Source organism: Danio rerio, chromosome 4 (genome assembly GCF_052040795.2).
Source record: "Danio rerio strain M-AB ecotype USA chromosome 4, GRCz13ab, whole genome shotgun sequence".
Classification (NCBI taxonomy): Eukaryota; Metazoa; Chordata; class Actinopteri; order Cypriniformes; family Danionidae; genus Danio; species Danio rerio.
The window spans coordinates 43,641,175-44,132,318 of NC_141024.2; the positions used below are offsets into that span (position 1 = coordinate 43,641,175).

The 491,144-nt window shown below is 37.9% G+C and overlaps 20 protein-coding genes, 6 long non-coding RNA genes, 56 other non-coding genes and 2 pseudogenes across 116 annotated transcripts; 46 read left to right on the forward strand and 38 right to left on the reverse strand.

Moving 5' to 3' along the window:
* Positions 1-7,196: 7,196 nt before the first annotated feature.
* LOC148681093 (uncharacterized) lies at positions 7,197-16,715 on the reverse strand. 2 transcript variants are annotated; one of them, XR_015942870.1, is made up of 4 exons: positions 14,640-16,715; positions 12,995-14,359; positions 9,834-12,011; positions 7,197-9,690 (listed from the first exon to the last, which is right to left on the reverse strand). It is a non-coding gene; the product is annotated as an uncharacterized LOC148681093 (long non-coding RNA). The 2 variants fall into 2 exon arrangements; XR_015942869.1 differs by having other exon boundaries at positions 7,889-12,011.
* LOC148681092 (uncharacterized) lies at positions 7,197-21,230 on the forward strand. 2 transcript variants are annotated; one of them, XM_088650636.1, is made up of 3 exons: positions 7,197-7,247; positions 7,820-7,972; positions 19,048-21,230. In XM_088650636.1, the coding sequence occupies exons 2-3, from the start codon at positions 7,888-7,890 to the stop codon at positions 20,013-20,015; spliced, it is 1,053 nt and encodes a 350-aa protein (XP_088506762.1). In that variant the 5' UTR covers positions 7,197-7,247; positions 7,820-7,887; the 3' UTR covers positions 20,016-21,230. The 2 variants fall into 2 exon arrangements, with proteins under 2 accessions (XP_088506762.1, XP_088506763.1); XM_088650637.1 differs by lacking the exon at positions 7,197-7,247 and having other exon boundaries at positions 7,817-7,972.
* An 8,402-nt stretch (positions 21,231-29,632) lies between these two features.
* On the reverse strand, positions 29,633-29,705 carry trnar-ccg (transfer RNA arginine (anticodon CCG)). The gene has a single exon. It is a non-coding gene; the product is annotated as a tRNA-Arg (tRNA).
* A 2,993-nt stretch (positions 29,706-32,698) lies between these two features.
* Positions 32,699-35,221, forward strand: LOC147845180 (uncharacterized). Its single transcript, XM_087250627.2, has 2 exons — positions 32,699-33,080; positions 34,327-35,221. The coding sequence occupies exons 1-2, from the start codon at positions 32,821-32,823 to the stop codon at positions 34,373-34,375; spliced, it is 309 nt and encodes a 102-aa protein (XP_087106753.2). The 5' UTR covers positions 32,699-32,820; the 3' UTR covers positions 34,376-35,221.
* A 10,298-nt stretch (positions 35,222-45,519) lies between these two features.
* On the forward strand, positions 45,520-45,592 carry trnar-ccg (transfer RNA arginine (anticodon CCG)). The gene has a single exon. It is a non-coding gene; the product is annotated as a tRNA-Arg (tRNA).
* Positions 45,593-49,528: 3,936 nt separating this feature from the next.
* trnat-agu (transfer RNA threonine (anticodon AGU)) lies at positions 49,529-49,602 on the reverse strand. The gene has a single exon. It is a non-coding gene; the product is annotated as a tRNA-Thr (tRNA).
* A 270-nt stretch (positions 49,603-49,872) lies between these two features.
* Positions 49,873-49,946, reverse strand: trnat-agu (transfer RNA threonine (anticodon AGU)). The gene has a single exon. It is a non-coding gene; the product is annotated as a tRNA-Thr (tRNA).
* Positions 49,947-51,912: 1,966 nt separating this feature from the next.
* On the forward strand, positions 51,913-51,984 carry trnah-gug (transfer RNA histidin (anticodon GUG)). Its single transcript has one exon. It is a non-coding gene; the product is annotated as a tRNA-His (tRNA).
* A 7,552-nt stretch (positions 51,985-59,536) lies between these two features.
* On the forward strand, positions 59,537-63,667 carry LOC148681098 (uncharacterized). Its single transcript, XM_088650519.1, has 3 exons — positions 59,537-59,592; positions 60,058-60,207; positions 61,280-63,667. Exons 2-3 carry the CDS (start codon positions 60,123-60,125, stop codon positions 62,392-62,394), a joined length of 1,200 nt encoding a protein of 399 aa, XP_088506645.1. The 5' UTR covers positions 59,537-59,592; positions 60,058-60,122; the 3' UTR covers positions 62,395-63,667.
* Positions 63,668-85,120: 21,453 nt separating this feature from the next.
* On the forward strand, positions 85,121-94,898 carry LOC148681099 (uncharacterized). The gene is made up of 4 exons (XM_088650611.1): positions 85,121-86,220; positions 86,575-86,638; positions 86,925-87,052; positions 88,012-94,898. The coding sequence occupies exon 4, from the start codon at positions 89,134-89,136 to the stop codon at positions 90,208-90,210; it is 1,077 nt and encodes a 358-aa protein (XP_088506737.1). The 5' UTR covers positions 85,121-86,220; positions 86,575-86,638; positions 86,925-87,052; positions 88,012-89,133; the 3' UTR covers positions 90,211-94,898.
* A 2,120-nt stretch (positions 94,899-97,018) lies between these two features.
* trnas-gcu (transfer RNA serine (anticodon GCU)) lies at positions 97,019-97,100 on the forward strand. Its single transcript has one exon. It is a non-coding gene; the product is annotated as a tRNA-Ser (tRNA).
* A 571-nt stretch (positions 97,101-97,671) lies between these two features.
* Positions 97,672-97,753, forward strand: trnas-gcu (transfer RNA serine (anticodon GCU)). Its single transcript has one exon. It is a non-coding gene; the product is annotated as a tRNA-Ser (tRNA).
* Positions 97,754-129,370: 31,617 nt separating this feature from the next.
* On the forward strand, positions 129,371-138,824 carry LOC148681101 (uncharacterized). Of its 3 annotated transcripts, none has more exons than XM_088650497.1 (3): positions 129,371-129,473; positions 130,353-130,502; positions 136,902-138,824. In XM_088650497.1, the coding sequence occupies exons 2-3, from the start codon at positions 130,418-130,420 to the stop codon at positions 138,062-138,064; spliced, it is 1,248 nt and encodes a 415-aa protein (XP_088506623.1). In that variant the 5' UTR covers positions 129,371-129,473; positions 130,353-130,417; the 3' UTR covers positions 138,065-138,824. The 3 variants fall into 3 exon arrangements, with proteins under 3 accessions (XP_088506623.1, XP_088506622.1, XP_088506624.1); XM_088650496.1 differs by having other exon boundaries at positions 129,371-129,423; XM_088650498.1 differs by lacking the exons at positions 129,371-129,473; positions 130,353-130,502 and adding an exon at positions 134,275-136,807.
* Positions 138,825-146,412: 7,588 nt separating this feature from the next.
* LOC148681102 (uncharacterized) lies at positions 146,413-158,719 on the reverse strand. The gene is made up of 3 exons (XM_088650504.1): positions 158,667-158,719; positions 158,215-158,364; positions 146,413-147,933 (listed from the first exon to the last, which is right to left on the reverse strand). The coding sequence occupies exons 2-3, from the start codon at positions 158,297-158,299 to the stop codon at positions 146,789-146,791; spliced, it is 1,230 nt and encodes a 409-aa protein (XP_088506630.1). The 5' UTR covers positions 158,300-158,364; positions 158,667-158,719; the 3' UTR covers positions 146,413-146,788.
* A 2,662-nt stretch (positions 158,720-161,381) lies between these two features.
* On the forward strand, positions 161,382-199,082 carry LOC148681103 (uncharacterized). 4 transcript variants are annotated; one of them, XR_015942627.1, is made up of 4 exons: positions 161,382-161,435; positions 162,151-162,298; positions 173,354-174,138; positions 191,079-193,285. XR_015942627.1 is itself a non-coding variant. In XM_088650691.1 (4 exons), exons 2-4 carry the CDS (start codon positions 162,214-162,216, stop codon positions 194,431-194,433), a joined length of 849 nt encoding a protein of 282 aa, XP_088506817.1. In that variant the 5' UTR covers positions 161,382-161,435; positions 162,151-162,213; the 3' UTR covers positions 194,434-199,082. The 4 variants fall into 4 exon arrangements, 3 of the variants coding, with proteins under 3 accessions (XP_088506817.1, XP_088506816.1, XP_088506818.1); XM_088650691.1 differs by lacking the exon at positions 173,354-174,138 and adding an exon at positions 194,369-199,082 and having other exon boundaries at positions 191,079-191,777; XM_088650690.1 differs by lacking the exon at positions 173,354-174,138.
* trnat-ugu (transfer RNA threonine (anticodon UGU)) lies at positions 197,200-197,273 on the reverse strand. The gene has a single exon. It is a non-coding gene; the product is annotated as a tRNA-Thr (tRNA).
* A 354-nt stretch (positions 199,083-199,436) lies between the features above and the next one.
* Positions 199,437-199,510, reverse strand: trnai-aau (transfer RNA isoleucine (anticodon AAU)). Its single transcript has one exon. It is a non-coding gene; the product is annotated as a tRNA-Ile (tRNA).
* A 107-nt stretch (positions 199,511-199,617) lies between these two features.
* On the reverse strand, positions 199,618-199,689 carry trnaq-uug (transfer RNA glutamine (anticodon UUG)). The gene has a single exon. It is a non-coding gene; the product is annotated as a tRNA-Gln (tRNA).
* Positions 199,690-200,469: 780 nt separating this feature from the next.
* trnaf-gaa (transfer RNA phenylalanine (anticodon GAA)) lies at positions 200,470-200,542 on the reverse strand. The gene has a single exon. It is a non-coding gene; the product is annotated as a tRNA-Phe (tRNA).
* A 1,470-nt stretch (positions 200,543-202,012) lies between these two features.
* Positions 202,013-202,084, reverse strand: trnaq-uug (transfer RNA glutamine (anticodon UUG)). The gene has a single exon. It is a non-coding gene; the product is annotated as a tRNA-Gln (tRNA).
* A 782-nt stretch (positions 202,085-202,866) lies between these two features.
* On the reverse strand, positions 202,867-202,939 carry trnaf-gaa (transfer RNA phenylalanine (anticodon GAA)). The gene has a single exon. It is a non-coding gene; the product is annotated as a tRNA-Phe (tRNA).
* Positions 202,940-203,636: 697 nt separating this feature from the next.
* Positions 203,637-203,708, reverse strand: trnaq-uug (transfer RNA glutamine (anticodon UUG)). Its single transcript has one exon. It is a non-coding gene; the product is annotated as a tRNA-Gln (tRNA).
* Positions 203,709-206,017: 2,309 nt separating this feature from the next.
* On the reverse strand, positions 206,018-208,744 carry LOC148681106 (uncharacterized). The gene is made up of 2 exons (XM_088650701.1): positions 208,464-208,744; positions 206,018-208,379 (listed from the first exon to the last, which is right to left on the reverse strand). Exons 1-2 carry the CDS (start codon positions 208,589-208,591, stop codon positions 207,587-207,589), a joined length of 921 nt encoding a protein of 306 aa, XP_088506827.1. The 5' UTR covers positions 208,592-208,744; the 3' UTR covers positions 206,018-207,586.
* A 48-nt stretch (positions 208,745-208,792) lies between these two features.
* Positions 208,793-209,433, reverse strand: LOC147845016 (uncharacterized). The gene is made up of 2 exons (XM_087249617.2): positions 209,047-209,433; positions 208,793-208,969 (listed from the first exon to the last, which is right to left on the reverse strand). The coding sequence occupies exons 1-2, from the start codon at positions 209,383-209,385 to the stop codon at positions 208,793-208,795; spliced, it is 516 nt and encodes a 171-aa protein (XP_087105743.2). The 5' UTR covers positions 209,386-209,433.
* A 2,927-nt stretch (positions 209,434-212,360) lies between these two features.
* On the forward strand, positions 212,361-212,432 carry trnah-gug (transfer RNA histidin (anticodon GUG)). The gene has a single exon. It is a non-coding gene; the product is annotated as a tRNA-His (tRNA).
* A 509-nt stretch (positions 212,433-212,941) lies between these two features.
* On the forward strand, positions 212,942-213,014 carry trnak-uuu (transfer RNA lysine (anticodon UUU)). Its single transcript has one exon. It is a non-coding gene; the product is annotated as a tRNA-Lys (tRNA).
* Positions 213,015-213,132: 118 nt separating this feature from the next.
* On the forward strand, positions 213,133-213,214 carry trnap-agg (transfer RNA proline (anticodon AGG)). Its single transcript has one exon. It is a non-coding gene; the product is annotated as a tRNA-Pro (tRNA).
* Positions 213,215-213,961: 747 nt separating this feature from the next.
* Positions 213,962-214,034, forward strand: trnak-uuu (transfer RNA lysine (anticodon UUU)). The gene has a single exon. It is a non-coding gene; the product is annotated as a tRNA-Lys (tRNA).
* Positions 214,035-224,239: 10,205 nt separating this feature from the next.
* LOC147844868 (uncharacterized) lies at positions 224,240-228,025 on the forward strand. Its single transcript, XR_015483902.2, has 2 exons — positions 224,240-224,422; positions 224,845-228,025. It is a non-coding gene; the product is annotated as an uncharacterized LOC147844868 (long non-coding RNA).
* On the forward strand, positions 224,255-224,327 carry trnak-cuu (transfer RNA lysine (anticodon CUU)). The gene has a single exon. It is a non-coding gene; the product is annotated as a tRNA-Lys (tRNA).
* trnan-auu (transfer RNA asparagine (anticodon AUU)) lies at positions 224,679-224,751 on the forward strand. The gene has a single exon. It is a non-coding gene; the product is annotated as a tRNA-Asn (tRNA).
* LOC148681112 (uncharacterized) lies at positions 227,610-235,115 on the reverse strand. Of its 3 annotated transcripts, none has more exons than XM_088650606.1 (3): positions 234,971-235,115; positions 233,357-233,507; positions 227,610-230,048 (listed from the first exon to the last, which is right to left on the reverse strand). In XM_088650606.1, exons 2-3 carry the CDS (start codon positions 233,439-233,441, stop codon positions 229,057-229,059), a joined length of 1,077 nt encoding a protein of 358 aa, XP_088506732.1. In that variant the 5' UTR covers positions 233,442-233,507; positions 234,971-235,115; the 3' UTR covers positions 227,610-229,056. The 3 variants fall into 3 exon arrangements, with proteins under 3 accessions (XP_088506732.1, XP_088506733.1, XP_088506734.1); XM_088650607.1 differs by having other exon boundaries at positions 234,100-235,115; XM_088650608.1 differs by lacking the exon at positions 234,971-235,115 and having other exon boundaries at positions 233,357-233,509.
* LOC148681113 (uncharacterized) lies at positions 230,039-247,401 on the forward strand. Of its 5 annotated transcripts, XR_015942598.1 has the most exons (5): positions 230,039-230,287; positions 235,986-236,041; positions 238,467-238,609; positions 245,695-246,776; positions 246,943-247,401. XR_015942598.1 is itself a non-coding variant. In XM_088650521.1 (4 exons), the coding sequence occupies exons 1-4, from the start codon at positions 230,285-230,287 to the stop codon at positions 246,687-246,689; spliced, it is 1,197 nt and encodes a 398-aa protein (XP_088506647.1). In that variant the 5' UTR covers positions 230,039-230,284; the 3' UTR covers positions 246,690-247,401. The 5 variants fall into 5 exon arrangements, 3 of the variants coding, with proteins under 3 accessions (XP_088506647.1, XP_088506648.1, XP_088506649.1); XM_088650521.1 differs by having other exon boundaries at positions 245,695-247,401; XR_015942599.1 differs by lacking the exons at positions 230,039-230,287; positions 235,986-236,041 and adding an exon at positions 238,109-238,148.
* On the forward strand, positions 239,663-239,744 carry trnas-aga (transfer RNA serine (anticodon AGA)). Its single transcript has one exon. It is a non-coding gene; the product is annotated as a tRNA-Ser (tRNA).
* A 3,262-nt stretch (positions 247,402-250,663) lies between the features above and the next one.
* Positions 250,664-250,736, reverse strand: trnar-ucg (transfer RNA arginine (anticodon UCG)). Its single transcript has one exon. It is a non-coding gene; the product is annotated as a tRNA-Arg (tRNA).
* Positions 250,737-254,214: 3,478 nt separating this feature from the next.
* Positions 254,215-254,286, forward strand: trnae-uuc (transfer RNA glutamic acid (anticodon UUC)). The gene has a single exon. It is a non-coding gene; the product is annotated as a tRNA-Glu (tRNA).
* An 88-nt stretch (positions 254,287-254,374) lies between these two features.
* Positions 254,375-254,461, forward strand: trnay-gua (transfer RNA tyrosine (anticodon GUA)). The gene is given in 2 exon segments: positions 254,375-254,411; positions 254,426-254,461. It is a non-coding gene; the product is annotated as a tRNA-Tyr (tRNA).
* An 85-nt stretch (positions 254,462-254,546) lies between these two features.
* trnae-cuc (transfer RNA glutamic acid (anticodon CUC)) lies at positions 254,547-254,618 on the reverse strand. The gene has a single exon. It is a non-coding gene; the product is annotated as a tRNA-Glu (tRNA).
* A 295-nt stretch (positions 254,619-254,913) lies between these two features.
* On the forward strand, positions 254,914-254,986 carry trnar-acg (transfer RNA arginine (anticodon ACG)). Its single transcript has one exon. It is a non-coding gene; the product is annotated as a tRNA-Arg (tRNA).
* A 1,532-nt stretch (positions 254,987-256,518) lies between these two features.
* Positions 256,519-256,605, forward strand: trnay-gua (transfer RNA tyrosine (anticodon GUA)). The gene is given in 2 exon segments: positions 256,519-256,555; positions 256,570-256,605. It is a non-coding gene; the product is annotated as a tRNA-Tyr (tRNA).
* Positions 256,606-256,690: 85 nt separating this feature from the next.
* On the reverse strand, positions 256,691-256,762 carry trnae-cuc (transfer RNA glutamic acid (anticodon CUC)). Its single transcript has one exon. It is a non-coding gene; the product is annotated as a tRNA-Glu (tRNA).
* Positions 256,763-257,057: 295 nt separating this feature from the next.
* On the forward strand, positions 257,058-257,130 carry trnar-acg (transfer RNA arginine (anticodon ACG)). Its single transcript has one exon. It is a non-coding gene; the product is annotated as a tRNA-Arg (tRNA).
* A 1,534-nt stretch (positions 257,131-258,664) lies between these two features.
* On the forward strand, positions 258,665-258,751 carry trnay-gua (transfer RNA tyrosine (anticodon GUA)). Its single transcript is given in 2 exon segments — positions 258,665-258,701; positions 258,716-258,751. It is a non-coding gene; the product is annotated as a tRNA-Tyr (tRNA).
* Positions 258,752-258,836: 85 nt separating this feature from the next.
* On the reverse strand, positions 258,837-258,908 carry trnae-cuc (transfer RNA glutamic acid (anticodon CUC)). Its single transcript has one exon. It is a non-coding gene; the product is annotated as a tRNA-Glu (tRNA).
* A 295-nt stretch (positions 258,909-259,203) lies between these two features.
* Positions 259,204-259,276, forward strand: trnar-acg (transfer RNA arginine (anticodon ACG)). The gene has a single exon. It is a non-coding gene; the product is annotated as a tRNA-Arg (tRNA).
* A 1,459-nt stretch (positions 259,277-260,735) lies between these two features.
* On the forward strand, positions 260,736-260,807 carry trnae-uuc (transfer RNA glutamic acid (anticodon UUC)). Its single transcript has one exon. It is a non-coding gene; the product is annotated as a tRNA-Glu (tRNA).
* Positions 260,808-260,895: 88 nt separating this feature from the next.
* On the forward strand, positions 260,896-260,984 carry trnay-gua (transfer RNA tyrosine (anticodon GUA)). The gene is given in 2 exon segments: positions 260,896-260,932; positions 260,947-260,984. It is a non-coding gene; the product is annotated as a tRNA-Tyr (tRNA).
* Positions 260,985-261,067: 83 nt separating this feature from the next.
* On the reverse strand, positions 261,068-261,139 carry trnae-cuc (transfer RNA glutamic acid (anticodon CUC)). Its single transcript has one exon. It is a non-coding gene; the product is annotated as a tRNA-Glu (tRNA).
* A 295-nt stretch (positions 261,140-261,434) lies between these two features.
* Positions 261,435-261,507, forward strand: trnar-acg (transfer RNA arginine (anticodon ACG)). The gene has a single exon. It is a non-coding gene; the product is annotated as a tRNA-Arg (tRNA).
* A 1,532-nt stretch (positions 261,508-263,039) lies between these two features.
* trnay-gua (transfer RNA tyrosine (anticodon GUA)) lies at positions 263,040-263,126 on the forward strand. The gene is given in 2 exon segments: positions 263,040-263,076; positions 263,091-263,126. It is a non-coding gene; the product is annotated as a tRNA-Tyr (tRNA).
* A 452-nt stretch (positions 263,127-263,578) lies between these two features.
* Positions 263,579-263,651, forward strand: trnar-acg (transfer RNA arginine (anticodon ACG)). Its single transcript has one exon. It is a non-coding gene; the product is annotated as a tRNA-Arg (tRNA).
* A 1,454-nt stretch (positions 263,652-265,105) lies between these two features.
* trnae-uuc (transfer RNA glutamic acid (anticodon UUC)) lies at positions 265,106-265,177 on the forward strand. The gene has a single exon. It is a non-coding gene; the product is annotated as a tRNA-Glu (tRNA).
* An 88-nt stretch (positions 265,178-265,265) lies between these two features.
* Positions 265,266-265,352, forward strand: trnay-gua (transfer RNA tyrosine (anticodon GUA)). The gene is given in 2 exon segments: positions 265,266-265,302; positions 265,317-265,352. It is a non-coding gene; the product is annotated as a tRNA-Tyr (tRNA).
* An 85-nt stretch (positions 265,353-265,437) lies between these two features.
* trnae-cuc (transfer RNA glutamic acid (anticodon CUC)) lies at positions 265,438-265,509 on the reverse strand. Its single transcript has one exon. It is a non-coding gene; the product is annotated as a tRNA-Glu (tRNA).
* An 11,427-nt stretch (positions 265,510-276,936) lies between these two features.
* Positions 276,937-298,781, reverse strand: LOC148681128 (uncharacterized; annotated as a pseudogene). Its single transcript, XR_015942617.1, has 4 exons — positions 290,807-298,781; positions 279,830-280,262; positions 279,260-279,469; positions 276,937-278,567 (listed from the first exon to the last, which is right to left on the reverse strand). The product of XR_015942617.1 is annotated as an uncharacterized LOC148681128 (transcript).
* Positions 281,704-289,108, forward strand: LOC148681129 (uncharacterized). Its single transcript, XM_088650542.1, has 3 exons — positions 281,704-281,757; positions 282,283-282,432; positions 287,526-289,108. The coding sequence occupies exons 2-3, from the start codon at positions 282,348-282,350 to the stop codon at positions 288,590-288,592; spliced, it is 1,152 nt and encodes a 383-aa protein (XP_088506668.1). The 5' UTR covers positions 281,704-281,757; positions 282,283-282,347; the 3' UTR covers positions 288,593-289,108.
* Positions 281,704-333,139, forward strand: LOC148681130 (uncharacterized). Of its 2 annotated transcripts, XM_088650586.1 has the most exons (4): positions 281,704-281,941; positions 323,684-325,635; positions 326,012-326,197; positions 330,882-333,139. In XM_088650586.1, exons 3-4 carry the CDS (start codon positions 326,113-326,115, stop codon positions 331,886-331,888), a joined length of 1,092 nt encoding a protein of 363 aa, XP_088506712.1. In that variant the 5' UTR covers positions 281,704-281,941; positions 323,684-325,635; positions 326,012-326,112; the 3' UTR covers positions 331,889-333,139. The 2 variants fall into 2 exon arrangements, with proteins under 2 accessions (XP_088506712.1, XP_088506713.1); XM_088650587.1 differs by lacking the exons at positions 281,704-281,941; positions 323,684-325,635; positions 326,012-326,197 and adding an exon at positions 327,061-327,176.
* LOC148681131 (uncharacterized) lies at positions 297,855-312,446 on the reverse strand. Of its 2 annotated transcripts, none has more exons than XM_088650339.1 (3): positions 312,416-312,446; positions 310,424-310,570; positions 297,855-302,391 (listed from the first exon to the last, which is right to left on the reverse strand). In XM_088650339.1, the coding sequence occupies exons 2-3, from the start codon at positions 310,506-310,508 to the stop codon at positions 300,971-300,973; spliced, it is 1,506 nt and encodes a 501-aa protein (XP_088506465.1). In that variant the 5' UTR covers positions 310,509-310,570; positions 312,416-312,446; the 3' UTR covers positions 297,855-300,970. The 2 variants fall into 2 exon arrangements, with proteins under 2 accessions (XP_088506465.1, XP_088506466.1); XM_088650340.1 differs by having other exon boundaries at positions 297,855-306,846.
* Positions 319,559-319,631, reverse strand: trnam-cau (transfer RNA methionine (anticodon CAU)). The gene has a single exon. It is a non-coding gene; the product is annotated as a tRNA-Met (tRNA).
* On the reverse strand, positions 320,416-320,488 carry trnam-cau (transfer RNA methionine (anticodon CAU)). Its single transcript has one exon. It is a non-coding gene; the product is annotated as a tRNA-Met (tRNA).
* trnam-cau (transfer RNA methionine (anticodon CAU)) lies at positions 321,270-321,342 on the reverse strand. The gene has a single exon. It is a non-coding gene; the product is annotated as a tRNA-Met (tRNA).
* Positions 333,136-335,334, reverse strand: LOC148681135 (uncharacterized). The gene is made up of 3 exons (XR_015942946.1): positions 335,274-335,334; positions 333,813-335,177; positions 333,136-333,688 (listed from the first exon to the last, which is right to left on the reverse strand). It is a non-coding gene; the product is annotated as an uncharacterized LOC148681135 (long non-coding RNA).
* Positions 335,335-347,288: 11,954 nt separating this feature from the next.
* trnag-gcc (transfer RNA glycine (anticodon GCC)) lies at positions 347,289-347,359 on the reverse strand. The gene has a single exon. It is a non-coding gene; the product is annotated as a tRNA-Gly (tRNA).
* A 247-nt stretch (positions 347,360-347,606) lies between these two features.
* trnag-ccc (transfer RNA glycine (anticodon CCC)) lies at positions 347,607-347,677 on the reverse strand. The gene has a single exon. It is a non-coding gene; the product is annotated as a tRNA-Gly (tRNA).
* A 1,678-nt stretch (positions 347,678-349,355) lies between these two features.
* trnag-gcc (transfer RNA glycine (anticodon GCC)) lies at positions 349,356-349,426 on the reverse strand. The gene has a single exon. It is a non-coding gene; the product is annotated as a tRNA-Gly (tRNA).
* A 5,955-nt stretch (positions 349,427-355,381) lies between these two features.
* On the forward strand, positions 355,382-355,468 carry trnay-gua (transfer RNA tyrosine (anticodon GUA)). Its single transcript is given in 2 exon segments — positions 355,382-355,418; positions 355,433-355,468. It is a non-coding gene; the product is annotated as a tRNA-Tyr (tRNA).
* Positions 355,469-356,751: 1,283 nt separating this feature from the next.
* Positions 356,752-373,791, reverse strand: LOC148681140 (uncharacterized). The gene is made up of 4 exons (XM_088650561.1): positions 373,555-373,791; positions 373,239-373,388; positions 365,984-366,210; positions 356,752-358,555 (listed from the first exon to the last, which is right to left on the reverse strand). Exons 2-4 carry the CDS (start codon positions 373,321-373,323, stop codon positions 357,734-357,736), a joined length of 1,134 nt encoding a protein of 377 aa, XP_088506687.1. The 5' UTR covers positions 373,324-373,388; positions 373,555-373,791; the 3' UTR covers positions 356,752-357,733.
* LOC148681141 (uncharacterized) lies at positions 362,221-365,870 on the forward strand. The gene is made up of 2 exons (XR_015942986.1): positions 362,221-362,267; positions 363,158-365,870. It is a non-coding gene; the product is annotated as an uncharacterized LOC148681141 (long non-coding RNA).
* Positions 373,792-374,334: 543 nt separating the features above from the next.
* On the forward strand, positions 374,335-386,345 carry LOC148681142 (uncharacterized). Of its 4 annotated transcripts, none has more exons than XR_015942595.1 (4): positions 374,335-374,375; positions 374,819-375,000; positions 382,493-385,569; positions 385,883-386,345. XR_015942595.1 is itself a non-coding variant. In XM_088650448.1 (3 exons), exons 2-3 carry the CDS (start codon positions 374,916-374,918, stop codon positions 383,704-383,706), a joined length of 1,299 nt encoding a protein of 432 aa, XP_088506574.1. In that variant the 5' UTR covers positions 374,335-374,375; positions 374,819-374,915; the 3' UTR covers positions 383,707-386,345. The 4 variants fall into 4 exon arrangements, 2 of the variants coding, with proteins under 2 accessions (XP_088506574.1, XP_088506573.1); XR_015942594.1 differs by having other exon boundaries at positions 374,851-375,000; XM_088650448.1 differs by having other exon boundaries at positions 382,493-386,345.
* On the reverse strand, positions 376,503-382,600 carry LOC148681143 (uncharacterized). Its single transcript, XR_015943060.1, has 2 exons — positions 380,814-382,600; positions 376,503-380,534 (listed from the first exon to the last, which is right to left on the reverse strand). It is a non-coding gene; the product is annotated as an uncharacterized LOC148681143 (long non-coding RNA).
* A 4,443-nt stretch (positions 386,346-390,788) lies between the features above and the next one.
* LOC147844895 (uncharacterized) lies at positions 390,789-429,359 on the forward strand. 7 transcript variants are annotated; one of them, XR_015942660.1, is made up of 6 exons: positions 411,046-411,660; positions 412,671-412,738; positions 412,870-413,558; positions 423,661-423,798; positions 423,874-423,968; positions 425,570-429,359. XR_015942660.1 is itself a non-coding variant. In XM_088650709.1 (4 exons), the coding sequence occupies exons 3-4, from the start codon at positions 411,210-411,212 to the stop codon at positions 413,549-413,551; spliced, it is 894 nt and encodes a 297-aa protein (XP_088506835.1). In that variant the 5' UTR covers positions 406,622-408,731; positions 409,271-409,496; positions 410,586-411,209; the 3' UTR covers positions 413,552-416,277. The 7 variants fall into 7 exon arrangements, 1 of the variants encoding a protein (XP_088506835.1); XR_015942657.1 differs by lacking the exon at positions 411,046-411,660 and adding an exon at positions 407,457-407,900 and having other exon boundaries at positions 412,671-413,558; XR_015942659.1 differs by lacking the exons at positions 411,046-411,660; positions 423,661-423,798 and adding an exon at positions 407,518-407,900.
* LOC148681144 (NACHT, LRR and PYD domains-containing protein 3-like) lies at positions 397,718-419,706 on the reverse strand. The gene is made up of 11 exons (XM_088650203.1): positions 412,616-419,706; positions 411,616-411,700; positions 410,047-410,241; positions 408,331-408,526; positions 406,086-407,853; positions 404,882-405,055; positions 404,589-404,762; positions 402,827-403,000; positions 402,013-402,186; positions 400,307-400,353; positions 397,718-399,466 (listed from the first exon to the last, which is right to left on the reverse strand). The coding sequence occupies exons 4-11, from the start codon at positions 408,509-408,511 to the stop codon at positions 398,937-398,939; spliced, it is 3,222 nt and encodes a 1,073-aa protein (XP_088506329.1). The 5' UTR covers positions 408,512-408,526; positions 410,047-410,241; positions 411,616-411,700; positions 412,616-419,706; the 3' UTR covers positions 397,718-398,936.
* On the reverse strand, positions 422,018-423,453 carry LOC147844894 (uncharacterized; annotated as a pseudogene).
* trnar-ucg (transfer RNA arginine (anticodon UCG)) lies at positions 427,692-427,764 on the reverse strand. Its single transcript has one exon. It is a non-coding gene; the product is annotated as a tRNA-Arg (tRNA).
* Positions 429,360-430,190: 831 nt separating the features above from the next.
* On the forward strand, positions 430,191-430,262 carry trnae-uuc (transfer RNA glutamic acid (anticodon UUC)). Its single transcript has one exon. It is a non-coding gene; the product is annotated as a tRNA-Glu (tRNA).
* Positions 430,263-430,889: 627 nt separating this feature from the next.
* trnar-acg (transfer RNA arginine (anticodon ACG)) lies at positions 430,890-430,962 on the forward strand. Its single transcript has one exon. It is a non-coding gene; the product is annotated as a tRNA-Arg (tRNA).
* A 1,459-nt stretch (positions 430,963-432,421) lies between these two features.
* Positions 432,422-432,493, forward strand: trnae-uuc (transfer RNA glutamic acid (anticodon UUC)). The gene has a single exon. It is a non-coding gene; the product is annotated as a tRNA-Glu (tRNA).
* An 88-nt stretch (positions 432,494-432,581) lies between these two features.
* Positions 432,582-432,668, forward strand: trnay-gua (transfer RNA tyrosine (anticodon GUA)). The gene is given in 2 exon segments: positions 432,582-432,618; positions 432,633-432,668. It is a non-coding gene; the product is annotated as a tRNA-Tyr (tRNA).
* Positions 432,669-432,753: 85 nt separating this feature from the next.
* Positions 432,754-432,825, reverse strand: trnae-cuc (transfer RNA glutamic acid (anticodon CUC)). Its single transcript has one exon. It is a non-coding gene; the product is annotated as a tRNA-Glu (tRNA).
* Positions 432,826-433,120: 295 nt separating this feature from the next.
* Positions 433,121-433,193, forward strand: trnar-acg (transfer RNA arginine (anticodon ACG)). The gene has a single exon. It is a non-coding gene; the product is annotated as a tRNA-Arg (tRNA).
* Positions 433,194-433,746: 553 nt separating this feature from the next.
* LOC148681148 (uncharacterized) lies at positions 433,747-440,700 on the forward strand. The gene is made up of 4 exons (XR_015942861.1): positions 433,747-433,792; positions 433,921-433,969; positions 438,814-438,940; positions 439,015-440,700. It is a non-coding gene; the product is annotated as an uncharacterized LOC148681148 (long non-coding RNA).
* Positions 440,701-444,335: 3,635 nt separating this feature from the next.
* Positions 444,336-444,422, forward strand: trnay-gua (transfer RNA tyrosine (anticodon GUA)). The gene is given in 2 exon segments: positions 444,336-444,372; positions 444,387-444,422. It is a non-coding gene; the product is annotated as a tRNA-Tyr (tRNA).
* A 7,723-nt stretch (positions 444,423-452,145) lies between these two features.
* Positions 452,146-461,900, reverse strand: LOC148681149 (uncharacterized). Of its 3 annotated transcripts, none has more exons than XR_015942524.1 (3): positions 457,042-461,900; positions 456,560-456,717; positions 452,146-455,720 (listed from the first exon to the last, which is right to left on the reverse strand). XR_015942524.1 is itself a non-coding variant. In XM_088650060.1 (3 exons), exon 3 carries the CDS (start codon positions 455,554-455,556, stop codon positions 454,231-454,233), a length of 1,326 nt encoding a protein of 441 aa, XP_088506186.1. In that variant the 5' UTR covers positions 455,557-455,720; positions 456,560-456,717; positions 457,042-457,128; the 3' UTR covers positions 452,146-454,230. The 3 variants fall into 3 exon arrangements, 2 of the variants coding, with proteins under 2 accessions (XP_088506186.1, XP_088506185.1); XM_088650060.1 differs by having other exon boundaries at positions 457,042-457,128; XM_088650059.1 differs by having other exon boundaries at positions 452,146-456,717; positions 457,042-457,128.
* A 6,338-nt stretch (positions 461,901-468,238) lies between these two features.
* LOC147846222 (uncharacterized) lies at positions 468,239-473,940 on the reverse strand. Of its 8 annotated transcripts, none has more exons than XM_088650495.1 (9): positions 473,854-473,940; positions 471,758-473,529; positions 471,333-471,394; positions 470,470-470,613; positions 469,230-469,332; positions 469,038-469,145; positions 468,904-468,960; positions 468,638-468,812; positions 468,239-468,541 (listed from the first exon to the last, which is right to left on the reverse strand). In XM_088650495.1, the coding sequence occupies exon 2, from the start codon at positions 473,313-473,315 to the stop codon at positions 472,062-472,064; it is 1,254 nt and encodes a 417-aa protein (XP_088506621.1). In that variant the 5' UTR covers positions 473,316-473,529; positions 473,854-473,940; the 3' UTR covers positions 468,239-468,541; positions 468,638-468,812; positions 468,904-468,960; positions 469,038-469,145; positions 469,230-469,332; positions 470,470-470,613; positions 471,333-471,394; positions 471,758-472,061. The 8 variants fall into 8 exon arrangements, with proteins under 8 accessions (XP_088506621.1, XP_088506620.1, XP_088506619.1 ...); XM_088650494.1 differs by having other exon boundaries at positions 468,904-468,963; XM_088650493.1 differs by having other exon boundaries at positions 469,230-469,414.
* Positions 473,941-491,144: the final 17,204 nt, after the last annotated feature.

Here is a 491,144-nt window from a genome sequence, read left to right on the forward strand (position 1 = left end):
TGGAATTTAAGGCTTACGTGTGTGCATCTTCTTTTGTTTAAAGGAAACTGTGTAGTTACTAATGCAGTCAAAATCTGTTAGCTACTAGCAATCACACATGAAAACATTATTGCATCTAAAGACTTTACATTTTTGTGCACTAAGCTATGATTTTGTAAAATAAACAATGTGTTAGTTCATGAAATATGGTTAATTTTTGTAAATTTATATATATTATATTATATATATATTATAAACTCTGAGGGAGTGTTAATTTTAACTCCAAGGTAGTTAAATCTACTAGCTAAAATTTGCAGTGTGGCTGTCAATCCAGTTTAGAATTCAGTACAAAGTACTGCTCTATGTTTTTAAATCCCTCCATGGCCCCTGAGTATATTTCTGAGCTATTTAATATACACCAACCCGTGAGATCTCTTCACACTAAGGATCGACTCTATTTGCCAGTTTCACAATCACGCTTGAAATGTGGGGTGATAGAGCTTTTTCAGTCACAGCTGAAGACTCTGGGCCGATCTTCCACTCTCCTTAAGAACTTCTCCAACTCTTGAGTGTTTTCAGAGGTCACTGAAACACTTATTTTCTTCAATTTTTACTTGTGTGTTGTGAGTTGATGTATTTGGTTTCTTGTATGTTTGCTTGTATTCTGTGTTTTATGTTCAGCACTTTGGTAGCCATTGTGGTTGGTTGAAAGTGCTCTAGAAATAAATTGAGTTGAGTTGATTAGGATAAACAGCATGAGCACAGAGCTATAGTGGAGCTGGTGAAACCCTCCATGATGATGCGAGCCCACCTTTCTGGAGGTTTCAAACACCTCTAGACTGCCTGGATGTCCTTAAAAGGGGGGTCTAGAGTGTGTTTTTAAGGCTTGGTTGTGTTGATAGAATGCAATGCGATGTGTGCTCATGCTTTATTTGTAGAAAAGCTTATTTTTATATATCTGACTTTGACTATATACAGCTACTTAGCTAACATGAAGACAAATGTCATATGTCCTAGTTCCTCTGAAAGGCCTGTCCTCAAGAGGCTTTGATTGGTCAGCTAATGTATTGTGCTGTGATTTGCAGATTGACTTCACGTCACCAGGAAAAGTGTCACGGCTCTACAAGCACGCACTTTTGCGATGTGTAAATCCTATCAGTCAGAGTAGCTGTTAGCCGTATCAGTATGAGCCTAAATCAGACAGAAAATGACACTGAGGACACAGCTGAAGCTCACGCCTGCTCTCTAAAATATCATCTGACAAGTGTCTGTCACATATATTCACAATAAGCATGTGTGAGTCATATGAAACATTCTCATATTTTTAGAGTGTTAGTTATCTGAGATGTAAAATGCCGGGAAAGTGTCCTCATAGAGAGACACTGCATTTTTGCACTGAATTTGCACAGAATTTTTAGCTGAAATGTTTGCATTGCCAAACAGCATTTCCCGTTGTTTACATCCTTGTTTATGTCCTCGCTACAACGTACCGTTAGCGCTAGAAACTGTGTCTGATATACTGGAGAAGATTGAAACTGCTGTACTAGAGACAACTGAATCGGTGGACATGGCTGGATAAGGCTGAGGAGCTGCAGGCAAGATTACAGGGCAGGCAATCCTGATCATTGACATGGAGGAATCTTTAGAAACAAAAACACACAAACAGCAAACAACAATGAATATATTTATATATCTTCTATATTTCTGTCACATATGCATCTGTTTCATTTTAGTCTGAAAAGTGCTTTGAGATGCAACTTTAAAGATGCTACAGAAGATTATTGTCATTAGTTTGTTTGTTAAATAATAATAAAACAATTTTAAAAAATCCTGTTTTGCAGTGTTAGGTGTTACATAAAGAGTTGGACTATTGGAACATCTGAAGGAAGCCATTTGTATTTTCTAGACATAAATACTATTTAAAGCTAAAATCAGCAGATGTGCTCACTAACTAGTGAAGTTAAACCAGTCACTACAGTCAGACGTGCTTCAGACTATTAAACACACCAGATCAACACATACATATTGTGTTTATCCTCTACACAGGCTACAGCGCTGTAAACTCACTGTTCGGTTCTGTGAGAGTTTGTCTTCAGCTCTACAATCCTCAAACTGTGTGCTGAGAGAGCTGGACCTGAGTAACAATGACCTGCAGGATTCAGGAGTGAAGAAGCTCTCTGATGGACTGAAGAGTCAACACTGTAAACTAGAAACACTGAGGTCTAAGTTTAAACACCTGATTGATTGATTGATTGATTGATTGATTGATTTTTTGCTTTGTTACATCAGACTGATCACATTAACAGTGTGGTTTTTAGTAATGTGTGTTCTACGTTCTCAGATTGGCCACATGTATTCTCACTGTTCAGTGTTGTGAGAGTTTGTCTTCAGCTCTACAGTCCTCAAACTGTGTCCTGAGAGAGCTGGACCTGAGTAACAATGACCTGCAGGATTCAGGAGTGAAGCTTCTCTCTGATGGACTGAAGACTGTAAACTGTAAACTGGAGACACTGAGGTAAATGATTCTCCACTCTACAATATCTACAGTCAGACAGTTTCATCCCAGCCGGCACACGACCGACCTTCAACGTTGAAATATGGTTGAAATAAGGTCAGATGTGTTTTGAACGTTGAAATAATGTTGATAGAACGTTTAATGTTGAACGGTTGAAAAACAGCTTGCATATGACAAGGCTTCAACGTTGAAATGTGGTTGAAAATAAGTCAGTTGTTGCTTTAATGTTGAAACAATGTTGAATGATAAATGGTTGAAAAAAGTTACAGAAATCCTTGTACAAATCAACGTTGACATTTTTTTTATCATGGTCTGTATGTTGAATTAACGTCATGGTTTCACCCAATATTCAACATGTTTGGTTACCATGGTATCGGAGGACTCGGCGCACGCGGCCACGCGCAGCGCTTCACTTGGGCTTCACTTCACTTAATTACGAACACCTGACCTGCAGTGCAGCAGAATTCAGAGGTAAGCGTGTTTTAGATGCTTTAATGTTTTATTTACCCCCCGATTTTGTTTTACACACAGTGTATCTTAAATGTGCCTTGGTGTAGTGTTTCGAATTTTTAAGCATTTAAAACTTTCCAGTTTGTTTTTAGTCTTGTTTGCGCTCCGGTGACGCGCAGGTAATGTCACATGTTTAACGTTAGTCTAAATGAGCGTTTTTATGGCAAATTCAAAGCGATAAACTCCAAACGCAGTTTAAAGTTACTGAGCAACGTTATAAAACATTATACGCTGTATCATAGTGTTATTATTACAAAGTGAACTGCTGTCGTTTCACTGTTGTTGTTGTTTTTGCTTTTAGAGATGTAACTTACTCCAGAGACGCACTAACTTGCACAGCATTGAATGGAAAAGGCTTTGTCCATGTAAGTTTACTTTAACTTTAACTAAGCTATCTGTTAAATCTTCTTGGTGCTTTGATTGGTGATATTCTCTTTCTAATCTGTTTGTTTATTGATTGTTAGGCTATGTTGTGATATTATATTGTTATATTGATATTATTATTGTGAAATCATGTTGTGATGTTATACTATGTGACAGTATTGGGGAACAAATATGTATTTAGTGAGAAATTAATGCTTAAATTACACTTTGTATAGTAGCAGATAAAAGGTGTAATGGGTTTTAACTTTCTGAGTTTTCTGGAAGGTCCAGTTGAGGGGCATCAAGAACACGCAGATAGCCTACCTGTGTCAGCCTGGACAGACTGCAGTTCTGCTACTCCATGCCAAGGCTTTTGGATGTCTTGACTACTACAGTGTTCTCTAAAGGTATTACTGGAGCAAAACAACAGCACCTGTTACAGTGAAATTTGTATTCATAAAAATAGTGATACATGTGTAGCAGGTCCAGTACATGTGATGTCATTGAGAAGTTGTTTTTATTAAATGTCATTAAAACAAATAAATAAACATGCTATTTAAATAAATCTAAATATTAAAAACTTGAGGATTAAGATGACAAATGAAATGCATCATCTGTCTTGCGAAAAGGGTCTACTTAAGAATTCTGGTGTTTTCCAACTGAAAGGGATAGTTCACCCAAGAATGAAAATTTACTCACATTTTACTCCCCAAATGGTTTAAAACCATTATGAGTTTATTTTGTTGAACACATAAGACGCTATTCCGAAAAAAAAAAACTAAAAACCTGTAAACATTGACCTCCATAGTAGAAAAAAATACTATAGAAGTCAATGGTTTAAATAGATTTGCAGCTTTCTTCAAAATATCATCTTTTGTGTTCAATGTGGTCAGTAAATGACAACAGAATACAAATTTTGAACTATCCCTTTAATTCTCTGTCCTACATGCAGACTTTTGCAGAAGTGCTACTCCTTCTAGAGTTTTTCTCAACCATGTCTAAAAAGCTTTAAACAGCTTTTACAGTACATGTAATGGTTTACAACAACTTGTAATTATTAGATGTGTTGAATGTTTCATGATTCTTTACTGCAGCCTTGGTTAAAAAAAAAAAAGCTATTTTTTCGAGAATCTGAAATTTGAATTCTGGAAATGCTGGCACCGGTGGTGGCGAAGGGCTTCCTGACGACATCACACCTAATTCTTCACTTCTCTTAGTTAGGAATATTCAGATGGATGAGTCAAAATTATTGAGTGTGGCGATATTATAGGACAAATTTGGATTCAATAAAAAATAAATATTTGAATCTCACTTTGTATAATAGCAGATACCAACTTAGTTGTAACCTCGTATTTCATTTATTGCAGGTTTTCTGGAAGCTCCATTTGAGGGCATCAAGGACATACTGATGGCCTAAACCAGTGTCAGCCTAGACAGACAGACATCTATTGCAGTTCTGCCACACAAGACCAAACTCTCTGCTTTTGTATGGATGTCTGACTAGTACGGTGTTCTCTAAAGGTGTAACTGGAGCAAAACAACAGCATCCGTTACAGTGAAATTTGTGTTCATAAAAGATAGTGATATATCAGGTGTAGTAACAGGTCCAGTACATTTGTCATAAAGGTTAAATCACAGTAAGTACTGTAAAAATAACTTGTTTGCCTTTGCCACAACAGGTCATGGTGTGTGCTTACTGCTCGTAATAAACACACACGCTGATCTGATGCGGGAGAGATATATGCAAACACATTTGTATTTACTGTTTTGTTTTGCCTCACTAAAGTGTTGTTGGAGCTTGGTATGTTCACAGTTGAAATCACTGAAGTCACATGGAACGTTTTGACAATGTGTTTTGTGCCTTATTATGACAATGACCATCTTGGGACCATTGCTGTCTGTAGAGGATGAGGCATTTAATCTAAAATATTTTAGTTTGTGTTCTGAAGATTAACAAGTCTCTGGGATGACACAAGTACTTAATAACAGAACCTATATGAACACTTAATGTGACATGTAATAGTGAAATAGTGGTCCTACATTCACAAATGTGAGCCATTATTATAAGACCCATGTGAACATGCAATTTTTATGATACTAATAATAATAATGGAATAACAAATTGCTTTTACTGTTGTGTTTGATTTACTGAAATATTTGTCTATGTTCCACTGTCACAGGTGCTCAGTTTTGCTGCAGTAATGCTAAACACAATAGATGTACTTTATACAAAAAAAAAAAAAACTACTAAATATTTAGCATGCAGACCTGCAAAGTGGAGGAGTAATGTCAGGTTAAGATTATAGCATGAGTTTTCACTATTGTGAAAGTTAAGCCATTCATTTACAATGAATTGGAATAGCAAACCTCATTATTGATTTTGTAGGAAACTCACCTGGTGTTTGAGAAATAAATATGTATTTAAGTGCTAGACTTATATAGATGTTTTAGTGTTTTACACTTGATTCTTTGTCCCCAGTGCCATCTTTTACCTCGTGTTTCTCTCAACCTATAAAACCTCAAACAGATGTAATGTATTTCACTTGTGATTCTTAGTTGTGAGTGATGTTTTTTATTTTATTTTTTACTGCAGCCACTTTAAAAATGGGTATTTTGTAAACAGAATTGTATTTTGGAGACAGTGGTGGTTGAAGCGTAGTTTAGTTACTTAGTTTAATTTAGTTAGTATCTGTCTTTCTGAAGACGGTAACACTTTATAATAAGGTTGTATTAGTAAGTGTTAATGTATTTACTAACATGAACAAAGAACAATGAAGCATCTTTCATATAAAGAAAGTACAGTTCATGTCAGCTCAGTGCATTAATGTTAACAAGCATACATTTTGATTTTAATAGCATCGGGACATATTTCAATTAATTAAATGATTAATAAATGCTGTACAAGTATTTGTTCTTTGTTCATGTTAGTAAACATTAACTTTAATTCATGAAACCTAATTAAAAAGTGACTAATTGTATGCCTTTTTTCTGTATTTGCGTGTACAGCATGTATAGTAACCTGCATGGTTTTATTGAACTATGTATGCTGTAAATGTTGCTGTATATTTAGAATAAATGAAATAATGAGGTGTGTATTAAATAAATTGATACACAGACTAAGTTGTGTATTTGTGTCGTGTATTTTTTATTAGTAAAAATTTGTTTGCTATTTTTATGGACTGCGTTGTATGTAATTTCTATTTAACTTACGTTGAAATGTATGACGGTGAAACAACGTCACGGTATCAACGTTGATCCAATTTGCAAAATCGAAAGGTAATTCAACCTTCATTCAACGTCTACAAAACGACCACAATTCACCCATGAAGAAGGTAAGAGTGAAACAACGTTGTGATTTCAACGGTGAATCACCGGTGGTGGTCCGACGGTGAAACAACGTCACTATATAAACGTTGATCCAATTTGCAAAATCGAAAGGTAATTCAACGTTGATCCAACCATAGACCTGACGTTGATTCAACGTTGAATCACCGTTGAAATGCCGGCTGGGTAAGTATACATCACTATATATAAAAAATGCAGTACTAATTTTAATCAGCTCAGTTGTGGCTATTGTTTCTTGCTCGGACTTACTGGATTTATTTTTGTTAATTACTCTTATATAAATAAACTGTTGGAAGAGGAAGTTATTTTGTTTCTGTTTAAAGTTTTATTTATTTTAAACAGGACATTTTTATTGTTTTGTTAATTTTTAACAGGATAAAAAGTCAAAACGCAGAGAAAAACTATAAATATTAAGTCATGACTAAAAGTAACTTAAGTGCCAAAAAAAAAAAAGGTTAAAAAGGCTTTTATTTTGGCGTGGATTGTGACGTCATAAGCCTGCGCCGCTCCCGCGCTGCGATTCAACTGGAGAAAGGTTTGTTTTAAAGCGTTTACACTTATATAAAGCGATTGATTAAAGTTAGTTTTTTTATTCAGTGCTAAATTATGTACCTGCTGTTGACAATATTATTTTAACCCTTTATACAACGTAGTACTATTTCACTCACAGTAATGAGGTCTATTGTTTGAATAAAGATAGGATAAACTTTTTGTCCCCGAGAGGAAATTTGTCTTGGGCAAAAAAAATGCTACACGTTGCTGTAAGCAGACAATAAAGTAAATAAAACAAACAACAATTAAGAACATACTTAAATAAAGTTACAGAGATGTAACAGTGTGTAATAAGTGTTTTAATGAAGGTTTACTTTATTAAATAGTATAATGTCATTCCATTCTAAGTATACATCACTATAAGAAATGGAGTACTAGTTTTAATCAGGTTATTTGTGGCTTTTGTTTCTTGCTCTGACTTATCCGATTTCTTTTTGTTAATTTCTTTCATACAAAGAGACTGTTGAAGCAAGTGTTGAATAGAAGTTACTTTATTTCTGTTCATTGTTTTATTTATTTTAAACGGAACATTTTTATTGTTTTGTTCATTTTAAGCAGGATAAAGTGTCCAAACACAGAGGAAATCTCCTGCTGAAGCGACTGATCTCCACACTGTTATAAAGATGGCGTTTATTAAAGAGGAGAGTGAAGATGTGAAGATTGAAGAAACATTCACAGTCAAACTGGAAGATCTGCAGGAACAAACAGGTTGGTTTTCATTCTCAAAGCCTTACTCAGTCATTTAATCCTCATTCAGATATATTTTAATAATAAGAATACTAAATTAATCCATCTTGCAGTCCTGAGTGTGCTGCCTAGTTCTCCTAAATGCACATAAGCACTCATTGAAAGACAGGAATGAGTTTCATTTGTTACTTGTTCTCATTTATTTTGTCATTCTTTTATGAATTATTAGTCTCCCATTTTCATGATCGTGGGCCAAAAATATCGTTATCGTGATGATAATACGATTAATCTCGCAATCTATATACCCTTTCATTATATTCTTGGCTGTTTTTGACCCATTGACTTCTATTATAACCACATTTAACCGTTGAGCCATGACACCAAATAATCATGCATTCTAGATTGTTGCTGTTTTCTCTGTTGGGAAGAGGTCAAATGTGTCATTTTTACTGTTGATCATCAGCTGGCTGCATTCACCCTTTAGATAGGCCTGTTCAAAAAAAAGTTTCTGTCTTTTATATGGAGTTCAGTGGAGTAAAACAGCAGATTTTAGTGTGAGTGCATAAATACACTTTGTAGGGGGACCAACAGTTTTAACCCAAAAATTACCCGTCTATCAGATGAAGAAGAGCAGGAGTCAGAGATTCAATTAAAAGAAAGTTTACTGTAGACAGTTTGCAGTTTCTTCAGCAGAGGCCAGTTTCAACACTCAACAAGTTTGTAGACCGATTTACATACAATCTCAGAACAGCAACAATTAGATGTCTAGAATTCCCTCTGTTCTCTCTGTGCAAACTGTTTTAAGAAATGCGTCAGTAAAGTGCACTGAAACTTCACAAAAACTAAACACACAGGGAATATTTGAACCTATCAGTTTACAATATACTGATGCCTGTTCTTCTATGCTTTATTGGTGAAAATGGTCAGAAAAGTTGGACCATTATTGCCTTTTTAGCATAAGCAGAGGGGAGAAACTAGCCATACAGTAATGTTTGAATTGTGGAGCGGGCTAAATCTTAAGGAACATGTATTTTTTAGTAAGTGTACTTTTTCTTTTTTTGCTTTCATTCTTGCCATAATAAAAATATGTATTTGTAGGGCAGCCCATGTTCTGCTGTCATTAATATTTTAAGAAATTATAATGGCTAGAACTGTCCGAGATATGAACAAAAGCAAGTGATGCACCAAAGTTTGATTAAAAAAAAATCTTGAATGGTCATAAAAATCCTTATAATCATTAAAATAATTTATATAAACAAAAAATCTATTTAGTTTAAAAACATTAAATGATATTTATGAAATGACGTAGTTTCGGAAACTTTCTACTTCTCTGTTTATCCGTCTGACTTTACAGTGGGTTTCTTTTGACTGCCCCCTGTCATTTTAAAGAATATCACAATGGCGAACGTGGCGAGTAAGGCCTCGTTCATTTCGTGGGGAGGAGCGTGCAGTCAGCGGTGGTCCTTGATGCGGTGCCAGGCTAGAGTATTCACCTTATTCTTTGCCAACAAGCGAGCGCAGCCATTTGAATCTTTTTGGCACGAGACTTCCGGTCTTTCACTTACATTAATTTTTAGACATTAAAAACTGCTATTTTCGCTGTTTGATGTTGCAAACTGATATTTCCTTATTATATTATTCTACTTGGTCTGTATAGTCATGCAAACATTTGCTTGTTGAGCAAGTAGTTTGACCATTTTCTGCCGTTTATTATTCCTAGTCATTTCTACCTTAGGCGACTGAATCGGAAGTTCTAAAACAATCGCGAAAACAGGCGCACTTCCGCATTTTAGAATAAGGTCAATAATCCAGCTTCTCTCTCTTTCTCACACACACACACACACACACACACACACACACACACACACACACACACACACACACACACACACACACACACACTATACTCCATATAAAAGGCAGAAACTTTTTTGCACTGAAACTGATAATCAATTTTAAAAATCACAAATCTCTTCCCAACAGGAATGTAACGGTGATGTGGGAATGGTGATCCCCCCCAAAAAATACAATAAACAAATATTAAACAAATATGTTTGTCACTTGTTTTTAAGCAGTTAATCTTGGGCGCCAGACAGAATATCTGTCAAAATACATTTCAAACAAAATATACCACGGCTAGCTCTCACCACCAGTTACAAATAATAAAAAATAAATACACAAATAAATAAAATAACAAACAATGAGAACCAGAAAAAACTCAGATAATTGCTGTAATTGTCTAAATAAAGTTTGTATTAGTCAATAATAATAATAAAAACACTTTGTACTTTTCACACAGAAACAGCAGTATCAACAACAAATCAAACAATATAACAATGAAACGCAGAACCCTCAGCACTTATAACTCAAATGAAAGAAAAAAAATGCAAATGATTTCAGGCCAGCAGATTCGTCACATTTGATAACGGGGAAAATAATAATGATAACAATAGTACGGGGAGAAAAACAAAACAAGAGAAACAAAATGAGAATTTGGGCAAAGAAAACAAAAACTTTTGCTTCTTACCCACGGAGTGGAGGGGTCAAGGGACATGAGTGGGGAATGGCAAATGTGGATGTGAAGGTTGAGGGTGTTGGTGAACCCAGCCGGTGAGTTGGCAGCTGACTCCATGTCAGGAGATAAATCAGTAAGTTGATTTTGTTCAGGACACCTTTATTCCTTTATTCTCTCACCCATTTCGTTTTTGCCGTCACATGGTTGTAGACCAATTAAACAATGTCGTCACAAAAAACACCAACAATCATAAATTCATGAATATATGCTGTCATGGCTTTGCAATAAATTTTTTTTCTTATAATAGAGGTCAATGGAGAAAAAACAGCCATGAATATAACGGAAAAGGAGTAAATTTGCCCAGAGTGTATTGAGGTTTTTTAAAAAAAAATTTTTAAAGCATTTTCCCAGTGATGGGGACTTCATTGTGTCTTGATGAATTTATTACTCTCATTTATATGCTTATTTGAGTGATTTCCATGTTGTTGTTGTTGTTGTTATTATTATTATTATTTATTGTATTTTATTTGCACTCAAAAAAAATATATAATTGAGGCCAATGGAGCATTTTTTCAGAATATGTCAAAATAAGATGTCCCCAAATATCAGTCCATTTGCTAAAACACTGAGAATGTTTTGGCCAAATTAAGCCTCAAAATCACCCCAGAATGGATGAAAATGACCCAACAGCACACGAGGGGAAAGGTGCACATTCCAGCCTTTATGTAGGTGCTGTACAGGTATGTCTCATGTCTGCAAGGCAAATATTCAGCTCTTACCCCAGAACTTTTTTTTTGATACGTTTACCAGTCAGACACACAATGGACAAGTATTCCCTGTCTGCTTTACAAATTGTAAAAATCTGGGTTTTATCAATATGACCAAAATGACTTTTATGAAAAACTCTGAAAACTGGACTGACACTGTTTACCCTAGTGAAAAATAAATATGCTTAGTATACTTGGATCCGGACTAATTGTTAGTATATTTTAAGTGTATTAATGATAAGTTAACTTAAAGTGTGACATTTTGGACATATTAATTTTGTGCTAAGTATATTTTAGTTGTAATAAAATTGCACTAAAGTACAATTTTAAGTGTATTTAGTGTACTTTTGTGTGCTAAATTGGAAAAACTTTAAGTATATTTAGTACACTTCAAATAAGCATAACATGTATGCTAATTTCATGCTTGCTTAGTGATATTAAAGTGTATTTTTTATGTATTACAAGTACATTAGAAATTAATTATGAATGCATTTAAAACACACACACAATATACCATAAAAATATTAGTTTTCTTACTGAATATATGTTAAATGCAACTTTAATAAAAGTCAAATACACACAATGAACAATTCAAACTTTTTATTATGACCTCAGAAGAGTTTAAATGTTTTACAGAATCAATAAAAAATATATTTTTAGTCTATTAAAAATAGTACAAAATATTGCAGAAAATGTCCTTCAGTACAAAAAATGACAATTTAAGAACAGATCTTTTAAAAGGCCATGATATTACAGAAAGTCCATGAATGTGCAAAGTCTGCTGTAGGGATAGTTTACAGTTTAACCCAAAGAATGACCAGTCTGGTAGATGAAGAAGAGCCGGAGTCAGAGATTTTAAAAAAATAAATTAAGTTTACTGAAGATAGTTTGCAGTTTCATTCGCAGAAGCCAGCTTCAACACTCTCAATGAGTTCCTAGGCCGCTCTGCTTACAGTTTCAACAATCAAACAATTATACTCTTTACACAAGTCCAGAAAGGGTGGGATCCAGGTAAACAGTTCTCATTGGTTACAACAGAAATAGACAATTCTAAATACATGCGTCAAAGAAACATAGTATCTACTTCCAGATATGGATGGCCTTAATGCGTGCGTCAAAGAAAGCATTGTATCTGTCTCCAGATATGGATGGCGACCTGATGCCTAGAGGTGAGGTCGCCCTAAGTTATTAGGAGCTGATCTCTGACCTGTAAAAAGCTAAACCAGGAAAACAATAGACACAAAAGACCATCTGTGTTAAAGACTCAAGGATGTTTCTTGTACGTTCGGCTGTGTTATCAGGCTGGTTCAAGACTGTTTCCATCAACAGTCTGCTGCAATATCTTGGCTACACACAGTCTGTCTCCACACAAAAAGGAATTACATTACTATTAATTTGACTCAAAAACAGATCAATCAAACAGCTATAAAATTATAGGCAATATATCAGGACAATAAAACAGCTGTCTTCTTCTCCTCTGTATTGGACCTCCAGTCATAAGAACAGATGGAGAGAGAGAGAGAGAGATCTCCATGACCTATGACCTGGTTTGTGTGTCTCCTGAAAACAAAGTTAAAATAGACAGGCAAAAAGAGAAACAAGGACACAGAACATTCTTACAGTAAGCAGTTTTAACTTATTCGTTAGTTAAAATCAATTCACAGTTAAATACTGAAAAACAGGATGATGAAAAGGATAAACGTTGGTCCATGATGAGACGGATTGGAAAGCAGAAATCCGAATCCTTCACTGCACATGCACTGTACAAAATGTACTGTGCTTCAACAAACAAGTGCATAACAAACATCAAATCTCACCATATCCTTATAGTGGAGCCTTTGATTAAGGCCCAATCCCAATTCTACACCTTAGAAGGGCTAAGGTTCGTGCATTCACATGAAGAGGTCCAGTGTCCCAATTCTCTTTATTAGCTTGGTGATGCAGGGGTAAAGGGAAGGGCCATATAGCCCTTCAAATAAAGATTTTTCAAGACCACAATACAAATGAAGAGGTATGAGAGTTTTCTCTGACTACACCAGCAACATGGATGTAAAAACCGAGCAAAGCAATCCACAAAAGTAATATAAATGTGCATTAATAAGAATTTTTACTACAAAGCAGCTGCTTTTTTACATTCATAATGATGTTAATGTGTTAACTTCAAAAATCTTCTAAAATTTCACTAAGGATAGTCTCTTAATAACCACTGCATATTTACTCAGCATTTTTTTTTATTCTGATAACCTAATGACTGGGTCTGTCAGAAATGTCTGCTGGGAGTGAAATAGCTTTTTACAGCACATCTGGTATGATATTACTGTTGTTTTTTTAGTTCATTCACACAGAAGATTAGCGTCAACACTCACACAGTGCTTTACACTCAACTTCTATATGATTTATAAATGAATTAAAATATGCTCACTCCATGGAGCTTGCAACCTACGCTAGTGATGACACAACAGCAATTCTTAGGGGGATATTTCCACCCCTATACCCCTTAACACTCACTTAACACCTTAATGTTTCAAATGCCAAGGAGAAGGCAAAGGGAAAGTGGTATAAAATAGAATTGCAATTGGGCCTAAACCTCATCAATTTTGGATTTCTGTGGTATTTGGAAATAATTTTCCAAAAATAGTTTACATAGATGAAAAAAAAGTCATAATATTTAAAACTGTGTAACATTCCAGCATGTCAGGCGGGGATGAGAGTAGTGGTAAAATGGAAGTGTAGTTATAATTAAAAGTTTAATTAAAACGGATTCAGTTCAGTTTAATACAACTGCCACTGTTAAAGGAAGGTCTATTGAAGAGCAACTCTGCCAGCTCTGATCAAGCAAGCCAGAGGGACAGTGGACAGAAACAAAACTCCACCGGTTGATGGAAATAAAGAACAAACTTTAAAGAAACCACGCTCAGGGACCAATTTTCTTCTGGCCAAACATAAAGGTAGAGCTGTGGTCTAAAAGATTCTGGAAGGCTTGAGAATGATGAGTGTCCGTCATGGAGAAGGTGCTGGTTTGAGTCGGTCAACGGCAGGTGTTCAGAATAGCCCATGGAATCAATGCAGAAACTCGTCTGTCACTGTCATGCTCTTGCCTCATCCATGATCACCACAGCATCTGCTCTGGATACATTAGACATTGACAGCATACAGTATGTCAGTGATGATAGCATTTGTCACATTTATAGCATCATAATAGCATTATAAGACAAAAATTATCTTTTTCATTAAAAAAAGCCATGTATAATAATGTAGAACAGCTTAACTGTATTATTTTTAGCAATAATGTTATATTTTATTCAGTTCTCCCTGACACGTAGTTAGATAAACGAAATACAAAATGAATAATTTAACTAAATTAATTTAAAAGGTGATGATGTACAGAATATATGAATTCCTTTACCTTGCCTGTGAGGGTCCAACTTGTCCTTTGAGGATTCAATGGCATATGTGTGAGTGTGCAGTTGCTAAGGCAAAAAGAGAAACTTATGACTTTTTACCCTTTTATACATTTTGGGACAGTAACATGAGAATCAGCCAGAGAAATCAGGAACAAATGAGAAATAAGCTAAATTATTATAAATTATTATGTTTTACACAACATAAAAAGCAATCACTATGCAACTAAAGCTCATTAGGTGGTCCAGATTACACAAAAGGCAGCAAAAATAAACTGTTTAAAAATATTTTATACAGTAATTCTTACATTTTTCTTAAGCTAAACTATTACTTATCTAGTGAAATAAAGAAATACAGGTTTGTAACGAAGTGTGAATAAAACAAATATCAGATATGTGTACACGCCTGTATTTACAAATAAACATTCATTTAAAAAAGATATAGAATTGTCAGATTGGATTGAATGATTATTTAAATTATTTTAACTAATTAATTGGGTAATTCACCTTAAAATTATAATTTTGTTATTTTCTTACCCTCACATTACAAACAAACCTGCATATAAAGTACCAAATAAATAGTTATTATAACATTAACATTAATGCTATTGATGATAGTAAGAGAACACATTCAGTCGGTTGGAAACAATGTTATACATGTTTCACATAAAAAAAGAGAAAAAAGAGAAAAAGAGAAAGTGAATACAACACATTCACAAACGTGTTTTGCATTTTACTTCATTTGTGCTGTCCAGTAGAAATTCCTCTCTTTTTAATGTATTTGTAATGACTTGAATCTATTACACTTACCTGAATACTGCAGTTCACATTTGGTCTCAATCCAGCATAAGAGCTCCATCCTTTAAAGGACATCATCCTCTCTGGTCTCCGGCACACACACAAATTAAGTCTTGAAAGATTATGTGCATTTTAGTTCAGATGCATTTACATTGATTAAACTCTGATGTGATATGATGGGGTGACCTGTGCCTCGACTCCCACAAAGTGATAGGTGTGAACTAAATGACCTTTTTACAATCTCAATGGGTATTAGCAAAACAACAGCTGAAACTTCTGAAGAGGGTCCTGCTGAGCCTCGTAAACAGAATGTTTTGTTTGATGCTAATATAAAGTACTGTCTCACAGACAGTACTTTGAGTTAAGTTACCTGAAGACCGACGGGTTAACATCACTGCTGAGGAACTGCACTATTGATTGTCTTCAATAAAGTCTTCTCTCCGTAAGAACTTTGGTCAGCTTACTTATTTTATGTATTAGAGTAATCTAATACATTGGCGAGCCACCCAAGAACGGTTAAGCCAAATACAGCAAAATCTAACAATTTGCAACACACACATCGTATTAGAGATGACTGCTTGTGCTCCTATACATTCCTTGTTTAACCCCCAAAACAAACCCTCAAGTACAATATTAAATGTAGACTTTACCTTAAGTTCCAGAGTGCAAAAGGCATCTTCAGCATACTTCAAATTGAGACCATATCCAGTTGTGAAATCCAGATGAGATCCCACGATCACTTGACCCTCCAAGGAATAAAACTGTTGTTTAATGTTGTAGTACTGCTGGAAAAGGAAAGACTGAGTTTGTGAATAATTACATTTGTTTGTACAAATAAGTTGACATTCCATACACTGCTTATTAAAATGGCTAATAAACACAAAAACTATATTAAAAAAAAAATCTTTGGCTAATATTTACTAGGAACTTGGTAGCTAACTAGCCAGCTGTGGTTGTTTTTAACACGAGATTTTTTTAATGTAGGAACTATTGCAAGAAGAAAATGAGTCTGTACATGAAACTGCTCACAACAAATCTGTAAACAACTGGACATTTAAAAATCTAATGAAAATGAGGAAGACATCAACATTACCTTCAAGCGAGGGGTGGCATCACACTTTTTCAACATCCATGGCTGTGGCGCAAGGCTGCAAAAACTGATAAATATAATAAGAGGTAAAATAAGACTCAACATTTGATAATCTAAATCTATAGTACCACCATACCAACCTGTATGAGTATGATATACACTCACCATGCACTATAGCCATTATGTACACCTAAACCACAAAAAAAAAAAAAATACAATCAGTGACTCTATACAATAAGATCTCATTAGTAAATGTTAGTAATGCATTAAAATTACCCCTAAGAAATAGACAATTAATATTTACTATGCTAATGTTAGATTAAAAATACAACTGAATGGGGTATATGCACACAGACTTTTAAATTTCAGTCAGCCTGCTTTAGCGCATCACTGCCAACATGAAAATCTGAATAATCTTAAACGACTCTTTAAATGCTAAACAATTATTCACTGTGTATTAACTACTGTTATATTACAAAATAAAAATAATTTGACCACTGTTTTGTAGTTACATTTACTTTGCATTTGCCATAATCTATGACTATAACATTTTATTGGTTGATAATGGTCATAATGACTATGTGAAGGCCAGCTTACCTTAACTGTATTCCGCATAATCACTTCAATTTTGTGCTGAAATAGAGAATGCAGTTAATACTAATTCAATTAAAGTTAAGAGAAATTTCTTGTTTTAATAATGACACTCAACTTATCCCTCATGGTCACGTGAAGTACCTCACCTTCACTTCAGTGTTGAGCTGAAATAGAGAGGGCTGTTAACAGTTAACAGAAAATCACCTTTCTTTTTTTGGTAACTAACGTTATGCCAAAAAACTCAAATAGTTTTACCTCACAAGCACTAACGTTAACTTACAAGCGCAGTCTGTTAATTTCTTGTTTTAAAATGCCGCTTAACCCGTCTGTTAACGTCATTGCATATAAACCTAACGTTACAACTAAAGCTAACTTACTTGGTTAATTCTGTTAAATGAAATGCACTGTACAGAAATATACACAAAACAATCATTTAACTGAACTGGACATTTCAGCGCTTACCGTGGATGAATCCGTTAAGTCATCGACGGGTATGGGTATGGTTCAAACGAAGCGTTGCTTGTGGTGACGGTGCTTGTTTCCGGTCTAGTCGAATTGGCTCGGTTCCATGAGTCGGCTCCTTTAAATGAATAGTAAAAAGTGGAATTCGCCTGAAAATGATTCATTAGGCTACTATTTCGTTATACTGCTCGGCTCCTGAGCAAACAGTTCAATTCGATTCACTGTCACGGGAGTACCACTGAACCAGCTGAACCAGTGCAAAAGTGGTATTGTTTTAATCAATAGTTGATAGTTTTTGGTTAATTCATTAAGATTGTGTCATTTTAAATGAGTCGGTAGAGCAGATTCCTAACCTCCGGGTGTGTTTAACACTTCTTTGGTTTCATGAATCAATTATTTTTGTTACACTTTATTACGTTTTGGCTAAGCACAAAATTATGTTCATTAAAAATGTCATATTTACATGTTACCTTATAAGATGTTAGTAGCCAAATTTAAAGATATGAAAAATATATCTTTTATATAAAGTGCCTGCTCTACTGTATCTATTTTATGCAAAAATATAAAGAATTTGAATCCCTATAACTAATGTGCAAAATATATAGCCCTTTGCTGCCAACCTTAATGTCACAATAAAATTTTGGGTAGGCCAGCATCATACTACTGTGATTTTTTACAGTTGAATCCAGTAAATGGATACTATAACTTTGTGAGTTTCTGGGAATTGTTTTAACAGAGTATGTTTGAACACTATTTAAAAATGTTTTAGATAGATAGATAGATAGATAGATAGATAGATAGATAGATAGATAGATAGATAGATAGATAGATAGATAGATAGATAGGGAATTTGACAAAATATACAAATTATTTAACAATGTGCTTTGAACATTCTTACAAGTTAATTTTCAAAGCACAGTTAAAATAATACTAAAATATGTTACCATCAAATGCTAAATAAATACACTTGTAAAAAATAAACTAAGCATGTAATTAAAGTGCATTTGTCTAAAATATATTTTTAGAAAATATACTAAATTACAATTATTTTTAAGTGTGTTAAAAGTTATATATAAAAGTATGGTAATAATACATTTTAAATATATTTAAATTAAGTATACTTTTTAATTAGTATACTTTCAATGTACTATTGGAATAAAAAATATATTCGCAATACAATTTAGTATACTTTTTTTTTCACCAGGGTAAATTTACTATAACTTCTATGTTAAGCGGCTTTGGCACAATTTACATTGTAAAAGCACTAGATAAATAAAGATGAATTGAATTGTATCTGCTTAAATGTGTACACGTTAATGGACCAAACCAAATATGATCTGATTTTACATTTAATGTGCATCAAAATTACAGTGTGTGTAGCCAATGTTTCCAGTGTCTTTTCACTTTTCAGCTTTTGATAAGAGTTTTTAAGACTTAATGAAAACTAATGTTTTATTTATTTATTTCAGACCTAATTGAAGAGAATGAGGGGAGTAAAGAGGAGGAACTTCATGTCAAAATTGAGGAAAAAACTAATTTGCAGACTGATGGTGTTTTAAAAAGGAGAGACAAGAATCGTTTCACCTGCACTCAGTGTGGAAAGAGTTTGGCAAGCAAAAGCAAACTTAAGATTCACATGATGACCCACACTGGAGAGAAACCATTCACATGCACTCAGTGTGGGAAGAGTTTCAACCAATCATCAAACCTTAATCACCACATGATGATCCACACTGGAGAGAAACCATTCACATGCACTCAGTGTGGGAAGAGTTTCAACCAATCATCACACCTTAATTATCACATGATGATCCACACTGGAAAGAAACCATTCACATGCACTCAGTGTGCGAAGAGTTTCAACCAATCATCACACCTTAATCTACACATGATGATCCACACTGGAGAGAAACCATTCACATGCACTCATTGTGGAAAAAGTTTTAACTGCTCATCACACCTTAATCAACACATGAGGATCCACACTGGAGAGAAACCATATGCATGCACTCAGTGTGGGAAGAGTTTTAACTGCTCAACAAACCTTAATCAACACATGAGGATCCACACTGGAGAGAAACCATTCACATGCACTCAGTGCGGGAAGAGTTTCATCCAATCATCAAACCTTAATCACCACATGAGGATCCACACTGGAGAGAAACCATTCAAATGCACTCAGTGTGGGAAGAGTTTCAGCCAATCATCACACCTTAATCTACACATGAGGATCCACACTGGAGAGAAACCATACACATGCACTCATTGTGGGAAAAGTTTTAACTGCTCATCAAACCTTAATCAACACATGAGGATCCACACTGGAGAGAAACCATACGCATGCACTCAGTGTGGGGAAAGTTTCAGCAAATCATCATCCCTTAATAAACACGTTGAAGGAACTCATGGGCATATTGCAGTGGTCAACACGAGTTGAATCTGAAATTTTGGGCATCTGCAAATTGTCTCAGTCATTGAACTGGCTTAAAGGCTTAAACCATCACGATAACAAAGTACCAATTGATTTTGCGTTATTCTGACCAATACTTTGGCCGCAAATGTTCCAGGTACCCTTCAGCAAAATTAGTAAATGATTTAAACTAAACAAAAGGGCTTTACAGGATTTTCAGCAGGAACCGCCCCACGAGACTTTTGAATGACTCCTCTACATGGTCAAGTGCTTTGGGCACATCCTGTCAGATGCACAGTTTTGTAGAGACAAAGAGATCTCTAGAAACATTAATGCATACAAATGAAAGACAATCTCTTAAAATGTTAGAACTAAGGCAGATGTATCTTTGAATAATACACCATAATGTTCCTCATATGCTGTGGTTATTTCAACCAACCAGGTTAATCAATGTGTTGTTTTAACCCTTAAAGCAGATTAAATTGATCTGCGTGTGTCTGAAATGTATGAGATCTGGTCTTGAATGAAAGCTAGTGACATTTGCAATCTGTTGGTGTAAATTAAAATCTAGTAGTACAAACAGTATTTGTCTTGTAAGATTTGATGTAAGATAGTTTCAATCTTGCAAGAGTTTTACCATGTAAAATCTAAATGCAGTCTGTTAATGATTGACCCTTTCTACATCGGCACGGGGTGTGGCCCCGCCCTTCATGGCAATTGCTCATTGGCAGACAGTGCCATAGGGATGGATCAGACCAGGTCACTTAAAAACGCCCTGCAACAAAGAAACTTTGCTTTGAAACCGAACAAACTTCCGCAAACCGACTTTCAGCAGTCCGTCACCTCAGTAACCCAGAACTACCCACCCACGAGCGAGGGAATTCCAAGGACGTCACAGAAGCCACCAGCCAATCAGGAGCACTGTGTTTCCCCAAGGCCAGCTGGCGAGGGAGATTCATCTTCAGCAAAAGTGCAAGTAACAAACAAACGTTGTCTCTAACTGATCTGGGGCAGATTGTTCGTAAACAGTTAAAGATAAGCCATATCTATGCTTTTGTGGTTTCTCAGGTGTTATTCTAAGATCTTGTTAGAAGTATTAGAATTAATTTGGGATGGTTGTCAACTCATTTTACATCCTCTGAACTGCCTCTGTGTGTGCGAGTTTGTTTGTTGTTTGCTTATTACGTAGTTAGTTTCATGTATGGTAGTTTAGCTCAATAAATCTTTGTTCTCATTTTGTAAGAATTGTGTTCTTTTTTATGTGCTTCTGTAGGGTCCAGCCAGTTGGTCCAATGACGGTATCCACTGGTGGATGAAGGTTCACTGCATGTTCAGTCTTTCCAGTGCACAATGTTGATTTATATTAAACTTAACTCATATCTGAGTCCAATTTTAGTATGAGGTGGTTTAGAATATTAATATGTTTATCCTCGTTTTATCTGACTCCAATTATAAAACATTGAGAAGGTTATTTTGTTTCCGTTCACATTAATTTAGATTATGATTGAATATTCTCTTCGGTTCATCATTTTATGTTATTCTCGTTCATTGGGATTCCTATAACATCCTGAATCTTGTACCGGCCGAGTATACAATTTCTTAAGCACAAGCATGTCAGTCTTGGTCACTAAACAGGGGCGATTGACCGCTATCCTAAAAAGGCAGAACCCTACTTACTCAGATTAGGATATTTCTTATGCCGTCCCCATAGGTCTGCTACCTCCTAAATCCAACAGAGCTATTTAGTCAAATAATGATTATTACTATAGAATTAAGCAGACCAGTCGTACTTAGACTATTAGTAACTTTGAATAATCACTATACTATTTAAATAGTATTATAAGTTTATCGGGTGAAGGACTATCCCCTTAGATATCCTTTTACAGCCTAAGAATACATGAATAAATGCCAATTTGCTAGTCGGAGCTCTAGAGACATCGTATAGCGTGCCGCAATGCTCCTTCTACCGTGTTCTAGTCCGCTACTAACCTGAACAGGGGCTTGTGGTGCTATGAAATTACCACAATCTACTAGAGATAATAACACGAACTCTGTTTGAATAATTCAAAACATAACAATTTATTAGTCAAGTAAATGTATTATGCCAGATTCAATCAGTTAATTCATAAACGATCAATACAAAACATCAAATTATCAAAGATAAATCCAAGATTAAAAGATGCATTCCTGACTTTTTACATAACGTGTAAATTTTACATAACGTGGAGCCTAGGCTCCATGTTATGGGCTGATCTGGGTAGGCAGAATCGGGCTGAATCTTTCTCAGGCCTTACCTTAAATAATCCAAGAATTCCCTCAAGGAAGGGGGTGTGAATAACAAAAGGCATTCACACTTAGTGGAAAGTCACACCCTTTACAGTGGTTCAAAATATGCCTGAAGTTATATATTTATTGTTTTGATTAATCGCACTGAGACATTTCAAATGATATCAAACATGATAGTTAAAGTCAGTTTGGTTAATCTAGAACATTCAAACATTGAAATGACCATATGTGGGAGATGGGGTGGATGAAGCTGAGTTTCAGCAGACTCAGATGCAAATGCAGCAGGAACTAGTTTTTCCCGCATTCCCACCTGCTGGGTTGTTAAGTCACCAGTCTCTGTTTTCAGCTTATGTTTTGAATTGTCAAAGATATCAAAATATTTGCAATATTTCAACTCTTACAAGTTAAACAAGAATTTTACATTTATTTGTCAGGCAAAGATATTCCATTGCAGTTCACATAATTAAACAAAATAAGCCAATCAAGATTGTACAACATCAATTACTCAAAGATACATTTAAGAGTTAAAGAGGAATACCTGACCATGTAGAAATACATTGCAGCATATAAGTCCTGATGCAGAGCTCAGAGACTCACAACCTGCAATGGGGTATCCTGTTTACAGGATCCCACGGACACTTCTGCACTGTTTGCCTAAATACTCAAATCATCATAAATTCAAGACAATAAAAGCTTCACTAAGACTCTTGCCTGGTCATGAGTTGATGTGAAGACCATTTTCCCAGGAGTGGAGCATCTGTCAAAGATATTTTCAAATTCAAAACCCAAATGAATTGATATAAAGGAGATTGTAAAATATTACGGTGAAATTACTTTACCAATCACACAGAGACATTTAAAATCACACCAAACATGAATATAAAGCCACAAGATACACCATATTAAGAATTTAAACATTTGGTGTGAAATGTGAGTGAGCTGCTCTGGTGGAGAAGGCAAAGTCCAGGGCAAAGAGGGGGGCTCAGGATGCATGATCGAGACAACCTGAACAACTGGTTTTCTAGCTGATCTTCTTCTCAGATTGGAAAGTTTATTGTTTTAGTGCCTGAACATTCTCATGGTCTTGTCTCGTGTGGAGTTCCATAACAGTTTGCAGATTTTAATATCATGGAGGGATATAGTCATCCTTACATTATTATGTGCATATCTGATCTTAAACTGTAGTTCTCCTGTACACTGCAACGATAACCTCAATAAATAATATTTATGTAAAACTGAATTTTTGTTGCATCATATGATCATATTTTAAACTTTTCATAAAATCATCAAACAATGTGTACCTAAAAAGCATTTTCTAGCAAATAAAAAAACTTCTGTCCAATTGTCACTAAGTTATTGTTACTTTTTTTCTACCGGATATGTGGTTTATATCTAGTATATAAATATTGATTTGTCTATTTGCTGGCTTGCTATCAGAAAACAAACACTAAGCTAGGGGATAGATTAATTAAATTCTACAATTACAAGTGATTTGTAATTTGTTCATTTATACCCCATTTTTGTTTAATAATGTTTTTCTATGCAGACTTTATGTATTGGTCTAATATTTGTATAAAGAAAGATTTCATTTGCATTTACTCATTTAGCATCTTTTATCCTGCGACAACAACTAATGACACAAGAAGAAACAGACTCAGCCTACCAAAAATTCAGAGCTTGTGTTTTTGAATGCTAACAAACCTTAAGCCAAGTCCAACAAGTAAACCACACAATGTTGTTTAAAGCTTATTTAATTTTAATTTTTTTAAATGCACTGTTCTATTCATAAGTCAAGTTGTTAAGCTCATTAGGCTCTGTGGCTTTTGTATTTTTTATATGTATTATCTTTCACTTAAAATGCTGTTTCATAAGGACATCTATTGGGAAGAGTTGCCATATTTGATATGAAGCTTTTATGGCACAAACGTGTAATTTAATTTAAAGCTTACTTCTTTTTATTTATTAAAAAGCCTAGCTTGATGTGCACTATTGTTTTTCTTTTGATTATTGTAGTGTTGTGATTGTAATCTGATTTGTTATAAAAGCTTTTCTGGTATAATAATAATAATAATAATAATAATAATAATAATAAAACAATAAACAACAATTAAACAGTGTTTAAGTGACCTATCCCTGCAGCATCATATGTTACAAAACTATTCACAAAGACAATTTGATTTATTAAATAATTCATCTCTTATGCTTTCTTTCACATTATGTGATAAGAATGAATGACTCGGATGAACTAAAAGATTAATTAATTCGCTCATGCGCAAGTTGTGTAGTGCGAGACAAGGTCAGTTCATTTTTCGAGTCCTCTATCGAGTCGAGTCCACATGAAAGACTAAAGCCTCGCCAATCATATGCATTTAGAGCCAGAAAAAGAATTTATCTGTTCACCTCTCAAGTCCTCAAGTTTGAGTCATTCTGTCACGTAATGAACGAACGACTCAAGAACCAGGGCCCGGTTTTTCAAAAGGTTTAATCCGGATAAAATTGATCCGGGTTTAGTAATCCTGTTTTTGCAATCTGTGATCACGTAATCCAGCTTACTTTTTGAGCCAGTTTTTCAAAGCAACATTGGATTGGATCATTCTGATCCAGATAGGAACTTTTCAGGATCACTAAATCTGGATTACCACTGCTCAATCACAATGTAGATGGATAGATAGGCCTATGTAAAGAGCAACAAGTAGAATAGCCAGTGTTGGGTAAATATAACTTTATTTTTATTTGAAATGAAAACTAAGAAAATTTTATAAATAATAAAATAATTATAATAATAAATAATAAAAGCAAGAAAAACCCCACCCCATCCTCTTCCAGCAGTCTGCTCATCTGAGCTCTACAACACTGTACATTGAGGATATTTATAATAAGTTTCAAATATAGATGTATTAAATAAAAAAAAGACAATGTTGAAACCTCCACAATAATGTCAGACTTCCTCATCTGATGTGGAGGGAGCAGCTTGTCTGAGCGTATTCTTTAGGAGGCAGATCTCAATTGTGGTCTTGGTTTGCTGCAGTTTGGTCAGAGTCAGTTGTTCCTTTGCCAGATGAAGCTGAACTTCTGTCTCTTTTTGCAATTGTTGAAAGTGATTTTAAAAATCAGGCATTGCCATTCTTTGCATTTTTTTTTGTTATTCTGTTATCATTGCATGCATCACTAATAAAGTAATGGCTTTTTATAGCATGGTGTGGTAATGCGTAACCAATTGGACTTAAATATTTCAAGTCGAGACATTCACACATGCAGGGCTACCGTTGTATGTTTTTTTTTCTTTTTTCGATTAAACAATTAGCCCCTTTAATGGCTGTCTGGCGCTGTGGCTTAGTTGGTCAAAGTGCCTGTTTAGTATACAGGAGATCCTGGGTTCAAATCCCAGCAGTGCCTAATGTACAGGTTCCAGGACTGCTTTTTCTTAAGAGTTATGACTGTTTACGCAGCGGGATGTTTAGCAGTCGGTTTCTTAACAAAACTCAAATCCTTAAGAATGCTGCTCTTTCACGAGGGCTTTGGACGATGGCTTTATATAGCATAGTGTGGTAATGCCTAACCAACTGGACTTTAATATATCAAGTCCAGACATTTACACATGCAGCGCTACCGTTGTTAGGTTTTTTTCCCTCTTTTTTTCGATTAAACAATTAGCCCAAGTCAACATCATTTGGCACTGTGGCTTAGTTGGTCAAAGTGCCTGTCTAGTAAACAGGAGATCCTGGGTTTGAATCCCAGCAGTGCCTTGTCCGCAGTTGGCCATTCTTTCATGGGCCAGAGAGTTCCAAAAAGTGCTTTTTGTGCAACAGTGCTAGAGGCAGGAGAGCACTGAAGCTCTGTGGTGCAATGGATAGCGCATTGGACTTCTAGGCTGTGAGCTGAGGCCGGGCATTTAATCGGGCTGGGCCAATTGCCCAGGAGGTTAAGCAGTGAGGCCGAAATCATGTTGCGTTTCCACTCTCGCGCTAGTAGCTCGCAGCACGTCACACAAACCCTGCCCCCATAACTTCCCCTGAATCGAACGTCACACAACCCGCCCACTTCAGCGGGAATAAGCCAGATAAAGCACACCATCACATCCTCACGAAACCATTCAAATAAAGACAACTGAAACAAACAATTGACACGTTACTGTACAACATTACATTGTATTTCTATACGCACATGCCTGTCTATTCTCATTTATCATATTCATTTACTCACCGACCGACTGAATTTGAAACTAATTTTCATGTGAAGCAACATGCCCCTTCAGTTACTCCAGAACGCAGCAGCATGAGTGGTATTTAATGAATTGAAAAGAGCACATGTCACTCCGCTACTCACCCCTTTGCACTGGCTGCCAGTTGCTGCTCGCATCAAATTCAAAGCTCTGATGTTTGCCTACAAAGCAACCTCTGGCTTTCCTCCCTCTTATCTGCTCTCACTTCTGCAGATTTATATGCCCTCAAGAAACTTGCGTTCTGTGAATAAACGTCGCCTCGTGGTTCCATCCCAAAGAGGGAAGTAATCACTTTCCCGAACTCTCGCATTCAATCTGCCCAGTTGGTGGAATGAACTCCCTAACTGCAACAGAACGGCAGAGTCACTTGCTGTCTTCAAGAAACGACTTAAAACTCAACTATTTAGTCTCCTCTTCACTTCCTAATCTGCAATTGCCTCTAGCTACACCACTAACTGTATTCTTACAGTACTAAATTCTTACATTACTAATGCTTTCCTTCTTAGACTTTACAGACCTGAAACTTGCCTACAGCACTTATTTATTGTTGAAAATTGCTTCCTTGTCCTCATTTGTTAGTCGCTTTGGATAAAAGCGTCTGCTAAATGACTAAATGTAAATGTAAAACAGCGAGCTGTGTACACGCCCTTAAAATGACACATTATAACACATTATAATAAAAAAATCTGGATTGTGTTTTGAACTGAACCTAAACTGGCAAACTCAGAAGAACCATAATAATAATGTTAAATCATAAAAAAGGGGTAAACTATGTGCCCTTTAAGCAATGTGTTAACTTTATTAATTATTCAATAATCATCAAGATTGATAAAAAAGTTTAACACACACAGCAGTGAACATGTACACACACACACACACACACACACACACAGTTGGTACAGTAGGCCTACATACTGTATCTACCTTGGAAGAAGTGATATGGTTCTTAAAGTGTTGTTTTACGTATGGAGCCTGATTGAATTTTATTATAGTGTCTTCGTAAAAACATCTGTCCATAATTCCTGAAAATAGAAAAAATATATATATAAATAAAGAAACTGCAAAGAAACGATTCAATCATATTGAAGAGATTTGAACTAACCTTCTAACACAACTAGCGGTCCAGGTCCCTGACGGAATATGGCTCCCCAGACATGAATTTTTACTGGATGCTTTGCTTTCGGTTTCACAACATGGCGGTTTATTAATAGGGTATGTCCTATTAATAAATTTGTAGGACATGTAAGCTCATATAAAGCAAATAGCCTAAATAAAGAGATGCATGGATTAATGTAAATAAATAAATCTTTTCATTATGGCATTGTTCAAAATGGCTTACCTGGCTTTTCCATTGGTCCACCTGAGTTGTTTTACTGGTTTTCTAATATTGCAGACTGATGCTTTTAACTGTTTTCTAAACAGAAGCTCACTCTGAATCTTTTTAGCAGATCGCTCATTGTCCTTGTGCAGTTTTTCGTCAATCGTTTTAAGTGCAGCACTATACAACAAACACATACAATAATTTTATTAATTAATTTTATTAACATTTTGACATAAGTGTTGCTGAAATACTTGATTTGACAAGATGATAATACACAATACCTGTTCATTTCCTTGCCTTGCAGTTGTTTTTCTAGGAAGGCCTACAGGGCTTTGATGTCTATAGTATCGTCTTATAGTGGTGTTGGAGACGTGCACACCCGACTGCAACAGGAAAGCCCTGATGTCAGCAAGAGAGTGCTTTGATGTGTTGATGCATCAGTTTTTTTCATTGCAATAATTGGTTGAAATGATCTGTAATTAAATCTATAGTGGACCTTCAAAGACAACCCAGATGGGACTTGAACCTACAATACCCAACTCCAGAGGCTGATGCCTTATCCATTAGGTCACTGGGCCATGTTGCCAAGCTTTTGTACTTGAATTCCAGATCTCCATTACCAGAGCTTTTCAGAACCTTTGATGTTTGTAAAGTGATTGGATAATTTAAGCAAGATTGGATAAATCTTAATTGAAGTGTGCAGCAAGTCTGAGAATTTGAAGCTAACTATTGACCTTAGATCATCACGCAAGGTTTGAGGGGACAAGTGAGGATTTTTTCCACACAATTTATATTTAACCCAACAAACACAACCCAAATGGGACTTAAACCCACAATTCCCAGCTTCAAACGCTGATGCATTATCCATTAGGCCACTGGGCCAATACTAGCATTTGCCATATCTGTTGTACGGTTTAGGAAGTTCTTGTAACTCAGAAAACAGCACTTTAGGATCCCTACACCATATTTCATTCAGACGATCTGGTGACAAAACAGCTTCTCTGAAGAGTTTTCCATTGTCATGTCTTTTTGACCTAAGGGTATGAACCTAGCTTTTTGAAAGTCACAATGGATTGTGCTGCACAGCCAACTTAAAAGGAACTGCGTCAAAGACAACCCAGGTGGAACTCGAACCCACAATCCCCAGCTTCAAAGGCTGGTGCCTTATCCATTAGGCCACTATGCTGTTTCTATACTGCCTGTGAACTGTAACATGAATCCAGGGAGTTGCTGACACACATAACAAAAACTACATGAACAAAAAGTAGATTGGACCGGTTTTACAGAATTTTTTTTTTTGACACTGCAGAGTGTTTCTACTGGGCTCATTGGTCTAGGGGTATGATTCTTGCTTTGGGTGTGAGAGGTCTTGGGTTCAAATCCTGAACGAGCCCTACATCTTTCACAGAAAAGCAGTGATGCTTTGGTGTTTCTGTGTTAGTTGTAGAAACTTTAGTTAATAAAGATTTAGTGGATTTCTGATCTAAATTAGTCTAACCTGTACAATAATACAGACAAAAAAGGAGTGGGAATGATTCGGTGGTTAGAATTGTTTATGGATCTTGAACAACGTACCAGCTTAATATGTAAGCATCATCTTTGTGTTTGTACACAGTCTCTTCTCTGTAGGCACCATGCAGGCTTCAAAATTGCCATTTGCGTTAGGTATCTCGTTACCCTTTTAGTCATAACAGGTAGTATGGAATGCCAATGAAGGAAGTTAATGACACGCAAACACATCTCGAGAAGGTTTTCACAGCTACTGTGTTTCATCCACCAAACACTGATCTCAAGTTAAAGGGAGATTTTCAAGAAGGACCCAGGTGGGACTTAAACCCACAATCCCCAGCTCCGGAGGCTGATGCCTTATCCATTAGGCCACTGGGCCATGTCACCAATCTTCTATCAAGGATCTCTTGTATGCCTTCAACAAGATGCTACCGCATGGAAAACTGCACTTTAGGATCTCGATGACAGCTTGCATTCTATCAAATAAGAACTAATGGCCAAACATTTTCTTTCTTTCTAGTGTATAGTGTGACTGGTCTTGAGAGTTTCGAATTCCAGTCAAGGCCACTCTCATTAACTTGAAATCACAACCTTTCAGCAGCTATTTTCTTGCTTGCATTTCATCATCATCCACCTAACATGAGACCGTCAATTGAGAGCCATGGGGTACTTGAAGTCAAGATCTCCATTCCCAGAGCTTAGCGGAACCTTTTAGGTGTGTAACGTGACAGTGAGATTCAAGCAAGATTGAATGAATCCTAATTGAAGTGTGCAGCAAGTCTGAGAATTCGAAGCTAACTATTGCCCTCAGATCATCACACCTAAGCTTTGAGTAGACAAGTCAGGATTTTTTCACACAACTTAAATGTAACCTAACAAACACAACCCAAACAGGACTTGAATCCACTATCCCCAACTTCAACGAGTGATGCCTTATCCATTAAGCCACTGGGCCAATACTAGCATTTGCCATATCTGTTGTATGACTCCGGAAGTTCTTTTAACCTAGAAAACAGCACTTAAGGATCCCTATACCATATTGCATTCAGACGATCTGGTGTGTACACCTAATGACAAAACAGCTTCTCTGAAGAGTTTTCCATTGACATGTCTTTTTGACCTAAGGGTATGAACCTAGCTTTTGAAGGTCACACTGGATTGTGCTGCACAGCCAACTTAAAAGGAACTGCATCAAAGGCAACCCAGGTGGCCCATACTAAAAACAACAAGAACAAAAAGTATTTATAAAAAAGTAAGAATTTTTTTTGGCACTGCAGGGTCTTTCTTCAGGGCTCGTTGGTCAAGGGGTATGATTCTCGCTTAGGATGCGAGAGGTCCTGGGTTCAATCCCCCGACGAGCCCTACAGCTGTCACAGAAAAAGCAGTGGAACTTTGGCATTTCTACATTAATTGTAGCACCTTTTGCTGTGACTTTAGTTAATGAACATTTAGTGGACTTCTAATTTAAATTAGTTTAACATGTACAATTATACAGACAAAATCATCTGCTACCCTCAGGCAGATGGTTCCGCAGCATCTGGTCACGCACCAGCCGGCTAAAGGAAAGTTTCTTCCCTCAGACTATCAGGCTGATGAACACTTAATACACAACACACAGACTCTTCCATACCCTCACTGCACACCATCGATATGTAGCATGCACTGACCTTTAGCCAATCCATACTTGAAACAACACTGCCTGCAACTATGTGGACACCTATTCATTGTACATATCGCTGTCAATTTCACATTGTCATTTTATTTGTTATTTGTACTGTCATTGTATTTGCACTGTCATTTTTTTGCACTATCTGTATTTTTTACTGTTTGTACAGATAATTTTTCATGATTTTTGGTGAATTTTTCATTTCTCATGATTTTTTGGTGATTTTTCAAGATTTTTTCATTTTTCATGATTTTTCGTGATTTTTCGTGATTTTTTCATTTTCCATGATTTTTCGTGATTTTCATGATTTTTTCATTTTTCATTTTTCGAAAATTTTTCATTTTTCGTGATTTTACGTTATTTTTTTAAAAAAAATTCATTTTTCGTGATTTTTTGTGATTTTCCAAAAATTTTTCATTTTTTGTGATTTTTCAAAAATTGGATTTTTTGTTATTTTTCAAAAAAATTTCATGTTTTTCGATTTTTCAAAAATTTTTCATTTTTTTGTGATTTATTGTGATTTTTCCAAAAATTACATTTTTGTGATTTTTCAAAAAATTTTCATTTTTTGTGATTTTTTGCGATTTTTTAAAAAAAAAATTTTTTTCTGTGATTTTTCAAAATTTTTTAATTTTTTGTGATTTTTTGCGATATTTCAAAAAAATTTCTTTTTTTGATTTTTTGCAATTTTTCCAAAAATTTTCATTTTTTGTGATTTTTTGCGATTTTTCAAAAAAATTTCATTTTTTGTGATTTTTCAAAAAAAATCATTTTTTGTGATTTTTCACAAATTTTTCATTTTTTGTGATTTTTCGTTATTTTTAAAAAAAATTCATTTTTTGTGATTTTTTGTGATTTTTCAAAAATCTTTCAAAAATTTTTCATTTTTTGTGATTTTTCAAAAATTGGATTTTTTGTTATTTTTCAAAAAAAAATCATTTTTTGCGATTTTTCAAGAATTTTTCATTTTTTGTGATTTATTGTGATTTTTCCAAAAATTAAATTTTTTGTGATTTTTCAAAAAATTTTCATTTTTTGTGATTTTTTGCGATTTTTCAAAAAAAAAAATTTTGTGATTTTTTAAAAATTTGTAATTTTTTGTGATTTTTTGCGATTTTTCAAAAAAAAAAATTTTGTGATTTTTTAAAAATTTGTAATTTTTTGTGATTTTTTGCGATTTTTCAAAAAAAAAATTTTTTTGTTATTTTTCAAAAAAAAAATTTTTTGTGATTTTTCAAAAAAATTTCATTTTTTTGTGATTTTTTGCAATTTTTCCAAAAATTTTCATTTTTTTGTGATTTTTTGCGATTTTTCAAAAAAATTTCATTTTTTGTGATTTTTCAAAAAAATTTCATTTTTTGCGATTTTTCAAAAAATGTTCATTTTTTGTGATTTTTCAAAAAAAATCATTTTTTTGTTATTTTTTTGCGATTTTTCAACAAAATTTCATTTTTTGTGATTTTTCAAAAAATTTTCATTTTTTGTGATTTTTTGCGATTTTTCAAAAAATTTCATTTTTTGTGATTTTAAAAAATTTTCATTTTTTGTGATTTTTCAAAAAAAATTCATTTTTTTGCGAATTTTCAAAAAATTTTCATTTTTTGCGATTTTTCAAAAATTTTTAATTTTTTGCGATTTTTCAGGAGCTGATGAAGAAGACAAGGCAGGAACTGATGAGGCCGATACAGGAGCCGATGAAAAAGCCAAGGCAGGAACTGATGAGGCTGATACAGGAGCTGATGAAGAAGCCAAGGCAGGAGCTGACGAGGCTGATACAGGAGCCGATGAAGAAGCAGAGGCAAAAACTGACGAGGCTGATGCAGGACCGATGAAGAACACTGGCAAGGAACTGATGAGGCTGATGCAGGAGCCGATGAAGAAGACTGGCCAGGAACTGATGAGGCTGATGCAGGAGCCGATGAAGAAGCCGAGGCAAAAACGGACGAGGCTGATGCAGGAGCCGATGAAGAAGACTGGCAAGGAACTGATGAGGCTGATGCAGGAGCCGATGAAGAAGACTGGCCAGGAACTGATGAGGCTGATGCAGGAGCCTCCAATAAAGAAGTCGATGCAGGAGCCTTCAACAAAGTAAGTATAATAGTTAAAACCTTTCATTGACATAATCATACTTTTTGCACAGTCTCCCCATCTATGCCTACAAAACTGTATTCAGGAGTATATACACCACCTAATTGTGATGTACAAACGATGAACTTACAGCAGACAGTGGAGAGTCTGAGTGGGGCTTCTGTGAAAGATCTTCACAGGAACGTTTTCTTCTCTTTGTTTCCCCGGCTCCTAAATGAGCACAGTTGTGATTATCAGAACACAGTGTCTTAGTGTGACGACTTTTATTTATTAATGCATACAGTTGAATCCGGAATTATAAGCCCCCCTGTTAAATTTGAGTTTATTTTTCACAATTTATGTGTAATAGAGAGAGGACTTGTTCAGGCACATTTCTAAACATAATAGTTCTAATAACTTAATTTCTTATAATTTATCTTTACCATGATGACAGTATATAATATTGGGTCACACTTTACAATAAGGTTTCATTAGATAATGTATTTACTAACATGAACTAATTATGAACAATGCTTGTACAACATTTTTAATCATAGTTCAACATGTACTAATGCTTTATTAAAATAATATTTAATGCTTAGTTGATGGACTGTGAGTTGGCATGGATGACTTTAACACGAACAAATACTGTATTAAGTGTATTGTTCATTGCTTGTTTATGGTAGTAAATGCTTTGACATTAACTAATACAAACTTGTTGTAAAGTGTCACCCTTTAAGGTAACACTTTAGAGTAATAGTCCATTAGTTAATATTAGTTAATGCATTTACTGACATGACTTAGAAGTTTAATACATTAATTACAGTATTCATTCATCTTTGTTAGCGATTTAATGTTTAAGTTAAATAACGTTAGTTTATTAATGCACTGTGCATTAAATAATGTCAACAAGCACAACTTTGGATTTTAATAATGCATTAATGTTGAACTGTAATTAATAAATGCGGCACAAGATTGGTGACACTTAGTGTTAGTAAATTGATTAACTAAAGGACTATTATATTGAAGTGCTACCATATTCAGATTGAGAAAGTAAAGGCTTAACTAGCTTGACGCTGTTTGTTCTGTAGCCGATAGAAAAACATAAATAATAAAACAAATAAAACTTTCTTGAATAATACCTTGAATATTGAATATACCTTGAATAAATATTTCACAGGAGCGCCCTCAACTGTAGTTTATGCTGCAACAGTATGAATAAATGTTAATAAGTGACATTTATTATGTGATATACCTTGTCTTTCAGAGGAGCTGAGTGGTTTCTTCGGCAGACCGCCTTTGTCCTCAACTGCTAAAGAAGGACAAAAAAAAAAACACAAGATAGGCAAAAGTCAGTGTCAAAGCAGCAAGAAGACAATCTCATCAGCACAGTGTTTTGATGTTGTGTTTCATTGATTATGCTATGGTACATAAACAATTAAAGACAATAATAAAGGGTTATACACACTGCAAATTTTAGATTGTAGATTTAACTACCTTAGAGTTCAAATTAACACTCCCTCAGTGTTTATATGGGAACCACTATAAAAAGTGTTAAAATAACACTTTTGAAAGTGTTAAAAAAATTACCACTCAGAGAGTGTTAATTAGCAAACTCTTATTGTGTAAAATATATGTAAAATGTATATCAAAATACTGGCAGCAGTAGCCAAAACCAAAGATGAAATCAACTGAGAATAAAACTTTAAATAAAATAATAATGAATAAAAAAAATAAACAAATTACACAATAAAATTTATTTTTATTTTCAACATCTTTAAAACAACTCATCACATTAAACAACTCATCATGGAGCTTCACTTATTACTGAGCTTTGGCTTTAATTCTGTCATGTGAACAAAAGCTCTTTATGAAATTTCTGTTGTTCATTTGAAGTCACCATGATGGAGGACAGAGTCTGCTTTAGTAGGGCTCTTCAACTTCTTGCTATAAAATGGTTTTTTTTTTATTTGGATGCTATAATTATTAGTGCTAATCACACTATTCTTACATGTAGCATGAAAATTCAAAAGAAAATGTAAGAGTCAGTCTGAAGAGATTAACTATGATATCAAAGCCATCTTCTCCTGCTTGTTTTCTAATTCAGTGTCATATTAGTTATGTGTGTGAAATAAATAAAATACATAAATGAAACCACTGAAGCTTTAACAATTAATGACTTTAAAAGCATGATTTACAATGTGAATGTTTGATCTATGGCAGCACTTAAAAACACACAGACATCAACAATTAGTCTTTGAATCTCAATAATGGTGACAAACAAAAAAAATAAAAATCAATTAAAAAAACTACTGAAATATTACCTCCCAAACACAACACAAAATAAATAAAAAGAAAGAGATTGTAACAACATAAAGCTGCATAATTTATTTATGATGCAATGCATGCTGGGAGCTTTGTACTATGCTGGCACCCAGCATGAAATATGCAGCTTTTTTTCTTTTTAGCAACCATGGTTGAGGTTCATATCCTGATTCTTGATGTCTGTGTGTCATAAAGATCTGTTGGAGCTTTAGTGTATGACACTTTATATAACTCTAGAATTTTATCACTTCACTCTGAATTACCACAACACTTAAAAATTGAACACCAATGAATTTGCTGTGCACCTTGTGCTTCAAAAGCATTGAGGGTTTTTCACAAGTAGCGCATCATCTGCGCATCCACCGTCACCTCTAGAACCCGATGAGCTGGAGCTGGCCGCCACTGCAGGAAGAGGCCTGTCCTTTGGGTGTTTCTGTGAGTTACAAGTTGTAGTTTGCATGAAATGTTGCCAGCATGATATATATTTTTAATAAAGTAATTAAAAAAAATAAAATAAAGCCTATATCTTTGCTGAGAATGTACTGCTGGAACCGCTTCAGTGTCACGAAAAATCTCGAGAAATGAAAAAACATCGAAAAATAACGAAAAATGAAATCTTGAAAGATCAAGAAAAATCACGAAAAATGATAAAATCTTGAAAAAGCACAAAAAATCACGAAAAATAAAAAATAATAAACAATTCAAAAAAATAAAAATTTTTGAAAATTCACAAAAAAATAAAAAATTTTGAATAATCACAAAAAAAGAATTTTTTTAAAAAATAACAAAAAATCGAATTTTTTTGAAAAATCGCAAAAAATCACAAAAAATAATTTTTTTTGAAATATCGCAAAAACTGAACATTTTTTTTAAAAATCGCAAAAAATGAAAATTTTTTACAAAATCGCAAAAATCACAAAAAATGAAGTATTTGAAAAATCACTAAAAAACACAAAAATTTTTTTGAAAAATCGCAAAAAATCACAAAAAATGAAATTTTTTTGAAAAATCGCTAAATATGAAAATTTTTTGAAAAATCACAATAAATGAAAATTTTTTGAAAAATCACAAAAGTGAAATTTTTTTTGAAAAATCGCAAAAAATCAAAAAAATGAAAAATTTTTGAAAAATCACAAAAAATGAATTTTTTTTACAAAATCGCAAAAAATCACAAAAAATGAATTTTTTGAAAAATCACTAAAAATCACAAAAGAAAATTTTTTGAAAATTCGCAAAAAATCACAAATTATGAATTTTTTGAAAAATCACAAAAAATGAAATTTTTTTGAAAAATCGCTAAATATGAAAATTTTTTGAAAAATCACAATAAATGAAAATTTTTTGAAAAATCACAAAAGTGACATTTTTTTTGAAAAATTGCAAAAAATCAAAAAAATGAAAATTTTTTGAAAAATCACAAAAAAAGAATTTTTTTTTACAAAATCGCAAAAAATCACAAAAAAATGAATTTTTTGAAAAATCACTAAAAATCACAAAAGAAAATTTTTTGAAAATTCGCAAAAAATCACAAATTATGAATTTTTTGAAAAATCACTAAAAATCACAAAAGAAAATTTTTTGAAAAATCACAAAACATGAAAATGTTTTGAAAAATCGCAAAATATGAAAATTTTTTTGAAAAATCGCAAAACATTAAAATTTTTTGAAAAATCGCAAAATATGAAAATTTTTTGAAAAATCACAAAACATGAAAATTTTTGAAAAATCACAAAAAATGAAAATTTTTTTAAAAATCGCAAAATATGAACAATTTTTGAAAAATCGCAAAAAATGAAAATTTTTTGAAAAATCGCAAAATATGAAAATGTTTTGAAAAATCACAAAAAATGAAAATTTTTTGAAAAATCACCAAAAATGAAATTTTTTTGAAAAATCACATAAAATGAAAATTTTTTGAAAAATCGCAAAAAATCACAAAACATGAAATTTTTTTGAAAAATCGCAAAAAATCACAAAAAATGAAAATTTTTTGAAAAATCACAAAAAATGAAATTTTTTTGAAAAATCGCAAAATATGAAAATTTTGTGAAAAATCACAAAAACATGAAAATTTTTTGAAAAATCGCAAAATATGAACAATTTTTGAAAAATCGCAAAAAATTAAATTTTTTTGAAAAATCACAAAAAATGAAAAATTTTTGAAAAATCGCAAAACATGAAAATTTTTTTAAAAATCGCAAAATATGAAAATTTTTTGAAAAATTGCAAAACATGAAAATTTTTGAAAAATCACAAAAAATGAAAATTTTTTTAAAAATCGCAAAATATGAACAATTTTTGAAAAATCGCAAAAAATGAAAATTTTTTGAAAAATCACAAAAAATATTTTTTTTTTGAAAAATCGCAAAAAATCACAAAAAATGAAAATTTTTTGAAAAATCGCAAAATATGATAATTTTTTGAAAAATCGCAAAACATGAAAATTTTTTGAAAAAATCGCAAAACATGAAAATGTTTTGTAAAATCGCTTAATATGAAAATTTTTTGAAAAATCGCAAAATATGAAAATGTTTTGAAAAATCACAAAAATGAATTTTTTTTGAAAAATCGCAAAAAATCACAAAAAATGAAAATTTTTTGAAAAATCACAAAAAATGAAAATTTTTTGAAAAATCGCAAAATATGAAAATTTTGTGAAAAATCACAAAAACATGAAAATTTTTTGAAAAATCGCAAAATATGAACAATTTTTGAAAAATCGCAAAAAATCACAAAAAATGAAATTTTTTTGAAAAATCGCAAAAAATCACAAAAAATGAAAATTTTTTGAAAAATCACAAAAAATGAAAATTTTTTGAAAAATCGCAAAATATGAAAATTTTGTGAAAAATCACAAAAACATGAAAATTTTTTGAAAAATCGCAAAATATGAACAATTTTTGAAAAATCGCAAAAAATTAAATTTTTTTGAAAAATCACAAAAAATGAAAAATTTTTGAAAAATCACAAAACATGAAAATTTTTTGAAAAATCGCAAAATATGATAATTTTTTGAAAAATTGCAAAACATGAAAATGTTTTGAAAAATCGCAAAATATGAAAATTTTTTGAAAAATCGCAAAAAATCACAAAAAATGAAATTTTTTTTAAAAATCGCTAAATATGAAAATTTTTTGAAAAATCACAAAACATGAAAAATTTTTGAAAAATCACAAAAAATGAAAAATTTTTTAAAAATCGCAAAATATGAACAATTTTTGAAAAATCGCAAAAAATGAAAATTTTTTGAAAAATCGCAAAATATGAACAATTTTTGAAAAATCACAAAAAATAATTTTTTTTGAAAAATCGCAAAAAATCACAAAAAATGAAAATTTTTTGAAAAATCGCAAAATATGATAATTTTTTGAAAAATCGCAAAACATGAAAATATTTTGAAAAAATCGCAAAACATGAAAATGTTTTGTAAAATCGCTTAATATGAAAATTTTTTGAAAAATCGCAAAATATGAAAATGTTTTGAAAAATCACAAAAAATGAAATTTTTTTGAAAAATCACCAAAAATGAAAATTTTTTGAAAAATCGCAAAATATGAAAATGTTTTGAAAAATCACAAAAAATGAAATTTTTTTGAAAAATCACCAAAAATGAAAATTTTTTGAAAAATCACAATAAATGAAAATTTTTTGAAAAATCACAAAAGTGAAATTTTTTTGAAAAATCGCAAAAAATCAAAAAAATGAAAAATTTTTGAAAAATCACAAAAAATGAATTTTTTGAAAAATCACTAAAAATCACAAAAGAAAATTTTTTGAAAATTCGCAAAAAATCACAAATTATGAATTTTTTGAAAAATCACTAAAAATCACAAAAGAAAATTTTTTGAAAAATCACAAAACATGAAAATGTTTTGAAAAATCGCAAAATATGAAAATTTTTTGAAAAATCGCAAAACATGAAAATTTTTTGAAAAATCGCAAAATATGAAAATTTTTTGAAAAATCACAAAACATGAAAATTTTTTGAAAAATCACAAAAAATGAAAATTGTTTTAAAAATCGCAAAATATGAACAATTTTTGAAAAATCGCAAAAAATGAAAATTTTTTGAAAAATCGCAAAATATGAAAATTTTTTGAAAAATCGCAAAATATGATAATTTTTTGAAAAATCGCAAAACATGAAAATTTTTTGAAAAAATCGCAAAACATGAAAATGTTTTGTAAAATCGCTTAATATGAAATTTTTTTGAAAAATCGCAAAAAATAATTTTTTTTTGAAAAATCGCAAAAAATCGCAAAATATGAAAATGTTTTGAAAAATCACAAAAAATGCAAATTTTTTGAAAAATCACCAAAAATGAAATTTTTTTGAAAAATCACATAAAATGAAAATTTTTTGAAAAATCGCAAAATATGAAAATTATGTGAAAAATCACAAAATATGAAAATTTTTTGAAAAATCACAAAAAATGAAAATTTTTTGAAAAATCGCAAAATATGAACAATTTTTGAAAAATCGCAAAAAATGAAAAATTTTTGAAAAATCGCAAAATATGAAAATTTTTTGAAAAATCACAAAAAATGATAATTTTTTGAAAAATCACAAAAAATGAAATTTTTTTGAAAAATCGCAAAATATGAAAATTTTGTGAAAAATCACAAAAAATGAAAAATTTTTGAAAAATCGCAAAAAATGATAATTTTTTGAAAAATCGCAAAAAATGATAATTTTTCGAAAAATCGCAAAACATGAAAATTTTTTGAAAAATCGCAAAACATGAAAATTTTTTGAAAAATCGCAAAATATGAACAATTTTTGAAAAATCGCAAAAAATTTAAATTTTTTGAAAAATCACAAAAAATGAAAAATTTTTGAAAAATCACAAAACATGAAAATTTTTTGAAAAATCGCAAAATATGATAATTTTTTGAAAAATTGCAAAACATGAAAATGTTTTGAAAAATCGCAAAATATGAAAATTTTTTGAAAAATCACAAAACATGAAAATTTTTAGAAAAATCGCAAAACATGAAAATGTTTTGAAAAATCGCAAAATATGAACAATTTTTGAAAAATCGCAAAAAATTAAATTTTTTTGAAAAATCACAAAAAATGAAAAATTTTTGAAAAATCACAGAAAATCACAAAAAATTAAAAATCTTTGAAAAATCACAAAACATGAATATTTTTTGAAAAATCGCAAAATATGATAATTTTTTGAAAAATCGCAAAACATGAAATTTTTTTGAAAAATCGCAAAACATGAAAATTTTTTGAAAAATCGCAAAATATGAAAATGTTTTGAAAAAACGCAAAATATGAAAATTTTTTGAAAAATCGCAAAACATGAAAATTTTTTGAAAAATCGCAAAATATGAATTTTTTGAAAAATCGCAAAAAATCACAAAAAATGAAATTTTTTTGAAAAATCGCAAAACATGAAAATTTTTTGAAAAATCGCAAAATATGAAAATGTTTTGAAAAAACGCAAAAAATGAAAATTTTTGAAAAATCACAAAAAATGAATTTTTTTTGAAAAATCGCAAAATATGAAAATTTTTTGAAAAATCGCAAAACATGAAAATTTTTTGAAAAATCGCAAAATATGAATTTTTTGAAAAATCGCAAAAAATCACAAAAAATGAAAATTTTTTGAAAAATCGCAAAAAATGAAAATTTTTGGAAAAATCGCAAAATATGAAAATTTTTTGAAAAATCACAAAAAATGAAAATTTTTTGAAAAATCGCAAAAAATGAAAATTTTTGGAAAAATCGCAAAATATGAAAATTTTTTGAAAAATCACAAAAAATGAAAATTTTTTGAAAAATCACAAACAAATGAAAATTTTTGGAAAAATCGCAAAATATGAAAAATTTTGGAAAAATCACAAAAAATGAAAATTTTTTGAAAAATCACAAAAAATGAAAATTTTTTGAAAAATCGCAAAAAATCACAAAAAATGAAAATTTTTAGAAAAATCGCAAAACATGAAACTTTTTTAAAAATCGCAAAACATAAAATTTTTTGAAAAATCGCAAAAAATCACAAAAAATGAAAATTTTTAGAAAAATCGCAAAACATGAAAAATTTTTTAAAAATCGCAAAAATCATAAAAAAAGAAAATGTTTTGAAAAATCGCAAAATATGAAAATTTTTTGAAAAATCGCAAAAAATCACAAAAAATGAAAATTTTTAGAAAAATCGCAAAACATGAAAACTTTTTTAAAAATCGCAAAACATAAAATTTTTTGAAAAATCGCAAAAAATCACAAAAAATGAAAATTTTTAGAAAAATCGCAAAACATGAAAATTTTTTTAAAAATCGCAAAAATCATAAAAAAAGAAAATGTTTTGAAAAATCGCAAAATATGAAAATTTTTTGAAAAATCGCAAAATATGAAAATTTTTTGAAAAATCGCAAAACATGAAATTTTTTTGAAAAATCGCAAAATATGAAAATTTTGTGAAAAATCACAAAAAATGAAACATTTTTGAAAAATCGCAAAATATGAACAATTTTTGAAAAATCGCAAAAAATGATAATTTTTTGAAAAATCATAAAAAATGAAAAATTTTTTTAAAATAGCAAAATATGAAAATTTTTGGAAAAATCGCAAAATATGAAAATTTTTGGAAAAATTAAAAACATGAAAATGTTTTGAAAAATCGCAAAATATGAAAATTTTTTGAAAAATCGCAAAAAATCACAAAAAATTAACATTTTTTGAAAAATAGCAAAATATGAAAATTTTTGAAAAAATCACAAAATAAATTTTTTTGAAAAATCGCAAAATATGAAAATTTTTAGAAATATCGCAAAACATGAACATTTTTTGGAAAAATAGCAAAACATGAAAATGTTTTGAAAAATCACAAAACATGAAAATGTTTTGAAAAATCGCAAAATATAAAAATTTGTTGAAAAATCGCTAAAATCACAAAAAATGAAAATTTTTTGAAAAATTGCAAAATATGAAAATTTTTGGAAAAATCGCAAAACATGAAAATGTTTTGAAAAATCGCAAAATATGAAAATTTTTTAAAAAATCACAAAAAATGAAAAATTTTTGAAAAATCGCAAAATATGAACAATTTTTGAAAAATCGCAAAAGAAAATTTTTTGAAAAATCGCAAAATATGAAAATTTTTTGAAAAATCGCAAAACATGGAAATTTTCTGAAAAATTGCAAAATATGAAATTTTTTGAAAAATCGCAAAACATGAAAATGTTTTGAAAAATCGCAAAATATGAAAATGTTTTGAAAAAACGCAAAAAATGAAAATTTTTGAAAAATCACAAAAAATGAATTTTTTTTTAAAAACCGCAAAATATGAAAATTTTTTGAAAAATCGCAAAAAATCACAAAATATGAAAAATTTTTGAAAAATCACAAAAAATGAAAATTTTTTGAAAAATCACAAAAAATGAAAAATTTTTGAAAAATCACAAAAAATCACAAAACATGAAAACTTTTTGAAAAATCGCAAAATATGAAAATTTTTTGAAAAATCACAAAAAAATGAAAATTTTTGGAAAAATCACAAAAAATGAAATTTTTTTGAAAAATCGCAAAATATGAACAATTTTTGAAAAATCACAAAAAATTAAAATTTGAAAAATCACAAAAAATGAAAATTTATTGAAAAATCGCAAAATATGAACAATTTTTGAAAAATCGCAAAATATGAACATTTTTGGAAAAATCACAAAAACTGAAAAATTTTTGAAAAATCGCAAAAAATGAAAATTTATTGAAAAATCGCAAAATATGAACAATTTTTGAAAAATCGCAAAATATAAACATTTTTGGAAAAATCACAAAAACTGAAAAATTTTTGAAAAATCGCAAAAAATGAAAATTTATTGAAAAATCGCAAAATATGAACAATTTTTGAAAAATCGCAAAATATGAACATTTTTGGAAAAATCACAAAAACTAAAAAATTTTTGAAAAATCGCAAAAAATGAAAATTTTTTGAAAAATCGCAAAATATGAACAATTTTTGAAAAATCGCAAAAAATTAAATTTTTTAGAAAAATCGCAAAATATGAAAAAAATTTTAAAAATCACAACAACTGAATTTTTTTAAAATTCGCAAAATATGAACAATTTTTGAAAAATCGCAAAAAATGAAAATTTTTGGAAAAATCGCAAAATAAGAAAATTTGAAAAATCACAAAAAATGAAAAAATTTTGAAAAATCGCAAAAAATCACAAAATAAATTTTTTAGAAAAATCGCAAAATATGATTTTTTTTGAAAAATCACAAAAAATGAAAATTTTTTGAAAAATCACAAAAAATGAAAAATTTTTGAAAAATCGCAAAAAATGAAAATTTTTTGAAAAATCACAAAAAATCACAAAAAATGAAAATTTTTGAAAAATCGTAAAATATGAAAATCACAAAAAATCAAGAAAAATGAAATTTAAAAAAAAATAACGAAAAATCACGAAAAATGAAACATTTTTGAAAAATCATTAAAAAATGAAAAAATCATGAAAAATCACGAAAAATCATGAAAAATGAAAAAATCATGAAAAATAAAAAAAACTTGAAAAATCACGAAAAATCATGAAAGATGAAAAAATTTTGAAAAATCATGAATAAATCTTGAAAAATCACCAAAAATCATGAAAAATTCACCAAAAATCATGAAAAATTATCTGTACAAACAGTAAAAAATACAGATAGTGCAAAAAAATGACAGTGCAAATACAACGACAGTACAAATAACAGACAAATAAAATGACAATGTGAAATTGACAGCGATATGTACAATGAATAGGTGTCCACATAGTTGTAGGCAGTGTTGTTTCAAGTATGGATTGGCTAAAGGTCAGTGCATGCTACATATCGATGGTGTGCAGTGAGGGTATGGAAGAGTCTGTGTGTTGTGTATTAAGTGTTCATCAGCCTGAGGGAAGTCTGAGGGAAGAAACTTTTCTTTAGCCGGCTGGTGCGTGACCAGATGCTGCGGAACCATCTGCCTGGGGGTAGCAGACGGTTTTGTCTGTATAATTGTACATGTTAAACTAATTTAATTTAGAAGTACACTAATTGTTCATTAACTAAAGTCACAGCAAAAGGTGCTACAATTAATGTAGAAATGCCAAAGTTCCACTGCTTTTTCTGTGACAATTATAGGGCTCGTCCGGGGATTGAACTCAGGACCTCTCGCATCCTAAGCGAGAATCATACCCCTTGACCAAAGAGCCCTGAAGAAAGACCCTGCAGTGCCAAAAAAAATTCTTACTTTTTTATAAATACTTTTTGTTCTTGTTGTTTTTAGTATGTGCCACCTGGGTTGCCTTTGATGCGGTTCCTTTTAAGTTGGCTGTGCAGCACAATCCAGTGTGACCTTCAAAAGCTAGGTCCATACCCTTAGGTAAAAAAGACATGACAATGGAAAACTCTTCAGAGAAGCTGTTTTGTCATTAGGTGTACACACCAGATCGTCTGAATGCAATATGGTGTAGGGATCCTTAAGTGCTGTTTTATAGGTTAAAAGAACTTCCGGAGTCATACAACAGATATGGCAAATACCAGTATTGGCCCAGTGGCCTAATGGATAAGGCATTACTCTTTGAAGTTGGGGATTGTGGATTCAAGTCCTGTTTGGGTTGTGTTTGTTAGGTTACATTTAAGTTGTGTGAAAAAATCCTGACTTGTCTACTCAAAGCTTAGGTGTGATGATCTGAGGGCAATAGTTAGCTTCGAATTCTCAGACTTGCTGCACACTTCAATTAGGATTCATCCAATCTTGCTTGAATCTCACTGTCATGTTACAAACCTAAAAGGTTCCGCTAAGCTCTGGGAATGGAGATCTTGACTTCAAGTACCCCGTGGCTCTCAATTGACGGTCTCATGTTAGGTGGATGATGATGAAATGCAAGCAAGAAAATAGCTGCAGAAAGGTTGTGATTTCTAGTTAATGAGAGTGGCCTTGACTGGAATTCGAAACTCTCAAGACCAGTCACAATATACACTAGAACCATACCCCAGAACCGATGAGACAAGAATGTGAATGATTGCAGAAAGAAAATGTTTGGCCATTAGTTCTTATTTGATAGAATGCAAACTGTCATCGAGATCCTAAAGTGCAGTTTTCCATGCGGTAGCATCTTGTTGAAGGTATACAAGAGATCCTTGATAGAAGATTGGTGACATGGCCCAGTGGCCTAATGGATAAGGCATCAGCCTCCGGAGCTGGGGATTGTGGGTTCAAGTCCCATCTGGGTCGTTCTTGAAAATCTCCTTTTAACTTGAGATCAGTGTTTGGTGGATGAAACACAGTAGCTGTGAAAACCTTCTTGAGATGAGTTTGCGTGTCATTAACTTCCTTCATTGGCATTCCATACTACCTGTTATGACTAAAAGAGTAACGAAATACCTAACGCAAATGGCCATTTTGAAGCCTGCATGATGCCTACAGAGAAGAGACTGTGTACAAACACAAAGATGATGCTTACATATTAAGCTGGTGCGTTGTTCAAGATCCATAAACAATTCTAACCACCGAATCATTTCCGCTCCTTTTTTGTCTGTATTATTGTACAGGTTAGACTAATTTAGGTCAGAAATCCACTAAATCTTCATTAACTAAAGTTGCTACAACTAACACAGAAACACCAAAGCATCACTGCTTTTCTGTGAAAGATGTAGGGCTCGTTCAGGATTTGAACCCAAGACCTCTCACACCCAAAGCGAGAATCATACCCCTAGACCAATGAGCCCAGTAGAAACACTCTGCAGTGTCAAAAAAAAAAATTCTGTAAAACCGGTCCAATCTACTTTTTGTTCATGTAGTTTTTTTTATGTGTGTCAGCAACTCCCTGGATTCATGTTACAGTTCACAGGCAGTATAGAAAAAGCATAGTGGCCTAATGGATAAGGCACCAGCCTTCAAAGCTGGGGATTGTGGGTTCAAGTCCCACCTGGGTTGTCTTTTAAGTTGGCTGTGCAGCACAATCCATTGTGACTTTCAAAAAGCTAGGTTCATACTCTTAGGTCAAAAAGACATGACAATGGAAAACTCTTCAGAGAAGCTGTTTTGTCATTAGGTGTACGCACCAGATCGTCTGAATGCAATATGGTGTAGGGATCCTAAAGTGCTGTTTTCTGAGTTACAAGAACTTCCTAAACCGTACAACAGATATGGCAAATGCTAGTATTGGCCCAGTGGCCTAATGGATAATGCATCAATTCAATTCAATTCAACTGTTTATTGTCATGTGCACAGTAAGGAAACACGTCTCCCTGTACAATGAGATTCTTACTTTGCCGTCCACAGTGAAGTCATACACACAACATACACATCATACACAACATACACATAAATACACATATATACACAGAAGTGACCGAAGATTGAATGTAAAATATAAGTATATAAATATGAAAGTAAACAATATGTAAACCTGATTTGAGTAATGAAACAGATGTAAACAGTGTACAGTGTTTTTTGTTTTTTTTTATTTTTTTTATTGTGCTTATTATGCAAAAAAGTGCCTAGTGCAATTGGATTATGTGCAAAAAAAGAATAAAGAATAAAATAGTGCAAAATGGGATGGAGTATGTAGTGTTGTACTGAGCAGAAAAATAGACTGTTATGTGCGTTGGTTATCTGTTTAGAAGTCTGATGGCTGATGGGAAGAAAGAGTTCTTGAGTCTGGCAGTCCTGCATCTCACACTCCTATACCTCCGCCCTGAGGGTAGGAGTGTGAATAAACCGTGTTGTGGGTGAGTGGGGTCTTTCAGGATGGAGGCAGTTCTCTTGTGGACTCTGTGATGGTAGATAGTCTGCAGAGAAGGCAGTGGGGACCTAATGATCTTCTCTGCAGTCCTCACCACTCTCTGCAGACGTTTGCGGTCCTTTACAGTAGCGTTTCCATACCATACAGTAATGCAGTTGGTCAGGATGCTCTCAACCACACAGCTGTAAAAGTTGCTGAGGATCTTAGATGACAGACCGAGTTTCCTTAGCTTCCTTAAGAAGTACAGCCGCTGTTGTGCTTTCTTGACCAGCTGGGTGGTGTTCAGTGTCCAGGTGAGGTCCTCACTGATGTGGACCCCCAGGTATTTAAAACTGCTCACTCTTTCCACTTCAAGTTTGCGAATAAACAGTGGCTGATGAGTTCTCCTTTCCTTCCTCATGTCCACTATCATCTCCTTGGTCTTGTCTGTGTTGAGGGTGAGGTTGTTGTTTTCACACCATGTCACTAGACTGGCCACCTCCTTCCTATAAGCTGCCTCATCTCCCCCAGTGATACAGCCTATTACTGCAGTGTCATCCGCAAACTTAATGATGGTGTTGCGTTCGAAGCTGGAAACTGTGGGTTTAAGTCCCATTTGGGTTGTGTTTGTTGGGTTAAATATAAATTGTGTGGAAAAAATCCTCACTTGTCCCCTCAAACCTTAGACGTGATGATCTGAGGTCAATAGTTAGCTTCAAATTCTCAGACTTGCTGCACACTTCAATTAAGATTTATCCAATCTTGCTTAAATTATCCAATCACTTTACAAACATCAAAGGTTCTGAAAAGCTCTGGTAATGGAGATCTTGACTTCAAGTACCCCGTGGCTTTCAACTAATGGTCTCATGTTAGGTGGATAATAATGAAATCCAAACAAGAAAATAGCTGCAGAAAAGTTGTGCTTTCATGTTAATGAGAGTGGCCTTGTGGATAAGACATCAGCCTCTGGAGTTGGGTATTGTGGGTTCAAGTCCCATCTGGGTTGTCTTTGAAGGTCCACTATAGATTTAATTACAGATCATTTCAACCAATTATTGCAATGAAAAAAAACTGATGCATCAACACATCAAAGCACTCTCTTGCTGACATCAGGGCTTTCCTGTTGCAGTCGGGTGTGCACGTCTCCAACACCACTATAAGATGACACTATAGACATCAAAGCCCTGTAGGCCTTCCTAGAAAAACAACTGCAAGGCAAGGAAAATGAACAGGTATTGTGTATTATCAACTTGTCAAATCAAGTATTTCAGCAACACTTATGTCAAAATGTTAATAAAATTAATTAACAAAATTATTGTATGTGTTTGTTGTATAGTGCTGCACTTAAAACGATTGACGAAAAACTGCACAAGGACAATGAGCGATCTGCTAAGGACAAGGAAGCAATTATCACAACTATAAGAGCAACAATAAATAAGTGCTGTAGGCAAGTTTCAGGTCTGTAAAATCTAAGAAGGAAAGCATTAGTAATGTAAGAATTTTTTTTTTTTTTGAGTACAGTTAGTGGTATAGCTAGAGGCAATTGCAGATTAGGAAGTGAAGATGAGACTAAATAGTTGAGTTTTAAGTCGTTTCTTGAAGACAGCAAGTGACTCTGCCGTTCTGTTGCAGTTAGGGAGTTCATTCCACCAACTGGGCAGATTGAATGCGAGAGTTCGGGAAAGTGATTACTTCTCTCTTTGGGATGACACCACGAGGCAACGTTTATTCACAGAACGCAAGTTTCTTGAGGGCATATAAATCTGCAGGAGCGAGAGCAGATAAGAGGGAGCAAAGCCAGAGGTTGCTTTGTAGGCAAACATCAGAGCTTTGAATTTGATGCAAGCAGCAACTGGCAGCCAGTGCAAACGGGTGAGTAGCGGAGTGACATGTGCTCTTTTACATTCATTAAAGACCACTCATGCTGCTGCATTCTGGAGCAGCTGAAGGGGCGTGTTGCTTCACATGAAAATTAGTTTCAAATTCAGTCGGTCTGTGAGTAAATGAATATGATAAATGAGAACACACAGGCATGTGCGTATAGACATACAATGTAATGTTGTACAGTAACGTGTCATTTGTTTGTTTCAGTTGTCTTCAATTGAATGGTTTCGTGAGGATGTGATGGTGTGCTTTATCTGCCTGATTCCCGCTGAAGTGGGCAGGTTGTGTGACGTTCGATTCGGGGGACGTTATGGGGGTGGGGTTTGCATGACGTGCTGCGAGCTACTAGCGCAAGAGTGGAAACGCAACAATATTTCGGCCTCACTGCTTAACCTCCTTGGCAATTGGCCCAGCCCGATTAAATCCCCAGCCTCAGCTAGAAGTCCAATGCGCTATCCATTGCACTACAGAGCTTGAGTGCTCTCCTGCCTCAAGCACTGTTGCACAGAAAGACCTTTTTGGTACTCTCTGGCCCATGAAAGAATGGTCAACTGCAGACAAGGCACTGCTGGGATTCAAACCCAGGATCTCCTGTTTACTAGACAGGCGCTTTGACCAACTAAGCCACAGTGCCAAATGATGTTGACATGGGCTAATTGTTTAATCGAAAAAAAAAGGAAAAAAAAAACGGTAGCGCTGCATGTGTAAATGTCTGGACTTGATATATTAAAGTCCAGTTGGTTAGGCATTACCACACTATGCTATATAAAGCCATCGTCCAAAGCCCTCTTGAACGAGCAGCATTCTTAAGGATTTGAGTTTTGTTAAGAAAACGACTGCTAAACATCCCGCCGCGTAAACAGTCGTAACTCTTCAGAAAAAGCAGTGCTGGAACCTGTACATTAGGCACTGCTGGGATTTGAACCCAGGATCTCCTGTTTACTAGACAGGCGCTTTGACCAACTAAGCCACAGCGCCAGACAGCCATAAAAGGGGCTAATTGTTTAATCGAAGCACACCATGAAAAAAAACACACCATGCTATAAAATGCCATTGTGCAAAGACCTCTTGAACGAGCAGCGTTCTTAAGGATTTGAACCCAGGATCTCCTGTTTACTAGACAGGCGCTTTGACCAACTAAGCCACAGCGCAAAAAAGAGGGCAAGATGTTTCTGCACAAAGAGATTAAAAAAAGACAGCAAGTCTTTAAATGGCAACCTAAGAGGTTGTTCAACTCTATTTGTTGCACTATCCATTACGCCTCAAAGCTATACAATTTCATAATTCATTTCCAGGATCTATGCCCAGTGCACGTGTTAGCAGTTGCAAGGCAGCAAAATGCCTAATTCGTCCCCGGGTGGGCTTGAACCAAACCACCAACCTTTCAGAAAACAGCCGAACGCGCTAACTGATTGCGCCACAGAGACTAAGTAAAAAGTCACCTACAGTGGTAGAAACGCTGAACTTTGTCTCAAAAGGTCTGTTATATAAACCTAATGAAAGTTTGCTGAGAGAGAGACAGAAAGGTAACAGAAAAGCCCAACATGGGACTCAAACCTTCGAACTTGAGATTAAGAGTCTAATGCTCTACCCGCTGAGCTAGCCGAGTTGATGAGGAGTTCTTTTAAGAGCTGAACACCATTTACAGTAATCCCTTCCCTACCCGTGATCTTACTGCTAAAGCTTGGAGAAGGGGTATAGGTGTGTGTGGATTTCGGTCATACACTTTACATCTCCAGGCAGAAAAAAATCCTCAATAGGTTTGAGGAATGGAGAATATGGAGGGGGAGATAAACAACTAAAAAACATGGGTGGGCAGTAAACCAGTTATGAACCAGATGAGCTCTGATTTCTAAATTGCAATTTTTTGTCAAAGGTGTTTACCTATATGATGAGTTAGTATGCAAAATAGGACAACTGACTTTACAATTGTGAATGACAGTGTGTTCCTTGTGAAAACAAAAGATTTTCTGCATGAAAATTGTTCAAAATGCAAAGAATTGTGTGTAGTGTTTTGAAAAAAGTGTGTTTGAACCTGCAATTTGAGCGTAAAGCAGGAATTGTGCTTGTAGTTTAGCAGAATTGGTTCAGGGGGTTGGTGCATCAGTTACATGTAGTAGTCATTGTGTCTGTAGTACAAGTAATTTTGTGTAAACAAATGGAAAAAACTGTAATTAATAGGTCACATAGCTTTAGCTTGAGGCTGTGTTCAAAATGACATCAATGTTTTCAAAGTGCACTGCTAAGGGAGCACAATTGTAAACATGACGATTGCTAAAACTGAACTGCAAAAATAATTGGAAAGCAAATTACACTTAAGGGAGATGATCTTAATGTTTTTTTTAATTTGAATTTAAACTTTGAATGTTAGAATGTTCTAAGTGAATATGGCATAGGGGGATAACTGGGAATAGAACACAGCCAGAAACTATGTTTCTACAGCTCCAGAGTTGTAGTTGTGAGTGCTTAAGTTTGCGACGTAGTTTGCTAATGTTTAGTGGAGCAATGGATTTGGGAAACAGCAAATCAACAAACTATGCTTATAACTACGGAACTTGCGACCTTAGTTGGCTAACGATGGTTTTGGTCGGCTAACTTCATGTTAAATAATTGTCTTTAGGAATTTGCAGTTAAAATGTAAAATTCGATAAAGCAAGTTTTAATTGTAATTGTTGACATGTTAGTTGAGACATGTTATTGGTTGTTATTGCCTAAAATTTAAATTGTTACAACTGTAATAGCATTATGTATTGCATTATTATTACTAAATGCAAATTAAAACTAAATGCTATAGCTTAAAGCAGGGGTCACCAATCTCGGTCCTGGAGGGCCAATGTCCCTGCTGAGTTGAGCTCCAACTTGCCTCAACACAACTGCCTGGGTATTTCATGTAAAAACATCTTTCGAAGATGTGACATAGGTCACAACGGCTGTTTCGTAGCTCGCCGTGATCGTATAGTGGTTAGTACTCTGCGTTGTGGCCGCAGCAACCCTGGTTCAAATCCGGGTCACGGCAGGTTTTTCAAGGTGACATTGGTGTCGCACTCTGTGTTGCCATCCATTATCTCCAGCCTTCTTTTAGTGCAGGCTGTGCTAATGGCACGTCCTGAATGTTTATGTTTCCTAAAGTGTGGAAGACTAGGGATATGATATAAGAGAAATAGGATCTTTGATGCCAGCATGCAGTGTAGTAAAGAATCCTGCTGACTACGTCCCCCCGTTTTTAAATTTGCAGCAGTCATCAATTGTTTGCATTTCCATTGTTTCTTGGGAAAAGCGTTGTGCTGGTAGGAGGAGAAAAACAACAGTGTGTTCTCACTGAAGAGAAAGGGGCTTATCACAGGGACGAACATACCACACATAGGTCACAACGGCTGTTTTGTACCTCGCTGTGATCGTATAGTGGTTAGTACTCTGCGTTGTGGCTGCAGCAACCCCGGTTCGAGTCCGGGACACGGCAGGATTTTCAAGGTGACATTGGTGTCGCACTTTGTGTTGCCATCCGTTATCTCCAGCCTTCTTTTAGTGCAGGCTGTGCTAATGGCACGTCCTGAATGTTTACGTTTCCTAAAGTGTGGAAGACTAGGGATATGATATAAGAGAAATAGAATCTTTGATGCCAACATGCTGTGTAGATAAGTACTGATCAAGTCACACTTCTAAGGCATGGAAGGAATCTTTTCAATTGTTGAGTGTCCATTCATTGCCACAACAGCAGAAAGACATTCTGCAGTTATCATTGATCTATTTAATGTCTCCTACATGACATGAAGTCCAAACTATTGTGTTGTACTGATGTCTACACCTACAAAAACCATAAACCCAACCTCAAAGTAACCTGTCGTGTTTTAGCAACATCCACACCAACCATAAGCTTAAAACCCCATCTCACGGTAAACTTTAGTATACTGTAAAGGTCTGCGCCGACCACAACCCAAACCTTGCCTACTTGTAAATTACTGCTGTGGATCCCGGATAGCTCAGTCGGTAGAGCATCAGACTTTTAATCTGAGGGTCCAGGATTCAAGTCCCTGTTCAGGCGTGTGATGCTCATTTTGTGGAGCCACAGCTTTTGCCGTTGAGCTATCGCTTGATGAAAGTTTCATCTGGATGCACAATATGTTTACTAGGCATAAAGAAATGGCAGTTTAGGCAATCTTGTATTCGTGGCCGAGTGGTTAAGGCGATGGACTAGAAATCCATTGGGGTCTCCCCGCGCAGGTTTGAATCCTGCCGACTACGTCCTCCCCCTTTTTAAAATTGCAGCAGTCGTCTATTGTTTGCATTTCCATTGTTTCTTGGGAAATGTGTTGTGCTGGTAGGAGGAGAAAAACAACAGTCTGTTCTCACTGAAGAGAAAGGGGCTTATCACAGGGAGGAACATACCACACGGAGGTCACAACGGCTGTTTCGTAGCTCGCCGTGATCGTATAGTGGTTAGTACTCTGCGTTGTGGCCGCAGCAACCCCAGTTCGAATCTGGGTCACGACAGGTTTTTCAAGGTGACATTGGTGTTGCACTGTGTGTTGCCATCCGTTATCTCCAGCCTTCTTTTAGTGCAGGCTGTGCTAATTACACGTCCTGAATGTTTACGTTTCCTAAAGTGTGGAAGACTAGGGATATGATATAAGAGAAATAGGATCTTTGATGCCAGCATGCTGTGTAGATAAGTACTGATCAAGTCACGCTTCTAAGGCATGGAAGGAATCTTTTCAATTGTTGAGTGTCCATTCATTGCCACAACAGCAGAAAGACCTTCTGCAGTTATCATTGATCTATTTAATGTCTCCTACATCAGGGGTTTACAAACTGGGGTCCGCGGCCCCCTGGGGGGCCACCAGATGGCACTAGGGGGGCCGCAAAGAAATTTTAGATCAATGAGCCCACATGGATGAATTTTGTGTCCCGCATCATTCTGAAGGTTAATATATTTTTATTATAATTTGAGCTCAAATGTACTGCAAAAATGAAGCTTCATACTTATGTAATTTAAATGCAGTTGACACTTTCGTGACACAGGAAAAGAAGCGCAGCGGCCCGCCTCCGTGGACGGGGACTTTTATTGAAAAAGCGCTTCTGGCCAGGCGCTTCCTGACTGTGATTTTTGGCGCTTGTCTGCTGCACCTGACGGCGTTTACCTTTCACTTACGCTTACCTCTAAATGAATTAATTAAATGAATGCTCAGGTTTGACTGACTATATTTCTGTTAAAATACATGATCAATAAGAACATTATCGGTGGCTGAAAGCACTACCCTGTTTATGGCTTGCGTTGCTAAGTAACCGATCAGCTGGGTGCTGCGGAGTACGCGCCTCTCTGCGCAGGCTTCACTCATAGGGAACAAATAGCATTTTAAAGACACGGCACAACATTGCACCTCGTCCTAGTGCGACAGGCTTTACACTTTGCATTGTACAAATATCAGACTTTGCAGCATGGCAAACAAACATATTAAAATTGTAAAGCAAAAAGTGCTGCAATAACAATGAATGGAGCTGTCTTCACATCAGCGAGTGCTCAGTTTTACTCGTTACACTAATGACAGCTGGATGAGCTCTGCAGTGGACCTCTTACTCACATTGGTTCATAACTGGATGAATAAAAAAACTAAATTGTATACACACTGAGTAAAACCACTATAGCCTTTAAAAATTATAATGTATCTGTTTGTTTTATGTTATAGGGCTAATAATTATTAAATATTAAAAATGTATTAGTGCTCTGTATTTAATGGAGCTCAACCTGATCAAATTTAAATACTCTGAATATAAATGCATTTTTGTTCCACTTTTTCCCATATTTGTTTGTGTAACTAATTTAAATGTAATGTTCAGTATTATTATTAATAGAACAAACTGGTATGGACATTTTAAAGTCAGCAAAGCTTCTAAAATTAAGCAAAGTAAAACATGTGGCTCTTTGAACTTGAATACCCAATTCTAGATTGCATTTAGGAAATTATTTTTTTATCAGTGTAAGTCAGGATTGTCGACCTGAGTAAATTATGATGTGCACAAAAAAAAGGAATAAAAATAAACAAAACACACTGAACCACTTCAGCCTCCATTGTAGTATTGCTGGTTACAACAGTACAGTTAACTGATAACAGGCTGATGAATGACAAAACTCTTTAAAACTTTAAAGCTTTAAATCTTTAGATACATTTAGACTCTCAGCTGTAAGGGTAAATACAGAAGAGTCTAGCTGTGCATAGGCTGAAAAAAAGCATAAAAATGGCATAAAAACTGTGTAAAGTGACGACTTGTACACAAAATATGGCTTGATGGAATAATCCAGTGAGAGCAGACCACAATGAGTACTGCGCATCAAGATTTGATCAATAGATTGAAGCACTAAAACCTTGTCAACTCAACTAACATCTTACAAAAAATAATCCAGATAATGAATAATATAAATTTATTAAATAATATATAATAATATAAATGTATTGAATAATACAACTTAAAAAAAAAATAAGTACAGTTGTTAATTTGAGGGGGTGGCGTCATTTTTATTTTTGGGGGGTCCCCGAAAGAATTCGCCCTACACAAAGGGGCCCTCAGCTGAAAAAGTTTGAAAACCCCTGTCCTACATGACATGAAGTCCAAACTATTGTGTTGTACTGATGTCTACACCTACAACAACCATAAACCCAACCTCAAAGTAACCTGTCGTGTTTTAGCAACATCCACACCAACCATAAGCTTAAAACCCCATCTCACGGTAAACTTCAGTGTACTGTAAAGGTCTGCGCCGACCACAACCCAAACCTTGCCTACTTGTGGATTACTGTTGTGGAGCCTGAATAGCTCAGTCAGTAGAGCATCAGACTTTTAATCTGAGGGTCCAGGGTTCAAGTCCCTGTTCGGGTGAATGACGCTCATTTTGTGGAGCCATAGCTTTTGCCGTTGAGCTATCGTTTGATGAAAGTTTCATCTGGATGCACAATATGTGTACTAGGCATAAAGAAATGGCAGTACAGGCAGTCTTGTAGTCGTGGATGAGTGGTTAAGGCGATGGACTAGAAATCCATTGGGGTCCCCCCGCGCAGGTTCGAATCCTTTGCCACAACAGCAGAAAGACATTCTGCAGTTATCATTGATCCATTTAATGTCTCCTACATGACATGAAGTCCAAATTAATTCACCTGTACCGCATGTCTTTAGACTGTGGGGGAAACCGGAGCACCCGGAGGAAACCCACGCGAATGCAGGGAGAACATGCAAACTCCACACAGAAACGCCAACTGAACCGAGGCTCGAACCAGCGACCTTCTTGCTGTGAGGGGACAGCACTACCTACTGCGCCACTGCTTCGACCAGCATAAAAATGTACATGAATAAATCACAATTTAAATGTTTTTAAATGTCATTTAATTATCAATAAATCAATGCATTACAAATACATTTTAAATATATAAATAAATAGACACTTTTATTACTGTATTATTATTTAATCCATGTTTTAAAGGCTGATTAATCAAACAGTAAAAAAAATTGTATTAATAAATCACAAAACACATTTTAAACAGCTTTTTAAATAAGCATTTGGCTAATGCTTTTCTCCCTATTTGCTGTTTGGTTTTCTTTTTCTTTTGCCACATGCTTTTCTCAAATTGAAAATGAATCAGGTTAAAAATGACTCTGCTGTAATGAGCTATTGTTTTCCTCTCTTAGGAAAAAAAGACAGTTAACAGTTTTATCTAGATTAAATGACCTTGGTGATATAGATTTTTTTGGAGATATAAAACAAAATGAACTTCGTATTTTGCCATCAGAGTTGGATGACTACTATACAGAGAAAGCTAAAGGAGCTTTACGATCTAGAGGGAAATGGATAGAGGAGGGGGAGAAAAATTCTTCATAATGTTTTTAAATTTAGTAAAGCATAGACAATCTTCAAAAACTATTCATAAACTTAGCATAAATAACATTGTAAGTGAAGAGAAAACTTTGATTGATGATCACATCTATTCATATTATTATGTAAGTCAAAATTTAATGAGAGTGATTGTGACTTTTTCTTTTCATTTTCAAAAGATAAAGTTCCTATTATAGATGACAGCTTCCATGAAATGATGGAATCTGAAATTGTTATCTCTGAACTTGATGTTGCTATTTCTAAAATATCCAATGGAAAATCCAGGCATATACGGAATTACAGTTGAGTTTTATAAACATTTTTGGCCAGAGATGAGATTTTTAGTTTTTGAAGCACTTAAGAAAAGTAAAGACAAAGCAGAACTATCGACTTCTATGAAGCAGATTTTAATAATTTTAGTTCCATAGCCAAGCAAAGACAAATTATTTATAATAGGAGACCCATAACTCTTTTGTTCAATGATTTTAAATTGCTCTCTCATGTATTTTCAATAGACTCAAAAAAAGGTATAGGCGAGATAATAAATGAAACACAATCAGCTTTCATTAAAGGGAGAAGTATTCACAATCATATCAGACTGATAGTTGATATGCTCGATTATAGTTATTTAATTCCTCAGACAAGTTTATTTCTATTTCTAGACTTTTTCAAGTCCATTGAGCATCCTTTTTGTCTTTAGAAAATCTTTAGAAACAACCAATCTTTTGGGTTTGGTCCGAGCTTTTGTAGGGTAATTTCCATGTTCTATACTGATATATTCAGTAGTAAATCTTTGAATTCAGGATCATCTCCTGGAGTTTACATCAGAAGAGGAATCCGTCAAGGATGTCCCATCTCACCTTTTCTTTTTAATATAGCTGTTGAACTTATGTCATTATATTTAAAAAATTCAGAGTACACTTTAGGTATTGATATACTTGGTAGGACTTTTAGTTTAAGTCAGTTTGCTGATGACACTCTATTAATTCTTAAGAATAGGGAGGTGCTCCCTTTAGCTCTTGTCAAAATTTCTGTTTCCTAAAGCTTCTGAATTCACCTTAAACCTAAGAAAATGTGGAATATTAACTATTCAGAATTGTACTTTAAGAGAATTAGAGGGTACTCTAGTAAAAGAAGAAGTTAAATATTTAGGAGTTACCATCACCAAAAATTCTGTTAATAGAGAATGTGCAAATGTTAATATTAAAATGGAAGGTATGAAAAAAATCACTAAATCATTGGCTAGCTAGAGACCTTTCCATATTGGGTTCAATTCTTTTGACTGGGATTATTTAAAATTATATATTTACCTTATCCTTTACATACTTCTCCCAAAATAGTTAAATCTTTAAATTCAATATTATTTCAATTTATTTGGAAAAATAAATCACATTATTTACGTAAGAATCATATGGTCAAAGAGTATGAATATGGAGGTTTAAAAGCAATCGGTTTTGAATGTCTTCTTGGCACTTTTAGAGTTAAATGATTGAAAGAGTGTTTAGCTAAGCCTTATTCAATATTGTATCATATCCCAAATAATTTGTTTAAAAAAATGGTGGCCTTGAATTTGTATTAAGATATGATTATGATTGTTCAAAACTTCCTTTGACGCTGTCTAATTTTCATTAGCAAGAACTACTTTTTTGGAAAATGATATTTACCCATAATTTTCCCCTCATAAATCCACTCTTTGGAATAATTGGGCTGTTATTATTAACAGGAAATCATTGTTTAGAAGTGACTGATACAATAAAGGCAATATATTTATTAATGATTTGTTAGATGTAAATGGACTGCTACTATCTCATAACGAATTTTTAAATAAATATAGAGTTAAAATCACTGATAAAGGTTATACTGAAATTTGCGAGGCTATACATATTGCTTTGTTTAGGTTAATTCAAAGTAATTGTTTTAATCTCCCATGTACACTTGTAACTTTTCTTCCATTTTTAAAAATATCAAATGTTGATATTTTCGATGGTAAATGTAACATCAAGCTTATTTACAAAGAATTTAAACGCTTATCATTGGTGATTTTAAGTGTCATCATCTAGGAGTTGTTAAACCCTTAGTAGAGGACAAAGCTTTTACCTTTTCTCTTAAATATCCTGTAGCACCTAAGGTTAAGGAAACTCATTACAGATTTTTATTCAGGGTATACCATGTGAAGGAGTTTATTCAAAAAATATTTAACTTTGATGTTGATAAGTGTAGCTTCTGCTCCAGAAACACTCGATCACTTATTTTTTTCTTGTGAATTTACTTTTAAATTCTGGTTTGACATCCATACTTGGCTTTCATTAAAGATTATTTCAGTCCCCCCTATTGTTCTAGAAGATATTTTATTTTATAAAGCTGATTTACATTGTTCTTTTTCTGATGTTGTGAACTTTATTTTAATGGGTAAATATCAAAAGTGCTGACCCTCTTTTAGGTGTTTTCTTTCTGAGGTAGAGAAAGTGGCTTAAAGCTTCAAATACTTCAGAAATTAAAGTAAAATAACTGAAGCTCTCTGTACTTTATTTTTTAAAACACTTATTGTCATAATGTTTTGTTTTTCTTTGATGTAGATCTTTTGTTGCAGTTGTAACAAATTAAATTTATTTTATATATTTTAATGTTAAATATGCCTTGCGATGTCGATTGCAACAGTAAGTGGCCAAAAAAAAAAACTGAACAAAAAAGACTTTTATTTTGGCGTGGTGTGTGACGTCATTAGGCTGCGCCGCTTCCGCGATGCAGTTCAACTGGAGGAAGGTTTGTTTCACAACTTTACACATATAAACCGATTGATTAAAGTTTCAGGGTTTTCTTCCAATATGACATACCTGCTGTTGACTATTATTTTAATTCTTTATACAACGAAGTACTATTTTAATCACAGTAATCGAGGGCTATTGTTTGAACAACAGAAATGTGTTTTAATGAAGGTTTTATTTATTTACAAGCATAATGTCATTCTAATATAAGTATACAATATTCTATATATATATATATATATATATATATATATATATATATATATATATATATATATATATATATATATATAAAATAAATGGAGAACTAGTTTTTATTAGGTCATTTGTTTGTGGCTATTGTTTCTTGCTCAGACTTACCTGATTTATTTTTGTCAATCACTCTCATATAAAGAAACTGTTGAAGCAAGTGTCGAAGAGAAGTTATTTTGTTTCTGTTCATTGTTTTTTTCATTTTAAACAGGATAAAGTGTCCAAACACAAAGAAAAACTCCCGCTGAAGTGACTGATCTCCACACTGTTATAAAGATGGAGTTTATTAAAGAGGAGAGTGAAGATGTGAAGGTTGAAGAAACATTCACAGTCAAACAGGAAGATCTGCAGGAACAAACAGGTTAATTTTCATTCTCAAAACCAACTCAGTCATTTAATCCTCATTCAGATATATTTTGATAATAAGAACACTAATTTAATCCATCTTGCAGTCCTAAATGTGTGCTGCCTAATTCTCCTTAATTCACATAAGAACTGATTGAAAGACAGGAATGAGTTTCTTTCGTCACTTGTTCTCATGTCTTTTGTCATTCATTTTATGTATTATTAGTCTCCCATTTTCTCTACCTTCTTAAGGTTTTTGCTTTTCTTGTTCTCGTACTGTTTGTAAGGTGTCCTTGAGCACTAAAAACGTCCTTGAGCACTAATGTCGTTTTAAAATTATTATTGAACGAATCCTTATATTTGCGCGTCACTATACAAATTTATCAGGTCTTTGATAAAATGAAAATGGAAAGGATTGGAAGGGAATTTGCTGTGCTCTATCATTGATAGGGAAAAGGAAACTCTTTGCTAGATTGACTTTGTATCCAGAAACATTTCCAAATTCTGAAATTATTGTAAGAGCTTTAGGAATACATGTATCTGGATTCGACAGAAAAAGAAGATCATCCGCATATTATTATTAATATAGTCAGTCGTCGACTGAGGTGGGCCGGTCTAAGGCTTGAAATTCCAGAGCTAAAAAGGAGTCCCACTCCGGCCCTTTTCCCTGTCTGCTTGACACATTTTAGAAAAACATTTTGTTGTAATTATGAATATATACAAATAAAAATTTCATTTACAGCTTTCAAATCTGTCTTATTAATATGACCAAAATTACTTTTATGATCAATTATGTAAGAAAGTCTGAAAACTGGACTGACACGGTTTCAATTTACTATAACTTCTATGTTAAGTGGCTTTGACAAAATTTACATTGTAAAAACACTAGATTAATAAAGATGAATTGAATTGAATCCGCTTAAATGTGTACATGTTAATGGACCAAACAAAATATGATCTGATTTATTTTACATTTACCATGCATCAAAATTGCAGTGTGTGTAGCCAATGTTTCCAGTGTCTTTTCACTTTTCAGCTTTTGATGAGAGTTTTTAAGACTTAATGAAAACATGTTTTATTTATTTCAGACCTAATTGAAGAGAATGAGGGCAGTAAAGAGGAGGAACATCATGTTAAAATTGAGGAAAAAACTCATTTACAGACTGATGGTATTTTGAAAAGGGGAGACAAAAATAGTTTCACCTGCACTCAGTGTGGAAAGAGTTATGGAAGTAAAGGCTATCTTAAGATTCACATGAGGATCCACACCGGAGAGAAACTATTCACATGCCCTCAGTGTGGGAAGAGTTTTGGAAGAAAAAGGGAACTTAAGATTCACAGGAGGATCCACACTGGAGAAAAACCATACACATGCACTCGGTGTGGGAAGAGTTTTAGCCAATCATCAAACTTAAATCAACACATGAGGATCCACACTGGAGAGAAACCATTCACGTGCACTCAGTGTGGAAAGAGTTTTAACCGATCATCATCCCTTAATGAACACATGATGATTCATACCGGAGAGAAACCATTCACATGCACTCAGTGTGGGAAGAGTTTTGGAAGAAATTTCGATCTTAAGATTCACATGATGATTCACACTGGAGAGAACCCATTCAGATGCACGCATTGTGGGAAGAGTTTTAGCCAATCATCATACCTTAATCAACACATGAGGATCCACACTAGAGAGAACCCATTCACATGCACTCAGTGTGGGAAGAGTTTCCACCGATCATCATCCTTTAATAATCACAAGACGATCCACACTAGAGAGAAACCCTTTACTTGCACCCAGTGTGGAAAAACCTTTAACAACTCATCACACCTTTATGAACACATGCGGATCCACACTGGAGAGAAACCATTTACATGCACTCAGTGTGGGAAGAGTTTCAGCCTATCATCAAACCTTAATCGACACATGAGGATCCACACTAGAGAGAAACCATTCACATGCACTCAGTGTGGGAAGAGTTTCATCTGCTCATCATCCCTTAATCTACACATTATGAGCCACACTGGAGAGAAACTTGCACTTAAGCAGCGGTCACAATGGACTTTTTTCCCTATGGATTTCCATTCATACGCACGGGAATGTGTCAGACCGGAAACCAAGTTTGTGTGTCAAGTTTCGCAGTTCACTGCATTGCAAAGTTCAAGCTTGGTGAACTCTGACCTGCAAAATCGCATCACTTGACTGTGTGAGACCAATCAAAGATCAAAACATGACCTTTCTGGACAGAAATGTAAAATATGGACCAATAGCTCGCTTTTTTGTCTAATAATCTTGTTTAATCCCGCCGCTTTTCACAGCGCCAAACAACAGAATTTTGCATGCTCAAACTCTAGTGTGACCGCAGCTGCGGTGTGGGATGAGTTTCAGCAACTCCTCAGACCTTAATAAAGACCCACACTGGAGATAAACCATTAAATGCACTCCGTGTGGGAAGTTTCAACCGATTAGCAAACCTTAATGAACACATAAAGATCCACACTGGTGTGAAAGAGTATATGTGCTTGAGTGTGAGAAGACTTTTATTTCAAAATTTAAACTGCACCCGACGTTTCACACTGGAGAGACCGTACAAGTGTTCACACTGTGACAAGAGGTTTAATCAGTAACACATCTGAAAACACGAAAGAGGATTCACACTGGAGAGAAACCGTACAGATCTGATGAGTGTCTACAGAATTGGACAAAAGTTGCACACATGAAATGAATGCAGCAAAACATTTTCTCTGTGCACAATGTTTGAAAAGGCTGAGTGACGATATACTGTTTTCCAACACTCCTACATTGCAGTAGGTGGGGTTGTAAATGTGTTGCGCTCCTCGCGTTTACCGTAAACACAATGATGGCGGCTGAGAGAGGAACAGTTTCATAAACATCTGACAAACAGCATCTCAGCAGCTTAAAATCTCTCTTTGCAAGTGATTGTGCAGGTGCGGATACATCTGTACTCTACTCTCCAGTGTATTCATGTAGCTAGTGTTGTTTTGGATGATGTTCTCTGTCTGACTCCCTGAATGAGTAGCATCACTGGAAAGACACAAATAAATAAAGATGTATTGTATTATGAATATTTGATGATTTAGGCAGAGCGACAGGTATTAAGTTTTACAATATTAATACACTTTGATGATCCCAAGACTCCAAATTGGAGTATGTGGTAAATCCTGATTGGATGCCTGCATTACTCATCTATGGGTATATAAAAGTTGTTGTGCTAGGCTGCTAGCTAATCCAGGACGCTGTGGCTACTCAGGAGTCCTCCTGTCAAGACCTGCCATCTCATTAAATCTTTAACCTTATGGTTTTGTTTTGCATTGCTTGTATCATGTAGCTAAAGTGTTGTTGTGATTATATCCTAAGTTCTTTATCTTCATTATTATACCTAGACATTTTTTGGTTGCTTTGATTGATGGTTTTATGAGTTACATTTTATAATAAATAATTTGCATTCAGGCTATTTTGTTGGCTCATCTCTCTTTTATGTTGCGACTCAAACAAGCAGGTCATAACACTTTCTGAAATGTGTCCGGTTGTATTTAAGATCTTGTCCTTTCAGTCATGACCATAGGTGAGAGTAGGAACCTTGATTGAGCGGTAAATTGAAAAAATTGCCTTTTATCTCAGCTCCTTCACCACAACAGACAATCACATCAACTGCATTACTGCTGCCACTGCACTGATCCATCTTTTAATCTCACATTCCATTCCTCATGAAAAAAACGCAGATACTTGAGCTACATTTGAGTTAAGGACTTTCCTTCAAATTGGAGATGGCCACCTTTTTCCAGTCGAGCACCATGGTCTCTGACATAGAGGTGCTGTTTCTTTCCCTGCCATGTCACACTCAGCAGTAAACAGCAGTGGTGGGAGTAACGAATTACAACTACTCATGTTACTGTAATTAAGTACATTTTTGGGGTAATTGTACTTCCATGGGTAAAATTTTAAGCCTTTACTTTTACTTGTACATGAGTACAAATTAAGCTGAGTAATCTACTTCGTTACTTTTAAAATCACAATTCGTTACAGAGTACTGTAAATAAATTAATATTTCAAGCACGCACTGACCAGCATTTCGGTAGCCAATAAAAAAAGTTCATCTTAATGGACCAATGAAAAGCCTGGTATATTATTTGAACCGAAAAACAAGTTCAGGCTACTGCAGATTTACGTGAGCTGACCGTCATCATCATACAGTCACGAAGTTATCAATTGACATATGGAGATTTAAGACAGAAGAAATGAGGAAGAAAAAGCAGAGGATGAATGCCCATGGCCACACCCGGAGGAGCTGTTCACCTACAGGTACATGGGGAAGAAAGGGGACAGCTGTGCTGATGCAGTGTGAATAGCTATGTTATCATCTAAAATGCTAATTAAATGTTTGCCCAAAACTAGAATATCGCATAAAAGACTATGCAAATTAAGCAGCATTTCCATCCAACAAGTCAAAGAGAACAAAATCGCCACCTTCTGATTAACTGGAGACAAACATCAAAAGTAAAAACAGAATATGCATCGGTGGGAGCAGCTGCAGGAATATATTATCTTTATTTAATAAATGACTTGCGCCTCAGAAGGCAATCCTGACACGCAGTGAATGTGCACTGGTGTTTGAAAGCGCGAGATACGGAGTGCAGACACTCTTGACAATTTTGGAGGTCATTAAAATATTAATATAATAACAATACTGAAATGGTTGAGGCGGTTTAAAATGACCAAAACAACACTTTAGATGTTTTACAATGTGCTTAGCCTGCTGTTTTGTACATTCACACACATTTTCCAATAATATGCGCATTATAGAGTTTCCATCAACCGTTTTTATGTGCATATCCAAAAAGCGCAGAAATAAGTGGATGAAACCTGCACTCTGCTGTGCCATCTGGCTTACACAGGGTTTCCGTGGGGTCTTAAAAGGTCTAAAATACAAACATCTAAATTTTAGGCCTTAAAAAGCCTTAAATTCGCTGTTCTAGGTCTTAAATATGTTTGCACAGGTCTTATTTTCCGATGTACATGTAACGCTACTCCTAATGCTCAATTAAATAATTTTTTGTTGTTGCTTGGTTTCGTGGTGGTGTAGTTCTTTATTTCACTAGTCCTAATGTAATTTGCTGTATTAAAACTACAAATAAGACCAGCATGCAATAGCTCAGTGCGCGCGGTATATGTGACGTCATTGCCGTGTTTGGGGAGGTTCACTTTGGAAGCGCGCGACATGATTTTGGGTGAAGAGTTCATGCGGCGCCACGTTTGATTTGAGTTGAATATGAGTCACTTTGAAGGGATTTTGTCTGAAACAGTACGACTGTACAGACATCTTAACGATCCGACCATGCATAATCACCATAGAGATAACCTGACCAATAATTCTTGGCTAGAAATAGTAACAGCCGTGGAAAGGAAGTGTTTTGTTAAAAAGTTTGGAAAAACCTGTGGGATAAGTTTGTTACAACAAAAAAGAGGCCATGGCAAAAGTGGAGACCCAGGTAGTTTTAATATTACAGAATATGTTTTTCCACCATTTGTAGGTTTTACACTGATGTATATTTTTGAAGTTAAAACAATGTAACAAAAATTAAGTAACAAATTAAGTCTTTGATAACTGGAAAAGAATATATGAACCCATCGGCTTACAGTATACTGATGCCCAATTTCTAGGCTTTATTGGTAATGATGGACAGGATTGTTGGACCATTATTGCCTTTTCAGCTCAAAAGTAGAGGACAGAAACTAGCCAGACAATAATGTGTCAATTGTTGAGTGGGCAAAATAATTAAAAGTTTCTTTTGCTATTATTCTTGCCAGAATAAAAAATATAATTGTAGAGTAACTCATGTTCTGTTGTCATTGATATTTAACTTTAATAGGTAGAACTGTCTGAGATATAAACAAAAGTGAGTGATGCATCAAAGTTTGATTTAAAAAATCTTGAATAGTTCTAAAACTTTATAATCATTCATTAATTTTCTTTTTGACTTAGCTCCTTTATTAATTTGGGGTCACCACAGCGGAATGAACCGCCAATTCATCCAGCATATGTTTACACAGCGGATGCCCTTCCAGCTGCAACCTGTTCTCATTTACAACAACAGACAATTTAGCTTACCTAATTCAACTAAAATGCATGTGAGCACGAACATGCAAACTCCATAAAGAAATTCCAACTGACCCAGCCGAGGCTCGAACCAGTGACCTTTTTGCCTTGAGTTGAGAGCGCTACCCACTGCGCCACCCCGTCACCCAACTTTGTAATCATAATAAATTATAAAAGTAATAAAAAATAATAATTTTAAAAATCTTGAACAATATTAATGATATAGTTCCGGAAACCTTCTACTTCTCTGTTCATCCATCTGACTTTACGGTGGGTTTCTTTTGACTGGCCCCTGATGTTTTAAAGAATATCACAATGACGAACGCATAAAGTATTAAAGCCTCGTCCATTTCGTGAGGTGCGCGCACAGTCAGCGGAGGGGTGCAATGTGGAGCCAGGCGAAAGTATAAATCAGCCTCAAAAAGTTTGTTTCTTTGTTTTTTTTTTGTTCCTGCACTTCAATGGTGCATCTAACTTGTCTTCAGTACTGTTCAATGTAAATATTTTTATTTTACCAAAAATTTTGTGTTTTTGCATTTTCTCTTGCGTGCTTTTGATATTGTGATATAGGTCTTAAATTTAATACTTTATGGTCTTAAAGAGGTCTTAAAAAGTCTTAAATTTGACATTATGATATCTGCAGAAACCCTGCTACAAGACTTCATTCTATAATCTGAAAAAAAACACATCATGGTAAGAAGACATATAACCTAATTTGTGTGATATTTAATTTATTAATAATATGTTTAGGCACTAGGCAGTGTTGTTCTGTGGTTTCTGACGGTTCAGTTTGTGAATTAGGTAATTATCAAAGTTTCTCCTTAATTTGCAAGTGTTTTTTCTAATTAAATGATCTATTGATCGTACAGACAAGAGGCATCATTTAAAATGATAAAAAGTCGATTTTTATTTGTGCATATATCTGTTGTCTTTATACTCAAAATAGCAAAACATTGTTTTTGTAAAATAATCATGGTGCGCAGTGGGTATCGCTATCGCCTCAAAGCAAGAAGTTTGTTGGTTCAAGCCCCGGCTGAGTCAGTGTTTCTGTGTGGAATTTGCATGTTCTCCCCATGTTGGCGTGGGTTTTCTCTATAGGTGCTCTATAATTATAATCTATAATTAATTCTGTTTACACGGTTTTAAAAGTGTTTATAGTATCTTTAAATGTGTTATGTAAAATGTGTTTTACAGCCTGGATCTTGTCTGACTCCACATTTATGGATAATTCCACCAATCCCGCCAGCTAAAAAGTCATTTGTAATTTGGGTAGTTTTCATGAAGAGTAATTTGTACTTTTACTTGTGTACTTTTTAACACCAGTACTTTTACTTATAATTGGGTACAATTTCAGCAATGTAACAGTACTTGTAATTGAGTACAATTTTTTTGTACTCTTACCACCTCTTATCTTTTTTCTATCTGTATCCAAAATAATGGAATATTCTTTTAAGAACTTGGAATTTAGTCACACTTTAGTTTTTAGTCCAGATAACTGACCATCGCCCATGTACTAGCAAAACCTTGTATCAGTTTTCTACAGACTAATTCAGAGAATGATTTCCTGTCAGGATCAATTACATGACCAGGGAGCTTTCTCGTGCCACAGACATTAATAAAATGAACTTCCATGCTGCTTGCAAGAGACCATTTGAACTTTGTCTACATTATATTGGTCATGGAATAAACTACTTAACGTTGCAATGACATTAAATAGTTAATAAAACATGACTTACCACACAGTGCAAGGCAACCAGTGAACTTTCAATTCTGCTTTTCCCTACACACACTGTCACGGTTGTGGATCTATCTGCTCCTTTATGATGTGTCTGCGTTGGTGTGACTGTTTATTTTATTTAGCATTATGTGTTACTAGCGTGTGTGCGTTTTGTCTCTGTGTTTGTGTGGGAGTTGCGTGTCTGTCAGTTGTTGTTTGTTTTCATGTCATCAGGGGCCTGTTTCAGTAAGGAGGTTCAAACAACTCAGAGTTTAAACTTGAACTCTGAGTTGATTTACCGAGAGATTAAAAACTAAGAGTTTTCGGTTTCAGAACAGCTGATCTGAGTTGGGTCAATCAACTTCGAGTAAACCAACTCAGAGTTAAGCGCGCACACCGTGACTTTAAAAAGGCATTATCAATGGAGCGCAGACATTACGAGTGACTATGGCAATATCTTATAAAAGAGATCACCATTTCTTTCTCCAGCTGAACTTGATGTTCTCATGCAAAGTTATAGCAAATATGAGCGTATATATTTGAAAAGAAGCAACCATCAGTGAAGAAGAGACAGTTAGCGTGGGAAAACAGCTGCTCAAGTTAATGCCTAATTTCACTTTTTAAGTATTTAAATATTTAAGTATAATAAAATAAGTAATGTAATTTGTGACGTTAATATTTTTTTTCTAAACTTTTTTATACATTTATTAGTTTTAAATGATTTAACAGTGCACTTGTGCCTTTTTTATTGATCAAGTGATAGAGGTTAATATAACATTTAGAAGGTAAGCAGTACTAAAAATAATTTTTAGAAAGAATAATAATCCCATTAATCTGGTTACAGTGCATGTCGAAGGTGAATTTAATTTAATTATTTATTAAAAAAGGATAAGCCATCTAGTACAGTTCTTCTGTGTGTGACTAAAATGTAGGCAATAGCTGTTTCCATCCAAATATATTACATAAATTTATGTGCAAAACTGGAATATTGAATAAAAGATGCGAATAAAATTCCATCTAACGAGTTAAAGAGAAAAAAATCGTCACTTAACTTAACTTAAACTGGCACCAAATATCAAACAGAATTTACTGTGGTAGAAGAAGCTGCGTCAATTAATTCTTTATTTAGCCTAATTAATGTACTTGCGCCTCGATGTCAGAAGACAATGCTGAAACACAATGAACACGTGGGGGCGTCTGAAGCCATGAGACGCGGAGACTCTTGACACGCACCAGACATTCGGAGGTAATTAATAATATACACTACTACTGAAACAGTTAAGGCATTTTAGAATGACTAAAACAATATTTAAGACATGTTACAGTGTGCCCAGCCTGCTGGTTTGTCCATTTACACACATTTTCATTATCATATGATCATGATCTTTTTTTAAATGTACATACTGTAATTTGTTCAGTAAAAGTGTTTCCATCGTAGCTTATGCGCACATTTTCTATCGAATAAAAGTTTATCCTACTCAGTTATGCGCGTTTTTTATGCATATTTTAAAAAGTTATGTGCATCATGACGTTTCTATCAATCGTTTTTATGCACGTATCCAAAATAAGCATAAAAATAGGTGGGTGGAAACGTAAGACTAAGGCGAGAAATACCGCTTCATCTTTAAAAAAGGGGAGGAGACAGACAGAAACTCTGAGTTTAGAGAATAAAACCTGCTTCTGACCAGGTTAGATTTACAGAGTAAGTTACCACAGTAACTGACTCTGAGTTAAAGTTACCTCTCTTTCAGAAACAGGCTTGACTTACCCTGCTTTCTCGAGTTTAACAAACCTGCCATTTTGAAACGGAAAACCCAGAGTTTCTCTCATTTCAGGGTTAAAATACTCAGAGTTTTCAGTTAACCTCCTTTCTGAAACAGACCCCAGGTTTTATTCTCTAAACTCTGAGTATCTGTCAGTCTCCTCCCCTTTTTTAAAGATGAAGCGTATTTCTCGCCTTAGCTTTACGTTTCCACACACCTATTTTAGAGCTCATTTTGGAGATGCCCATAACGTCAAATGTCATGAAACGTCATGATTCACATAACTTTTGAAAATACGCATAATAAAACATGCGCATAACTGAGGTTAAACTTTTATTTGATAAGATGCACATAAACTACGAAGTGCACTTAACAAATTACAGTATGAACATTAAAAAAAAGGTTTGTTAAATGTGTGTGAATGGACAAACCAGCAGACTGAGCACACTGTAGAACATCTTAAATGTTGTTTTAGTCATTCTAAAATGCCTTAACTGTTTCAGTATCAGTGTATATTATTAATTACCGCCGAGCGTCTGGAGCGTGTCTCCGCGTCTCATGGCTTCAAACGCCCCCACGTGTTCATTGTTTGTCAATTGTCTTCTGAGGCGCAAGTACATTAATTAAATAAAAAAATCATTGACACAGCTTATTCTACCGCAATAAATTCTGTTTTTACTGTTGATAGTTTGGCGCAAGTTAATCAGGAAGTGACGATTGTGTTCTCTTCGACGCTTTGGATAAAAACGCTGCTTTATTTTTAGGCGTTATTCCAGTTTTGCACAAATTTATGTAATAGCCTATATTTTGATGGAAACACAGCTATTGCCTACATTTTTGTCACACACAAAACAAAGTCACGTACAAGGCTTGTCCTTTTTTTCATAAATAATTAGTTTAACCTTCGACATGTACTGTTACTAGATTAATGGGATTATTATTCTGTCTAAAAATTATTTTATTACTGCTTACCTTCTTAATGTTATATAAACCTTTATCACTTGATCAATAAAAAGGCAGACACACAAGTGCACTGTTAAATCTATTAAAACTGATAAAAGTGTATAAAAGTTTAGAAAAAAAGTAGGCTATAAACGTCACACATTACATTACTTATTTTATTATACTTAAATGTTTAAATAGCCTACTTAAAATGAAAAATTACACATTAACTTGAGCAGCTGTTTTCCCACGCTAACTGTCTCTGTTTCACTGATGGTTGCTTCATTTTAAATATATACACTCATATTTGCTATAACTTTGCATGAGCAGATCAAGTTCAGCCGGAGAAAGAAATGGTGATCTCTTTTTTAAAGATGTTGCCATAGTCACTCATAATATCTGCGCTCTATTGATAATGCCTTTTTATAGTCACGGTGTGCGCGCTTAACTCTGAGTTGGTCTACTCAAAGTTGATTGACCCAGCTCATATCAGCTATTCTGAAACCGAAAACTCAAAGTTTTTAATCTCTCGGTAAATCAACTCAGAGTTCAAGTTTAAACTCAGAGTTGTTTGAACCTCCTTACTGAAACAGGCCCCTGATATGGCTGATGCAAGCCTAGAAGAAAACAATCTGGACATATGTAGTGATTTGGCAGATTGGGCAGTGACCAATAACCAGTCACACAAATCCCTCAACGACTTGCTCAAAATTCTTCGGAAACATGGGCACAATGATCTGCCGAAGGACTCACGTACACTTCTTTCTACTCCAAAAGTTGTGGAGCACCAGGCAAAATGTAACGGGCAATACATATATTTTGGTTTGGAAAGTGGTTTACATCACATACTTCAACAGTGCCCTGAGTCAGCTGATCACATTGATGTCACCATAAATGTGGATGGTGTTCCAATATTCAAATCTAGTCCTGTTTAGTTCTGGCCAATGCTGGCAAAGGTTGATGGATTTGAGCCTTTTACTGTTTGCCTATTTAGTGGCACAACCAAACCAGAACCAGTGGAAGACTATGTCCAAGACCTGGTTGAGGAAATTAAGAGGCTCAGGGAAATTGGAATACAGCACAATGGAACTGTTACACATTTACGCATAAAAGCATTTATCTGTGATGCTCCAGCAAGAGCATTCCTGAAAAGCATAATCTACCACACTGGATACCACAGCTGTGAGAGGTGTGAAGTGGAAGGTGAATGGGCAGGGAAAGTAGTATTCTACAGCAAGGATACATTCCCACTCAGGACAGATGAAAAGTTTGAACATATGACCTACAGTGAAAAACATCAAAATGGGGAGACACCACTGATCTCAGCAGGCATCCCATGTGTCAGCTCTTTTGTGCTTGATAATATGCACCTTGTTTGCCTTGGTGTAGTGAGGCATATTCTTTCTTACCTGTGCAGGATCTCTAACCTTCGAAGACTCTCTACGAGACAGAAAGCTAAAACCTCCAGTAAACTGATTAGACTGAGGACCGCAATGCCCAGTGAGATGTCAAGGAAGCCCAGATCCCTTCAGGAACTGGAGAGATGGAAAGCCACTGAGTTCCGTCAGTTTTTGCTTTATACCGGACCAGTGGTACACCAAGGAATTGAGGACCCAGATGTGTACCATCACTTCCTCTGCCTGACAGTTGGAATGTCCATCTTTCTTACTGCAGATCACAACCGGAGAAATCACTTACTGCCATATGCAGCAGACCTCCTCAATCATTTTGTGATCAACAGCTCTGAGGTCTATGGAAAGGATTTCACTGTCTACAATGTTCATGCTGTGAAGCACCTCAATGAAGATGTTGCACATTTCAATTGTTCTTTAAATGACATCTGCTTTCCCTTTTGAGAATCATCTCAAAACAATCAAGAAGCTTGTCAAGACCAGCCATAACCAAATGGTGCAAGTGGCAAAGCGCATGGCAGAAAAGGAGAATGCACAAAAAAATACAAAACAGAAGCAAACTCTTCTGAATCCAGTGTCAGGAAAGCAGAGGGACAGCTGCTTTTTGCTCCAAGATGGCAGTGTAGCTTTTCTGACTGAAAGCAGATGGCAATATGGTTTGCAGTGTCTATCCAGCTCACCAAACCTCCAATGTTTTTGAAAAGCCTTGTCAGTCTAAACTTCTGAACATTGCATTCATTTGCAGTACCCGCAGCATGGCTACAACACAGCTGCTACAAATTGAAGATTTGAAAGCAAAATCTGTGTGTCTACCACATCGTGGAGGACTTGCCATCTTCCCAATGTTGCATTATACAGAATGAGAAAAGAACCACCTTTTTGGTGAGGGATTTTGACAGAGCTATTCTTGGATGGAGCCCTACCTGCCAATTTGCATGGTTAGCACTGTTTCTCTTAATCAGAATCTCAAGTCTGCAGATCCCATAGACATATTCCATGTTCTAAACATGGAATATCTGCCACCGTTGACTCATTCCTTTTGATGACCACTGTCATTAAGCTTCTTCAGAGGGCCTTTATCTTCAGACTCACTAATGCTCCTGTAGTCTTTAAGGCCTTTATTAATGATGTCCTCCAAAACATGTTAAAACTGTTTGTGCATCTTGATGATGTATTGGTTCTATATTACCCAAGATTCCCTCAACTAAGGAAATTACGGAACTCATCCTTAGTAATGTCTTCTGTGTCTTCCTATGGATATTGTATCAATAAGGGCTCCTATAATAAGTCTGGTGGGCAGACTGAGAGTTTAATTAGGACATTGAGATGGTCCTGCAGTGCATATCAGTTTGTGGTACGAATAATCCCTCTACAAGATCTTCTTTCATCATAAGGCCTGAATATTCCCATAATACTCTCCGCTACTCAGCCACAGGAATGTCTCCCTTTGAGTGTTAATTTGCATATGCTCCTCCACTATTTCCCAAGCACGGTCCATTGGCTCTGCTGTCATATATGATGGAGTAGTGCCAGATTCTAAATACTCAAAGCATCCCAAGAGTATAAACGGCAGACTAAATGCAAATACAGACCTGCCCCCAACCTGCGTCTTTGTCAAATGGTTTGACTTTGTACCAAGAACTTGCCATTTTAGGTGGAATCCTGCAAGTTGCCCCATTGTTTCATTAGTCCATTCAGGATTGCTAGTAAAGTAAATTAAGCCTCTAAAGATTAACCACACATTTCTTGTGTCATCACTTCAACCTGTATCATCTTCTTTTGTCCTGCCGTTCATAGACCTGATCAAACTCAGAGGAACATCAGGAGCCATTCAGAAAAGGGGCATGGAGGGGGGGTGTTCTTTTATAGCCTCCCTTGTGTTATGTACTGATTTTGTAACTAGATGTATTCATTGTGTCTGTTTTTTTATGCCATAGGAGTTAATTGCTTGTTTGGTTCACATGTTTCTTTTTGGGCTTTGTGTTTTTAAACTGCTCACTGTTCTTGTTCTTTACTAGTTGTTTAACAAGTTATACCACTTCTCTAGTTAACATTCTGTTTAAAAAATGTAAGCCTTACATGTTTTGTACTATTTGGTTAATTTTCCTCCTTGTATTGATTCTTGTTTGTTTTTTGTGCCTTTTTTCTGAAAATCTTTTTGTTCGTGTTACATTTTTGCCTTTGTGGATTTTTCTAATTTGAGTGATTTTTGGTTCCTGTGAAAACTAACTTTCTGTTTTGATCTTTCTTATTGTACCTATTTGCCATTTTTGTCAATAAACTTTTGAGACTTATTTATTAACATCAGTGTTGGGCACGTTCCTTTAAAAAAATAAATACATTTAAATTTAAAAATTAGTTATAGTTTCTGAGTTAGTAACTGAGTTACATAATTATAAAAACAACTAATTACCAGAGAAATTACTATTGCGTTACTTAAAAATATATTTGACAAATGACTATAAAATAAATATAAAACATTGTACACTAATCTAGACTATTTTAATGTACTTGTGGGAAAATGTGAGGGACAGCAGTATGTCCTCAACTATATATCTAGATATTATTTTGTTTAATTCTTTCTTTGATGTCGTGGTATCATCTCCTCTTTTGGTAGCAGAGCTCACGTCATTACCTGCGTAGCCACTAATTTTGTGGCAGCATGTGACGACGTAAGATTCTTCAATAGATTTGAATTAAGGCTGATTTATACTTCTACGTCAAGCGCATGCATATGGTCCGGCTCAGCCTTCGTGCGGTTGCATTCCCCTCATTGTGGCTGACGGCGAAGTTGATGTGCATCTCTTAAAAAAATTAACTACACAGCGCAAAGACACGTAGCGCAAGCTCTGTGATTGGTCGGCTTGTTTAGAAAAGTAAGAGAGGTCTTATGGCTGAGAGAGACACTGCATGAAAACCGCTTCAGTGTTTTCAGTTATTGTAACGGCCAGTAACGGTAACGGCGTTATTACAGGGTAAAGAGTAATTCAAATGAAATGCTTGTTACTTAAAAAAAGTAAAGCCGTTAATAACTTCATTTATTTATAGCTCCGTTATTCCGATCACTGATTAACATGTTCGCATTATGATTGTATCCAACTCCTCACTATGGCTTTGTGGCAGAATTGCTGTTTCTCACACCAGAGACTGAGGTTCAAGTCTCAGGTCTTACAGAATTATTTATTCATTTGTTCAAGTTGACTATTTGTAGTTGCAGACATGGTTTTTGCAAGAGCAGTTTGGATCGAGGGTGAAAAACATTTTGAAGGGGTGATCCCAAGAAACTGGATTGAGGAAGCAAAGAGAATTGTGAGATGGCCAAAAGTCCAGGGGCCTTATGTATCAACGCTGCGTACGCACAAAAACTTTGCGTACGCCAGGTTTCACGCTCAGAATCGCTCACGTTTGGATTTACTAACAATGAACTAAACGTGGGAATGTGCGCAGCTTCACGGTAGCTTCTTGGCTGGCGTACGCACATTTTTTGTGCGTGTCTGTTTTATTTCCATTGGCGACTCCTAGAGGCAGTTGTGTTAAATTCCTCTCTACAAAGCGTCTGAGCCTTGCAATGGCAGCTGTATGAGACGGGTTCAGCAGGTATATAAGGTTTTCATACCATACATTTGACCAGCTAAACATTAAAGCACAATTTGCAGCGGTTGCCTGTTTTCCCAATGTAATCTGAGCTATCTACTGCACGCACATTGCTATAAAGACACTATCTGAAGATGAATTTGCATGCGTGAATCAGAAACATTTCCATTCAATAAATGTGCAAATAAAATGATGCACAAACTTATTGATGATTCCTACTTGTCTTTCTCGTGATAAATAGTTGGCAAAATCTGATATGTAGAGGGGAAAAAAAGAAGAAAGTGTTCATCAGACGCTGTATTCGAGCCGAGTTTATGCTCGAACGTGTCAATACATGATCACATGTGTCTAAAGAGCTGCGCCACTGAGACTGTTAAGAGTACTGCAACATTTTACAGATATAAACCAGAATATTTCTTTTTTTTTTTTTGATGCACTCAGTGCGATGTTCAGACCCAACTGTGTTGACCGCATCAGCTAAACTCTCCCACTCTATTTTTTTCTTTTGTTGTTAATTCCGGAGAACAAACTTGCAAATAACACCGCTTTTCCCCGGTCTACCTCCCAAAGCAGCACCTCAAATTCACATTCTGTTCAAAGTTTCTCTTTTTGCTTGCTTTTGCATTTGCTCTTTCGTTGGGTTTTTCCATTAGCATAGTCATTAGCATATTCATACGTGGGAGGAGGCAGGGAGGGGTTTTGTGCTCGTGCATGTTGTGCTCAGTTTCACGTTCATTCGGATGTACAAAAGAATATGCGTGAGATTCGGCGTACGCAGTGTTTTATACATCTGAATTTTTTTCTGCGTACGCACATTTACAGTGCGTACGCAATGTTTTAGTAAGATTTCCACGCAAGTCTTCGTATATGAGGCCCCAGGTGAAGTCAGCGTATAAAAAAAATTAAATCAAATGGAGGACTGGCTGACTTTCCGTCTTATTAAAATAAAAAAGACATCAGGTATGATGACATTCTTAGTACATTTGTTTTATTAATCTGTATGTTTTTTGAGGATCAATATTATGTAAGCCTTTGTTCATATCTCTTTTGTGCTTTTTTTTTAGTTTGTTAGTAAGTAATACTTAGGCCCAAACCCAATTTTACCCCTTAGCCCCTCTACCCCTTGTTTTGTGTTTCACATGAAGGGTTAGGGCTGTCCCAATTCTCTTCATCTTGAAGGCACAGGGCTAAGGTGAAGAGCTAGACAGCCAAGGGATACAAAAAAATGCCCAAATACACCAACTGCAATGGCAACATGGCTGCTCATGCAAGTCATGGGCTGCACACATTAATTAATTTTTTTTTTTTGCAGTGTTAATTTTTTTTTTTTTTTACAACAAACAAGCATAAAAGCATTTTTTGTTTTTTAAACAAACTTGGTCAATGCATCCAACCTTCTGGCAATGCCTTGACTACCAATATCCTCTAAAGTTTGAGGATTCGACTAAATCTAAAAATAATGGGAGTTTGAAATACAAGAAAAAAAGAGAAGTAAAAAAGCAGGGTTATTCTGTTTGGGGCAAAAATGTTTACCAACACCACTGCCATATGAAAAAGACTAGTTCTCAATTTTGAAACCAAAATTGACCTCCAATGCTACTTTTTAGGTTAAGCTTTACACCTGCAAATCCATAAATTCTTTTAATATATTAATTTAACACAAAAACACATTGTTTTGTAGAAAATGAGAAGGACTGTGAAATGTTTGATGCATTGTCACCACTATGCCAGATGGGAAGAAGAAAAGATTAATAAAAAAGAGAACATATAATGATTATATTGAGTTTAAGTGCATAAATTTTCTTCAAAATATTTGTATATATTTTATTACATAAATTATATATTATCAAAAATGTAAGCTAACACATGTAACACTTGCAAGGCCTTTTATCTCTGAAGATGATGCTGCGAAAGTCACTAAAAAGACAAGTGAGGGGAAATACATTTCTTGAACCTTGTATACATTACACTGTAAAAAAAACTAATTTTACAGAAAATATCCCTACATTTTTTACAGTAATTTTTTTGTCATTTAAAATTATATGTAAAACTTATTAAAATGACAAACAATCTCTCTAAATTCACAGTTTGACTTTCATTTTAGGTACTTTATCATTAAAGACAAATTACTGACATTTTTGTTTTTATACAGGGAAATTACAGTATTGTTTATACAATACTTTTTCTGTTATTTTAAATTATATTTAAAAATCCGTAAAAATTACAATATCTGTAAATTAACAGCTTGACTGTTATTTTATATACTATATAAGTAATGACAAATTGCAGCAATTTGTCTGTTTTGTACAATAAAATTGCCATATTATTTACACAGTGTTTTTTCTGTTTTTAATGAAGTACATTTAACGTAAAATTAAAGTAATAAATTGTAATTACTTGCTCTGTAAAAAAAAAAGAAATCTTAAAAAAATGTCAAATGACTGGCAGCTACGGCTGCCAAACAAAAATCATAAAATTATGGTAAAATTTCTTTGTTGAAATAAAGTGCAAAAATGAATAAATCTACAGATATTTTCATTAAAATGTTTACAGAAAAACACTGTTATTTTACAGACTTTTCCTAGATTATTACGGTCAAATCCATTCAATAAAGTTACACACTAAGTGCGCTCACATGCACCTGTTCCAGATTCTGCTGATTGCACACACAGTCGGAGGATCATTATGAACTGATTACATGCACTTTAAAAGCAGCATAGACCAATTGCTTAGTCATGTTATATTGTTACTGTGAACATTATGACGCGTTTCTCTTCTTTTGCCTTGCCTTGCCTTGCCTTGCCTTGCCTTGCCTTGCTTTGTTTGTTAATTGTTTACGTTGTTTGCTGCCGGGACTGACCATTTGCCAGTTGACTCTGGATTCCCTGCATGATGTTACATCTGTTTGCCCATGTGTTGACTGTTGTTTGCCTGACCATCTATGTGTAATAAACCTGCATTTGGATCTGAACTCCTTTGTCAATGTCCCCTTCACGTTACAGTTCCATTTAATTTAAGATCTGTAACTGAATCATTCTATATAACTTAAACCTCTACATGTTTTACATGAACACTATACAATAAATGTAACAACTGTAATTTTAATGTTGTGAGAATTTTTATCACTTGTATCTCGATTGTTGTTTTTTCCAAAAATTTTTGATCCAAAATATAACTGTTAAATTACGATCATGAGCATGTCTTGGCATTTTATTAAAGGTGTTTAATCGTAATGATTTAGGGAAAATTCTTTTAAATAACATTTTCTCTTAAACTTTTAGTGCAGTCACTTTATTTATGGTGTTTGATCATAATAATCTAGGAAAGTCTGTATAATAACAGTGTTTCTTTGTAAAACTCTTAGTGTGTACCTTTATTGAACAGATTTGATCGTAATAATCTAGGAAAAGTCTGTAAAATAACAGTGTTTTTCTGTAAACATTTTAATGAAAATATCTGTAGATTTATTATATTTTTTGCACTTTAGTTCAACAAAGACAAAGACGATTTTTTTTTTCTTACAGTGTATTTTTTGTCAGCAAATTCTGTACCCTATAGCTCCTTAACCCTTTGAAGCTTTATATTGTGTGTGTATGTTTTATATATATCTTTTTTTTTTTTTTGTGGGGGGGGGGTCTTCAAATTTTTGAAAATGTTGGTGGTATACAGTTTCTTTTAAAGTGTGACTTTTGAGATTAATAGACTCATATTAGGCTGTCTACATACACCTAACACACACCACTTACAGACAGTACACAATATAATCAGCGCACATGAGCAGTGCAATATGTATTGCATATTAATAATAATTTAAATGAACAAAAAGCTGAAGTGTTTTAGTAGTCTGAGTACAGGAATTAGCATGTAAGCTAACAAATCACTCATGTTCTCATTCACAATAGAGACACTGGGTTTCCCATACACCAATTTATTTGTAGTAATGTGGAAGTTTTCACATGAACATATCTTTAAAGGTAACCAGTTGTGTACAGAAAGTTTAATTGTCTTCATGAAGAAAACTTCCTTTCTTAAATCAGTCCATCAAAATAAATGTTTAGTGTTTTGAAAACAAAGTCTTAATTTGTTACCCAAAACCACATAATAATCTGACACAAATCTGATCTGTGGTAACTGGCAAATGGCATTGTGTAGTCTGAACAGGGTTTAGGGAGTCTGCATCAGTCAGTCACTGTCAATGCCTTATGGCGAGTTCACACCGCACAAGTTCAGCCAGACTTTAATTCGCCAACAAGTATTATAAATTGCAGACAAAAGCCCAAAACTGGAGGCAAATCTGTGTTCGTTCACGTGAATGACAATCAAATAATATGAATGATTGAAAACACAATCTAAGGGTACGAAACGCGTTGGTTTTTAGAGATCTAGCCATGTGAATAAAGGCTTTTTAATTTTTTCACTTTACTCGAGTGCCTTGGACTGATTCTTGTTGCACAATCTAAGGGTGTAGGACAGTTTCTCCTCCCTACTCTTTCTAATTTTCTTTTTAGTGCCGACCATTTGAAGTGTGCAATGTGCAAAAATATGGTTATCGGTTCATTATAACGTTGAAACTCTTACAACCTGGAACTGTGCTGTGACCCATGATCTACACTACAAAAAAATCTTCACCCCTCTTCAGTTATTGAGTTTAAATTTTCAGGAGTTCAAAGGGTTTCATTTTCAGTAACTTGATATGTATTCAAGAGTTCACACTTGGTTGGGAGAAAGCCCCAAGCTCCGCTGGACAAGGCCTCAATTTTGAGAACTCTGATCTCCATTGTGAAGCTTCATGTGACTGTTAAGGCTTTTTTTAGATTTAAAGCCTTTTCCACACTCACTGCATTTAAAACGCTCTACTGAATGAGTCTTCATGTGGTTCTTAATGGAGTCTTTGCGTGTGAGAGTCTTTCTACACTGATCACATGTGAACACTATGGTTCCAGAGTGACCATTCATGTGGTTCATGAGGCTAGATTTGGTTGTGAAGCTCCTTCCACACTGAGCACATGTAAACGGCTTCTCTCTGGTGTGACTTATCATGTGTTGTTTGAGTGTGCTTTTAAATCTGAAACTTTTACCACACTCTGTGCATGTGTAAGGTTTCTCTCCAGTGTGAATCAACATGTGGATCTCAAGGTCTTGCTTTTGAGCAAAGCTTTTCCCACAGTGTGGGCAAGTAAAAATTCTGCCATCATCGTGAGCTCTAATGTGGGCTTCAAGGCTGCTATTTTGCTTAAAACTCTTTCCACACTGAATGCAAGAGTAAGGCTTTTCCACAGTGTGAATTCTCATGTGCGCTGCCAAGTTTGCTGATTGATAGAGGCTTTTTCCACACTGTAGGCATGTGTACGGCCTCGCTTCAGTGTGAATTCTCATGTGCTGTGCAAAGTTTCCTGTAGTATAGAAGCGTTGTCCACACTGTTGGCATGTGTAGCACCTCTCTCCAGTGTGAGTTCTCATGTGGACTTTAAGGTAGCCATTTTGCTTAAAACTCTTTCCACACTGAGGGCAAGAGTAAGGCTTCTCCCCAGTGTGAACTCTCATGTGGACTTGAAGGTTGTGTTTCCGAGTGAAACAGTTTCCACACTGAAGACAAGTAAAATTACACGCAGATTTGGATTTCCGAGGTCCTCCGCATGATGAAGTCTTTTCAGTCAGTGTGGGTTTTTCATCAGTTGTTATTTCTTGGTGTTTCTCAAACTGTTTCTCTTCCGTTTTATTCCAATGATGAGTCTCTTCTTTCAGCAACATCAGATCTTAAAAAAAAAAAGTGAACTTTAGTATGAAGGCACAAAGCAACAAGCATTAACTGGTTGTTTAACCCAAAAATAACAATGACCTTACCATTTACTCTCCGTCATGTGGTTTTAAACATTTCCTTTCTTCTGGAACATAAAGAAAGCCAGCGTTTTTAATTTATTTTAAATATCTTCTTTTGTGCTCAACAGGATTAAAAAAAAAACTAATAAAGGTTTAAAACCACACAAGGGAGAGTGTGATGAGGCATCATGGAACACAGGTCACAAAGAATATGGCAGAGCACTTATATGCAAAATGTAATTTGACAGTGTCCGTTCCTTATTACAGTCCATTCAAAACTGCTCATAAATATGTACAAATTATATCCGTAAAAAAGATATCAGAAAAATAACGAAACAAAAATCAAAACAAACAAACAAACTAGAATATAAATATTTACATGTAGAAATGACCGCTCTTTGCTGTTCAACCTTCCACAAAAAGGTACAGTACACTAGCACTATTTGCCTCCCACTGCAAATGACCCCCTTAACAACCAACTGGTCTGGCTTTTAGACTAAATGCCCTCTATTACTGGCTTTTATACTAGATAAAATATTGCACCTTTATAGATGATCACATACATTACATTCAGATCATCTCCAGTACCATAACAGGTTTATTTAACAATATTTTTATTATGTAATTTCTTATTTCGCTGGTTTTGTATTACAAGCTCTCCCCAAAAACAGGCAACATTAAGGCAATCCAGTTATCTGATTTATCCCGTATCCCAATTTTCATTTCTGGGTGAACTATGCCTTTAAAGCATGGGTCTCAAACTTGATTCTTTGAGTGCTCTGCCCAGTTTTGCTACAAACCCAATCAAATACAGCTGATCCAGCTAATCAAGGTCAGACTACTACAGACTATTTTAGACATCCCAAGTCTCCTGGAAGTTCCAGGAGTCTCCTGCATATGCATAGGGACTCCGGAGTGCCCACAAACAAATGATCGATTGATAATGTCCAGTAAATTGTGTGTCTCCCCCCGGTCCTCAAATATGTTGCGCACCCCTCTCCAATGTATCCCTTCCTGCTCCCTGCTTTAAATGCAAATGATCAAATGCACTCGCTCTAGATTACTCGTGATATGTTCCCTCATGTGTATCCACCACTCGATTTTAACATTTTTAACCTGCTTGGAAGACCCCTTTGAGACAAATCCTGCATGTTCGTAGCAAGTGCGCATAATTCACACTTATATTTGGGATTATTGCATTATATTTGCATTATTGTATATAACTTATGCAAATGCTTAATGCCACTTTTGGTGTAAACTGGAGTGATGAGGAGATGGCGAGATGACGTACTTTGCTACTTGTTTTCCTTCATTTGTATTTATGTCTTTGTTTTCTTGCCTTTGTGCATTTCCTGAGATATAGCTGAAGACCTACATGATGACATTGTATATACCCGACAAGATGCAGAAATGCCATCTAAAAAGGTTTCCTGCTGTTTGTCCAATTTAGGGACAGTGACAATGTAAATATAGAAATAATAATATTAACCCGTGGTTTGGGAATGTGAACCGTCTTTTAATGAACACCCAGGATTATTTTTAAACCCCAGGTATAGCATGAGCAGTGTGGAAGGTGATTACAGATAACACAGGATTCTGTTTATCCAGAGTTGGAATGACCCAGGGTTAACCAATTTTAGCATAACATCAGCATGCTGTAATCCATTTCTTAAGCAGCAAAAGTCATTTTTAGACTGGTTTGTTGGCCAGTTGTAGTCAGTGCAATGCTAAACGTTATTGTTCCACTATAATTTGTTTGTTTTGCCTCATGTCGTCCCACAACAACATCATATAGTTTAGAATACTGTACAATGTTTTAAAATAATTAATTATTTTAGTGTCCATTTCATTCAGCATATTTAAAATTGGGGGCATCCATGTTTTTTGACATTTTAAACAAAGGTTTCTGCAGGTTTTACCAAGTTAAATGTAAGACTTTTTAAGACCATTATAAATGAAATTTTAGACTCATAAGGCTAAGGTATTTTTCAAAAGGCCCAGATGGAAAAGATTTTTGTTTGTCCCATCCCAAATATTATAATTTAATACATTTAATAATAAAATAATAAATGAATAATAAAACTAAAAAACATATTTAGATATTTCTGAGCAAAATATTTTAAATATTGTATAAAAACAAGCAAGCTTTACTTGTATCCACACACTTTTCTTCCAACATACACTTTATTTAAAACAAAATAATAAAAATGTTTTAAAAGTTTTAAAACTTTAATAAACTAAATCTATGCACAACAATCTGTCCAGGTCGATGTCCTGAGCAGTAAAGACAAGGAGCACGTTAAAACAAGAGTTATTGTAAGGAAAATAATTAAACCATTATGATGAATAGAGTTAAAATGACCTTTTTGAATTAAAAGTTGAAAGTTGTATTGAGATGGATTGTTGGTGATTGTATGGGTTTTGGCCAGATTGGGTAACAAAACATGAACAAAGCAAAATGTAAAAAAAATAAATAAATAATTTTTTAGGCCTAAAACACAATATTTCAGTAAATTTAGGACTTTTTAAGGCGTGAAATTTGGAGTTTGGAATTTACGACATTTTAAGAAAACCCTATTTAAAAAAGCATTTAATAACAATTAATTGTTTTAGTGTCCATTTCATTCAGTATATTTTAAATTGGGGGCATCCACGTTTTTTGACATACTTTAAACACAATAGCCCTGGTAATTAGTTATTATAATAATAATGTAATTCTAACTCAGATACTATCTGTGGGAACTAGTAACAACTATTAAAACAAGTTTAAACACATTAAGAAGTTGATGAAGAAAAGGAAATTGTGATCAACATGACATTTGCAAATGGAAAGTGCTAAGAAAACACTATCCCCACAGTAGCAGATATCTTCTATTAGAAAACTGTTGGTCAAATATCGTCAGCTCAGTTATACTTTTATTTATTTATTGTTTTTTATTTATTTTCTATAGTGCAAGTGCTCAAGGACGCTTTACAAACAGTAAGAGAACAAGAAAAGCAATAACCTTTTGTCAAAATTGAGATATTGACATTTTCTTATTAAATGACATCTTATTTACATTATAGGATTTTTTTTATAAGTTGTATACATTAAGACTTTTTATTTAAAAAAAAAAAAATGTTACACACATACTGTTTGCTATGGGATGCAAAAAACTTTGAAGCTCAATATCTCAAAATCATTCAGAAAGTAGATAGAACCTAAAATTCCAAGGTGACGAAATGGGAGACTACCCAGCCGGCACACGACCGACCTTCAACGTTGAAATATGGTTGAAATAAGGTCAGATGTGTTTTGAACGTTGAAATAATGTTGATAGAACGTTTAATGTTGAACGGTTGAAAAACAGCCTGCATATGACAAGGCTTCAACGTTGAAATGTGGTTGAAAATACGTCAGTTGTTGCTTTAATGTTGAAACAATGTTGAATGATAAATGGTTGAAAAAAGTTACAGAAATCCTTGTACAAATCAACGTTGACATTTTTTTTATCATGATCTGTATGTTGAATTAACGTCATGGCTTCACCCAATATTCAACATGTTTGGTTACCATGGTATCGGAGGACTCGGCGCACGCGGCCACGCGCAGCGCTTCACTTCACTTAATTACGAACACCTGACCTGCAGTGCAGCACACACAAAGATGTTGTAAAATAGGAAAAACATCTACATCCATTACTGTTTTTTTTTTTTTACATTCTTCAAAATAAATTGTTTTGTGTTCAGGAGAAGAAAAAACTCAATTACTGAGAATTAAAGGGAGAGTAAAGGAGAGTAAATGATGACAGAATAAAAAAAACTGGGTTAACTATCCCTTTAGGTTTAGACTATTTGTTGTTGTTCATTTTACAATAATAAAGCTTAACACTGCTACATTAATGATTCTACTATCTGGTCTGTTTATCTCTATATACTTCATTTTAGGAATGCACTGTAAAAAATGCTGGGTTCCACACAATTATATTGTCTTGGGAAAACTTGAAGGAATTAAGTTAGCTTATTAACTATCACAAATTTAAGTGGATTAAGCATAAAACTATTAAACTGTTGTAAAAAACACTCAGGAATTGGTTTGTTTCTGCTCATTTTAGATAGTTTGAACAAACACCAAATGTATCTGTTTAAACAAATAAATAAATTAAAATAGAAAGAAAGAAAGAAAGAAATAAAGAAAGAAAGAAAGAAAGAAAGAAAGAAAGAAAAAGATTTAAGCTCTGTACACTTATTACATTCTAAACAAACTACCCAGCCGGCACACGACCGACCTTCAACGTTGAAATATGGTTGAAATAAGGTCAGATGTGTTTTGAACGTTGAAATAATGTTGATAGAACGTTTAATGTTGAACGGTTGAAAAACAGCCTGCATATGACAAGGCTTCAACGTTGAAATGTGGTTGAAAATACGTCAGTTGTTGCTTTAATGTTGAAACAATGTTGAATGATAAATGGTTGAAAAAAGTTACAGAAATCCTTGTACAAATCAACGTTGACATTTTTTTTTATCATGATCTGTATGTTGAATTAACGTCATGGCTTCACCCAATATTCAACATGTTTGGTTACCATGGTATCGGAGGACTCGGCGCACGCAGCCACGCGCAGCGCTTCACTTCACTTAATTACGAACACCTGACCTGCAGTGCAGCAGAATTCAGAGGTAAGCGTGTTTTTAGATGCTTTAATGTTTTATTTACCCCCCGATTTTGTTTTACACACAGTGTATCTTAAATGTGACTTAGTGTAGTGTTTCGAATTTTGAAGCATTTAAAACTTTCCAGTTTGGTTTAGTTTGCGCTCCGGTGACGCAGCTAACCTCGAGGTAATGTCACATGTGTAACGTTAGTCTAAATGAGCGTTTTTATGGCAAATTCAAAGCGATAAACTCCAAACGCAGTTTAAAGTTACTGAGCAACGTTATAAAACAATATCATTTTTATACGCTGTATCATTAGTGTTATTATTACAAAGTGAACTGCTTTCGTTTCACTGTTGTTGTTGTTTTTGCTTTTAGACATGTAACGTACTCCAGAGACGCACTAACTTGCACAGCACTGAATGGAAAAGGCTTTGTCCATGTAAGTTTACTTTACCTTTAACTAAGCTAGCCTATCTGTTAAATCTTCTTGGTGCTTTGGTTGGTGATATTCTCTTTCTAATCTGTTTGTTTATTGATTGTTAGGCTATGTTGTGATATTATATTGTTATATTGATATTATTATTGTGAAATCATGTTGTGATGTTACTATGTGACAGTATTGGGGAACAAATATGTATTTAGTGAGAAATTAATGTTTAAATTACACTTTGAATAGTAGCAAATAAGAGGTGTAATGGGTTTTAACTTTCTGGGTTTTCTGGAAGGTCCAGTTGAGGGGCATCAAGAACACGCAGATAGCCTAAACCTGTGTCAGCCTGGACAGACTGCAGTTCTGCTACTCCACGCCAAGGCTTTTGTATGGATGTCTTGACTACTACTGTGTTCTCTAAAGGTATTACTGGAGCAAAACAACAGCATCCGTTACAGTGAAATTTGTATTCATAAAAATAGTGATACATGTGTAGCAGGTCCAGTACATGTGATGTCATTGAGAAGTTGTTTTTATTAAATGTCATTAAAACAAATAAATAAACATGCTATTTAAATAAATCTAAATATTAAAAACTTGAGGATTAAGATGAGAAATGAAATGCATCATCTGTCTTGCGAAAAGGGTCTACTTAAGAATTCTGGTGTTTCCCAACTGAAAGGGATAGTTCACCCAAGAATGAATATTTACTCACATTTTACTCCCCAAATGGTTTAAAACCATTATGAGTTTATTTTGTTGAACACAAAAGAGGCTATTCTGAAAAAAAACTAAAAACCTGTAAACATTGACCTCCATAGTAGAAAAAAATACTATAGAATTCAATGGTTATAGATTTGCAGCTTTCTTCAAAATATCTTCTTTTGTGTTCAACGTGGTCAGTAAATGACGACAGAATACAAATTTTAAACTATCCCTTTAATTTTCTGTCCTACATGCAGAGTTTTGCAGAAGTGCTACTCCTTCTAGAGTTTTTCTCAACCATATGTCTAAAAAGCTTTAAACAGCTTTTACAGTACATGTAATGGTTTACAACAACTTGTAATTATTAGATGTGTTGAATGTTTCATGATTCTTTACTGCAGCCTTTGTTAAAAAAAAAAAAAAGAAATTTTTTCGAGAATCTGAAATTTGAATTCTGGAAATGCTGGCACCAGTGGTGGCGAAGGGCTTTCTGACGATATCACACCTAATTCTTCACTTCTCTTAGTTAGGAATATTCAGATGGATGAGTCAAAATTATTGAGTGTGGCGATTATTATAAGACAAATTTGGATTCAATAAAAAATAACTATTTGAATTTCACTTTGTATAATAGCAGATACCAACTTAGTTGTAACCTCGTATTTCATTTATTGCAGGTTTTCTGGAAGCTCCATTTGAGGGCATCAAGGACATACTGATGGCCTAAACCAGTGTCAGCCTAGACAGACAGACATCTATTGCAGTTCTGCTACACAAGACCAAACTCTCTGCTTTTGTATGGATGTCTGACTAGTACGGTGTTCTCTAAAGGTATAACTGGAGCAAAACAACAGCATCCGTTACAGTGAAATTTGTGTTCATAAAAGATAGTGATATATGTGTAACAGGTCCAGTACATTTGACATAAAGGTTAAATCACAGTAAGTACTGTAAAAATAACTTGTTTGCCTTTGCCACAACAGGTCATGGTGTGTGCATACTGCTCGTAGTAAACACACACGCTGATCTGATGCGGGAGAGATATACGCAAACACATTTGTATTTACTGTTTTGTTTTGCCTCACTAAAGTGTTGTTGGAGCTTGGTATGTTCACAGTTGAAATCACTGAAGTCACATGGAATGTTTTGACCCTTATCCTGACAATGACCATCTTGGGACCATTGCTGTCTGTAGAGGATGAGGAGCATTTAATCTAAAATATTTTAGTTTGTGTTCTGAAGATTAACAGGTCTCTGGGATGACACAATTAATTAATTACAGAACCTATATGAATACTTAATGTGACATGTAATAGTGAAATAGTGGTCCTACATTCACAAATGTGAGCCATTATTATAAGACCCCTGTGAACATGCAATTTTTATGATACTAATAATAATAGAATAACAAATTGCTATTACTGTTGTGTTTGTGAGAGAGAATCAAACCATATATTCTACACATTTTCTTGATGATTTACTGAAATATTTGTCTACATGTTCCACTGTCACAGGTGCTCAGTTTTGCTGCAGTAATGCTAAACACAATAGATGTACTTTATGCAAAAAAACAAAAAAAACTACTAAATATTTAGCATGCAGACCTGCAAAGTGAAGGAGCAATGTCAGGTTTAGATTATAGCATGAGTTTTCACTATTGTGAAAGTGAAGCCATTCGGACTTCCGGTTTGGCTGCAGAGGGAAATGGCAGGTTGAGCGCTTAGCTCTCGCAAGTCGGCGTTATATTTACCCCCGTGTAATTATTTTAGATTTTTAAAAAGTGATTTTCCTTCATTGATATGACGGGGGGAAAGAAAGGCAGAGGTAAAGGGGCGCAAAGTACAACGAGTAACCACCCACACCGTGCAGGCCTAGACGAGGAGGACGACATGCGGGAAGAAGAGGACCGACAAAATGGAGGCGAATCAACATCTGAGAATGTGTCCACGGGGCTTGAAACCTTAAGCAAACAGATCAGCGATCTGAAGTCGGAACTTAAGGAAGACTTAAAAACATTCAAAGACGAAATTAAGCATGATATGAGAGAAGAGTTCATTGAATTCAAACAAGAAGTTAACCAGCAACTTTCAACGAACATGCTAACCATGCAAGAACACGGTAGGAAAATTAACGAGATGGAGACGCGGATCGATGACACCGAAACATGGAGTGCGGAGGCCAACTCCGCCCTTCAACAGGCAATAAAGGATCAACAGAAACTAGAAGACAGGTTGAACGATATTGAATCGAGGGCTCGACGAAACAATATCAGGATCCATGGTGTACCAGAGAACGCTGAACAAGGCTCGGTGATAGAATTTGTTGAAAAAATGCTCCGCTCCGAATTTGAGCTCGGCGACGTGGACTTGCAAATACAACGCGCGCACAGAGCCCTGGCGCCTAGACCGGGCCCAAACTCGCGTCCGAGGTCCATTATAGTAAATTTCCAGCAGTACAGCATCAAGGAGATGGTTATTCAAAAAGCCTGGCGAAAGAAAATCATGATGGAAGATAAACCGCTGTTTTTCGACCATGACTATACAACCACCGTTCTCCATCAGCGCAAAGCGTACGCCAATATTAAAAAGGCTCTTAAAGAAAAGGGCATCCGTTTTCAGACGCCCTTCAATCGGATACGCATTCACTGGGAAGAAGGAGTGCAGGTGTACGGCAGTGCCGGGGAGGCAGCGCAGGAGCTGCGTCGGCGGGGATACTGCGTGGAGATGCCCGTGAGACCGCCGGGTAAGAGCCACCTGTTGGATCGTCTCCAGCGGGCTACATCGTGGCAGCGAGTGGGATCAACCACGAGTGTGGACACTGCCAGAAGAGCTAAAGAACGCCTACGGGAATTTGAACATGGTCGCAGCAATGTTTAAAAACCCACGTTATAGCAACCCTTTACAAAATGATGTTTAATGTATGTGCGCCGGCTGGCGGGATGACGAGGTCAGCTGTGCCATTGGACACACGTAAGTGATCTATGATACACTCTGTAGCGGACTCATTGGTGAGGGGGCCCTTTCCGGGAGAGAGGATTTCCCCCTCCTCAACTGAAAACATGAGAACGCTCTTCAGACTTTGGAAGTCTTTATTCTTTTCTGTTATAATGCTTGTTCTAAGCAGTTCTTGGCTTGTTTCTGTGTTACAGTTTATTTTATTTAAGGTTTGCCTGTGGAAACATAGTGGTGTAAGAATGACTCTTTTTGATGATGGTACAGTCTACTGAGGTTAAGCTAATGTCTTTAAACGTGAACGGTTTGGGTAACCCAATTAAAAGGTCAAAGGTATTGACAAAATTTAAAAAAGAGAAAGCAGATATTATTTTTATGCAAGAAACTCATCTCTCTCAACAAGAGCATGAGAAATTAAAGAGATTTGGCTTTAAAAATACTTATTACAATTCATATGAGCATTCACATAGAAGGGGAATTGCTATTCTTGTTGCTAATAAATTTAAATTCGAATTATATAAGGAAATAAAAGAAAAGGATGGGAGATATCTTATTGTTAAGGGTAAAATTGAAGAGGAGTTAATAACCTTAGTAAATGTGTATGCTCCACCCGATACTAGTAAACTGTTCTTCAAATCATTAATGGATGTAATTGTACTGGAAGCAGAGGGTATTTGTATATGTGGTGGAGATTTCAATGTGGTACTAAACCACTATTTAGACACAACTAATAGCAAAAGAAATGGGAGCAAAATATCAAAATTAATTAACACAGCCTGGGATGACATAGGATACTGCGATGTCTGGCGACATATTAATCCATCTCTCAAAAACTACACTCATTACTCAGCTCCCCACCGTACATACTCTAGGATTGATTATTTTTTTATGCCAAAAAATGACTGTTATAGGGTGAAAGATTGTAGCATTGGAGTAGCTGAGGTCTCTGACCACAGCGCTTTGTACCTGACAGTTCAAATAGAAGGAAGGAAGAGAAAGACAGGTTGGAGGTTGAATGTGGGTTTGTTAAATAACAAAGCAAATACAGAACAGATAAAATTAAATATAAAAGAATATATTAGGATAAATGATAATGGAGAGGTAGACCCATCCATAGTGTGGGACTCATTGAAGGCTGTGATGCGTGGGAATTTGATTGCACTATCAGCGCAAAATAAAAAAAAGAGAATTATGGAGTACAATACCCTAACATCAGACTTATTAAATGTGGAGCAACAACACAAAATAAACAGGGACCCAAACCTACTATCACGTATGCAGCAAATAAGGAAACAGATTAACAGCCTGTTGGAACAAGATGTTGAGAAGAAAGCTCGATTCTATAAGCAGACATACTACGAATCCGGCCCTAAAGCAGCAAAATTGCTTGCCCGACGCTTACGTAAACAAAAAGTTGATAGCACTATTCATAGAATACGAGACCCACAAACAAATAATTTGGTTTATCATCCACAGAAAATAGAGGACATTTTTCTAAATTATTATAAACAACTGTATACGGATGCTTCTAACTCTAAAATGGAAGCGACAAGAAATTTTCTTAATGAACTAGATTTACCAAGTATAGGCAAAATACAAAATGATTTCATTACAGCAGATTTCACACTAGAAGAGATAAATAATGCGATTGGGAGACTAAAAACATCTAAAACACCAGGTAGCGACGGCTTTCCAGCCGAGTGGTATAAAACTTTTAAAGAAATACTAGCCCCACTTCTGTTAAAAACATTTAACTGGATTAAAACAGAATGTAAACTTCCACCTTCATGGAACGAGGCTATCATCTCAGTACTCCCAAAGGAGGGTAAGGACAGGGAATTTAGCTGCAATTATAGGCCCATTTCAATTCTTAATATAGATTATAAGATATATACATCAATTATAGCCAAAAGATTAGAGACTATCCTTCCTGAATTAATTGACGAGGATCAGACAGGATTCATAAAAAGCCGTCAAACACATGATAATATTAGGAGGACGCTGCATCTTATAGATAAAATAGAAAGGGAAAATAAGACAGCAGTATTACTAAGTCTGGATGCCGAAAAGGCCTTTGATCGGGTCAACTGGGAATTTCTTTACCAAACTTTGGTTAGATTCGGCTTCAAAAAACATTTTGTAAATATAATTAGATCTCTTTACCAACAACCTACAGCCAAAATAAAAATTAATGGGTCATTATCTCCATCGTTTAGTTTACAAAGAGGAACTAGACAGGGCTGTTGCCTTAGTCCCACATTATTTGCTGTTTATATTGAACCCCTGGCCCAGGCAATCCGTCAACATGAACAAATACAAGGCATTACAATAGGACATAAAGATCATTTAATTAGTTTATTTGCAGACGATGTCTTGATCCATTTAACAGATCCTGAGGCTTCCCTCCCTGTACTGATGGAGTTCCTCGACGAATTTAACTTCTTTGCTGGGTACAAACTAAATATTGCGAAGACACAACTTTTGTCATTTAATTACAAACCTTCTGAGGAAATCAGACATAGATATAATTTAAAATGGGACATGAAAGAAATAAAATATTTAGGGGTGATTATTACAAAAAACCTGAGTAGTCTGTACGGTGCAAACTATAATGTGATTCACCAGAGTATTAAAAGCGATATGGAACGGTGGTCTACCTACCCATTGGATTTTGCTAGTAAGATAAACGTCATCAAAACAAACATATTACCTAGATTACTATACCTATTTCAAGCCCTGCCAGTAGAGATACCCAAACATCAGTTTACAATCTGGAACAAACTTATTTCCAGGTTTATTTGGGATGGAAAGAAGCCTAGAATAAGATACACAACACTCCAGTTGTCCAAGCAAAAAGGAGGAATGGCCCTGCCGAATCTCAAAGATTATTTTTACGCAGCTCAGTTCCGTCCACTTTTTCTTTGGTGTAACAACAATTATTTTGCCAGATGGAAAGAAATTGAGACATATACGGTGGGTTATCAGATTCAGTCAATTCTTGGAGAAAAAGAAATCCCTTCGGTAGTCAAAAGTCAATTGGATTCAATAACCTCTGGAGCAGTGGAGTTTTGGTTTGAGTTTGCTAGACAATTTAAATTAAGCAAAGACCAAAAAGTTCTTCGATGGATAGCCTTTGACACTCAATTTAAACCAGGTGAAAGCGACGCCACATTTAAGCAATGGGCAACAAAAGGCATTAGTGCGATATGTACAGTATTGGAAAACAAGGAATTACAGACTTTCCAAACACTCAAAGAAAAACTTTCTCTTACTAATCGGGACTTATTTAGGTTTATACAATTCAGAGATTATTTTTACAGAGAAATAAAAATGGAAACGTCACACGAAATTAGTCCAGTTGTAAAGATTATGATGAATGCTTACAAATCAGATAGTAAATGTGCAAAAATAATCTCTAGTTTTTACGTAAGTATTATGGAAAGTAAGACCAACTCAACATTATACCTTAAATCAAGGTGGGAAAAAGAATTGAATGTAGAAATTCTACCAGAGGTATGGTTAGATATGTGCGAAATTCAACATTCCTCCACAAGCTCACAACAACTGAGGGTATTCAATTGGAAGAATTTGGTACGATTCTTTATAACACCTAAAATCAGCAGTAAAGCTTCTTCTACACCCCAGCAATGTTGGAGAGAATGTGGCTGCTTAGAAGCACACCATACACACATTTTTTGGGGATGCGAAAAACTGAAGCCATTTTGGAATGATGTGCACTTAACCTTAACAAAGGTGCTTGGGTATGAGATTCCATTTACATGCATTGTCCTGTACTTGGGTCATATTTCACTGGTTACACTTCAGGAGGATCGATACCTGGTAAAAATACTCCTTACAGCAGCCAGGAAAACCATAACCAGAAGCTGGTATAAGCCTGATTCACCTAAACAACAACAATGGCTTGATGTAATTCAGGAAATAAGGACATTGGAACATATGACTGGTGTGTTACGTTTGAAGGTGGACTTATATGCCAAAAGATGGCAAAAATGGATAATTTACATTGACAAATCATTAGGGATTGGCTCTCAGACTGTACTCGCTTAAGTTTCAGACATATAAGTCAACTGTGCCTATTCTTATGTACCCAATTGCCTTCCTTTTTGTATAAACCATGTTTTTTTTTTTTTTTCTTTATTTACTTATTTATTTTTCTACAGTATTCTCAACACAGGCTCTGTTTCTATCTTTTTTAATTTATTTATCTATTATTGTTTTGTTGTTGTTGTTTTTTTTTTTGTTCTAGTTATTTGCTTGTTATTGAAATGGCTTGTCATATCTGACTCAAATTAGCCTTTTCTACTATTTGTAAAATTGCATTTGATTGTAATCAATTGTGACCTACTAAAAAATCAATAAAAATTAAAGTTATAAAAAAGAAAGTGAAGCCATTCATTCACAATGAATTGGAATAGCAAACCTCATTATTGATTTTGTAGGAAACTCACCTGGTGTTTGAGAAATAAATATGTATTTAAGTGCTAGACTGATATAGATGTTTTAGTGTTTTACACTTGATTCTTTGTCCCCAGTCCCATCTTTTACCTCAAGTGTTTCTCTCAACCTATAAAACCTCAAACAGATGTAATGTATTTTACTTGTGATTCTTAGTTGTGAGTGATGTTTTTTATTCTATTTTTTTTACTGCAGCCACTTTGAAAATGGGTATTTTGTAAACTTTGTAAACAGAATTGTATTTTGGAGACTGTGATGGTTGAAGCTTGGTTTAGTTACTTAGTTTAATTTAGTTAGTATCTGTCTTTCTGAAGATGGTAACACTTTTTACAATAAGATTGTATTAGTAATTGTTAATGTAGTTACTAACATGAACAAAGAACAATGAAGCATCTTTCATATAAAGAAAGTACAGTTCATGTCAGCTCAGTGCATTAATGTTAACAAGCATACATTTTGATTTTAATAGCATCGGGACATATTTCAATAAATTAAAGGATTAATAAATGCTGTACAAGTATTTGTTCTTTGTTCATGTTTGTAAACATTAACTAACTTTAATTCATGAAACCTAATTAAAAAGTTACTTTAATTGTATGCCTTTTTCTGTATTTGAGTGTACAGCATGTATAGTAACCTGCATGATTTTAATGAACTATGTATGCTGTAAATGTTGCTGTATATTTAGAATAAATGAAATAATGAGGTGCATATTAAATAAATTGATACACAGGCTAAGTTGTGTATTTGTGTCGTGTATTTTTTATTAGTAAAAATTTGTTTGCTATATTTATGGACTTTGCGTTGTATGTAATTTCTATTTAACTTGCGTTGAAATGTATGACGGTGAAACAACGTCACGGTATCAACGTTGATCCAATTTGCAAAATCGAAAGGTAATTCAACCTTCATTCAACGTCTACAAAACGACCACAATTCACCCATGAAGAAGGTAAGAGTGAAACAACGTTGTGATTTCAACGGTGAATCACCGGTGGTGGTCCGACGGTGAAACAACGTCACTATATAAACGTTGATCCAATTTGCAAAATCGAAAGGTAATTCAACGTTGAACCAACCATAGACCTGACGTTGATTCAACGTTGAATCACCGTTGAAATGCCGGCTGGGGTGTGTAGCATTTCTCTTTCATACATTGATCATTTGCATTTAGAGAACTTTTAGTGTCTCTGTCATGACAAAGTTACTTTGCACTTACAAATTGGAGTAAATAAAACACAGTAAATGCAGATAGAACCTTCTCATTCTGAAAAGTCATTTTCTGCTTGGAATTATGAGGTTTTATCTGCCAGATCATTCATTGAAGCTTTACTTTTCAAGAAATACAATCAAAAAATGTATAAGTTGGTGTTGTAACAATATGTTGATACTTGAGAAAGTAAAATTTTGGTTTCTATAACATAACATTTATTTCATGTTTTAGGATGAATATTTTTCTTGTTCAAATCGAGCTTACAAAGCTGGGCTAAATATATATATATTTTTCCAGTGCAGATGTTAGTTTTATCTAATTAATATGTTAATATTTATGACATTTTATGCTTTACATGAATTATTGAATCATATTTATTGAATTATATGCCCTATGAATTAAATTAAGTATTTGCCCTTCAAGGCTTAATATTAAATTTAAAGACTTTAAAAGAAACAGACGATGACCAGATGAGTTTAATAAACAATGAAAAGTGTTTCACTGACTACATGTAAACAAATAAATATATTTCACATTTAATATAGACATTTTTTAATATTGATCTCTTTTTCAACAATATAAAATCTAACATTTCATTTCAATGTCGGTGACGCTATGCCACAGTGGGTAGCACAATCTCCTTACAGCAAGAAAAACGCTGGTTCGAGCCTCAGCTGGGTCAGTTGGCATTTGGCATCCTTGCCGCTCAAATGCTCTGGCGTTTGAAAGAGGCTGGTGCTTTCGTGACAGGTGTTTTACTCGCACCCTCTTATCGTTTTGAAGGATGTTGTTGCAAAATTTAAAGTCATCTTTACTGAAAATAGCTGCAAATACATACAGAAATGCCATAGTTTAGCCCCCATCAGGAAAGTGAGTACATACATGACGGGGTGGCCGAGTCCATTGAATCCCATTCTTGCTGTTCATATGCTGTCGTTCATATGGCAAAACTGAAAGTCATCTTACCGAAAAATAATTGCAGAAACATACATATAAAAATATGTGCCACAGTCCTGCCTCCACCAGAGAAGGGGGAAAATACGTGACAAGGTGGCTGAGTGGTTAAGGCGATGGACTGCTAATCCATTGTGCTCTGCACGCGTGGGTTCAAATCCCATTCTCGTCGCTCGTATACTCTGGCATTTGAGAGAGCCTGGTGCTTCCGTAGAAGGTGTTTTGAAGGATATTATTGCAAAATTTAATGTCATCTTTACTGAAAATAGCTGCAAACACATACATAAATGCCATAGTCCAGCCCCCATCAGGAAAGTGGATTTATACATGACAAGTTGGCCGAGTGGCGATGAACTGCTAATCCATTGTGCTATGCACGCGTTGGTTTGAATTCCATCTTTGTCGCTCATATGTTCTGGCGTTTAAAAGAGGCCGGTGCTTTCGTGACAGATGTTTTACTCGCACCCTCTTATTGTTTTGAAGGATGTTGTTGCAAAATAAGTCATCTTTACTGAAAATAGCTGCAAATACATACAGAAATGCCATAGTCCAGCCCCCATCAGGAAAGTGAGTACATACATGACAAGGTGGCTGAATCTATTGAATCCCATTTTTGTCGTTCATTTGCTCTGTCGTTCATATGGCAAAACTGAAAGTCATCTTACCGAAAATAGTTGCAGAAACATACATTTACAAATATGTGCCATAGTCCGGCCTCCACCAGACAAGAAAGGAAAATATGTAACGAGGTGGCCGAGTGGTTAAGGCGATGGACTGCTAATCCATTGTGCTCTGCACACGTGGGTTCGAATCCCATCCTTGTCGCTCATGTGCTCTGGCCTTTGAGAGGGCCTGGTGCTTCCTTGGAAGTTATTTTACTCGCACCCTCTTAGCGTTTTGAAGGATGTTGTTGCAAAATTTAATGTCACCTTTACTGAAAATAGCTGCAAATACATACAGAAATGCCATAGTCCAGGACTTCCAGTTGGGTGAGCGGTAGGATGGCAGCCTAGAACATACTCTCCCGGTCAATGTGTTCAAAAAGCCCTTATACTTTTACCAATTCAAGTGAGCTTTGCGCTAGACGACTTCAAAATGAATGGGGCAAAACCTAAAAAGAGGAATTCAAAGCCAAAATTAAGCGAGGAGGAAAAGGAGACGAGGAATGATAATGACAAATTAGGCCTACCTGAGAAAGAACATGGAGCCAAAACTTTGCGAGCAGTGAAAGCACTCAGCAGAGATACCTCTGAACTGAAGACGGATTTACGAAAATAATTCAGCTTATTCAAGGAAGAGTTCAAAAAGGATATGAAAACAAAAGTGGACAAGCTGAAAAGCGACATAAACCAGAAGCTAGAAGGCATCTCTGAAGATATTCAGTCACATGGCACAAGACTGAATGAAGCAGAGGAGCGAATAACTGAACTCGAGTCGGCAAACCTTGAACTAAAGAACCCCTTACTGCACACCTTGAAAGAGCAAAAAATGATGCAGAATAAGGTCACATATCTCGAGGGCCGATCACGACGAAATAATATCCGAATATACGGTATTAAAGAAGGAGCAGAAGAGTCATCCATAATAATTTCATCACGTGTTTGCTAAAAACTGAGCTCTCACTATACTCTGATTTAGACCTGCAGGTACAGAGAGCGCACAGATCTCTCAGTCCTAGACCTCAAAATAATAATACTTCAAGATCAATTATAGTCAATTTCCTGCAGTACAGCACTAAAGATGAGATCTTGCGAGCTGCCTGGGCAAAAGAACTGCAACACGATGGCAAGCCAATTTTCTTTGCGCACGATTTCCCCATGGAGAATAATGCAAAACTGAAGGAATATAAAGAAGTGAAAAAAAGTCCTCAACGAGAAAAAAATACGATTACAGACGGCATACCCAGCGAAGATGCGAATACACTGGGAGACAGGACCACAACTGTACGAAAGTGCAGCTGAAGCTACGAAAGAGAGGATAAACGGTGGATCTGACGATGATGCAGCAGGTATCCGAAGACCCCCGGTGTCGATGGGAAGAAAGACTGACATGCCGTACCCAGTGGCAAAGAGCTGGACGGATCGCTCCTGATCGTGTTCGGAAAAGGTTGAAGAGTTTTCAGAGACAAACACTGAATGAAGATTAACTGTTGAGAAACACCACTGACTGTTAACGTTAAAGAGGTATGCGGAGGCACTGTTACGATACACAGCTTACAAATAACGCTATTTCAAACTACTTTATACGAACTGACTTCGGCTGAAATACTTGAACTCTAACCATTCTACAATTTGTTTGAATATGTGTTCTTCTCGATAGAATCATCTAAAAGGTAAAAAGTACGTCGTTCTGGACTGAATATGTTTCATTTTGTATTTGAACAATCCTCATGAATCCTAGTTGGTTGGAATCCTCGAGTGGCTTTAGAAATCATTTTGTTTAAAATAATGTTTACTTAAGTTAATAATCTGAGTTAAAAAGAAAAAAGACCGGGGACAAGTGATTAGATTGGTACGTTAAAAATGAGGGACCCCTGCAAGAGGCAGGAATAAATCCCTCTCCCCAGGACTGGAGCTGGGTTTTGCTGGGTCAAACGTGGCCCAAAACTTTGAAAGCCAATGTTCTTTTTTTCTTTGTTTATTTTTATTATCATTTTTGTTAGTTCTAAAGGTTGCCAACTTAACTTTCGAAATTAACATGCAGAGATATGTTAAAATTGCATCTTTAAATGTAAATGGGTTAAATAATCCAATTAAGAGGAGTAAGGTTATAGCCAAAATAAAATGTGAAAAAATCAAATCATATTCTTGCAAGAAACACACCTTTCCCCATCTGAACATGATAAACTTTAAAAAATTGAATATACACAAACTTTCTATAGTTCTTTTAGGAAAAATAATAAAAAAGGGAGTTTCAATATCAGTACATAATTCTCTTAATTTTGAATTGCTAAAAGAGATATCAGATAAAGAAGGCAGATATATTTTGCTTCAGGGAAAACTAAATGAACAATTAATCACTTTAGTAAATGTATATGCACCCCCTGGCAGTAAAACGCTGTTCAATACAATTATCAACCTTTTGGCTATGGAGACTAAGGGATTAACAATATGTGGAGGTGATTTCAATATAGTTCATAACCAACAAAAGGACACTTCCAATAATAAAAGAATTAAAACGACTCAGTTAAGAAGTTTTTAGAATTCATTAAAAGATCTTGTAGAGTATTAGATGTTTGGAGAGATCTTCACCCCTCAAAACAAGCATACTTCTATTATTCTTCACCCCATGCAGTTTACAGTAGAATTGAATATTGTATTTATGTTTAGCAGGGACAGACACAGGGTAAAAGAATGTGAAATGAAAGCGGCCGATGTATCAGATCATGCAACATTGTACCTCACTTTAAATTTGAATGACTGAAAAGCTGATAAAATATGGAGGCTAAATACAAGTATACTAGGGAAAACAGAAGTAGTGGCCCAAATTAAATTAGAAATTGAATTATACGTAGAGAATAGTGATAATGGGGAAGTAAGTCCTATAATCTTATGGGATGCAGCTAAAGTTGTATTATGAGGCAAGATCATTTCTATTACAACAACCCTTAAGAAGATAAAAGAACTTCAATTTAGAAATCTTCAAGATGAATTAAAGCAATTAACAGAACATCAAAAATATAAAAAAATAAAATGAAATGTATAGAGAGGACATAGAGAAAATATTAAAATTCTTAAGGCAAACCTTTTATAAAACGGGACCAAAAGCAACAAAAAGCCTAGCATGGAAACTTAAAAAACAACAACAAAAGGTTTCAATTCATAAGACAAAGGACCACAACTTTTTTGGATTCTCTTGATCTTCCCTGTATTGGACGAGAACAAAATAGTCTCCTAACAAAAGAAATTACAGAGGAGGAATTAGATAAAGCTATAAATAATCTTAAAATAATAAAACACCTGGCAATGATGGTCTACCTTCTGAATGGTTGAAAACATTTAAAAAAGAGATCTCACCTCTTCTTATATCATCATTTAATTGGACACTTAAAGAGGCAGAAATTCCCCCTTCTTGGAGGGAAGCAATTATCTCAGTCATACCTAAAGAGGGGAAGGATAAAACTCTTTGTAGTTCATTTAGACCTGTGTCTGTTTTAAATGTAGACTATAAATTATTTGCCTTTATTTTAGCCAAGAGACTTGAAACATTTTTACCTGATTTGATAGACATATATCAAACAGGGTTTATTAGAGGACGGCAGACTCAAGATAATATAGGAAGGACACTTTATGCAATACGACAAATTAAAAAAAGATCACATTAAAGCAATTTTAGTTAGCCTAGATGCAGAGAAAGTGTTTGACTGTGTAAATTGGGAATATTTATTTAATGTTTAATATAGATTTGGATTTACAGAAAATACAGTTAGAAGCTTTCAATGTTTATATTCAAGCCCAGAGGCTAGGATAAAAATAAACGATTGTCTTTCAAAAAAGATAAAATTAGAAAAAAGGAACTAGGCAGGGTTATCCCCTCTCTTCCCTGATGTTTGCCATGTACATTGAACCTCTAGCCCAGGCAATTAGAGAAGAAAAATCAATTGAGGGGATTAACATTAATAAGGTAGACCATAAAATTGCTCTATATGCGGATTGTGTGCTACTATATCTCTCCAATCCAGATGAATCACTTTCTAGTCTGCTTCTTGTTCTTGAAAGGTTTGGAGAACTCTCTGGGTACAAATTAAATATACAAAAAAACTCAAATTTTATAATTTGGCAACAACCCAAACAATAAACTTCAATATAAATTAATTATGAATTGGAAACTAAACTCCCTTAAATACTTGGGGGTATGGTTAACACAAGATGCAGCTGACCTGTATAGCTGTCATTCCCCTCGCTGGCCAGCAGAGGTCACCATCACCGGACTTCTAACCCTGACGTCATGCACAAACACTGATTGCCACACACACCTGCAGCACATCACACTGATGAACCACGCTCACTCATATAAGCAGCTCACACACTCAGTCCTGTGCGAAGATTGGTGGGAGATGGATTTATGAAAAAGCAAACTGGGAAGAATTTATGTCAGTTAGTGAAGAAGGGTTAAAAACACTGGATAAAATGGAAATATCTGACAATGATGAAATAAACAACAGAATAGTAGCAGTAACTATGGAGGCAGCAGAACAATATATTCCAAAGAGTAAAGGGGGAAGGGAGAGGAAGGTAGTGCCTTGGTGGAATGAGAAATGCAGAGAAGTCATAAAAAGAAAAAGGAAGGCATTTAAAAAAATTTGAAATTCACATAACTTTCAAAGTTTAATAAAATATAAAGCTGTTCAAGCAGAAGTTAGGAGAGTTTTAAGGAAAAAAAAAAAATACTAGAGGGAATTTTGTAACAAAATGGGAAATACACCAGAAGAGGAAATATGGAATATGATTTTAAAAATGAGGAGTTAGAAAATATGTGGAAATTCCTGAGCTCAAAGAAGGAAACGTGATGGCGGTGAATGACAAAGAAAAGGCTATGATGCTAAGAGAAGCATTCACCAAAGTAAACTCTAGAAATTTGTGTGAGGATAGAGTAAGGATAAGGGAGGAGGTGTTATCAGGTAATCCTATGATAAAGCAATGGAAAGAAGAAACGGGCAGTGTTTTGGATGTTCCGTTGGAAATGACAGAACTAAAAAGAGTTTTAAACAGAGTAAAAGAATCTTCCCCTGAATTAGATAACGTTACACTATGATTAAACATTTAAGTGACAAGGCTTTGAATATTATGTTAGATTTTTGCATAAAGGTATGGAGAGAAAGAATTTTGCCAAAGAGTTAGAAAGAACTTTAACAATTGCAATTAAGAAACCAGCAAAAGATTATAGTAATCCAAACAGCTGCAGACCAAAAGCACTTGCATCTCATTTAGATCAAATAATGGAAAAAGTCATAACTGACAGATTAATGTGCCATTTGGAAAAGGGTAAGAAATTATCACCAAATCAAAGTGGCTTTAGGGGGGGAAGAAAGACTATGGATCCAGTGGTATGTTTGAAGACAGATACAAGAAATGCATTAATGAATAAAGAATCAGTGGGAGCAGTATTTTTTGATATTGAAAAGGCCTATGATGTGGTATGGCGTGATGGACTGTTAATAAACTGGATAAAATGAGAGTAGAAGGGAGAATGTTTAATTGGGTTAAAGATGTTTTGCAAGAGAGATCAATTAAGGTAAAAGTAGGAGAATTTATAACACCAAAACAATTGACAGAGAATGGTACTCCTCAAGGGAGTGTCATAAGCCTGTTGCTTTTCATTATAATGATTAATAATGTATTTGAGAAAGTAGATAGGGGGATAAGTAGGTCTTTGATTGCGGATGATGGAGCTTTGTGGTTTAGGGGATGAGATATAGATTGTATTATGAGGAAAATGCAAGAGGCATTAAATAAGGTTGAAGAGTGGTCCATTTTAAATGGGGTTTCAAGTTTTCAGTGGAAAAATGCAAGTGCTCTTGTTTACAAAAAAAGTAAAGGAACAAATTTGAAGTTAAGGTTATATAATCAACAGCTAGAACAGGTATCAAAAATAAGATTTTTAGGTATGTGGTTAGATAATAGACTTACATGGAATGAACATATTAAAAGGATGGAAGATAAATGCAAAAGGTTCTGAACAAAATGAGATGTGTAGCTGGGCAGGTCTGGGGGGCAGACAGATTGGCTTTAAAAACTATATATATATTACGCTGATTAGATCAGTGTTGGATTACGGCTGTGTAGTGTACGGTTCAGCAGCAAAGACTCATCTAGAGAAGTTAGAAAGAATACAGGCTCAGGCATTAATGATTTGTTGTGGGGCGATCCGATCATCACCTGTGTCAGCATTTGAAGTTGAAGTAGGAGAAATGCCTCTTAGTTTAAGGAGGAAACAGTTAACGGCAGTTTATTGGGTTAATCTAATGGGGCAGGAGGAGTCTCACCCTACAACTAAGGTTTTACAGAAATGCTAGGAGTATGGAAAAAGTGAATGTAACAGTTTTGGGTGAATAGTGGAACATTTTAGTAGAGGAAGTGAACATTAAAGAGTCAAGTATATCTCCCAGAGTGATTATACCTGCTGTACATCTGTGGGTTCTGCCTCAACCAGTAGTGGATTTAGAAATGTTAGGAAATAGACAAAGAGGGAATGGGAGAATTTGAGGAAATGTATGTAAGGGAATATTTAATGGAAAAATACGGAGATATGGTACATCTTTATTCAGATGCATCAAAAAATCCAGATAATGACCAGCTAGGAATAGCATATGTAATTCCAAAGTTCAATATAGTAAAAAAATAAGGATTTCAAACAAATTAGCAGTATATACAGGGGAAATGTTGGCAATAACTTTAGCTTTAAAATGGGTGAAAGATGCGGAAATAAAGCAAGTTTTATATTGCTCGGATTGCAGTTCTGCTCTTGTAAGCATTGAAGCAAAACACCTAGGGCCTTATCATACACCCGGCGCAATGTGGCGCAAGGCGCAATAGTCTTTTGCTAGTTTCAGCTTGGCGCAAGAGTCGTTTTGAGGCGTTGCGCTACGCTGTTTAAATAGCAAATGCATTTGCTTTCAGATGTGCACCTATAGGCGTTCTGGTCTAAAATGGAAGGTGTTCTGAGGAACACTGCTGGCGCGTCCCTATTTTGAGAAACTAATAACAGATTTTTCATTAGACCAAAACAAACCCGGTCTAAACTATGGCGCAGAGTTGCGGCTCGCTTACACACTGCTTAATACGCACGAGAGCAATAGGCAAATATCTTTATATATGAAAAAAAAATTATATTAAGAATAATATATAGGATAAAATAAGAATAGATATAGGATATAAACAAAGGATAAAAATATTACAAAACTTTATTATTTTCTAGCCTACATAAATATGAAAAATCCCTGCTTTTATGTGTTCATCTCGGGAGAAAGTTGAATTATGAGACCTGACAGCTGCCCTGAGGTTGTTTTACCGAGCGGGCCACACACAATTAATCTGCATACCCACGTCGAGACACAAGCCGGTGGTTTCTAAGGCCGAATGCGGCAGGACACACGTCGGGAGCTGGCTTGGCTCGTCCGGATACTCGCGTTGGGACACGAGCCTCTGGTTGGTAAGGCCAAAGCCGGCGAGATACACACGGTTGACCGCATAGCCGCGTCTTAAAGGCAGGTAAGACAAAGACACAGACAAGTCTTTTTATGGTTCTTTTTATTTAATTCAATTAAACCAGTCTCTTCGATTTGGTGTTGGGTGTCCGGATTGGATCGCTGCAGCTTCGCTTTGCCCCCCTTCCTCCTCCTTCCTAAAAGCAACGACAGATACAAACCATTTTAGCCGAGAATAGCACTACTCAAATCGGGCACAAAGACGTACACTTACTGCTGGAGGACGGATCTCCGTTTCCATAACACCGGGGCTTTAACGGAGAGCTGCTTTGAACAGATGGCGGTAGGACATAGCCTGGCTGGCGGTGAGGTGAATAGCATAATATCGATCAGAAGTACCGGTGTCATGAGCCATAAAGGCCGCTAACTTTGCTTTGTCTTCACCGAAGTGTGCATACTTTATCTTAGGACAGAAACAAACCGTTAAGGCATAATTAGACAGTAAAATTGAAATTAGAAAGCCGGGTAAGGGAACACTTGAGTGGGTAGCGATGGATGAACGGACATTGGTAAAGGTGGGTGTACCGGACAAGCCCATTTAGTCCCAAGCCAATTGGAAGGACTGATTGAGGTTTTTGCAATGAGAAGTTCTGGAAGTGAAGAAAAAAAAAACCTAGCGGATTTGCCACCGGGAAGGCTGTTTCTGAGATCCAGAAATCTTAGGAACCACTTGTATTCATGCGTTGTCAGAGCCAGTTGGGCTGCGCCGTATGCCTAGTTGGTCTTATGGGTTTCGACCTGCAATAATACAAAAACCAAGCCGTTTAACAGCGCTTCCAAACCCGGTAGCTTATTTAACTTGGCCCCCCGGTCCGGCGAACGTCTAGCCTCGGTTACCTCATGGATAAGCAGGTTCTGAAACACGCCGGGCCTGTGACCAGTAATGGATATGAGATAGGCAATCAGAAACCCATATAGCCGCTATTGGGTCTTAGTGGTCGGGACGAGGCTAATTGATCTGGGCATAACAAACAGACCACCACAATGGGTTAGTGGAGGATCAATCCACCGTCACATAAGGCACCCCCACCCCGAGGGCCCTCAATTCACCTAGCAGCTTTGGAATCCTCAATCCAGCTGATGGCAGCTGAGCAGGTCAGATTTACGAATGAGCCGCGCCTCCTTTGTCCGCCTTAACGTTCGTTCATACGCCGCCACCTTTCTCCGCAGACCGTGCGACAATGATTTCAATTCCCGCATTACCACTACCATGGAATGCGGTGTCAGCAGAGATGAAGGGGGTGGAGCCTTGTGGACGTATTGGAGGACCTGTAGGTTGTGTTTTAGATACTGTAATCGGGTGGATTCAACAATCGGGGACCGACCTAAATGGGACACCCATTGCCGTATTCGGGCGGTATTATCCAGAAACATCAGGTCATCTAACTGTTCGACACCACCACTCATAAACTGCAAAAATGACTGAATGTGCCCGACCTTCGTAGCTGCATTGTTCCGTGTCTTGGGGGTGGGATCGCTACGATATATTTCAGTGAATAACCTAAATATTAACTCAAATTAGTCTTAAGGACATGAAACAAATTAATGATCATCACTGATCCTGACACCCTAAAGTTTTCTTAACAAATTAAGTTAAAGAACTATTTTATTAAATAATTATAAAATGATTTATATGATTATAAAATTAGTGTATAAACGGCCTGACAGGAAATACAATATGTTTTAAAAGTGATATTAATGTTCCTGCTTTTTCAGGGAAACCTCTTCTAAGGGTGCTTTAACACCTACACTTTTGTTTCGGAACCTGTCTCGTTTGCCTAGTTAGCGTGGTTCGTTTGGCATATGTAAACGGGGCAATCGCGCTCTGTTCCGCGCCAAAGATGATCTCCGAGATTGCCTGAATAAGGTGGTCTCGGCTCGATTGAAACGAACCTTGGAGCGGTTCGATTGCAGTGAGAAAGCAATCCGATCTGGCGCGGTTATATCACAGTGTTTTATGGATATGTAATAGGCTTACGGCTATATGAAGAGAGAATTATAAGTAGGGCGGGAAGTTTTGCGAGTCTCCGGATGCCCGCAAACGAGTGATGATCTCGCGTCTCCCTCCCGGTCCTCAAATAGGCATCGTTGCGCACCCTTCTCACCCCTCCCCACCACATCTCTCCTCAGACTTGTCGCGTGCACGCACCTTGTTAATCACCACCAAACCACCACAGAGAGGTTTCCGGGCACTTTGTGTCAAGATGATTGATGATTATTACCCACATAAAAATATTCCCCCCTCCCTCCCCCTTTCCCTCCCACCCTCGCGTGTCCCAAATCTGGACACTTGGACACCTGGCCATCTGACCCCTAATTCACCCCGCTATGAACTAGGGATGTTTTTGATATCAAAATACAAATTGATATCGTAGCGGGGGAAAAAGGCGTTGTTATTAGTGACATTGTGACGGTTTTTGCGTGTGTGTATTGGGCAGTTATGTGCTTTAAACATTTAAATGTGTATATGTTTAGAAAGAGGGGAAAAGGTTGCTTTTATTTCAAGAAAAGGTGTACATTTTCACATGAAAGGTTTTTTGACATGTTAATCCGACAGTTTGTTTCGATTTTCTTTCTTTCTTGTTTAGTTCAGTTAAAAAGTGTTAACTTATTATTTAAAAAAAAACAAAACTATGTTAAAATTAAACTGTTAGTAGAGTAAATAATGTTAGTAAGAGTATTTGTTAAAGAAGAAGCGGAGATTTATCTTACGGAGACTCGGGGAGCGAAATTCGTGTTTATTACGTGTCTCTCTCTCCCTCCGGAGAAGAAAAAGCGGGTGTGAAAACTCCGTGCGCGTGCATACATAGACCCTTAACTTACACAGCCAGATTCGAGAGACTTTAAACAGTTTGAAACAAGTAAAGTTTTTTTTTTTTTTTAAAGTTAAGAAAAAGATTTAAATAAAGAAAATAAATGAATAAATTCTTAAGCGTAATGAAAACACATTTTAAGTTTTAAAAATGAGTCAAATAGTTTTAAACAAAACGACAGCTTGTAGCCTAAGTACTGCAAGTGAAATGATTTTAAAATGTAAGTATATGTTAAGAAAACGTTGTAAGTTAGGAAAAAAAGAATTAGTTGATCTTACGGAATATCCGGACTTAGATCCTCACTTGTTGCCTGTTAGAGAAGAAATGATGACAAAACTGAGTCTAAGACACCGCCCACCAAACTCCGCCTCTGTTTTTACTGCTCTGGGGGAGCAGTCAAAAATGCGACCACTCTCTCCTGATGTCAAATACAGAATGACTAAAAGTTGAGAAACAATGAGACATGTAACCCCGCCTCCAACTCCGCCTTTAACCACACCCCCCAGATTCGGCCAGCCAATTACGAAAAGGCAGAAAGGGGTTGGTTCTTCATAGTAATTGTTAGGCGGGTATGTGTTTTGGAAAGTATAAATACATGACTTCTATATGATAATGCAAATTATATAGGCTACATTTGTGTGTTTTGGGGGAAAATATTCTGCTACGATGGAATCACCACCACCAACACATACTCCTAAAGAAACGAAAAAACTGATGTGTATTTCACCTACAAGAGGACGTGTGGAAATGGATGAACCACCATTTTGGGCACCGAAGAAAACAGGAGGAGTTTGTCTGACAACATTTCTCCATGATTACAGAGACATTGTTCAACGTGATTTTAAGATGCTTGAAGACTGTGTCGTTAGATACAGGTTTGACAAAGCGAGACGGTTGCTGACTCTTTACAGTACGGATTTTGAAGACTGGTTTTTACACAGAAAGATTGGCAATTATTTTATTGCAACGTGTGGAGCGACCTCAAAGAATGCTGTGATCGGCCGCTTTATATTGCTGAATGGAATTCTGATTATCCAAAGGGTCGATTTCGTGTGGTTGGTGATCATAATAAACTACCTAATGACTGGGTATATTTTTTTACTGCAATGATCACAAATCTCGAGTGTCGTGTGTGGCCTATTCCCGAAACGGAACACAATCTTCATTATAAACTCAGTTTCCTGTTCCAATGGAAAGATGCTCACATGATGGACAGTATTTTTTCATGCATCAAAAAATGTTTAAATGGTGTGACAAGTATGACACTTACAAATCTGTAAGGAGGCAATTGTTTAAGCCTGATGAGAAAGACCCCACCCTCCCTAAATTCAGAGCAACTCCGCCCACTTACTACAGCCATTAAAAAGGGGAAGCTGACAGACCCCCTCTGACATTCAAACAAACGTTACGTACGATCAAGGATGCCTGAAGAATTTACATCTGGCTGCTGCTACAGCAACACACCCGAAACAGCACCTGCAATGCCGGATGACAACGCGACACCACAGACGTTGTCCATACAAGTTTTTGACAAAGCCTGGTTGACAAAATTCTGCATTGATCTTGGCTATCATAACCTATCATTCCTCGCAAACTACGTACCCGCCAATACAACCGCTGACAGCTCTGACGCTGTGGATGGCTGCATAGGAGTGACAGGACACAAGGTCATCAAAGCTGTGGTTGCTGTGATTCTGGAACATTTGATAGACAAAAAATTAAAGAATTAATGCTATGGATGCGAGGTTGATCACCCGAGTCAGACGCAACACTCATGCCTTTTTGAAGCCCCGGCTTATTACTTTTTGGGATGCTTCGAGGAGCTGTCCAGAAAACTACTCAAGCCTGAACTAAAACTGATTCTCTCCACCACCCTGAAAACGTTTGGCATTACACCACACCTGCAAAAGATTCAAGGCGTTGTTGAGACTGTTCTGTGTGAACTCAGAAACGAGATCTACATTATACACGCTCTGTCTGCACTCAGAGAAAAGCTCGTGGATGAATCCTGCGAACAGGCCGTTTATAACGCTGTCGACAGTTGGAAGAACAGTCATCCTGAAACCACCGAGCAAGTCTGAACATGGGGAACCTCTGCAGTCTACACTTTCTGGTAGAATGTATTTTTAAACAACGTATTAAATGTGAAATGACTGATTTATTGTACAAGATTGTTGATGCTGAATATCATCGATAACGAGCATTTAACAAAATTAAGGATTCAAATGTGTGTAGCGAGAAGCTTATCTAATGAATGGGATGCTATGACAAATATGTGTATTAATGAGAGTTGTACACCCGATGTATTTGTGAGAAATATTCTGGAACTAATGCCTGAATGTAAGGAAAACCTTAAAATAGGTAATATTTTATGTCTAAGTACTTATGTAACCGATGTATGCGCAACACTTTTATCAAGAAATGACCCATGTGATGTTTATAAAATTATTGACACACTTGTCGAATATGTGATTGAAAACAATTTTGTTATGTGTGTGAAATTTCTCTATTATCTAGATGATCTGTAACACATTTTTTTCTTTTACTTTTAACACGTTACACATGTATGCATGACGTTTCTGAAAATAAAAATCATGTTTCATCTTAATATTTGAGTCATTATTGTCTGGTCATCGTAGAGAAATCATGTCTCATGATCTCATGAAAAAGGTTTACTACAACCCCTCACATCATGGATCGTTAGGAGGAAAAAAACGCTTACAAAGTGGTGTACAAGAGGAATATGGGGTTAAAATAAAAGATTAAGAAGTGGAAGAATGGTTTGCTTCTCAAGATGCCTATACTTTACACAGAACTGCTCAAATACAAACGAAATAGAGTGGTTGTGTATGGAAAAGATGTACAATTTCAGGTAGATTTGGTTGATATGACCGCTTATTCTAAAGAAAATGATAATATAAAATTTTTATTGACTTGTATAGATGTTTTTGGGAAATATGCATGGTGTCGCACATTAAAAAACAAAACTGGTGTTGAAGTGACTAAAGCTTTCCAATCTATTCTCAAAGAGGGACGCATCCCACAGAAAATACAAACCGATCAAGGAAAAGAATTTTTTAACAAACATTTTCAAGAGTTGATTAAAAAATACAACATACATCATTTTTTCACAGCCAGTGATTTAAAAGCCAGCGTGGTTGAACGTTTTAACAGAACGCTCAAAACACGTATGTGGAGATATTTAACAGCAGTGAATTCAAAACGTTACTGCGACATTCTTCAAGATCTTTTACATGGTTATAACAACAGTTACCATAAAAGTATTAAAGTGAAACCGGTGGATGTGAATAAAGAAAATGAAACGCTGGTGTTTCACAACTTGTACGGTGACATGCAAAAAAAAAACTAAACCGGTGTTTAAATATAAAGTTGGGGATGTTGTTAGAGTTTCTAAAGTAAGAAATGTATTTTCTAAGGGTTATGAACAGAATTATACAGAAGAGTTTTTCACTATAGCAAAGTGTATACCTCGTCAACCACCTGTTTACAGATTAAAAGACTATGAAGGTGAAATTATCGACGGATGCTTTTATGAACAAGAATTGCAAAAGATAATTGTGGATAAGGATAAAACATTTAGGATAGATACAATTTTGGATAAGAAAAAAACTAAAAAAGGTGTATTTTACTTGGTCCGATGGAAAGGATGGGATGATAAGTTCTCTTCATGGATTCCCGAACGTGACGTGGTGGATTTACAGAAGCCATAAAGATATGGATCGCATACACTACAGGTCATTTATGAAAATCTAACCATGGCAGAGGGTGGATTTTACGTCACACTACCCTGCAATGCATCGAGTTATATATATCCTGAAAACAGAATATCTAACTACAGAACAAGATTGGCAAAAACTACAGATCTGAAAGGTGCATGGGAGGTTGGATTAATTGAAATAGATTACCCTTATAGTTGGTATAATTTTTGCGACGAAGACGCTTCATTCATCATCCAGACGAGTAAAGATGTTCTACAGGCGGATAAACGGTATTATAATATAGATGATGGGGTTAATATTATCATTGATGATGCATATGATAAAAACATATCTAAGCTACGTAAAACGTTAAAGTTTGGATATTATGAGGATGTGTTATTTCTAATTAGAGAAATAAATTCAACTCTACCACCACGGGTCACTCTTGGATATGATCATATTAAAAACAAAATATTTCTAAAAGCTCCGCCTAAGACATCTTTAACATTTTATGGGAAACTGGCTGTCATTTTGGGGTTAAAACCAGGACTATCTTTAGGAACCTTAAAGGACCCAAAAGATTATCGAGGTGCCGGAGCACCAGTAGTGACGTATGCACCACATCAAAGCGATATCAAAGCTGGATGTTATTCATTTTATATATATTCTGATGTAATAGAATTTCAATCAGTTGGCGATTCGTACGTCCCACTGTTAAGGTGTGTGTGCACATTCAAGGGGAATACAATCATATTATTAATGTTCGATACGAGAAGCCTCATTACCTACCAGTAAATAAATCACATATTACAGAAATAGCAATCGAGGTCAAAGACGATCAGAACAAAGAAATACCTTTTACCTACGGCAAAGTTGTTGTAAAACTTCACTTTAGACCGGTAAAACAGTCTTTAATAACAGTCTTATAATAAATACAGATCCTTCGAATATGCCCGGGGAACATTGGTTGGCTATCTACGCAAGTTGGGAGGGTGAAAGTTGCTTTTTTGATAGTTTTGGAAACAGTCCAGATAACATACGCTTCCCAACATCAATCCGGAACTTTCTAAAAACAAATTCTATACGTATAACATACTCTAACAAACAGGTGCAAGATTTTACATCAGACACCTGTGGACAACATTGTGTGTTTTTTCTGTATTATATGTCAAAGGGTTATAATTATGAAAATTTTATTAAATTGTATCATGATGATCTAATGAAAAATGATAAGATGGTTGATCATTTTGTGAAGAAACTGAAACCCAGGACCTGTAACAATAAAACATTTAAATGTATTCAATGTGTTCAAACTGGAAAAATGTTTTTGTCTTTTTCTTAAATATATGTATGCATGTGTGATGAAAAAAAAAAAGAATGTCACTTTATGTTATCTCATATTGTATTTGTCATTTCGTATGAATAAAGAAAACACCAAACACGAAATACAGTTTCTATTCTTTTTATTAACGTGGAAAAAATAATCAACAAAATCATTAGTTCACAAACATCAGTTAAAAAGATAACCATGCAGTTTTGTCAGGAGATGGAGAAGGAAATACATTTTCATTTGCCGCATATGAGTGTGATGTAGCCCTGTGGGTTCGCATATATTTTTAAAATCTTTTCGGTAAGGTTGATGGTGGTGTTGCAACATCAGTGTCTGTGATAGGGTTTCTTTTATAAGATTCTATTATTCCTCTAACATGTGGGTTGGTAATAGTCGAGTAAGGTATATTTAATGCAGCAAAACCTTTGAGAAATTCATTCCAACCAATAGGTCTGCGGTCTTGGCGAATGATTTTAGGAGCCGTTATACATCTAATCAGATCTAACATGTGTGATCCTGAAATAACACGTCCTTTAAGAATAAATTCTCCAGATTCGTTCCAAGAAGTTAAATGTCTAGCGTTAGACATTTTATTCAAAATATATTTTATATTTTTAAAACTCTTCTGCGGTACGTTGTTTAACACCTCATTCATGATTTCATCTTGACCGTCATCGTGTGTCTGAACAGGTGCATGAGCAGGTGTTTGTCCATCAACAGGTGGATTTTCTTGATGCGGTAAAGTTAGAGTTATACCTGTGTTATCCATATCACCTTTTCTTACCAAGATTAAAAATCGTTGCAATATGTTAGAGTATAGTTTAGCTTTTTCATCTATACCCAGATCAGATCTTTGTAATATTTTTCTTATAGCTTTGTCTAAATCATTCTCAACAACCTGCTGAATACTTTCACGCGTTTCCCCGCTTCGTATTTTATCAAGTTGGTTTTGCGGAATTAGGAACATCTTTTCTGCATATTCCATTTTCTCAGGACTGTCTTGATGTTATCAAACTTGTAATAAATGGAATTGCCACGCTTAACAGAGGTAGTAGAAAACCCCCTCGCTGGTTTAAAATTCGTCTTTTCTTCTTGACGTTGATTTTTTTGATCGGCAGTAATTTTAATCTCCTTTTTTCTCTTTTTGAGTTTCTGATGTTGGTTAGCTGTTAAAGGTAGTACGTTTAAAGCAACTTCGCAAAGCGTTAATATGAGCTCATCGGAGGATGATTGTAAAATAGCACGTCGCTGCTTTGGTGTTGCTTTATATAATAGTTTTAAAAGGGGTAAATTTCTGCAAAGTCTCACACTCATTTTCTTATCTGATACCGCGTTTCAGAGCTTTCTTTTTCTGCACATACACAACCGGATACTCTGAAAGCAGAGATGTTCTGAGGCGAAACTTTTCTGGTGTTCTCGCTTTAAAGTCTATTAGCAAATAAACGTATGGTATTTTTGTAGCATCCTCATAACATTCCATGAAAAATTTCCCGCTCTGCGGGTACATTTGACGACCTAAAATTGCAATCTGATTTTTATCTCGTGGGTTTTTAAATAAAATTATATAGTTGGCATTAAGGCTGATAGTCCTGATGGCTTTGCCTTGACAGAAAATATTCTGAAGAATTAATATGACAGATACAGAATTATGATGAACAAGTTGAGTGAATGCTTTCTGAACCTGTTCATTATTAGATGACTCAGCCATTACATCATCAAAAAACAGTAAAGAAATTTTATTTGCAGGCAGTAAATCAATCAAAGACTCAGGAATACCTTCAATAAACTTTATATTATACAATGACATCAGTTCACTGTAAATATTCTGCCAACATGAATACACAAAAACCACATTATCAAATTTCACATTGAGCATTTTGTCAGAGTTAACCAATAACGTTTTTACAAAAAATGTTTTACCACTGTTACTGGGCCCCGAAATAATACAGGAAAAGGGGTGTTCCAAACGTACATCAAAAAAATCTTCATCATCATAAGCATTGTACATAACATTAGTACCCATATGGTAATGTGGTGTAATTGGGTAAGAGAACACGTTTGTTGTAAACCACTTGGAATCTTTTCTTTAATGACCTGTTGTGCAAAGTAAACTTTTTTTTATCCCTAACAATCGTGTTTGTGATTGCTACTAGCTGTGACACTTCACCCGCTGTTGTATATTTTTCTACCAGACACATCAGATTTTTTAACGTAATCTGCTTAACGTTTTCAGCATTCAGGGTGATTCCTTTAGCCTTAAGACATACTTTTCCCTTAACAGTTCTGTATCCATACGTTTTAGGACCGGATGCAGAAAACTCACAAATTGAATCATCTGGACCCACTTCATCAGATAGATCACCCAGGAAGACACCTGTTTCAGGTTGCCATTCATTGGGTTTTGATACATATATAATACTATCTGTATCAGTGTATAGTACACGTTCACCTAATTTATCAAGTTGTTTATATAACTCCAAACGCCCGTAGGCTGTAACAAAACAACCTATGAATACATTAACATCTTTTGTTTGACAAGGCACATCATCTGGATAGCACCACTGGATCAATGCGACTGAATCTGAAACAAATGAGAAATGTTTCACTATGCGACCGTTTCCAAATATGAATCTGGCAAAATGTTCAGGATCTCTTATTAATTCTGAATATGTAAAATTATTTCTAATGGCGAACCTCCCCCACAAACTGTTCAAAAAGACCTTCGATACTGATCTACGTGCATGATTTAGACATATTTTTTCAAGTTCAAGCTCGACTCTCTCTTTTTCAAAAAAATTTTCGACAAAAATTTTTTTTTCTTCCTCCGTCACTACATTTGGGGGGAAGCCAGATGCTTCTTGTTTGATTTTTAGGAATGTATTCACATAATCACTGAATAACGTGTCTGATTTTTCTGGAAAATGCCACACTTCATCAATTTTAATCACTCTATAGCCTTTCTGAATGGCTTGGTGTAGCTCCGCAGTAACCCACGTTCCATGTAACGCACGTTCTTCGTCAGTGTGTGTACAACTTTCTTCAAGTTGTTTTTCAGCACAAGTTCGACACAGAGGAAACATTAATTTCTTATTACACCTCATAGGTAAAATGAAATAGGATGAAATAGGATGAAATAAACCCCGTGGTGGTAAAACTGATGCCTTGACAATTCCGAAATAATTTTCAATCGGTTCAAAGTCTTTTAAAATTATTGTTGGATGTCCAATCGGAAATTGTCTCTTTGTTTGCATGCTCGGATATAGAGAGACGAAATCGACGTATTTGATCGTCTCGTCATCTTCAGTTTTATGATGTAACTTTAACGCGTTAGTCCTACCACCAAAAAGTGCATCTCTCGGGTTAAGCCGCTTGGTTGCGCTGTAGGTTTGCATAAAGGTTATCACAGCAGGGTCATTGTTCTTAGCGTCTGCCCATTCACACCCCCAGATGTATTCAACATTCAAGCCATGAATTTTTTCTAATGTTTCCAGTTTATGATCAGTCTGCGCTCGGAGTGTTGCGAATGTAGCTTTTTTAATAAAAGGGTGTCGGTCGTGTGGGTTAAATTTACAACAATGGCCGTGAAAGTAACAACCTAGATATTCTAACGCAATTTTAACACCATCTTTCTCAAAAAATCCATCCAAAAAGTATGGTCCGAATTAAATTTCGCCTGTGTTTAACGCATGCTGAACATCAACACCTCTGGTTTTACTAATGTATTCCAACCATTCAATTGATTCATTTGAAAAAGACTTGAACTTGTTAATGTAAGCTTTGTCGTGTGTTAAAGCTAATGTGTCTCTTGTCAAAAATTTTGTTTTATAGATTTTCATAGCGCAGCTAGGGAGTGTATTAGTTGAAAACGGGTCAATTCCGGTACATTCTAACAATGTTTCTCTGAATTTTCATACACGCTTCTCGCAGTAAAACCACACCGTTTCTGCAGTACAGCGCGATCTCTTTTTTGAAATCAAATATTTGACCACACACTTCATTGTACCACGAGTCAAATTTAGCTTGATCGTCCGCACTCATGTCATAATCATAATAACATTTTGGTGGATAGGGGCCAACATAATTCACATTTTCTAATCTATTGAATTTGTGTGGGGAAAAACCCTTTTTCAGTTGTAGTAAGATTGAAAGCAGCGGTTGTTTTTGATAGTTTCATAGCTAGAAAGATATAGCTGTCTATGAATCTGATTTTGAATGCTTTATCATAAATAAAAATTAGTCTACCCCCTCTCATTATAATTTCTGGCGCAAGACCGACGCTGGAGAAATATTCCAATAAAATATAAGAGTCAAAGCCTGAAGCATTGTGTGCTATAAATGTGTAGTTTGCGTATTTCGGACGTCTAAAATAGTCCACGCCTTCTGCTGTAAATTCTTCACCGTCGTACGTAATTGCACAAACAAAGTTTGCGATGTGTCGTCCATTTTCATACATGGTTTCAAAATCATAAAATACATATTTCTCACTTATTTCATCCAGTTCGATAGGTTGAATATAGCAATTATGTTCGTCATCGTTCATTATAAATTCATTACAATGAATACAACGTGTTGGCTCGCATTTGTGCTGGATTAATTTACCCCCAGATAATTTGGCTCTGTAAACTCTGTGGCATTTGTCACAAAATTTTATCAGTTCACACTGTGATCGTCGACCATCGGCTGTCTTTTGTTTATGCATCTCATAGCAAAAATCCGATTTACACAATCTAGAGCAGTCCAAGCACCTGAATGTTTTTTTCGATTTACTGAAACTAACACATTCGGGGGTTATTACATATGTTACACATGAATTTACATTTGTGTTCTCTTTTGTCTTTATAACCATGAAAACAAAAATCACATACATAGGATGTTCCTATGAAACTATTCAATTTCTTTATCATATAGTAATGATTATCGAATAGATACAGATGTACTGTTCTAGGGTGCAAATTGTCACTGTTTTTGTAAACCTCTAGTTTACCGCTAACAGAGCGATGAAAAACAACGATTTTAACATTGAGATGGTCTTCAAATTTAATAATATCACTGAACGCTATTTGGTCTTGTATGCCAAACCCCGCAGAGGTGTGAATGTCTGTCGCTTCTGTTATCAGCTCGTTTTCGGGAGCTTGTGGGTTTAAGAAATAAGCTAGACACATGCTAAAGCAAATGTTGTTTGAGATGTTTATGGGACAAAATAGATTCATTTTATTTTTTCTGATAACATCATTATGTATCAGATCAGTTAATTTTCTACGTACACCACCGTATCTGTTTCTGACAATTGAGACGGACAACTCTAACGGTGCGTCTACCGGTATGTCTATATTACTTTGGAGAGTTTTTTTCTATTTCATCAGCAAATGATTCAACACTGTAGTCATTTTCTGGACTTAGTACATAGTTAATATCAGAAGGTAAATCATGCCCCCTCAGAGATATATTAATAAATCCATTCTGCCCAGCCAATAATCTAGAAAACGTTACAATCTCATTTAAAATATCTGTAAAAAGAATATTGTATGCTGCTAGATTGTCTGTGATAATATCACGAAAATTAAGTGTTCTGTGAATTTCTAGAGCATTAAAATTTAGTCTTGGGGTAACTCTAAAACCACCAACACTACCACCCTCTGTAATTAATCTATCGATTTCAATTTGGTTTAACCCCATCTGAGGTAGCTATGGATCATAATTAAACCGATCGTTGGGACCTTGTCCAACTTGTACAGGATTGTTAGGGATTTCTAACCATTCTAATTGGTCATTTATGAAATTCTGAATTTGATCAGTGATGTTAAGATCTTGAGGTTGTAACATTTCTAACTGATTATTTATTAACCTTTGTAAATGTTCAATATTGCTTTCATTATCATATCGGAGTCTAGCTGCTCTCTGTGTACCATCATCATCATTATCATTTAAATCAGTTTGACATCTTTAAGTACCCATTTTGAAATTTATTTGAAAAAAAGATTCCAAGGTTTAAGTAACAAACAAAACAAAAGTGTTTTCACCCAGAAATATACAACAGATGAATACAATCAATAAACGTAATAATACGATAATAAAAATAGACTAATTGGGAATAAGTTCAAAAGAAAAACTATAACATCAAATAATCACACAATAATCAAACAATAAAAAAAAAAATCGAATAACAGAAAATAGAAAAAAGCATACATGCATACAAATGGTATAATTATTGTTATTTTGTAAGTGTCACTTATCATACGTTGGATAACATTTAATCTCTCACCTACAAGGGTGACCGCGTTAACAAGTAGCCGTAATTAGTTTCTGTGTTCCTCTACCTTTTCTGGTACACCGAAAATGTACTGAAACAAATCTTGAAACCGTTGCTGGTTTTCTTCGTGACAGCTCCTCCAAAATAAGGCGCTCTGTGCTAGAACTTCTGCATTCTGATGTTGGGAGTTGACAACACTCTGTAAAATGTTTATAACCAGATCCTGACCACTTCTCACAGCATCAGTGGTTTCTTCGAAGGTCAGCGCCGCTGAATTCAATCGTAAAACTCGTTCGAAGTTACGGTTTGCCCGGCACATAATTTCATAGTTCAAATGTGCTAGATCTCTCGGTCTAAATAAATCTAAAATTTCTGATGGTACGTGTTTTTCAATATCACAAGACTCTTCATCATATGCTCCTATCACATTCTCTTCATTCTCATGCCAGAGATCCGCTCCTTTGGATTCGTAATTTTGTTCTAAAAGAAAAAAATATATAAATTACCTATCGTATGATACAATCATAAAATGATAAATCATAATGAATGTGTAAGAGCCATTATGTTTTGTAATGCTGTTTTTGACCACTGGGTGGAGTGGGGGTTTGGAGGAGTATATAGGTAGACAAAGACTTAGAACAACAGGTGTGTAATTAGAGGGAAGCACAACATTTTTTGACCGTGTTTGAAAGAGCTTTATTGAGGCATTCAATGTGATTTTATGAGCATTTATATATCAGACTGTGAGTGGAAATTGAACCATAAGAACTCTCTGTGCAAAAAATAAATCTGATAAGCAGTATTTGGAGGATGATTCGTTTGTTGAGCTCTCACGCGTCAGAAACAACCCTACAACACCTCAAGTGACAAAATGGTCATTTGTGTCACTACATTTGTCAAAAAATGGCTTCTTTGTGGATCATCATGCATCATTTTTGGACTTTCTTGAGGAGCAGCCGTGATGAACTGAATGAATGAAATAAAGGTATGTGTAGCGCTACTTAATGAATGACTTTGTGTGCACACAATAGCGTAAATCCAATGCATTGGTTGCTTAAGTTTTAAAGTTGCTTAGGAGGCAAACGATTTCAGCTGTGAATATGAGTTTAATGAATTGTGATGATGATGGTGCGACTACCTGTGAACAGACAGAGACTATTGTGCCATTTGAGAAGTTTGAAACAGAGCATGTGAGGGAAAAGCGGCTCATTAAGCTTACTCCTAAGGCTTTATTGGAAAAATTGGAAACTCTGCAAAAGACACGAAAGTGTAAACTAAGCAAGGCAAAGAACTTAATGGCTATTATAAAGGATTTTATGTCCAACCGAGAATATGAAAAGGAGGTGCAGTGTTCCTTTGAGAAATTCATCAAATTGAGAGACGAAACAAAGGAAATGCACAATTCGGTGATGGTTCTTTTGCCCAGTGAAGAAAAGGAAAAACAACAAACATGGTTCAATGGAAAGATGTTGATTTGCGATGAGTTTGTAGATGATGTTGAGAAATGGTTGAGCGCTGAAAGTCAAGTTTCATGTTCTGGTGTTGATGCAAGGGTATGTCAAGAGGATGTTAATCCAGATGATAGCATTTCCAACATATCCTCATGTAAATCCAGTAAATCGTCCAGTAAGAAAAGTTCAAGCAGTGTACGTAGTGGGAGATCTTCTGCTGCTTCAGCACGAATCATGGCAGAGGCAGAGAAAGCTGCATTAATGGCGCGTGCAGCTGCTTTAAAGGAAAAGCATACTTTGGAGGTACAACAAGAAAAGCTGAGACATAGACAAGAACAGCTGGATATTGATGCAGAGATTGCAGCCGCTACTGCAAAAATTGCTGTTTTAAATAATCAGTCTCTCAAAACCTGCACTGATGATATGAATGCATATTGTGATAAAGGAACTGTTACTCTCAACCCTCATGCAGAGGCATATGTGCCAATAGAAGTCCCCCTGCAAGAAAGCTCAAGGAACGTGATTCAGCAAATTCACAGTGTGCCACAAATTGATCCTCATTTCACGTCACAAATGCAATCCTCAAGTGTAATGCAGAACAGTGATGGAATAATAACTTCGAACCTTTGTAATATCTTGCAAAAACAAAATGAGATTACCACCCTGCTTGTACAACAACAACAATCCAGCACACTGCCTCAAAGAGATATTCCTGTGTTTGATGGCAATCCTCTGCAATATAAAACTTTTATGAGAGCATTTGAGCATGGAATAGAAGACAAAACCAAAAATAGTAGAGATTGTTTATACTTTCTGGAACAATATACACAAGGTCAGCCAAGGGAGATTGTGCGCAGTTGTCAGCATATGGATGCACAAAGAGGGTATGTGCAAGCTAAAGCATTGTTAAAGGAACATTACGGCAATGAATTCAAAATAGCTTCTGCATATGTAGAAAAGGTTTTGGCATGGCCTTCAATAAAATCTGAGGATGTAAATTCATTGCAGAGTTATGCTCTCTTTTTGCGTGGATGCTGTAATGTAATGGAAGAAATTGACTATATGGAAGAGCTAGAGATGCCAAGCAATTTGAAAACCATCATCATGAAGTTGCCTTACAAATTAAGGGAAAATTGGAGAACTGTTGCATGTGAGTTAATGGAAAGACGCAAGCAGAGAGCACGGTTTAAAGATATTGTGATATTTGTTGAACGTCAAGTCAAAATGTCATCAGATCCCTTGTTTGGTGATATCCAGAATACCCAGCCTGTGCAACAGAAATTCCAACCTAAGACTAAAGTTAGAAACAGCTTTGCAACAACGGTTGTCACCAACAATAAATCAATTCAATGCTGTGAGACTGATATAAGATCAAAGGCCCCAGTTGTATGTTTGTGCTGCAAACGTGATCACTTATTGGAGCAGTGTACACAAATGCAAAACAAGCTGCATAAAGACAAATTGAACTTTCTAAAGGAAAAAGGTGTTTGTTTTGGCTGTCTTTCTTTTGGACACATAAGTAAAAGATGTGATAAGCGCTTGACTTGTACAGTGTGTGGTCAAAAGCATCCCAGCATTTTGCATATCCAACAAAAGGAAAGAGTGTGCACTCAAGAACAAAGTCATTCATCTTTAAGTAGTGCACATGTTGCCCTTACAACATGTGGGCAAACAGGGGCCGGTGACGATGGAGACTGTGCATTATCAATTGTACCAGTTCAAGTCAAATCCAGCAAGGGACAAACGGTAATTCAAACCTATGCATTTTTGGATCCTGGCAGTTCTGCCACATTTTGTTCAGAACGCTTAATGCATAGTTTGAAATTAAAGGGAAATGAAACTAATATTGTTTTGAAAACAATGGGCAATCAAAGGGCTGTTAATAGCACTGTTTTGACTGGATTGGAAGTGTCTAACCTTCTTGATGACACCTTTTATAGTCTTCCAGAAGTCTTCACTCAAGAAAGAATGCCTGTATCCAGAGACAACATTGTCACTCAAAAGGATTTGGAAAATTGGCCATATCTGAAAGGTGTTGAGATTCCTCAAATTCCTGCTGATGTGGATTTGCTGATTGGAGCAAATGCTTCCAGGGTAATGGAGCCCTGGGAGGTTATAAACAGCAATGGAGATGGACCTTATGCAGTTAGAACCCTATTGGGATGGGTTGTAAATGGACCACTCCAAGGAAGCAGGAATAAGGTCAAATGTTCAGGTGTGACTGTTAACAGGATTTCTGTAAGAAAATTGGAGGATATGCTTGGTAAACAATACAATCATGACTTTAATGAGAATTCTGTTGAAAAGAAGGAAATGTCAAGAGAAGAGCATGCCTTTATGGAAAAGGTAAGCAAGTCAATTGAGTTTCAAGATGGACATTATAAATTGAATCTTCCTTTTAGGATGGAAATTCCCATGTTGCCAAACAACCTTTGTGTGGCTAAACAGCGCTTAATTGGATTGAAAAGGAAATTTGAAAGAAACAAGATTTTCCATCAAGAATATAAAGATTTCATGGATGAGGTAATTAAACACGGTTATGCCGAAATAGTACCGTTACATCAATTAAAACAGGATGAAGGGAAAGTTTGGTATATCCCTCACCATGGGGTTTATCACCCCAAGAAGCAAACATTAAGAGTGGTGTTTGATTGTGGAGCTGCCTTTAAAGGTACATCATTGAATGATCAGCTTCTGCAGGGTCCTAATCTGACAAATTCACTGTTGGGAGTTCTTGTGAGGTTTCGACAAGAGCATATTGCATTTATGGCTGATGTAAAAGCAATGTTTCACCAGGTTAAAGTTGCAGAAGAAGATACTGACTTTCTTCGTTTCCTATGGTGGCCAGATGGTGATATCAATCAGGACTCTGTGGAATACAGGATGAAAGTGCATTTGTTTGGTGCTGTGTCGTCCCCAAGTTGTGCTTGCTATGCTTTACGTAGAACTGCTGAGGACAACAAAGATGACTTTCCTGAAAAGGTAATTGACACAATTTACACAAACTTCTACATGGATGATTGTTTGAAAAGTGTACCTTCTGAGGAAGAGGCCGTCTTGATGATCAAGGATCTCACAGATGTCTGCTTAGCAGGAGGTTTCCAGTTAATAAAATGGATCAGCAATAGCCGCATTGTGCTACAAAGTGTACCTGAAGAACACCGAGCACAGGGCATAAAAATGATGGATCTGGACAAGGACCAGTTGCCAATGGAAAGAGCTCTTGGTTTGTGGTGGTGCGTTGAATCTGACACTTTCAATTTTAAAATAACTAGCAAAGATCATCCTTGCACCAGGCGTGGTGTCCTGTCAAAGGTATGCTCTGTCTATGATCCTTTAGGATTTTTGGCTCCATTCACTCTTACAGCAAAAATTCTCCTGCAAGAGTTATGTAGGATAAGATGTGGATGGGATGATCTGCTACCCTCATATCTCCAAAGGCAGTGGTCTTTATGGTTAAAAGAGCTTGAGAAGATGGCAGATTTCAAGATGGACAGATGTCTAAAACCAGCAGGAATGGATGAACTTACCAACGTTCAGTTGCATCATTTTGCTGACGCAAGTACACTTGGATATGGCACTGTGACGTACCTTAGGATGGAGACAAAACATGATGTTCACGTAACATTCCTACTCAGTAAAGCTAGAGTAGCACCTTTGAAATCAGTAACTATTCCACGTCTTGAATTGACAGCTGCTGTGCTTGCTGCTCGAGTGGACAAAATGTTAAGGGCAGAGATGCAGTTTCCATTGGTTGATTCAGTATTCTGGACAGATAGTACGTCCGTGTTGAAATACATAAAAAATGAGGACAAACGTTTTCTTACCTTTGTCGCCAACAGGATCTCTGCAATAAGAGAAATTACAACACCATTACAGTGGCGATACATACCTACGACTCAAAATCCAGCAGACTGTTGCTCCAGAGGTCTGAAAGCAGATCAGCTGTTAACAAACAGAGAATGGATCAATGGACCAAGTTATCTGTGGAAACCAGTGGAAGAATGGCCAGCACAAATATTTGATTCTGCTCTTAAAGCAGATGATCCTGAAGTCAAGAGGAACATATGTGTAAATAGCACTCTTGTAAGTGAACAGTCAAATGCTACTCATAGGCTGATTACTCATTTCTCAGACTGGACAAAGTTGAAGGTTGCTGTTGCTTGGCTCTTGAAATTAAAGACAGTTCTGAAACAACGAAGTCAAAAGAAAAAGGAAATTCAAGCCTCTTTAGACTCTTCTGGAGTAACTTCTAAAAAGACGGAGAAAGAACTTCGAAAACTAACTGGTTCTGTGGTTACACCAAATTTAAGTTTGCAGGATGTGAATGAAGCTGAAGTAGCTATTGTTGCATTCAGTCAAAGGCAACAGTTTAAAAAGGAAATCGATGCTCTGTCAGTTTCACCTGTTTCAAAAATAAGCCGAGACAGCAAGCTGTATAAATTGGATCCCGTCTATCAAGACGGTATTTTGAGAGTAGGAGGACGATTGAGAAATTCTGCTATGCCGGAAGAAAGAAAGCATCCGATCATTCTGGCTAAGGATCAGCATATTGCCACGCTCATCTTGCGTCATATACACCAACAGTTAGGTCACAGTGGAAGAAATTATATGCTTTCAGAGCTGAGGAAAAGATATTGGATCATTAAGGGTAATGCAGCTGCCAGAAGGATTATATCGAGTTGTGGCCATTGTAGACGTTTTGGAGTTAAGGTGGGTGAGCAGAAGATGGCAGACTTGCCGAAGGAACGACTCCTTCCCGATTTGCCTCCATTTTCGAATGTTGGGGTGGATTATTTTGGTCCTGTGGAAGTTAAAAGAGGACGCTCCATTGTAAAACGTTACGGAGTCATCTTTACTTGCATGGCAAGTCGAGCAGTTCATCTGGAAGTCGCCTACTCATTGGACACTGATTCATGTATTAACACTCTTCGAAGATTTATCTGCAGACGAGGGCAAGTAACTCAAATAAGATCAGATAATGGTACCAACTTTGTTGCCGCAGAAAAGGAATTAAAGGAATCACTGAGATCATGGAATCAAAACAAGATTCAAAGGGCAATGCTCCAGAAAGGTGTCCAGTGGAGTTTCAATCCTCCAGGAGGTTCGCATTATGGTGGAATCTGGGAACGTGTAATCAGAATGGTCAAAAGAATTTTGAATTCCATCCTACATCAGCAGATTTTGGATGATGAAGGATTCTATACTGTACTATGTGAAATTGAGGCCATTCTAAATGATCGCCCAATAACTAAGTTGTCAGATGACCCCAATGATTTGGAGCCACTTACTCCAAACCATCTTCTTCAGATGAAAGGTAAACCAGTATTACCACCTGGATTATTTGAAAAATCTGAATTATACAGCAAGAGGAGATGGAAACAGGTCCAGTATATGTGTGACTTATTCTGGAAAAGATGGACAAATGAATATTTGCCTTTGCTTCAAGATCGGCAGAAATGGAATAAGGAAAGGAGAAACTTTGTTCCTGGTGACATTGTTGTCATTGTGGACTCGTCTGCCCCTCGAGGGTCTTGGTTAATGGGGCGAATTCTGGAGGTTTTTCCAGATAAAAATGGACTTGTTCGTTCTGTGCGAGTACAAACTAAAACCAGTGTACTTGAGAGACCCGTGACAAAACTTTGTCTGTTGTATGACAACATGGAAATATAATGGACTGATGGTAAAGACTGTTAAATTTGACACCTACACAGAATTGATTCATGCAATGTTTATAGTGTTGCTTTAATGGCTCTTTGTATGTACATTGTTGAATTGTTATGTCTACCTGCCATGTACAATTAGGGGCCGGGGTGTAAGAGCCATTATGTTTTGTAATGCTGTTTTTGACCACTGGGTGGAGTGGGGGTTTGGAGGAGTATATAGGTAGACAAAGACTTAGAACAACAGGTGTGTAATTAGAGGGAAGCACAACATTTTTTGACCGTGTTTGAAAGAGCTTTATTGAGGCATTCAATGTGATTTTATGAGCATTTATATATCAGACTGTGAGTGGAAATTGAACCATAAGAACTCTCTGTGCAAAAAATAAATCTGTTAAGCAGTATTTGGAGGATGATTCGTTTGTTGAGCTCTCACGCGTCAGAAACAACCCTACAACACCTCAAGTGACAAAATGGTCATTTGTGTCACTACAGAATGTTTAATACATACCTTTTTCTTCGTCCGAATCGTTGTCAGGTTTTGAAAGTATTTTCTTATTCTGGCCAAGACCATATCCAGTGGTTGACCCGTCAGCGTGTCCAGACCTCGGAGATGTTGTCTCGCCCGTGTTCAATTCAAAAGACGCGTCCTTTGTCTGTGTGGCAACAGATCGCGACGAAGTCTCTGACGTCTCAGCGGCTGATTCGCTGACCACCACAACCTCTACCAAATCTGTATCTATTACAGCCTGTGACGTAGTTGCTGGCTCATCACAACTCAAAAGTTGGCCTTCATCAACTAGTAATACCATAAGATAAAATGGAAAAACAAAATATATTTAACATTCATGTAATAATAATTTATACATAAAAAACTAAAAAAAACAGACAAAAAAAATATATATATATATAAAATAAAATAAAATAAAGAATCCACTTACAAATTGTTTCCAGGATCATGTCCAATTCGATACCAAAATCGAGATTGGAATCAAATTCAATTGGAGCTAGAAAGAAAAAAAAATAATAATGAATTAAAAGAATAATTGTAATTTAATGAAATTAAAAAGCTAAATGTAATTAACATAAAATAGAAATAGAAAAGTGGACCTACTTTCAAAGTTGGCAGCCATCGTTGAGTAAATTCAACAGAGTTGAAAAAAAAAGGATTCAATGCGTTTAAAGTCGAAGACAAAAGCAGTATGAAAAACTAAAACATTTTCTGCTCAATTTAAGGATGATGATTTGGAGGTTGTCTTCCCCCGTTGTAAAAACGGCAGGGGTTGATGATTATGCAAATTCAGTTAATAAAGTACACTACATGATGTAAAACTTACATATACATTATTTTTTTTATATATATATATATATATATATATATATATATATATATATATATATATATATATATTACATTTTTAAATGTAGTTTAGATTTAATTTTACACGGTGATTTAAAACATTCAAAACGTAACAGAATTTGTTTAATTATTATAGATTATTTATTTTTTATTATTTTAAAATGTGTGTGTGTGTGTTGTGTGTGTGTGTGTGTTGTGTTTACACATACGTGAACATGTGTTTTTAAAACAGTTAATTAATTCTTTTTGTTTTATATTCTAACAATATCATCAATTTTATTTAATACAAAGTTTAAGCAAAGTCAAAAAAAAAGTTGTCGATGTGTGGGAAAAAAAAAGAGTTCTCTGGGGATGGGGTTGTAGTTTGCCAGACACCTATTGTAAATACCTCAGCTTGTATCTGGAGTAAAATGTGTGTGTGTGTGTGTGTTGGTTTATGTGATTTACGAAGACATTTCATATGAATACACGCCACATTATGAGGACATTTTCAATTATGAGGAAATGGTCGGAGTCCTCATAATTTTAGCAATGTAGAAGTGCTTCTTTAATGTAGAAGAGCTCAAATTCAAAATTGCTCCACATGACTTTATAGTTCACATAAACCTGATTTTGTGTATTACGTGTGTATTCGACATGCGCCCCTGTAGCCCGGACTGGGTACTGCATCCCCTCATTAATTATGCATGCGAGTGTATGAAATTGCGGCATGTGATTGGCTGACCATCAAACGTCCCCATAATAACTGTATCTGTCAAACATCTGTGTAAACAATAATGATTAAAAAATAGTTTTAAATATGTATAAATATGAATTACTTTCAAATTAAATAATAAAAATCCCCCACTACCTTTATAAGATTAATAAAGAAATAAATGCCTGTTATTGGCCAATCGCCACCACCTGACTCAATCAATTCCGCGCTGGACAGATGGATATCACTCATCGTTTGAAGACAACACAAAGAAGCATGGAGCTTGTTTATTCGACGATTGATTGCATACGATTGATTAAATGTGAATTAATTTATGGAAACTGATAGCCACTGAACTCAAGCGATTTTATGCTGGAAGATCCGATGACACATGGGTGTCAATCAAATGTTAAGTCTAGTACGCTTTCTGTATTTTTAAAACAATTATACCGTGTGCCTTCACCATTATTTAGACAAACTAAATATTTTGCCACTTACTGTTGCAGTCATGACTTATTGATACATTTCTCCCTCATTTTCCACTTTCCGCTATATCTGCTCTCTGTCTCTCTCTCACTCTCTCTCTATCACACACAACACACACACCTTGATTATAAATGAATCATTGTAAATACACTGATTATTATTTGTATTACTGTTTTATCTTAAAATGTTGATTGTTAAATGTAAAGTATATTCTGATCTATTTTGTATTGATTTGTATGAATAATATATGTTGAACAGTAATATAATGTATTGAATATTAATGTGATATATTGAATAATATGATGTATTGTTAAAATGTTATTTACTTATTATATATAAATATCTTTCTTTTTTATTAGAGAGAGAGAGAGCAAGGGGAAGTTGAAGTGGAAAACGAGAGAGAAATGTATTAATAAGTCATGACTGCAACACTAAGTCGCAAAAAAGCGAGACTTTTATTTTGGCGTGGTGTGTGACGTCATAGGGCTGCGCTGCTCCCGCACTGCGATTCAACAGAAGAAAGGTTTGTTCTAAACTTTTACACAGATATAAACGGATTGATTAACGTTTCAGGTTCATGTTGACAATTATTTTAACCCATTACACAACTTGATATCATTTTACTCAAAGTAATTAACGTCAGGGCTATTGTTTGTATAAAGTGTAAAGTGTGAAATGTGTGTATTAAGTGTTTTACGCAAGATTTAATGCAATTTATTAAATAGCATAGCATAATGTCATTCTATTATAAGTATACAAAACTATATATAAAAAATGGAGTACTAGTTTTAATCAGCTCATTTGATAGAGGTAAAGTTGGTTTTATATTCACACATTCAGACTTTCCCCTTAATAATATAATTTCATAAAAGTATTATTTGCAAACTCTAAATAGTAAAATCATATTAGCAACCAATGACTATCAAAGTACAACATTGTTCACAGTCAAATAAACAGTGTTATTGTTGTTTTCAAGTCAGACTTGCATGCTAATTCCGCTCAAATATTCAAAGTAATATGGTAAACAATATAGAGACTTCTAAATGAATGAATGTGGGAATATAAAACCAACTTTACCTCTATTATATTGTTTATCATGTTACTTTGAATATTGAACAATAACACTGTTTATTTGACTGTGAACAATGTTGTACTTTGATAGTCATTAGCTGCTAATATAATTTCACTGTACAGAGTTTGCAAATAATACTTTTATGAAATTATATTTTTATGGGGAAAGTCTGAATGTGTGAATATAAAACCAACTTTACCTCTTTTAGAAATAAATGTCATGTGTGGCTATTGTTTCTTGCTCAGGCTTACTCTTTTACTCGATTTCTTTTTGTTAATTACTCTCATAAAGAAACTGTTGAAGAGAAGTTATTTTGTTTCTGTTTATTGTTTTATTTATTTTAAACAGGACATTTTTATTGTTTTGTTCATTTTAAACAGGATAAAGTGTCCAAAGGCAGAAAGAAAATCCTGCTGAAGCGACTGATCTCCACACTGTTATAAAGATGGCGTTTATTAAAGAGGAGAGTGAAGATGTGAAGATTGAAGAAACATTCACAGTCAAACAGGAAGATCTGCAGGAACAAACAGGTTGAGTTTCATTTTCAAAAGACCAACTCAGTCATTTGATCCTCATTCAGATTTTGTTTTTAAATAATGACAATGCTAAATTACTGCTAAACCATCTTGCAGCCCTGAGTGTGCTGCCTAGTTCTCTTAAATATATAAGTAAAGTTGGTTTTATATTCGCACATCTGGACTTTCCCCTTTATTTTAACATCATTAATTGTTTTGTTTAAAACACACAAATACAACAACATTGATAAAGTCTTATAAGCTGTCAGTCATAGAGGTAAAGTTGGTTTTATATTTGGATATTCAGACATATATGTTTCTTTATTTAACCAGATAAAAACCCATTAAGATCAAGATCTCATTTACAAGGGTGACCTGGCCTAGAGGTCCCCAACACACGATTTATGAAAAAATATATATTTTTAATAATATTAATAATAATAAATATACATTTTATATAATATAAAAATACAGTTCAGTTGTTCAGCTTTACCACATTTCAATATATTAAAAACACATACATTGAGAAATTGACTGTTGTGGTTTGTTAAAAAGGATAGAGCAAAACAATGTCATAGCAACATTTTTATTTCAGACTGAAGAGTATTCCAGGAAGAGGGGGCGGCATGACTGATGGCTCGCTTCCCTATTCCAGTTCGAACCCAGGGAACAGTCAAATGATAAGATTCACTTGAACGTAGGACATACTGGCTTTTAGACTTATGAAGAAGAGAACATTGGGTGTCCAGTGGGTGTACATTATTACATTCAGAGAAGGGCACTCAGCTTTGGCATACAATTCACAATGTTGAATAATTCTTTGACAGCCTGTAACAAACCTTAGAGCAGTGGTTCTCAAAGTGGGGGTCGGGACCCCCTGAGGGGTCGCGGGGCAATGAAGGGGGGGTCGCCTGGTGATTTCCAAAAATCTATTTATTTTTAATAAACCATAAGAATTAACATATTTTATCCATAACTATACTGAAAATAAAAATAGTCGTTTATAGTTACTATATACTATATAGTTACTATAGTAGCTTATAGTTACTAGTTCTATTGGATTGCGACCCCTAGGGCAATTACATTATATTAAAGGCAGCAATAGCGTCAGATGCATTTTGATTTTATAACATCAGGTTATACCTTCTGGCACATTTAAAGCACTGACACAAATTTAATTGGTGTGTCTGCGTCATTGCATGCAAGGTTTCTTTATTTATAACCACCTCAGAGGATATTGGGGGTTGCGAGTCACTGGCATTGTTATTTTGGGGGTCGCGGGCTGAAAAGTTTGGGAACCCCTGCATTAGAGCACTGTGATAGATGGAGTTTAAAGGCTGAAGACATTTGGTTGAAGCCTTCATATATAAAACATCACCATAGTCAATCAATGGTAAAAACTCTTCTTTATACTATAACTTTATAAAAGTATTATTTTCAAACTCTAAATAGTAAAATCATATTAGCAGCAAATGACTATCAAAGTACAACATTGTTCACAGTAAAATAAACAGTGTTAATGTTGTTTTTAAGTCACACTTGCATGCTAATTCCGATCGAATATTCAAAGTAACTTGGTAAACAATATAGAGACTTCTAAATGAACAAATGAATGACTGTGCGAATATAAAACCAACTTTACCTCTATCTCCTAAATACACATAAGCACTCATTGAAAGACAGAATGAGTTTCTTTCTTGTTACTTGTTCTCATGTCTTTTGTCATTATTTTATGTATTATTAGTCTCCCATTTTTTCTACCTTCTTCTACCTTGCTTTTCTTGTTCTTCTACTGTTTGTAAAGTGTGCTTGAGCACTGGGGCTATGTAAAATAAATGTAAACAATAATTTTTAAAAAGGTTTAAAATGAGCTTGCGATATTTGACCTACAGTATTCTTATAGAAGATATCTGCTATTACGGTGATGGTGTTGACTTAGTACTTTCCATTTGCATATGTCACATTGATCACAATTTCTCAACATCTTTATGAATTTAAACATGTTTCTAGGAGTTGTTACTAGTTCTCACAGATAGTATCTGAGTTTTGCTACCGAATCTGGCCAAAACCCATACAATCACCAACAATCCATCTCAATAAATCCTTAAACTTTTCATTCAAAAAGGTTATTTTAACTCTATTTATCATAATGGTTTAACTATTTTCCTTACAATAACAGTTGTTTAAGCATTCTCCATGCATTTACTGCTGAGGTCATTGACCTTGACAGAGTGTTTTGCATAGATTTAGTTTATTATAGTTTATAAAACTTTTAAAACATTTTTATTTTTTTAAATAAAGTTTATGTTTGTAAAAAAGTATGGATATAAGTAATGCTTTCTTTTTTACACAATATTTAAATATTTATCTTTGGCTAAAATGTTTATTTTTTATTGTATTATTAAATGTATTAAATTATAACATTTTTTGATAATTAAAAAAAAACCATTAGCCTTTAGCCTTTTATGAGTCTAAAATTTAATTCATAATGTTCTTAAAAATGTCTTAAGTCTTACATTTAACTAGGTGAAACCCTGGTTTAAAGTATGTCAAAAAAATTGAATGCCCCCAATTTTAAATATGCTGAATGAAATGGACACTAAAATAATTAATTATCATGAAAACAACATTGTAAAACTTTTTGCTTACGACTTTATTTAAAGGCTGAATTTTTAGATCCTAAAAACTTAAAGGTGTTATGGTGCTTGGGTATGAGACGTTTTCAAGGTATAAAACTGTCAAAACTTTCTATACCATTCCTACTGTATAGGTAAGTTTTTTTTTTTTTTTTTTTTTTTTTTTAAGTTTTTTAGGACAACAGTATCTCAAGCAGAAAAGATATCCTAAGATGCTGTTTTAAATCGTAAAGAAATCTGTGTTTTTGAAACAAATGAGGACAACAGTAGTAATTGATTCATTTAAATGATTTAGCCTGACATGTTTACTGCTCCAATATTTAAAAAGTTTCTTAAAAGAAAATATTGTGTGTTCAAAAGGGGAAAAAAAGTGTTTGGTTTTTTACCCAGACATTTAAAAGAAATTATTTTAGAGCTGTAATCACAGTATTGTGAAACCGTGATATTTTTATTCAAGGTTATCATACCGTCAGAATCTTACACTGGCCCTTGCCTAAAGCTCTTGATGTTGCAAAGTCATATTTTCTAATTGTATTGTTTTTCTTTGTATGTATAGTCACAAACACACTTTTTTGTAGAGCAAGTACGATGACCGTTTTCTGCCGTTTATTATTCCTGGTATCTCCAATAGGCAACTGAATTGGAACTTCTAAATCAATAGTATATGAGATTAGGGGTCTGTTCTTTGTACGTGGATTACTCAATTAGCTGGATATGGTTACTGATGATTTGACACGATCCAAGATCATTTCGTTCTTCAAAACTGATCCGAGAGTTGTTGTCATAGCAACAGTTCTGGTAGCTTAAACCAACTTGGGAGCAGGCTCATTTCATATAAACAGGATTAGATCGGGTCAGTTTAAGCAAAGAAAATACTGAAAGTATGTACCGAATTCAGTTTTTTTTTTTCTTACAGTAGTAGTTACATACACTTGAGAAAATAGTAAAAAAATAATAATAATTATATATATATATATATATATATAATTATTTTTTTTTATACAAATATGCAGTCATGAACATGTTTTGACAGTAATATGACTGTGATTTGATGCGTCACAAAAGGTGCAGACGCATTTACCAATATCCAAATGGTTTTGTAAACAGTTATTCTTTACACAGAATAAAAAACCGGCTACAATAATAAAGAAAATCCGCTTTAACTGTAAAACTAAATAAATTGCTAAATACTATTGACACATGAAAGTGTAAAGCCTGCAGCCCACAACAAAGGTGAAAAGTTATTGCGTGTCATATTTAACAAACCATTGACTATGAATTTTATGTAATTTTATTCACATAGATAATTGAATATTAATCAGATGATGTCATTATGCTGCTGTGCCGTCAGCCAATCGTTGCATTGATGATCATAATTTCGATTGATAGATCAGTCCTTCACAACACGGGCAGTGATCTTATATCAGTTCATCCAGACTTTTAAATCTGATTCACAAGCTTGTTTGAAGAACCAAATTTGCCAGAGATCAGTTATCAAGATTAAAAGATCCAGGATCTGCCAAATCATCTTAGATCATTTATGCGAAGTCCAAAGAACACCGGGTCACTACTATGACATGATTGACAATTGTCGCTGTTTGTCATTTTGCTCCGTTTATCCTGAGAGCTGATGCTGAGTATTTTCAGAGCGTTTCACACTTCAAACAGTTGGCATTGGCAAACCCCGGGTTAACATTATTATTATTTGTAGATTTACGTTGTCACTGTCCCTGATTGGACAAACAGTAGATGACCTTTTTAGATGGCATTTCTGCATCTTGTCAGGTATATAAAATGTCATCATGTAGGTCTTCAGCTAATCAGTTTACAGCAAATGTGGCATTAAGCATTTGCATAAGTTCATTCATTCATTTTCCTTTGGCTTAGTTCAGGGCTATTCAATTATTTTGGCATGGGGGCCGGTTCATGAAAAGCATCCCAAACGAAGGGCCGAAAAGATATGACTCGTTATATAAGTGATGACACAACTCCATATAAGAGCCCATATGGTGTATTTTGTGCTGATAAAGACACCCACGATGGCTTTTTCTACAATAAAATGTTAATATATTGTATTTTAAAACAACTGCACTGTCCAGTTGACTTTAAAAAAAAATTTTTTTTACAAACATTTAAAAAATTTTCGCACAACAAAAGCAGTGCATTGCTGAAGAAGGCTTCTTCTACATTCAGACACATTCATATGTTATGTTTTGAACAGCAGAGCAATTAGTGATGCAACAATAAAGATTTTGGTTGTACGATATAATCTGAAGAATAATCATGCTTTCACAGTTATCACGTCTAATGTAATTTAGAACAACTAGCTTTATATTAGGGAAGTAGCTATTTAGATTAGCTGTTGTTATCATCTGGGTTCATGCGTATATAATCATTTTAATAATAATTCATCTAACATATATTTTGTTTACATTTCACTAAAAGGCACGGTCAAATCTCACCGTGAGATGTTTTCTACTGTGTGCGCCCAGACAGAGGCAAGCGCGTTGCTCTGCTTGTGCGTGCATATTGTCATTCTTACATTAGAAATAACAAACTTGCAAGTGGAAAAGACGTGATATGAGAACGGCCGCTGCTATAGTTAATCCTGTGTGTGTGCGTATTAGCCTCGGTGTACATACTTAGAACTTAACTAGCGCACAGTTGGCAACTTGCCATAACTTTTCTGTGCAACAGAAATGTGGCTTAGAGAAGCCTTTACGATTAATTAACTGTGACAAATTAAAGCGCAGTTAATAGTGAAATCAGCTAATCGTTGCATCCCTATTATTGATTACAGTGCATTGTACAAAAGGCATTTTCTACAAAACATATCCAAATGTTTTCAGCTGTTCGAAACGCTCTGCGCAGCCTTTGCAGCTCATACTAAACTGAACAGACGCACGTCACTTCATAGCTATAGCGGCCGTTTTTCGACTGAGCTAAATTTATTTTTGATGTCTTGGTCACTATTTGGAGGGCCAGAACAAATTGCCTCGGGGGCCGGGTTCGGCTCACGGGCTGCTAATTGAATAACCCTGGCTTAGTTCCTTTATTTATCAGGGGTCGAAGGGGTATTCAGAATGAACCACCACCTTATCCTGCATTTGTTTTGAACAGCAGATGCCCTTCAAGCTGCAACCCAGTACTGAGAAACATTTGCATAAGTTATATACAATAATGCAAACTCACAAATATAAGCGTGAATTATCCGTACTTGCTATGAACATGCAGGATTTGTCTCTATCAGGTCTTCCAAAAAAGTTAAAAATGTTTAAATCCAGTAGAAGATGCACATGAGGGAACACAACACGAGTAATCTAGAGCGAGTGCATTTGATCATTTTCATTTAAAGCCACAGGCACAAAAAGAGCTTGGTTTTCCTCTGACCCCAAAATTAAATATTCTGCAAGGTATATGATCTGATTTTGAGCCGAAACCTCAGACACATTCTGGGAACACCAAAGACTTACTTTACATCTTGTAAAAAGGTTCATAATAGGAACCCTTTAAAGTGATAGTTCATGTAGAAATGAAAATAGACTTACCATTTACTCTTCCTCTTGTGGTTTTAAATTTCTTGATTCTGGTGAACACAAAAGAAGATATTACGAAAAAAACACTGGGTTACTTTGTGTTCCAGAAGAAAGGAAACGTTTAAAACCACATGATGGAGAGTAAATGGTGAGGTCATTTTAATTTTCCGGTGAAACATCCATTTAATGCTTGTCGCTTTGAGCCTTCATTCTAAAGTTCACTTTTTTGTTGTTTTTTTTAGACCTGATGATGCTGAAAGAAGAGACTCATCAACAGAATGAAGTGGAAGAGAAACACCAAGACATACCGACTGATGAAAAACCCACACTGACTAAAAAGACTTCATCACACAGAAGACATCTAAATTACAAGTCTGAGTGTAATTTCAGCTGTAAACAGAGTAGAAAGAGTTTCAGTCAAAAGCCAAACCTTGATGTTTACATGAGAGTTCACAATAGGGAGAAACATTACACCTGCAAACAATGTGGAAAGAGTTTTCCTAAAATCCATTTCCTTAAAGCCCACATGAGAATTCACATTGGAGAGAGGTCGTACACATGCCAACAGTGTGGAAAAATCTTCCATTATGCAAGAAACCTGGCAGTGCACATGAGAATTCACACTGGGGAGAAGCCTTATTCTTGCCCTCAGTGTGGAAAGAGTTTTAAACAAAAAAACAACCTTGAAGTGCACATGAGAACACACACCGGAGAGATAAGTTTTACTTGCACACAGTGTGGGAAAAGTTTTGCTAAAAAACAAAACCTTAAAATCCACATGAGGATTCACACTGGAGAGAAACCTTTCACATGCACAGAGTGTGGTAAAAGTTTCAGATGTAAAAGCACATTCAATATCCACAAGAGAATTCACACCGGAGAGAAACCTTACAGATGCACAGAATGTGGTAAAAGTTTCCCAAATAAAAGCACATTCAATAACCACATGAGGATTCACACTGGAGAGAAACCTTACAGATGCACAGAGTGTGGTAAAAGTTTCATACGAAAAAGCACACTTAATTACCACGTGAGAACTCACACCGGAGAGAAGCTGTTTGCATGTGTTCAGTGTGGAAAGAGCTTCACAACCAAACTTAGCCTCATGAATCACATGAATGGTCACACTGGAACCATAGTGTTCACATGTGATCAGTGTGGAAAGAGTCTCACACGCAAAGACTCTATTAAGCGACACATGAAGACTCCCTCAGGAGAGCGTTTTAGATGCAGTGACTGTGGAAAAGACTTTAAACATGAAAGAAGCCTCAGGGCACACATGAAGCTTCACAATGCAGAGCAGAGTCCTCAACATTTAGGCCTTGTCCACACAAACACGGGTATATTCAAAACAACAGCTTTTTCATGTAGTTTGGCTGTTCATTCAAGTGAAGTTTATTTATAAACTACTTTCGAGAGGATCACATGCTTATGATTGTCCATGGCTGGTCCTGCATTAGCTAAAACATGATTCACCAATCAGATGATTCCTAACTCACTATAAATAACCAAAGTTTCTTAACTCTGTTATCTTCATCTTGAAGAATCCCCCTCCCACCCCTACTGCCCCTCCTTTCTAGATATGTGCCAAAATGGTTCCCCATAGTCGAGCTCTTAGAAGCCATATATGTCCTTTTAGCCATCTCTATATCTGTCATTACAACAGAAACAAGGCGTTCATGGTGATCTACCTGAGCTCAAACTCCCCTCTCACCCTGCTTACGGGAGGGAGTCCAGAGCTTGAGTATCTTATGAGCTTAGGGCTCTCTTCCGGGACAAGTGTGAACTCTTGAATACATGTCAAGTTACTGGAAATTAAACCCTTTGAACACCTGAAGATGTAAACTCAATAACTGAAGAGGGGTGAAGATTTTGAATAACTGTTTTGTAGTGTAGATCAGGGGTCACAGCCCAGTACCAGGTTGTGAGAGTTGCTATCGGGCTGCAATAATGCAAAAGACCTCTATATGTTGATAGATTGTATGACTTGTTTCATATGCAAACAAGTATCTGCATCTGAAAAGGTGTGAACCAAATGACCTACAGGAGCTCAAGAATTGTGACCCAACCAAAGCAGTTGGGTAATCTCTTACTTGAAGATCGATGAGTCGACATCACTGATGAGGAACTGCACTATTGTCTTCAATAAAGTCTTCTACCCGTAATAACTTTGTTCAGCTTGCTTACTTTATGTATTAGAGTCATCTGTATATTGGTGAACCACCCAAGAACAGTTTAGCCAAGTATAGCAAAATCTAACAATGCGTTTCAACTTACTATAAACCGATAACCATATTTCTGCACATTGCACAGTTGCAAATTGTTTATTAACTTACCAATCAAATGGTCAGCTCTGAAAAGAGAATTAGAAAGATTAGAGAGGAGAAAATGTTTAAAACACTACACATATATTTTGATTGACTAATTTGAAAAAAGAAACAAGTTTTCTTAAAGGGCCATGAAACCCCCTCGTTTCAGCAGTGTGTTTTCACACCTCTACTTTGGAAAAAGTCAGAAAAGTGGGCGTGTCCAGCTCTGTTTAGGGGGGAGTGTCGGAGGAAGAAAAGAGGCTTGGTATGGGAGTGTCTATTTGGGCGCGCTAAATTTCAGAGTCAAAACACACAACCACAGCGGACAATGTGACTGTGTTTACATGAACATCTGTAGTCGAATTATTTGCCAAATTATTAAATGGTGGACTTTAACTGCAGTTTGGCTCTTTCATTCAGGGAATTCATTCATGTCCCTCCCGACAAACGTGATATTTGATTCGAGGCGCTGCTCTAAGCGTGTATTTTTCATGCAATGTTTGATACCGCACGGCGAATGAGAGAAAAAAAAACTCAGCCTTTCCCGGAAACTTAGATACATACGGCAGGTAGCATCAGAAAGCCGTGTGTGTTATTCCGGTCACAAAATCCAACACGAGGTTATTGTTTGGTTGTAACTGTTAGTGCTAACTATTGCACTCGATGCAATAGTTTGTTTGATACGAATAAAATACGAAATGAATAAACAAAGAGCACTGGTCGCTCACTTACCAAATCTGTAGAGACAGGACAATCACCAGCAACTAGAGCCGCGTCTTTATGAAGAGGAGACTACAAGCGAATCTGGATCTCAGCGTTTGCAGATGAGAACAGCTCTCAGGTAAACAATAATCCTCCTTAGACACGTAAGTTATTGTTGTCGCGCACACTGTTAATCCACGCGTGAGTCTGAGCTCTCACAGAGAGAAAATGAAAACAAAACTTAACTGCAGCAAACTATAAAAGCAACACTTCACGCTTGTTTTGCCAACACAACGTGGCGTCTTTGTCGTCTACACTCTGACAGTAATGAATATTAATGAAGTTGCACAATAGAGCGCGCTGATTGGTTTAAACCAAGCATTACTCATGCATTAATACATCACACTGTCAGACGTAATAAGACACACTCAGGCACAGACACCCAGTCTGCACGCTGGAATACACGCTATTATGTCATGACCGTGACGCAGCTTCAAAAATTAGTTTCAAACCGGAAGTACGAATTTGCTTGAAATACACATATACAACTGTCAACAGCTCAAAAAATGTGTTTTGGTGTTTCGTTACCCTTTAATGAAGACAAAATAAACTTTTCTGTAGACAAGCTTTAAAGGTTTCCTTTAAAGATGCGTTCATGTGAAAACACATTCCTACAAATAAATACATGTATAGGAAATTCAGTGTCGCTATTGTGAATGCGAACATGAGTGATTTGTAGGCTCACATGCTAATACTAGTAATACAAAAACCTACATTTATGAATGAAGAATTTTGCAAAGCATAAAACTTTGTTAACCAGGTAATGCTGTGTACAATTTTCTTTAGTTACACTTTAGTGTTTGTAGCAAAAAGGCTTAACATGGATATTGACATGAGACATTCTGTCTTGTACATGAGTATATGCAATTGTAGAATATATGCTTAGTGGTTTCAATATGACTCTCACAACATTGACAATTGACGAGAGTTATCTTCAGTATCACATTTTAATCTCCGGAATTCTTTTGATGGATACACATCATTAATCATTTTAAACTGAAGCTCTTTCATTTTGGGGAGAATTAGATAAGAAATGTACCTTGTTCTTATTTTTTCTAATTCATAGGAATTAAAATCTAAAAATGACGTCTGAGCTGATTAGGATGAAGCCTTTGAATAAGAATATTCTTTAAAAACGTACTATTACGTTTTGTGTCTAAAACATTAAGTGGCCAAAAACAGAAGAGAAAACTACAGAATAGTGTGAAAGAATATCTCTGATCAATACTATGATGTTTTTAGGAATATCATTAATTATTGTGTAAAACTCTTTAGGGTGAGAAGCAAAACCATGTTTGAAGCAGAAGTTTTTGTTATTCTCACCCCAAAGGCATCAAAATCTGAAGCATGGTCAAGCACCTTACGCATCAGTATTGAGGATGCCATGCCCCTTGGCGACGCTTAAAGCCTCGTATAGATGTCAATGCATTTTTTAAAACCTGGTTTACACCTATTATCGCAGTTTTCTTATTTATAAAATGTGTAATTTTTGTTTTGTTCATAAAAAGCGTCTGTAAACTGGTTCAAGACAACTGTAAATAAAAATAAACCGGCCAAAGTGTCTTTTGTTCACTGATGAGTTCAACTGTGCTCCATGAGGCGTGCAGCCATATGTGGTAGGTAATGCTGCATAATATATTTTTTATTGGAGGTTAGTTGGTGTTGATAAATATGTTATCATTTACTTCACATATATATATATATATATATATATATATATATATATATATATATATATATATATATATATATATATATACACATATATATACACACATATATATATGGTTGGCATATTGTTGTTTTGACCTATTGATGGGACTCTCTCCACTAGCCCTCCAGTGAGTAAGGCATGTTGGAAACCCTGAGATGGAATGGATTATTCAGCTTAAATGAGTGTATTTTTCACTTAAGGACAGTTGTGGCTGCCGGAAATTAACTTGATTGGTCACGACCGGTTTATGGTGTACAACATACACTGTTAAAAATTGTCCTGTTAAAAAACAGTAAAATACTGGCAGCTGCAGTTGCCAGCAATGTACTGTTATTTTACAGTTTGTTGCTGTAAAAATACATGGACTACATTGATTTACACAAGTGAACTCATTTTGCTCACTGAAAGCAACTGCCTCAAATTGGTCAACTGCTGAATGAGTTTATGAAGTAATGTGCTATATTAGAAGCATACTTATAATGATAACTTATTTTAGTTAATTAGAAAAGTTCGGTTTAACTCTAATGTCTTATTTTTCACAACAGCACACATACATGTAAATCTGGAATCACCAGAGAGATTCTGACTGCATCAGCAACTAAACAGCCGCTATCTTTAAATAGAGAAACATGCAGAATAACATCAGGAGCTCATTGTTCATCTTTAACTCATACACTGGCTCTACTCTCCTCCACAACGGTGACAGACAGAAGAAATTAGCTTCAGGTTTTACAGTAAAATCCTGTTTTTTCCTTGATTTAACGGTAATCTACTGGCAGCTGTGGTTGCCAGCAATCTACTGTTTTTTTACAGTCGATTTCCGTAGTGTAAATTAACAGTATATTACTGTTAAAATACATTTTACACTGTGTTTTTACCTCTCACACCTTTAACCCTTTAAACCCCAGAGCATATACTTCAGTTTTAATTGAAGTGTCCACACTACTGAGTGTTCAAGAAACATGGAGCAAAGCTGAGGTAAATTCATTAATTAACTCACTAATTAAATGATAATTGAGGATTAACAATGAACAAATGAAGAAATACTGAAGGGAAAAAACAAGAACAGAACATACAAAACTTTAGTCACAGCTTTATAATGAAATAACCTGAAGAACAACAAATGATTAAATCATTTAAATGATCAGCGGATGATTAAACAACTCTACAAACATCATCACCAGCTACACTTATTACTTAATACATGTATTTTTGTATAACATTTACTAAAGTTCTTCTTGAAAAAAAGTTAAAGTTTTACGTCACCATCATGGAGAACAGAGTTTGCTTTAGTTGGGCTTTTAGCCCTGTCATTTTTAACATTTATATATCTTGGCTACTGCAATTGTTAAGAACTTTGTTTAAAAAGCTCCTTTGTTGTGGCAAGCCAGCCTAAAACCTAAATAAGATCTGGTGATGTTCATGTTGCTATTAAATGGCAGAGTCTGTTCTCATTTAGTATAATAAAATTTACTGCTCCTATTCAATGTGAAATCTATTGTTTTACATTATATGTCTATATATGGCAATGATTTCTGGAAGTTTTTAATAATATCTTGGACAATAACACTGCTCTATGGTGTAAATTGACTCAAAGAGACATCAATAATCAGCGGATGAACCTCAATAATGGTGACAACCAACAAAATTAACAGTTTAACTCACAAACAGGCAACTGAAAGTCTAAACATAAACAAAAGCAGAATAAAACACAAATAAAGAAAACTGTGAGTCCATTATACAACATTTATTTATACCGCAATGCATGCTGGGATATTTGTACCGTGCCACTCCCAGCATGCAATGCAGCATGAAACATTTGAGATGTTACCATTGTTGAGATACAAGGTCAGATTCATGAGGTCTGAGTGTGTATTTGTCATAGCTGAACTGTTTTTGTATGTTATTTCTTAACTGTTAAGTAATTACGGAGGTATCTTTTCTGTTTCCACTTGTCATTAATTAAATTAATACCTGCAACTAACCATAAAATCTATTGCATGAGGCCCTTCTTCCAGATTTATACCAAAACATTTTATCAGAACTAATTTCAGACAAACAGATTTCTCTATTTATTGATTTTCCAACTTTATTGCTATAGTACAAACGTTTTGTAAACTCTGCATTACAGCAGTTGAAAAGTTTTATTAAAGGAGTTCAAGGGTGAAGAGCCCAACTAAACCAGCCCCTCACTCCATTACGGTGACACAAAAAACACCTTAATTTCTGTTGGATCTCAATGAGAATAGTATGGAAGTCAAATCAGTCAGTAATAAGTGAGTGTCTGCTGTTGTTTGTGGAGTTGTTTAATGATCCTCTGCTGAGACTGAAGCTATTTTATTTGATTTTATTTAATGTTGTAACTCAAGTCACTGTTTGTGTTTCTTGTTTCTTTTCTTCAGTAATTGTGATTATTAACAGCAGGTGTTCATCAGTGTCTGAATTCACTCATTAGTGTTCATTAAAACTGTCAGGTGAACTATATTAGTTAACTAGTGTATGAAATGGTGAACAAGGACACAAAGCGTGATTTCAAACACAGACTTCAAAACATCGAATCTGAACTCTGTTAGCTCACAGTTTTCTGCAGTTGGTTACTTTCTCGAAAACAAAAATGTTACCCAGAAAGCACTGTTTTTAACAGAATATTACTGTTTTAGTGAAAAAACATTATTTTACCGTAGAATCTGACCGTTTTTTAACATCAATTTTTTACAGTGTAGTTAATTCCATAGGTACGTCTTCCGTGTTATAGTACATGTAGGAAAAACAAGAATAGAGTTGTAAGGAGTTGTTGTTTTGCAGAGTCTGCTAGCTGCTGCTTTGCTGTAGCTTGAGAGGCATCTGGCCTTATTCGGAAGCGGTAGTTCCATGTGTGAGTGTATTGGAAATCGGCACCTCGAATTCCACATCATTGGTGGCCAATTCATGTACGCTGTCTTTGTATGAATTACACAAGTCCTCAAATCACCTGTGCATGTTACCATCAGAAACCATCGTTAATCTAGTGTGTTTGTTACTTTGTGATACTGAGTGATGTGGTTTTTGTATAGAGTGTTATTATTATTTTGTTTTTATTCTTTACCTTCGTAATGGGAAGTTGTTGTTGTTATTATTGTGGGAATGATGTGACATCACTTGCTGGTATTTGCCAAATCGGAACCAAGGGTTTGTTGTGCATTTGATATTTTGAATTGTGTGGTTGGTGGTATGTACAATTCAGGAGCGGATCTAGGGGTGAGGCCACAGGCCTCCATTGAAATTGGTATGGCCGCTGTTGTGCCCCTCTCCTCTAAGTCATTGATGATTCATATCAAAGCTCGGACATAAAGATGCACTTTAATTCATGTCGAACGTCGGTGATACCTGTTACTTCAGCTATTTTTCTTGTATGATGAATGTTTTCATCCCTGTAGATCAACTGGTTTGTTCCGTAACAGGGAGTAAAATTGTTACAGTCATTTTTGCTTGCTGTACGATTCGCTTTTAATGCCGAGTTTAGACTGCATGATTTTCAAAGTAGTCTTGTCACAGATGTTTTCACACTGTATGACTATCTGGGCTAGCGTTTTGTCACTGCTTTGTTTCAAATCAAATCACTTTTAGGGCCTACTCATACTATGCCATCCGTATCGTGCCCAGGCCCGTTTCCCGGATTGTTTGAGAAGTGTGAGTGCGCTGCATCGGGCTCAAGCATGGTTCACTTGGTCGGCCCTGGCCCGGTTGGAAGAGGTGGGCCTAAGCGCGGTTCACTTTGGCCCTTAAAAGTCACGTCTCGCTTTCAGTTTCGGGCTTTGGCGCATTTTGCACTCACACTACAAACGTACCGGTACTGGCAACTGTACCTAGTGTGAGTACGGCCTTATTGTCACATCATCAGCAACACGTGTGCTATGATGACTGAAAAGCTTAGGTGCTGGCTCCAGACAGTACAAAATACAAATAGCGCAAATTCAACGACAAAATAAACACAGTACTAACAGTGTAAACTACAGACAGTGCAAAATACAATGACAATTTAAAATTGACAGCGATATGTGCAATGAATAGGTGTCCACATAGTTATAGGCAGTATTGTTTCAAGTTTACACTGCAAGATAGATCGGCGACATGGGCTTTCACATTGCATGACTTTACAATAGGAAGAATCGCCGACAACTTCTTCCAAACTACATCTCAAAGCCAAAAACACGTTGTATATCTTTTGATATTAAACTACATAACGAGAAAGACGCCTTTAATGGGGTAGAAAATGTACATATTTGCTCACCTGGGTTTGAAGGGAATTAGCAATTTCTCATCAACTTTTTTTTATCTATGAAACATCAAACAGACACTGGTGCTCTTGTCGAACCTCCACTAGTTTTTCCTCCATTTTTTGTTTCGAAATAAACTAAAAATGAGCGCTTTTAACTTCTCCCCCAACATCCCGCTGGCCAGCAGGCAAACACACACATAAGTGAATGCTGCTCTCTCATTGGCTGTAGGTGATTGCGGATAATATTTTCAGTCAGAACTCATTTTACACGGCATGATTTGAATCGCCAACAGTTCCAGATATTCAGCACGCCAAATATCTCACGGTTATCTGCAACTCATCAGCGAAATCTCTCAGATCGCGTCTTTGATAGTTCATACTGTGTGATTGTCACTCACATGCATGAGCACCAATTTCCCTGTGATTTCAGGCATTTGTCACGATTTCTCAAAACAATCGGCCAGTCAAAATCTGGGCTAAAATCATGCAGTCTGAACTCGGAATAAATGGGTAGCTTATCTTTTAAAACGTACCAAAATTGATAGTCATATGCGAGCAGACTAAACATTTCATTTGTTGCTGTCACAGGCATTATTTTAAAGGACCATTTTGAGATGTGATGTCAACGGTAAAGGTGCGCTTCATGGCAAAATTAATGGTGAAAGTAAAGACTGCTTCTGTCATTAACAGTACAACACGGACACTTTCTGTTTAAAATTACTGTGCTTTTTTATTACTATAAGAAGATTACAGAACAATTGTGATGGCAAATCTGTCAAAATGATGAACATCATTTATGGAACAGGACCTGATACCTGATATCTATGATAAACAAAATCTAAAAATCTTTCAGGTTTCAATGGTTGTTTTGTCCTAGCCTTTTTGTATATGTATATGGTTTAGGCTACCATATATGATGTAAAAAGGAGGATTAATACCAGTGTGTATGGGAGTGCTTTTTCTATGCTGCTACACGTGTTCACACCATACCAAAAAACCATCCCATGTGTTTATTAAGCTGCCCCGAATGAGTGAAACTCTGTACACACTGATCATGTCTACAATTCCTTTCCAGTGTGAATCCTCTCATGTGTTTTCAAAGTTCCTAAGTAAACCTCTTTCTCCAGTGTGAATCCTCTGGTGTCGTTTTAATTCTGCAGCTGTAATAAAAGTCTTCTCACACTCCAAGCACATATAGTCTCTCACACCAGTGTGGATCTTCATGTGTTTTTTAAAGTATGATGATAGGCTGAAACTCTTCCCACACTGAGTGCATGTGAATGGTTTCTCTCCAGTGTGGATCATCATGTGTTGATTAAGGGATGATGAGTGCCTGAAACTTTTCCCACAACAAGTGCATGTGAATGGTTTCTCTCTATTGTGGATCATCATGTGTTGATTAAGGTGTGATGAGTGCCTGAAACTTTTCCCACAACGAGTGCATGTGAATGGTTTCTCTCCAGTGTGGATCCTAAGGTGTTTATTTAGGTATGAGGATAGGCTGAAACTCTTCCCACACTGAGTGCATGTGAATGGACTCTCTCCAGTGTGGATCCTCATGTGTCGATTAAGGGATGCTGATTGGCTGAAACTCTTCCCACACTGAGTGCATGTGAATGGTTTCTCTCCGGTGTGGATCCTCATATGTCTATTAAGCGTTGATGATAAGCTGAAACTCCTCCCACACTGAGTGCATGTAAATGGTTTCTCTCCAGTGTGGATCATCATGTGTTCATTAAGGTGTGATGAGTGGATGAAATTCTTCCCACACTGAGTGCAAGTGAATGGTTTTTCTCCAGTGTGGATCCTCATGTGTAGATAAAGGTTTGATGGTTGGTTGAAACTCTTCCCACACTGAGTGCATGTGAATGGTTGTTCTCCAGTGTGGATCCTCATGTGTCTGTAAAGCGTTGATGATTTGCTGAAACTCTTCCCACAATGGTGGCATGTGAATGGTTTCTCTCCAGTGTGGATCATCATGTGTTGATTAAGGTTTGCTGAGTGGCTGAAACTTCTCCCACACTGAGTGCATGTGAATGGTTTTTCTCCAGTGTGGATCCTCATGTGAATCTTTAGTTTGCTTTTGTTTGCCAAACTCTTTCCACACTGAGTGCAGGTAAAACAACTCTTGTCTCTCATTTTTAAAATACCATCAGTCTCTAAATGAGTTTTGCCCTCAATTTTGACACGATGTTCCTCCTCTTTACTCTCCTCATAGTCTTTAATTAGGTCTGAAATAAAAAAAATTTCCTTTTTTAGTAAATCATTAAAACTCTCATCAAAAGCTGAAGTAAAAATGCAGTAAAACATTGGCTACACAAACCTTAATTTTGATGCACATTAAATGTAAAAACATAGCAGATCATATTTAGATTGATCTTGTCATATCAACCTCCTGGGGTTTATTACACACATGTACATTTAAGCAGATTCTTATATGATTGATCCCAGATCATTTTGGTCATATTGATGAGACATAAATTTGAAAGCTGTAAATTTCTCTGTAAGTTCTCTAGCCACACTCAGACCTGATTACTACCACACGTTCGCAATCAAGAAATCACCATAGACCAAAAGAGCCTCAAAAGCTGTATCTGTCTAAATCTTAAAAAATTTAAACACAAATAAGAAAGAAAATATTTGTGTCTTGAGTAAAAAAAAAAAAAAAGAGTGAACTCAAATGCAGAAAAACATCAAGTCTTTATTGAGGAGTGAGTCCTGGAAAAAGCAAAAATCAAACCCGGTCGGGTGTGCACTGAGGGAGTGCCATGGGGAAAAAACAACCAGACACTCAATCACTAGTGGTCCTGGAAACAAATACAGGGTGAGTAACAAAATAATATGCACACAAATGATCGATAACATACTGAGACAAACATGAAGGTAAATGATGTGGTATAGAAAGGAAAAATGAAATGAGAGCTCCTGTGACTGCAAACAAAAGCAGATGAAAAGAGATCATCTGTAACCCAGAACTGGAGGAGAGAGCAAAAGAGGCAGAGGTGGAAAGAGTAATAAAATATTTTATTCGAGTAAAAGTACTGTTACTTACAATTTTTTTTCACTTAAGTAAGAGTAAAGTTACATGTCTACAAATCTACTCAAGTAAAAGTAAAAAATAACTCTTCTTTTTACTCATGAATAAATTTTTAATGAGTAACTATTTCTTAAAAAGGGACAAGATGATATAAATCTCCAATTAGTTGTTTTTATTTGTATAAGTAACTTTAAAAACTAAAGACCAATAACAAAAAATAATATAACTATTACAAATATTTTTACAGATGATCCTATTCATACAAATTCTAATGCAACATCTGTTGTGTTAGCTAGATGGGCTATATGCACATTGACATTTAATTTTTAGCCAGGCAGCCCAAGGGCTTCCGGTGAACTGTCTTTCAATTTCAAAATTGTCACGTTTAAGATCTGATTTCTTTAAAAATCAGTGATCTTCATTGCCTGTTAGACATACGAATATGAGGTGGGTCTCAGATCGGACAAGAAGCACTGCATTAAAGTCCATTTTCCTTGCCATGTCTTTAAAATATGACTGTTTGTTTTACCCCAGTATTTTGGATTTTGCTAGATCAGATACAGTTGCGGCCAAAAGTTAACGAGAATTATTTATATTATTTATTAAATTTCACATTTGTTGTTTTTTATTAACGTCTACCCCAACCTTAAATCCAACTGTCACAGTAATGTAAAAACAGTAGTTGTATTGAGCATTATTCATGCTATCTATTAAATCACCCAATTAATTGTATTTTTTAAAGCCTAACCCCACCCCAACCCTAAACCCAACCTACACAGTACTGTAAAAATATTAATTCTTGTTATACATTTATTCATTTTCTTTTCGGCTTTCATGCCAACTGACCCAGCCAAGGCTCGAACCTGCGACATTCTTGCTGTGAGGCGACAACACTACCTACTGCGCCACCACGTTTCCTATTGTTATACAGTGTCATAAAAAACAAATGCTGCTATATTGATGTGCATAGCGCACATACGACAAGGAGTCTGACAACAGCCAGTGCTCCACACAGAGATCTTATCATTTGACATACTGTATTTTCTTTTATATATATATATATATATATATATATATATATATATATATATATATATATATATATATATATATATAAAAATATATATATATATATATATATATATATATATATATATTCATAGCGCTTTACTTTCTCCACATTTATGATATTTTAGGTTTTTTATTTTGAAATAAATTTGCAACAATTTAAACAATATATTTTTTCACATTGTCATTATGGGCTATTGTGTGTTTTGAGGAAATAAATTAATTTAATCCATTTTGGAATAAGGCTGTAACATAAAAAATTAGGAAAAAGTGAAGCGCTATGAATACTGTGCGTGTGTATGTACATAAATATATATATACACACTAGGGATGTGCCGATATTTGTATCTGTATGTGTATTTGTTGAGGGGGGAAAAAGTATTTGTATTTGTATTCGAGTAAAATTCAAAATGGCGCAAAAATATATATTTTTTCTATTATACTTCTAATTTACTTTATAGTGAAAGTATTGTTTAATTATACCCATTATATAAATTACAGATATGCAATATTGACTGTTGTTTTTGAACATGTGACAAGAAATGTCATTGAAAAGAAAATAACATAGAAGCCATTATCTCATCCATGGTTAAACCAACAACTAATAAAATACCATTGTGAATATTATGAACCCCACCACCACCGTTCTTGTTGAAGGACACTGAATAGACAGAATAAAAACAAATAATATTTCAAAAAACTGTTCTTCTTCTGAAAGAACTTTTTTCCAATGGACAGATTTCCAAAAACTAAAATTAGCTAAATAAATCTAAATAAAACCTTGCCTGGGAGATCTGGCAGAACAAAAGTATTCTATATAATACTAAAAGATACAGCCCTGCTATTATCATCTGCCTGCCACAAACAAGACACAACGTTTGTTTGTTTTTTTTACTTTTTTTTTATGTTTGAAACTGACTTGCTGGGGCAGAATGTGGCTGTGTTGATGGTTTGGTGCTTGTGGAGGATTTAGCAGAACATAGCTGTGCTGATTGAGGGGATTGATGCTTGTGGGGGGTTCACAGACAGTATCAGGAGAGGATGCTTTTAGTCCATGTGATAATACATTACATGGAAGGCTGCGCGGTGGCACAGTGAGTAGCACTGTCGCCTCACAGCAAGAAGGTTGCTGGTTCGAGCCTCGACTGGGTTCTCCCCATGTTGGCGTGGGTTTCCTCCGGGTGCTCCGGTTTCCACCACAGTCCAAACACATGCAATACAGGTGAATTGGGTAAGCTAAATTTGTCCCTATTGTATGTGTGTGAAAGAAAGTGTATGGATGTTTCCCAGTGCTGGGTAGCAGCTGGAAGGGCATCCACTGCGTAAAACATATGCTGGATAAATTGGTGGTTCATTCCATTGTGGCAATCCCAGATTAATAAAGGGACTGCATAAAGGGAAAAGAAATGAATGAATGATTACGCATAGAAGATGTTGACAGATGTTTAATATCTCTGCCTCTGCTGATTTCACTTTTGTACACATTATACAGTATCACTTTGTTTTATCTGCAGCTCCACTGACTGTAAAATGCTTCCACACAGAACCTGAAGGTCCTTTTCTTTTCTTTTTTTTTTTGACTGGTGGAGGACCAAGAAATGGCTCAGCAGCAGTCTCACTCTTTTTCTGGGTGCCCAAATGTATTTGAGGAGTTTCAAGTTAATAAAAAGTGACGGGAAGCTATGCTAAGGTTAACTAGCCTATAGCATATATCTTGCTGTCTGCAAAAGACAGTAATGTAGACGTACCATATAACTCCCATAGGTGCATACTATTCGACACAACTGCACAAGCATCGTTTTAACCTTTATAAACGAACGTTAACGTTACTCTGTCAACAGTCTATTGTCTAAATTACCGCGCAAACAGAGCTAACGTTGCGTAAACAGAGCACCCGGTTGCAAACGTCAAAAATGCAGCGTAATGGAATATCCCGATCAAACTGCATCTGGAACCCAATTAAGGGACAAAAATCTATTTAAAAAAATAATGATGCAGTGAAGTATTTTTTCACTCAGCCAAGCCTTCTCTGTCTGTTGCTGTGGAGAAGCGCCCTCCGACTTCTGACTGAGCGTCTCTCTCTCTCTCTTTCACTCACTCACTCACGCGGGCATGCACTGTGGTCTCACGAGGAAACGCAGCTTTTTGATATAATGTTTTTCTTGCTCCCAAATACAAATAATTTTTCAAGTATTTGTTCAAAATAAGTATTCGTAAAAACACGCTATTCGTGCCTTTCCGAATACCGTATTCGGGTTCAGCTCCACCCATAATATACACACACACATCTTTGCATGTATGGCTATGACTGTGTACTAACCTTAATCACTTCTGGGGATGGGGACTTATTACAGTAAAAGGTAGCAATTTTTGTTTACCCAATATATGCACTGATAAAATCCACTGATTTTTATAGTCGATCAAATGAACTTAAACTATTAAAAATGCAACAAACATTTGTTTTGACCCAAACTACAAAAACAAACAAATGTAAGACTTACATTTAGTATTAGTTTTGCTTAAATTCCACACTACTTTGATCATGTATAAATGTCATTATAACTCATTCATTCATTTTCTTGTCGGCTTAGTCCCTGTATTAATCCGGGGTCGCCACAGCGGAATGAACCGCCAACTTATTCAGCAAGTTTTTACGCAGCGGATGCCCTTCCAGCCGCAAGTCATTAAAACTATATTGAATAAATATTATTACAAAGGCCTACATCATGCTGACAATCTATGAAATGATATAACAGGCGATTGTCCTCTGAGTGCACCTGAAACGACATATATGACACTTCTCATAAAGCTTGAGAAGCACACAGTTCTTCATGATACATATAATTTGTAAAATAAAGAGTTGCAGGTTACAAAAACACTAAACAACATGTGATAAAGTTACCGCGGGCCCTGGTGCAGATGAAAAGAAAAATAGAAAGATAGATGGGTAACTAGAACAGACAGAGAGAATGTGAGCGCTCCATCAGCTCTCATCGTGTGTGCGATGGGAAAAAAAGTCTTCCCGCATCCATCGCGGCCTTTATCATTTTTTGTGCGCACTGCTTGATTTCTGCATAGTAATGAACTTTATATCGCGGATCAAGAGCAGTGAAGTGTTTCAGACAACACGCGCAAGCCGCGGTTGCGTCATCACAATTGGTGTAACAACTTTTATAGCAGGAAAAAACAAATACTATGGAAGTCAATGGATAGAGCTTTCCAGCATTCTTACAAATTTCTTCTTTTGTGTTCAACATAAGGAAGAGAATCAAACATGTTTAGGCCTATTACAAGCAAAGGACGAGTAAGTGAAAGAATTGTCAGTTTAGGGCTTTAAGCTGTCATGGCAACCATATACAATGCACAGAGTAGGAAATAAGTCAGCGTAAGATCATTTCTATGGAGGATTATCAGACTTTAGCGTTAGTGATGAGATTTATAGTCTAACAAGTGCAAACATTACATTAAACAACAAATTGGAGATGCATCAGACTTTTATACCTGATCAAACTAGTGTGGAACTTAAGCAAAACTAATACTAAATGTAAGTCTTACATTTGTTTGTTTTTGTAGTTTGGGCCAAAACAAATGTTTGTTGCATTTTTAATAGTTTAAGTTCATTTGATCGACTATATAAAAATCAGTGGATATTATCAGTGCATATATTGGGTAAACAAACATATACACATATATATATATATATATATATATATATATATATATATATATATATATATATAAAAATATTAAAAAATAAAAAAATTAAAATAAAAAAATAAAAAAAAGAAACTATATATATATATATATATATATATATATATATATATATATATATATATATATATATATATATATATATATATATTTTTTTTTTTTTTTGCTGTGCTCGTGTTTAAGGAGGCCTGGCTCTAGACGGCAGAGGAGGGACTGTGATTCAGAGATTTATGCGAAGCTGTTAGCATTGTGGAAGATCACCTAATGCACCTTTAATGTGCTCTTTACTGGCGATTTTCAAACATTTTCATCATCATATGATCTCTTATAACAAACCTTTTACATTGCACATACTGGAATTTGTTCAGTAAAAGTGCTTTTGTAGTTTACGTAAGTTTATCTTTTCCCATCAAATAAAAAGTTTATCCTACTCAGTTATACGCATCTTTTTTATGACTATAATTTAAAAGTTATGTGCATCATGATGTTTCTATAACTGATTTTTTATGCTCATAGCCTATCCAAATGCACATAAAAATAGGTGGCTGGACATAAAGCTAAGTGAGAAATACCGCTTCCTCTTTAAAAAAGGGGAGGAGACCGACAGAAACTCAGAGTTTAGAGGATAAAACCTGCTACTGATCAGGTTAGGTTTTCAGAGTAAGTGACCACTCAGAGTTAAAGTTACCTCTCCTTTAGAAACAGGCTTGACTTACCCTGCTTTCTCCAGTTTGACAAACCAGCTATTTTGAAACAGAAAACCCAGAGTTTCTCTCATTTCAGGGTTAACATACTCTGAGTTTTCACTTAACCTTTTTTCTGAAATGGGGCCATGATCTCATATGCTATTGTTTTAGAACTTCAGTTGCCTATTGGAGAAATGACCAGGAATAATAAACGGCTACTTGCTCTATAAACAGGGGCCTGTTTCAGTAAGGAGGTTCATTTACCGAGAGATTAAAAACTCTGAGTTTTCGGTTTCAGAACAGCTGATCTGAGTTGGGTCAATCAACTTCGAGTAGACCAACTCAGAGTTAAGCGCGCACACCGTGACTTTAAAAAGGCATTATCAATGGAGCGCAGACATTACGAGTGACTATGGCAATATCTTATAAAAGAGATCACCATTTCTTTCTCCAGCTGAACTTGATGTTCTTATGCAAAGTTATAGCAAATATGAGCGTATATATTTGAAAAGAAGCAACCATCAGTGAAGAAGAGACAGATAGCGTGGGAAAACAGCTGCTCAAGTTAATGCGTAATTTAACTTTTTAAGTATTTAAATATTTAAGTATAATAAAATAAGTAATGTAATTTGTGACGTTTATATTTTTTTTCTAAACTTTTTAACACATTTATTAGTTTTAAATGATTTAACAGTGCACTTGTGCCTTTTTTATTGATCAAGTGATAGAGGTTAATATAACATTTAGAAGGTAAGCAGTACTAAAAATAATTTTTAGAAAGAATAATAATCCCATTAATCTAGTTACAGTGCACGTCGAAGGTGAATTTAATTGAATTATTTATTAAAAAAGGATAAGCCATTCTAGTACAGTTCTTCTGTGTGTGACTAAAATGTAGGCAATAGCTATGTTTCCATCCAAATATATTACATAAATTTATGTGCAAAACTGGAATATTGCATAAAATATGCAAATAAAATTCCATCCAACGAGTGAAAGAGAAAAAATCGTCACTTCCTGATTAAACTGGCACCAAATATCAACAGTAAAAACAGAATTTACTGTGGTAGAAGAAGCTGCGTCAATTAATTCTTTATTTAGCCTAATTAATGTACTTGCACCTCGATGTCAGAAGACAATGCTGAAACACAATGAACACGTGGGGGCGTCTGAAGCCATGAGACGCGGAGACTCTTGACACGCACCAGACATTCGGAGGTAATTAATAATATACACTAATACTGAAACAGTTAAGGCATTTTAGAATGACTAAAACAATATTTAAGACATGTTACAGTGTGCCCAGCCTGCTGGTTTGTCCATTTACACACATTTTCATTATCATATGATCATGATCTTTTTTTTAATGTACATACTGTAATTTGTTCAGTAAAAGTGTTTCCATCGTAGTTTATGCGCACATTTTCTATCGAATAAAAGTTTATCCTACTCAGTTATGCGCGTTTTATGCATATTTTAAAAAGTTATGTGCATCATGACGTTTCTATCAATCGTTTTTATGCACGTATCCAAAATGAGCATTAAAAAAGGTGGGTGGAAATGTAAGGCTCAGGTGAGAAATACCACTTCATCTTAAAAAAAGGGGAGGAGACCGACAGAAACTCTGAGTTTAGAGAATAAAACCTGCTTCTGACCAGGTTAGATTCACAGAGTAAGTTACCACAGTAACTGACTCTGAGTTAAAGTTACCTCTCTTTCAGAAACAGGCTTGACTTACCCTGCTTTCTCGAGTTTAACAAACCTGCCATTTTGAAATGGAAAACCCAGAGTTTCTCTCATTTCAGGGTTATAATACTCTGAGTTTTTAGTTAACCTCCTTTCTGAAACAGGCCCCAGGTGTGTTCATGACTATACAAACAAAAAAATAAAATAAAATTAGAAAATATGGCTTTGCAACATCAAGCAGCATTAGGCATGGGCCAGTATAAGATTCTGACAGTATGATAACCTTGAATAAAAATATCAGTTTCACGGTACGGTGATTACTGCTCTAAAATATATTCTTTTTAAATGTCTGGGTAAAAAACAAACAAATTTTCCCCTTTGAACACAATATATTTTCTTTCGAGAAACTTTTTAGGTGTTTTGGAGCAGTAAACATGTCAGGCTGAATAATTCTAATGAATCATTGACGTCTGCTGTCTTCATTTGTTTCAGAAACACAGAATTCTTTACGATTTAAAACGACATCTTTGGAGCACTTTTCTGCTGGAGATACGGTTCTCCTGAAAAACGTAAAAAACAAGACATAAAAAACTTAAATATACTGTGGGAACAGTACAGCAGAAAATATTGGCGTTTTAAAACCTTGACTTTTTTCAAACAGCAATAAACCTTGAAAACGGTTATCGTCCCATGCCTAAGCAGCATAACACTGTTTTTAGGATCTACAAATTAATTCTTAAAAAAAAGTCTCAAGCAAAAAGATTCCAATGGCGGCACCTGCTGGTACATGAAGAATATGGTTAATACAGACGAACTTTACACTCAAATGTTTGCATTTTATCAGCATGCTGTAAATAATTTCTTAAGCAGCAAAAGTCATTTTTAGACTAGTTTGTTGGCCAGTTGTAGTCAGTGCAATGCTAAGCGTTATTGTTCCACTATAAGTTTAGTCTCATGTTGTCCCAACATATGATCATATAGTTTAGAATACTGCACAATGTTTTATAATACTTAATTATCTAAGTGTCCATTTCATTCAGCATATTTAAAATTGGGGGCATCCATGTTTTTTAACATACTATAAACCAGGTTTTTTTTTTACCAAGTTAAATGTAAGACTTTTTAAGACAATTATAAATGAAATTTTATACTCATAAAGCTAAGGAATTTTTCAAATGCCCCAGATGAAAAGATTTTTATTTGTCCTATCAAACATATTATAATTTAATACATGTATTAATACAATGACAAATGAATAATAATACATTTTAATATTTTAGATATTTTTAGCAAAATTTCTTAAATATCGTGTCAAAACAAGCAATCTCTACTTGTATCCACACAAGTTTTTTCCAACATAAACTTTCTTTAGAATAAAAATGAGCAAATGCTTTAAAAGTTGTAAAAACTATAATAAACTAAATCTATGCGCAACAATTTGTCCAGGCCATGTCCTCAGGAGTAAATACATGGAGCATGTTTAAACAAATGCTATTGTAAGGAAAATAATTAAACCATTATGATAAATAGAGTTAAAATGACCTTTTTAAATAAAAAGTTTAAAGTTTTATTGAGATGGATTGTTGGTGATTGTATGGGTTTTGGCCAGATTGGGTAGCAAAACATGAACAAAGGAAGATGAAGACTTGTTTAAAAAAGATTTCAGACCTACAACACAATATTCCAGTAAATCTAAGACTTTTTAAGGCCTGAAATTTGGATTTTGGAATTTACAACATTTTATGACTTGCGGAAACCCTGTTTAAACACAATAGCCCTGGCAATTAGTTATAATAATGATGCAATTCGAAGACATTATCTGTGAGAACTAGTAACAACTACTAGAGACAAGTTTAAACCCATAAAGAAGTCAGAATTGAAAAGAAGTTGATGGAAAAAAGGTAATTGTGATCAACATGACATTTGCAAATAGTAAAAAAAAAATAATAATAATAAGAAAACACTATCACCATAATACCAGATATATTTTATGAGAATACTGTAGGTCAAATATCGTCAGCTAAGTTAAACTTTTTTTATTTATTTATTGTTATTATTTATTTTATATAGGGCCAGTGCTCAAGGACTCTTTACCAACAGTAGAAGAACAAGAAAAGCAATAACCTTAAGAAGATAGAGAAAATGGGAGACTAATAATATATAAAAAATAATGACAAAAGACATGAGAACAAAGAAACAAGAAATAAACTCATTCCTGGGTGCTTATGTGCATTTAGGAGAACTAGGCAGCACACTCAGGGCTGCAAGATGGATTTAATATAGTATTCTTATTATAAAAATATATCAGTAAGAAAACCAACCTGTTTGTTCCTGCAGATCTTCCTGTTTGACTCTGAATGTTTCTTCAATCTTCACATCTTCACTCTCCTCTTTAATAAACGCCATCTTTATAACAGTGTGGAGATCAGTCGCTTCAGCAGGAGTTTTTCTCTGCGTTTGGACACTTTATCCTGTTTAAAATAAATAAAACAATGAACAGAATCAAAATAACTTCTCTTCAACACTTGCTTCAACAGATTCTTTATATGAGAGTAATTAACCAAAAGTAAATCAGGTTAAAGGTTTCTTTTATACACTCATTACACACTGTTCTTCATTTAAACATAGTCCTCAGTTACTGAGAATAAAATAGTACTACATTGTATAAAGGGTTAAAACAATATTGTCAACAGCAGGTATATCATAGCATCGAGCGAAAACCTAAAACTTTAATCAATCGGTTTGTATCTTTGTAAAAAGCTTTAAAACAAACCTTTCTCTAGTTGAATCTTAGCACGGTAGCGGCGCAGCCTTATGACGTCACACAACACGCCAAAATAAGAGTCTTTGTTTAGCTTTTTATTGCTACTTACTGTTGCAATCATGACTTGTTGATACATTTCTCCCTCGTTTTCCACATACATAGACACAAATATATTCAGTATTTGGAGTTGATCATAAGCTTTACTCTAAACATTAATGGGTCAAACGGGTGCCATTTGTGTCTGTAACATTTGATGAGCTGCATGAAGCACAAAATGTCCTAAATTGTTTTTCCAAAGCTTAAAGTAATTAATTCAAGGCTTCCTGCTAGCATGATACATTATAAATGATGATTGTTAAAGTGTAATATTCTTTATTTTATATACTTTTTTAATGATTACATAACAGATTGCACATGTCTGTGCTGATCAGCATTGAATTTGCACCTAAAATATCACCAAATAAATGACTTTTTCCCTCCTAAGTTTTTATTGTTTTGAGGTTTATATGTTTGTTTCTATTTTCATAAGATATATTTAATTTATACATTTTATATATTTTTTGTAAATATTTCCTGATTTGTGTGCATCCCAGGTGACTTACCACCCCGTCACACTAACTTGTTTCATCTGTAAATGATGTACTTTTGCTTTAAATTACATCACAAAACAAAATTGACTAAAAGCAGGGAATTACAAAAATGTATTTACATTTCTGTTTTTTTTTTTTTTTTTTCTTTTTTCTTGTTAGACAGGGTCTGTCAAGCTTACCGAACCACTCTGTCACGCAAAATAGATAGGGTAAACTGTTTTTTTTTTACATTTATAAAGCAAAGAAGAGTACATTTTCAGATTGAATGAAGGTATGCTAGGTGAGGAACTTGACCACAGGGGATATTTGCAGCCATTTTTGCATGCACTTTACCACCCTGTCACATTTTTTTATTGTGCTGGGGTGGTAAAGGGATGTGATGGTGTGGTTCTGCATATTTGAATGTGAAGATGTATGAAATCAAAAATTCTTTAGGGCTAATCAAATAAATTTGTATTTTATTTTTTTTTTTTTGTTAATTTAACTCTGTTTGGTCTCTCGCACACTTCATTACTTTCTCTTTCAAACACTCATTTTTAGTCATTCACTCATTATCCTTCACTCAAACATTCAAAATATATCTGTTTATAATTAAAAATTTCACATCTTATAACATAATTGCAGACAGATCTGCTTCCATAAAGAGTAGCACACAGTTCAGATTAAACATTATTGGACATACAGTGCTCAGCATTCATTCTTTTTGGCTTAGTCCCATTATTATTCTTTGGTTACCACAGCAGAATGAACCACCAACTTATCCAGCATATGTTTTACGCAGCGGATGCCCTTCCATCATGGGAAACTCCCATACTCATTCACACACATAGATTAAGGACAATTTAGCTTACCCAATTCACCTATACCACATGTGTTTGGACTTGTAGGGGAAACCGGAGAAAACCCACACCAACACGGGAAGAACATGCAAACACCACTCAGAAATGCCAACTGATCCAGCCAAGGTGGTCCATCTTACCTCAATGGTCTAATTTTACATACCTCAAAATATAAAAATCTATATATATATATATATATATATATATATATATATATATATATATATATATATATATATATATATATATATATATATATTTCACAAATGACCGTGTTTAAAGGTTTACACTGGTTGAATTACTTTTAAAATACATTGTCCTTACCACCTTGTCACAGTGAACAACCCTGTCACAGCAGATACCACCCCGTCACACTGTCATTTTCTTACAGGTTTATGGAAAGGAAATGAAATGTTACATAAATGAATGTTGAATGGTGTTCTTGCTGTGTGGACTTAATGAATAAAAATGTAAGTTGATTTGTTCTTTTTAAGTTAATTTGTTTTTTCAGTGAAAACAATGAGGCAATTGAGATGTCAAATTTATTTTTCAAAGGTAAAAATGTAATAATAAAAAAATTGATTCAACTACAGACTTTCCATTGATAGCTGTATAAAAGATAATTTTGGAAAACATTTAAAATCAAAAAGCAATTAGTTATTTTACTTCTGTAATATTATACATATTGTCCGTAACGGTGTGGTACAAGAGAGGCTCTCTTGCCTAAAGAAAAGCAACATAATTAATAAGGATTGTGTGCCTGAGGTGGGAAAATAGCTGTTTTGGAGGGTTAAGATATATTTCAAGTTGTAGTTTTTTTTTTTTTTTTAAGTTTGTACTTAATGAGAATTTACAGGGGATTGAAACAACAGGTTGTGGATAATGCCTGAGTGCCTATTGTACACCCTAGACTGCACTAAAACCCTAGATATAGCCTGTAAAGTTGTATTAATAGGAAAGTAGATGTCATTATTACGAGGATGAGATTTGGATATTAATAGTAATGTGAGTCATCATAAACTGGATTAAAAAAGTTTTTCAAAATTGTTCTAAAAATGTTTAGATTAAAGGTTTTGATCAACTTCAAATACTGTTTATCTGTGCCTGTGTGTGTGTGTGTGTGCCTGTGCGTGTGTGTGTGCGTGTGTGTGTGTGTGTGTGTGTGTGTGTGTGTGAAAGAGAAAGAGAGAGAGAGCAGATATAGTGAAAAGTGGAAAACGAAAGAGAAATGTATCAATATAACTGCTATATTGTGGCAAAGAAAGCTAAACGAAAAGACTTTTATTTTGGCGTGGGGTGTGACGTCATAAGGCTGCGCCGCTCCTGCGCTGGGATTCAGCTGGAGAAAGGTTTGTGTTTAAAACTTTTACATGAAAATAAACCGATTGATTAAAGTTTCAGGCTTTTTACCCGATGCTAAATTATGAACCTGCTGTTGACAATATTATTTAACCCTTTATACAACGTAGCACTGTTTTACTCACAGTACTGAGAGCTATTGTTTGAATAAGTTAACAGAAATGTGTGTAATAAGTGTTTTAATTTATTAAATAGCATAATGTCATTCCATTCAAAGTATACAAGAAATGGAGTACTAGTTTTAATCAGGTCATTGTTTCTTACTCAGACTTACTCTTTTACCTGATTTCTATTTGTTAATTACTCTCATATAAAGAAACTGTTGAAGCAAGTGTTGAAGAGAAGTTATTATAGAGGTAAAGTTGGTTTTATATTCGCACATTCGTTCATTTAGAAGTCTCTGTATTGTTTACCATGTTACTTTGAATATTCGATTGGAATTAGCATGCAGATATGACTTGAAAACAACATTAACACTGTTTATTTGACTGTGAACAATGTTGTACTTTGATAGTCATTTGCTGCTAATATGATTTTACTATTTAGAGTTTGAAAATAATACTTTTATAAAGTTATATTATTAAGGGGACAGTCTGAATGTTTGAATATAAAACCAAATTTACTTCTATGAAGTTATTTTGTTTATTTTCATAGTTTTATTAATTTTAAACAGGATATTTTTATTGTTTTGTTCATTTTAATCAGGATAAAGTGTCCAAACACAGAAAAACTCCTGCTGAAGTGACTGATCTCCACACTGTTATAAAGATGGCGTTTATTAAAGAGGAGAGTGAAGATGTGAAGATTGAAGAAACATTCAGAGTCAAACAGGAAGATCTGGTGGAACAAACAGGTTGGTTTTCTTATTGATATATTTTTAATAATAAGAATACTAAATTAAATCCATCTTGCAGCCTTGAGTGTGCTGCCTAGTTCTCCTAAATGCACATAAGCACTCATTGAAAGAGGAATGAGTTTGTTTCTTGTTACTTGTTCTCATGTTTTTTGTCAATATTTTTTTATGTGTTATTAGTTTCCCATTTTCTCAACCTTCTTAAGGTTATTGCTTTTCTAGTTCTCCTACTGTTTTTAAAGAGTCCTTGAGCACTGACCCTATATAAAATAAATAAAAACTATAAATTAAAAAAGTTTAACTGAGCTGACGATATTTGACCTACAGTATTCTCATAGAAGATATCTGCTATTACAGTGATAGTGTTGGCTTAGTACTTTGTACTAATATGTCACGGTGATCACAATTCCCTTTTTTTCATCAACTTTATAGGTTTAAGCTTGTTTCTAGAAGTTGTTACTAGTTCTCACAGATAGTATCTGAGTTAAAATTACATTATTATTATAATAACTAATTACCAGGGCTATTATGTTTAAACACGGTTTTCACGGGGTCTTAAAATGTTGTAAATTCCAAAATCCAAATTTTAGGGCTTAAAAAGTTTTAAATTTACTGAAATATTTGGTTGTAGGTCTTAAACCTTTTTTAAACAAGTCTTCATTTTCCTTTGTTCATCTTTTGCTACCCAATCTGGCCAAAACCCATACAATCACTAACAATCCATCTCAATAAAATCTTAAACTTTTCATTCAATAAGGTCATTTTAACTCTATTTATCATTATGGTTCAATTAATATAACTTGGTGAAACCTGCAGAAACCCTGGTTTAAAATATGTCAAAAAACGTGGAAGCCCCCAATTTTAAATGTGCTAAATGCTAAATTTGCTAAGTTTGTGTTGTTTTGATTTTGCTATTGCTATTATTTTTATTATGTTTTTACTTGAACTGATTGTTCTAGCTGTCCTGTACGGTGACCTTGAGTGTCATAAAAGGCCCCTTTAAATAAAATGCATTATTATTGTCTGCAAGCATCAGTGTTTATTCAGATTAAAATAATATTTAAAAAACAAACAAATTGAAAATGAGAAAAGAAAAAAAACATTTTTTGAGACTCTCCATGTTTGATTTTGTTTTTATATACACAACTATGCCGTCAAACTGTTGTATAAACGCAATATCACACTCATAGCAGTGTGATATGGCTGTATATCGGCACTCGGCCTGCGCCCTCGTGCCAACGCACGCCTCCCACCAGTGCCGATATACAGCCATATCGCACGGCTACTCGTGTGATATTGCTCATATATATTGTTATAGCAACCTATGTGACCGCTTTGGGAAATAACCATCATTGTAGACATCACAGGATGACTGATTGTGAAGGAACGTGTAGTCTGGCACATTTGCTACCCACGACAAGTCAAGATTTAATAAAAAAAATAAAAATTGCATGATCTGACGTAGTGACTTTCATAAACTACAGTAAAAATCATGTGATCTGACCGGGGCTTTAGCTGTTGTATTGGAGTCAAAAGAATATATAAAGTAGTATGTTCTTTTAACAGTGCCGATATGTTTAAGTTTGTCCTTTTGCAAAATGTTTGTCATTTCTTTTCTGCAAATTAGATTTTTTTTAAATCTGCTTGATTTGTTTAAAAACCAAAAGCAGCGTTTGTCAATTGGTGTTTTTCTCCATAAGATACACCTTTGACTGTTTTATTTTATGTGTATAGTCTTTAATGTGCTTTTAAATAATTCTATTCTTTTCAAAGCAGCACACAGACGAGAGTTTATCCTTGAAAACGTGGCATGAGAGCAATGCATGTGCAATCAATTCCTTTGCATACATTTTTAAAACAAAAGACAAGATAATTTAATTACTTTCAATGTGCTGAATATTTGTTAAAAGATTATTTAAAAAAAGCTTATACACATATTTAAACTGTAAAACTGTCGGCGCCAAAAGCCTAGTGGTTAGTGCATCGACTCATAGCACCAAGGTGCTCACGGCGACCGAGTTCGATTCCTGGCTTGTGGTCCTTTGTCGATCCTTTCCCTATCTCTGATTACCACTTTCCTGTCTGTAAAATTTCCACTGTCCTATCCAAATAAAAGTGAAAACCCCTAAAAAATAATTATATATTTATAAAAAAAAAAACTAAAACTGAATAAAGTCCATGGTAATAGGAAATGAAGGAAATTAGTAAATTAATCTATTTCTTTATTTAATGCATAAAATAGGCTAGTCTTTTTATAAATTGAGGTAATTCTGAAACTTTTAATTGCATTTTCTTTTCTTATAAATAATAAAAGTTGCATCAGATTGATGAAAACTAACCTGAATACCTGCGTAAACAGGGCCACAGTGACTTTTTATTTTTCATTGAAACAATTGGATAGTGTCTTCTGTCTACATGACTGGCAAACGCGCCAGGAAAAAACTGCTAAATTTCTGCAAATATTTTGTTAACAAATGTTTAGTAATGTTAGTAATGCATAGAAAAATGCAAAACAGATTTGTCCTGAGCTCATTAATGCCTAGTTTAGACTGCGTGATTTTAGCCCCGATTTTGGCTCACCGACAGGTTTTGAGAAATCGCAGACAAATGCCTGAAATCACAGGCAAATCGCTGCTCGTGCATGTGAGTGACAATCACACATTTTAAACTATCAAAGACGCGAGCTGAGAGAATCGCTGATGCCTGCAAGATATTGGGCCTGCTAAATATCTGGGGCTGTTGGCGATTCAAATCATGGCGTGTGAAATGAGTTTTGACTGAAAATAACATCAGCGATCGCCTACAGCCAATGAGAGAGCAGCATTCAGTTGTGTGTGCGCGTGTGTATACCTGCTGCAGGCCAGTGGGAGGCTGGAGGGAAGTTAAAAGCGCTCTTTTTCGGTTTATTTTGACCCACAAAATGGAGGAAAAACTAATGGAGGTTTGACAGGACTCAGGAGCAACCGTGTATGTTTGACGTTTCATACAGAAAGAAATTAGTTTATTAGCAACGTTGAGGAGAAATGGCTAATTCCCTTTAAACCCAGGTGAGCAAATATGTACATTTGCTACCCCATTAAAGGCTTCTTTCTCATTATGTAGTTAATAACAAAAGATATACTACATGTTTTTGGCTGTGAGACGTAGTTTGGACGAAGTTGTCTGCGATTCTTCCTATAGTAAAATCATGCAATGTGAAAGTCCCTGTCGTCGATGCATCTTGCAGTGTAAACAAAGCAACGACGAAACGCTTGCTCAGATAGTCATGAAGTGTGAAAACATCTGTGACACAACTACTTTTAAAATCATGCAGTCTGAACTCGGCATAACCTACTAATGATAGCCACTTTGAGATGGTTTTTAAGGTGGTTAATGAGATTTGTTGTGTTACCTTGGGAAGTTTGGATTGAACAGGAGCAAAGGCTACCTGATCAACATTACATTCCTCGGAAAAAAAAAACACTTGCAAACTAGACGCAGTCACCTCATGCTTGTGTTGCAGTACAATCCGTAAACTCCACTCATTAAAATAACGGTTTGGTGTTTATACTGTAAAATCGTGACTATATTTAATCATTGGTTGTGGGCCACAAATATCGTTATTGTGATAGTAATATGATTATTCGTGCAGCACTACACTCTTCCATTATGTTCCTGGCTATTTTTAAACCATTGACTTCTATTATAACCACATTTTTAACCACAAAGCCATGGATTCTAGATTGTTGGTGTTTTCCCTGTTAGGAAGAGGTCAAATGTGACATTTTTACTGTTGATCATCAGTTGGCAGCATTCACCTTTTAAATAGGCCTGTTCAAAAAGTTTCTGTCTTTCATATGGAGTTCAGGGGAGTAAAACAGCAGATTATAGTGTGCATGCATAAATATACTTTGTAGGGGGACCAACAGTTTTATCTCAAAATTCAGATGAAGAAGAGCAGGAGTCAGAGTTTTAATTAAAAGAAAGTTTACTGTAGATAGTTTGGAGTTTTATCAGCAGAGACCAGCTTCAACACTCGCAAAAATTTTGTAGACTGCGCTACATACAATCTCAGAATAACAACAATTAGACTCTTACATAAGGGGTTTGAAGACCGTGTGTACACATTTTTATGCATCTTCTCCTCATAATGCCAAAAAGAACTTCAATTACACTTTTAGTTTTGATCGTATATACATCGATTGAATCTGTTAAGTGTCTAGTTTTTATTGTGTACACTCACAAGGACAACAAACTTGTGTGCTTTTGCAAAATAAGGATAATTAACAGTGTAGGCATACTCTCTTTTCTCCCTCCGTGTACTGTTTTTAAAGGCTGTGTTATTACAATGGTCGTAAGAGACGCACGCAAAATGTAGACTGTGGTCAGAAAAAACACGGCATTAAAATGAACAGAAACTCTGCAAATACTCAACAAAGAGTCAGGTGAGGAGACAGGGGGAAAGAGACCCACACGCCAGGTGCAGCGGTTCATAAGAAGGCGGAGACGGTGTACACTTTTGCGTCATGACTTTGGTGGACATCTATTTCTTAAAGGGGAAGAACACAGGGGAACAGGGTAGGTGGGGTGGGGGTCAGCCTGGAACCAGCGAGGATAAACCCAGGGGGTGGGCGGCATTGCGGGCGGATGGACGGGATGCTAACGCACACACTCGGGCGGGGGGAGAATCGAAGCCTACACCAGCTCGTTCCCTACGCTGCCCCTGGGGACTCGATTCACCACGCCGGGTGACTCGACCGAACTCACCGAGCATCCTCCAGCCCTCGTGGGGCGGGGTACGGGCCAAGTATCGGCGGGGGGGAAACGGAGTCCAGGGGGGCGGGCTGAGCAGCAGACAAGTTCTGGATCAAAGTCAGACGGGCCATCTGGGTCCTCACCCACGGATCGAGGCGGGAAGGGGGGGTGCTGTGTGTGGAGGGACACCCCCACGGCTTCCTGAAAGAACGCCCAGGACGAGGAGAAAACTACCACACCCATAGAGGCCAACCCATTGGTGCTTTGGGGGGCCTGGGTGGGGGCCTAACCCCTGGGGCATCACACTAAAACTGAAACTAAACTGTTCCAGTTACTGAACCACACTGTTCCAGTTACTATGACCATTTATGTGAAGCTGCTTTGACACAATCTACATTGTAAAAGCGCTATACAAAAAAGCTATAAAGCTGAATTGAATTGAATTGAACTAGCTCCTATCGGTCAGTAACGGAGGGGTCAGACAGCAAAACTGTCAAAGACTAAGTCCGTTATTCATCGCTTTCACCGAAAACCCGATGGCAGGTCAGAAAATGTTGGTATCGGGCAAATACCTTCCGGTGCGGGACGTCCCGACAAGCAGGCTAGGAAGGGTGGTCTCCCATCGGGCATGACTTGGTGGACTCGGGCCTGGGTCTAATCAACGCCCCCAGTGAGCGCCAGGCCACACGTATCCCTGTTGGACCTCTATCGCTCCAGATGCGTAAACGGTGCCGCTGGTGAACCACTGATGGAGCCACTGACCTCCGGGGGCCTTGTGTCACGCGCTGTATGCACGGGGAGCCCACACGCTCTCCGGCCAGCCAAGCTCCACTCTGGGCCTGGAGCCACTTACCTCCGGGGGCCTTGTGTCACGTGCTGTATGCCTAGGGAGCCCCCACTCTCCGGGACAAGCGCCGGTCCCAAAGGACCCTCTGGATTTGGCACCTGATCACCAGCAGTGCCCGGGCACCCCACTATTAAGTCCGGGGACAATAACTTCTCCAAAATGCACGGGCAAGACAGACGTGCCGCTGGTGACCCAACTGGCCAAGACGTACCGCTGGTGGCCCAAACGGTCTTTGTGTTTGTGAATGGGGCACCACCGGCCTTTGTGTCATGGATGGGGCACCAGGGGCACGTAGTTCTAGCCTCAGGGAATAAAGAAATCCTGTGTTTACCGCGGGGAGACGGACGGTCTCTCGTGGCTTGACAGCTCAGCCATGGGGCCCCCTGCCCCTCCGGAACGCGTGCGGTGGCCTGCGGGGAAATGGACGCCTTGGCGTGGGTTGACAGCTCAGCTGCGACCCCCTGCCTCTCCGAGGCGCGCGCGCGGTGACCTGCGGGGAAACGGAAGCTCTCTTGCGGCTTGACACCTCAGCCATGGAGCCCCCTGCCCCTCTGGGACGCGCGCGCGGTGGCCTGTGGGAAAACAGACGCCTTGGCGTGGGTTGACAGCTCAGCTGCGTCCCCCTGCTTCTCCGAGGCGCGCGTGCGGCGACCTGCAGGGAAACGGACGCCTTGGCGCGGTTTTGCCTCTCGGACGGCTTGGCTGTGTCCCCCTGCCTCTCCGAGGCGCCCGCGTGGCGACCTGCGGGGATCCGGACGCTCTCTCGCGGCTTGACAGCTCAGCCATGGGACCCCTGACTCCCATGGGGTTCAGCGCACCCGCCTTGCCCGGGTTCGGTCGCGCCTTCTGGGGCAACAGGCCTGCTCTTAGACCCCGGGTTTCTTCAACCGCTAAACCCAAAATTGCACTAAGTGTCATTTTCTTCACCTTCACCAAACCCGGAGTCACGCACGCACCTCCAGGCGCGGGACACGCCGAGAAAGGTGGTCTCTCCCCGAGCACCTGGTGGACCGCTGGTGGACCACTGGCCTCCAAGGCCTCACTTAACGCGCTTTCTGCCCAGGGACACCCCCACTCTTCCCGGGCAAGCACTGGTCCTCAAAGACCCTCTAGCTTTCTGACAACTCACGTACCACTGGTGACCCAATCGGCTGCGGCGCCCGCCTGCGCGGAGACGGACTTTCTTGCGACTTGACAATTCAGCCATAGGGCCCCCTGCCCCTCCAGGACGCGCGCACGGTGGCCTGCAGGGAAACGGACGCCTTGGCGCGAGTTGACAGCTCAGCTGCGTCCCCCTGCCTCTCCGAGGCGCTCGTGCGGCGACCTGCGGGGAAACGGATGCTCTCTCGTGGCTTGACAGCTCAGCCATGAGACCCCCGACTCCCATGGGGTTCAGCGCACCGGCCTTGCCCGGGTTCGGTTGTGCCTTATGGGGCAACAGGCCTGCTCTTAGACCCCTGGTTCCTTCAACTTCTAAACCCAAAATTGCACTAAGTGTCGTTTTCTCCGCCTTCACCAAAACCCTGACGGCAGGTCAGCGAAACCCGGAGTCACGCACTCACCTCCAGGCGGGGGACACACCGAGAAAGGTGGTCTCTCCCCGGGCATGGCTTGGTGGGCTCTCCCCTAGGTCTAATCAACGCCCCCAGTGAGCGCACTTAAGTTCCCCAGCGGTCGTTCCAAAGACTAAACGTATTACTAATGACCCTTTTCGTTCGAGAGAAAGACCCAACCAACTGACTTTGTCGTGCTAGATCGAGAGAAAGACACAACCAACTGACTTTGTCAAGCTAGATACCCACCATCCCCCAAATGAGTGTTGGTTGTTCCAAACAGCAAAAAAAATAAAAATAATGCATTTCGTTTTCAAAATGAAATTTTTTACTTTCTCTCACAAGTCTATCAAGTTGTTTTGTGTGATAGTTAAATATATATATTTTTTTTAAAACTGCAAATAAAAAAATATATATATAAATAAACTTTTTTTCCCTCAGATTCTTTCTTGAAACTCTTCCCCCTTACTGTACGTTCACAACGAAAGTGGCGAGTGCGTCAAAGGTCGCTCTGGCCGCCCTAGTGACAATGCTGCCTGTCTTAAGCTCTGGCGGTGAGAGCTTCAAACTACGCTACTTTGATCTCGTCTTTAAAGGGGCCGTAGCAGCATATCTTATCAGTAACATTCCCGCATAAAACCATACTTTCTAGCGTGAAAATGTTGCTCACTTATTGTCAAATTTGTTTAACAATGAGAGATCAAGTTGCATGTGATGTGGATTTGCTTCACTTAATTATCCAGTGTGTCCATATGTCTAAAATATCCTGAAGCAGCAATACTGTTGTATTGTCGCATGACATTCACGCTTTTTTTAAAGAAAAAAATATATAACTTGCAACATTAATGCACGTCAGTAACTCGCCAGTAACTTTTTAAAATATGTTCCAGTAACGAAACAATGCAAATAATTAGAAATTCGGACACCGCAATAATCAAACCCTTGGGAACAACTGTGGTTGAAACCAAAGTTCACAGGAGAACGCTCAGGTTACTAAAGTAACCCTTGTTCACCGAGGAGGGGAACTCCAATGCTATTAGTGGATTTGATTTTGGGAAAATCCACGAATTGGGAGGATTCAGTTCAGAAGTCGCTTATCTGAAAGAGTATGGAACAGGCCAATGAATGCCAATGAATTGGCAGCGTAAGCTTGTGCTAGTGTGCTTCATTGCCAATTAACCCAGCATATAAGCACACGTGGAGCAAGCAGACGCCATCCTTTTTAAGCTGAGGAGACTTTGCTAACAGCTAAGGGACAGTCATTATGGCGATGGTAAATAGCATTTCCGTTCCCCTCCTCGGGGAACGAGGGTTACTTTAGTAACCTGAGCGTTCCCCTTCGGATGGAGAACTCCAAAGCTATTAGTGGATTTGATTTTAGGAAAATCCACGAATTGGGAGAACTATGAAAAATGCCATTGCACCTTACCAACGTCTCCGATGAGAGGATAGTCAAGCAAGCGTGACACACCCACATCATGGGAGGCACGGTCCTCCAACATGTCCCTGGCCCTAACTTATCCCACTTCAACGGAATTTTTACGGATTTAGGTATATTTTTTGGAAGTCGCGAGCGTCTAGATAATTCTAGGAAATACGTCAGTACGTTGGGTAGTGTGCAATCCCAATAGGGAGGACGCTGCGAAGGCCATCCATTATCCAATGGGGGAGAAAAGATGGCAAGATTACATATGGACTAGCCCTAAGAAGGGGGTTAGCCGAGAGGGAAGACACAGGTCCACCCGAGAGGGGGGACTGAACTGTGGCGGAATAAGCATCTGGGATCACCTAGTGAGGATCACGCATAGCAGGCACCTATACCCAAAACGCAGGCTGACCAACGGGCAGGCCTACAACGTAGTGGGCCAGCAAGTGACTCCTCCGCTGAGTCAGTGCTGGGGGCCATGCAGGAATCTGCAGGGCTCACTTGACGGGTAACTTACTGACAGATAAGAAGGCGCATATATCTCCCTGTTAGGGAAAATGGCGCCGCAAGCTTGTTAGAACACCCTACTGAGTTGTTTCCTCAATCACCAAAGGGTTACCTAATACCCTTGAGGAAACCGGCTCCACTCGCAGATTGTAAAACCTAGCAAAAAAACCTAGCCCGCAGCTCTACAGATGTCTGTTAGAGAGGTGCCGCGTTCACGCGCCCAAGAAGATGCAACGCTCCGAGGGACACGGCTCACCTCTGCTCGAATAAGCAAGTGAAATGTTTTAAATTAAAACAGTAATATTATTGACTAATATAAAAATGTTCATTTGATTTATATACAATGCATTTTAAAATAAAAAAGAAATCCGCAGATTTTTACCAAAATTCTCTGCAGAAATAGCAAAAAACGTCCGCAGATTCCGTCTGGCCCTATTCATTATGTACGTCTTTGTCTTCTCAGATGGGAATCATTGCATTAGTAATGATAGTTCACGCCTTCTCGCATGGACCATTTTTCACCTAAAAAGTGACTTTGTCTTTTGACTTTGTACCTTTCACACAATAGGCAGTATCAACAACAAAAAAACAATATAACAATATTCACAATAAAATGCCAAAAAAACCCTCAGCACTTATAACTCAAATGAAAGTGAAAGAAAAAATGCTTATAATTTCAGGCCAGCAGATTCGCCAGATTTGAAAACGGGGAAAAAAATAATACTGATAATAATAGTACAAGGAGAAAACAAAACAAAATAAATAAAAGGAGAATTTGGCCAAAAAAAACCCCAAAAACTTTCGCTTCTTACCCACGAAGCGGAGGGGTCAAGGGAAATGAGTGGAGAATGGCGAATGTGGAGGTGTGGATGTGAAGATTGAGTGTGTTGACGAACCCAGCCGGTGAGTCGGCAGCTGACTCCATGCCAAGCGAGATAAATCGGTAAGTTGATTGTGTTCAGGACACACTGCGCTGAAGTCTTTGGTGATGCACTTGTTCACAGACGTCACGAGCACTTCAGTAACAAGACAGCAGTCTTTGCTTTATTGCTTCAATACATACTTTCACTTTTTGTTTCTCACAGCCAGTCATTACGTTTACACTGCTTGTCTCGACCCGGTGTCATTACTCATTTCCCCGCACTGCAACAGTTCAGTCAACTTCTCTTTCTTCTGCACACCACATAATGCTGTCCTCTTCAACTCTCCTCCTCTTTCTTTATACCAGTGGTCACCAAACTTGTTCCTGAAGAGCCGGTGTCCTGCAGATTTTAGCTCCAACACTGATCAAACACACCTGAACAAGCTAATCAAGGTCTTACTAGGTATACTTGAAACATCCAAGCAGGTGTGTTGAGGCAAGATAGAGCTAAACCCTGCAGGGACACCGGCCCTCCAGGACCAGGATTGTTGACCCCTGCTTTATACTCTCACCCATTTGCTTTTTGCCGTCCCATGGGTAAAGACCAATTAAACAATGTTGACTGTCGTCACAGAAAACACCAACAATAACTAATGCATGATTATATGCTGTCATAGCTTTGCAATAAAAAAAATGTTGTTATAATAGAGGCCAATTGAGAAAAAAACAGCCATGAATATAACGAAAAGGGAGTAAATTTGCCCAGAGTGTATTGAGGTTTTATTTATTTTTATTTCAAAGCATTTTTTACAGAATATGTCAAAATAAGATGTGCCCAAATACCAGTTTGTTTGCTGAAACACAGAGAAAGTTTCAATTTACTATTATTTCTGTTAAGCAGCTTTGAAACAATTTACATCGTAAAAGCACTAGATAAATAAAGGTGAATGGAATCTGCTTAAATGTGTACACGTTAATGGACCAAACTAAGTATGATCTGATTCATTTTACATTTAACATGCATCAAAATTACAGTGTGTGTAGCCAATGTGTCTTTACACGTTTCAGCTCTTGATGAGAGTTTTTAAGACTTAATGAAAAATAATGTTTTATTTATTTATTTCAGACCTAATTGAAGAGATTGAGGGGAGTAAAGAGGAGGAACATCGTGTCAAAATTGAGGAAAAAAATCATTTACAGGCTGATGGTATTTTAAAAAGGAGAGACAAGAATTGTTTCACCTGCACTCAGTGTGGAAGGAGTTTGGCAAGCCAAAGCAAACTTAAGATTCACATTAGGATCCACACTGGAGAGAGACCATTTACATGCACTCAGTGTGGGAAGAGTTTCAGCCAATCATCATACCTTAATAAACACATGAGGATCCACACTGGAGAGAAACCATTTACATGCACTCAGTGTGGGAAGAGTTTCAGCCAATCATCACACCTTAATCCACACATGATGATCCACACTGGAGAGAAACCATTCACATGCACTCAGTGTGGGAAGAGTTTCAGCCAATCATCATACCTTAATAAACACATGAGGATCCACACTGGAGAGAAAACATTCACATGCACTCGTTGTGGGAAAAGTTTCAGGCACTCATCACACCTTAATCAACACATGATGATCCACACTGGAGAGAAACCATTCACATGCACTCAGTGTGGGAAGAGTTTTAACTGCTCATCAGACCTTAATAGACACATGAGAATCCACACTGGAGAGAAACCATTCACATGCACTCAATGCGGGAAGAGTTTCAGCCAATCATCAACCCTTAATTACCACATGAGGATCCACACTGGAGAGAAACCCTTCACTTGCACTTAAGCCATGGTCACGCTGGACTTTTCTCCCCATAGACTTCTATTTATACGCACAAGAATGCGTCAGACCGGAAATGTAAGTTCGTGCATCAAGTTTCGCAGTTCACTGCATTGCAAAGTTCAAGCTTGGTGAACTCTGACCTTCAAAATCGCATCACTTGACTGTGAGACCAATCGAAGATCAAAACATGACCTCTCTGCACAGAAATGTAAAATATGGACCAATAGCTCACTTTTTAAATGCCTAATAAACTAATTACCAGGGCTACTGTGTTTAAACAGGGCTTCCGCTGGGTATTAATATGTCTTAGATTCCAAAATCAAAAATTTAGGCCTTAAAAAAAACTTAAATTTACTGAAATATTGTGCTGTAGGTCTTAAATCTTTTTAAACAAGTCTTCATTTTCCTATGTTCATGTTTTGTGACCCAATCTGGTCAAAACTCATACAATCACCAACAAGACATTTTAACTCTGTTTATCATAATGATAAAGACTGCTGAGGATATCGACCTGGACAGATTGTTGTGCATAGATTTAGTTTAATATAGTTTTTAAAACTTTAAAACATTTGGTAATTTGTTTTTTTATTTTAAAGAAAGTTTATTTTGGGAAAAAAGTGTGTGGATCCAAGTAGAGCTCTCTTGTTTTTACACAATATTTATGATCTTATGCTAAGAAATATAAAAAATATTTTAATGTTATTATTATTGATTTATTATTGTATTATTGAATATTTTATATTAAAATATTTTTTTGTTTGGACAAATAAAAATCTTTTTCATCTGGGCCAATTGAAAAACTCCTTAGTCTAAAATTTCATTCATAATGGTCTTAAAAAGTCTTACATTTAACTTGGTGACACCTGTAGAAACCCTGATTTAAAGTATGTCAAAAAACGGGGATGCCCTTAATTATAAATATGCTGAATGAAATGGACACCAAAATAATTAATTATTATAAAACATTGTACAGTATTCTAAACTATATGATGTTGTGGGACGATGTGAGACAAAACAAATTAAAGTGAAACAATAACGTTTAGCATTGCACTGACTACAACTGGCCAACAAATTAGTCTAAAAAAGACTTTTGCTGCTTAGGAAATGGATTACAGCATGCTGATGATGTGCAAACATTTGAGTGTAAAGTTCGTCAGTATTGACCATATTCTTCACGTACCAGCAGGTGTCGCCATTGGAATCTTTTTGCTTTTTAAACAATACATTTTTAGATCCTAAAAACAGCGTTAATATAATAAGCCAAGACTGACATGCAATGTATTGAACACCTGCAATGTTTTTTCAGCAATTCATAAAAATATTGCATATGAACTGTCTATTGATTTATACAAATAAATACCATTTAATAATAATATAACAATTAATTAATCATTTATTAATGTTATAATACACCTTTACTAATTGTGCTTGTGCATTTTTTTGTTTATTTGTTGATGTTATCTCACAGATGAAAAGAGAACAGAATATTTGTACTCAAGTTATAAAACACTGCTAAAATAATACAAGTTTTAGTAAATGATAATAATATTTTACAAATTACTCTTTAACAAACTACTTTGAGTACTAGTCGATTACTTTTGGGGAAGAAAATCTGTTTTTCATTATGGCCCTTTTTAATTATACAATTAATTAAATTGTTTAAATTATAGGCTACATATAGGTATTTGCATTAACAAAGTATGGTCTATTTTTTTCCGTACACGACAATGAATCATTTTTAAAAGCACTGGCAAAACTACCACATACTTTTAAGGCCATAGAGACACTTTTTGTCCATTTTTAAACAATACTTTCAAGCTTTTAATTGTTTAAAGTATATGATGAAAAGATTTAAACTTGGGGTTTTATTTACATATTTTACACTGTTTTTCTTATTTGCTTGTTGTCTATACAATATTTTATTTTACTCTTGATCCTAAACTGAAATAATTTTACAAAAAATATAAGAACACTGTCAGTAATAAAATAACAAAACTAATTACTTGGTTTCTGACAACACTACATTTCTCGAGGCAGTGCTTTAATAATGTTTATTTTGATAAATGTAACAGATTGCTTTGACCAGTAATGCCTGTACAAATTGTTGATGCTTTAAGACAGATCAGAATACCCCTATTATGTATAAATCACATAAATACCTCATCCACAAACATTTCTAGCATAATTATTTTGACATAAAGAAATAAAAAGTTCCACCTTTGTGAAGAGTTATGGTAGGCTAAGTTTCACATCACAATACAGCCAAGTAAGTGTGTTAGCATTGTCACCGGTCATGCATCAATCTAATTCTAAGTACTTGATAGTTTTTGACTAAGTTTAGTCGAGGAGAAAAGATAAATAATTTCTACTTCTGAGAGATCACAATTGTATATAGTCTGAGCACACACACGCGATGATGAGACCATGAGAGGACTTGCAGTTCATTTGAAAAAGCCTATTTAAGGGCTCGGATATCAAGTTTTGGCGATTAACTACATGACTGCACTCTTGTGTTAAAATAAAGCACTTGCGACATTTGCAGAAATGAATAATTGCGCATTACCTGCAGTCCCGCGCCGACACTCTTAGAGCCTACTCACACTATGCTATCCGAACCATGCTCCGGGCCTGTTTGTTTGATCGTTTGAGAAGTGTGAGTGTGTTGAATCGGGCTCAGACACAGTTCACTTGGGCTTTGGCGCGGTATGCTTGTGTGTGAGTGCAAAACGCGCCTAAGCCAGAAACTGAAAGCAAGACGTGCCTTTTAAGGGACTATTTCATATGCATTTATTAATCATTCTTACCGTTCAATGAACGCAAACTGTTGTAGTTTATTAGAGACGCAAACCCCTCACTGCACCGCAGCTGTGCCTTCATCAAACCTCCTAATTCCTGCAGCACGAGGACTTTATGACTGTTTATGAGCGTCAGAAGTGGCGGATCTGTTCGGCGAAATATTTGATTGTGTGTCACTGCATCCCAAACGACTAAAACAACATAACTAGAGAAGTCTCCACTGTGCTGAGCGAGAGCACTTCTCTACTGAACAGTGCATCATTAATGATGTAAGCGTGCCCTGGCCTGAATGGGGGACAAGCGTGCTTTGGCCTGGTTCAAAGCAACTGTACATAGTGTGAGTATGCTCTCAGATTGTATTAAACTAGGCTTCAGAAGAGTGATAGGTCAGAGGCGAGTAAACTCTGTCGGAGAGAAGAAAGCCAAACGTAAGTAGATCTTCAAAATGGCAGGATGTCCGCGGTTTAATTACTCTTGTGAATAACATCTCTACAGTAAAAACACTCAAAGAGCATTATTTCAATAATGCATTTGTTTTTAAGTTGTTGTTTTCTGTCACTGTAACACAGAAAGGCCTTTGTCCTGCCCTTATGTTTCACGCAAACCTAGACAAGGTCTACTGAGATTGGTCATTTTTCATGTCAGTCAAATCATCGCTTCGAAATCCTGGTATATACCTTTGGCCAAGGAGGGCCAGCTGGGGCTTCGGGGCGGAGTGAAAGGAGAGGCGGGCAGTTTTCTGATCACACATGAGTACATGCGAAGAAATAAGGGAAAGAAAACATCTAGCCTTATAGTCTGGGGTCATTTTGCCTATGATCACCCTTATGTTTCCCTTTTAAATGTAAGGCTGCTGCATAAAATAATAAAGTAGTTTTAATTTATAGTGACGTTCTTTGCTGCGTCCTCCTGTTTCAATAACGCATAATATTAAAGACACAGCAGACAGTAAAAGTTTTCGAGAGTTTTTGTCAAGTTTAAAATGTTTGTTTGTGCGCATTTAAATGCCTGTATGTGTGTGTGAGACCGGGCAAGAGCGCTCCTTCACAGCTCTGTTATGCCGCGAGCAGCTTTTTTCTTTATTTATTTTGGAGATAATACACAATATAAATACAACAGAAAGACATAAAACTTAACAAATTACGTGAAGTATTTGGATGCGATGATATTCATCAAATCACGCAAACAGCATTATTTGGGTGAGTGAAAGCAGAATCTAGCCTATACCTTTTTTTCTGTCACTCAGTCCTGCGCAGCGCTCGCTGCTTTAAACTCATCGGGGGAAAGTCCAAACACAAAATGTGTTCTATATCCTCAAACAACTGTTTATGTTTTTATATGACGTGGTTAAATTTATAAATGAAACTTTAAATGAAGAGCTTTAGTGAATAGCTACTGAGCGCAACAAATATGGCTATATTTTGTTAGGCTACTCGCTCTTGTGCTGAAACACTTAACACGACGTCTATCAAAACGAGGATGTAATAAAATACATTTCATACCAAATTATAACGGAGAATTTCTGTGGCTTTATATTATGGATGTGTGCGCTCTCTGTGTTGGGTCCCTCCGTTAGTGGCGAGAGCACTCGATGCACAATGCCAACAGTCGGTCGGCGAGTAAACAAATGTAATGAATGGAAATACACAGGTCTGTGCGTATAGACATTTCATGTACTGCTGTACAGTATTGTGTCGTTTGTTTGTTTTGGTTGTCTTCATTTTAATGGTTTCGTTTCGTGATGAATCTATGGTGTGCTTTATCTGCCTGTGCTGATTCCCGCTGAAGTGGGCGGGTTGTGTGACGTTTGATTCGGGGATGTTCTGTGGGCGGTGTTTGCGTGACGCGCTGTGAGCTACTAGCCCGACAGTGGAAACGCGACATGATTTCGGCCTCATTTCTCAACCTCCCGGGCTATTGGCCCGGCCCAGCCCGATTAAAGCCCTGGCTCGCACTGGCCCCATAGTGGAAATGAGGCTAAAGTCCTTGTCCCCAAAAAAGATATCAGTATGAGGTTCTATGTGGACTATCGTAAAGTGAACGCTATCACAGAAAGAGATGCCTACCCCTACCTAACATGACAGAGATACTGGAATCCCTCTCTGGTGCTGTCATCTTCTCCACGATTGATCTCAACAGTGGGTACTGGCAGGTAACTATGGAGCCTGGAAGTGAATCCAAGACTGCGTTCATTGCTCTTGGGCCTATACCACTTTAGAGTTATGCTCTTTGGACTTTAAAATGACCCAGCAACATTCCACAAATTAATGGAGTCTGTCCTAGGAGAGTTGCGGGGAAAATGTGTTTTATGTATTTTGATGACATCATCATATACTCACCCTCAGTCACCCAACACTTTAAAGATTTTCAAAGTGTCATCACTTGGTTACACAAAGCTGGTCTGATCATTAACCTGAAGAAAAGTAAATTCTGCCAACATAAATTATCATTTCTGGGACATGTGGTGAACACCCAGGCCATTCCTGCTGATTCCATTAAAGTAGAAGCGATAAAATCCTACCCGGTTCCAAAAACATCAAAGACGTTAAAAGATTCCTTGGATTGGCAGGGTGGTACCATATGCCAAACTTTTCTCAAATTGCAGAGCCAATGAACTCATTGAAGAAAAAAGGGTGAATTTTTCAATGGACACCTCAATGTCAACAAGCAATCACATCGCCTCCCATCCTTGGACATCCTGATCTCCGACGCTCCTTTGTGGTTTACACCGATGCCAGTGATTCAGGATTAGGTGCAGTGTTGACACAACACAAGGCGCAAGGACAGGAGGAAGTTATTGTCTATGGAAGTCGAACACTGACCAAGCTGGAGGTTAATTACTTCGCTACAGAGAAGGAATGTTTAGCCATACTATAGGCCAGGGGTTTTCAAACTGTGGGGCGCCTGTTAAGGGGGGAGCAAGAAACTGAGGCGTGCACTCAAGTTAATTATGACATTTTTTTTATGTTCACAAGAGTCAATCTGATTAGTCCCGCAGCTAACTATCAGGCACGAGGGACCTTTTGTAGTTAATGCGATCGTGTAAAACGTACACAAAAAATGGACCTGTGGCTTTTTAAAATTAATGACGGTGAAGTTAACACCGGTAAACCGTCTGACAAAAAAGATGACGAGTGCCCTTCTGAAGCATTAAAGCAACAGGATGACCAACCCTCCGCGTCAACGGGGATCTCCACACAGAGAGGATTAACGCTCATTACAAAAACCAAAGGCCTGTGTGCATCAAAGCAACGGAAGTATGATGAACAGTACATACAATACGATTAATAACGAACCATGTCCACAATGTGTTGTGTGTTCAGAGGTCCTTGCAAATGACAGTTTAAAACCTGTGAAACTGGTGCGTCACTTACAGAAGAAACATCCGATGTTAAAAGATAAGCCAGTCGACTTTTTTCGATGTAAAGAATCAGCATTAAGAGGACAAAAACAAACGATGACCAGTCAAACCACGCTGCAAGTAAAAGCGCTTGCTGCTTCAAATGAGGTGGCAGATTTAGTTGCCAAGGCCAAATAGCCACATACATTTCCAGAGAGCCTCATATCTCCAGCTGCAAAGAACATCTGTAGAACTGTTTGGAGAGAAGTATGTAAGTAACATTGAACAAATTCCACTACCAGACAACACCATAAGCCGGCGTATAACTGATATGGCATGCGACGTCAAGCGTCAGCTGATTAGAAGAATAAAGAATGGGATTTATTTTTTATTACAATTAGTTGAGTCGACAGACATATCAAACTCATCTCAACTACTTGTATTCGTCTGCTACAGTCATGAGAGAAAATTGCTTGAGGATCTACTATTTTGCTCATCAATGAAAAGACATTTACAGGAAAAGATATTTTAGAAAACCTCAGCGGTCAACTGAATGAACTTGGTCTTTGTTGGGACAATTGTGTCGGTGTGTACACTGATGGAGCCGGATCCATGTTAGGAAAAAATAAAGGACTCGCTGCTTTGGTTCATGAAGTAGCTCCGCATGTTTGTTTCACCCACTGTATGATTCGCAGAGAGGTCCTCGCAGCAAAAACACTTCCTGCGGACTTGAACGCAGTGCTTCAAACAGCAATACAGATTGTGAATTTCATAAAGACTTGTCCCACTAAATCAAGACTGTTTGCCTTGTTGTGCATAGAAATGGGGTCCGAATATGAGTCGTTGCTTTTGCACAAGGAGGTTAGATGGCAAAGTCCTGCAGCGTATTTTTTCATTGCATGACGAACTGAGGATTGATTGTGGATCTTCCTTTAGGAGTTATTTTACTGACGCTAAGTGGCTCACAGATCTTACATACCTGTCTGACATATTTGATAGGCTTAATTCGCTTAATTTGTCCCTTCAAGGCCCGTATTCAAACCTACTAACAATGTCTGATAAAATTGTGGGCTTTGTGAAGAAACTGGAGCGATGGAGAGGGCAGGTGGATGCAAGAAATCTAGACATGTTCCTGACCTTGGATGAAATTATCACAGAAAATATGTTTAACTGGGATACTATTAAAACAGAAATCAATCTCCATCTGCCATCTCTGTCTGCACATTTCAATAGGTATTTTTCTGAGCAGCATAATTGGAACCAGTACGTCTGGGTTCGTAAAGTTTATGAAGCGCTAGATTCCCTTCTGCATTTTTCTAGTGACCTGTACTTTGAAGACACTGTTCGACTCAACCACACTCAGAATTCTGGCTGGCAGTGGATACAAAATATGCTGAACTTTCGGAACTTGAAATTGATGTACTCTTGCCTTTTGCTTCAACTTGGCTCTGTGAAGCAGCATTTTCTGTGTGTACGTACATCAAAAACAGACTCATGTATCACACTGAATCAGGTAAGATACATGTTTATGATTCAGTGTAATTATTATATGCACTTTAAACGCAGCAAATAATATGGGAGTGATGTTTGCACATGCTTTATAATTTTGGCTCGCTGGACGAAAAGGGAGGGTGTGCGAGTGAAATTGGACAAACTTGGGGGGGCGTGTGTCCTGAAAGTTTGAAAACCCCTGCTAGAGGCTATCGAAAAGTGGAGACATTTCCTGGAGCCAAAACTCTTCATTATTGTCACTGATCATTCCACTCTTCAGTGGGTCATGAACTCCACGAAGACCACCTCACGTTTAATCCGCTGGCCCCTTTGTCTTCAAAAATTTGACTTTGTGGTTGAGTACAGAAAGGGAACACTGAATGAAGCATCAGGTGCTTTTATCTTGCATTCATCCCTTACCTGGTTGTCATGTATTCAGCTATAAAAGAACTAGTATTTCCCATCTCCATTGCAGAAATCTGGGAAGAGCAACACAAAGAACCAGATATAATCAAGATATTGCAGAACCTAGCAGATAAAGATTCTACTATGCATGAGCAGTTTGGGGTATTTTATGACAAGTTATATTATTGTTTCCTGTTGAAAGATAAACTCAAACACTACAGAATATATATATTAGGGATGTGCGGAGCAGCCGGTATTTGTATTTGTTGAGGGGGGAAAAGTATTTGTATTTGTATTCGAGTAAAATTCAAAATGGCGGAAAAAAATATATTTTTTCTATTACACTTCTAATTTACGTTATAGTGAAAGTATTGTTTAATTATACCCATTATATAAATTATAGATATGCAATATTGGCTGTTGTTTTTGAACATGTGATAAGAAATGTCATTGAAAAGAAAATAACATAGAAGCCATTATCTCATCCATGGTTAAACCAACAACTAATAAAATACCATTGTGAATATTATGAACCCCACCACCACCGTTCTTGTTGAAGGACACTGAATAGACAGAATAAAAACAAACAATACTTCAAAAAACTGTTCTTCTTCTGAAAGAACTTCTTTCCAATGGACAGAATTCCAAAAACTAATATTAACTAAATAAATCTAAATAAAACCCTGCCCGGGAGATCTGGCAGAACAAAAGTATTCTATATAATACTAAAAGATACAGCCCTGCTATTATCATCTGCCAGCCACAAAAAAAGACACAAAGTTTGTTTGTTTGTTTTTTTTATGTTTGAAACTGACTTGCTGGGGCAGAATGTGGCTGTGTAGATGCTTTTAAGATGCTTTTAGTGCATGTGATAATACATTTGTGATGAAAACGAGCCCACCCACTCGTCTTCAAGGGGGAAGAAATGTGAGTTCGTAAAAAAAAATGATGGCTTACTCGCAAAGCACTGTCGTGCAAGGTGATATTTATTTACAGTGCCAAAAAGTCCATCCACAGTGAAGATATTTACAAGTGCTAACAAAAAAATAGTAATAAAAAGTACCAAAGAAACAACAAACAGGAAAATAAAATCTGCAAAAATATACTCCAATTATATCTACAAAAACAATAATAATAACGATAATATCAGGTATCCACAATATACTTGCTTGAGGCACCACAGTAGCACTCTTGCATCGACTTGGTTAACAAGTGTTGTAAGAAAGTTGGGCTCTGGCTTATATAGCCCAAACTCCCGCCCGTTTGTGGGCTAAACCATTCAACAGGTAAGTATTAAAACGTACAAATACACAAACATTAAATAACTTGACATTCAAGCCACACTTCACATTAAACACATAAAGAAAAAATCCTTAATATATAATTAACAACAAAACATACATTTTCTTAATATAAATAAACACATAATACACACTTCATAAACACAAAACACCTATTTAACAAACATAATGGTTTCGTCAGCTTCCGATCGCAGTGCGCATGCGCACACAATCCCATTCATTCTTAAACCGGCACTTCCTATGTGCTCGGTTTGACCGATCGCGCCCGGAAGCCTGACTACGCCCACACAGACAAACACCAAACAGAGAAGACAACACAACAGGTGAAGTAGAGGTGTATGAAATGCCTATGGATGACTTATGAATTGCGGGGAGTGGATTTATGGAAATATGACCATTTGCTATCGAGATCGCGTGTGCACCCACTCCTCCGATAACGGCAACGGCAGGGAGAAACATTATGATGAATGAATGAGGTAAGTGGGTCTGTGAGTATGTCTGCGTGTCAGCGCGTCTGTGTGTGTGTGTTTGCAAGTATGTGTGTGCGTGAGAATGTGCGTGTGCGAATGCCAGTGCTGCTTTCCCAGCGGTGACAGTTAATGTGACTTTATCACATCACCTTCCCCCTCTCCCAGCCGCGTACTGGCCGGGAACCTGGACAGGTAGTCGGCTACCACATTGAGTCTACCCGGTCGGTGGCGTATTTTAAAGTGGTATGGCTGCAGGGCGAGGTACCATCGGGTGACTCTGGCATTGTGGTCTTTCATGGACTGGATCCAGGTAAGGGCCCGGTGGTCAGTTTCCAGATCAAACTCACGGCCTAGGAGGTAATAACGTAAACTGTCGAGAGACCACTTGATTGCAAGACCTTCTTTTTCAATTGCTGAATATCTTGTCTCCCTCGGCAGTAGCTTGCGACTGAGGAAAACAACGGGTTTTTGTTCTTCTGCATTTCCTTGGGCAAGGACAGCTCCTATTCCTGTTGCAGAAGCATCCACTTGTACCAGGAACCTTTTTGAGAAGTCAGGACTCTGTAAGACTGGACTGGAACACATCTTCTCTTTCAGGGTTTTGAAAGCTTTTTCACAGTCATTAGTCCATGGAACAGGATTTGTGACTGACTTAGACAACAAGTTTGTTAAAGGAGCAGCGATAGAGGCAAAGTTTTGGGACGAATCTCCTGTACCAGCCTACAAGTCCTAGGAACGATCTCACTTCCTTTTTGGTCTTTGGCTGTGGGCTCCTGCAAATCGCCTCTACCTTGTCGATCTGAGGTTTAAGCTGTCCATTGCCCAGGTGGTATCCGAGGTAATTGGCCTCTTGCTTTGCCCACTCACATTTAGACACATTTAAGGTGAGTCCTGCTTCTGCTATCTTCTTGAGTGTCTGTTGAAGATGTTGTAGATGTTCAGTCCAAGAATTACTGTGAATTACCACGTCATCCAAATATGCAGCCGCCCAGTCTTCACAACCCTGAAGGACTCTCTCCATTAACCTTTGGAAGGTGGCTGGTGCCCCATGAAGGCCAAAGGGAAGGGCTGTGAAGTGAAATAATCCAAATGGTGTTCGGAAAGCAGTGTATGGTCTGGACTCCGGATTGAGGGCTACCTGCCAGTATCCCTTACATAAGTCTAGCGTGGTAATGTATTTGGCTTGACCAATCTTCTCCAGCAAATCATCAATTCTTGGCATCGGGTATGCATCAAACTTGGACTGGGCATTGAGCTTGCGGAAATCGATGCAGACACGCAAGGATCCATCTTTCTTGGGAACAATCACCATTGGGCTGCTCCATTCACTCGTTGATGGTTCGATCACTCCTAGCTCCTTCATCAACTTTATCTCCTCTTTCAAGGGTTCCACCAGCCTCTCAGGCACACGGTAGGGATGTTGACGTGTTGGTGTTGGATCAGAAAGGTGGATGGTATGTTGGGTTAGCTCAGTCCGTCCAGGCCTCTGACAGAACAAAGCAGGAAACAGATTTAGGAGGTTCTGCAGCTCTTCCCTTTTGGAGTCTTCTAGGTGAGTGAGATTCACCACAGACGGCTGTCTCTTTACATCCTCCATATCCTCTTCTTCCACATCCTCTTCTACCTCCACCTTCCTCACCAGGAGGGCTGTTTCTGGTCCCTTACCGGGTGGCTCCTTCCACTCCTTTAATAGGTTGACATGGTAGGTCTGCCTGGTCTTCCCCTTGTCTGGATGATGTATTTCATACGTTACCGGTCCCATCTTGCGGATCACAGTGTATGGCCCCTGCCATTTAGCCAGTAACTTGTTAGTTGAAGTTGGTAAAAGTAGCAGCACCTTTTGGCCCTCTTGGAATTGTCTCAGTCTGGCATGTTGGTCGTACCATCTCTTCTGTGCTTGCTGTTTCTCTAGCAGATTTTCTTTGGCTTGTTCTCTGTACTTCTCCAAACGGTCTCGCATCTCTAGCACATAGTGCACAATGCCGCTCTCCTCCTTCTTCGATGCAGGTTCTCCTTCCCAGTCCTTCTTCAGCAAGTCTAGGGGTCCTTGTACCTGCCATCCATAAAGGAGCTCAAATGGTGAGAAGCCCGTCGATGCCTGGGGCACTTCTCTGTAAGCAAAGAGAACAAACGGTAACCACTTATCCCAATCTCGGCCTGTGTCTGCAACGAACTTCCGCAGCATGTTCTTGAGAGTTTGATTGAACCGCTCGACAAGTCCATCTGTCTGTGGGTGATATGGCGTTGTTCTTATGGCGGTGATGCCCAGCTGCTTGTGTAGCTGCCCCATCAGACGTGATGTGAAGTTTGTTCCTTGGTCGGTAAGTATCTCCTCAGGTATGCCAACTCTGGAGAACAACTGAATCAAGGCATGGATGATCTTGGGTGTTGTAATAGAACGGAGTGGGTAGGCCTCAGGATACCTTGTGGCGCAGTCACTGACCACCAGGATGTAACGATGTCCAGCACTGCTCTTTTCCAATGGCCCCACAATGTCCATGGCAATCCGCCTAAAAGGTGCAGAGATAACAGGGAGAGGTTGCAGGGGTGCTCTGCCCCGCTGGGACACAGCACTTGTCTTTTGGCAGACGGCACATGTTTTGCAGTGTGTTTGTACATCAGTATAAAGTGTGGGCCAGTAAAATCGTGAGCTAATGCGTGCATATGTTTTCTGTTGGCCTAGGTGACCAGCCCATGGAACAGTGTGTGCAAGGTGAAGAACAAGAGGACGACAACAAGATGGCACAACTAAACGCAACACATCATTTGTTCTCACATATAACACACCATTCTCTACTACATATACCTCATTGCACAAAATTGATGTTTGTTCAGACTCTGCTTTAACAAATAAGGGTTTCAAGGTTTTATCTTCCCTTTGAAGTTGTGTTATATTCCCTGGGACCTTCCAGCCATCAACTTTGAGACCCTCTCCTGAGGACTCAGAGGCTGGAGTTCCCAGGTACTTTTCAAGACGCCGCTGGCGTCTTGACTTCCTAGGGCCCTTGGTCCCTCCCTGCAACAGACTACTATCCAAGTCTGGCAAGGGCTGTAGACCTGCCCTGGCTTGTGCTCTTGTAAGAGCTGGACATGACACATTAACAGTAGCAATGGAATGTTCAGAGTCTTTGATGGTGGTTGCAAAAGTTCATATAGTACTGGAAAGTCTCTTCCTAGAATCATATCAGCGGGTAAATTGTCAACTACGGCAACATTAAGCAAGTACATTTGTTCTTGTACCTTAACCATGACCTCAGCTCGGGGATACTGCTTTATGTCCCCATGTACACATTGAACAGAGGTGGTGTTTTCATAACTGACATTATGTACAAAACGTGATTTCATCATTGACAAAGAGCTTCCAGTATCTAAGAGTGCTTTTAGTTCATGTCCGTTCACAGTAACATTATATACATTATGACCCTCCCCCACAGAGTCAAAATCACAGTCCCCTTCTCTTGGCACATAACAAAAACCCGTAAGTTTAGCTTTACGAGCAGGACATACCGATGCTTTATGACCCAGCTGCTGGCAGTAAAAGCAAATCAAGTCTTTGGTTGCAGGTTTTTGGGTTTGTGCATTGTCCGACAGTTCAGTACGACCCCTCTCAGAACCAGTGTTATGTAATGTGTGACGTACAGTACCTTTATGTGGTTGAGTACGGAGCCCGCCACGATGTGCGTTCAGGTACTGCTGAGCCAACCGTGCTGCTGCCTGTCCTGACTTTGGCTCGTGCTCCTTTACCCAGGTGCGTGCGTCGTAGGGTAGCACCCGAAGCAGCTGCTCCAGGATGATGACCTCGCCAATCTCCTCTTTGGAGTGCTCCTCTGGTTGGACCCATCGCTTGTACAGGTTCTTTAGTCGGTGGTAGGTCTCTGTCGGCGATTCTCCCACTGGAACTGTAGATGACCTGAAGCGCTGGCGGTATGTCTCTGGAGAGATGTTGAACTTCTCCAGCAGTGCTTCTTTCAGATCAGCATAGACCTCAGCCTCTTCCTCGTCCATTGCCAGGTATGCCTCCAGTGCTTGTCCTGTCAGCAACGGAACCAGACGGTAGCTCCACTCCTCCTTAGGCCACCTCCATGTTCTGGCCAGACGCTCGAACCGCTGAAGATAATTCTCAATATCTTCCCCCTGCTGGAAGCTTGGCATCTTTGGCTCAGTCCACTGCATCGGCACTCTTGGCACTGTGACATTTGGAGAGTCATGGATATAGGCTGTTCTGTGTTTTGTGGATACCTTTGTTGCGGGTGTCGGTAGCTCCATTCGTGCACTCTCTGCATCAATGGAAGTCTCCGCAGGACGTGTTGACTGCAGAATGGAATCACGAAGACCCCAGAGCTCCTGCATATATCGGTCCTCCCTCTCCTCTTGAGAGTCCAGAAATCTCCGCATCAGGGAATACATTCACTCACCAGCTGTAGCATCAGAAGTAACTGGCTTGGATGGGGTTGAGCTGGACTTTGAGGAGACTCTGGGACGACTTGTGGCTCCCTCCTCATCCTCCGTTGTCACCACCGAATTCCAATCAGCCCCTTCCTCTGATGCTGCCTTCACTTGGGACCGTAAACCCGTCTTCGGTTTTCGGCCTTTTGCCGCTGTTTTGCGAGTAGCCATCCCACCGCTGCCACCAGATGTGATGAAAACGAGCCCACCAACTCGTCTTCAAGGGGGAAGAAATGTGAGTTTGTAAAAAAAAATGATGGCTTACTCGCAAAGCACTGTCGTGCAAGGTGATATTTATTTACAGTGCCAAAAAGTCCATCCACAGTGAAGATATTTACAAGTGCTAACAAAAAAAATAGTAATAAAAAGTACCAAAGAAACAACAAACAGGAAAATAAAATCTGCAAAAATATACTCCAATTATATCTACAAAAACAATAATAATAACGATAATATCAGGTATCCACAATATACTTGCTTGAGGCACCACAGTAGCACTCTTGCATCGACTTGGTTAACAAGTGTTGTAAGAAAGTTGGGCTCTGGCTTATATAGCCCAAACTCCCGCCCGTTTGTGGGCTAAACCATTCAACAGGTAAGTATTAAAACGTCAAATACACAAACATTAAATAACTTGACATTTAAGCCACACTTCACATTAAACACATAAAGAAAAAATCCTTAATATATAATTAACAACAAAACATACATTTTCTTAATATAAATAAACACATAATACACACTTCATAAACACAAAACACCTATTTAACAAACATAATGGTTTCGTCAGCTTCCGATCGCAGTGCGCATGCGCACACAATCCCATTCATTCTTAAACCGGCACTTCCTATGTGCTCGGTTTGACCGATCGCGCCCGGAAGCCTGACTACGCCCACACAGACAAACACCAAACAGAGAAGACAACACAACAGGTGAAGTAGAGGTGTATGAAATGCCTATGGATGACTTATGAATTGCGGGGAGTGGATTTATGGAAATATGACCATTTGCTATCGAGATCGCGTGTGCACCCGCTCCTCCGATAACGGCAACGGCAGGGAGGAACATTATGATGAATGAATGAGGTAAGTGGGTCTGTGAGTATGTCTGCGCGTCTAGGTGTGTGTGTGTTTGCAAGTATGTGTGTGCGTGAGAATGTGCGTGTGCGAATGCCAGTGCTGCTTTCCCAGCGGTGACAGTTAATGTGACTTTATCACAACATTACATAGAAGGTTGCGCGGTGCTCTGTTCAGTGAGAAGCGCTCTCTATGGCAAGCCTTTTTAGCATTTAAATCTTTGTTCTGACTCCATAAATATATTAGAGATATCTCTAATTATATTTTGACTAGTCATAATTATAATTCCACTACTCAGAATGACAATTAGAGATATCTGCAATTACAATTGTACTAGTACGAAATCAGATGAATTTTGACTAGTAACAATTGTAATTGATATCTCTGAGTTTTTACTAGTCATAATACATTTAGAGATATCTTTAATTCATCATATTTAGAGATATTTACAAATATATTTGAAGATATCTCTAATTAATTTACTAAAAGTCTAATTACAGTTGTAGATATATTGAATTGGATTTTTGACTAGTCAAAATTCATTTGGAGATATCTCTAATTACAATTGTGACTAGTCAAAACTTATTTAGAGATATCTGCAAATATTTTTCAATGGAAGTCAAAGGAGGAATATGACTAGTGTATCATAATATATTTGCAGATATTTCCAATCTGACTAGTCGAATTATAATTATGACAAGTCAAAATATAATTAGAGATATCTCTAAATATATTTATGGATAGTCTGAACAAGGTTTAAATGCTAAAACAGCTTGCCATACGCTCTCACCCAGTAGCACAGTGGAGAGTTCTCTAGTTATATCCTTTCAGTCGTTTGTTATGCAGTGACATGCAGTCAAATATTTCGCCAAATAGTCCTTAGGGATGCGGTGACACGCAGTCAGATATTTCGCCGAACAGATCCGCCACTTTTGGCACTCATAAACAATCATAAAGCTCTCGTGCTGCAGGAATGAGGAGGTCTGCTGAAGGCGCGCAGCTGACGTGCAGTGAGGGGTTTGCGTCTTTAATAAACTACGGCAGTTTGCGATCACTGAACAGTAAGAATGATTAATAAATCCATATGAAACAACCCCTTAAAAGTCACGTCTCGCTTTCAGTTTCGGGCTTTGGCGCGTTTTGCCTCTCTCTCTCTCTCTCTCTCTCTCTCCCTCTCTCTCTCTCTCTCACTCTCTCTCTCTCTCTCTCTCTCTCTTTTACTCACTCACTCACGCGGGCATGCACTGTGGTCTCATGAGGAAACGCAGCTTTTTGATAGTGTTTTTCTTGCTCCCGAATACAAATAATTTTTCAAGTATTTGTTCGAATCAAGTATTCGTAAAAACATGCTATTCGTGCCTTTCCGAATACCGTATTCGGGTTCGGCTCCACCCTTAATATATATATATATATATATATATATATATATATATATATATATATATATATATATATATATACATGCCACCCTTATCCCAAATCTCCTCCAACACTACCACGCACATCCATTAAGTGGACACTTGGGTATTTACAAAACTTGCCAAAGAATACATCTAATTGCTTTCTGCCCTGCAATGTGGACATCTGTAAAAACGTACGTGAAAAGGTGTGTGATGTCTTTTCACTTTTCAGCTTTTGATGAGCGTTTTTAAGACTTAATGAAAACTAATGTTTTATTTATTTCTTTCAGAACGCATTGAAGAGAATGAGGGGAGTAAAGAGGAGGAACATCATGTCAAAATTGAGGAAAAAAATATTTTTTTGAAAAGGAGAAACAAGAATCGTTTCACATGCACTCAGTGTGGGAAGAGTTTTAACTGCTCATCCTCCCTTAATCGACACATGAGGATCCACACTGGAGAGAAACCATTCACATGCACTCAGTGTGGGAAGAGTTTTAACTGCTCATCCTCCCTTAATCGACACATGATGATCCACACTGGAGAGAAACCATTTACTTGCACTCAGTGTGGGAAGAGTTTCAGCCAATCATCACACCTTGATAAACACATGAGGATCCACACTGAAGAGAGGCCATTCACATGCACTCAGTGTGGGAAGAGTTTTATCCGGTCATCATACCTTAATCTACACATGAGGATACACACTGGAGAGAAACCATTCGCATGCACTCAGTGTGGGAAGAGTTTCAGCCTATCAACATCCCTTAATTACCACATGAAGATCCACACTGAAGAGAGACCATTCACATGCACTCAGTGTGGGAAGAGTTTTATCCGGTCATCATACCTTAATCTACACATGAGGATACACACTGGAGAGAAACCATTCACATGCACTCAGTGTGGGAGAAGTTTCAGTCAATCATCACACCTTAATCAACACATGAGGATCCACACTGGAGAGAAACCATTCGCATGCACTCAGTGTAGGAAGAGTTTTTACTGCTCATTCTCCCTTAGTCGACACATGAGGATCCACACTGGAGAGAAACCATTCACATGCCCTCAGTGTGGGAAGAATTTCAGCCTATCAACATCCCTTAATTATCACATGAGGAACCACACTGGAGAGACATCATTCACTTGCACTTAAGCTGTGGTCACACTGGACTTTTCTCTCCATAGACTTCCATTCATACGCACGTGAATGCGTCAGACCGGAAATGCAAGTTCATGCCTCAAGTTTCGCAGTTCATTGCCTTGCAGAATTCAAGCTTGGTGAATTCTGAACTGTAAAATTGCATAACTTGACTGTGTGAGACCTATCGAAGATCAAAACAAGATCTCTCTGGACAGTTAGTAAAATATAGACCAATCGCTCGCTTTTTAAATGTCTGATCATCTTGTTTAATCCGGCTCCTTTTCACAGCGCTGTACAACAGAATTTCGCATGCTCAAATTCTAGTGTGACCGCAGCTTCGATGTGGGATGAGTTTCAGCAGATCCTCAGACCTTTATTAAACACATGAAGACCCACACTGGAGGGAAACCATTCACATCTACTCAGTGTGGGAAGAGTTTTAACCAATCACCAAACCTTAATGAACACATGAAGATCCACACTGGTGTGAAAGAGTATATGTGCTTTGAGTGTGAGAAGACTTTTATTACAGCTCCAAAAACTGCACCAGATGATTCACACTGGAGAGACCGTACAAGTGTTCAAACTGTGACAAGAGGTTTAATCAGTTAACATCTCAAAACCCAAAAGAGGATTCACACTGGAGAGAAACCGTACAGATCTGATCAGTGTCTACAGAGTTTCACTCATTCGGCGCAGCTTAAGAAACAAGTGGACAAAAAGTTGTAAACATGACATGAATGCAGAAAAACATCTTATGTGCACAGGATGTTTCATGTCTGAATAATGTTTGAATAGGCTATAAATAACAGTATAATAGGTATACTGTTTTCCAACACTCCGACACTGCAGTAGATGGGGTTGTAAATGTATTGCGCTCCTTGCATTTATGTAAACACAATGATGGCGGCTGAGAGAAGAACAGTTTCATAAACATCTGGCAAACAGCACCTCTGTGGCTTGAAATCTCCTCTGTTATCCACTCTCCAGTGTACTAGTAGCTAATGTTGTTTTGGATGATGTTCTCTGTCTGACTTCCTGAATGAGAAATCCAGATTGGAGTATGTGGTAAATCGTGATTGGATGCCTGCATTGCTCATCAATGGGTATATAAAAGTTGTTGTGCTAGCTACCTCAGGACCTGTGGCTACTCAGGAGTCCTCATGTCAAGACCTGCCATCTCATTGACTCTTTAACCTTATGGTTTTGTTTTGCATTACTTATATCATGTAGTTAAAGTGTTGTTGTGATTATATCCTAAGTTCTTTATCTTCATTGGTATCCCTAGACATTTGTTGGTTGCTTTGATTGATTGTTCTATGAGTTACATTTTATAATAAATCATTTGCTTTCAGGTTATTTTGTTGGCTCATCTCTCTTTTATGCTGCGACTCAAACAAGCAGGTAATAACATTTTGTTTAATGTGTCCGGTTGTATCCGAGATCTTGTCCTTTCAGTCATGACCATAGCTGAGAGTAGGTACTTAGATTACCTTTCGTCTCAGCTCCTTCACCACAACAGACACATCAACTGCATTACTGCTGCCGCTGCACTGATCCATCTTTTAATCTCATATTCCATTCCTCATGGCAAAAAATGCAGATAATTAAACTCCATTTGGGGTAAGGACTCTTTGCCAAACTAGAGATGGCCACTGTTTTCCAGTCAAGCATTATGGTTTCTGACTTAGAGGTGCTGTTTCTTTCTCTGCCATGTCACACTTAGCAGCAAACCGTCCCACTGCATGCTGAAGGTCCATGTCCAGAGTACCCGTGGGGTCTTAAAAGCATTGAAAAACTCTTAAATTTCATAATCTCAAATGAAGGCCTTAATAGCCTTGAATTTTGTAAATAAAGTCTTGAATTTTATTACAAAGGTCTTAAATTTATTAATTTATTTTTGCCTTTCCTAGGATTAAGTTCATACCGTAACAAAATGAACTGTTACTAATGTAGGCTAATTAAAAATTCATGCAGCGTAACGTTGAGTGCACCTCACACTCCACGTCATAGCAGAAAGCGTAAAAGCATGCGCATCCATCATATGGTTACTTGAGGTGAGGTACAGAACAAGATAGTCACTAGCCCAGTTTGTCGGCTAAAATGGCAAAGTGTCACTGTGGCCAAGGAATTCAAATTGAGTTTGGGTTAAGCCTGTGCCAGGAAATGAACGCGACGCCTACTGCTGTTGATGCCGGAAATCTTTTAAGCAAACGATAGCGTCAATGGGTGTTACGGCCCTGGACTCCCATATCAGGGGTTGCCAAACCCACCGCGTGTAGTGCTGCTTGTCAGTGCCAACCACCTGTTGTGCAGTTCTGTGCAGCGGAAACCTCTTTGATTACTGAAACAGCTTTAACAATCAGTAATGAAGAAATTTCTACATTAGAACAATGACAGTTTCTTTTTCCTGTTTTACAGTGGTCGCTAACCAAGTTTTTGATGCGTTATTGCCACCTCTCGCTCTGGTTGGTGATGTAGCCAAACAATCATTGGGCTGACACAAGAAACTTGCTTGATTGAAAGATGACAGAGAGAGATTAGAGTTGTAAATATATATACAATATAATGCTTATTGCAAAGTATTTCCCTTTACTATAAATGACTATAGTATTTTAATTGTGTAACACCTGTTTTTTTTTGGATTTTTTAGTTTTTGCTGTTATATACTATAATTTGTTTCAGTTTGGTACAACATATTATTTACAGTAAATAACTGAACTAAATTATTTTTCATTGACAGTTTTATTGATCACTAAGATATGATTGACTTGGATTTAACTTGCTTCGATTTAAATATGAAAATTGTAAAAATAGCTTGGATGTAGCTAGGCTACCAAGGAGTTTATAGCTTAGCTTGATACATTTCTAAGAGGTAAGCTTTTAAGTAGAGTAGCTAATAGCTTAGCTCATTACATTTTTCAAGTAGCTTGCCCAACACTGCCACCACAGCAAAGGAACATCCTATCTTACCGTGGTTCAACACCAGCTCTGCAGGCAGATGTGATGTGGGTCTTTAAAACAATCCCTGTGCACCACTCTTTTACATAGAATAAGAACATTACATAGGTTTTTAAAATCATGTTTTCTGACTCTGAGATTGCAGTTACACTTTTGAGTGGAAGCAACAAAACTGCATTTATTACTTAATTCAGATCCTTTTATAACTAAAAAACTGACTTACCAGGGGCCTCATGTATGAAGACTTGCGTGGAAATCATACTATAACATTGCGTACGCACAAAGCTGTAAATGTGCGTACGCAGAAAAAAATTCAGATGTATGAAACACTGCGTACGCCGAATCTCACGCAAATTCTTTTGTACATCCGAATAAACGTGAAACTGAGCGCAACATGGCTGAGCACAAAACCCCTCCCTGCCTCCTCCCCCGTATGAATATTCTAATGACTATGCTAATGGCAAAACCCAACGAAAAAGCAATGGCAAAAGCAAGCAAAAATAGAAACTTTGAACAAAATGTGAACTGGAGGTGCTGCTTTCGGAGGTAGACCAGAGAAAAGCGATGTTATTTGCAAGTTTGTTCTCCGGAATTAACAACAAAAGAAAAAAATAGAGTGGGAGAGTTTAGCTGATGCGGTTAACACAGTTGGGTCTGAACATCGCACTGAGTGAATTAAAACAGAAATAGTGTGATTTATAGGTGTCAAATTTTGCAGTACACTTATCAGTCACAGTGGCGCAGCTCTTTAGACGCATGTGTTCATGTATTGACATGTTCGAGCATGAACTCGTTTCGAATCTAGCATCTGATGAACTTCTTCTTTTTTCCCCCTCTACATATCAGATTTTACCTACTATTTATCACGAGACAGATAAGTAGGAATCATCAATAAGTTTGTGCATCATATTTTATTTGCACATTTATTGAATGGAAATGTTTCTGATTCACGCATGCAAATTCATGTTCAGATAGTGTCTTTATAGCAATGTGTGTGCAGTAGATAGCTCAGATTACATTGGGGAAACAGGCAACCGCTGCAAATTGTGCTTTAATGTTTAGCTGGTCAACTGTATGGTATGGAAACCTTATAGACCTGCTAGATGAACCCGTCTCATACAGCTGCCATTGCAAGGCTCAGACACTTTGTAGAGAGGAATTTAACACAACTGCCTCTAGGTGTTGCCAATGGAAATAAAACAGACACGCACAAAAAATGTGCGTACGCCAGCCAGAAAGCTGCCGTGAAGCTGCGCACATTCCCACGTTCAGTTCATTGTTAGTGAATCCAAACGTGAGCGATTCTGAGCGTGAAACCTGGCGTACGCAAAGTTTTTTTGCGTACGCAGCGTTGATACATGAGGCCCCAGGTCTCTTGTTTCCACGAAACGCACACACCTGTCCAGCGAACTCCCGACCGAAGCTTCTGTCCGACATGACGACACACAACCTCGGATGCGTTTTTTTCCCCTGCCGCTCGCCATCCGACCACCCCGGAACCGCGACCGCGCCTTTCACACACTCTACCCCCTGGACAGACAGCTCGAGCATATTTGGCGTTGGGCAGAGAGAAAGCAGAGGATTAGCCTGTTGTGCAGACGAACACAAAAGTGTACATGAAGAGCATACCTGTAAGGTAAGAGTAGCGCGTTTGTCCTCCGTTTGTGGGTTAGCCTCTCTCGGCGTCTTGAAGTGGTGCGGGCCTGGGCACGGGTGGATATCCCCAGATAACATCAAGCATATTGCGATAATAAGTCCTGTCCGTGACGATTGTGTAGTTGTCATTGCTTTTTTTTTCTTTGTGATCTTGTTGTACAGCGATGGGTATACCATGGTCACAGCCAGTGCATAAGTTCCATAGCCTGTACTTGTCTTTGCCAGTTCGTTACCTTTTCGTTTGTAGCCCAGATCCTTGTATATATGTGGATTGTCATTATAATAAGACAGTGGATAGATGCTGCAAAACATCCGAACCAGATCCACATGAATAGCCGCTGTCAAGCTTGTAAAATAACAGTAGACTAGAAGCGTTATGACAACACCTGTCCCACCTGTCGCCATCTTGGCCTCAGCCAAGTTTCTTACTAGACAGGCGCTTTGACCAACTAAGCCACAGCGCCAACGCTGAATAGGAGGCAAGACGTTTTTGCACACAGAGACTAAAAAAAGACAGCAAGTCTTAAAATGGCAAGCAAAGAGGTTGTTTAACTCTATTTGTCGCACTATTCATTACGCCTCAAAGCTATACAATTTTATAATTCATTCCGGTGAGCTCAATAAAACAAGCACACGCACCACCTGGACTAAGGCGCTGCTGGGATTTGAGCCCAGGATCTCCTGTTTACAAGACAGGCGCTTTGACCAGCTAAGCCACAGCGCCACAGAAATTCACAGTAAGAGACATTTGCCCGATAACAAAAATCGAAGAAGAATAATAATACACAACAAAAACCAGCATGTCAGGATGCAGAAAATGCTGACAAGACAGACGCAGTCTTTTAGAGTCTGGATGATCATGTCTCAAACCTGACCGGTAACCTGGCCTCTGTTCAAGATCAAAGCAAAAAGTGCATGAATTTATTTTTATTTAATCTATCCTAAATCATGTGTTAAGTGTTTTTTGGAACCTTCAGATTCATAACATCCAAACCCAGAGTCAGCTCGGAAAATGGAAATCAGGACAAACATATGCTATTGGCCATTGAAAGAGTTTCAGATCAGAAAGCCACTCTGCCATAATCTGAGGGAAAGGTGCAGTTTGGATTTGAACCTAGCACCTGCTGTTCCCAAGACAGGTGCTCTGGCCAACTTAGTCCTAACACTAAAAGAAAAAACCTCTGGATATGATACTTCCAAACGCAGTTTCATCTAAGACAGTGGGGGGAAGCAAAATTTACTATGCTTTCTACTCAGTTACTTTGCACATGCATAAAAAGGCTCTTGTGAGGTGCTGGTAAAAAAACAAGGTCCCGCCGAGATTTGAACTCGGATCGTTGAATTCAGAGTCCAGAGTGCTAACCATTACACCATGGAACCTCAAGTCTTCTGATTGGTGCTGCCCGGGCTAAAGAGATAAAAATGTAAAAAAAAAAAAAAAAGGCAGGCAAAGAGCAAATTTGATCTTTTTTTTCTATTTTGACCACGTCGAAAATCGCCAATTTTTGATTGCTCTGAGTAGAATTAGCTCAAATGGTTAAGCGCTCGCTTTGCATGCTAGAGGTAGCGGGAACAATGCCTGCATTCTCCACCTCTGTTTTGAATGCCTTTTTACATTGGCTTTTTTTGCAAAGCTGGTGGCACCTTGAGGGTTTAAAGCGAAACAACTTTCATCAGCTTTGCCGGTTTCCGTGTCGTACATATCATTGCAAGCCTTCAGAAGCCCTATCAAGTCACAGTTTTCTTTTATTCAGCAGCGTGTCCGCAGTGGGACATCAAAGCGCTAAATACATAGCATTATAGAGTGCTGTCGATCAGGCCATTGGAATCATCGCCAGAATGTTACAATCCTATGTTTGTCTTGTCTCATCTGTTTTTTTTCTTGTTCCTGTTTGCTTAGAACACATCTAATTGGCCACTTCCAGCTTGCTTGATCCTGATTGGCCTACAGTGTTTTAAAACGCCATGACACCACTTCCTTGGCAGCCATCTTGTTTTTGGTCACTTGCTTGTGTTTGTTGAAATGTTTGATTGTGGTATAGTGCAGAGTTTTTGGATGTGTTAGGACTGAGAATATTGAGATTTGTGAGTACTGTTTGCTTTGTTTGACTTCTGAGAGAATATTGAGATTTGTGAGTACTGTTTGTTTTGTTTGACTTCTGAGATTATATTGAGAATTGTGAGTACTGTTTGTTTTAGTGTTTGCTTTGTTCATGATACTTTGTTCCACCGGCTTGTTTGACCTTTGTTGCCTGCTGACATTGATTTTGGATTGTCCTTCAAATATGGTTGCCTGTTTTTGTAAATAGATTGTAAATAGTGTATATATTGGGATAGTAAGGAGTTTGACGCCATTTTCTTTGTAAAACCTTTTGGCCTCTGTTTTTGAGTTAGGTAGTTAGGGAAGTGAATTGTACTTTCTTTTCTTTTATTTTTGATCAGGTAAGTTAGAGATTTAATATAAAGGAATTTTTGTTTGTTATTTTGGCCTTGTCAGCTCCCGAATTCAAACCCCAATAAATCTTTGAATTCATTTTGTTGTCTTGTCTTTCATGTTGTGCACCATCCCTAGACGGTGCGTAACATGAAATAATGTGACTATCTGGGAGGAAGATAGCGTTTTGGTCAAGTGGAAGCAGGTGGACTTAAGGGTGAAGCAGCTAGGCTTTTTGGGTGACTTTCAGTCACCTGACCCTTGTGCACAAAATAGAACAACAGCACTGTTTTGCTGAAACCCAGGATCGGAGCAGGGACCTTTAAATCTTAAGTCTAATGCTCGCCCAACAGAGCTATTTCGTCTGCCCTTTCACAAGTATCCTGCAGCATTCATGTCTGTGAGACTAAGCAGAATCCTGAAATGCCTCTGAGGCCTTAAAGGGTAAAAGCTTGGCCAGTACGGGGATCGAACCCGCGACCTTGGCGTTATTAGCACCACGCTCTAACCAGCTGAGCTTACCGGCCACTTTCTGCCATGTTTTCTAAAAAGCTCAGAGTAACTGTCATTTTCCGGCCTTCAAGAGATAAGAATGCTATTCCAGCTTTTTTTGTGCGGTGCTGGTAAAAAAACAAGGTCCCACCGAGATTTGAACTCGGATCACTGGATTCAAAGTCCAGAGTGCTAACCATTACACCATGGAACCTCAAGTCTTCTGGTTGGTGCTGCCCGGGCTAAAAAGAAAATGTAAAAAATAAATAAATAAACGGCCTTGCCAGAAGGTAGCAAAATGTCAATACAAGGCAGTGCCAATGTGCATTGATTTCTGAGTAACTCGTCATTCGGCATGCAGGGCTCATCACACGTTTACTGGAGCAGGACCAGGTAGGGCCTTCAAAAGAAAAGCGCACTATTCCAGGCATTTTGACGACTAAACGGCAGGCAGGGCAAAGAGGCCACCACAGAGCAAATGTGATCTTTTTTTTCTAATTTGACCACGTCGAAAATCGCCAATTTTTGATTGCTCTGAGGGGAATTAGCTCAAATGGTTAAGCGCTCGCTTTACATGCTAGAGGTAGCGGGAACAATGCCTGCATTCTCCACCTCTGTTTTCATGCCTTTTTACATTGGCTTTTTTTGCAAAGCTGGTGGCACCTTGAGGGTTTAAAGCGAAACTACTTACGTCAGCTTTGCCGGTTTCCATGTAGTACATATCATTGCAAGCCTTCAGAAGCCCTATCAAGTCACATTTTTCTTTCATTCAGCAGCGTGTCCGCAGTGGGACACCAAAGCGCTAAATACATAGCATTATAGAGTGCTGTCGATCAGGCCATTGGAATCATCGCCAGAAGCAATGTGACTATCTGGGAGGAAGATAGCGTTTTGGTCAAGTGGAGGCAGGTGGACTTAAGGGTGAAGCAGCTAGGCTTTTTGGGTGACTCAGTCACCTGACCCTTGTGCACAAAATAGAACAACAGCACTGTTTTGCCTAAACCTGGGACCGAACCAGAGACCTTTAGATCTTCAGTCTAACGCTCTCCCAACTGAGCTATTTCGGCTGCCATTTTAAAGTATCATTCATGTCTGTTAGACTAAGCAGAATCCTGAAATGCCTCTGAGGACTTAAAGGGTAAAAGTTTATCCAGTACGAAGATCGAACCCGCGACCTTGGCGTTATTAGCACCATGCTCTAACCAGCTGAGCTAACCAGGCACTTTCTGCCATGTTTGCTAAAAAGCTCAGTATAACTGTCATTCTCCGGCCTGCAAGAGATAAGAATGCTATTCCAGCTTTTTTTGTGCGGTGCTGGTAAAAAAACAAGGTCCCACCGAGATTTGAACTCGGATCGCTGGATTCAGAGTCCAGAGTGCTAACCGTTACCTAACCATGGAACCTCAAGTCATCTAATTGGTGCTGCCCGGGGTAAAGAGAAAAAAATGTAAAAAAAAAAAAAAAAAAAAGAAAACGGCCTTGCCAGAAAGTAGCAGAATGTCAATACAAGGCAGTGCCAATGTGCATTGATTTCTGAGTAACTCGTCATTCGGCATGCAGGACTCCTCACACGTTTACTGAAGCAGGACCAGGTAGGGCCTTCAAAAGAAAAGCGCACTATTCCAGGCATTTTGACGACTAAACGGCAGGCAGGGCAAAGAGGCCACCACAGAGCAAATTTTTTTTTTTTTTCTATTTTGACCACGTAGAAAATCGCCAATTTTTTATTGCTCTGAGGGGAATTAGCTCAAATGGTTAAGCGCTCGCTTTGCATGCTAGAGGTAGCGGGAACAATGCCTGCATTCTCCACCTCTGTTTTTAATGCCTTTTTACATTGGCTTTTATTGCAAAGCTGGTGGCACCTTGAGGGTTTAAAGCGAAACTACTTACGTCAGCTTTGCCGGTTGCCGTGTCGTACATATCATTGCAAGCCTTCAGAAGCCCTGTCAAGTCACAGTTTTCTTTTAATCAGCAGCGTGTTTGCAGTGGGACATCAAAGCGCTAAATACATAGCATTATAGAGTGCTGTCGATCAGGCCATTGGAATCATCGCCAGAAGCAATGTGACTATCTGGGAGGAAGATAGCGTTTTGGTCAAGTGGAAGCAGGTGGACTTAAGGGTGAAGCAGCTAGGCTTTTTGGGTGACTTTCAGTCACCTGACCCTTGTGCACAAAATAGAACAACAGCACTGTTTTGCTGAAACCCAGAATCGGAGCAGGGACCTTTAAATCTTAAGTCTAATGCTCACCCAACAGAGCTATTTCGTCTGCCCTTTCCCAAGTATCCTGCAGCATTCATGTCTGTGAGACTAAGCAGAATCCTGAAATGCCTCTGAGGCCTTAAAGGGTAAAAGCTTGGCCAGTACGGGGATCGAACCTGCAACCTTGGCGTTATTAGCACCACGCTCTAACCAGCTGAGCTAACCGGCAACTTTCTGCCATGTTTCCTAAAAAGCTCAGAGTAACTGTCATTTTCCGGCCTTCAAGAGATAAGAATGCTATTCCAGCTTTTTTTGTGCGGTGCTGGTAAAAAAACAAGGTCCCACCGAGATTTGAACTCGGATCACTGGATTCAAAGTCCAGAGTGCTAACCATTACACCATGGAACCTCAAGTCATCTAATTGGTGCTGCCCGGGGTAAAGAGAAAAAAATGTAAAAAAAAAAAAGAAAACGGCCTTGCCAGAAAGTAGCAGAATGTCAATACAAGGCAGTGCCAATGTGCATTGATTTCTGAGTAACTCGTCATTCGGCATGCAGGACTCCTCACACGTTTACTGAAGCAGGACCAGGTAGGGCCTTCAAAAGAAAAGCGCACTATTCCAGGCATTTTGACGACTAAACGGCAGGCAGGGCAAAGAGGCCACCACAGAACAAATTTTTTTTTTTTTCTATTTTGACCACGTCGAAAATCGCCAATTTTTTTATTGCTCTGAGGGGAATTAGCTCAAATGGTTAAGCGCTCGCTTTGCATGCTAGAGGTAGCGGGAACAATGCCTGCATTCTCCACCTCTGTTTTTAATGCCTTTTTACATTGGCTTTTATTGCAAAGCTGGTGGCACCTTGAGGGTTTAAAGCGAAACTACTTACGTCAGCTTTGCCGGTTTCCATGTCGTACATATCATTGCAAGCCTTCAGAAGCCCTATCAAGTCACAGTTTTCTTTTATTCAGCAGCGTGTCCGCAGTGGGACATCAAAGCGCTAAATACATAGCATTATAGAGTGCTGTCGATCAGGCCATTGGAATCATCGCCAGAAGCAATGTGACTATCTGGGAGGAAGATAGCATTTTGGTCAAGTGGAAGCAGGTGGACTTAAGGGTGAAGCAGCTAGGCTTTTTGGGTGACTCAGTCACCTGCCCCTTGTGCACAAAATAGAACAACTGCACTGTTTTGCCGATACCCGGGATCGAACCAGGGACCTTTAGATCTTTAGTCTAACGCTCTCCCAACTGAACTATTTCGGCTGCTATTTCAAAGTATCATTCATGTCTCTTAGACTAAGCAGAATCCTGAAATGCCTCTGAGGCCTTGAAGGGTAAAAGTTTATCCAGTACGAAGTTCGAACCCGCAACCTTGGCATTATTAGCACCACGCTCTAACCAGCTGAGCTAACCAGCCACTTTCTGCCATGTTTGCTAAAAAGCTCAGTATAAATGTCATTCTCCGGCCTTCAAGAGATAAGAATGCTATTCCAGCTTTTTTTGTGCGGTGCTGGTAAAAAAGTGGAAGCAGGTGGACTTAAGGGTGAAGCAGCTAGGCTTTTTGGGTGACTTTCAGTCACCCAACCCTTGTGCACAAAATAGAACAACAGCACGGTTTTGCTGAAACCCAGGATCGGACCAGGGACCTTTAAATCTTAAGTCTAATGCTCTCCCAACAGAGCTATTTCGTCTGCCCTTTCACAAGTATCCTGTAGCATTCATGTTTGTGAGACTAAGCAGAATCCTGAAATGCTTCTGAGGCCTTAAAGGGTAAAAGTTTGGCCATTACGGGGATTGGACCCGCGCCCCTGGCGTTATTAACACCACGCTCTAACCAGCTGAGCTAACCGGCCACTTGCCACCATAATTGCTAAAAATCTCAGAGTAACTGTCATTTTCCGGCCTTCAAGAGATAAGAATGCTACTCCAGCTTTTTTTGTGCGGTGCTGGTAAAAAAACAAGGTCCCACCGAGATTTGAACTCGGATCGCTGGATTCAAAGTCCAGAGCGCTAACCATTACACCATGGAACCTCAAGTATTCTGGTTGGTGCTGCCCGGGCTAAAAAAAAAAAATGTAAAAAAAAAAAAAAAAACGGCCTTGCCAGAAGGTAGCAAAATGTCAATACAAGGCAGTGCCAATGTGCATTGATTTCTGAGTAACTCGTCATTCGGCATGCAGGGCTCATCACACGTTTACTAGAGCAGGACCAGGTAGGGCCTTTAAAAGAAAAGCGCACTATTCCAGGCAATTTGACGACTAAACGGCAGGTAGGGCAAAGAGGCCACCACAGAGCAAATTTGATCTTTTTTTTCTAATTTGACCACGTCGAAAATCGCCAATTTTTTGATTGTTCTGAGGGGAATTAGCTTAAATGGTAAAGCGCTCGCTTTGGATGCGAGAGCTAGCGGGAAAATGGCTGCATTCTCCACCTCTGTTTTCATGCCTTTTTAAAGCGAAAAGGTTTAAAGTGAAACTCTCTTGATTCAATCATCACCAGAAGCGACGTGACCATTTGGAAGTAAGATAGCTTTTTGGTCAAGTGGAAGCAGTTGGACTTAAGGGTGCAGCAGCTAGGCTTTTTGGGTGACTTTCGGTCACCTAACTCTTGTGCCCAAAACAGAAAAACAACACTACTTTACCAAAGCCTGGATCTAACCAGGGTCCTTTAGATCTTCAGTCTAACACTCTCCCAACTGAGCTATTTCAGCTGCCATTTCATCGTTTTTCTGCAGCATAGACGTGTGTAAGACCGAGCAGAGCCCTTAAATGCATCTGAGGCCTAAGAGAGTAAGAGCTCGGCCAGTACAGGGATGGAATCCACAACCTTGCCGTTATTAGCACCATAGTCTAACCAGCTGATCTAACCGGCCACTTCCTGCCTAAAGCACTAGAAAGCCCAGAGTAACTGTCATTCCCTGGCCTTCAAGAGATTAACATTCTATTCAAGCTTTTTTTTGTGCGGTGCTGGCAAAATAACAGATCCCACTAAAATTTGAACTCAGATCGCTGGATTCAGATTCCAGAGTGCTAACCATTACCCCATGGAACCTTAAGCTTGTTGTGTGGTGCTGTCAGAGCTGTAGGGAATGTATAAAAAAAAAAAAAAAACGGCCTTGCAGGAAAGTAGTAGAATGTCAATCCAAGGTGGTGCCAATGTGCATTGATTTCTGAGTAACTGAGTCATTCTGAGTCATTCGGCATGCAGGGCTCCTCACACGTTTACTATAGCAGGACTAGGTAGGGCCTTCAAAAGAAAAGCGCGCTATTCCAGGCAATTTGACGACTAAACGGCGGGCAGGGCAAAGAGGCCACCACAGAGCAGATGTGATCTTTTTTTTTTTTTTTTTGACCACGCCAAAAACTACCAATTTGAATTTTTCCGAGGGGAATTAGCTCAAATGGTAGAGCGCTCGCTTAGCATAGGAAGGGGCCCAATCTTTTCGCTCACTCGCAAGCGAACAAGCCGCAAAAAAACGGAAAAAATGCGACAAATTTCGCTTGCAGTAGTGTTCGCGGCTTTGTGACTGTGCATAATGTGGTATTTTGGTTGCATATTGCATGTCATTCTAAATGTCATTTTTTGCGTGCTGGATTCGAACACACGATCTGTGTAACACAATATCCAATCAGTGTCGGTTTCAGCGGAGCCAATCAGCTGCGCTCTTATTGAAATTTTACTGACGTAACACAGGCAATTATATTGATATTACTATTATTATGTGGATATTGTTCTTAAAAAGCATATTACGTTAATTAAAAATGAATGAAAATGTTTCAATTAAACATATGTATGCATGTTTATGTATATATAAGTATATTATATATATATTTATTTATTAATATATAAATATATACTATACTATATATATATATATATATATATATATATATATATATATATATATATATATATATATATATATATAATATATGTTATATTTCTTTATGTAATAACTTTAAATGAATGCACACAAAAACAAGTAATATGCAAAATGGTTTATTAAAATGAATACAAATATTAAAATCGCAAAACAATTTAAAAAATATAAAAAACTAATAATAAATAATAAAAATATATAATAAAAACATATCTTAAAAATATTAATAAAAATAATAAAAATATATCTTAATATATAAACTATATAATATACAATAAATAAAAACAATACAATATATATTTATTTATTATGCACATATAATATATTAAAACAATACTATATATAAATATATTTATTTATTATACACATTATATAAAAACAATACTCTATATATATATATATTTATTTTTATATACACAATATATTAAACAATAATATAAATACATAATAAAATGCAAGAGTGGGGGCACGTAATATATAAAATATAGTATTTAAGCAATGTATAAAATGTTATTTTTTTAAAGAAATATAAATATATTTTTACATAAAATGCACACAAATATTAAATAAGTACACACAAGACAAAATAAGAGTGGGCCTATAAGTGCCACTTTAAAATGCTAAATATTAACACACAAAAATTAAATAAAATGAGAGAGAGAGAGAGTACCCATGTAACATTTACAAAAATATATTCAGCAATTTGTCCTTTATTCTGGAGCTGGAGTTTGTCCTTCTTCTTTGGCTCTCGGCGAAGGCGGTCGCTCTTCTTCCCGCTCCGTCCCATATCTCTCCTTGCTAGCACCTCTTGTCTCGTCTTATTCTATCTCTGAGGCTCTCCTTGTCCTGCTTTCCAAACGAAAAAGGAATTATGGATTTGATCAACTGGTCTCTGAATGCAATTGACACCATCTTCTCAACGAGATCGCTGGGCTCCGGGGAACCCAGCTGTCCTGAGGGGACGCTCGCAGCTGGATATGTGATGGACGGGTGGGAGAAGTGGAGAGTCCTCTGTCTAGCTGCTCTGTCTCTGGAGGATATTGAAGATATCTACCTATGTGGAACTTTGATAACAGGGTTTCTGCTGATGGGCTTATGCGGGGCCCTGGGATATCGGAAACTGATAAAAGCGGTCAGCGCAGCTCAAAACCCCACTAGGCTGGCCGGCTTGATTGAAACACTGATGGGTAGGGTCGCGAATCAGACTATGGTCCTTGACCGCAAACTGGAAACCATCGAGGTGAAGCTAGCGGCTCTGCAACAAATTTTGGCCAGATCGGGAGACGAGTGATGGACATTAAATATCTGTGAAATTGGCAGATATTGACCTAAAGTGGAAGTATCTTACTGTCTTTTTTTCGGCTCTTCTCTTACTCCTGCCAGACGGCCTCGGCTGGAAATAAACAACTCCCTGGGATAAGCAACATAAGCGGACGCTCTAAAATTCCTGCCCCTGTCAAGGACACCGGCGGGACTCAGGACTGTGCAGGCTCACACACACACACAAACATATCTACAGATAAACATTCACCACCGATCCCCATCCAAACGCCTTCGTGTGCTTTTACCCACGTGGGGCGTGGGCGGGGCTGTGACTTGCGACGGAAATGGCTGCTGGACCAGTTGGCTGCCCGCACTCAACGGACTGTTTTCCATTACCCCTGTTCCCATCCCCTCTGTCTATGTTGTGTCTTGCCGGTGTGCTTATGCTAAGATAGGGCTGTTTTTCTCCCTTTTCTCACTTTGTCCTAATCAAGGGCAAGCTGAGGGGGTGTTTTTTAGCCTAACTGTCCAAATGTATCTTTCTTCGTTTCTAAATGCTACCTCCTGAGATCTGTCTCCCCTGAAAAGTTGTTTGTGATGTTTTGTGTATGGTCTGGGGGGTCCAATTTCGCTATACGAAAGTGTAGTGACAAATAAAGGCTTGATTGATTTATTTTGCTGGCGCTGTTCTGCCAACCAGTCCTCTAAGGACAAATCGGCTATGGCCAAACTCCTTAGTCTTTGGTTGCCCACATTTGCTGCAAACATTAAAAGTAACCGCACGCACATACTTCCTTTTGTGGACTCCACTTTCCTTCTCCTGTTCCCGTCGGCGCAGGTGGAGCAGGTGCAGGTGGAGGAACAGCAGGTGCAGGTGAAGCTGGGACTGCACTTGATGTTGGTGCAGCAAATGATGGAATCACCATTGACACACTCATGTCTGGGTTAAAAACAAGTGTGCCAAACAATGATCCAGGTCCTGAAATGGGCTGCACAACACCTGGTGCTATGGGGGGTGGTGCTATGGGGCACACCGTGCTGGGGGTCGGTGGAAAGGAGCACACCGTGGTGGGGGCAGACACAATGGGGCGCACTGTGGTGGGGGCCAGCGCAATAGGGCGCACTGTGGTGGAGGCTGGTATGATGGGGAACACTGTGGTGGAGGCTGGCGAGGTGGGGCGCACTGTGGTGAAGGTCGGTGTGACAAGGCACACCATGGTAGGGGCCGGTGCAATGTGGCAGACTGTGGTGGGGGTTGGCGCGATGGGGCATTCCGTCGTGGGGGCCGGTGGAAAGGAGCACACCGTGGTGGCATCCGGCAGGAAGGAGCAAACTGTGGTGGTTGCAGAAGCAGACTTTCGACCAGGTCGAAGAAGAGGTGCCTGTCCTTCTTTATCTGGAGGAAAGACAAACTGGTGTTTGGGGCCTGATGTTGATGGTGCCTCATCCAATTTTTCCCTCGGCAAAGGAAGCTGCGTATCTGCCACAGCAATTGGATCAAGTGGAGTCAGTCCCTGAGTGAGTACACTCATTTCCTGATCCTTTTGCCCCCGTTGAAACCTGATTATAAATGATATGTATTATTCATATATATTAATTTAGAAGTATTCAGGTAATTTAAAGAAAATAATGTGCTTTGGTTACCACTGAATAAGCGTCTTCTGGTTTAGCTCAAAAAGCTGGATCACTGTTTCATCCATCAGCCTGCGACTGCCAAGCACCAGATCCCGGATGTGGTGGTAATCGGTCAGTATTTTAGACCACCTGGGCATGCGAACACCAGCCTTCTTGGAAGTGGACTTGTGTACGGCACACAACTTTGTACAAATGGCCTCAACCAAGCGGCTGGTGCTAGGCCACTGTGCTGGACCCCCAGGATGTCCAATCAGACAGCGCTTGACGCTCTCCACACCTGGAGTGACTCCGGAGCGATTCGGTGCCTTAAAGCACCCATGTGTCAGCTGAGGCTGATGTCAAGGCTGGTAGTTGATGCGCTGTTTATCAACATCCAGGAGAGCTGTCCACAGCTGGATGGCCTCTGTCACCTGCAGGTCAGTGAGGTAAGGAGCCACACGAAGACCTACCAAATAAGCAGCCAGATCCTGGACCTTGTCCCACCCAGCAATGCCATCAGGTCCAATGACTACTCCCTGGTAAATACAGAATAAGTTTAGTATATGTGGAATAAAAAAAGACTAAATCAAATTAAGTTCTTAATATATCTTACCTGAGCCTCAACAGAGAGACTGTCTCCAGACTTGGATGGCTGTGACGGCACTGAGGGGGCTGGGCTAGGAAGCTGTCCTTCTCCACCAGCTGATGTGGACGGCTCAGCCAGTAATGCTGGGGACTGAGGCAGAGGCGAAGATGAGGGGCTGTTTCTGAGATCACGGCAGGGGTCATCCTCATACAGCACTGGAACTGTGATGTCCTCCATGATCTCCTCCTCAAACCCGTCATCTTGTAGATCCTCGTCATGTACTTCCTCCACCAGCCTGTCTTCCTCCTCTGGGTTCTGGAGCACCGGAGTCAGGGTTTTGCCGGTCTGGCTGTAAAGGTGCTCCATTCCCAGCAATTCACCTTAAAAAAATAAAACAATAAAAAAACATATATTAAATAAAACTAATGATAAAATAAACATTTAGATTACCATTTTGTGTAGTACATTAAAAGCTTAATGAATAACTTCCATAACAACTAATTAATGAATTTCTTGCCTGTATATGCTCCAGTAATGCTGGGGACTGAGGCAGAGGCGAAGATAAGGGGCTGTTTCTGAGATCACGGCAGGGGTCATCCTCATACAGCACTGGAACTGTGATGTCCTCCATGATCTCCTCCTCAAACCCGTCATCTTGTAGATCCTCGTCATGTACTTCCTCCACCAGCCTGTCTTCCTCCTCTGGGTTCTGGAGCACCGGAGTCAGGGTTTTGCCGGTCTGGCTGTAAAGGTGCTCCATTCCCAGCAATTCACCTTAAAAAAATAAAACAATAAAAAAACATATATTAAATAAAACTAATGATAAAATAAACATTTAGATTACCATTTTGTGTAGTACATTAAAAGCTTAATGAATAACTTCCATAACAACTAATTAATGAATTTCTTGCCTGTATATGCTCCAGGAGGGTGATAGCGGTTATCCCAGGGCTTGCGTCCTGAGACATAGCTTTTGGTGGACAATGAGCATTGTGTTTTTCCTCTCTCTCCCTGCAGGTAACTGTGTCCACCTGGTAGCAATCATTGGATCTTTCTAGAGAGGAGAGAGAGTATTTAACCTGAGCTGCACTTCAAACCAGTGTTGGTGGTGTCAAGTGCAGTGGCGGAGCTTTTCTCCAAATTCAGACCTGACTCATGAGGTGAACGGATCAATTCTTTTTCCGGCTCTAAATGCGTATGATTGGCCCATGATGAACGAGTGACTCAGACCCGATAGAGGACTCAAGAGATGAACGGATCAATTCTTTTTCCAGCTCTAAACGCGTATGATTGGCCCGTGAGGAACGAATGACTCAAACCCGATAGAGGACTCGAGAGATGAACGGATCAAATATTTTTCCTGCTCTAAACGCGTATGATTGGCCCGTAATAAACGAGTGACTCAGACCCGATAGAGGACTCGAGAGGTGAACGGTTCAAATCTTTTTCGGCTCTAAACGCATATGATTGGTTTCTGCCTTTCCGCGATAAACGACACGAAATGTGATGAAGACTTGAAATAACGATACCACCTGCACAAATGTATGCACGCGCAAATTAACAAATCACTCCCTAAGAGGACTTATAGTTCCCAAATCATATTGATGATTCGTTTAAAATGAACGAAATGTTCATGATCGACTCATTACTAAACCTGGTTAGATACCTGCTCCAGTCGGGGATTGAACCTTGTGATCTACCCAAAGTGTTATTTATGGACATATTTCTTGAACCAGTACTGTTATATATGCATTGAGTAGTTTCTGGTGGGCAAAAAATACAAAATATAACCTTAATTTCGCTTCTTTCTTTCTCAATTTCTCAAATTTTCTTATTTTTCTTGTGCTTTTTTCTTCCCCTTCCAAAACAGACTATTGTTCCCCAGCTTTAGCGGAGTCGGTAGAGGGTCCAGGGTTCAAGTCTGTGTTCGGGCATGAGAGACTCTTTGTGGAGCCACAGCTTTTGCCGTTGAGCTATCGCTTGCTGAAAGTTTCATCTGAATGCACAACACGTGTACTAGGCATGAGGACATGGGAGAACAGTCTTGTAGTCATGGCTGCGTGGTTAAGGCGATCGACTAGAAATCGGTTGGGGTATTCTCCCGCAGGTTCAAGTCCTGCTAACTATACCCACATCCTGTCCCTTTATAAAATTGCAGCAGCCATCGATGTTTGCATTTCCATTGTTTCTTGGGAAAAGCGTTGTGCTGGTAGGAGGAGAAAAACAACTGTGTGTTCTCACTGAAGAGAAAGGGGCATATCACATGAAGGAACATACCACACAAGAGCCACAGCGGCAATCCTGTAGCTCGCTGTGATAGTATAGTGCTTAGTGTTCTGCATTGTGGCCACAGCAACCCTGGTTCAAATACGTGTCATGGCATGTTTTTCAAGGCGACATTGGTGTTGCACTCTGTGTTGCCATCCGTTATCTCCAGCCTTCTTTTAGTGCAGGCTGTGCTAATGGCACGTCCTGAATGTTTACGTTTCCTAAAGTGTGGAAGACTAGGGATATGATATAAGAGAAATAGGATCTTTGATGCCAGCATGCTGTGTAGATAAGTACTGATCAAGTCACGCTTCTAAGGCATGGAAGGAATCTTTTCAATTGTTGAGTGTCCATTCATTGCCACAACAGCAGAAAGACATTCTGCAGTTATCATTGATCTATTTAATGTCTCCTACATGACATGAAGTCCAAACTATTGTGTTGTACTGATGTCTACACCTACAAAAACCATAAACCCAACCTCAAAGTAACCTGTCGTGTTTTAGCAACATCCACACCAACCATAAGCTTAAAACCCCATCTCACGGTAAACTTTAGTGTACTGTAAAGTTCTGCGCCGACCACAGCCCAAACCTTGCCTACTTGTGAATTAGTGTTGTGGAGCCAGGATAGCTCAGTCGGTAGAGCATCAGACTTTTAATCTGAGGGTCCAGGGTTCAAGTCCTTGTTCGGGCGTGTGACGCTCATTTTGTGGAGCCACAGCTTTTGCTGTTGCGCTATCGCTTGATGAAAGTTTCATCTGGATGCACAATATGTGTACTAGGCATAAAGAAATGGCAGTACAGGCAGTCTTGGAGTCGTGGCTGAGTGGTTAAGGCGATGGACTAGAAATCCATTGGGGTCTCCCCGTGCAGGTTCGAGTCCTGACGACTACGTCCTCCCCCTTTTTAAAATTGCAGTAGTCGTCAATTGTTTGCATTTTCATTGTTTCTTGGGAAAAGCGTTGTGCTGGTAGGAGGAGAAAAACAACAGAGTGTTCTCACTGAAGAGAAAGGGCCTTATCACAGGGAGGAACATACCACACATAGGTCACAACGGCTGTTTCGTAGCTTGCCGTGATCGTATAGTGGTTAGTATTCTGCGTTGTGGCCGCAGCAATCCCGGTTCGAATCCGGGTCACGGCAGGTTTTTCAAGGTGACGTCGGTGTCGCACTCTGTGTTGCCATCCGTTATCTCCAGCCTTCTTTTAGTGCAGGCTGTGCTAATGGCACGTCCTGAATGTTTACGTTTCCTAAAGTGTGGAAGACTAAGGATATGATATAAGAGAAATAGGATCTTTGATGCCAGCATGCTGTGTAGATAAGTACTGATCAAGTCACGCTTCTAAGGCATGGAAGGAATCTTTTCAATTGTTGAGTGTCCATTCATTGCCACAACAGCAGAAAGACATTCTGCAGTTATCATTGATCTATTTAATGTCTCCTACATGACATGAAGTCCAAACTATTGTGTTGTACTGATGTCTGCACCTACAAAAACCATAAACCCAACCTCAAAGTAACCTGTCGTGTTTTAGCAACATCCACACCAACCATAAGCTTAAAACCCCATCTCACGGTAAACTTTAGTGTACTGTAAAGGTCTGCGCCGACCACAGCCCAAACCTTGCCTACTTGTAAATTACTGTTGTGGAGCCCGGATAGCTCAGTCGGTAGAGCATCAGACTTTTAATCTGAGGGTCCAGGGTTCAAGTCCCTGTTCGGGCGTGTGACGCTCATTTTGTGGAGCCACAGCTTTTGCTGTTGAGCTATCGCTTGATGAAAGTTTCATCTGGATGCACAATATGTGTACTAGGCATAAAGAAATGGCAGTACAGGCAGTCTTGTAGTCGTGGCCGAGTGGTTAAGGCGATGGACTAGGAATCCATTGGGGTCTCCCCGCGCAGGTTCGAGTCCTGCCGACTACGTCCTCCCACTTTTTAAAATTGCAGCAGTCGTCAATTGTTTGCATTTCCATTGTTTCTTGGAAAAAGCATTGTGCTGGTAGGAGGAGAAAAACAACAGAGTGTTCTCACTGAAGAGAAAGGGCCTTATCACAGGGAGGAACATACCACACATAGGTCATAACGGCTGTTTCGTAGCTCGCCGTGATCGTATAGTGGTTAGTACTCTGCGTTGTGGCCGCAGCAACTCCGGGTCACGGCAGGTTTTTCAAGGGGACGTTGGTGTCGCACTCTGTGTTGCCATCCGTTATCTCCAGCCTTCTTTTAGTGCAGGCTGTGCTAATGGCACGTCCTGAATGTTTACGTTTCCTAAAGTGTGGAAGACTAGGGATATGATATAAGAGAAATAGGATCTTTGATGCCAGCATGCTGTGTAGATAAGTACTGATCAAGTCACGCTTCTAAGGCATGGAAGGAATCTTTTCAATTGTTGAGTGTCCATTCATTGCCACAACAGCAGAAAGACATTCTGCAGTTATCATTGATCTATTTAATGTCTCCTACATGACATGAAGTCCAAACTATTGTGTTGTACTGATGTCTACACCTACAAAAACCATAAACCCAACCTCAAAGTAACCTGTCGTGTTTTAGCAACATCCACACCAACCATAAGCTTAAAACCCCATCTCACGGTAAACTTTAGTGTAGTGTAAAGGTCTGCGCTGACCACAGCCCAAACCTTGCCTACTTGTAAATTGCTGTTGTCGAGCCCGGATAGCTCAGTCGGTAGAGCATCAGACTTTTAATCTGAGGGTCCAGGGTTCAAGTCCCTGTTCGGGCGTGTGACGCTCATTTTGTGGAGCCACAGCTTTTGCTGTTGAGCTATCGCTTGATGAAAGTTTCATCTGGATGCACAATATGTGTACTAGGCATAAAGAAATGGCAGTACAGGCAGTCTTGTAGTCGTGGCCGAGTGGTTAAGGCGGTGGACTAGAGATCCATTGGGGTCTCCCCGTGCAAGTTCGAATCCTGCTGACTATGTCCTCCCCCTTTTTAAAATTGCAGCAGTCGTCAATTGTTTGCATTTCCATTGTTTCTTGGGAAAAGCGTTGTGCTGGTAGGAGGAGAAAAACAACAGAGTGTTCTCACTGAAGAGACAGGGGCTTATCACAGGGAGGAACATACCACACAAGGGTCACAACGGCTGTCTCGTAGCTTGCCGTGATCGTATAGTGGTTAGAACTTTGCGTTGTGGCCGCAGCATCCCCGGGTTGAACGGGGTCATGTTGTGAATTCGACTTTTCATCAATTAGAAATTATCAGACCGGAGGTTTTGAATATCAGAAAATAGACTTTATTCTCCATAATAAAGCCGAGAAAGAGCAGAGCAGGCCCCAGAGCATTCTGAAGTCTCTCCGGGACACCTTCTAAAGTATCTGTGTTCTCCATAATCTTTATACAGGTAATTATGACACACCCCTTTGTGTCTCTTTTTAATGCTTGACCACTTTTGAATAGCTTTTCTAGTCTAAGGGGTTCTGCTATTCTTGGCTCTCAGCCCACCAGCTCATGTCAACAGAGATGTTACAGGTCTATGTCAGCAAAGTATAAATACAACTTATGCAAAGGAACTAAGGGTTTACATACATTGTTATGATAGTATAATAACTTGATAATATGTTACTCATTCTAACTTCTGCCACATATAGCTTCATACAAGTATTTAACATATATAATCAGTGCTTTACATATTCAGGTATTCTACACAATCAGCCATTCAGTAGCCTTCTCCTAGTGTTGCTTCTGTGCAGGCATACTCATATTACACAGTATTTTTAACACATGCTGGCATGTTTGCTGCAAACACTACATACATTTTGAGAAGAGAAAATTAACTGCTTTACACTTAGAAAATACTACACACTGAGAGAATAGAAATCTTCTTCAATCCCTCCTCTTAAGACTTTAGTCTTAATATTATTGTCTTTTAACCCAAAGTGCAATTTCATAATCCAGTTCTCTTAATTACCTCTATCTAGTGACTGATATAAGCCACATAGCTGTTATCAATTGACTAGATTATGCCACTGTACTTTGACAGAAGTCCAGCCAAACATCTCCCCTCTCTTTTGATTTGAAGGAAGTAAAAGACTGTACTCTGTTTTTCTCTTAACACATCAAAGACAATAAAGTTTTAAGCATAAGTATTCAGTTGGTTCAGTGCTAGCTGCTAGTTTTCACACTCATGTAGAATGTACTGAAGTGATATTATATATAGGTACCATAAAAGCAATATGCAAACAAATTCAATATACAAACATAAAAAGCATCAAATGTTGATCTTGATCTTTAGTCATCCTTGTTTCTCTTCTTCTAAGCTATCAGCATCTTCACTTGACTTTAATAGATGTTAATGGAGATGTGTGGTTAAGAGTCTGAGTTTTGAAATCTGCAGTTGTGCATTCATCATCCCTTGACTTGTGGCACTGCTGTATGTGGTATTCAGGCATATTATCAGAATTACTCTTTACTTTGTCCTGATTAACTTCTCCTTCCACATGTTGCACTTAGTAGTTTAGAGCTTTGGAATATTCAGGCTCCTCTGTTTCCGGTCAGCTTTCCCTTGCTGGAGTTGTTTCCTTTCGCTCCTTTGAGGCATTGGTACCCCATTAATGGCATCCACTTTGGCAGCTGTTGGATTTGCCCTCATCCAGATATGGTCCTTTTCTCCTGAGCTCTCCAGAGCATCCTCAGATAGACTCGATCAGCTGGACTAATTGGACCTTGTATCTCTGCTCTCTCACATGGCTCCTTTCTGGTTTCCTGCACAGATATCGCTTTGCACATGGCAATTAATTGTTTCTTCATAAAAGTCCCTACTGTATTAGACATCTTTGCAAACCATTCCAAGAGGTTATGTGCAAGGTTATAGGTGAGATTATATGCAAGGTTTTATGCAAAGTTTCATGTGGTTTCTTGCAAGGGTCGACCCAATAGCAGTTCATGTGATGCAGTGTTAGATGCCTGTTTCTGTCAGTTTCCATGCCATCATTCACCAATGCACTTGTTAACACATTAATCCCATTAAGTTTATTATTTTCACATCTTTCATTGCGCGTTGGCCTTGATGGATCATCTTCATCACTTTCAGCCATTTCTGGTAATTGAGCATAATACAATTACTCTCTCTTTTGCTTTATTCACAATTTTTCATACTCCTTTAGATGTTTTTATTTATTAATCACTTATTAACTTTGATTTTAATTACTTTATGAATGCAAACCTTTTATGAACTTATTTCTGCTGATGTTTCAAATCCTTGGAAGTGCTTCTTTCGTCACAAATGAATAACTGTTCCTGCTTCATAATTTGCTTCTGGTACCATCTCCAATCATCTACTCATCATAGTTTCTTAACTGTGCTTGTTAACAGAATAATTCTCTATCCAGTCAACACCAAAAACAGTCATCATATCTCACTGTTTGGAGCAATGGTCTCCAGTCAAGTCTTTTAATTGAACTGGAGCTCTGTGAAGCTGTAGATAATCATCCACATATTGTGACAGTGTCCATCCTAAGATCTTCTCCCTAATTTTAACCCTTATGCATTCTGGTGTATACACTATTTGCTAGTCATCAGCCTACACAAGTACAAACAAGTTTCTACCCTCCTCTGGTAGTTACCTAAAATAAACTCAATAGAAAATAAGCACTTAATATATTTACCATCCAAAAGAACATATCTCCACATACAATATGAACTTCAGCTGGAAAATCTTTTCCTATTGATTGCTCTTAAATCATATTATCAACATTAAGCCTCTTTTATCTGTCTTGATTAACCATTTATTTCCATTTATTTTAATTAGCAAATTAACTTCAATTAAATATTATTAGTTACTTATAATTTATTTTTACTTTAAATTTAAATGTAAATAGAAATGTCTAAGACAGATTGTATATTACAGTAAATGTTTCTATTAATGCTCCTATTTTTACACTTTTTGATAGAGTTTTATACACTGTTAAAAATTGTCCCGTTAAAAAACAGTAAAATACTGGCAGCTGCAGTTGCCAGCAATGTACTGTTATTTTACAGTATGTTGCTGTAAAAATACATGGACTACATTGATTTACACAATACTCAAGTGAACTCATTTTGCTCACTGAAAGCAACTGCCTCAACTTGGTCAACTGCTGAATGAGTTTATGAAGTAATGTGCTATATATGCTTAGAAGCATACTTATAATGATAACTTATTTTAGTTAATTAGAAAAGTTCGGTTTAACTCTAATGTCTTTTATTTCACATCAGCACACATACATGTAAATCTGGAATCACCAGAGAGATTCTGACTGCATCAGCAACTAAACAGCCGCTATCTTTAAATAAAGAAACATACAGAATAACATCAGCAGTTCATTGTTCATCTTTAACTCACACACTGGCTCTACTCTCCTCCACAACGGTGACAGACAGAAAAAATTAGCTTCAGGTTTTACAGTAAAATACTGTTTTTCCTTGATTTAACAGTAATCTACTGGCAGCTGTGGTTGCCAGCAATCTACTGTTTTTTTACAGTCTATTTCCGTAGTGTAAATTAACAGTATATTCCTGTTAAAATACATTTTTACACTGTGTTTTTACCTCTCACACCTTTAACCCTTTAAACCCCAGAGCATATACTTCAGTTTTAATTGAAGTGTCCACACTACTGAGTGTTCAAGAAACATGTAGCAAAGCTGAAGTAAATTCATTAATTAACTGACTAATTAAATGTTAATTGAGGATTAACAATGAACAAATGAAGAAATACTGAAGGGAGAAAACAAGAACAGAACATACAAAACTTTAGTCACAGCTTTATAATGAAATAACCTGAAGAACAACAAATGATTAAATCATTTAAATGATCAGCGGATGATTAAACAACTCTACAAACATCATCACCAGCTACACTTATTACTTAATACATGTATTTTTGTATAACATCTACTAAAGTTCTTCTTGAGAAAAAGTTAAAGTTTTACGTCACCATCATGGAGAACAGAGTTTGCTTTAGTTGGGCTCTTAGCCCTGTCATTTTTAACATTTATATATCTTGGCTGCTGCAATTGTTAAGAACTTTGTTTAATAAGCTCCTTTGTTGTGGCAAGCCAGCCAAAAACCTAAATAAGATCTGGTGATGTTCATGTTGCTATTAAATGGCAGAGTCTGTTCTCATTTAGTATAATAAAATTTACTGCTCCTATTCAATGTTAAATCTATTGTTTTACATTATATGTCTATATATGGCAATGATTTCTGGAAGTTTTTAAGAATATCTTGGACAATAACACTTTGCTCTATGGTGTAAATTGCACTCAAAGAGACATCAATAATCAGCATATGAACCTCAATAATGGTGACAACTAACAAAATTAACAGTTTAACTCACAAACAGGCAACTGAAAGTCGAAACATAAACAACAGCAGAATCAAACACAAATAAAGAAAACTGTTAGACCATTATACAACATTTATTTATACCGAAATGCATGCTGGGATATTTGTACCGTGCCACTCCCAGCATGCATTGCAGCATGAAACATTTGAGATGTTACCATTGTTGAGATACAAGGTCAGATTCATGAGGTCTGAGTGTGTATTTGTCATAACTGAACTGTTTTTGTATGTTATTTCTTAACTGTTAAGTAATTACGGAGCCATCTTTTCTGTTTCCACTTCTCATTAATTAAATTAATACCTGCAACTAAGCATAAAATCTATTGCATGAGGCCCTTCTTCCAGATTTATACCAAAACATTTATCAGAACTAATTTCAGACAAATAGATTTCTCTATTTATTGACTTCCCAACTTTATTGGTATAGTACAAATGATTTGTAAACTCTGGATTACAGCAATTGGAAAGTCTTCTTAAATGAGTTCAAGGGTGAAGAGCCCAACTAAATCAGCCCCTCACTCCATTACGGTGACACAAAAAACACCTTAATTTCTGTTGGATCTCAATGAGAATAGTATGGAAGTCAAATCAGTCAGTAATAAGTGTGTCTGCTGTTGTTTGTGGAGTTGTTTATTGATCCTCTGCTGAGACTGAAGCTGTTTTATTTTATTTGATTTTATTTAATGCTGTAACTCAAGTCACTGTTTGTATTTCTTGTTTATTTTCTTCAGTAATTGTAATTATTAACAGCAGGTGTTCATCAGTGTCTGAATTCACTCATTAGTGTTCATTAACTCTGTCAGGTGAACTATATTAGTTAACTAGTGTATGAAATAGTGAACAAGGGCACAAAGTGTGATTTTAAACACAGACTTCAAAACATTGAATCTGAACTCTGTTAGCTCACAGTTTTCTGCAGTTGGTTACTTTCTCGAAAACAAAAATGTTACCCAGAAAGCACTGTTTTTAACAGAATATTACTGTTTTAGTGAAAAAACATTATTTTACCATAGAATCTGACCGTTTTTTAACAGCAATTTTTTACAGTGTGTTTGTTGCCGTTTTTAACCGTTGTAAATTCATTTGAATGACTATATATAAACCATTTGAGATTATTAACGCATTTATAGGGTAAAATTGCTACTTTTTACTGTCATTCAATGTGTTTTGGTCATTATCAATGCACTGTCACTTTAATTGAGCGTGAGCAGTGTGGCAAAAATAGACCCAGCGCCGAAACTATCGCTGCACTGCTGCTTCGGCGACGCTCACGCCTCACTCTGACGCGCTGCTGCTGCTGCGTGGGGTATGAAAGCTCTAATCTGTTAACATGGACGCTGATAACACACGCGCTGCTCACGCTCTGCTCATGCGCCGCTGACGCTTGCGGTGTGAAACAGGCGTTATGTAGAGATTATATAATGAGAAATTAACAACCTTATTCCCGATTTTTTCTAAACAGGATGCTGAAGGTGTGAGGCTGGCCGGATTAACTTGACAGTCAATATAGGGGTGTAAAACGGCCTGGAGCTAGGCCCAGGCCGAAAGGGGGATAAAACACAAAAAGGGGATATCTGACTAATTGGAGTGTGTAAGCATGTATTGGTGTGGGAGCTGAACAAGCTGCAACACCAATGCATGAGGCCAACTGTATATTAGATACAGGCCAACACAAAAAGGGGAACCGAAAACCACATTAAATTCTAAAATAGAAAGAGAAAATAAGACTGATTTACTAGCATATCACAATCTGACAGAAAGTGTGTGATTAAGTGTGTATGGACGTTTCCCAGAGATGGGTTACAGCTGGAAGGGCATACGCTGTGTAAAACATATGATGAATAAGTTGGCGATTCATTCCACTGTGGTGGCCCCAGATTAATAAAGGAACTAAGCCTTAAAGAAAATGAATTAATTAATTAATTGGACAAATTAGATTGGAGAAAATTTAGGAAAAATTAAATAAATGATCACATTTTAAAATTATTTTATTTTATTTTACACACGTAAGTTTTTTTAATTATTTTTATTCTTTTATTTTAGACATATTATTTTTTTATATTTTATGTGAAGACATTCTTTATATTTTTTATTATCTTTTAATTTAAGAAATTTTTATGCTTTTTATCTTTTATTTTAAGACATTTGTATGTTTTTCGTAATCTTTTATTTTAAGACATTTTAAGATTATTTTATTTTAAACACAACATTATGAGTTTAAGATTGTTTTATTTGAAGATGATTTTAAGATTCTTTTATTTGAACAAATTTTTGAAGATTATTTTAGTTTGAGCCATTGTTGTTTTTAAATCTTTAATTTAAAGACACTTTAAGATTTTTATTTTAAGCCATTGTGGTTTTTGAGCCTTTTATTTGAAGAGATTCTTAAGATTTTTATTTTATTTTAATCACATTGTTGTGTTTTTGATTTTCCAATTTTAAGACATTCAGAAAAAAAAAGGAATCTAGTTTAAATATGTTTGAATTTTGGTTTTAATCATTTGGTGACGAGTTTGAGTTGTTAGTTTAATAACATTGTTACGATTAAGTTCTGAATCTTTCATTTTAATAATTGTTGAGTTGAATCCTACTTTGAAGTTGTTGATTTTTCATTCTAAATCTCAATTGTAATTTTTGTGCTGTAATAAATTTAAAATGTTGGAATTCAGTTTGAACTATTCATGGGGATTATAATTTTGTATTAGTGGATTTCTAATTCCAATCACATGTGTTTTCACAGGTGTTGATCTTTGATCGTAATTATACAGTGGGATTTTTAATTAGAGCATATCTTTATGGGTGTGGATTTCCTTTTAATCAGATTTTAATTTTTTTATGTTGGAGTTTTTAAATTTTGTTTACATTTTTATTATTGTCATTCTTATTCTAATTTGTTGGGGAAGAAGAAGAAAAAATACCTTTATTGATAAAGTGTATAAGAATAGAAAATTTTAATGATTAGTTAATTGAAAGTTAATAAGAGTGTTGGGAGTAATAAGCCTAAATATAGCAAATAAAATCCTTATTAAAAGAAGATATCGGAGTGACTTCAAGAGGGAAGAGACTGCACCACTGAAGAGGAGAACCAAGAGTGTAGAAATTATAAACTGAATCTAAAAAAGTTAAAGAAATTTAGTTGAAAGGGGTTATAGGCATCATCTAACATAATGAATGAGCACTATAATGTTAACGATTGATTTGAATAAGAGGTAAAACAAAGATTTAGGCAAAGGCCTGCAGTAATGACAATGGGACATTTTTGTGGGGATTTGATTATCTGTTTTTGTTTTTGTCTGCTCCAGAGAGGAGCAGAAAAGGGGAGTTGTTGGAGAAAAGGAATTTATTTTCATTACTTTTGTGTTTTTTATTAGGAAAATGTTTAGACTAACAACAGATTAATCAATCTTTTCTATTGTATTATAAAACATCTTGACCAGACAAACTTCCTCTTTTTTACTGTGCTGCATACTTTTTAGAAGAACTGCTGACAAGTGGAAAAAGCAGAATAAGAATAAATTTAGGTTTGTTCCAGAAGTCTAGACATGTCACAAGTTGTCATGATGCTTGTAGAAGTGTGAAATATATTAAAGATGCACGGAAGTGTTCAGTTCTAGTATGCAGAGAAAGGTTGCAGAAAGAGGAAGTAATGTCCAGGGGTAACAAAGGGCCAAGGGATTGCAGAATGACTGATAAGTGACGTTAAACCAAAACTCCACCTGTTATGGTCAGTTGTGTATATATGCTGGAGTCAGGAAATGTATGTTAGTTGCGAAACTCTTGAATGTAATTCTTGTATTCCATTGGGGTAACGTAACCCAGAGCTCTGTCATCAAATTATTCATTTGTATCTAATAAATTACTAATATTTTTAGCATTGAAGAAAACCCTCTCCAGACCTTTTCTTATTGAACACGTATGGAATTGGCAAGATATTCCAACAGTAGAGCATGAGACTCTTAATCTCAGAGTCCTGGGTTCGAGCCCCACGTTGGGCGTTTCTGTTACTTTTCTCTCTCTCTCTCAGGAAACTTACATAAGGGTTCATATAGCAGACCTTTTGAGACAAAGTTACGCCTTTCTACCACTGTAGGTGACCTTTCCCTAAGTCTCTGTGGCGCAATCTGTTAGCGTGTTCGGCTGTCAATTGAAAGGTTGGTGGTTCAAGCCCACCCAGAATCAAATTAGGCATTTTGCTGCCTTGCAACTGCTAACACGTGCACTGGGCATATTACCTGGGCCACATTCTGTCCAGCGTTACAAGATGAAATCAGGATTTAGCAGAAGATTGTCACGGGTAGGGAAGGTATTACTGAAAACGGTGTCTAGCTCTTAAACGAGCTTCAGCCGGCTAATTCAGTTGGTAGAGCATGAAACCCTTAATCTCAAGGTTGTGGGTTCGAGCCCCGCGTTGGGTGTTTCTGTTGCCTCTCTCTCTCTCAGCAAACTTTCATTAGGGTTCTTATAGCAGACCTTTTGAAACAAGGTTCCGCCTTTCTACCACTGTAGGTGACTTTTTACTAAGTTTGTGAGGCGCAATCAGTTAGCGTGTTCAACTGTTAACTGAAAGGTTGGTGGTTCAAGCCCACCCAGGGGCAAATTAAGCATTTTGCTGCCTTGCAACTGCTAACACGTGCACTGGACATATAACCTGGGCCACATTCTGTCCAGCGTTACAAGATGAAATCAGGATTTAGCAGAAGATTTTCAAAGGTAGGGAAGTTATAACAGAAAACAGTGTCTAGTTCTTGAAAGAGTTTCTCATCAGCCCGGGAAGCTCAGTCGGTAGAGCATGAGACTCTTAATGACAGGGTCATGGGTTCGAGCCCCACGTTGGGCGGTTTGTTACTTTTCTCTCTCACTCTCAACAAACTTACATTGGGGTTCATATAGCAGACCTTTTGAGACAAAGTTCCGCCTTTCTACCACTGTAGGTGACTTTTCCCTAAGTCTCTGTGGCGCAATCGGTTAGCGCGTTCGGCTGTTAACTGAAAGGTTGGTGGTTCCAGCCCACCCAGGGACGAATTAGGCATTTTGCTGCCTTGCAACTGCTAACACGTGCACTAGGCATATATCCTGGGCCACATTCTGTCCAGCGTTACAAGATGAAATCAGGATTTAGCAGAATATTCTCACGGGTAGGGAAGGTATTACTGTAAACAGTGTCTAGCTATTGAAACAGCTTCTCATCAACCTGGCTAGCTCAGTCGATAGAGCATGAGATTTTTCATCTCAGGGTCGTGGGTATGAGCCCTTCGTTGGGCGTTTCTGTTACTTTTCTCTCTCTCTCTCAACAAACTTACATTAGGGTTCTTATAGCAGACCTTTTGAGACAAAGTTCCGCCTTTCTACCACTGTAGGTGACTTTTTACTCAGTCTCTGTGGCGTAATAGGTTAGCGCGTTCGGCTGTTAACTGTCCTAGTTGGAGGTTCAAACCCACCCAGGGACGAATTAGGCATTTTGCTGCCTTGCAACTGCTAACACGTGCACTGGACATATATCCTGGGCCACATTCTGTCCAGCGTTACAAGATGAAATCAGGATTTAGCAGAAGATTTTCAAAGGTAGGGAAGTTATTACAGAAAACAGTGTCTAGTTCTTGAAAAAGTTTCTCATCAGCCCGGCTAGCTCAGTCGGTAGAGCATGAGACTCTTAATCTCAGGGTCGTGGGTTCGAGCCCCACGCTGGGCGTTTCTGTTACTTTTCTCTCTCACTCTCAACAAACTTACATTAGGGTTCATATAGCAGACCTTTTGAGACAAAGTTCCGCCTTTCTACCACTGTAGGTGTCTTTTCCCTAAGTCTCTGTAGCGCAATCGGTTAGCGTGTTCGGCTGTTAACTGAAAGGTTGTTGTTCAAGCCTACGCAGGGACGAATTCTGCATTTTGCTGCCTTGCAACTGCTAACACGTGCACTGGGCATATATCATGGGCCACATTCTGTCCAGCGTTACAGATGAAATCAGGATTTAGCAGAAGATTGTCACGGGTAGGGAGGGTATTACTTTAAACAGTGTCTAGCTCTTGAAATAGCTTTTCATTAACCTGGCTAGCTCAGTCGGTAGAGCATGAGATTATTCATCTCAGGGTCGTGGGTTTGAGCCCCACGTTAGGCATTTCTGTTACTTTTTTCTCTCTCTCAGCAAACTTACAATAGGGTTCATATAGCAGACCTTTTGAGACAAAGTTCCGCCTTTCTACCACTGTAGGTGACTTTTTTCTAAGTCTCTGTGGCGCAATCGGTTAGCGCGTTCAGCTGTTAACTGAAAGGTAGGTGGTTCAAGCCCACTCAGGGACGTTGCTTATGAGTTAACGGACGAATTGACTATTAAAGGGATAAACTGTGCAGTTAAGAGGCTACAAAACTGTGATTATGTTGTCTCCTTCATGCATCTGCCTGTCTATGTTGCTGATAAAAATATTTTAGACAAATTGGATCATTGGGGAGTTTGTCCCATTTAAAAAATTAAAAGAAGGTTTTATCCGGGCACAAATATTGAAGATGGGACGAGGTTTGTGAAAACCAGATTCCCCAAAGAAGTGGCGTCCTTCCCGTACAGCACAAGAATAGAGACAGCAGAAGGTCCACAATACTTTAGGGTGATGCACATTCATTAGGTGAAAACGTGCAGGCTGTGCTTGAGCCCAGATCATGTGGTAAAAGACTGTCCTGATTTTAGGTGCTATAAGTGCGAGGAAAGGGGGCACTTTGCAAAGTTTTGCACTGCTGTAAAGTGCCCGGATTGTAATAAGGTTTTAAATAAATGTGAATGTTGGATTGGGGAAGAGGAGGAGGAGGTAGAGCAGCAGGTGGGCAGGCAGATGTATGAAGGAGACAATATCCAGTCAGAGGACAAAACAACAACACAAGAAAAAAGTACAGAATCTGAAAGTGAAAAACTACAAGAGAATGAGACTAATGGAATAGACAGAGTCACTGAACAGGAAGGGACAACATGGACACAAATGGATATGACTGAAAGTTAAAAGAGTGTTTTGGAAGCAGCAGAATTGAGCGATTTGAATAATAAAGACTTGAATCAAGGACAACAGGAAGACACATTTTGGACACAAATGGACATCACAGACAGTTTTCAAAAGGCATTGGACACAGAGGAGACAAAAGGCCAAAGTAATGACGACAAGCCGATTTAGAGGGACATTTACAAAAGGATGGAAACAAAGAGACACAGGGGAAATCAGCAAAAAGAAGAAGATCGTTAAAGATAAAACCTAATTTAGAGACTGCAAGAAAAAAACTGCTAAAAGATGAAGAAATTGAATGCGCAAATAAGTATGAGTTGCTAAAGGGCTTGAAAGACATGGACTGAGATGATGTTTTTTATGAATGTTTTTATGTCTTTTATGAATGTTTTTATATTTTTTATGGTTTTAGGAATTGTGTCTTTTAATGCAAGAGGGCTTTTAGACATCAGGAAATTTGAAAAAGTGAAAGAAATGTGTAAACAAGAAGATGTGATTTTACTACAAGAGACAAACTGGAGGGAAGAATGCATGAAGGAAATAAGAAAAAGGTGGAGTGGGGAAATGTTATACAATAATGGGGATGGGAGGCTAGGGAGAGGAGTTGCAATTTTATTAAAAGAAAACAGTGGGGTTTTATGTAAAACAATCTATAATGACAAAGAGGGAAAGTGTATGATATGTGAAATGGAGTATGAAAAGAAAAAAGTAATTATGGTGAATGTTCACGCCCCAACAGAGGAGAACAAAAAAAAAAAGAGTATTTTAATGTACTTAGAAATTATTTAAAGAAACACGAAAGAGTTATTATCATGGTTGATTTTAACACTGTTTTTAGTAAATTAGAAATGGCTGAGGGAATGGTTTTTAAAACGGATAAGGGGAGAAAAGAACTGAAAATATTGATGGAGGAAATGAATTTAATTGATGTGTGGAGAGAAAGGAATGAACAGACAAAAGAGTACTCAAGAAGACAGATAGTGGGGAATTTTTGTTGTAAAACAAGAATTGATTTTATTTTATGCACAAGAAATGTTGAAGGGTTTATAAACAAGATTAAATATGAAGAAACAAGTCTGAGTGACCATAAGCCACTTTTTATGAAGCTAGACTGGAGTAATGTGAAAAGAGGGCCAGGGGTATGGGTTTTAAACACAGCGGTTTTAAAGGATGAAGACTATGTTTTAAGTGTAAAGGAAATTATTCAAAAGGAAAAAGGGAATGAAATCTATAATAAGGACAAAAGAATGTGGTGGGAGAACGTGAAGTATTTAGTTAAAAAGTTTACGATAAAATATTGTAGACAATTACAAAATTGTAAAAAATATAAGGAAAAGGAGCTGAAAGAAAAACTAGAAAACGAATTGAAAAATGAGAATGGAAAAAATATACAAAAGATAAAAGAACTGCAAGGAAGATTAAATGAAATGGAGGAGGAGAAATTTGAAGGTGCAAGATTAAGAAGCAAAGCAAAATTTACAGTGGAGGGGGAAAAGTGCACTAAATTTTTCTTTGATCTAGAGAAGAGAAGAGGGAAGTCAGAAATGATTAGACAAATAAGGAGCAGAAATGGGAACATAGTAGAACAACATGAGGAGATTTTGGAAGAAATAAGATCATATTATGAGAAATTGTTTTGCACAGAGGGGATAAAAGAAAAAGAAAAAGGGGAATTACTAAAGCTAATAAAATCAAGAGTAGAAGAAGGGGAAAAAAGAGAATGTGACAAGGAGATAAGAGAAGAAGAAATAAAAAGAGCAATTAGTGGATTGAACAAAAAGAAAAGTCCAGGAATAGATGGGTTGGGAAGTGAATTTTATATTGCTTTTAAAGATATTTTATCTAGGATTTTAAAGCAAGTATATGATGAAATTTGAGAAATCATTAAATGTTACAGTTTAATTAAGTTGTCTGGGGAAAATAAACGTAACACTTATAATATTAAATTATTACTGAGTAGATGGATGGAAAATACACCAGGACACCAAAATTTACATTCAATTAATTTATTCCTTTTATGAGGAGAAGAAAAATGAAGCCAACAAAAGAGAGGCTTACATGTGTGCGCTTTGTACAATGTATATATAATAATAATAAGAAGAAGAAGAAAAGAAGAAGAAATACAATCAAAAGTTTTAGGGGAAAAAGGAACTAGAGTGGCGCCAAAGCAAAGAACTAAACAAAACCAAAAGCCACCTAAACTAGAACACAAGATCCCCCTCTAAACTTACTAATAAAAATCAAATTGTGAAAAAGAAACCAAAATCTTCAGCGTTTGCGAAGCAACACCTAAACTCCCTGAAATAATAAGCAAAAATACAAAATGTGGCGCTCACCCACTTACCTAGTGTTTCTGAACATTGAAGTTACCTACGGGCAAAATGTATGTGAAGTGGCTTAGTAAACTATTCCCTTTTCCCCAAAAAAGAATGATAAACTATTTAACCATGACTTAATTTACATCGATGTAGTTATTCAGAAACACAGAACAAAGCATACATTATGAATAGCAGCAAGCGAACACAAACCAACACGCACACACATAGCACTCTGAAAAACAAGGCGGGCCGGTCGAATTTAAAGTCCGTGGAACGAAATCCAATTGGTCCACGAGGAAACGCCCTAATGAGGAGTGATAGGCTCGGGATCCAATCAGCAGGTACCTAGTAGAGAAAAAGTAGCGGAACAAAAGGTGATAGGGCGAGACAAAGAGCGAATGACAGTCGAGGAGATGCGAAGAGAGCGAAGGGAGATAAGCAAAACAGAGAGGGAGAAGGCACAAAAATACAAACTCCCACGGACCGTAACAATCATCCTCCAGCCCCGGGCTACCTCTCGTAAGCAGGGTGAGAGAGGAGTATGAGCTCAGGTAGATCTTGATGAACTCCCCCGACTTGTTTCTGTTCTAATGACAGATATCCAGATGGCTAAAGGGAGATATATGGCTTCTAAGAGCTTGACTACGGTGCCAATTTAGAATGTTCAGTTTACTTAGGTTACGTGTTTTTGGGCTGTGGAAGGAAACTGGGGAAAACCCATGTGAGCATGGGGAGAATAAGCAAACTCTCCACAAATATCAACCAGTTCAGTGAGGGCTCTTCTTGCTGTGACATTCTTGCTGTGAGGCAACAATACTAATCACTGAGCTGCTGTGTTGCCCATTCTAGAAAGGAGGAGGAGGAGGAGTAGGAGTAGGGGTGGGAGGGGAATTCCTCAAGATAAAGATAACTAAGGTTAGAAACTCTGGTTATTTATAGTGAGTTAGGAATCGTCTGATTGGTGAATCATGTGTTGGTTAATGTGGAACCAGCCGTGGACAATCATAAGCATGTGATCCTCTCGAAAGTAGTTTATAAATAAACTTCACGTCAATCAACAGCCAAACTACATGAAAAGGCTGCTGTTATGCATATACTCATGTTTGTGTGGACAAGGCCTTAATTTTGAGGACTCTGCTCTCCATTGTGAAGCTCCATGTGATTGCTGAGGCTTCTTTTATGTTTAAAGCCCTTTCCACACTCAATGCATATAAAACGCTCTCCTGAGTGAGTCTTCATGTGGTTCTTTATGGAGTATTTGTGTGTGAGACTCTTTCCACACAGATCACATGTGAACACTATGGTTCCAGTGTGACCATTCATGTGGTTCCTGAGGTTAGCATTACATGTGAAGCTCTTTCCACACTGCGCACATGCAAACGGCTTCTCTCCGGTGTGAACTATCATGTGGTGTTTGAGTGTGCTTTTATATGGGAAACTTTTACCACACTCTGTGCATGTGTAAGGCTTCTCTCCAGTGTGAATCCTCATGTGGAGGTCAAGATTTTGTTTTTTAACAAAACTTTTACCACACTGTGTGCAAACAAAAGTTCTTCCTCCATTGTGAGTTCTCATGTGGACTTCAAGGGTGCTATTTTGACTATAACTTTTTCCACACTGAGGGCAAGAGTAAGGCTTCTCCCCAGTGTGAATTCTCATGTGCACTGTTAAGTTTCCTGTAGTTTGAAAGCTTTTCCCACACTGTTGGCATGTGTATGGCCTCTCTCCAGTGTGAATTCTCATGTGCACTGTTAAGTTTCCTGTTTTATGGAAGCTTTTCCCACACTGTTGGCATGTGTACGGCCTTTCTCCAGTGTGAATTCTCATGTGCACTGTTAGGTTTCTTGTATTATAGAAGCTCTTTCCACACTGTTTGCAAGTATAAGCTTTCTTCCTAGTGTGATCTCTTATGTGAACATCAAGCTTTGGCTTCTGACTGAAACTTTTTCCACATTGTTTACAGCTGAAATTACACCTAGGTTTGGATTTCCGAGGTCTTCCACGTGACAAAGTCTTTTTCGTCAGTGTAGGTTTTTCATCAGTCGTCATGTCTTGCTGTTTCTCTTCCATTTCATTCTGTTGATGAGTCTTTTCTTTCAGCAACATCAGGTCTTAAAAAAAAAAGAAGAAGTTAACTTTAGTATGAAGACTCAAAGCGATAAGCATGAAATGGATGTTTCACCCACAAATATAAATGACCATACCATTTACTCTCTCATTTGCTTTTAAACAATTCCTTTCTTCTGGAACACAAAGAAAGCTAACATTTGTTTTCACAATATCTTCTTTTGTGTTCAACAGAATCAACAAACCCCATAAAGGTTAAAAACCACAAGAGGTACAGTAAATGGTGAGGCTATTTTCATTTCTGTTTCATAAATATCTTTAAAGGGTTCCTATTATGAACCTTTATTATTATTATTTTTTTTTTTTTAAAGAAAAACTTATTAATATTATTATTTTTTATTTTTTATGAAAATAAATCTTTGGTGTTCCTAGAATGTGTCTGAGGTTTTATCTCAAAATCAGATCATATTCCTTTGAGAATATTTAATTTTGGTGGTCTGGAGGAAAACCAAGCTCTTTTTGCGCCTGTGGCTTTAAATGCAACTGATCAAATGCACTCGCTCTGGATTACTCGTGTTAAGTTCCCTCATGTGTATCTTCCACATGATTTAAACATTTTAAACTTGCTTGGAAAACCCGATTGGAGCAAATCCTGCATGTTCATAGCAAGTGCGCATAATTTACTCTTCTATTTGTGAGTTTGCATTATTGTATATAACTTATGCAAATATTTCCTAGTACTGAGTTGAAGCTGGTTTAAAACATATGCTGGATAAGTTGGTAGTTCATTCAGCTGTGGCGACCCTTGATGAATAAAGAGACTAAGCCAAAGAAGCTTAGCTGAAGACCTGCGTCGTGACATTTTATATACCTGCCAAGATGCAGAAATGCCATCTCAAAAGGTTACCTGCTGTTTGTCCAATCAGGGACAGTGGCATCTTAAATATACAAATAATAATGTTAACCCAGGGTTTGCCAATGTGAAACGTCTGTTAATGAAAACCCAGGATTATTTTATAACCCCTAGGGGCTTAAATTGGTTCTATAACAGTAAGTAGTTGCCATGGTAGCACACAACATAATCAATGCATCTGTGCTCAACCTTCAGGGTTTCATGACAGTAACGTGCACAAGCAAGTTATCTGGATTATTTTGACTGAACTCAGATTAGTTACATCAAATGATTTTCGAATTTCTGTTATGGAACCAATTTAAGTGTGGACGATTAGTTCGGCTCACTGAAGCCAGGTTTTCAACTTTAATCTCCACTTTTCTAAACCACTTTCATGAAACAGCCCCTGATCTCACATGCTATTGTTTTAGTGCTTCAGTTGCCTATTGGAGAAATGACCAGGAATAACGGTAAAAAAAGGGTCACACTACTTGCTCTACAAACAAGTGTATTCATGTTTATTCATACAAAGAAAAATAATAAAATAAGAAAATATGACTTTGCAACATCAAGCAGCATTAGGCATGGGCAGTATAAGATTCTGACGTATGATAACCTTGAATAAAAATATCATGCTTTCACAGTATTGTGATTACTGCTCTAAAATATATTCTTTTAAATGTCTAGGTATAAAACAAACACTTTTTTTCCCCTTTAAGCACAAAATATTTTCTTTCGAGAAATATTTATTTATTATATTTTGGAGCAGTAATCATGTCAGGCTAAATCATTCAAATGAATCATTGACATCTGTTGTTTTCATTAGTTTCAAAAACAGATTGCTTTACGATTTGAAATGACATCTTTAGATATCTTTTCTGCTGGAGATACTGTCTTAAAATGTAAAAAAAAAAAACACTTACATCCAGTTGAAGACAGAATTCAGAAGGGGCTAATAATTCTGTCCTTAAAATGGTGTTTAAAAAAACTGAAAATTTCCTTACTCTGTTAAAAACAATTTGGCAAATATTTAAAAAAGAAAAAAAAATCAATGGGGGTGTGGGCTAATAATTCTGACTTAAATTTTGGCGGTTTTAAAACCTTGACTTTTCCAAACCAGGCTACACCATGAAAGGAGTTATCATCCCTTGCGTAAGCAGCATAACAATGATTTTAGGATCTAAAAATTATTTCTTTAAAAAAAGTGTCAAACGCAAAAATTCAATGGCTGCGCCTGCTGGTACACAAAAAATATGGTCAATACTGACGAACTTCACACTCAAATGTTTGCATATCATCAGCATGCTGTAATCCATTTCTTAAGCAGAAAAGGTCATTTTTAGACTAGTTTGTTGGCCAGTTGTAGTCAGTGCAATGCTAAACGTTTTAGTTCCACTATAATTTGTTCCTTTTGTCTCACGTCGTCCCACAACAACATAAATATAGTTTAGATTACTGTACAATGTTTTAAAATAATTATTTTAGTATTTATTTAATTCCGCATATTTAAAATTGGGGGCATCCATATGACACACTTTTTACACAATAGCTGGTAATTAAGTATTAAGAGTATAATAATGATGTAATTCTAACTCAGATACTTTCTGTGAGAACTAGTAACATCTACTAAAATCAAGTTTAACCCAGAAAAAAGTTGAGAAAAAAGGGAATTGTGATCAACGTGACATATGCAAATGAAAAATACTAAGCCAACACTATCACTGTAATAGCAGATATCTTCTTAGGAATACTGTAGGTCAAATATCGTCAGCTCAGTTAAACTTTTTTTATATAGCGCCAGTGCTCAAGGATGCTTAGAAGAACAAGAAAAGCAAAATGAACAAAACAATTAAAATGTCCTGTTTAAAATAAATAAACAGAAACAAAATAACTTCTATTTAACACTTGCTTCAAAAGTTTCTTTATATGAAAGTAATAACAAAAAGAAATCATAGTAAGTCTGAGCAAGAAACAATTGCCACAAATGACCTGATTAAAACTAGTATTCCATTTCTTATAGTGATGTATTGTTAGAATGTAATGACATTATGCTATTAAATAAATTAAACCTTCGGTAATACAATTATTACACACTTTTCTGTTACTTTTTAAAATCTTTATATTGTCAACTCAGTTAAACCTTTTATTAATTTATTGTTTTTATTTATTTTATATAGCGCCAGTGCTCATGTATGCTTTACAAACAGTAAAAGAGCAAGAAAAGCAATAACATTAAGAAGATAGAGAAAATGGGAAACTAATAACACATAAAAGAATGACAAAAGACACGAGAACAAGTGACGAAAGAAACTCATTCCTGTCTTTCAATGAGTGCTTATGTGCATTTAGGAGAACTAGGCAGCACACTCAGGGCTGCAAGAATGGATTTAATTTAGTATTCTTATTATTAAAATATATCTGAATGAGGATCAGATTTGGTGTTTGAGAATGAAAACCAACCTGTTTGTTCCTGCAGATCTTCCTGTTTGACTGTGAATGATTCTTCAATCTTCACATCTTCACTCTCCTCTTTAATAAACGCCATCTTTATAACAGTGTGGAGATCAGTCGCTTCAGCAGGAAATTTTCCTCTGCTTTTGGACAATTTATCCTGTTTAAAATGAATAAAACAAAAAAAAATGTCCTGTTTAAAATTAATAAAACAATGAACAGAAACAAAATAACTTCTCTTTAACACTTTCTTTATATGAGAGTAATTAACAAAAAAATCAGGTAAAATAGTAAGTCTGAGCAAGAAACAATAGCCACAAATGACCTGATTAAAACTAGTACTCAATTTCTCATATACAGTGATGTTTACTTTGAACAGAATGACATTATGCCTATTTAATAAATTTAACCTTCATTAAAACACTTATTACACACTTTACTGTAACTTTATTCAAACTTTATTCAGGTATGTTCTTAATTGTTTTGTTTGTTTGTTTTTTTATTTTATTGTCCGCTTACAGCAATGTGTAGAACTTTTTTTTTGCACAAGACAAATTTCCTCTTGTGGACAAATAAAGTTTATCCTATCTTTATTCAAATAATAGTCCTCATCACTGTGATTAAGATAGAACAACGTTGTATAAAAGGTTAAAATAATATTGTTAACAGCAGGTACATCATTTATCGTTGAATGAAAAACCTGAAACTTTAATCAATCAGTTTTTTATCTGTGCAAAAGCTTTGACACAAACCTTTCTCCAGTTGAATCACAGTGCGGTAGCGGCACAGTCTTATGACATCACACACCACACCAAAATAAAAGTCTTTTTTGTTTTGCTTAGTCATGACTTATTGATACATTTCTCACACCTTTTCTTTTCGATTTTACCTCATAACATTCTGGCTTTTCTATGAAATGTCACACTCTATTGGTGCATGTAAATATGCTGCTTTTACATCCATGTCATGAACAATCAGATTTTCTTTGCATTAACACTCTTACACTAGTCATGTTAGCAGTTGGAGAAAAGACTTATCATAGTTCTCTTTGGCAACATACATTGTTTTTGCAAAAACCCATTTACCCACTAGACCTTTGCCTTCAGGTAGGTTGGTGAGAGCAAAAGTTGCATTCTTTTAACAATTGCATTTCTTCTTCCATAGCTTTAACCTATTCACTTGCATTTACTGATGTAACCACGTCTTTGTATCTTTGTGGTACATTACAAACAAGTCAATAACAATAATCTATGTTGAACACATCACCTTCAAAACCACAAGCATAATTGCTTAAATAAGCTCGCAGGATTCTAACTTCTGGTTTATCTTCCACCGGTTTGTCTAAAATGAGCTCTTCCTTGGCACTTTGTGGGCTCAACTCTGGGTCTAATTTCACAGACACTCCAGGACTTCCTGATCTCAAAATCCTCCTCTACAACTGGAATCTTTGATTCAGAATTTTTATCAGATACAAACTGAACAAGTCTGTGTTTCTGTACTTTTTTCATGTATGCTGGACTAAATACAACGTTGAACAGTGCATCCACGCATGTATAGATTTTACATTTTATAATGTTAGCATTCAGAGATTATTTGAGTGTAAATTCAGCATGTGCAACTTACGTTTCCAGTCCTCAATGAAGAAGTGGGATGAAAAAATGGCCTCAGGGGACTTTTCTTTGTAGGTATTTGGTAATAATCGCAATGTAGAAGTCAACAATCGTAGTTTGTCCTCAAAAGTTGTTCTCTTTTAGCTAAATAAGCTAATGAAGCCTCTGTTAGGAACCTGGAATATATAGATACAACCCTGCTGAGCTACTGGATCTGGAATGTGATTGGATAAGACTCAATTGGCCCCCATTAATGCTGGTATAAAGATGCAAATGAGCAGTGGCGAGCAGTGAAGACTCAAGACACATACAGTGGGGGATGGGAAGTTCAGCAGCTTTACAAACCAGTTTTACAGAGAAATAATGATGTATTGGGAAAATAAGTTGAATTTAGCCATCTTCATTTGTTTTGTTGCTGTTGCTTTATAGGACTATTGACTATTGAAGCTTATTTTTCAGTTTGGCTGCTGCATTTTGTAGTTAATGTTGATACACTTATGTTGAGGTACTTTGATATGAAACACATTTCAATTATTTTTTTTCCCAAGCCTGGTTAAAAGGTAATGCAAGAGTTGTGTGTTGTTTTTGTAGAAGCTTCTCAAAGTTGCTTGGTTGAAGTTTTTGTGTACTTGGTGAAGACTCAAACCACACTGATGTCTCAATACACACAACTACATTCACTTATATAATAGTTATGTGAGTCTTATACTATTATACTGTGATATATTATCATTCGTTAAAAGAAACAATTTCTGAACTTCAGATTGAGGTTTTATTTGTGTAAAGGTCAGTCAATACATTGACATGAGCTAATATTAGCAATGTTTTAGTTATTTATTTATCACTGAACTTGTTCTTTATGTGAGTTTAGAGTCCTTTATTTCTCTTAAAGCACATTACTGGTTTCTGTAAGACTGTCAACACACTCTTAACAGATCAATTATTTCTTCCAAAAGTCTCTATAGATTGTAACAATTAAAATGTAGCTTGTTTCTGTGCCAATTTTGTTTTCTTTTCTTCGTTTTTAGGTTGAAAAGAACATGTGTGAGCAGCTCAGCTCTCTCGAAAGCCTCTTATTCACCTGGTATGTAACAAAGATGTTTTTCGCTCTAATTATTCCTTGTGTTTGTGCATACAAATATGCATAGACATTCACAAAAGCATATATAAGATACTCTGTGACAAAACTTTTTCCTTTTAACACAGTAAAGCTATCACATACTGTCCATTTTTTTATCTATCATGCATCTAAATATTTATAATCACAAAATAATTATATAACAAGTTAATTTATTGTATAGGCAGTGTATACAGAGTAATTCAATGACAAGAGTTCACTTTCATATCTACACAATGCAGAACTTTTAATGTGATTAACCTGCTCCACCTACACCAACTACAGCATTTCTCAGACTTCTTTTTCACTATGGTGTAATTACAGTGGTGAACATCACATAAAACAACAACTGTACTTACTCCTGTAACTTGTTTGCAACAATTAATTTTAAATATCTGTGTCACATATTCACTTAATTAAATGGTTCATCATCATGTGCAGTCATCTTTAATAATAGCTGCCTAATAGGCCAGACCATTAACTGAATAGGATCGTTTTACATATATGAAACCTGTTAACAGGTATAGCTGTTCATGCCAATATCAACTTGATAGCCTAAAGCAAATTATATGAACAGGACCTGCCTTACATCTCTTAAGACAAATAATCAAAGGTGTCTATAACAATACATGCTTGATTGCCCAGATCATTACAATCGCTTTATCTGATTGGTGCCTTTTCACACATTTAAATATAACAACCATTTGTAAGCATAGTTCTTCACCAATATCAGTATAATACCTCAAATAATTATACATGAAGGCATCACAGTGGTGCAGTGGGTAGCTGGTTCGAGCCTCAGATGGATCAGTTGGCATTTCTGTGTGGAGTTTGCATGTTCTCCCCGTGTTCGCATGAGTTTCTTGCGGATTCTCAGGTTTCCCCAAAGTCCATAGACATGCGGTGTGTGTGAATGAGTATGTATGCATGCTTCCCAGTAACGGGTTGCAGCTGGAAGGGCATCTGCTGTGTAAAGTATGTGCTGGATAAGTTAGCGGTTCATTCCACTATGGTGATAATTATTACTATGGTAATAAAGGGACTGAGCCGTAAATGAATGGATATATGAGTAATATCATCCCACGAGTATCAGTGCTATCAGTTTTTGTATTTCTATTTGTTGTAATGACCTGTTGTTATTGCAATGAAAAAATAAAAAATAAAAATAAATAAATAAATAAATGTGGCTGTATAATAGCACAGGTGGAATGCGTGTGCTATAGTGTACACTAGGCACTCGAGAATGATTGTCCCTCTACCTGTTGTTTCAATCTCCTGAGAACTCTGCTCATCTTCAGAACGCAAATGAAGACACTTTAAAAGAAATCAGAGAGCTCCTTCATCAGTCATAGACAGCAAGAGATCTGAGATGCTCAAAGTTCAGAAAAGGAACCAAAAACGATGTCAAAACACGTGACTTTTGTGGTTCAATTGTAATCGAGCTCCAAGAACATTTTGTGTGCAAGAAAATGTGGAAAAAAGCAGCCATGTTCAAAGTAGGAACTGTTGAACCATATAGTGTTTTTTTTTTGTAGTTTTTTGCCCATGTATTCTCTTTATTTGCATTCAGCAGCAGAAACTCAAACAGATTTGGAACTAGAAGATGAGTAAATGACAGAATTGTATTTTTTTTGTGAACTACACCTTTAATGCTTCTGTAAGTAAAGGTAAATTAAATATTACTGAAGATATTGCTAAAGAATGGCAGGAAACGTGGAACACAGATAATAAGTGACGACAATTCATGTGGAAAAAAAGAAACCCTATATAGGCCTATAAAGTTGTAGAAATAGAAGAGGTCATAATTATGAGGATGAGACTTGTACTCAGATATTAAGAAGTAATGTTGTTGTAGACATACAAGTCATCATAAAGTGGATTAAAAAAATTAAGAAAATGTTTGGATTAAAGGTTTGTGTGAGAGAGAGCAGATATTGTGTAAAGTGAAAACCGTGGGAGTAATGTATCAATAGGAAAGTGTCAAAAAAGCTTTAAAAAAAAGACTTTTATTTTGGCGTGGCGCATGACGTCATCAGGCAGCGCCGCTTCACCGCTGTGATTCAACTGGTCAAAGGTTTGTTTGAAAACGTTTACACAGATATAAACCGATTTAAAGTTAAAGTTCTAAAGTTTTAAGTTTTTTATATGGTGCTAAATTATATTCCTGCTTTTGGAAATATTATTTTAACCCTTTATACAATGTAGTACTATTTTATTCTGAGTAACTGATGGCTATTGTTTGAATAAAGTAACAGGAATGTGTGTAATAAGTGTTTTAAAGAAACATTTTACCTGATTTCATTTTGTTAATTACTCCCATAAAAAAACATTGAAGCAAGTGTTGAAGAGAAGTTATTTTGTTTCTGTTCATTGTTTTGTTAATTTTAAACAGGATAAAGTGTCAGAGAAAAACTGCTGCTGAAGCGACTGATCTTCACACTGTTATAAAGATGGCGTTTATTAAAGTGGAGAGTGAAGATATGAAGATTGAAGAATCATTCACAGTCAATCAGGAAGATCTGCAGGAACAAACAGGTTGATTTTCATTCTCAAATACCAACGCAGTCATTTGATCCTCATTCAGATATATTTTAATAATAAGAATACTAAATTAAATCCATCTTGCAGCCCTGAGTGTGCTGCCTAGTTCTCCTAAATGCACATAAACACTGATTGAAAAACAGGAATGAGTTTCTTTTGTCACTTTTCTTATTGGTTTTGTCATTATTTTTATGTATTATTAGTCTCCCATTTTCTCTACCTTCTTAAGGTTATCAGAATCAGAAAGAGCTTTATTGCTTTTCTTTTTCTCCTGCTGTTGGTAAGCGTCCTTGAGCGCTGGCGCTATATACAATAAACAAAAACAGTAAATTAAAAAAAGTTCAACTGAGCTGACGATGTTTGACCTACAGCAGTGTTGCCATCCGTAATCTCCAGCCACCTTTTAGTGCAGGCTGTGCTAATGGCACGTCCTGAATGTTTACGTTTCCTAAAGTGTGGAAGACTAGAATTTGATATGAGAAACCGGATTTTTTTTATTTTTGTTGCCAGCATGCTTTGTAGATAAGTACTGATCAAGTCACGCTTCTAAGGCATGGAAGGAATCTTTTCAATTGTTGAGTGTCCATTCATTGCCACAACATTAGAAAGACATTCTGCAGTTATCATTGATCTATTTAATGTCTCCTACATGACATGAAGTCCAAACTATTGTGTTGTACTGATGTCTACACCTACAACAACCATAAACCCAACCTCAAAGTAACCTGTCGTGTTTTAGCAACATCCACACCAAACATAAGCTTAAACCCCATCTCACGGTAAACTTTAGTGTACTGTAAAGGTCTGCGCCGACCACAACCCTAAACCTTGCCTACTTGTAAATTACTGTTGTAGAGCCTGGATAGCTCAGTCGGTAGAGCATCAGACTTTTAATCTGAGGGTCCAGGATTCAAGTCCCTGTTCGGGCGTGTAAGGCTGATTTTGTGAAGCCGCAGGTTTTGCCGTTGAGCTATGGCTTGATTAAAGTTTTATTTGGATGCACAATACATGTACTAGGCATGAAGACATGGCAGATCAGGCAGTCTTGTAGTCGTGGCCGAGTGGTTAAGGCGATGGACTAGAAATCCATTGGGGTCTCCCTGCGCAGGTTCGAATCCTGCCGACTACGTCCTCTCCCTTTTTAAAATTGCAGCATTCATTAATTGTTTGCATTTTAATTTTTTTCTTGGGAAAAGCGTTGTGCTGGTAGGAGGAGGAAAACAACAGCATTCTCACTGAACAGAAAGGGGGCATATCACAGGGAGGAACATACCACACAAGGGGCACAACAGCTGTTCCGTAGCTCGCCGTGATCGTATAGTGGTTAGTGTTCTGCGTTGTGGCCGCAGCAACCCCAGTTCGAATCCGAGTCACGGCAGGTTTTTCAAGGTGACATTGGCGTTACACTCTGTGTTGCCATCCGTAATCTCTAGCCACCTTTTAGTGCAGGCTGTGCTAATGGCACGTCCCGAATGTTTACGTTTCCTAAAGTGTGGAAGACTAGGGATTCAATATGAGAAACAGGATCTTTGATGCCAGCACGCTGTGTAGATAAGTACTGATCAAGTCACGCTTCTAAGGCATGGAAGGAATCTTTTCAATTGTTGAGTTCCATTCATTGCCACAACCAGGGGCGGACTGGCCATCTGGCAATTCTGGCAAATGCCAGAAGGGCCGGACCATTTTTTAAATGTGGGCCGGTCAGGTTTTTTTTTTTTTTTTTTTTTAATATGTATTGTTTTTACATGCTTTTACAAGCTTTTATCTCTTACAAGATGTGATATTATGATGATATAATAACAATAATAATAATAATTAGAACAATAATAATAATAATAATAATAATAAATGTTGCGCATTTGGTCCAATCGGCGACGGCCGGCTGGTTTCGAGAGGGGCCGACCCAATCTGAGGTTACGCGGACGTAATCAAAATCTAGCAAGAATGTAAAACAAACAATAAGTGCCACACAAGCTAATTGTCAGAGATGTGCCATAAAAAGAAAAGGCGGTGCCGAAAAGCTCAGAGAAAGAGCGCAAAAGGGCTCTAAAATCATACGCTGCCAAATGCGTATTACTAAAATATTCTCGAACATTCGGCTGCTGCGTCGGAGGACAGTTGCGCGGTAGAGGAGGTAAGAAAACAGAAAATGTACGTCTAAGTCATTATACTAAAACATACCAAGTAAATGTCTCGCCATTCACGCTACTTCTGACAGTTTGTGACAGTGCATTAAACACAGTGACTACATTGTGTTTAACAGTTGTCAGCTTAGTGTAGAACTCCCCCACATTTTAATAGGTCATTATCAGCAGATAACGTGATTTCTGGTATACAGACTGCTGTATGCTACTAGGAATATATTCTAACATGCAAAAGAACCTAAAGCTATAGCCACAGTACTGTATGCATTTGTTGTGAACTCTGAATACATAGCTAGTCTTTAAACTAATACATTAAATACATGCATAGGTTACAGTACAAAATCATCTCATTGTCAGGGAAAACGAGATTCAATCTATCCAGAATTATTTTGACTCTTTATTCTTTCCACAAAGTTTCCAACAAGTACTGAGTATGCAAGTGCTAGCAATCACTTTGGGTATCCTTGTGGGTTGGTGTGGTCTACAACAAATTAAAATAAACAAATTAAGGAATCAGAAAAAATAATAATACAAATAAAGATCCTAAAACACTTCCATGTACAATCAACAAGGGGTATGAGATCCCTGGTTGCTAGAAACACTTCAAAATAGAAGCTCATGTGAGCCATTTTAACACTGTGGCTCTATTTAAAAATAAATTAACCCTATGATAGGAGCCTGTGAATGTGTATCACACACAGACACACACACACACACACACACACCTTTACACACAAATGGAGATGCAGCACTAGCAACACTTCAGCATGATTTCACAAATAACTATATATCATGAAGGATTAAAAATGTACAAATCTGCTGGTACTCACAAATATTGCTGCTTTTTTCAGTTCTGCTTTATATTCTATTCATTTCGGTGCTACTGTTATTACTTAATTGTATTAATTTGTATACAGGGTTTCCGCAGGGTCTTAAAAAGTCTTAAATTAAAAAAATATATATATATTACGCCTTAAAAAGTTCACTGAAATATTGTGTTGTATGTCTTAAATCATTTTAAACTGTTCTTAATTTCCCTCTATCCAAGTAAAGCTACCCAATCTGGCCAAATCATTTTTTTTTTTATTGCAAAGAGATTCAGTTTATAACAGCTGTTACATTATTTTCAGCAAATTCTCCAAAATAAATTCCCTAATCATGGAAGGAAAAATAAAGCAACACATCCCTTTACATTATCTTCAATTAATACAAAAACTATTTACTAAAGTTACCAGACCATTAGAAAAAATCCTTTGTGTTTAGCCCTGTATAAGTCTAAAATTGTATTTATAATGGTCTTAAAAGGGTCTTGAAATGTTTTAAATTTGATTTGAATAAACCTGCAGAAACCCTGGTATTCAAATGTTCAGAGCAGTCAGTAAGAAAACATTTTGCTGCAATCTTTACATCCTATACTGTGTTTATTAACTAGGGTGTTGCCAATACCAGTGCTGTGAGAAAGGATGCTACGGTAGGCCTAGCAGAGACAGGGAGAAGTGTGGTAGAGGTAGAAAAAAAAAAACATTACACACTGTACTTTGGGTTTGTAGTTAACTTTACAGTAGAGGTGAACACATGACAAAAAAATTGTAGTTAAGTCTACATAGTTACATTTGAACTTAACTGTAGAACAGGCCATAATTGTAAATATTTATTCTTTAGGTCACCTGTAATTGTTTCAAAAGCACATATTTATTAAAAACTAGAAAGAGTCAAGCCTAGCAAAAGCAGTGATTCAAATAATGATGACACAGTGACTGCAGAGACCAGCAAAAATCATGGACACAATAAGAGTCAGGCAAGGGTGAGGAACAAGTATACTCTCAGACAGCCATACAGACATATTAAAATTGCAGAGTTACAGAGTTAAAATGGATGAGAAGATGTAGAATCAGACAATGTGTTTACTGTCAACATAGAAACAAGGAGAAGCCAACATAGTCTATGGACCGTGGCAATAAAGAACAACACTTCAGAGAATGACAAGTATAGTTATTTGTGAATAAAAGTATGCTGAATGTAGTGCTGCATGTCCGTTTGTGTTTAAAGGTGTGTGTGTGTGTGTGATACACATTCACAGGTTACTCCTATCATAAATAGCAGACAAATGGTAAACAGACAGCACACAGACTTTAAATTATTTTAATTTAGTTTTACTGTATGTATGAATTTGTTATAAACGGGTTGTTTTTCTTCCAGTCACATACATTAAATGTTTAAATATCTATTACATATATGATACTGCTAATATTATTTCACTATCTGTACACCAATATAAGTAGTGAATGTGCATGTCTGTCAGTGGGGCTGTGTCGGTGTGGTCATGTGGGCTGGTGTGGCTACAGTGCCAGGGCTGAATTTTTGTCCCAGTCCGCCCCTGACTGTCCCTGATTAGACAAACAGCAGGTAACCTTTTTTGATGGCATTTCTGCATCTTGTCAGGTATATAAAATGTCATCATGTAGGTCTTCAGCTAAGCCTTATGCACAAAGGCAAGAATAAAAAGACAAAAGTACAAGTGAATGAAAATAAGTTGCAAAGTATGTCATCTTGCTATGTCCTCATTACTCCAGTTTACAGCAAACGTGGCATTAAGCATTTGCATAAGTTCATTCATTAATTTTCCTTTGGCTCAACTGGGCCGAAAAAGGAAAAAGTTGAAGAGAAATTGCTAGTTCCCTTCAAAACCCAGGCAGTGTTTCCTCTAGGATTTTTTCCAGCTGTAGCGGCAGGCCTTTTTAGACAGATCTACCAACTACCTGTGGTGTTATTTCAATGACAAATGTCGTGACCCCAGTATTAGAAGTCGAGATCGCATTTATGTAATAGCCTACAGCATGCAGATCTCTTTGCTTGTATATTTACGAATGTCTCTAATAGACCTACAGAACGATATTAATGCGTCCTGAAGTGAAGTGAAACGGCTATAGATCGTGTTAACTGGCCTTACACATCATACACCTGTCAGTCAGTCTGTCAGCACTTATTCTTAACGGGGTAAACAAATAATACACAGCACTACTACGATTACAGAGAAGTTGGCGCTGTTATAATTCACTCGTGTTTGAATATGTTTTGGTGCGATTATTACCGGCTATTAAAAAAAATAAAATGTTTTGAAAGAGAAGCTGTAATGTAGCTGTGGCGGGATGAATTTTGTTGTGGTGCCCCGCTATGGAAGAATAAATGTAGCGGAAACCATGCCAGGTTAACAAATATATACATTTTCTACCCCATTAAAGGCTTCTTTCTCATCATGTAGTTAATAACAAAATATATATGTATTTTTGGCTGTGAGACATAGTTTGGACAAAGTTGTCTGTGATTGTGCTTTTGTAAAGTCATGCAGTGTGAAACTCCCTGTCGCTGATCCATCTTGCAGTGTAAACAAAGCAGTGACAAAACATTAACTCAGATAGTCATGTAGTGTGAAAACATCCGTAACACGAATATTTTGAAAATCATGCAGTCTGATCTCAGCATTATATGCAATGTAAAACATGTTTCCTTAGATTATCATATTATTGACTACACTGGATATACACAAACATGTCATCCCTTCTGCATGCCCATTCTTGGCTTTCCTGATCATTCCTTGACCTACAACACACACATACTTCAAGACAATAATGTTTTGGTAAGATTACCACACTCAAAATCAATTTAAGTGTTAGTGATAATAGTGCATTCACATTAAGTGTACTTAAGAACAAGTTTTGGGAAAATGTACTACAATACATTACTAATAGATTTTTTATATATTAACTTATTTTAAACTTAGGATTAGTATGTAAACAGTGTACTAAAAATCAACTAATGTTTAAAGCATTTAAAGCACAGTTTTAAAAAACACACTAATAAAACTTTTTTTTTCTGTAGTGTACTTTATTGTAGTACACTAAAAATTTATTTAAGTATTACTGGTATTTAAAATACTTTTGTCAAGTGTACTAAAGTCCTACTGAAGTGTAAACATACTTTTAATTAGTATATTTATAGTGTAAAACCATAAAACTTTTATTTAACACAAAAAATAACAATGTTCTAAAAATGTATTTGCGGGTATTTAAGTGTATTTTAATTGCATTTAATTTTTTTTTTTTCACCTGGGATGTCATCTCGCCATCTCCTCATCACTCCAGTTTACAGCAAACGTGGCATTAAGCATTTGCACAAGTTCATTCATTCATTTTCCTTCGGCTTAGTCCCTTTATTCATCAGGGGTCACCACAGTGGAATGAACCACCAACTTATCAAGCATATGTTTTAAACAGTGGATACCTGTCCAGTTGCAAACCAGTACTGGGAAACATTTGCATAAGTTATTTACAATAATGCAAACTCACTAATATAAGCTGAATTATCCGCACTTGCTATGAACTTGCAGGATTTGTGTCAATCGGGTCTTCTAAGAAAGTTATAAATGTTTAAATCCAGTGGAAGATACACATAAGGGAACACAACAGGAGTAATCTAGAGCGAGTGCATTTGATCATTTGCATTTAAAGCCACAGGCACAAAAACAGCTTGGTTTTCCTCTGACCCCCAAAATGAAATATTCTGCAAGGTATATGATCTGATTTTGAGCCGAAACCTCAGACACATTCTGGGAACACCAAAGACTTATTTTACATCTTGTATAAAAAGGTTCATAATAGAAACCCTTTAAAGGGATAGTTGCTGAGTCACGCAAAAATGAAAATAGCCTTATCATTTACTCTCCCTTAATGAGTTATCCCTTGATTCTGTTGAACACAAAAGAAGATATTGTAAAAAAATGCAGGCTTTCTTTGTGTTTCAAAAGAAAGGAAATGTTTAAAATCACATGACGGAGAGTAAATGGTAAGGTCATTTTTATTTGTGGGTGAAACATCCATTTCATGCTTATCGCTTTGTGGCTTCATACTAAAGTTCACTTTTTTGTTGTTTTTTAAGATCTGATGGTCCTGAAAGAAGAGACACATCAATGGAATGAAATGGAAGAGAAACACCAAGACATAACGACTGATGAAAAACCCACACTGACTAAAATGACTTCATCATGCAGAAGACCTCGGAAATCCAAATCTAAGTGTAATTTCAGCAGTAAACAGAGTAGAAAGAGTTTCAGTCAAAAGCCAAAGCTTGATGTTCACATGAGAGTTCACAAAGGGGAGAAAACTTGCACCTGCAAACAGTGTGGAAAAAGCTTCTATACTATAGGAAACTTAACAGTGCACATGAGAATTCATACTGGGGAGAAGCCTTACACCTGTGAACAGTGTGGAAAGAGTTTTTGTCAAAAAGAAAACTTTAAAACCCACATGAGAATTCACACTGGAGAGAGGCCATACACATGCCAACAGTGTGGAAAAAGCTTCTATCATGCAGGAAACTTGATAATGCACATGCGAATTCACACTGAGGAGAGGCCTTACTCTTGCCCTCAGTGTGAAAAGAGTTTTAAACAAAATGGCAATCTTGAAGTCCACATGAGAACTCACACTGGAGAGAAAGGATTTACTTGCACACAGTGTGGGAAAAGTTTTGTTAAAAAACAAAACCTTGACATCCACATGAGGATTCACACCGGAGAGAAACCTTACACATGCACAGAGTGTGGTAAAAGTTTCACATATAAAAGCTCACTCAATAACCACATGAGAACTCACACCGGAGAGAACCCGTTTGCATGTGCTCAGTGTGGAAAGAGCTTCTCAAGCAAATCTAGCCTCATGAACCACATGAATGGTCACACTGGAACCATAGTGTTCACATGTGATCAGTGTGGAATTAAACTCACACGCAAAGACTACATTAGGCGACACATGAAGACTCACTCAAGAGAGGATCATTTTAGATGCAGTGAGTGTGGAAAGGGCTTTACCCATAAAAGAAGCCTCAGCGCTCACTTGAAGCTTCACAATGCAGAGCAGAGTCCTGAAAAATGAGGCCTTGTTCACACAAACACGGGTATATTCAAAACGGCAGCTTTTTCATGTAGTTTGGCTGTTCATTCAAGTGAAGTTATAAGTAAAGTAAGTATAAGTATAAGTAAGTATAAACTACTTTTGAGAGGATCACATGCTTATGATTGTCCACAGCTGGTCCAGCATTAGCTAAAACATGATTCACTAATCAGATGATTCCAAACTCACTATAAATAACCAGAGTTTTTTTACCTCAGTTATTGCTTACATGCAGGGCCGGATCAAGCTGAACTGCCGCTCTAGTCAGAAGACAGTCACGCCGCCCTAAACCCCAATGTGAAAACGAAAGTGACCGGTTATGAAAATGAAGCGAGGTATCGTGGACCTCTTTTCTGCCGCCCTATGAGCGGATATAACTGAGGACGCGCGAGTGCTGAGGGATTTGTCACTGACGCCGCCCTCTCTATTCTGTCGCCTATGTGCGAATATAACTGAGGACGCGGGTGGTGAGGGAGGTGTTGCGGACATAACTGAGGACGGGGGTGGTAAGGGAGGTGTCGCGGACGCTGCCCTCTCTCTCCGCGCTGGCCCTGGTTACGCAGTTACGTCGTTTGTTATAAAGTAGTGTCTCACAGACTGTACTTTGGTTAAGGGTACTTGAAGACGGATGAGTTAACATCACTGATGAGGACCTACAGTATTAGATGTCTTCAATAAAGTTTTCTCCCTGTAAGAACTTTGGTCAGCTTCCTTATTTCATCTGTTAGAGTCATCTATACATTGGCAAGCCACACAAGAACGGTTAAGCCAATTACAGCAAAATATAACAATGTGCTTCAACTTATTATAAACCAATAACCATATTTGTGCACAGTGCACATTTGCAAACAGTTTATTAATTTACCAAACAAATGATCGGCTCTGAAAAGAGAATTAGAAAGATTAGGGAGGAGAAAATATTTGAGGAGATGCAGGGAACACTGACCTACACCCTCAGATTGTGTTTTTGATAATTCACATTGTTTGATTGTCACTCGCCTGAACAAACAAAGATTTACATCCAATTTTGTGCTTTTGTCTGCAATTCCACAAAACTTGGATAAACTCCTGTGGTGTGAACTCGCTGTAAGGCAGTGACAGTGAGCGACCGAGACAGACTCCCTGAAGCCCTGTTCAGACAATGCCATTTGCCAGTTACGACAGATTAGATTTGTGTCAGATTATGAGATTTTAACTTGATCAACTCTTGATGTGTTGTGGGAAACAAATGAAGACTTTGATTTCAAAACACTACACATTTATTTTGATGGACTAATTTGAGAAAAGGAACAAGTTTTCTTTCTGAAGACAATTACAGTCTCTGTAGACAACTTGTTGCCTTTAAAGATGCAATGTGAAAACTCCCATATTACTACAAATAAATGTATTTAGATTCATTATTATTATTAGATTCATAAATGTATTTAGATTCATTATTATTATTATTATTTATATTATGATATATCTATAATCTGGAACAAAGAAGTGAATTGCACTGATTCTAGAGAAATTAGTCAAACTGACTCTCTCATGTGTCTTGAGATTGGCTGTTTGCTGCACTTGTGTGTATTGTGATTGGCTGTTTGCTGCACGTCACACTTTAAGCTGCATTTGCTCCAGAGTTGATCACAAACTAAAGTAAACTTTACGGTTTATATCAAGCCTTGTCAAATCATTTAACATCGCCGTAACCAGGTTGGGTTTATTTGATTTTGTCAACTTCCAGAGCTTTATCTTTTAACCAGGAGAAGGAGGGAAAATGCACTCACTCTGCATAGTGACATCTTAAAATAGTATTTAAACTAGCCTAATAGACCAGGGGTTCTCAACCTTTCACAAGCTGCCCCCACCCCCAAAAGCTGGTTCATTGCAGTTGTATATAGTGTATATAAACTAAATACGGCCTCATGTTTTATACGTTTGCAGCCTCTGCAACTTCTGTCCATCATAAAAATTTATTTGGATGATTTGACTTTCCGCCGTTTTCTAAAGTCTATGAGCGCAGCACAAACAAACTAAATTGACATACTGCAGTCACACTTCAAAATGTGGTGTTTTTACATTTATAACATTTGAGCACAGTTCAGCAAAATACATCACATGATCTGACGACCAAGAGATCTTAATTTACCATCACCAAACGATTAAATATGTGGCACTGATTTCATACAGAGTTCATACAGACACAGCCTAATGAAAACCAAGGTTTTTTAAGCACTTTTTCCAGCACCTATTTTTATTTTCAAAACTGACACGCAACATATTGAACACCTGAAATGTATTCTCAGCAACCCATTAAAGCATTGCATAGGAACCATCTATTGATTTATTAAAGAAAACATTAATAAGATATAATAATTAGTTAATAATATATTTATAATTAAGAATATAATAAACCAAAATTGACACGCAATGTATTGAACACCTGCAATGTCTTCTCAGCAATTAATAAAAATACTGCATTGGAACTATCTATCGATTTATACAATTAAAAAAAAAACATTTATTAACAACAATAATAATTGATCATATATTAATAATATAATAAGCCTGCACTAAATGTGCCTGTGATTTTTTTATTTTATTTGTTGATGTTCTCTCACAGATGACAAGTTTTAGTAAATAATACTAATATATTACAAATTACTCTTTTAAAAAACTACTCTGAGTACTAGTTAATTACTTTTGAGAAAAACTCTGATTTTCATTATGGCCCTTTTTAAGAATAAAACTATTTAAATGGTTTAACTGCTTACATCACAAGGCTACATATAGGAATTTGCATTAACAAAGTATGGTCGATTTTTCCTTTCATGACATTGACTCAATTTCAATAGTACTGGCACAACTACCACATACTTTAAAGGCCATAGAGACACTTTTTGTCCATTTGTAAACAATACTTCCAAGCTTTGAAATGTTTAATTAAAGTATATGATGAAAAGATTTAAATTTGGGGTTTTATTTACATATTGTACACTATTGTCCTATTTGCTCATTGTTGTCTATACAACATTTTATTTTACACTTGATCTTAAACTGAAATAATTTTACACAAGGACAAGGACACTGTCAGTGATAAAATAATAAAACAAATGACTTCGTTTCACTTGAGGTATTTGAAATATGACGACTCTACATTTCTCAAAGCAGTGCTTTAAGAGCCTTATTGTTTATTTTGATAAATGTAACAAATTGTTTGACCTGTAATGCCTGCACAATTTAGTGATGCTTTAAGACCAATCAGAACACCCCTATTATGTATAAATCACATAAATACCTCATCCAGAAACATTTCTGGCTTAATTATTTTGTCGTAAAGAAATAAAAAGTTTCACCTTTGCTAAAAGTTCTGGTAGTATAATATAATAACAGTGTTATTTGCAAACTCTAAATAGCGAAATCATATTAGCAGCCAATGACTATCAAAGTACAACATTGTTCACAGTCAAATAAACAGTGTTAATGTTGTTTTTAAGTCATACTTGCATGCTAATTCTGATCGAATACTCAAAATTAAATGGTAAACAATATAGAGACTTCTAAATGAACGAATGTGTGAATATAAAAAAAACTTTACCTTTATAACTCGCCATCGGGAGAGAAGAGAGTGAAACGTGTTTATAAAAAATGTAAAATATATTACAATTTGTTTATGAAATAATGACTGTTTTGGTCTAATTTAGCAGCAGAAAGAGATCCGATGAATCCAAACAAAGATAACAAATTTGCACGTCCCCAAGTGTCTGGCTTAAGAAGTTCTTGTAACTCAGAGAACAGCACTTCAGGATCCCTATTGCTTTCAGACGATCTGGTGTGTACACCTAATGACAAAACAGCTTCTCTGACGAGTTTTCCATTGTCATGTCTTTTTGACCTAAGGGTATGAACCTAGCTTTTTGAAAGTCACACTGGATTGTGCTGCACAGCCAACTTCAAATGAACTGCATCAAAGACAACCCAGGTGGGACTTGAACCCACAATCCCCAGCTTCGAAGGCTGGTGCCTTATCCATTAGGCCACTGGGCCATGTCACTAATTTCTATCAAGTATCTCTTGTATGCCTTCAACAAGACTCTTCTTCAGGGCTTGTTGGTCTCGTGCTATGATTCTCACTTAAGGTGCGAGAGATCCTGGGTTCAAATCCTAGATGAGACCTGTGTCTGTCACAGAAAAAGCAGTGGTGATGTGCTGTGCTGTCTAGGGTGTTTATATGTTAATTGTAGCACATTCAGCTGTGTTTTCAGTTAATGAACATGTTGTGGACTTCTGATCTAAATCAGTATAACTTGTACGATTATACAGACAAAAAAGAAGCGTCCTATCGGATTTCTTTGAAGGATTTCAATTAGAATTATGATCATATTTTGCAACCATTCCTATAGGATTGTTTTAAAGTACAATACATAAAAATCCTTTAGGATAATTTCTACAACATTTTAATTGGATCCAATTTATATCTTAATTAAGATATGCTTTTCTATTGTCTCTCTTAGCCTATTATACAATAGTTTTGAATGTTTAATGCACAAATTTCCAAACTAACATGTCTATACCAAAAACATATACAATGTCGCTAGCCCAAACTGTGGGCTGGCCCACTCAAAACAGACGTTCACTGTGGGCCCATAGCAAGTCCGCACAAAGTGTAGTGTATATAGCCACAATGGGCGAAGTATAGGTATACTATCTGGGTCAGAAGTATGTCCTATGAGCATGCTCTGTGGGCATTTAGTAATTAACAAGTTAGGTCCCACTAATACTAAGTTGAGTCCAGGTACAAAATGTGCCTATAAGGTCTCAGTAAAGCACTTTTATGCAGGGCCATTGTGGCTTTAACACAAAACAAAACTAGTTCACTTCTACTATGTAGCAAAATAGCACAATATCACTTCAAATGCATAATTACATATTTTGAAAGCATAAAGTAAAATCAGTAATAAATGAAGCATCTAAAAATATAAAGACAACATGGACTATTTTTCAAAGGTTTGGGACAAAACTGCTTTAGTTTATAAAAATGCAGATATAAAAGTAACCTTGTAAATAATTATTCCTTTTTAATATGTTAGCTTTTCCATTTGAATATGTTAAAATATAATTTATTCCAATGATGTTAAAGCTGCATTTGAGGCATTTGTGTCCTAAATAAAATAATTTGAGACAAAACAACAAAACATATAAAAATATACTTAGTTAAAAGAAAAACAAAGTAAGATTTTCATGTTTGTATTTTCTCTACCATTTGTACCTTAAAGGGTCACGAAACTACAAAACACATTTATTTAGCTGTTGACAGTCATATATGTGTCCCACACTGCTAAAAACACAATTTGGACACAAATATTTCACTAAAAAGTGTAAATTGGTTGTTTTTGCGTTATTTCAAGCAAATTTGTACTTCCGGTTTGAAACTAATTTTTGAAGCTGCGTCTCAACCATGAGATAATAGCGTGTATTCCAGCGTGCAGACTGGATGTCTGTGCCAGAGTGTGTCTTATTACGTCTTACAGTGCGGCTCGAAGGACATCTTTTGCATTTAGAGCTGCTTTCAAGAAGAGATCATCGGCAACACTGCTCGAAGTTTACCATGGAGGTGAAAAGGAAGCTCCCTGACAAGGAATTGAACCCAGGCCACAGTGGTAAGAGCACTAAGTCCTAACCACAAGACCACCAGGGAAGGCCTGGCTAAAGGTTGCCCTCTTGCCTAGCTGTGGGCCTCCACCCAGGTGTGCTGCAGCTGCTCTGACAAAAATAACTCTAACGTTTGCAACCTCCTCCTGGAGAAGAGAAAGTCTCAGAGCCTGGTTCACAGTTCTTCTATGGAGGGACTGTCACATGCTCTGTGTAAAAGCATCCTATCGACACCACAACTTGCCATGACAACAAAGCACAGCATGCGTTGAAGGAACTCCATGTTTACCGGTCCATGTCCTCTTTCCAAACAGCATGCTAATGAGCACTCCTTGAACAGTGTGTGCCAGTGGCGCAATGGATAACGTGTCTGACTGATCAGAAGATTCTAGATTCGAGTTTTGGCTGGCTCGATCAGGATTTATTGCATTGCTCTCAGTCAGTGCACTGCAGCTGCAGTTTGCCCCTGCCAGAGTTGTTTGGTTCTACTTTGGAGTGGATCAAGTTTCTGGGGCTGCCAGCACAGAGCCTGTGGGGTGCTCCCCTGGGATCAAAGTCTGCCCCAACTGCTCTCATATCTTGGTCCCGTACATCCCTCAGGATTTCCAGAAGAAACCAGTACACCCACTCTCCTGGGAAGACAGCAGTGACAGCTTGTAGACCAAAATGTTTGCTGTGAGGCTAAGGCGTTCTACTGCAGCACAGATAGGCATTCGAAAAGCATACAATATTCAAAAACAAAGTGCCAACCTAAAACAAGATTGCAGTCAAAATGACCACCTCAGACAAGTGTGAGCAATGTTTCAGTCTCTGTTATACGTCGGCAAATATGCCACACAGTGCAGACGCCCATACTACTGAAAAGGAAGTTACCTGACTGAGAAAGGTATAAATAGAAATCGGAGCCTGCTCCAAACGACCTGGTCAGCCCCAAGTGGGCTGTAAAAACCTCCTGGAGTTTTCATTCATTTAATGTCTGGTACTAGACACTGCGTCCAACCAGTTATGTTTGAATGTCAAACCTACCCCAATCCTTAAACCAACCTCACAGTTTCCTGCTGTGTTTTATCAACCTCCTAACCTACCCCAACTCTTAACCCAACCTCACAGTAACAAACCTCCATGTGGGTTTCATTGATTCAATGTCTCGTACATGGCACAGAATACAACCTATCGCAGTTTATTAAAATCACACCTACCCCAGCCCTAGGCCCAACCTCACGGTAACCTGCTGTGTTTTATTCAATTTACTCCTACCCCAACCCTAAACACAACCTCAGAGTAAGCAGTTTATATATTTTTTTATTTTTATGAATGTCTACTACAGCTACATCAATCGCAAACCCAGCCTACATGCGGCATAAGTGCCTACCACTTAGAGGTCATCCAGCCGACTTGCTGTGTAATCTCCTCCACTTGTAGGTCTCTGAGCTGCAGCAACACCTAAGGGCTCTGACACACAGACACAAAAGAAACCATTGCTTTTAACCTACTCTTGGAGAGGAGAGAGTCTCCGACCCTGGATCTCAGGTCTTCTATGGAGGGACTGTCAGGAATCCTGTAAGAGCATCCCATCCACACAACCTCTTGCCATAAAAACAAAGCAGAATGTGTGGTGAAGGAACTCCGGGTTGACAGAGTCTTGTCCTTGCTTCAAGCAATGTGCTAACAAGGTGCTGAACAGAGTGACGGTGGCACAAAGGTTAGCGCTTATGACTACGGATCAGAAGGTTCTCGGTTTACGGAAACCAAGAAACTGTGTATGAGAGAGTGCGTAAGTGTATGAGTGGCACTTGTGCAAGCGGAGCAGGGACGTGCCAGCGATCAGAATGAACTGGAGTTTGTGCCAAGACTGGGTTTCAAGAGTGGCAGATCCCATATGGTCTAGCGGTTAGGATTCCTGGTTTTCACCCAGGCGGCCCGGGTTCGACTCCCAGTATGGGAAGGCTTGAGTGCTTTTGCTTCTGTCCTTTTTGGCCAGCGGTCGGTCTGCAGCTACCTTATAGGATGTGGTTGTGGAACTGCCCCGTAAGCCTTCGATAGCTCAGTTGGTAGAGCGGAGGACTGTAGGTGGGATGATGGCAATCCTTAGGTCGCTGGTTCGACTCCGGCTCGAAGGACATCTTTTGCGCTCAGAGTCGCTTTCTTGCCTTCGCCAAGTGAGTTAACCACTCCTCAAAGTTCAGCATGGAGGTGAAAAGGAAGTTCCCTGACCGGGAATCGAACCCGGGCCGCGGCGGTGAGAGCGCCGAATCCTAACCACTAGACCACCAGGGAAGGTGTGCGTAAAGGTTGGCCTCAAGTCTAGCTGTGGGCCTCCACCCAGGTGTGCTGCAGCTGCTCTGACAAAAATAACTAACGTTTGCAACCTCCTCCCGGAGAAGAGAAAGTCTCAGAGCCTGGGTCACAGTTCTTCTTGGGAGGGACTGTCACATGCTCGGTGTAAGAGCATCCTATCGACACCACAACTTGCCATGACAACAAAGCAAAGCATGCTTTTAAGGAACTCCATGTTCACCGAGCCGTGTCCTCTTTCCAAGGACCATGCTAATGAGCACTGCTGATGCGGACTGGGCCAGTGGCGCAATGGATAACGCGTCTGACTACGGATTAGAAGATTCTAGGTTCGACTCCTGGCTGGCTCGTTCAGGATTTTTTTGCGTTGCTCTCAGTGCAGTGCGGTCGCGGTTTTCCCCTGCCGGAGTTGTTCGGTTCTACTCTGGAGTGAATCGAGTTTCTGGGGCCGCCAGCACAGAGCCTGTGGGGTGCTCTCCTGGGTTCAAAGGCTGCCCCAACCGCTCTCATGTCTTGGTCCCGTACATCCCTCAGGACTTCCAGAAGAAACCAGTACAGCCACTCTCCTGGGAAGACAGCAGTGACAGCTTGTAAACCAAAATGTTTGCTGTGAGGCTAAGGCGTTCTACTGCAGCACAGATAAGCATTCGAAAAGCATACAATATTCAAAAACAAAGTGCCAACCTAAAACAAGATTGCAGTCAAAATGACCACCTCAGACAAGTGTGAGCAATGTTTCAGTCTCTGTTATACGTCGGCAAATATGCCACACAGTGCAGACGCTCATACTACTGAAAAGGAAGTTACCTGACTGAGAAAGGTATAAATAGAAATCGGAGCCTGCTCCAAACGACCTGGTCAGCCCCAAAGGGGCTGTAAAAACCTCCTGGAGTTTTCATTCATTTAATGTCTGGTACAAGACACTGCGTCCAACCAGTTATGTTTGAATGTCAAACCTACCCCAATGCTTAAACCAACCTCACAGTTTCCTGCTGTGTTTTATCAACCTCCCAACCTACCCCATCTCTTAACCCAACCTCACAGTAACAAACCTCCATGTGGGTTTCATTGATTCAATGTCTCGTACATGGCACAGAATACAACCTATCGCAGTTTATTAAAATCACACCTACCCCAGCCCTAGGCCCAACCACACGGTAACCTGCTGTGCTTTATTCAATTTTACTCCTACCCCAACCCTAAACACAACCTCAGAGTAAGCAGTTTATATATTTTTTTTTTTTATGAATGTCTACTACAGCTACATCAATCGCAAACCCAGCCTACGTGCGGTATAAGTGCCTACCACTTAGAGGTCATCCAGCCGACTTGCAGTGTAATCTCCTCCACTTGTAGGTCTCTGAGCTGCAGCAACACCTAAGGGCTCTGACACACAGACACAAAAGAAACCATTGCTTTTAACCTACTCTTGGAGAGGAGAGAGTCTCCGACCCTGGATCTCAGGTCTTCTATGGAGGGACTGTCAGGAATCCTGTAAGAGCATCCCATCCACACAACCTCTTGCCATAAAAACAAAGCAGAATGTGTGGTGAAGGAACTCCGGGTTGACAGAGCCTTGTCCTTGCTTCAAGCAAAGTGCTAACAAGGTGCTGAACAGAGTGACGGTGGCACAAAGGTTAGCGCTTATGACTACGGATCAGAAGGTTCTCGGTTTACGGAAACCAAGAAACTGTGTATGAGAGAGTGCGTAAGTGTATGAGTGGCACTTGTGCAAGCGGAGCAGGGACGTGCCAGCGATCAGAATGAACTGGAGTTTGTGCCAAGACTGGGTTTCAAGAGTGGCAGATCCCATATGGTCTAGCGGTTAGGATTCCTGGTTTTCACCCAGGCGGCCCGGGTTCGACTCCCGGTATGCGGTAAGCCTTCGATAGCTCAGTTGGTAGAGCGGAGGACTGTAGGTGGGATGATGGCAATCCTTAGGTCGCTGGTTCGACTCCGGCTCGAAGGACATCTTTTGCGCTCAGAGCCGCTTTCTTGCCTTCGCCAAGTGAGTTAACCACTCCTCAAAGTTCAGCATGGAGGTGAAAAGGAAGTTCCCTGACCGGGAATCGAACCCGGGCCGCGGCGGTGAGAGCGCCGAATCCTAACCACTAGACCACCAGGGAAGGTGTGCGTAAAGGTTGGCCTCAAGTCTAGCTGTGGGCCTCCACCCAGGTGTGCTGCAGCTGCTCTGACAAAAATAACTAACGTTTGCAACCTCCTCCCGGAGAAGAGAAAGTCTCAGAGCCTGGGTCACAGTTCTTCTTGGGAGGGACTGTCACATGCTCGGTGTAAGAGCATCCTATCGACACCACAACTTGCCATGACAACAAAGCAAAGCATGCTTTTAAGGAACTCCATGTTCACCGAGCCTTGTCCTCTTTCCAAGGACCATGCTAATGAGCACTGCTGATGCGCACTGGGCCAGTGGCGCAATGGATAACGCGTCTGACTACGGATCAGAAGATTCTAGGTTCGACTTCTGGCTGGCTCGTTCAGGATTTTTTTGCGTTGCTCTCAGTGCAGTGCGGTCGCGGTTTTCCCCTGCCGGAGTTGTTCGGTTCTACTCTGGAGTGAATCGAGTTTCTGGGGCCGCCAGCACAGAGCCTGTGGGGTGCTCTCCTGGGTTCAAAGGCTGCCCCAACCGCTCTCATGTCTTGGTCCCGTACATCCCTCAGGACTTCCAGAAGAAACCAGTACAGCCACTCTCCTGGGAAGACAGCAGTGACAGCTTGTAAACCAAAATGTTTGCTGTGAGGCTAAGGCGTTCTACTGCAGCACAGATACGCATTCGAAAAGCATACAATATTCAAAAACAAAGTGCCAACCTAAAACAAGATTGCAGTCAAAATGACCACCTCAGACAAGTGTGAGCAATGTTTCAGTCTCTGTTATACGTCGGCAAATATGCCACACAGTGCAGACGCTCATACTACTGAAAAGGAAGTTACCTGACTGAGAAAGGTATAAATAGAAATCGGAGCCTGCTCCAAACGACCTGGTCAGCCCCAAGTGGGCTGTAAAAACCTCCTGGAGTTTTCATTCATTTAATGTCTGGTACAAGACACTGCGTCCAACCAGTTATGTTTGAATGTCAAACCTACCCCAATCCTTAAACCAACCTCACAGTTTCCTGCTGTGTTTTATCAACCTCCCAACCTACCCCAACTCTTAACCCAACCTCACAGTAACAAACCTCCATGTGGGTTTCATTGATTCAATGTCTCGTACATGGCACAGAATACAACCTATCGCAGTTTATTAAAATCACACCTACCCCAGCCCTAGGCCCAACCACACGGTAACCTGCTGTGCTTTATTCAATTTTACTCCTACCCCAACCCTAAACACAACCTCAGAGTAAGCAGTTTATATATTTTTTTTATTTTTATGAATGTCTACTACAGCTACATCAATCGCAAACCCAGCCTACGTGCGGTATAAGTGCCTACCACTTAGAGGTCATCCAGCCGACTTGCAGTGTAATCTCCTCCACTTGTAGGTCTCTGAGCTGCAGCAACACCTAAGGGCTCTGACACACAGACACAAAAGAAACCATTGCTTTTAACCTACTCTTGGAGAGGAGAGAGTCTCCGACCCTGGATCTCAGGTCTTCTATGGAGGGACTGTCAGGAATCCTGTAAGAGCATCCCATCCACACAACCTCTTGCCATAAAAACAAAGCAGAATGTGTGGTGAAGGAACTCCGGGTTGACAGAGCCTTGTCCTTGCTTCAAGCAAAGTGCTAACAAGGTGCTGAACAGAGTGACGGTGGCACAAAGGTTAGCGCTTATGACTACGGATCAGAAGGTTCTCGGTTTACGGAAACCAAGAAACTGTGTATGAGAGAGTGCGTAAGTGTATGAGTGGCACTTGTGCAAGCGGAGCAGGGACGTGCCAGCGATCAGAATGAACTGGAGTTTGTGCCAAGACTGGGTTTCAAGAGTGGCAGATCCCATATGGTCTAGCGGTTAGGATTCCTGGTTTTCACCCAGGCGGCCCGGGTTCGACTCCCGGTATGCGGTAAGCCTTCGATAGCTCAGTTGGTAGAGCGGAGGACTGTAGGTGGGATGATGGCAATCCTTAGGTCGCTGGTTCGACTCCGGCTCGAAGGACATCTTTTGCGCTCAGAGCCGCTTTCTTGCCTTCGCCAAGTGAGTTAACCACTCCTCAAAGTTCAGCATGGAGGTGAAAAGGAAGTTCCCTGACCGGGAATCGAACCCGGGCCGCGGCGGTGAGAGCGCCGAATCCTAACCACTAGACCACCAGGGAAGGTGTGCGTAAAGGTTGGCCTCAAGTCTAGCTGTGGGCCTCCACCCAGGTGTGCTGCAGCTGCTCTGACAAAAATAACTAACGTTTGCAACCTCCTCCCGGAGAAGAGAAAGTCTCAGAGCCTGGGTCACAGTTCTTCTTGGGAGGGACTGTCACATGCTCGGTGTAAGAGCATCCTATCGACACCACAACTTGCCATGACAACAAAGCAAAGCATGCTTTTAAGGAACTCCATGTTCACCGAGCCTTGTCCTCTTTCCAAGGACCATGCTAATGAGCACTGCTGATGCGCACTGGGCCAGTGGCGCAATGGATAACGCGTCTGACTACGGATCAGAAGATTCTAGGTTCGACTTCTGGCTGGCTCGTTCAGGATTTTTTTGCGTTGCTCTCAGTGCAGTGCGGTCGCGGTTTTCCCCTGCCGGAGTTGTTCGGTTCTACTCTGGAGTGAATCGAGTTTCTGGGGCCGCCAGCACAGAGCCTGTGGGGTGCTCTCCTGGGTTCAAAGGCTGCCCCAACCGCTCTCATGTCTTGGTCCCGTACATCCCTCAGGACTTCCAGAAGAAACCAGTACAGCCACTCTCCTGGGAAGACAGCAGTGACAGCTTGTAAACCAAAATGTTTGCTGTGAGGCTAAGGCGTTCTACTGCAGCACAGATACGCATTCGAAAAGCATACAATATTCAAAAACAAAGTGCCAACCTAAAACAAGATTGCAGTCAAAATGACCACCTCAGACAAGTGTGAGCAATGTTTCAGTCTCTGTTATACGTCGGCAAATATGCCACACAGTGCAGACGCTCATACTACTGAAAAGGAAGTTACCTGACTGAGAAAGGTATAAATAGAAATCGGAGCCTGCTCCAAACGACCTGGTCAGCCCCAAGTGGGCTGTAAAAACCTCCTGGAGTTTTCATTCATTTAATGTCTGGTACAAGACACTGCGTCCAACCAGTTATGTTTGAATGTCAAACCTACCCCAATCCTTAAACCAACCTCACAGTTTCCTGCTGTGTTTTATCAACCTCCCAACCTACCCCAACTCTTAACCCAACCTCACAGTAACAAACCTCCATGTGGGTTTCATTGATTCAATGTCTCGTACATGGCACAGAATACAACCTATCGCAGTTTATTAAAATCACACCTACCCCAGCCCTAGGCCCAACCACACGGTAACCTGCTGTGCTTTATTCAATTTTACTCCTACCCCAACCCTAAACACAACCTCAGAGTAAGCAGTTTATATATTTTTTTTATTTTTATGAATGTCTACTACAGCTACATCAATCGCAAACCCAGCCTACGTGCGGTATAAGTGCCTACCACTTAGAGGTCATCCAGCCGACTTGCAGTGTAATCTCCTCCACTTGTAGGTCTCTGAGCTGCAGCAACACCTAAGGGCTCTGACACACAGACACAAAAGAAACCATTGCTTTTAACCTACTCTTGGAGAGGAGAGAGTCTCCGACCCTGGATCTCAGGTCTTCTATGGAGGGACTGTCAGGAATCCTGTAAGAGCATCCCATCCACACAACCTCTTGCCATAAAAACAAAGCAGAATGTGTGGTGAAGGAACTCCGGGTTGACAGAGCCTTGTCCTTGCTTCAAGCAAAGTGCTAACAAGGTGCTGAACAGAGTGACGGTGGCACAAAGGTTAGCGCTTATGACTACGGATCAGAAGGTTCTCGGTTTACGGAAACCAAGAAACTGTGTATGAGAGAGTGCGTAAGTGTATGAGTGGCACTTGTGCAAGCGGAGCAGGGACGTGCCAGCGATCAGAATGAACTGGAGTTTGTGCCAAGACTGGGTTTCAAGAGTGGCAGATCCCATATGGTCTAGCGGTTAGGATTCCTGGTTTTCACCCAGGCGGCCCGGGTTCGACTCCCAGTATGGGAAGGCTTGAGTGCTTTTGCTTCTGTCCTTTTTGGCCAGCGGTCGGTCTGCAGCTACCTTATAGGATGTGGTTGTGGAACTGCCCCGTAAGGCTTCGATAGCTCAGTTGGTAGAGCGGAGGACTGTAGGTGGGATGATGGCAATCCTTAGGTCGCTGGTTCGACTCCGGCTCGAAGGACATCTTTTGCGCTCAGAGTCGCTTTCTTGCCTTCGCCAAGTGAGTTAACCACTCCTCAAAGTTCAGCATGGAGGTGAAAAGGAAGTTCCCTGACCGGGAATCGAACCCGGGCCGCGGCGGTGAGAGCGCCGAATCCTAACCACTAGACCACCAGGGAAGGTGTGCGTAAAGGTTGGCCTCAAGTCTAGCTGTGGGCCTCCACCCAGGTGTGCTGCAGCTGCTCTGACAAAAATAACTAACGTTTGCAACCTCCTCCCGGAGAAGAGAAAGTCTCAGAGCCTGGGTCACAGTTCTTCTTGGGAGGGACTGTCACATGCTCGGTGTAAGAGCATCCTATCGACACCACAACTTGCCATGACAACAAAGCAAAGCATGCTTTTAAGGAACTCCATGTTCACCGAGCCGTGTCCTCTTTCCAAGGACCATGCTAATGAGCACTGGTGATGCTCACTGGGCCAGTGGCGCAATGGATAACGCGTCTGACTACGGATCAGAAGATTCTAGGTTCGACTCCTGGCTGGCTCGTTCAGGATTTTTTTGCGTTGCTCTCAGTGCAGTGCGGTCGCGGTTTTCCCCTGCCGGAGTTGTTCGGTTCTACTCTGGAGTGAATCGAGTTTCTGGGGCCGCCAGCACAGAGCCTGTGGGGTGCTCTCCTGGGTTCAAAGGCTGCCCCAACCGCTCTCATGTCTTGGTCCCGTACATCCCTCAGGACTTCCAGAAGAAACCAGTACAGCCACTCTCCTGGGAAGACAGCAGTGACAGCTTGTAAACCAAAATGTTTGCTGTGAGGCTAAGGCGTTCTACTGCAGCACAGATAAGCATTCGAAAAGCATACAATATTCAAAAACAAAGTGCCAACCTAAAACAAGATTGCAGTCAAAATGACCACCTCAGACAAGTGTGAGCAATGTTTCAGTCTCTGTTATACGTCGGCAAATATGCCACACAGTGCAGACGCTCATACTACTGAAAAGGAAGTTACCTGACTGAGAAAGGTATAAATAGAAATCGGAGCCTGCTCCAAACGACCTGGTCAGCCCCAAAGGGGCTGTAAAAACCTCCTGGAGTTTTCATTCATTTAATGTCTGGTACAAGACACTGCGTCCAACCAGTTATGTTTGAATGTCAAACCTACCCCAATGCTTAAACCAACCTCACAGTTTCCTGCTGTGTTTTATCAACCTCCCAACCTACCCCATCTCTTAACCCAACCTCACAGTAACAAACCTCCATGTGGGTTTCATTGATTCAATGTCTCGTACATGGCACAGAATACAACCTATCGCAGTTTATTAAAATCACACCTACCCCAGCCCTAGGCCCAACCACACGGTAACCTGCTGTGTTTTATTCAATTTTACTCCTACCCCAACCCTAAACACAACCTCAGAGTAAGCAGTTTATATATTTTTTTTTTTTATGAATGTCTACTACAGCTACATCAATCGCAAACCCAGCCTACGTGCGGTATAAGTGCCTACCACTTAGAGGTCATCCAGCCGACTTGCAGTGTAATCTCCTCCACTTGTAGGTCTCTGAGCTGCAGCAACACCTAAGGGCTCTGACACACAGACACAAAAGAAACCATTGCTTTTAACCTACTCTTGGAGAGGAGAGAGTCTCCGACCCTGGATCTCAGGTCTTCTATGGAGGGACTGTCAGGAATCCTGTAAGAGCATCCCATCCACACAACCTCTTGCCATAAAAACAAAGCAGAATGCTTGGTGAAGGAACTCCGGGTTGACAGAGCCTTGTCCTTGCTTCAAGCAAAGTGCTAACAAGGTGCTGAACAGAGTGACGGTGGCACAAAGGTTAGCGCTTATGACTACGGATCAGAAGGTTCTCGGTTTACGGAAACCAAGAAACTGTGTATGAGAGAGTGCGTAAGTGTATGAGTGGCACTTGTGCAAGCGGAGCAGGGACGTGCCAGCGATCAGAATGAACTGGAGTTTGTGCCAAGACTGGGTTTCAAGAGTGGCAGATCCCATATGGTCTAGCGGTTAGGATTCCTGGTTTTCACCCAGGCGGCCCGGGTTCGACTCCCGGTATGCGGTAAGCCTTCGATAGCTCAGTTGGTAGAGCGGAGGACTGTAGGTGGGATGATGGCAATCCTTAGGTTGCTGGTTCGACTCCGGCTCGAAGGACATCTTTTGCGCTCAGAGCCGCTTTCTTGCCTTCGCCAAGTGAGTTAACCACTCCTCAAAGTTCAGCATGGAGGTGAAAAGGAAGTTCCCTGACCGGGAATCGAACCCGGGTCGAGGCGGTGAGAGCGCCGAATCCTAACCACTAGACCACCAGGGAAGGTGTGCATAAAGGTTGGCCTCAAGTCTAGCTGTGGGCCTCCACCCAGGTGTGCTGCAGCTGCTCTGACAAAAATAACTAACGTTTGCAACCTCCTCCCGGAGAAGAGAAAGTCTCAGAGCCTGGGTCACAGTTCTTCTTGGGAGGGACTGTCACATGCTCGGTGTAAGAGCATCCTATCGACACCACAACTTGCCATGACAACAAAGCAAAGCATGCTTTTAAGGAACTCCATGTTCACCGAGCCGTGTCCTCTTTCCAAGGACCATGCTAATGAGCACTGCTGATGCGCACTGGGCCAGTGGCGCAATGGATAACGCGTCTGACTACGAATCAGAAGATTCTAGGTTCGACTCCTGGCTGGCTCGTTCAGGATTTTTTTGCGTTGCTCTCAGTGCAGTGCGGTCGCGGTTTTCCCCTGCCGGAGTTGTTCGGTTCTACTCTGGAGTGAATCGAGTTTCTGGGGCCGCCAGCACAGAGCCTGTGGGGTGCTCTCCTGGGTTCAAAGGCTGCCCCAACCGCTCTCATGTCTTGGTCCCGTACATCCCTCAGGACTTCCAGAAGAAACCAGTACAGCCACTCTCCTGGGAAGACAGCAGTGACAGCTTGTAAACCAAAATGTTTGCTGTGAGGCTAAGGCGTTCTACTGCAGCACAGATACGCATTCGAAAAGCATACAATATTCAAAAACAAAGTGCCAACCTAAAACAAGATTGCAGTCAAAATGACCACCTCAGACAAGTGTGAGCAATGTTTCAGTCTCTGTTATACGTCGGCAAATATGCCACACAGTGCAGACGCTCATACTACTGAAAAGGAAGTTACCTGACTGAGAAAGGTATAAATAGAAATCGGAGCCTGCTCCAAACGACCTGGTCAGCCCCAAGTGGGCTGTAAAAACCTCCTGGAGTTTTCATTCATTTAATGTCTGGTACAAGACACTGCGTCCAACCAGTTATGTTTGAATGTCAAACCTACCCCAATCCTTAAACCAACCTCACAGTTTCCTGCTGTGTTTTATCAACCTCCCAACCTACCCCAACTCTTAACCCAACCTCACAGTAACAAACCTCCATGTGGGTTTCATTGATTCAATGTCTCGTACATGGCACAGAATACAACCTATCGCAGTTTATTAAAATCACACCTACCCCAGCCCTAGGCCCAACCACACGGTAACCTGCTGTGTTTTATTCAATTTTACTCCTACCCCAACCCTAAACACAACCTCAGAGTAAGCAGTTTATATAATTTTTTTTTAGGAATGTCTACTACAGCTACATCAATCGCAAACCCAGCCTACGTGCGGTATAAGTGCCTACCACTTAGAGGTCATCCAGCCGACTTGCAGTGTAATCTCCTTCACTTGTAGGTCTCTGAGCTGCAGCAACACCTAAGGGCTCTGACACACAGACACAAAAGAAACCATTGCTTTTAACCTACTCTTGGAGAGGAGAGAGTCTCCGACCCTGGATCTCAGGTCTTCTATGGAGGGACTGTCAGGAATCCTGTAAGAGCATCCCATCCACACAACCTCTTGCCATAAAAACAAAGCAGAATGTGTGGTGAAGGAACTCCGGGTTGACAGAGCCTTGTCCTTGCTTCAAGCAAAGTGCTAACAAGGTGCTGAACAGAGTGACGGTGGCACAAAGGTTAGCGCTTATGACTACGGATCAGAAGATTCTCGGTTACGGAAACCAAGAAACTGTGTATGAGAGAGTGCGTAAGTGTATGAGTGGCACTTGTGCAAGCGGAGCAGGGACGTGCCAGCGATCAGAATGAACTGGAGTTTGTGCCAAGACTGGGTTTCAAGAGTGGCAGTTCCCATATGGTCTAGCGGTTAGGATTCCTGGTTTTCACCCAGGCGGCCCGAGTTCGACTCCCGGTATGGGAAGGCTTGAGTGCTTTTGCTTCTGTCCCTTTTGGCCAGCGGTCGGACTGCAGCTACCTTATAGGATGTGGTTGTGGATCTTCTCCATAAGCCTTCGATAGCTCAGTTGGTAGAGCGGAGGATTGTAGGTGGGATGATGGCAATCCTTAGGTCGCTGGTTCGACTCCGGCTCGAAGGACATCTTTTGCGCTCAGAGCCGCTTTCTTGCCTTCGCCAATTGAGTTAACCAAACCTCAAAGTTCAGCATGGAGGTGAAAAGGAAGTTCCCTGACCGGGAATCGAACCCGGGCCACGGCGGTGAGAGCGCTGAATCCTAACCACTAGACCACCAGGGAAGGTGTGCGTAAAGGTTGGCCTCAAGTCTAGCTGTGGGCCTCCACCCAGGTGTGCTGCAGCTGCTCTGACAAAAATAACTAACGTTTGCAACCTCCTCCCGGAGAAGAGAAAGTCTCAGAGCCTGGATCACAGTTCTTCTTGGGAGGGACTGTCACATGCTCGGTGTAAGAGCATCCTATCGACACCACAACTTGCCATGACAACAAAGCACAGCATGCGTTTTAGGAACTCCATGTTCACCGAGCCGTGTCCTCTTTCCAAGGACCATGCTAATGAGCACAGCTGATGCGGACTGGGCCAGTGGAGCAATGGATAACGCGTTTGACTACGGATCAGAAGATTCTAGGTTCGACTCCTGGCTGGCTCATTCAGGATTTTTTTGCGTTGCTCTCAGTGCAGTGCGGTCGCGGTTTGCCCCTGCCGGAGTTGTTCGGTTCTACTCTGGAGTGAATCGAGTTTCTGGGGCCGCCAGCACAGAGCCTGTGGGGTGCTCTCCTGGGTTCAAAGGCTGCCCCAACTGCTCTAATGTCTTGGTCCCGTACATCCCTCAGGACTTCCAGAAGAAACCAGTACAGCCACTCTCCTGGGAAGATGGCAGTGACAGCTTGTAGACCAAAATGTTTGCTGTGAGGCTAAGGCGTTCTACTGCAGCACAGATACGCATTCGAAAAGCAGACAATATTCAAAAACAAAGTGCCAACCTAAAACAAGATTGCAGTCAAAATGACCACCTCAGACAAGTGTGAGCAATGTTTCAGTCTCTGTTATATGTCGGCAAATATGCCACACAGTGCAGACTGGGCCAGTGGCGCATACTGTCACCTGTAAGTTGTGGTTATTCTTGGTTACACCAGCCAATCACGTTCTGAGTTGGAACCAAGATTTTTTTTAATTCTTGGTCATGCTGGCCAATCACGTCCCGAGCTGGAACCAAGATTCACCCTATTCTTTGTTACGGCAGCCAATCGTGTTCCGAGTTACAATGAACGCTATGGCCAATCAGAGCCCTTATACCATTCAAGATTTGTACTGTTATAACAGATTTTGTTGCAGATTAATTCATTTACATTTACATTTTACATTTAGTCATTTAGCAGACGCTTTTATCCAAAGCGACTTACAAATGAGGACAAGGAAGCAATTTACACCACTGAGAGCAACAATGAATAAGTACTAAAGGCAAGTTTCAGGTCTGTAAAGTCTAAGAAGGGAAGTGTTAGTAAATTTTTTTTTTTTTTTTTTTTTTTTTTTTTTGTACAGTTAGTGTGATATTCAAATAGGCAATTGCAGATTAGGAAGTGAAGTGGAGACTAAATAGTTGAGTTTTTAGTCGTTTCTTGAAAATAGCGAGTGACTCTGCTGTTCTGATGCAGTTAGGGAGTTCATTCCACCAACTGGGCAGATTGAGCGTGAGCGTTCGCGAAAGTGATTTTTTTCCTCTTTGGGATGGAACCACGAGGCGACGTTCATTCACAGAACGCAAGTTTCTGGAGGGCACATAGATCTGCAGAAGTGAGTGCAGATAAGAAGGTGCTAGGCCAGAAGTCACTTTGTAGGCAAACATCAGAGTTTTGAATTTGATGCGAGCAGCAACTGGCAGCCAGTGCAAACGGACTAGCAGCGGAGTGACATGTGCTCGTTTAGGTTCATTGAAGACAACTCGTGCTGCTGCATTCTGGAGCAGTTGAAGAGGCTTGATAGAGTTAGCTGGAAGCCCAGCTAGTAGAGAGTTGCAGTAATCCAGTTTGGAGAGAACAAGAGCTTGAACAAGGAGTTGAGCTGCATGTTCAGATAAGAAGGGTCGGATCTTTCTGATGTTATAGAGTGCAAATCTGCACGATCGAGCAGTTCTAGAAATGTGGTCAGAGAAGTTTAGTTGGTCATCAATCGTTACTCCAAGGCTTTTCACCATTTTGGATGCAGTAATGGTTGCCCCATCCATCTGGATTGAAAAGTTATGGTGTAGAGTCGGGTTGGCAGAAACTACAAGCATTTCCGTTTTTGCGAGGTTCAGCTGAAGATGATGATCTTTCATCCAGTGTGAAATATCCAACAGGCAGGCTGAGATACGAGCTGGAACCGAGGGATCATCAGGATGAAAAGAGAGGTATAGCTGGGTATCATCAGCATAGCAGTGGTAGGAGAATCCATGTCTCTGGATGACTGGTCCTAGAGATGATGTGTAGATGGAGAAGAGAAGTGGCCCAAGAACAGAGCCTTGAGGTACCCCAGTGTTTAGATGCTGTAGGTTGGACACCTCTCCCCTCCAAGACACCCTGAATGACCTGTCAGAGAGGTAAGATCTGAACCATTGTATAACAGTGCCCGCAACGCCCAGTGACTCAAGCGTAGATAGCAGGATCTGGTGGTTGACAGTGTCAAAAGCAGCTGACAAGTCCAGCAAAATGAGGACTGATGATTTAGAGTCTGCTTTAGCCAGTCTGAGATCCTCCACGACCGAGAGCAGGGCAGTCTCAGTTGAGTGGCCTTTCTTAAAGCCGGATTGCTTGTTGTCCATGAGATTGTTTTGAGTAAGAAAGTCCAGGACTTGATTAAACACTACTTTCTCCAGAATCTTGGCCATGAATGGAAGCAGGGATACTGGTCTGTAGTTTTCAAGTAGCGTATGGTCCAGGTTGGGTTTCTTTAGCAGTGGGGTTACCCTAGCCTGCTTAAATGTAGTGGGGAATAAACCAGAGTCAAGAGATGTGTTAATTATGTGAGTCAGTGTTGGTATGACTGCAGGAGAGATGGCTTGCAAGAGATGAGAGGGAATGGGATCGAGTGGACAGGTGGTTGCATGGCTAGATAGCACAAGTTTGGACACCTCAGACTCAGAGAGCTGAGAAAAAGAGGTGAGTGTGTGTGGTGTTGGTGTTGTATCTTGCGTGTTTGTTGTAGGTGCAGCAAATTGAGCACTGATTTTTGCAGTTTTGGTGCAGAAGAATGTAGCAAAGTCATCAGTAGTAAGTGTGGAGGATGCGGGTGGAGGAGGAGGATAGAGGAGGGAGGAAAATGTTTTAAAAAGTAGGCGAGGATTAGTGCCATTGTTGATTTTCAGACGGTAATACGTCTGCTTTGCAGAAGTAACCTCAGCTGAGAAAGAGGACAGAAGAGTTTGGTATGTTAAGAGATGTGCAGGATTTTTAGTTTTCCGCCAAATTCTCTCCGCAGCCCGAAGTTTTGAGCGATGCTCACGGAGAGCATCCGAGAGCCAGGGTGCAGGAGGACTGGCACGGGCTGGCCTGGATGCAAGAGGACATAATCGGTCTAGACATGATGCTAGTGTGGAGCAGAGTGTATTAGTGGCAGAGCTCGAAATTGCGACCATTTTGGTCGCATATGCGCCCGAAAATTAATCTATGCGACCTCATAATATATTTTGGCGCATTAGTGCGACTGCAGATAATGGTTGTAGTGCGACCTGTTTTGATTTTTTGTAAAAAGGTGCTGAATCGCTCTTCCCTGCCGCTGTCAATCATTCAAGGTATTCCGCTGTCAGATGACAGGGAAGGAGCTTTTATGACCACGGGAAATGCAAACGGCAGAAGAGTAAAAACTTAAAGCACACAGGTTTGCAAACCCCACCTAAAATTGAGGTGCAGATGAGAGCGATCATGACACGTCACGTGGTGAATAATGATCCACCAGCTGAGATCAATAGAGTACGCGCTTCATGGAGAAGGCGCCCGAATCTCCATGCGTTGCATTCACTGCGTGTTCAGCGCAAATGTCCGCTAAAAGTCAAATCTAATACTGTACATATCATCGCCAAAGGAGCTCGCCTTTACAAAGTTTACACTGAAACTGCGTCTCATAACAAACAGTGGTATTCCGCCGGTGGTCATCGCAAGAATCTTGCGCTGCCTGCTCATAAATTGGGTCAGCTGACTCGCCAGCTTTTCCACTAACACAGGAAAATGAAGATCATCTCAGACTGAACATTTAAATTGACACAAACTGAAACCAAATCTTTTAAAGAGTGATAGAAGTGAGACTTTACTTTCTTTCTTTTGTCTATTCTTTTTTGAGGTGTATGTTATTTTTATTTTTTATTTATTTACTGATGACTGCTTTGGAGCTTTCATTATTGAATTGAATGATTTAATATAATCTTTTGTTTGTTTTGTAGCAGAAATATTATTTATTAAATTGACATGCATATAAAAACAGCAGCACAAAATCAATATTTCTTACTGCAATGCTTCATTTTTGTTTGATGCAAACTATACAATTATTTTTCATAAAGTAACAGACTTTTTATAGCAGATAACCTACATTCATGCACATTCAAGGCAGTATCATAATGAGAAATGTAATTCATTTTTACTATTATTGTCATTTTCATCATCATTAATATTCTATAATTATTAGACATTCATTTTGGAATTATTGCACACAAATATCAATGTCTTCACAGAATTAGTTAGATAGTTGTTTCTGGTTTTTGTCAGTCCTATTGATGTTGTTTTAAAATACAATAAATCCCTTAAAAAGCAATTTGCAGCGGTGCTCATTCATTTTTGGTGCGGGTGCTCCTAAATTTTTTCTGGTGCTCCTAAATTTATTTTGGTGCTCCTAAATATTTGAAGTTGGGAGCACCGGCGCTACTAAGTAAAAAAGTTAATTTCGAGCCCTGAGTGGCACTGTTCGAATCAAGTGCAGTGAGTTTGCGAGATGGAGGAAGAGAGTCTGAAACAATGGTGGATAGTCTATTGGGTGAGAGAGATCGTAGGTTTCTGCGAAAGGTAACCAGTGTAGGAGTGTGTGGCGGCTCAGGAGTAATGTGGATGTTGAGAGACAGAAGGAAATGATCAGATATTTGTAGTGGAGTTACTATTGTTTGATCAGTGAAGCAGTGTCGTGTGTAAATAAGGTCTAGCTGATTACCTGATTTGTGGGTAGCAGAAGTAGGTGCTCTTTTTAGGTCAAAAGAGGCAAGCAAAGTCTGAAAGTCTGCAGCTTGCGGTTTGTCAACGTAAATGTTGAAGTCACCTAGCACCAATAAGGGAGTGGCAAAATTAGAAAAAGATGAGAGAAGAACATCCAGTTCATCTAGGAAGTGACCTAATTTACCTGGTGGGCGGTAGATGACAACCACATTTATGTAGAAGGGGTGGATAATGGTGACTGCATGGAATTCAAAGGAGCTGATTGTTGGCAGGGACGGTATCAGAGTAAATTTCCATTCTTTGGAAATTAGTAGTCCAGTCCCACCCCCTCTCCCTGTCTGACGAGGAGTGTGGGAAAAAGAGAAATTAGCAGAAAGAGTAGCATGTGTAGCAGTGTCCTCCGGCCTCAACCAGGTCTCAGTTAGAGCCATGAGATTATAGTCAGAATATGTAGCTATGGAGGTAATAAAATCAGCCTTGTTAACAGCTGATTGACAGTTCCAGAGGCCCACGGAGAGAGAGAGTTGTGAAATAGTAGATACATGTATTGAACGAAGGTTGTGAGGATTACGCCTGCAGCGCACCTCCCGTGTTTTGCGAGTGTTAGTAACAACAGGAATTAGAAAACACATAATAAAAGTGCACTGACAACAAAAAATAAGTGTAAAGTAAAACAATACAGTAAAGTACTCAAGTGCTTTGTCGGTGTCTTTGCTCGGTGGAGTCGCGCAGGTAGAGTCGATGGTCTTTACCCTCGTCGGTCTTCACACGAGGCTGCCGCGACCGCTGCCGCGGTGAACTAGTTGTTTATATAACCCCAAAGCACTAGCTGATTGAATTCAGCTGGACACGCCTCGAGAGTCAAAACAAGGGCCGAAACTGAGGCGGACGACGCGAAACCGCGTTTGCGTTCGCTACACAAGCTCTTATAGTAACCAAGGAAACAGTGGCTAAACAACTTCTAGTATTATACACAACTGAAAGCAAGTTTAAATGTCCTACAACTTTACACAAACAGCTGGAAACAAGTCCTCAAACCATACACAACAACTGAAACAAATCTTAAATGTACTTACAGGCTGCTGGTCTAGATGCTGATAAAGTGCTTCTCCTGCCGACTAATGCTAGCGTGCTCGCTATATAGTGGTTACCTGGCGTTTGGACACGCCTCCCGAGTCAAAACAAGGGCCGAAACTGAGGCGGACGACGCGAAACCGCGTTTGCGTTCGCTACACAAGCTCTTATAGTAACCAAGGAAACAGTGGCTAAACAACTTCTAGTATTATACACAACTGAAAGCAAGTTTAAATGTCCTACAACTTTACACAAAATAGCTGCCAGTATTCGGACAACAATTGCAAACTAAGTATTTTTATGACAAGTTGGTTTAAATGAATAACCATTACAGTAACGTTGAATACTACACTGTTAAAAATTGTCCCGTTAAAAAACAGTAAAATACTGGCAGCTACAGTTGCCAGCAATGTACTGTTATTTTACAGTATGTTGCTGTAAAAATACATGGACTACATTGATTTACACAATACTCAAGTGAACTTATTTTGCTCACTGAAAGCAACTGCCTCAACTTGGTCAACTGCTGTATGAGTTTATGAAGTAATGTGCTATATATGCTTAGAAGCATACTTATAATGATAACTTATTTTAATTAATTAGAAAAGTTCGGTTTAACTCTAATGTCTTATTTTTCACAACAGCACACATACATGTAAATCTGGAATCACCAGAGAGATTCTGACTGCATCAGCAACTAAACAGCCGCTATCTTTAAATAGAGAAACATGCAGAATAACATCAGCAGTTCATTGTTCATCTTTAACTCATACACTGGCTCTACTCTCCTCCACAACGGTGACAGACAGAAGAAATTAGCTTCAGGTCTTACAGTAAAATACTGTTTTTTCCTTGATTTAACAGTAATCTACTGGCAGCTGTGGTTGCCAGCAATCTACTGTTTTTTTACAGTCTACTTCCGTAGTTTAAGTTAACAGTATATTACTGTTAAAATACATTTTACACTGTGTTTTTACCTCTCACACCTTTAACCCTTTAAACCCCAGAGCATATACTTCAGTTTTAATTGAAGTGTCCACACTACTGAGTGTTTAAGAAACATGGAGCAAAGCTGAAGTAAATTCATTAATTAACTGACTAATTAAATGATAATGGAAGATTAACAATGAATAAATGAAGAAATAGTGAAGGGAAAAAACAAGAACAGAACATACAAAACTTTAGTCACAGCTTTATAATGAAATAACCTGAAGAACAACAAATGATTAAATCATTTAAATGATCAGCGGATGATTAAACAACTCTACAAACATCATCACCAGCTACACTTATTACTTAATACATGTATTTTTGTATAACATCTACTTAAGTTCTTCTTGAGAAAAAGTTAAAGTTTTACGTCACCATCATGGAGAACAGAGTTTGCTTTAGTTCGGCTCTTAGCCTTGTCATTTTTATCATTTATATATCTTGGCTGCTGCAATAGTTAAGAACTTAGTTTATAAAGCTCCTTTGTTGTGGCAAGCCAGCCAAAAACCTAAATAAGATCTGGTGATGTTCATGTTGCTATTAAATGGCAGAGTCTGTTCTCATTTCGTATAATAAAATTTACTGCTCCTATTCAATGTTAAATCTATTGTTTTACATTATATGTATATATATATATATATATATATGGCAATGATTTCTGGAAGTTTTTAAGAATATCTTGGACAATAACACTGCTCTATGGTGTAAATCGCACTCAAAGAGACATCAATAATCAGCATATGAACCTCAATAATGGTGAAAACAAATTTAACAAAATTTAACAAAATTAACAGTTTAACTTACAAACAGGCAACTGAAAGTCTAAACATGAACAACAGCAGAATCAAACACAAATAAAGAAAACTGTTAGACCATTATACAACATTTATTTATACCGCAATGCATGCTGGGATATTTGTACAGTGCCACTCCCAGCATGCATTGCAGCATGAAACATTTGAGATGTTACCATTGTTGAGATACAAGGTCAGATTCATGAGGTCTGAGTGTGTATTTGTCATAACTGAACTGTTTTTGTATGTTATTTCTTAACTGTTAAGTAATTACGGAGATATCTTTTCTGTTTTGTTGGACTATTTCTCACTTGCCTTAGTCCACCCCAATTCAATAATCGGTCAGGAGTCAATTAATCAAAATCAATGAATTTATTTATCGAGCATAAGTGAATAAAGCGAAGGTCAGGATCCTGGGCTTTTGAAGAACCGTCAGCCAAGCAGTCTGGATGTCCAAAAGCTCTCGAACTCTCTCGACTCCCTCCTTTTATCCATCAGCAGTGTTCAATCTTTTTGGCCACTCCTCTGATCAGTTACCCCCAATCTCTATTGTTGCCATCAGCTGTTTTCAGGCAGAATCATCTCTCAAAAGTATGTGGTCTGCACACAGAGATACCTCTGCACACAGAAACAAAAGGGCAGGTGAAAGTATCACTTCTCCTTGACATACTTGACACTACTGACATCTGGGGTGCAGCAAGCAACTGTAGCAAAAAATCATCAAAGCACAGCTGAGCATCATAACTTCCTTATAGAATTATCAGGATAATATCAATTTTATTAAAGCATCATACATCATGCATACACAGAAGCAGTATAAAAATGCTGCATCTATCACATCAGCTTTTCCTCCTAGTCCTGTCTATGAACTCTTGACCTGTGTATGCACCCATCTAGGGGAAGCCCCTCTGCAGATCTGTCTCCAGCCAGCACCCACACACAGCTCTTGTGGTTTTAGCAGTTAGTTAGAAACGCATTATTACAGGGGTTAAGTACAAGTACGCTATATCAGGAGACATCATCATATCTGACAAAAACACATATTGTAAATTATGAATAGTGAGGCAAATGGGAGTATATTCCTCCAATAGCAAATATATATCAAAAGAAAAGAGTGATTAGTAAGACAATAAAGCAATATTTTCCTCATCTGCTCCAGTTCTCCTTTCTGTATAGAAAAGTCACACGTCACAGCTGCAACCCAGACAGGGACTTTCTGCAAGACTTGTTTGTTACAGATTTAGTTATTTGACATTATAGGTGTGGAAAGTTCCTGTCTCATTTTAAGGTCAAACAGAATGTCTCATCATATCATTGCGTGGGCTCATTAGATTATCATGGTTCAAGGAAACACATATGCATTATAAGCATGAGCACATATATGTAATTCAAAAGAAGCATTAGATTGTAATTTTATTCCTTCAACAGCGGCTGTGACTCATTGCACTGGGTTTGCATATCCCTTGTTGGTGGCTTTAGGTTGAGCTGTGACTTTGTGTAGCTGTGCTCAGAGACGGATAGATCCTCCCATTGTGTTTCTGCATCACAATTTAGGGGCATGCACACAGGTTCATCTTCACAGCTGTCCACTGCATTACTGGCAGCCACTGATGGATCTGTTGAAATAAATGTAATCATAATCATTTTTACATTAGTACATAATATACATAATGACAATTAATACATTATTGCACCAATAGAACATTGTGTGTATTAGTTAATTCAATAGTAATACAGGTCGGTATTATTATCTGAATAAGAAATGTAGTTTGAGAAAATGGACTTTAGGAATATGTAAAGTAAAATTAAAGGAACACTACAAAATGTATTTTCATTTCATTCCTTAAATTTATTTAAAGTTATTCTTTTAAATGTTTATAATAAGTAGTTTTTTTTAAACATATATGTTTAATGATTTTTAGATGTTGGTATATTCGAGCTGAAAGCTTAATAGATGTGTAGTCACAGCCCAAATGTCTGTGCTAGATTGGTAAGTTAGCTGGCCTGCTAACGTCTATGATTCCTGTATTACCTTCACTATGAAATGCATTCATAAATATGAAATATAACATCATGTGGCCAGTTGTAATCATACAAGACTTCTTGTAACATTACTTTTAACTCACCATTGCTGAGCTTAAACATGTTTATAGAATGCATTTCAGAAATATGACGTTAGGCGAGCAATCACTTCACAAGTTGGCTTACCTGAATCGTACAACCTTTCCAGCACCCGGCGTGGCTTTTTTACCGAAGCTTCGTAGCCGAGCCATTTCTCGGGGTAAGGGTGTCTATCAGTTGGCTTTCCGTCAACGAAATGGTAAGGACACACGTAAGGGCGCTTGGGTGGCTGTTTTAAATTGAGCGCCTTCAGCCATTGCCTCAGGTGCTCATCATCTTTAGGTGGTGGATGTAAATCGTAAGGTGCACCACAACACTCCGACCGGGTCACTCTGTGTTCATAACACTGTTGTTGTAATTGGTTTCTCCTCTTTATCCAATTGTTATGGCAGCCCCGAACTGAACACGCAATGCTTGACATTCTTGCTGTAGAAGCTTACGACTAACGTTAGATCCTTCGAAACCGGAAGTTAGATGACAAAATGAGCGTAATGGCGCCACCCTTGTTGTCGTGGAAAATAAGGTCAATAAGACATGTGAAAGAGAAGCCATAACAGAGCTGCACTATTCTTAAAGAGACAGCGCGCTGAAAGAGCACGTGCTGTTGGGTGTGTGAGCGCCGCTCGGAGACATGCAGAGCATACACATCTTAATGTGAGTGCTTTAATGGTCAAATACATGCACATTTGTGCCAGAACGCAGAGTTTAGTAATTATTCATATTAACCCTCGTTTGTGTAATAAACAAGTTGAGTATCATGTATAGCTGAGTATATATGTGTAAGACATGTGAAAGAGAAACCATATCAGAGCCACACTATTCTCAAAGAGACTTTTTCATTATTATTAATCAAACAACAAATGGAGAAAATCTCTGCCCGCTGCTCTTGACTGAAGGACTTTTTTTTAGCAAAAAGCATTTCTTACAGTGAAGATGCCTAAAGCACAGTTTAAACATAACAAATTTAATAACTCATTTCTAATAACTGATTTTATTTTATCTTTGCTATGATGACAATACGTCATATTTTACTAGATATTTTTAAGATACTAGTATTCAGCTGAAAGTGACATTCAAATGCTTAATTAGTGTAATTAGGCAAGTCATTGTTTAACAGAAGTTTCTTCTGCAGACAATCAAAAATATATATTGCTTAAAGGGGCTAATAATATAGAGCTATTAAAATAGGTTTCAAAATATTTAATCCTTTTATTCTAGCCGAAACCAAACAAATAAGCCTTTTCTCCAGATGAAAAAATATTATAGGAAATACTGTGAAAAATTCCTCCGTTAAACATAATTTGAAAAATATATATAAAAAAAATTCACAGAAGGGTGAATAATTTTCACTTCAACTGATAATCGTTTTAAATAAATCGCAATTACAACGATGACCAAAATAATCCCGATTATGTTTTTTCCCATATCAGAAACTGTATTTCTCTCTCTCTCTCATATATATATATATATATATATATATATATATATATATATATATATATATATATATATGTATGTATATGTATGTATATATGTATATGTGTATATGTATGTAAAATTTTTTTTTTAATATATCAGTATGGAAAGAACCACTAGCTCTGCGCTTGTCTTCTGATCCTGACAGGTGCGTGCCTGTAAAGCGTTTTTTCATCTCTGTTTATACTTCAACAACTAAATTAACACTTAAGTCTATTTAACTGAGCATATTTTAATTACATTACAGCATCAATTCTTTAAAAGGAACACTATAAAATTGAAAAAGGCAGAATAACTGTTCACCGGTAGTTTTTCAATATGGGAAGAAACAATAGCTCGGCATATACCCTCGTTCAATGTGTGAACAGATGTACAATGGAAATAATTAAAACCTCACATTTAAAAATTGGCTTAAATGAACATCAAATAAAATTAGAGAAATTAGATTATTAAAAGAAAAGTATTACAAAAACTGTTAAGGGTACCTAATATTTGAAATAAAACTACACCTTCTCTGAACTTCCATAAGATTTCCATAAGACAATTTGTTTTATGATTGGGTGCAGAGAGCCGAGTACTGCTCAGGAACAGCAAACACTATAGAATCACTACCAAGGAACACTTATTCCTTTCGCTTCTTTCAATACATGTCCCTCTATGAACTTGGTATGTAAAAAAAAATAAGTGTGTCACTACCAGCACTGTAACACAGTTTGACATAACGTAATGTTTTACAGCATGTACCTTCACAGTAATAAAGCTTGAAAGAATTCACACTTACTGTTCCCTGTATTCCGTGATGGAGGTGGGTGATGAGAATTTGGCAAATGGATAATGGTGTAGCCATATATAATTGAAATAACATAATTATTACTAAAACTTAAAAGGTTGACTTGACAAAGTCTGATTTAAAAGTTTGATATAGTTCAAAAAGTTTTATGATAGTTAATGGTGTGAAATTATTAGACTTACTATGTAATGCAGAATTATAATGGTAAACAAACACAATTTACACAAATTATTTCATTTTTAATTAATTACAATAGTATAATTGTGTTAGTTAACAAAACCGAAATAGACATTGTTTCAAATATTTAATTCAACTAGCCTAATGTAAAATAGAAACTGTAAAGAACAATGGTAAAACAGAATTGTAAAGAACAAATGTAAATGACTGTAGCCTAATTGAGAAAATTAAGCAGACTGGAAACTTTACTTGAGGGTTGTTCATTAGACTGTCATGAAAACTTTAGAATCATGACACGATATGAATATGAAAGAGTTTATGCATACTTATGACAACTGTCATTAGCACAGTTATGTCATTTTAAATGCAAAAATTACATAATGTGACATGGCAAAACGTTCATAACAACATGACTTAAATGCATCGTAACCTATTTTTTGCTTTGTGACACCTAATGGCAGTTGTGATAAGCATGCAAAATCCACAACAGCAGATCCTCCACGAGGTACGTCTGGAGGGACCTGTTTCACACTGGCAGGTTCCACATGGAGGACGCTTCCACAGATGTGCCTGAGTTTTAATTGAAGTGGGAGCTGGTTTGCCAGCTCCTCAATAGTGCCTGCATAGAAATGTACAGGCACTATGTATTTATCCATATGGCTATCCAGGAGGATGAACTTGTCGTGCATCTCTGACACTCCAAAGATCTCAAGAACTGCCTCCTGGATATGCCTATCAATAAGCTGAAAAACAAAAAAAAATTAGAAAAGGTTAGTAGAAAATATTCAACCTGCATTTGATGAAAGTAAGCGTATTTTCTGTGGATTAAGTTATCTTTTTTAAAGGGTGCCTATTTTATCAATTTTTTCAAGGTTTAAGATAAGTTTTTGTGTCTCCAGAATGTATTTGTAAAATGTTGGCTCAAAATACCCATCAGATTATTTATAATACCTTTCTCTATATTTGAAATTTGAGCTGTGATGATATTATAGCTGATTTGTTGCTTGTGCCTTTAATACAAATGAGCTAGTTCATTAAGTTAAATCCCAAATTGATTTGCACATACAGTATTTTATAGAAACTATTCAAAAGTGCAATAAGTGCTAATTGCAAATAAGTGTTTTCAGATTCATCACATGAACTACATTTTGGTAGAAAATTTTTTTTTTTCGTATACATTTTCCAATAAGTTATGTAATGCAAACAACAGAACAACAACAACAACAAAAAAAAAACTAAGGAAAAGTTTAATTTGTACTCTTCGTGTTATTTTAATCAAACAGCCTTCTGTGATGTTTTATCCACTGTGCATCTGACACTACTATAATCGTTATTAAGGCAACAATGTCATTTTATTTCAAAATTTTTTATGTCTCTTGAAGGTTAACACTTTTAAATGTGTGTGGATTACAGATGTGCAGCATATAATGTTTACCTTAAAAGTTGTGTGATTGGAAGAGTCGAATTTTGCTCTTCCATCTGGTCTTCCGTTTACTTTTAGGTGACTGAGCTCAATGATGTCCCCGACATAGAGCTCATTTAGTGCTTCTTCCCGCCACACTGAGACATCGTGTACTACAGAGCCACATTTCATCTGCAGGTCCAGGATCGGTATGTGAGCGCGAGTCATTCTGGACACTTCAACCTGGAAAATGACAAAAATGTCAGTACAATACTATAGTGTTTTTTTTTTTTCTTAATCCTGGGACAGGAATTTACTGTCACTGAGTCAGACTGTTTGTTTTGGTGATTTGAAATGTCAACATTAGCAGAAATCGCCTGTCTAAAAACATGCGGTACAGCTGAATTGGGTAGAGTAATTTGTCTGTAGTGAATGAGTGTATATGTCTATGAGTGGATGTTTTCCGGAGATGGCTGGCAGCTGGAAGGGCATCTGCTGCGTAAAACAAATGCTGGATAAGTTAGCGGTTCATTCTGCTGTGGCAACCCCCAAATTAATAAAGGGACCAAGCCGAAAAGAAAATTAATGAATGAATTCACTTACTTTTTCTAACTGTCCCCGTAGACTCAGGTACCCAGTTTCACTGAAGATATCCTCTTCCTCTCCTGTTATAGGTCGTGAAGGAGGACAGAGGACCTCCCTTGCAGCTCTTTTAGCCTCCTCACTTTTGACTAGAGGAGCCGTCTTAAATTTGATGGTGCCTTTATTTACAAATAAACATCAGCGGCCATATTTGTTTGAGTTGGTTACATTTTTTACGATATATGAGTGTCCCTCTTTAAATTCAGGGTCACTGCCGTTTTTTATGGACAGATAAACTTCATCACCATTCGTAAGGGCACATAAAGATGTCGTTTTGTAGGTGTCAACCATTATTTTGTTTTCATGTTTAATAAATGTCACAGCCTTTTGGCTACTGTGCACTTTAACACAGGTGATGTGCAGTGGTGGTGGGCGACTGTACGGTGTTGCCATCCTAAGAATAAGAAAAAAAGGTTACTTTGTATTAGTTATGTGGAATATTATGTGGAATAAATTATCATTTCTTTTTAACTCAATTCATCAATTAAACATATCAATTAAACCAAATTCTGTTTGTCTTGACTGGAATGTTGCGCTAAATCCTCCTTTAAAATATATATATTGGATTGTCTTTAATGGAATAATGCTGCATAAAAATTACAATACAAAATTCACACAAACATACAAAAAGTGAAAATAACAACAAACAGGACTTAAAACTGAGAGAGAAATAAAATACACCACACACATCCTAATGATTTATAAGTAACATTTAGTTATATTGGATAGGTCACGTTATGTTTTACAAAGATGTGTTTTGTTTTTGTTTGCGTGTAAATCTAAATAAATAACCATATGTAATGCTCTTTATGACTTTTTTTTTAATTTTCAACGAAAATACAAAAAAGGTATTCAACAAATCCAGGTATAAACCTTAGTAAAACAAGATAATAAAGCTTAATGTGTCAGTCTCATCCAATCAGCATTAAGCTGTGTCGTCAGCCAGTCGTTTCCCATCATGCTTTTGGTAACGCAGTCTTTTGAGAGCAACTGCGGCCGACTGCTCTATCCGAGGTACCCGCCTCGCGATCGCGAGAATTTTTTGGCGCACGTCAGCGTGACATCAGAGCGAGGCGAAGGCAAAGCGGACACATTTCTAACCGGCATGCATCCTGCGGTGATCACCGGTGATCAATTCTGCGCAGATTTTGGCATAGTCAAACGAGCCTATTGTTTTAAAAGTTTTACAGATATAAACCGATTTAAAGTTAAAGTTCTAAAGTTTTAGTTTTTTATATGATGTTTAATTATGTTCCTGCTTTTGAAAATATTATGTTAACATTTTATACAACGTAGTACTATTTTATTCTCAGTAATCTATTGTTTGAATAAAGTAACAGAAAAGTGTGTAATAAGTGTTATAATGAAACATTTTACCCGATTTCTTTTTGTTAATTAAAAGCTGTGCACAATTCTGCCCCGGCCTATGTCAGTGAAGTGAACTTATTAGACTTTATTCAGCTTGTAGACCGTCAAGATCCCATGACCAGTTTTTGTCTGTCTCGGTCTCGCTTTTTTTTTGTCTGTCCCTTGGTCTTGCTGCAAATCAAAAGGTGATAGAGGTTTCTGTGTTGCGGCTTAAACTTAAAGACTTATTTTTACTTCTTTCCTTTGAGTGACAAATTCGTGTTATTTCTTATTTGTATTTTAGTATTACTTTTAAACATACATTTTCCTGTATTTTAAATACTAGTTTTTTTTTAATTTTATTGTGTAGTTTATTTTATTGTAAAGTACTTTGGATCAACCACGGTTGTGTAAAATTGTGCTCTATAAATAAAGTTTGCCTTGCCTAGAGTGGCAAAAAAGCTAAACAAAGACTTTTATTTTGGCGTGACGTGACGTCATCAGGCGGCGCCGCTACAGCGCGGTGATTCAACCGGAGAAAGGTTTGCTTTAAAAGTTTTACAGATATAACCCGATTTAAAGTTAAAGTACTAAAGTTTTAGGATTGTTTATACGATGCAAAATTATGTTCTTGCTGTTGGAAATATTATTTTAACCCTTTATACAACGTAGTACTATTTTATTCTCAGTAATCGAGGGCTATTGTTTGAATAAAGTAACAGAAAAGTGTGTAATACGTGTTTTAATTAAACGTTTTACCTGATTTATTTTTGTTGTAGCAACAGCAAAGTGTGTAATGAGTGTTTTAGTGAAGGTTTAATTTATTAAACAGCATGATGTCAATCTATTCTAAGTATACATCACTATAAGAAATGGAGTACTAGGTTTCATCAGCTCATTTGTGGCTAACTAGTTTTTTTGCTCAGACTTACCTGATTTCTTTTTGTTAATTACTGTCATATAAAGAAACTGTTGAAGCAAGTGTTGAAGGGAAGTTATTTTGTTTCTGTTTATTGTTTTATAAATTTTAAACAGGACATTTTTATTGTTTTGTTAATTTTAAACAGGATAAAGTGTCCAAACACAGAGAAAAACTCCTGCTGAAGCGACTGATCTCCACACTGTTATAAAGATGGCGTTTATTAAAGATGAGAGTGAAGATGTGAAGATTGAAGAAACATTCACAGTCAAACAGGAAGATCCACAGGAACAAACAGGTTGATTTTCATTCTCAAACACCAAATCAGTCATTTGATCCTCATTCAGATATATTTTAATAATAAGAATAATAAATTAAATCCATCTTGCAGTCCTGAGTGTGCTGCCTAGTTCTTCTAAATGCACATAAGCACTCATTGAAAGACAGGAATGAGTTTCTTTTTTGTTACTTGTTCTTGTGTCTTTTGTCATTATTTTATGTATTATTAGTCTCCCATTTTCTCTACCTTCTTAAGGTTATTGCTTTTCTTGTTCTCCTGCTGTTTGTGAAGCGTCCTTGAGCACCGACGCTTTATAAAATAAATTTGAAAAGTTTAACTGAGCTGGTGATATTTGACCTACAGTATTCATCTAGTAGATATCAGCTATTACAGTGATAGTGTTGACTTAGTACTTTCCATTTGCATAAGTCACGTTGATCACAATTCCCCTTTTTTCATCAACTTCTTTATGAGTTTAAACTTGTTTCAAGTAGTTGTTACTACTTTTCACAGATAATGTCTGAGTTAGAAGTACATCATTATTATAATAACTAATTACCAGGGCTATTGTGTTTAAACAGGGTTTCCGCTGCGTCATAAAATGTCTTAAGATCCAAAATCAAACACAAAATTTTAAATCTTTAGCTAGAAATATTTAAAATACATATAAAAAATGATTATTTATTTAATAAATTATTGTATTTTATAATTTTTTTCATTTATTTATTTATTTTTTTAATGGGGCAAATAAAAATCTTTTCCATCTGGACCATTGGAAAAATTCTTTAGCTTTATCCCTTTATGGGTCTAAAATTTCATTCATAATGGTCTTAAAAATGTCATAAAAAGAAACCTGCAGAAACCCTGGTTTACAGTTTGTCAAATGATGTGGATGCCCCCAATATTAAATATGCTGAATGAAATGGACACTACAATAATTGTTATAAAACATTGTACAGTATTCTAAGCTATAAGATGTTGCTGTGGGATGACGTGAGACAAAACAAACTAAATATAGAGGAACAATAACGTTTGGCATTGCACTGACTACAACTGGCCCACAAACTAGTCTAAAAATGACTTTTGCTGCTTAACAAATGGATTACAGCATGCTGATGATATGCAAACATTAGAGTGTGAAGTTCGTCAGTATTGACCATATTCTTCATGTACCAGCAGGCGTCGCCATTGGAATCTTTTTGCTTGAGAATTTTTTAAAGAATTTATTTTTAGATCCTTAAAACAGGGTTATTCTGCTTAGGTATGGAACGATAACCGTTTTCAAGGTATACCAATGTACAACAGTATATGTAAGTTTTTTTGTTTTTGTTTTTTACATTTTGTTATAAGTTTTTCAAGACAACAGTATCTCCAGCAGGAAATATATCCAAAGATGCCATTTTAAATTGTAAAGAAATCTGTGTTTTTGAAACAAATGAGTTATATTAATGATTCAGCCTGACATGTTTACTGCTCCATAATACTTTCTCCCCCGGTTTCACAAACAAGGTTTAAGGCTAGTCAAGATTAAATTGCATGTTTGAGCGGTCTCAACTCAAAATAACTTTCCGTGAGATAAAATACATCAGTGTATTTTTTTTCTCCAGGTGCACACCAGTAATATATTTTACTAAGGCCATTTTTATAAATTTGGCTTAAATAGCCTAATTTAACTAAGGACTAGTCCCGGCTTAATCTAAGCCCTGTTTGTGAAACTGAGCCTCAAAGTTTCTTAAAAGAAAATATATTTTGTTCAAAGGGAAAAAGTTATTGTTTTTTTACCCAGAGATTAAAAAGAATACATTTTAGAGCAGTAATCACAATACAGTGAAACCGTGATCTTTTTATACAAGCTTACCATACCGTCAGAATCTTATACTGGCCCATGTCTAATGCTGCTTGATGTTGCAGTCATATTTTCTCATTTTATTATTTTTCTTTGTATGAATAGTCATGAACACATTTGTTTGTAGAGCAAGTAGCCATTTATTATTCCAGGTCATTTCTCCAATAGGCAACTAAATTGGAGGTTCTAAAACAATAGCATATTAGATCAGGTCACTACTATAGCCCCATTTACACTAATGCATTTTCGCATTTTTTTAATGCGATCGCATTCATCAAATTTGCTTAAACCATGTGTTCTTAAGTATGGCTATATTTCACAAGGATTCTGACAAAGCAACGTGAAGCAGGCACTGTACAAAATTTGCGTTTAAGGGGAAAACACATCAAACTTAATAAATCATTTGAGCGCACATGGAATCATCTTAAAGGCAGACGAATGCAGATGTCTTGGACAGCTCGCGACATCATCTGGCACTTTCACTGAGTACATTTATATGGACACCAATACTCCCATTTTAATATGATTAATGCTCTTATTAAGAGTCCACCATGTAAACAGTTGTTCTTTTTTTTATTACCTTAAAGGAACACCGAGTCACGAAATGCGGAAATTTTTCTTTCAGTTCGGTATGTGGTATCAATTTCTATTACAGCAAAAGTCTAAAGATTAAAAATGAAACGTACTAAATTAGATGAAATGCTGGAAAGCCTGGTAATGTAGCATTAATTCTTTTCATGAATTAATTTATATTAAAACGTTGCTTCTTAAAGTTCTTCTTTGGTCTTATGCATATTTATTTGCATGTTGAACACACGTCGACTACAACAGGAAATATAACAGCAACTGCGTTAATTTTTTAAACACAATATATATATATCAAATTAATGGCATGAGTTTACGCTCTAATTTTTACAGCACTTTAAATAAACAAATGTTTTCAAAGGGCAACAAATGTTTTTAAATGGAAAGCAGCAATTTGCAGCAGTTTCGAGAGCAAATTAAAAATCCCACTGCTTGTGTGTGCACAGCTCTTTGTAGCCATTATTTTAAACTTATTGTGCTGACGTTAAGTACATTTTAAATGTTACAGTGAGCCTGCAATGCATTAAGACTTTTCCTTGCAAGCTACAATTGGCAGAAACGCGTATTCTCTCTCTTGCGCACAAGTACATATTTCAATGTATTGTGACAAATATTTAACTTAACGTTAATAGGCGTAAATAATGGTCTATATTTTAAAATCTGCAGTTTGCTGTCAGCCCTCTTTCTTGCTTTGTTAAAAGCCATAGTTTTTGATTATGTTTAAATTATTATATATTTGAACCAGGCCCGGATTGGCTAATCGGGAGGACCGGGAGAATTCCTAGTGGGCCGGTCCATTTTTTGGCCACGAGGGCTGGTGTCCCTAGCTCCAGAATCTGTTGCTTAAAGCAGTCACACTTTTTAAATTAATGTATTTATTTACTTGACCACAGTCTTCTTATTCAATATTTTACCGCAGCTCTGCTCTTTTTATCTACTTTCTCGCAGCCTTTGTGATCAACATGCAGCCTGCTGGCTGATTATCAAGTAGCTGTTGTGGTTGAGTGGTTGGCACGTTAGGTTTCAACACCACTGATCTGGGTTTGATCCTCGTCTGAGTAATGTTTATTTTTTTATTGTTAAGACATAAAATACTGTTGGGGTTGTTGAACATTTGAAGTTCTAAAGCAGCTGTTTTCTCAAAAAAGACGTGATAGTTTAAATAGAAACTGAATTAGAAATTACCTTATTTCAATATAGTCAGTCGTAAACTGAGGTGGGCCGGTCTGAGGCTTGAAACTCCAGGGCTGAAAAGGAGTCCCACTCCGGCCCTGATTTGAACTCAAAAATCAAATGCTATTCACTTGCTGTGAACATTGTGGTGTCTTGTTTCAGAGCTCTTTCTTTCATTGTAGTTGCCAGGGTAGCATACAACATAATCATAATGATGCATCTTTGATCGACCTTCAGGGTTTCATGACAGTAACGTGCACGAGTAGTTATCTAGATTATTTCAGCTGAACTCAGATTAGTTACATCAAATGATCTTCAACTTGCTGTTATGGAACCAATTAAAGTGTGGACATTTAGTTCAGTTCACTAAAGTCAAGTTTTTGACTTTAATCTCCGCTTTTTTAAACCACTTTTATGAAACAGCCCCTAGGGGTTATAAAATAATCCTGGGTGTTCATTAACAGACGTTTCACATTGGTAAACCCTGGGGTAACGCTTTTATTTGTATATTTACATTGTCACTGTTCCCGATTAGACAAACAGCAGGTAACCTTTTTAAATGGCATTTCTGCTTCTTTTCGGGTATATAAAATGTCACCATAGAGGTCTTCAGCTAAGCCTCCGGACATGCACAAAGGCAAGAAAACTGAGACAAAAGTACAAATGAATGAAAACAAGTAGCAAACTATGTCATCTTGCCATATTCTCATCACTACAGTTAAAAGCAAATGTGGCATTAAGCATTTGCATAAGTTCATTCATTCATTTTCCTTTAGCTTAGTCTCTTTATTCATCAGGGGTCACCACAGCGAAATGAACCACCAACTTATCCAGCATATGTTTTAAACAGCGGATGCCCTTCCAGCTGCAACCCAGTACAGGGAAACATTTGCATAAGTTATATACAATAATGCAAACTCACAAATATAAGCTGAATTATCCGTAATTGCTATGAACATGCAGGATTTGTCTCAACCAGGTCTTCCAAGCATGTTAAAAATGTTGAGTGGAAGATACACATGAGGGAACACAACAGGAGTAATCTAGAGCGAGTGCATTTGATCATTTGCATTTAAAGCCACAGGCACAAAAAGAGCTTGGTTTTCCTCTGACCCCCAAAATTAAATATTCTGCAAGGTATATGATCTGATTTTGAGCTGAAACCCCAGACCCATTCTGGAAACATTAAAGACTTACTTTACATCCTGTAAAAAAAGGTTCATAATAGGAACCCTTTAAAGGGATAGTTAATGCAGAAATGAAAATAGCCTCACCATTTACTCTCCCTCGTGTGGCTTTAAATCTTTAAGTTTCTTGATTCTGCTGAACACAAAAGAAGTTATTGTGAAAAAAATGCTGGCTTACTTTGTGTTCCAGAAGAAAGGAAATATTTAAAAGACGCAGAGTAAATGTTAAGGTCATTTTAATTTTTGGGTGAAACATCCATTTCATGCTTGTCGCTTTGTGCCTTCATACTAAAGTTCACTTTTCTTTTTTTCTTTTTTAGACCTGATAGTGCTGAAAGAAGAGACTCAACAATGCAATAAAATGGAAGAGCAACACCAAGAAATAACAGCTGATGAAAAACCCACACTGACTGAAAAGACTTCATCACTCGTAAGACCTCGGAAATCCAAAACTGAGTGTAATTTTAGCAGTAAACAGCGTAGAAAGAGTTTCATTCAAAAGCGAAACCTTGGTGATCACATGAGAGTTCACACTAGGGAGAAACCTTACACTTGCGAACAGTGTGGAAAGAGTTTTGGTAAAAAGAGAAGCTTAAAGACCCACATGAGAATTCACACTGGAGAGAGGCCGTACACATGCCAACAGTGTGGAAAGAGTTTTAAGCAAATTGGCACCCTTAAAGGCCACATGAGAATTCACACTGGAGAGAGGCCGTACACATGCCAACAATGTGGAAAGAGTTTTAAGCAAAGTGCCACCCTTAAAGGCCACATGAGAAGTCACACTGGAGAGAGGCCGTACACATGCCAACAGTGTGGACAAAGCTTCTATTATGCAGGAAACTTTGCAGCGCACAAGAGGATTCACACTGGAGAAAAGCCCTACACATGTCAACAGTGTGGAAAGAGTTTTAAGCAAAGTGGCACCCTTAAAGGCCACATGAGAATTCACAATGGAGGAAAAACACTGTGTGGGAAAAGTTTTGCTCAAAAACAAAAGCTTGACACCCACATGACGATCCACACTGGAGAGAAACCTTACACATGCACAGAGTGTGGTAAAAGTTTCACATGTAAAAGCTCACTCATTAACCACATGAAAACTCACACCAGAGAGAAGCTGTTTGCATGTAATCAGTGTGAAAAGAGCTTCACATGTAAAGCTAACCTCATGAACCACATGGATGGTCATTCTGGAATCATAGTGTTCATATGTGATCAGTGTGGAAAGAGTCTCACACGCAAAGACTACATTAAGCAACACATGAAGACTCACTCAAGAGAGGATCGTTTTAGATGCAGTGAGTGTGGAAAGAGCTTTAAACAAAAAATAAACCTCAGCGCTCACATGAAGCTTCACAATGCAGAGCAAAGTCCTCAACATTGAGGCCTTGTCCACACAAACACAAGTATATATAAAACGGCAGCTTTTTCATGTAGTTTGGCTGTTTATTGACATGAAGTTTATTTATAAACTACTTTCGAGAGGATCACATGCTTATTATTGTTCACGACTGGTCCAGCATTAGCTAACACGATTCACCAATCAGATGATTCCTGACGCCCTATAAAGGACAAGAGATTCTTACCTCTGCTATCTTCATCGTTATCTTTTAGACTCCCTAAAGCCCTGTTCAGACTACACAATGCCATTTGTCAGTTACGACAGATGAGATTTGTTTCAGATTATGAGATTTTGACTTGATCAAATCTTGATGTGTTGTGGGTCACAAATGAAGACTTTGGTTTTAAAACACTACACATTTATTTTGATGGACTCATCTCAGAAAAGAAACAAGTTTTCTTCATGAAGACAATTAAACTTTCTATAGACAACTGCTCGCCTTTAAATATACGTTCATGTGAAAACTCCATTACTACAAATAAATCGTTGTATGAGAAACCCTGTGTCTCGATTGTAAATGAGAACATGAGTGATTTGTTAGCTTACATGCTAATTTCAGTACTCAAATGCAAATCTAAATGTATTTACGTGTATTTTCTTTTGTTTTTTAAGGGATAAAACAAAAAAATTTTCATCTTATTAAAAAAAATATCAGGCAAAATATTCCCATAATTCTGATAAGTAGCCCAAACTGTGAACAAATGCAGATTTGAACTACTGCGCACATGTCCACGCAGATCCACTGATGAGCCTTTACACAAGCCACGGTCAAAACAAATGCAGAATCAAAACTTTTAACAATCCTGAATCAATATTGGAGTTAGTTTTGCACGCTGGAGGAAGGACGACACCATGGCTGAAGTATTTCTGTTAGACAGGTAATGTTCTGTTTTAAAAAATCTATCAGTCATGCAGAGCTGATGTAGATTGGGTTGTTATGAATGGGTTATATGCACACAAGTGTTGCTCAGCCACTGAAATCTTCTGATGAACAAGTTATGTGACTATTTACAGTTTCATAAGGGACCTTTTACAGCATCGATAATATAGATTTTTATTTAGTTTAACAACAAAAAATCAGTAAATAGCACTATACTACACTTAGCCTGCTTTACTGAGCTGAAGTTGTTTTTTTTATTCACATTGCTTTATTTTTGAACAATCAGAACCTGTGTGGTACCTATAATGTTCACCATGCTACTTTGAATATTCGGTCTGTAATAGCATACAAGTATGGCTTATTAATAAGTGTAATTACTGCACGCCGCAGGTTGAACACTAAGCATACAGTAGCAACTTTAGGACAAAGTGTGTGAGAGAGTCTGATGAGAGACTGATGACAAGTTTTGCTTGCTTACTACATGACTGAAAACATTCATTCATTCATTTTCTTGTCGGCTTAGTCCCTTTATTAATCCGGGGTCACCACAGCGGAATGAACCGCCAACTTATCCAGCAAGTTTTATACAAAGCGGATGTCCTTCCAGCTGCAACCCATCTCTGGGAAATGACTAAAAACATGCTAGATATAATACAGTTTTTGTTCAGAATTGTAGTATTATAAAGTACAACTGGCGAATGGCATGATTTAGTGGGTCTCTTGTCATCTTTAATGAGCGTGTTCAAGATTTCAGGCTTTGGATGACATGGAAGGGATCATATTTGAAAGATATGCTTACTAGTTACCTTTAAAGGGCACCTATGATGCAAATTCACCTTTGGAAGCTGTTTAGACAGAAGGTCATTGTTGCAAAAAGGCTTAAATGTGCTCCACCACAAAAACATCAAATAACCTTACTTGTTATTTTGACTCATAAATCTCTGCTTGATCTGTCTCATCATATCTGTCTCTGTACTGTTTATCCGAACATGACGCAGTAAAAGTAGACATGCATGTAGGAACGATGGGTTGGGAGAACCAGCTCATTTGCATATAAAGGCAATAAAAAAGATGCTAGGATGTCATCTTACTATAAATGTTCATCTTCAGCAGGCTGTAATACATAATTTGAGGGATATTTTGAGCTGAAACTTTAGACAATCTGGAAACCACAAAGATATATTTTACATCTTGTAAAAAGAGTAAAATAAGTGTTATAAAAAATATGATTTAGTTTTTTATTGATGAACAACTGATGATGATTTGAACTTAAAAGGCTGCTGCCAATAGCTTTTTTAGGCTGATGCAATAATTACCTTCATTCAGGCAGGCTTCTGTCACTGCTTCTGTCAGGCAGGCTTCCGTCCCTTTTGGTTTGCTTAGGAAATGGTCACAATCAGATTCCCCATTCTCATCTTCTTCGGTATCCATTCAATGCATTTCAAGATCATATCAAGAGTAAGAATCAATACAGGATCAATCAACTTGATCACATTTGCTCTCATTATATTTGTTCTGGCAAGCAAACAAAAATTAACATTAGAAATAGAGTCCAAGTAAATTAACCACTTTTCTCCACGATGGTGACATCAGGGTAAAAAAAAAAAAACTTTTTTTTTTTTTGTAAAATGTAAAGAACTAAAACCGTCAATTCTCAATAAATCTCATAAGGACTTTTGTAAACATCTGACAGAAATAAAGTCAATCAGGTAAGCAATGAAGGGCGAGGCAGTGGTGCAGTAGGTAGTGCCGTCACCTCACAGCAAGAAGGTCGCTGGGTCACTGGTTCAAACCTTGGCTCAGTTGGTGTTTCTGTGTGGAGTTTGCATGTTCTCCCTGCCTTCGCGTGGGTTTCCTCCGGGTGCTCCGGTTTCCCCCATATTCCAAAGACATGTGGTACAGGTAAATTGGGTAGGCTACATTGTCCGTAGTGTGTGTGGATGTTTGCGTGGATGTTTGCCAGACATGGGTTGTGACTGGAAGGGCATCTGCTGCATCAAAACTTGCTGGATAAGTTGGCGGTTCATTCTGCTGTGGTGACCCTGGATTAATAAAGGGACTAAGCCAACAAGAAAATGAAATGAGGTAAGCAATGAGCAAACAGTAAGTGTTCATCATAAGTGCTCAATCGTTTTTCAAACTCTCCAGAATGAAGCAGTTACACGCTACACTACAGTTATAATGCTCATTCTTGAGCACAATGAACATCGAAGACACGTTTTACGCGTTTGCTTTTGAATTTTGAGACCACCAGCACTAGCTATTAGAATTAGTGCTGCAGGAGTGCTCTTTGTACGTTATTATGTGACCATAGAATGACCAAACAAGAACGTCCTCCTCAAGTCATATTGGAAACGTTATTATATGACTAAAGGAGAACCATGTAAAAATGTCCTGTTAATGTTAGAAAAGTTCTCTTTGTAAGGTTATTATGTGACCATAGAATGACCAAAACAGAACGTTCTCCTAAAGTCCTACTGGAAACGCTATTATATGACTAAAGGAGGACCATGTGGAAACATTCTGTAAATGTTAGAAAGCTACTCTTTGTAACGTTATTATGTGACCATAGAATGACCAAAACAGAACGTTCTCCAAAAGTCATACTGGGAGCGTTATTATATGACTAAAAGAGAACGTTTTAAGAACATCCCTAATGTTCTGTAAAGGTTCTGGACTTTTACTACCTTTATGGAAATTTCAGGGAATGTTGCGAAAGGTTGCGAGAACGTCGCCTCCTAGCTGGGAAGAGTAAGGGATGTTTTATATGAATTCAAGGAAGGATTCTTACTGGTACAGTATGTTATTGATGTAATGGATGAAGTGAAGAAGGATTTCAACAGACAAGACTTAATAAAGGAATACGTCATAATTAAAAATGCCATACCTGCAGAATGGTTAACAAGAATAGAAAATATGGAAGAAAATAAACAAAGTAAAGATGTGATTGTAAGATTTGGAGAGAAATGGTGGAATTTGAAAGATAGAACTGTGAAAATGATTTATGGGTTTTTTAGAGATGGGGTTTTTAAGAAACCGCGTGCAAATGAGTACTGGATACGGATGTTTAAAGATGTAAATGAAGACAACATATGGGCTAATATAAATGGCAAATTAGTACAGTCAAAAGTGGAGAATTTGGAATATTTGATCAGAAATAAAGCAGTTTTTACAGATATAATTTTAAACAAAATAGGGATGGAGGAAAGAGTCACATGTAAAGTATGTCAAGATGCAGATGAAGGATTCTTACACCAGTTTTTATATTGTAATGAGTTGAAAGATTTTAATGACAAATGCAAAAGCATTATTTTAACTTTGAAAGGAGAAAGAGATGACGAACTTGAGTGGGAAAAGGTGTTGATGTTGGGAGTGAACAAAGAATGTAATAATGAAAAACTCAAAAAAAGCTGTATTAGATGTGTGGAATGTGTTTAAGAGGAAGGTGGAGAAATATGTTGAATGTCTGTTTTATTATTTTAAGTTAGAGGAAATGCAGGAGGCTTTTTATGATGTTTTTACTCAAGAAGTTAAAATTTTTTTTAAATGACACAGGAATGAAAATGCCTTTTTTAAAATGTGATTATACCTTTTAAGAAATTCTACTTGCAACATTTTATGTTTAAAATGTATTTTTGTGAAGATATGATGTAATACGGACCTTTTTAATGTTTTGTCTGAAGTGAAATGTGTATAAATAAGTGAATTGTATGAATTTTGAACAGTATAATACAGAAAAAAAAAAAAAAAAAAAAAAAGGCAATGCCCGATCTCATCTGAACTCGGAAGTAAAGCAGGGTTGGGCCTGGTTAGTACTTAGATGGGAGACCGCCTGGGAATACCAGGTGCTGTAAGCTTTTCCAAGTCCTTTATTTGGCAGCTGATACACTTCACCGTGTTACAGCTCTGACCTCAAGACCTCAAAAAATAAATAAATGAATAAATAAAAAAAAAATAGTTACCAGAATTAATAAACCTTCGGGGGCCAGACAAAATTAATTTGCAAAAAAATAGATTAAAACCCTGGATAGCCGTGGCAAACACTCAACCACCATACACACAAAGAAAAGAAAATAAAGATAACCCAACACACACTTTAAATTAAATCAACTGTTATATTTTAACAACCAGTACAACGAAAAGGTTTTCTAAATCAAAAATATACTTTTCATCACTGTTCAGTCATAGATCTATAATCAAAATTAACACTTCTTAGGTAACAAAAGGAAACAACAAACAAACAATTCAATAATAATGTTTAGATAACACAAAAATAACAAACAAACAATAATAATGTGTGGCTGATCGAATGTAAACAAGAGAGGGAAAAATGTAAAGAAAGCCTATGTGATAAAGTTGTAATGTGTGTGTGGAATGTGTGGGTGCATAAATGGGTGTAAATGGACAATAGTTACTGACCCAGGGACACCGACGCTGTTCTGCACAGGTCCACCTTTTCCAGGAGAATTTCAGACCCCTCGCACACAATACTAGAGAAGTCGCCTGGTCACCACATCCACAAATCGCTTCCACCCCTCAGTTTCTTTTCTTCACCCACTCATTGAAACCAACAGCTCTCCACCTTACACCGTTCTTCTCCTCCTTCTCCAATTCTTTACCACCAAATACAAGGACCGACACCAAAAGCAAAAAGAAGCCCCTCTCTGTCCTTTTCTGCCACTTTTATTATCTCAGATTGTTTACCTGACCTTCTGCTTCCTCCCGACCCCCGGAAGTATTGTCTGGAAGCGATAGGAAGGATCGGCCGGAGCAGCGCCCCCTAGTAGCACTTGAGAAAAAATAAAAATTAAAGAGCATCCATCTCGCCACAAGTGTCAATGGACTTCATGGTAAACGAACAAGGAATGACCTACACAAATGAGACAGCACATGGAGCACAAGGATCAGAGACAAACATGCCTGAAACAACACTAAATGAAGAAATTGAAGAAAGCCGTAATGAAACATGGCCATTGGTAGTATCAAGGAGAAAGCAGGAAGAAAAAGAAAGAGGACAAAAACAGAAAAAAGACCTACAATCGACTGTGACCACTGAAGAAAGTGAAGGACAAAGGAATGTATCAACACAAAAACAACAGCTGATCAACAAGATCTTCAAACAAACAAGATACCAGAGAGAATATAAAAAGGAAGCTACAGTGACACTGACGGTAAGAGACATTGAGAATATAACAATAAGCATGATCATTAAAGCTGTGGAAGATAAAGCTGGAAATGGGAAGTTAATTGGATTGAGAAAAAATAATAATAATGAATATGAAATGACAATGGAAAGCAAAAGAGACTGTGACTCATTGTGGAATAGAGTAATGCTAAATGGACAAGAATGTGAGATAAAAAAGTTGTGTGCAACAGAGAGAATGGTTTCATTTATAAACCTACCCAGCTACATACAAGATGAAGAAATTGCTAATAAACTGAACAACTGGGGTGTTACTCCAATACTGCCAATCAGAAGACAGTATTATCCTGGGACATCGGTGGCAGATGGAACAAGATTTGTCAAGGTAAAGTTCCCTAAGGAAGTCAAATCTTTACCTTATACCAGTGGTTCTCAAAGTGGGGGTCGGGACCCCTTGAGGGGTCGCGGAACAATGAAGGGGGGTCGCCTGGTGATTTCCAAAAATCTACTTATTATTATTATTAGGCCATAAGACTTACCATATTTTATCCATAACCAACTGAAGAGAAAAAAACAGTCTTTTATAGTTACTATAGTAGCTTATTTACTAGTTCTATTGGATTGCGACCCCTGGGGTAATTACATTATATTAAAGACAATAGCGTCAGATGCAGCAGATTGATTTTATAACACCAGGTTAAACTTTCTGGCCCATTTACAGCACTCACATACAAAATAAAAAACTAAACGAAGAATAGACTTTGGTCTATTGGTGTGTGTGTGCGCCATTGCATGCAAGTTTTCTGTATTTATAACCACCTCAGAGGATAATGGGGGTCGCGAGTCACTGGTATTGTTATATTAGGGGTCGCGTGCTGAAAAGTTTGGGAACCCCTGCCTTATACTGTCAAATTCATGACAGAAGAAGGGATGAATTACTTTCGAGTTATACATGACAACCAAGTAAAAACGTTTTAGCACAGAACACGAGAAGAAAGACTGTCCAAACTTTAAGTGCAGAGAATGTCTTCAGCAGGGGCATTATGCACGGGACTGTGAAGTCCTGTGGTGCCAAAGCTGTGAGAAGACAAAACGGAGATGCATCTGTACAAAAGAGGAGGGGAAAGAGCATGAAAGTATGGAAATACAACAAACTGATGAAAATATTACAATGGAAAGGAAAGAAGATGAAAGAACAGAAGACAACAGTACACTTCAGGAGGATGACAGAAATTAGCAAAAAAGAAGAGGAATGGAAATGAGAGAAGAGGCAAATAAGGAGCAGACTAACCAAACTAACAAAGAAATCCAAATGTCAAAAGTTTGAAAGATTAATGTGTTTGACTGAATAATGTGATGTATAATGTTTACAAGAAACAAAGTGGGGAGAAAATGTTAGTAATGAAATAATGAGAATGTGGAATGGAGAGGTATACAATAACAGCGACACAGAAAGGAGAAGAGGGGTAGCTATTTTAATAAAGAGAAGAATATTTGAAAAGGTTGATATAGTTCATAAAGATATAAATAGAAGAATGATTATTTTGAGAACTGTATATAATGGAAAATGTATACATTTATGTAATATACATGCACCAAATGAGGAAAAAGAAAAATACTAAATTCTTTGAGGAAATGGAAAAGTTATTGGAGGAGAAAGAAAATATTTACATTTTAGGAGATTTCAATATTGCAATGCAAACAATATATATAGAAGATTCAATGGAATTTAGAACAGATAGAGGGAGAAGTGAACTACAGAAAATGAGTAAACACGATTTGGTGGATGTGTGAAGAGAAAAAAAAGTGTCATATCAAACATATAGTGAGAGTGATCATGGGTTTTTATGGATAATAATGAATTTTAGAGAGATTGAAAGGGGACCAGAAGTGTGGATATTAAACATGGAATTACTAAACTAGAAATCTATCAAACAGAAATAGAAAGCATAATAATTAATAGTGTGAAAGATGAAATATTTGAAATGGATAAAAGTTTTTGGTGGGACAATTTCAAGTATTTAATAAAAAAAAATATTCAATTAATTTGACTAAAAAATACAAAGAGTGAAAAAAATAAAAGAAACAAGAATTAGAAAAGAATGGAATGAAGAAATGAGTAAAGTAAATAAGGAAAATATGGAAAAGATAATTGAATTACAGGAAGCATTGAGGAAAATAGAAGAAGAAAAATGTAAGGGAGCAATGATTAGAAGCAGAGCAAAACATTGTGGAAGGAGAAAAAAGTAAAAAATTTTTTTTTTTGAATTGGAAAAAACTAAATAGAGAGCAGGGGCCGTATCGGAGACATGCTCACGATGTCATGGCGAATTGGCCGATGGTGACGATTCGCCAAGTAGAGCGGCGGCCTGGCAATCGATTGATCTGGACCGGTGGTTGCTGAATCTAGGGCGCGGTTCGGGTTTATTGCAGGCTATGCTGCGGTTGGATGGAAGCGCGTCCTCGGCGTCTGGAAGAGCGGCGGCATATCGGGCCCAAGTTAAGACCGCGGCCTCTGTTAATATGCTCTGCCGAGTGCTGATGCGCTGGATGTCGGCTTGGAGTTTGCAGAAGGAGCAGTGTCATCCTAATGAAAATATGCCGTTTGGACAAGGTTACAGCGATTGGATGTGCCAACGGTGAAGTCGAGAGAAAACAGAGATATGACGTGTTTGACTATTTATAGGGGTTTGCTCTTGAGCTGATTGGATAATAGAATGATTGTGTGTGTGATGAATTAGCCTAGTCAAAGACGAATCATGCTCCTCCCGATATTTGTTTATAAAACATCACTTATTCATTTTATTTTGTAAATGTGTTATTTTCAAGGCTGATCTCAAAAGTATAATAATTTTAATAACAACCTTCAGCATTCAGTGGGACAGTTTGCTGCTGAGTGTGACATGGCAGGGAAAGAAACAGCCCCTCTAAGTCAGAAACCATGCTGCTTGAGTGGAAAAAGGGGGCCATCTTGTTTGAAGGAGAGTCCTTTTTTATGAGGAATGAAATGTGAGATTAAAAGATGGATCAGTGCAGCAGCAGCAATAATGCAGTTGATGTGATTGTCTGTTGTGGTGAAGGAGCTGAGACGAGAGGCAATATTCTCAATTTACTGCTCAATCTACATTCCTACTCACACCTGACTACCGGACACATTTTACAAAGAGTTATGACCCGCCTGTTTGAGTCATAAAAGATAAAAGAGAGATGAGCCAACAAAATAGCCTGAATGCAAATTATTTATTTTTAATTTATTTACAAATTATACTGCAGTGTTGGAAAACAGTATACCGTCACTCAGCCTTTTTAAACATTATTCAGACATGAAACATCCTGTGTAATGAGAAAATGTTTTACTGCATTCATGTCATGTGTAAAACTTTTTGTCCATGTGTTTCTGTGTAAAATCCTGTAACTGTACGATTTCTCTCCAGTGTAGATTCTCTTTTGTGTTTTCAGATGTGTTAACTGATTAAACCTCTTGTCACAGTTTGAACACTTGTACGGTCTCTCCAGTGTGAATCGTCTGGTGTGGTTTTAAATTTGGAGCTGTAATAAAAGTCTTCTCACACTCAAAGAACATATACTCTTTTACATCAGTGTGGATCTTTATGTGTTTATTAAGGTTTGCTGATCGGTTGAAACTCTTACCAAACTGAGTGCATGTGAATAGTTTCTCTCCAGTCTGGGTCTTCATGTGTTTATTAAGGTCTGATAATAGGTTGAAACTCTTCCCGCACTGAGTGCATGTGAATGGTTTCTCTCCAGTGTGGATCCTCATGTGTTTATTTTGACCTCACTGACTGGAGTGTTTTTAAAGCTGTTGCAAACGATCTGGATTAGCTCACAGAGACTGTAACATCTTATATTCTGTGAAGACCGGTGCATTCCTTCCTGGACTCAACTCGCATACAACAATGACAAACCTTGGTTCACTGTAAAAGTTAGACAGCTACGTCAGGCCAAGGAGGTTGCTTACAGGAATGGGGAGAGAGCCTTGTATAAGCAGGTCAAGTACACACTGGAAAAGAAAATGAGAGTCGCAAAAAGGAACTATTCTGAGAAACTAAGGAGACAGTTCTCTTCCAGCGACTCAGCATCCGTGTGGAAAAGCTTAAAAAACATCACAAACTACAAGACACCATCCCCCAGCACTGTAGACAACAAGTGACTTGCAAACAATCTGAATGAGTTTTACTGTTGGTTTGAGAAAAAAAAAACCCATACCCACTCTGAACTGCTCTTCATGTCACCATTAACACCTCCATCACCCCCGTCTCCCCCATACCTGCACTTCAGTTCAGTGAAGATTATGTGTGCCAGGTCTTCAGGAAACAAGAGGAAAGAAGCACCAGGCCCAGATTTTATAACACCAGCCTGTTTAAACTCCTGTGCTGACCAACTGGCCCCCATCTTCACCCTGATCTTCAACAGAGATCACTTGAGCTGTGTGATGTGCTCTCCTGCCTCAAACGCTCCACCATCATCCCCATCCCAAAGAAACCTAAACTTAGAGGTCTAAATGTCTACAGACCGGTGGCGCTGACATCGGTGGTCATGAAGTCTTTTGAAAAGCTAGTGCTGGCCCACCTGAAGGACATCACTGAACCCTCACTGGACTCTCTTTAGTATGACTACAGAGCAAACAGGTCTGTGAATGATGCAGTCAATATATGACTGCGTTATGTTCTGCAACTCCTAGACAGGCCATGGCCTATGTGAGGATCTTGTTTGTTGACTTCAGCTCGGCTTTTAACACTATCATTCCAAAACTTCTCCTGCCCAAAATAACTCCGCTCTCTGTGCCCACCTCTGTCTGTCAGTGGGTCAACAGCTTCCTAACGGACAGGCAGCAGCTGGTGAAGCTGGGAAAATTCACATCCAGTATCTGCACAATCAGCACTGGCACCCCCCAGGGGTGGGTTCTTTCCCCATTGCTCTTCTCCCTGTACACAAATGACTGCACTTCAAAGGACTCCTCTGTCAAACTCCTGAAGTTTGCAGACGACACAACACTTATTGGCCTCTTTCAGGACAGTGATGAGTCTGCTTACAGACAGGAGGTTAAGGACATGGCTGTCTGGTGTGGTCACAACAACCTGTAGCTCAACACACTCAAAATAGTGGAGATGATAGTGGACTTCAGGAGAAACCTCCCTGCTCTTCCCCCACTGAGCATAATGGACAGCACTGTGGCAGCAGTGGAGTTATTCAGGTTCCTGGGCACCACCATCTCTCAGGACCTGAAGTGGGACACTCACATTGACTCCATTGTCAAAAAGCTCAACAAAGGATTTACTTTCTTCGTCAGAAGAGGAAGTTCAACCTCCTAAAGGAGCTGCTGAAACAGTTTTACACCTCCATCATTGAACCAATCAATGCTCGGACTGCTGAGCGAATCACTGGTACAACCCTCCCTACTCCCCAAGAACTGTACTTATCCAGAGCGAGCAAAAGGGCTGCAAAAATTACTCTGGACCCCTCACATCCAGCACACTGCCTCTTTGAACTTTTAACATCTGGTCGACGCTACAAAGCAATGCGCAGCAGAACAGCCCAACTCAGAAACAGTTTCTTCCCTCAGGCAATCCATCTCATGAACACTTGATAATAATAACTGTGGAACCAACATCACTACTCTCTATACACTCTTATACACATATACACTTTTTTAACAACACACTTTACATGCCAATTTGCACATACAGTTGCACATATAACGTTGTATATAGGAATATAGTAATAGTAATATAGCTCTACATACACTTGTCTATTTGAATATTTGCATTCACTACTTACTGTTTTTTATATATATTTATTATCTGCTTATTGCCCTGTCTCTATAAGTCTGTTGCACTGTAGAAGAAAATAAATTCCTTGTATGTGCGAACATACCTGGCAATAAAGCTCAGTCTGATTCTGATTAAGGTCTGAGAAGTTCCTGAAACTCATCCCACACCGAAGCTGCGGTCACATTAGAGTTTGAGCAAGCAAAACTCTGTTGTACAGCACTGCAAAAAGGGGCGGGATTAAACAAGATGATTAGACATTAAAAAAAGTGGGCGCTTGGTCCATATTTTAAATTTCTGTCCAGAGAGGTCATGTTTTGATCTTCAATTGGTCCTACACAGTCAGGTGATGTGATTTCGCAGGTCAGAGTTCACCAAGCTTGAACTTTGTAAGGCAGTGAACTGCAAAACTTGACGCACAAACTTGTATTTCCAGTCTGAAGCCTTCATGTTTGTATGAGAGGAAGTCTATGGGAGAAAAGTCCAGTGTGACCGCGGCTTAAGTGCAAGTGAATAGTTTCTCTCCAGTGTGGCTCTTCATTTGTAGATTAAGGGATGATGATTGGCTGAAACTCTTTGCACACTGAGTGCATGGGAGTTGTTTCTCTAGTGTGGATCCTCATGTGTTTATTAAGGGATGATGATTGGCTGAAACTCTTCCCACACTGACTGCATGTGAATGGTTTCTCTCCAGTGTGGACCCTCATGTGTTTATTAAGGTGTGATGAGCAGTCAAAACTCTTCCCACACTGAGTGCATGTGAATGGTTTCTCTCCAGTGTGCATCCTCATGTGTTGATTAAGGGATGATGAGTGGATGAATCTCTTCCCACACTGAGTGCAGGTGAAAGGTTTTTTTTCTCCAGTGTGGATCATCATGTGTAGATTAAGGGATGATGAGCGGATGAAACTCTTCCCACACTGAGAGCATGGAAATGGTTTCTCTCCAGTGTGAATCATCATGTGTAGATTAAAGAATGATGATTGGCTAAAATTCTTCCCACACTGAGTGCATGTGAATGGTTTCTCTCTAGTGTGGATCCTCATGTGTTTTTTAAGGGATGATGATCGGCTGAATCTCTTCCCACATTGAGTGCATGTGAATGGTTTCTCTCCAGTGTGGATCCTCATGTGTTGATTAAGGGATGATGAGTTGATGAAACTCTTCCCACACTGAGTGCATGTGAATGGTTTCTCTCCAGTGTGGACCCTCATGTGTTTATTAAGGTGTGATGAGCAGTCAAAACTCTTCCCACACTGAGTGCATGAGAATGGTTTCTCTCCAGTGTGAATCATCATGTGTAGATTAAGGAATGATGATTGGCTGAAACTTTTCCCACACTGAGTGCATGTGAATGGTTTCTCTCTAGTGTGGTTCCTTATGTGTTTATTAAGGGATGATGATTGGCTGAAACTCTTACCACACTGTGTGCATGTGAATGGTTTCTCTCCAGTGTGGACCCTCATGTGTTTATTAAGGTGTGATGAGCAGTCAAAACTCTTCCCACACTGAGTGCATGAGAATGGTTTTTCTCCAGTGTGGATCCTCATGTGTTGATTAAGGGATGATGAGTGGATGAAACTCTTCCCACACTGAGTGCATGTGAATGGTTTTTCTCCAGTGTGGATCCTCATGTGTTGATTAAGGGATGATGAGTGGATGAAACTCTTCCCACACTGAGTGCATGTGAATGGTTTCTCTCCAGTGTGAATCATCATGTGTAGATTAAGGTTTGATGATTGGCTGAAACTCTTCCCACACTGAGGGCATGTGAATGTTTTCTCTCCAGTGTGGATCCTCATGTGAATCTTAAGATCGTCTTTTCTTCCAAAACTCTTTCCACACTGAGTGCAGGTGAAACAATTCTTGTCCCTCCTTTTTAAAATAACTTCAGTCTGTAAATGATTTTTTCCCTCAATTTTGACATGATGTTTCTCCTCTTTACTCCCCTCATTCTCTTCAATTAGGTCTGAAATAAATAAAACATTAGTCTTCATTAAGTCTTAAAACTCTCATCAAAAGCTGAAAAGTGAAAAAACACTGGAAACATTGGCTACACACACTGTAATTTTGATGCACATTAAATGTAAAATAAATCAGATCATATTTTGTTTGGTCCATTAACATGTACACATTTAAGAAGATTCAATTCAATTCACCTTTATATATCTAGTGCTTTTACAATGTAAACTGTGTCAAAGCCGCTTAACATAGAAGTTATGGTAAATTGAAAGTGTCCTGTTTTCAGCGTTTCTTACATAATTGATCACAAAAGTAATTTTGGTCATTGTAGTAAAGTTCGTTGTTGTGTGGGAAGAAGAAGACAGGGTCGGTGATATCAGGTAAGCAATATATTTTATTATTTAATGCACACCACTTGCAGGCTGTGTCTGTGCATGTGTGTGCTCTCTCCACTCCCGACTGCTCCTCCTGTTCTCCTTAAGAAGGGAGTCTCTCCGGCCCAATCACTAGAAAGACAGGTGTTATTTATCATTTCTAATTGACCTGCTGATTAGCCGCCGGGCTCCTAGCATGCTCTCCCCCCTTATTGGGTGTTCGATCACGCTTACATCTCCACATACTCTCCCAGATACCTTACCTCCACTCGCCCAATTGCACACTTCCGTGGGTTGGCCGTGAGCCCGGCCCGTCTCAGAGCTGACAATACCGCTCTCAGATGTTGCATATGCCGCTGCCAATACCTTAAATGATGATGTAGTCTAAATAAGCAGCGGCATATGCTGTATGAGGGCCGAGTATTTTATACATTAGGTGCTGAAACGTTGCCGGTGCCCCGAACAGCCCGAACGGAAGCATCACAAATTGGTGCAATCCAAACGGCGTAGTGAAGGCTGTTTTTTTCGCGGGATATTGGAGATAAGGGGATCTGCCAATAGTCCTTTGTTAAATCCAATGTCGAGTAATATTGAGCAGCACCTAACCGGTCGAGCAACTCGTCAATACGCGGCATTGGTTAAGCGTCAAATTTCGACACAGCATTCACCTTGCGATAATCCACACAGAACCGGACCGAGCCGTCTGTCTTAGGTACTAAGACAATCGGGCTGGCCCAGTCGCTGTGGGATTCTTCTACTACTCCCATTTTCAACATATTACTCAATTCTTCCTGAATCACTTTTTTCTTGTGTTCAGGTAGGCAATACGGCCAGGTCCTAACGACCACGCCCGGTTCAGTCTCGATATGGTGCTGGATCAGGTTAGTACGACCAGGCAGGGGCGAAAACACGTCTCACGTACTCACGTTGAAGGTGCCGGATGTCGAGGAGCTGGCTTGCTGAGAGATGATCGCCCCCCCGTAACCAGAGCGTTCTACCACCTCGTAATCGATATCACTGACTCGTCGTGTGACCACAAACGGCCCTTGCCACTTGGCAATTAATTTAGAGCTGGAAGTGGGTAGCAGTACAAGTACTTTATCTCCCTGTGAAAATTTAAGGAGTTTAGTGCCCTTATCATATCGCCGGCGTTGGTCATCCTGGGCCTTAAGCAAATTCTCTGTAGAGAGCCGCCCCAGTGTGTGGAGTTTTGCTCTAAGGTCCAGGATATATTGGGTTTCATTTTTACTTTTTGAAGGCTCGTCCTCCCAAGCCTCTCTAATGACATCCAAAACCCCTCTGGGCTGTCTGCCGTAGAGAAACTTGAATAGGGAAAACCCTGTGGAGGCTTGGGGAACCTCCCGCACAGCAAATAATAAAGGCTCCAACCACTTATCCCAATTTTTCACATCCTCCTGAACAAATTTACAGATCACTGATTTAAGCGTGAGATTAAATCTTTCCACCAGCCCGTCTGTTTGTGGGTGATAGATGCTGGTGTTAATAGATTTAACGGCCAATAATCTGTAAAGCTCGCGCATCGTGCGTGACATGAACGCGGTGCCTTGATCCGTGAGAATCTCCTTGGGGATTCCTACTCGGAAGTTTATCCGAAACAGCGCCTCCGCAACACTCTTTGCTGAGATGTTACGGAGCGCCACTGCTTCCGGGTATCGGGTTGCATAATCCAACAGAACTAATGCAAACCGGTGCCCACGTGCGGATCGCTCTAATGGCCCGATGAGATCCATACCAATTCTCTCGAAGGGGATCTCCATAATTGGTAATGGGCGCAACGGCGCTTTTGTGGTGGCCGGTGGATTTACCAACTGACATTTACGGCACGCAGTGCACCATCTGCTGACGTCACCGTGAATGCCTGGCCAAAAGAATCGGGTCATGAGGCGAATTAGTGTGGCCGCCTGACCTAAATATCCGACCATAGGATTAGAATGAGCCGCCTGAAAAAGCATTTCCCGGCGGTTCTTTGGTACTAATAACTGGGTTGTATCTTCTTTTGTTTGAGTGTCTTGGGTCACTCGATACACCCTATCATTAATAACCACAAAATACGGGTAGGAGAGGGGTCGATCAGGCTGGAGGATTTTCCTATCAATAACCTGCACTCTTTTGAGTGCATTTTTTAGCGTATCATCACGCGACTGCTCCAGGGGAAAGTCCTTACACTGGGAAATTCCCAGCCCTTCCCCTGAGTCAGCGCGTTACGTCACCGCCTGGGATTCCCCGAGCTGAGCGACACGCCCCCTATCCGGTGATTTCTTCTTCCAAGAAACACCCGCACATAAGACTCCCAATAATCTATTAAATCCAGGCCAATTAGTTCCCAGAATTAGCGGGTGTTTGAGGTGCAGGTTAACTGCTAACTCTACTCTATGCTTTTTCCCCCGAAATTGTGAGGGTGGGCGGCAGATGTCGGAGCAGGCCGGATCTCCTGGGACAGCAGACTCCAGATTTGCTCTCGGTCCTCCCGCTGGGCCTCCATGAGGACTTGGACCATAAAATATTAAATATCCTTTATTTAATGCCTACAAAAACGTATGTGTGATTGTCAGCATGGGACAGTTTGGAGGAGAGAGGGAGGGGGAGGGTGAGAGGGAGGGGGAGGGAAGAGGAGAGGTGAGGTGACGAGTCGGGCTCCAAAGTGACCTGCAGTTTGGCAGTATTTCCAGTTTCGACTGAACAGAAGGGAGATGTCACGTGGTAAATATGAACTAGAGGTCTGCATTAGAGCTGAAAATCTTTGCCCAAACCCGGAGGGACCCGAAAAAATCAAAATCCATCCCTGCAAAAGGTGAAGCAAATGATGACGAAGTAGTAAAAAAGCAAATTTTGACGGCGGTCAAAACAAAACAATCCTACCCAAAACTTGCAAAGTTAGCCAGATCAGAACTCTGCATCTCGGCCTGTAGGAGTAGCAGTGAAACGGTGTTCAGTGCTGCTGGACCCCATGAAAGCAAGACTGCGCTAAAGCTTGTGGATTTAATAATGTTCCTCCACAAAAACACTTAGCCTAATCTTGGTGAGTAAAGGATTTTTAAATTATAAATGAATATTAATAAAACTATATAATCATAATGTATACAGAGTATACAGGCTTGGCAATATTCTTTCAAAATTCAGCTTCACCTTAATGCCAGATTGTGAAGAGAAGTGGCAAAACAAATCTTGCACAGCCTTTATCTTAATTTCGTTATTGCCAAAATACCCGTCATCATTTAGAGTTTATTTTAATTTGATTTGTTAAGCAAGATTTCTTTTCATTGGTGTTAGCCAATTTAATGGCTAAGGGTATGTATACCTAAGTTACAGAGGACGTACTTTATTTTTTTGTTCCAACTTCCTAGTGGCATATAGTCTACGTTTGTTACGAATAAATTATGTTAAAACATATAAATGACTCATTCTTTAAAAAAAAAGGCAATAGAGCTGTGTGCATGAGCACATTTGTATAATGTCGTCTGTAAACGGGTTCGGGCTTTATAAAGCTGTCAATCAAAATGTACCTGTCAGGCTCAGGCTTCATCGTGCCTAATTTTTATGGCCCGATTACAGCTCTCTGCATTCCCGCTGCTGTAAATCATTATTGAATTTTCTAAATAAATCATTATTATTATTATTGAACTAAATTGAATTGAGAGAGAGAGAGGGAGAGAGCGGTGCTGTGCATCGATTGGCGTGCTCTTTATCTCTCTCTCTGTGTGTGTGCGTGCGAATGAGAGGAGTGTCTCCCGCACAGAAGAATACAAACAAGACAAACAGGTGACCGCGAGCCTAAGGTCACATATAAGGTATTCAGTTTCTGAATGGTTTAGGCACAAGCTAACAGTTTAGTAATGCTGTCTGAGCCTTACGTCATAATTTTTTTTTATTACGCCAGTAATACCGGATACCAGGGTAATATATGGAGGCGGTTTGACGGTATCAAAATTTAGATACCGTCCAAGCCTTCTTGGAAACGCTGTTCCTGGATGTTCTTCAGTTCCACCAGCGTCTCATGTTGTTGTTGGTGGAGGACCGAAAGGGCCTGGATAGCTTCCGCAAATGGCAGTCTTGATTGAGTGGTCATTCTGGCAGTGAGTCATATTGATAAGACATAGATTTGAAAGCTGTAAATGGCCTATTTTATTCATTTATAATCATAATTATGACAAAATGTTTTTTCTAAAATTTGTAAAGCAGACAGGGAATACTTGTTCATTCTCTGCCTAACTCGTAAACACATCAGAAAAAAAAAGTTCTGGGGTAACAGCAGAACAAACAGCTGAATATTTGCCTCACAGACATGAGACATAACTGTACAGCATCGTCATAAAGGCTGGAATGTGCACCTTTCCCCTGCTGTTGGGTCATTTTATCCATTCTGTGGTGATTTTGAGGCTTAATTTGGCCATACCTCAATTCTATCTGGGCAAATTTACTTTTCGTTATATTCATGGTTTTCTTCTTTTGGCCTCTATTATAACAACATTTTTTGATTGCAAAGCCATGACAGCATATAATCATTCATTTATAATTGTTGGGGTTTTCTGTGATGACAGTCAACATTGTTTCATTGGTCTTCACCCATGGCATGGCAAAAAAGGAAATGGGTGAGAGTACAAAGGAAGAGGATTCTCATTTTGTGTCTCTTGTTTTGTTTTCTCCCCGTAGTTAGTGCTGAGGGATTTGTGTTTCATTGTGATTATTGTTATATTGTTTGTTTTGTTGTTGATACTGCTGTTTGTGTGTGAAAAGTACAAAGTGTTTATTATAAATTATATTATTATTTTTGACTAAGACAAACCTTTTCTGGTTCTCACTGTTTGTTATTTATTTGTTTATTTATTTGTTTATTTTAGAGATGCACAGATGTATCGAACAACCGGTATCGGTCGATATAAGCTTTTTCCCCCGCAATCGGACGATTTTTAAAAAAATATTCGATAATCAGTGCCGATATATCCTGTCAATGAAGTTGGGTGGGACTGTGATGCGCTGTGTAAAGATGTCTCTTGTCTGGAATTACTTTGAAGTAGGTCACAATGAGGACAAAACTGCAATTTGTAAGCTACGCACAGCAAAAATTTAGCGAGGTGGAACTTCAGTGAAACATTTTAACACAACTAATTTGATTACACACCTTAAATGCTGACATGCAAAGGAATATGAAGAGCTCCTTAAAGCTAAAGCAGAGGCCGCTTTAGCTGCAAAAGTTAAATGCCAAACTCCCTCTATCACGCAAGTGTTTGACAGCGCCCGAAAATTAAAATCTGACAGCACGAAAGCGAGTGAAATTACTCACAAAGTAATTAAATTTATTACGCTTGACGACCAGCCATTCTCTGTAGAAGAAGACACTGGATTTCAGTGACTGGTAAGACATCTTGAGCCTCGATACACTTCATCAAGTCTGCGTTATTTCATTGACATCTGCTTACCGGAGATATACAGCCACGTGGCTGATCACGCTCACAAGCTGCTTCATAACGACTCTGCGATGAGTTTCACCAGATATTTGGTCTTCAGATGTAAGCCCTACTAGTATGCTTGGTGTCACTGCGCAGTGGATTGATTGTGATTTTAAACTTAAAGTCTTGCTTCATTTACAAGAATTTACCAGATCTCGCACTGCAATGCCGATCTCTTAAGCTTTCACTGATATGTTACGAAAATGAAAAATTGACAGATCAAGAGTGCACGCTGTGGTGGAACATGGCTAAAGCCATGACGGACCGTGAGATTATGAGTTTGCCCTGCATGGTGCATTCCCTCCAGTTGGCTGTCAACGAAGGCATTTTAAGCCAAAGAAGTGTGACAGAATTGTCACACTAAAGAGATTAGCAAAGAGGATGCGTCTGCTGCTGATATTATCCCCCTTCTCGAGACTCTAAAAAGGTTACTCATCAAGGAATGCGACAGTGTACCCGGAGTTAAAACAATGAAAAAAGCATTGCTGGATTCAGTGCAAGAACACTTCAGAAACACCACTTAAAACCACATTTGCAGTATCGCAACCATCCTTGACTCGCAATATAAGAACAAGTTTTTTTTTTTAAACTGACATGAAACGGCAGATGCATGACTTAATAGTTGAGGGGATTAAAAAACTCGGACATCCTAGAGACAGGGACATGTGTACAGAATCTAGAAGGTAAGTTCAATATAAAATATAATAATAAGCTATAAAATAGGCTTTTCAGTCATTCTCGTTTTTAACACATCTGATAATTTTTTAGATATCATTCAACAAAAGAGGGCTCACATAAAAGCAAAAGAATCTTCAACAGAATCTATCTCTGCTATATTCAATGAAATAGTTTATGTAAAAGGAATTGTGGTGGAGAATGCGAGTGTGTCAACGCAAGTTAGCATTTAACTAGCAGAGCCACTGGTTCCCAGGCACGAGAGCGCACTAACGTACTAGGTTGCTAATCAGGCCCGTCTGCCAGAAGTTGTACAACTCGCAAAAAAATACCTGTCCGCTCCTTGTACGAATGTCGATAGTGAAAGAACTTTTAGCTCACTCAGGTGAAAAAAACCATATAAATTAAATGAAACTAAAATTCAGTTAAATACCCGCAAATACATTTTTAGTACATTGTTATTTTTTTGTGTTAAATAAAAGTTTGATGGTTTTACACTATAAATATACTAATTAAAAGTATGTTTATACTTCAGTAGGACTTTAGTACACTTGACAAAAGAATACCAAATACCAGTAATACTTAAATACATTTTTTGTGTACTACAATAAAGTACACTACAGAAAAAACATCCAAAAGACTTTTATTAGTGTATTCTTCAAAAGTGTGCTTTAAATGCTTTAAACATTAGTTGGTTTTAGGACACTGTTTACATACTAATCCTAAGTTTAAAATAAGTTAATATATAAAAAAATCTAATAGTAATGTATTGTAGTAGAAGTACATTTTTCCAAAAATTACAACATTTACAACTTAAAAATATGATTGGCAGAATTGTAGAAATGCTGGATTAAGATCATCTAGGGCACAGGTGTCAAACTCAGTTCCAAAAGGGCCGCAGCTCTGCACAATTTAGTTCCAACCCTAATTAAACACACCTGATCAAACTAATTGAGTCCTTCAGGCTTGTTTGAAACCTACAGGTAAGTGTGTTGGAGCAGGGTTGGAACTAAACTGTGCAGGGCTTCGGCCCTCAAGGGATTGAGTTTAACACCCTTGATCTAGGGGGTCGAACCGAGATCGCAATCTTTTTTCGATTAATTGTGCATGTGCTTTAATATTTGCTGTACCTAGTACTTAGTATGATTATAATTGTCATGTTTGAATAGATTACCATTAATGACAAAATGAGTTTTATTTTTATTTATTTTATTTGTTTGTTTGTTTGTTTGCTTTTGCAACAAGGTTATTGTTGTAAAATAAAATTGTAAAATGTTGTATTTCAATGTGTACAAACTGAAAACGAAAAATAAAAATATTATGGAAAAAAATAAATAAGAACAAAAATATTAACATATTACGCTTGTAACAATTTAAGTCAGATGTTAAAAAACAGGAAAAAAACAACAACTAGGCTGCACACTCAGGGCTGCAAGATGGATTTAATTTAGTATTCTTATTATTAAAATATATCTAAATGAGGAATAAATGACTGAGTTGGTCTTTGAGAATGAAAACAAACCTGTTTGTTCCTGCAGATCTTCCTGTTTGACTGTGAATGTTTCTTCAATCTTCACATCTTCACTCTCCTCTTTAATAAACGCCATCTTTATAACAGTGTGGAGATCAGTCGCTTCAGCAGTTTTTCTCTGTGTTTAGACACTTTATCCTGTTTAAAATGAACAAAACAATAAAAATGTTGTTTAAAATAAATAAAACAATGAACAGAAACAAAATAACTTTTCTTCAACACTTGATTCAACAGTTTCTCTATATGAGAGTAATTAACAAACAGAAATCAGGTAAGTTAGAGCAAGAAACAATAGTCACAAATGAGCTGATTAAAACGAGTACTCCATTTCTTATAGTGTTTTATACTTAGAATGGAATGACATTATGCTATTTAAGAAATTAAACCTTCATTAAAACACTTATTACTCACATTTCTGTTACTTTATTCAAACAATAGCCCCCATTCCTCTGAGTAAAATAGTACTATGTTGTATAAAGGGTTAAAATAATGTCAACAGCAGGAACATAATTTAGCATTGGGTGAAAAACCTAAAACTTCAATCAATTGGGTTCTTTTTCTTTTTCTTTCGTTTTATTTGGCGGATCGCATCAGTTCTTGTGCATTACCGCCATCTTACTGTAACCTGATTCAGAGACTCTACTCTGTTCCCATAATCCCTTCCCCTAACTCAGACAGAGACTTCGCATCCGCCAGCGCTGCGTCTCCAGCTCTTCTGATTTCTGCTTACTCCTCCCACTATGTCAGGTTCAGAAAATAACTCCCTCCATCCCAGCCTTAAACTTTATAATTTTACATTAAAATAATTCTAATGATCATATCTTATTAATCAGTCCTGTGTCTTTCAAAAATCTAAACAATGCAGTGTACTTATGCCTTCCTACCTCAGGATTTAATAAAAATTTCAATGTAAACTAATAATCTCTTTCTTTCTTGACTTCTTCCAATAACGTTCTTCTTTCTTCATTATACCGCTCACAATGCATGATCACATGTTCAGATTCATTTTTCCCACACTCACATAGACCTGTTCTGTGCTTTGCCATTAACTTCATTGTACTGTTAAGTCCAGTATGCCCAATTCTTAGTCTGGATAAAATAGTATCCCCTTTCCTTTTTCCACTCGAGTGCCTCCCTTAACACACTTGTGGCTGAATATTACACATTTGCCTTCCATTCTTTCCTGCTTCCCATTGGAAATGCCGTTTACCCATTATTTGTTTTTTTTATTATTGCTTTAACTTCACTTCTACTGTAATTCACTTCCATTCCTGTATTATCTTCCATCGTAGTTTGCTTTGCCATTTTATCTGCAGCTTTATTTTTTTTAATCCCACATGAGCCGGCACCCACATAAACACATAGAGGTAAAGTTGGTTTTATATTCACATATTCAGACTTTCCCCTTTCCCCAATAATTTCATAAAAGCATTATTTGCCAACTTTAAACAGCGAAATCACTATCAAAGTACAACATTGTTCACAGTTAAATAAACAGTGTTAATGTTGTTTTCAAGTCATAGTTGTATGCTAATTCAGATCAAATATTCAAAGTAACATGGTAAACAATACAGAGACTTCTAAATGAACGAATGTGCGAATATAAAAACAACTTTACCAATCATGAACACTACCTTTACTTTTTCTCCTTTTAATTTATACAACTCTTGTAATATTTCAATAACTAAATCTTGACTACAGTCTGAGTGTTTTGCTTCAATGCTTAAAATAGCAGAAATACAATCTGAGCAAACTAAAACTTCCTTAATTCCCGCATCTTTCACTCATTGCAATGCTAAACTTATTGCCAACGTTTCCCTTTGTGTATACTGATAATTTGTTTGAAATCCTTAATTTATTTTTCTATTTGGAATTACATATGCTATTCCTAGCTGGTCATTATCTGGATTTTTTTATGCATCTGAAAAAACATGTATTCTACAAACAATCGTTTTATATCTGTGTAGAAGTTTTAAAACAAACCTTTCTCCAGTTGAAACATCGCAGGAACGGCGCAGCCTTATGACGTCACACGATACGCCAAAATAAAAGTTTTTTTTGTTTAGCTTTTTTTGCCACTAACTGTTGCAGTCATGACTTATTGATACATTTCTCCATCGTTTTCCAATTTCCACTCGCTCTCTCTCTCTCTCTCTCTCTCTCTCTCTCTCTCTCTCTCTCTCTCACACACACACACACACTTGCATATAAATTACCAAAAATAAAAGATGGCAAAAAAAGTGTTCAGTTTAGTAATATTAAATTTATTATAAAAACAGATTATTAATAGAATACAACATTTAATATTGTAAAATATTAATATTGTTGAAAAATTATTGAAATTGAATTACATATTGATTTATTTTATTCAATTACTTTTTTATTAATTTATTACATTTAGATAAACGTATTTATTGATATAATAAAAAATAATAATAACATTACTTTAAATTAACCAGTTTCATTAATTGTTTCATTTAAAAAAAAATCATTTGAATCTCAATATGCATTTTTTTTTCAAATAATGCAACACATCATTAATAATAATTGATTTTTTGTTTATAGCAAAGCAAGATGAAAGGGAAAGTGTTCTTCCCAGGCAAGATTAAGATGTGCTTCTAAGGATCAACTAGATATCTGAGACAAGATTTACTTGCATTATTTTATTTTGATTTATAAAAAATATAATTATTTTAATTATAAATCGGTAAATAATAATAATAATTATTTATTTTTAAATTTTATTCTGTATATTTACTTTTAGAATTATTTCTGTACTGTAACAATTACATTTTTCAGTATTATATAATATGTTGTTATTGTGCTATATATAATGAAATATTTTTGGTATATACTGGTTGAATTTTCTATATATTGTATACACTGATCAGTGATTATATATATAAAAAACAACGACCAGTATCACACACACACACACACACATACACACACACACACACACACACACACTTTCAACTCAATTTTTATAGTTATATTTTCTGGTTCTTGATTTTTTCCCCTGTTATTAAAATTTTTATATTTTAAATATTTTTTCGCCATATTTTTTAAAAATATTTTCCAAATTAACAGAGGAAATAAATTTTACAGTATGTCTGATAATATTTATTCTTCTGGAGAAAGCATTTTTTAATTTTTAAACACCATTTCAAGGACAAAATTATAAGCCCCTTTAGGCCAAATTTTTATTCGATAGTCTTCAGAACAAACCATCATTATACAATAACTTGCCTACTTACCCTAAGCTGCCTAGTTAACCTAATTAACCTAGTTAAAGCTTTAAATATCATTTTAGGGTGTATAGAAGTGTCTTGAAGAATAAGCAGTCAAATATTATTTACTGTCATCATGGCAAAGATAAAATAAATCAGTTATTAGAAATGAGTTATTAAAACTATTATATTTAGAAATGTGCTGAAAAAATCTGCTCTCTGTTAAACAGAAAACGGAGAAAAAAATTAAAGGGGCTAATAATTATATATATATATATATATATATATATATATATATATATATATATATATATATATATATATATATATATATATATATATATTTTTCTGGGTATTCTATACATATTTATACAAATATTTTTAAAGAAAATGGAATAAAATATGATCAAAATGTTCCTTTCAGTTTTTCACATTTACATTTTCTAAATTAAAGATCAATCAAGCAATCCCGTTTTATTTATATGGAGCTTTTCACAGCATATTGTCAAAGAAATAAACAGTATCAAACAGAATTAAATATACCCTAAATGTTATATTCCAAATACATAATTAGATCACATTTTGTAAATTCTACACAGTAATTTAATGAATAAATGAATTCTAGTTATCATTCATTCATTTATATGAATAAATAATGACACAAGTGCAATTGTTGCAAGATTTATAGTATCTTTATGTAAAATGATCATTTATTTTATGTTACAATACAAATTGGTTTTATATTATTTGTGGCCGAGACGGGATTCGAACCCATAATTTTGTGTATTTTATTTGTCCTGCCTTCCTTCGTTCCTATTGGCTAGATGGCGCTCTACACCTACGTGCGTAGCCGAGGAACTGGACAGGAACATTTCAGGCCTTAAAACCACATGCTGTATACTGTACACTCATAATCCATTCCCCCACTTTTTCAGATCTCTCTCATAAACGGTCAAACTTACTAAATTATTCGACGTAAATCTCAAAATACATGCAATTTAAAACACTTTAATATTTAAAAACAAGTATGACATGTTTTACACAGATACTATACTGAATGTACTGAAGCCTAACAAGTTAACGTTACTCTGTTAAGCAAATTTCAACAAACCTTATATCATGTAAACGAAATACACACCCTTTGATAAATCTCATGCCACTTTCTTTGTCGAGGAGCTGGCCTGTTGCCCTCATTTGATGGCCAACTCCTGTGCTGGCAAACTTTTTCAGGCGTGAAATCCAGTCAGCGTCTGACATGGCTTTATGAGATTTTTCAGACATTTTTTCTCCTATAAATAGAAGGTTTTGAATTAAAGTATCCAAATTTGAAATACAACACACTAAAACATTAATTTGTGCAATTGTGTAGTTTTTCCTACCTTTTTTAAGAAATCACTATCAGAAAAAATCCTTTACTGTAAGCAAAACGATGCTGTGCTCTGTCGATTGATGCTGTTCGTTGAATATGACTGATGGTCAATGAACTTTTTGGACCTCTGACCCGCCTCCAGAGGACCGCGTCATTCCTTCGTGTACCTTCGGCTCAGTTCTGAAAACTGATTGACATCTGACTGACCTGTTTGACTGCACACCTAGCGGTAAATCTTGGAATGGTTCCTTCCCCCCGGCTTCAACATTGTCTCGACTCTGATTGGTCAAATGTTGAAAATATTGAGAATTCCAGTCCGTGATTGGCTGCAAATGTTGAAGCGCTGCAACGTGATTGGCTACAATGTTGGAGCGAATCGCTCCGATTGGCTCTCATCTTCAGCATTTGTAAAATATTGTCGGACTATCCTTCGGCAGCTGGCGTTCAGGTCGAAGTCTCCCCTGGAGGCGTGAGTTCGAATCCCACTTCTGACAATTCTAATCTTTGGCTACGCGTTCAGGGTCAAGTCTTTAACTCTCTGGTACCATGTCCGAGTGATACAGTAACACTGACAAAGCACCGCATCAATCTCTTTGCGACAAAGTTCATGCAGCGTAGCAGTGTCCCTGGCAGCCTTAATAGGCACTTTAGACTGTAGGTTTTAAGGCGTTTGCGATCAAGGTATTGTCCACAAAAACTCGCAAAAGCATGTGAACAAAACAATGCAAAGGGCTTTAATGCAAGTGAACCGAAAAGAGATCAAAAGAACTGTCTTGGAATGCCATATAGTGCAATGTCCGGGGATGCTGTTGATTTTTAAGGCAATGGGATTCGCAGGACTTTTCGTCAAATCCTCGCGCAACGTTAATTCATGACATTTGACTGATCCACGCTGAACGTCATGCGACAACGTGATAGGAATGGGAGCATCTTACCATCATTGCTTCAGACTAAGCAAATGTTCTTGGAACTTCACGCCGCCAGGCCTCCAGAGGAGCTGTAACTTTTTTTTTGCCCTGGGGAAGCATGATCCACACGAAAGGGGATAAAAAATGCTACCCAGTCATCTAAGCGCTTTCATATGCCAAAAGTTAGCACCCTGCCCCATGTGAGGCTCGAACTCACAACCTACAGATTATGAGACTGACGCGCTGCCTACTGCGCCAACAAGGCAGACTGCTGGATCTGGGCAAACTGTGAAAGCCCAGTTTCCATGTCACGGTGCTGCGGTCTGGCTCCTAGGGGACAGCTCGGAGCAGGCAAGCATGTCAGGAAGACCGAGCGGTCTAATGCGCTGCGTTCAGGTCGCAGTCTCCCCTGGAGGCGTGGGTTCAAATCCCACTTCTAACAATTCTAATCTTTGGCTATGCGTTCAGGCTCAAGTCTTTAACTCTCTAGCACCATATCCGAGTGATATAGTAACACTGACAAAGCACCGCATCAATCTCTTTACCACAAAGTTCATGCAGCGTAGCAGTGTCCCTGGCAGCCTTAATAGGCACTTTAGACTGTAGGTTTTAAGGTATTGTGATCAAGGCATTGTCCACAAAAACTCGCAAAAGAATGTGAACAAAACAATGCACGAGGGCTTTAATGCAAGTGAACCGAAAGGGGATCAAAAGAACTATCTGGGAATGCCATGTAGTGGAATGTCCTGGGATGCTGTTGATTTTTAAGGTAATGGGATTCGCAGGACTTTTCGTCAAATCCTCGCGCAACGTTAATTCATGACATTTGACAGATCCACGCTGAACGTCAAGCGACAACGTGATAGGAATGGGAGCATCTTACCATCATTGCTTCAGACTCAGAAAATGTTCTTGGAACTTCATGCCGCCAGGCCTCCAGAGGAGCTGTAACTTTTTTTTTTGCCCTGGGGAAGCATGATCCACACGGAAGGGGATAAAAAATGCTACCCAGTCATCTAAGCGCTTTCATGTGCCAAAAGTTATCACCCTGCCACATGTGAGGCTCAAACTCACGTCCTTCAGATAATGAGACTGACGCACTGCCTACTGCGCCAACGAGGCAGAATGTTGGACTTGGGCAAACTGTGAAACACCAGCTTCCATGTCACGGTGCTGCAGTCTGCCTCCTAGGAGACAGCTCGTGGCTAGCAAGCATGTCATGATTGCCGAGCGGTCTAAGGCGCTGCGTTCAGCTCACAGTCTCTCCTGAAGGCGTGGGCTTGAATCCCACTTCTGACAATTCGAATCTTTGGCTATTCGTTCAGGCTCAAGTCTTTAACTCTCTGGCACCATGTCCGAGTGACACAGTAACACTGACAAAGCACCGCATCAATCTCTTTGCGACAAAGTTCATGCAGCGTAGCAGTGTCCCTGGCAACCTTAATAGGCACTTTAGACTGTAGGTTTTAAGGCGTTTGCGATCAAGGTATTGTCCACAAAAACTCGGAAAAGCATGTGAACAAAACAATGCACGAGGGCTTTAATGCAAGTGAACCGAAAGGGGATCAAAAGAACTGTCTTGGAATGCCATGTAGTGGAAAGTCCTGGGATGCCATTGATTTTTAAGGCAATGGGATTCGCAGGACTTTTCGTCAAATCCTCACGCAACTTAATTCATGACATTTGACAGATCCACGCTGAACGTCATGCGACAACGTGATAGGAATGGGAGCATCTTACCATCATTGCTTCAGACTAAGGAAATGTTCTTGGAACTTCACGCCACCAGGCCTCCAGAGGAGCTGTAGCTTTTTTTTTTGCCCTGGGGAAGCATGATCCACACGGAAGGGGATAAAAAATGCCACTCTGTCATCTAAGCGCTTCCATGTGCCAAAAGTTAACACCCTGCCCCATGTGAGACTCGAACTCACGACCTTTAAATTATGAGACTGACGCGCTGCCTACTGCGCCAACGAGGCAGACTGCTGGATCTGGACAAACTGTGAAAGCCCAGCTTCCATCTCACGGTGCTGTGGTCTGGCTCCTAGGAGACAGCTCGGAACAGGCAAGTATGTCAGGATGGCCGAGCGGTCTAAGGTGCTGTGTTCAGGTCGAAGTCTCCCCTGGAGGCATGAGTTTGAATCCCACTTCTGACAATTCGAATCTTTGGCTATGCGTTCAGGCTCAAGTCTTTAACTCTCTGGCACCATGTCCGAGTGACACAGTAACACTGACAAAGCACCGCATCAATCTCTTTGCGACAAAGTTCATGCAGCGTAGCAGTGTCCCTGGCAGCCTTAATAGGCACTTTAGACTGTAGCTTTTAAGGCGTTTGCGGTCAAGGTATTGTCCACAAAAACTCGAAAAGCATGTGAACAAAACAATGCACGAGGGCTTTCATGCAAGTGAACCGAAAGGAGATCAAAAGAACTGTCTTGGAATGCCATGTAGTGGAATGCCCGGGGATGCCGTTGATTTTTAAGGCAATGGGATTCGCAGGACTTCTCGTCAAATCCTCACACAACTTAATTCATGACATTTGACTGATCCACGATGAACGTCATGCGACAACGTGATAGGAATGGGAGCATCTTACCATCATTGCTTCAGACTAAGCAAATGTTCTTGGAACTTCACGCCGCCAGGCCTCCAGAGGAGCTGTAACTTTTTTTTTGCCCTGGGGAAGCATGATCCACACGAAAGGGGATAAAAAATGCTACCCAGTCATCTAAGCGCTTTCATATGCCAAAAGTTAGCACCCTGCCCCATGTGAGGCTCGAACTCACAACCTACAGATTATGAGACTGACGCGCTGCCTACTGCGCCAACGAGGCAGACTGCTGGATCTGGGCAAACTGTGAAAGCCCAGTTTCCATGTCACGGTGCTGCGGTCTGGCTCCTAGGAGACAGCTCGGAGCAGGCAAGCATGTCAGGAAGACCGAGCGGTCTAATGCGCTGCGTTCAGGTCGCAGTCTCCCCTGGAGGCGTGGGTTCAAATCCCACTTCTAACAATTCTAATCTTTGGCTATGCGTTCAGGCTCAAGTCTTTAACTCTCTAGCACCATATCCGAGTGATATAGTAACACTGACAAAGCACCGCATCAATCTCTTTACCACAAAGTTCATGCAGCGTAGCAGTGTCCCTGGCAGCCTTAATAGGCACTTTAGACTGTAGGTTTTAAGGTATTGTGATCAAGGCATTGTCCACAAAAACTCGCAAAAGAATGTGAACAAAACAATGCACGAGGGCTTTAATGCAAGTGAACCGAAAGGGGATCAAAAGAACTATCTGGGAATGCCATGTAGTGGAATGTCCTGGGATGCTGTTGATTTTTAAGGTAATGGGATTCGCAGGACTTTTCGTCAAATCCTCGCGCAACGTTAATTCATGACATTTGACAGATCCACGCTGAACGTCAAGCGACAACGTGATAGGAATGGGAGCATCTTACCATCATTGCTTCAGACTCAGAAAATGTTCTTGGAACTTCATGCCGCCAGGCCTCCAGAGGAGCTGTAACTTTTTTTTTTGCCCTGGGGAAGCATGATCCACACGGAAGGGGATAAAAAAATGCTACCCAGTCATCTAAGCGCTTTCATATGCCAAAAGTTAGCACCCTGCCCCATGTGAGGCTCGAACTCACGACCTTCAGATTATGAGACTGACGCGCTGCCTACTGCGCCAACGAGGCAGACTGCTGGATCTGGGCAAACTGTGAAAGCCCAGTTTCCATGTCACGGTGCTGCGGTCTGGCTCCTAGGAGACAGCTCGGAGCAGGCAAGCATGTCAGGAAGACCGAGCGGTCTAATGCGCTGCGTTCAGGTCGCAGTCTCCCCTGGAGGCGTGGGTTCAAATCCCACTTCTAACAATTCTAATCTTTGGCTATGCGTTCAGGCTCAAGTCTTTAACTCTCTAGCACCATGTCCGAGTGATATAGTAACACTGACAAAGCACCGCATCAATCTCTTTACCACAAAGTTCATGCAGCGTAGCAGTGTCCCTGGCAGCCTTAATAGGCACTTTAGACTGTAGGTTTTAAGGTATTGGGATCAAGGCATTGTCCACAAAAACTCGCAAAAGAATGTGTACAAAACAATGCACGAGGGCTTTAATGCAAGTGAACCGAAAGGGGATCAAAAGAACTATCTGGGAATGCCATGTAGTGGAATGTCCTGGGATGCTGTTGATTTTTAAGGTAATGGGATTCGCAGGACTTTTCGTCAAATCCTCGTGCAACGTTAATTCATGACATTTGACAGATCCACGCTGAACGTCAAGCGACAACGTAATAGGAATGGGAGCATCTTACCATCATTGCTTCAGACTCAGAAAATGTTCTTGGAACTTCATGCCGCCAGGCCTCCAGAGGAGCTGTAACTTTTTTTTTTGCCCTGGGGAAGCATGATCCACACGGAAGGGGATAAAAAATGCTACCCAGTCATCTAAGCGCTTTCATATGCCAAAAGTTAGCACCCTGCCCCATGTGAGGCTCGAACTCACGACCTTCAGATTATGAGACTGACGCGCTGCCTACTGCGCCAACGAGGCAGACTGCTGGATCTGGGCAAACTGTGAAAGCCCAGTTTCCATATCACAGTGCTGCAGTCTGGCTCCTAGGAGACAGCTCGGAGCAGGCAAGCATGTCAGGAAGACCGAGCGGTCTAATGCGCTGCGTTCTGGTCGCAGTCTTCCCTGGAGGTGTGGGTTCGAATCCCACTTCTAACAATTCTAATCTTTGGCTATGCGTTCAGGCTCAAGTCTTTAACTCTCTAGCACCATGTCCGAATGATATAGTAACACTGACAAAGCACCGCATCAATCTCTTTAACACAAAGTTCATGCAGCGTAGCAGTGTCCCTGGCAGCCTTAATAGTCACTTTAGACTGTAGGTTTTAAGGTATTGCGATCAAGGCATTGTCCACAAAAACTCGCAAAAGAATGTGAACAAAACAATGCACGAGGGCTTTAATGCAAGTGAACAAAAAGGGGATCAAAAGAACTATCTTGGAATGCCATGTAGTGGAATGTCCTGGGATGCTGTTGATTTTTAAGGCAATGGGATTCGCAGGACTTTTCGTCAAATCCTCGCGCAACGTTAATTCATGACATTTGACAGATCCACTCTGAATGTCAAGCGACAACGTGATAGGAATGGGAGCATCTTACCATCATTGCTTCGGACTAAGGAAATGTTCTTGGAACTCTACGCCGCCAGGCCTCCAGAGGAGCTGTAGCTTTTTTTGCCCTGGGGAAGCATGATCCACACGGAAGGGGATAAAAAATGCTACTCTGTCATCTAAGCACTTTCATATGCCAAAAGTTAGCACACTGCCCCATGTGAGGCTCAAACTCACGACCTTCAGATTATGAGACTGACGCGCTGCCTACTGCGCCAATGAGGCAGACTGCTGGACCTGCGCAAACTGTGAAAGACCAGCTTCCATGTCACGGTGCTGCGGTCTGGCTCCTAGGAGACAGCTCGGACCAGGCAAGCATGTCAGAATGGCCGAGTGGCCTAAGGTGCTGCGTTCAGGTTGCAGTCTCCCATGGAGGCGTGGGTTTGAATCACATATTGGACAATTCTAATCTTTGGCTATGCGTTCAGGCTCAAGTCTTTAACTCTCTAGCACCATGTCCGAGTGACACAGTAACACTGACAAAGCATCGCATCAATCTCTTTGTGACAAAGTTCATGCTGCGTAGCAGTGTCCCTGGCAGCCTTAATAGGCACTTTAGACTGTAGGTTTTAAGGTCTTGCGATCAAGGCATTGTCCACAAAAACTCGCAAAAGCATGTGAACAAAACAATGCACGAGGGCTTTAATGCAAGTGAACCAAAAGGGGATCAAAAGAACTGTCTTGGAATGCCATGTAGTGGAATGTCCTGGGATGTTGTTGATTTTTAAGGCAATGTGATTCGCAGGACTTTTAGTTAAATCCTCGCACAACGTTAATTCATGGCATTTGACAGATCCATGCCGAACATCATGCGACAACATGATAGGAATGGGAGCATCTTACTATCAGTGCTTCAGACTCAGGAAATGTTCTTGGAACTTCACGCCGCCAGGCCTTTAGAGGAGCTGTAGCTTTTTTTTGCCCCGGAGAAGCATGATCCTCACAGAAGGGGATAAAAAATGCCGCCCAGTCATCTAAGCGCTCCCATGTGCCAAAAGTTAGCACCTAACCCCATGTGAAGTTCAAACTCACAACCTTCAGATTATGAGACTGACGCGTTGCCTACTGTGCCAATGATACAGACTGTTAGATCTGGGCAAACTGTATAACACCAGCTTCCATGTTACGGATTTCTATTGCAGGTGTTCACCAAGACTGGGGTTCGAATACAACTAAAGACGCTTTATTGTTATTGGTTTATTATTACTCAATAAACTAACTGTTTGAATGTGTAATGCTCCAAGGTATATAAAATATGCCTAAGCACTTTGTTCTTGTGTTTTTTGACAAAATAAAGCATACTAACTTGAATGTGTCATTATTTAGTAGTTGTTGTAGCACTGTTATGCTTATGGTTATTGTTCTGTATTTTGATGTACAAATGATCTGTAGAAATGTCATAGAGCTACAGTGTATATGGAATTAAAAGTCAAGGAGTAGTCAGTTATTTATATATGCATTATTTATCTAACAATTGTCAACAGAACAGTAATGAATATAGAGTAGAAAATGCAAAAATAATAAATTAGTTATTAATAATACAATATAAACAATAAAAATAAACAATGTTAATAAAATGTTAAATACAAACAGAAACTGACACAAAGTAGACTTAAAAGTCAAGGACCAGTCATTTATAAATGCAATATATATTTAACACTGGTCAACAAAACAGTAATGAACATGGAATAAAAAAAAAAAAAGTTAAATATTAACAGAAAAAATACAAAAATTAACAAATTAAATAAAATGTTAAATAAATTTAGAAACCAACAAGTGAAATAGAATAAATTGAACAATTATGGTTGTAAACTGTATACACTTTATACATACAGACACGGATATAAATAATAAGTTAAATAAAATGTCAACAAAATAAATAAACTATTTAAATAAAAATTGCAATAAAACAGAATCAAACAAGGTCATTGAAGAACTATTATGGTTATAAACTGTATAAACTATAGACATACACACAAATAATAAACAGTTAAATAAAATGTTAACAAAATAAATTATTTTGAAAAAATGTGAAATAAAATAGAAACCAACAAGTGAAATAATATAAACTGAAGAACTATTATGGTTGTAAAGTATATACACTCTGTACACACACACATATAAATAATAAGTTAAATAAAATGTTAACAAAATAAATACACTATTTAAATAAAATGTGCAATAAAATAGAAACCAACAACAAGTGAAATAGAATAAACTGTAGAACTATCATGGTTATAAACTATATAAATACACACACATATATAAATAATAAGTTAAACAAAATGTTAACAACATAAATAATTATAAAGTGAAATATGAAATAAAACAAAAAACCAACAAGTGAAATAGAATAAATTGAACTATTACTCCTGATCACAGATTTCATCTCAATGGTCACACTCTATACTTTACAGTCTACGGTCACATGATGAGTTCAGTAAAAACATCCGTCACAAACACTCTGAACAGAGTAGAAAGGGACATGCGGGGGCCCAAAGGACTTGCGGGATTTACATTCAATCTAATGACATGCCGAGGGTTACATGCGTGACTTTACCTACAGCAGTATTAACGCTGGATGTGGAAAAGAAAGGCTGTTTCTCAATATGCGTTCTTCAGCGGTCTTGCGTCCTAGTGTTCTCGTGCAACGTCATCATCAGCTGCCTAAGTTCAGTTCCAATACTCAAGACTGCAAGTACGAAGGACGCGTGAAACTTCCCGGATGTGTTCTTGATATCGAGGACGCACCGATGCAGACTTGAGCGCCGAACTTGCTCTGGAAGTCCCAGAAGTCATTGCGACTGAAGGTGGGAAGCGCTGCATTTTATCTAGATTTATTATTAAAGTTCATAGATATGAATTATTTGCCTCAGGAGTTTCCCTAAATGAAACGGTGAAAGTTAACATTACCATGGACATCTTAATAAAGGAATAAACACATTAAGGGTGTTTGTTTGCTGAAATTCGTATTAAAATCTGTTTTATTTATATTGTGCAACATATATTTATAATGTTTTATGCAAAGTATATATTTTGAAAAGGGGAAACACAATAAATCGTTGTATGAAGGCTGTAATGTTTAAATAATTTACCATTTAAAACACGTGAAGGTCATGTGACCATCAGGAAGAACGCAGCATCTCAATTCTCAAAGGACGCGTTCTCTGCCCTCGCGGTCTCCTGAGTTCGTTCTTCCTAGGACACCTGGCAAGACCGATCTCCACAAGAACACAAGTCCGTTCTCTGCGTTCTTGGAATTGAGAAACAGCCAAAGTGTAGACGCCACGCACCTCTTCTTCTTCTGGCTGTGCGTTGAGTCAGAGAGCAGAGTAAAACTGCACACCGCCACCTGCTGTATTGGAGAAAGTAACATCAGTCCTTCAATGTGGATTTCCCTGAATATAAAATGACTGCTTTCTGCCTCCTAAAATACCTAAGGTTTATAAGTTGAGGAAACATTCATTGAGTTTATTCTTTCCTTGTGTTTTCTTCTTTTTTTCTGCAGGAAGCTGCTGGTATTCTGTAGAAATTATGAAATCCTGCAGGACAAAATGATAGAATCATGCAGTACTTTTTACAGGAATCCTGAAGGATCTATTTTCCCCCTGCAGGATAGCTGCAGTCCTGCAGGAATAATAAAATCCTGTAGGACACATTGACGATATGTGCAGGAATTTCTTACAGGTTTCACAATGGATTCAAGCAAGTGACAAATCCTGCAGGATTTTATAATTCCTGCAGGAGTTATTTGCTGTAATTGGAATGAAAGAAAGAAATTCTGTCACTTGCTGTTAGCAATACAGTATGAGTTTTAACAGATAAACAAAACAACAAACAAACAAAAACTTAATAAATACAGAAATAAATAAAAGTATACGAATAAATTTTAGACAATTATAAAAATCAACCATTACTATAAACCATTTAAATTATGCATTTGCATTTACCTTTTATTTTTATACTTTTTTATATCATTTATTAAAATGTCAATCCAGCTATCTATTTTAATTCAACTCCCATCTGTTTCGTTGGATGCAAAAAACAACAACAAAAAAAAAAAACAACTGCAAGACCGTCCTTGAGGTAGACACTTGTTGAACGTATGTCTGTGCATTTCATGAGTTCAACAAGGTCTATCCCTTCTTCTTTTAAAATGCTTGTTGCTGTTATCCCTGATTCTCTGTCTTTTTGACATAAGCAACCTATTTTATTTTGTGTTCATTGACTTTTTGTGGCAGCTGGAACTGTACACTAATCATAAAGTGAATTTAAAAGGTTTTTCAAAATTGTCTTAAAAATGTTTTGATCAGCTTCAAATACTAAATATTTCTGTCTATGTGAGAGAGAGCTGATATAGTGTAAAGTCAAAAACGATGGTGACATTTATCAATAAGTCATTCATGACTCATGACACACTAAGGCAAAAAAAGCTGAACAAAAAGACTTTTATTTTGGCGTTGTGCTGTGACGTCATAAGGCGGCGCCGCTTTTGCGCTGTGTTTCAACTTTAGGAAGGTTTGTTTTCAAGCTTTTACACTTGTATAAACCGACTGATTAAAGTTTAAGTTTTTTTTATCCGATGCTAAATTATGTACCTGCTGTTGACGATATTATTTTAACCCTTTATACAACGTAGTACTATAGTAAAGCAACAGAAAAGTCTAATAAGTGTTTTAATGAAGGTTACTTAATTTAAATACCAAAATGTTATTGCAGTCTAATTATACTGCACTATATATAATAAATGGAGTACTAGTTTTAACCCGCTCATTGTGTCTTGCTCGGTCTTACTCTTTTACCTGATTTCTTTTTAGTTAATCACTCTCATTTAAAGAAACCGTTGAAGTGAAGTTATTTTGATTCTGCTCATTGTTTTATTTATTTCAAACAGGATATTTTTATTTTTATTTTTGTTAATTTTAAACAGGATAAAGTGTCCAAACACAGAGAAAAACTCCTGCTGAAGCGACTAATCTCCACACTGTTATAAAGATGGCGTTTATTAAAGAGGAGAGTGAAGATGTGAAGATTGAAGAAACATTCACAGTCAAACAGGAAGATCCGCAGGAACTAACAGGTTGGTTTTCATTCTCAAAGAACAACTCAGTCATTTGATCCTCATTTAGATATATTTTAATAATAAAAATATTAAATGAATCCATCTTGCAGTCCTGAGTGTGCTGCCTAGTTCTCCTAAACGCACATAAGCACTCATTGAAAGACAGGAATTAGTTTCTTTCAATGCTTGTTCTCATGTCTTTTGTCATTATAAAACAATAAATTTAAAAAGTTGAACTGAGCTGACGATATTTGACCTACAGTATTCTCATAGAAGATATCTGCTATTACGGTAATGGTGTTGGCTTAGTACTTTCCATTTGCATATGTCCCGTTGATCACAATTCCCTTTTTTCATCAACTTCTTTATGGGTTTAAACTTGTTTCTAGTAGTTGTTACTAGTTCTCACAGATAGTGTCTGAGTTAGAATTACATCATTATAATAATAACTAATTACCAGGGCTTTTGTGTTTAAACAGGGTTTTTTTGCAGGGTCTTAAGAAGACAGAAATTCCAAAATCCAAATTTTAGGCCTGAAGAAGTTTTACATTTACTGAAATATTGTGTTGTAGGTAGGGCTGCACGATAACAGGAAAAAATTTTATCACAAATATTTTTCCCAAAATGTTAATCTCGATTAATAATGACAATTATTCCTTGGGTTATGAACTTTTATTTATTTGTGTGTTATTATTACTGCACTTTACAGTCACAAATATAGAAAAATAAACATAAACCGGACATGGAGAATGGTGAGGTCTCTCTAACATGGTTTTTAAGCTGTGGGAAATAAATGAAATAAATAAAATTAAACTGTGCATGTCAACTTGTAATAAAATAAATCAATAAAACTGTGGTGCAAAAACATTTTAATTTTTTTTTTTTTTTGCTAAGAGCACAAGCCTGTCAACATGATCCAGCTTTAGGGAAGACCGCAAACAAGTAACTACATTTCCATCTGTACTAGAAGCCCTCTCTGAAGAAGAGCTTGAAGCTGGTATGCACAGCTATTTTTTTTGCCACTTTTAAAAGCCTTGAGTAGATCTTTCTATGTTCTTTCCATCATTTTAGTGTTTCCCCCTCACTATCCAGGCAGCTTGACTGCAAGTAAGATTCCAGCTCACAGGCTCCACTGGGTTCCTGGTTGTTAGGTGGCCAGGCCTGATCAGCAGTTTTAAAGTAGCTTCCTAAAGTCATCTTCTTCTTTGGAGCACATCCAGCTTCAGCACCCCCTCTGTGTTCTCATGTGCTGTTGCACCAAAGGGGTGGCACCTAAACACAGAAAATTCTATTAGAACAAAATGAGAATAAAGTGACCATAAAAATCACAGTGCAGTTATTTTTAATACCATCACTGCCACTGTCTGCATCTCAGCTTTCAGTCTGGATTGGACTGATGGTGTGTTGTCCTCTGCGATGTATCTCACCTTAAAACGTGGATCCACGATAAAAGCCATGTAAAAAGCTTGAATATCTAGGTCACTGTATTTTCAATTTAGGTACTCCAGGATTTTACACTTTAATGCTCTTGACAGGTCAGTATCATCATCCTTTACTTTTAAGATTGATGAGTTAAAAAGATGAAAAACTGGCATTGCAAATGACACACTGACTACATTTACATGGACACCAATTTCTTGATTTTATGGACACCAATTTCTTGATTTTAATGCGATTAAGACAATACTCTGATGAAGATTCGACCATGTAAACAACGATTATTGATTAATTTAATCAGATTAAGGGTATAATCAGACTAAAGAGAAATTAAATTAAGACAAGTGGAAAATGACGATTTTTAGTCGCATTTTTAAAGTGCAGCACAGACATGGAAACACCTTAATCAAATTATTACCATCATGTAGGACTTTAAGCCGCATTTTGCGACAGGATAGTCTACACACACACACACACACAAGCACCCACACACGGCTGTTTGACACTTTTTGCACCTTCCGAGTCAGTGCAGACCACAGACACCTGCATTCTCATCTAATATCTCGTTTGTCATGGGGGGCATGCCAGAATGAAAGTGAAAGTGCCAAACCTCAGTTAAAGTCGACAAATTATTAATGAAACACCCGAAATTACATGAAACTCCGGAGGAAATGCGGATAACGTGGTGACGCAATGACGTTAATCTAATTATGTGCTATAACATGTTTTTGTCAGAAGACAGAACATGTGCAATGGCCTTTTGCTGCTTAGTCATTCTCTCTATTATGGCCTGATGTGATCCCCACCTCATTGGACACTCTGTTTTCAGTGAGTGCTCTGGAAGTTTCAGCTCCTTTTGTGCAGCTAAAAACTTTCTTACGGTTCCAGCTGTAAGAGAAGGAGCTCACCAACTTTTTACAGAACCTCACAGCCCGGTCAATTCTTGGATCATTCATGGCATTCCATACAGAAATAAGCATTGTGAGAAAGAAAAAAACATGAGACATTAAGACATAAGAAAACATTTTTTTTTTTGCAACTTTTGATTAGAGTTAAATAGTGTGTTTTTCCAGTAATTAAATCTCTATATAAGGCAGTTATCAATCATTATTATTAAACAATAACTTGTTCTAAATTACTCTGGGTTCACGTACATTAACATAATGGTATTTGACTTTAAATTTCTCAAATTTGATAGATTAGTAGATAGATTGATAAATATGCATAATTTGCTGAATGACTAAGTATCATTGTAAAAAAAATTAGTGAATGAAGAAAGAAAAAAAAAAGAAATGAAAAAAGAAAATGTATTTTCAAATAGTTTCAGTGTATCTGGAGGAAACTTACCAATGGCTAAATCCAGTCTGTGACCAAAGCAGAGCAGTCTCCTCCAGTTATTCACAGATGCTGCTTTAATTGTGTCGGATGCCTGCGGTAATAAACTCTGCTGTAAGGTCTTGCGGGAAAAAATGAAGTTTGCAAAAGCTTGCTTTTCATTTCAAACTCGCTGTCCAGTTCCGCAGTTCTACTTAACCAAAAGTCCATCGTGGCATCAAAATATTCGATGCTGCGAATTTTTCGTTCTATTTCTTGGCAGCATTTCGCATACATCAAGGGTACCACAACACTAGAAAAATGATGGAAGGCTTGATATGAGGGTGTATCTTTTGTCAAGTGTAGTGATCATTATTTTAAACCCCTAACTGTTCACTGTGGTTATACGACACATGTTCTTGGCTAAGTGGTACGCGATCGCCTTAGCTATTTGCTTGTTTCTTTGCGAGCTAGATGGATATGGTATTGCATTATTTCCACCAATAGCTGGTGTGTGGTGAGCGCACTGGTGCCGTTGTCCTGTGGCTGCTGTCGCATCATCCAAGTGGATGCTGCACGCTGGTGGTGTGGAGAGAAGCCCCTCATGATTGTGAAGCGCTTTGGGTGTATGGCCATACGCTGTAAATGCGCTACATAAATACACATTACATGACATAAACACTGTGCCTAATATTGTTGCCTGTGTTGTGGAGGGCCGGGAATTCTTTGTGGATGCGGTTTGTGTTTTCAGTCGTTGAAATTCTTGATATTGTACTTTGTGGTGGCTTTTAAAATGCTTTTTTAGGTTAGTTGTGTTGCCTTGAGACGTATGGACTCATGAACAGAACATGAGCAGAGTTAGCACAAGACTCGTAGCTGCTCAACGACCCATTCCTCGAAACCGAAATAGTTTCAGACAATGGAGTATGACCCTTTTTGGGGACTAACGATTGTACTTCTGCACTTTCTTCACGCTGCACTGCCATTGTATTCACTCCAAATCACTGTAATCTTGTGATGCCAAGCCACTTCAGAGTGAGCGCGCTTGCAATCTATGCGCAGTTACATCATGCTTGTGATGCAGCAGCAGTCCAAACTGTAAACTCCGCCCATTAAAAAAACAGCTTTGTCTTTATACTGCAAATCGCGACGATATTTACTGATCGTGGATCCCAAAAATCATTATCATGATAAATATACAATAAACCGTGCAGCCCTAGTTGTAGGTCTCAGATGTTTTTTTTTTAAGCAAGTCTTCATTTTCCTTTGTTCATGTTCTGCTAGCCAATCTGAATCCAAAGTGTTTGGATAAAAGTAGAGCTTGTTTTTTTTTTACCCAATATTTACATTTTTTTGCTCAGAAATGTCTAAAATATTAAATTATTTATTTATTTATTTATTATTGTATTATTGAATGTATTAAATTATATATTTTTGATAGGACAAAATCTAAATCTGGGTCATTGAAAAATTCCTTAATCTGTAGCCATCTCCTCATCACTCCAGTTTACAGCAAACATGGCATTTAGAATTTGTATACGTTAATTCATTAATTTTCCTTCTGCTTATGCTTAGTTCTGACTGCATGATTTTAGCCCGGAATTTTTACTTGCCAACAGGTTTTGAGAAATTGCCGACAAATGGCTGACATCACAGGCAAATTGGTGCCCATTCACTTGAGTGAAAATCACACAGTATGAACTAAAGATGCCATCTGAGAGAATCGCCAATGCCTGTTAGATATTTGGCATGCTAAATATCTGGAGCTGTTGGCGATTCAAATCATGCCGTGTAAAATGAGTTTTGACTGATAATAACATTAACATAATAACATAATTAATAACATTGGCGATCGCCTGCAGCCTGTCATTTTCATTTGTGGATGAAACATCCATCCCATGCTTCTCGCTTTGAGCCTTCATACTAAAGTTAACTTTTTTTTCTTTTAAAGACCTGATGGTGCTGAAAGAAGAGACTCTTCATCAGAATGAAATGAAAGAGAAACAGCAGTTTGAGAAACACCAAGACATAACGACTGATGAAAAACCCACACTGACTAAAAAGACTTCATCACGTGGAAGACCTCGGAAATCCAAATCTGGATGTAATTTCAGCTGTAAACAGTGTAGAAAAAGTTTCAGTCAAAAGCCAAACCTTGATGTTCACATGAGAGTTCACACAGGGGGGAAACCTTACACCTGCAAACAGTGTGGAAAGAGTTTTAGTCAAAAACAAAGCTTTAAAACCCACATGAGAATTCACACTGGAGAGAGGCCGTACACATGCCAACAATGTGGAAAAAGCTTCAATCATGTAGGAAACTTTGCAGCACACAAGAGAATTCACACTGGGGAGAGGAAGTACACATGCCAACAATGTGGAAAAAGCTTCTATAATACAGGAAACTTGGCAGTACACATGAGAATTCACACCGGGGAGGAACCTTACTCTTGCTCTCAGTGTGGAAAGAGTTTTAAGCAAAATGTCACCCTTAAAATCCACATGAGAACACACACTGGAGAGAGAAGATTTACTTGCACACAGTGTGGGAAAAGTTTTTCTCAAAAGCAAGACCTTGGAATCCACATGAGGATTCACACTGGAGAAAAACCATACAAATGCACAGAGTGTGGTAAAGGTTTTCCATATAAAAGCACACTCAAACACCACATGATAAGTCACACAGGAGAGAAGCCGTTTGCATGTGTTCAGTGTGGAAAGAGCTTCACAACCAAAGCTAACCTCATGAACCACATGAATGGTCACACTGGAACCATAGTGTTCAGATGTGATCAGTGTGGAAAGAGTCTCACACACAAAGACTCCATTAAGAACCACACGAAGACTCATTCAGTAGAGTGTTTTAGATGCAGTAAATGTGGAAAAGACTTTAAACATAAAAGAAGCCTCAACACTCATATGAAGCTTCACAATGGAGAGCAGAGTCCTCAAAAATGAGCCCTTGTCCACACAAATACGGGTATATTCAAAACGGCAGCTTGTTCATGTAGTTTTTCTGTTCATTTAGTGAAGTTTATTTATGAGCTACTTTCAAGAGGATCACATGCTTATGATTGTCCACGGCTGGTCCTGCATTAGCTAACACAACTCAATACAAATAACCAGAGTTTTTTTTTTTTTTACCTCAGTTATCTTCTTCTTGAAGAATCCCCCTACTCACCCTTCTTTCTAGATTGGGTGACACAGAGACCTGGTAGTTAGCACTGTTGCCTCACAGCAAGAATTTCACAGGTTAAAGTCCCTCTGAACCAGTTGATATTTGTGTGAAGTTTGCTCGTTTTCCCTGTGCTCACATGGGTTTCCCCCATGTTCCCCCCACAGCCCAAATACACATGACCCAAGTAAACTGAACATTCAACAACACATTATTTATTTGATAAACTCTTCTCTTCGTAAGAACTTTGGTCAGCTTACTTATTTCATGTTTTAGAGTCATCAATGTAAGAATTTACTGAGCTGCACTTCTCCTCCTAACCAGAGGGAGGTGCTCCTGACCTTTCACACACCAGTATCCAATTTCTATACACCTTCCAGAACATTGGATGGCACCACTATCCCACCATCTGCTGTGTGCCACCATTCAAGGTAGATTAGCAACATTTGTGTTTTGCCCTATCAAAGTTTGTGTGTAACAAGCTAGTGTTCATTCATTCATTTTCTTGTCGGCTTAATCCCTTTATTAATCCGGGGTCGCCATAGCGAAATAAACCACCAATTTATCCAGCAAGTTTTTTTTACACAGCAGATGCCCTTCCAGCCACAATCCATCTCTGGGAAACATCCACACACACACACACTCATACTCATACTCATACACTACGGACAATTTAGCCTACCCAATTCACCTGTACCACATGTCTTTGGACTGTGGGGGAAACCGGAGCACCCGGAGAAAACCCACGCAAAGGCCACACAGAAACACCAACTGAGCCGAGGTTCAAACCAGCGACCTTCTTGCTCTGAGGTGACAGCACTACCTACTGTGCCATTGCCTCGCCCCTCGTGTGTTCAGTCTTCAGCCATTATTGTTCTCCTGATTCTCTTGAGAAGCTAAATGACACTTTATTGTTGTGTTTTTATGTCAGATTTGTTTTGCCTGTTTACTGGAAGCTCGGCTTCAGTCATTTCTGTTGTACTTTGTATTCTTTTTTTCAAGTAAAGATCAGTTGTTTGTTTTTTTTTCTAAAACTAAATGCCTCAAGTTCCATTATTAATTTTCTGCTCTTGGGTTCATAAGTTTAGGAGTTAGCTCAGCTGGGAAAAGCCCCAGCTTTGAGTCCAAGAGACCTGGCTTCAATCCTCACCTAAATCTTATAATCTATATGTACATTTGAGTCAGATTATGAAATTTTGACTTGATCAAATCTTGATGTGTTGTGGGTAACAAATAAGGACTTTGGTTTCAAAACACATTTGTTTTGATTGAATAATTTGAGAAAAGAAACAAGTTTCCTTTTTGAAGACAATTAAACTTTCTGTAGACAACTGGTTGCCTTTAAAGATATGTTCATGTGAAAACTCCCACATTACTACAAATAAATTGTATAAATAAACAGCACATTAGAGCAGATGTACAGTTGCATACTAAAATAGCATATTCGTTTTGTAATGATTCCAAGCAAAAAAAACAGCATATGCAAACATTAATTAAGTTTTTGAAGAAACTTTTTTTTTTTAATTACTTACCATCAACACAAACACTCCACAGTTATTTGAGCAACGTTGTTTGGGAATGCCCTGGTAATACAAAACAAAAAACAAAAAGAACACCACCATTAACAACAACAATTAGTAAAAAATAAATAAAAATAAAGTGAAAACATTAAGTAGTTAAGGAACAATGTTTATGGGTGATGCTTACTGGAATTTCATCAGCACTGTACTCATCCCATGTGTCTAAACATACATGGTGTGCTAGTTTTCTGTAGAGAACAATATTAAAAGAAACAATCATACAAAACATTAAACATTTAAAATTGAAAGCTCTCATATCACAGGGCCAACAGTCCGTCAGACATTTAGATGGGACTGATTAAAATAATATCAATGAACATATAAAGATAGATAAATCTGAACAAAGAGGAAAAAGTGAAAAAAAAAAAAAAAAACAGGGATATGTGGTTTAAAACAGAACTACCATTATCCCGAATTCTTAACTTTTCACTCATAAACCAATAACTGCTCAATTAGCGTGTATCATTGAAGCTCCGTCCAGAGAGGGAATCAAGCCAATAGATCTCCCTTTTTTTTTCTTCATGATCCATGACAGTGCAACTTTAACATTACATTTCATGAACTGAATCCTTTTCAGGTTTTATATTTAAAATAAGTAGAACAGTTTAATATTTTCTATTTAATTACTCGACATTATGTATTATATTGTCACATACACCGATCATCCAGTGAATGCTCGTCCAAGAAGGTAGTAAAATGATGTCATGACTTGCCAGATTTTCCTTTAACAAAATCATAAGAATTTTTAAAGAAATGTAGTATTTACAACACAAACACTAAATGACTTATTCTACACTGCATCAGTTACAAAATCACACAATAACACTCACAGGAACATTAGACAGTGGGTCACCACACATTGGAGGCAACCAAGTCACTGTCACATATGCACTGAACACATGGACTGTTATACCCTGTTAAGTGAAAATAAATAAAATACAATTAAACAAGCAGATACAATCCTTTACATTAAATACAGAGTTTTTTTGCTCTAGGTCATTCTTTGCATTACCTGAAGGCCAGCAACATCCTTTATTACAGAAAGGCAAGCATTTAAAATCTGTAATCATTCAAGGATAAATTTATTCTACTACTTGGGTTAAGGTATTGATATACCAAAATGTGTTTGCAGAATCTTACTGTCGCCTCTACATCTTGAAGTAGTCCCAATGTTTGGAAATACAACCTGGTGAGGACTGTGCCTCCAACAGATGCTAGGAATTCATCTTTTGGCCCTCTCTCCAGTAAAGCATGGTTTAATTATGAAGAGAACATACTATAATATTCTGCAATACAATATCTTTCTCACTGTTCATCTTTATGCATTTTAGTTAAAGTATGTTTAATGATCATCTAATGAATAAACATGTTTCATGACATATAAATCTAACCTTCTCCAGCAGGACTGGACTGAGTGGCTGTGTCCAGCATGCCTTGTTTGGCTGCACACATTCCAGAGTGAAAATACTCCCAGTGGAAGTTTGAACAGGCACTACAAAATATATAAAATTGAAATAATTAGCAACAACGCCCCATTTAAAATGACAACCAATATGAAAGAAAAAATATAAACAATTTAAATTTTTACAGTTGTTGTGTTGGTTCACTAAGGATATCTTATCAGTCTTAACATAGGGTGGAGGCATGCCTTTAGATTGAAAAACAGTTTATGCATTATGTATAAAAGGTACACTGCAAAAAAATGCTTTTCTTGCTTAGATTTTTTGTCTTGTTTCTAGTCTAAATATCTAAAATTTCTTATATCAAGAGGCAATTTCTAGATAAGCAAAACATATTTTCTTGTTTTGAAAAATAATATGCCAATAATAAGTGAGTTTTTATTATTATTTCTCAAAACAAGAAAATATGTTTTTCTTGTCTAGAAAATTCTTCTTGATTTAGGAATTTTCAGATATTTGGACTAGAAACAAGACAAAAAATCCAAGTAAGAAAACCATTTTTTGCAGTGTAATACTCTTACAACAACAAGTGGAAGAAGGAGGGCAACAAAGGAGAAAGAACGAGAGGGAAGAATAAGGAGAAAAACAGAGAAACAACCATTTTTACCAAAATCCTTTGGTGCCTGTTTGAACACTGGCTCATGATCAGGTACAATCTCCAAGTCAGAAAACACGTGCTTGTCCGTGAATCTGTGGGCTAAGACAAACAAAAATAATAAGAAAAAAAGGTTAAATGCTGTTAACTATGTTGCCCTTTGAGGTAGTCATTAAAACTTTAATAAAATATTTACACAAGTATGAAGAATATTTAAAAAAAATTATGACCTTTCCATTAAAATCGGATTCCAAAGTACGGTTGCCATGGAACAATTTATTAAAATGTTCTATTTTCTTTTGGTTATGTGCAAGATTCTGGTTGTGGAGAATATTTCGTGCCAGAAAGATGTGTGCTGCTGGTCTTAACATATTCATGAAGTAGTTGTTTTTCTTTACTTCTGAAAAAAGCTGCTCTGCACGCTGGATATTAACTTTTCCAGCCAGCTCTGGCATAAGACCAATATTGCGGAGCACATCTCTCTTGTCCATACCAAGCGGCAACCTCCCGCTCTCTCTCAGGAAGCCAATACGGAAGTAACTAAAACTGCAATTCATCCGAAATTCCGCTAGTCCTGGCCGCTCCTGGCTCCAAAACAGAGCAAATTTCAATTGAGCCCACAGTTAGAATGGCCAACTTTACAGCAGAAAAAAAGGTGTTTACAGCCTGGTACAAAAAAAAAGATTTTGGTTAATACAGGTAATATTACTCTTCATGACAACTGTGAGGGGGGTGAACTTTTTTATAACTCATCCGTTTCTTTTATATTAAGTTATATTAAGTTTGCATAACTAAGGGCGTGGTCACTTGATTGACAGCTAGGTCTCGCTGGTCGCCGTCACTTCACCTCAGCTGAATCCCGCAGATTAGCCACTGAACTCGGCATTTTTATCGTATTTCTGTGTTGTTTTATGTGGCTTTACACAGTCAACTGCCTTTTGGACTTGTTTCCCACAATTATTAGATGGCATGGCATGCTGAGGGCACTTAATTGTGCTCACAAACCATTCACGTGGCCTCCGTTTCCCATGTGAGTAAAGTTATATACTTATCTACCATCTCTATACATGTATTTGTTTTATTTAAAATCATTTATCGTTTTTTTTTTATATTTAGAGCTGTAATGCACTCCAGAATCTGTCAGATTGATTAGCTGTAGGCTCTAGAACAGTCATCTGAAGCGTTGTCATACAGTGTTATGCTGGATTTTATCAATAGTCTTACAGTAACTAACACAGACTATATCTGAAGTGTTTGGAAGTAATTCGCGTTTTCCTCCTGTTGAAAAATGTCATGAGAACAATGTTCAGTGGCTCAGTGTATTACAGCAGTGTTTTTAAAAGTCTAAACACTTTATTGATATAGTGTACAACCAAGCACAAGTGGTCAGAATACAAACGAGTCACTGGTGATAAAGTATTAAGCGTTCTCCCAAAGTAAAGTGTGTCTGAACGGTCTGAACCAGGTCCAAGCTAAATGCTAGCAGGTGTCTGTAGCTCCGCTCACTCTCCGCCTCTTTGCCCTTGTTTGGTATCCCGCCGTGGGTGTAATGACGCGTGACCAAAATGGCGACGGTTGGCCGCGCCTACTTGTGGCTTCTTTTGCGCTCTTCAGAAACCTATGGGTGACGTCACGGATACTACGTCCATATATTTTACAGTCTATGGTCCATACTGCTGCTTTGGTGGAAAATTACACACAAACAGTAGTGCTCGGACGGACCGGTCACAGGGTGGCAGTCAGTATCTGCAGGTTTTTTTTTTTTTTTTGTGTGTGTGTGTGTGTGTGTGTGTGTGTGCCAGCCAAGGAAAGTGAACTTTTAGTTTTCCTTCTTTTGCTTGTTTATTATTTTCAGCAGAGGGGTCTTGCACTCTGCCCTCAAATGGGTGGAAAGGTGGACATCTTTTATTTGTGTGTGCAACTAAGCCTCGAGGGTAATCATAGATTGTGATATTAGGAAAATTCATACATGACAGCAGAAGGTCCGAGAAATCCTGTGGACTCTCAGCTCTCAGGTTAAATTTGATTGAGTAAACAATCCCACACGGACACATGATTACACCTACACCACCTATAAACACACACACACACACACACAAAAAACTAAATTATTGAAACACTAAACAAAAAAAACATTTCAACAATAATATAGTACATTTTAACGTGGATCAAAAACCTTTCATAAATTATCCTAAAACTTTTGAGCAGCAAGCTTTCATATGTTAGGATAATTTTAAAAACTTTGATCCACTTCAAATGTTTAACATATACTGTACACATGTGGGCATATATACATATACAGAACTTATACATGCAGATACATACATGCCATAACTCACCTGAAGCACCCCAAATCTTTTCAAACACCTTGTTGTATGTCACTCTATTTGACATTTAATCACAAAGTCTGAGGATGAGATCCATTTTGGAACCAACATTATCAACCCCAAACTGTCGACACAGCTTTTTGAAATCTGCAATCTAATCATAAGCAAATTTGAGAGTAAGTTTAGCAAAAAGTGAATTAATTATTTATTATTAAATTAATTTTAAAATACAAATCAGGCATGTCTCCATTTTCTCCCTTTTCGTTTTGTTCAATTCTTTCAACCCATTCCTGTGGTATAATCCTCAAACTGTTTTACAAGTGTTCCTTTCCCTTAATTCACTTCATTTTCAGATAACATGTCTTCAATTACCTGTAATGGAAGATAGCCATTTATCACCTCATAGAGCACATCCTTTACTTGCCTAATTCCAGCTTTCCAACATTTTTTTTATAATATATTACATTTCCATCTTTCTTGACATTCATGTTTAAAAACAAAGGTTGTTCTAAGAGCTGGATTCTTCCTTTAGGTACAATGAGCATATTTTCTAAAATGTTTCCCCAAGCTCCTAAAACCTCTGTATAAAATATTGGTATACCTGTCCACATTTCTTTTTTTGTTTTCATACATAATACACTACATCCTTTATTTACTTGACCACATTTCTTTAAAAAATAGCCCATGACACTTTTCCACACTGCTTTACTCTTAACATCTACAAAACATTTTACCAATTTTGTCCTTAATGTTTTCATCCTTAAAAGTGGGTATGTCCTTAAAACGTGTCGTATGCTATTTTTGCTCTTCCTTTTCCCGATAAGAAATCTAAAACACATTTTCAAAATTCTTTTATAGTAATCAAAAGGCAATGGGGTAACACTCAGCACATACCACATTTTTGAGAGTTGAAAAGAGTGTGTGTATGAGAATTGGAAGGGCAGATGGATGGAACTTAGATGGACATTAGATTGAGATATTGGAAACTGAGAAACCTGACATTGAAGGCAAAGCTTTTATTGATTAATTCTCTAATACATTAATCTTAGCTCCAGTTCCTTTACAATACCTCTTTAAAATCCCCATTGCCTTTGTTACACTTTGGATGTCTTCAACCAACAAAGTTGTGTCATCTTCATACTGGTATATTGGTTCAAGTTTGGTTCTTTCTTCTATTTGTATTCCTTTTATTCCATTGACTGCTTTTATTGCAAGTCCCAATGGTTCAGCTACTAATGTGTACAGTAGTGCAGATAGTGGACATCCTTGTCTTATAGACCTTGTTGGTTGAAAACATTCCGATAAAAAAAACCATTGCATTTAATACATGTCAAAATATTATAATAAAAAATGTTGATCCATTTCCTAAAATTCTCCCCAAATCCAAAGTTTTTAATCACTTCAAACAAATAGTCATTTTCTCTGTTCCTTGTTTTAATTCTCCATTTTTATCCAACACCTCTTTCATTAAGTCTCCTTTCTGTCTAGTCTTTTCTAAGTTAAAGAAGGATTTTGTACTTCGATCTCCTTCAACAGTGTACTTTGCTTTGCTTCTAATTATCTTATTTTACAATATTTTATTGAACATTTTTTATGTCTAACTTCATGTTGTCCCACTATATTCTTTTATCTTCTCTATACATTCTATCCAATTTACTGTTTACAATTATTTGTTGATTTTTTTCTTTGTATGTCTCATGTTTTAAAATTGTTGCGTTCAAAATCCATACACCTAATCCCCTTTCAACTTTTACACAATCTAACTTCACACAAAAAATCGAATGATCACTAAATCCAACGTTTTTGTAAAATACACTTTTTATATAGTCTTTCATTTCTACATTACATAACATATAATCAATCCTACTTAACCTCATTTAAAACCAGTTGCATTCTTGAAAATTTCCTCTTTGTCTTACTCCTCTCTCTCCACACATCTATTAAATTGCATTGTCATCATTTTCAGTAGCTCCTTTCTCCCCTTGTCTTTTCTATATACCATCTTACTCCCCAGATCTAATTCTGTGAAAACAGTATTAAAATCTCAAACTACAATAACATTCTGCCATTTTTTACATTTATACTAACGTTTTTAAAGTTCACCTTTTCATTTTTTTTCATTGGATGCATGAATATTATAAATTATGAAATTATCTTCAACTTTTTCTAATTTCATCGCCATGCTTTTCCCAACTCCATCCTCAAATATTACCTTTTCTTTTTCATATATACCTTTTTTTATTCAAATCACTACTCCACAATCCACTTTATCCTCTCTATTGTTAAAATATATTTGACCATCCCATTTACTTTGAACCATTTTAACCATTTTGAACCACTTTAATTTTTCCAATTTTTTTCTTGGAAAACAATCATGTCAGCTTCTTTACATAACACCAACATTTTTTCAAATTTCTCCACATTCAATAAACCTCTTGCATTCCATGATAAAAGGTTAAAAAACGCTTGTGTCCACTGTTCTTGTTCTGACGTCTGTTTTTCGTTCACATTTTTTCCTCTCCCCTTATATTGTTTGTTTCCTCCTCCATTACCCTTGTTTTTAAATCTTCTTCTTCCTTGTTTCTTTCATGCACCTGTCCGTCCTCTCGTTTTGCTCCCCCCTTCCTCTCCTTCCATCCAACATTCACACTTGTTTAAAATTGTATAAATTCTGGATGTCACATTGTAAAACTAAGACACTGTGACTAACAAACACACATCACATTGCACTCATACATACTTTTAAACATGGACCTTTGTGTTATTTGTATTGTGCATGTGTGTGTTTGTGTAATGTGTACATGTTGTTTTTTTCTGTCAAGATTAGCATTGTGTTCATGTAAAAATTTCACTTTTATGTCAAACAATAGCCCATATCAACACTGAAATAACCACAGACACATTTTCTTTCAAACTTCATTTATTAACCAAACATAGAAAGTTTACATATACTTATCAGTTTCCATTTCTCAGCACCAAACCTGTTTAACTTTCAAACAAAGCCATTTATACAGATTTTTCCCGCCTTCACTTTGGAGCAGCCATTTTCCATAACATCATCAGGGTCACAACCCCCTGGTCAGTAAATAAAAATCACAGTTTTGTTGTTTAAATTTGTATTGGTTATTTGTTGTGTTGTATTTTGAGTTTTGTATGCATATTCATTTACTTGCATTAATTTATATTTCTGTTGAATGTCTTTTTATGTATTTTTTTGTCTACATGGTAACCCACTACCAGTAAAATGGTTTAACCCATGGGCGGGGCCAATACAATAAAATGGCCCCAAACATTTACTTGGAGTGGGTAGTTGTAGGAGAAGGTTGTTTGTGTCAGTATTGTTAACAGATTTTGTTCAGGTCATTTACTTGATTTAGCTGAACAAGCCTGTATATACATTGTAAATATTGAATAGTTTATTTTTCTTTATTGTTATTTTGTCACTTTCACCTGTTTTGCTGGATTTTTGTTTTCACTTTGTGTAAATAAATCACTCTTCACTTTCACCAGCGGTTTCTGTGACACTTTTTTGCCTCCATCCACCCGGTCAATCGTAACAGTTGGTGTCAGAAGTAACTCGGGTGAGTGTCACAGAATTACCAAATATGCCGCCTAAGAAGAAAACTCAGCTAGCAGCTGATGTGGATGTCAATCGTAACACTGGACATTTGACAGTATTACAATTCCTTGCAAAGTGTCCCTTTTCTTCACATTTATAGCACTTAAAATCTGTGCAATCCATTAACAGGTGCTTTTTTTAAAATCATCATATTACATTAACATTTAAAAACTCCAGAAATTTCACAAAACAAATACATTAAAATAAACATTCTTTATAAAATAATATCCTCTTTGGGCATCTTCCACTTTAAACCATTTAAAACATTATACACTTCATCATTAAACACATCATAAAAGCTTGGTAACATATCTACTTCTTAAAAATACCAGTACAGTCTTTCTATGCATCTTTCCATTTTTCTTTTTATTACATTCCACACATTAATAGGTGCTCAGGGCTCATGCTACAGGTCTTCACTTGGTGGCTGTGCATTACCCTGAAGTACCTTTTGCTGTTTCCAGCTTTGTGCTACATGGGAATAATGCCACCTCCTTAGGGAACCTTACTTCTAGGAACCTTGTTCCGTCCTCAATGTCAGTGCCCGTGTAAACTCTTCTTTTTATTTTTGATATGGGATAAACTCCCCATCCTTCTAATTTTTCTAAAATTTCTCTGTCATCAAGATAGACTGGCAGGTGCACGAAATAAACAACATAATCCCTGTTTTGCAGCTTTTTGATTTTAACAGTTCATTTCCTTAATCAACAGTTCATAGATCAATTCCTCACATGTTTCTTGCTTTACCATAGTTAGTTCAAACTCTTTTCCTTCCCTCAGTCTCAAAGCCAGAATCTTCCCATGACCACACTTGTCTGTCACTGCTTTAATGATGTCCACAGCTCTTACCTCATTTACTTCTTCGGCATTCACTATTACTGTTACTTCTTTTAAATATTTTATTCCAAGTTTTTCCTTTGTCAAGCTCGTTGTCTATCGTCCAGTCCATTGTCCTTAACCATTCTTGCCCCTCCATCCAGTCTAGTTTCATTTGCCAAGAGAGTCTCTGCATCCAGCCCAGTTTCGTTTGCCAAAGAACCGTCCATTTTATGCCCAGGAAAAGTGAAAAAAAAAAAAAAAAACACCCTCCAGTTAGCAAGATGCTGCTCTTAGGTGGTTTAAAAAAATAAAATAAAATAGACTTTATTACACTTCATAAAAACAACACAAACAAACACACAACAAAAATTCTAAAATGAAGGAGACCCTTTCTCCAAACTGCAGCTGTTCACTCCCTGTATCGCTCACTAGTGTCCTCTACTGTTCTCAGGGTGGTACAGCTATAAGCAGGCAAGAATTCTACCACTGAGCCACCAATGTTGACACATATCTTTCCTTGCCTTTGTGGTGTGTGTGCTGCAAGGCTGTTACATGCAGCTGGAAGAGGAGCAACACAAAACATGAACTGCATTGGCCAAGAATCAGACCCCGGTCTCCTGCATGGGAGGTGAGAATTCAACCACTGGACCACCAATGCTGCCTCACATGTTCACCTGCCCTTGTGGGCTCTGAGAGCTGCCAGGCGGTTACATGCAGCTGGAAGGGGAGCAACAAAAATTGCATTGGCCAGGAATCAACACAAATCCACAAATGCTGACCTGCTTATTATTTTGCCATTGGCCGGGAATCGGACACGAATCTCCCACGTGGCAGGTGAGAATTGTGTGTAAGCGAGGCGCAACTCTGCGCAGGAGTTTAGACCGGGTTTGTTTTGGTCTAATGAGAAATCTATTTTAGTTTCTCAAAATAGCAACGCGCCAGCAGTGCGCCTCAGAACACCTTCTTTTTTAGACCAGAACGCCTATGGGTGCACATATGAGCGCTAATGCATTTGCTATTTAAACAGCGTAGCGCAACGCCTCAAAACGACTCTTGTGTCAAGCTTAAACTAGCAATATACTGTTGCGCCGCGTGTATGATAGGGCACTAAACCATCAATGCTGAAACACATGTTATCCTACCCTAGTGGGGTGTGATTGCTGCTATGCTGTTACATGCAGCTGGAAAAGTAGCAACACAGACCAGCAACTGCATTGGCAGGCAATCAGACCCAGTTCTTCCACAAGGCGGGCGAAAATTCTACCACTGAAACACCAACGCTGTCACATATGTTCTTTTGCCCTTGTGGGGAGTCAGTGCTGCAAGGCAGTTACATGCAGCTGGAAAAGGAGCCACACAAAACAGCAACTGCACTAGACGGGAATCGAACTCATGTGTCCCGCATGGTAGGCGAGAATTCTACCACTGAACCACCAATACGGATATACTTATATCGCTGCCCTAGTGGGGTGTGATTGCTTCAAGGCTGTTACCCAGAGCTGGAAGAGTAGCATCACAAAATAGTAATTGCATTAGCCGAGAATCAAACCTGGGTCTCCCACGTGACAGGTGAGAATTCTACCACTGAACCACCAATGCTGAACCATGTTGTTTCTTGCCTTTGTGTTGTGTGAGAGCTAAAAAGCCGTCAACCAGAGCTGGAACAGGAGCAACACAAAACAGCAAATGCTATAGCCGTGTATCGACGCCAGGCCTCCTGCGTGGCAAGTGAGAATTCTACCACTGAACCACCAATGCTGACTACTCATACTGCTGTCCTAGTGGGGTGTGATTGCTGCTAGGCTGTTACACAGAGCTTGAAGAGTAGCAACACAAAACAGGATTTGCATTGGCCGGGAATCGGACCCGGGTCTCCCGCGTGGCAGGCGAGACTTCTACCACTGAACCACCAATGCTGATATGCACATACTACTGTCCTAGTGGGGTGTGGTTGCTGCAAGGCTGTTATCCGGAGCTGGAAGAATAGCAACACCAAACAGGGTTTGCATTGGCCAGGGTCTCCCGCGTGGCAGGCTAGAATTCTACAAGTGAACCACCAATGCTGATATGCTCATACTGCTGTCCTAGTGGGGTGTGATTGCTGCAAGGCTGTTACCCAGAGTTGAAAGAGTAGCAACACAAAACAGAAATTGCATTGGCCGGGAATCGGACCCAGGTCTCCAGCATGGGAGGCTAGAATTCTACCTGTGAACCACCAATGCTGATATGCTCATACTACTGTCCTAGTGGGGTGTGACTGCTGCAAGGCTGTTACCCAGAGCTGGAAGAGTAGCAACACAAAACAGGAATTGCATTGGCCGGAAAACGGACACGGATCTCCCGTGAGGCAGGCAAGAATTTTACCAGTGAACCACCAATGCTGACCTACCTTGTTCCTTGCCTTTGTGTGAGTGCTAAAAGGACATAAACCAGAGCTGGAACAGAAGCCACACAAAACCACTTCTGTATTAGTCAGGATTCGACTCCAGGTGTCCCATGTGGCAAGCGAGAATTCTACCACTAAACCACCAATGCTGATATGCTCATACAGTTGTCCTAGAGGGGAGTAATTGCTGGTAGGCTGTTACACAGAGCTGGAAGAGTAGCAACACAAAACAGGAATTGCATTGGCCGGAAAACGGACACGGATCTCCCGCGTCACAAACAGGAATTTTACCACTGAACCACCAAAGCTGATACACTCATACTGCTGCTCAAGTGGGTTGTGATTGCTGCAAGGCTGTTACCCAGAGCTGGAAGAGTAGCAACACAAACAAGATTTGCATTGGCCAGGAATCAGTCCCAGGTCTCCCGCATGGCAGGCGAGAATTCTACCAGTGAACCACCACTGCTGACATGCTCATACTGCTGTCCTAGTTGGGTGTGATTGCTGCAAGGCTGTTACCCAGAGCTGAAAGAGTAGCAACACAAAACAGGAACTGCATTGGCCGGGAATCCGACCTGAGTCTCCTGCATGGGAGGCGAGAATTCTACCACTGAACCACCAATGCTGACATGCTCACACTGCTGTCCTAGTGGGGTGTGATTGCTGCAAGAATGTTACCCAGAGCTGGAAGAGTAGCAACACAAAACAGGACTTGTATTGGCCAGGAATCAAACGCGGATCTCCCGCGTGGCAGGCGAGAATTCTACCACTGAACCACCAATGCTGATATGACCATACATTTGTCCTAGTGGGGTGTGATTGCTGCAAAGCTGTTACCCAGAGCTGGAAGATTAGCAACACAGAAGAGGAATTGCATTGGCCAGGAATCGGACCCGGGTAATTCCCGAGTAATTCCTGCCAGGCTGTTACCCAGAGCTGGATGAGTAACAACACAAAACAGTAATTGCATTGGCTGGAAATCAGACACGGGTCTCTCTCATCGCAGATGAGAATTCTACCACTAAAACACCAATGCTGATATGCTCATTCTGCTGTCCTAATGGGGTGTGATTGCTGTAAGGCTGTTAACCAGAGCTGGAAGAGTAGCAACACAAAACAGGATTTGCATTGCCCGGGAATCGGACCCGGGTCTCCCACGTGGCAGGCGAGAATTCTACCACTGAACCACCAATGCTCATATGCTTATATTGCTGGCCTAGTGGGGTGTGACTGCTGCAAGGCTGTTACCCAGTGCTGGAAGAGTAGCAACACAAAACACGAATTGCATTAGCTGGGAACCGGACCCGGGTCTCCCGCATGGGAGGCGAGAAATCTACCTCTGAACCACCAATGCTGATATGTGCATACTGCTCTCCTAGTGGGGTGTGATTGCTGCAAGGCTGTTACCCAGAGCTGGAAGAGAAGCAACACAAAAAAGGGAACTGCGTTGGCTGGGAATCGGACCCAGGTCTCCTGTGTGGGAGGCGAGAATTCTACCACTAAACCACCAATGCTGATATGCTCATACTGCTCTCCTAGTGGGGTGTGATTGCTGCAAGGCTGTTACCCAGAGCTGTAAGAGTAGCAACACAAAAGAGGATTTGCATTAATCGGGAATCGGACCCGGGTCTCCCGCGTGGCAGGCCAGAATTCTACCACTGAATCACCAATGCTGATATGCTTAAATTGCTGCCCTAGTGGGGTGTGACTGCTGCAAGGCTGTTACCCAGAGCTGGAAGAGTAGCAACACAAAATAGGATTTGCATTTGCCTGGAATCGGACCCGGGTCTCCCGCGTGGCAGGCGAGAATTCTACCACTGAATCACCAAAGCTGATATGCTCTCACTGCTGTCCTAGTGGGGTGTGATTGCTGCAAGGCTGTTACCCAGAGCTGGATGAGTAGCAACACAAAACTGAAATTGCATTGGCCAGGAATCGGACCCGGGTCTTCCGCGTGGCAGGCGAGAATTCTACCACTGAACCACCAATGCTGATATGCTTAAATTGCTGCTCTAGTGGGGTGTGACTGCTGCAAGGCTGTTACCCAGAGCTGGAAAGGAAGCAACACAAAACAGGATTTGCATTGGCCGGGAATCGGACCCGGGTCTCCCGCGTGGCAGGCGAGAATTCTACCACTGAACCACCAATACTGACATGCTTAAATTGCTGCTCTAGTGGGGTGTGACTGCTGCAAGGCTGTTACCCAGAGCTGGAAAGGAAGCAACACAAAACAGGATTTGCATTGGCCAGGAATCGGACACGGGTCTCCCGCATGGCAGGCGAGAATTCTACAACTGAACCACCAATGCTGCTATGTTGATAGATCTGTCCTAGTGGGGTGTGATTGCTGCAAGGCTGTTACCCAGAGTTGGAAGATTAGCAACACAAAACAGGAATTGCATTGGCCGGGAATCGGACCCGGGTCTCCCGCATGGCAAGCGAGAATTCTACCACTGAACCACCAATGCTGAGCCATGTTGTTCTTTGCCTTTGTGTTATGTGAGTGCTAAAAGGCCATCAACCAGAGTTGTAACAGGAGGCACACAAAACAGCAATTGCATTGGTTGGGAATCGGACCCGGGTCTTCCGCGTGGCAGGCGAGAATTCTACCACTAAACCACCAATGCAGATATGCTTATACAACTGTCCTAGTGGGGTGTGATTGCTGCAAGGCTGTTGCCCAGAGCTGGAAGATTAGCAACATAAAACAGGATTTGCATTGGCCGGGAATCGGACCTGGGTCTCCTGCGTGGGAGGCTAGAATTCTACCACTGAACCACCAATGCTGATATGCTCTTACTGCTTTCCTAGTGGGGTGTGATTGCTGCAAGGCTGTTACCCAGAGCTGGATGAGTAGCAACACAAAACTGAAATTGCATTGACCAGGAATCGGACACAGGACTGCCGCGTGGGAGGCGAGAACTCTACCACTGAACCACCAATGCTGATATGCTTATACAACTGTCCTAGTGGGGTGTGATTGCTGCAAGGCTGTTACCCAGAGCTGAAAGAGTAGCAACACAAAACAGGATTTTCATTTGCTGGGAATTGGACCCAGGTCTCCCGCGTGCCAGGCGAGAATTCTACCAATGAACCACCAATACTGATTTGCTTAAATTGCTGCTCTAGTGGGGTGTGACTGCTGCAAGGCTGTTACCCAGAGCTGGAAAGGAAGCAACACAAAACAGGATTTGCATTGGCCGGGAATCGGACACGGGTCTCCCGCATGGCAGGCGAGAATTCTACAACTGAACCACCAATGCTGCTATGTTGATAGATCTGTCCTAGTGGGGTGTGATTGCTGCAAGGCTGTTACCCAGAGCTGGAAGATTAGCAACACAAAACAGGAATTGCATTGGCCAGGCATCGGACCCGGGTCTCCCGCATGGCAAGCGAGAATTCTACCACTGAACCACCAATGCTGAGCCATGGTGTTCTTTGCCTTTGTGTTATGTGAGTGCTAAAAGGCCATCAACCAGAGTTGTAACAGGAGGCACACAAAACAGCAATTGCATTGGCTGGGAATCAAACCCGGGTCTCCCACATGGCAGGCAAGAATTCTACCACTGAAACACCAATGCTGATATGCTTATACAACAGTCCTAGTGGGGTGTGATTGCTGCAAGGTTGCTGCCCAGAGCTGGAAGATTAGCAACACAAAACAAGAATTGCATTGGCCAGGAATCGGACCCGGGTCTGCCACGTGGGAGGCGAGAATTCTACCACTGAACCATTAACGCTGATATGCTTATGCTGCTGTCCTAGTGGGTTGTGATTACTGCAAGGCTGTTACCCAGAGCTGGAAGAGTAGCAACACAAAACAGGAATTGCATTGGCCGGGAATCTGACCCGGGTCCCCCGCGTGGGAGGCGAGATTTCTACATCTGAACCACCAATGCTGATATGCTCATGCTGCTCTCCTAGTGGGGTGTGATTGCTGCAAGGCTGTTACCCAGAACTGGAAGAGAAGCAACACAAAAAAGGAACTGCGTTAGCCGGGAATCGGACCCGGGTCTCCCACGTGGCAGGCTAGAATTCTACCACTGAACCACCAATGCTGATATGCTCATACTGCTCTCCTAGTGGGTTGTGATTGCTGCAAGGCTGTTACCCAGAGCTGGAAGAGTAGCAACATAAAACAGGATTTGCGTTGGCCAGGAATCGGACACAGGACTCCCGCGTGGGACGCGAGAATTCTACCACGGAACCACCAATGCTGATATGCTTATTCAACTGTCCTAGTGGGGTGTGACTGCTGCAAGGCTGTTACCCAGAGCTGAAAGAGTAGCAATACAAAACAGGATTTGCATTGGCCGGGAATCGGGCCCGGGTCCCCCGCATAGCAGTTGAGAATTCTACCAATGAACCACCAATGCTGATATGCTTTAATTGCTGCCCTAGTGGGGTGTGACTGCTGCAAGGCTGTTACTCGGAGCTGAAAGAGTAGCAACACAAAACAGGATTTGCATTGGCCGGGAATCGGACCCGGGTCTCTCGCGTGGCAGGCGAGAATTCTACCACTGAACCACCAATGCTGCTATGCTGGTAGATCTGTCCTAGTGGGGTGTGATTGCTGCAAGGCTGTTACCCAGAGCTGGAAGATTAGCAACACAAAAAAGGAACTGCGTTAGCCGGGAATCGGACCCGGGTCTCCAGCGTGGCAGGCGAGAATTCCACCACTGAACCACCAATGCTGACCCATGTTGTTCTTTGCCTTTGTGCTTTGTGGCTCCTAGGAGACAGCTCAGACCAGTCAAGCATGTCAGGTTGGCCGAGTGGACTAAGGCGCTGCGTTCACGACGCATTCTCTCCTGGAGACGTGGGTTCAAATACCACATCTGACAAACCAACTTTTTGGCTACGTGTTCAGGCTCAGTTCTTTAACTCTTTGGCGCCATGTCCGAGTGATACAGTAACACTGACAAAGCACAGCATCAATCTCTTTGAGCCAAAGTTCATGCACCGTAGCAGTGTCCCTGGCAGACTTAATGGGCACTTTAGACTGTAGGTTTTAAGGCGTTTCCGATCAAGGTATTGTCCACAAAAACTTGAAGATGCATATGAAAAAAAAAACAATGGACGAAGACTTTAATGCAAGTGAACCGAAAGGGGATCAAAAGAACTGTCTTGGAATGCCATGTAGTGGAATGTTCTGGGATGCCATTGATTTTTAAGGCAATGGGATTCGCAGGACTTTTCGTCAAACCCTCGCACAACGTTAATTCATGACATTTGACAGATCCACGCCAAACGTCAAGTGACAACGTGATAGGAATGGAGGCATCTTACCATCATTGCTTCAGACTCAGGAAATGTTCTTGGAACTTCACGCCGCCAGGCCTCCAGAGGAGCTGTAGCTTTTTTCGCCCTGGGGATCCATGACGGAAAGGGATAAAAAATGCCACCCGGTCATCTAAGCGCTTCCATGTGCCGAAAGTTAGCACGCTGCCCCATGTGAGGCTCGATCTCACGACCTTCAGATTATGAGACTGACGCGCTGCCTACTGCGTCAACGAGGCAGACTGCTGGACCTGGGCAAACTGTGAAACACCAGCTTCCATGTCACGGTGCTGCGGTCTGGCTTCTAGGAGACAGCTCAGACCAGTCAAGCATGTCAGGATGGCAGAGCGGTCTAAAGCGCTGTGTTCAAGCTGGGGAACAATCGTCCAACAAAGAAGGGCAAGAAGGGAAGAAAGGTGGGAAGAAAAAAAGGGAAAAAGAGGGGGAAAAAATGAAGAAAAGAAAGGGTGAATTCTAAGCTTCCCAGACACGCCTTCCCTGCACCTGCTTTACATCACGCATAGTGATACTGTTCTGTGTTAAAACAACGCAATTTGAGTTACATTGATTTCTATTGCAGGTGCTCACCAAGACCGGGGTTCGAATCCAGCTAAAGACTTTTAAAGTTTATTATTACTCAATAAACTAACTGTTTGAATGTGTAATGCTCCAAGGTAAATAAAATATGCCTAAGCACTTTATTCTTGTGTTTTTTGACATTCTTTTATGAAAAATTAAGCATACCAACTTGAATGTGTCATTATTAAGTAGTTGTTGTAGCATTATGCTTTTGGTTATTATTGTTTTGTATTTTAATGTACAAATGATCTATAGAAATGTCATAGATTATATAGTGAACACACACACACACATATATACATATATATATATATACACAATATGTGTGTGTGTGTGTGTGTGTGTATAGTGTGCATAGTGTATTTGGAATTAAAAGTCAAGTAGTCAGTTATTTATATATGCATTATTTATCTAACAATTGTCAACAGAACAGTAATGAATATAGAGTAGAAAATGTAAAAATAATAAATTAGTTATTAATAATACAGTATTAACAATATAAATAAACAATGTTAATAAAATGTTAAATACAAACAGAAACCGACACAAAGTGGACTTAAAAGTCAAGGACATTTATTAATCCAATATTTATTTAACAATGGTCAAAAAAACAGTAATGAACATGGAATAAAAAAATCTTAAAAATTAAATGTTAAATATTAACAGAATAAATACAAAATTAACAAATTAAATAACATGTTAAATAAATTTAGAAACCAAAACAATAAGTGAAATAGAATAAATTTAACTATTATGGTTGTAACCTGTATACACTTTATACACACACACACACACACACACACACACATATAAATAATAAATAAGTTAAATAAAATGTCAACAAAATAAATAAACTATTTAAATAAAAAGTGCAATAAAACAGAATCAAACAAGGTAATTAAACAACTAAACTAAATAAACTGTATAAACTATAGACATACACATAAATAATAAACAGTTAAATAAAATGTTAACAAAATAAATATTTTTTATAAAATGTGAAATAAAATAGAAACCAACAAGTGAAATAGTATAAATTGAAGATCTATTATGGTTGTAAACATTATACACTCTGTACACACACATATATAAATAATAAATTAAATAAAATGTTAACAAAATAAATACACTATTTAAATAAAATGCGCAATAAAATAGAAACCAACAACAAGTGAAATAGAATAAACTGTAGAACTATTATGGTTATAAACTAAATAAATACACACACATATATAAATAATAAATAAGTTAAATAAAATGTTAACAAAAAAAATTATTAAAAAGTATAATGTGCAAAAAAACAAGTGAAATAGAATAAATTGAATTATTATGGTTATAAACTGTAAACACTATACACACACACACATAAATTATATAAAAGTTAAATAAAATGTCAACAAAATAAATACACTATTTAAAGAAAATGTGAAATAAAAATATAAACTAACAGCAAGTGAAATTGAATAAACTGAAGAACTATTCCACTATATACATACACAAACCAAATGTGCCCCAAGCCTGCGTTTGAGTGAAGGTCTCGGCCGTTAGATCGCCCCCTGGGGGCTGGCTGCAGTACAAGTCATAAAGCCCGCCTCCTCCGTGTTAATGAAGGAGACTTGAGCCCAAATAAAAAAATTAATTACACTTGCAATAAAATGTCCCGAAAGATGGTTCTGGTCGATTAAGGCACTGATTATTGTGCTGAAATAGGTGCAGATCTTCATTTTTGTAAACAGTTTGTTTTTAGCAGTAATTTAATGCTGGGCGTGTCATCGTGATTGACAGCTGTGATTGACAGTTTCTCAAAGCAGCGCGTCTGAGCTTCGGCAGAAGACTGAAGTGTTATTACTCGATTGCTGTGATATTTTATTATGACAAAATGAGTTCAGCAGTAAACTACAGTTTCTGACATACATGATCTGGTGGAACACTGTTTATTCGCTAAGGTCAGGGCTTTTTTCGGGCTTTATTAGTTTGCTAATACACGCCTAGCCACCCAGATAGCAAAATACACTGGGGCCAGTTCTTGCCTGCCGGAGACTTACCCCTCAGACTGACTACCTCTGCTGGACCTACTCCGGATGCCTGGACTCACTGCCCGATTCCAGCCCGAGTCAATTGAGCCAGATGCGGCGGCCGAGCGAGCAGGCGCTGCCGCATGCGAGCCGGAATCAGCCCGCGACGCCGCGAGTAGGTTATGCGCTGCTGCCCGGAGCTGGCGCGATTGAATCTTCATTATATAAAACCCTCACATTTAACGTTATTACAACAATTTTTGTTGATATGACAACAAACGCATGCTACTATGTGAACGTAAAGTGTATCACTGAGTTTAACCTTTGAATAAAGATGCAAACAGCATACATAGCAATTATTTAAATAAAGGACAAAATAAATAACAATAAACCTGTATCGATTGCACAAGTATTAAATAATAATACAATTGAATACATTTTGTAGTGCACAAGAATTAAGAAATACGAAAATGACAATAAAACTGCACAATAAAATAAACCCATTTAAGTACGGGGAAAATACAGGAGATCGTTAGCAGTAATTCTCTTTGTGTCTAAATAATAATCTCCACGTTGATCTCCTGTATGGTTATTTGAACTTGCTTTGCAGGACGTCTCTGCATTTTAAGTTTTGGCATGTTATTAAGTAATCTACTGAATTTGCTGTTATAAATCATTATAAGGTTCTTGAAATTGAATCTTATATAACCTAATAGAGCTGTAAATGTTAGATATTATTTATTTACATCATTTACTGTTGGCGTTTTATTTGAACACTCCAGCTAACATTAAAATGAATGTAAATTCCTCGTTGCCAGATATAATGAAGGCATCGAATAAACCAAATGAAAACGGAGGCAAAAAAGTTAAATAAATAAACAATTCAAGCGAAAATGAATAAACAATATACTAGTGATGTTACAGCAGATAGACGTTGTATTAATAGTGCAAAGTTTTTTTGCACAAATTGACAAATTGCAGGGTTGGGATGTGTAAATATCCTGTTGATATTTAGTAATCTTGCTGTATTTATCTTCTAAACGCACGATTGTTCCCGCATGGTAAATCGTTATGGTGTGTAGGCTATATTTTGGGTTCTGTTGATGGCTAATTAAAAATAAAAACCTTTCTAAAAATGTATGTGTTGTTTATATGTTATTGTTCATATTTTACAAGTGTCTTTTCTACCCCTATGAAGATAACAAATACCAACAACAAATATAACAATAAGAGAATATATTATTTGTGCTCATATTCAGGCTAGAGTGTATAAAAGATTGTTTATTTCTGCAGTCCACCATGTATTGCTTTTATTAAAGTTTAACAGCTTACATCACACCGTTTTTAAACCGTATATTATTGTGTTTTTTAATGTAAGTGCTTCTATTTACATCAGTGAGCGTTTGTTATAGTGCAGACACCGGCAGTCGAGTGAAAAGTTCGGGGGGCGTGGTTGATTTTACATAAAGCGTTTGGTTGGAAGCTCGACTCCGCTCATTTTCGCGGCTCCTCCTCTGGCTCAATCAGACAGTCCTTCTGCGCATGTCAAGGCTCCAATTTCAGCAGTCTTTTGCGACAGTTTGTGCCCGTCAAGCAGGCGTTTTGCCCTCAAGGCGTTCAATGGGAAAAGGGGCTGTCGCGTCGTCCATATTTTTTACAGTCATTGACCCCAACTCTTAACCCAACCTCACAGTAACAAACCTCCATGTGGGTTTCATTGATTCAATGTCTCGTACATGGCACAGAATACAACCTATCGCAGTTTATTAAAATCACACCTACCCCAGCCCTAGGCCCAACCTCACGGTAACCTGCTGTGTTTTATTCAATTTTACTCCTACCCCAACCCTAAACACAACCTCAGAGTAAGCAGTTTATATATATTTTTTATTTTTGAGAATGTTTACTACAGCTACATCAATCGCAAACCCAGCCTACGTGCGGCATAAGTGCCTACCACTTAGAGGTCATCCAGGCAACTTGCAGTGTAATCTCCTCCACTTGTAGGTCTCTGAGCTGCAGCAACACCTAAGCGCTCTGACACACAGACACAAAAGAAACCATTGCTTTTAACCTCCTCTTGGAGAGGAGAAAGTCTCCGACCCTGGATCTCAGGTCTTCTATGGAGGGACTGTCAGGAATCCTGTAAGAGCATCCCATCCACACAACCTCTTGCCATAAAAACAAAGCAGAATGTGTGGTGAAGGAACTCCGGGTTGACAGAGCCTTGTCCTTGCTCCAAGCAATGTGCTAACAAGGTGCTGAACAGAGTGACGGTGGCACAAAGGTTAGCGCTTATGACTACGGATCAGAAGATTCTCGGTTACGGAAACCAAGAAACTGTGTATGAGAGAGTGCGTAAGTGTATGAGTGGCACTTGTGCAAGCGGAGCAGGGACGTGCCAGCGATCAGAATGAACTGGAGTTTGTGCCAAGACTGGCTTTCCAAAGTGGCAGTTCCCATATGGTCTAGCGGTTAGGATTCCTGGTTTTCACCCAGGCGGCCCGTGTTAGACTCCCGGTATGGGAAGGCTTGAGTGCTTTTGCTTCTGTCCTTTTTGGCCAGCGGTCGGACTGCAGCTACTTTATACGATGTGGTTGTGGAACTGCCCGTAAGCCTTCGATAGCTCAGTTGGTAGAGCGGAGGACTGTAGGTGGGATGATGGCAATCCTTAGGTCGCTGGTTCGACTCCGGCTCGAAGGACATCTTTTGCGCTCAGAGCCGCTTTCTTGCCTTCGCCAAGTGAGTTCACCACTGCTCAAAGTTCAGCATGGAGGTGAAAAGGAAGTTCCCTGACCGGGAATCGAACCCGGGCCGCGGCGGTGAGAGCGCTGAATACTAACCACTAGACCACCAGGGAAGGTCTGGCTGAAGGTTGCCCTCAAGTCTAGCTGTGGGCCTCCACCCAGGTGTGCTGCAGCTGCTCTGACAAAAATAACTCTAACGTTTGCATCCTCCTCCTGGGGAGGAGAAAGTCTCAGAGCCTGGATCACAGTTCTTCTTGGGAGGGACTGTCACATGCTCGGTGTAAGAGCATCCTATCGACACCACAACTTGCCATGACAACAAAGCACAGCATGCGTTGAAGGAACTCCATGTTCACGTGGACTGGGCCAGTGGTGCAATGGATAACGCGTCTGATTACGGATCAGAAGATTCTAGGTTTGACTCCTGGCTGGCTAGTTCAGGAATTTTTTGCGTTGCTCTCAGTGCAGTGCGGTCGCGGTTTGCCCCTGCCGGAGTTGTTCGGTTCTACTCTGGAGTGAATCGAGTTTCTGGGGCCGCCAGCACAGAGCCTGTGGCCACTCTCATGGGAAGACAGCAGTGACAGCTTGTAGACCAAAATGTTTGCTGTGAGGCTAAGGCGTTCTACTTGGCCCCTAATAATTCCTTACATTTATATAGCGCTTTTCTGGGCACTCAAAGCGCTTTACACAATGGGGGGGTTCTCCTCCACCACTTCACCAGTGTGTAGCATCCACCTGGATGACACGACGGCAGCCATTTTGCGCCAGCCCACACATGATGAAGCCAATTGAATATGGCCATGATGGACAGAGACCCCTACCCCTACCACACGTTAACATCTTAAGACGGTGCTCACTGAGCAGTATAGCGTCCCCGTCACTCAAACACACAGACCAAAGGTTGGGCGCCCCCTGCTGGCCTCACTAACACTACTTCCAGCAGCAACCTAGCTTTCCCATGTGGTCTCCCATTCAGGTACTGACCGGGAACAGCCCTGTTTAGCTTCAGTGGGCGGCCATGTGAGAGTTGCAGAGAGCTAGCTGCCGGCTGGTAATGGAGTTAATGTGATTGTCTGTTGTGGTGAAGGAGCTGAGACGAAAGGTAATCTAAGTACCTACTGTCACCCATGGTCATGACTGAAAGGACAAGATCTCGGATACAATCGGACACATTTTACAAAGTGTTATGACCCGCTTGTTTGAGTCGCAGCACAAAAGAGAGATGAGCCAACAAAATAACCTGAATGCAAATGATTTATTATAAAATGTAACTCATACAACAATCAATCAATGCAACCAACAAATATCTAGGGATACTAATGAAGATAAAGAACTTAGGATATAATCACAACAACACTTTAACTACATGATATAAGTAATGCAAAACAAAACCATAAGGTTAAAGAATCAATGAGATGGGAGGTCTTGACATGAGGACTCCTGAGTAGCCACAGCGTCCTGGGGTAGCTAGCACAACAACTTTTATATATCCATTGATGAGTAATGCAGGCATCCAATCACAATTTACCACATACTCCAACCTGGATTTCTCATTCAGGGAATCAGACAGAGAACATCATCCAACACAACACTAGCTACATGAACACACTGGAGAGTGGATAACAGATGAGATTTCAAGCCGCAGAGGTGCTGTTTGCCAGATGTTTATGAAACTGTTCTTCTCTCAGCTGCCATCATTGTGTTTACATAAATGCGAGGAGCGCGACACATTTACAACCCCATCTACTGCAGTGTAGGAAAACAGTATACCGTTACTCAGCCTTTTCAAACATTTTTCAGACATGAAACATCCTGTGAGAAAATGTTTTGCTGCATTCGTGTCATGTGTGCAACTTTTTGTCCATGTGTTTTTTAAGCTGCTGCGAATGAGCGAAACTCTGTAGATACTGATCAGATCTGTACGTTTCTCTCCAGTGTGAATCCTCTTTTGTGTTTTCAGATGTGTTTACTGATTAAACCTCTTGTCACAGTTTGAACAATTGTACGGTCTCTCCAGTGTGAATCGCTTGGTGCAGTTTTTGGAGCTGAAATAAAAGTCTTCTCACACTCAAAGCACATATACTCTTTCACACCAGAGTGGACCTTCATGTGTTTATTAAGGTTTTCTGATTGGTTTAAGCTTTTCCCACACTGAGAACATGTGAATGGTTTCTCTCCAGTGTAGAAGTCTATGGGCATAAAAGTCCAGTGTGACCGAAGCTTAAGTGCAAGTGAATGGTTTCTCTCCAGTGTGGATCCTCATGTGTTTATTAAGGTGTGATGAGCAGTAAAAATTCTTCCTACACTGAGTGCATGTAAATGGTTTCCTTCCAGTGTGAATCATCATGTGTTCATTAAGGTGTGATGATTGGCTGAAGCTCTTTTCACACTGAGTGCAAGTGAATGGTTTCTCTCCAGTGTGGATCCTCATGTGTCGATTAAGGGAGGATGAGCAGTTAAAACTCTTCCCACACCGAGTGCATGTGAAGGGTTTCTCTCCAGTGTGGATCCTCATGTGTAGATTAAGGTGTGATGAGCAGGTAAAACTCTTCCCACACCGAGTGCATGTGAATGGTTTCTCTCCAGTGTGGATCCGCATGTGTAGATTAAGGTGTGATGATTGGCTGAAACTCTTCCCACACTGAGTGCATGTGAATGGTTTCTCTCCAGTGTGGATCATCATGTGTTGATAAAGGTTTGTAGAGCAGCTGAAACTCTTCCCACACTGAGTGCATGTGAATGGTTTCTCTCCAGTGTGGATCCTCATATGGTGATTAAGGTGTGAGGAGTAGCTGAAACTCTTTCCACACTGAGTGCATGTGAATGGTTTGTCTCCAGTGTGGATCCTCATGTGGTTATAAAGGGAAGATGACAGGCTGAAACTCTTCCCACACTGAGTGCATGTGAATGGTTTCTCTCCAGTGTGGATCCGCATGTGTAGATTAAGGTGTGATGATTGGCTGAAACTCTTCCCACACTGAGTGCATGTGAATGGTTTCTCTCCAGTGTGGATCCTCATATGGTGATTAAGGTGTGAGGAGTAGCTGAAACTCTTTCCACACTGAGTGCATGTAAATGGTTTGGGTAACGCTTTCTTTTACAACCCGCAAAGTACCGCGTAAGTACAGTGAAATTACAGTGTACTTTTCTGTACGTACTGTGTAAGTATAATGAACGTATGTGTAGGTATAAGGGAACAAACCGTAATGTTTGGGTAATAAGGGGGTAACAACCAGATGTTCATCAAGAAAATTACCGCGTAAGTACAGTGAAATAACGGTGTACTTTTCTGTACCTATAGTGTAAGTATAAATAACGCTTACTTAGGTATAAGGGAACAAACTGTAATGCTTGGGTAATAAGGGGGTAACAACCAGATATTCAGCATGAAAAGTACCGCGTAAGTACTGTGAAATAACGTTGTACTTTTCTTTAAATTGCAAAAGAACAAACCATAATGTATGCGTAATAGGGGAGTAACAATAAGATATTTATCAAGCAAAGATCCGCGTAAGTATATTACGTTTACGATGTACTTTTCTTCAAGTATTGTATACATATGAAGAATTATGCAAGGATGGTGACAACCTATTGCTATCTGCAAATGTACTGTACATGCACCTGCGTGAGTACATTAGTACTCTTATTCAGTGCTTGGGTTTTATATGGGGTGTTTAATGAATAAAAGGTTTACAACCTGTGAAATTATGAACCCTTATTGTATACTGTATGCATTTTAAATCTGCAATTCAATATAAAATATATTTCCATACACTACTTACCTTATGTTTACTCGTCGATCTCACCAAAGCCATCAATGTCTCCATAACTCACTATCAACAAATAACTTTGCATGATATAGGCCTACCGTCAGGGTTCAATGTAGATTAAAACAGGATCGCATCTTTACTGCTGTTTGCACAGGGGGGCCAACTGTTGCATTTCAGTAAATGTATAGCTGATGCTTTATAGAAAAATGTAGTAATTTGGTATTCAATCAATAAAAACTGCTGCTGTAGTTTACTCTGTTCTTAGTGTTCACGTATACACTAGTGTGTTAAAGTTCAGCTTCTTCCCTCTTTGTTCCCTGTAATTAAAGGGTGAATACAGTATTTGTTCCCTCCTTGTTCCCTGTTCTTACGGGGTAAATACCACATTTGAGGGTTGTAAATTAAAGTGAAGCATTGTTCCTCTCTTGTTCCCTGTACTTACAGGGTAAATACCACATTTGAGGGTTGTAAATTAAAGTGAAGCACTGTTCCTCCCTTGTTACCTGTACTTACAGGGTAAATACCACATTTGAGGGTTGTAAATTAAAGTGAAGCACTGTTCCTCCCTTGTTACCTGTACTTACAGGGTAAATACCACATTTGAGGGTTGTAAATTAAAGTGAAGCATTGTTCCTCTCTTGTTCCCTGTACTTACAGGGTAAACACCACATTTGAGGGTTGTAAATTAAAGTGAAACACTGTTCCTCCCTTGTTACCTGTACTTACAGGGTAAATACCACATTTGAGGGTTGTAAATTAAAGTGAAGCTTTGTTCCTCCCTTGTTCCCTGTACTTACAGGGTAAATACCACATTTGAGGGTTGTAAATTAAAGTGAAGCACTGTTCCTCCCTTGTTACCTGTACTTACAGGGTAAATACCACATTTGAGGGTTGTAAATTAAAGTGAAGCACTGTTCCTCCCTTGTTCCCTGTACTTACAGGGTAAATACCACATTTGAGGGTTGTAAATTAAAGTGAAGCACTGTTCCTCCCTTGTTACCTGTACTTACAGGGTAAATACCACATTTGAGGGTTGTAAATTAAAGTGAAGCTTTGTTCCTCTCTTGTTACCTGTAGTTAAAGGGTAAATACAACATTTGTTCCCCCCTTGTTCCCTTTAGTTTACAATGTAAAATCTTGAAGGCAGTAAAATAAATATACAAACACACAATATACTTCTTCTTTACTTTGTAACCTTTATTTTAATAAATAAGCATTTTAAAACACTTCATCTTAATCAAACATTGTCCTGTCTATCATTGCCTATACTCATTCATTTTCTCTTCGTCCTTTTGTTAATCTGGGGTCGCCACAGTGGAATGAACCACCAACTTATCCAGCATATGTTTTACGCAGTGGATGCCCTTCCAGCTGCAACCCATCTCTGGGAAACATCCATACACACCCATTCACACGCATACACTACAGACAATTTAGTCTACCCAATTCACCTGTACCGCATGTCTTTGGACTGTGAGGGAAACCGGAGCACCCGGAGGAAACCCACGCGAACGCAGGAAGAACTCCACGCAGAAACGCCAACTGACCCAGCCGAGGCTCGAACCAACAACCTTCTTGCTGTGAGGAAACAGCACTACCTACTGTGCCACTGTGTTGCCACCCAGCTGCAACCCATCACTGGGAAACATCCATACACACTCATTCACACACATACACTACGGACAATTTTAGCTTACCCAATGTCACCACATATTTTTGGACTTGTGGGAGCACCCGGATGAAACCCACGCTAACATGGGGAGAACATGCAAACTCCACACAGAAATGCCAACTGACCCAGCCAAGGCTCGAACCAGCGACCTTCTTGCTGTGAGGCGATTGTGCTACCCACTGCACCTGCCTATACTCAGACAGCAAAATAACACAATATTTCATTCCCCCTTTTTTCTGGCATCTCTTGCTTGGCTTCCTCTTCTGCTCTTCTCAGCTTCCACTGAGGACTCTGATGGTGAGTGGCTGATGAAATCCCATGGGTCTTGCTGCTCTGCATTTATATAAAATATATGAACAGACATAAAGGCTTTTAGTAAGCTGTAGACATGTTTATTTTGCTGTTTTATGTGTGTGTGGTGGTTGTCCAACAATTTCACATACTAAATATTTACAGATACCATACAGACACTATACATTACTATCAAACAAAAGTACTATGATCAGATCATATGGGAGATTGTGATCATTTATAGTGATAATAATTAAAGCGCAGAGGGGAAAAGGCTTATATAGTAGGCTACTGTGCTAAAGTTCAAGGCTACTTGTTGATATTTTCTGTAGCATGCCAGTTTGATATATCAATTTACATTTCCAAACATTATTTTTGTCATTAACTTTGCTGTAATTAACGTATACAGGGAGAAAATAGTTGTATGACAACAGCCACAGAGATCTGAACTGATTAACGTTATCATCCAGTCTATCTGGAATGACATGAAGAAACTAAATTCAGAGGAACTTTGGCAACATCTCTAAGATGTGCAAAGTAAACGACAGTAAACATTGGTAAATATTCGCTGCTGACCGTTTAGATTCGGCCATGAACTAGCATTAATTTTACGCTAAAACAAATGAAACGTAATAAATATAATCTGGTTAATGCCATTTCTAATCGTAACAGTAGCGTTATTTACTAACAACGATTTACTCACATGTGTTACATGTTGACGAGACGGAGCAATTCCAAACGTCCCAAAAGTCTGAGCAAAACCTCGTGGCGTGCTGCTGCAGTTTGATTCGGATCTTTAGAGGCTTCTTGATTCACAACTCGTTTGAATCAACGAATCAGTAGGCGCGTACCTGAAGTGATACAATATCGCGAGATGGATTCAAATGCACACGGAGCTGTCTGTTGTTCTCGCGATGTTTTGATGTCACACTGATCGGTTTGTTGAAGACGAATCGATTCAACTCGCCGTCCTCCATTCCCAGAATTTCCTGTTCACGGCAGTACAAGGACGGCAGCGCGAGGTAAATAAAACAAGTATTTTTATGACGTTATGTACATAGAAGTGTTTGTTTAGGTTTTTGTTTATATCTGATGTTTGTACGTATTTTTAACAATTACACCCTTTTCACAACACTGTTATGACGCGTTTAACGATCATCAGGATCTAAAATCCTTGAGTTTTTTATATGATTTTTTTTATAAAATAACATTTATTTGTATCTACGTATGCATTATATAATATTATTACATGTGCGAGGTGTTTCAAACAGTGTCTATGGTCATGAGTAAATTAGAAGTTATTCTCTCTTCTTGCTGGCGTTATCAGTTTCACACTATATTTTTATTTTTCTAATTGTCGAGACAACACCATCGTAAAGTTTTCATTTTATTTGAGCAAAGAAGATTGTAAAAAAAATGTGTTGTACTTTCCCATTCACTGTGCTGAAATGTAAAAAGGGTCCATAACAGTACATCAACCATATTATGATATCTTTCACTTTATTTAGGACTAATGATGGGTTAAGACATGTACTTTAATCAAAAACTAACCTTAGGGGTAGTTAACCCAAACGTTACATTTACTTACCATTTAATGAGTGACACAGAATTTAAATATGTACACTGAACTGCAAATAATCTTTACTTCAAAGTCTATACTGCCTGCACATATATTTAAGCCTTTTCCCCTCTGCGCTTTAATTATTATCACTATAAATGATCACAATCTCCCATATGATCTGATGATAGTACTTTTGTTTGATAGTAATGTATAGTGTCTGTATGGTATCTGTAAATATTTAGTATGTGAAATTGTTGGACAACCACCACACACACATAAAACAGCAAAATAAACATGTCTACAGCTTACTAAAAGCCTTTATGTCTGTTCATATATTTTATATAAATGCAGAGCAGCAAGACCCATGGGATTTCATCAGCCACTCACCATCAGAGTCCTCAGTGGAAGCTGAGAAGAGCAGAAGAGGAAGCCAAGCAAGAGATGCCAGAAAAAAGGGGGAATGAAATATTGTGTTATTTTGCTGTCTGAGTATAGGCAGGTGCAGTGGGTAGCACAATCGCCTCACAGCAAGAAGGTCGCTGGTTCGAGCCTTGGCTGGGTCAGTTGGCATTTCTGTGTGGAGTTTGCATGTTCTCCCCATGTTAGCGTGGGTTTCATCCGGGTGCTCCCACAAGTCCAAAAATATGTGGTGACATTGGGTAAGCTAAAATTGTCCGTAGTGTATGTGTGTGAATGAGTGTGTATGGATGTTTCCCAGTGATGGGTTGCAGCTGGGTGGCAACACAGTGGCACAGTAGGTAGTGCTGTTTCCTCACAGCAAGAAGGTTGTTGGTTCGAGCCTCGGCTGGGTCAGTTGGCGTTTCTGCGTGGAGTTCTTCCTGCGTTCGCGTGGGTTTCCTCCGGGTGCTCCGGTTTCCCTCACAGTCCAAAGACATGCGGTACAGGTGAATTGGGTAGACTAAATTGTCTGTAGTGTATGCGTGTGAATGGGTGTGTATGGATGTTTCCCAGAGATGGGTTGCAGCTGGAAGGGCATCCACTGCGTAAAACATATGCTGGATAAGTTGGTGGTTCATTCCACTGTGGCGACCCCAGATTAACAAAAGGACGAAGAGAAAATGAATGAGTATAGGCAATGATAGACAGGACAATGTTTGATTAAGATGAAGTGTTTTAAAATGCTTATTTATTAAAATAAAGGTTACAAAGTAAAGAAGAAGTATATTGTGTGTTTGTATATTTATTTTACTGCCTTCAAGATTTTACATTGTAAACTAAAGGGAACAAGGGGGGAACAAATGTTGTATTTACCCTTTAACTACAGGTAACAAGAGAGGAACAAAGCTTCACTTTAATTTACAACCCTCAAATGTGGTATTTACCCTGTAAGTACAGGTAACAAGGGAGGAACAGTGCTTCACTTTAATTTACAACCCTCAAATGTGGTATTTACCCTGTAAGTACAGGGAACAAGGGAGGAACAGTGCTTCACTTTAATTTACAACCCTCAAATGTGGTATTTACCCTGTAAGTACAGGTAACAAGGGAGGAACAGTGCTTCACTTTAATTTACAACCCTCAAATGTGGTATTTACCCTGTAAGTACAGGGAACAAGGGGGTAACAAGGGAGGAACAGTGCTTCACTTTAATTTACAACCCTCAAATGTGGTATTTACCCTGTAAGTACAGGGAACAAGGGAGGAACAAAGCTTCACTTTAATTTACAACCCTCAAATGTGGTATTTACCCTGTAAGTACAGGTAACAAGGGAGGAACAGTGTTTCACTTTAATTTACAACCCTCAAATGTGGTGTTTACCCTGTAAGTACAGGGAACAAGAGAGGAACAATGCTTCACTTTAATTTACAACCCTCAAATGTGGTATTTACCCTGTAAGTACAGGTAACAAGGGAGGAACAGTGCTTCACTTTAATTTACAACCCTCAAATGTGGTATTTACCCTGTAAGTACAGGTAACAAGAGAGGAACAGTGCTTCACTTTAATTTACAACCCTCAAATGTGGTATTTACCCTGTAAGTACAGGGAACAAGAGAGGAACAATGCTTCACTTTAATTTACAACCCTCAAATGTGGTATTTACCCCGTAAGAACAGGGAACAAGGAGGGAACAAATACTGTATTCACCCTTTAATTACAGGGAACAAAGAGGGAAGAAGCTGAACTTTAACACACTAGTGTATACGTGAACACTAAGAACAGAGTAAACTACAGCAGCAGTTTTTATTGATTGAATACCAAATTACTACATTTTTCTATAAAGCATCAGCTATACATTTACTGAAATGCAACAGTTGGCCCCCCTGTGCAAACAGCAGTAAAGATGCGATCCTGTTTTAATCTACATTGAACCCTGACGGTAGGCCTATATCATGCAAAGTTATTTGTTGATAGTGAGTTATGGAGACATTGATGGCTTTGGTGAGATCGACGAGTAAACATAAGGTAAGTAGTGTATGGAAATATATTTTATATTGAATTGCAGATTTAAAATGCATACAGTATACAATAAGGGTTCATAATTTCACAGGTTGTAAACCTTTTATTCATTAAACACCCCATATAAAACCCAAGCACTGAATAAGAGTACTAATGTACTCACGCAGGTGCATGTACAGTACATTTGCAGATAGCAATAGGTTGTCACCATCCTTGCATAATTCTTCATATGTATACAATACTTGAAGAAAAGTACATCGTAAACGTAATATACTTACGCGGATCTTTGCTTGATAAATATCTTATTGTTACTCCCCTATTACGCATACATTATGGTTTGTTCTTTTGCAATTTAAAGAAAAGTACAACGTTATTTCACAGTACTTACGCGGTACTTTTCATGCTGAATATCTGGTTGTTACCCCCTTATTACCCAAGCATTACAGTTTGTTCCCTTATACCTAAGTAAGCGTTATTTATACTTACACTATACGTACAGAAAAGTACACCGTTATTTCACTGTACTTACGCGGTAATTTTCTTGATGAACATCTGGTTGTTACCCCCTTATTACCCAAACATTACGGTTTGTTCCCTTATACCTACACATACGTTCATTATACTTACACAGTACGTACAGAAAAGTACACTGTAATTTCACTGTACTTACGCGGTACTTTGCGGGTTGTAAAAGAAAGCGTTACCATGGTTTGTCTCCAGTGTGGATCCTCATGTGGTTATAAAGGGAAGATGACAGGCTGAAACTCTTCCCACACTGAGTGCATGTGAATGGTTTCTCTCCAGTGTGGATCATCATGTGAATCTTAAGACTGCTTTTGATTGCAAAACTCTTTCCACACTGAGAGCAGGTAAAATGATTATTGTCTCTCCTTTTTAAAATGCCATCAGTCTGTAAATGAGTTTTTTCCTTAATTTTGACATGATGTTTCTCCTCTTTACTCCCCTCATTCTCTTCAATCAGGTCTGAAATAAATAAAACATTAGTTTTCATTAAGTCTTAAAAACTCATCAAAAGCTGAAAAGTGAAAAGACACTGGAAACATTGGCTACACACACTGTAATTTTGATGCACATTAAATGTAAAATAAATCAAATCATATTTTGTTCGGTCCATTAACGTGTACACATTTAAGCAGATTCAAATCAATTTATCCTTATCTAGTATCTTTAACAATGTCAATTTTGTCAAAGCGAAGTTATAGTAAATTGAAACTGTGTCAGTCTAGTTTTCAGAGTTTCTTACATAATTGATCATAAGTCATTTGGTCATATTGATAAGACAAAGATTTGAAAGCTGTAAATGGCCTCTTTTTATTCATATTTATTCATTTATCATTTATGATTGTTGGTGTTTTCTGTGATGACAGTCAACATAGTTTAATTGGTCTCCACTCATAAGATGGCAAAAAGGTAATGGGTGAGAGTATAAAGGAAGAGGAGGAGAGTTAAAGAGGTTGACTGAACTGTTGCAGTGAGGGGAAACGAGTAGAGAAACCGGGTCGAGACGAGCAATGTAAACTTAACAACTGGCTGTGAGAAACAAAAAGCAAAAGTATGTATTGAAGCAACAGGGCAAAGACTGCTGTCTTATTACTGAAGTGCTCTATCCTCCGCTGGGTCTAGACGTTCTTCAAAATGTATGTGTTCGTCATCAGATTCGCGCTCTTCCTCTGAGGAGAAAGTAAATTCTTCATCGCTGTCCAGTATCATCCGAAGTGCTTCTTTCGTGCAACATGCTCATCTATGAAAAAGCTTGTCGTTTTATGCCATGTCTCGGGAAAAGTGTACAATATTACCTGGCTCACCTTAGTTCATTTCTATATGAACAGTGTGCTCACTCAGGGCAGGATCACATTAGCTGTAACGAGGTGATACAGGAGAATCCTTACTTTTATATGGATTTCATGAAAAAAGTTGATTATTTGTTTTTGACTTGAATTGGTTAATGCAACAGTAGACACATCAAGCTTTATAGATGTCATAAATCATCATCTTTGTTTAATATTTGCTGAGTTTCCTGTCCTGTTGCCAAGTGATGATCAACAGTAAAAATGCCATAATTTACCACTTCCCAACAGAAAAAAAAAAACACCAACAATCTAGATTGCATGATTATTTAGTGTCATGGCTTTGCAGTTAAAAAATGTGGTTATAATGGAAGTCAATTGGTCAAAAACAGCCAAGAACATAATGAAAGGGTATAGGGCTGCACGAGTAATCACATTATCACGATAACAATATTTGTGGCCCATGATCAATAATTAAATATTGTCACGATTTTACAGTAGAAACTCATTAAATTATTTTAATGAGTGGAGTTTACGGATTGTATGGCAGCACAAGCAAGAAGTGACTGCGTCTAGATTGCAAGTGTTTTTTTCGAGGAATGTATGCAAAGGATCAGGAATTGATCGCACTCAAAAAACGCAATCATCTAACACGTGCATCACTTTCATGCCATGTTCTCAAGGATAAATTTGCATCTGAGTGCTGCTTTGAAAATAATAAAATTATTAAAAAGCACATTAAAGACTATACATATAAAATAAAACATTCACAAAAGGTGTATCTTATAAAAAAACACACCAATTGATAGGCGCTGCTTTCGTGCTTAAAAGGGCACCTAGGTTACCCCATATTTCAGATTTAAGATGAGTCTTTTGTGTCTCCAGATTGTAAATGTAAAGTTTCAGCTCAAAACACCTATCAGGTTTTTTAATATTCCTTTTATAAGATTCTATCTTTTACCGTTTTGTACCAGGTGGCGGTTTTGTGGTACTGTGCCTTTAAGGCTAGTCCTTACTGCCCACCATTTCTACGTGCCTTAAAGGTGCAGTAGGTGATTGTCTTCAGAAACATTTTTTGTTGTGCTGCCTGAAAGTCTCTTCACAGTCCCATAGTAATGATTACAGTAAATGATCTGAATGTGTTTATTTGTATTTTTATAATATGGGTAAAGCATAAAACTAAAAAATGTTCATCCAATTAAATAGAGTTGGACCGTCATCTCCCTTAATTCCGATTAGCAGGTCAGACTGTCTGTCAGCAAATGTAAATTTGTACTTCTGCGCATCTGTTCACACAGATCCGCCATTAGCGCGTGCCCGTCTGCATCACAAACGCATGCGCGCGCACGAGCGAGCTGCGGGCCGATGCCGAGTCGGAGCCGCCGAAGGACAGCCGAGCTCAGGCCGATTACTGTAAAGCCAGGCGCGAGTATAATTCGCCCTTAAAGCGGCTGAAGTATTACTGTTAGACAGGTAATGTTCTGTTTTTAAACTATTTTAGTCAGGCTAAGCTTATGTTATGCTTGTGTTAGCTAAGCGTGTTCTGTTATGAATGACTTATATGCACAGACGTGATGTTCAGCCACTGAAATGTACCGGTGAAAGATTGATGTGATTATTTTCAGTTTCATAAGGTCCTTTGACAGCATCTATAATAGAAATTTATATTTAGTTTAACAACAAAACATCAGTAAATAGTGCTATTCCGCCTAGCCTGCTTTATTGAGCTGAAGTTGCTTTTATATTCACATTGGGTCATTTATGAACAATGACAGCCTCCCTATACTGTTTACCATGTTACTCTGAATATTCACTCTGAAATAGCATGTAAGTGTGGCAAAGTAATAAATGTAATTCCTTTACGGCGCTGGCACTAACTAACTGGCGAATGACCTGAACTAGTGGGTTGTCTGTCTGCTGTTGTGATGCGGTGCGCGCTCGCGATTTCAGGGGGTGTGTCTTTGAATCGCAGTCCCTCCCCGCCGTCCAAAGGTAATATGCTAAGCGGTTAGCATTTTGGCAGATCACCTACTGCACCTTTAATCTCCTCCCTCGGCTGCGCCACAACAGACAGACTTAACATAACTGTTCTGACATGCGGCTGTGGTGATAAAATAAAGCTAAAGTAAATCACTGTTATTCATTACACACATGCACTGTTTTAAAACATTTTAAACTTGTAAAAATCACTCTTCTTGATCACATTTTATGATGATTGATGATCCTAGCAAACTGAACAGACCGTTTATTCCCGGTTGCTTTGCTCTCGTCCTGTCTTGTTGATTTGATTGTACACGTGACTAGCATGACATGTTAATATGCAGCTGTCAAATGTCAAGTTGTCAAGTTCGGTCTGTCTGAAAAACTGCTCCTATTGGTCCACCGTTTTTATGTTGTTAAATTGAAAAAAAAAAGGACTGGGTGTGTTTATATCACCCCAATATGACGGTCTATGCACCATACCTACACACGTCTGTCCAAACAGCTTAAAAACGAGATTTTTCACCATATGTGTCCTTATAAAAGAATAAAGCTGAATTTAAAATCAAATTTGCAAAAGAAAAAGATTAAACATATCAGGACTGTTAAAAGCACATTCTACTTCATATTTAGACTCCAATACAACAGCTAAGATTATGAATGACAGATTGTAAAGCCGTCTCACCTGCGTGTTTCAGCTGAGCGTCAAATCTCTCTCAAAAAGTTTAACTAAAATGCACAACTGTTGTTAGTTGCACCTGCGGGAACCACAATGAACCGAACACATCATTCTTTTAATTCAATATTCGTGAAGTATGTGAACCAACCGCAGTTGCTTTGTCATGTTGGACACGCGACTAGTTTATTACAATAATTACACTTAGCTTTGCCATCATTTTTCACCACATGTAGCCACTCTTTTGAGCACATCTTGCGCTCCATCTCTAAACAAATGTCTTGATTATTATTGAAGGTGCTCTCCAGCGACAAAGTTCCTGGCAGAGTAGCAGAAGAAAAAAATGTGTATGCCGAAATTGGACAAGAGGAATCAAAATTTAAATTATATAACAAGTATGGGATTCTTAGCATCTAATCCCTGCCCGTTTTATTACAAGTTATGTTTTTTTATAGTTATGGCTGTAATCATTTGGATTAAATTACCCTCAAAATCCTGCTCATTTAAGGCATCATTTTCAGCAAATTATGTAAAATAACAGTAGTAGAACTAACTTTATAGCGACAGCTCGACAAAGTCAGCACGGGTATAAAAACAGGTGGTTTTATTCCTGATGAGAATATTTATTGTTGTCAGACTTCACTTTCACATAAATACACCTGAATAATCCAATCAAAACTTACAGCTAATCAGAACAGCCTGTGTGTGTAGCATCTCGTCAGATCATACGGAACTGACAGTCAAAATCAGGGGTAAATCTTAAATGAAGCAAGACAAGACTACATGACTCTCCTCTGAATTTCCAACAAGCTTACTTTAATACGAAATTAAAGCAGGTAACAAACATGAAGTACAATTGTGGTGCAGCGATGAGACGAATGCATTGAGTGACTGTCAGGAGGCGTGGCTATGCAGGAAGATGGTGTGTGTAAACTCGCTTTCAGAAAAGAGAGACAGAAAGCACTTACTGCTGTGAGGCTGCCTCTGATAAAAACAAAAAAAAACTATTAAATAAAGTAAACAGGTTTAGAATGCACAGCTGATATTGCTTTTTGATCCTGTGGGAAGGCAATAATGAACCGGTTAAAATATTTCTGAATAATATGTTGAAAAACTATGTTTTGACAAAACTTAAACCCAAAAGGTTCATGGCTTCGGAACAAACAATCAGGGCTGAAGCCCAACAACCTCCCGTGCCACCCCTGATCAGGAATAAACACCAACCTATTTGTTGTTCAGAGTCTTCATTTTTAATTTTGCAGGGTTCTGGATCACTCATATTCCTGCTGTCCTTCAATAAACTCTTTACTGGAGCCTGATGGGAATATTCTAGTGTTTATAGCTGAACTGGAGGAGAAGACAATTATTCTAATTATATGCTGTGGCTAAAATGAGTATCGTGGTTTTTTTTTTTTTTGCCTAAAATAAAGATCACGACTTTCTCACGATTCTGCAGATGTAAAATAAAAGTTATGAGTGCATGGGCTATTATTATTGTTATTCTCAAACGTGGTAAAGCAATAGGCTTTGTGTAGCTGTACTGTTGGTTACAATGCTACATTTTGTATAGACTTTTTTTTAGGAAAATGTACTTCTAATACAATACATTATTAATAGATTTTTTATATATTAGCTTATTTTAAACTCAAGATTAGTATGTAAACAGTGTACTAAAATCAACTAATGTTTAAAGCATTTAAAACACTTTTTAAAAACACACTAATAAAAGTCTTTTGGATGTTTTTTTCTGTAGTGTACTTTATTGTAGTACAATAAAAATATATTTAAGTATTACTGGTATTTAGTATACTTCTGTCAAGTGTACTAAAGTCCTACTGAAGTATAAACATACTTTTAATTAGTATATTTATAGTGTAAAACCATCAAACTTTTATTTAACATAAAAAAATAACAATGTACTAAAAATGTATTTTCGGGTATTTAAGTGTATTTTAATTGCATTTAATTATATTTTTTCACCTGGGTGAAGAATGCATATTGAGAAAAAGCTTCTTTTTTTAGGATCTAAAAATTCATCCTTTAAAAAAATCTCAAGCAAAAAGATTCCAATGACGCGCCTGCTGGTATGTGAAGAATGTGGTCAATACTGACGAACATCACACTCAGATGTTTGCATATCATCAGCATGCTGTAATCAATTTTTTACGCATGAAAAGTAATTTTTAGACTAGTTTGTTGGCCAGTTGAAGTCAGTGCAATGCTAAACGTTATTGTTCCACTATTTTTGTTCATTTTGTATCACATTGTCCCACAACATCATCATATAGTTTAGAATACTGGACAATGTTTTATAATCATTAATTATTTTAGTGTCCATTTCATTTAGCATATTTCAAATTGGGGGCATCCATGTTTTCTGACATACTTTAAACCAGAGTTTCTGCAGGTGTCACCAAGTTAAATTTAGGACTTTTAAAGACAATTTCAATATGAATGAAATTTTAGACTCATAAAGGGCTAAAGGCCAAAGAATTTTTCAGATGGCCCAGATAGAAAGTTTAAATATTTTAGATATTTCTTAGCAAAATTCTTAGATCTTAATTATTGTGTAAAAATAAGCAAGCTTTATTTGTATCCACACACTTTTTTTTCCAACATAAACTTTATTTAAAATAAAAAACCAATTAACAAATGCTTTTAAAGTTTTAAAAACTATAATAAAATAAATTTATGCACAACAATCTGTCCAGGTCGATGTCCTCAGCAGTGAATACATGGAGCATGTTTAAATGTTATTGTAAGGAAAATGATTAAAGCATTATAATAAATAATGTTAAAATGACCTTTTTGAATAAAAAGTTGAAAGTTTTATTTTATGGAGATGAATTGTTGGGTGATTGTATGGGTTTTGGCCAGATTGGGTAACAAAACATGAACAAAGGAAAATGAAGATTTGTCTATAAAAGATTTAAGACCTACAACAAAATAATTCAGTAAATTTAAGACTTTTTAAGGCCTGAAATTTGGATTTTGGAATTCAAGACATTTTAAGACTCCGCAGAAGCCCTGTTTAAACACAATAGCGCTGGTAATTAGTTATTAAAATAATGATTTAATTCTAGATATCTGTGAGAACTAGTAACAACTACTAAAAACAAGTTTAAAGCCATAAAGAAGTCGGAATTATGATCGTGACATATGCAAATGGAAAGTACTAAGCCAACACTATCACTGTAATAGCAGATATCTTCTATGAGAATACTGGCGGTCAAATATCATCAGCTCAGTTAAACTTTTTTTATATAGCGCCTTTGCTCAGAAACGATTTACAAACAGTAGAAGAACGAGAAAAGCAATAACCTTAAGAAGTAGAGAAATGGGAGAGTAATAATACATAAAATAGCGACAAAACACCAAGAACAAGTAACAAGAAAGAAACTGATTCCTGTCTTTCAATGAGTGCTTATGTGCATTTAGGAGAACTAGGCAGCACACTCAGGGCTGCAAGGTTTAATTTATTCTTGTTATTAAAATATATCTGAATGAGGATCAAATGACTGAGTAGGTCTTTGAGAATAAAAACTAACCTGTTTGTTCCTGCAGATCTTCCTGTTTGACTGTGAATGTTTCTTCAATCTTCACATCTTCACTCTCCTCTTTAATAAACGCCATCTTTATAACAGTGTGGAGATCAGTCGCTTCAGCAGGAGTTATTCTCTGTGTTTGGACACTTTATCCTGTTTAAAATGAACAAAACAATAAAAATGTTCGTTTTAAAATGAATAAAACAATGAACAAAAAACCAAGAATGAGCTGATTAAAACTAGAAACGTAACTACTTTTCTTATATATAGTGATGTATACTTAAAATGGAATGACATTATGTTATATATTAAATCGAACCTTCATTAAAACACTTTTCTGTTGTTCAAACAATAGCCCCCACCACTGGGAGTAAAATAGTATTACGTTGTATAAAGGGTTAAAATAATATTGTCAACAGCAGGTACAAAATTAAGCACTGAATGAAAAACTGAAACTTTAATCAATCGCTTTATATTTGTGTAAACGCTTTAAAACAAACCTTTCTCCAGTCAAATAACAGTGTGGGAGCGGCGCAGCCTTATGACGTCACACGCCAAGCCAAAATAAAAGTCTTTTTTTGTTTAGCGTTTTTGACACTTACCTTTGGAGTAGGCCCAGCTCTAGCTTGGAACTTTAGGGTGGGCCAAAACAAAAACATAAAAAAAAATTATATATATATATATATATATATATATATATATATATATATATATATATATATATATATATATATATAAGCCTAAACTTAAGACTTAGCCTGAGCGTTAGCCTGCCCTGGACCAGGTTAGTTTCAGCATAAGTTGCCAGGGTAACTAAGTTTGAACTATCGTAAATTTGATTTATGAAACAGAATCTGCCATTAATAAAGCCTGGCTTTTTCTGTAAGCTAGTTTTATGGAATAGCCCCCTGTTCTCTCTTCCCTCTGGTATTCTTATCCCCTCCATTCGTACATCATTTTATTTTTTATTTTTTGTTTGTTTTCATGCTTTTTTCTACATTTTGCGTTCCACACTTCTATCCAGTAGGTGGCGGGAATGCACCATGCAAGTTGGTCTGCCAACCGAAGGCTTTTATTATGGCGTGTCGTGTGACGTCATGAGGCTGCGCCGCTACTGCGCTGTGATTCAACTGGAGAAAGGTTTGTTTTAAAGCTTTTACACAGATATAAACGGATTGATTAAAGTTTCAGGTTTTCACCAGATGCTAAATGATATACCTGCTGTTGGCATAGATGTAAAGTTGGTTTTATATTCGCACATTCGTTCATTTAATTAGAAGTCTCTATTAGCATGCAAGTTTGACTTCTAAACAACATTAACACTGTTTATTTGACTGTGAACAATGTTGTACTTTGATAGTTTGTAATAAGTGTTTTAATGAAGGTTTAATTTATTAAATAGCATAATGTCATTACATTCTAAGTAAACATCACTATATAAGAAATGGAGTAACATAGTTTTATTCAGCAAATTTGTGGCTATTGTATCTTGCTCAGACTTAATCTTTTACCTGATTTCTTTGAAGCAAGAGTTAAAGTGAAGTTATTTTGTTTCTCTTCGTTGTTTTATTCATTTTCAACAGGACATTTTTATTGTTTTGTTCATTTTAAACAGGATAAAGTGTCCAAACACAGAGAAAAACTCCTGCTTGAGCGACTGATCTCCACACTGTTATAAAGATGGCGTTTATTAAAGAGGAGAGTGAAGATGTGAAGATTGAAGAAACATTCACAGTCAAACAGGAAGATCTGCAGGAACAAACAGGTTGGTTTTCATACTGATATATTTTTAATAATAAGAATACTAAATTAAGCCCTGAGTGTGCTGCCTAGTTCTCCTAAATGCACATAAGCACTCATTGAAAGACAGGAATCAGTTTCTTTTGTTACTTGTTCTCGTGTCTTTTGTCATTCATTTTATGTATTATTAGTCTCCCATTTTCTCTACCTTCTTAAGGTTATTGCTTTTCTTGTTTTTTTACTATTTGTAAAGCGTCCTTGAGCACTGGCACTATATAAAATTAATAAAAATGATCAATTAAAAAAGTTTAACTGAGCTGACGATATTTGACCTACAGTATTCTCATAGAAGATATCTGCTATTAGGTTGATGGTGTTGGCTTAGTACTTTCCATTTGCATTTGTCACGTTGATCACAATTCCCTTTTTTAAATCAACTTCTATGGGATTAAACTTGTTTCTAGTAGTTGTTACTAGTTCTCACAGATAGTATCTAGAATTACATCATTATTATAATAACTAATTATCAGGGCTATTGTGTTTAAACAGGGTTTCCGCAAGTCATAAAATGTTGTAAACTCCAAAATCTAAAATTTAGGCCTTAAGAAGTCTTAAATTTACTAAAATATAGAGTCTTAAATAAAGTCACAATTTTCCTTTGTTCATGTTTTGCTATCAAATCTGGCAAAAACCCACACAATCACCAACAATTCATCTTAATAAAACTTTTAACTTTTAATTCAAAAAGGTCATTTTAACTCTATCATAATGGTTTAATTATTTTCCTTACAATAACATTTACAAATCTGCTTTATGTATTACTGCTGAGGACATCGACCTGGACAGATTGTTGTGCATAAATTCAGTTTGTTATAGTTTTTTTAAACGTTTAAAACATTTGTTCATTTGTTTTTTATTTTAAATAAAGTTTTTGTTGGAAAAAAGTGTATGGTTACAAGTAAAGCTAGCTTGTTTTGACACAATATTTAAGATATTTTGCTAGGAAATATCTAAATTATTTAAATTTAATATTATTCATAATTATTGTATTATTAATATTTAATATAAAAATATTTTTTTGATAGGACATATAATTTTTTTTTTCATCTGGGCCTTTTGAAAAATTCTTTGGTTTAAAATTTAATTCATAATGGTCTTAAAAATGTCTTAAAGTCTTAAATTTAACTTGGTGACACCTAGAACCTTTGGTTTAAATTATGTCAGAAAACGTGGATTCCCCCAATTTGAAATAAGCTGAATGAAATGGACACTACAATAATTGTTATAAAACATTGTACAGGAATATCCACCCAAAACAGACTCCAAACCAGTCACTCGCTGTTCCGCTGCTTCCTCTCTGGCGTTAATGTGCTCCACAGAATTGTGTAACTCTGTCTGAAGCTGGTCAATTTGATTACAAAGTTAATTTGACTGTGCAACGGCCTTTTCAAAGTCAGCCTAATCAAATTGCCCTTTAGTGCATCAATAGCTTAAAGGACCGCACTGTTATCACTCGCCAGAGCCGTCTCTTTTTTTTTTTTTTAGATGCAGCTTGCACTTCGGGTTAGCATTAGCATGGAGGCTAGTAGCGGATTCTGCCTCCCTATGGTTGCTTCGACCTTTATTCATCCTGATTTAAAATTAATTACCCTCAGAACAGCTAAACTCATACACTTATAAACGCTTATTTTCCAGGATAGGTAGGTTTAGGTTATTTAGGATAAGAGCAATATTAAACAAAATTTTAAGTTTTATGTAAGGACCTCAACAGTTTGTGTCTTCACATGGCGCCGCTCCAACTGGAAGTCCAAAACAAACAATATAACAATAATCACAATGAAACACAAAACCCTCAGCACTTATAACTCAAATGAAAGTGAAAGGAAAAAAATGTGAATGATTTCAGGCCAGCAGATTCATCCGATTTGAAAAGGGAAAAATAATAATGATAATAATAGTATGGGGAGAAAACAAGAAAAAAGAGAAACAAGAGAAATAAAATGAGAATTTGGGCAAAGAAAACAAAAACTTTTGGTCAAGGGAAATGAGAGGGGAATGGCGAATGTGGAGGTGTGGATGTGAAGGTTGGGGGTGTTGACAAATCCAGCCGGTGAGTAGCAGCCTCAGGTGCCCAACAGGAAACTCTGACACTGTCGATTGTGGGATGAAGGCTTTTGGCAGCTGACTCTATGCCAGCAAGATAAATCGATAAGTTGATTTTGTTCTGGACACACTGCACTGAAGTCTTTGATGACGCACTCATTCACAGACATCACGAGCACTTAAGTAACAAGACATCGGCCTTTGCTCTGTTGCCTTGATACGTACTTTCGCTTTTTGTTTCTCACAGCCAGTTGTTAAGTTTACACTGCTCGTCTCGACCCGGTTTCCCTACTCGTGTCCCTGCACTGCAACAGTTCAGTCAACTTCTCTTTCTTCCGCACACCACATAATGCTGCGCTTTTCAACTCTCCTCCTCTTCTTTATACCCATTTCCTTTTTGCTGTCCCATCATGGGTGGAGACCAATTAAACAACGTTGTCACTGAAAACGCCAACAGTCATAAATGCATGATTATATGCTTTCATGGCTTTGTGATCAAAAAATGTTGTTATAATAGAGGCCAATGGAGAAAAAACAGCCATGAATATAATGAAAAGAGTAAATTTGGCCAGAGTGTATTGAGGTTTTTTTTTTTTCAAAGCATTTTCCCTGAATATGTCAAAATAATATGTCCCCAAATAACAGTCTGTTTACTGAAACACAGGGAAAGTTTTGGCCAAACTCAAAATCAACCCATAATGGATAAAAATGACCCAACAGCACACAAGGGGTAAGGTGCACGTTTCAGCCTTTATGCAGATGCTGTACAGCATCTCGGTCACCAATCTCGGTCCTGTCCCTGCAAGGTTTAGCTCCAACTTGTCTCAACACACCTGCCTTGATATTTTAAGTATACCTAGTAAGACCTTGATTCAGCTTGTTCAGGTGTGTTTAATTAGGGTTGGAGCTAAAATCTGCAGGACACCGGCCCTCCAGGAACAAGTTTGGTGACCCCTGCTGTACAGGTATGTCTCATGTATGCAAGGCAAATATTCAGCTAATTGTTCAGTTGTTACCCCACAACATTTTTTTCTGATGTGTTTACCAGTCAGGCCACAGAATGAACAAGTATTCCCTGTGTGGTGATATGTGAACAGGTTATTGAGATTGGCTGTTCTGTGTCATGATCCAGGGTTGCTGGGGCAACAGGGGCAGAGCCAGCACGAGCAGGCTGACACAGAAGGCAGAAATATTGCTAATGAGTGCATGCATTAATAAAGTGAAATTCTGAGTTCTAAAGCAATGGTCCACTCTGTTTACCATGACATGGTGTCAGAATGAAAGTCCTCAGCGCACTCCTATCATTTGAGAAGGAGGACGAAAGGATAATGTTAAAGTTTCACACGCCCTAAGGTTTTGATTATGCACAGCCATCAAGTTGGCTGGCGTGGAACAGCATTTCGCTTGATTAAGAATTTCAACAAAACTTGACAAGGAAGACAGTGATGTAAAGGTCAATTCACTGCTCTATGCAATGGGCAAGCAGGCTGAACCCATAATCAGCACATTTTCGTTTTCTGTAGAGGAGGAAAATGATTACTACAATGATGTAGTTAAAAAGTTTGATGAACATTTTGTGCCCAAACGCAACTTGAATCTTGACTGTGCTTGATTCACAAACAGAATCAACGAAATTGGGAAAGTATCGAAGCGTTCGTCATGAGTCTATATGAGCTGGCAGAGTTTCATGATTTTTCGTGCAACTAAAGACAAGCAAATTTGTGATCGCATTGTGATTGGAATTGCAAACAGCAACGTGTCTGAAAAGCTGCAGTTAGAGCCCGATTTGACGCTAAAGAAAGCGATACATATTGCTCGCCAGTTGGAACTGATTAAAACAAAGCGTTAAAATTCGAGGAGCAGGTGATGTAAGTGAAGTGAGCTACAAGTCTTAAGCATGGAGACAATTCAAGAAATACACAGGAGGTAAATACAGAAATTCTGACACTAAACTAAGAGTTAAAAATAGTAAAGTTACATGTTCAAGTTGTGAAAAAAAGCACAAATATGGGGCCTGTACTGCTTGAGGTAAACAATGCCGCAGGTGTAATAAACAGGACATTTTGAAGTTGCTAGTAAAACAAAAACTGTTAAAAAAAAAAAAAAAAAAAAAGTGACCAGTGATAAACAAGATGATGAAACTAAGGGAATATGGTTTCTAAGGGTCAGTTTCTGATAATGCTAACGAAGATAGATGGCATGTAAAGTTACCAATGCGGGGGACTACTGTTAATTTCAAATTTGATACTGGTGCAGATATCACAGTTATGTATGAACAAACATTTCTAAAATTTCCTGTTTGCCCCTATCTTACTTAAACATCTGCTGACATCTGAAGTCCCGGTGGCAAATTGGACTGTAATGGTAAATTCATAGTCTGTACAGAAAGGAAAGGACAAAGTCAGTTTCTGGACTTAGATTGTTAAAGGCCCATACAATAACAAACTCCTCAGTCATACAACTGCCCGTGAATTTATACTGGTGAGTAGAGTTGATTCTGTCAACATGGAGGACTCTGTTTTTGGAAACTTTAGACTCTTTAACTGCAAGCCAATCAAAATTAAGCTCAGAGAAGATGCTTAACGATACAGCCTCTTTTCCCCTCGTTGAGTCCCCTTTCCATTGCTGCCAAAAGTGGAAGAGGAGCTGCAGTGAATTCTAAAGTCACTGAAACTACAGACTGGTGTGCACCAATGATGCCTGTGATAAAGAAAAATGGCAAAAATAGAATCTGTGTTGACCTAAAGAAATTGAATGAAGCAGTAAAGCTAGAAGGATTCACTCTGCCTAAACTGGAGGATATCTTACCAAAACTATTTGGTGCATGCATTTTCTCCACATTAGATGCGTCCAGTGGATTCTGGCAGATAGCATTGGATTCAAGCTGCAGAAAACTCACAATTATTATAACGCCAGTTATAAAAAAGTGAACTTAAAAACACATCTGTGATGTTGACAGGTTATGGTTAAGAGTTTGACGATTGTAAGCAAAGGATATTGTTAGGTTGATATTAATATATGTAACCAGGTTGGAAAAATAATTCGCTTTGTTCTATGTTGCTGTTTTTCTCTTCTTCTTCTTCATTCTTTCATATCACATTTTACCTGTTTTTATGTTTTGTTTTGTTTTTACGCATTTTTATTATTTGTTTTTGTTTTTATTTTACTTGTTTCTTTTATTCTTGTTTATGTAAAGCACTTTGAATTGCCATTGTGTATGAAATGTGCTATATAAATAAACTTGCCTCGCCTTGCCTTAAAAGGGATTTTGCTATATATTTACTACAGGGGGGCATCATCACTTTAAGGAGGGGAGATGTGGTGATATGTGAACATGTCCGGGTCCAGGGTTGCTGGGGCAACGGGAGCGGAGTAATTTACATTGTAAAAGCACTAGATAAATAAATTGTTCTACAGGTTTTACGTTCAGAAGATGAATAATTTGAGTAAACCGTTCTGAGTACTGGTCAGAGCACAAAGGATGAGGAGACAGGTTATCTGTTTTAACAGTTTATATTGAATGTTGAGGAGTGGACCCCAGATGAAAATGCAAGGATGTACATAGTCTGAACAATATTAAGTACAATAAAAATAATAAATAAGCTACAAATGTATAAACAAAATTTGCTGTTATGTATTAAACCAGTATTACTTATTAACATCAGTGACATTTTTTTACTAAACAAATTAGATAAGTAGAAATTAGATTTATCTGGAAAAAGGTCTAGATTAAACATTCATGTGTCGATAGAATACTCATTCACATGCAGGTATACATTAAATGCCCAGAAATGCTACAAATTGTGAGGCAGTTAAACAGTCTTTCAGCCATACTAGCCCCTTTCCACGTTTAATTTATAACATATCAGATTCACATTACAATATAAACTGTTAGGAAAACCTCAAAGGAGAATAATAACGGCGATCTGAATAACTGAATGATCATTACGGGACATGTCCGGGCTTGTCCGTATACTAAAGATGTATATAAAATTGTTTGGGTAAAACAGAAACCATTAACAAATTAATAACGAAAGGGCTTATTTTGAGTTTAGTGACTAGCATCCAGATATTGCATCTGCAGCAATCATTGAAAGCGAACGGGTATAAAACGTCCTCTCAGCTGTTAATGCACACAGCTTTCACGCACCCGCAGACATCGACAGCTCCTCTCACTTAGGGATGGCTGATGTGAAACTGACGTTTCGACACAATGTCGAGATCCTGAAGCACAAGTATTTCGAAACACTGCATCGAAGTACCCAAGTCACATGACTTAAGTGTTTCGAAACACCTGGTCACGTAACTAAAGCGATTCAAAGTATTAATCAGCTCAGAAGGCCTGGCGAATCTGTATTTGACTACCAAGGTCAGAGAAAATCCCTGTTTCATATGGCCTAGTGGACTGTGCGTGTGCACGCTGTTGCTATGCTTCGAATTACTTTTTTGGTTCGAATCCCAACTTGTACAAATACTCTGAAGTCATGGTTTTGTGTGTTTTAATCATGTTTCTGTTTTGTGTAGCCTAAATAGGATACAGCTGCAGTTACGCCATCAATTTTGCATCATTTTTGTAACACTGTAAAACAATAATTAATATTTTACAGTACTGTGATGGTTGGGTTTTGGGTTTGGGTAGACGTTAATAAAATGCAATAAATGGAAAATTTAATGAATAATATAAATAATTCTTGACAACTTCAGGCCACATTGTCTGATCTAGAAACAACCCTGTTTTAAGACCAAAACAAGACATATGTATTTAGAAAGTGTTTATTCGGTTGTCAGACCATTGTTGAAACAAAACAATACAAGAACAAAGCATTACCAACTGGTATTAAAGGATTTCAAAATGGCTATATTAGCCTGGTTTCGAACCCACTATCCCCGCATGGTAGTCAGACACCACTCCACTAAGTAACTTGAAGATTCAATTATACAAAGTGGGGTGTTATTACCTCAATTTGCTCAACTGTTCTTTGCTAAAGCTGTTTCAGTGCAATACATAAAAAAATGACCACTAGATGTCACTGTAGAGTGGGGTTTCGAAACGTTTCACAGCTTCGACACATTTGCTTTGACTGTTTCAGTGTTTCATGAAGCCTCGCTTTGCCCACCACTACTGTCACTATGTGCTGCGCTTTTCTTCCACAACACACCCAAACAAGTGCGGTTTCAGAATAAGAGTCCCATTTGTAGGTAAATTTACTAGGTAAATAAACATGAATTGCATTAAATCTGCTTAAATGTGTACACATTAATGGACCGAACAAAATATTATCTGATTTATTTTACATTTAATGTGCATCAAAATTACAATGTGTGTAGCCAATGTTTTAGTGTCTTCACTTTTCAGCTTTTTATGAGAGTTTGTAAGACTTAATGAAAACTAATGTTTTATCTATTTATTTCAGACCTAAGAGAGAATGAGGGGAGGAAAGAGGAGGAACATCATGTCAAAATTGAGGAAAAAAACTATTTACATACTGATGGTATTTTGAAAAGGACAGACAAGACTCGTTTCAAATGCACGCACTGTAGAAGGAGTTTTGGAAAAAAAGGCTATCTTAAGATTCACATGATGATCCACACTGGAGAGAAACCATACACATGCACTCAGTGTGGAAAGAGTTTCAGCTGCTTATCACACCTTAATGTACACATGATGATCCACACTGGAGAGAAACCATTCACATGCACTCAGTGTGGAAAGAGTTTCAGCAAATCATCAAACCTTAATAAACACATGATGAGCCACACTGGAGAGAAACCATTCACGTGCACTCAGTGTGGGAAGAGTTTCAGTCAATCATCATCCCGTAGTAAACACATGATGATCCACACTGGAGAGAAACCATTCACATGCACTCAGTGTGGAAAGAGTTTTAGCCAATTATCACACCTTGATTTACACATGATGATCCACACTGGAGAGACACCATTCACGTGCACTCAGTGTGGGAAGAGTTTCAACTATTTATCACACCTTAATCACCACATGATGATCCACACTGGAGAGAAACCATTCAAATGCCTTAAATGTGGGAAGAGTTTCAGCCAATCATCATCCCTCAATCAACACGTGAGGATCCACACTGGAGAGAAACCATTTACATGCACTCAGTGTGGGAAGAGTTTCAGCAAATCATCATCCCTTAATAAACACATGAGGATCCACACTGGAGAGAAACCATTCACATGCACTCAGTGTGGAAAGTGTTTTACCTGCTCATCAACCCTTAATCAGCACATGAGAATCCACACTGGAGAGAAACCATTCATATGCACTCAGTGTGGGAAAAGTTTCAGCCAGTCATCATCCCTTAATTACCACATGAAGTTCCACGCTGGAGAGAAACCATTCACATGCACTCAGTGTGGGAAGAGTTTCAGCCAATCATCACACCTTAATAAACACATGAGGATTCACACTGGAGAGAAACCATTTACATGCACTCAGTGTGGAAAGTGTTTTACCTGCTCATCAAACCTTAATCAGCACATGAGGATCCACACTGGAGAGAAACCATTCATATGCACTCAGTGTGGGAAAAGTTTCAGCCAGTTAACATCCCTTAATTACCACATGAAGTTCCACGCTGGAGAGATACAATTCACTTATACTTAAGCCGCGGTCACACTGGACTTTTCATAACAAGACCTCTCTTGACAGAAATGTAAAATATGGACCAGTCGCTCAGTTAATGTGTAATCATCTTGTTTAATCCCGCCCCTTTTCTAGGGCTGCTCGATTATAGAAAAAATCATAATCACGATTATTTTGGTAATAATTGTAATCACAATGATTCAAAACGATTATCAGTTAAGTCAAAATTATTTACCCTGAATTTTATTTTTGTATATAAATATTTCCCAAATGATGTTTAACAGGAATTTTTCACAGTATTTTCTATAATATTTTTTTCTTCTGGAGAAAGGCTTATTTGTTTTATTTCGGCTAGAATAAAAGCAGGTGTAAATATTTTGTAACCTATTTTAATAGCTCAATATTATCAGCCCCCTTAAGCAATATACATTTTTTGATTGTCTGCAGAATAAACTACTTTTGTACAATGACTTGCCTAATTACATGAATTAAGCCTTTGAATTTCACATTAAGCTAAATACTAGTATCTTGAAAAATATCATCTTAACAAAGATAAAAGAAATCAGTTATTAGAGATGAGTTAGTAAATCTGTCTAGGTTGAAAATAAATCTTTCCATTAAACAGAAATTGGGGGGAAAGGGTCGCTAATAATTCAGGAAAAAACTCTGACTTTAACTGTAAATATGCACAGTTATTTTCCTCCCTGTAAAAAAAGGGAAAGGGAAATACATACAATAGAATAAAAATATGAAACAAAGTGTGCTTTAAAAATCTTAACTGTTAGAAAAAAAACTTCAGCTACAAACATCCTTCAGTCAAGAGCAGTGAGGGATTTTCTCCCTTTGTTTTTTGATTAATAAGAAAAACAGGCGGCAGCAGGAATATTGCGCGCTGTCTCTTTAAGAATAGTGCAGTATAACTGATATGGTTTCTCTTTCACTTGTCTTTTTATTGTTACTTGTTTGTTTATTACACAAATGAGGGTTAATATGAATATTCACTAAACATTACGCTCTGACACAAATCTTATATTTGACCATTAAATCGCTTGCATTAAGATGGCGTTAGATGTGTGTGCTCTGCTCGTCTCTGAGGCTAAGTGCCCAAACACAACAGCATACGCTCTTTTGCGCTTTTAAAACATGAATGATTCGAACATACATCAATGAGTGATGCGCATTCCATGCTGCAAGCAACACAGTACACGATTTTAGTCATTTTCACGTGAAACTGAGCTTTGCAGAGCAACAAATGTGTACAACTGGAAAGGGGGCGGTATATGATGCAGTAATTGTTTATCTCAATTTAGTTTCATAATCATTAGAAGCCAAAATCAAAATCGAAACCAGATTTTAATTAATTGCACAGCCCTACCCTTTTTGCAGTTTCGTACAAAAGAATTCCGCATGCTAAAACTCAAGTGTGACAGCAGCTTTGGTGTGGGATGAGTTTCAGCAACTCCTCAGACCTTAAAAAACACATGAAGACCCACACTGGAGGGAAACCATTCACATGCACTCAGTATGGGAAGAGTTTCAACCGATCAGCAAACCTTAATAAACACATTAAGATCCACACTGGTGTGGAAGAGTATATGTGCTTTGAGTTTGAAAAGACTTTTATTACAGCTCCAAAATTGAAACTGCACCTGATGATTCACACTGACGAGGTTTAATCCTTTAACACATCTGAAAACACAAGATTATTTACACTGGAGAGAAACCGTACAGATCTGATCAGTGTCTACAGAATTTCGCTCATTCGACACAGCTTAAGAAACACATGGACAAAAAGTTGCACAAATGACGTGAATGCACCTAAACATTTTCTCATGTGCACAGGATGTTTCATGTCTGAATAATGTTTGATGTGGCTGAGTGACAGTAAACGCAATCATGGCATCTGGGAGAAGAAAAGTTTTGTAAACATCTGGCAAACAGCACCTCTGTGGTTTAAAATCTCTTTGCAAGTGATTGTACAGGTGCGGATACATCTGTACACCACTCTCAATTGTATTCATGTTGCTTGTGTTGTTTTGGATGGTGTTCTCTGTCTGACTCCCTAAATGAGAAGCAAATCACTGGGAAGACACTGCACATCAAAGAAGGTGGAGCTCCAGGACGGTTAGTTTCCAGTATACCAGGGCCTCAAGTTTAGAAAGCCCATTCAATTGTCTTGTGTAGCAGCTTTTTTTAGTAAAGTTTCTTTACTTTTAGGTTCAAAATTCTTCATAGTTTACTATATTTACTTTTTTGAGTAGAATACAATCGTGATGAATATTGTATGATTTAGGCAGAGCGACATGTATTAAGTTTTACAATATTAATACACTGTGATGATCCCAAGACTCCAGATTGGAGTATGTGGTAAATACTGATTGGTTGCTTGAATTACTTATCAATGGGTAACTAAAAGCTGTTGTGCTTGCTACCCCAAGATGCTGTGGCTACTCAGGAGTCCTCATGTCAAGACCTGCCATCTCATTGATTCTTTAACCTTATGGTTTTGTTTTGCATTGCTTGTATCATGTAGCTAAAGTGTTGTTGTGATTTATATCCTAAGTTCTTTATCTTCATTATTATCCCTAGACATTTGTTGGTTGCTTTGATTGATTGTTTTATGAGTTGCATTTTATAATAAATAGTTAGCATTCAGGCTATTTTGTTGACTCATCTCTCTTTTATGTTGCAACTCAAACAATCGGGTCACAAAACTTTGTAAAATGTGTCTGGTTGTGTCCGAGATCTTGTCTTTTCAGTCATGACCATGGGTGCGAGTAGGAACCTAGATTGAGCGGTAAATTGAGAACATTGCCTTTAGTCTTAGCTCCTTCACCACAACAGACAATCATATGAACTGCATAACTGCTGCCGCTGCACTGATCCATCTTTTAATCTCACCAAACTGGAGATGGCCACCTTTTTCAAGTCAAGCACCGTGGTTTCTGACTTGTAGGTGCTGTTTCTTTCCCTGCCATGTCACACTCAGCAGCAAATTGTCCCTCTGCATGCTGAAGGTCCATGTCCTATGAAGCCAACGGGACAACATTATCTGCAAATGACAGAGACAGTCCTAGCCTATTTTTGAGATCAGCCTAAAATAACACATTTACAAAATAAAATGAATAAATAGATGGATGGATAGACATTTTAGTGATGGAAGGGGAAGTAGGATGTCTTGTCTAACCATAAACCAAGATGGAGCTCTCTCAGAAGGGATGGACCAGTGCGCGAGATGTCTAAAACTGAAGACTTTATTGTTCCAAATAAATTAATTGACTAAATTATCAAACTGTTTTAAATATTGTAAAGAAATATATAAGTAGAGAAGTAACTTTAAGTACGCAGTTCATTTTGAGCATGATAGTTTGTTATTTTGAGTACCTCAGAGCAGTGGTTATCAATTCTGGTGCGTGTGCAAAATGAGTTGACATCCAGTGAAAATCAGAAAATATGATGTGTAAGAAAAATTTATCTAAAAACGAAAGGAAAGGGTTAAGTGATTCAGGACATAAGAGCAAGTGATAAAATAGGCTATAGCCCATATTTCGCCCCGAGGAAGCCCAGCTTTGGCCTGATCAGGCCCTGGAAGTGACAGTGGAAACGCGACTGGCCTGGGCTCCCTCGCTTTAGGTGCGATAGTGGAAATGCGGCTAATGGTTCTGGTGGCTCTCAATGGTGTGGAACACTGGTCAGTTTTTGTTGGCTTGTCACTGGGTTAGTGGGCAACACAGTAGTCCTCACTGTAGTGGACAGATTTTTGAAGCGGCTTACTTTATTTCACTCCCTAAATAATCTTCATCGAGGGAGACAGCAGCCATTGTGTTGGACCACGTGTTCCATATTCTTGGCCTTCTAGTTGACATGGTTTTAAGTAGGGGTCTATAATTTGTGTCCAAGTTTTGGGCAGAATTCTGCCGACAGCTGGGGGCGACTGCTAGCCTCTCACGAGCACCACCCTCAGACCAATGGCCAGGCCGAGCAAGCTAGTCTGCAGCTGGAGAGGGTCCTGCATTGCGTCGCATGCAGGGAACCATTATCTTGGAGTTTTAGATGAATCATGGTCAAATAAGTATTTAATTCTCTTCCCATTTTTTCTATAGGCTTGCCTCCCTTTCAGTGCTACTTAGGCTATCAGCCCCCTCTGTAGACTGATTTCACAAGGCTGCCATTTTAAAAGTGAAATCGAGGCTACGTTTGGAAAAAACTTGGAAGTCACACAGGAACATCGCAGTAATTTCTGGTGGGCATCAGTGAACACTGGCAAATCAGCGCTGTTTAAGAACACGCTTAAGCGGCACTTGAATGTTAGTGGGAAATGGATGTTTTTAAAACTTTAGTACTGGGACAACTCTATAACAGACAACACAAGGGTGTGCTACAGAAGACTGCATTGTTTTATCGCTCACCCGATTACATTTACATTTAGTCATTTAGCAGACGCTTTTATCCAAAGCGACTTACAAATGAGGACAAGGAAGCAATTTACACAACTATAAGAGCAACAATGAATAAGTGCTATAGGCAAGTTTCAGGTCTGTAAAGTCTAAGAAGGAAAGTATTAGTAATTTTTTTTTTTTTGAGTACAGTTAGTGGTATATCCAGAGGCAATTACAGATTAGGAAGTGAAGTGGACACTAAATAGTTGAGTTTTTAGTCGTACATAGGCTGAAGCAAGGAATCGTCACCACAGTGTCTACCTGGTGCCATGAACTGAATCCAAGGCAGATACTTAAGCGTATTATTCTTAGAGATTGTAATTTTGTTTGATGCCTAATATGTTTTTAATTTTTTTAGTTAAACTGAACTGAATAATATTAAAGTAATGTTTACACCACCTGCATTTTGAAATTGCGGCAACAGCTGGAGGTTTGTAGTCCACAGCATGTTGCAATGTTTACAGTGCTGATCCTATAGTTCCATGTTTTTCACACCACAGCCTAGCTTTCTTCTTTAAAATGGTGGCTGTGTGAAATAAGCATATTCTCTTCCCCAAAACCAGATGCTATTGTTCCCTCAATGCATTCCTTCATTCAGAGATGCCTCTAGACATGGAGGATCACCAGACTGGCAATAGGAATGAAGCGTCTGCCCCATCTATACATGTGTGGTCAGTAAGTCTGGTTGTCTTCCAGAGACATTCCTCTCAGACTTCCCTCACATAAATTGGGACCCAAATTCACTGGACCATTTCCCATTATCAAGGTGCTCAGTCTAGTGTTGGTTCAACTCAAATTAAACTCTAAGTTTAAAAACATTCATCCATTTTTTCAGATGACTAAGACCAAACCCATTCTTCTCTCCTCCCTGCAGCCCATAACTCCTCTGCCTCCCAGACTGGTTGAGGGTGCACTCACATACACCGTGCACTGGCTCCTGGATGTGAGGAGTAGAGGTAGAGAGGTTATCAGTATCAAGTAGACTGGAAGGGTTATGGTCCAGAAGAGAGATGTTGGATTCCGGCTCTGGATATTCTGGACCCCTCTCTCATTGATCAGTTTCATCTGGTCCATAGTGAGTCTTAAGGGAATGCGGCGGAAGGGGGCGTTCTTGAGGGAGGGGGTACTGTCACCATACCTGATGCTTTTGCTTTCTCCTACGGTTCTGGGTGACAGGTTATCTCTTGTCATCAGGTTTTATTTGCAGTCACAGGAGCTCTCGTTTCCCTTTTGTCCTGTTTATAACCCTGTATTTGTGTCCAGGAACGCTAGTGAGTGAGTGTTTGGTTGTTTTTTTCCCATGGCACTTCCACTGACTCACCTGATCGGATGTTTACTTTGACTTTTGCTTTTTCCAGGACTCACTCCTCAAACACTTGTTTTTTTTGCATTTGAGTAGTAGTGTAAAGGTCTTTAGATTTTGGCATGATGTCTAGCTTTTGAGGCTCTTTTGGACTACTTCACTTTGTCAGACAGGTCATATTTAGGTGATTTTTTGATTACGAACATGTGTGGTAGTAATCAGGTCTGGGTGTGGCTAAAGAAAGCCGGTGTGAGAAATTAAAGTTATGTTTTAATAAGGAAAAACATTTTCACACAAGGCTATGTTGTTCAGTACTTTGTCTTCCTTTTAAGTATAAAAACCTTCATTTAAAAACAGCACAATGTGTTTAATTGCAGCCAATCATCATCCCTTAATCAGCACATGAGGATCCACAGTGGAGAGAAACCATTCACATGCACTCAGTGTGGGAAAAGTTTCATTCGCTCATCATCTCTTAGTCTACACATGAGGATTCACACTGGAGAGAAACCATTCACATGCACTCAGTGTAGGAAGAGTTTCAGCAACTCATCACACTTTAATAAACACATGAGCCAGGCTATTAATTTTAAATTAAAAATTCTTCTCCTTGCATTTAGATCCCTAAATAGCCTAGCACCCTCCTATCTCTGCAACATGCTTGTCCCCTACACTCCAACTCTTTCTTTAAGTTCTGCTGACTCTGGCCTTCTCGCTGTCCCTCGGTACCGCCTCTCTTCAATGGGGGCAGATCATTTAGTGTTATTGCACCTGTAACAAATATGGTGGACCAGACACATAAACATTTTGCATTTTATTATACAACCAGCCAACTTTGCCCAGAGAAGGCTCGAAACCTGATTCCAAGGTATTTACGACCCAAAGGAATGTGCCATGCGGCACTAGGCACAGGAATGACTTACAAAGGACTATTTAAACTGCTTGTTTAACACTGTTTTCATATAAACTTTACTCTATATGTTTAATCATATGTTTTGCAAAGTTTCCCTTTCTCTTGTATTAATATTTTTGGTTTTAATACCCCTGCATATAATTTTTTAACGGGTCCTAGGCTAAAAAACCTCCTATACTGTTCAAGTTTGGACTTTTCGAAAAGCTTACTTGCTGTACAAATTGATCGTTGACATTTTATTTTAATATGAGTGCAACATATTAATGTTTTAAGAGACTTTAAAATTTTTTGTCCCGATTTACATAAAATTTGCCTATGCAAATTATTCTGCCTCGGACAAAGACCCATAAATTTAATATTCCAGGAAGTTAGCTTCTTATTGGTCAACTTTCCATGGAGGTTGGATCCGAACCTACCCTATAATGTTGAAGACCAAGCTAAACTCCCCCTCTTCGCACGCACTCTCTCTGTTCAAACTCTCCTGGGACCTCTGTTGGGACCCTTTCTTTAAACACGCTGCCTGGAAGCTCCCCCTCTCTCTCCCAACTCCAGGCAACCCCAACCCCCCCCATCCTCTGCTCTGGAAACACGTTGTTTTGAAACCTTCTTCAAACTTAGCAACTTCCTCACAAACCTAAGTATTGAAACCTTCAAGAAAGCAGGCAGAAACCCAGACGGAAAGGGTTAATCGCACCACGCTCAGACATTTTTCTGTTCAGAACTTTTGCGGCGTCAACCAACAAAGGATCAGCCAACCAACAACATGCTCAACAACGGGAGTTCGGACATCACGAACAGACCGCAAGTATCACCTTTCTCCCAACATCTAAACTAGTGTGAACTAAATAAACCCTAAAGAGACAATAGAAGGGTTATATTGAATTTGATTACGTTTGGTTGCTTGGTTTGTTCTTACAGACTCATAGGTTTTTCCCATCATTACATCTTCTCAACCTCTTCACGTTTGTTACTCTCCCCTATGCTTGTATGAAATTGTGTTTGTGTTAGGTGTTAGTTTCTGTTGGATTAGTCAATAAAGTTTAATTTTGTATAAATAAAGGTGCCTGTGTATATTAATGAATCTAATGTCTTGAACTTTGATCTTGCTACCCTGCTCAAATTTTATGTTGATAGCATCGCTGAACGATTCGTTTGTTCGGATCAAAAGAGTCGATTCATTTGAAGCCCCGTTTAAATGAATCTTCCTCCCGCTAAGCTAGCCCGCTATATAATGTTCCAGAAGGTACACGAGCCTTGAAATCTAAATCATAACTCACAACATTATAACGGCGGAAAAGGCGCAGGAAGAACAACCTTGAGCTAATTTACTACTGTAATAATGGTGTAGATATGCGAACACTTTAATCTACAGTATAATTTGTCACAGATTATTAATGTGGATATGCGTGCAAGTTAATCTATATTATTATTATGATGTGCTACCTGTTTAATTGTGGAGGATAAACAAAGCATGAAAAATGTAATTTATTACAGTAATCTTTCAAGCTTGTTCCCAGACAAGTCTCTGGGTCACTAATACTTCGTATTTCTGGAAACTCCGGGATGGAATTCTAGTAAATGGTACTGTAACAACAGACTAATATTAGTGAATCAATTATTTGATAATGAAGGAACATTATTTACACTTACAGAATTTATCAGAAGAAACACAATTCCTCCATTACAGGAGTTTACGATAGTGACTGGAGCAAAACCTGCTGGTCTACACATGCTGTACAAAAGCAGTGTATGTACATCAGCGCTTTCTGTTTATCCTCCTAAACCTGACCAGACCTCAGTCAGTATCTGTTTCTCTGGATTTAAGCTTCTGATTTCATAGAGTTTATCCCATTACTGAGTTATAATGACTTCCTGTTTTGTGGCGAATCATCAAAGTTTGCGAGGCCGCCACGGACACGCCCATCGACGAAAACTCTAAAGCTTCGCAATTTAACATCGCCGAGGCCTTTAAATGATAAAACCCAATTTTGGTGTCGATCGGATAAAATCCCTAGGAGGAGTTCGTTAAAATACAACGCCTGGAAATGGCAAAAACGCCACTTTTTCGCCGCAGGAAGTTAAAAATACCCGACTTCCTGTTGGGTTTGAGATATGGCTCCAAGAGACTTTTTCGTATGTTTTGGCATGTTTGAGGTGTGTGCCAATTTTCGTGCATGTGCGTCATTCGTAGATCGGGGGCTTGTCCGTTTAATTTTTTTAGGTGGCGCTGTCGAGTCATTTTGCCACGCCCACTTCCGAGACCCATAACATACGTAAATTTTCTGAGTTTTCGGGCATGGTAAGGCCCTCAAAATCGCGATTCATTCCGGAAAAGAATAATAATATTAAACAGAGCAATTCCAATAGGGCCTACGCACAGTTTCGGTGCTCGGTCCCTAATTAGAGTGTCATGCACTAAACATTCAAGCTCCAGCTTGCTCATATGACACACAGACATCAAGAATCAGGACATGAACCTCAACCGTGGTTGCTAAAAAAAAAAGCCGCATAGTTCATGCCGCAATGCATGCTGGGTGCCAGCATAGTACAAAGCTCCCAGCATGCATTGCAGCATGAATAAATTATGCAGCTTTATGTTCTTACAATCTCTTTCTTTTCCTTTATTTTGTGTTGTTTTTGGGAGGTGATATTTCAGTAGATTTTTATTTTTTGTTTGTCACCATCATTGAGATTCAAAGACTAATTATTGATGTCTGTGTGTTTTTGAGTTCTGCCATAGATCAAACATTCTCATTGTAAATATTGTTTTTATTTTATTGGAGCTTCAGTGGTTTCATTTATGTATATTATTTATTTCTCACACATAACTAATATGATACTGAATTAGAAAACAAGCAGGAAAGGATGGCTATGATATCATTATTAATCTCTTCAGACTGACACTTTAATTTTCTTTTGGCTTTCCATGCTATATGTATTAATAGTGTAATTAACACTATCTATAGCAGCCAAAATAAAAGACATTTATAGTAAGAAGTTGAAGAGGCTGACTAAAGCAGACTCTGTCCTCCATCATGGTGACTTCAAATGAACAACAGAAATTTCATTAAGAGCTTTTGTTCACATGACAGAAATAAACTCAAAGGTCAGTAATAGGTGAAGCTCCATGATAAGTTGTTTATTTGATGAGTTTTTTTAAAGATGTTGAAAAATTAAATTTTTTATGGTGTAATTTGTTTTATTTTTATTGATTATTATTTTATTTAGAGTTTTTTTTTCTCCGTTGATTTCATCTTTGGTTTTGGCTTGTGTTTTTCTTTCCTTCAGTGATTCTGCTTGTTAACAGTTGTTCATCAACAATTCTCAATCCTCCTTTAATTAGACACTTAATTGTCTCATTAACTTCATCACTGTCTGAGTGTTCAGCCCTCTGTAGTGAGGACACTACACTGTTAAAAATTGTCCTGTTAAAAAACAGTAAAATACTGGCAGCTGCAGTTGCCAGCAATATACTGTTATTTTACAGTATGTTGCTGTAAAAATACATGGACTACATTGATATACACAATACTCAAGTGAACTCATTTTGCTCACTGAAAGCAACTGCCTCAACTTGGTCAACTGCTGAATGAGTTTATGAAGTAATGTGCTATATATGCTTAGAAGTATACTTATAATGATAACTTATTTTAGTTAATTAGAAAAGTTCGGTTTAACTCTAATGTCTTATTTTTCACAACAGCACACATACATGTAAATCTGGAATCACCAGAGAGATTCTAACTGCATCAGCAACTAAACAGCCGCTGTCTTTAAATAGAGAAACATGCAGAATAACATCAGCAGTTCATTGTTCATCTTTAACTCATACACTGGCTCTACTCTCCCCCACAACGGTGACAGACAGAAGAAATTAGCTTCAGGTTTTACAGTAAAATACTGTTTTTTCCTTGATTTAACAGTAATCTACTGGCAGCTGTGGTTGCCAGCAATATACTGTTTTTTTACAGTCTATTTCCGTAGTGTAAATTAACAGTATATTACTGTTAAAATACATTTTTACACTGTGTTTTTACCTCTCACACCTTTAACCCTTTAAACCCCAGAGCATATACTTCAGTTTTTATTGAAGTGTCCACACTACTGAGTGTTCAAGAAACATGGAGCAAAGCTGAAGTAAATTCATTAATTAACTGACTAATTAAATGATAATTGAGGATTAACAATGAACAAATGAAGAAATACTGAAGGGAAAAAACAAGAACAGAACATACAAAACTTTAGTCACAGCTTTATAATGAAATAACCTGAAGAACAACAAATGATTAAATCATTTAAATGATCAGCGGATGATTAAACAACTCTACAAACATCATCACCAGCTACACTTATTACTTAATACATGTATTTTTGTATAACATCTACTAAAGTTCTTCTTGAGAAAAAGTGAAAGTTTTACGTCACCATCATGGAGAACAGAGTTTGCTTTAGTTGGGCTCTTAGCCCTGTCATTTTTAACATTTATATATCGTGGCTGCTGCAATTGCTAAGAACAGTGTTTGAAAAGCTCCTTTGTTATGGCAAGCCAGCCAAAAACCTAAATAAGATCTGGTGAAGTTCATGTTGCTGTTAAATGGCAGAGTCTGTTCTCATTTCGTATAACAAAATTTACTGCTCCTATTCAATGTTAAATCTATAGTTTACATTATATGTATATATATGGCAATGATTTCTGGAAGTTTTTAAGAATATCTTGGACAATAACACTGCTCTATGGTGTAAATCGCACTCAAAGAGACATCAATAATCAGCATATGAACCTCAATAATGGTGACAACTAACAAAATTAACAGTTTAACTCACAAACAGGCAACTGAAAGTCTAAACATAAACAAAAGCAGCAGAATCAAACACAAATAAAGAAAACTGTTAGACCATTATACAACATTTATTTATACCCCAATGCATGCTGGGATATTTGTACAGTGCCACTCCCAGCATGCATTGCAGCATGAAACATTTGAGATGTTACCATTGTTGAGATACAAGGTCAGATTCATGAGGTCTGAGTGTGTATTTGTCATAACTGAACTGTTTTCTTATGTTATTTCTTAACTGTTAAGTAATTATGGAGGTATCTTTTCTGTTTCCACTTCTCATTCATTAAATTAATACCTGCAACTAAGCATAAAATCTATTGCATGAGGCCCTTCTTCCAGATTCATACCAAACATTTATCAGAACTAATTTCAGATAAATAGATTTATCTATTTATTGACTTCCCAATTTTATTGCTATAGTACAAACGTTTTGTAAACTCTGTATTACAGCAGTTGGAAAGTCTTCTTAAATGTGTTCAAGGGTGAAGAGCCCAACTAAACCAGCCCCTCACTCCATTACGGTGACACAAAAAACACCTTAATTTCTGTTGGATCTCAATGAGAATATTATGGAAGTCAAATCAGTCAGTAATAAGTGAGTGTCTGCTGTTGTTTGTGGAGTTGTTTAATGATCCTCTGCTGAGACTGAAGCTGTTTTATTTTATTTGATTTTATTTAATGTTGTAACTCAAGTCACTGTTTGTGTTTCTTGTTTATTTTCTTCAGTAATTGTAATTATTAACAGCAGGTGTTCATCAGTGTCTGAATTCACTCATTAGTGTTCATTAAAACTGTCAGGTGAACTATATTAGTTAACTAGTGTATGAAATAGTGAACAAGGACACAAAGTGTGATTTCAAACACAGACTTCAAAACATCGAATCTGAACTCTGTTAGCTCACAGTTTTCTGCAGTTGGTTACTTTCTCGAAAACAAAAATGTTACCCAGAAAGCACTGTTTTTAACAGAATATTACTGTTTTGGTGAATAAACATTATTTTACCGTAGAATCTGACCGTTTTTTAACAGCAATTTTTTACAGTGTAGTTAGGATTTTGCTGTGGAATTTAAGGCTTAAGTGTGTTCGAATGAAAAATACAGACTATGGGATTTGTTTTTAACAGAAATATTCTGGAAACTGAATTTACGAATGTAAAATGTTGAAAACAGCAGATTACTGGCAACCACTGCTGCCAGTATTTTGACATACATTTAACAGATATTTTACACAATAAGAGTTTGCTAATTAACACTCTGGGTGTTAAAAATTTTAACACTTTCAAAAGTGTTATTTTAACACTTATAGTGGTTCCCATATAAACACTGAGGGAGTGTTAATTTTAACTCTAAGGTAGTTAAATCTACCAAATCTAAAATTTGCAGTGTGAGATCGATAAAAAATACAGACTGTTGAATGTGTTTTTAACAGAAATATTCTGTAAACTGAATTTATGAATGTTAAAAACAGCAGATTACTAGCGAACACAGCTGCTGGTATTTTTCCGTAAAATCTAAAAATGAAAAAAAATAAAGAAAAACAGCAAAACGGTTTTAGTGTCACCATTGTGGAGGATAATAGCGTCTCTGTTCAAGTCCAAGATGAACTGAGAAAATTTGATGTTATGCTGTATCTTCTTTTGTTTAAAGGTAACTGTGTAGTTACTAATGCAGTCAAAATCTGTTTGCTAATTACACATGAAAACATTATTGCATCTAAAGACTTTACATTTTTGTGGACTAAGCTATGATTTTGTAAAATGAGCAATGTATCAGTTCTTGAAATATGGTTATTTTTTTGTAAATTTATACAGTTATATAAAACTTCCATGTTTTTCACAGAAAGATTCTGGCAACCACAGCTACTGGTATTTTTTCGGAAATTTAACAGATATTTTACACAATAAGAGTTTGCTAATTAACACTCTCTTGGTGTTGACAATGTTAACACTTTCAAAAGTGTTATTTTTAACACTTATAGTGGTTCCCATATAAACTCTGAGGGAGTGTTAATTTTAACTCCAAGGTAGTTAAATCTACTATCTAAAATTTGCAGTGTGCTTGGTCTGACAAGTTTTCAGGACAAAGCACATTTTAGCACAACACTGTTTAACTAACTGGCCAGTGGCCTTAAATGTTTTGCCACCTTCTAAAATATTTTTATTTTTTATTTTTATAGATGTCACAATACAACACCCGTAAAAAACACAATCTAGAAAGTGTGGGGAGTGAAGGTAAGCCTATCTGTTCCTTTTTACATGGCTATCTTTATACAGTATAATTATATAAATGTTAACACTGTATACAAAAGGTGAATTATAACTGTCACTCTGTTTTACTTTCAGTGAATACAACAAAACCAATAAAGCAAGAAATACTGATGTGGCAGAACAAGGCAGAAGTATTACAAAATAAAGTTAATGAGCTGGAAGCCTTGAACAGTGAACTTCGCCAGCAAGTAGTGGAGCTTTCAACGCAACAGCAAAGTAACAGCCTAACACCTAACAAGTTAAGTATAAGTTAATACAGACACTGTGTATTTATTTATATATATTGTTTTTTATTCTTAAAGTGTATTTTGAGAACTGTTTCAAATAGTATATTGCTTAAAAACTCAATTGAAATTTAGATATTGCATTTGTGTTGATTTTACATTCAGATGATCTGATTCCTGGTACATCAGTTGGACGTGAAAAATCCAGTGCTGTTGACCTATCTAGTGATGAGAACACATCAACTGATGTAGAGTCATCAGTGACAGACAAATCCTGTGATGACACCTCTTCGAGTTCCAGTTCAGAAGAGACTCAGAGAAGAAAATAAAAAAAAAACAAAACCAAGAAAAACAAGAGCAGGAAACATAGAAAGAACAAGAAGAAGGACAAGAAGAATAAATATGACAAGATAAAACAAGGTATAGTTTTAATATTATGGTAGTTGTTGCTGTTTACATCATAATGAATGATACGATTTGTTTTCTTTTTAAAATAACAATTTGGTGTGTATTTTGTTTCAATTTTCTCCTCTCTATGCAATCCACAATTAAATCTGTTTTTGAAACTTTCACAAACACATGTGCATGCTCTCTCTATCTCTCTTAGAGACACATGCTCTTTCTCACACACACACAAACATGTACATGCTCTCTCTCACACAGTCTTATACACACACACGCACACACTTGTACATTCTCTCACTCACACACACATGCTCTCTCATAAACACAAACATGCTTTCTCACACACACACACACTCTTTTACACTCTCAGTCTTAATTATGCTCGTTCTCTTACACAAACACATACATGCTCTCACTCACACACATATTGTACACACACACACACACACACACACTCACTCTTGTACATGCACTTTCACACACACAAACATTCTCTCACAGACAAATACACATGCTCTCTCATACACACTCGTACACAAAAGTACATGCTCTGTCTCACACAGTCCTTTACATGCTCTCTCTCTTACACAAACACGTACAGTACATGCTCTCACTCACACATATAATGTACACACACACACGTGTACACACTCACTCACACAAACTTACTCTTGTACATGCTCTCATACACACAGTCATGCTTTCTCTCATAGACACACACATACATGCTTTCTCTCTCACACACACACACACACACACACACACACACACACACACACACACACATACACACACACACACACACACACTGCTGCTGACTGCTCCTGCAGAGGATTCTGGGTAAATCTCTCGTCAGTCTTCAGCTCAGTTTCACTGATGATCCAGAATAATAAAGTCTAAACCCAGCACAGAGCGGCTCAGTGAATGTGGTCTGGACTGAGTGGATGAGGCTCATTGTGTCTCTATAGATGTTGTAGAAGATCAGAGTTCCTGCACTGTGATCCACAAACACTCCTATTCTCCTGCTGAGCCGCTCCACTGGGAGATCAGTGTGTGTGTTATTGTGTCTGAATGAGGAACTGGAGGAATCACAGAGCAAACTCCAGGACTGAGCATTAAATCCAAACACACACTCAACACCTATTCCCTTCCTCCTGATGCTCTTATATGACACTGATATCCACACACCACGATCTCCACTCCAGTCAATCTCCCAGTAACAGCGTCCACACACACTCTCTCTGCACAACACCTGAACATAATCATCAAATCTGTCTGGATGATCAGGATACGGCTGATTCTCTCTCACACGCTTCACCTCTCTGTTCTCCTCAGACAGAATGAGTTGAGTGTGTGCTGTGTTTGGATCCAGAGTGAGGAAACAGACATCTGAACACAAGAACACACACATTTACAACCACAGCTGTGTGTGTGTGTGTGTATGAGAGAGAGAGAGGGGGGATTGTGTGTGTGTGTGTGTGTGTTTGAGAGAGAGAGAGGGAGTGTGTGTGTGTGTGTGTGTGTTTGAGAGAGAGAGAGAGAGAGAGAGGGAGTGAGTGTGTGTGTGTGTGTGCATGTGTGTGTGTGTGCCTGATTGTGTATGAGCGTGTGCGTGTGTTCACTGATGTGTGTGTGTAAGAGAAATAGAGGGAGTGTGTGTGTGTGAGTGTGCATGTGTTCACTGCTGTGTGTGTGTGTGTGTGTGTGTGTGTGCCTGATTGTGTATGAGTGAGTGTGTTTGTTCACTGATGTGTGTGTGTGTGTGTGTAACAGAGATAGAGGGAGTGTGTGTGTGTGTGTGAGTGTGCATGTGTTCACTGCTGTGTGTGTGTGTGTGCCTGATTGTGTATGAGTGTGTGCGTGTGTTCACTGATGTGTGTGTGTCTGTGTGTAAGAGAGATAGAGGGAGTGTGTGTGTGTGTGTGTGAGTGTGCATGTGTTCACTGCTGTGTGTGTGTGCGAGTGTGTGTGTGTATGTGGTCACTGCTGTGTTTGTGTGAGCATAAGAGAGAGAGGAAGTGTGTGTGTGAGTGTGTGTGAGTGAGCATGTGTTTGAGAGTGCATGTGTGTGTGAGAGTGAGTGTGTATGTCTGATTGTGTGTGAGCGTGTGAGAGAGAGACAGAAGGGAGCGTGTGTGTGTGTGTGTCTGATTGTGTGAGTGTGTTCATGCGTGTGTGTGTTTGAGAGTGTGTGTGTTTGTGTGTGTGTGTGTGTGTGTGTAGTCCTACATTTGCGTGGTCCTGCTGTAATTCTCTTCTCTCCTCCATGATCCAGACTGTAAACACACACAGATTCACATTCAGTCAGCACACAAACATTAGCTTATAACACACGCACACACACACACACACACACACACACACACACACACACACACACACACACACTCCTTCTGTCAGTACACAAACATCAGCTTATAACACACACACACACGCACACACACACACACACACACTCCTTCAGTCAGTACACAAACATCAGCTTATAACACACACACAAGCACACACACACACACACACAAACACACACTCCTTCAGTCAGTACACAAACATCAGCTTATAACACACACACAAGCACACACACACACACAAACACACACTCCTTCAGTCAGTACACAAACATCAGCTTGTAACACAAAAACACACACACGAACACACACACACACAACCACACACACACACACACACACTCCTTCAGTCAGTACACAAACATCAGCTTGAAACACACACACGCACACACACACACACACACACACACACACACACACACACTCCTTCAGTCAGTACACAAACATCAGCTTGTAACACAAACACACACACACTCAGGTTGTCCTTCAGTCAGTACACAAACATCAGCTTATAATACACACACACACACACACACACACACACAATAAGACATGTGGAGTGTGTGCTGAATGCTGGATTGTGATTGGCTGATCTCAGTGCATTAATAACTGCAGTAAAACAACATGAGTGTGTGTGGAGCTGTCAAATCAGCTTCTGAATGACACACAGAGCTTTTAGATCAGATGTGGAAACAGAAAACAGAATGGAAACACAGAAACAGACAGATATAAAGACTGAAGGATTCATTCAATGATCAATTGACAAAAGCGCAGCACAATAATAAAGCAGAATTCAGTGTTAAATGACTTGAAATATGATGGAGATCTTCATCTTCTGTCAAATGCCTCTTCATCATCTCCAAACATTGCTAAGTTGGAGAGCAGTGAATCCAAACCAATCTGCAGTCCTCCTCGCCCTTTGGAAGCTTCGTGGGTTTGTGTTCTGTTTATTGTTCATAATACTTCAGTTATAAAGGATTAGTTTAGGAGTTTTTTGTCATTTGCTTTATTTGAGTTTGTTCAACATGTGATTGTCACTGGACTATATCAGAACCAGCATCACTGTCTGCTGATCACTTTTATTGCCTGATATTTTGTGTTCATGTTAGTTTATAAGCAGAAAAGAGCCAGATTACAAGATATGTGAGATATTTGCCAGAAACATCTTTGTTATGTCCACATTGTGAATGTAAATTTATATTGTTTATTTTCTTCCTGTTTATAGTTTCACTCCGCCCTTATTAAAGTGTGATAAAGGACATTCTGTGTCTGTGAAGTTAATGAGGGAGAGTTTAACTTGCTGTTAAAGTATACACAGGACGTATTTGGAGAACAGTACACACACATCTCTGAGCTGATACTGTACAGTTCTTCAGCAGAAATTTAGAGAACAAGTTTCACTGCTCAACTACAATGCTGAAACTGTACAGTGTTAATATGAGATATAATATCACGCTTAATGTGAGAACAGCCCCAGTGCACTGACATGCAGGTTAACAGGTTTGATTAATATCTGGACACTAGAAGAACAGTGAAGTATCAAAGTATCTGTATTCACAATAAAAAAGGCAGTGCTGCTCCACATACTTGAGTTTGTCCAGTGTGTAGTTTGGATCCTCCAGTTGTTCAGAGAGCAGCTTGACTCCTGAATCTCCTGGATGATTGTAGCTCAGATCCAGCTCTCTCAGGTGTGAGGGGTTTGAAGTCAGAGCTGAAGACAGAAAACCACAGCCTTCCTCTGTCACCATACAGCCAGACAATCTACAAACACAGCAATAGTCCACATCACACAGTTGGACAATCACACATCTCTTTGTGTTGTGAAGATGCTGACTGCTGTTTCTGCTCATGTCAACAGCAGTGATGAACCAAGACACTTCTTCAGTTTAGATAATAAGACTGTCATGAGACTTTTATATGTTTTCAGGAAAACTGCAAACTGTACAAACATCAGAGCAGGTCAAAACCTCACCAAGGCACAAAACCCTACAGACTCCACAGGGTTCACTTTGTCTTCATCACTGTTATTTATTTATTGCCAGAACATTTGACAAATTCTTAAATATACCTTTCCAATAAACAAATGCAAATATAAACAAAAAATATATAAACATATAAAATATGAGTTCAGAATTTACAGACAATTCATCTAAATAATCTTTAAATACAGTCATACAGTTCTGTATATTAGAAAAAGTATTTTACACATTTTTGTATTTTACTCAGTAATGCTTTTGAATGCATTTGTCTACACACACACATTTTTATAGATATGAATAAAATAACACCCATAACAATTTGCCCATCTGCCAACACACAGTGGGGAAAGGGGCTTAACATATTTGTTAATCCACTATGTAACTATCTGTTTGGAGTTACTGTTGAGTGGAGAATCATTTACCTCAGTATCTGTAGTTTACAGTGTTGACTCTTCAGTCCATCAGAGAGAAGCTTCACTCCTGAATCCTGCAGGTCATTGTTACTCAGGTCCAGCTCTCTCAGCACACAGTTTGAGGATTGTAGAGCTGAAGACAAACTCTCACAGCACTGAACAGTGAGATTACATGTGGCCAATCTGAGAAGGAAGACAGATTACATTGACAGTGTGAATTTTAGTAACTTATCTGATGTAAAATAAAACAAATTGTAAGAATTGAGATATTACAAATATTCTGATGTCTTTGACAATTCAAACATGAGCTGAAAGCAGAGACAACTGACTCCAACACCCAGCAGTTGGGAATGCGGGAAAAGCCAGCTCCCCCTACATTTACATCTGAATCGGCTGAAACTCGGCTTCAACCACCCCAACTCACACATATGGTCATTTCAAAGTCTGAATGTTCTAAATTAACACAAGTGACTTTATCTATCATGTTTGATATCATTTGAAATGTCTCAGTGCGACTGGTACAATGGTCTCATTCTCTCAGAAATAGACATAATCAAAACAATAAATATATAACTTCAGGCATCTTTTGAACCACTGTGAAGGGTGTGACTTTTCCACAGACAGCACTAAATGCAAATGCCTTTTGTTATGCACACACCCCTTTCCTTGAGGGAATTCTTGGATTACTTAAGGTAAGGTTTGAGAAAGGCTCGGGGCGATTCTGCTTACCCAGATCAGCCCGTAACATGGAGCTTACGCTCCATGTTATGTATAATTTGAAGTCAAATGCATCTTTTCATCTTGGATTTATCTTTGATAATTTGATGTTTTGTATTGATCGTGTATGAGTTGACTGAATTGGCATAATACATTTACCTGACTAATAAATTGTTATGTTTGAACATATTTTGCTCACTCTGTAATTATTAATTCAAGTAGATTACGCTGTATCCTTGTTTCCGCATGTCTTGAATCAGGTCAGTAGACGGACTAAAATCCAGTTGAGGCGGAGCATTGGGCACACTAATTGTGTTTTAGGGATCCGACTGACTCTTAATATTGATTCAAGTGTACTTAGGTGGAAAGGGCGATAACTTCCCTCTAGGACAACAAGGAGTTGCACGGCTATCCTAGATCGGGTACCCGACCTTTGTTTGAAGGTAATATTATTCTAAATTAAGTTCATATGGGAAACCATGGGCTTGGTGAAAACCAAAGTTACTATAGAGTCCAGTAGTCGGGTACATTTATAATAATGCCCTCACCTCTAATTAGAAATTATATTGTCTTAACTCAAGGGTGTACATCTAAGCGGGACTAACTAAAAGTACTTTAGAACGAGCGCGCTGGTATTGGCCATCTAAAGTATTAGTCAATTACCTCTGTTTAATATTCAAGACTGACCAGATTGTGACCGTGAGGGACGCCTTCGACCGGGGCGATTTCTCTGAGCGACATGAGCACCCGAATGAACGGATGTGATAGTTACTAGTGAAGACAAAAGGTTCAAACATTTATTTAAATTATGTATTGATAAAATCTTCTAAATGTTTTATGATTGGAGTCAGATAAGACTAAAGATAAATATATTAATATTCTAAATCACCTCATACTAAAATTGGAGTCAGATATGAGTTAAATTTAAGGTAAATCAACATTGTGCACTGGAAAGACCGAACAGACATTGAACCTTCATCCACCAGTGGACACCGGCATGGGGCCAACTGGGTGGACCCTACAAAATCAATCAATGAGTTGCCCTAACTCAGACCTCAGTGTCTCCAGTTTACAGTGTTGACTCTTCAGTCCATCAGAGAGCTTCTTCACTCCTGAATCCTGCAGGTCATTGTTACCCAGGTCCAGCTCTCTCAGCACACAGTTTGAGGATTGTAGAGCTGAAGACAAACTCTCACAGCACTGAACAGTGAGATTACACATGACCAATCTGAGAAAGAAGAACACAGATTATGTTAACAGTGTGACTTTAAGTGATTTATTTGATGTAATAAAACTGAATACCAAAGAAACAAATAAAAATATTCAATCAGGTGCATGAACTCAGACCTCAGTGTCTCCAGTTTACAGTTTGGACACTTCAGTCCATCAGAGAGAAGCTTCACTCCTGAATCCTGCAGGTCATTGTTACTCAGGTCCAGCTCTCTCAGCACACAGTTTGAGGATTGTAGAACTGAAGACAAACTCTCACAACACAGAACAGTGAGATTACAGCAATGTAGCCTGTGTAGAAGACAAACACAATATTTATGTGGTCATCTGGGACCTCATTGATTAACAATGCTTGCTCATAAAAGGGCACCAGATTTCACCATTATGGTTGTATGTACTAACAGTAGTGTAGCATGATATACCGATACTATAAAAGCATAGCGATACCCTAGCTCTCAAAACAATACAATTCTGAATTTTTTTTAGTACCGGTACTTTTATTTGACAGCTATAGTTGTGAGTGCTCGTGGTCGTATCAACCCGTGGTCTGATACTCTTGAGACGATAGTTTGTGGCCCCGCCTTCATTCAAAAGTTTAATGTTAGTGCGGCCCGCGAGTTTGATGTCTATGGCACTTTACAGTTTTGTTTGTGGAGCTGAACGAGCCCACCAATCACAGTGGGGTATGTCAGATATTTGTATTAGAGCTGCAACAACGAATCAAGTAAATTTATAAAAATCGATTACTCAAAGCGTTGGCAGTGAATGTTATAATTGAATTTCATAATGGATTTGTGTCGCACGACACGGGGACGTTTGATTATTAAAAAACACGCGAAATGAACACGGTCTCTCTCGCTCACTAATACAGACTTCGGCCCATCAAACAGGGATTAGGAGGAAGGGAGTTCAACAGCAGGTGTGTTGGCTGGAGCTGATAAAGAGAAAGACGCGTCATATCATCACAATTATGCAGCGTTTTAACCGCCTAATGCTTATTTTATGTTTTAGATAAACATCTACATGTAAATACAAACAAGCACTAATAAAACAAGACATTTAGAGTTTGTGAAACACACAAGAAAGTCAATGAAAGTCCAACAATTCATTCAAATATAAATTGCTGATGTGTTTTATTCATATCAGATACGCATGGTGAAAGTAACAATAAAATTGAATCTACTCTTCTCTAAGTTCACCAGACACTCACTTGCATGTATTCTGGGAATAACTGGTGAATTTACGTGCCGAATCCTGCATGTTCTGCTTTTATGAATGAGGCAAACGCGCGACTGCAAGTAAACATGGCACTTTGACTTACAGAGCTCTTTTGGAGGTTTTGATGACTGCTGATAGTCTGATGAGACACTCGTCTGATCTCTGGAATTTCTGAAGCTCAAACTCCTCCAGCTCCTCCTCTGAGGTCAACAACACAAAGACCAGAGCAGACCACTGGGCTGGTGAAAGTTCAGCAGATGACAGACTTCCTCTACTGAGGTGAGACTGAATCTCTTTCAGCAGAGTTTGGTCGTTCAGTTCATTCAGACAGTAGAACAGATTGATGGATCTCTCTGTAGACAGATTCCCTTCAAGTTTCTGCTTGATGTAGGCAATTATTTCCTCTTTGCTCTGGTCTCTGTCAAACTGCTGTGTCAACAGGCCTCGTAAGAGTTGTCGATTGGACTGGAGTGACAGACCGAGAAGGAAACGAAGGTAAAGGTCCAGATGTCCATTCTCACTTTCCAGAGCCTTGTCCACTGCAGTCTTCAGCAAATCAATCATGGACTCATCTCTGCTTTTTTCTGCGTGTGTCTTGTCATTGTCCAGAAACAGATGTTGATAAAGGGCTGCAATGAACTCCTGAATGCTCAAGTGAAGAAAGCAGTACATGGTACCAAGAATGATTCCCGTTTCCTCCTTAAAGATCTGGGTACACATGCCTGAGTACACCGATGCCTTATAGACGTCAATGCCACAGTCTTTCAGATCGCTCTCATAGAAGATCACATTGTTTCTTTCCAGCTGCTGGAAGGCCAGTTTCCCCAGTGAAAGGATGAGGTTTGGATCCCAGGAGACATCTGCTGTGTTTTCTCCATCATACTTTCTTCTGCTCTGCTGGATCTGAAAGCGGAGAAAGTGTGTGTACATCTGTGTCAGAGTCTTGGGAGATTCCTGCAGTGTTTCAGCATGAGCCCTGTGTTTCAGTTTCAGTATGTTCTGGAGAACAGTGGCTGAAATCCAGCAGAAGACTGGGATGTGGCACATAATAAAGAGACTCTTTGACTGTTTAATGTGATCAATGATTTCTCTGGCCTGATTCTGATCTGTGAGTCTCTTTCTGAAATACTCCTCCTTTTGGGCATCATTGAATCCTCGTATCTCTGTCAGCCGGTCGATACAGTCAGCAGGAATCTTACTGGCAGCTGCTGGTCTGCTGGTGATCCAGATGAGAGCAAAAGGAAGCAGATTTCCCTTGATGAGGTTCGTCAGGAGAACATCCAGAGAGACTGCTGAAGATACATCACGACACGTCTCATTACCAGCAAAGTTCAGAGGAAGACGACATTCATCCAATCCATCAAGGATGAACAGGACTTTGAATCGTGTGCTTCTTGTAAGGTTCAGTCCTTTAGTCTCTGGGAAAAACTGAGTTATGAGGTCTTTTAAACTTTGTCTTTTTTTCTCCTTTAAGTTCATCTCTCTGAATGGAAGAGGAAATATGAAGCTGATGTCTTGATTTTCTTTCCCTTCAGCCCAATCCAGAACAAACTTTTGCACAGAGACTGATTTCCCGATGCCAGCAACTCCTTTTGTCAGGACAGTTCTGATCTGCTCGTCTTGTTCAGCTGCTTCAAACAAATGTTTGCATTCAACCTGTATCTCTAGTGACTGATGACGTCTGGAAGCAGCTTCAATCTGTCTGATCTCATGTTCAGTGTTGACCTGTTCACTCGCACCCTGAGTGATGTAGAGATCTGTGTAGATGTTATTCAGAAGTGTGGAGTCTCCTTGCTGAGCAATTCCTTCAAACACACTTTGATATTTCTTCTTCAGGCTACATTTAAGCTGATTAATGAAGAACAGCTCATCTAAACACAGGAGCAAAGAAACAGAGAGATTTAGTCTTGACTTATTTGTAAGTGACAGTCTGACAGATCACCATGAGTAGGGCCAGACAGAACTTTCAGACATTTAGTAAAAAATCTGCAGATTACTGCAGAATGATTTTGTGAATATCAAAACTTTGGGAGTAAAAATTAAATCTTAACATATGAAATAAAAAATAACACCTTTCTAATTTATTAAATTATAATATTTCATGTTTACAATACAAATCCAATTAGATCCACTTAATTGGTAAACAAAGCGCAAGTCTCTTATATAACAGATCTACTAAAGGACAGAAAATATGACTTTACAAACTGCACTGTAAATAAATCATGAACACGTTCATATTAGTCAACAATATTACTAAAATTAAGTAAAAAAAAAACTGAATGAATAAAAATTTACACAAGTAAAAAAATAGACTGAATGATGGGCTAAAAATGCCATGAGTCTCTTACCCTGGAGAGTATCAGCAGCTTGATCTTGCTTCATCTCTCTCAGGAAGAAGAGTGTGAGATCAAGAGCTGCTTCTCTGATACTGCTTATGTTCTCATTAAAGTCCTTTACTAACTCTTGACTGTTTTCTTCATTTAAAATTTTCTTAAAGTTTGCCAGTTCATTCTTCAGGAATTCGATCATTTTACTCTCAAGATTCTATGAGTGAAGAAAAGAAATGATCAATGTTTAATGAAATCACACATTCATTCACACACAGCTCTACACAAGCCCAATAACTGAAAATACATTATACTACATGATCATATGAGTCTGTTAAACTGCATGATTCTGATTAGCTGATGGACATTCAATGCTATTTTTTAGATAAACACTCAGCTAAAGTAGATCCAGGCAGATTTAAGCCTGATTTATACTTCTGCGTCAGGTGACCGGCGTAACCCATGGCGCATGCAACGCGCGTGGCTGTGCATTTATACTTCTGCGCGCTGTCTCTGTTGGTCTGCATTAACACTTCTGAAATGCTAGTGGGCAGTGAGGTGTTAATGTTTCTCTGTGTCAAGTTTCTTCGTGGCTTTTTTGCTTATCCTGAACACTTCCGGGATGTACAAGTGGCTCAAACTCGCTCATTTTGAGGCAGGAACCGGCGGACGTGCAACAACTTTAACTATGAGGTAAACACAAAACAAAACTTTCCATCCGGAGCTCCTTCACGGTACTCCACACTTGTAAACAATCGCTCGCGCGGCTCTCAGTCCCGACCAGACTCGTCAGCGCTACCAAGCCGACCAATCACAGAGCTTACGCTACGCGTCGTTGCGACATGTAGTTACATTTTTTGAGAGGTGCACGTCAATGACGGCAATGGCCACGGCGAAGGGCTATGCGTCAGCGCCGTAGCATACGCTGGTGTTTGACGCAGAAGTATAAATCAGCCTTTAGAGTGCATTTGCATATCACTACGCTGAATGATTTCAGATATTTAACAGATACACCAGTTAGAAATCGCATCAAAACTCAACAGAAGAAGGCTTTAGGCGAGATGTTTAAGGAGCAGTTTAAGGACAAATATCTGATAAAAGTCTGAAAATACATATTATATAAATATCTGAACAGTGGCTTTAGCTATGGGGGAACAGGAGAGCCTGTTAATAATAAACTGAAGATCGTGTCAGCAGGGTGTTTTCACACCTCTACTTTGGAAAAAGTCAGAAAAGTGGGCGTGTCCAGCTCTGTTTAGGGGGAGTGTCAGAGGAACTAAAGTTGGATGGTGTGGGAGTGTCTATTTGGGCACGCGCGAGTTTCAGAGTCAAAATACACACAAACACACGGGAGAAAGTGATGGTGTTCACATGGACATCTGTAGTCGAATTATTTGCCAAATTATTAAATGGTGGACTTTAACTGCAGTTTGGCTCTTTGATTCAGGGAATTCATTCATGCCCCTCGCGACAAACGAGATATTTGATTCGAGGAACTGATCTAAGCGTGTATTTTTCATGCAATGTTTGATACCGCACGGCGAATGAGAGAAAAAAAAACTCTGCATTTCCCAGAAACTTAGATGCACACGGCAGGTAGCGTCAGAAAGCCGCGTGCGTTATTCCGGTCACAAAAAAAAAAGTTTGGTTGTGGTATTAACATGTTTACACTCGGTGCAATAGTTCAGTTCGAGACGAACAAACTGAATAAACAAAGAGCACTGGTCGCTCACTTACCAAATCTGTAGAGACAGGACAATCACCAGCAACTAGAGCCGCGTCTTTATTAAGAGAACAATACAAGCGAATCCATATCTCAGTGTTTGCAGATGAGAACAGCTCTCAGGTAAACAATAATCCTACTTAGACACGTAAGTTATTGTTGTCGAGCGTCACGTACACTGTTAATCCACACGTGACTCCAGCTGAGCTCTTAAAGAAAGAAAATGAAAACAAAACTTAACGGCAGCAAACTATAAAAGCAACACTTCACGCTTGTTTTGCCAACACAACGTGGCGTCTCTGTCGTGTAAACACTGTGACAGTAATGAATATTAATTAAGTTGCACAATAGAGCGCGCTGATTGGTTTGAACCAAACCTTAATCATGAATGAATGCATCACACTGTAAGACGTAATAAGACACACTCTGGCACAGACGTCCAGTCTGCACGCTGGAATACAATGCTATTATGTCATGACCCTGACGCAGCTTCAAAAATTCGTTTCAAACCGGAAGTACGAATTGTGTGGGACACATATACGACAGTCAACAGCTCAAAAAATGTGTTTTGGTGTTTTGTGACCCTTTACAATGTGTATAAATGAATCACAATTTAAATACACAAATAAATAGATATAGTTAAATTTGTTTATTTAAACTGTTATTTTAAATGTCATTTAATAAAGCAATAAAACAATGCTTTTATACATATCTTTTAAATGTACAAATGACGTTACTGTGGTCAGGCGAGCTTTAAAAAAAAAAAAAAAAAAGAAATCTCTTTATAACACAATGGAGTTCACAGCAGAGTCCACTAGTCAAGCTGCACCAGCCTTTCTCTTCATCTGCTCACCGATGACTTCAGACTAGTGCTCTATCTGTTGAGCAACAGTATGTTCACTAAAAGAAAAATCGGATTCATTCACATTTGACTCAAACGTTTAATCTCAGTTTGCTGTTTTGTAATTTAACAATAAAACAAATAAAAGGTTTTGTTAAATTTGAAATGATAATGTGTTTTAAAAGCATCAGCCCTGCCCTCCCCAACATTCTGCCTCTCTTATATGGGATGACGTGTCAAATTAAAGGTTACCATACACCAGCTTTGGCTCATAGGCGCTAGTTTGGGCAGCTCTTCTCTCAACTGTTCTTATTAGCTAACCATGTGCAGGATGCTATGTTTTACCTTGGTATGTTGTTTGTCAATAGATGCAGTTGTCATATCCTGATATTTGTAATGTATATTTTATAAAACAGGCCGATGTCAGACTAGATCCAGCTATTCTGAGTAAAATTGGTTGAAATATCTAACATTCAGTCAAAAATTACCCTAAATGGTCTCATTTGTGTTGTAAATGACTGAACTGAGAGACCTCAGAATGACCAAGAGATAATATTTTAATATCTTAAAAACCAAAGCAGCACAGACTATTCAGATCATTTATTTTGTAGACACTTTTAGTTAGGGAAGGGGCCAACCAAAGCACATTACAAGATCCAGTTCTCAAGTCTTGTGAATGAATATTCTGTGTTTCATGGAGTTATTTCAGTGATGTCAATGAATCTAAATGAGTTTTTCCCACCTGGAAGATCCACTGGAGATTGTCTGTGAAACTCTTGAGTCTCCTGTGAGTCTCGTCTCCTGAATCTGCTGACTCATATTCAACACTGTTAACAGATAAAACTACTGTAATAATACATTTAGAGGCAAACAGATACAGATATATCTGGGAAACACAGAAAATATTACATGCGCTGTAGTGCTCATAATGAGGAGACAGCAGGGGCGGACTGCTTTATAATTTTTAGACTGCGCCTATATAAAAACACATGCTGTAGCCTACTGCATTAGACTAAACGAGACATATTGTTGCTCACTCGCTAATTGTATTTTTTTTATTTGTATCTACTGCAAGTCAATTTAGATGAAAACGCCCGCCTGCCAAATGATTATATACAGTTGAAGTCAGAATTGTTAGCCCCCTTTTGATTTTTTTTATATTTCTTAAATGAACAGAGCAAGGAAATTTTCACAGCATGTCTGATATATATATTTTTTCCTTCTAGAGAAAGTTAGTTAAGCCTTTAAATGCCACTTTAAGCTGTATAGAAGTGTCCTGAAGAATATCTAGTCTAATATTATTTACTGTCATCATGACAAAGAGAAAATAAATCAGTTATTACAAATGAGTAATTGAAACACTGATCACACTGTTCACTTTAAACACCACACACTGATCACTTTAAACACCACACAAACTGATCACTTTAAACACCACACACACTGATCACTTTGACGTCAATGGCGTCACTGTCTCCGTTCGGTCGCCTACTGCGTGTGCTTAAAGTTTGGACTTGCTATTTACTCGCAATTTAAATCTTAATCATAAAATTCTTCCTCATTCACTAAGTATTTGTCTCTCCTACTTAGGGTGAACAAACCCTTAATACATTTATACAAACAAAACTGCTTTAAAAACGGTCTCTCCCTCGAGCATCCGCCTGTTGTTTGTAGCTTTAGCCTGCTAGCGCCGCTGGTCAGCTAAAGCTACCGACCTCTTTTACCATACACTTTTGACTTACTGGCTTTGCTCTTTATCCCGTAAAATGTCGCTTCCGTCTCTGTCCTTGTGTGCAGGAGAAGCATCGATGGAGGCATTGGAGCTGGAGCTGGAAGAAGTGGAGTCCCAGATCCGGGCACTTGTGGTGAGGTGGACGCGGCTATGGGAACAACTGCTTGTTGTACCTAACGCTAAGGCCGCCTCATCATCTAAGGTACGTGGAAATTACAACCACATCATTCCCTCTACCTCAACCCCGCGTCCTTCTCTGTCCAGGCCCAGCGCACCCGGGGCGCGGCGCGGCCAGGCGTCGTTCACGCCGACACCCGGCTACCACGGCGCCTGGGTGCAGTCGCGTAAGGTGCTTCCCAGATCCCGGGGCAGAACGTCTCCTCCTCCCGTGTTCGAGATCTCCACTGAGAACCGCTTCTCCCCTCTCCGCGAGTCGGGTCCCGATGTGGCCATCATCGGTGACTCGATCGTTCGTCACGTCCGTGCCGCCTCCTCAAAAGGTAATAAAGTACGTACTTTCTGCTTTCCTGGTGCCCGTGTGAGAAATATTTCCACACAGATTCCAACCATCCTGGGCGCTGCCGAGAGCCCTGGTGCCGTTGTCCTCTACGTGGGGACAAACGACACCGGGCTCCGGCAGTCGGAGATCCTGAAGAAGGACTTCAGGAGCCTGATCGAGACGGTTCGACGCACCTCGCCCGCCACGCAGATCATCGTTTCTGGACCGCTTCCTACCTACCGCCGAGGAAATGAAAGGTTCAGTAGACTTTTAGCTCTGAATGAATGGCTATTAACATGGTGTAAAGAACAGAAATTGCTCTTTGCTAATAACTGGAATCTTTTCTGGGAGCGTCCTAGGCTCTTCCGTGCTGACGGCCTGCAACCCAGTCGAGCCGGAGCTGAACTCCTGTCGGACAACATCTCCAGATTACTTCGCACCATCTGACTAACAGGTAAAAATTTACAAAATTCACATTATAGCCACCTAGACTCTTGTTCACCCCACTTAAACATCAGCAACGCATATCTGGCAAATCCTATAGAGACTGTGTCTGTTCCTCGTATTATTAGATTAAGAAATAAACGTACTGTGTGCTCCAGAAAAAATCTAGTAAGAATCAAACCAGAAAAACCAGTTAAAAGTGAAAATACAAATTTCGTAAAACTTGGTCTCCTAAACATCAGGTCACTTGCACCTAAAGCACTTATCATTAATGAAATAATAACAGAAAACAATCTTAATGCACTCTGTCTCACTGAAACCTGGCTGAAACAAAATGACTATATTAGCTTAAATGAAGCAACTCCTCCAGGATTCTTATATAAACATGAGGCTCGTCAAACTGGTCGTGGTGGTGGAGTTGCATCAATCTTTAGTGATTTCCTTAATATTAATCAGAGAAAAGGACTTATGTTTAGCTCCTTTGAAGTATTATCGCTTAATGTTCAGCTTCCAGATACTTTGCAAAACCCTATGTTATCTCTCGCTTTAATCACCATATATAGACCCCCGGGACCCTATGTCAATTTTCTAAAAGAATTTTCTGATTTTATTTCTGACTTACTAGTCAAAACTGATAAAATGCTAATTGTAGGTGACTTTAACATCCACATAGATGACGCTAACGATACATTAGGGCTCCCGTTTATGGATTTAATACACTCACTTGGGATAAAGCAAAACGTTGTGGGTCCAACCCATCGCTTAAAGCATACATTAGATCTAATTCTGTCTTATGGAATCAAGGTTATTGACGTAGACATTATACCACAAAGTGATGATATTAGATCAGTACCTCTTACTATATAAGCTGTGTTTACCTGAAATCAGCAAACCCGCTCCAATACTCCGCCCTAGTAGAACTATTGTTCCGTCAACTAAAGATGAATTTATAAATAACTTACCTGATCTCTCTCTATTTCGTAATGCACCCGCAAACTCAAATGATCTTGATGTAGTAACCAGCAGTATGGATGCCATCTTTACTAGCACACTAAATACTGTGGCACCCATCAAATTAAAAAAGGCTAGAGAGATTAAAACTAAACCATGGTATAATAGCCATACTCGTGCGCTCAAAACAGCAACCCACGCCCTGGAACGTAAATGGAAAAAAACTAATTTAGAGGTCTTTAGAATTGCGTACAAAAACAGTATGTCCAGCTATAGGAGGGCTCTAAAATCTGCCAGGACCGAGCACCTGCACAAACTGATAGAAAATAATCATAACAATCCTAGATTTTTATTTAACACCATCTCTAAATTAGCAAATAATCGGTCATCCTTGGAACAAACTACTCCACCGCAAATTAGTAGTGATGACTTCATGAATTTTTTCAGTAATAAAATAGAAGGCTTTAGACAGAAAATAGGAGATGCCAAACTTTCTGCACTGGCTTATACTCCAAATCCTGTAAATATTTCATTGAATCATAATAATAACCTACACTGCTTCAAAATCATAGAACACGAAGAGTTAGTAAAAATTATAAATAGCTCTAAACCAGCTACGTGTATGCTGGACTCAATTCCAACAAAATTACTGAAAGAGCTGCTACCTGCTATAGGAGAACCTCTTCTTAACATAATCAACTCTTCTTTATCTATAGGCCATGTTCCAAACTCTTACAAGCTAGCTGTTATTAAGCCTATTATTAAGAAACCACAACTAGACACCAACAACTTAGCTAACTATAGGCCTATCTCAAATCTTTCATTTATGTCTAAAATACTAGAAAAAGTTGTTTCCACTCAATTATGCTCATTTCTGCAGATGAACAATATTTTTGAAGTGTTTCAGTCAGGTTTCAGGGCTCACCACAGTACAGAAACCGCCTTAGTGAAAATAACCAACGATTTACTCTTAGCTGCTGACCGAGGGTGCGTCTCGCTATTAGTTTTACTCGATCTTAGTGCGGCATTTGATACCATTGACCACAATATCCTCATAAAGTCTACAGGTGTCCAGGGACAGGCTCTACAATGGTTTAAGTCATACTTAACTGACCGCTACCAGTTTGTGAATCTTAATGGACAGCCTTCACAAGTCAGCCCAGTAAAGTATGGGGTGCCTCAAGGATCAGTTTTAGGCCCTTTACTATTTACAATTTGCATGCTACCTCTGGGAGACATTATTAGAAGACATGGGATCACCTTTCACTGCTATGCAGATGATACTCAATTGTATATTTCAACTAAACCTGACGAGACGTCTCAACTGTCTAAACTAACTGAGTGTATCAAAGACATTAAAGACTGGATGATGTTGTAAAAAAAAAAAAAAATGAATGAAAAGAAGAGAAGAGAGAACCCAGTCCAGGAGACTCGAAACAAGCAGAATTCCTTTATTGAGACGTGTTGGTTAATCTGCAGTCATACAGCGTCTTTAAGATGTCCGTGTCTGCAAGAGCCTACTAGAGGTCCGCGGTCTGCAAGTTCTTTCACAAGTCTCTCACAATTCTCACACAAGTCTGCAAATAGTCTGATTTAAGACAAAGATTTCATGTCTATATTGTGTTCTTAGGAGGAGGGGATTTGGCTAAACAAAGCATGCAAATTAAGTGTTGGAGTCAGCATGGCATAGGTGTTAAAAAACGGCCCAGCTACTGACCACACAAGTTAATCAACATAGGGTTTCTGTAGCATAAAAGCAACACCCGAAGACAAAGACAGAGTCGTTTAAAGCATTTGCATCACTGGCTTAGCCTGTAGTCAGAGAGATAAAGGTTAAATGTCCCTCCTGGCTGGGATGTTAATGAAATTATATAATTAAAAACCAAAGAATATAACTTTTCAGTTATACGTAGATTATTGTTCATTTGGAATTAGTTGATAGAAATTTATATTTCCACAGTTCCCCCTTTGAGAGTTATTTAAAAACTCTCACAAAAAAAATATAAATTTGTAAGCTTTCCTAAAACCATTCAATGGCTTCTGTTTGATAACAGAAGCCCCATCTTCTAGTCATGTAACTTGAAAAGTTACAGGCACATTTAAACTTATTCTGTGTCATTTCAATATCTACGTAGATGTAAGTGTAGATTTCAAAACTGTTCACACGTTTATGACAATCAGTTGTAATGTCATAAATCCTACATGATGACACAAAAATCATGTAGTTAACCTGCAGATCTTCTGAAAGTCCATGGCTTGTGAATAGTGTTCAGTCTTTTGTGAGGTGTGTTTCTTGTGGTTCTTCTCCAGCACAGAGTTGATCTGATGACTTCCTGTCATTCATGGATCTCCGTAGTGATGCTCTGGTTCAGAGTGTTTCTGAGAAGATGCAGTGTTTGTGTTTACCTGCACACAAGGAAACAGCAGACCAGCAGTATTCATGCATAGACTTGTATGATCACACAGTTCATGTGTATAGTTATTCAGGTGATCGTATAGTGGTTGTGTTAAGTTGGTGATCGTATAGTGTTGTGTATTTTCTGTCTCCTAATCTTAAAGTTATGACACCTATAAAACAGTGAGGTGAGGATAAATGGGGAAAAAGGGAATCTTCACCACAGGGTGCGGCCCCTGAAGCCTGTTGCTTTCAGTTCTGCCCTGGGCTCCTCACTGGTTTGTGTGTCCTGTTCTGTCCCTGAGTGTGGTGGGCAAACTTTAAAATGTGAGACACAAACTATCATTCAATAAATATCAGTCCTATCAGACATCATAACATTGAATGGGTAGTGGTTGAAATATGTGTTAAAACACATTCAAGGCTGTGAGTGGACTTAAGCAGAGTTCCCTAATAAAAAGGAAGAAGTTTCCTTTGTGTCTTTTTTACAAAGAGTCTTTCATCTTAATTGTAAATGAACTGGGACATTAAGCACTCACAGCCAAAAATGGTTAGCATCTTTGTGGACAGCTCAATGGATTTAGTGATGAGGGGAGGGGTATGTTGAGGGCATTTAGCAAACTGTTCGGAAGTTGATTTACCCTGTTCATCTCTTTAAAGTTCTTTTTATTCTTTCTACACTCCCTCATCCAATGTCCTTTTTTACCACAGTAATGACAACAGATATTTTTCCTAAGACATTTGTGATTTGATGTCTTTTCTGTGTTGACCTTAGTGGCGGCTGCTTCAAATCTGACTCTGTCTTTGATGTAAGAGTCTCTTTCCCACAAAGCTAAACTGTTCAGATTATTTCTGAGAGTGGTGGAAGACCATGTGATGTTAAGAAATGGCAAAGCTTTTCTGTATTCAGTTGCAAGGCCATCTGACCAGATGCGGACTAGGGGTCCCTTATCATTTAGCACACTGTCCGAATTATCAGCTAATCCACTGTAAGTTATGGCAGATTGACAAAATCTCTCAGTGAATTCACTCACAGATTCATCTTTCCTTTGCACACAACAAGTCACTTTAGACCAGTCGATCTTTGGGCCAACAATGTTCTTTAGAGCTTTTAAAACACCCTCTCTCAAATCATCCTTACTGGCATGTTGTAATTTAGAGGTCACAGTATGCTCAAAACTGTTGAATTCAGATTCAGTGAGAATTTGAGACATTAGCTGGGTGACTTCTGTTAATGACATGTCATAAAGACGCATTTTGCTGATTAGTGCTCTGCTAAACTCTGAAAAATTTGTTCGTGCTGATGGTAAGCTTTAAGACAGTCTGTCTATTTCTCTAGGTCCTAGTGTTCTGGAAACTGTTTGAATTTGAACAACAGAAGTGTTGTTGTGTGAACTCTCAGTTCTCTTAGATCTCCTGGCACCACAAACCTCCACTGAGCCTATAGGTAAATCGCTATCTGACTGGATGGGAACGTCTGTTTCAGAGACAATTTGTAAGTCAGGATGTTTATTATCAGGCTGACTAACCTTCTCAATGTCAGTTTTTGATTTCTTTAGGTTCAGTTGTTTTGTTAATGAGGTTATCTTAGCATGAAGCTCTTGGATCTGTTTTTCTAATTCTGATTTAGCTTGAGCTTGTTGTTTAGCTCAAGATAAATTGAATTCTCTGTAGCAGCAGATAATGCCTTTTACATTGTTTTTGCGAATGCATGCATCAAGCACTTTCTTGCATTCATCTAATGTCCAAACATCATCTGGGTCAATGCTAAATTTCTTTGTCAAATTTAGTCTGACTGACTCTGTTATTGAGTCCATGTGCTGTCGTAGCAGCGATTTGAAATCCTGATCTGACAATAAAGGAGTTTTTAAACTACCTTTTTCAGTTGTAGTGATCAGTCTTGTATTCTGTCTGAACATTTTGTGAGCTTGTTATCACAAAGTAAAAATACTAAAACTTTTCAGATGAAAGTGTAGTAATTTCTTCTCTGGCGAAACAGAGGGTAACAATATTAGCACATGTTGCTAAAACTTCCTGCCTGAACAAGAGATAACATAAATTAGCTTGTATAGCTAAACCTAAACTTCTCTGGTTGAACAGAGGGAAAACAAAAGAAAAGAAAAGAAAATAGCGCATAAGGCTTAACTTCTCTGAACAGAGGATAAAACTGTTACTTCTTATTGAAACTGTTACTATTATTGAAATAGAGAATAACTTTTTGTTAAACAAACCCTGCAGCTGTTTGTTAACTTTTCTCTGATGGAGCAGAGAATAACCATGTGTATAGACTGGTCTGTATGGTTCTTTTGATAGAGTGAAACTCACCAAATCGAGGTTGAGCTGAAAAGATCAGTCTGGAGTGATCTGATCTTTGTATTCAGGTAGCTTCAATGTTCATCAGGGTTGCAGTCAGCAAATAGTTGAGAATTTGTGACGTCCGCTGAGTGACTTCAAATTGCCGTTGAGCTGAAGATTCCGTCTGAAGAAGTTTTCTTGATCTTGAAGGTTCAAGTTGAATTCCAGGTGGATTTCAGTCTTTTGTGGCAAATTGTTGAGAATTTGAGGATTTCTGTCTCTATCCGGCTCACGGCACCAAGTTGTTGTAAAAAAAAAAAATAAATGAGATGAAAAGAGAAGAGAGAACCCAGTCCAGGAGACTCGAAACAAGCAGAATTCCTTTATTGAGACGTGTTGGTTAATCTGCAGTCATACAGCGTCTTTAAGATGTGTCTGCAAGAGCCTACTAGAGGTCCGCAGTCTGCAGGTTCTTTCACAAGTCTCTCACAAGTCTCACACAAGTCTGAATTAGTCTGAATTAAGACAAAGATTTCATGGCTATATTGTGTTCTTAGGAGGAGGGGATATGGCTAAACAAAGCATGCAAATTAAGGGTTGTGGTTGGCAGGGTAAACTGCTTCTCAGGTCTAATCTCATCATGTTCTGGAGACAGAAACCGCCTGACCATTTGATCGAAAAGAGAAAACAATAGACACCCCATGCTGTGAAACTGACAATTTGCATTACATTGGCTTAGCCTGTTATCAGAAAGACAAAAGGTTAATGTCCTTCCTAGCTGGGATGTTAATGAAATTATATAATTAAAAACCAGAGAATATAACTTTTCAGTTATACGTAGATTATTTTTCATTTGGAATTAGTTGATAGAAATTTATATTTCCACACAGTCAAGCACCATGGTTTCAGTCTTACAGATGCTGTTTCTTTCCCTGCCATGTCACACTCAGCAGAAATAACCGTCAGATCTGTGCATCTCTGCATGATGGAGCTGTGTTAGCAATGTCCTCTTTGGAGGACAACTGATCATCTAGAACAGTGGTTCCCAACCTTTTTCTTTGGGGCCCCCCCCATGAACATATACAAACATTGGAGCCCCCCCCACCGTATAAATACACACGCACGCACACACATATGTACTGTGTATGAATATATATATATATATATATATATATATATATATATATATGTGTGTGTGTGTTTGTGTAATATTAATATATAGTAATATGTATAGAAAATATTAATTAATCAGTTTTAACTTGTCTTGGCCTTCAATAAAACCAAAATCTAGGTAGGCTTTGTCATACTGTCTAATCTTTTTCTTCGCCTCTGAAGAATCACTGCATTTATGTTTGTCTGCCATTTTTGTTTTGATTTTGCCTTTACGACACGTTGACAAGCAGATTGCGTGAGTGAGCAAAATTTAAATAATTATTTAAAGTTATTTATTTTAATTATTTTCACTATTATGTTGAAATTTTAAGCATGTGTTTAGATTTTTTTTTTGGTACTTAAAAATACATATATAATAGTAGGGCTGCTCGATTTTGGGAAAAATCATAATCACAATTATTTTGGTCATAATTGTAATCACGATTATTCAAAACCATTGCCAGTTAAAGTCAAAATTATTAGCGCTCCTGGGATTTTTTTTTTATATAAATATTTCCCAAATTATGTTTAACAGAGCAAGGAATTTTAACAGTATTTCCTATAATATTTTTTCTTCTATTTTATTTTAGCTAGAATAAAGAAAGGTTTAAATATTTATAAACCAATTTAAGGTCAATATTATTAGCACCCTTAAGCAATATATATTTTTGATTGTCTGCAGAATAAACTACCGTTATAATGACTTGCCTTATTACTCTAATTAAGCCTTTGAACTGCACTTTAATTTGAATGCTTGTATTTTGAAAAATATCTAGTAAAATATTATGTGCTGTCATTATAGTAAAGAAATCAGTAATTAGAAATGAGATATCAAAACTATTATGTTCAGAAATAAGTTGATAAAATATTCTTTCCATGAAACAGAAATTGGGCAGGAAAAGGTTTGCTTATATTCAAGAGGGCTAATAATTCTGACTTCAACTGTATGCATACAGTTATTTTCCACCCTGCTAAGGAAAGAGAAATAAATACAATAGAATAAAAATATGAAACAAACTGTGCTTTAAGCATCTTCACTGTAAGAAAAACACTTTAGCTAACAGTTACAGCAGTCCTTCAGTCAAGAGCAGCGAGAGTTTTCTCGTTATGTTTGTTTAATAATGATAAAAACAGCCGGCAGAAGGATTATAGCGCACTGTCTCTTTAATGGTTTCTCTTTCACGTCTTTTGATCCTCAACTCGTTTGTTTATTACACAAATGAGGGTTAATGTAAATAATCACTAAACACTGCGTTTTGACACCTATTTGACCATTAAAGCGCTCACGTTAAGATGACTTTAGATGTCTGCGCTCCTCTGCTCGTCTCAGTGTGTGAATGAGAGTGAATGCTGATGACCGGCCGCATGCTTCTGACTGCGTGATCGTGCTGCACACACACATAAGCTCTTTCGCGCTTTTAAGAGCAACACGTTTACAACTGGAACGTGGCAAAATATGATGCAATAATCATTTATCTCGATTAATGCTTTTTTATAATCGTTTGAAACCGAAATCTAAATCGGATTTTCGATTAATTGCAAAGCCCTTTATAATAGTGGAGCATTTTTATGCCTTTTTCTACCTCAATACTTATCCTCTCCCGCGCCCCCCCTGTGAACTCTGGCGCCCCCCTTAGGGGGGCGCGGACCCCAGGTTGGGAACCACTGATCTAGAATCACCCTAAGATTTCTTACTGAACTACATGGGGTAATGGTGTATGATCCCAGCTGGATTGCGAAATTGTATTGAATGTGTGGAGTTGCAGGGAAGATGAAGTTTTTTTAGGATGCTGTAATCTTTCCTGCATGGTCTGCTGTTCAAATCTGTACACGACCACTTCCTCTCCCTTCTTAATCCCCTCCTCTGACAAAAAACTACAAACCCCAAGATCCAACAGCTACATACCCCGCCCCTCTACCTCTGCTATCCCCGCTCTAAATCCTCCTCCTTTCTTTTCAAAACCCTCCTGTCTGTCTTGCAATAACTTTAATATAGCAAGATTTTTTTGCCATCTTTGCAATTACTTTTTACATGTTTGGGTAAAAAAAAATATTTTCTCTTGAGAAAGCGTAGCGATGCCTTAACAACCATCTAGCAACACCTTAGCGACCACGTTGGAACACCTTAGCAACCGTTACTAAGTTACTAAGGTGGTTGCTAAGGTGTTGATAGACGGTTGCTAAGGTGTTGCTAGGTGGTTGCTAAGGTGTTGCTAGGCGGTTGCTAAGGTGTTGTTTGAACTGTTCAAGGAAGTACCTAACCAGGTTATCAGCATAGTCACAGTAATGAGCACAGGTGGTTGGGGAAAGCATCAGATAGATACTAACCGACAGTGATTGGAAGTTGTTGTAAAGTGGTGTTGGAAGAATATCCTTCAGTACTACTGGACCAGTGTACAGAAGAAACTGCCTAAACTCAGTAGCTTTCCAGCGATCCAGTTCAGAGAGTGATTGTGGCTTTCGTGCAAATTCAGAGGGTATGTATTTTGACATTCCTACAAGACTCTCTGAGATGTTACTTATTATATGGAAGCTCTGTCTGTTTTTTAGGTTGCCCTTGGTCCAAAAATTGATCATCTTCCTTGTCACACCGAGGCAAACATCATGCATATAATCCAGCATGAATTGTGTGACCATTCCCAAACTTAATGTATTGAGTATAGAGTGACCTCTGTGGTGGTTGTCATCATGCATTTCTGTAAATGACTCATCTGTCCTGAGTGGGGCATGTGTTTCTGGGAATATAATTTTCCGTCCCATATAAGATCCTTCCTGCGTGCAACGATCGCAACCACTATAACCTCCATGCCCCTTTGTTTGTTTTATGAATGATCGTGCAGGAGCATCACAGATAAAGCAGTCCAGGGAAAGATGAAACAGCCTTTCAGCCACAGTGAAACCTTGTCCTAGTGCGGAAACCTCCTCTGCAAAATCTTGGGAGATATTGGTTAGGATTGCGAGGTTTGCTGTTTCCACAGAAGACACGATTGACAAACGGGTCCCTTTCAAAATAAATTTTTCCTAAAATTGGCCAAATTTGCTTCTGTGAGCTTTTGAATAATGGCAGTCCATCTATATTGACCTACATCTTAATTTTGTCAGTTTGTAACATCAGGGCATTTCTGTTTTGGAGCAAGTGTTCCAATATTCCAAAATGGACATAATCCCCACCATCCATTTTTTTGACTTTACGTGTGTGTGAAATTTTCATCAAAGTTCTTACACATTTAGGAAGTAAGGGGATGTGTTTGTTTAGAATTTTAAGTAGGCTGTCAGCGGCATTTTGTGTCACACCACACTCTACAACCCACTGACGCAGCTCATCTGGCAAGTCATCAAAGGAGCCTCTGTCTTGTGTGTCACTAAAATCTAAATCTTCCTCGCTGAAATTCCTGAGGTAGTCTGTAAATCTGTCATCATCATCATCATCAGTGACATCATCAATGTGTCTTTCAAGGTCAGTGTTGGTGTTTGTGTTGTTTGAAATTTGAGATATTATCACAGTTCATTTCTTCATCTTGTCCTGTTTCAGAATTTGCCAGAAGATATTCAGCCACTTGGTTGTTGATGTCAAGTGTTTGTGTAGTTTGGAGATCATGAAGTATATTCTGGACACGCCTCCATTTGGTAACTGAACTCACACCTCTAAATTTTTCCATGTTTCTACAAGAATTAAAGCACAAAAATTTACATAAAATGATTTTTAAATAACATTTTAAATAAATGTTAATGTAGAGCACCAGTCTGGTCACATTACCATGATAATATTTTCGAAAGAAGATTCTTATGCTCATCGAGCCTGCATTAATTTAGTGCATTAACATTAATATAATAACATATTTTTCTATTTGACATTTTTATTTACTATAATTACATATTATATACAAATTTTTTTTTGCTTTTTTTGTACAAAAAAAAAAAAAATTATATATATATATATATATATATATATATATATATATATATATATATATATATATATATTTTTTTTTTTTTTTTTTTTTTTTTTGTCAAAACTTTCCATAAATGTATTGCTCAGTCTGCATTAAATGTCTTGTCAATTCAAAAATACAAGTTGCCAACTAGTACAGCTTAACATTTTATGTTGCCTTAACTAAAAGCAGCAAGAACAATAATGTTTTTACAGTGTAGATAAGAAATTGTTCAAAGACTTTGACTAAATTAGCTGCCACATTAAATTATTATCTGATTAATTATGTGAAGTCTGTCTAATTTGCCTATTTGATAACTAGTCTACTTTTGGACTTTATGTGTTCTCACTATAAAAGCTAGCCCCTTTTAAATTGCCTAACCTAACTTAAAATATAATCAATACTCACAATAAAAAACTGTAATGAAGCAAAGAACAGAGGTTTCTCACTATCTTCCTAGTGCTAGTGCGTGATTGGAATTTCTGAACACGGCAATCAAGTATACTTGAACAGCACTGTTTTAAAATCCCAATGATCTGTTCAGACGAATAAAATGGGGAAATCCCTAAATGGGATCTGCCTTGAATACGTGCCTGGAGCAACTAGCAGTCACATCACTGGAAGATAGATAATCTCTAATAAAGGTAAGTTAAACGTTGTTTCATTCTAAATGAATTAGATTTTATGTTTTTTTGACGCACAGCGGCTATGAACCAATTGAAGTTTTACTCACCAGTGTCCAGTCGCGGAGACAGTGATGTAGACGCTAAAACTTTAGTTAAACTACAAAACAACGATGCAAACTACTTAAACACTAGTAAATAGTTAACTTAATGATTATTAGACGAACACTTGATCAGCAAAAAACTTAACGTTATATATACAACCTGCACTAAGTAAACTACAAACCTTAACCCATCAAACTACACTAAAACTACAAATACTAACAATACATGAACAATATAAACACTACAAAGTATACTTTAACCTAAAACCGAAATAACTAACTTTATCTACACAATATTTATCTAAAAAACGCGAATTCAATAGGACCAGGTCTATTTCCAACACCGTCTGCAATCAACAAACGTTAATGTAGTTTTTTCTGTTATAAGTACCGCTGACAAGAAGCATTACGTTTAATTAAAATATTTCCCCCTCTCGGTCAGGATCTGAATCGCATAACCACCTGGTTATCTTCTGCAAATTAGGGAAAAAGTGTGTGAGTGTGTATGTGTTATCTTCTGCAAATTAGGGAAATAGTGTGTGAGTGTGTGTGTGTGTTTATCTATACAGATACACAGCTGTCAAGTCAAAATTCCTCCTGTAAAGAACAAAGGAATCTTCACAGTAATTCTTATAAATTTCCCGGATTCCATATCCGGGACCAGGCCATATCCTGAGCTGCTGCTGCGCTGATGGTCGTGGGGAGTGGAGAACATGAGTCTGATTCCAGCGACGCTCCAGGGACAGACGAGTCTTCGCTGAGGCCATCTTCCAGCCTAAACCACGGCGAATGAAGCTCTGCACAAGACTTTTGGCCAGCGGAGAAATTAAAATGGCCGTGCCCAACTGAGTCTTGTTCTCTCAAGGTTTTTTTTCTTCACTCCCCTCAGGTGAAGTTTTTTTTCCCTCTCCGCTGTCGCCACTGCCTCGCATGGTTCAGGATTGGTAGAGCTACGCATCGATGAATTGACTCTTCAGTGTTTGAACTCTCAGTAGTGATTAAATCACACTGAACTGAGCTAAACTGAACTGAACTGAACTTAAACACTAAAACCTGAACCACTCTGTTCCAGTTACTATGACCATTTATGTGAAGCTGCTTTGACACAATCTACATTGTAAAAGCGCTATACAAATAAAGCTGAATTAAATTGAATTAAAAAAATATTTCTTGTAAAAGTCAGTTTTTATAGTATTCCTTTATTTTAGTTTGGCTTAAATAAAAGCAAATAAACTATTTTAAGTTCAATAATATTAGCCTCCTTAAGAATATATTTTATTGTTCACAAAACAAAGTTATCCAGTAACTTTCCTAGTTAACCTGCTTAATCCTTAAAATTGCACTTTAAGCTGAATGCTGGAATCTTGCAAAATAACTAGTAAAATATTATGTACAGTCATCATGACAGAGACATAAAAAAAATTTCCTTTTTTTGAAAAATGAATATGATTTTTTTTCAGAGCTTGTTCATCCAGAATATTTTTTTAATTAAAGTTAACCTATACACTCTCAGGATATATTATAAGTGTTATTCAGCAACCCAAAAAGCAGTGGTGCCCTAAGAAAAATTTCTTAGTGGTGGCCAGAAAAAGCCACACCGAATCTTTGGGTGGAACACAAAAAATAATGAATTCAGTGTAACATTATATTTTTGTTTCTGGTAAATGAAATAATGTGGTTTTAATTTATTTAATTAATTAATCTTGAAATATTCCAATTTATTCCTTGAGGTAATTTAGCAAGTACATGTGCAAGTACATGTGCGTTGATAGCAACGTTGTCTAGTGCCTGGAGTGCCAGAAGCCACAGACCACTCTCTCTGTACACCTGACCAGGCTGTGCATGAAGGCCAGCACACCAGCGGAGAGAGCCAAGGAGCTTTCAACAAGATGCCAACGCATGGAAAACTGCACTTTAGGATCTCGATGCCAGTTTGCATTCCGTCAAATAAGATGTGTGCAACTAATGGACAAAAATTTTCTTTGTGCAGTCATCCAAATTCGTGTTTAATTGGTCCTGGGGTATGGTTCTTGCGTATGGTGTGACTGGTCTTGAGTTTCAAATTCCAGTCAAGGCCACTCTCATTAACATGAAATCACAACCTTTCTGCAGCTATTTTCTAGTTTGCATTTCATCATCATCCACCTAACATGAGACTATTAGTTGAAAGCCACGGGGTACTTAAAGTCAAGATCTCCATTACCAGAGCTTAGCTAAACCTTTTATGTTTGTAACGTGATTGGATAATTCAAGCAAGATCGGATAAATCTTAATTGAAGTGTGCAGCAAGTCTGAGAATTTGAAGCTAACTATTGTCCTCAGATCATTACACCTAAGCTTTGAGTAGACAAGTCAGGATTTTTTCACACAACTTAAAAGTAACCCAACAAATACAACTTGAACCCACATTCCCCAGCTTTGAAGGGTGATGCCTTATCCATTAGGCCACTGGGCCAATACTAGCATTTGCTATATTTGTTGTATGACTCAGGAAGTTCTTGTAACTCAGAGAACAGCACTTTAGGATCCCTATTGCATTCAGACGATCTGGTGTGTGCAACTAATGACAAATCAGCTTCTCTGAAGAGTTTTCCATTATAATGTCTTTTTGACCTAAGAGTATGAACCTAGTTTTTTGAAGGTCACACTGGATTGTGCTGCACAGCCAACTTCAAAAAACTGCATCAAAGACAACCCAGGTGGGACTTGAACCCACAATCCCCAGCTTCGAAGGCTGGTGCCTTAAACATTAGGCCACTGGGCCGTTTTTTACTGCCTGTGAACTGTAATATGCATCCAGGGAGTTGCGTAACAAAAACAACATGAACAAAAAGTAGATTGGACCGGTTTCACAGAATTTTTTTCTGGCACTGCGAAGCACTTCTACATGGCTTATTGGTCTTGGGGTATGATTCTCACTTAGGGTGCAAAAGGTCCTGGGTTTAAATCCTAGACGAGATCTATGTCTGTCACAGAAAAAAAGCAGTGGTGCTGTGCTGTGCTGTGCTGTGCTGTCTAGGGTGTTTATGTGTTAATTGTAGCACCTTCAGCTGTGTTTTCAGTTAATGAACATGTAGTGGATTTCTGATCTAAATCAGTCTAACTTTTACAATTATACAGACACAAAAGAAGCATCCTATCAGATTTCTTTGAAGGAGTTATTGTAGAATTTTCATCATATTTTGCAACCATTCCTATAGGATTATTTTATAGTACAATACAGGAAAATCCTTTAGGATAATTTCTACAATATTTTAATTGGATCCAATTTATATCTTAATTAAGATATGCTTTTCTATTGTCTCTCTAAGCCTATTATACAATAGTTTTGAATGTTTAATGCAGTTTGCTTAAGCTCACCTTCATGTACTTGAGTGTACAGTTTTAGTGCACAAATTCCCAAACTAACATGTCTATACCAAAAACATATACAATGTCGCTAGACCAAACTGTGGGCTGGCCCACTCGAAACAGAAGTTCACTGAGGGCCCATAGCAAGTCCACACAAAGTGTAGTGTATATAGCCACAATGGGCAAAGTATAGGTATACTATGTGGGTCAGAAGTATGTCCTATGAGCATGCTCTGTGGGCATTTAGTAATTAACAAGTTAGGTCCCACTAATACTAAGTTGAGTCCAGGCACAAAATGTGCCTATAAGGTCCCAGTAAAGCACTTTTATGCAGGGCCATTGTGGCTTTAACACAAAACAAAACTAGTTCACTTCTACTATGTAGCAAAATAGCACAATATCACTTCAACTGCATAATTACATATTTTGAAAGCATAAAGAAAAATCAGTAATAAATGAAGCAGCTAAAAATATAAAGACAACATGGACTATTTTTCAAAGGTTTGGGACAAAACTGCTTTAGTTTATAAAAATGCAGATATAAAAGTAACCTTGTAAATAATGAATCCTTTTTAATATGTTAGCTTTTCCATTTGAATATGTTAAAATATAATTTATTCCAATGATGTTAAAGCTGCATTTGAGGCATTTGTGTCCTACATAAAATAATTTGAGACAAAACAACAAAACATATAAAAATATACTTAGTTAGAAGAAAAACAAAGTAAGATTTTCATGTGTGTATTTTCTCTACCATTTGTACCTTAAAGGGTCACGAAACTCCAAAACACATTTTTTGAGCTGTTGACAGTCATATATGTGTCCCACACTGCTAAAAACACTATTAGGACACAAATATTTCACTAAAAAGTGTAAATTGATTGTTTTTGCGTTATTTCAAGCAAATTTGTACTTCCGGTTTGAAACAAATTTTTGAAGCTGCGTCTCAACCATGAGATAATAGCGTGTATTCCAGCGTGCAGACTGGATGTCTGTGCCAGAGTGTGTCTTATTACGTCTTACAGTGCGGCCCGAAGGACATCTTTTGCATTCAGAGCTGCTTTCGTAAAAAAATCATCGGCAACACTGCTCGAAGTTTACCATGGAGGTGAAAAGGAAGCTCCCTGACAAGGAATTGAACCCAGGCCACAGCGGTAAGAGCACTAAGTCCTAACCACAAGACCACCAGGGAAGGCCTGGCTAAAGTTTGCCCTCTAGCCTAGCTGTGGGCCTCCACCCAGGTGTGCTGCAGCTGCTCTGACAAAAATAACTCTAACGTTTGCAACCTCCTCCTGGAGAAGAGAAAGTCTCAGAGCCTGGTTCACAGTTCTTCTATGGAGGGACTGTCACATGCTCTGTGTAAAAGCATCCTATCGACACCACAACTTGCCATGACAACAAAGCACAGCATGCGTTGAAGGAACTCCATGTTTACCGGTCCATGTCCTCTTTCCAAACAGCATGCTAATGAGCACTCCTTGAACAGTGTGTGCCAGTGGCGCAATGGATAACGTGTCTGACTGATCAGAAGATTCTAGATTCTAGTTTTGGCTGGCTCGATCAGGATTTATTGCATTGCTCTCAGTCAGTGCACTGCAGTTGCAGTTTGCCCCTGCCAGAGTTGTTTGGTTCTACACAAGGTGCTGAACAGAGTGACGGTGGCACAAAGGTTAGCGCTTATGACTACGGATCAGAAGATTCTCGGTTACGGAAACCAAGAAACTGTGTATGACAGAGTGCGTAAGTGTATGAGTGGCACTTGTGCAAGCGGAGCAGGGACGTGCCAGCGATCAGAATGAACTGGAGTTTGTGCCAAGACTGGGTTTCAAGAGTGGCAGTTCCCATATGGTCTAGCAGTTAGGATTCCTGGTTTTCACCCAGGCGGCCCGGGTTCGACTCCCGGTATGGGAAGGCTTGAGTGCTTTTGCTCCTGTCCTTTTTGGCCAGCGGTCGGACTGCAGCTACCTTATAGGATGTGGTTGTGGAACTGCCCCATAAACCTTCGATAGCTCAGTTGGTAGAGCGGAGGACTGTAGGTGGGATGATGGCAATACTTAGGTCGCTGGTTCGACTCCGGCTCGAAGGACACCTTTTGCGCTCAGAGCCGCTTTCTTGCCTTCGCCAAGTGAGTTAACCACTCCTCAAAGTTCAGCATGGAGGTGAAAAGGAAGTTCCCTGACCAGGAATCGAACCCGGGCCGCGGCGGTGAGAGCGCCAAATCCTAACTACTAGACCACCAGGTAAGGTCTGCGTGAATGTTGGCCTCAAGTCTAGCTGTGGGCCTCCACCCAGGTGTGCTGCAGCTGCTCTGACAAAAATAACTAACGTTTGCAACCTCCTCCTGGAGAAGAGAAAGTCTCAGAGCCTGGATCACAGTTCTTCTTGGGAGGGACTGTCACATGCTCGGTGTAAGAGCATCCTATCGACACCACAACTTGCCATGACAACAAAGCACAGCATGCGTTTTAGGAACTCCATGTTCACCGAGCCGTGTCCTCTTTCCAAGGACCATGCTAATGAGCACTGCTGATGCGGACTGGGCCAGTGGCGCAATGGATAACGCGTCTGACTACGGCTCAGAAGATTCTAGGTTCGACTCCTGGCTGGCTCGTTCAGGATTTTTTTGCGTTGCTCTCAGTGCAGTGCGGTCGCGGTTTTCCCCTGCCGGAGTTGTTCGGTTCTACTCTGGAGTGAATCGAGTTTCTGGGGCTGCCAGCACAGAGCCTGTGGGGTGCTCTCCTGGGTTCAAAGGCTGCCCCAACCGCTCTCATGTCTTGGTCCCGTACATCCCTCAGGACTTCCAGAAGAAACCAGTACAGCCACTCTCCTGGGTAGACAGCAGTGACAGCTTGTAAACCAAAATGTTTGCTGTGAGGCTAAGGCGTTCTACTGCAGCACAGATACGCATTCGAAAAGCATACAATATTCAAAAACAAAGTGCCAACCTAAAACAAGATTGCAGTCAAAATGACCACCTCAGACAAGTGTGAGCAATGTTTCAGTCTCTGTTATACGTCGGCAAATATGCCACACAGTGCAGACGCTCATACTACTGAAAAGGAAGTTACCTGACTGAGAAAGGTATAAATAGAAATCGGAGCTTGCTCCAAACGACCTGGTCAGCCCCAAGTGGGCTGTAAAAACCTCCTGGAGTTTTCATTCATTTAATGTCTGGTACAAGACACTGCGTCCAACCAGTTATGTTTGAATGTCAAACCTACCCCAATCCTTAAACCAACCTCACAGTTTCCTGCTGTGTTTTATCAACCTTCCAACCTACCCCAACTCTTAACCCAACCTCACAGTAACAAACCTCCATGTGGGTTTCATTGATTCAATGTCTCGTACATGGCACAGAATACAATCTATCGCAGTTTATTAAAATCACACCTACCCCAGCCCTAGGCCCAACCACACGGTAACCTGCTGTGTTTTATTCAATTTTACTCCTACCCCAACCCTAAACACAACCTCAGAGTAAGCAGTTTATACATTTTTTTTATTTTTAGGAATGTCTACTACAGCTACATCAATCGCAAACCCAGCCTACGTGCGGTATAAGTGCCTACCACTTAGAGGTCATCCAGCCGACTTGCAGTGTAATCTTCTCCACTTGTAGGTCTCTGAGCTGCAGCAACACCTAAGGGCTCTGACACACAGACACAAAAGAAACCATTGCTTTTAACCTACTCTTGGAGAGGAGAGAGTCTCCGACCCTGGATCTCAGGTCTTCTATGGAGGGACTGTCAGGAATCCTGTAAGAGCATCCCATCCACACAACCTCTTGCCATAAAAACAAAGCAGAATGTGTGGTGAAGGAACTCCGGGTTGACAGAGCCTTGTCCTTGCTTCAAGCAAAGTGCTAACAAGGTGCTGAGCAGAGTTACGGTGGCACAAAGGTTAGCGCTTATGACTACGGATCAGAAGATTCTCGGTTTACGGAAACCAAGAAACTGTGTATGAGAGAGTGCGTAAGTGTATGAGTGGCACTTGTGCAAGCGGAGCAGGGACGTGCCAGCGATCAGAATGAACTGGAGTTTGTGCCAAGACTGGGTTTCAAGTGTGGCAGTTCCCATATGGTCTAGCGGTTAGGATTCCTGGTTTTCACCCAGGCGGCCTGGGTTCGACTCCCGGTATGGGAAGGCTTGAGTGCTTTTGCTTCTGTCCTTTTTGGCCAGCGGTCGGTCTGCAGCTACCTTATAGGATGTGGTTGTGGAACTGCCCCGTAAGTCTTCGATAGCTCAGTTGGTAGAGCGGAGGACTGTAGGTGCGATGATGGCAATCCTTAGGTCGCTGGTTCGACTCCGGCTCGAAGGACATCTTTTGCGCTCAGAGCCGCTTTCTTGCCTTCGCCAAGTGAGTTAACCACTCCTCAAAGTTCAGCGTGGAGGTGAAAAGGAAGTTCCCTGACCGGGAATCGAACCCGGGCCGCGGCGGTGAGAGCGCCGAATCCTAACCACTAGACCACCAGGGAAGGTGTGCATAAAGGTTGGCCTCAAGTCTAGCTGTGGGCCTCCACCCAGGTGTGCTGCAGCTGCTCTGACAAAAATAACTAACGTTTGCAACCTCCTCCCGGAGAAGAGAAAGTCTCAGAGCCTGGATCACAGTTCTTCTTGGGAGGGACTGTCACATGCTCGGTGTAAGAGCATCCTATCGACACCACAACTTGCCATGACAACAAAGCAAAGCATGCTTTTAAGGAACTCCATGTTCACCGAGCCGTGTCCTCTTTCCAAGGACCATGCTAATGAGCACTGCCGATGCGGACTGGGCCAGTGGCGCAATGGATAACGCGTCTGACTACGGATCAGAAGATTCTAGGTTCGACTCCTGGCTGGCTCGCTCAGGATTTTTTTGCGTTGCTCTCAGTGCAGTGCGGTCGCGGTTTTCCCCTGCCGGAGTTGTTCGGTTCTACTCTGGAGTGAATCGAGTTTCTGGGGCCGCCAGCACAGAGCCTGTGGGGTGCTCTCCTGGGTTCAAAGGCTGCCCCAACTGGTCTCATGTCTTGGTCCCGTACATCCCTCAGGACTTCCAGAAGAAACCAGTACAGCCACTCTCCTGGGAAGACAGCAGTGACAGCTTGTAAACCAAAATGTTTGCTGTGAGGCTAAGGCGTTCTACTGCAGCACAGATACGCATTCGAAAAGCATACAATATTCAAAAACAAAGTGCCAACCTAAAACAAGATTGCAGTCAAAATGACCACCTCAGACAAGTGTGAGCAATGTTTCAGTCTCTGTTATACGTCGGCAAATATGCCACACGCGTGATTTTTTTTCTCAAACCAGTTCAGCGCAAACCACGCCCCTACGCTAAAACCCCACCCCGCAGCTGTGACACGCGCGATTTCATTGGGCAACGTTGTTACTTGTCGTCTGAGAAAGAAGTTCAGAGTGCACATCAATCAAGTTCGTCTCTAATGGATCTATCGTTGACAAACGGTAAACACTTCTTGCTTAATAATGTTTAATATTAATAATTTATTCATGGAGATGTGAGTTGTATGTTTTTTTTATAGTGTTCATTTTATTTATTTTATCTTTATTTTATCATTTTCGATCGCCCTCAGGAGAGTAAGTTACGATTGTAGTCCCAAAGACCAAGCTGCGGATCTAAAGGTAAAAAATACATAGTTTTTTTTATTTAACACACAAATTACAAATTTAGTACACACAGTCTTTCAAAAATCTGGGATCAGCAAGGATTGTAATTTTGTTTATAGAAGGATGCTTCAATTAATCCAAAATACAGAATTAAATAAATGCTGAAGTTAAAATAATGTGTTTCTTATTGACTGAAAACTAATTTAATTAAACTGTTTCCAACAATGATAATAAATTAGCATTTATAATGATTTCTGAACTATGGTGTGACACTTAAGACTAGAGTGATAATGTTGATAATTCAGCTTTCACATCGCAGGAATAAATGATCGATTTACATCAAAATATAAATATTACTTAAAATTTTATTAACATTTCACAATAATGCAACTTTCTGTATTTTTATTAAAGTGAATGCAGCCTTGATGAGCAAAAAAAGCTAATATGGATCTCAAACGTTTGAACAACATTAAAAGATTTATAAATAATATAAATTATTATTATTACTTTTATTGTAATAAACTTGGCTTACTGTAAAATTTTGGGATTTCTCAGTTAAAATGTTTATGGGTGAACACTCTTTCAGGTAAATTATTTCTACTTTTACAGAACTGGTTGCCTCGAGAATAAATACCACTTCTGCACCTATCGCTTAGGCCGTACAAACAGTAAATCACATTTGGGCCACACATGTTTTGAAGCAATTCTAAAAAATGCATTGAGAGATTTGGGGAGTAAAGGAATGGATAAAAAAAACTTAGTGAGTCTTGAGTAAGTTGGAGAGTGGCAGTGACAAAACCTAAAAAGGGACAATGTCAAATCAGTTCATTCTTTGTTACACTATATATATGTAACACACTGAAAATAACTTTACAGTAAATATTGTAAACATACATAGTTCTACTGTTCAAAAATTTTAGATTCTTCACACAAATTGAGATGTTTATTAATATATTTTGCTTTAGTGTGCCAGTTAGAAATCTCAGTTAACATTGACTTGGTTAATGATTTGTAATAGTCCAGTGAGATTTTTACCCTTGTGATGGCTCCAGTATTTGTATAAACTTAGGACAGGTCATATGGATAGATGACTGGATAGACAGATTTTCATATGCACAGCCACAGTGATTCTGAAATCATATAGTCTCAGCCTCAGACATCATGCCAAGCAACTTCTGATGCATATGGCACACTTTTCTGGAAACCTTTTTAAAGATCCTCAGTCGTCCTCTGATTAGTTTAAATATACATGATTTCTGTGAGTTGACAGACCACCTAGAAACAAGTCTGTGCAGATAAAATAGCTGCAATGGTTATATTGATGACAGTCCTTATTAATAAACATATAACTTTCTGAGACATTTAGTGATTTACCGCCTGCATGCACAGCAAATTTTAGATAGTAGATTTAACTACCTTGGAGTTAAAATTAACACTCTCTCAGAGTTTATATGGGAACCACTATAAGTGTTAAAAATAACACTTTTGAAAGTGTTAACATTGTCAACACCAAGAGAGTGTTAATTAACAAACTCTTATTGTGTAAAATATCTGTTCAATTTCCGAAAAAATATCAGCAGCTGTCGTTGCCAGAATCTTTTTGTGAAAAACATGGAAGTTTTATATAACTGTATAAATTTACAAAAAATAACCATATTTCATGAACTAATACATTGTTCATTTTACAAAATCATAGCTTAGTGCAAAAAAATGTAAAGTCTTTAGATGCAATAATGTTTTCATGTGTGATGGCAAGTAGCAAACAGATTTTGACTGCATTAGTAACTACACAGTTACCTTTAAACAAAAGAAGATGCAGCATAACATCAAATACTCTCAGTTCATCTTGGACTTGAACAGAGACGCTATTATCCTCCACAATGGTGACACAAAAACCGTTTTGCTGTTTTTCTTTCTTTTTTTTCATTTTTAGATTTTACGGAAAAATACCAGCAGCTGTGGTCGCCAGTAATCTGCTGTTTTTCACATTCATAAATTCAGTTTACAGAATATTTCACATTCAAAAGCACATTCAACAGTCTGTATTTTTTATCGATCTCACACTGCAAATTTTAGATTTGGTAGATTTAACTACCTTAGAGTTAAAATTAACACTCCCTCAGTGTTTATATGGGAACCACTATAAGTGTTAAAATAACATTTTTGAAAGTGTTAAAATTTTTAACACCCAGAGTGTTAATTAGCAAACTCTTATTGTGTAAAATATCTGTTAAATGTATGTCAAAATACTGGCAGCAGTGGTTGTCAGTAATCTGCTGTTTTCAACATTTTACATTCATAAATTCAGTTTCCAGAATATTTCTGTTAAAAACAAATCCCATAGTCTGTATTTTTCATTCGAACACACTTAAGCCTTAAATTCCAGAGCAAAATCCTCACTAGTGTCCTCACTACAGAGGGCTGAACACTACAGAGGGCTGACAGTGATGAAGTTAACGAGACAATAAAGTGTCTAATTAAAGGAGGATTGAGAATTATTGATGAACAACTGTTAACAGCAGAATCACTGAAGGACAGAAAAACACAAGCCAAAACCAAAGATGAAATCAACTGAGAAAAAAAAACTCTAAATAAAATAATAATCAATAAAAATAAAACAAATTACACAATAAAAATGTTATTTTTCAACATCTTTAAAAAAAAACTCATCAAATTAAACAACTTATCATGGAGCTTCACCTATTACTGACCAGTGACTTTATTTCTGTCATGTGAACAAAAGCTCTTAATGAAGTTTCTGTTGTTCATTTAAAGTCACCATGATGGAGGACAGAGTCTGCTTTAGTCAAGCTCTTCAACTTCTTACTATAAATGACTTTTATTTTGGCTGCTATAGTTAGTGTTAATTACACTATTTAAACATATAGCATGGAAAGCCAAAAGAAAATTAAAGTGTCAGTCTGAAGAGATTATTAATGATAACATAGCCATCCTTTCCTGCTTGTTTTCTAATTCAATATCATATTAATTATGTGTGAGAAATAAATGATATACAAAAATGAAACCACTGAAGCTCCAATAAAATAAAATAAAAACAATATTTACAATGAGAATGTTTGATCTATGGCAAACCTTAAAAACACCCAGACATCAATAATTAGTCTTTGAATCTCAATGATGGTGACAAACAAAAAATAAAAATCAAGTAAAAAAAACACTCTACTGAAATATCACCTCCCAAAAACAACACAAAATAAAGGAAAAGAAAGAGATTGTAAGAACATAAAGCTGCATAATTTATTCATGCTGCAATGCATGCTGGGAGCTTTGTACTATGCTGGCACCCAGCATGCATTGCGGCATGAACTATGCAGCTTTTTTTTTTTAGCAACCACGGTTGAGGTTCATGTCCTGATTCTTGATACCTGTGTGTCATAAAGAGCAAGCTGGAGCTTGAATGTTAAGTGCATGACACTCTAATTATTAATTGCATCCTAATTGTTTGCTGAATTTTCTATGAAGAGCAGCAGACTGCCAGTAGTATTGTCCCATGCAGTTTAAATACAACTATATTTGCATATTTTTATGAATCAACTTAATAAACACCTGAAATTAAATCTATAACAATTAAGCATAAACTGTATAGTTTCTCTTGACCTTGCTTGCTATAGCTAATGAGTTTTAGAAACACGGCTATAGCAGTCAGAGAAACATTAGGATATCAGCGTAAAGCTTCAAGAGCTCAAATAAGCAGCCTCTGATCTCTATGATGGTGAGGTCAAATGAAATATTTTTAATAAAAAAATATAAACCTCTGTTCATTGTCAAATATTCTTACAGAAATTAAGTCAAACTGTAATCAGTGAAGCTGCTTATGCTATTATTTAATGGAGTTGTTTAATGCTCTGTTTTAATTCAGTTGGTTTGGTGTGAGGCTGTGTCTGTAGTTTTATTTCTTCCTTCAATTTCTTCTTCCTTCAGTGATTGTGCTTGTTAACAGCAGGTGTTCAACAGCAGGTGTCTGAATTCACTTATTTGTGGTCATTCACTCTGTCTAGTGGACTAAACTAATTGACTAATTTAAGGGCCAGGTGAATGAGGGTATGGTGAGATTTCAGACACTCTGATTAGTTTCTCAAATACAAGGGTTTTCTACATGTTACTCTGTATGACAAGGAGGCAAATAAGCTTCTAACGCCGAGAGGGTTATTTTACCTTTATCTAACTCTAGAATTTTAACACTTTACTCTGAATTACCACAACACTTGAAATTTAACACCAATGAATTTGCTGTGTGCTTGTCTGTGATGATGGGCATTTATTCATTTGATTTAAATGCTAAATAATTAAAAGTATCCAATATTCACTGCATAAAAGCTTTAACTCACGATATTGACAAACTTGCAGGTATGCTTGTATATATATATGTGTGTGTGTGTGTGTGTGTGTGTGTGTGTGTGTGTGTGTGTGTGTGTTTGTGTGTGTGTGTGTATATGTATTTTTTTCTAATGGCAGTGTAAATCTTCAAATATTCTGTCATTTTGGTCATTAAGATAAGAGAATGACCATTCAAAGCAGCAACTGTTTTTTTATTTGTGGATACTCACAAAAACAACAAAACCTTGCTTTTATAGAACAAAGTAAACTTTCACTCACTTATCTCATCTGAGGTGATCTTTAGGTAAAAATGCTTCATTAAAATAATGAATGAATCTGAGAACAAATGCTACATACATGTCCTACAGATTTCCTGTATGTTTTGTTGACAGATCATTTAGAATACTGCTGCATCATTGTTGTAAACGTTTGAAATTTCTAAATGTAAAATAAAAATATCTAACATTTCTGCACACTTAAACATTTAAACATTTATATTTTTTTCTGTGGGCTCATTAAAGGTGCCAGCACAATGTTCATGTTCGATCAGGCATGGCTTGTCAACAACGGCTGTCCAAAAATATGCTGTGGGGCAAAAATGGTTTGCACTTTGGTAAAGACTGTAGACAAAAGGGGAGGATCAAGTAGGTGAGTTAGAAATGTCAAAATTGTACTAATATTTTTTTTTAAGTTTCTTTGTGTAATTTATTTTTATTTTTCAGGAACAATGATTCCCATATTCCCACTTACTCAACCTCTGTGCGCTTGTACAATGTGCATTGAGGCACAAGGTTGTAGGGGTCACTGTAGTTGCCACCACTGCAAGAGTTAACGCTGTTAAGATGCCACCATGTCAGAGCCTGAGCTGCCAGTTGCCACCAGAGCTATTGATGCCAGATTCACCAGAGTTACTGTCAACAGAACCGCTCACAAAGCCTCAAGCACATTCAGACCCATTCCAGCAAAACTGCCAGAGCCCGTGGTGCTAGAGCTGGCAGATCTGCTGCTGCCATAGCCAACGCTTCCAGAGCCACTGATGCCACCAACTAAGCTCCAGGATTGGCCACCTCTGCAAAAGCCAACTAGCCTATCAGAGCCACTCTACCTATTTCTAAAGTGAGGACAATTTATGCTTTATAAATGCCTAATAAATGACAATTAAAGGCTCAGTGTCAAATGAACAGTACATCTTTGTAATCCTATCTAAAAAATAAAATTACTGTAAAGTTTAAACATTGCCGAATAACAGGAGTGTCAAAATACGACATAAAATTGGATAAAAAAACAACAACAATATAATAATTTAACAATATATTATGATGCAACATTATAATGTTATTTAGCAAAGTTTAAACTGTACGGTAACTTTATTTTAGTTAAGATTGCAAAAATGTATTTTTCATTTGATACAGATTCATTTATGTATCTTCAAATGATAAGAAATAAATCAAGTCGTGTTTTTTCCCCTGTTTAGAAGATAACTGAGCCTTTAATTGTTATTTATAAGGGATTTATAAAGCATAAATAGTCCTCACTTTAGATTAGGTCACAAAACTGGATGAAGTTAAAATACTAAAGCATTTATTAACATACAAATTAATTATTAGTATATGCCTGAATAATAAGATATATAAATGTTAATTTGAATGGTTTATTATTTACTTATGCGTTCTAAATGATCTTTAAAAGCCACAAAGTACTCTCAAATAATTGGTTTGTAAATGATACAATACTTAAGTATTGAAAAAATTATTATTAACAAAGTATGAAAATACAATCATTAAGCACATTATAGATGTGCTTATAAATCAAGAATAGAGCATTTGTATCTGTAGTTACAAACTGCTTACTAACTTCTGTTAATGTAGAGTTAATGCTTAACAAATGATGAATTAAATTTGCTAATGCTTAATACATTATTAGCGTGTAGTTATTATAAAGTGTTACTAAAATGGGTATTGTTTATTTATTTTTTATGGGAGGGCTCTAACAATGAATATTATTGCTGTCCAACTGATTATTCTCATTTTCTGGTCATTAAAGGAAAAACAATAGGCACTGTGAGAGGAATCATATGATCAATTTTAACTTGTTTTCAGCATTAAATGAAAGCCTTATTTGAAAGGCCTGCAGAACATATGTTGGTCTCATTTGCAGTTATTAAACATTCAAACTCTGTATAGAAACAGGTATAGTTCAATGTACTTGTGCTTCAGTTGATTTTCATCTGATATGCAGATTATGTGCAGTGTTGGGTAAGTTACTCTGAAAACGTAATTCATTATTGAGTATTACTAGTTATAATTTAAAAATAAATACAATTGTATTTTAAATTACTTTTTTATTCAATTTAATTAAAAACTTAATTACTCAGTAAATCATTTATTACTCAATATTATAAAAGAAATATCCACAAATCATTGACAATATAAATAAATAATTTAATTCTTTAAATTTGAGTCTAACAGGACCTTTTAGTTTCATTCAACATTATATATTTCAAATATTTTCAAATTTGATACCACAAATGTAACATTCTTTAATTAAAAAAATGGGTTATTTTGCAAAATATCTGAAATTTGACAACAAATTATACACATTCCTATCCCACTTCTCTGAATTAATACAAGATATTGTCAGAATAAATCTTTCAATTTAACTATTTTATACTAGACAACGAAAGATAAAGAGGTTATGTTTGCATGCAGGGGCTGTGTTAAATTAATAATATATAAAAATGTTTTTTTAAATAAATATTATGTTTGTGTGTTTTTTGCTGGTTTCTGTACTTGAGTAAAGTTTTCTCATTGTTAAGATGATGTTGTGTGTGTGTTTACTTCATGTATTTTTGGCACTATTTTTATTCATTAAACACAGCTTTTTATATAAGCTGTAGATTGTTTGTACTACGTTTTATTTCATACACGCACTTTGTTAACCTTTCGTATTTTAGGTCTTTTATTAAAAAATAGTTTGTGCTCGCTGCCATTGTGATAAAGCTGGAGCTGCTGGACCAATGAAATCGAGCCACGGACGTGACTCACAGCAGCGGGGTGGGGTTTTCGCGTAGGGGCCGTGGTTTGCGCTGAACTGGTTTGGGAAAAAAAATCACGCATGCCACACAGTGCAGACGCTCATACTACTGAAAAAGAAGTTACCTGACTGAGAAAGGTATAAATAGAAATCGGAGCCTGCTCCAAACGACCTGGTCAGCCCCAAGTGGGCTGTAAAAACCTCCTGGAGATTTCATTCATTTAATGTCTGGTACAAGACACTGCGTCCAACCAGTTATGTTTGAATGTCAAACCTACCCCAATCCTTAAACCAACCTCACAGTTTCCTGCTGTGTTTTATCAACCTCCCAACCTACCCCAACTCTTAACCCAACCTCACAGTAACAAACCTCCATGTGGGTTTCATTGATTCAATGTCTCGTACATGGCACAGAATACAACCTATCGCAGTTTATTAAAATCACACCTACCCCAGCCCTAGGCCCAACCACACAGTAACCTGCTGTGTTTTATTCAATTTTACTCCTACCCCAACCCTAAACACAACCTCAGAGTAAGCAGTTTATATATTTTTTTTATTTTTATGAATGTCTACTACAGCTACATCAATCGCAAACCCAGCCTACGTGCGGTATAAGTGCCTACCACTTAGAGGTCATCCAGCCGACTTGCAGTGTAATCTCCTCCACTTGTAGGTCTCTGAGCTGCAGCAACACCTAAGGGCTCTGACACACAGACACAAAAGAAACCATTGCTTTTAACCTCCTCTTGGAGAGGAGAGAGTCTCCGACCCTGGATCTCAGGTCTTCTATGGAGGGACTGTCAGGAATCCTGTAAGAGCATCCCATCCACACAACCTCTTGCCATAAAAACAAAGCAGAATGTGTGGTGAAGGAACTCCGGGTTGACAGAGCCTTGTCCTTGCTTCAAGCAAAGTGCTAACAAGGTGCTGAACAGAGTGACGGTGGCACAAAAGGTTAGCGCTTATGACTACGGATCAGAAGATTCTCGGTTTACGGAAACCAAGAAACTGTGTATGAGAGAGTGCGTAAGTGTATGAGTGGCACTTGTGCAAGCGGAGCAGGGACGTGCCAGCGATTAGAATGAACTGGAGTTTGTGCCAAGACTGGGTTTCAAGTGTGACAGTTCCCATATGGTCTAGCGCAGTGGTTCCCAACCTTTTTGTCTGGGGCCCCCCCCATGAACAAATACAAACATTGGAGCCCCCCCACCATATAAATACACACGCACGCACACACATATGTGCCGTATATATATATATATATATATATATATATATATATATATATATATATATATATATATTTACTGTATGTGTGTGTTTATGTGTATTTAGATAGGCTTTGTCTTATCTTTTCTTGGCTTTTCTTCGCCTCTGAAGAATCATTGCATTGACGTTTCTCTGCCATTTTTGTTTTGATTTTGCCTTTACGAGAAGTTGGACAAGCACATTGCGCAAGTGAGCAAAATGTAAAAAATAATTTAAAGTTATTTATTTTAATTATTTTTACTATTATGTTGGAATTTTAAGCATGTGTGTTGATTTTTTTTGGTACTTAAAAATACATATATAATAGTAGGGCTGATTTTGTGAAAAATCATAATCACAATTACTTTGGTCATAATTGTAATCACAATTATTCAAAACGATTATCAGTTAAAGTCAAAATTATTAGCGCTCCTAAGAATTTTTTTTTATATAAATATTTCCCAAATTATGTTTAACAGAACAAGGAATTTAACAGTATTTTCTCTAATATTTTTTTTTCTTCTTCTAGGCTTATTTGTTTTATTTTAGCTAGAATAAAAGCAGGTTTAAATATTTTGAAACCTATTTTAAGGTCAATATTATTAGCCCCCTTAAGCAATATATATTTTTGATTGTCTGCAGAAGAAACTACTGTTATACAATGACTTGCCTAATTAACCTAATTAAGACTTTGAATTGCACTTTAATTTGAATGGTTGTATTTTGAAAAAATATCTAGTAAAATATTATGTACTGTCATCATAGCAAAGATAAAAGAAATCAGTAATTAGACATGAGATATCAAAACTATTATGTTCAGAAATAAGTTTAAAAAAAAAACTTCTTTCCATTAAACAGAAATTGGGCAGGAAAAGTGTTGCTAATATTCAGGAGGGCTAATAATTCTGACTTCAAGTGTTTACATACAGTTATTTTCCACCCTGCAAAGGAAAGAGAAATAAATACAATAGAATAAAAATATAAAACAAACTGTGCTTTAAGCATCTCCACTGTAAGAAAAACACTTTAGCTACAAAAATCCTTCAGTCAAGAGCAGAGAAACATTTTCTCCTTGTTTGATTAATCATAAAAACAGGCAGCAGCAGGAATATTTTGCGCTTTCTCTTTAATGGTTTCTCTTTCACGTCTTTTAAACCTCAACTCGTTTGTTTATTACACAAATGAGGGTTAATATAAATAATCACTAAACACCGCGTTTTGACACCTATTTGACCATCAAAGCGCTCACGTTAAGATGACTTTAGATGTCTGCGCTCCTCTGCTCGTCTCAGTGTGCGAATGCTGACTGGCCGCATGCTTCTGACTGCGTGTGCGTGTAGCACACACACACATAGGCACGCGGTCTTTCGCAACACGTGTACAACTGGAAAGGGGGCGGTATATGATGCATATAATCGTTTATCTTGATTAATGCTTTTTTATAATTGTTTGAAATCGAAATCGCATTTTGGATTAATTGTACAGCCCTATATAATAGTGGAGCATTTTATGCCTTTTTCTACCTCAACACTTATCCTCTCCCGCGCCCCCCTTGTGAACTCTGGCGCCCCCCTTAGGGGGGCGCGGACCCCAGGTTGGGAACCACTGGTCTAGCGGTTAGGATTCCTGGTTTTCACCCAGGCGGCCCGGGTTCGACTCCCGGTATGGGAAGGTTTGAGTGCTTTTGCTTCTGTCCTTTTTGGCCAGCGGTCGGTCTGCAGCTACCTTATAGGATGTGGTTGTGGAACTGCCCCGTAAGCCTTCGATAGCTCAGTTGGTAGAGCGGAGGACTGTAGGTGGGATGATGGCAATCCTTAGGTCGCTGGTTCGACTCCGGCTCGAAGGACATCTTTTGCGCTCAGAGCCGCTTTCTTGCCTTCGGCAAGTGAGTTAACCACTCCTCAAAGTTCAGCATGGAGGTGAAAAGGAAGTTGCCTGACCGGGAATCGAACCCGGGCCGCGGCGGTGAGAGCGCCAAATCCTAACCACTAGACCACCAGGGAAGGTCTGCGTAAAGGTTGGCCTCAAGTCTAGCTGTGGGCCTCCACCCAGGTGTGCTGCAGCTGCTCTGACAAAAATAACTAACGTTTGCAACCTCCTCCTGGAGAAGAGAAAGTCTCAGAGCCTGGATCACAGTTCTTCTTGGGAGGGACTGTCACATGCTCGATGTAAGAGCATCCTATCGACACCACAACTTGCCATGACAACAAAGCACAGCATGCGTTTTAGGAACTCCATGTTCACCGAGCCGTGTCCTCTTTCCAAGCAGCATGCTAATGAGCACTGCTGACGTGGACTGGGGCAGGGGCGCAATGGATAACGCATCTGACTACGGATCTGAATATTCTAGGTTCGACTCCTGGCTGGCCCATTCAGGATTTTTTTGCGTTGCTCTCAGTGCAGTGCGGTCGCTGTTTGCCCCTGCCTGAGATGTTCGGTTCTACTCTGGAGTGAATCGAGTTTCTGGGGCCGCCAGCACAGAGCCTGTGGGGTGCTCTCCTGGGTTCAAAGGCTGCCCCAACTGCTCTAATGTCTTGGTCCTGTACATCCCTCAGGACTTCCAGAAGAAACCAGTACAGCCACTCTCCTGGGAAGATGGCAGTGACAGCTTGTAGACCAAAATGTTTGCTGTGAGGCTAAGGCGTTCTACTGCAGCACAGACACGCATTCGAAAAGCAGACAATATTCAAAAACAAAGTGCCAACCTAAAACAAGATTGCAGTCAAAATGACCACCTCAGACAAGTGTGAGCAATGTTTCAGTCTCTGTTATATGTCGGCAAATATGCCACACAGTGCAGACTGGGCCAGTGGCGCATACTGTCACCTGTAAGTTGTGGTTATTCTTGGTTACACCGGCCAATCACGTTCTGAGTTGGAACCAAGATTTTTTTTAATTCTTGGTCATGCTGGCCAATCACGTCCCGAGCTGGAACCAAGATTCACCCTATTCTTTGTTACGGCAGCCAATCGTGTTCCGAGTTACAATGAACGCTATGGCCAATCAGAGCCCTTATACCATTCAATATTTGTACTGTTATAACAGATTTCGTTGCAGATTAATTCGGACAACAATTGCAAACTAAGTATTTTTATAACAAGTTGGTTTAAATGAATAACCATTACAGTAACGTTAAATACTACACTGTTAAAAATTGTCCCGTTAAAAAACAGTAAAATACTGCCAGCTGCAGTTGCCAGCAATGTACTGTTATTTTACAGTATGTTGCTGTAAAAATACATGGACTACATTGATTTACACAATACTCAAGTGAACTCATTTTGCTCACTGAAAGCAACTGCCTCAACTTGGTCAACTGCTGAATGAGTTTATGAGGTAATGTGCTATATATGCTTAGAAGCATACTTAAAATGATAACTTATTTTAGTTAATTAGAAAAGTTCGGTTTAACTCTAATTTCTTATTTTTCACAACAGCACACATACATGTAAATCTGGAATCACCAGTGAGATTCTGACTGCATCAGCAACTAAACAGCCGCTATCTTTAAATAGAGAAACATGCAGAATAACATCAGCAGCTCATTGTTCATCTTTAACTCATACACTGGCTCTACTATCCTCCACAACGGTGACAGACAGAAGAAATTAGCTTCAGGTCTTACAGTAAAATACTGTTTTTTCCTTGATTTAACAGTAATCTACTGGCAGCTGTGGTTGTCAGCAATCTACTGTTTTTTTACAGTCTATTTCCCTAGTGTAAATTAACAGTATATTACTGTTAAAATACATTTTTACACTGTGTTTTTACCTCTCACACCTTTAACCCTTTAAACCCCAGAGCATATACTTCAGTTTTTATTGAAGTGTCCACACTACTGAGTGTTCAAGAAACATGGAGCAAAGCTAAAGTAAATTCATTAATTAACTGACTAATTAAATGATAATTGAGGATTAACAATGAACAAATGAAGAAATACTGAAGGGAAAAAAACAAGAACAGAACATACAAAACTTTAGTCACAGCTTTATAATGAAATAACCTGAAGAACAACAAATGATTAGCGGATGATTAAACAACTCTACAAACATCATCACCAGCTACACTTATTACTTAATACATGTATTTTTGTATAACATCTACTAAAGTTCTTCTTGAGAAAAAAGTTAAAGTTTTACGTCACCATCATGGAGAACAGAGTTTGCTTTAGTTGGGCTCTTAGCCCTGTCATTTTTAACATTTATATATCTTGGCTGCTGCAATTGTTAAGAACTTAGTTTATAAAGCTCCTTTGTTGAGGCAAGCCAGCCAAAAACCTAAATAAGATCTGGTGATGTTCATGTTGCTATTAAATGACAGAGTCTGTTCTCATTTTGTATAATAAAATTTACTGCTGCTATTCAATGTTAAATCTATTGTTTTACATTATATGTCTATATATGGCAATGATTTCTGGAAGTTTTTAAGAATATCTTGGACAATAACACTGCTCTATGGTGTAAATCGCACTCAAAGAGACATCAATAATCAGCATATGAACCTCAATAATGGTGAAAACAAATTTAACAAAATTTAACAAAATTAACAGTTTAACTCACAAACAGGCAACTGAAAGTCTAAACATAAACAACAGCAGAATAAAACACAAATAAAGAAAACTGTTAGACCATTATACAACATTTATTTATACCGCAATGCATACTGGGATATTTGTACAGTGCCACTCCCAGCATGCATTGCAGCATGAAACATTTGAGATGTTACCATTGTTGAGATACAAGGTCAGATTCATGAGGTCTGAGTGTGTCCTTGTCATAACTGAACTGTTTTTGTATGTTATTTCTTAACTGTTAAGTAATTACAGAGGTATCTTTTCTGTTTCCACTTCTCATTAATTAAGTTAATACCTGCAACTAAGCATAAAATCTATTGAATGAGGCCCTTCTTCCAGATTTATACCAAAACATTTATCAGAACTAATTTCAGACAAATAAATTTCTCTATTTATTGACTTCCCAACTTTATTGCTATAGTACAAACGTTTTGTAAACTCTGTATTCAAGCAGATGGAAAGTCTTCTTAAATGAGTTCAAGGGTGAAGAGCCCAACTAAACCAGCCCCTCACTCCATTACGGTGACACAAAAAACACCTTAATTTCTGTTGGATCTCAATGAGAATATTATGGAAGTCAAATCAGTCAGTAATAAGTGTGTGTCTGCTGTTGTTTGTGGAGTTGTTTAATGATCCTCTGCTGAGACTGAAGCTGTTTTATTTTATTTGATTTTATTTAATGTTGTAACTCAAGTCACTGTTTGTATTTTTTGTTTATTTTCTTCAGTAATTGTGATTATTAACAGCAGGTGTTCATCAGTGTCTGAATTCACTCATTAGTGTTCATTAAAACTGTCAGGTGAACTATATTAGTTACCTAGTGTATGAAATAGTGAACAAGGACACAAAGCGTGATTTCAAACACAGACTTCAAAACATCGAATCTGAACTCTGTTAGCTCACAGTTTTCTGCTGTTGGTTACTTTCTCGAAAACAAAAATGTTACCCAGAAAGCACTGTTTTTAACAGAATATTACTGTTTTAGTGAAAAAACATTATTTTACCGTAGAATCTGACCGTTTTTTAACAGCAATTTTTTACAGTGCAGTATTCACTCTATATTTACTTTTTCTTGATTTAAACTGTCCTTTAAATCCTTTCTAACCTCTACTTCTTCATGTGCTTTTGCTTTTTGTATTGATTTACTCATTTTAATCGTATACTTATTAATTTCATATTTTGTGTTATCCCACCATATTCTTTTATCTTCATGATGCATCTCATTTTGTATTTCAGTATTTATCAAGTCCACTATTGCCTTTCTATAAGGTTCTCCTTTTAAAATTTCTGTATTTAAAATCCATATCCCTTTTCCTCTCTCGGTTTCATTAAAATCAATCTTCATTAATAAAAACTTGTGGTCGCTTAGCGCTGTTTCTTTAAAATAAACACTCTATAAAATCACCCAGTTTTTCCTTGCATAAAATAAAATCAATCCTACTTTGCTTTAAGTTACCAGCTACTAAATGTCTTCTTGAATATTCTCTTTTTCCTTCATTCCTTACTCTCCATATGTCCACTTCTTTGTGCTCTGCCATTAGTTTCTGCAACTCTTTTCTCCCAGTGTCATTCCTAAAAACCATGCCATCCGCTAAATCAATTCTATTAAAAACCGTGTTAAAATATCCAATTAAAATTGTTTCTCCCCATAAAATCATTAGATAATTTATGCTGTTTAAAAAAGTCCTTCTTTTCTTTTTCTGCTACTGGAGCATGAATGTTACATAATGTTGTATTATTTTCTCTCATTCTAATAGCAAGGCATTTTCCCTCTTTATCATTGTATATTTCTTCCACATCATTCTTTATATCTTCTTTGACTAAAATAGCGACCCCTCTTCCCATCCTTCCATCACCATTGTTATAAAATATATCCCCCCTCCATCTCCTGTTAAAATCTTCCATCACGCCATTATTCCGATTAGTCTCTTGTAAACAAATTAAGTTTTGTTTTTTGCACAGTTCCTTTACCTTGTCAAATTTTCCAACATTCAAAAGACCTCTTGTATTAAAACTAACACAATTAAAAACCATTAAAATAAAAGATACAAATAAAAATAAATACTTAAAATTAGTGCTACCAAAATTAACGCGTTAACGCATGCGATTAATTTTGAATAATTAACGCATTAAAAAAAATTAACGCAATTAACGCATGCAGGTTTTTTTACTTCCTGTTGTGGTAGACATGTGTTCAACATGCAATAAATGTGGATAAGACCAAGGAAGCACTTTTTGAAGGAAAGTTCCAGTATAAAACAATTAGGTACATCACAGGTTATCCAGAATTTCATGCAATTTCGAGTGTTTCATTTTTAACTTTCGACTTCTGTTGTAAGTTGATACCGCATGGCGAACAGAAACAAAATCATCCGCATTTCGTGAATCGGTGTTCCTTTAAGGTAAGGTTCCTTTTAAGGCTACACGGTAAAATTTTAATAAGAGTATTATCTTAATCATATTAAAATCGGAGTATTGGTGTCTTACGTAAATGTACTCAGTACGTCTGGTGAAGTCGCGAGCTGTCAAAGACAGGGCATTACTCTGCCTTTCAGCATGAGCCCTCCAAGTTTAGCGTGTTTCCTCATTAAACGCAACGAAAGCGTATGCTTCGCGTTGTTTTGTCAGAATCCTTGTGAAATACAGTAATACTTTAGGAGGCTTAGTTTAAGCAAATTTGATGAACTTGATCATGCGTGTTGAATCTGAGGGGAGTCGCTCCAGTATGGAAGGCCGTTGGGGCCAAAACGTCTGCAGCGCGTTGTGTGTGTCTGTGTGTTTGTCTGTGTCAGGCCCGTTGAGGGGTGTCAGGGGTGGAGTGAGCGACGTATCTGAGTAGGGGCGAGAGGGGTGTGCAATGTATTTAACGACTGGTTTGCAAGAAATTATCATTCATTTGCGGGCATTTGGGAGTCTCTGTGCACTTGCGGGATACTCCTAGTCTTAGCAACTGGATGAATGTAAAGGAGGATTAAGCAAAATTGTTTCTACTCTATAACTAATGTTCTCAACTCACAACAATAAAACTTTACAATGAGTGCAACAGTTTGTATTCTATAGTTTATTATTATAATTTTTCATTTTCCATATCTGCAATTCCTGTATTTTGGCATTTTTTTGCAGTCCACTTAGAATCCAACATGGAAATCAATGTTTTCTTTATTGGCATTGATTGTTTTGAAATTTAAATGTCATTTACATGCCTGTGTTTTAATTTCTTTAATAAATATGGCTGTCAAGCCAGGATCTTGATGGTTTATTGTGAGTATGTTGTTTGCATGAAGAAATCTGTGTTACAAGTTAAACAAAAATTCTATTAAACAATTATATTTTGAATATAAATAATTTTTTGTCTTGCGTTTACATTAATTTTACATTTAAATAGGCAAAATTACAAGTTTCAGTATTTTAAATGTGATTAATCGCGATAAATTTTTTTTAAAAGGTGCGATTAATTAGTTAATTTTTTTTAATCGATAGACAGCACTAATATATACAGGGAAAGCTGCCCTCATATCGAACACACACTCACATATGCATAGGCTAATATTATTATTTTAAAAAGTAACAGAAAAAAGGGCACTTTCTCTCCAGAAGGAAAAAAGGGCTCTTAATACAATTTGTGCCCCCTTCCTATCTCTCCGCACCCCTCGTTGAGAACCAAGAGAATCGCTCTCGAGGTTAACTAGGCAGCCGCACACTTGACCCGTGTGCATAGAGTAGGTGAGATCAAAGTCCCTTTACGATATTCTATAGTCTTTGGGTGAGCTGGGACGCGGGCAGTGGACCAAACCATTGTGAGGAAGGGATCTCTCAGCTGTTTCTAAATGCATTTTTTTGCGTTTTTATTTTTTAATTTGCTCCATCTTGCTTTTCTTCAAAGGACACAGATGTTTAATCAGCTGTTGTTCAGTGGTGAATTAGAAAACTTAACTATTAATATTAAGCATAACCACCGTCCACCCTACATCTACGCCCCTGTATGAAGTAGTGTTCTAGGTTATAACGATGCGTAAAGAATGCTCCGGCTTCAATACAGTGCGTTACAGTACACGACTGCCCCCTACTGTTCATGTCTTTATTTGCTAGACCATCTTTCCGTGCTAACGTGCCATATGTCGTGGCCATGCAAGATCACTTTGTTTCATGTGCGTGTTAGTTCATGCCAGATGTGTATATACATTTACCTGATTTAATTTTTTTACTTTTTGTTGCCTTGTCACCTGCTAAAAAAGCGGGGGATGTAGCTTCTTGTGTGTCAAGTGACGTAACGGAAGTGGGTGGAGCTAGAGGGGAACGTTCGAAAGAAAGCTCGTTACTGCTGAAGAACGTAATAAAAATAAGCTAGAAGCTATTACTTGTGTGTGTGTGTGTGTAATCATCTAACATCTACACAAGCCATCCAACTTCCCCTTCCACCACTACAATGTCTATCCATCCATCCATTTATTCATTTTATTTTGTAAATGTGCAACATTTTTCCCGCTGATCTCAAAAATACAGTAATTTTTACTGACAGAATTTTAGGTGCAGGCTAGGACTGTCTCTGCCATTTGCAGATAACGTTGTCTTTTTGGCTTCATAGGACATGGAACTTCAGCATGCAGTAACTGGGACGGTTTGTGTGACAAGGCAGGGAAAGAAACAGCACCTCTAAGAAACCATTGTGCTTGACTGGAAAAAGGTGGCCATCCCAGTTTGGAGGAGAGTCTTCACCCCAAATGGAGCTCAAGTATCAGTGTTTTCCATTAGGAATGGAATGTGAGATTTAAAGATGGATCAGTGCAGCGGCAGCAGTAATGCAGTTGATGTGGTTGTCTGTTGTGGTGAAGGATCTGAGACGAAAGGCAATGTTCTTAATTTACTGCTCAATCTAGGTTCCTACTCTCACCTATGGTCATGACTGAAAAGAACAAGATCTTGGATACAACCGGCCACATTTTGCGAAGTGTTATGACCCGCTTGTTAGAGTCGCACCATAAGAGTGCCAACAAAATAGCCTGAATGCAAATTATTTATTATAAAAGTAACTCATAGAACAAACAATCAAAGCAACCAACAAATGTCTATGGATAATAATGACGATAAAGAACTTAAAATCACAACAACACTTTAACTACATGACAAAAGTAATGCAAAACAAAACCATAAGGTTAAAGAGCCAATGAGATGGCAGGTCTTGACATGTGGACTCCCGTGTAGCCACAGCGTCCTGGGGTAGCTAGCACAACAACTTTTATATACCCATTGATGAGTAATGCAGGCATCCAATCAGGATTTACCACATACTCCAATCTGGAGTCATCACAGTGTATAAATATTGTAAAACTTAATACCTGTCGCTCTGCCTAAATCATAAAATATTCATCAAGTTTGTATTCTACTCAAAGTAAATGCAGTAAACTAGAAAAAATCTAGAATCTAAAAGTAAAGAAACTTCACTAATAAAAGCTGCAACACAGGACAATTGAATGGACTTTTAAAACTTGAGGCCCTGGTATACTGCAAACTAAGCGTCCTAGAGCTCCACCTTCTTTGATGTGCGGTGTCTTCCCAGTGATGTCTCTCATTCAGGGAGTCAGACAGTGAACATCTTCTAAAACAACACTAGCTACATGAATACACTGGAGAGAGTACAAATTTATCTGCACTGGTACAATCACTTGCAAAGAGATTTTAAGCTGCAGAGGAGCTGTTGGCCAGATGTTTATGACAGTTCTTCTTTCAGCCACCACCACGGTGTTTACGGTAAACGCGAGAAGCGCAACACATTTACAACCCGACCTACTGCAGTGTAGGAGTGTTGGAAAACAGTAAACTGTCACTCAGCCTTTTCAAACATTATTCAGACATGAAACATCCAGTGCACAGAGAAAATGTTTTGCTGCATTCATGTCATGTGTGCAACTTTTTTGTCTATGTGTTTTGTTAAGCGGCGCCGAATGATTAAAACTCTGTAGACACTGATCAGATCTGTACGGTTTCTCTCCAGTGTGAATCCTGTTGTTTTCAGATGTGTTAACTGATTAAACCTCTTGTAAAAACACTTGTACGGTCTCTCCAGAGTAAATTGTCTGGTGCAGTTTCAATTTTGGAGCTGTAATAAGTCTTCTCACACTCAAAGCGCATATACTCTTTCACATCAGTGTGGATTTTCATGTGTTTATTAAGGTTTGCTGATCGGTTGAATCTCTTCCCACACTGAGTGCATGTGAATGGTTTCTCTCCAGTGTGGGTCTTACATAGTCAAGTGATGCAATTTCCAAGGTCAAAGTTCACCAAGCTTGAACCTTGCAAGGCAGTGAATTGCGAAACTTGACGCACAAACTTACGTTTCCAGTCTGACACATTTGCGTGCGTATGAATGGAAGTCTATGGAGAGAAAAGTCCGGTGTGACCACAGACCCCAATTTTATCCTCTATACACTGGCTGCCTGTTAAGTTTTGTATTAAATTTAAAATATTAATTCTCACCTATAAAGCTCTAAATAATCTAGCTCCTGTTTATCTTCTGTCTCGCTACAATCCAACTCGCTCTTTTAGATCTCAAAACTCAGGGCTTCTGTTAGTACCTAGAATAGCAAAGTCGAGTAAAGGAGGTTGAGCCTTCTCATTTATGGCTCCTAAACTCTGGAATAGCCTCCCTGATAACATCCGAGGCTCAGACACACTCTCTCAGTTCAAAACTAGATTAAAGACCTATCTGTTTAGTAAAGCATACACTCAATGCATCACTTAGCGGGTTTCCACACAAGTTTCTACATCTTGCTTATATACACTATGAACAGCAGCTACGCTAATTATTATTATTTTTTTATTCATTTCCACCTGGGCATACTCATCCCGAGGTCCTCAGATTATGCGGAGTCACTGATTGGATCTAAGACCAGCGACTCCTATCAGTAAAGTGTTTTTTTCCCTCTCCGCTGTCGCCACTGGCTTGTATGGTTCAGGATCGGTAGAGCTATGCATCAATGGATTTGCTCTTCAGTGTTTGGACTCTCAGTAATGATTTAAACCACACTGAACTGAGCTGAACTGAACTTAAACACTAAAAACTGAACTACCCTGATCCAATTTATTATGACCATTTATGTGAAGCTGCTTTTGACACAAAAAATGGTTTCTCTCCAGTGTGGATCCTCATGTGTTTATAAAGGGATGATGATTGGCGAAAACTCTTCCCACACTGAGTGCATGTGAATGGTTTCTCTCCAGTGTGGATCCTTATGTGTTGATCAAGGTGTGATGAGCGGTTGAAACTCTTCCCACACTGAGTGCAAGTAAATGGTTTCTCTCCAGTGTGGGTCCTCATGTGTTTATTAAGTGATGACGCTTGGTGGAAACTCTTCCCACACTGAGTGCAAGTAAATGGTTTCTCTCCAGTGTGGATCCTCATGTGTTGATAAAGGGATGATGATTGGCGAAAACTCTTCCCACACTGAGTGCACGTTATTGGTTTCTCTCCAGTGTGGATCCTTATGTGTTGATCTAGGTGTGATGAGCGGTTGAAACTCTTCCCACACTGAGTGCAAGTAAATGGTTTCTCTTCAGTGTGGATCCTCATGTGTTGTTTAAGGTATGATGAGCAGTTAAAACTTACTCCACACTGAGTGCATGTGAATGGTTTCTCTCCAGTGTGGATCCTCATGTGTTTATAAAGGGATGACGATTGGCAAAAACTCTTCCCACACTGAGTGCACGTTATTGGTTTCTCTCCAGTGTGGATCCTTATGTGGTGATTAAGGTGTGATAAGTAGTTAAAACTCTTCCCACACTGAGTGCAAGTAAATTGTTTCTCTCCAGTGTGGATCCTCATGTGTTGTTCAAGGTGTGATGAACGGTTGAAACTCCTCCCACACTGAGTGCATGTGAATGGTTTCTCTCCAGTGTGGATCCTCATGTGTTTATTAAGTGATGATGCTTGGCGAAAACTCTTCCCACACTGAGTGCAAGTAAATGGTTTCTCTCCAGTGTGGATCCTCATGTGGTGATTAAGGTGTGATAAGTAGTTAAAACTCTTCCCACACTCAGTGCATGTGAATGGTTTCTCTCCAGTGTGGATCCTCATGTGTAGATTAAAGTTTGATGATTGGCTGAACCTCTTCCCACACTGAGTGCATGTGAATGGTTTCTCTCCAGTGTGGATCCTCATGTGTTTATAAAGGGATGATGATTGGCGAAAACTCTTCCCACACTGAGTGCACGTTATTGGTTTCTCTCCAGTGTGGATCCTTGTGTGTTGATCAAGGTGTGATGAGCGGTTGAAACTCTTCCCACACTGAGTGCAAGTAAATGGTTTCTCTCCAGTGTGGATCCTCATGTGGTGATTAAGGTGTGATGAGCGGTTGAAACTCCTCCCACACTGAGTGCATGTGAATGGTTTCTCTCCAGTGTGGATCATCATGTGAATCTTAAGTTTTCTTTTGCTTGCCAAAATCTTTCCACACTGAGTGCAGGTGAAACAATTATTGTCTCTCCTTTTCAAAATACCATTAGTCTGTAAATTAGTTTTTTCCTCAATTTTGACATGATGTTCCTCCTCTTTCCTCTCATTCTCTTCAATTAGGTCTGAAATAAATAAATAAAAGATTAGTTTTCATCAAGTCTAAAAATCTCTCATCAAAAGCTGAAAAGTAAAAAGACACTGGAAACATTGGCTACACACACTTATTTTGATGCATGTTAAATGTAAAATAAAATCAGATCATATTTTGTTCAGTCATTAACATGTACACATTTAAGCAAATTAAATTAATCTTTATTTATCTACTGCTTTTACAATGTAAATTGTGTCATAGTCGCCTAACATAGAAGTCATTGTAAATTGAAACGCTGTCAGTCTAGTTTTCAAAGTTTCTTACATAATTGATCATAAAGTAATTTTGGTCACATTGATAAGACACAGATTTGAAAGGTGTAAATGGTGTGACGACCCCTGTATTCTAGTTTGGATGTGGCAGATCCTGATTAGGTGCCATGGTTACTCCCCAATTGGTTCAAAGCATATAAATGCGAGAGTGAGCTAGCTTGTGTAGGATAGTGTGGCTACTGGCCGTCCTTGCATCAAGACCATCTCTTTATTTTGGCAACCTTATGGTTTTGTTTGGCATTATTTATATGTGTAGCTAAAGTTAGTTATTTTCTTCATTTTCCCCTAGACATTTGTTTGTTTCTTGATTTGTTGTTTTATTAGTTGTGTATATTAAATAAGTTGCATATATAATTTTTTTTGTTGTCTGAGCTCTTTTATGTTGCAACTCGAACGAGGGGGTCGTAACAATGGCCTATTTTTATTTGTTTATATTCATAATTACAACAAAATGTTTTTCTAACATTTGTTTAGCAGACAGGGAATACTATGGATAGAATACTATGGATAAGATACTGTGTGTGACGGGGTACTATACCTCTGTCAACGGAGTAAATTTACAGTTCTACTGGCGGACAAATATGGACATTGATTCCGGTCAGAGAATCAGGCAACAAAGAAGTACTCCTCTTCAAACTTCTTTAATAACAATTATTAAGCAGTCAGTGCCATCAAACTTTCCAAGTATGTTGTGGTCTGTAGAACAGATGAGGAATACAGTATAAATATAAGGTATCTTTACACATTCACTTCAATGAGAAATCACACCATATATACAATGATTAAACAGTGATAATAAAGGAACAAATATATACGTTATAACAAACAAACTAATTAGTTAAATGGCAGTAAAAGGCAATAGGCGGAATGACGGAGCATATATTGCACACTGTATTCTCTCGCGGCTAGCGCGAGCGATATTTTCCCGCGATCGCGGCGCGATCGTCGTCATATATAACAAACAGTCTCTTATATGAAAGGAGTAAATGTTCACTCAGTGATTGTCACATTATTACTCACATTTGGTGCATGAACGCACAACATGTCGGAAGAAAAGGAGCGCATTGTGATCTGGCCCGGCATCTGAGTATGGGAAGTTGCACCGCTAATAACAGTCCGTGTGAAACTCGCTAAATATTTTCGGTTCCTAGTGGGCTTTCTGACATAGCCGCCCCCAATTATCGATAAAGATAATTGTAAACCTTAAGAAAGGCCATCTTTGGTTTCCGTGTCTTTATCCTTCATTTCCGGAATTTGAATGAGTTTTACAACAGGCCTCAGATACGACTTATCCTTGACTTGGACTTTGGCAGTTCGAATCCTTCCGTCCGCCCCTGTATAGGTCTCTGTAACAGTTCCCACAGGCCACAGCGCACGCGGGAGTTGATTATCTATTAGTAGTACAACTTGGCCGACTCCCAGCCCTTTACCATCTGTTCTCCATTTTTGCCTGCCCTGTAGTTTTGGTAAGTAGCGATGGACAAATGCAGCCCAGAATTGGTCAGCCAGTACTTGACTGTGTCGCCACTTGCGTTTACCCAGCATCTCGTTAGAGTCATAAAGGACTTGGGGCAAGGAGGCATCATGACGTCCCATTAGTAACATATTTGGGGTTACAGGATCTGGGTCGGCAATGTCAGATGAGACGTAGCCCAAGGGTTTGGAATTTAGTATGCCCTCCACCTCCACTAGTAAGGTTTGTAGGACAGACTCTGGTACACATTGTTCCCGAAGAATGACTTGCAAAGCAGCCTTAACCGATTTCACTTCTCGCTCCCAGGTTCCACCAAAGTGAGGTGCGTTTGGTGGGTTAAATCGAAACTGAATCTGCTGTTGAGCTAGCTGTGTCTGAAGCTTTGGGGCCATTTGCTTAAATGAGTCTCTTAACTCGTGGTCCCCTCCTACAAAGTTAGTCCCATTATCACAGAGTATTTCAGCAGGCTTCCCTCTACGGGATATGAAATGTCGTAGAGACAGAAGGAAGGCATCAGTATCTAGATGTTCAAGTAGGTCAAGATGCAAACATCTGGTGGTTAAACACTTGAATAAGATCCCCCATCTTTTCTCCCTGCGCCGGCCTATCTTTATGTGAAAGGGTCCGAAGCAGTCTATGCCCGTAGAGTAGAATGGTGGTTTAAACAGACGGCATGGTGGTAGGTCGGCCATTTGTGGGTTCTGTGGCTTGGCACGCCAGAATTGGCAGTTCTGACAGAAATGCTGGTGTTTCCGCACAGCTTCGCGACCTCTAAGCACCCAATATCGACGCCTTAGCTCTGCTAGTACTCGTTCTGCACCAGGGTGATGGAGTTGTTGATCTATGTCTTGGATCAGTAACTTTGTGACTTGATGGTGAGAGTCTAGAACAATCGGGTGAATAGTATCAAATGACAGGGTTTCAGCACGACGAAGACGTCCACCCACTCTTATCAACTCAGCATCTTTGTCGAATTCTGGAGCAAGAGAACTCAAACGGCTATCTGTCGGAATGGGCTGTCCAGCTTTCAGGGCTCTGAATTCCTCTGGGAATGAATCAAGCTGAGCATGCGCTAAGAGAAGCTTTTCTGCCTGTATATACTTTGAGGCATCGTTTGTAGTTTCAGCATCAGCCGCCCCATCACAAGACATGACAGTCGCTTGAAGAAGTTCCTTCCAAGTTCTGAACTGACTGAGGTCTGCTGGTACTGGGCTTGGGGTAACACTAATGGCTGCAATGAACGATGCTCGTTTGACTTCATTCATATCAGGTTCAGACTTTGTACTGGGTGTCACTGGCCATACTTCCTGTGGTTGAGTCAAGAATGATGGTCCATATCTCCACTGGTGAGGGCCTGCTATTTCCTCTAAAGTAAGCCCCCTGGTAATGTGGTCGGCAGGGTTTCTATTGGAGTCAACATACCTCCACTTGGACACATCTGTCAGTGTCTGAATTTCAGCTACTCTCGACCCTACGAACACTTTGTACCGGCAAGATTCTGACTTTAGCCAATGCAGCACAGTAGTTGAGTCGGTCCAATGTGTAACTTGGTGTATGGGGATAGTAAGCTCAGCTTGTATGACCTTTGACATCTGAGCGCCAGAGTGTGCAGCACACAACTCCAGGCGGGGCATCGATAAACATTTGCGAGGAGCCACTCTAGAGCGAGCTAGGACAAAGGATACATGGACCTTCTCCTCATTCCGGATTTGAAGATAGGCCACCGAGCCATATGCCCTTTCTGAGGCGTCACAGAATACATGTAACTCTCTGATGGTGGAGGGAGTATCTGACATTGCAGGAGCGTATGGTCTGGCGAATTGTACTGTAGTGATATGGGACAGTTCTGCAACCCATGTGGACCATTTATCACGCAAGTATAAGGGTTCGATAGGGTCATCCCAGCTTAGGTTTTGTTTCCAGAGATCCTGAATCAAGGTTTTAGCCCTAGTGGTAAAGGGTATAATAAAGCCCAGGGGGTCAAACTGACTAGCCAGGGTTTTGTACAGGTTTCTCATTGTTGGCTGGATGGGTTCGGCTATGCGAGTTTTATAACCAAGGGTGTCATCAATACAGTTCCATTGCAAGCCAAGTGTGAGTTCCTGCAGGTAAGAGCTACTCTGGGACAACCAGCACTCGCTACTAGCCGATATAGCCTCTGATGGAAGATGCTTCAGGACAGAAGGTACGTTGCACGCCCACTGTCGGATTTCAAAGCCTCCCTTTAACAGTGATTCACGTAGGCCATCAATTATAGCTTTGGCTTCCTCCTGATTGGGGGTACTGTGAAGGCAGTTGTCGACATAAAATGAGGTCTCCACAATATCAGCTAGGTCTGGCCTACTTTCTCTGTTTTCCTGGGAATGGCACTGAAGGGCATAAATGGCACAGCACGGGCTGCATGTTGTGCCAAATGGAAGAACCTGCCACTCGTAAATGTCCGGAACTGCCTCCCTATTCATATTCCTCCAGATGAATCGCAGCACAGGCCGGTCCCCAGGTAACAAACGCACTTGGTGAAACATGCCTTTGATATCCCCACTCACTGCAACGGCATGCTGTCGGAACCTCAATATCACCCCCAACAGAGATGGTCCTAGCGTTGGCCCAGGAAGAAGTTGTTCATTTAGACTTTGGCCATTATACTGGAAGGAGCAGTTAAAGACGATACGATCTTTTCCATTATGATGCACCAGGTGGTGTGGGATAAACCATGACTCTGTGGAGTGGTTTGCCTCTTGTGGTGTTATCTTTGCGATGTAACCTGCTGACTCAAGCTTTTGGATCTCAGAACAGTAAACCTGTGCCTGCTCAGGATTTTTGGCTAATTTTCTTTCAAGGTTTCTGAGGCTGGGCAATACAGCTTCAATGCCTGTATGGAGCAAAGTGATGGGGGTACGTCTTAGCAGTGGAGTAGCATAACGCTGTATCCCATTTACGTCTACTCTGACAGTAGTAGTCTGTAAGAGGTTATGGCATTGTTTGTCTTGCTGTGATCTTGTTATCAGCTTTTCATTGTATGGCAATGTGTCAATTTGCCACAAGCGCTCCACATGCTGAGACAGCTCTTCACGTGATGGGGCTGTCATAATATGTAGGCATTGTTGCAGGCCTTTGGGGGGCTGAATTGGACTCATTGGTCCCTGTAGTACCCAACCAAGCTTGGTATGTATAGCAACGGGGCCACCATCTGGTCCCCTTCGTACTGGCTGTGTTGGCGTCAGGAGGTGTGGCAGGTCAGATCCTATGAGGAGTAACGGCTTGACTCTGTCTACTGGCTGTAAAGGCAGACCTTTCAAATGGTGGTATGACTTCTGTAGTGCTGCTACGGGGTAGTTATGCTCAGCAAGACATAGACCAGGGGCAGAAAAGGCATTGCGTATGACATACCTCTCTGATGGCTTGGCAAATGGAGAGACCTCAAAGGTGACTTTAGACCCATTAAGGTTAGTATGGTTTCGCTGGATTGTCTGCAGAGAAAGCACTTCTGGAACTCCACGAAGCCCAAGCTGTCGAACTACTTGAGGGAGGACAATAGTCCTTTCTGAGCCATCGTCGAGCACGGCATAAGCCTCAATGGTTTGGGTTTGACTGTGCAGGAGAACTCGTGCGACCTTGAGCATCACCTTCTGTGAGCGGTTAGGTCTATCCAGATAGATTTGTGTCGAAGGCAAACTCACCATTAGAACTGCTCGGGAAGTGTCTTTAATTGAGTCATGCAGTATGGTAAGATGGATTTCTTTGCATATTTTACATGGCCGCTTGAGGTTACAAGTATTAACTGAGTGATTCCTCCCACACTTCCAACAGCGTTTGTCTCTTGTGATCCAACTGACGATTTGATCGGTGGTCAGCTTCTTGAATTTGTCACATGAGTTCAAATAGTGGTCTGGGTTGTCACAGTACGGACAATACGGCTTTGGCTTGGGACTGACCTTTGCCGGTGTTGCTGCTGGTGGCTTAACAGCGTTTTCTGAAGTCAGAAACGAAGTCGTTGGACGTTCCCAATGATATGAAGAACTTTTACTCCTGCCAGATGTCTTTGTAATATCTGACTGGAACATAGCAACCGCTCTACTGGAGATCCGCTTGGCTTGGGATTTTGTCTGTAACCAGGCTGCTAGGTCAGTAAGTGTATACGTTCTGTCTGTACCAGATTGAAGGATGCCATGACTAAAGCAGTACTCCACAAAGCTATCTCTGTAGGCAGGGGGCATTTTTCCTAAAAGGCGGTCAACATGGGAACCACACATGAGCTCAAATCCATTCTGGCCCTCTAGAGTCCTCAGCATACCGACTAGGGATTGGACAGACAGGGCGAATGAGTCAAATGAGTTTGCGTCACCTATTTTAAGTGGAGGTGTACTCATAATAGCCCCTAATTCAGATTGAACTAGCTGTCTGGGCAACACGTTCTCACTCCCAACTCGTCACATACTGACGCTTGGTCAGGAACCCTCGGCGTAAGTTATTGACGCACAGGGTACCCCTTTAGCGTCATATTTAGACGTGCAGGGATTCCTTATAGAATCTGTGCCTGAGCCTGAGGCGTCATAGGGAGACGCTGGAGGCTCGTATAATTACCAATAGATGTCAACGCACTTTTTAAAACCTGATTTGCGCCTATTATCACAGTTTTCTTATTTTAAAAATATGTAATTTTTATTTTGTTCATGAAAAGCGTCTGTAAACTGGGTCGAAACTACTGTATGAATAAACTTCGGTCCACGTGACATCCCTTCACGGTGAGTTTAACGCCGTTCTGCTATTGGTCAAACTGCATCAGCGGTGAGTTCTCAGATGAGTTCAACTGTCAACATTAAATATTACGTTAATGCTGCATAATCTATTTTTATTGGAGATTAGTTGGTGTTTATAAATATGTTATCATTTACTTTATATTTAATGAGTGAAAATATATTCGGTTGTCCAGTTTAGGGTAACTATGCCTAATAAAACTTTGATTCATTCATATTATTTATTGTTTTTTTACTTTAAAAAAATATTACATTTCAAGTACTAAGTTTAAAAATGTTTTTGGCTGATATTTTTCATTTTATATGATTCACTGAAGTTGGGGTCATTGTATGTGGCGATCTATTTTTTAGAGTCTATGCTCGCTATCCCAAGGTTCATTGCGATCCCAAGGTGCACTGCGGTTTTCCACAAGGTAAGTAAAAAGTAAACAAATAAAGACGATTTGTTGATAAAGCATGTACTGTAAACTAGCGACGTTATCTAATTACATCAAGTTTATTTATTAAAAACATATTTTTCTCACATATAACGTTGGTCATGCATTGGAACAATATATACATTTTAAGATAAGGAACAGTGTAACCAGATTGTTGTTTTCCACAATAGAATTCGTGCAAAATCTATATATAATATGCAATATGCAACTCTAATAATACAAATGTATTCGTAATTGTTTCAATATTAAAGAACATCAAGTGTTTCCAAAGGTTTCAATGCTACATTGTAAAAACTATTATTTTCCATGCCTTAAAACACACACACACACACACACACACACACACACACACACACATATATATATATATATATATATATATATATATATATATATATATATATATATATATATATATATCATAAAAAAAGCTCAAGTATAACTTGCTGATGTATGTCACACAATGAATATCATACACTATTACCAGTATAATTTGGCCTTTACCAATTTATTTAATAAAAGAAAGAATCTATCATCTCTAAATTGTGGTAAAGAGGCACAACAAGCTGTCTTCTTTGTCAAATATTATGTCAGTCAGGATGGTAATGGTAAAACTCAAGGATTACCTTGCACCTTCTCAGAAATTTACCATTGATCATATGTATTACAAGTGGCTGGATTGTTTTTAACACAAGCAACGTTTTTTAAATTATTATCTTAAAGAGATTAAGGCTTATTTTGGACTACACTTACATTACTTTACAACTGCTTAATGCAGTACTGATGTATCAAGTAGTTTAGTGGGTTTAACTAATGTCACATCTGTTTTTATTCATTTCAGATGCAGAAATTTTTGACATATGAATTCATCTTGACTAAGGGTAAGGTTTTTGTTCAGAATTAATCATTATTTAAAATCATTGTATTTTCTTTGTTATTATGTACAGCTTTTAAAATAATGTACTTTCTTTTAATAAATAACTCTTCACAGCACTGCATCTGAACAGTCACAACCTCACAGAGCTGCACAACTGCCCCACTCAGATCAGTGTTGAAGCTGGAACCTCATCTTGTGTACAGCAAAGGCAGAGCTGAAAATTCACTGTTTGTCTTGTTTTGTGTGGTAAGTCATAGTTTTATTAATTTTTTAATTTTATTGCAACACTAAGTAGTCCATTCTGTGGCCAATATGATATAAAGGGCCTAACATGGGACTGACGTGATCATTGTTTTGATTTCTAGATAAGCACTTATGGGGCTAAACATGCAGCTGAAGTTAGCTTCATTGAGTAGGACATTTCTTTCAGTATACTCTTAAAGAGATTCATCCAAAAAGGAAAATTCTGTCATTATTGACTCATCCTTCACTTGTTCCAAATATGTCTGACTTGCTTTCTTCAGTTAAACACAAAATATAATATTTTAAAGAAAGATGAAAACCTGCAAACATTAACTTCCATAGTATTTGTTTTTTCCTACTATGTATGTCAATGTTTTCAGCTTTTCAGCTTTCTTCAATAAACTTCCTTCATGTTCAACACAAAGTAACTTGGAAGTTTTTAAAAAAGGTTAACAACCACTTAAAGGAGAGTAAATAGTGAACTATTCCTTTAACCCAATCTAGTTGACTTTACTAGAAAATTGTATAGAAACCCAGTGGCTTAAACCCCTTACATTTTATACAAGGTACAACTTAACAGCCATACTTGAATTAAAATATTACTGTAAGTTCAAGAAGATTAAAAAGGTAAAGGTTTTAGGTTAATTTAAAGTGGGCTGTTTAGTTTCACCTTGTGTAAAAACATAAAGGGTTTAAGTCAACATGTTTCTATGCAGTTTTCTAATAAAGTCAACTAGTTTGGGTTAAGAGTGTAATGGGTTACAGTAATAGCAGTGAATCATGCAGGCATAAAATAAATGTTTAGCCATGTAAAGCAATAAGCTTGTTATAGTTTAGAAATATTTTTAGGGTGGAGCACAGTATGCTGTTGTAGTTTTCATATAATTGATGAGTCAAACATAAGATGTGTGTTTTAAATTGCAAGAAGTGAATTAACAATATGTTCATCAAGATTCAAATCTTGCATCTTATATTTTCTTAAGGTTTTGGCCCAATAATACCCGTGTTCTGCTATTTAAAAAAAAAAAATGCTGGAATTTGTGTCAGCATTCCCTTCAATGAAAACTACAACAGTGGACATCAGTGGTGATAAAAATGTTTGAGAAGGATAAGGGTGTTCATAATGAGAGGAGCAGTCACTATCCTGATCTCTGAGTTTGTAGAACTGACAGATCTGCTTGGAATACATGGAAACATGCTGGAAATGTTTAACCTATTATACAGTTCATTCAAGAGTGCCAGGTTTAATGACACTTTACATTTATAAATAAATATCACTGAACTTTCTAAATGAAACCTAACACTCATTCTTTGTTCAGTAATGATATTGTGCACTTCTAATACTTTACAGTGGCAAAACCTGGAATAACACACGGGAGCCCTCCAGGAATTCCTGACACTTTACGCCCAAGTCTCCTCATGCTAACCGGATTGCAATATGACAGTCTAGTCAGCATAAACACCTGGACTCACCAAGCACACTTTGGTTCTCAGTGTTTTGTAAAAATAGTTTTTGCTATTCTTCAGTAAATACTTGAATATGTTTTGAACTTATTCTACTTTTGATGTTTAAGTTCAGAAAGTTGTTATTATAAACATAATTTGCATTTGTCATGAACTTGACTTCATGAACACTGACTTGTTGTTGTGAAAGCTGTTTATTATAATGGCATTTCCAAAGGCATCATTTGAAAAGATTTTTTGCAGTGCAGTTTTACTTGAGCTTGACATACGAGATGTATGACATGAATAAATATCACAAAATAAATATAATAATAATAATACAAAATATACATTTCCTTCAATTATAATTGTTTTTAATCATTTATATATGTATGGTAATATATTATTGCATTAAAAACTGTTATAAAATGTATATTTTTGGTTTTTGCATTTTTGCGTGATTTTTATTATTTATTTTATTTGTGGCATGAATAAATTATAAATGTTTCATTGAAAATGTATTGTGTTTATTTGCATACTCATTTACTATTTTTACTATTTAATGGGCACTATATTTGTCATTTAAGTTTGACATATATTTATATTTGTATACCTACATGATGCATGGTTTAGTTAGAGGAAATGCTGGAAATGTTTTCAAACATGAAGCTTTTATATTATTTTATTATTCGTTTCAAATTTAGTATACTGCCTATGATCTGGTTTTACAATGATCATTTTGCACATCAGGTTACCCCCACAAAGGAATCTCACGGTAAATATACATTTGTATTTTTAATAAGACAATAAATAACATGTAATATTAATACACATTTTGATATTTAAGTTATATTATAAGGTTATTATAATCTACCTTCAGCCGGAAGATTACCAAATAGAGACAAAGTGTGACGTAGATTGCGACGTTGTGATTGGACTATAACTTCAAAGCCAAATTAAAAGATCCTTCGTGTTGCTAACTATGTTTTGCTAACTTTGCCACTTTACTAACAGTGTCCTTTATCGATGAGTTATCGCTGTGTTTCAAATAGTTACCGATTAACCAAGATCGTAACCCTAAACTTAACCCTAACTACACCTTTCAATGAACTACAATTTGTACCGCCATGTCTTTCCCCTCCCATCTATACAGCGACAAAGGATTGTGGGTAATGTAGTTTAAAGCCTTTTTGTAATAAAATGGAACAAATACAATTTTTAATGAACTAAAGACTATCTGAATAAGGTCATTGTGCATATATTTATGACATATATGAATGCCAGGCATAAATTTGTTATTTTACAATGAGTATTTTTTTTTAAACAGCTTTTATTGACTTGATTAGTATATATCAGACTATTATATCCAACATTATTTATTGAACATAGCATAGGTAATAGTCTTGCTGATATTCTCTCACTCATTTCTCGTTTGAAATGTGAATACTTTTTCCTTTTCTACGGGGCTCTACTCATCCCCTTTGAGTAAAAGGGCAGTTAACCTATGTAGATGTATTATCTTCAACATGGACAAGAAATTGTATTGTCACATGTACAGTTGTGGTAAAAAAAAAAAAAAAAAAAGCTGTAAAAATAAGCTAAACATTAGTATCCTCTTTAATCACAAGTTATTAGCAATAGTGATCTATGTTCATCACAAATATTATGAGTTCAGAATAATATGTGTAGATGTAATTCTGTAAGTGTGTTTCATTAATGGTCATCATGTGTTGTTTAATTGTTTTCACTTTATTTGAAATATGGATAAAAGCTCTTTTAAAATATGTAAATGTTTATAAATAAAACCTTTTTAAAGACATGTATTTGTTTAAAAAACACTCTTTATCTGATTATTTTTACTTTCTAAATCTTCAACTGTTTGTGTAACAGTATGTTTTGATGACAATGCATGAACTTGTGTTTAATAATGATTCCACATAATGTCTTTGTCCTGCATGTGGGTTAATTTGTTAATTATTTTCTTTATGATCAAATGGTTGTAAGATTTGCTGCATTGTAAGAATCATGAAAATATTGAGAAATGAGGTAACAATGACGAAAAGATATCCTTTCAAATGCTGCGAATAGTTCAATCCTCCAAATGATTAAAAATACATAGCCATTAACCAACAAAATAAAAATGCAAACCTTTAAATCATCTAAACTAGAAGTAAAATAGTTCTGTGCTGTATTTATAAGTTACTGTGTAGTTCTATGTCTACCAAAAATACATATTTTATTTTCATTCATTCATTTTCTTTTTGGCTTAGTCCCTTTATTAACCAGGGGTCACCACAGCGCTATGAACCGCCAACTTTTCCAGCATGTTTTTATGCAGCAGATGCTCTTCCAGCCGCAATCCATCTCTTGGAAAATATTTTATTTTTTATCTTGCATTCAATAAAACATTATACAAAGTCAATTTTTATTTTCAGAATAACAGTGGCACTGTTATCTCACAACAAGTGCAGCAGTTTTTTTGTTAGACATTCTAACAAATGAATACAAATGTTTCAAATTAAGGACAAAAATAAATGGAGATTATTATTATTATTTTTATTATTTTATTATTATTATTATTATTATATTATTATTATTAAAAATCCATGAGGACCAAATGGATCCATCAGATCTTTGATGTAAATCATAGGTTTATTTTTCCAGAGGTAGAAGTCTGGTTGCCTGACTCAGCCACATATTGACTGGAGGTATCTGAGCAGTTGACCATAATAATGTACATTTTTTGGCCAAGTATATGCAAAAATTAAATTTATCATAAAAATGTATTATAAAATTAATATTTTAAAAGCTCTTAATGTCATTTAATGTAAAAATTTTATTTTAATATAGAGTTCCTTAAATCGTTATATGTTGTAAGCAGTTAGGCATACAATAATGCTCTTAATTTACAACACTGATTGATTTTAGAGGAATGCTTACATACTGTACATATCTATGTATTTTAAAAAAAGAGACAACAATTTGGTTATAGATGATGAAAATTTTATTTTATTTTTACAGATTTTATTACATGCTTTAGATTCAGGGTTAAGGTCATCCTCTTCTGGATTACAGTAAAAGAAAATCCACAGTCAATGTCATTCTCATCAGCTGGAGCTTTATTTAAAAAAAATCTATGTTCTCTGCTCCAGCCAAAACTTGCAGCTACCTTGCAGGTCTCTCGATTGCACCATCGTATTGTTGTTTATTTCTCAGTTATTTTGTTGCTTTTTGAGAATGATGATCCATAGACCTTTTAACCCCTCTTTGTTTAGGCCACATGTCGAACCTTAAAAGAAGAACACAACAACATAAAAATATATTAATATCCTTTGGACTGGGTAACCTTATGCTTAAGTTTGAGCCAAATAATACAAATACATACCAGTACTTTTTAGTAGCAAACAAGCAGGAAAGTTCTTTGAAAGAACCAGGATGAGTTGAAAGGTATTTATAGTAGTTGGCCATCTCTGCCACAAGAATCCACTGCTTCTCCTGAAGAATCCTGACTAGCAGAATGATGTTGAACACCCTCCTCTTTGTTGCTGGGTCAGAAGAGTCTGAAATATATTTATAAAAAGAAAGTTGTATAACAAGAATTATACATCAACTTTTAAAGAATCAACACTGACAGAAGTCTAGTGTACATACCATGCCATATGACGAAGACATCCATATCACTTCTGTTTTTTGTTGTCTTTGCTTCTGCTACTGAAAAAATGATAATAATAGTAACACTTACAATTTTTCTTGACTACATGTAATATTTATAAGAATTTCCTCACCCTCTGCCCACTCCTCTACATCACAGACCAAAGTCTTCCAATTGGTTTCCAGTCACTGCCAGTTTCATGGATTCTGTTTTGCAACTTGCTTTGCAGAGCTGTTGCGGTCTATAATGATAAGCAATCAAAAATCACAATACTATTCAAATAGGTTACTGAACACCTAAAACAAATTCTACTCGATATTGTTACCTTCTGATATCAATGGGTCAGCGAGATGGCCAAATTGTTGAATATCTGCTAATTCCAGCACATGACCATGAGAGTTACAGTAGCATGTCTGGTCACTGCAATCCTATAGAAGAAATATTGCACTGTTCAACCTCCTTCATAAGAGTAAAACCATACATATCCTTGTATGCCTCACTCCATTTCACCTGGTTAACATATACAAACAAACAAACAAACAAACAAACAAACAAATAAGAAAACCAATAAGTTTTGTCATTTAATTGTACATCAGTTTAAGATAATCATATAGTTCATCTATCTCAGATATAAACTCATGTGCTTAGGCATGAAACACACTAAAATCATGGGCTTAAATATGGTGCTGAAACTTTGGACAGCTTTTTGCAACTCTTTGGAGGTAGTGTCATTAGTTGATGTAGTCCACAAATCTTCCTGTCAATCCCTAATCCTTAGCTGTAAATAAACCTTAAAAAATGCCAGTGTTTGTAAAAGGAATGAAACAGTACAGAACAAGTGTATGACAGTTTCTATCTTCTAATCTAATTTTACTAGGTGAACGTCAAAGAGCTGTTTTCTTGTTAATTTAGTTTCAACACATACAGTTTAAAGTACCTTCTGCATTCTTGAAATGGTTATGCTTATGGTTCATATCTACTTAAATTGGCAGTATATCTAGTGTGGAAGCAGGACAGATGAAGGACTCTTCCTTGCAAATACTATCCACCTTGTATTGCACAGACTCCCACTCAAGAATATCTCAGAAAAATGTCTGCTGAGATCTTAGCAGTCCATTAAAAATAATTATACCAACATCTTTTCCACCAATGGAAAGAATATAAAAATATTTTAGAATATATTAATACTTGCATGACCAAATCTGAGATAAAAACTCCAATTCTTCTCCAGTTCTAATTTCCTAAACCCCAATGTGGACAGTTGATGGCCTATAAGGTGTCATAAAATCAGACAAAACAAAATACTTTCTGAAAAAGAAAAAAAATGGTTGGCCACTATCAACACCCAGAACAAATAGTTTTAAACAGTTAGGCCACAATATTTTGTGAGCTTATGCTGTAGTTTTTTTTTATGTTTGTCATAAACAATAGTAATAGTAAAACTAATGCGTCTCTTTCTGTTATTACCATAGTAGTGAAAGAATAAATGCATTTTATCTCATACAATCATATATGCCTAAACAATGTAGATATTTAATATACATGGAATGAAAAACTTCTCTAACCCTTGACTGATTCCAGAGTGGTCTTGGCCTTCCTTACATGGTGGTGCTTCCTGCAGATCATCAAGTTGTCATCAAGACTTAAGCTTATAATTGAGATCTTGATAATAAATCTGAGTATCACTCATGGTGATAGGCAGAAACAGGCTGAAAGACACAAGAATTAATCAAACAAATATAAATGTGTTAACAGAGATAGAGAGAGAGACAAGTGCAATTTAACATATAAACATGGGTAAAGTGATTTTACTTTTTGCTTATTAGAAAACAAAATTGGATTTTTAAAGAAATCTAAAGAACCTGAAAAGAGCAAATAAAAAAATATTCATATCTGAACAGTGAACACCTTATAATTTACACCTGTATATATATATATATATATGTGTGTGTGTGTGTGTGTGTGTGTGTGTGTGTGTGTGTGTGTGTGTGTGTGTGCGTGGGTGTGGTAGATTAAGCTGTTTTTTTGTTTAGTTTTTTGTTGTACAATGAATAAAATGTGCTCAGACGGGCAAAATTTCTGCCTTTTCCCCTTTAAAGGCATGGAAAATAATTGTTTTTACAATAAACCTTTGGAAACACTTGATGTTCTTTAATATTGTAACAATTACGAATACATTTGTATTATTAGAGTTGCATATTGCATATTATATATAGATTTTGCACGAATTCTATTGTGGAAAACAACAATCTGGTTACACTGTTCCTTATCTTAAAATGTATATATTGTTCTGAGCTATGCATGACCAACGTTATATGTGAGAAAAATATGTTTTTAATAAATAAACTTGATTTAATTAGATAACGTCGCTAGTTTACAGTACATGCTTTATCAACAAATCGTCTTTATTTGTTTACTTTTTACTTACCTTGTGGAAAACCGCAGTGAACCTTGGGATCGCAATGAACCTTGGGATAGCGAGCATAGACTCTAAAAAATAGATCGCCACATACAATGATCCCAACTTCAATAAACAATTTAAAATGAAAAAGATCAGCCGAAAACATTTTTAAACTTAGTACTTGAAATGTAATATTTTTTTAAAGTAAAAAAATAATAAATAATATGAATGAATCAAAGTTTTATTAGGCATAGTTACCCTAAACTGGACAACCGAATATATTTTCACTCATTAAATATAAAGTAAATGATAAAATATTTATAAACACCAACTAATCTCCAATAAAAATAGATTATGCAGCATTAACGTAATATTTAATGTTGACAGTTGAACTCATCTGAGAACTCACCGCTGATGCAGTTTGACCAATAGCAGAGCGGCGTTAAACTCACCGTGAAGGGATGTCACGTGGACCGAAGTTTATTCATACAGTAGTTTCGACCCAGTTTACAGACGCTTTTCATGAACAAAATAAAAATTACATATTTTTAAAATAAGAAAACTGTGATAATAGGCGTAAATCAGGTTTTAAAAAGTGCGTTGACATCTATTGGTAATTATACGAGCCTCCAGCGTCTCCCTATGACGCCTCAGGCTCAGGCACAAATTCTATAAGGAATCCCTGCACGTCTAAATATGACGCTAAAGGGGTACCCTGTGCGTCAATAACTTACGCCGAGGGTTCCTGACCAAGCGTCAGTATGTGACGAGTTGGGAGTGAGAACGTGTTGGTCTGGGCTGGCCATACTTCGCCTGTAAAGCTTGTAAGGCTGCGGTGTAAGGTTGTGGGTGGTGCATATAGGCTTTAGCTAGCTGTTGTGCACTAGCAAATTTCAGATGACTCATTAATACTTGGTATTTGTATTGCTCGCTAATGTGAGTATGGGGACTTAGTAGGCTGTCTAAGGCCAATTTCAAGAGGGCAAAGTCACTTTCTGTACCACTTTCAAACACAGGTAGTGTTGGGCGAGGGATGCCATAGGCTGCGGCCATCAAAAGCTCTGTTCCGGGTTGAGGCAAGTAGCCAGTTTGGGAAACAGGTGCATTTGCAAAGGGCTGTGGGCAAATAGGCATGTTGGATGCAACTGTCACCCTCTGATGAGGAGCTGTTGTATGCATAGGGTTAAAAGTGGGTCGTGGCACTGAAATTGGGTTTGGTGGATGCTGATTGGCCATTTGGGCAGTGTGAGCTGGAGCTTGTGTTAACTTAGTTGCCTGTAGCGCCCCTGAGGGAATGTAAGGTGTTGAATGGGCCATATAAGGATCCTTTAATGTGCTCTGTGCCTCTGGAACAGTTTGTATGATCTGCATTCTGGGCGGTGCGGCGCATGAAGACTGCTGTAGAACAGAAGATGGAGCTGGGCTAGCACAAAGGGACTTTGGTGGCGGTGCTGTGGTGTCTGGGGATGCTTGAAGTTCAGCATCGTTCACACTTAGGTCTTGGCTGAGTAAAGAATTTACAAGTTTAGCGACTTCTAAGTCAGCTTCGGCCTTTTTCAGCTTCCGTTGTCTTTCCAATTGATTAGCTAATGCTTCCTTTGCCTCCAGAGCCTCTTCCTGTACGCGCTGAGCCTCCTTAGCTTGTGTTCGCAGTCTGTGATATTCTATTTCTGCCAGCTTGTCCTCCTCCATCTGCTCAAGAAGGTTATCATACTGACGCTGCTTAATTCTCTCCTCCACGATGGCTGCCTGACTGCTTGTGAGTGCTAAAGTAGCTTGTGCACGAGAAGTAGTGGAAAAACTACTGGATTTAGAATGAAGGCTGGCTTTACTATGGGACGTTTTCCTTGACTGGCTTTTATGTTGGCTGTGACAGCGTGAAGCAGTGATTGAAGGAGGGCCCTCAGGAAGTGTATAGCCAACTTCATAATCTCCCAAATGTGATGGCAGTTTACCCTTTCTCTTCGGTCTGGCTGCGGGGTCTGATACAACTACAGTTGCACTGTCCATATTGTTTGCTTTGCCAGCTCCGGCTCGAAGGACCAACTTGTGACGGGGTACTATACCTCTGTCAACGGAGTAAATTTACAGTTCTACTGGCGGACAAATATGGACATTGATTCCGGTCAGAGAATCAGGCAACAAAGAAGTACTCCTCTTCAAACTTCTTTAATAACAATTATTAAGCAGTCAGTGCCATCAAACTTTCCAAGTATGTTGTGGTCTGTAGAACAGATGAGGAATACAGTATAAATATAAGGTATCTTTACACATTCACTTCAATGAGAAATCACACCATATATACAATGATTAAACAGTGATAATAAAGGAACAAATATATACGTTATAACAAACAAACTAATTAGTTAAATGGCAGTAAAAGGCAATAGGCGGAATGACGGAGCATATATTGCACACTGTATTCTCTCGCGGCTAGCGCGAGCGATATTTTCCCGCGATCGCGGCGCGATCGTCGTCATATATAACAAACAGTCTCTTATATGAAAGGAGTAAATGTTCACTCAGTGATTGTCACATTATTACTCACATTTGGTGCATGAACGCACAACATGTCGGAAGAAAAGGAGCGCATTGTGATCTGGCCCGGCATCTGAGTATGGGAAGTTGCACCGCTAATAACAGTCCGTGTGAAACTCGCTAAATATTTTCGGTTCCTAGTGGGCTTTCTGACACTGTGGATAGAATGAAAGAACCGACAGGGGAAAGCAAAGAAGGAGGTGTTTGTTTCTTTATTAACTCATGGTAAGATAAGAGAAACATACATCCAGTTAGATCAATTTGTTCTCCTGATCTGGAATACCTTATGCTTCGGTGCCAACCACACTGGCCACCCTCATCCACCCTCAAGCTAACACACAGAAGGCGCTTAGGGAACTGAATGGGAGCATAAGCGAGCAGGAAACCACACACCCAGAGGCAGCGTTTATTGTTACAGGGGACTTTAACAATGCCAATCTCAGGAAAATCACTCCAAAATACTATCACCATATCACCACAAACATGCGTGGTGACCGAATTTTGGACCACTGCTATTCTCCGTTCCGGGAAGCCAACAAATTCCTCCCCCGCCCACCGCTAAGCAAATTAGATGACTCTTTTGTTCTGCTCTTGCCTGCTTACAGACAGAAACTGAAACGGGAACCACCCACCCTCAAGACGTTTCAAAGCTGGACGGACCAATCGAGTTCCATACTTCAAGAATGTTTTGATCATGAGGACTGGGAGATGTTCCGTGCAGCTTCTGATGACGACATTAAAGTTTACTCAAGAAACCGTTACATGCTTCATCAGAAAGTGTATAGAAGACATGGTCCCAACAAAAACTGTTCGTATCTACCCCAACCCAAAACCATGGATTGATGGCGAAGTTCGAACAGCCCTATTAGTGTGAACCTCCGCCTATAAATCCAGAAATGCTGAGGAACAAAAACAAGCAAACTACAACCTCAGGTAAACTATCAAAGCAGCAAAACATCAATACAGAGATACAAGGTAGAGGGGAGGAGTATGTGGCAGGGACTTAATTACATCACAAACTTTAAAAGTGACAAACCCGCCACTGTAAACATTTCTGCATCTCTCCCGGATGAGCTCAACTCGTTCTACACCTGCTTTAAAGCCCAGGACAGCACCCACACACTGTGCGCTCCCGCGGCCGATACCAAAACCACCAGCACACTCTGTTTCTGTAGCAGACGTAACGAGATCTTTCTGGAACATCCGGAAAGCTACGGCCCAGATGGCATCCCTGGACGTGTACTTAAAGCATGCGCACACCAGCTAGCGGGGGTTTTCACAGACATTGTTAACCTCTCGCTCTCTCTGTCTGTGGTTCCCACATGCTTTAAGACAGCTACTATTGTGCCCATACTGAAATAATCTAAAACCACATGCTTAAATGGGCGTCCAGTTGCTCTGACACCCAGCATCAGCAAGTGCTTTGAGAAGCTGTTTAAAAAGCACATCTGTTCTGTACTGCCTGCTCACACTGACCCTCTGCAATTTGCTTACAGGAATAATCGCTCCACTGATGTTGCAATTACTTTCACCTTGCACACTGCTCTGTCTCACCTGGAAAACAAAAACACATATGTGAGAATGCTGTTTGTGGACTACAGCTCAGTATTCAACACTATAGTGCCTGCCAAACTAGTGGTGAAGCTCCAAGCTCTGGGTCTACACAGCTCTCTGTGCAAATGTATCCTGGACTTCCTGTCAAGCAGACGCCAGGAGGTCAGAATGAACAACATTACCTTATCCACACTGATCCTCAACACTGGTGATCCACAGGGCTGTGTTCTCAGTCCACTCCTGTACTCCCTGTACACATATGACTGTACAGCCAAACACAGCTCCAACGTCTATGTTAAATTTGCTGATGACACAACAGTGGTGGGCCTAATCAAAGATAATAATGAGACGGCCTACAGAGAGTAGGTTCACACTCTGATGCAGTGGTGTGAGGAAAACCACCTCTCACTCATCATCAGCAAAACCAAGGATGTGCAAAAGGACCGCTGATGTCTACGTCCCGGATGACACCAACCAATCAGTGCACAATGCAACGCAGTATCATCGAGGTGGGCTGAGCTAAGAACTAGTTGAGAGCGACAGTGCACACGGGAGATAACGCTGGTGATAACACCTGCTATCGAACTCAATCGGCAAAAAGAAACAAAACAATCACTATTGGCATGCTGTGCTACAGTGTGCGTGTCTTAAAAGTTATGCGACGATAATTGGTTACCTGCAGTGATCATTCAAGTTGGACATGCCCAGACAAAGACCCTGCCATCATGTGCATTCATGTGACACTCTGAGAATTGCGCCTTTGTTATCTACTGGGCCATTATTTTCTTACTAGACTTGCAGTATGCTGTTCAGTTATTAATGTTTATTGTGAAACATCTGTATTGATTATTGTTTATTTGTTTCAGAAAACCACACATATGTTCCATTGTATACCAAGTGCTTCAGTAAATGAAAATCACATCTAATACCCTGAGTGCCTCTCTTCAATTAAGTAACCATCTCACTCAGTTCTGACCGACTGCCTATTGTGTTTCACACCCAAATTTAATACATCCACGAACCCCTCCATTTCAAAGGAGCTGGTGGTGGATTTCAGGAAAGAGAATAGAGAAAACACCCCCATCACCATCAACGGGACACCAGTGGAGAGAGTCAGCACTTTCAAGTTTCTTGGAGTACACATTGCTGAGGATTTGACATGGACTGCTCACACAGACGCAGTGCTAAGGAAGGCACAACAACGCCTCTTCTTCCTCAGGCGTCTCAGGAGGTTTGGAATAAGCCCTCACATCCTCCGCTCGTTCTACACCTGCACTGTGGAGAGCATCCTGTGTGGCTGTATCACCACCTGGTATGTAAATAGCACCAGCAGCAATCGCAAAGGCCTACATAGGATTGTGTGAACTGCTGGACGCGTAGTAGGAGGTGAGCTTCCCTCCCATCACGACATCACCAGGCGGTGCATGAGGAAAGCCAAGTGAACTATAAGCGACTCCAGCCACCCAAGCCATAGACTTTTCTCTCTGCTACCCTTAGGCAAATGGTTCTGCAGCATCCGGTCGCGCACCAGCCGACTAAAGGAAAGCTTCTTCCCTCATACTATCAGGCTGATGGACACTTAATACCCCTCACTGCACACCATGTATATGTGGCATGCACTGCACTTTAACCAATACATACCTAAAACAATACTGCCTACAACTATGGGTACACATATTCATTATACATATCGTTGTCAACAATTATAATGCTGCCAAATTATTTTGTACTATCTGTATTTTGCACTGTCGTTATATTTGCACTGTCTGTATTTTGTACTGTCTAGAGCCAGCACCTAAGCGTTTCACTCATCATAGCACACGTGCTGCTGATGATGTGACAATAAAAGTGATTTGATATTCATGGCCATTTTTTCTTCATTGGCCTTTATTATAGCAATATATATAATAGCCATGACAGCATATAATCATGCAAGATACTTCTAAAAGATACACTAAACCTCGAGAATACTCCTCTTCTGGACCAGGCACACCACACTCTATGCAGCAAACCAGTGGATGACAAGGAACCGCCATGCGCCTTCGTGATTAAATGCCACTACTTTTCCGAAAAAGAGGATATTTTGAAGAAAGCTGCTGAAATAAATGACAACAGTACACTGGGCTGTGAATGACAATACAAATGTTAATGTCGCTCTCCGGTTAACTTTTAAATAACCACTATAGCACATGTTGGTTGTTGTTATTTCTAGTTCTCAAGTATATTTTGTCAGTAATGGGGTCGTTTTCATGAAACATCAAGAGCTGTTCAAATGGTTTTGTTTTATACGTGAGGTCCCACATGGTCAGCTAGCTAAGAGTGTGAGTAGGTGGAAGTGTGTGTAAGTTTACACCAAGGTTTCAATCTTGTGTTGTTTCGTGTTTATAAAAGTGTATGTGCGATCACACCTTTTTTTTCCTTTTTTTTCTTTCCTCTCTCTCCCTCACACATCCCCCTACATACAAAACCCACAGATACCTTTCGGGTGCTTCGGATGCTTCTGATAAATGTTTTCAACAGCTCGTAAAATGGGTGGAGTAAAGACAAACTTTACCAGTTGGAATGTGCAGAGGCTAAATCACCCAATAAAAAGAAACAATTAAAATCAGTTAAAAACAGTTCAAAACCGATATTGTATATTTGCAGGAGACACATCTTTACCCATTTCATTTGCTTTAGACTGTGGGGAAAACTGGTGCACCCGGAGGAAACCCACGCGATCGCGGGGAGAACATGCAAACTTCCCACAGAAACGCCAACTGACCCATCCAAGGCTCGAACCAGCAATCTTCTTGCTGTGAGGCAACAGCATTATCTAATGCGCCACCGTGTTGCCTGTTGCAAAGCCATATTTCTAATTTTCTTGTTTTTCTTGTTTGTAGAGCAAGTAGCCATTTATTATTTCTGGTCTTTAACACAGTTAACTCCCTTCCTAGACCATAATTGGAATGCTGAATCCATAAGAGAGGGAGGGATAACGGATTTAACAAAATGGGAGCAGAAGGCAATGTTTGTTTATTATTAATGTGAAGTCTGAATTGTGACCATATTCTGAGTGATCCATTAATAACTGGGTTATTCGTAAAATATTGTTTACTCCCTAGAATCGGGGCACAAAGTAGTGAGCGTAAAGACACTCAATTAGACGTGTACTGTTCCATCAGTAACCAAAGTGGCCTCATCATGACAGATGTTGGATAACCAGAATATAATAGCATAGGAATTTGGCATTGCCAATCCACCCTCTTCCTTTTTTCTTTCAAGAAGTCTTTTCTTATGCAAGGAATTTTCTAATCCCAGAGAAATGTAGAAATACAATTATTCAACTCCTTTAAAAAAATGACTTGAGAATAAAATTAGGCACGGTCTGAAATAGAAACCGAAATCTTTGTAATATTGTCATTGTAATGGAGTTGATCATCCTAGTCAAAAGAAAAAGGAAGGGTTAACCACGGCGTCATTTCTCGTTCGGCTTTGTCAAGACGACGACAAGGTTTGTTTGAGCTCGGGTCATCCATGGCTCGTTATTATATGCATATAGTATATTCATGTAATTTCTCAGCTGTGTATTAGAACATGGCTGATCCTTTTCTTACATTCTGTCTAGCTCCACAAGCTCGTGACGTATCTCTGTAACCAATCAGCGTTCGGCTGCGCATGTAGCTCCACCTTTTGGTACCCTTTCGAAAGGGTGCCAAAGAAGTGGTACGGTACGGTTTGGTTCGGTATGCTTATTGACAGTGGAAACAACCAACTGTACCACTCAGTGGAAACAGGCCATAAGCTGACCGGATGATAAGATTCACATTTTAGTGGATCTTTATCCTTTTTAAAAAGTAGTGTTATAACAGCCGATGTCATGGAGGGGGTGAGTGATTCCGAGACAAGAACTTCAGCAAATACCTTTCACAACAAGGGTGTTAGCTTGGCAGTAAACTTCTAATAAAACTCAGACTGTAAGCCATCAGGGCCTGGTGTTTTTCCGGTTTTCAATTTTCTGATAACATTTTTAATTTCAGAAGGTGTTATATTTCCTTCTAATGCTAACTGATCTTAATCACAGAGGGATGGTAATTCTAAATAATTTAAAAGCTCTCAATATGTTCAAACTTTTCCTCCTCCACGGCACCGTTAACGTGTGGTCTTCCCCAAGGCTCCATTCTAGCACCTTCACTATTCTCTCTTTACATGCTCCCTCTAGGTTCTATTTTCAGAAAACATGGCCTGCAATTTTATTTTTATGCATACGATACACAACTCTATATGTCACTCAAAAAGGAAAATGAGTCCTTTGTTGTGAACTCCCTTTCACTATGCTTGGAGGAGGTAAAAGCATGGCTTTCTGAGAACTTTTTATTTCTTAATGTGGAGAAAACAGAAGTGATTTTATTTGGGCCCAATGATTTGTCTGACTGTAAACGCCCCAGGCTGGGTAACTTGGAGGAGTTCAGATAACCCCAGGTACGTAACCTGGGCATAATATTAGACCAGAACATAAAATCTCAAAAGTGGTGGGAAATAGTGTCTACCAACTCCACCTTCTTTCAAAAATGAAATCCTCTCTTCCTTCACACTCTCTAGAAATTGCCATACACGCACTTATAACCTCCAGGTTGGACTATTGCAACTCTCTCTATTTTGGGCTGCCCAAGTCTCAGATTGCTCGCCTACAGTTAGTGCAAAACGCAGCAGCTAGATTCTTAACAAAAAGCCTGAAATATGCACACATCACTCCTATTCTGAGGTCTCTACATTGGGTATCGGTGACACAAAGAATCCAATTTAAAATCCTTTTCTTTGTGTATAAAGCCCTACATGTTCTAGGCCCTCATTATTTATCCCAACTGATTGTTAATGACACTCCTCCAAGACACTTGCGTTCCGCTGATCAGTTTTTATTAAAAGTTCCAAAGGTCCACATACACTTATAAACACAAAACAACACAATATTGAAACCTTGCATGTAAACTTGCACACACTTCCAGCTACTCCCACTCTTAACTAGCTGACATTTGTGGGACTAACATATAAAACAAAACAATTTGAACAGCTCTTGATGTTTTACTACAAAGCTACCTCATTATTGACTAAATATACTTGAGAACTAGGAATAACAACAACAAACATGCTATAGTGGTCATTTAAAACATAGCCGCAGAGTGACATTAACAGTTGTATTGTCTTTGACAGGCCAGTGTACTCTCATTATTTCCTTCAATTTAATGGCTTTTTCAAAATATAAAAAATTTCAGAAAAGTAGTGGCTTTTAATCACGAAGGTGCGTTGCGGTTCCTTTTCGTCCACTGGTTTGCTGCTGAGAATGCTGTGTGCCCGGTCCAGAAGTGGAGTCTTCTCGACGTTCACGGTATCTTTCAAGAGGCCAGCTACAAATTCCGTCACGCGTCTGCCGTGCTCCTGTCCTTTGTAACTCCTGTAATGTGGAAATTTGAGTGGCGAGACCTCTCCTTAAGATCCTTGCTTAGGTCTCTCAGCAGAGCCAGCTCCTTTTTCATGATTCTAAACTCTTTTTCCAGGGTAGTAAGAGAGTCAGAGTATCCACCCAACACAGACTCCAGACCAGACAGCTGCTTCCACTCTGGCGTTAATGTGCTCCACAGCATTGCATAACTCTGTCTGAAGCTGGTCAATTTGATTGCAAAGTTCATTTGACTGCGCTATGGCCTTTTCTTCAATTTAGCAATCAAATCACCTTTTAGTGCATCAAAAGCTTGAAGGAGTGCACTGTTATCACTTGTCGGAGCCATCTCTTTTTTTTTTTTTTTTTTAGATGCAGCTGGCACTTCAGGGTTAGCACTAGCATGGAGGCTAGTAGCGGATTCCGCCTCCCTACGCTTGCTTCGGCCATTATTCATCCTGATTGAAGTTGAATTACGCTCAGAACAGCTAGACTCATACACTTTTATAAACACTTGTTTTCCAGTATAGGTTAGGTTTAATTTAGGATAAGAGCAATATTAAACGAAATTTCAAGTTTCACGTGAGGACCTCAACAGTTTGCGTTTTTACATGGTGTCGCTCCAACCAGAAGTCCAAAACAAACAATATAACAATAATCACAATGAAACACAAAACCCTCAGCACTTATAACTCAAATGAAAGTAAAGGAAAAAATGCAAATTATTTCAGGCCAGCAGATTCATCAGATTTGAATATGGGGAAAAATAATAATGATGATAATAGTACAGGGAGAAAACAAAACAAAAGAAATAAAAAGAGAATTTGGGCAAGGAAAACAAAAACTTTTGGTCAAGGGAAATGAGAGGGGAATGGTGAATGTGGAGGTGTGTATGTGAAGGTTGAGGGCGTCGACGAACCCAGCCGGTGAGTAGCAGTCACTGGTGTCTAACAGGAAACTCTGACACCGTCGACTGCCGGATGAAGGCTTTCGGCAGCTGACTCCATGCCAGCGAGATAAATCGATAAGTTGATTTTGTTCAGGACACACTGCACTGAAGTTTTTGGTGACGCACTCATTCACAGACATCACGAGCACTTCAGTAACAAGACAGCGGTCTTTGCTCTGTTGCTTCGATAAATACTTTTGCTTTTTGTTTCTCACAGCTATTCGTTAAGTTTACACTGCTTGTCTCGATCTGGTTTCTCTACTCTTGTCCCTGCACTGCAACAGTTCAACTTCTCTTTATTCTACACACCACATAATGCTGCCCTCTTCAACTCTCCTCCTCTTTCTTTACACTCTTACCCATTTCCTTTTTGACTGTCATCACAGAAAACCTCAACAATCATAAATGCATGATTATATGCTGTCATGGCTTTGCAGTCAAAAATTTTTGTTATAATAGAGGCCAATGGAGAAAAAAACTGCCATGAATATAATGAAAAGGGAGTAAATTTGTCCAGAGTGTATTGTTTGTTTGTTTTTTCCAAATCATTTTCCCAGAATATGTCAAAATAAGATGTCCTCAAATATCAGTCCGTTTGCTGAAACTCAGAGAAAGTTTTGGCCAAATTAAGCATCAAAATCAACCCAGAATTGATGAAAAATGACCCAACAGCACACAAGGGGGGAAAGGTTCAAATTTCAGCCTTTATGCAGATGCTGTACAGATGTGTCTCATGTCTGTGAGGCAAATATTCTCAGCTGTTACCCCAGAACTTTTTTTTCTGATGCGTTCACCAGTCAGGCACAGAATAAACAAGTATTCCCTTTCTGCTTTACAAATTTTTGAAAAACGTTTTGTTGTGATTAGGAATATATACGAATAAAAATTTACTGCTTTCTAATCTCTGTCTTATCAATATGACCAAAGTTACTTTTATGATCAATTATGTAAGAAATGCTGAAAACTGGACAGACACTGTTTAAATTTACTATAACTTCTATGTTAAGCGGCTTTGACATAATTTGCATTGCAAAAGCACAAGATAAAGATTAATTGAATTGCATCTGCTTAAATGTGTACACGTTAATGGACCAAACACAACATGATCTGATTTATTTTACATTTAATGTGCATCAAAATTACAGTGTGTGTAGCCAATATTTCCAGTGTCTTTTCACTTTTCAGCTTTTGATGAGAGTTTTTAAGAATTATTGTAAACTAATGTTTATTTATTTATTTCAGACCTAATTGAAGAGAATGAGGGCAGTAAAGAGGAGAAACATCATGTCAAAATTGAGGAAAAAACTCATTTACAGACTGATGATATTTTGAAAAGGAGAGACAAAAATTGTTTCACCTGCACTCAGTGTGGAAAGAGTTTTGGAAGAAAAGACAATCTTAAGATTCACATGAGGATCCACACTGGAGGGAAACCATTCACATGCACTCAGTGTGGAAGGAGTTTTGGAAGAAAAGACAATCTTAAGATTCACATGAGGATTCACACTGGAGAAAAAACATTCACATGCACTCAGTGTGGGAAGAGTTTCAACCAATCATCAAACTTTAATCAACACATGAGGATCCACACTGGAGAGAATCCATTCACATGCACTCAGTGTGGGAGGAGTTTTAACTGCTCATCACACCTTAATAAACACTTGAGGAGACACACTGGGGAGAAACCATTCACATGCCCTCAGTGTGGGAAGGGTTTCAGCCAATCATCAAACCTTAATCAGCACATGAGGATCCACACTGGAGAGAATCCATTCACATGCACTCAGTGTGGGAGGAGTTTTAACTGCTCATCACACCTTAATAAACACTTGAGGATCCACACTGGAGAGAAACCACCACTTAAGCCGCGGTTACACTTGACTTTTCTCCCCATAGACTTCCATTCATACACACGTGAATGCGTCAAACCGGAAAGGTTAGTGCACCAAGTTTCGTAGTTTACTGCCTTGCAAAGTTCAAGCTTGGTGAACTCTGACCTGCAAAACCACATTACTTGACTATGTTAGACCAATCGAAGATCAAAACATGACCTCTCTGGGCAGAAACGTATAATATGGACTAATTGCTCACTTTTTTAATGTCTAATCATCTTGGTTAATCCTGTCCCTTTTCGCAGCTCTGTACAACACTCAGTGTGGGAAGTTTCAACCAATCAGCAAACCTTAATGAACACATGAAGATCCACACTGGTGTGAAAGAGTATATGTGCTTTGAATGTAAGAAGACTTTTCTTACAGCTGCAAAATTGAAACTGCACCAGCCAATCCACACTGGAGAGACCGTACAAGTGTTCACACTGTGACAAGGTTTAATCAGTAAACACATCTGAAAACACAAAAGAGGATTCACACAGGAGAGAAACCGTACAGATCTGATCAGTGTCTACAGAGTTTCGCTAATTCGACGCAGCTTTAGAAACACATGGACAAAAAGTTTCACACATGACATGAATGCAGCAAAACATTTTTTGATGTGCACAGGATGTTTCATGTCTGAATAATGTTTGAAAAGGCTGAGTGACGGTATACAGTTTTCCAACACTCCTACACTGTAAAAAATTGCTGTTAAAAAACGGTCAGATTCTACGATAAAATAACGTTTTTTTCACTAAAACAGTAATATTCTGTTAAAAACAGTGCTTTCAGGGTAACATTTTTGTTTTCGAGAAAGTAACCAACTGCAGAAAACTGTGAGCTAACAGAGTTCAGATTCGATGTTTTGAAGTCTGTGTTTAAAATCACACTTTGTGCCCTTGTTCACTATTTCATACACTAGTTAACTAATATAGTTCACCTGACAGTTTTAATGAACACTAATGAGTGAATTCAGACACTGATGAACACCTGCTGTTAATAATTACAATTACTGAAGAAAATAAACAAGAAACACAAACAGTGACTTGAGTTACAACATTAAGTAAAATCAAATAAAATAAAACAGCTTCAGTCTCAGCAGAGGATCATTAAACAACTCCACAAACAACAGCAGACACACTTATTACTGACTGATTTGACTTCCATACTATTCTCATTGAGATCCAACAGAAATTTAGGTGTTTTTTGTGTCACCGTAATGGAGTGAGGGGCTGGTTTAGTTGGGCTCTTCACCCTTGAACTCATTTAATAAGACTTGCCATCTGCTTGAATACAGAGTTTACAAAACGTTTGTACTATAGCAATAAAGTTGGGAAGTCAAAAAATAGAGAAATCTATTTATCTGAAATTAGTTCTGATAAATGTTTTGGTATAAATCTGGATGAAGGGCCTCATGCAATAGATTTTATGTTTAGTTACAGGTATTAATTAAATTAATGAGAAGTGGAAACAGAAAAGATACCTCCATAATTACTTAACAGTTAAGAAATAACATACAAAAACAGTTCAGTTATGACAAATACACACTCAGACCTGATGAATCTGACCTTGTATCTCAACAATGGTAACATCTCAAATGTTTAATGCTGCAATGCATGCTGGGAGTGGCACGGTACAAATATCCCAGCATGCATTGCGGTATAAATAAATGTTGTATAATGGTCTTACATTTTTCTTTATTTGTGTTTGATTCTGCTGTTGTTTATGTTTAGACTTTCAGTTGCCTGTTTGTGAGTTAAACTGTTAATTTTGTTAGTTGTCACCATTATTGAGGTTCATACGCTGATTATTGATGTCTCTTTGAGTCAATTTACACCATAGAGCAGTGTTATTGTCCAAGATATTCTTAAAAACTTCCAGAAATCATTGCCATATATAGACATAATGTAAAACAATAGATTTAACATTGAATGGGAGCAGTAAATTTTATTATACTAAATGAGAACAGACTCTGCCATTTAATAGCAACATGAACATCACCAGATCTTATTTAGGTTTTTGGCTGGCTTGCCACAACAAAGGAGCTTTTTGAACAAAGTTCTTAACAATTGCAGCAGCCACGATATATAAATGTTAAATATGCCAGGGCTAAGAGCCCAACTAAAGCAAACTCTGTTCTCCATGATGGTGACGTAGAACTTTAACTTTTTCTCAAGAAGAACTTTAGTAAATGTTATACAAAAATACATGTATTAAGTAATAAGTGTAGCTGGTGATGATGTTTGTAGAGTTGTTTAATCATCTGCTGATCATTTAAATGATTTAATCATTTGTTGTTCTTCAGGTTATTTCATTATAAAGCTGTGACTAAAGTTTTGTATGTTCTGTTCTTGTTTTTTTCCCTTCAGTATTTCTTCATTTGTTCATTGTTAATCCTCAATCATCATTTAATTAGTCATTTAATTAATTAATTCACTTCAGCTTTGCTCCATGTTTCTTGAACACTCAGTAGTGTGGACACTTCAATTAAAACTGAAGTATATGCTCTGGGGTTTAAAGGGTTAAAGGTGTGAGAGGTAAAAACACAGTGTAAAAATGTATTATAACAGTAATATACTGTTAATTTACACAACGGAAGTAGACTGTAAAAAAACAGTATATTGCTGGCAACCACAGCTGCCAGTAGATTACTGTTAAATCAAGGAAAAAACAGTATTTTACTGTAAAACCTGAAGCTAATTTCTTCTGTCTGTCACCGTTGTGGAGGAGAGTAGAGCCAGTGTATGAGTTAAAGATGAACAATGAACTGCTGATGTTATTCTGTATGTTTCTCTATTTAAAGATAGCGGCTGTTTAGTTGCTGATGCAGTTAGAATCTCTCTGGTGATTCCAGATTTACATGTATGTGTGCTGTTGTGAAATATAAGACATTAGAGTTAAACCGAACTTTTCTAATTAACTAAAATAAGTTATCATTATAAGTATGCTTCTAATATAGCACATTACTTCATAAACTCATTCAGCAGTTGACCAAGTTGAGGCAGTTGCTTTCAGTGAGCAAAATGAGTTCACTTGAGTATTGTGTAAATAAATGTAGTCCATGTATTTTTACAGCAACATACTGTAAAATAACAGTACATTGCTGGCAACTGCAGCTGCCAGTATTTTACTGTTTTTTAACGGGACAATTTTTAACAGTGTACACTGCAGTAGGTGGGGTTGCAAATGTGTTGCGTTTACCGTAAATGATGATGGCGGCTGAAAGAAGAACAGCTTCATAAACATCTGGCAAACAGCACTTCTGCGGCTTGAAATCTCTTTGCAAATGATTTTACATGTGCAGATACATCTGTACTCTACTCTCCAGTGTGTTCATGTAGCTAGTGTTGTTTTGGATTATGTTCTCTATCTAACTCCCTGAACGAGAAATCCAGATTGGAGTATGTGGTAAATCCATTGGATCCAAAAGCATTGGATGCTGGCATTGCTCATCAATATAAAAGTTGTTGTGCTAGCTACCCCAGGACCCTGTGGCTACTCAGGAGTCCTCATGTCAAGACCTACAATCTCATTAACTCTTTATCCTCATGGTTTTGATTTGCGTTACTTATATCATGTAGTTAAAGTGTTGTTGTGATTTATACCCTAAGTTTTTAGCTTCATTATTAATTATCCCTAGACATTTGTTGGTTGCTTTGATTGATTGTTCTATGAGTTACATTTATAATAAATAATTAGCATTCAAGCTATTTTATTGGCTCATCTCTCTTTTATGTTGTTACTCAAACAAGCGGTTCATAACACTTTGTAAAATGTTTCTGGTTGTATCCGAGATCTTGTCCTTTCAGCCATGACCATAGGTGTGAGCAGGAATTTTGATTGAGCGGTAAATTAAGAACATTGCCTTTGTCTCAGCTCCTTCACCCCAACAATCACTTCAACTGCATTATTGCTGCCGCTGCACTGATCCATCTTTTAATATCACATTCCATTCCTCATGAAAAATATAAAACGCAGATACTCCATTCGGGGTAAGGACTCTCCTACGGACTGGAGATGGCCACCTTTTTTCAGTCAAGCACCATGGTTTCAGTCTTACAGATGCTGTTTCTTTCCCTGCCATGTCACACTCAGCAGAAATAACCGTCAGATCTGTGCATCTCTGCATGATGGAGCTGTGTTAGCAATGTCCTCTTTGGAGGATAACTGATCATCTAGAATCACCCTAAGATTTCTTACTGAACTACATGGGGTGGTGTATGATCCCAGCTGGATTGCGAAATTGTATTGAATGTGTGGAGTTGCAGGGAAGATGATGTAAGCAGATGAGTAAACAAAGGAAAAGTGGAACAGAGTGTTTCTGCTGCACTATTTACATCAAGAAGTGAGAACTGTGAGTGTGAGGGAAGAGAGGATTTAACAGTGGAGAAGTGTGTGGAGGACAAACCAATTTTTACTAGTAGCAATTTAGTTGTTGAAATCAACAATTGAATTTTTGATATCAACAATTAAACAGAACGGAACTACTAAAACTATGAATCCATCTCATCACCAACTCTGCCCCCTCAGGACAGCAGAACCGTTCGTATAAACAAAATCTCCCTGGACCATCAAATAAAGCAACTAGGAAAGGCAATAAAAAGCAATCCCACGGAACCGGACAAACTGCATCTACCTTGACATTCCAAAACATGGACAATCCACCGGATCATGATGCCACTATTGGACTTCCCACCCCCCTCCCTTGGCCTCCAGCTCCACATTCCAGTGAACACTCCAGCTCTACTTATCCAGCCACCCCTTCCACTCTCAATCCTTCTCAATTCTCTCTCCCATCCAACCACCCTAACTCTTTAACCCAGCTTATTTTTACCCAGTCTTTTCTCTACAAATCCTAATGCTCTTCCTCTCCCTACTCATTTCCCCTCTTCCAGTATCCCAACCTTTTTCTCCTCTATATCCCTTCACCAAGCACCCAACTCCATTACTAACCCTCCCCAACAGTCTACCCTCCCCACTCACATTTCTTCCGCACGGCCCCCTTCACCCTTACCACAGCCACACCCCTTCTCATTCCGCATAATGCTCCAGTCCTGGAACCACCCCTGATCTCCAACGCCATTAAGAACCTCATCCTATCAGGTGCTGACATTGACCTTTCTACACTCCTTTCACCCATAGCACCTCCCTTGGCAGAACAACAGGTGCACAGCAAATTCATTGGTGTTAAATTTCAAGTGTTGTGGTAATTCAGAGTAAAGTGTTAAAATTCTAGAGTTAGATAAAGGTAAAATAACTCTCTCGGCATTAGAAGCTGATTTGCCTCCTTGTAATACAGAGTAACATGTATCTACCTTTGTAGAAAACCCTTGTATTAGAGAAACTAATCAGAGTGTCTGAAATCTCGCCACACCCTCATTCACCTGGCCCTTAAATTAGTCAGTTTAGTCCACTAGACAGAGTGAATGACCACAAATAAGTGAATTCAGACACCTGCTGTTGAACACCTGCTATTAACAAGCAAAATCACTGAAGGAATAAGAAATTAAAGGAAGAAATAAAACTACAGACACAGCCTCACACCAAACCAACTGAATTAAAACAGAGGATTAAACAACTCCATTAAATAATAGCATAAGCAGCTTCACTGATTACAGTTTGACTTAATTTCTGTAAGAATATTTGACAATGAACAGAGGTTTATATTTTTTTATTAAAATATTTCATTTGACCTCACCATCATAGAGATCAGAGGCTGCTCATTTGAGCTCTTGAAGCTTTACTCTTATATCCTAATGTTTCTCTGACTGTTATAGCTGTGTTTCTAAAACTCATTAGCTATAGCAAGAAAGGTCAAGAGAAACTATACTGTTTATGCTTAATTGTTATAGATTTAATTTCAGGTGTTTATTAAGTTAATTCATAAAGGTATGCAAATATAGTTGTATTAAAGCTGCGTGGGACAATACTACTGGTAGTCTGCTGCTGTTCATAGAAGATTCAACAAACAATTAGGATGCAATTAATAATTAGAGTGTCATGCACTAAACATTCAAGCTCCAGCTTGCTCTTTATGACACACAGGTATCAAGAATCAGGATATGAACCTCAACCGTGGTTGCTAAAAAAAAAAAAAAAAAGCTGCATAGTTCATGCCGCAATGCATGCTGGGTGCCAGCATAGTACAAAGCTCCCAGCATGCATTGCAGCATGAATAAATTATGCAGCTTTATGTTCTTACAATCTTTTTCTTTTCCTTTATTTTGTGTTGTTTTTGGGAGGTGATATTTCAGTAGTGTTTTATTTTTTTTTGTCACCATTATTGAGATTCAAAGACTAATTATTGATGTCTGTGTGTTTTTGAGTTCTGCCATAGATCAAACATTCTCATTGTAAATATTGTTTTTATTTTATTGGAGTTTCAGTGGTTTAATTTATGTATATTATTTATTTCTCACACATAACTAATATGAAATTGAATTAGAAAACAAGCAGGAAAGGATGGCTATGTTATCATTAATAATCTCTTCAGACTGACGCTTTAATTTTCTTCCAACTTCCCATGCTGTATGTTTAAATAGTGTAATTAACACTATCTATAGCAGTCAAAATTAAAGACATTTATAGTAAGAAGTTGAAGAGCCTGACTAAAGCAGACTCTGTCCTCCATCATGGTGACTTCACATGAACAACGGAAATTTTATTAAGAGTTTTTGTTCACATGACAGAAATAAAGTCACTGGTCAGTAATAGGTGAAGCTCCATGATAAGTTGTTTATTTGATGAGTTTTTTTAAAGATGTTGAAAAATAATTTTTTTTTATTGTGTAATTTGTTTTATTTTTATTGATTATTATTTTATTTAGAGTTTTTTTTTTCTCAGTTGATTTCATCTTTGGTTTTGGCTTGTGTTTTTCTGTCCTTCAGTGATTCTGCTTGTTAACAGTTGTTCATCAACAATTCTCAATCCTCCTTTAATTAGACACTTAATTGTCTCATTAACTTCATCACTGTCTGAGTGTTCAGCCCTCTGAAGTGAGGACACTAGTTAGGATTTTGCTGTGGAATTTAAGGCTTAAGTGTGTTCGAATGAAAAATACAGACTATGGGATGTATTTTTAACAGAAATATTCTGGAAACTGAATTTACGAATGTAAAATGTTGAAAACAGCAGATTACTGGCAACCACTGCTGCCAGTATTTTGACATATATTTAACAGATATTTTACACAATAAGAGTTTGCTAATTAACACTCTGGATGTTAAAAATGTAACACTTTCAAAAGTGTTATTTTTAACACTTATAGTGGTTCCCATATAAACACTGAGGGAGTGTTAATTTTAACTCTAAGGTAGTTAAATCTACTAAATCTAAAATTTGCAGTGTGAGATCGATAAAAAATACAGACTGTTGAATGTGCTTTTAACAGAAATATTCTGTAAACTGAATTTATGAATGTTAAAAACAGCAGATTACTGGCAACCACAGCTGCTGGTATTTTTCCGTAAAATCTAAAAATGAAAAAAAAAAAAAAGAAAAACAGCAAA

Excerpts from the sequence above, each read along its gene's own strand:
- LOC148681131 (XM_088650339.1), bottom strand. The coding sequence starts at position 310,508 with ATGGCGTTTATTAAAGAGGAGAGTGAAGATGTGAAGATTGAAGAAACA. Across the intron at positions 302,392-310,423 it reads AGATCTGCAGGAACAAACAG|ACCTAATTGAAGAGAATGAG; the intron begins GTTTGTTTTCAT and ends TATTTATTTCAG.
- LOC148681113 (XM_088650521.1), top strand. Across the intron at positions 236,042-238,466 it reads GAAAGCCTCTTATTCACCTG|GATAAAGTGTCAGAGAAAAA; the intron begins GTATGTAACAAA and ends AATTTTAAACAG. Across the intron at positions 238,610-245,694 it reads AGATCTGCAGGAACAAACAG|ATCTGATGGTCCTGAAAGAA; the intron begins GTTGATTTTCAT and ends TTGTTTTTTAAG.
- LOC148681144 (XM_088650203.1), bottom strand. The coding sequence starts at position 408,511 with ATGATCGAATTCCTGAAGAATGAACTGGCAAACTTTAAGAAAATTTTA. Across the intron at positions 404,763-404,881 it reads TGTAAACTGGAGACACTGAG|ATTGGTCATGTGTAATCTCA; the intron begins GTCTGAGTTCAT and ends CTTCTTTCTCAG. Across the intron at positions 403,001-404,588 it reads TGTAAACTGGAGACACTGAG|ATTGGCCACATGTAATCTCA; the intron begins GTCTGAGTTAGG and ends CTTCCTTCTCAG.
- LOC148681099 (XM_088650611.1), top strand. The coding sequence starts at position 89,134 with ATGACGGGGGGAAAGAAAGGCAGAGGTAAAGGGGCGCAAAGTACAACG.
- LOC147845180 (XM_087250627.2), top strand. The coding sequence starts at position 32,821 with ATGAAGAACACTGGCAAGGAACTGATGAGGCTGATGCAGGAGCCGATG. Across the intron at positions 33,081-34,326 it reads ATGCAGGAGCCTTCAACAAA|AGGAGCTGAGTGGTTTCTTC; the intron begins GTAAGTATAATA and ends CTTGTCTTTCAG.
- LOC148681098 (XM_088650519.1), top strand. The coding sequence starts at position 60,123 with ATGGAGTTTATTAAAGAGGAGAGTGAAGATGTGAAGGTTGAAGAAACA. Across the intron at positions 60,208-61,279 it reads AGATCTGCAGGAACAAACAG|ACCTAATTGAAGAGAATGAG; the intron begins GTTAATTTTCAT and ends TATTTATTTCAG.
- LOC148681130 (XM_088650586.1), top strand. The coding sequence starts at position 326,113 with ATGGCGTTTATTAAAGAGGAGAGTGAAGATGTGAAGATTGAAGAAACA. Across the intron at positions 326,198-330,881 it reads AGATCCGCAGGAACTAACAG|ACCTGATGGTGCTGAAAGAA; the intron begins GTTGGTTTTCAT and ends TTTCTTTTAAAG.
- LOC148681101 (XM_088650497.1), top strand. The coding sequence starts at position 130,418 with ATGGCGTTTATTAAAGAGGAGAGTGAAGATGTGAAGATTGAAGAAACA. Across the intron at positions 130,503-136,901 it reads AGATCTGCAGGAACAAACAG|ACCTGATGATGCTGAAAGAA; the intron begins GTTGAGTTTCAT and ends TGTTTTTTTTAG.
- LOC148681112 (XM_088650606.1), bottom strand. The coding sequence starts at position 233,441 with ATGGCGTTTATTAAAGAGGAGAGTGAAGATGTGAAGATTGAAGAATCA. Across the intron at positions 230,049-233,356 it reads AGATCTGCAGGAACAAACAG|ACCTGATGTTGCTGAAAGAA; the intron begins GTTGGTTTTCAT and ends TTTTTTTTTAAG.
- LOC148681149 (XM_088650060.1), bottom strand. The coding sequence starts at position 455,556 with ATGATGATCCACACTGGAGAGAAACCATTCACATGCACTCAGTGTGGG.
- LOC148681092 (XM_088650636.1), top strand. The coding sequence starts at position 7,888 with ATGGCGTTTATTAAAGAGGAGAGTGAAGATGTGAAGATTGAAGAAACA. Across the intron at positions 7,973-19,047 it reads AGATCTGCAGGAACAAACAG|ACCTAATTGAAGAGAATGAG; the intron begins GTTGGTTTTCAT and ends TATTTATTTCAG.
- LOC148681106 (XM_088650701.1), bottom strand. The coding sequence starts at position 208,591 with ATGCCCAGGTGGTCTAAAATACTGACCGATTACCACCACATCCGGGAT. Across the intron at positions 208,380-208,463 it reads CAGAAGACGCTTATTCAGTG|GTTTCAACGGGGGCAAAAGG; the intron begins GTAACCAAAGCA and ends ATTTATAATCAG.
- LOC148681102 (XM_088650504.1), bottom strand. The coding sequence starts at position 158,299 with ATGGCGTTTATTAAAGAGGAGAGTGAAGATGTGAAGATTGAAGAAACA. Across the intron at positions 147,934-158,214 it reads AGATCTGCAGGAACAAACAG|ACCTAATTAAAGACTATGAG; the intron begins GTTGGTTTTCTT and ends TTTTTATTTCAG.
- LOC147846222 (XM_088650495.1), bottom strand. The coding sequence starts at position 473,315 with ATGGACAGTGCAACTGTAGTTGTATCAGACCCCGCAGCCAGACCGAAG.
- LOC148681142 (XM_088650448.1), top strand. The coding sequence starts at position 374,916 with ATGGCGTTTATTAAAGAGGAGAGTGAAGATGTGAAGATTGAAGAAACA. Across the intron at positions 375,001-382,492 it reads AGATCTGCAGGAACAAACAG|ACCTAAGAGAGAATGAGGGG; the intron begins GTTGGTTTTCAT and ends TATTTATTTCAG.
- LOC147845016 (XM_087249617.2), bottom strand. The coding sequence starts at position 209,385 with ATGGAGCACCTTTACAGCCAGACCGGCAAAACCCTGACTCCGGTGCTC. Across the intron at positions 208,970-209,046 it reads GTCTCTCTGTTGAGGCTCAG|GGAGTAGTCATTGGACCTGA; the intron begins GTAAGATATATT and ends TGTATTTACCAG.
- LOC148681140 (XM_088650561.1), bottom strand. The coding sequence starts at position 373,323 with ATGGCGTTTATTAAAGAGGAGAGTGAAGATGTGAAGATTGAAGAAACA. Across the intron at positions 366,211-373,238 it reads AGATCTGCAGGAACAAACAG|ACCTGATTGAAGAGAATGAG; the intron begins GTTAGTTTTTAT and ends TATTTATTTCAG. Across the intron at positions 358,556-365,983 it reads AGTGTGGGAAGAGTTTCAGC|TACTCCTCACACCTTAATCA; the intron begins CTGTCATCTTCC and ends AAGAGTTTCAGC.
- LOC148681103 (XM_088650690.1), top strand. The coding sequence starts at position 162,214 with ATGGCGTTTATTAAAGAGGAGAGTGAAGATGTGAAGATTGAAGAAACA. Across the intron at positions 162,299-191,078 it reads AGATCTGGTGGAACAAACAG|AACGCATTGAAGAGAATGAG; the intron begins GTTGGTTTTCTT and ends TATTTCTTTCAG.
- LOC148681129 (XM_088650542.1), top strand. The coding sequence starts at position 282,348 with ATGGCGTTTATTAAAGATGAGAGTGAAGATGTGAAGATTGAAGAAACA. Across the intron at positions 282,433-287,525 it reads AGATCCACAGGAACAAACAG|ACCTGATAGTGCTGAAAGAA; the intron begins GTTGATTTTCAT and ends TTTCTTTTTTAG.